Source organism: Zalophus californianus, chromosome 13 (assembly GCF_009762305.2).
Source record: "Zalophus californianus isolate mZalCal1 chromosome 13, mZalCal1.pri.v2, whole genome shotgun sequence".
In the NCBI taxonomy this organism is placed as follows: domain Eukaryota; kingdom Metazoa; phylum Chordata; class Mammalia; order Carnivora; family Otariidae; genus Zalophus; species Zalophus californianus.
The window spans coordinates 66093296-66580882 of record NC_045607.1 but is presented as its reverse complement, the minus strand read 5'-3'; the positions used below and the strand labels follow the sequence as shown (position 1 = coordinate 66580882).

Here is a 487587-nt window from a genome sequence, read left to right as displayed (position 1 = left end):
TCACGTCAGGGATTATTTAGGCTACCAGGTAACAGATCCCCTTCTTCATGCCCACAGAGGCTGGTCACAGCTTCCATGGCAAACAACACAGAAGAGATGTCCTTGACTCCAAATGAAGCCTACTACTACACATTTTGATGAAGCCTTTTTATATGAAAATAATAATGGTGGGGGCACCTGGGTGGCTCAGTTGGTTAAGCGACTGCCTTTGGCTCGGGTCATGATCCTGGAGTCCTGGGATCGAGTCCCACATGGGGCTCCCTGCTCAGCTGGGAGTCTGCTTCTCCCTCTGACCCTCTTCCCTCTCGTGCTATCTCTCATTCTCTCTCTCTCAAATAAATAAAATCTTTAAAAAAAATTAAAAAAAAAAGAAAATAATAATGGTGGTAGTTGTGTGGACAGTATTTTACCAGAACATTGATCAAACTGCAACATTTCTCAAAAGGCAGGCTCAGATCAAACAATTCTTGAATTTTCCAGATCTTTAGGTGGATCCATATACCAAAACAGTAATGCTCCTAAAACTACAGCCTTTAATCCAACAAAATGTTACTCCTACCTCAAACAGGAGCCCAAAGTGAGGGCGATTCAGAGATCACTAACACATAAATCAAAGTGGACATAAAGTCCTGACTGACTCAACCACCAGAATGCACACAGAAAAGCACATAGTCAATGCATATTAAGAATAAACCTTGAAGGGGAAAATTTTTTAATTGATGTGAAATAAATATTGGGGTTAACCGATTGTTTATTAGAAATTTCTAATTCCCAGGGCACCTGGGTGGCTCAGTTGGTTAAGCATCTGACTCAGGTCATGATCTTAGGGCCCTGGGACTGGGCCCCTCATCGGGCTCCCTGCTCAGAAGGGAGTCTGCTTCTCTCTCTCCCTCTGCCCCTGCCCCCCTCTTCTGCTCTCTTTCTCAAATAAATAAAATCTTTTTAAAAAAAAAGAAATTTTGAATTCCCACTTTGGTTAACTAGACAACTAATATGTAACCTCTTTTAACGTTTCCAGAACATGTCCTATACTCTCCCCTTTCAGCCATCCTTGAGGTCACACGAGCTCCTCTGGTGGCAGGGTTTAGCAGATAGACAGCAAAGGCAGTTCCCACTGGAACTGGCTGTATTCCTCTGGCAGGCAGAGCTGCCCTCCACCGCTGAGCAGTGGTCCCGGTCACTACCACTTTGCTGGGCTCTGTTTCCCTTCTGAGGTGCCCAAGAGATGCCTCGATGAAGAATTTCTTAGGGAAGCAAGACAGTGTGGCTTTATCTCAAATCCCTGCGGGTCAAAAGAAACACTGATAACAACAACATGACTTCTGAAGAGAGAGACCTATGGAGAAGGACCAAGTTACATTCCAAGTCCATCAGTGGTTCATGACCCATTTCTTGGTCCAAAGACTTTGAACCACTGAAATAACAGTTGTGTATCCTGGTTTGATATGAGGGAAAACGGACACAAAAATCTGTTCTCCTATCTAAGCCTTTTCTTTAGTGATTCTCTGGCAGCTGGGTTGAGCAGGTAGGGAATGCTCAAGGCACAATCCAGTCATGAACAATAAACTGGATGGAATTTGGGTTAAGAACCTGCCTTCTCACTTCATAAAATATGTGCTAGCAGATCTTGCCAAGATGTCTACGGCTCATTCTCACTACTCGTTCCACGAAGAAACAGTCTCATAATCACATCACGATGCCGCGGGGAGCCTAGTCCCTGCACGGCAGCTCTGTGGTCAACAGGCCGTGCCGGCCAAGCACAGCTCCTCAAGGAGCTCTCTGGCCAGTTTTCTTGACTTTGGGGCTTCCATGCAGAGATGATCCCATCTGTACAAGGTCTGGTCAAGCAAACCAGTCATCTCGTGGGTTAACTCATCAGTTGGAGCCATCTGCAATGAGGACAGAGGAGAAAGAAAACTAAAACACTAACCAGACAGATTCATCTCTTGGTCCAGTGAACCAACCGTACCCATCCTTCCCCAAAAAGCAGCTGCATTCCTATTAGCTTCGGAAGGGCTCTTGTTTTGTTTGCAAGGTGACTGGCAAAACAAGTCTGTTATCAGAGGCTGGCCATCCAGTGAGCAGAGTCATTTCCTAATGATCACCCTCTTCGGACAGAATGGCCCGGAACACACAAAGGCTACAAATAAGCACCATGTTTCCTGGAATGCCAGTCACAAGCCGGGCGATTATCTGCCGTGGGGAGCGAAGGCAAGTGAACGTGCTGTGGCCTGTCTGCAAAAAGCTCACACTAATATGAGAGCTGGAAACTGCTGGAAGGATAACGCCACCTGTTCTCACACAAACAGCTTTATAAATGGGATTCTTGGGTTAGCAACCTGGGCCCACTTGTTTTTTAATAGACATCTAAGGTTTTAACACCCGATTCTCAAGGGAAGCAGGAAAGGCAGGAACTGTTAGCTCTGCTATATACAGCCTCAAGGCATTCTCAGTTGTTGGTACCTAAGTATTTTCCTAAGAATTTCAGCTCAGCAAAAAGGGAAGGGTGAGAATCTCACAACTGGATTGTGTGAAGAATTTACTATGACTTTTTTAGACACGAGCACATTAAGAAGCCCTGATGTTGAGAGTAATCTATATACTTTGTGTGGGACAGTTTCTATAGACCCCTCAGTCAAATCTTTAATCAGCCATAGCAGCCAAAGGTCAGCTTCCCATCCATCTCCACACTGGGCCTTCCGGTGGGAGGCTGCCCGCCCTGGTGCCCTCAGACAATCCCACTGCCCCGGAAACCCTTCACTCCAGGGCTACCACCTCTGACCGGCAGCTGAGGCAGATGCTCTGGCAGCACAGGATATGCAGGGCACATGGCGACAGCATGAGCTCTCTTCAACTCTGGCTCAGAGGGGCTCTGCCAGGCTGTCGGGGGCAGGGCGCCAGCCTAGGTGGGGCTCCCTGTGCTCTCGGTGTCCACATTACCACTGTGTGGTTTTTACTCAGAATCACAGATGCTGTGGATGACCTCTGTCAGATACAGTTCTGTCTTTGTGGATGGATGAAACTGCGTGAGCCTCCCTGGGACACCTTCAAAGAGTTAATCTACTTCCTAGATCCCAAGTGCAGGGAGAGGGGCTCCCCTGGGCTGTTAGTCATAACAGCTGACTGTGGAGGCCACCTGTCCTAACCCTGTGTCATCTTCACGAGCCAGCTCAACCTCCACACTGTTCCACTCATGGTCTCTGGTCACATGCCTGCCTCCCCTGCAGCCCAGGTAGGCAACCTGCATTGTTGGCTGAGGTGCATCTGTATAGAGATGAAATTCATTTGAGTTCAACAACTATAGAACTGAACTCTCTATTTCAGATGCTAGCTAACTTTTACCTGGAACTGCTGTGGACCAGCAACAAAGACGACAGGAGGAGAGAGAAACATGAACTCAGGACAGGACAGGAGGCAGGACAGAGTGAGCCTCAAGGGCAGGAGGAATCCAATCCCAACACCACCCGAGCTGCTTCTGACTCATCCTGGTCAAAAAGGCACATAGGGAGGGAGCAGGGAAAGAAACCCAGTAGCCAAAGGAGCAGAACACCAGGCATGAAGGGGCAGGAGTTCCGAAGAAGGAGTTCAGTGGAAATTCTCAGAAGCCCAAGGCGGGCAGAAGCCGATTATGGGGGCCTGTGCAGGAGCCTAGGGGAGCAGTTTGTAGGGAGTATCCTACAGCAGAAGGTGGGGTGTGGGACCATGTGGGAGGTCACAGCCTTTAGACAGGGCACAGACATGCAGCCCCTGGGGTCTGTAGCCTCGAGTGTGCGTAGCTCCCCAGAGCTGATGCTGGGATAAGAAGGGTAAGACGAGGGCACTGGCTCAGGAGCTGCTCTGCTCGGGCCTGAGTTCACATCAAAGCCGGGTCAGGGGTGGAGTCCTGGAAGAGAAGAGAAAGGCCTCTTCCTGCTGGAAGAGAAAGGCCATCCCACCAAAGCCAACACTTCTACCATTTGGCCACCACCTGCTCCCAGGCCAAGGAGACCTGATCCAGGACTCCTTCCACGGTGCTCTCAGAGAGAGGAAGTGATGAGATGGGGGTGCTGAGAAGAAACCCATGAGAGGCTGGCACTGTGCAGAGGACTCCTTCCAACTGTCCTGTCTGTAGCTGCATCAGACACGATGCCCTCAACCTGTCATGAGGCCACTGCAGGAAGCCTTCCAGTTAGGAAGTCTGGTATGTTACTAAAAATAGTTTCAAAACACCCACAAGGACAGTGCCAAGGAGGCTCTCTAGACCATGATGGATGGGCTCCAAGGTGCCCAGACAGCTAGCACCTGCTAAAAAGTCAATGTGTAAAGAGAATCATTGCTGTTTTCCCTTCAATGAATTTTTTTGCAGCTGAGCAGACTTATGATATTTTATGAAGATGTATGGGAGTTTTCCACCTTTCCTTAGGCTCAGGTGCAGGCCAGAAGCATTAATGTATGGCTAGGACTGGACTGTTTTGTGGGAATGGGCTGCCTAGGAGGGGCAGCAAACCTGAATTTGTGACATACTCTAGGCTCCTTACTCACAGCACCTCTATGGGAGAGACTTAAGGATGTTCCATTCTGAATGTGGACTGTTTCCCCAAAATGGTGGATATGTGATTGGAATTAACCGGAGGAGCATCCTCTGGGCCACTTTCTTCCTCTCTTAGCCCACAGGCAGGGCCAAGCCAGCCATCATCTCTGTGGCCTGTGAAACAAGGCAAACTCTGCAGGGGCCTGCTTCTCCATTCCCAAGGTAACAGCATGGGAGATGAGCAGAACAGGAACTCGCTGGGGAGAAGGAAGGCAAAGGCTCCGGCAGGAAGAGCTTGAGTCCCAGCTGCCAAACTTGAGAAGGCTCCCTCAGGGCAGAAGCTCCATCCATAGGAGGGCATGGGCCAGAGGTCAGAGATCAGGTGAAAAAAATACCACGACGCTTTCATGACTCAAAAGTGCCTGCTGTTGACTGAGCATGTTGAGAAATAGTTGGAATATCCCATTAGTTTCAGGCTTACATCATAGTGATTTGATATTTTTATATGTTATGAAATGATCCCTGTCATGTCTAGTTATCATGTCATCATACAAAGTTATTATAATAATACTGACTGTATTCCCTATGCTATACATTACATCCTCATGGACTTATTTTTGTTCATTTGTTTTGTTTTTTAGATTCCATATATAAGTGAAGTCATATGATATTTGTTTTTCTCTGCATGACTTATTTCACTTAGCATATACCCTCTCAGTCCATCCATGTTGTCACAAATGGTAAGATCTCATTCTTTTCTACGGCTGTGTTATATTCCATTGTGTATATATACCACCTCTTCTTTATCCATTCATCTATTGATGGACACTTAGATTGTTTCCTTATTTGGCTATTGTAAATAATGCTACAATAAACACAGGGGAGCATATATCTTCTCAAATTAGTGTTTTCGTTTTCTTTAGGTAAATACCCAGTTGAAATTTTTGAGGAACCTTCATACTATTTTCCACAGTAGCTGCACCAATTTACATTCCCACCAACAATGCATGAGAGATCCTTTTTCTCCACATCCTTGCCAACACTTGTTTTTCTTGCCTTTGTTTCTAGCCATTCAGACAGGTGCAAAGTGATATCTCATTGTGATTTGGATTTGCGTTTCCCTGATGATCAGTAATGTTGAACATCTTTTCTTCATGTCTGTTGGCCATCTGTGTACCTTCTTTGGAAAAATGTCTATTCGGGTCCTCTACTATTTTATTTTTTTTTGAAGATTTTATTTATTTGACAGAGAGAGAGACGGTGAGAAAGGGAACACAAGCAGGGGGAGTGGGGGAGGAAGAAGCAGAGCCCCTGCTGAGCAGGGAGCCTGATGCGGGGCTCAATCCCAGGACCCTGGTCATGACCTGAGCCGAAGGCTGATGCTTAATGACTGAGCCACTCAGGCGTCCCTGGGTCCTCTACCTATTTTAAATGGATTATTTGTACTTTTGGTATAGAGTTGTCTAAGTTCTTTATATATTTTGGGTATCAGATCATTTGCAAATATCTTCTATTTAGTACACTGTCTTTTCATTTTGTTGACAGTTTCCTTTGCTATGAAAGCTTTTTATTTTGGTGTAATCCCAATAGTTTATTTTTGTTTTTGTTTCCCTTGTCTCAGGAGACCTATCTAGGAAAATGTTGCTAAGGCCGATGTCAAAGCGATGATTTCCTATGTTTTTTTCTAGGAGTTTTATGGTTTCAGGTCTCACATTTAGGTCTTTAATCCACTTTTGAGTTTATTTTTGTATATGGTGTAAGACAGTGGTACAGTTTCATTCTTTTGCATGTGGCTGTCCAGTTTTCCCAGCACCATTTATTGAAGAGACTGTCTTTTCCCCATTGTAGATTCTTGCCTCTTTTGTCATAAACTGACCATATGCATGGGATTATTTCTGGGTTCTCTATTCTGTTCTATTGATCTGTGTGTCTATTTTTGTGCCAGTACCATAGTGTTTTCATTATTATAGTTTTGTAGTATATCTTGAAATCTGGGACCCAAATACCTCCAGCTTTGCTCTTTCTCAAGATTGCTTTGGCTATTCAAGGGTCTTTTGTGGTTCCATACAAATTTTCAGTTTATTTGTTGTAGTTCTATGAAAAATAATATTGGTATTTTGATAGGGATAGCACTGAATCTAGAGATTGCTTTGGATAATATGGATATTAATTCTCCCAGTCCATGAGCATGCTATCTCTCCATTTGTATCATCTTCAATTTCTTTCATCAATGTTTTATAGTTTTCAGAGTATAGTCTTTCACCTCCTTGGTTAGTTTATTCCTAGATACTTAATCTTTTTGGTGCTACTGTAAATGGAATTGTCTTCCTAATTTCTTTCTGCTACTTTCTTGTTAGTGTACAGAAAGCAACAGATTTCTGCATATTAATTTTGTATCCTGCAACTTTACTGAATTCATTTATTCTAACAGTTTTTCTGGTGGAGTCTACGGTTTTCTATTTGTAGCATCATGTCATGTGCAAATACTGAGAGTTTACTTCTTCCTTATCAATATGGATGCCTTTTTTTTTTTCTTGTCTGATTGCTATGGACAGGGCTTCCAGTATTATGTTGAATAAAACTGGCAAGAGTGGATGTCCTTGTTTTGTTCCCAATCTTAGAGGAAAAGCTCTCAGTTTTTCTCCATCGAGTATGTTAGCTGTGGGTTTGTCATATACGGTCTTTATTGAGATACCTTCCATTTAAACTTACTCTGTTGAGAGTTTTTATCATAAAGGGGTGTTTAATTTTGTCAGATGCTTTTCCTACAAATATTAATATGTCATATGATTATTATCCTTTGTTTTCTTAATGTGGTATATCACAATAATTGATTATCTATCATCCCCAGAATAAATCCCACTTGGTCATGGTGAATCATACTTTTAATGTATTGTTGAATTTGGTTTGCTAATATTTTGCTAAAGATTCTGCATCTATGTTAATCAGGAATAGTAGCCTGTAATTTTCCTTTTTTGTGTGGTGCTTTTGGTTTTGGTATGAGGGTAATATGCTGGCATCATAGAATATATTTAGAAGTTTTCCTTCCTCTTCTATATTTTTGGAATGGTTTGAGGAGAAGAGGTATTAACTTTTCTTTAAATGTTGGGAGAATTCACCACTATATCAGTCTGGTCATAGACTTTTGTTTTTTTGGGAGTTTTTGATAACTGATTCAATTTGATTACTAGTAATTGGTCTGTTCAGATTTTCTACTTCTTCCTGATTCAGTTTGGGAAGACTCTATGTTTCTAGGAGTTTATTCATTTATTCTAGGTTGTCCAGTTGGATCTCATGTAATTTTTCATAATAGTCTCATAATCCTTTGTATTTCTGTGGTTTTGGTTGTTACTTCTCCTCTTTCATTTCTGATTTTATTTAGGTCTTTTTTTCTGCTTAAAGGTTTACCAATTTTGTCTATCTTTTTAAAGAACCAGCTCTTGTTTTCATTGATCCTTTTGTTTCTTTTCATTTTTTGTTTCAATTTCACTTATTTCTGCTCTGAACTTCATTATTTCCTTCCTTACACTAACTTTGGGCTTTGTTCATTTTCTACTTCCTTTAGGTGTAAGGTTAGATTGTTTTGAGATTTTTCTTGTTTCTTACAGTAGGCCTGTATTGCTATAAACTTCCCTCTCAGAACTGCTTTCACTGTAACCCAAAGATATTGAACCATTGTTTTCATTTTGTCTCTATGCGGTTTTCTGATAGCCTCTTTGATTTCTTCATTGACCCACTGGTTCTTTAGTACCATGTTGTTTAGCCTCCATGTGTTTGTTTGTTTTTTCTTTTTTTTCTTGTGACTGATTTCTAGTTTCATATTACAGTGTTTGGGAAAGATGCATGGTATGATTTCAGTATTCTTAAATTTATTGAGATCTGTTTTGTGACCTAACATGTGATCTATCCTGGAGAATGTTCTGTGTGCAATTGAAAAGAATGTGCATTCTGGTGTTTTGAGGTATAACGTTCTGGGGTCGTTCAAAGACACTGTTTCCTTATTGATTTTCTACCTGGATGATCTATCTAGTCATTGGTATAAGTGGGGAAAATCCTCTACTGTTACTGTATTACCGGCAATTTCCCCCTTTATGTCTGTTCATATTTGCTTTATGTATTTAGGTGCTTCAATGTTGGGTGCATAGATATTTATAACTGTTATATCCTCTTGGTAGATTGATGCCTTTTCATTACATAATGCCCCTGTCTTTTGTTACAGTCTTTGTTTTGAAGTCTATTTTGTCTGATGTAAGTATTGCTACTCTGCCTCTCTCTTTTTTGGTTTCCATTTGCATGGAATATCTTTTTCCATCCCTTCACTTTCAGTCTGTATGTGTCTTTAGGTCTAAAGAGAGTCTCTTGTAGGCAGCATATACAGGTATGTATGTATTGCCATTTTGTTCTTGTTTTCTGGTTGTTTTTGTAGTTCTTTTCTTTTTTTAGAGATTTTACTTATCTATTTGAGAGAGACAGAGCATGAGCAGAGAGAGGGAGAAGCAGACTGCAGGGAGCCTGATGCGGGGCTTAATCCCAGGACCCCGAGATCATGACCTGAGCCAAAGGCAGACGCCCAACCTACTGAGCCACCCAGGCGCCTGAAGTTCTTTTCTTTCATTTCATCTCTTGTTCTCTTTCCTTATGATTGATGGGTTTCTTTAGTGTTATGCTTGGCTTTCTTTCTCTTTATTTTTGTATATCTATTATAAGTTTTTGGTTAGTGACCAATCATGAGGTTCATATGTAACATTCTAATTATATAGCAGACTACATTAAGTTGATAGTCACTTAAGTTTGAACACATTCTAAAAGAACTTCAGTTTTACCTTCCCACCCAATGTAATATATACTACTACTTTTTGCTACATTTGTCTCTTAATTTTCATACTAGCTTGATAAGTGATTGCTCTACTATCTTTACTATGTGTTTCCTTTTACTCATGAAATTTTTTCCTTTTATAATTTTCTCACTTCCAATAATGGCCTTTTCTTTCCACTAAGAGAATTCCATTTAACATTTTTGGAAGACTGGTTTGGTGAGGATGAACTCCTTTGACTTTTGTTTATCTGGAAAACTATCTCTGTTTCAATTCTGAATGATAATCTTGCCAAGAGAGTATTCCTCCTTGTATTTTTTTTTCCCGTTCATCCCTTTAAGTCCCTCATATGTTACTAGTTGCTTCTCTCTTTCCGCTTTTAAAATTCTCTCTTCATCTTTAATCTCTGACATGTTACTTATTACATGTCATGGTGTAGACCTCTTTAAGTTCATCTTGTTTGAACTTTATCTGTGCTTCCTGAACCTGGACGACTGTTTCTTTCCCTAGGCTAGCAAAGTTTTCAGCTATTATTTCTTCAAATAAGTTTTCCGACCCTTTCTCTTTTCTCCTTTGGGACCCCTATTAATGCAAATGTTTGTTCACTTAATGTTGTCCAAGACACCCCTCCCCTTAACCTCATTTTTAAAAATTATTTTTTCTGCTCAGCTTGGGTGTTTTTCTATAACCCTTTCAGATCATTGATCCATTCTTCTGCATCCTCTAATCTGTTGATTCCCTCTAGTGTATTTTTCATTTCAGTTACTGTATTCTTCAACTCTTGATTGATTCATTTTTATATTTTCTATCTCTTTGTTAAAGTTCTCAGTAAGTTCAGCCACTCTTCATTCTGGTGAGTATCTTTATGATCATTACTTTGAATTCTTTAACAGGTAGACTGGTTATCTCCATTTTATTCAGTTTTTTTTTTTTTTTTTTCCCTGAGGTTTTGTGCTTGTTATTTTGTTTGGAGCATATTCCTCTGTCTCTTCGTTTTGCCTGACTTTCTGTGTTTGTTTCTATGAATTCAGTGGTAGAGTTACTTCTAAACATGAAAGAATGGTCATCTTCTGTGTAGACTGTGTGTGCCTGGTGACTCTGACTAGATGCTTGGATCTGTGTCTGGTGTAGGTTGGGGGTCCCAGGGTGCTCTGTGCAAGGGGCCTGTGATGGGACAGCAGAGGCCAAGGTGGGGATGGGCTGGGAAGGCCTGGGGTGCTCTGCACTGAGGGTCTCTTAGCAAGTCATCTGGAGCCAAAGTGATGCTGGCCTGCATTTGTGTCACTTTGGTGAGATGGCTGGAGCTATAGTGAACGCTGACCAGGGGTGTCCTGGTCTGCACTGTGCTGGGTGGGAAGGCTTGGGCTAGTATAGACTAGAGGCCCAGGCTCATTGAGGTGATAGGCTGGCTGGGGCACCTGGACCCTGCTCCCATCCATTCTATTAAGGTGGGGGGGGATGTAAACCATGGTGCTTGCCCAGCCCTTTGATCTGGAGAGAGTCTGCCCCTGCCCAATGACTGGAAAGGTTCTAGAGATGGATCCTTTATATTCTAGTTGTTCTTTTTTTTTTTTTAAAGATTTTATTTATTTGACAGAGAAAGACATAGCGAGAGAGAGAACACAAGCAGGGGGAGTGGGAGAGGGAGAAGCAGGCTTCCCATGGAGCAGGGAGTCCGATGTGGGGCTCAATCCCAGGACCCTGGGATCATGACCTGAGCCAAAGGCAGACGCTTAACGACTGAGCCACCCAGGTGCCCCTAGTTGTTCTTTTAAATTACAACATTTTTCTGTTCCCCAGGGTGTCTGGAACTGTGTGGGCCAGAGGCATGGGGCTTACTGAGGTGGCAGGCTGGCTTTGGTGCCCAGACCCGGCTCATGTCTGTGCTATGAAGGTGAAGGAAGAACATCAATCATGGTGCTCCCCAGCCCCTCTAACCCAAAGAATTGCAGCAGCTCCCCCATTGTTTAGAAGGGCTCTAGGGCTGATTCCTTTATATTTGAGTTGGCCTTTTAAACCAAGGCTTTTTTTCCTGTGCCCCAGGGCAGACAAATCTCCTCATGGTCTCTCAGTACTATCCCTCTCCACTGTAGTTGGGGGTTTCCTTTCATTACCGTTGTCTCCATCTTTCTTGCCATTCTCTATGTGGTCTATCTTCTGTTGTGCAGAAGCTGTTCAGTCAGCCTTCAGTTCTTTGGGAGGAATTGCTCTATAAATAGGCATAGATTCGGTGTGTCCATGGAGATAGGCGAGTTCAGCATCTTCCTACATTGCCATCTTGGACCAGAATTCATGACTTAATTATTTTATAACTGGAAGTTTGTACCTCTTAATCCCCTTCACCTGTTTTACCTCCCCCACCCCCAACAACCACCACTCTGGTAACTATCAATTTGTTCTATGAGTCTGTTTCCATTTTATTTTGCTTTTTCATTTGTTTTGTTTTTAAGTTTTAATTCTTATTTTTTTTAAATAGTTAAGGACATTTTAATTTTATCTATCTATCTACTTTAAGTAAGCTCTACGTGGGGCCTGAACTCATGACCCCAAGATCAAGAGTCACAAGCTCTGTCAACTGAGCCAGCCAGGTGCCCGTTTTGTTTTTTAGATTGCACATATAAGTGAAATCATATGGCATTTATATTTCTATTTATTATTTTTTAAAAATCCTTCTCCTTCTTATTTCACTTAGTAAAATACCCTCAAGGTCTATCCATGTTGTGGCAAATGACAAGATTTCATTTTTTTTCCCATTTTTTATGGCTGAGTAATATTTCATATATATTCCATGTCCTTTTTAGCCTTTCAGGTACTGATAGACACTTAGGTTGCTTCCATATCTTGGCTATTATAAATAATGCTACAATGAACATAGGGCTGCATATGGTCTTTTTGAATTGGTGTTTTCGTTTTCTTCAGATAAATACCTAGAAATAGAATTGTTGGATTGTAAGTAGTTGTATTTTTAATTTTTTGAGGGACTTCCATATTGTTTTCTATAGTGGCTGCACCAATTTACATTCCCATCTGTAGTGTATAAGGTTCTCTTTTCTACACATTCCTGTCAACACTTACTTTGTGTCTTTCTGATAATAGCCCATCTGACAGGTGTGAGGTGATAGATCATTGTGGTTTTGATTTCCAATCCCCTGATGGCTAGTCATGATGAGCATCTTTTCAAGCATCTCTTGGTCATCTGTATTTCTTTGGAACAAATGTCTGTTTAAGTCCTCTGCCCATTTTTTAATCAGGTTTTTTTTTTAGGTTGTGTAAGTTCTTTATATATTTTGGATATTAACCCCTTATCAGATATATGATTTGCAAATATCTCCTCCCATTCAATAGGTTATGTTTTCATTTTGTTGATGGTTTCCCTCACTGTGCAAAAGCTTTTTAGTTTGATGTAATCCCATTTATTTTATTTTAGCTTTTGTTGCCCTTGTTTGAGGAGACTGGTTCAAAAAAATATTGCTAAGATTGATGTTGAAGAGCTTACTGCCTATGTTTTTTCTTCTAGGAGTTTTATGCTTTTAGGTCTTATATTCAAGTCTTTAATCCATTTTGAATTTACTTTTGTAAAGATAGTCATCCAGTTTTCCCAGCACCATTTATTAAGTGTCTTTTCCCCATTGTATATTCTTACTTCCATTCCTATAGATTAACCATGTATGTATGGATTTATTTCTGGATGCTCTATTCCATTGATCTCTATGTCTGTTTTGTGCCAATACCATACTGTTTTGATTATGATAGCTTTATAGTATAGTTTGAAATCAGGGCACGTGTTACCTCCACCTTTGTTCTTTCTCAAGACTGCTTTGGCTATTTGGGATCTTTTGTGGTTCCATACAAAATTTAGATTTCTTTGTTCTAATCTGTGAAAGATGCCATTGGTATTTTGGTGGGGATTGCAATGAATCTGCAGATTGCTTTGGGTAATAATTTTAACAATATTAATTCTTCCAATCAATAAGCACAGAATATCTTTCCATTTATTTGTGTTGTCTTCAATTTCTTCCATCAATGTCATAGTTTTCAGAGTATAGGTCTTTTCATCTCTTTGGTCAAATTTATTCCTACAGGGTGCCTGGGTAGCTCAGTCCATTAAGCATCTGCCTTCAGCTCAGGTTAGGATCCCAGGGTCCTGGGATCAAGTCCTGCATTAGGCTCCCTGCTCAGAAGGGAGTCTGCTTCTCCCTCTCCCTCTGCCCTGCCCCCCCTGCTCGTGTGCGCTTGCTTGCTCTCTAATAAATAGAATCTTTTAAAAAAGTAAATTTAGGGGCGCCTGGGTGGCTCAGTCGTTAAGTGTCTGCCTTCAGCTCAGGTCATGATCCCAGGGTCCTGGGATCGAGCCCCACATCGGACTCCCTCCTCTGTGGGAAGCCTGCTTCTCCCTCTCCCACTCACCCTGCTTGTGTTCCCTCTCTCGCTGTGTCTCTCTCTGTCAAATAAATACAGTCTTTAAAAAAAAGTTTTAAAAAAGTAAATTTATTCCTACATATTTTATTCTTTTTAATGCAATTGTAAATTGGACTGTTTTCTTAATTTCGCCTTCTGATGCTTCATGATTAGTGTATAGAAATGTAAACCATTTCTGTATGGTAATTTTGTATCCTGTGACTTTACTAAATTCATTTATTAGTTCTAATAGTTTTTTGGTGGAGTCTTTAGGGTTTTCTAAATATAGTACTGTCATCTGCAAATGGTGACAGTTTTATTTCTTCCTTACCAATTTGGATGCTTTTTCTTTTTCTTGTCTGATTGCTATGGCTAGGACCTCCAGTGATATATTGAATAAAAGTGGTCAGAGTAGCATCCTTGTCGTGTTCCTGATCTTAGAGAAAAAGCTTTCATCCTTTTTTCACCATTGAGTATAATGTTGGCTGTGGGTTTGTCATATATGGCCCCTATTATTTTGAGGTACATTCCTTCTATACCCACTCTATTGAGAGTTTTTATCATAAATGGATGTTTAGTTTTGTTGATGCTTTTCTGCATCTATTGAGATGATCATATGACTTTTATGCTCCGTATTGTTGAATTTGGTTTGTGAATATTTTGTTGAGGACTTCTGCATGTATGTTCATCAGGGATTTTGGTCTGTAGTTTTTTGTGTGTGTGTGTCGTGTCCTTATCTGGTTTTGGTGGCCCCACGAATACGTTTGAAAGCATTCCTTCCTCTTCAATTTTTTGGAATAATTTGAGAAGGACAGTCATTAACTCTTATTTATTTATTTATTTTATTTCCAGAGAGTGAATGGGGAAGGGGCAGAGGGAGAGAGAGAATATTAAGCAGGCTCCGCATCCAGCATGGAGCCCAATGCAGGGCTTGATCTCATGACCCTGACATCATGACCTGAGTTCAAATCAAGAGTTGGTCGCTTAATCAACTAAGCCACCCAGGCACCCCATTAAATGTTTGGTAGAATTCACCTGTGAAGCTGTCTGATCTGGAGTTTTGTCTTTTGGGAGTTTTAAAATAACTGACTCAATTTCATTACTTATAATGAGTCTATCAGATTTTCTATTTCTTCATGATTCAGTCTTGGATGGTTGCTTGTTTGTAGGAATTTATCCATTTCTTCTAGGTTTTCCAATTTGTTAGTGTATAGTTGTTTGTAGTAATCTCTTATGATCCTTTGTATTTCTGTGGTTTCAGCTGTAATTTCTTTCATTTCTGATTTTATTTCAGCCCTCTCTTTTTTTCTTGATGAATCTGGCTGGAGGTTTCCAATTTTATCTTTTTAAAGAACCAGGTTTTAGTTTCCTTGATCTTTTCGTGTTTGTGTGTGTGTGTGTGTGTGTGTGTGTCTGTGTTCCCTCTTCCATTTATTTCTGCTCTGATCTTTATTATTCCCTTACTTCTACTAACTTTGGGCTTTGTTCTTCTCTTTGTAGTTCCTTTAGATATAAAGGCATAAAGTTAGGTTGTTTATTTGGGATTTCCTATTTCTTGAGGTAGGCCTGTATTGCTATGAACTGCTCTTTCAACTGCTTTTGCTGTGTGTGATAAATTTTGGAAAGCTGTTCCCATTTTCATCTGTCTCACGGTATTTCACTTGTCTCATGGTATTTCATTTGTCTCAAGTGACAAAAATGCCTCCAACACTTTCATGATTCAAAAGTGCCTGTTGCTGACTTTTTGAAATAACTGAGTAGGTATTTTGTTGAATGTCCCTCAATTGGGGCCTGTCAATTACTTTTCTCAATACTAGACTGGGGCTAGAGGTTTTGGGGAGGAAGACCACAGAAGTGCCACTTTCATCACATTATACTAAGGGTACCTACAGTCAACACGACTTATCACTGTTCATGTTGACCTTGATCACTTGGCTGAGGTAGTGGCTGAAAAATGACTGTTATAACTTATACCTGGCCAGAGATAAAACGTTAGTTGGTACTGAGGTCTATGGACACATGGACATTTTTTAGCTCTCACTTATGAAGTTCATCCACCCTAAACAGACTTGAAATAAAGTGAGGTATGCACTGTATAAAACTATACAATAGATTTTGTGCTGCGGTGGGCCCTGAGGAGATGGCACCTAGCACGTGTAACAGGTGAGTCCTCTTCTGCTCTTGACAACGCCCAAGCTCTTGAGAGCCCTTCTGTCTGAACACGAGAGGCAGGACTGACAGGCTGGCTGCTGTGGCCTGCCTGCTCAATGCTGACTATTCTACTAGGACTGAGGAGAACCTCCTGAGTGCTGGCTTCTGAGGTTCTTGGCAGTCCCACTTATCACTGGGACTCCCCTCATATTCACATTCAAACAGAACCTGCCCGGGGAAGGGAGCAAAAGCGGGTTCTCTGGGTGCTGGGACCATTCCTTTCTTGATTTGGTTGCTGTCTGCATAGTTATTTTTGGTTCATGAACATTAATCAAGCTGTACATTTTCTGCATGTATATTATATGTTAATAAAAAATAAAAACTAAAGCAAATAAAAATTCTAAGAGCCAGCTTGTGGATGCTTTTTAAATTTGCTCTTTTAACCATTTTTAAATGGACAATTCATTGGCATGAAGTAAATTCATAGTACTGTACAACCATCACTAACCATCACTATTATCCATTTCCAGAACTTTTTTTTTTATCCCAATCAAGCTCTCCATCCCTCTCCCCTGCCCAGCTCTTGGTAACTTCTAATCTACTTTTGTCTCTATAAATTTGCTATTCTAGGTACCTCATATAAGTGAATTATACAGTACGTGTCCTTTTCTGTCTCACTTATTTCAGCATAATGTCCTCAAGGTTCATCCATTTGATAGCATGTATTAGAATTTCATTCATTTGTAGGGCTTAAAAATATCCCACTGTATGTACCGACCACACTTTATTTATCCATTTATCTGCTGATGGACAATTGGGTTGTTGTGCATATTGGCTATTGTGCATAATGCCACTGTGAACAGGGTGTGGCTGTTTAATTCTATAAATTCTTTTACAGAGAAATAGAATTGCCAGATCATATGGTAATTCTGGTTAACTTTTTCAGGAACCATCAAACTCTTCCACAGCGGCTGTACAATTTTAATATTCCCAACTGGAAACATATGAGACTTCCAATTTCTTTTTCTTTTTCCTTTTTTTGAGAGTTCCAATTTCTCTACATCCTCACCAATACTTGTTCTTTTCCATTTTGTTTTTTTTTTATAATAGCCATCCTAGTGGGTGTGGAGTATGACCTCATTCTGGGTTTTGATTTGCACTTCCCTAATGGCTAATGCTGTTGAGCATTTTTTCATGTGTTTAATGGCCACCTGTATATCTTCTTTGAAGAAATGTCAATTCTGATTTGTTGCCCACCTTTGATTTAGATTTTTTTCTATTGCTGAGGTATAAGAATTCCTAATATATTGTGGATACTAAACCCTTATCAAATGTATGATTTCCAAATGTTTTCTTCCCATTCCATGAGTTTGTCCTTTCACTGTCTTCCTAATATCTTTTGATGAACAAGAGGTTTTTAATTTTGAAGAAGTTCAATTTATCTACTTGTTGTTGCCTGTGCCTTTGGTGACATTATCCAAGAAGTCACTGCCTAATCCAATGCCATGAATAATACTCACTTTTCACTTGGACCATTCTTTATCTCTCATGTCAGCTGGGTTTCAGGAAGAAATTCGCTGTAATTAGCAAACATTTTTTTTTTTTAATTAACAAACAAAACTCTTTGGATTGCTACAGTGAACACACCTCACTGAAGTCTTGTTCCTCTTCATGAGGAAGGGAGTCATGCAATGTAACTAAAAGAGTAAGTACATGAGGACACAGAAGAACTAGCTTTGGCTATGGGCCCTGGCAGCAAGCTATGACCTAGAAGAAGTCACCTCCTTTCTCTGAGCCTCCATTTTCTCTTCCATGTCACGAAGGTGTTTCGAGGGGCAGGCTCTGGGGTCCCAACTGTCAATTTCACGGCCTGTCCTTCCATGTTTGGATAGAACCCTGGTACACATACTCGTCAAAGGCCAGACCCTTGGGCAGACAATCCACCTCTTCCCTGGAATGTGAGTGAGACTTAGCATGCTAGAAAAGGGGAGACTTACAAGGGTGATGACTTCCCGGGCAATCACATGGCCGCCAGGAGCCCAGAGCAGGAAGTTCAGGATGAGGCGCCTGATCAGCTTTTGACACAAAGGTGGTCTGGGGTCTCTGGCTTGGCTCTCTGCAGCTGCTGCCTGCAGATCCTTGGCTGAGAGAGTCGGACTTCTGAACAGTTTCTTGAGGTGGCCGAGCACTGCCTTTACCTCTGTCTGGGAAGTATAATTTCAAAGGTGAGATATGAGGGAAGAGGCAACACATGCATAGTTCTAGGACTGATTTGGGACTTTGAAGCAACCCCCAGAAAGAGGAGAGGACTGGCGCCCGAGGGAAGACAGACAGAGGCGACTCATGTCTGAGCTTACACACTGCTCCACACAAACCCAAATGGGCGTAATGGAAATTTCTTGACTTCCTTTCGTCTTGCTCACTAAGCAGCCAAGGCACCATGCCAGGAATTGACCTTTTTTTTTTTTTTTTAAAGAAAGGAAATGGAGAAAAATCCTCAGCAGAATGTAGTCAGATTTTTATATTGTGGGAAAAAGAACAAAAAACTCCTTGAAGACTCACTCACTATCACAGCCACAAATCAATTAAAGCCCCCTGCAACTGGACCTCCACTGAGCCAATGTTCTGACAAGAATGAGTTTGCCTTTTGCCTTTTGCTATCTTTGAGGGAAGGAAACACACACACACACACACACACACACACACACATTTGTTTTGTTTTAGACACAGGGACAGTCTGTTCATACATGTTTAAAGCCCAAGCAGAGGTCACAAGTCTATGGAATCCACATAATGGGTTGTTTTTGCATAAAAAATACTTATTTCATGCTGAGACTTCTGCTTGCTAGAAGAATGGTACATCAAGTTGTGACTTGGAAACAAAGAAAAAACTGAAAAGCCATAGATCCAAAATGCCACATGGCACTCATGAACAGCAATGTTCCCTCATTTTCGGAAGAATACTTAGGCCTATTCTGAGAATTCCCATGACCAATTTTATGGATTTTGTGTGAATCTTTTTTTTTTTTTTCCTGGAAGTTAAGGCTTCATTCAATGAAGTCTGTCATAAACTCCAGTACACTAGGAGTGCTGTGTGAGCTATTCTGACCACAGTCCAAGACCGTGAGAAACTGCACCACGGGGCTCTTCCACAGAGAATGGCAGCATTCCAACAGGAGAGGGCTACTCTCTCACCACCTCCTTCTGTCAGCTGGGCCCAGCCTGCCCTCATCTGATGGCGTCTATGGGAGCCCAAGACCCTCCTGTCATCTAAACGGTGTGCAAAAATGTCAGAGCTTAGGAAGTTATGCCTTCATATCCATTTTTGTTCTTGACTGAAGAAAATCTTCTTGATTTTCTACCCTTGTCCAGTACTCCCTAAGACTGGTCGTCATCATCCCAGACCATCTTTCCCTTTAAATGCCTTCCATGTCCATAAGCTTCTTTCTACCTGACATGCCAAAACTTTATTTTTTTTTTTTTAAAGATTTTATTTATTTGACAGAAAAAGAGAGAGAGCGATCACAAGTAGGCAGACAGGCAGGCAAAGGGAGAGGGAGAAGCAGGCTCCCCGCTAAGTATGGATGATGCAGGGCTCGATCCCAGGACACTGGGATCATGACCTGAGCTGAAGGCAGATGCTTAGCCCACTGAGCCACCCAGGCGCCCCCTGACATGCCAAAACTTTAAATGCTTTTTCATTTGTTTTTAGGTAAAAGACATAAGCTTTCTTTTCTAAGTAGTACTTTTCTATCCTGCATTATGAAAATTTACATATGCTCACTGCAGAAATTTAGAACAAAAAAGTATTTAACTCCACTACGCAAATAAAAGTTCTGATCTAACTTGATCTCAGGCTGGTCCTGCTCCATTTTCTCCAGAAGAGATGGAGGAAACCAGGTTCACATCCTTCTCGTCTTTTTCCCATGCCTTGTGCACACAGCACTCACTATGCACTATGTTTTCTTACAGTTTTCACAATGCACTGTAAGCAATGTCATGTATCTATGACAGTCTTTGAGAACATGATTTTTCATGGCAGAATGCTAGTCCATGGTTAGAATATGTCACAATTTATTTAGTCAGTTCTTTACTATTCAAAGTTTAGGCCATTTGTAATGTCTGCAATTACAATAATGCTCATGTCTTATACATAAATCTTTGTATGGATCTCTAATTATTTCCCTAGGATAATTCCTAGAGGTAGAATGACAAAGTTAGAGTATGAACCCTGGCCTAATTCTTAGGGATATACAAACACAGGCATTTTTTGTTTTTATCATGATCCAATTCAAAGTTAGCAAAAGAAGATGGACACTGGCTGGCAGTGAACACAGTCTGCAGAGCGAAGGGTGGGTCTTTGTGCAGTGGCTGCTCTTGCTTCCCCACTACTGAACCTCAAGAGTGGTCAGGGGAGGGGGTGCTTCTAGCTACAGTATGCTATCAGGGCTGAGCGATTAACTGGATTTAATGACACCTTTTGAGGAAAAGGCACAGATGCTGTCAGGCTCATTCAAATCTCCCAATAATCACACGTTCAAAGGCAGCTCACAGTTTGTTTCTCAAGTCACCCAAGAGACCATCAAAGGGATTAAAGCTCAAAAAACCCAGGAGAGCGAGAGGCATAGCCTACTAATTAAACTAGGAAAATGGGCCCACTTGCTTCTCAGGATGTCACACATACCAGCGCCTCAGGTTGGGCACCAAGGAGGAAGAAAGAAGCTTTGGGATCACAAACATGAAAGGTGGCTTCAATCACAAGACGAACAGCCACCTCTGACAGGATAGCTAAGAAGGAAGCGAACATGCTGGCACTAAACTACTCTGAGTGAGCTAATCTATTTTTTTAGAAGATTTTATTTATTTATTTGAGAGAAAGCAAGAGAGAGCATGAGCTGTGGGGAGGGTCAGAGGGAGAGGGAGAAGCAGACTCCCTGCCAAGCAGGGAGCCCGATGTGGGGCTCGATTCCAGGACCCCGAGATCATGACCCGAGCTGAAGGCAGATACCCAACCAATTGAGACACCCAGGTGCCCCAAGCTAATCTATTTTTATCCAGTATGCCTAAGCATCCCTGGAGTAAGAACTATGCACAGGTTTTATTTAAAAAAAAAAAAAAAAAAAAAGACCAAGTTAAGTATTAGAAAGACATGCCAATGCAGAACTTTCTAGAACTTACATTTTTGGGGGGGACAACTTATTTCTCTACAGTTCAAAAGTGAACCACTGTTGGTTTCTATGATCGATATAGAATTTAACATACAACCTACCTACTTAGCTTATAAACAATCAAAGTATATATAACAGGGCTTTGGAAATCATGCATGTGCTACATGCAAGTGCTACATGCATTTTTAACATCTACTATTATTAAAAATAAGGATTTCCCTTAATTAGGATTAGGATTTCCCACTTAATTAGTTTGATATTTTAAAAGGGAAACAGAAGGCTTTCTTTTTAATCATATAGTAACCCTCAAATACATATGTGGATTATGATAATTTCTTTAAAATGTTCTATTTTTGGTCCGAAATAATCACCAAATTTCCACTTTTTAAAATCCAAAACTCTTTTTTTCCTCTACCATGCAAGCCTTTAAACAAGTAATATATACAGACATATCTGTACTAGTCCGCTTTTTTCCAACAATGGAAAACATCAAGCAAAAAGGAGCATTGCTCTCTACATAAAGAAACCTGCTCCCTTTAATTATTAAAATTAGCAAAAAGTTCTAGCTTTAAAGTTTTAAAATCCAACAAATAAATGTTTGCAAGGGAGGTGCCAATGCCTTTAATCAAAGCACTGCTTCCTGTAATCATTATACTCCACATAAAATAACAACTCTCTTTGCCATAGACAATCTAGTACTTAGCGGCTCTGTTATTTATGGAATGCCCAAGTCCTTTTTCAGAAGCTAAGGGGTTAATATCAGATTACTTTAGTAAGAGTTCTAAACAAAGCTGGTAATGTGAGGTCTGTTGACTGATCCAAGAAAGCAGTTAAGTCAAGACAGGCCGGGCTGCTGATCAGAGAGAGGACAGTGCTCCTCAGAAGAGCAGTCAGACTCCGCAGAGCAAATGCTAGAGGACGTGGCCCCTGGGCCAGGAGTGTCTGTAAATGAGGGCAGAGGAGGCAGCTGAGCAAGACCAGATAAAACAATGTGGGGGACAGAAGGGCTATGCCTCATCTCCTCCGTGCTTCCTGGGAAAGCACAGTGGCAGTGTCCCGTCTCCAGTCAACTCTGTGAGGCAAGACGACGTCTCGGACCACAAACCCAGCACACATGCACTCACTTATCTGGGTGGACATCGACATGCTTCCACAATGAACACAGTGAACACTCAGTGGTTAGGTGCCTGGGGGTTAGTGGAAGCCAAACCCACTACAGGCCCCCACCTGCAGCATCCTTTCTGATCCCGAGACGGACCCAGAGCACCACACAGAGTGGGCCCTGCCACCCACCATGGTCTGTGCTCTCTGCAGACTCCTGTCACGTGGGCTGTAGCTGAATGCCAAGAGCCACAGCAGGGCCTCAGGGGGTTCAGCTTCTGACATCACTAACTGCTCAGCCGCGATATCAGCCCATCCTCCAAAGTGAACGAACAAAAACCAGCACTCAAAGGGGCCTCCGTAGGACCTGGAACAGAATCAAAACACATGGCAGCCCGGCAACTTGATTTCTTTCTCTTTTTGGTTCTTAAAGCAACTGTCATGTTTGCAAATGGTTGGCTTAAATTGTTCTTATGCACTGAAGTACAACTTGCAAGGAACACAAGTTAGACTCAGAAAAGTAGCTCACAATGCCATGCTGAACTCATCACAGGGCCATCAAAGGCAGGTCTTTCAAAACCCCACGTGCCCTGAGGACTTCAGACATTTAAATCTTTATATCCAAGGACCACGAGTGAGTACAGGACTTTGACAAAGAAAGATTCTGGACCATGACCAAGAGGAATGCCACAAGATGAGAACCTGCAGGCACCCCTCCGCTTTCTCCCTGGCCTGCACAGCTGGGCTGCCATGGAAAGTGGGGCCCCCCAGCGACTACGCAGCCACCCAGATAGCTCCAGAGCAAGAAATGAGGGGGCTCCTGGGGGTCCAGATGGAGACCAGAGAAGGGATGCAGACAGAAACATACGTGGTTTCCTTTCTGACAAAACACAAGGTTCTGGTCAGTACTTTGGTAATTATGAATTTTTAATGGGCTGCATACTGTATTCTTTTCTGTCATCACGTATATGTCCAAGCTGAAAAGCTAGAAGCTTTTGTGAAGCTATCCTTCCATCAGGCTGGGAACTGAGAGGTGTGCTGGTTGTTTAAAGGGTAGACTCCAGTCAAGGAAAGGACCCATTAATGTGCACAGTGACAGTGTCAGCAGCTTAATATCTCCCCTGGAGAAAAGGGAGCAGACTGGCCTGAGATCAAGTTAAATCAGAACTTTCCTTCTGAACCGGGGAATCTCCTGGAACAGAGAGTTCTAGGCCTCCCTTGGTTGGATCTGGGTCTGCTGTATCTGTTCCAAGAACAAGTGATTAAATGTTTTGAAATCTAGCTTGTGGAACAATGGAGAGAAAAGAAGAAAGGAGGGTATTAATCTTACTTGTCCCACAGGAGGGAGAAGTAGTGCTCTGTGGGCCGCATCAGTGGTCGGCTGGGTTATGATGTCTCAAAAGCAAGGAACAAGCTCCACAGGGTCTCTCTCCTACAGACCTCACTATAAGCCGAGCACCAGGGCTCTCTCACGCTCCCTGCTCACAGATGGGCATCACACCTGGATCAGAGCTCAGAGCTTGCCTTGCACAAATGGGCCTGGTCCTTCTTGCTGTTTTCTACCAGTAACTAAGTATGTGAGGCAGTCCCAGTGGCCGGGTGAGAAAGCATCTAAACCTGCTCACCCACCCCTCCCTGCAGGTGGACCCTGAAATCTAATTAAGGCAGATCTAGGTTAGGTAGGAGTACCATGAAGTTTTGGGTCTAGGTCTTGCTCTGCAACAGAGACAATCTGAAAGGATGCACATGGGGCTGATGGTGTTATAGGTTGTCAGTGAGTCCAATACTCTGATCCCCGCTTGGCTGCTCGTTCTTTTTGTCTTGTTTATTGGTAAGAATCTTGTCGGGGAGGGGTAGGTGAGTAACTGCCACAAAGCCTTCATCAGTGATCATGAACATAAGGAGGACCAGGTGGAAACGTGATGGCTCAGTGAGGAGATTACAGAGAATTTCAAGAGGGAATAGTGGCAAAAGGAACAAATAAAGACAGTCTTAGTAGGTTAGTATAGACAACAAATAAAATATTTGTATTCTACAAAAAAGTAAGTCAAGAGGAAGCTGAAGGGTGTTATGTCACAAAGAACTAAAAGCCTAAATGTGATTGCTTTTAGGAAAATAATGTATTATGAGAGGGTACTTAATATCATGTTAGAAATTAATTTATATTAGAATGGATTTTCTAACTTTAGAAAAATATTTATTAAAAAGAGGAGGAAAAGGGGCATGTTATCCTACTGTGCAAGAGAAGGTTAGCATTTCCTTCCCTAGAGAGTAAGAGGAAGGGAGAAGACTAAGGGACCCAGGGGGCACCGCCCTTCTCCTTCTGCATAGCTGGGGGTGGGGGTGGCATGCGGGCACTGCTTTTTTTTATAGGGTCTATTTTTCTTATTGTTATGCTTATATATTTCAAAATCCAATACCGGACATTATTCAGGACAGTTTCTATACAAGGTATTTACATACATACCTGTTGATTCTGAGCGATACATGCGGCTCGCTATGTGCTTCCTCTACTTCTCACGTAGCAATGTGCTTACCTGTTTGGGGATGGCCACAGACCAGTAAGGCCGTCCCATCAGCCCTCCATAAAGGGAAGGTCAGGATCAAGAGAAACCACTGTGACTCAGACCTACAAGTCGTAGGGATTTGCTTACCCGTGAGTCTGGTCTTCAACCATTTCTCTGAGCATTTCAGAAATATGTTTCAGTGGCTGGTGCCACAGTTCTTGTGGGATCTCTGTGGGTAGAGAGACAGACCAGAGGGAACTGAAGAAGAGTCAAACCTATCAGGATCATCTGCTGCTAAGACCAGAAGAGCTTTGGAAAAAGGCCTTGTTTTTCCCGGTCCACGGGACCCATACCACTGGCCTCATGCTGTTCCCAGTCCATATCCATCCCTTAGGCCTGGGAAGATCCTCAGTGTTTACATAGAACTAAACAAACTTCAAATGCTCTTTAACTCAGGTATATGGAAGGAGACAAATTGCAGCCTGCCCTAGGACTGGAAATGTTATGTTGCAGATACCCCAGGTTTTTTTCTTTCCTACCCTCCCCATCACTGACAATTCATGATTTCAAAGTACATGGAGGTGGTAATAAAAGTCAACAAGGAACTAAGAATAGGCTGCCCAACTGTTTTTCTATGACTGTGATGAATTCAGAATATGATTTCAGGTTTAAAGGCCAGGAAAATAATACACAGATATCATACAAACAGATGTCCTTTCTTGAGTTAGTTTTTCTAGTTTCATAATTATCCCATTGTTTTAGACACATCTGAACATGTGTGTATCTGCAGTTCTAAACAACATCTGAAAAAGTTACCACATTTCCATGCAGTGATAGGCTCTATAATTAAATACATCAGAAGATAATGTAAGCGATGGGGTAAGCACTGCTAACGACCCCACAAATGTCATGGATTACAGGCTCATACATTATCTTTCCCTCCTCTGAAATGCCCATAACTCTTGATTTGTAGCCTTTAAAGGCATGTTTCATTTTCTTCTTTGTATTAATTATTTAGATGCTTATTTTATGTCCCCCCCTATTGTAGCTCTTGGATAGTCAGGGCTTGTAAGTGATCTATCTTTTATGCCCCACATGACTTAACAGTAGGCACAAAATCAATTTCTGATGAACAGAAGATTCTACTATTAAAAAATACTTCAGGGGCACCTGGGTGGCTCAGTCGGTTAAGCATCTGCCTTCGGCTCAGGTCATGATCTCAGGGTCCTGGGATCAAGCCCCACATCGCGCTCCCTGCTCAGCAGGGAGTCTGCTTCTCCCTCTGCTCCTCCTTGTGTTCTTTCTTTCTCTGTCTCAGATAAATAAATAAAGTCTTAAAAAAATACTTCAATTTGTGAACTTAACATTAATTTTTTTCAAAAGTAATATGCTGAAAAGCAGAATAGGAGGAACTCCTGCTAAAATTCATTTATTTATTTTTGGACGTAAATCTAGGACAGTCACATAAAGGAAAAGGTAAACAGCTGACTTCATGCCCAAGGTATCACCTTAGTCTTTTGTTTATAGATTTCCCAACTTAAAAAATAACAACTCCAGTATTTTTTCTGGAGCTCATTCAGTTTTTCACATAGGCTTACCTCAGGCTTTGCTAATCTGACCTAAGCTGTAAAGTGTACCCCTAGAAAGAGAAATGCTGACTTTTTTGTCTCGTTATCAAAGTTTTCCCGTTGTGTGCCCACAGGGTAAGTTTCACAACACTGTTGACCCCAGGTCCCGCCAGCCTCATTAGCACCTCTACCGCTAGCACCTGAGAGGACAGGGTCGGATGGGTCACTTTGGGTGAGAACCTACATCTTTTAGAAAAAGGAAAAAGAATTGGATTTTGTAAAATGCTCTGAAACTTTGAATCATCTACTTTCCTTGAATGAATCAACTTACTCAAGTCTCAGGAAAAATGCAAGCAAAAATGGCATAAAAAGGAAATACTACCAGCTCTTTCCCTCTTTTTTTTCCTTCCACAGTTAAAATGCCTTTTTCTCTGGCACAGTCTGCGCTGTGTCAGTGCTACCTTTCCCTCAGATGCCAGGCTGCCATGGGGAAGGATGCCTTTATTCTCTATGCCTGAAATGTTGCCTAAACACAAGTTCCTACACATGCCAACAGGTCAACTCCAGTAAGGATGGAATCATCACTTTCCCAACTGGATGTGACCAATGGAAGGCTGGCAAATGAAACCAGAGAAGGCCATGATCCAATACACTTACTGAATTCTTTCAAAAGTCTTCTTCCCTTGGCTCGGTTAGGAGAAATTTCCCCTAAATTTCCTAGGCTTTGTTCATCATTTTATCTTTCCTTCTGCAACAAGGGGCACGGAGTGGAAAGAATGAAATACAAATAAATGTACTGTTTTAATATTCCTCAGCCAAGTCTTAGCCTGATCCTGGCATTCAGGTGCATCTGGCCAGCACCAGTAGAAGCCTGTGTTATCCGGAGCAGACTATCAAAACTTAACAAGAGGCCATTTTTTTTTTCTTTTGGTAAGTGATGATAACTGGGAAGTCCAGAAAATTCTCATATCAAAATCCCACAGAATGTGAGACCCCGAGAGCTTAAAGGAATGTTAGAGATGACCGAGTCCATCTCCCCTGTTTTATACATAAGGGACTGGTAGGGAAGGGTCATTATTTGTCAGCGTTCTTTCTCAGAAATTATTTTAATATGGGTAGAATCAACTTTCACATACCTTTCGGGTGTTGGAGCAGCATCATAACAAGAGATGGAGAAGCATAAGGAAAGTAGGTCTTGAATGTAAACTTTAGCTACAAGAGAATAAAAAATTCAAAACCACATGAACATTAGGGTTGAAAGGGATATTAAAAAAGAACAAAATCTTGCATCATCTACCCCAAAAAGACCTACTAGTACTAACATGGTCAGAATGTTTTCTTAAACATTTATTTAAAAAAAAAAAATGCTTCCAATAACCTTGTAAATATGTTCCAGAAAAATGAACCTTTTTGAAATCACCTTCTGGGGCTTCAGAAAAATAAAGTTATGTTCCTGATGCCTTCATAGCAGTTCTTTACCTCACATGAACCCAATTATGCACATAAATCTCCTATTTAAGTGAGAGTTTCTAAGGCAGTTATGAGATGTTAGGTATTCCAGCATGATTTTTTAACAACAAAAAAAGCATGAAACAACAATGGTGCTCTCAACACTTTGAGGGCCAAAGCGCTATAGTTATTTATGCCCTTTGAAGGCAGAGTGGCTTTGAAATATGTTTGTAAGAAATTAAAGGAAAATCTAGAAACAGTGACGTGCTCGGGCTTTGATGAGTTTTGGTAAATCTGTAAATCCATGTGACCATCATCCCAGTCAAAACAGAGAACATTTCTGTCACCCCAAAAACTTCATTTGTGGTTTCACCACTCCCCAGCAATCAATATTTTGATTTCCACAAGAGAGTTTCATTTTGCTTATTCTTGGATTTCATATGAATAGAACCATAGAGTTTGTATTCTTTTGTGTCTAATTTGGCTCAACATATTTACATTTTTTTTTTTTTAGATTCTTCCATGTTACTCTGCTTGTTGAGTAGTTCGTTCTTACGGTCTTTTCTTATTGCTTGAAATAATCATCGTATGAATATACCATAGTGTTTATTCATTCCCCTATTGATGGGTATTTGGGTTGTTTCCAGTTTGGGGCTACTATGAAAAAAGTGTCAAATTAACATTCATATTTATGTCTTTTTGTGGACATGTGTTTTCATTTTTCTTGGGTAAACAGCACAGGAGTAGAATTACTGAGTAGATGCCTGTTTTAATTTATTAGGAAAATGCCATGTAGTTCTCCAAAATGGTTGTACCATCTCATATTCCCACCAGCAATTTATGAGAATTCCAGTTGCTCCACACAGCAAACATTTGATATTGTCAATCTTACTAATTTCAGCCATTCCAGTGGGTATGAAATGTCACCTCTTTATGCATTTACTATGCATCTTCTTGACAGCAAATGATGTTGAACAATTTTCATGTGTTTAGTGCCAACTTATATATCTTTTTTGAAGTATTCATTTCTTTTCTACATTAAAAAAAAACCCGAGTTGCTTCTTAAGGAGTAAGAGATCTTTATATATTCTGGACACAAGTTTTCTGTTAAATATATGTATTGAAAATATTTTCTCCCAGGTGGTGGCTTGCCTTCTCACTTTCTTAATGAGTCTACCAAAGAAAAGAAGCTTTTCATTCTGATGAAATCTATAATTTACCCATTTTTTCTTGTATGGTTTATGCTTTTTTTGCATCCATTGTAAGAAATCTTAGATTGTTCCAATGTAAAAAAAAGATATTCTCCTATGTTTTCTTCTAGGAGCTTTATAGTTTTAGCACTTATGTTGAAGTCTATGATCTATCTCAAATTAATTTTTGTATTTTGTGAGGCAGAGGTTTGTTTTTTGCCATATAGATATCCAGCTGTTTCAGCACATCTGTTCAAAACGTTCCTTTCCCCACTGAATCGCCTTGGTGTCTCTGTCAACGACCAACTGACCATACACACACACACACACACACACACACACACACACACACACACACACACACACACACACACACACACACACACACACACACACACACACACACGTGTATATATAATGTATGAACTATATGGATATATATTTCTGGACTCTTCACTCTTCAGTTCTACCAATCTATCTATCCTTTTGCTGATACCTCACGGTCTTGATTACTGTAGCTTAAAGTCTTGATATCAGGTAGTATGAGTCTGCTGGGGTTTGTTTTTTTTTTTGCATTTGTTTTTCAGAATTGTTCAGGCTATATTGTTCTGGAATTTTATGGGTTCTCTCACATATTTAAGTTCTTTAAAGCAATGTTCTGTAGTTTAGTGTAGAGGTCTTACACATCTTTTATTAAATTTACATCTAAGTATTATTTTATTTTTTTAAAGATTTATTTATTTATTTTGGGGGGTAAAGAGAGAGTGTGGGGCGAGGGGTGGAGGGAGAGGGAAACCAGACTCCGCGCTCAATACGGAGCTGACGCAGGCCCTATCTCAGGACTGAAGCCAAAACCAAGAGCTGGACACCCAACTGACAGCGCCACCCAGGCGCCCCTTAAGTATTTTATATGTAACTGTGCATTTTTCTCTCTTTACTTCTGTCAATTTTTGCTTCAGAACTCTGTTACTGGGCACATATCCATCTATAATTGGTATTTCTCCGGACGACCTGACCATAATGCCATTATAAAATGTCCCTCTTTATCTCTTGTCTTACCCTGTCTTCAAGTCTATGCCATCTGCTGCTAGTAGTGCCATACCAAATTTCTGTGATGATTCCTTGTATAACCTATCTCTTCTCTTTCTTTTACTTCACTCTATCTGTGTCTTTATAATTAGAACGGGTCTCTTGAAAACAACATACAGGTGGATCTTAGTTTATCCAATTTGACATTTGTGCCTTTTTACTAGCATATTTAGCTAATTTTTATTTAATTTTTGTAATTAATGTACCTGTTAGTATGTTTGGGTTTAAGTCTAACTTTTGATGTTAGTTTTCTTTTGTCCCATTTATTTACTTTTTGTTTCTCTAGCAGCTCACAGCCCTGTCTTATGACACCTCAAGTCCATCAGATTGTGCCTTCAGTGCTGGGCACCTGTGACCCCACAAACCGCCCCCCCCCCCACCAACTCCTCACATGAGAGACCTAAGGAGACGGTTAGCAGAAATCCCAATGTGGTTTCCTTTTTCAAGGCTTAAATCTCCTCCAGTTTCTATGTGCTTTTTTAGTGGCTCTCTACTACCTTCAAATAGTTTTAAACATATTTCTCAGAGTTTATAATTTTTATTAGGAGATTTAGTCTAATATATTACTGGACTCTGCCATTGCTGGAACCAGAATCTGAACTGATTTGCTGTTTGTACTAAGCCACTAGGCAAGTTTAGAAAAAGTGGCTTGTTGTGGCAACACTAGTCCAATTGAGCACACTGATGGAACTGCAATGTGCTTGCCAAATACAACAAGGGTGAGAGGAAAGGATAAAAAGAGAATGCGAAGCACTGAAGATAAATATTTCTGACAATGGGAAAGAATGTGGATGAATGGGATTTCTCATAAACTGCTGGGGGGAGTATAAATTGGTACATCCACATATGAAAACAATTTGGCAGTATCTACAGAAGCTAAATCTTTGCATACCTAATAACCAGCACTTCCACTCCTATATATATATGTATATCCCAGAATGTTCAGGGCAACCCTATTTCTAAAAGAAAACAAAATCTGGAAACAACCCAGAGGCCTACCACCACTTTCCCAGCAGTGTACTATACGGCAACACCCCACCGTGGCCACACACAACATAGAGCAATCTTGGCGAGTGGGAAAAGCAAGGCTCAAAAGGCTGCATACAGTATGCTACTCTTGTTTGTTGTTTGTTTTATGAAGTGCAAAAAAGTAAAGAAAACCTGGTTTAGGAAATCCCATATATGTGATTCCATTATTTTCAGGAAAAGCAAAGGAATGATAAACATAAATTCAAAACAGTGGCTACGTGGGGGAGAAAGGCAAGGCTGTAAGACAGAGACAGGCTATACAGATACATGTAAATTACTGTTACTGGTCCAGGTCTCATTTGGATATCAGATTCATAAATATTCGTTTTATTAAGAATAAACGCATGACGGGCACCTGGGTGGCTCAGTCGTTAAGCATCTGCCTTTGGCTCAGGTCATGATCCCAAGGTCCTGGGATCAAGCCCCACATCAGGCTCCCTGCTCGGCGGGAAGCCTGCTTCTCCCTCTCCCACTCCCCCTGCTTGTGTTCTTGCTCTCGCTATCTCTGTCTCTGTCAAATAAATAAAATCTTTAAAAAAATAAAAAAAGAATAAATGCATGAATGAATGAATGAATAAAACACAGAAAGGAAAGAGTGTTATGCATGGATCACACAGGACACAGGGTGTTATGCATTAAGGATTATGAGTAATCTAAAAATGGGCACTCAAGAAGGCAGGAGATCAATGATGAGAAATGGCCGTCAATTAAAAAGGCAGGCAATCAGGAATAGCCCTACAAAGAGAAATGACATAATATATGTATATGACGGCCTGTGCAAAGATAAGAGGTTACTGCCTTCTTATTCTGAGACCAAAGTCAGGGCAATGAATTCTTCCTTTTTTTGGATCCCTGCCTTGCTTTCCACTGGGACTCAGTTGTGTACCCCTCCAAACCGCCAGACCTGTGTAGCCTGACCAGGGTAATATTCTAAAAGAAAAGCAACAAAAATAGAAAAAAAAAAAAAAAGAAAGAAAAGCAAGAGAAATAGAACAAACAATCTTAAAATCTGTATGGAACCATGAAAGACCCTGAACAGCCAAAGCAATCTTGAGAAAGAAGAACAAAGCTAGAGTCAGCATACCCTCTGATTTCAAACCTTATTATAAACCTATAGTAATCAAAACAGTATTGTACTGGCATAAAAACAGACCCACAGATCAACAGAACAGAGAGCCCAGAAATAAACCCACACATACATGGTCAAGGACCCAAGAATTTACAAAGGGCTTTAGGACAGTCTCTACAATTAATGGTGCTGGGAAAACTGGACCACTATCTTAACAACATATACAAAAAATAAACTCAAAATAGATTAGAGACTGGAACATTAAGACCTGAAACCATAAAACTCCTAGAAGAAAACACAGGTGGGAAGCTCCTCAACAATGGTCTTGGTGATGATTTTTGTATCTGACTCCAAAAGAAAAGAGAACCAAAGTGAAACTAAGTAAGTGAACTACATCAAACTAAAGAGCTTCTGTACAACAAAAGAAACCATCAACAGAATGAAAAGGCAACCTACCGAATAGGAGAAAATATTTGCAAATCATATATCTGATAAGGGGTTAATACCCAAAATATATAAAGAATTCATTAAAATTCAATACAAAAAATCTGATTAAAAAATGCGCAGAAAATATGAATAGACATTTTTCCAAAGAAGACCTACAGATGGCCAACAGGTACAAGAAAAGGTGTTCAACATCAATCATCAGGGAAATACAGATCAAAACCACAATGAGGAATCGCTTCATATCCGTTAGAAGAGCTAGTATCAAAAAGACAAGAAATAACAAGTGTTGGCAAGGATATGGAAAAAAAGGAACCTTAGTGCACTGTTGATGGGAATGTAAACTGGTGCAGCCAATCTGGAAAGCAGTATGGAGGTTCCTTGAAAAATTAAAAATAGAACTACCAAATGATCCAGTATCCCACTACTGGGTGTTTACCCAATGAAAATGAAAACACTAACTCAAAAAGATAGTTAACTAACTATACCCCCTATGTTCACTGTAGCATTGTTTATAGCAGCAATGACATGAAAACAACCTAAGTGTCCACTGATGGATGAATGCATAAAGAAAATGTGGTCTATGTATATACAATGCACTATTATTCAGCTGTTAAAAAAAGTGCTATCTTGCCATTTGCAACAACATGGATGGAACTTGAGGGCATTGTGCTAAGTGAAGTAAGTCAGACAGAGAAAGATAAATACTATATGATATCACTTATATGTAGAATCAAAAAACAAAACAAAGCAAAACACCCCTTGAGCTCACAGATACAGAGAACAGATTGGTGGTTGCCAGAGGCAGGCTGGGGAGTGGGAGAAATGAGTGAAGGGGATCAAAAGGTACAAACACTTCCAGTTATAAAATAAGTAAGTCTCGTGGGTATAACATACAGCATAGTGACTACAGTTAATAACACTGTATTGCATGTCCAAAATCTCCTAAGAGAGTAGATCTTAATAGTTCTCACTACAAGAAAAAAAATTTTGTGACTTTGTGGTGACAGATGTTAACTAGACTTACTGTAACATTTCACAATACATACAAATATTGAATCATTATGTTGTATACTTGAACCTGGTATTTGTTAATCAGATCTCAATAAAAAAAAAAAAAAGAATAGACAAATTACTTAAAAGCAACTGCAACTCCAGTCCAAATCCACAGTGCCCAAGGCCAACAGCCAGGAGCAAGGCTGGTAAGAAAAACACACTTAAGCTAATGCTTTCACCAGTGTCTTCAGCCCAAGCCTAGGTGTTGTTCAGGAGTCAAGGGGGCAAGTTTTCTAGAGGCTGGTTCCTAACTGGGAATACAAAAAATGCACAAGGGAGGATAAAAGATATTTACAGTTATGCCTCAAAATGGGTGTGAGGGCCAACCAATGCCTTTCAGCAGAGCTCTCCTCCTGAATTCCAGGCTGGGTACCACTGAAACGTGGTTTGCTACAGTCTATTTAACCTCCCTAGGGAAAAAGGATGGGAGAAAACACATCATAAATATTTATGATTGCCTTAAAAAGCGGGAACATCTGCTAAAACCTGCGAGATTTCTTTGGTGTAGGGGTGTATGGGATTGTAGCAAAGGAAGAGTCACACAGCACTGCTCTCTTCAGTCAGGCTGTGGAAAGCATGGTGGGGGACCATGGCCTACCTCCTGGGAAGCTGCAGTGGACCCAGGAGCCTGGACAGGCAAGGCCCCACACATGGTATAGGTCAGTTAAAATGCCTGACAGTGAAAGCTCTGGTAGGAATGCTTCCTGTTTCACAAGGTCCCTCTAATCAGTCCCCGGCCCTTGGCAGGGGTTGTCTGGCTTCTGCTGATGGGGCCGCACAGTACAAGTCTTCCTACAGCCCTCACGTCTGGCTTCTTTCTCGCTGACTGGGTCCAATTCGCACTTCTTGGTCACTGCCACTCCTAGCTGCTTCTCTACAATGACTCAAATCTCTCCTTGTCACTCCTACTGGCTCCTTTCTCTCCTGGAACCCAATTCACATTTGGGTCTCTCCTAGCTAGGCAAGGCAACTCTAATAATTAAGACTGTCCAGCACTCCTTTGTAATATGTGGCATTTCCTTCTTAGCACCGGCCATATAGACTCCAGAATGCCCGGGCAGGGCGGAGGCCGCTTGGCAGACAGCATGCAACACGGGGCCTGGAAAATGCCTCCCCCAGGGTGGCACGTGCTGGCATGAGAGTTCTCTTACACAACAGCAGGTAAATGCTTCTGGGTACCAGGGCACAGGGCAGACAGAAACTATCCTGATTTATTTTCAGTTAAAATGGTTTTACCTTTGCTGGGGCATTCATTTGGAAGCTTTCTTCATAAGCAAAAGAGTTTATCAAAATTACTAAAAATAAAGTGCTCCTTCCTGGTGATTAGCTAGATACTCTTAGCAGCCTTTTTTGTCTTTGGGGGAATGAGTAATATATGCAATATAACAAACCTGCTTGTTTTTTTTTTCCAGAGCTTCCACAAAGCACCGTGTAAACACTTGAATAGCGGCTAGTACTTCTGGGGCTCCGTCGGTTTCCAGGAGTGCATACCTGAGCAATGCAAAGCCAGATTACAACACATGTAATGATTAATCTGGCAAACACGTGAGCCTGAACTGTAAAAGGGAAGAGTGGAAACGTTCTTTTTGTGACATAAGCTTCAGCAGTATCTTAGCTCATCAGATTTCAGTCCTTGTGTGAAAGTAGGAGAAATCTGTCACTCCTTTTCTAAATACTTTCATTAAAATAGCGATCTGCAGAGCTTCCCTTCTTGGTTTTTAAATTATTAAGCACTGCATTTCCCTTCCACAGAGGCCTGAGTGCTCTTTAGAGATACTCACACATTGTATGCCCAGGCATGCAAAATCAACAGACCTTTTGCTTTTTCAAGTGGAGAAAGAGCTGCCCAAGGGGGTAAAGTGCCTTGGTCAAATCCACCCACAGAAGCGGTGAAAGAATCTGTGAAGAATCTGCCTTGCACCTGGATTAGTTTTTGTGCATTTTCATACAACTAACTATATGTTGAAACAAAAGAAATCAACTCAAACTTTGCTCGCTTTAAACTAAAAACATCATTCTTACTCCTGTGCTCATTTATTTAGCCTGAAATTAGTATGTTAAGACCAACTCAAGGACTGGGTTATTTGCTGTTGTAAAAATTCCTTTCCCCAGGGTTACTGTCTGCCCTGGAGGCTCTACTGCTGAGGGCAAGGGGGATGAAGGTGGGGAGAGTAAGCGCCAGCACCCAGGAAAGAGGATGGAAACTCTCCCTTGGTAACAAGCTCCCACTAACGGCCAGCCATGACCCAACCTGGTATCCAGTGGCCTCTCATCTCTCTTCATCTGTGAATCCAATGAACTTCCTAAGAAGTACTCATATTTGTAAAATTAATGTTTTAGGATAACATGTATAGTTGATTTTGCCTTTCAGCTCTCTTAAGAATGGCATTAGTTATTTCTTTTTCTCGGTTTTTCCTTAGCTTTAAATTCCTTTAAAAAGATCGGTCAGCCCTCATGTGGTGAAGGGAGTACACTGCTATGCTTTATTTTGAGCTGAGAAAAATCCTACATGAACAGTTAATGATTTGATATCTAATTTGATTTTGCCTTTCTACCATTATAATTAGAATTTTAAATGGTTTAAAAAAGTTATTTTTAATTCTTAGGCATTGGCTTTTAATATACACTGATATTTAGGTTTCACCAAATAGCTCAGAAGGGTAAGACAGAATCAGAAACTAACTTCCCCATTGTATAGCCAGAGACTACCACAAAATTTTGGAAGAATTTGGAAATGGCTTTTGGAAAATGGCTTTTCTAGATCAATTATTAGAAAAATAGCACATCATTTACCTGAACATTTCATCAACAATTCTGAATATGGCAGGGTGGCAGGCTGCTTCAGGCTGTAAAGGAAGAGACCAAAAGAAAGTAAAATATCAGAAGCATTTCATTGATAACATATGACTGGTTATTATCAGGGAGATGAGCTGTCTAGAACTGCTGGTGTCTGGAAAATGGGCATATCCCTTTAGGTTAGGGGAAAAAAAAAAAAACAACTCGGTGCATGGAAAAAGCCTTGCATTACAAACACAAACTGGTTCTCTAGGAGCAAAGAGATTATGGGCAAGCTTTGTTTCCTCTATACTCCTGTATGTTCTACATTTTCTCCAACAGGCCAATATGATCCAGAGAAATAATCAGTAAGTATCATGGGAAATTTAAAAATACCTTTCACCAGCATGCTGTAGTAAAAGCAGAGCCTGCCTGTGTTGCTAGTTTTACACCTGCCCGTGTGTCTGACGACCCCCCATGGCCCAGAAGTGCCCCAAGGTCAGGTCTGGGCCTGCTATCTTTTCATTCCTCCTTATTAGGCAATGAGTACATAGTAATTTAGAATTATTTGAGGAAAACAGTGACTACTACCATCCTGGACTAAATAATATCACATCTTAGTGCACTATGAATTTAACAGCTGAAATTATTTAGGATGAAAAAGGGGCTAATGAAAATAAAATATAGATACCATCATTCTGAACAAGAAAAGTGATTTATTCTGTGAATATTTTTGTGATGGTTTTGATGATTTCAATCTGCAGAAGTTGACCAACTATGGCCTAGGTGGGGCTTCAGTGGGCCTGACCCAGGTTGCCTATCTTCTCAGCCAGAGATCAAAGCATAATATTAAGCCAAATGAAAATGCCATTTGTGGGATGCCTGGGTGGCTCAGTCGTTAAGTGTCCACCTTCAGCTCAGGTCATGATCCCAGGGTCCTGGGATTGAGTCCCACATTGGGCTCCCTCCTCAGCAGGGAACCTGCTTCTTCCTCTGTCTGCAGCTCTCCATACTTGTGCTTTCACTCTGTCTCTCTGACAAATAAATAAATAAATAAAATCTTTAAAAAAAAAAAGAAAAAAGAAAATGCCATTTGTGTTCTGAAACAGATTTTACAGTAGCATCCAAATGTGAGTGGATTAAGCTCTACAAGGGACATTTCTTTGAGTCCTATTGCACTTGCTATGACCAGCTCCTGTAAACATTTTTTCATAGCCCCTCAACAAGAAAAGAAGAAGAAAGGACATGCTTTGCCTCACAAGTTTTCTGGGGCATGCTGAAGAAAGAACGGAGCCTATCTCCATAGATTTTCTTTTCCACTTTCCAGTCTGCGCTGGCCTTTTGAATTGTAACATTGAACGGGTGCCATCTAGTGTTCACATACTGCCACTACAGGCTGTCACAGCCCGCTCCAGGCAAGAACACTGCCACTTGTTGAAAGGATGGGAAGATTTCCTTTTAATTACTGGAAGAGAAAGATTTGTGCTTTGCAAGTTACAAATTGCTACTCTTTAAGGAGAGTAACCCACATTCCCTAATCCTTCATTGATGTGAATTTTTATCTAAAAGAAACCAACTAAAAATTCTCATAGTTAAATTCATTATGTACTCAAGAAATAATCTGGCAGGACCATGGTTCAACAGAAGGGAGGCAAATTATTTCTTGGCTTTGATCTCAGGCAAGTCAGTTAATCTCCCTGTGTCTCGGACCCACTGTAAATAATAACAGTTATTAAGAGGTCACTGGATAAATGCCCAGAAAATACCATAAACCTTTCTACATATTCATAATGGAAAAATCAAACAAGAGAAAAGCGAACTATGTGTTTTACAGTGATTCATCAGATTTGCCAAAAATTTTTCAAACTTTCATAGATGTACAATATGCCTGAATAAGTGTTTGTGTCACATGCCTACAAGCAGACAGACATACAGAGCCTGAAAATGCACTGAGAGAAAACCAAAATTGGAAATGGTAAAATAGAACCATTCCTTTTGATCCAAATGGTCTAACTAATCCAGAGCCACAATGTAAATTTGATGCTAGCAGAAAATCATTCAGTACTATTTACAGGGGGGCGCCTGGGTGGCTCAGTCGGTTAAGCGTCTGCCTTCGGCTCAGGTCATGATCCTGGAGTCCCGGGATCAAGCCCTGCATGGGGCTCCCTGCTCAGCAGGGTATCTGCTTCTCCCTCTGCCCCTCACGCTGCTTGTGCTCTCTCTCTCAAATAAATAAATAAAATTTTTAAAAAAATACTAATTACAGGGAGAGATTTCTAAATCGCCAATGAAAAGATAATCCAATGGGTAGAACAGGCTGCCATGAAAATAAAGGGGGACAAGCAAGAATGTTCTTAGTTTGTTAAGAGAGGACTAGAGTTTGGACATACTCTATTTTATGCAGTGTTTTCTATCAAAACCACTCAATCCAATGTTTTAAATGTCTCCAGAATGTGTAGAACCACCTGCTCTCTCCATGCCACTGGACTCTCTGCTTAGATTTCCATCTAAATATTTCAGACTTTTATTTGCTCTCAGCCTGCTTCTACAACCCATTTTAGCTTTTACAACAGATAAGATGCCAGGAGGCAGGAGAACCTTGCTGAAACAGCAGTGGCAGAGATTTTGATTTAAAAACCAGTCTTCCTTGCTGCCCCAGAGCTGTGAACAGCTCTTTCTCATCTGAAGCTTTTACTGATGGTTTTTCAAATAAGACTCTTTACACTTCCCGAGCACATAATTTCAGGGTCAGTGAGTCCCCTCATGAAGCCTGGAGTGGTCACAGGCCAGGCATGTGTCCCAGTGACATCAAATCACAAAAGCAAATTTAAGCTGCTTTTCTTATCAAGAGAATCCTCCAAATAGAATTAAAGTCTTAATTTATGCTTCTTTGGAAGCCATAAATTTCCCTCCCCTAAATCTTTACAGCATCCTTGTGAGGGAAGAGCCAGACATTTAACCCCTCTGTGCCCTGTTTTATTTGTAGAATGGGACCCTACAGTAACCAACCACAGGCCACCCTGCAACCCAGAGCCTCGAACCCTAGCTCTAAAGTCCTGCAATCTGGGCGATTATCTTTCCTGTAAAGATGAGGGAAAGAAAAATTTTCTTGGGTTCCATCTGTTTGTTTTTCTCCATCCTACCAAAATCTGTTCCTTCTCAAGCTCTGCTCTTCTCCATCTGGCCTAACGATTTCCATGTACAGATTATTTCAAGTCTAGGGAAACTATGTCACCAAGAGGCCATCAATAACACACGTTTTGCCTTCTTCCCTCCCCTCACACCACCCTCAATCCTTTCACTGAATGAGGATGAACAGAAGATGATGATGGAGAGCTTCGGACTCTGGCTTCCTTTTCTTATGGACCAGATTGTTCTGTTGGGTGTGCATCCCCTTCCTGTCTCCCACAGCTACCCAGAAATGCATCGTTTATCTCCTCTCTGCCTAGGACAGCCCATTCCCATCCCTCAACAAAACAAGGCAAGACAGAGTCAACACAGAAGAAATGCGCAGTGGCCGTGTGCTCTCGGCCTGTTGGTTGTGGGGGAAAGGTGAGGGAGAGGCCAACTGTACAAATAACATCCATGCAAACTCTCTGCCCTTGATGCCTAATCTGTTATTTTCATCACAATTCATCAAGGATTATTACAAGCCACTTGTCACTTGAAAGAGGCCTGAGAACATGGAAGAACAGAATTCTCATGGATGAAATCTTTCCTCTTCTCTATCATTTTGATTCCTCGTGTGTGCTCGATAGAGTATGGGGAACGGGGGAAGAGAAGAGAGACTACCAACCAGAAAGGGAAACTGTACTGTGATTCAAGGGTTTACAGACAAAAGTGAATGCCTCACAGAAAAAAGGGCAGTGAGGAAACAGAAAAGTTCTCAAGCCTTTTCCATTTATCATCCTTCACAGATATTTTTATCTAAAAAATAAAGAGGGAAATTGGAGGTAAGAGAGAAGATGAAGCTTGGGAAGCCTGAAACAGATTCTCTTTCGTGGTCTGTTCTAAGACAGTTAAATACTTTACTCAGGAACGGTCATTCTCTTCAAGAAGAAATGGCTGATGAGAAGCTTGGCCTCCAGTGTGCGCAGTGTACGCAGGAGTCAGCAGTCCCAGCCCACTCCTCCAAACCCCTGACGGGCGGGAGCCCCTGTGGTGATATATGTATATAATTAAAGGGTGACTACATTTACCAGAAAATAACTTTCCTCTTTTAAGAAAGGGATTCTCGGGGTGCCTGGGTGGCTCAGTCGTTAAGCATCTGCCTTCGGCTCAGGTCATAATCCCAGGGTCCTGGGATCGAGCCCCGCGTTGGGCTCCCTGCTCCGCGGGAAGCCTGCTTCTCCCTCTCCCACTCCCCCTGCTCGTGTTCCCTCTCTCACTGAGTCTCTCTCTGTCAAATAAATAAATAAATCTTTTAAAAAATAAAAAAATAAAAAAGGGATTCTCCAGAAGATTCATTCCAATAGTAAACTCTTTGATGGAGTTCAAAAGCGATTTGGTTTCTACGATACCGACTTATATGAAACCTTTATATCTATTGTGTAAAGTACCTTTATTAATACGTATGTTTTATTATGCCATTTTCTTCTTTTCTGCTTTCAGAATGCTATAAACATAAGACTGTAAATAACCCTTTTGCATTTCAGGACCTATTTTGTTTCAAAACACTCAAGTTTCTTTCAACAAATTTGAGCCTGGAAAAATTATTCCCTTTCTTTTTAATCTTTACCAGATGTTGTTTATACTACAAGCATTTTTTTTCAGTACTCCATAATGAAATTATTGTTTAATTAGTGATAAATGTATCATTTCTGGGCTTAAAAGAAAAACAACTTAACCACCAAATGTACTTCTGTATTTTAAATTTACCTGTACTCTACAAGAGCGTTAAGACGCAGGGGATGTCAGCTCTGGATTAAGAACAAGAACCCCCAAACCTGAAGTTCTTTCTAGCCTTGCCCAGTGGCTTCTGTCCAGTGAGCTGAGCTTGTGCAGCTTGAGCAGGAAGATAGCCCCTCAGCATCCTGCTGCTTCTTGGCTCAGTCACTAAGTGGCACTGAAACCCCAGGTCGAACACTGCACTTTGTTTTTTGTTTCTTCTCTCTCCCTTCATTTGACTGGTCGGTTGCAAAGTCCTGCATCCCCAACAGTAAGAATCCCCAGCACTTGCCATCTGGTCCTCCTTCTTTACAGAGATGATGCCTGGAGCAGGGGAAGGGGTGTGTGTGTCTGGTGCCCCCCAGAGGTCGATGCTGGGAGGTGCAACTACTGTCCCAGGTGCAGATTCTTCACCTTTTTGCAAGTGTAAGCCATCACCACACTTTCCTATTCGACCACTGCTAAATTACATGCACCACATTAAAGAGCTCAAAAAAAGAAATGCTTAAAGGACTGCTAATGAAAAAGCAGAAAAAGAAAACCCTAGAACATTAGTAAGAAGTTATTCAAGCACAGAAAACTGACATCATCTGGGATGTGGAGTTAATTCTTCAGTATAATCTTTTATTAAAGGGGAACTGTGTTTGGAATGTTGTGTAAAGGAAGTTTTTCTTTTTGAAGTGGCTACAATTGCTCTTTGGAGAATGAAGACAAGAACACATCCTATCTCACATCAGGGGTATCTGCATGCTTTTATTCTTAAGCTCTTATTAGATTAAGAAATAATTCCTCTCCCACCCCCTCCCCAGCTTTACTGAGGTATACTTGACAAGATAAAGAAATGATTTTAATTGAGCTACAAAGACTTTCAGGAGGGAATAGATTCAAAATTTGAATAAACAAAAACAAAATGCACCCCATCTCCCTTCCCCCTCTTCTCTCGGCTCTTTCCTGAGCAAATCTATTGGTGAAGGCGAGGAAGCAGCTTCTCTGGACCCAGCCTGAGGGGCAGGCGGCATGCGGGGTCAGCCAACAAATGACTAAATCAAAGGGCATGGGAACCAGGGTACATCCCAGCCTGGGCATACTGCAGGGCAGCCAAGCACAGCGCCACCGTGCCACCCAGCCAGCACTTCTCATTCAACTGTGGAATAGAAACAATAGCTTTCTGGGCTCCACAGACAGAACTGTAACTAGAAAACATAATATCCTTCTGATTCTGGTCAGTCTTGGGAAACCAAAAAGTGTCAAAAAAACCCTGCATAATTAGCAAGCTTTCACTGCTTTGGTGACATCAGTTTTTATGGCAGGTCTGAAGCTATGGATTACGATCTTGCAGTGTATGTTCTGTCAAGGGAAACACAAGACTATCTGCTTTGAAAAGTTTCAGTCTGCAGAATAAATGACAAACTGAGGCTAATACTGTCATTTATTTAGGAGCCACAAGTTGTGGCAGGGAGCCATGAACTTGGGGGCAGTTCAGCCCATGGAAGCCAAAGGGTGAGTCTCAAAAGTAAGCAGGTTTCAAAACGTGTTTTTATTTTATTTTAAAGATTTTATTTATTTGTCAGAGAGAGAGAGCACACGCACACAAGCTGGGGGGAGCAGCAGGCAGAGAGAGAAGCAGGCTCCCCACTGAGCAGGGAGCCCAATGTGGAACTCAATCCCAGTACCCTGGGATTGTGACCTGCGCCGAAGGCAGACGTTTAACTAACTGAGCCAACCAGGCATCCCTTGTTTTTATTTTAGAAGCCAAAAAGATATGTGCCTTTAGAATTCAGGTAATATTAGATTGGTGCCTTATTACTTAGTCTTAATAGAAAATACCAGGCTTTACAATCTACACATTTAATGCAATCCCTATAAAATACCAACAGCATTTTTCACAGAGCTAGAACAAACAATTCTAAAATTTGTATGGAACCACAGAAGACCCCAAAAAGCCAAAGCAATCTTGGAAAAAAAAAAAAAGCAAAGCAAAGCTGGAGGCATCACAATTCCAGACTTCAAGCTATATTACAAAGCTCTAGTAATCAAAACACTATGGTACCGGCACAAAAGGAGACATAAAGATCAATGGAACAGAACTGAAAATCCAGAAAATCCAGGAAAAAAAAAACCCCACAATTATACGGTTAATTAATCTTCAACAAGGCAGGAAAGAATATCCAATGGGAAAAAGTTTCTTCAACAAATAGTGTTGGGAAACCAGGACAGCAACATGCAAAAGAATGAAAGAGGACCACTTTCTTACACGATCCACAAAAATAAATTCAAAATTGATTAAAGACCTAAACGTGAAACCTGAAACCATAAAAATTCTAGAAGAGAACACAGGCAATAACTTTTTTTTACATCGACCGTAGCAACTTCTTTCTAGATATGAAACTTCTTTCCAGATATGTCTCCTGAGGCAAGGAAAATGAAAGCAAAAATAAACTATTGGGACTACATCAATATAGAAAGCTTCTGCACAGCAAAAGGAACAGTGAACAAAACGAAAATGAAAAGGCAACCTATGGAATGGAAGAAGATATTTGCCAATGCCATATCCAATACAGGGTTAGTATCCAAAATAAATAAAGAACTTATTAAACTCAATACCCCCAAAACCAAATAATCTAATTAAGATGGGCAGAAGACATGAACAGACATTTCTCCAAAGATGACATCCAGATGGGCAAAAGACACATGAAAAGATGTTTATCATCACTCATCATCAGGGAAATGCAAATCAAAACCACAATGAGATATCACCTCACACCTGTAATAATGGTCCAATCAACAACGCAAGAAACAAAAGGTGTTGGCGAGGTTGTGGAGAAAAAGGAACCCTTGTGCACGGTTGGTGGGAATGAAAACTGGTGCAGCCACTCTGGAAAACAGTATGGAGGTTCCTCAAAAAGTTAAAAATAGAACAACCTTATGCTACAGCAATCACACTACTGGGTATTCAAGAACACCAATTCAAGGGCCACCTGGCTGGCCCAGTTGGAGGGGTGTACAACTCTCGACCTTGGGGTTGTGAGTTCAAGCCCCATGTTGGGTGTAGATTACTTATATATTTTTTTCATACATAAATATCTTTTTAAAAAAAGAGCACTAATGCAAAGGGATACATGCACGCCTGTGTCTATAACAGCATTATTTACAATAGCCAAGATAAGGAAGCAGCCCAAGTGTTCACTGACTGATGAATGGATAAAAATGTGGGATCTACATACAATGGAATATCATTCAGCCTTAAAAAAGAATGAAATCTTGCTGCTTGCAACAACATGGATGGAGTTAGAGAGTATAATGCTAAGCAATATAAGCCAGTCAGAAAAAGACAAATACCTTTTAAATTCACTCACACGTGGAATTTAAGAAACAACAAACGAGCAAAGGGAAAAAGAGAGACAAAACAAGAAAGAGACTCTTAGTTATAGAGAACAAACTGATGTTACAAGAGGGGAGGTGGGTGTGGGAAGGGGTGAAACAGGTGATGGAGACTAAGAGAACACTTATCATGATGAGCACCAGGTGATGTATGGAAGTGTTGTATCACTATGTTGTACACCTGAAACTAATATAATACTGTATGTTAACTACCTGGAATTAAAATAAAAATTTTAAATTAAAAAAAAAAAACTACAGGGCGCCTGGGTGGCTCAGTTGGTTAAGCGACTGCCTTCGGCTCAGGTCATGATCTTGGAGTCCCTGGATCGAGTCCCGCATCGGGCTCCCTGCTCGGCAGGGAGTCTGCTTCTCCCTCTGAACCTCCCCCCCTCTCATGTGCTTTCTCTCTCTCAAATAAATAAAATCTTAAAAAAAAAAAAAAAGAAGAAGAGAAAGAAAAGAAAATACCAGGCTTTCAAGTCCCCGAAAGACCAAAGCACATTTGGGGAGGTCATTTCCCTTTGTACAACCTGTACCACACTTTTATCTTTTGTTTTTGCAACATCTTGTAACTATAGAATTTCCAGGGCTATTTCTGGACAGTCCCAAGAGATGGAAACATAATTAACAGTGCTCCATATAAAATACAAGTTACGTAGACCATCACACTTTAATTACTCTCAGAATCCAACTCTAATGTAATAGGCATCAAGTTTCTTCTGGAGGAAAACACAGCAGGCCCCTGCTATCTGAGTCTTCGAGATCTCTCTGATACTTCTGCTCGGCCTTGTCACTGCACCAAGATACTGCGCTGCGATAAATGAATCAGATGATGCAATTAGGAAGCAGGCTCTTCAGGTTACCCTTGTAATCACTGAGTCACGTCACAGGCATATTACAGCCTGCCGTGTTTTCTGGCACTGTAGACCCAGGATGCCTGAGGAGAGCGGCCCACGCCAATCAGAGGCTTGCAGCTCTGTACTCTAATTACCTTCTTGAACCATAAGGCATAGAGAGGTCATATCCTGCCAGTGCCACAATAAATTAAACCAAATAACACCCTCTGGAATCCTCCTTTAACCATAATGGAAGCTCCGAATCCCTACACACATGAGCCTGATAAGTACTTCTGTAGATCAACGGACTTCGAAGCTGTCTGCCTGGGGGACATTAAACTATAAAAGTTGGAGACTGAAGGCTGTGTAGTGCAGTGTTCAGTGGGGGTGATGCCTCCTGGCTCTCATATCCTGGGATATCCTGTGCTCGCTGGAGCGCTCTCAAGCCAGAGGGCTACAGGTAAAAAGGACATGGGGGAAGTTCAGAGAAGAACCACAGGACCAAAGAAAGGCTGCAGAATCAAACCAACTCAGAAAAGCCAACGGAACTGGAATTTCTCTATAGGGACAAGACCTAAAGAAAATTAATAAGGACCCCAAAAGCAAGGAAATAACTCAGTTACTGTTATTTTGTCCCTGAGAAAGGACTAGGGAAAATTAAATTATACCGTATACATTTAAGTTAGAAATAGAGATGTACCTGATACTAAGGGTAATGTTTGGAATGGGCTGCCAGGGACTTCTAAAAGCCTTTGTTCATTTTGAATTTTACTGTAGCTATTTTTATGTAAGGTGCATTCTTATTTCTCACCTTACTATGCAACTCTTTTGAATGGTGAGGTCAAAGTAGTAATTTTCCTAAAAACAAAAAACCTCTTGTGCTTGCTCACTCTTTTGTATCTATCTTCTTCCCTTCCTTTTTTCCTGTCAAACACTGTAAACTTCCAGACCAGCTGGGTTCAATTTGTGCCACTTAGCTTACAGGTTCACGGCTCCTGGTGACTGCAGCACCATGCGCAGCTGCCTGGGAGGCCCCAGAACGTGAAGGCGGACAAGAGCCTGTGGAGTAAGGGAGAAGGCTGATGGGGACCTAAAAGGAACAATGGGACAGAGGAAGAAGGCAACTGATTCAATCAGGATTCCCTAACACAGCCTCCAATATGAAAGAGAATGGAAACAGGAAGTTCCAACCGAATTAAAAAAAAACAGAAGGTGTCTGGGAGGTGGGCGTTGTGTCAACTCAGCCAACCTCAGAGTTCCCCCCTTTCCAAGTCTCAGCTCAAGTGGGGAGGTGAACACTCTCTCCTGCCCACTTTTCTTAGCCCCCAACTAAAGATCTGACCGTTCAGCATCTCTGAACTAATTTTCTCCACCGGTACAATAGGAAGAAAATCTCTGTGCCCTATGTTCCCCAGGTTACAAAAGCTAATGAGAAAACATGTTAGAAACCACTGAGGTTCTCGTAAAACAGATGCCCAGGGAGCACGGCACCTCCTGTAGTTTTTGGCTTGTTTTTTCAGGGTGCATTGGTCTTTATTCCCACTCTTAAAAAATGCACATAAATTCCACAGAATTGCCTCCCACGAAGGGAAAACACCCCTACCGGTCAGGTTCTGAGAACTGCCTGTGAGTCCTGCCATCTGACCCTGGTTTAGGTAATGAAGCCAGTCCATTTGGCCCACTGAGCCCCCAAATTCCCAGGCCTGAGAGGTCCCAAGTACAAGGAAGGGCAGGCGAGTCACCACATGGAGGGAGGGTTCAAGGCTAGAAGGCTTACACCAAAAGAAAACTTACAGAATTCTTAGTTGTTTTTATTGTTTTAACCTTTCTTCCAGGATTTTGTTTTATACCTCCTCTCATTTGTAAGGTCTTCATTTTTTTAAACTTACTTTTCATGTGGAAATAAGAAATAGTTTTAAAACAGTGTGCCTTAGTATTAGTTCTCGTGAGTGTGCACTATAAGGTGCACTGATCCAGTAAATCTCACACCTCTCCCCATTTTCAAGACACGCTCCAACTATGCAGAAAAGCCCCCTAAGCTGGGTATTTCTATAACAAAATGCAGACATATGATTATTTTAAAAGGTGCCAACTGCTCTCGTTTACATTTCCCCTTGCTTTGACAAAAAGAGAGGATACCCAGCATCCTCTTTAAGGACTTTTCTCCTCATCAAAGCCCAGCACGTACCAGCAATGAATCTTTCAAAAAGCATTCGATCCTTCTCAGGAAATTTCTCTGACTGGAGATTAGCTTATCAAAAAGATGCAGTGTTGCTTTTTCAAGGCTGGGAAGGTGCCGAAGCCAGAGGCAGACTACAGCTGATATGGGGAGAGAAATCTTCTTCCTTTCAGCAAGAATAAACAAAATTTTAAACAGAAATGGGTTACTAAGAAAATAAGATTGAGACAGATCAAAATGCAGTAATGAGTCCAGTTTGTGACTCTTCTTTTCATCATGGTCATAGAGCAGTTATTTACAGTAATCAATGAATATTTACCAAGTGTCCGTTTGCAAAATAATGTGAATCTGCTTCCAATTCAACTCAAGATATCAGAGAAATGCCCAAAGAAACGCCTTCCAAAAGGAAAAACAAGTAGTAGTGACGGAAGTGTTAGTGATGGAAAGATTAGTGATAAAGAGTAAGATGGAAAAAGGCCTTGACTGATACTGTCCCGAATTTAAAAAGTTATATTTGAAAGTACATCGTAAGGATTTAAAGTATGTAATCAGACCAGAGCCACCACCTACTAACTCAATGGCCTTGGGAAAGTTACTTAAACTCTAAACCTCAATATACTCATCTGTAGAGTGGGCCTATCTCCCTCACCGTGCTCTGAGAAGGATCAAATGTAGTAATACATGTGCAGAGATTAGCACAATGCTTGACATCTAGTGGATATTCAGTGGCTGTATTTGTGAATCTGTCGCTTGAAAGTTAAAAAATATTTTCCTTTAGTAATCATTTCAAAAATGGTGGTAATGGCCTGGTAGATCCATAGCTGATCCCTACCATGGTGCTCTATGGGCCCCAAATAGTTTGTGAAGCTATGTTTCCACAGGAGAATGTATGTGGAGGTTCCTCCTGAGTCAGGTCAGTGAGTCAGGGGTTCTCCCTCCTCTCCTGGGAGGGAGCATGAAGGGACACCTAATTCTGAGCCACTGGTGGCTCCTCCCTGTGAACACTGGGCCTGTTTTGGCCTGCGGAGACTTCTCTTTCTCCTTTCAGCCCAGCTTTTCCAAGACCTCCCTCCTTTCACCTGTGGTATCACAGACATCAGACTACTTGCCAGGTTCTGCCAAAGATGTTTACTGCCTTTACTAAGAAAAACAAAAGCTGAGGGCACAAAGGCTCCCTCTTAGCCACAAACCCCTTCAGGGCTTTCCCTTCACCACGGCTTCTGGGCCACTTCTCTGCAGGAGCTGGTGTGAAGCCCAGAGCATGGGTGCAGGGGCAGGAAATGAATAGGCAGAGTCACAGTGCAATTTCTCATGATTTCTCTTTTTTCTTCTCCCTCAGTGTACCTCCTTGTAGACCTCTGTCCTGGATTAACTCTGGGGCAAGGCCAGACAAAGCTGAAGAGTCGGAAGGACTCACAGAAGCAGGCAGAGTACAGGACAAAGGGCAGGACGGAGGCCCCCCTCTGACCCTCCTTCTCATCTCACGTTCTCACCCTGAGCTTCAACTCTTCTGGGAAGTCTTGCAGGACCCCCTTCCCTCACCTCCCCACACCTGGCAAAGAAGAACTGCCACGGTGCCCCCCCTCTTGCATCACCTGGCCCATCTGGGGGCCACGCTATGGATGTCCTCTCTTGTGCCACTGGTGCTTTGGGCTGCAAGCCCCATGCCCCCTCCCCTATCATCCTGGATGGCAAGGAGCTGGTGGGCATCCATGCAAGGAAGAAGAGCACTTCCTGTAAGGCATTCAAAGTGCCAGGTGCAGGCCAAACAAGTGGGAACAAAACAGACCTAGTCTGTACCCCTACCACTTGGGATCCAGTGGGAGGTACACATACACATACTAGATTAAGAAAAAGGCAATGAAGGAAAAGGGCAGGCTGAGGTAAAAGAGAGTAACAGAAGGGGCCCGATTGAGACTGGGTGGTCAAGATGGCCTCTCCAGCTGAGTTGAGATTAGCTAGGTGAAGAGTAGCCAGAAGGGCACTTCAGCCGAGGGAATGGCAGCCATGATGGTCCTGAGACAGGGAAGAGCAAGGTCAGAAGGAGTGAGAAGCCCCAGAGAGTGAAGGTAAGGTGGCCTGTAAGGCTCTGGGATTCTATTCAGTGATTATTCTGGTCCAAAGGACATTATACAGAGGAGTGCCAGGATGCGGTTTGCAGTCAAAGGTCAGTCCGGCTGCAGCAGGGAGAACGGAGTGTGGGCCTAGAATGGGTGTGGGGAGCTCAGGAGCCCAGGGGGGCTGGTGCTGGCGTGTCCCGGGTAGCAGTGGAGGAGTGTACGGTACTGGCACATACTTCAGCAGTAACATCAAGAGGAAGTGGCGATGAATTTGATGAGAGGCGGTGAAGGTGAGGTAGGAATCAAGGCTGCTCAGGTTTCTTGAGCAATTGAGCTGGATGGAAAGATGGAAAAATAAGATCTGTGAAGGATTTACTAAGAGCTCAGTTTGGGTGTATGAATTTAGAATGTCTGAGGCGCACTCAAAAAGAGGGATAAAATAGGTCCTTGAATATCCAAGTTGGAAGCTCTGGGGAGAGGCCTGGGCTAAAGATCTCCATTAAGGAACCATCAGCCAGCATGGAGTGGCATGAGAGTGCAGAACTCCAAGGGAGAGAGGTCTGCGTGGGGAGAGAAGAGGGCCCAGGTCTGTGCCCTGAGCAGTGCCAACAGGCAGACGAAGATGAGAGTTGCAGATGGAGGAGGCAGGAGACACACAAGCAGGGAACAACGTCACCAAGGAAGAAGGAAGGCCTGGCTCTGACCAGCACTGCTGAGACTGAGGACATGGGGAGAGAACCACACGCATTACACTGGGCAGGCCCTTTGTGACCTCCCCAAGGACATGGTTTTGATAGAGTGACAGAAGCCCAGGGCAGTCAATGAGGAGAGGAGGTGGAAGTGCGGCCATTACTGCAGACAGGTCTTCAGAGGGACAGCTGTGACGGGAGCAACAGCAGAAGGCAGCACAGGATTGGTGGTGTGCAGAACAGTATGGCTGACTGGTGAGTCAGATGCAGAGGAGAGAGGCTGAAGGACTGGTAGCCACCATTTATTAATCGCTTACCTGAAACCATGCTAAGCATTTTACTTGTATTTTAATCCTACAAAACGGGTAGCATAATGACCCTTATTTTATAGACAAGGCATCTGAGGTCAGAGAGGGACCAAGGACTCACAGCTATGACTGAACCCAGGAGGTCTGATGCTGGAGCTAGTTGTATGCCTCAAGTCATCTATTAGCTTCTCCACTTGTAGACTGGAGAGTGGAGGGTGCTGCTCAGAAGAGGGGCCCCAGCCCAGAGGAGTGAGCAGATGGCCTTCCTAGGTAAGCAAGATGCCTGGACCCTGTGTCCATTCCCTTCAGTGTTTGCAGAAGTCTTTTCAAAGTCTAGGCTGTCAGCCAGTTTTAGTCACATTAACAGACCCTTGGGAGAGGTTTCCATCCAACTTTCTACAGGAGAACTTCCCTGGACAGGGGCGAGGGTATGTGTAGCTCCTGTCATGAACCAGAAAGCCCCCAAGAGGCAGGGACGCTCTGAGGTGCGGAGGGAACTTGGCTGCTCAGTGGCTCCTCCCTTCCCAAACAGCAGGGACATCTTTTGACCTGCATTCACATCTTTTTTTTTTTTTCAGGATCCATATGAAATAACTATGTATGTCATTAGAGAAGTTTCTCACTTCAGGGAGAGTTCTTCATGCAACACCATTCCCAGGGTCTCTGAGCAGCCATATGCAGTAAGTGTGATTTTTACCTAATGGTCACAGTGGCTGAGTGATGCCTGGCAGCACAAAGGTATGAGCTGTTGAGAATGAGCAGTAGATAAACATGAACAAATATAAAAAGGAAGCTAGTGTAAAATGGTAGTTCCATCAAGTATCTGAAATAAAAAATACTGCTTAAAAATTTACATAAGATCTGCAAAATTATATACTCAAGTCAGTAAGTACATAATATTTTTGTTCTAGTCTCAGAAACAGTTCAAAAAATGTGTATGTTGGGTGCCTCAGTGGCTCAGTCGATTAGTGGCTGCCTTTGGCTCAGGTCATGATCCCAGGAGTCCTGGGATGGAGCCCCACATCGGCCTCCTTGCTTAGCAGGGAGCCTGCTTCTCCCTCTGCCTGCTGCTCCCCCTGCTTGTGCTTGCTCTCCCCCTTCCCCATGTCAAATAAATAAGTAAAATCTTTAAAAAAAATAAAAAATAAAAAATGTGTATGTTAACAATTATCTTATTACCCTTTATTCAGAGTATACTCATTTATTTGCTGTGATTATATTTATGAACCCATGTTGAACAATCTATTTTGTCCTAAAACATCAAAAATTTAACTCTTGATAATCAATACTGGTGATGAAGAAATCACCAAAACAATATGATCTTAATATACTTGCATAACAGAATTTGACTAGACCAACACATATTATGTAAAATGTTCTAAAAGTGTACCAGGTTGGTTTTGAAATAAAAAAGGCAAATTACATTATATGTCAATTACATCTCAATAAAACCGGGGGCTGGGGGGAGGCAAATTATGAAAGAAGAACACAAATGGCCAATAAAGATATGCAGATTTTCAACCTTATTAATAGTAAAGAAAGGTGCACTAACACAGCTATCATTTTCCTCCTCACACATCAGCAAATGTTTACGACAACATCCAATGCTGAAGTAGGTACAGGGGACATATGTTCTCAGAGGTGAGATGGAACGGCTTTGCTCTTCTGTTTATGCATACACGTAACCTAACGAATTATAAAACAGACATCATCCTGGCTTCATAACCATACGTTTGTGAATCTGCCTGGCAGAAATAAAAGCATCAGTTGGAGGATATTCACTGCAGCAATATTATAAAAACAAAATTAAAAACTTGAATGCATCTATTGGCAAGTAGCTGAATAAATTAAGGTCCATTCATATCAGGGAATATGTTCCTATTTTATAAAAATGAGCTGGATCTATATCCCTTAAGGGCTAGCCAAAATATATTGGTTAGAAAACAAGTTCCAGAGTCATGTGTATGGTATGATGCTGTTTTTGTTTTTTGTTTTTAAAACTACTTAAAAAAAGAGAAAAAACTGTTTTATATAGATTTCTATGTTTACAAGAATATAAGGTATGGTTATCAGAAGTACTAGAGGGTGATAATGAGAGGATAATTAACATTTTCTGTATATACTTCTGTATTGTATTGTTTGACCAGATAAAATGAATATATTATTTCTGTGGAAATTTAAAGAGCCAATAAAGTCACAGAAGATAAAAATGTTTTAAAGGACAGTGAAAATTTTCATACTACCCTACTGAACATGTGTTAGTCACAGAAACACTAAGGTGGTCCTTCTTCTACTCTGACCATACTTACTCCCATCTATCTAGCCTAGATACCGATCAAAACTTGGTGTAATACATTAAAAGTTTCTTATTTAAAATAGGAGGAATAGGCTTCCAGTCGGTGCTTTCATGTAGAGCAACTAAGTCTTTTTTTTTTTTTTTTTGAAGATTTATTTATTTGAGAGAGAGAACGTGTGACTGGGGGGCAGGGGCAGAGGGAGAGAATCTTTAAGCAGACTCTCCGTCAGTTGGAGAGCCTGACATGTGGCTCGAATCCCACGACTCATGAGATCATGACCTGAGCTGAAACCTAGAGTTGGACACCCAACCCACTGAGCCACCCAGGCACCCCAAACATCTGAGTCCTAGTAACAATTTCTGACACACAGCAGGAGAAGCCTGACAGGACACTGCCGTGTCCAACATCTCCTGCTATTAGTCTGCTAGATAAGTGCCTTCTTGGCATTTAGAAAACTGTACTTTGTTTCTCCAAAATACTGAGGCTGTTGTTTGTCCCATCTTTTCCAAAAAGAGGCAGTATATAAAGAAATTGGTTCAGGTGCTTAATAAATAATTTTGGCTCCAACTGTTTTTTGATAGCTACAATAGAAACAGAATGTGGAATTCAATTCTTTGCAAGAACAGTTCCTAATGAAGGCAGTGCCTGTCAGTAGGGAATGTCAGAGAGGCGAAGGGAAGGAAGAAGCTTCCTCACTCAAGACAAACACAGGCAGTAGTCCACCTTTCCAAACCAGAAAGAGATCAGGGCTGTTTGGGTTGCCAGAGAAGCCCACAAAAATCAGGATCAGCTTTTCTGGAGAACTACTTAATTCCAAGGAATTGGAAAGAACACTCTCTATTATATCCCAAAGGTGTATTTCCAGGAAAACTTGATCTAAGAAGTATAACAAATTTGAGGACTGTGCCATTGCCACTTACATGTTCAGAGAAATCACTTTTCAAAACAAAGAGCAGCAACACCAAGCAAAGGAAATGTCCAAACCCAAACATACTGGAATGTCTATTACAAATCAGAATCAGCAGGTTTTTATTTGAAAAGTAAACTTTTTCAATGACTAATTTTCTGACTAAGGTTTAAAAAAAAAAAAAGAGGATCTCAGGAAGTCTCAATAAATGGATAAATAGAGTTTTAGTTACTACTACTCATCTTTGCCACCGTTCTGTCTTTGGTATTACACTAACCTTTCTTTGTTTATGGACATTCACCTATATCATTTGACAGTACTTAAAGCCTGATTTTTCTTATCTGAGCTGAAAAACCACAGAACCAGTAGCTGGCAAAAGGTCAGCCTTTCTTGTACTTTATTTTCTTTTCCTGGTAAGCACCTTTGGAGGCTGTATTAGTTCTTTCAGCAACAGGATTTAAAAAAAATTTTTTTTTAATAGGGAATTTTACACACACACACACACACACACACACACTATAGTTCAGCAAAAGGAATTTAGCTTAATTTGGTCTTAGCTCAGTGACATTTCCATTAGAAGAAAAAGATATAAGCTTGAGAAAACCTAATAAAACATTATAAAAAATGATATAATTACTAAAGTCAACAATAATAATACCAACATGTGAACAGTTACTGAACGTCTACTCTGGGTGCGAGGCACCATGCTAAACATATTACAGGCATGAGCCCCACTTAAATACATTTCAGTATGCCTTACGTCTGTTACCCCACCACAGTTATAAAAAGGCGACAGTCCCCTTTGAACTCTCAAAGTTTGGGTCAAGATTATGAACTGTACGGTCATCTTATTTAACATTCACAGTCATACCGTGAGGCCAGTTGGTTGGTCAGTCCTGCATCCATTCATTCTTCCTTTCATTTGTTCAACTGACTCATCCATTCTAGTATGTAGAGAAAACTCTCCACCCGGTCATCAAACTCTTCAATATTTCTGTAGATTTACCTTAGAGGGCATGTCATACTGAATTATTTATACTCCACAGACCCCCAGAAGGATTTCAAGCAGTCCTCCCAGAAAGGCTATATGCAGCCTGCAGCCTGCGTGACTGCGAGGGCAACTGCAGGAAGAGACCTGGGAAGTTAGGTTTGACATTTAGGCCAAGAAATTAAAGATTTCCTCTAGGTTATCTAAACTGCAGAGAGGGGCAAGAATCTGCTGTTTAAAAGAAGACAGGCAGACCATTTCTGAAAGTACATGACTGTATTTGGAAGCCAAGGCCACAGACACCCGGCCAATAGTAAAACATGAAATTCCACTGGTGTATTGTGGCAGGCAAAGAGCTGGAAGTCTAAACACAGGGCAGGGCGCACTGGTCAAAGAAAGTATGTGGTTTCCAAATGACCACACAGCACATTTGGGGAACCGCTCAAGGGGCTGGGGGGAGAACAGTGTTGGGTGTGGGGGTGGTAATTTGCACCGACTGACTGAATCAGCCTCCCCATGTCAACATGTGGCTAGGATGCTCCGTCCATGGGAAAGTGTCCATGGAAAGGTGCCAGCCCTTACGCCACTGCTCGGGGAACTTGCTGAGCTGAAGCCATAGGAATTGGACAAGCTGAAGGCCACCCAGCATTTCTGGACTGTCTGTCCCCAATGGATTAGCAGACATAATTTTCCAAACCAAATAAATTTTATTAGTTGCTGAGGGAGAACATGCTATCAGAAGTAAAATAAACAGCAAAGGAGTTCAGGCCTACCCATGAAGCCACTGTCCTCAGCTTTCTGTCTGAGCACTGTGGGTGGAGCAAAAGTAGCTATTTTCTTTTTTTTTTTTTTTTAAGATTTTATTTATTTATTTGACAGAGAGATAGAGAGAGAGAGCACAAGTAGGCAGAGTGGCAGGCAGAGGGAGAGGGAGAAGCAGGCTCTCCGCTGAGCAGGGAGCCGGATGTGGGGCTCGATCCCAGGACCCCAGGATCATGACCTGAGCCGAAGGCAGCCGCTTAACCGACTGAACCACCCAGGCTCCCCAAAAGTAGCTATTTTCTGAGCATGTCTCCTCCTCACTAGTAATTTCTAAAACAGTTTTGAGAGGTTTCACAGGGGATGCCAAGGGGCATTCTCCTCCCATTTCCCTTTAATTCAAGTCTTGCAGAAAAAGGCTGGAAGCACAGGTTGCTAAGACCCTATAACTTGATGAAATGTATTACTAAATAAATCAGAAACAGAGCTGCAATGGTGAAAGGCAAAGAACATTTTACTCAAAAGTAAATACTTTGAAAAATTGCTTTGGAGGATGAAAAATGAAAGCTGTAGGGTAAGCCACTAGAACCTGAAGGATATACTCAGGAAAATGATGTGAAGCACATTTATCACATTATACAAACCAAAGACAACTGATCAGACTCCTCAGGAAATTCTGACTTACTGGGTAAATTGTGACAGAGGTTTACAGTAAGTAGAAAAAGACTGTATTTTTTAACCATGAGAACTGTTTGAACTTCTTTCAACATCAAATAATTTAACCTTCTATTTCTTTTTCTAAATATTACCTTAACAAATTCCTGTATTATAACACTTCATGTAAAATGAAATTAAAACTTACATTCTTACATTAATTTTTAAGAGTTATATATGAAAAACAGCAAATACTCTACTGGTAATTACTTCCTCTGAACTGAAAGAAAAATGGTGATTTTGAGATGCTCATTCTCCAAATGCAATGATATAATAAAAATCAATTTAAAGATGGGGAGAAGATATGCTTGTTAGAGAAAAAAAATCCAACCCCCCCGCAAAATACAATAAAACCTTAGAAGTAAAAAATATTAAAACTTATATATGTGGAAAACATGTAAAACATTCCTTTAAGATCAAAAAGTAAACCTGAACAAATGGAAAGACATAAGTGTTCTTGGACAGGTGGACAGAAAGCCTTCATGAAGAAAAGATGCCAATTCTTTCTCAGTTAACCTATATATTTCACATGAGCCTCCCCCAAACAACATTAACTATCTTTCCTGAAGCTAGACACAATGGTTTCAAAGTTTAGAAGATAAAACAAAAAACAAAACAAAAAAACAACAAAAAAGATAAAACAAGCAAGAATTGCCAGAAAAACCCTGAAAAGGAAGAGAAATGAGGGAGAACTAGCTTTATTTTATAATAGGTGTATAAGAAAGGCTCCACCATTAAAACAAAGTGGTACTGGTGTGTGAATATACAACAGGCCAAAAACAAAACAAACAAAAAAAAAACCAGAACAGAAAATAACAAAATACGCCTAAATTATGCATATAGCAATTGAATGCATGATTAAGAAGGCAAGGGGTTTGCACCCTTTATCACACTTGAGATGGGAGAATGCTTTGTAACCTGAGAGTGTGGTAAAGCAACCATATTACTGCAACAAATACTTTGCAAAACCAAAACAAAAAGAAACTGGGAACCTACAGACTGAAAGAGACTTTTGAACCTATCAGCCAAATGCAACGTGTAGACTTTGGACTCTGACTCCAGAAGAACCAACTGTAAAAAAAAAATTTTTGAGACAATCAAGAGAATTTACTGTCTGACTAAATACGTGATGGTGCTAAGGAATTAGTATCAATTTTCTTAAATATAATAATGCTATTGTAATTATATGTATTTTCAAATACACCATATAGAGACTTGAAATTTCCTGTTGCATATGAAAGGAACTTGGAAGTCACCACTCTTAACAAGTACAAAGCAGAACAGACTGAAAAATCAACAACTTTTCTTGTATCCTTAAGATAGACAGAGGACAAACCTTGGGCCCTAAGACTGAAAAACAGATAAGCAAATAGAAATCGTGACTTACTGGAGTAGAGATCCACAAGTAGAAACTGCCCTAGGAACCAGTGCCAGGTAGGAAAACGGGCACTGTAATTAGTGAAGGGCTGGAGGCTCAGTGTGGACAACTTGGAGAGTTAGAAAGTCCAGTGAGATCCAGTCATGGAAGGCTCCCACAATATTACGAAATTTGCCAGGAGCTTAACCAGGTTATCTTAGTAAACGCTGGGAGTAAATCTACTTCTACTTTAGGTTTTGAATACAATAGAGCACTCCATTCTTGACAAGGTCTGCCCTCAAGGAAAACTAGTTAACCAGAGCCTAACCTCCTGTGGTATTATCAGAGCCTAAAAGACCTGTGGGAAGGCAAATAACCAATTCCAGCCAGCTCAGGTCATTTGTCCTCTAAGTAAGGGGAAAAAAAAAACTTGAGAAACTTGTGTGAAGTTCACAGTTCAGAGACAAAAGCTCACTAAAAGACTGAGACATAATTATAAGACCAAAGAACAGGGGCGGAGCAAGATGAGGGAGGAGTAGGAGACCTAGATTTCGTCTGGTCTCAGGAATTCAGCTGAATAGGGATCAAACCATTCTGAACACCTACGAACTCAACAGGAGATCGAAGAGGAGAGTAGCAACAACTCTCTGAACAGAGAAGCAACCACTTACTGGAAGGTAGGACGTGCGGAGAAGTGAATCCAGGGCGATATTCGGAGGATAGACAGCGGGGGAGGGGCATCCGTCTGCCTCTTCTGGCAAGTGATAGAGCCGGGGAGCACAAAATCAGAACTTTTAGAAGTCGGCTCCGCTGAGGGACGTCGCTCCAGTGGCTAAGCGGGGGGGGGGGGGGGGGGGAATCCTCGCGGGACAGTGTGGTCTCAGAACCTTCGGGGTCACAGAAAGACCGGGGGTGCCTGAGTGCGGCAGAGCTCCCAGGTATCAGAGCGGGGAAGCCGGCTGCAGAGACGGAGCTGAGGCGCGGCCTCTCAGCTCGGGGTGGCCATAAACTGTGATCCGCGGCCCAGTCGGGCCACTGCTCCTCCAGCAGGGACCCAACAAGCGGCAGAGCTGGGGAGACTCCCCTTCCTTCCCGGGAGGAGCGGCGCGGGAACGCACCGCAGGGATCTGCTGGGTTTGGGGACTCCACACGGGGTCGGGTGCCAGAGATAGCAACGCTCGGTCACAGGCCAGGTGAGCACGCACTGCGGCCGGAGACTGGGGAGACGGGAGTGACTGCTTTTCTCTGGGGGTGCACTGAGGCGCGGGGCCCTGAGTTCTCAGCTCCTCCGGGTGGAGATTGGGAGGCCACCATTTTCGCCCTGGTCCTCCAAAGCTGTACCGAGAGCTTGCAGGGAAAAAAAGCTCCTGAGAGCAAACCCGAGCAGCTTCCTTAGCCCGGACCGACAAGGGCGGGGCAATTCAGCCTCCGGCAAAGACATTTGGAAACCACAGCAACAGGCCCCTCCCCCAGAAGATCAGCATGAACAGCCAGCAAGCCAAGACCAAGTTTACCGATCAAGGAGAACAGGAGAACCCCAGTGCTAGGGGAATACTGCACATAGAATTCATGGCTTTTTTTTTTACCATGATTCATTAGTTCATCAAAGTTCATTTTTAACTGTTTTTTTTTATTTTTCTTTTTCCCCTTTTCAACCAACATCTTATCAATCCCTTTAAAAAAAAACAAAACATTTTTTTGGGGCGCCTGGGTGGCTCAGTTGGTTAAGCAACTGCCTTCGGTTCAGGTCATGATCCTGGAGTCCCGGGATCGAGTCCCACATCGGGCTCCCTGCTTGGCAGGGAGTCTGCTTCTCCCTCTGAACCTCTTCCCTCTCATGCTCTCTATCTCTCATTCTCTCTCTCTCAAATAAATAAATAAAATCTTTAAAAAAAAACATTTTTTATTTTTCATTTTTAGAGTCATATTTTATCCCTTCATAGTAGTTACCCTTATTTTTGGCATATATATATAAGTTATTCTCTCTTTAAAATTTTGAGATACAGTTTCTTCTAACAGATCAAAATATACCCTAAATCACTAGTGTATGGCTTTGTTCTAGTCTCCTGCCTGATCACATTCTCTCCCTTTTTCCTTTTTTTTTTCTTAAATCTTCTTCTTTCTTTTTTCAAACAACTTATCTTATCAAGTCCTTTTATAAAATCTCTTATAATTTTCATCTTTACATTCATCTTCCATCCCTTCATTGTATCAACCCTTATTTTCTACATATATGTCTTACTTCCTTTAAAATTTTAGGAGGCACTTTTTTCTAACAGACCAAAATACGCCCCAAATCTAGTGTGTGGCACTAGTCTATGCACTAGCCTGATCATATTGGATCATATTCTGCTTTTTTTGTATTGTTCTGTTTTTGTTTTTATCTTTTTTTTTCTTTTTTTTTTTCTCTTTCTTTTTTCTTTCTTTCCCTTTCTTTTCCCCTGGTTTCAGGTCTTTTCGGATTTGTATACAGTATATTTGCTGGAGACGTTGTAAACCTGTTAGCATTTTGTTCTCTCATTCATCTATTCTCCTCTGGACAAAATGACAAGACGAAAAAAATCACCTCAGCAAAAAGAACAAGAGGTAGTACCGTCAGCCAGGGACCTACTCAATACGGACATTAGTACGATGTCGGACCTAGAGTTCAGAATCATGACTTTAAAGATACTAGCTGGGCTTGAAAAAAGCGTGGAAGTTATTAGAGAAACCCTTTCTGGAGAAATAAAAGAACTAAAATCTAACCAAGTCGAAATTAAAAAGGCTATTGATGAGGTGCAATCAAAAATGGGGGCACTAAATGCTAGGATAAATGAGGCAGAAGAGAGAATCAGCGATATAGAAGACCAAATGATGGAAAATAAAGAGGCTGAGAAAAAGAGAGAGAAACAACTACAGGATCACGAGGGCAGAATTCGAGAGATAAGTGATACGATAAGACGAAACAACATTAGAATAATTGGGATCCCAGAAGAGAGAGAGAGAGAGGGGCAGAAGGTATATTGGAGCAAATAATAGCAGAGAACTTCCCTAATGTGAGGAAGGAAACAGACATCAAAATCCAGGAGGCAGAGAGAACCCCTCTCAAAATCAATAAGAATAGGTCAACACCCCGACATCTAATAGTAAAACTTATGAGTCTCAGAGACAAAGAGAAAATCCTGAAAGCAGCTCGGGAGAAGAGATACATAACCTACAATGGTAGAAACATTAGATTGGCAACAGACCTATCCACAGAGACCTGGCAGGCCAGAAAGGACTGGCAAGATATCTTCAGAGCACTAAACGAGAAAAATATGCAGCCAAGAATACTATATCCAGCTAGGCTGTCATTGAAAATAGAAGGAGAGATAAAAAGCTTCCAGAACAAACAAAAACTGAAGGAATTTGCAAACACGAAACCAGCCCTCCAAGAAATATTGAAAGGGGTCCTCTAAGCAGAGAGCCTAAAAGCAGCAAAGATCAGAAAGGAACACAGAGAACATACAGTAACAGTCACCTTACAGGCAATACAATGGCACTAAATTCATACCTTTCAATAGTTACCCTGAATGTAAATGGGCTCAATGCCCCAATCAAAAGACACAGGCTATCAGATAGGATTAAAAAACAAGACCCATCAATATGTTGTCTGCAAGAGACTCATTTTAGACCCAAAGACACCCCCAGATTGAAAGTGAGGGGGTGGAAAACCATTTACCATGCTAATGGACACCAAAAGAAAGCTGGGGTGGCAATCCTTATATCAGACAAACTAGATTTTAAAACAAAGACTGTAATAAGAGATGAGGAAGGACACTATATCCTACTGAAAGGGTCTACCCAACAAGAAGATCTAACAATTGTAAATATCTATGCCCCGAACATGGGAGCAGCCAATTATATAAGGCAATTAATAACAAAAGCGAAGAAACACATTGACAACAATACAATAATAGTGGGGGACTTTAACACCCCCCTGACTGAAATGGACAGACCATCTAAGCAAAAGATCAACAAGGAAATAAAGACTTTAAATGACACACTGGACCAAATGGACTTCACAGACATATTCAGAACATTCCATCCCAAAGCAACGGAATACACATTCTTCTCTAGTGCCCATGGAACATTCCCCAGAATTGATCACATCCTAGGTCACAAATCAGGTCTCAACCGGTACCAAAAGATTGGGATTATTCCCTGCATATTTTCAGACCACAATGCTTTGAAACTAGAACTCAACCACAAGAGGAAAGTCGGAAAGAACTCAAATACATGGAGGCTAAAGAGCATCCTACTAAAGAATGAATGGGTCAACCAGGAAATTAAAGAAGAATTAAAAAAATTCATGGAAACCAATGAAAATGAAAACACAACTGTTCAAAATCTTTGGGATACAGCAAAGGCAGTCCTGAGAGGAAAGTATATAGCAATACAAGCCTTTCTCGAGAAACAAGAAAGGTCTCAAATACACAACCTAACCCTACACCTGAAGGAGCTGGAGAAAGAACAGCAAATAAAGCCTAAACCCAGCAGGAGAAGAGAAATCATAAAGATCAGAGCAGAAATCAATGAACTAGAAACCAAAAGAACAGTAGAACAGATCAACGAAACTAGGAGCTGGTTCTTTGAAAGAATTAACAAGATGGATAAACCCCTGGCCAGACTGATCAAAAAGAAAAGAGAAATGACCCAAATCCACAAAATCATGAATGAAAGAGGAGAGATCACAACCAACACCAAAGAAATACAAACAATTATAAGAACATACTATGAGCAACTCTATGCCAGCAAATTAGATAACCTGGAAGAAATGGGTGCATTCCTAGAGATGTATCAACTACCAAAATTGACCCAGGAAGAAATAGAAAACCTGAACAGACCTATAACCACTAAGGAAATTGAAGCAGTCATCAAAAATCTCCCAACAAACAAAAGCCCAGGGCCAGATGGCTTCCCAGGGGAATTCTATCAGACATTTAAAGAAGAATTAATACCTATTCTCCTGAAACTGTTCCAAAAAATAGAAATGGAAGGACAACTTCCGAACTCATTTTATGAGGCCACCATTACCTTGATCCTAAAACCAGACAAAGACCCCATCAAAAAGGAGAATTACAGACCAATATCCTTGATGAACATGGATGCAAAAATTCTCACCAAAATACTAGCCAGTAGGATCCAACAGTACATTAAAAGGATTATTCACCACGACCAAGTGGGATTTATCCCTGGGCTGCAAGGCTGGTTCAACATCCGCAAATCAATCAACATGATACAATACATTAACAAAAGAAAGAACAAGAATGATATGATCCTCTCAATAGATGCATAAAAAGCATTTGACAAAGTACAGCATCCTTTCTTGATTAAAACTCTTCAGAGTATAGAGATAGAGGGTACATACCTCAATATCATAAAAGCCATCTATGAAAAACCTACAGCGAATATCATTCCCAATGGGGAAAGGCTGAGAGCTTTTCCCCTAAGGTCAGGAACGCGGCAGGGATGTCCACTCTCACCACTGCTATTCAACACAGTATTAGAAGTCCTAGCCACAGCAATCAGACAACAAAAAGAAATCAAAGGCATCCACATCGGCAAAGAGGAAGTCAAACTCTCACTCTTTGCAGATGATATGATACTGTATGTGGAAAACCCAAAAGACTCCACCCCAAAACTGCTAGAACTCATACAGGAATTCAGTAAAGTGGCAGGCTATAAAATCAATGCACAGAAATCAGTGGCATTCCTATACACCAACAACAAGACAGAAGAGAGACAAATCAAGGAGTCGATCCCATTTACAATTGCACCCAAAACCATAAGATACCTAGGAATAAATTTAACCAAAGAGGCAAAGGATCTGTACTCAGAAAACTATAAAATACTCAGGAAAGAAATTGAAGAAGACAGAAAGAAATGGAAAAACGTTCCATGCTCATGGATTGGGAGAACCAACATTGAAAGATGTCAATGCTACCTAGAGCAATCTACACATTCAATGCAATCCCCATCAAAATACCATCCACTTTTTTCAAAGAAATGGAACAAATAATCCTAAAATTTGTATGGAACCAGAAGAGACCCCGAATAGCCAGAGGAATATTGAAAAAGAAAAGCAAAGCTGGCGGCATCACAATTCCGGACTTCTAGCTCTATTACAAAGCTGTCTTCATCAAGACAGTATGGTACTGGCACAAAAACAGACACCTAGATCAATGGAACAGAATCGAGAGCCCAGAAATGGACCCTCAACTCTATGGTCAACTTATCTTTGACAAAGCAGGAAAGAATGTCCAATGGCAAAAAGACAGTCTCTTCAACAAATGGTGTTGGGAAAATTGGACGGCCACATGCAGAAGAATGAAACTGGACCATTTCCTTACACCACACACAAAAATAGACTCCAAATGGTTGAAAGACCTAAACGTGAGACAGGAGTCCATCAAAATCCTAAAGGAGAACACAGGCAGCAACCTCTTCGACCTCAGCCGCAGCAACTTCTTCCTAGAAACATCGCCAAAGGCTCGGGAAGCCAGGGCAAAAATGAACTATTGGGATTTCATCAAGATAAAAAGCTTTTGCACAGCAAAAGAAACAGTCCACAAAACCAAAAGACAACCGACAGAATGGGAGAAAATATTTGCAAATGACATATCAGATAAAGGGCTAGTATCCAAAATCTATAAAGAACTTACCAAACTCAACACCCAAAGAACAAATAATCCAATCAAGAAATGGGCAGAAGACATGAACAGACATTTTTCCAAAGAAGACATCCAAATGGCCAACAGGCACATGAAAAAGTGCTCAACGTCGCTTGGCATCAGGGAAATCCAAATCAAAACCTCGATGAGATACCACCTCACACCCGTCAGAATGGCTAAAATTAACAAGTCAGGGAACGACAGATGTTGGCGGGGATATGGAAAAAGGGGAACCCTCCTACACTGTTGGTGGGAATGCAAGCTGGTGCAACCACTCTGGAAAACAGTATGGAGGTTCCTCAAAGAGTTGAAATTAGAGCTACCATATGATCCAGCAATTGCACTACTGGGTATTTACCACAAAGATACAAATGTAGGGACCCGAAGGGGTACGTGCACCCCAATGTTTATAGCAGCAATGTCCACAATAGCCAAACTGTGGAAAGAGCCAAGATGTCCATCGACAGATGAGTGGATAAAGAAGAGGTGGTATATATACACAATGGAATATTATGCAGCCATCAAAAGGAATGAGATCTTGCCATTTGCAATGACGTGGATGGAACTGGAGGGTGTTATGCTGAGTGAAATAAGTCAATCAGAGAAAGACATGTATCATATGACCTCACTGATATGAGGAAATCTTAATCTCAGGAAACAAACTGAGTGTTGCTGGAGTGGTTGGGGGTGGGAGGGATGGGGTGGCTGGGTGATAGACATTGGGGAGGGTATGTCTACGGTGAGCGCTGTGAATTGTGCAAGACTGCTGAATCACAGATCTGTACTTCTGAAACAAATAATGCAACATATTTTAAGAAAAAAGAAAAAGAAGAAGATAGCAGGAGAGGAAGAATGAAGGGGAGTAAGTCAGAGGGGGAGACGAACCATGAGAGATGATGGACTCTGAAAAACAAACTGAGGGTTCTAGACGGGAGGAGGGTAGGGGGATGGGTTAGCCTGGTGATGGGTATTAAAGAGGGCACATTCTGCATAGAGCACTGGGTGTTATGCACAAACAATGAATCATGGAACACTACATCAAAAACTAATGATGTAATATATGGTGATTAACATAATAAAAAAATTAAAAAAAAATAAGACCATAGAACATTTCCCCTCCTCTCATACCTCACCACCAAACTACAAAAGCCTATTTATAGTAGTTCTTTTTACCCAGTACATCATATCTAGCTATCAAGAAAACAATGACAAGGCATATCAAAATGAAAAACACCCCACAATTTTAAGAGACAGAGCAATAATCAGAACCAGACACGCAGAGATGTTAGAATTATCAGACTTGGAATTAAAAACAACTATGATTAATATGCTAAGAGCATTAATAGATGGTGTGTAAGAACAGATGGGCACTGTAAGCAGAGTTGGGAATCTTAAAAAAACAAAAAGAAATACTAGAGATCAAAACCACTATAACAGAAATGAAGAATGCCTTTGGTGGACCACAGACTGGCTGAGGAAAGAATGTGTGAGCTAGAGGATATATCCATGGGAATCTTGAAAACCTAAAAGCAAAAGACTGAAAAAATAGAACAGAATGTCTAAGGAATGTGGGACAACTAAAAAAGATGTAACATATGTGTAATGGGTGTACTAGAAGGAGAAGAGGGAGAGAGAAATAAAATTTTTTTTAAAACAATGACTAAGAATTTTCCCAAATTAATGTCAGATACCAAATCACAATTCCAGGAAGCCCAGAGAACACCAAGTGGGATAAATGACAAAAGACTGCACCTAAGCATATCATTTTGAAATTACAAAAAAAATCAAAGATAAGGAAAAAATCCTGAAAAAAGCCAGAGGGAAAATACATCATTTTTTAAAAAATATTGATTTATATTGAGAGAGAGAGAGAAAGAAGGAGAGGGCAAGTGCGGGGAGGGGCAGAGGGAGTCTTCAAGCAGACTCCCCACTGAGTGTAGAGCCCCATGCTGGGTTTGATCTCATGACCCTTAGATCATGACCCTCAGGTCAACCAAGAATAGGACACTTAACTGACTGTGCCACCCAGACACCTGTACATCTTAACTATAGAGAAAAGAGACAGGATTATATCCAACTTCTCAGAAACCATGCAGGCAGGAAGAGTGGAGTGAAATATTTAAAGTGTTGAGAGAAAAAGAAATACACCTTCTGAAATTCTGTACCCTGTGAAATTATTCTTCCAAAGTGAAAGAGAAACAAACGCTTTTTCAGACAAACAAAAATCGAGGAGTTTTGTTGCCAGTAGACCTAACCTGTAAATAAAAATAATTAAATGGAAGTTCTTTAGAAAGAAGAAAAACAGCATAGGTCAGATACTCAGACCTACAAAAAGAACATCAAAGAAAAAATAATGAAGGCAAAATAAAAACTTTTATTTTTCCTATTCTTAACTGTTATAAAAGAAAATAGACTGTTCAAATAATAATAAATAGGAACAATGTACCCAATTACATATGTTTATGTGTGTATATATGCTTAGGGTGCTTCATATAAGAGAGACAGAAAAAAGGAATTAGGATTATTTTGTTATTTAAAGATACTCATAGGAGCCCCTGGGTTGCTCAGTCAGTTGAGCATCCAACTCTTGGTTTCGGCTGGGGCTGTGATCTCGGGGTCATGGGATCCAGCCCCAAGTTGGGCTCCATGCTCAGCATGGAGTCTGCTTGTCCCTCTCCCTCCCCCAACTTGCACACTCTCTCTCAAATAAATAAATAAAATCTTAAAAAAAAAGAAGGTACTCACTACCTGTGAAGAGGTACATATAATGTTATGTGAAAGTGGATTTGGATTAGCTATAAATGTATATTGCATACTCTAGGTTAATTACTAAAAAAGGTAAAAAAAGAAAGTGTAATGAATATGCTAAGAAAGAAGATGAGATAGAATGATATCATGTTAAATGTGCAATTAAAACCACAAAAGGCAGAGAAAGAGTGGAAGACAAAAAGAGGAACAAATACCAAGGGCAACAAATATAAAACAGTAAGGAATACAATAGATATTAATACAATTATGTTAATAATCACTTTGAACCTCAATGGTCTAAATGTACCAATTAAAAGATAGAGACTAACAGAGTAGATCAAAAAATAAGACCCAACTATATTTTGTCTACAAAAAAACAACTTTAAGTATAAAGAAACATACAGATCAAAACTAATGGATGGAGAAAAATATACCATGCTAACATGAATTAAAAGAAAGCAGGAGTAGCTATATTAATTTCAGACACAGTAGGCTTCAAATCTAGCAGTTATCAGGAATAAAGAAATTCATTACATATTGATAAAGGTGTAAATTCTCCAAGAAGATATAACAATCTTTAACTTGTATGTGCCTAATAATAAAGTGTAAAATTATATGAGGAAAAAGTAACAGAACTGCAAAGTAGATGAATCCACTATCACAGCTGAAGAGTTCAACATCCCTCTATCAGAAATAGACTGATCCAGCAGGTAGAAAATCTATAAGGACATAAGTCAACAACACCATCAATCAACTGTATATATTGCCATTTGTAGTATACTTCATCTAAACACAGCAGAATATGTGTTCTTCTTAAGTTCACATGGAACTTCACTAAGATAGACCACATTCTGGGCTATAAAACACACCTTCATGAGGTGCCTGGGTGGCTCAGTCAGGTAAGCATCCGACTCTTGATTTCAGCTCAGGTCCATGATCTCAGGGTTGTGAGATGGAGCCCTGCAGCTCTGCACTCAGCATGGAGCCTGCTTGGGATTCTCTCTCTCCCTCTCCCTATGTCCCTCCCCTCCCTGCTCATGCTCTCTCTCTAAAAAACAACCCCCCCAAACCTAAATAAACACACCCTCACAAATTTAAATGAATAGAAATCATACAATGTCTGCTTTCAGATCACAATTCAATTATTTTTTTTTAAAGATTTTTTAAAATTTATTTATCTGACAGAGAGATATAGTGAGAGAGGGAACACAAGCAGGGGGAGTGGGAGAGGGAGAAGCAGGCTTCCTGCGGAGCAGGGAGCCCAATGTGGGGCTTGATCCCAGGACCCTGGGATCATGACCTGAGCCAAAGGCAGACGCTTAATGACTGAGCCACCCAGGCGCCCCCACAATTCAATTATAAACTAGGAATCAATAACAGAAAGATAACTTGAAAATCCCAAATTATGTAAAGATTCAACAACACACTTCTAAGTAACACATAGATCAAGTAAGAAACCTCAAGAGAAATTTAAAATTATTTTTAACTAAATGAAAATGAAAACAAAATTTATCAAAATTTGTGGGATGCAACAAAAGTAGTGCTTAGAGGAAAATTTATAGCACTAAATATATACTCAGAAAATAAGCAATATCTAAGATCAATAACCTAGTTTCCACCTCAGGGAGGTATTTAGAAAAAGAAAAGCAAATTAAATCCAAAGTAAACAGAAGAAAAGAAAAAGTAAGAATTAAAACAGAAATCAATGAAGTAAAAAATCAGGAAATCAATAGAGATAAAACAATGAAACCAGAAGCTGGTTCTTGGAATTGATCAATAAAATCAATTAAGTCTCTATCCAGGCTAACTTTAAAAAAAAAAGAGAGAGAGAGAACAGCAATTACTAACGTCAGAAATGAAAGAGGAGACATCATTACAGATCCTATGGTCATTAAGAGGATAATAAAGGAACTCTATGAACAACTCTATGTCAATGAATTTGATAACCTAAATGAAATGGACTACTTCCTTGAAAGATAACATTCTAACAGAACTCACATAAGAAGAAATATGCTGAATAGGCCTATAACTATTAAAGAAATTAAATGAACATTTAATAACCTTTCAAAAAAGAAAGCACCAGGCCCTGCTGAATTCTACTAAACATTCAAGGAAGAAATTGTACCAATTCTCTACAATCTCTTTCAGGGGAGAAGAGCAGAGGAAATACTTCCTAACTCTTTTTCTGAGGCCAGAAATATACTAATACCAAAGGCAGAGAAAAAAGAAATACAAAACAAACCTTAAAGACCAATATCTCTGATTAACATAGAAGTAAAAATCCTCAACTAAATATTAGCAAATTGAATCCAATAGTGTATAAAAAGAATTATACATCACGACCAAGTGGAATTTGTCATAGGTATGCATGGCTAGTTTAACTTTTGAAAATGAGTTAATGTTGGGGCACCTGGGTGGCTCAGTCGTTAAGCGTCTGCCTTCGGCTCAGGTCATGATCCCAGGATCCTGGGATCAAGCCCCACATCGGGCTCCCTGCTCCTTGGGAAGTCTGCTTCTCCCTCTCCCACTCCCCCTGCTTGTGTTCCTTCTCTCGCTTTGTCTCTGTCAAATAAATAAATAAAATCTTTAAAAAAAAAAGAAGAAAAAAAGAAAATGAGTTAATGTTATCAGTCACATCAACAGGCTGAAAAAGAAAAGTCACGTGATCGTATCAATAGATGCAGAAAAAGTATCTGATAAAATTCAAACCAATTCAAAACAAAAACTCAGTAAATTGAAATGGAGGATAATTTTCTCAAACTGATAAAGAATATTTTCAAAAACCTAACAAGAATTAATATTGTTAAAATGTGCATATACTCAAAGCAATTCATAAATTCAATGCAACTGCTATCAAAATTTCAATGGCAGTTTTTTTTTTTTAGAAATAGAACAAACAATCCTAAAATTTATAGGGAACCACAGAAGTCCCCAAAGAGTCAAAGTAATCTTGAGAAAGAACAAAGCTGGAGTCATCATGCTCCCTGATTTCATACTATTTTACAAAGCTGTAATAATTAAACAGTATGGTATTAGCATAAAAAAAGCCATACAGATCAGTAAATAGAACAGACAGCCCCAAAATTGACCATATAAGCATGGGTTTATTTCTGGGCTCTCTATTCTGTTCCACTGATCCGTGTCTGTTTTTGTGCTAGTACCATATATGGTCATTCTATGACAAAGGAGCCAAAAATATAAAATGGGGAGAGGACAGTCTCTTCAATAACTAACTTGGGAAAGCACTAGAAAAATAATACTAAAATTTGTATGGAACCATAAAAGACCCTGAATAGCCAAAGCAATCATGAGAAAGAACAACAAAACTAGAGATATCACAATCACAGATTTCAAGATATACTACAAAGCTATAGTAATCAAAACACTATGGTACTGGCACAAAAACAGACACAGATCAGTGGAACAGAATAGAGAGCCCAGAAATAAACCCACGCTTATATGGTCAATTAATCTGACAAAGGAGACAAGAATACACAATAAGGAAAAGATAATCTCTTCAACAAATGGTGCTGAGAAAACTGGACAGCTTTCTTACACCATGCATAAAAATAAACTTGAATGGATTAAAGACCTAACTGTGAGACCTAAAACCACAAACTCCTAAAAGAAAGCATAGGCAGTAATCTCTTGGACATCAGCCTTAGCCACATTTTTATGGATATATTTCCTCGGGCAAGGGAAACAAAAGCAAAAATAAGCTACTGGAAACCTTTTGCACAGCAAAATGAAAACACAACCTGCTGAATGGAAGAAAATATTTGCAAATGATATATTTGATAAGGGGCTAACATCCAAAATATATAAAGAACTTCTACAACTCAACACATACACACATAACTCAAAAATAGTCCAATTAAAAAATGGGCAGAGAACCTGAATGGACATTTTTCCAAAAAAGACAGATGGCCAACAGACAAGTGAAAAGATTTAGATAAATTTTATCTAAATTATATTAGATCTAAGTATATTTATATATACTTCACAAATACAGAACATATTTTAGATTTTCTTATAACTTGATATTTTATTAAAAAATAAAATTCATTTATAATATATTTTCTAACATTTAAGAACAGAACATTTACTTTACAAAGGAGAATGAAAAAATTTGCTTTCTCATCCACAGCTGTTTCATTGGGAAAAGATGAAACCAATACACCAGATATTTCCCTGACTCATGACAGGGAGACATGTACACCAAAGGAACTGGGCTAAACTGTAAGTGATGAAATATGAAGAAAGCTATCTTTCCCTTGGTTTCATAGATGTTACTAATTTACCTTATTATGCCTTATTGAATAGAATGTTTTCAAATACTATTATGGTGCTAGCTTACTGTGGCATCAATTGTGAGATCAATCATTCAGAGTCGAAACAAAAAGAAATTAAATAATTCAAACACAGATGTAATAAGTTAATATTTCATCAAGAGAATTATACTTCTGCCTTAAAAGTGGACCTCTAGATATGGCTGAATTAGCTGTGTTGGTTGTATTCATCTCGTATCAACACTGAGAACAGGAGTTCTGTTAAATGAGCAGGGCAGTACACACACATGGTAGAGAAATACTTAAAGTGTTGAATAACTATTTTGAATCTCATGGTTTTTCCTGGAACAACTGTGTTGACATTTGCACTCATAGTGCAAAATCACTAGCAACTAAAACTACTGTGCCCAGCACGAGTCAAGCAGAAGAAGCAGTCACTGTATTCTTCACCGCTACATACAGTAATAACAGTGCCAGTTTCACACAAAAATGTGTTTGAGGAAGCAGTATAAAATATTAATTTTACTAAATTTTACACTTGAGAATACTTTTTATAAAAAAACATTCCTGTGTGGTGAAAAGGAAAGCATGCATACTGCACTTCTGCTGCATAACAAATCAGGATGGTTATCTGGAGGAAAAGCACTTGCAACTGTATGAGCTGTAAGATCAACTAGCCACCTTTTTGTAATGGAAATTTACTTGAAAGAATGGCAGACAAACAGTGGTTACTCAGAATTGAGTATCTGGCACATACTTTCTCAAAAATTAGTGAAATGACCTTTGTACCTCAAGGAAAACAAATGACAGTATTTTGTAGCCAATGATAAATTTGAGTTTTTAAGTAGAAATTTGAATCTTGGAGAATTTGTTCCTGCCAATGTGAGCTTGAAAAGCTTCCTAATACCTAAAGACATTTCTGATGAGATTGGTGCTGACAAGAATGAAAGCGATGATGCTATAAAATAAAGTATGTCAGGTTTAGAAGATCTGCATAACTTAGTAAACCAGTATTTCCCAAATGAAGCATGCATTCAAAAACCAGGCTACAAAATCCTGCTTGGGCAGAAGAGCTATTAAAAGTATACCACCAAAAAACCCCAACCAAACAAAAAAGTATTCCTCATTCAATGGGTTTTAATGTAACAGTATGAAAAGCTCATTGTTATAATTTCAGATTCTGCATAGCAATCAACCCCAAAACACTACCATTTTCAAATTTTGGTGAGGTATCTATCCAAGGAGAAAATCCACAATTATGTGAGATGGCTACTGCAATATTCTTGTCTTTTCCAACTATGTATCTGTGTGAGGCTGAATTTTCTTCATATACTTCAACCAAAATAACATATCACATCAGACTGAACAGAAACACATATGAGAACCAGCTGTCTTATGTCAGATAATAAAGAGATGTGCAAAACTGTAAAACAATGCCACTCCTGTAAACAATTTTCTTCTTGGAAAAGATCACTTTTTCATAAAAATATGCTATTTGTGTGAACATGTAATCAATTTATTATTTTTAAATGAAGTAATAAGTATTCTTAAAACTTGTTTTAATTTCAAGCATGGTAAAATATTGATAAATAAACCCACATTTTAAAAAAAAAAAAAGCTCACTGGGATCCTCAATAATGTGGTGCTGAGACCAAAAGTTTGAAAACTGCATTTCCAATATACTGAAGGATTCTAAGAAAGGAAAAACAAAGCTGGATGAGAGTAAATGGACGTCACTTACAGCAGAAAGGCCTCATTCACAGCATCAAAGAACTCAGGCCAGAGCACTTCCTGAGGTTCATGTCCATGGTAGATGAGCAGAGCCTCCACCAAGGGTTCAATATCTGGCAGAGTTACAAGTGGTATACAAACTCGTGACAGGAACCTTATTTTTTCAGGAACCATTCTATGGAATAAATAAGAAATAATTATCCAAATCTTAGAGCCACGTGTAATTAAAGACAGAAAATCTTCATGCTGAAGACTGATGACAAGTTACTTGCTTTGTCTCTCACATAAAGAAGGCTAACACCATCAATGAACCTTTCTCTTACTCAACTCTCCAGGAAGAAATCCTTTAGTTGAATTTCCCATTTTAACATCACTTACTGTCAGGACTTTGGCATAACTATCTACAGGCACCTCCAATTTACCATGCCCCAAACAGAACTCTTGAATTCCTTCTCAAATGCTCTCTTCCCCAGTGCTGCCGATCTCATTTGCTCAGGTGAAAGCCCTTCAAGGCCCTCCGTTGGGTGGGTCCCCCCTTTCTCGTGTACCTTATCAATCAGCAGTAAATACTGTCAATTCATTTGATGACCTCTACACTCCATCACTACCCACTAATTCACCATCACCTGTGGTCTGAGTTACTGTAGGAGCCTTTTAACTTTCTCCCTGCCTATGCCCTCATCCCCACTGTTTATCATCAGAATAGTTCCAGCAACCCTTTAAAAATTCAGATCACTTCACTTGTCTGCTCAAAGCTTTGCAATGGCTTCCCACCTCAGAGAATAAGCCAAGTCTTATACTGGCCGCTGTGGCCTTCCATGATGGTGGCCCCTTCTGTTCCTCTGGCTTCATTTTCTTCTACTCTTTCCCTTACTCATCCTGCTCCAGCCTTACAGGCCTTCTACAACTACTCCAGATGAGGTCCTGGTTTTCATTCTGCCTGGAACCCATGACTAGCTCCTTCATTTCATATAGGTCTCAGCTCAAGTGTTGCCTTATGTGATGGCATCCCTGACTATCCCATTCAAATGCACTGACCAATATGGTAGCAGTGAGCTACACGTGGCAATTTAAATTTAAATGAAATAAAATTTAAAATTCCATTTATCAGTTGCACCAGCCATATAACAAATGCTCAGTGGACATGAGGCTAGTGGCTTACAGTATTGGACACTGTAAATTTCCAGAACTTGTCCATAACTGCGGGAAGTGCCACTGGACAGCAGAGCTTAAACACAGAAAGTGCCCTTCCCACCCCATCTATCTATCTTACCCTGTTTTAGTTTTCTTCAGAGTACTTTTCATCACCTGACCTATAATGTATTTATTTATTTTTTATCATCTCTTTCTTCCTCCTAGGATATCAGCTTTATGAGGACATGTCCTTTTTTCTGTTTTGCTCTCTGCTCCATTTCCAGCATGAAGGAACCAACTCCTTACACATACTACATGCTCAAGAAATAGATGTTAAATGAATAAACTACTAGAGATCGATACAATGAAAGTTTGAGATATAGGCTATTAGATCTTTTTCTAGTTATATTCATATATAATCATAAATCTAGAAATTTAGTCTTGTGTTTTCTGAAAAACAAATGGAACCACAACAGAAAACAAAAAGCTGTCCCCCATTTTTTTTTACTTGCTGCCTATTATTAAAGAAGTATGTGTGTTCTGTAATTTGACAATGTCTTCATTTATAGACATTTAGGTTATTTCTAATTTCTCACGATTACAGACACTGCTACAGTGGTATCCTTGCACATGCCTGTCTGGGACCCTGTGTAGGCATTTGCATATTAAATTGCACTCCAAAAGATGACCGGTTTCCTTTTTCCCAAACTCCAACCCAAGTGCATAATCTCCCTGCACTACATTCAAATATATCTGACATTCTTCCATTTTCATCATCTTAAAGAAGTTTCTCCTAGAACCCTCTGACCTGTTCCAATCCAGGCAGGTCACTTTTTATTCCCTCTGTACAGTTATCATCTTGGGATCTCTGTCCTGGGGATTTCCTTCACTTCTCTCTTGAACACTGTATCTCTTTCTTGGTTCATTCTTCTTATGTGGGAAAAGGTACATGAGAGATGAAGTATTTGAGACTTTGCATGTCTCAAAATATCTTTATGTTCACACTTGATTGATACTTTGGCTGAGTATAGAAATCTTGTAATTTTCCAACAAAATTGTGAAGGTGTGGTTCTACTGTCTTCTAGCTTCCAGTGTTGTTCCTGAGAAGGCCCATGCTATTATGAATCTTTATTCTTTATTTAAGTCTTGTTTTTATTCCCTTGAGGCTTTTGTAAATTCTCTCTGAAATTTCACACTGATGTGTGTTGGTATGGATTTATTTTTATTCATTGTGCTGGGCACTCAGTGGAGCTTAAACCAGAAAAGTTCTCTTGGATTGTTTGATAATTTTCTATCCATTCTTTTATCTGTTCTCTCTTTATGAGAACTCCAATGTTTTTGAATATTGAACTTCCTGGACACTTTTCTGTCTTATTTTTCATTTCTTGGTCTTTTTACTCTAGATTTTGAAAGAACTGTTCAAATTTATCTTCCAATCCTTTTTTTTTTTTTTTTAAGATTTTATTTATTGAGAGAGAGAGCATGAACAGGGGGAGAGGGGCAGAGTGAGAGGAAGAAGCAGACTCCCTGCTGAGCAGGGAGCCTGATGCAGGGCTCGATTCCAGGACCCTGGGATCATGATCTGAGCCGAAGGCCAACTGAGCCACCCAGGTACCTCCCAATCCTTTTATTATGGTTTTCATCTCTCATGATTCATTTACAAGTTTCTTTTAATGGCCTAGATGTTCCTTTTCTTTTTTTAAATAGCATCCTGTTCTTATTTAATGGATATAATGTCACCTTTTATTTTTATGGAGGCACTAACATTAATTTACTTGAGATAGTCTTTTCTTTGAATAATCTTTTTTATTTGTATTGCTATTTTTTCATATTATATGCTTAATATGATTTCCTTAAATATCTGGTGACCACTGCTGGTCTGCTTATATATACATTTTTTTTTTTGAGCTGGGTACAGTATACTTTATTGATGATACATCACAAGATAGGTCTCCCTGAGCCCTTCCCCTTCTTCAGGGGGTTTGGGATAGAATTGTGTAGAGGTCAGGAGATTCTCAGTGTGTTCAATTTTAATTTAAAAATTTACTGAGAATACCAAAGAACTTTTTATGAGGTTGTAACTTTCAACATTTATGATGTCTGAAATTAAAGCAGAGACATCTGAAAATACTTATTAATTCACTAAAAGTAACAATGATAAACTCATTAGATGTTAACATGAATAACATTTTTTGTTAAACATAACAGTATTTTACAAGACAAAAATAAAATAGTGAGAAGAGTGGCACTCATCTAAATGTTTGTAAATCTTACTATATGGCCTGAAAGAAGACACTTGGATTCTTGAACACATTTCTGCATTCAATCTGTTATACTATGTTTTGAGCAAAGTATATGAATAGAGCCTAGCCCCACAAAGATAGTTTTTAAAGGCAGGAATATTTTAATAGCCTCTTCATATAACTGTGCGTATTACCTTTTGATACTAGACCAAAACTCATCAAGCACTGCCCACCCCTCCTACTACAAGCCTGTCTAGGAATGCGGGTACAGCTGCCCATCATGGATCTAGGGGATTGGTGATGGGCAGTCTCTAGCACGGTAACAGCTGAAATTTACTGGCCAAGCCATCCCCCCAAAGCTACAAGTCTTCAAGCAGACTCCAGAGTTCCAAAACAGTTACATCAGGCAGAGTCTCTCAGTAAAATTTTGGTCTAAGTAAAGAAGTGGATTCCTGGCCCTTCTTACCCCATCATCTTCCCCCATACCCCACTCTGATCTCTTATATTAAAAAGGAAAAACAAAACCAAAAAACCCACCTTCTTACTTTCCACTTCTCTGTCCTTCTGTACGTTCTCCTAGGAGAACTATTTGGCTCAGTCTTTGAAGTCATTATTTGCTATTCAGCTCTATCTCCTCTTCAGCCTTTTATTCATTTTTTCCTGTAAGTCCCCTTTCTAGAAATGTAACCAATTTATTCGTATTTCAAGGATTTGGAAGTTTCTCTTATTATTATTAGGGCAATTAATTATACCTTTAAAAAAACATGTTTGTCCAACATAATCCATTTAATTAGTGTATTTACATCTTCTGTTTTGTTCCATTTAGTTCATTTTTCTTCATGGTGTTGGTTTTCCATGAGTATCTGGTGATTTTTTTGTTTGCTCTTTCTGGAATTTGGGATTCCCCGTTAGCCTCTCCATGAATGCCTTTTACTATAGCTTCCTCTGGAGGTCAGGATGTAGTGCTGGTTGGGGTTGCCAATAAATCACATTCTGCACATTGGAGCACCCCCAGAACTGCTGGGAATTAATAGCCATTTGGTGCTTACTTCTCCAAATCTTCCTCCCTCCTTCCTGCTGGAAACAGGACATTTCTGTTGTCTGTTTGAAGGCAGTGGATAAGGAGGAGTGTATGAGGGCCCAGCCCATAGTTGGATTCTGTGAATTGCAGTAGTCCCAACAAGCTGTCTTGTTGGCTGCCATGTACCCTCCTGTTCCATGAATCCACCCCAGCGTTACTTTTACCTTTGCCATAGTCCTCTCTTGCAAGCTTTTTGGGCTGTGATATTTTCCTTCAAAAATATCCCACTACCTGCCATTTGGAGCCTTTCCTGTAATTTGTGGGTTGTCAAATGCTCCCTTGTTTTACAGTATTATATACTTAATTGTTAAAATGCCCCCATCATTTCTAGGAGTTGGAGTATAAAGTAAATGCTAGGCCATGTATAAACTTTGTTCATCACTTGATTTAGTCTCTTGCATTACATTTTCATCTGATTAGGAGAGCCACTCTTCTTCATAGCTCTTACACTTTATTTTTAAAAAATTTATTTATTTTTATTTGGGACAGAGAGAGAGAGAATGCAAGTGAGAGCACATGCATGAGTGGAGGGAGGGGCAGAGAGAGAGAATCTCCAAGCAGACTCCCTGCTGAGCAGAGCCCGATGATGTGGGGCTTGACCCCACGACCCATGAGATCATGAGATCATGACCTGAGCCAAAACCAAGAGTCAGATGCCTAACTGACTGAGCCACCCAGGTGCCCCAGGTCTTGTACTTTTATCTTCAGGATCTGGCCAAGTACTCTGTATCAGAGTTACTCCAAAAATATGGTCCTCAGAATCATCAGCAACAGCATCCCTATGAGTGGGACCAAAAAATCTGCTTGTTAACATCTTTTTTTTTTAAAGATTTATTTTTGCAAGAGAGAGAGAAAGAGAGTGTTCGAGCAAGCACGAGCCGGGGGGAGGGGCAGAGGGAGAAGCAGACTCCCGCTGAGCAAGGAGCCCTGTACGGAACTCAATCCCAGGACCCTGGGATCATGACCTGAGCCAAAGGCAGACGCTTAACTGACTGAGCCACCCAGGCGCCCTCTGCTTGTTAACATCCTAACATGAGATGATCCTTATGCACACTGAAGCCTGAGAAATGCTGCTGTACACTACTTCTTCAGTAGCAGTCACCAGAATAAGGTATCAATCTCTAGTAATAATCTGAATACTTTAAGGAGACATGATAGAATTGTATTTAAGATTTATTTTTTGTTAGTCAATTCCTATAAATTTTCAGTTGAGCTATATTATATTCTTGATAATCAACTATAAAATTCTCACAGAAATAAATTTTTGTCAAACTACAAAATGATTTCTTCTCATGTGTGAACAGTTCATCTTTTCTCCTCAAATAATCACCTTTTCTAAAATTCACTTCTTGTTCTGTACCACTTTCCTAAATGACTGAGGTCTCTTTAACAACAGATATCTTCCACAGTGCTCTACCATCTTTCTTTAACTGACCACCAAGGTGGTTTTAGATCTAAAAATAATTAATGTTTTCAAGTCCATCATCTTAGTTTAACGAAAAGAGAGATTTAGCTTGAGTTGTAAATACCTTGTTTTTGGAACTTATGAACTTACTGGGTAGGAGAGGAGAAAGGGAGAATTGTTGTTGGTGTGGAATGTGGAAGGTTTTTTTTGTATATTTTGCACAGAATGTAGCAGAATATTTTGCACAGAATAAGGGTTCTGAGAATGTTTGAGAAATGGAAAAAGAGTGATGTGCAAAGTAAATCCAGAACTCTGAAATAAAGCAGGAAGGTAGTGATCTTGCCCTTCAACAATCCTCCTCTCTAAAAGACCTGTAAGTCCAAGTTTTTCTCTCATTATCTTAAAATTCTTACCATCCTCTCATTACCTTAAAAGAGAGGAGTCAGAGACTATCACTGGTGACCAGGTGTGTGGAAAAGACAATCCTGGCACCAAGGGTATTTATCAAGCACTGAAATTTATGGTCTGCAGATTGTATCTCTCAATTAGGCTGAAAAGGTCCAAGAGAATTTTCCTGAAAAATTCTAAAGTCTCATATAAATTTCAGCAGTTCTTGGTTCTACCAAAATGCAGGCGAGGTCAGCTGATGATCTTCTGAAGGCAAAGTGCTCACAGCCTTCACAGCTCCTTCTTTTGGTCTGAAGCTTGCCGAAGTGTGGAGGTCCAACTTCCACTATAGCTATGCAACACTTTCCAGACTGGATTATGGTAAGCATTATGTCTTGACTGATTGCCAGAGCAGCACTTCCAAATGATTTCTGCACAAAAATTCAACTGCAGAAGGCTCAACAGTAACCATATCCTGCTGGAAACATCATTCCCATGTGGCTATACTGACGCTTCCAAAACATCTGCAGCAAACCACAGAACTACAAGATAAACTGATGATGCTCTAAAAGTCCAGAATGTCATTCCTTCTGGACGGTTTACGGCAAAGAACAGGAGAGAATTTAAACATTCTGTCACTGAATTGTTGATTTTAGTTGGTGGCAAGTGAAATTCTATTTAAAATCCTATGACAAGACCATTTATCAGGCCTCTAAAAATAATGCAAAAGGAAACCAAACAGATTTTCCTATTTTTTTGTTCCTCTGCCATTTTATGCATTGAAATTATGAGATTCTGTATTTTCTACAAGACTTTTGAGTCTTTTGAAATGAACTTTAAAAAGATTTAAGTAGAGGTCGCCTGGACGACTCAGTCAGTTAAATGTCTGCCTTCGGCTCAGGTCATGATCCCAGGGTACTGGGACTGAGTCCCACATCAGGCTCCCTGTCCGGCAGGGAGTCTGCTTCTCCCTCTGCCCTCCCCAACTCATGCTCTCTCTCTCAAAAGTAAATAAAATCTTAAAAAAAAGGATTTAAGTAGCAAAATAATAATAATAAAAAAAGGAAGATGCCCTCTATTAAAAACACAGAGAAAACCAGAATTGCATTGCTTATATGGTGTTTAAGTTTGAGAGGCTCTTGGTGGCTTTAACATTTTAAGTCTTCCTAGGGGAAGGAAAGTAATGATAAAATTTAAGTCTCATAAATAGGGGAATATCTACATTCAAGTATACCATAAAGTAGTTTGCCTACTATAATATATTCTTATTCAACTTTTTTGACGTTTAAATCTTAAAAATGGACAGAAAACTTCATGCGCGCACACACACACACACACACACACACATACTGGAGAAATTTATACATTACAAAATGCATATTGTAGTTATTATTATAACTTATGATAGCAACAACTATAATGGCTCCAGCATGTTTGGCAGCTCTTTTAAATGTTATCATGATGCCATTCCACTACCAATTTCATGAAATCAGTTTCTACTTGAGACAAGAGAACACACTTGGTTGGACTTAAAATTCACTAGAGAACTGTAGATGTGGAGTTCTGAGTCTCACATAAGCTTTAAGGGATCCAGGTTCTTTTATGGATGGAGAACAGAATTTCCTGGTTTGAGGTCTTAAAAGTAAGACTTTAAAAGCTCATAAAGAGACTCAAAAAGAATGCTGAGCATCAAGTTGCTTTTTAAACTCAATCTTCTGATAAGTATAAATGAACTTAATTCAAGAGATTGAATATTCTCTAAAAACTCAACACATTCAAAAAAATACCTGCAAGACATTTCTTGTTGAATTCTAAAATTCATTCAAAAATTAAGACTCCATAGTAAACATTATTCAACAGAGCAAATTAGAAATGTATCAGATGTGCCAGTGTCCAGAGGACATTCTACTAGCACAAGCATCTCATACTCTTGGTAAATTCAGTTAAGAATTTTACTAATTACATCACCGACTTGCTTTGACTAAAAATGTTTTTAAACTACTAACCAAGTTAATGACCACTGTACCCTTGCGGCTACCGCCAGCTGGAGTGCCAGCATGGACATCCTTCAGTAAACTTTGCTCTGCACCGGGGAATATGTGCATATTGCTTTTGAACAATACATCCTTACTGAAGAAACAATCATAAATTTGGGAATGAACCTGACCCACAAAATGATCCAATCTGGCACAAATGGAAATTTCTCAGATGCAAAGAGAATATTAGCTAATAGCTTCCAGCAGGCTTTCCTAATTGTGGTCAGTGGAGTGTAGATGCCTTTCTGAACTGCTGTCCTCTTCTGTCTGAGGGTGAGAAAATGAAAAGCATAAATTCTGAAGAAAGAATCGGAAAGACCAGTAAAATCAAATAATGGGTACAGTGCAAAAAGATCTAAACAAAGGGGAAAAATACTGCAGAGAAGAATAAATACTAACCAATCTGAGGCTGATTAAAGATGATTGTTTTTTCATGAACTACACCTGCTATTTTGGAAATAATCTGAAGCAGGAAATTATTCCTTTATTATGAATATTATCTTTTAATTTTCAGGATTTTACTAGCTAACACTGTATTTTCATTTTTTAAAGTTTAATTACAAAATTATGACATACAAAAACATAGGGAATTACTAAAACATCAACTGTGTACTCATTGCCAAGATTTTTACACACTAACATTTTATTGTTATTTCTAGTTGAGGTTTTAAAGAAATAAAAATGTTTCAATTATAGTTGAAATACCCTTCTCCTGTCCCATTTCCTCTTCTCCTTCCCAGGACCTGGCACTCCCCTAATGATGTGAGTCCTTTCTGTCTAGTTTTAACACTTTTACTTTATATGTGTGTATTGTTTTATGACATTATGGGTATCTTTTTGCAACTTCCTTCCTATTCTGTTCCATGGGTCTCTGTGTCTGGCTTTATACCAGTACCAAAGTGGGTTAATGACTGTAGCTTTAAGATATGTTTTCAAATCCAGAGGTGTGAGTCCTCTACCTTTGTTTTTCTTTATAAGGTTGTTGGCTCTTTGGGGTTCTCTAAGATTCTTTATGCAAAAGAAAAATGTCATTTGGATTTTAATAGGACTGCACTGTATCTATGGACTGCTTGGGGTAATATGGACATTTTGACAATATTAAATCTTTCAATCCCTCAACACAGAATGCCTTTCATTTATTTGTGTCATAATTTTTTTCAGCAATGTTTTGTAGTTTGTAGCATACAAGTCTTTCATCTCCTTAAGTTTATTCCTATTTTGTCTTTTTGATGATATTATAAATGGGCTTTTAAAAAAATCTCTTATTGGACTGCTGTTAGTGTATAAAAACACAATTGATATTTGAGTATTGATTTTGCATCCTGTAACTTTACTGAGTTCATTTATTAGTTTTAACAGTTTTTCTGTGGAGTCTTTAGACTTTTGTACATACAAGATCATGTCATTTATAAACAGTAAACTGTCCCTTAAAATTTGGATGCCTTGAGGGGTGCCTGGGTGGTACAGTTGGTTAAATGTCCGACTACTGGTTTGGGCTCAGGTCTTGACCTCAAGGCCCTGAGATCAAGCCCCATCTCAGGGCTCCACGCTCAGTATGCAGTCAGCTTGGGACTCTCTCTCCTCCCTCTGTCCCTCCCCTCTGCACACTCTCTCTATCTAAACTAAATAAATAAATCTTAAAAAAAATTTTTTGGATGCCTTGGGGCACATGGGTGGCTCTGTCAGTTAAGTGTCCTACTCTTGGTTTCTGCTCAGGTCATGATCTCAGGGTGATGGGACTGAGCGTCAGGCTCTACCCTCAGTGCGGAGTGTGCTGAAGATTCTCTCCTTCTCCTTCCCCTTCTCCCTCTCCTCCCATGTGTGTGCGCTCTCGCTCTCTCTAAATAAAATCTTAAAAAAAACACACACAAAATAAAATTTGGATGCCTTTTGTTTCTTTGTCTTGCCCAATTGCTCTAGTACTTCCAGTACTTTGTTAAAAAGAAGTGGTAAGAGAGGGTAACCTTGCTTTGTTTCTGATTTTAGAAGGAAAAAATTTTGGTCTTTCACCATGAAGGATGATGCTAGTTGCAGCCTTCTCACACATGGTCTTTATTTTGTTGAAGTAGTTTCTTTGTATTCCTGATTTGTTGAATTTTCTTATCATGAAAGGGTGTTGAATTTTATCAAATAGTTTTTTCTGATTTAATTAAAATTATCATGATGTGGTTTTCTCCATCATTCGGCTAATACGGTGTATTACGCTAATTGGTTTTTGTATGTTGAACCATCTTTGCATGTTAGGAATTAATCCCACTTGACCATATGCATAATCTTTTTAGTGTATTGCTGAGTTTGGTTTGCTTGTATACTGATGAGGATTTTTACACATCATCAATATTCATCACGAATATTTGTCTATAGTTTCCTTTTCTTCTACTGTCTTTATCTACCTTTGGTATCACAGTAATGCTGGCCTCATAAAATGAGTTTTGAAATGTACCCTCCTCTTCAATTACCTGAAAAAGTTTGAGAAGGACTGGTGTTAATTCTTTAAATATTTGGTAGAAAACTCTAGTGAAACCATCTCGTCCTGGGCTTTTCTTTGTTGGAAAGTTTTTGATTACTGATTCAGTCTCCTTCCTGTTATAGATCTGTTCAGTTTTTTACACTTATGATTCACTCTTGGTAGGTTGTATGTTTATAAAAAAAGTTAACCATTTCTTCTAAGTTATCCAATTTGTTATAATATAATCGTTCACAGTAGTCTCATTCTTTTTTTTTTTAAGTTTCTTATTTCAATTCAATTTAATTAACATATACTGTATTCTTAGTTTCAGAGGTAGAATTTAGTCATTCATCAGTTGCATACAATACCCAGTGCTCATTACCTAAAGTGCCCTCCTTAATGCCCATCATCCAATTACCCCATCTGCCCACCACCTCCCTTCTAGCAACCCTCAGTATGTTTTCTATAATTAAGAGTCTCTTATGATTTCCTTCCTCTATGCTTTGTCTTATTTTAATTTTCTTTCCCTTCCCCTATGTTCATCTGTTTTGTTTCTTAAATTCCACATATGAGTGAAATCATATGGTATTTGTGCTCCTCTGACTTATCTCGCTTAGCATAATACCCTCTAGTTCCAACCACATTGTTGTACTTGTCAAGATTTCATTCTTTTTAATGGCTGAATGATATTCTACTGTATATATATACCACCTCTTCTTTATCCATTCATCTGTCAATGAACATCTGGGCTCTTTCCATAGTTTGGCTATTGCAGACATTACTGATATAAACACCAGGGTGCATGCGCTGCTTCAAATCACTGTTTGTATACCTAGTACTGCAATTGCTGGGTTGTAGGGTAACTCTATTTTTAACTTTTTGAGGAACCTCCATACTGTATTCCAAAGTGGCTGCATCAGTTTGCATTTCCACCAACAGTGTAAGAGGCTTGCCCTTTCTCCACATCCTTGCCAATATCTGTTGTTTCCTGAGTTGTTCATTTTAGCCATTCTGACCGCTGTGAGGTGGTATCTCATTGTGGTATTGATTTGTATTTCCCTGATGCCAAATTTAAGCATTTTTTCATGTGTCTGTTGGCCATTTGTATGTCTTCTGTGGAAAAATGTCTGTTCATCTCTTCTGCCCATTTCTTGACTAGATTTGTGTTTTTCTGGGTGTTGAGTTTAATTTTTTATAGATTTGGGATACTAGCCCCTTATATGACAAGACATCGGCAAATATCTTTCTCTCATTCAGTAGGTTGCCTTTTGGTTTTGTTGACTGTTTCCTCTGCTGTGCAAAAGCTTTCTTATCTTCATGAAGTCCCAATAGTTCAGTTTTGCTTTTGTTTCTCTTGCCTTTGGAGATGGTCTGGCAAAAAGCTGCTGCAACCTAGGTCAAAAGGTTGCTGCCTGTGTTCTCCTCTAAGATTTTGATGGATTCCTGTCTTACATTTAGTCTTTCATCTATTTTGAGTCTATTTTTGTGTATGGTGTAAGAAAGTGGTTTGATCTCATTCTTCTGTGTGTGGCTATCCAATTTTCCCAACACCATTTCTGAAGAGACTGTCTTTTTTCCATTGGATATTCTTTCCTATTTTGTCGAAGATTAGTTGACCACAGAGTTGAGGGTCCATTTCTGGGTTCTCTATTCTGTTTCACTGATCTATGTGTCTGTTTTTGTGCCAGTACCATACTGCCTTGATGATTACAGCTTTGTAATAGAGCTTGAAGTCCAGAATTGTGATGCCTCCAGCTTTGCTTTTCTTTTCCAACATTACTTTGGCTATGTGGGGTCTTTCCTGCTTCCATACAAATTTTAGAATTGTTTGTTCCAGCTCTGTGAAAAATGTTGATGGTATTTTGTTTGATAGGGATTGCACTGAATGTGTAGACTGCTCTGGGTAGCATGACATTTTAACAATATTTGTTCTTCCAATTCATGAGCATGGAATGTTTTTCCATTTCTTTGTATCTTTCTCAATTTCTTTCGTAAGTGTTCTATAGTTTTCAGAGTAAAGATCCTTTACTATAATAATATAATAAGCCTAAAGGCTTATTCCTAGGTATCTCATTGTTTTTGGTGCAATTTTAAGTGGGATCGATTCCTTGAATTCTCTTTCTTCTGACTCATTGTTATTGTATAAAACTGCAACTGACTTCTGCGCATTGATTTTATATCTTGTGACTTTGCTGAATTCCTTTATCAGTTCTAACAATTTTTGGATGGAGTCTTTTGGGTTTTCTACATGTCATCTGCAAAGAGTGAAAGTTGGATTTCTTCTTTGCCAATTTGGATACCTGTTATTTCTTTTTACTGTGTGATTGCTGAGGCTAGGACTTCCAGTACTATGTTGAACAACAGTGGTGAGAGTGGACATCCCTGCTGTGTTTCTGATCTTAGGGGGAAAGTCTCAGTTATTACCCATTGGGGATGATATTCGCTGTGGACTATTCATAATGGCTTTTATGATATTGAGGTATGTACCCTCTATCCCTACACTGTGGACAGTTTTGATCAAGAAAGGATTCTGTATTTTGTCAAATGCTTTTTCTGCATCTACTGAGAGGATCATATGGTTCTTGTCCTTTCTTTTATTAATGTGGTGTATCACACTGATTGATTTGTAAATGTTGAACCACCCTTGCAGCCCAGGAATAAAACCCATTTGGTTGTGGTGAAGAATCCTTTTAATGTATACTGTTGAATCCTATTAGCTAGTATCTTGGTGAGAATTTCTGAATCCATGTTCATCAGGGATATTGGTAATTCTCCTTTTTGGTGGGGTCTTTGTCTGGTTTCAGGATCAAGGTAATGCTGACCTCATAGAATGAGTTTGGAAGTTTTCCCTCCATTTCTATTTTTTGAAACAGCCTCAAAAGAACAGGTATTAATTCTTTAAATGTTTGGTAGAATTCCCCTGGGAAGCCATCCAGCCCTAGACTCTTGGTTGTTGGGAGATTTTTGATTAGTGATTTGATTCCTTTGCTGGTTATGAGTATGTTCAGGTTTTTTTCTACTTCTTTCTGTTTCAGTTTTGGTAGTTTATATGTTCATATGTAAGAATGCATCCATTTCTTACAGATTGCCTAATCTGTTAATTGCTCGTAACATTCTCTTATAATTGTATCTCTTCGATGTTGGTTGTGATCTCTCCTTTCATTCATGATTTTATTTATTTGGGTCCTTTCTCTTTTCTTTTTGGTAAGTCGGGCTAGGGGTTTATTGATCTTATTCTTTCAAAGAACCAGCTACTAATTTCTTTGATCCGTTCTTTTGTTTTTCTGATTTCTGTATCATTGATTTCTGCTCTAATCTTTATTTCTCTTCTCCTGCTGGATTTTGGCTTTATTTGCTGTTCTTTTTCCAGCTCCTTTAGGTCTAAGGTAAGGTTGTGTTTCTGAGACTTTTCTTGTTTCTTGAGAAAGGCCTGTTTGCTGTAAACTTCCCTCATAGGACCACCTTTGCTGCATCCCAAAGGTTCTGAACTGCCATGTTTTCATTTTCACTTGCTTCCATATATTTTTTTAATTCTTCTTTAATTTCCTGGTTGACCCATTCATTTTTTACCAAGATGCTCTTTATTCTCCATGTATTTGAGTTCTTTCCAAATTCCCTCTCCACAATGCATTGTGGTCCGAAAATATACAGAGAATGATCCCAAACTTTTGGTACCGGTTGAGATATGATTTGTGACCCAGGATGTGATCTATTCTAGAGAATGTTCCATGTGCACTTGAGAAGAATGTGTGTTCTGCTGTTTTAGGATGGCATGCTCTGAATATATATGTGAAGTCCATCTGGTCTATGGTGTCATTCAAAGCTCTTGTTTCCTTGTTGATCTCCTGCTTAGATGATCTATTGCTGCAAGTGTGGTGTTAAAATCCCCTATTATTATTGTATTATTACCAATGAATTTCTTTAACTTTGTTAGTAATTGGTTTATTTATTTGGTTGTTCCCATGTTAGGGGCATAAATATTTACAACTGTTAGCTTTTCTTGTTGGATAGACCCTTTAATTATGATGCAGTATCCTCCTTCATCTCTTATTATACTCTTTGGTTTAAAATGCAGTTTGTCTGATATAAGGATTGCTACTCCAACTTTCTTTTGATGTCCACTGGCATGATAAATAGTTCTCCACCCCCGCACTTTCAATCTGGAGGTGTCTTTGGGCATAAAGTGAGTCTCTTGTAGACAGCATTTGGATGGGTTTTTTTTTTTTTTTTTAATCCAGTCTGATACCCTGTGTCTTTTGATTGGGGCATTTAGCTCATTTACATTTACAGTAACTAGGGAAAATTTAGTGCCATTGTATTACCTGTGACATTGCTATTTCTGTCTATTGTCCCTGTTCCTTTCTGGTCTTTGTTACTTTTGGGCTCTCCCTTCTCTCAAAGGATCCCCTTTAATATTTCTTGTAGGGCTGGTTTAGTGTTTACAAATTCCTTTAGTTTTTATTTGTCCTGGAAACTATCTCTTCTTCTATTCTGAATGACAGCTTTGCTGGATAAAGTATTATTGGCTGCATATTTTTGCCATTTAGCACACTGAATATATCATACCAGTCCTTTCTGGCCTGCCAGGTCTCTGTGGACAGGTCTGCTGCCAGTCTTATGTGTCTACTCTTGTAGGTTAAGGACCTCTTGGTTTCAGGATTTTCTCTTTATCTTTGAAATTTGGCAAATTTCACTATTATATGTCAAGGTATTGACTTATGTTCATTGATTTGGGGGGGGGGGGGATTCTCTCTGCCTCCTGGACTTGAATGCCTGTTTCCTTCCCCAGATTAGGAAGTTCTCAGCTATAATTTGTTCAAATAAATCTTCTGCCCTTCTCTCCCTCTCTTCATCTTCTGGAACCCCTGTTATCTGGATATTATTTCACTTTATGGAATCGCTGAGTTCTTGATATCTTCCTTCCTGATACAGTAGTTGTCTTTCTCTTCTTTTCAGCTTTCTTATTTTCCATCATTTTATCTATATCACTGACACTCTCTTCTTCCTCATTTATCCTCGCTTTTAGGGCCTCCATTTGGGATGCATCTCAGTAATAGCATTTTTAATTTCAGCCTGACTAGGTTTTAGTTCCTTTATTTCTACAGTAAGGGATTCTCTAGTATCTTCTATGCTTTTTTCAAGGCCAGCTAGTATCTTTGTAATCAATGTTTTAAATTCCAGTTCAGACATCTTTACTCATATCTGTATTGATTAAATCTCTGGCAGTGAGTACTACTCTCCTGTTCTTTTTTTGGGGTAAATTTCTCCATCTCATCATTTTGTCCAGGAAAGAACAGAAGAAAGAGAGAGAAAAGACCACCACCACCACAACAAAAAGAACAAAGCAGAAGAAAACAAAAATAAAACAAGAAAAAGTCAAACAAGAAACAAACCAGAACAAAACAAAAAACTAGATCCTGGGTGTATTTTGGTCTGCTGGTTAAAAGAAATTAGATCCCAAAATAGAAAAGAAAGAAAAACTTATATATATACAAAAATAAAATAAAATACTATGAAAAGAAACCAAAAATAATATATAGAGTAAAAAGTAAAAAGAAAAAAGAATTAAAAAAATAAAATAGCTGAAAAAAAATAAAACTGAAAGACTAAAGAATAAAAAAAACCCTCTAATGCTATATACTGTTTTTCCCAAGAGCTGAAGCTTTGCAGTTCTCTATGATGAGTAAAGGGTGCTAGCCAGTTGTTCTTGCTGGTCTTCTGAGGGACGAGCCTGTTGGGCTGATTTTCAGGTGCCCTCGCACTTCTGGAAATGGGCCTCTCTTGCCAGGGGGCCCAGCTTTAGTGTAAACAGTTCCAGATTGCACTAGGTGGTGCTGTTTTGCTCCTTGAAGGCTTTCAGCACTGATAGGCAGGATGAACACGGCAGTGCTCCACTCTCTAGCCCTTGAGCTAAAAGTGAGCTTTCAGTCTTCAGTGAGCCCTCAGAGAGAAGTAGTCAATCACTCTTGTCTCCCTGGTTTCTGTCAAAACTCTGTGTTCACCCAGCTTGTAACTGAGCATTTTTATCTCAGGCACGCCCTGAATGTTTTATTTACCCTAAAAGCTGGTGACTGAGTAAAAGAATTACCACTTAGTTCTACATATCTCATTATAACTACAGAGGACTGACATGCATTAGTAGGAGAAAAAAATGTTAACATCATAGTTATTATTTTCATCTAACTTGTAGAGTATTATAGGACTGCTAAGAAAAGTATTCAGGATTTTATCACTTAATACTTTTTTTTAAACATTTTTTTATTTGAGAGAGAGAGAGAGACAGGGATAGCAAGAGAGAGAGAGAGCGCGCACGAAGAAGTGGGGAGAGGAAGAAGCAGGCTCCCAGCTGAGCAGGGAGCCCCACATGGGGCTCAATCCCAGGACCCCAAGATCATGACCTCAGCCAAAGGCAGATGCTTAACCGAGTCACCCAGGTGCTCCCATTAACATACTTTTGTGGTTAGAGTTCTTTATTATGCTTTTATTATCTAACTTTTGTAACAGATTTAAAAGTAATTTATGTACTACCATTACAGTATCACAGGATTTTGCATTTGTTTATATATTTACCTTTAACAGAGAGTTTTATATTTCAGTATGCTCTTGTGTTGCTGCCTAAAGTCCTTTGGTTTCAACTTGAAAAATTCCCTTTAACAATTCTTGTAAGGCTGGTCTTGTGGTGATGAACTCCCCCAGCTTTTGTTTATTTGGGAAAGTCTTAATTTCTCCATTTTTGAAGGACACTTTGCAGAATATAATAATCTTGGTTGGCAGGTTTTTGTTTTAGCACTTTTGAATATGTCATCTCTCTCCCTTCTGGGCTTAATGTTTCTGCTGAGTAATCCACTGATAATCTGGAGAGCTTCCTTGTAGGTGTTGCATTTCTCGTATTCTTTCTTGTTTTTTCTTGCTGCTGTCAACATTCTCTGTCTCTTGACAGTTTGATTACAACATGTTTTGCTGTGGGTCCTTTTGGATTTATTCTAGTTGGGAGTTCTTTGACCTTCTTGAATTTGGATGTCCAGTTCCTTCCTCAGATTTGATAAGCTGTCTTTTTCTCACTCCTGTGACTCCTGCTATACATATAATTGGTCCCCTTGATGTCCCATAAACTCTAAGGCTTAATTAACTTCATTCTTTTTTTTTTTTTACTTGATTTGACAATTTCAAGTGACATGTCTTCAAGTTAACTGATTGACTAAGTCTACTGTTGAACCCCTCTACTAAATTTTTCAATTCAGTTATTATATTCTTCAGCTCCAGAATGTCTATTTGGTTGTTTTTTATAATTGCTATCTGCTGATATTCTCATTTTGTTTATGCGTCATTTTTCTGATTTAGTTGTTTATCTGTATTCTATTGTAGTGCACTGAGCTCCTTTAGGACGATTATTTTTAATTCTTTGCCAGGTAGTTAGGTCATAGCTCTCCACTTCTTTAGGGTAGGTTTGTGCAAATTAATTTTGTTCCTTTGTTTGGGCCATGTTTTCCTGTTTCTTTGTGTGCCTTGTTATATTTTGTTGTGTTTTCTGCAGCCAAAGAAATAGCCACTTCTCCCAGTCTTTATGGACTGCCTTTGTACAAGGGAAGATGTTCACTAATCAACCTGGTGAGAGAGTCTGGGGGTCCTTTGAATCTTTTCTGGGGATGTGTTTTCTCTGGGATTGTTTATGTAATTTCCCAGAGAGCTTGCCAGCTTTTCAGGAGTTTGCAATCTCTTTCTCCCTCTGGTGTTTGTCTGCGGTACTGCAGGTTCTCTGGTGTTAACAAGCCACTAAGCTCTTTGGTTCTCTGCAGCCTCCTCACCTCCAAAGTATGCTGGTTCTGTTATTGCTTCAAGTCAAGGGAGACTGAAACCAATCCCTAAGGTAGCCCCTCCAGAAGCTGGAAGATTAGATATATATTCCACTCTTCTTTCCCACCCCCTACGCCACCTAGACATTAGCTGTGAGTTGGGTGTTTTCTCCCTGAGCCTACCTCCGTCTGCAGCACTGTCAGTTCTCTGGTGCTGCAAAAAGCAGCTGAGGACTCTCTAATGTGCCACAGTCCCCAGGCATTGAAAGTATGCTGGTTCCCCATGAGTGGTCAGAATCAGGCAAGTGAGACACCAGTCCCTCAGGCAGCCCCCCCAAAACAGGAACACTGAACATATTCCATTCTTTTCTTTCCCCATCAAGTGAGAAGCTGTAAGCTAGAATTTTCCTCCCAATCTCACAACACTGAGCCAGCTTAGGGGAAGGGCTACTGACTGTGGTTGATATGAAATGGCCTTCTTACCCATTTCAATATGGTTGTTTTTAACTTTGAGTTTGCCTGGGGTATTATAACGTCTTAATTGGTTTCTGGAGTTCTCATAAAGGCTCTTTGGGTCATATACCATTGTTAAGTCAGTGTCTCTGTATGGAAACAAGGACTGGGGCTTCCTATTCTACTGTCATGCTGACATCACTCTTGAAGAATTTTTTAAATGTTTGTTATTTATTCTTCTTTCCTCTTTTAGTAATAACTTACTTATATTTTTTGCCCATTTCTATACTGGAGTGTTTGCCTCTTTATGATTGATTTGCAGGAGGCATTTCTATACTTCCCATACTAATCCTTTGTCTGTTTTATGGTTGCAAATATCTTCCAATTCTCTGGCTAATGTTTTCCACTTGTTAATAGTGTTTTTGTTTTGTTGTTGTTTATTCTCAGTTTTTTAAAAATCATTAACTTGACACAGTTTGGGTTGTTGGTGAAGGGTGTACATATACCTTGTATCCTACTGATATTTTAAGTCCATTTAAGTAAATTTCTAATTCTATTATTCAAAATTCATCTCAAGGCAAAACCAAAGTCTCTATCTGACATGTAAATAAATGACTATAAATGCTTTCCATGTCCCTCCTAGGGACTCTTATTACTTTTTAGGTATAACTTATATACCACAAAATGTACCTCTTTGAAATGTTCAGTTCAAAGATTTTTAAAAAATTACTGAGTTGGACAGCCATTACCACTAATGATCCACTTTTAGGACATTTCCATCACCTCAAGATCTTTTGTACTCATTTGCAGCAAATCCCTGTTCCTACCTTTAGCCCTAGGCAACAGCTAATCTACTCTGTCTCTATAGATTTACCTATTCTGGACATTTTATAACAATGGAATCATATAATATATGGTCTTCAGTGACTGGCTTCTTTCACTAAGCATAATGTTTTTGAGGTTCACACATGTCACATGAATCAGTAGATTGTTCCTTTCTTAGTGAGGTATAGTATTCTACTGTATGGACACAACATATTTTGTTTATCCATTCATGAGTTGATGGATATTTGGGTTGCTTCCACTTTTTGTTTATTATGAATAATGCTGCTATGAACAATCTGTATACGAGTATTCATGTGCTTATTAGCCATTTGTATATTTTTTTGATGATGTTTTCCAATCTTTTGCCTATTTTTTTTTTAACTGGGTGGTCTTATTACTGAGTTCTTTATATCTTATTACTGAGTACGTTATATATTCTGGGTAGGAGCCCTTTATCAGATACATAATCTGAAAATATTTTCTCTCAGTTTATGACTTGTCTTTTCATTTCTTAAATGGTGGTAACAGACAATACTTACTTGTTTATCCATCCAGTTAAGGTGGTCCTTTGGATCATTTCTGGTTTTGAACTATTACAAAATTGAGCAGCTATGAATATTTGTTTAGAAATATTTATGACTACCTATGTTTTCGTTTATTGTGAGTAAATACTCAAGAATGGAGTTGGTGGATCATATGGTAAGTGTGTGTCTACCAAAGTAATGATACCACTCCACATTCTCACAGACAGCAGATGAGAGATCCAGTGGTTCCATATCTTCTCCAGCACAGGTTGATGTGTTTTAAACTTTAGTCATCTGATGGAGTATACAGTTGGTATCATGTTTGTTTTTTTCCTTGCTTTTTTAAAATTGTGGTAAAACATACATAATTGTTATTATTTTTTAATTATTTGTACTTGGTAACCATTTAGTGGCATTAAACACATTCACATGCTGTGTACCCATCACCACAATCTATCCCCAAAGCTTTTCATTATCCCTAACCCCTAACATAACCTACGGGCCCATTAAACAATAACCCCATTCCCTCTACCTCTAACCTCTATTCTGCTGTCTCTACTGAGTTTTCCTCTTCTAGGTACTTCATATAAGTGGAATCATACATTATTTGCCCTTCTGTGTCTGGCTTCTTTCACTAAGCATGATGTTTTCAAGGTCCACCCATGTTCTTGCATATATAAAAATTTTATTCCTTTTTATGGCTGAAGAATATTCTGTTGTATTTACATACCATGTTTTTTATTTATCCACTCCACATTTTGTTAATGGGAACTTGCAGTGTTGCCACCTTTTGGCTATTGTGAATAATGCTGCTATGTACACTGGTGTTCAAATATCTGTTCAAGTCCCCGTTTTCAATTCTTTTGAATATATACCTAGGAGTGGCATTTCTGGGTCTTATAGTAATGCTATGTTTAATTTTTTGAGGCACTGCCGAACTTTTCCACAGTGGCTTTATCATTTAACATTCCCACCAGCAAGACTATAATTTGTTACATTCCCACCAACAATGCACAAGGGTTCTACTTCCTTAACTTACTTGCTAACATTTATTATTTTCCATTTTTGCTTGTTTTAAAAATTATAGATCATGGCTAATACATGTGACATAATATCCCACTGTGGTTTTGATTTGCATTTCCCTAATAACTGGTGATGCTGAACACTGTTTCATGTGCTTACTGGCCGGTTACGTATCATCTTTGCAGACATAAGACATCTCTCTTGGCCCATTTTTGAATTGAATTTTTTGTTTTTGTTGAGTTTCAGTTCTTTCAGTATTAATCCCTTATTGGATACATAACTTCCAAATATTTTCACTCAGTCAGTAGGCTTTTTGCTTTGATGATGTCTTATAATTCATAAAAATTCATAATTTTAATGAAGTCCAATTATTTACTTTTCCTTTGTTGCTTGTGCTTATGGTATCATATCCAAAAAATCACTACCAAATCAATGTCATGAAGATTTTCTCCAGTGTTTTTGTTTAAGAGTTTTATAGTTTAAAGTTTAGATGCAAAGGATCATGTAGGCTGAGAGCAAAGACCATTTGTGATAGTTTTAATTGACAGTAGCTTTATAAAAACAAACAAAAAGCAAAAAACAAGGACAAAAGTCCCTTGTCCCCAGACTCTCTTAGTTAATAATTTGTTAAAAATGAAATTCTCACCAGGGCACCTGGGTGGCTCAGTTGGTTAAGCGTCTGCCTTTGGCTCAGGTCATGATCCTAGAGTCCTGGGGTGGAGCCCCTGTGTCAGGTTCCCAGCTCTCAGTACAGCTTCTGCTTCTGCCTCTGCCTCTGCCCCTCCCCCTGCTCATGCACGCTCTCTCTCTCTCTCAAATGAATACATACCATCTTGGAAAAAAAAAATGAAATGCTCACCAATGAAGACAACTTTGAATTCTCTCACATAGTGAAGAACATTTTGTAATGTGATTAATTGCCTTTTAATTTGTCTGAATCTATTTGATTTGTTTAGTCTAGATTTTGGAATATCATGTTTCTTAAAATAAGTCTTATGTGCTTATCAAATATCTGTTGCCTTGTAAATACTGTTTGTGTGTGTGTGTGTATTTATAAGACACACACACACACACACACTCTTTCTCTCTCTGAGCTGAGCCATTCCTTTGTTTGTGTTCCCTACTGTATATGTAGGGATTTTTACTCAATGGGTCACAAGAGACGCTGCATGATTTACTGCCCTATAAAAGTTGAAAGAATAGTGATTAAAAAAAAGAAAGTTTCATAAAACTCACCAATTTGCCATGTATAATCTCTCCATACAGAATAAAACCTGAACTTATGAACATGCATTTTCAAAGAATTATAAAATTTTTCTCTCATAACCAGACTGATACATTTTGAAACTTAAGAAGGGGGATGTTTAGTTTAACACCTACCGCCTTTGAGTGTTAAATCCATTAAGATGATTCTCTCGGAGTTCAGACACTAATGATAAAACCATCTGTAAAACAAAATCAGTTGCAGGTTAACTCATACTGCAAAACAGGATTACATCAGTTCTATTTTTCTTGGTGTGAGTGATATTTCCGTTGAGATTCCCTCCCCTCCCCTCCCCATCCTCTCCTTGTTTTACTTTGTCCAAATGAAAAGAAAGCAGTGCCAAGTCACATTTACTAATAACTTGGATTTTATTTTTAATGTCTGTTATTCCACATTTCAGTTTAATCAAATGAACAATAGACTGATCATTAATTTCCAAAGAAAACCAAACCTGTTAAAAATAAAACCACATTAAAGTTACCTTATTTTTTTCTTTCCTAATTTAGCTCTAGTTATTTTTTAAAAATGCTATTTATGTATAAAGTTTCCAAAAGACTAGGACACTTAACAAACATTAAAAATCTCATATTTATTTAGTATTTAGAAGATCGTAAGTTAAAATTTCTTGAATTTGACCAAAATTCAAGGCAAAAGAAAACATAGCTTTAATACTAAGATGTGAATATATAATACTATTTGCAACATTGTTACTTATTGAATTTTTTGCTTTAACATAAAGTTCCTATCAGTTTATTTTAAATACAAAATTCATCCAACAGTAAAAGGGTGTGTTTACACTGGTTAAGGAAATCTCTTCTCCCAAAAATCTCTGTGAGAATAAATGAGATCCGTTAAGAGAAAAGAGGGGTTGGTTGATTTAGAATAACCTCTCCTGGTTTCCTTCTTTTTTCTCATAATCTCCCACCTCATGTTTCTTCCTTACATGGCTGTAAGTCCGCCCAAGGTAAGAAGAGATAAACAGAGAAAAGTTAAACATCTCTCCTGGAAGAGTGAGATATTTCCATTTACCCTTTTTGCCAATGGTACATTAAGCAACAAAAATTTCAATACTAATAAATTAAAAATACTCACATTTTTAAGCAAACCAGGACAGTAATCTGCAGGTGCAAATCCAAGACCTTGAGTAAAAAGACCAACTTCTTTTGTATCAAATCTGAATGCCGAAAGTATATGAGATAACAACCCCTTAAAAACATAAACAAAGTTATTAAAAGTGATTGCAAGTACCTATTACGTATAATGCCTAGAGTCTAGGTCATCTGTAAATGCACTCATCTCTGTGAAATGATAATCTTAATTTGTCCAAATACCCAGTTCACCTGGATTCATGGTATAAAGAAGAAATGTTAGCATTAAAATTATCACATTAAAAATAGGTCAATTTAAACAAATGTTAACAGTGAAGCAAAAATATGTAATAAATGAACAGTGCTTTAATCATATTAAGAATGTGATATTTATTGTTTTTAAACTCAGCAAAATATTTTTATCAAAGTAGCTATAATTTAACACATGACAAAGAACATACCACAAATTACTAAGGAAAGATGATGCAATAAATGGTGTTATGGGAACGCTATTTGAAAAAAAAATTAGATTCGTACCTTATGTTATTCATCAAAATATACTTGAATTTAATGTAAAGTTAAACATCAATGTAAAGAGATCAATGTAAAAATGAAATAATAAATGAGAAGAAAACAGTACTTTTCAGGTATCTGAATAGGGAAGAACTTTGTAAACTGAAAATCAAGGGAGCAAATCATTGGTTTTTCTAAATAGAAATAAAACCTTGTGCTTTCATAAAATAAGCACAAACTAGGAAGAATATTATTAACAAATAATGACATCATAAATAAATGTGCAAAATACATGACAAACACTAAGAACATAAAAAATGAGTATGAACAGATAATTCATAAGAGAAAATACAGATGCACAAGAAACACACCAATAAATGTTCACACTCATAAAATCAAAGGGTAAATTTAAACATCAACATACCATTTTTCACTTAATGAATTAAAGATTTTTACAGACCTCAATACCAAATGCTAATCTGGGTTCTCTGAAACAGGTACTCTGTGTGAGCTATTAAAATATAAATGGGTATCCATACATCCTGCTGCTGTGAACCACACTGAGACACCCCCAAGGGGTGTGAGTGGGTGTAACACAGCCCATTACCCACCCCAAGCTTAGACTGCCAGGGCTATATCTACCCAGAGGTTTACAACCTGAACAAAAGTGCCTTATAGGTTAGTAGAGGCCTGCCTTATAAAGAGCAACTTGGAAATACATATTAAAGGTTTTTAAAAGATTTCAGAACTTTTAATGTATCTGGCACACATTTATGGAAATAAATCCAAATATGATGATGGGGATTATAATCAAAGATGTTCCCTACAATGATATTTCTCATAGTGAAAAATGCTAACAGCGGGAACTGATTAATTTATAATACCCTCATACAGTGGCCCATTGTAAACCATTAAAATGTTTATAAAGAATTTATGAGAGTATTTTAAATAGTTATATTACAATGTTAAATGAAGAAAGGAAGATGCAAATTTTAATACTCAGAAACAATCTCATCAATATAAAAATAATCCATATATGGAAATGAAAAAATAATGGAAGAAACTATCACCAAATGTTAACAGTCTCTGGGGTGGTGCTATTATGGGTATATATATATTTTTTCTACTTTAGTACATTTTCCAGTTTCCTATGTATGTGTACTACTATTATAATCAGAAAAAAAATATTTACTTTTTGAAAAAGTGTTGTATTTGGAAACATTTTATTTTTCAACAGCAGCTTTATTGAGATATAATTCATATACTATGAAACTTACTCTTTAAAGTGTACAACCCCGTAGTTTTCAGTATATACACAGGGAATATACCTTTTTATTCTTTTTTAAGTTCTGTATTGCATTTTGTAAGTACACATTATGAGAAAATAAACTCGCGTATGTGCATCTAAATGTATGAGTCCATATACAAATACTTGGAGGACCATCGAATCTAGGGAAGGGGCTGTATTACCTCAGTCAAGGGTAGGCCCCACCAGACCAGGACAAGAAACTTACCAGTAATGCCCAGGGTCGATGGCATCATTTCAATTTTATCATGAACTGTTTCACATATTCAAAAAGATATAAAATAATATGACAAATTTCACCCATCACCACATTTAACAAGCATTAGAATCACTGAGAAGGTCTTCTGTGCCATCTCTCCCTTCCCCGACCAGTTCTACAGCCGTCCTTCCTCCCAGGGAGAATTCTACCCTGGATCTGGTGTGCACCCTTTCTTGTAGATCATGATATTTTCTCCCTGTGAGCTCAGATTTGCCTCATGATCCTCAAAACAGGACTCCAGGCAACACTACTAAGTCATGCAGGTTGAAAACTGCTGTCCCTGCATGTGATCCCATTTACTATTTTCAAACTGGAAAAATTCATAGCAAGTTAAGAAAGTAGCTTTGAAACATTACTAACTACTAAGCAAAAGATACTGATGATTTTTAAATCAGCAACATGTATCACATGACTTTACAAAAGTAAGTCACTGAGGAGGGAGAAAAACAGAGATTTATAGAATTAAGGTAAACTTTTTGTAAGGTATAAAATACTTAAGAGGCTCCTTACTAGAGTGAAGAAGAAAAGGCTGGATGGAAGCCATTTGCATATTATTTGCCTTTTTTTCTCTTTCAGTTCAAAGCTGTCCTTTATAAATACAGAAAGCAAACAGGAGCTGAGGACAGCCCAGTTGGTTTCAAACACCAAGTGCCATCTGGGTGAGAGTAAGCAGTCATGGTCAGGTTGGCAAAGCCAGGGGAGGTAAATTACAGCCAGTGTGCCATCCTTTGAGGATCGGTGGGTACTGGCAAGTTCTGTGTAGGTCACCCCAGTAGGAAGCCTACATGGTGTAAGTGGCTAACTGCAGCCTGACCCACTGTATGAAGTGCCATGCAGGTGCTCTATTGAAGGAAAGGCCAGCCAGGCCTGGCCAGCATATGCCACATCCATGTGGAGGCACCCACCCCAGAGGTTCCATGGAACCCACATGGGGAGGTTCCAAGGAAGCTGGGCTTGGTTTGGAAACTAGGCTCGGCCAAGGACTCAGAGTCAGGGCCAGTCTGGGTTTTTCATGGTGGAGGTCAGCTATTTGAAGGGAGGGTAATACTGGAAGTGCTTAACTTTCAGCATTCTAAATTTAACCAACATTTAAAGCAACAGAAGCTGTTCTGACGACATGACAAATAAATAACAACTCAGAGTTTATGGTGTGAGTACTATTACTAAATCTGTGTTGGAGATGAGGAAACTAAGACACACTTAGCTTAAGTAACATGCCCAAGGCTGGTTACTTTATGGCCAAACCTTGTAAGGAACTTCCCTGTAACCACTCTCCATAGGTGGATGGAATCGTTTTTTAACATAACAATGCAAATATGATTTGTCCTCAGCTTATGACCCTTTAGGGCTCTCAATTGCTCTTCCGGTGAAGCCTAAACTTCTTGTCAAAGCTAAGCCCCCGCCTAGGGCTGACTTTCCCTCACTGGCTTGTTTGGAGCCACATAGGGCTACAGGCTCTTTGGCCCCTCAGAACTTTCGGATGTTCCAGTCCTTCTGCCATGAGGGTTCCTCTGGACCTGGTTAAATGTCACTTCTTGAGGGAATTCTAACAATTAAGACAACTAAAATTTAGGAGTGCTTTCCATGTGTGAAATACTGTTCTAAGTTCTCTAAGTATGGCATCTCACTTAAAAGCCCATAAATCAAGTTTTTAATAAAATTCAATTAAGCAAGTTTCAATTAAACCACCTATAAACAGGTGGCTACTGTCATTATAATTCACATGATTGACCCTTAAAAAATTAAAGTACAAAGTACTACAAGCTTAGTTGGTATACAAAGTCATACAGTGTATGTACAATAGAAGGAAAGCAATTTCAAGGCTGTAACAGTTAGGGATCAGTTAAGATTGTAGATCTTAAGGAAAACTATGCCAAGGCTTTCTCCCATAAATCCAGTGCCTTCCAGAAGCACTCATATCCTGGTCCTTGAACCAATGCATGGAGGCTTGCTTCTTAAAAGTGTATGAGTTACTTTGGTAGCTGAGCCAATGAAAGTTAAAAAAAAAAAAAAGAAAAGAAAAAGAAAAAAAGAAAAAAATTTTCAGGACACTCAATAGATTCAGAGGGTACGACTAGGGATTGTAAATAATTCCTGAGTAATAAACAGTTCCCTAGATAGTATTCATAATGCTTGCTTTATGCAAGCTGACTATGATATTTAAGGTCTTGGAAAAATGAAAACAACTTAATTGGCAGACCTGTCCTAGACTAAATTCCTAAAATGATATGGCTAGAAAATGATTTTTAAAAAATCAAATGCTAGGGGCACCTGGGTGGCTCAGTCGGTTGAGCGGCTGCCTTCGGCTCAGGTCATGATCCCAGGGTCCTGGGATTGAGCCCCATGTCCGGCTCCCTGCTCAGCGGAGAGCCTGCTTCTCCCTCTCCCTCTGCCTGCCACTCTGCCTACTTGTGCTCTCTAACTCTCTGTCAAATAAATAAATAAAATATTTAAAAATAAAAAATAAAAAAAATAAAAAATCAAATGCTATATAATTATAAAATATATAATAATATTAGTTCCCCATCCCACCTCCTGTTTAAAAAACAAAAACAAACAAAGAAAAACCCCATACTATACTACTCAGTGTTGGCGAGGATGTGATGAGAGGGGCACTCTGTCCCTATTGGGAGCACAAATTTGTAAAGCCTTTCTGGGAAATCACTTGATGATATGTAGCCAAAGCATTACAGTTCATATCCTTTTACCCAGTAATTTAATTTCCAAGAATATACCTTAATGAAAGTTTTAGGTTCAGAGCAGCATTACTTATAACAGTGAAAAACTAAGAAGCAACCCAAGGACCCCACACAACACTGGATTGGTTGAATTCATCATGGTTTATGCAAGAGTGTGAATTATGTTGAAACAGATATTTAATGACATAGGAAAAGACTATGTAACATTTATTTAAAAAGCAAGGTGTCAAACTGTATGTTCAATGTGATTTTAATTTTGTATGGAAAAACAATGCTGAGAAGAAATATAACAAATAGTTAACACAGATTTTTTTTTTTCTAGCAGTGATTTAAAATTTCTTTCAACTATCTGTATTTCCAAAATTTCCACAATTACCAAAGCTGGTTACTTACTCTATGGCCAAAACTTATAAGGAACCTCCCTATATCCACTCTACACAAGGCAGCTGGAATAGTTTTTTATCATAACAATGCAGTTCTGATTGGTCCTCAGCATAAGACCCTTTATGGCTTACGTTTTATCATAGAAAATTTGTAAAATAAAATTACATGCTTTAACTTATGTCTGTTTTTTCCCATAATTCCCTAGTAAGCATTGCTATGGAGGGCCACAAGTTTTATCCCTGGTAAAATAATCATAGGTCCTAAGAAACAGCATACTGAGGCCTGGCTATGGTTACATAACTTCAGAACAGACACCTCAAACTTTAGACCTTGCTAAGAATTTTTTTTTTTACTGCCACCTAGTGGCTAACAGTCCAAACAGAAAACCATTAAACTGTGGCCCTTGGACAAAGATTCATTCCTACTGTCATATGATAATTGATTATTTTGTAAATGCTGAGAGAGCAATCCTGGAAATCCTCTATTTCAATCCTCTCATTTTACTAATGAACTGATGAAGAACTGGGTTTCTGAAATAGGAATCAGTATCCACAAAAAGGATGTGAATGTAAACACACAGGTTCTAACTTGAAGGGCATAAAGAAAATGTCCAAATACATCCCCCTGACTTGTGATCTAAAATCCTTCGAGGATGGAAGGTGTAGGAACGAACACAGCCCAATTTTGATTCATGCAGGAGTTTTAAGAACTCTGCTAGTGTTTGAAAAGCCATTTTAAAACTGCTTATACCATGAAGGTGAAGTTTCATAAGGAGATAAGTTTTAAATAAATCAGAGGAAAATCCATTGCCCTTGCTTTCAGGTGTCTTTTCTGTCCTCACCTCACTTTATCTGCTCCATCTTATAACAGGCAGCACATTCAAAGGCGGGTTAGGAAAGTTGGAGCAATGAGGCTGTGGTTTGGCACAGGGTTGGGTTGTGGAAGAAGGACTGTGGTTTCTGCTCAGGCTAGGAGAGCCAAACTGTGGTCAATCTTCCTGAACTGAGACAGAGCACATATTTCATGCTTCTCCAAACAATTTCTTCATCTGATCATTAAAGTCTTTTAGAATTTCCATCACTTTGGTCTCTACTGCATCTAGCTCTTTATACATAATATAAATAAAAACTGTTTATAAACAAGGATTCCTTATTCATTCAACAAACACACTGAATGCGATCTACATTCAAGCCATGCCACTAAGGTATTGGGATAAGAAGACCCTACAGCCCAAGGAAGGGAGATTGAGATGGAAACAGCCATACTATAAGACAGAATGCAGTGAATGCTACAACGAGGGGGTAAGACAATCACTGTGGGAACAGAGGAAATAATGATTAATTCCAACTGTAGGGTTTCAGAATGCTCCCAGAGATGATGACTTCTGAGCTGATTCTGACAGCTGGGTTCAGACAGAAAGAGTGAGGGGAAGGAGGCAGGGAAAGAGAGAAAGAGAGGCTGTGTGATGGGACAGACACACAAAACCATTAGGGGAAGGAGCAGAGAGAAGCTGAGGGAAGAGGCTATAGTAGACAGGGCAGAAACACCCGGGAAATGCTCCTGTCACTCCTCCTGCTCCCAGCCTTTGCTGGATGCCTAAGCGCAGCCCACCCAGCTCCCAACCCCACCCCCACGCCAGGGGGCTTCAGCCCACCTGGTCAATCTTATTTCTCCTGGTCTTTCTCTTTGATCCCAGCAATTTGGCGGCATCAGACTCCCTGCTGGTCACCACATTCCCACCTCCCTACTATTTCTTTCTCCTAAGAAAACCTACAACCTCCACACATTTCTAGCTGCCAGAATTACACATGTCTTTCAAAATCCATATTTCTCCAAGACTCCTGGATCCAGTTCCTTACAGGATGAGATCAGATTCTCCTGAAATCTCCACAGCATCTTATTTGTATTTCTTTGACAGTGCCTACCAAGTTCTGCCTTGCAGTGAAGTTATCTTTTTCCTCTTCTACTCATTACCCCATAGGCTCCCCAAGAAAGGGACGGTCTTACTATCTTTATACTCCCTAGAGCAACTGTTGACTAGCCCTCCGCTTTGCATACACTAGGCATTCAATAAACACTAGCCAAATAAAAATAAATAGAATGGATTGCTCATTTATAGTTACTGAACAATGTAATTACGGCAGGATTCCTCTGTAACCTCGTTACAGTATAAAATGATGAATTTTCCTTTTCACAATTTGCTTTCCTAAGTTTCAGCCCATAAAATACCCACAGAATAATGGAAAAAACATGACATTGCTTATGTGCTTTTACTTCAAAGGGGTCTACTTAATTTGGTAACACTGACTGGAACCTGGCATACCAATGTGAATGTAGTTTCACTGAATAATATGCTGCTTTGGTGCTACTAAGTTTGTGACAATCTAAGAGTACCACGGTATGAGAGAACCCAGAAGGGACAGGAGAAGCAGCAGCAAGGACCATCTCTGCTAAAAGGGGCACTAGAAAATCAAAAGTCTGTCTTGACTATCCTTAAATAAAGACTGTAATGCACAGCTACACATTTTTAAAACTTTCTTTCCTGCAGGGGCGCCTGGGTGGCTCAGTCAGTTAAGTGGCTGCCTTCGGCTCAGGTCTTGATCCCAGGGTCCTGGGATCGAGCCCCACATCATGCTCCCTGCCCACTGGGGAGCCTGCTTCTCCCTCTCCCTCTGCCTGCCATTCTGCCTACTTTTGCTCTCTGTCAAATAAATAAATAAAATCTTTAAAAGAAAAAAAACAACAACAACAAAAAAAACTTTTTCCTGCAAACCTGAATGGCAAAACAGAGCTTTTGCTAATTCAATCCAATTTATTCATTTTTGACCAAAAAATTTAATCCTCAAGGTATAGCACAACGTGATTAATCTTCTCTTCTCTCAAGCTTTTACAAAAGCATCCGGTCTATTCAGTTGTTGGCCAATAGAACTGATGTCATTTTGAATACTTGGCAGGTTCATTTACCATATAAAATACCTGTGCCCAAATACTGAATTTGTCACTTCTTTTTTTATATTCCCATGGCATTTTATATAAACATCTAGTAAAACATTTATGTTATTATCCTGTTTGTTACATTTAATATTAAAATTTTCAATTAATTAAATCCCTGCAAGTGATTTATATTTTCCTAAATTAGATATCATAGTGAAAACTGGCTACTTTTCTTAATAACACAATCTTAAATCATTATTTCCCCTGACAACAAACACAATCTAGAATATAGACCAACATATAAGCGGTGACTAAATATATTACTTCAGTGAAAAAGAAGAAAAGTTGCCCTCTATAAAGTAAAATGGACCAGCAGTGCTTCTGAGCATGGCACTACATGACAAAACAACAAAGAAGATAAATGTTACAAAACTTTAAGACATCTATTAAAGACCTGCCTAAATGGAGAGATACACTATGGCTTCAGCAAGAAAAATTCAGTGTCATAAAGATGTAAATTCTCTGTCATAGAGACTCAATGTAGTACCATTAATAATTCTTTTTCTTAATAATTTTTTATTGTTATGTTAATCACCATACATTACACCATTAGTTTTTGATGTAGTGTTCCATGATTGTTTGTGCATAACACCCAGTGCTCCACGCAGAATGTGCCCTCTTTAATACCCATCACCAGGCTAACCCATCCCCCCCCTCCCCTCAGAACCCTCAGTTTGTTTTTCAGAGTCCATCGTCTCTAATGGTTCGTCTCCCCCTCCGACTTACTCCCCTTCATTCTTCCCCTCCTGCTATCTTTTTTTTTCTTAACATATATTGCATTATTTGTTTCAGAAGTACAGATCCGTGATTCATCAGTCTTGTACAAATCACAGTGCTCACCACAGCACATACCCTCCCCACTGTCTATCACCCAGCCACCCAATCCCTCCCACCCCCCACCACTCCAGCAACCCTCAGTTTGTTTCCTGAGATTAAGAATTCCTCATATCAGTGAGGTCATATGATACATGTCTTTCTCTGATTGACTTATTTCACTCAGCATAACACCCTCCAGTTCCATCCACGTCGTTGCAAATGGCAATATCTCATTCCTTTTGATGGCTGCATAATATTCCATTGTGTATATATACCACCTCTTCTTTATCCATTCATCTGTCGATGGACATCTTGGCTCTTTCCACAGTTTGGCTATTGTGGACATTGCTGCTATAAACATTGGGGTGCACGTACCCCTTCGGATCCCTACATCTGTATCTTTGGGGTAAATACCCAGTAGTGCAATTGCTGGATCAAACGGTAGCTCTATTTTCAACTGTTTGAGGAACCTCCATACTGTTTACCAGAGGGGTTGCACCAGCTTGCATTCCCACCAACAGTGGAGGAGGGTTCCCCTTTCTCCACATCCCCGCCAATATCTGTTGTTCCCTGACTTGTTAATTTTAGCCGTTCTGATGGGTGTGAGGTGGTATCTCATCGAGGTTTTGATTTGGATTTCCCTGATGCCGAGCGACGTTGAGCACTTTTTCATGTGTCTGTTGGCCATTTGGATGTCTTCTTTGGAAAAATGTCTGTTCATGTCTTCTGCCCATTTCTTGATTGGATTATTTGTTCTTTGGGTGTTGAGTTTGATAAGTTCTTTATAGATTTTGGATACTAGCCCTTTATCTGATATGTCATTTGCAAATATTTTCTCCCATTCCGTCGGTTGTCTTTTGGTTTTGTGGACTGTTTCTTTTGCTGTGCAAAAGCTTTTTATCTTGAAATCCCAATAGTTCATTTTTGCCCTGGCTTCCCTTGCCATTGGCGACGTTTCTAGGAAGAAGTTGCTGTGGCTGAGGTTGAAGAGGTTGCTGCCTGCGTTCTCCTTTAGGATTTTGATGGACTCCTGTCTCACGTTTAGGTCTTTCAACCATTTGGAGTCTATTTTTGTGTGTGGCGTAAGGAAATGGTCCAGTTTCATTCTTCTGCATGTGGCTGTCCAATTTTTCCAACACCATTTGTTGAAGAGACTTTTTTTCCATTGGACATTCTTTCCTGCTTTGTCAAAGATGAGTTGACCACAGAGTTGAGGGTCCATTTCTGGGCTCTCGATTCTGTTCCATTGATCTAGGTGTCTGTTTTTGTGCCAGTACCATACTGTCTTGATGATGACAGCTTTGTAATAGAGCTGGAAGTCTGGAATTGTGATGCCGCCAGCTTTGCTTTTCTTTTTCAATATTCCTCTGGCTATTCTGGGTCTCTTCTGGTTCCATACAAATTTTAGGATTATTTGTTCCATTTCTTTGAAAAAGGTGGATGGTATTTTGATGGGGATTGCACTGAATGTGCAGATTGCTCTAGGTAGCATTGACATCTTCACAATGTTTGTTCTTCCAATCCATGAGCATGGAACGTTTTTCCATTTCTTTGTGTCTTCTTCAATTTCTTTCATGAGTATTTTATAGTTTTCTGAGTACAGATCCTTTGCCTCTTTGGTTAAATTTATTCCTAGGTATCTTATGGTTTTGGGTGCAATTGTAAATGGGATCGACTCCTTGATTTGTCTCTCTTCTGTCTTGTTGTTGGTGTATAGGAATGCCACTGATTTCTGTGCATTGATTTTATAGCCTGCCACTTTACTGAATTCCTGTATGAGTTCTAGCAGTTTTGGGGTGGAGTCTTTTGGGTTTTCCACATACAGTATCATATCATCTGCAAAGAGTGAGAGTTTGACTTCCTCTTTGCCGATGTGGATGCCTTTGATTTCTTTTTGTTGTCTGATTGCTGTGGCTAGGACTTCTAATACTATGTTGAATAGCAGTGGTGAGAGTGGACATCCCTGCCGCGTTCCTGACCTTAGGGGAAAAGCTCTCAGCTTTTCCCCATTGAGAATGATATTCACTGTAGGTTTTTCATAGATGGCTTTTATGATATTGAAGAATGTACCCTCTGTCCCTATACTCTGAAGAGTTTTGATCAAGAAAGGATGCTGTACTTTGTCAAATGCTTTTTATGCATCTATTGAGAGGATCATATCATTCTTGTTCTTTCTTTTGTTAATGTATTATATCACGTTGATTGATTTGCGGATGTTGAACCAACCAGCCTTGCAGCCCAGGGATAAATCCCACTTGGTCGTGGTGAATAATCCTTCTAATGTACTGTTGGATCCTACTGGCTAGTATTTTGGTGAGAATTTTTGCATCCATGTTCATCAAGGATATTGGTCTGTAATTCTCCTTTTTGATGGGGTCTTTGTCTGGTTTTGGGATCAAGGTAATGGTGGCCTCATAAAATGAGTTCGGAAGTTGTCCTTCCATTTCTATTTTTTGGAACAGTTTCAGGAGAATAGGTATTAATTCTTCTTTAAATGTCTGATAGAATTCCCCTGGGAAGCCATCTGGCCCTGGGCTTTTGTTTGTTGGGAGATTTTTGATGACTGCTTCAATTTCCTTAGTGGTAATAGGTCTGTTCAGGTTTTCTATTTCTTCCTGGTTCAATTTTGGTAGTTGATACATCTCTAGGAATGCACCCATTTCTTCCAGGTTATCTAATTTGCTGGCATAGAGTTGCTCATAATATGTTCTTATAATTTCTTTGGTGTTGGTTGTGATCTCTCCTCTTTCATTCATGATTTTGTGGATTTGGGTCATTTCTCTTTTCTTTTTGATCAGTCTGGCCAGGGGTTTACCCATCTTGTTAATTCTTTCAAAGAACCAGCTCCTAGTTTCGTTGATCTGTTCTACTGTTCTTTTGGTTTCTAGTTCATTGATTTCTGCTCTGATCTTTATTATTTCTCTTCTCCTGCTGGGTTTAGGCTTTATTTGCTGTTCTTTCTCCAGCTCCTTTAGGTGTAGGGTTACGTTGTGTATTTGAGACCTTTCTTGTTTCTCGAGAAAGGCTTGTATTGCTATATACTTTCCTCTCAGGACTGCCTTTGCTGTATCCCAAAGATTTTGAACAGTTGTGTTTTCATTTTCATTGGTTTCCATGAATTTTTTTAATTCTTCTTTAATTTCTTGGTTGACCCATTCATTCTTTAGTAGGATGCTCTTTAGCCTCCATGTATTTGAGTTCTTTCCGACTTTCCTCTTGTGATTGAGCTCTAGTTTCAAAGCATTGTGGTCTGAAAATATGCAGGGAATAATCCCAATCTTTTGGTACCGGTTGAGACCTGATTTGTGACCTAGGATGTGATCAATTCTGGGGAATGTTCCATGGGCACTAGAGAAGAATGTGTATTCTGTTGCTTTGGGATGGAATGTTAGTACCATTAATAATTCTAGATAGGTTTTTTTGGCGGAATTTCAGAAGCTTTTCTAAAACTTACATAGAAAAGCAAGTATAGTACATGTCAAGGAAAAGAATAAAATTATAGAAAAAAATACACAGCATGACTCCATTTCTCTGAGGTTCAAAAGCAGGCACACTAAACAAGATGCTGGTCAGGGATACATACACAAGGGGCAGAACTACAAACTCTGCAAATTACTTCTGGATGAAGGTTCTAAGAGACAAAGTGGGATAAAGAGAATTAAATATTTTACACCATCACAATTATTCTGTGCCTGTTAGTCTGAAGCACCCATAATACTGAGACTTCTCAGGAAAACTGTATCATTATTATGATGTTTTCATTAAACTATATCATTACAATGATGTAGTTTCACTGCTAATTCTTCTAAAATTTAAAATCCTTAATATCTAAAATTATAAGGAAGACTTTTCATGTTATAATGCATACCCACTGCTCTTCATAAAACTATAAAACAACTAAGATATAAATTGCTTGAAAAGTTATTTAGAATTCTGTAAATTAAAAACATTTTCTAAGTTTTGATAATATTTTTTGTTATTTCTATAAATTAGGAATTAAAAAATATTTCAAAATGTAACTGGCATACCACCAGGTACTAGAAAAATCTGCAATCCAAATCAAGAAGAAATGAGTCCTAAATTAAAGATATGGTTTTATTTCTAGTATGTTCCTCTTAAAAATCAGACATATTTAATTTAAAATCATTTTGAGGGAAAAAAACCCTCATTATTTTCACTGCAAGTATTTATGATTATGCATACTTTAGCAAAGTGGTAATAAATAGACTTTTTAAAGGATGAAAACAGCCTAAGCTTAGAACTTATACATTATCTCCTTCAACATAAAATAGCAGTCTAAATAAATTAACCTAAATAATGCCAATTCCCAATCTGGAACCCGACAGTTTTTTTTCCAACAGTCTCGCTTATTGGTCTTATTTGGGCATGGCAGGTTCAATCTAACAGATGTGCAATTACCACAGTTCCTTTTATTTCAATCCAATGTTGAAACTGCTAAATGATTTCTAATTTTATAGACTCAGTATCTACTCAAGCCAAAGTGGACAAAGTTTAATTCAGTGAGCAATTTACTACAGAAAGAAAACTAACCATATAAAACATGTGTTGAGAAACACCCTTCCCTATTATGTGGGGAAGCATGGTTCAAGAAATTGGGATGCAAGATTCAATAATTAGTCACTGATTATTTTGCCATTTTCATAACCCACACACTGTGAGGTATAGAAGTTCAAATATGATTGCAAATCAGGGAAGAGGCCAGAGTATAATTGTTTTCTTCCTCAGAAAACTTGAAATCCTACCATTTAAAACTAATTGATTTATTACTCAGCACTCTTAAGTAAAGGTTAGTGCTGAGAAACTATGTGTTGATCAAGCCCTCCAGGAGGCTGCTAAAATACCCTTAAGATGAGGAGGTTTTTCTCAGTCTCTGCACTATTGATATTTTGGGCCTGATAATTCTTTGTTGGGGGCTGTCCTATGCATTCCTGGACTCTACCAACTACATGCCAGTAGCAACCCCCCTCCAAGTTGTAACAACCAAAAATCTCTCCAGACATTGCCAAATCCCCTCAAGAGCAAAACAGTCCCAGCTAAGAAGCTCTGGTTTAAACACACGCCTGCTTTTTAAAGTTAGTTTGGATTATAGTTTGTGCATATTCCTGCTGTTTCTGGTATAAAGATGAGTCCTGGCTATATAAAGAAGACTTTGTAATTGATATGGAAATAACTACAGGAGTTAGTATTACGTGAGAAAGTAAGTTACAGAATAATACATGCAGAGTTATTACCTTTATATGAAAAGAAACACAAAAAAATTAACATAACTTCTTATATAAATGCAAAGACTAGAAGGCTCTATGGATCTTCCACTACTTATGATAGGATTATGTCCCAATAAGCATATCATAAGCTGAAAATATCATAAGCTGAAAGTGCATTTAATACCCCTAACCTACCCAACATCATAGCTTAGCTGGGGCTACCTTCACTGTGTTCGGAACACTTACAAAATATGGAATGCTGCACTGAAAGTGAAAAAGCGAATGGTTGTGTGGGTAGAGAACGGCTGTCAGTGTTACGGTCGTTCACCCTGACTGCTGGCTGATGGGAGCTATGGCAGCTCAGCATCACGTGAGAGGATCATACCGATATTGTTAGCCTCGGAAGAGATCAAAATTCAAATTCGAATGAATGTGTATCACTTCTATACCATCGTAAAGTCAAAAAATTGTCAGTTGAACCATCAAAAGTTGGGGACTATCTGTACAGTCTGTTGATACCAGAGATTATTTCTGTGGAGGGGTATGGGATTGGGAGAAGGCTCCTATGCATGGACTGTTTGATGTTTTTGTCTGTGAGACTATATTGATGTATTATTTGTATAATTTATAAAAAATGAAGGAAAGAAAAAGGTTTTGGGATTTTAAAATTAAACAGACTTTGATTCTAGCTATATGATCTTGGGAAAATTGTTTTTAAACAGTGTCAGGCTTCCCCAGTTCCCATTTCTATAAAATGTAGATGATAAAATTGATTTTATGTTTGTTACAAAATTAAGTGAGGCACAAGCATGGGAGTGTTGGTTCACAGCACATCCCTGATCACTGGTAGCTGCTCTGCTCAATCTCAGTTTGAGTAAGGAGGGAACAGAATAGACAGCCAAGTAACCCAGCTCCCGGGTTTGGAGTAACTTTAGCCTTCTCTCTTTTCATTTTCATGGTCAAGGTCCACCTCCTGCCCTCTAAATCATCACAATGCTGGTTCTATACACACTTATCTGACAGTGGGCCCACCAACTCTAAGCTTATCATCTCATAATCACATAAGAAATGGATGAAGAGACCAAGGAAGAGCCAGTGAAAACAGGGTGATCTACCTCAGTGTTTCTCCTGGTGTGATGTGGAGACACACACCTCAAACAGAATCATCTGGGTTCTCATTACCATGCAGACATTCCACTGAATCAAAACCTCTGGGTATGGAGCTTTTCCAGCAGGACCATCCACCCACCACACTGCACTATGAAGTTTAAGGACCACCATCCTAGCACCTGCCCACAACCTGAACACAATGTGTATTTATCTCCCATGCACTGGAGAATAAATCAAGACAACAGAGAGAAGCCCAGGTCATCCTATCACTTCCCTACCTTTGCTAGAGTTAATCCTTCTCTGGTCCAAAATCTACTGTAACAATGATCCAAGCAAGCTTTAGACCATCCTGTGTAGCTGTAGCAAGATTACTTGAGGATCTGAATGAGAATACTCTGGAGTGGAAACATCCTAGGACTTGGGAGTCAGACATACCTAGGTTCAACTGGCAACTCTTGCTCAGTGTAAAATATCACTGTGAGTAAGCTTCAGTTTCTAAATTATCTCTGAAATGGAGAAAACAATACTTCTTGAGGTTAGGAGGACTGAAAGAAACCTTGTACGAAAATCACCCAGCTAGAGATCTGGTTCATAGTAGGTGCTAAATAAATGTTAATTCTCATGGTTCAGTGCCAGGACTGACTCAATTTCTTTGAGACAGGCCAAATGTCTAGAAGTACCCTTATTAGGAAGAGAGAGAGAGGTTTTTGGTGCATTCTGTCTCATAATGTTTGCCTACAAATCAAACATTAACAATCTCTTATAGGAAACTTAAATATTTGCAACGTCCCCAAGTTAGAGACACGAGATGTACTCCTCAGGAAAGCAAGTGTGGTGTCACTGTGGCCACAGCTTCAGGATGTATACAAGCTGGTGTTGTTCACGTAGTCCTCTCCCAAAAAACTCCCGCTGGCTCTTGCCCCTGCCTCCCTCCTATCATGACTTCATTTTCAAAACACACTCCTTCCCACCCCAGCTGTCTTTGCTTCTGGGCAGAGGACACTGTCAGGGAAGTCCACAGGCCCAATGAAGAAGGTCAGGGTTCCTGGAAGGCAGAAATTCCCACCCAGCGAAAGGCAAAACATTAGTTTTCTTTGTACTTATTATTCCTGCCATACTTTTAAATCTTCATAATCAATACAACTTATATCCCTAAAATTGTTGTTACTTGGCAGGCTGAAACAATCAAGTGTTTGGGTCTGTTTTCTCTACAGATTATCTCTTTGCTTCCTACTAACTTCTACTCCCTGCAGTGCTCTGCTGTCTCATGTTTTTAAGTCCAGCTCACACACCCCAACTAATAATCTTCCCCTATACGACTTGTGTTCCTTGTCTCTTGTCCTAAAGCTTAATCCATCCTAATCCTTTTCTCATTTCGCTCTGAACACTCAAAGTTATCATCTGACATGCCTTCACAATTTTAAAAAATAATATTGCAAATAAGAAGTTATGAATATATCGAAAATCAACTTCAAAAGGAGAATTTCTTTTACTCTAAAATTTGGTATATGGAATATTCTCAGCCTGGCATAGTATTTGGACATTCTGGTGTGCTATTATTCAAATCCTTTGTACATCAATTAAATGTACCAATTGCTCTCACTTAAAAGATGAAACAAAGTTATTCACATCTCTTTTGCACTTTCACATCCACAGCCAAAACAAATTACTACAGACAGACTTCTGTAGCTTTTCCTTCAAAATCCTGCCTTCAATTTTTTTTTAAAAACTTTATATGTCCCATTGCAGTTTAAATGAAATGATCTACAATAAAAACCTAACTGGCCTGGAATTTTTAGAGCCCTTTTTACTATGAAATAAACACTCAGAAATCTGGAGAATTGCAGCGGTTAAGTGTGTAAGTGAGAAGGAAGGCTGCTCATTCATAGAACTGCGCAACACCCATTGTTTACATAGCCTATTCCATGAGCAGGATGCTGACATAACACAATTCACAGAATTTCCAAACACAGGTCCAATCATAACAAAGTCTGCAACTTTTACTTTTGCTTACAGAACCTCTTGCTTGCTCACTCATTAATTCCAGGGGGGATAATACAGTTGGTTTTCCAAAAACCAAAATCAAAAGGCTTTAGAAAAGAAGCCTGAACTAAAAGAGCCATACAAATGATTCAAACAATAGCACTAAAATATACCTATACTCACATAATATAGAAAGACAAAGGTAGGCAGACCTAGAAATGTATGCTTTACATTTACTGTAAGCAGGTGATGTGTTTAATAACTACCTTGCCAAGCTTAAATGATCACTCCTTTGCAAGCACCCTCAGCTCCCTGCTTGCCACCCCCACCCCAAAGTGCTGTAGCGCTTGCCTTGTGAAACCCCCACCCTGTGGACCCATCTCTACCTTCTCTTCGCCAGCACCCACACAGCCGACACTGGTGAGAACATCAGACCCTGGAGCCGCCTGCTCTGGCTCTGATATCATTACCACGAGCCTCAAATGGGCCCTGCACTGCCTCAGGCCCTCCTATGCTTCCTGGGCGATTTGCTCCACAACTTCCTTAGCAATTACGTCCTATCTCCTCCTGTCTCATCGCACCACTGCCCCTTTCCCACAACTCCTGGCAGAGGACCTCATCTCACCTATAGCTGGGAAAACAGCAATTAGCAAGGAGCTCGCTCCTGTCGTCACCAACCAGTTCATAAACTCACCTGCACGAACAGCCCCGTTTTCTGTCCTCCTCCCTCTTCTGATGGAAGAAGCGTGTCTCTGCCCCTATAAAGCGGAGCTGTCCACTTGGGCTCTGACCCCCTCTCCTCCCCTCTTTGCCAGGACTCTCTCTACAGCCACTCTTCTCGTTCTCTCTGGCATCATCACTCGGTTGTTCACATCGGTTTATAACCATGCTCTGAGTTCTCTCAAACTTAAAAAAAAAAAGTTCCCCTTGATTCAACATCTTCCTCCTTCTAATTACTGCTCATTTCTTTGCTCTGCATTTAGCAATTTCCTGAGAAAGCTTTCTAAATTTGCCTTCTCTACTTCCCACTTCACATTCATTCCCCAGTCTTCTCTAATCTGGCTTCTGTCTCTACAAATTCACTGATCAGAAGGCCATGACGCAAACCTATGGACTCACCTCTCCCTCATCCTGCTCACCTCCTCAGCGGTATCCTAGGTGTTGACTCTCCCCGCAGCGCTGCCACCCCGCCTTCTCCAGTACACACACCCACCACATGCCGCGGTGATGCAGGCACATGGTGTCCCTGGCTTCTGCTCGCCTGAAATGTTTTTGTCTTAGCTGGTGGCATACTGTACTATAGTTTCTTTCCTCATCCAGTCTAATTTGCTGGTACTTCCTCCTCAATCTGATTTTTTAAGTGTTGGAGTCCTCAGAGCTCAGTGAACCTCCAGGAGATCCTTTCTAGTTCCATCATTTTAAAGATTATTTATTAATTTGATAGAGAGCGACAGAGCGAGAGAGGGAACACAAGCAGGGGGAGTGGGAGAGGGAGAAGCAGGCTTCCCGCGGAGCAGGGAGCCCGATGCGGGGCTCGATCCCAGGATCGAGCCGAAGGCAGATGCCTAACGACTGACCCACCCAAGCGCCCCATCTAGTTCCATCATTTTAGATACTGCTTATTTCTGAAATCTTCTGTTATAAAGAGTTTAAATCTACTTTTGTGTCTGATTGCTGAGAGCTTTCACGTCCCACTGCTCCTCTTCCCCTTTCTGCCCCATATCTGGACAGCTGACAAGAAGGCCTTGGTGCTCCTTCCTGTGGCCCCAGTGTGAAAGTGCAAACCTCAAAAGGCTCAGCCCACACAAGGCAACTCCTGCCCAAGCCCATCCTCTCATCACCATAAAAGCCAAACCGGTCTCCTTTCCAGCTCTCTCAAGTCATTTCTGGAACAGCTGGGGAGCCAGCGCTGATCTCCCTAGAGAGCCCCATTATATAAGTATTAAACTTTTTCATACCTTCTTAGTATGGGTGTGGTACCCTCTTGGTTTAAGTGTGAGACCACTGATCTCTACATCAGAACCGAATTTGGGGGACGGTGCTAGGAGGCCCATCTCACTCTCGTTGGGTGACTACAACACATTCAAAATTCTAGCTCCCACCCTGCTCCTTCTCCTATGCTCCAGATTCATATATGCAACCAGCTTACTTGGTATCTTTGAATGTGGAAGAGATAGTTCACAATTAACAAGTCTAAGACTATTATTCCCACCTTCCCCAAACCACTTTTTCATCTTTGTCATCTGAGTAAATGTCACCATCCACATGGTTGTTCAAAATTTTAGCTGTTACCTTTGATTCATCCTTCATACCCTTTCTCTCATCCTCCGTATCTGATCTATCACCTGTCAATTATAGCTCACATACACTCTGCCCCCATGTACTTCTCTCCAGTGCCATTACTTTCACTCTGATCCTAACCACTCTGCTCCTATCCACTATGACCTCTTACCTAATGTTGTCACAGCTTCCTACCTGCTCTCCCGCTTTTTATTCTTGCCTCCTCCCACCCCCAGATCCATTTTCCATAAGGCAGCAAGAAGGAGTGTCAGGACGTAGCTCTCTCAGGGGCAAAACAACATTACAGTGAGAAATTCTGTGAGTTGGAGCGCCTGGGTGCCTCAGTCAGTTAAATATCTGTCTTCGGCTCAGGTCATGATCGAGTCCCAGGATCGAGTCCCATGTCCAGCTCCCTGCTCAGTGGGGAGTCGGCTTCTCCCTCTGCTCCTCCCCCTGCCTGTGCTCTCTCTCTCAAATAAATAAATTTTAAAAAAAGCAATTCTGTGAGTTTTGAATGCAGTAATAGTTTTGATGAGACTGGTCTCCTAATGGAATGGGGATTCAGGGAACAATGGGCTCGGCCCCAGGTAGCTATCACGTGGCTCAGACCATTGACCTGGCAGCAGTTATCTTCACTTATTCCAGGTTTTAAGGACAAGCAGGTCTGTTCACGCTCTAGTTCCTGCCACAGATACTTTCAATTGAAACAGGATACCACAGTGATGGGAAACCCAATAATGAAACAGACCTATGTCCTGGTTTTATAACCCAACCAGCTTTCTAAATGTTTCTTAACATTTAGAGCGTCACTTTCTCATTTTCAAAATGAAGATATATTTTTCATAGGGGCTTGTTAAATGAATATGTATGAACAAACTATAGAAAGCAACACAAATTTAAGTTGTGAATATAACCCCCTCTGACATACCCTTTAAACAAAAAATACTATTGAATTAATAGTATTTTATCAGTCGAATTAACTGAATTTTTTTTATTACTAATAATTATAGAACAGATAGAGTAAAGATCATTATGGAAATTTCAGAGATCTTGAGCTATGCTGACAAAGTAAAGGTTCTTGGAACTTGCATAATTACAGAATTCTATTCCCAGCTTATTTTCCCCCAGATGTCAGTCTTTTCCTAAACAGTTTCATTTTCCACCACACTCCCTAACCTCCATTCATCCAAAGATTACATGTGAGAATGGGAATAGGCAGGATTTCCGCAAAAAACCATAAATTCATACATTGTTAGCACCAATGGAAAAACAAGAGTCTCTTGTCAGAGAGTTGCTTTAGTATAAAAATGTTATCATTACATATCTGTGTTCAAAATAAGTTAGAGGATATTTATGGAGCACCTACTGTGTACCTCATTTTGGAGATGTAACAGTCAACAAGCCAGTGTAGGCTGCTGCACTCACAGTTTACCTTCCAGGGAGGGGAGGAGGAAGAGGGAATGAATAAATAAAGAAGTACACGACAACAACGACAATGATAAGAGATGATGATCAGGATGCTCTGACTAGAAAAAAGCAGGGAGGAAAGAATGGGTTTATTGTCAAGAAGGGAGGGAGGCAACTCTAAAGACTGAGCATGGGACCAAGACTTGAAGGAAAAGGAAGGAACAGCATTCCAGGCCATGGATCAGCAAGTTCAGATCAAAGGCAAGAAAGAAAGTGCGACTGAAGAAACCCCAGGAAGGCCAGCATTGCTAGGCCATGTGAGCAGGGGTAGAATGGTATGCAACAGGATGGAGATAAAACTGGCTTCCAACCACACAGGATCTTACAGGCTGTGGTTAACGGGAACTGGGAATGCTATTTCAAGCACAACAGGATGAAACTAAAGGGTACTTAGAAGGAAAATGATTTGATTTGTATTTTTAAAAAGTAGTAAGTTCACGCTTTATTTTGTAGACAATGAAGAGCAATGCAGATGTTTCTGAGGAGGGCAGTGGCATAAGCTATGCTTTATGATGACAGGGTCGGCAACACCATGCAAGACAGACTGCAGGAAGCGGATGACACTGAGGTCGAGACTAGCAGCCGACTATCACGTGAAGTCACAACGTGGCGAGTGCCTGAACTGCCCCGGCAGCAAAGGACTGAAAAGAAAGGATGAAAGGGAGACAGATTACACAGGTGGCAGGGACAGAACCTGGTTTGAACAGAAGAGGAGAAATTGTGGGGAACTTTTCAACTAAGACACACAAAAGTATAAAGGCGGAGGCCCAGGTAAAGGAAAGAGATAGTTATTCCGTTTCAGCTACAGTGCCCCTTGCTTCTCATTCTACAGTTACCACCCTGCTACCTCACTGTATTATTCTATTCCAGTGTTCTAGCTGTTTCTCACCCAAGGCTGGGCACCAGTACCATTAGACCCCAGGCCACACACCAAACCTACTGAAGAAGGACATGGAGGTTATGTTTAAAAAATTCCATTGGTGGTTCTGATGTGCAGCCAGGGTTGGAACTCACTGGCCCAAGCAGAGTACAAAACCAGGATTGATTTCTTCTATTTTTTGAGTAGAAGATTATTCTGGTCATTTTCCTTCTTAAAGAACAACTTTAGCATTTCCTTTACTGTGGGTCAGCTGGTGATAAATTCTTACTTTTTGTCTGAAAATGTCTTATTCTGAAAAGAATGACAGCCTTCCCCCTTTCCCCCCTTCCCCCAGCATTTAAAGATCTCATTATACTGTCTTCTAGCTGTCATTACTTCTACAAGAAGTCAACAGTCAATGTAATTGTCAAAGCTGGTACTACAGTGATAGAGTAAGGCACTTGCCTTTGGTGTGAAACTGGACCCACTGCCACATTCCTACCAGAAATGTGTAGGTGGTCCAATTACTCCACATCCTCACCAGCATTCAGTGTTCTAGTTTTAATGTGAGCCAATTCTTTTTTTTTTTTTAAGATTTTATTTATTTATTCATGAAAGAGAGAGAGAGAGAGGCGGAGGGAGAAGCAGACTCCCCGAGGAGCATGGAGCCCAATGTGAGACTCGATCTCAGGACCCTGGGATCGTGACCTGAGCCGAAGGCAGATGTTTAAACCGAGCCACCCAGGAGCCCCAATCTGAGCCATTCTGATAGGTGTGTGCTGGTATCTCACTGTGATTTTATTTTTTTGCATTTCTCTGATGGCTAATGATTTGAACATCTTTTCATGTGCTTATTTACCATCTGTATATCCTTTTTGTAAAATGTCTATTATATCTTTTGCCCATTTTCTAACTGAATTGTTCGTGCTTTTACTGTTGAGTTTTGAGACTTTTCTTTTCTTTTTTTTTTAAGTAGGCTCCATGCCCAGCATGGAGTCCAATGTGGGGCCCAAACCCATGACCCCAAGATCAAGACCTGAGCTGAGATCAAGAGTCAGATGCCCGACTGAGCCACCCAGGCACCCCTAGATTTTTGTCCCTTGTATGTACTGTGCTTTTGGTATAAAGTCTATGAACTCTTTACCTAGCTCTAATTTCTAAAGATCTTCTATTTTTTTCCCAAAAGTTTTATAATTTTACATTTTATACTTAAGTCCCTGATCCATTTTGAGTTAGTTTTTATGTAAGTTGTAATGTTTAGGCTGATGCCCAAGTACACCAGTACCACTTGTTGAAACTCCTCTACTGAACTGTTTCTTTACTTGTCAAAAATCAGTTGAGCCTATTTGTGAGGCTCTATTTCTGGAGTCTATCCTATTTCATTCACCTCTGTGTTTACGCCTCTGCCAAAATCACCTGATGTAATTACTGTAGCTATTACAGTAATCCTTAAGATAGAATAGAGTGATCACTCCCACTTTATTCTTCTTTGTCAAGATGGTTTTACCTATTCTAGGGCCTGGGCCTTTCAAGTCTATGTGTACAAAAAAACTTGCTGGGATTTTGACAGGAAATGCTTTATACTCATAGATCAATTTGAGGAAAACTAACATCTTTATTATGTTGAGTTTTTCAATGCACGAATACTTCATGTCTTTCTGCTGATTTAGGTCTTTTTAAATTAATTTCATCAACATTTTTATTATTTTAATCACTTTTAGATAAAAGTTATATGTTAAGTATATACCCATGGATTTCATTCTCTTTAGGGGTGACTCTAAGTGATACTGTTTTTAATTTCAGTTTCCACGTGTTCATTGTTAGTATATGGATATACAGTTGATTTTTGTGTATTGATCTTTTATTGGGTGACTCTGCTGAACTCACTTATCAATTCTAAGAGCTGCTTTCTTTTTTGGGATTTTCCACATAGACAATTATATTTCTTGCAAATAGGCATAGTTTTATTTCTTCCTTTTCAATATAGGCCTTTTATTTCTTTCTCTTGCCTTAAAACAGCTAGAACCTCCAGGGCGATGAAAACAGATACCCTGGCCTTGTTTCTGATCAGAGGGGGTAGCATTCAATTGTTCACTATCAAGTATGATGTTATTAGTTGTAGGTGTCTGATAGATGCTCATCAAGTCAAGGTAATTCCCCTCTATTCCTAACTCACTGAGAGATTTTTGTCATAAATGAGTACTAGATCTTCTTAAACACTTTTTCTTGCATCAATTGATATGAAAATATGATTTTGCTTCCTTTGCCTATTAATATGGTAGATTACATGGATTGAGGTTGTTTTTTTTTTTTAAGATTTTATTTATGTATTTGACAGAGAGAGTGAGAGAGAGAAGGGGAGGGACAGAGCACAGGCAGGCAGAGTGGCAGGCAGAGGGAAAGGGAGAAGCAGACTTCCCCCTGAGCAAGGACCGACACCCCCCCCCCCCCCGGCTTTGCGGGGCTTGACCCCAGGACCCTGGGATCATGGCCTGAGCCGAAGGCAGACGCTTAACTGCCTGAGCTACTCAGGTGCCCCTAGTATAGGTATTTTAAAGTCTGAGACTTTTAATGCCAGTATCTAAAACTCCTATGTGTCAGTTTTGTTCTCTGTTGTATCTACTGATTCAATTTTGCTGTTTTGGCTCTTTGTGTGCCTAGTTATTTTTATTTTGTGCCAAATATTACACTTACTACACTCTTGGTAGAAATAAGAGCTTCTTCCAAGGAGGCTTCTACTAGACCTGAAGCACTAGCAATCCAGGACCATCTTAATCCAATTTCAGAAGCTAAAGGATCTGAAACTAAACTGTACTCCTTGTGAGGGCCTGTCCACTTCACACTTACTCTTAAGGTCACACACTCAGGGTCCCAATCTAAAGTGAGGGGTTCACTCACTGGTAGGCCATAGACTCTAATTCTTATCCTCCTAGCCCTGCAATGCTGTTAAAAGCACCTTGCTTCTTATAAGGTTGATTCCTCTGGAATTGGTAGACACCTTCAGCCCTAAACAATGGGTTCACCTCCCTTAGCCTTCGTCCTTACCTGGATCCTGCCATGGTAAGCCTTTACTATTTTATGGTCTTTTTCATGCCTTCAAGCGTGTTTTTAATATACTGTCCAGACTTACTCCTTCTCAGGAGGAGGGTTTTTGACTTTGCAATAGCTAGAAACAGAAGTCCCCTATGACCTATTAGGATTATTTGATGAAAGTTGTGAACCCCTTTCCAGGAAAACTACCCGTACCAGTAACATTTTAATATAATTTCATGGAATTTGCTGACCCTCTGAAACCCATTCATGAACTCCAGGTTTCAAAATCTTCAAGTTAAAAAGCCAAACATAGGAAAAAGAAAAAGGAACTGTATGGTAATCAGAGTCCACAGGTACTGACCGTTTTGTGTTAGGCCTCATGCTAATAGAACAGCCCTATAATCATGCTTAGTTTTTGCACACACTCCTTAAAGTCTCTGCAGGAAGCATGGTTTGTTGGTACTAAAGGTACTGGGATGACTCTTGAGGCAAAACCAGTGGTGTACAGACAGGAGAACTTTCTACTGCTGCCACTGCTGTGATGCTGAACCCTGAGGAGCTACTAGGCCGAGGCCAGAATGTTGTTTGTCTACATCTGTGCATGTTTTAAACTGATAGAGCCATCTAAAGAGACCTTCCTGGTGGATGGAACAACATAGCAAAGATTCCCATAGGACCCCAAAACTGTAGTGAGGTGGACAACAGTGACCAATTTCCAGAAGTCCCTAGGGGATAGGCCGATCTCAGCAAGGGAGATGTGGCCTACAAGCAAGAGTGTAATCAGAGGTTTGAGACTCAGACCCCTAGAATAGGCACATGGCTCCATGCCAGATGTAATGGCTATAGTCTGGTAGGCCTAGAGATGTTCTAAAGGCACCCAAAGCCAGCACTCACTTCAAGTAAGACATGCTTCATGACCCAGGAGGAGCTAGGGCTGATGGAATTTCTAAAATGCTACCACAGTTGACTGGAACTAAATGTTGAATATATGAGGCAAAAAAGGGCTGTAGAGCAGAACAATGGTTCTCAATGGGACCAATCAAAACCCACTCCCCCACCCCCACCAAATTTGTGGCTCTACTAGCATATGCTAGTCAAAGAAGACTAGAAATACATCTTATAAGGGTGAACGATCAGACACAACTTTCAAATGTCCCACTGAACTTTTAGGTATGTAAAACCCTGCCCGTAGAGCCTAAATCTGCCTTACACATAAACACAAAGCATTTTTTGCATGTTTTGACATCCTCTGACTTCTCAAAAAATGTAACTTTTAAGTCTATCAGTGGAGATTTTGATGCATTTTAGTCAGAACTCTATCAGGAGTTGTCCACTGTTTTGGAAAATCATCTCCCAGAAGGCAAGGCCACTCATGGTATTTTCCTCACTGTCACATCACCTTCCTCTATTAGTCTACATTTGTGGTGGTCACATTCTCAGAGAACCTATGTGTAGATGCATACATCAGATTATTTATTATGTCTTCTAGGGTCATAATGTCAAAGCACTTACATTTTGAAATGTATATTATTTTATATATTTATCTTCATTTTATTTTTCTTTATATTATAGTAAACGCAACATACTGATTTCTTTTTTCTTTTTTCTTTTTTTTTTAGGAAGAGTATTTATGAATTTCACTTCAGGATAGCTAAGGGGACATTATAAAATGTCTGTTCTAAAAAAACTGGTGTTGGGTCTGAAAGTGTTGAGAATTCTGCTATGTACCATTTTCTTTAAAATAATCTGTACCTCATACTCCACTCAGGCCACACTGTCAAAGTCCCTCCATCCCTTAAGGTCCCTTTCCAGTAAGTAGGCCTTTTACTTCTTTTTCTTGCCTGACAACAGTAGCTAGAACTTCCAGTGCTATGAGAACAGACATCCTTGTCTTATTTCTGATCAAAGGGGGAAAACATTCAACCTTTCACCATTAAATTTGATGCTACTAGTTGTAGACAGCTGGTACATGCTCTTTATCAAGGTAATTTCCCTCTATTTCTAACTCATTGAGAGATTTTTGTAATGAATGGGTGTTAGATTTAATCAAAAGCTTTTTGCTGCATCAATTGACATGATAATGATTTATCACATGATAATAAATTTTTTTTTGCTTTAAAAAAAAAGATTTTATTTTTTAAGTAATTCTCTATACCCAAAATGGGACTCAAACCCACAACCCTGAGATCATGGTCCACTGACTGGGCCAGCCAGGTGCCCTTTCTTTTGCATGTTAATATGGTAGATTACATGGTCCCTGGGTCCGAGTAAGCACTGACTGATGGCAGTCTGCCCCCTGGACAATTTGCTCCAGGGACAGTGCCTAAATTAGTTTGAGTACCACTGTATGTTCCGCATAGTGCAGGTAGGGACTGGGTGCACACAGACATGCCATTGGGAGAATGAAGAAGGGGGAGAACAGAGGAAAAACACTATTAGAGGCCCCTGGTTTCCATTTTAAGGATGAGTGTTTATAGCAGTGACCATCTTCCAGGGATGTGAAAGATGAACATTCACCTTGGTACAATGGCTCTCTTGTTTAGATGAGACCTTTCCATACTTGACTTCCCCTGCAAAGTTTTATGTTACAAAAACCCTCTAAACGAGAGTGGACATCTATTAGGTAAAAAGCTTTTACACTTCATGTGAGATTTCTTTTTTTCTTAGGAAATATTTGTCTTATTTTTAGGATGGTTTATATTCATTGGCATCTATCTACTCCATGTAGTATAGCCACTGATAATAATAGATATTTAGCATTTAAAAATGTTTTCTTCTTCTTTCTTTTGGTATAAATCTAAAGGATAAAATCTCTTATTTCTAAATTTTCATTGTCAAATCTTCAAAATTACAGACAAATGCAAACGGATGCAATAAGAAATATCAGTGAATATTTGGTGCTTGAATACCTGTGCAAATGAGTCACTATCAAGAGCTAATGTAGTGTAGCAGGAATCCTGAATCTTGAACATTATTCTCAAGTGTGTGACACTTTGTAAACAGTCAAAAAATGTGCATTATAAAAAATATTAGCACTGTTGCTCATCCACATGACACCTTGTAAAAGACAAAGGAGATCTACCTGGAAGCCAGAGTGGCTGTTTCACTTTCATAGAAGAGCAGCAAGTTGTCTAGCGGAGTAACTTCACTTACCAAATGGGGGGGGGGGGGTGTTTCAGGCAAAGTCCTACATGTCTCATCTCATCTAAAATATGGAGATAATTTTACATGGCCTGGGGGTATCATGGGGTTGTGAGAATTAATTAAATGAGATATGGATTTCCTTTGAAATCCACAAAACAGCATCAAAATCTAAAGTATTACTATAATTGTTATTTTCATTAGAAACTTACTATTTCTCAAGTAACCGGTATGTATAATAAGCAGATCACATAGAAATGGAAGATCATTTAAAAAAAAGAGAGAGAAGCACCTGGGTGACTCAGTCGGTTGAGCGTCAGACTCTTGGTTTTGGCTCAAGTTGTGATCTCATGGGTCCTGGGATAGAGCCCCCAGTTCAGCTCTGCGCTCAGTGGAGGGTCTGCTTGAGATTCTCTCCCTTTGCCCTTCCTCCCACACGTACATGCGCTCTTTCTCACTCTCTCTCAAATAAATAAATAAATCTTTAAAAATAAAATAAATAGCAATGTAAGGAATAAAAGGCATGTATTTTCACTTCAAGATATTTACCTGAAGAATAAGCCTGTCTCAATCATGAACATAATAGTCAAGTGTTCTTTTAGATTTAGACAATCAAAATGTACTCTCTAGAACAAGTCAGCTGAGATCATGCCAAGTTGTAAAGTGGTGTATTACATCTTCCAACAAGAAAGCAAATCCAGGGGCGCCCGGGCGGCTTAGTCCTTAAGCATCTGCCTTCAGCCTCAGGTCATGATCCCAGGGTCCTGAGATCAAGCTCCGCATCAGGCTTCCTGCTCAGCGGAAAGCCTGCTTCTCCCTCTCCCACTCCCCCTGCTTATGTTCCCTCTCTTGCTGTGTCTCTCTCTGTGAAATAAATAAATAAAATCTTAAAAAAAAAAAAAGCAAACCCATACAATGCAATCTAGTACTATGCAATATAAAAACACAATTAAAAAGAGAGACCATTTTTGAAAACTTTTAACTATATAGTATTAAGCACTTTAGAATTGATTTTTAAAAATTTTATGTATGTATGTATTTTTAAATAAATCGTATGTATGTATTTTTAAAAATGTATGTATGTATTTTTAAATAAATTGTATGTATGTATGTATTTTTAAATAAATTGTATGTATTTAGTAGGCTCCACACCCAGCATGGAGCCCAGCGCAGGGCTTGAACCCACAACCTCAAGATCAAGACCTGAGCTGATAAAAGGAGTCTGATGCTTAACCGACTGAGCCACCCAGGTGCCACTGGAATTGTTTGATTTGCTTCCTTTTTAAGCAACAAGCCCTAAATGTTAACTCGCTAAAGTATTTTTTCCCAAACGAGTCAAGAGGGAAAGAGCGGCATCTAACACACACTCTTGCACCCTCATCTCTCATGCATCCCAGTTCAGTGAACCTCTGTAATAGTAGTGCAGGAAAAAGAAACGATGGTGCTCCCGTGGCTCAGACCACACAACTCTCTAATGGACAAGTTCCAAGGCTTGACGTTCCATTTGAAAGTCACTAACAAAATCTTTGGAAAGTTAAGAAAAAAAAAAAAAAAAAACAAGTCAGGGAACTGGAGGCCTGGCGAACCCTGAAGCCTGTGCTTATCCACACTCATGAAAAGTAATCACAGGTCCAGTCCAGTTCTGTCTCTCCTTCCGCATTCCCTTCAAAGCAATCCACTAACAAAATTGCTATTTCTGTTTTCAGTAAAAAAAAAAAAAAAAAAAAAAAAAAGGATGAAGGAACAAAGACAGATTCCGTATAAACTAAATGTGGAAAGCAACCACATTTATGCCACCACGAAACAAGAACGACAACAGTTCTTAACTAATCCACATTGAAATCTGTTGGTTTAGCACCTAGTGATTTAAATTTGTTCCCTTTGCGTAAGAAACACCACACTCTAATACCAGCCAAGACACAGAAGGCCACCTACTTAGACAGTTGTAGACTCCTTTTTAAGTGATAGGTAATAGCAGGTTTAAAGGTTCCAAGTTTAAAAAGATTTCCAGAAACCAAGTCCCTTAATATACTCCAAACCTCAGATTAGCAATGTTGCATTACTTTCTATAATAACATACACACCTACATTTTGCTTACTTAAAGAAGCGTTTGCAGCTGTACCATGTAATACAGAAGACAGATGGCTCTTGACTACTATAATCTTGGAAGAAAACTGAAAAAATCAACTAGGTATTTGGCAGAATTCAACAAACAGCATAATAAGCTCATTATCATGCAAATCACCTACAATGCCAAATAAAAAATTGCTGTATTAATAAGCTCAGAGGAGGAGAACTTCCTCCCCATCCATGTGACTGCAGACTAAATGGAAGACTTTAGGGGTGCTGCTGGCTATGAAAAGAACTGGGGAACCTCCCCCAGCAGAACTGGGGATGTCTAAACACAGACGACAGTGTGTAATGGGAGAAAGGCTGGTCTGGATAAAGTGCCAGCTCTCCCAGCATGGGACAGAAGTTACACAACTTGCTATAGATAGTGAATCAACCCCCACCGTAATTGCCAAGGCATACTCTTCGTTTCTGGAGGTACTTCAAAGACAAGCAATCACTTGTTCTAAAGATTTAAGATAATTCTAAAGAGAGGAGAAGGATCCATATCAACTCTTACCTGACTGTTTCCAATATAGAAGTTTGGTCCATAGGGCAGTTAGCCCCCTCCAAGTCAAAAGTAATCACCTTTTAAAGAATTAGTTACAAAGCAAGACAAACTAAAGCGAAGAATAAAGGCAAAAATAATGGTTATTTTGCCAGTTATTTTTTCTTTATCCCAAACTGTAATTCAATAGAAAAATAAAAATTATTAGGTAACTGATAAAAAAATAAATTAGTTGCAGATGTGGTTAGAAATATCTGAAGTACACCTAAGACTGATGTATATTATGCTTATTACAATTTCCATGGATTTTACAATTGCCATAGAATCATCTATGAAAGATGGCAATCTACAATGTTTGTTAAAAGCCATGTATTAAAATACAAATGGGTGCAGATTATGTCAAACTAGAAAGGGGTAGTTAAATAAGTAAAAGGGATCATAACTATGCAACCTATGGCGCCTTCCTAAATTTGTAAGAGGACATTGGACATTCTGCTTGATAGAACTTCATTTATAACCAGATACATCAGGGGTGCCTGGGTGGCTCAGTCGGTTAAGTGTCTGCCTTCAGCTCAGGTCATGATCCCAGGGTCCTGGGATTGAGTCCTGCATGGGGCTTCCTGCTTAGCAGGGAGATCTGCTTCTCCCTCTCCCTCTGCCCTTCCCCGCCCGCCTGTGCTCTCTCTCTCGCTCTCTCCCTCAAATAAATATTTTTTAAAAAACAAAATCAAAAGATACATCATGAAAATGTTCTGAAAATACAAAGTGGACAGTTAATTAAAACCTCATGGCTGCAGGCTAACTTCATATATTTATAGGCTCATTTGGGCCAGACTCTCAGAGAGGCCAACAGAATATTGATTTGAGAACCACATTAATAGTCCTAATATCTATAATAGCAGCTCTTAGATTTTCTGGTCCTAGGACCCCAGAGAGATTCTGTTTATATATGTTTTATCTTTTAATATTTACTGTATTGGTAATTAAACCTCAGAAAAATTTATAATATTATCTATTAGTTCATTAGAGATAACAATAAACCCTTTACATGCAACAATATTATTTATGAAAAAGATATTTTCCAAAACAGAAAAATTCTGAGCGGCACAGTTTTACATTTTTTGCAAATCTCTTTAATGTCTAGCTTAATAAATGGTATCTGTGTTCTCTTATCTGCTGCTGCATTCAATCTATTGTGATATGTTGTTTGGGCTCAATATCTGAAGAAAATCCAACATCACAAAGATACAAAATTGGAAAGGACATGGCAGAACTCTTAAGAGACCTGAGGATCCATGGACCACACTTTGAGAGTCACTAATCAATAATACAAAACACAATGATGAATATTTACACTTAGGGTGGAATGAGGGTAATACAGAACTGCAAATATCACCGGAAGCATATAAATACCATGTTGGTAATATGTCAGTATGTTCCTTATAGACCAAAGACAAGGAAAGGAAATTAATTTCAAGAAGAGTAATCTGAATACGTGTAATATACTTGTTTTAATTTCATTCAAAAAACCACAAAAAGTAATATGTAGGACCTTCAGTCTTCTAGTCTTCATATTACTTCTGTCATATTGCTTAAGTATCTTTTTTATGAAAGGAGTTCAAGGGGTTACATCTATAAAAACCCACAATTCTCTGTCACGAGGACATTATCAGCTTAATTACATACTGGTAACTGGGGAAATATTCTGAGAGCATGTCTATGAATAGAAACCCGCTGAACCTTCATTGGGTGTCATGCAGCCCACTCTGTGCGAACCACAACATGTGCCTGAAATGAGGCATTAAGAACTCTAAGGTGCATTTTCTGTGAAGGAGGGTTTACCCTGGTGTCTTAAGGCAAATTCTGAGATCCATCAGGAAGCTCAGGGAAATGGAGACTGAACACTCAGTCTTAAGTATATGTTAACCGGTACTATTAAAATAAAAAATGTCAACATCCCTGCTTTTGATATGGTTACTAAACTCCAAATGGTAATTTCTCAAACCAAAACCAACCTGCCTCACCGCTACTCCATTTAAAATTAAATGTAATCCTTCAATTTATAGATGAAAGACTATTCCAAAAGAAAGTTAAATTCAGCATTGTTAAACTTGTCCCAGTTGCACCCAGACTCTCAAGTTCCAATTCCCTCTGCCAGAGGGTCCCACATCAAACACAGGATGGCTCCCCATAAACAGACTGTAACGTACCATAGAACAAAGGATGCCCAAAATAGCTTCAAAATACCAAAGGGGATTAGCCAGCAATTTTTTTCTTAAATTAAGCCGTTGTGATCTAAAGCTTGGCAAGTAGCATCAGAACAGAGAATTAGATTAGCTTTATCATAAATGAAAATGACTAAAGTATTTTGTAAGTGCTTTCATGAACAACAATAAAATTCTCCAAAAATCTACATGTACCACTGGATTTTCTACAGGTATGACTTTAAAAGGAAGTTACTCTTGGTTTTGACAATGTCATTAAAAATTATAATCGTAGGCAATTTATTTATAATCAGTTTATGGGAAAAAAGTATAGTATAATATGACTTTATTAGGGACTATATCTTATGTAATATAATTTGAAAACTATTTTGTTTTTTTTAAAAATCTCCTTTATATTACTTAATTACATATGTTAATATAAAATATTGTCATGTTTTATTAAAAAACTGATGACTAGGAACAGCCTGTTTATAATTTTAAGCAATAAGACATTATTACCTTAAAGAAATCAATAGGGGTGAGGAAGTAAGGGTATACATTTGTAGTATTAACTGGTCTTTTATTAACATATCTATATTTTTCCAAGTCTTTCTTTTAGAAAATCACTCTTTTAGGGAGAAAAACGTTAAAGCTTCAGGTAATACATTATCATCTGTATACTTCATCATTTAAAATACCTCCTCCCCAGAAAAATTGACCAAAAGCTTTCACAAACTCCATAATTCTCATAGACACAAACTAGTGACTTTGCATTTCCATCACTTGCTTCTTTCATAAACATTAAGGGCTAGAATAATGAAAGTTTCTAAAAGGGGAAACTGGATTACCAAAAATCAAAACAGGCCAGCAGAGACATTTCTTAATAAGTAAGAAAAAACTTCGCAAATGATTCGGATTTTCATTCAGTCAAACAAAAATCAAAAGAAACAAGGGGGAGAAGTTAAATGTTTTAAAAATGAAATAAGGAAATAAATTGATTAAATTCATTTTACCAGGGCTTACTATGAGAAGTTGCTACCTTCTAATGATCACAATAGCCTATGGGTCATTTTCAGCTTTTGTGCTGAAATAAAATTTTGAACATATATATTTTCAAAGAAAAATTTTAAAAACCACCGGACAAGGAAGGCAACAGCAAATGCAGGAAGGCTTCATGTGATAAAAGCAAACAGTTTAAGGAATAAATATTTAGAGGAGGAGTCTAAAAAAGGAGGGGAGAAAGGGGAAAAGCAACCTAAAAAGAAATGCTATGCTTTCTCAAACTGAAAATCCTGAAAAGCCTGTGGAATGCTGTTTACTTGTGCTCTGCTCACAATCCCCCTTGCGTGGGGACTGGACTGCCTGAGATGTCTGCGGACCATGACCACCCACACTACGGGAAGCACTGTGATTAAAGAGAGTGCTGTAGTCCAGTATCTGCCAGCACAGTCTGTGCCATGCTGTAATTACTAAATTTGCAGTCTTTTTATAATCTGTTGCATGTGTTGTGGCAAGTCCCCTACATTGTCTAACAAGAAAACCACTGAACATGAATAGCAAGTTATTTTTAATGTGCACAAATAGCTAGAAAACTGGATACTTTTAATATTACACTTTCAACTTTCACAAAAATGGTTTAACTCACCATACATCTAACACTTCCATGAAAACAGATATGCTCCTCCAAATTCCCTTTCAGTCCTCTTAAAGAAGATACCGGGCCCAAGCTAAATTTCTTAATAAATAACTAAGATATAGGTTAAACATATACCAAGGAACAACTCACCCTTACATCAATCCCATGATTAAACACACAGAAGTATACTAAGGAATACAGGCATAAAATTCTGTAGGTTTATTCACCCCCAAACTTTTGTTTTCTATCAAAAATTTGCTTTCCATTCTAATTGTGTTCACAGCAGTAATCTGGCTTTAAAGACATACTCTTCAAGGAGTATTATCACAGGTGGTGCTCAAATGTCAGTCAGGGCACCCTTGGTTCATCAACTTCCTGACCCCACCCTCCCATCCTTGCTGAGGGAGCTGTCACCTAGGCACAGCAGGTCTTCTCTGTAGACAACACAAAGTTTTTTCTAGGGATTCCTGGGTAACTCAGTCGGTTAAGCATCCATCTGACTCTTGATTTAGGCTCAGGTCATGATCTCAGGGTCGTGGGACTGAGCCCCACATAGGGCTCCGTGCTGGGCACTGGAGCCTGCTCAGGATTCAATCTCTCTCTCTCTCTCTCTCTCTCTCTCCCCCTCTGCCCCTACCCCAGCTCCCACTCTCTAAATAAATAAAAATAGATAAATAAAAATAAATAAATAACAACCAACCAACCAAAAACCAAAGTTTTTTCTAAAAGTCTTTTTTAAAAAAGGACAAGTCAGCTCCACCAGAAATTAGCAGGCAGGCCTGCCCCCAAAGTAAAACCTCCAGACCTCTATCTAAACCTATCTACATCAGGGCCCCTGCCTTGGAAGGGATGTATGAGTGAACTCACACAGACAGCTGGCCACGGCTTCTATCACTAAAACAGAAAGAAACCAAGAAGAATTAAAGAAAACAAAATAACCATAAGCATTTTTAAAAGATCCTTTCTAGAAGCATAAAATCAGAACCACCAAAAAATCGTGACCCATCTCCATAATGCTCCTGCCAAGACAAGCCTTTCATCTGGAGGACAGATGATAGACTTGTTTCCCTCTTCCTAGTGATCAAAGTCCTTGAAGATTATTTGCATAGGTTAAACAAGGAATGAGGATCCTTCTTTCCCAAACATACCTCAAAAAGCCATAAAATCCCCCAAAACCACAAGACCGAGACTGAGGAAACCAACTTTGAACTGTGCTGGCCTCCAGGAGACTTCACATTTCCATCTCTCTCCTTGGACATATGCTCCCATGGATTCCAGATGGCTCCACTACTCAGTGCTGGGGCAGGGAGCACCTCTCTCTCACACAGGGTTACAACCTTCCCCTACCTACCTCATTATATACTTTACCTGTGGCAAAATGCTACACAGTAAAAAAATGACACAAAGCTGTGTGAGCTATGACTTGATCTTACAACCAAAATGCAGTTTATGTTTAGAGGCTTAAGTTAACAACATTTACCTTGTTCCAAAGAATGGGAAAACAAATACAAGGATGGATGGATGGATGGCTAGATATAAGTTTATAAAGTTATTCATTTAAATTAAATTCCTCTGGTTGATTCAGAGTTCCTTTTTGATGCTATTTTAGAATTTTACTAATAGATTAGACTGCATTTATGAGTATGACACAAACGGCTCTGATTGCAGTCGAGCTCTTCATCTGGCTGTCTGGCTTTTCATCTCCAGCTCTGAATAAACTTTTCAGGGAGGAGGGAAGTGATTCAGAGAGGAGCAGTGGAGAGGAAAGTATTAAACTCTTTAAATGATTTGTGCTAACCCAAAAGCCTTTTAAGAGAAAAATCACCCATATATGTCCTTTACTACATCACCGCCTTCTTTTTTTTTTATGGTTTTTTTATTATGTTATGTTAATCACCATACATTACATCATTAGTTCTTGATGTAGTGTTCCATGATTCATTGTTTGCGTATAACACCCAGTGCTCCATGCAGAACGTGCCCTCTAATACCCATCGCCAGGCTAACCCATCCCCCACCCTACATCACTGCCTTCCTATATGGCAGCGTTTTCTTTTCTGACACAATTTCAAATTTAAGAAGTTTGCAATAGAGCCACACGTCCTGGGCTCATAAAGTTATTGTTCCTAGCCTACTTAGCTTAAAAAATAAAATGGGGATTAGAACTTACACATACTTTAAATATCTCATTTATACACATTATACAGAACACACTAAAATTCATACACATCTCCTGAATTGTAAAGTGCATTATTTATGGACACAGAAAAAGAAGATTAAAGTGGACTATGAGCCTGTAAGTGTTTTCCTGTATTACATACTGGCTTCAGTATAAACTAGAACAAAAATAATACCTGCAACATTTGCAAATTGTTTACTTTTTAAACAAGTACTCCAAAAAAATAAAAACTGTTCACTTCAATCTGGAGGTGACGGCATCACCATCATCACCGCGGTTGTTTCATAGATAAGAAAGCTGTTCAAGCTGCCCGTGTGACCGGCCTGTGAGCACCACGCTCGGGGTAGGCGTGTGCACTTGTGCACACGCGTCCTAGTCCCTGGAACCCGTGTTACTGCACACGGCAAGAGAGATCTGAGGTTGCAGGTGGAATTTAAGGTGCTAATCAACTGAACTCAAGATAGGGAGATTATCCTGAATTACCCAGATGGGCTCCATATAATCATAAGGGTCTTTAAAAGTAAAAATAGGGGCCCCTGGGTGGCTCAGTCGTTGAACGTCTGCCTTCAGCTCAGGTCATGACCCTAGGGTCCTGGGATCGAGTCCTGCATCAGGCTCCCTGCTGTGCAGGAAGCCTGCTTCTCCTTCTCCCACTCCCCCTGCTTGTGTTCCCTCTCTAGGTCTCTCTCCCTGTCAAATAAATAAATATTTTTTTTATAGGTTTATCGCATTTTTAAATTTTTTTTTAAAAGATTTTATTTATCTGACAGTGAGAGACACAGCGAGAGAGGGAACACAAGCAGGGGGAGTGCGAGAGGGAGAAGCAGGCTCCCCGCCCAGCAGGGAGCCCAATGCGGGGCTCAATCCCAGGACTCTGGGATCATGACCCGAGCCGAAGGCAGACGCTTAACGACTGAGCCACCCAGGCGTCCCTAAATAAATAAAATCTTAAAAAAAGAAAAGTAAAAATAGGAGGCAGAAGAGTGACAACAGAGAGAGATGGCAGTCTTGAGAAGGACTTGTTGGCTCTGAAGGCAGGGAAAGGGGCCACAAGCCAAAGAAAGTGAGGTAGCCTCTAGAAGGTGGAAAAGGCAGGGAAATAAGATTCTTTCCCAGAGCCTGTGTTCCACCTCGGTGGCTTACATGTGACTTTTGATCTTAGCTCAGGTGTTGATCTCAGAGTTCAAGCCCTGCCCTGGGTTCCACACTGGGTGTGAAGCTTACTTTAAAAAAAAAAAAAAGGAATGCAGCTCTGCCGACATGATTTTAGGCCAAAGATACTCGTTTGGTCTTTGGACTTCCAGAACTGAAAGATAAAAAAAATGTATCGTTTAAGCCATTAAATTTGCAGTCATTTGCTAAAGCAACAATAGGAAACTAATACACAGCTTATCAGTGCCAGGGCCAACATTCAAATCCAGAGCTTTGGACTTGGTATTATTTGTTATGTCCCTTAGCATATAAATTACGATTTTTTTTTTACCTCCAAATGTCAATGCATTTACAATTACTTAAGCATGGACTAAAGGCCTTAATGGGATCATACATTACCTATCTGAAACTTAGCTAACTAGTAACTTCCACCCACACGGCTTGGTACTGGATGTAATCAAGAGATAAGTCCAAATCTCAGGATATTCCTAAGAAAGCCTCTTGAGTCTTTATTGAATGTCATTACATATAATTGCAAACCATTTAGTTATTATGTTCAGATCAGATCTGAGGCACCATATTGGAAAGAGAATAATGTATTCTACAGGCAATCACAGTGATATCAGGAATGGCAGTTAATGAGATATTAAAAATGTAATAAAGGAAAAAAAAGAAATACCCATGTGTTAATTAAAACAAAACAAAATGTCTTAACTGCTGGGAGAAGTACCCATTTCAATAAATGCACCACCATTTAAAATCCTGGGAGTCATTCTTGATATTCCCTTTTCCTCACCCCACCCCCACTTTTGTGAAATACAGTGCCGACACCTGTTGATTATATTTCCAAAATGAATCTGAAATTCATCTGCTTCCCTCCATCACTTGATAACCATTCTGTTTCAAGCCCCCATAACCCTTTGCCTGGAATACTGCAACAACTCACTTCCACTCTCATCTGCTCCCACAGGCAGTCAGCTAAAGATTACAACCTCAAATTTATGTTTCTAGACATATATCCAGAGAAACTCTAGCACATGTACATCAGGAGACATGTACAGACATTCAGAGCCATTCTGTGTTTTTAGAGCAAAAATCTAGAAATAAGAAAATACTATACAGTAGTGAAAATGAATGCACTATTACTACATGTACCAATGCAGATGAATCTCAACAAAAACAAAAAACATTGAGCAAAACAAGTGGAAGAATATGTCATTTTATTTACATAAAATTCAAAAAGCATGAAAAATTATATGTTGTTTATGACTAAATCAATATGTAGTCAAACTATTTTTTATAAAGCAAGGCATACGATCATAAGAAAATTCAAGATCAGAGATAATGGGATATGTGAGGGGGTTGAGTTGTATGGCTGACTTTGAATGTAATAATATTCTTTTGCTAATGCTGAATGGTAGATATAGTGCTATTTTTATTCTTTAAATTCTACAATATACATACTTTAAAAAAACAAGGGATGTTTCTATTAAAATGGTAACAATAATTTTGAGGTTTAGAGGAATAAATCTTAATCTAATCAGAAACTCAGCATGACAACTACAATGACAATAATAATTAACATTAACTGAGCACTTAACATCAAGCATTGCTCTTAAAACTCTACACACACACACACACATCATATATAATCACTTAACCTCCCAAGGTGGCAAAATTATTTTCCCTTTGCAGATGGGAAACTGTATTTCTGAGAAGTTCTATGACTTGTCTAATACCAAACTAATAGGTGGTAGACCCGGGATTTAAACCCAGGGAGTTTGTTGCAGAGTGCCTGTGCCTAACCATTCCAAAACATGGTCTCAAAATGCTATAATTCTTGTCTGATCTGATCCAGAGGCCCAACAATTTTTTTTTTAATTTTACAATCTTAAATTAACAAAGGACAATTATTACAGAACAAATACTCTTATTAAAGTATTTCATGTACATTCTGCAAACTCTTACAATTTATATGCTAATAGGGCAGGTTACAATAGAGCTTTGCAACCTGAAAATGTTAGCTATACAGAGGGCAAATAGCATATTAATATACATGCTAATCTATAAAACTGACTTGTCAATTTCTTGAAACTTTATTAATCTGTTCAAAGGTTTTGAAAACACTCCAGTTATCTTCAGGATTTCTAATCCTAGCAAGCTACTGCATTTATCTTCTTCCTTATACAAAAAAAGGGAAACTAGACAAAATGATTTCAGACATTTGACAAGAGGCAGCACCCGACTGCCTGATCTCTGAAAGTAGAAAAACCAATGAGGTGAGTGCTATGATCAGCCTGGCTTTCTGCCTGGATGCACTTTCTGAAGCATGGAGCAGGGAGAACCGTTGCAAGCAGAGCACAGAAGTCTCAAGAGTTATGGAGACTGATACTAGAGTTTGGAAAGACAAAGGCAGCTGGAATTTGAGGGTAAACAAGGGAGACAGAAAAAAAAACCTCCAGTAATCAACATGGGGGTCGTGCCTTTGGTTAAATAATAATCCATGTATGTATATGGTGAAATTCCACAATGACAAACAAAAAACTGCAAGGGAGTGATAAGCTAAACAATTCCCAGATATCATACAAGACTAGGAGACATTGGAATTCTATGTTCAGGAAATCATTAGATACTCAGAAAGGGTCACATCTTAATAGCAGGGTAAAATTAGCCCTAGAAGAAGGTTACTAGAGACCTACCCCAACACAGTTTAAATTCAAGCCTGGAAGGGAACGACCTATCTTCAAGGATCATAAATGTCTGCCAAGATAAAACTAAACTAAAAAGATGACAACATAATCAAAACATTCAACAATGTAACAGTCACAATATCTAGCATCAAACAAAAGGTTACTAGACATGCCTAGAAGGAGCAAAGTATGACACATAACCAAAAAGAAAACTAGTTTAAAGAAAGAAGCTGAAAATGACTGAGATGATGCAATTAGCAAGCAAAGACCTTAACAGGTATTTGTATATATTACAATTATATATGTCAAAGAAAATTATGAATATAACAAGGAAGGAAATGGGTGGTTAAAAAACACAGGCATACCAGGACGCTTGTCTGGCTCAGTTGGTAGAGCATGCAACTATTGATGTCAGGGTTGTGAGTTCGAGCCCCACGCTGGGCATATAGCTTACTTAAACAAACAAACAAACAAAAACCAAAAACCACAGGCATACCTTGAAGATATTGTGGGTTTGGTTCCAGAGCACCGCCATAAAGCAAATACCATAATAAAATGAGTTAAATTAATTTTTTGGTTTCCCAGTGCATATAAAAATCACATTTACACCATGCTGTAGTCTATTAAATGTGCAATAGCGTTAGCTCTAAAAAAAATAATGGACATGCCTTAATTTTAAAATATTTTATTGCTAAAAAATACTAACCAACATCTGAACTTACAGCAAGCTGTAATCTTTTTGCTTGTGGAGGGTCTTGCCTTGATATTGACGGCTGCTGACTGATCTGGGTGGTAGATGCTGAAGGCTGGGGTGCCTGTGCCAATTTTTTAAAATAAGACAACAATAAAGTGGGCTGCATCAACTGACTCTTGCTTTCATGAACAACTTCCCTGTAGCATGTAATGCTGCTTGATAGCATTTCGCCCACAGCAGAACTTTCAAAACTGGAGCCAATCCTCTGCTTTATCAACTAAGTTTATGTAATATTTGAAACCCTCTGTGGTCATTTCAGTAATCTTCACAGCATCTTCACTAGATTAGATCTCAAGGAACCACTTTCTTTGCTCATCTATAAAATGCAACCAACCCCTCTTCAAGTTTTATCATGAGACTGTGCCATTCAGTCACATGGCTCCACTTCCCATTCTAGCTCTCTTACTATTCCTACCACATCTACAGTGACTTACTCCACTGAAGTCATGAACCCCTCAAAGTCATCCATGAGGGCTGAAATCAACTTCCAAACTCCTGTTAATGTTGATATTTTGACCTCTTCTCATAAATCATGAATATACTTAATGATATCTAGAATGGTGAATACTTTCCAGAAGGTTTTCAATTGACTTTGTCCAGATCCATTAGAGGAATCACTGTCTCTGGCAGCTATAGCATTATGAAATGTATTTCTTAAATAATAAGACTTGAAAATTGAAATAACTCCTTGATCCACAGGCTACAGAATGGATATTGTGTTCGCAGGAATTAAAACATTAATCTCACTGTACATCTCCATCAGGGCTCTTGGGTGAACAGGTGCATTGTCCATGAGCAGTAATGTTTTGAAAGGAATCTGTTTTTCTGAGCAGTAGGTCTCAAAAGTGGGCTTAAAATATTCAGTAAACGATACTGTAAACAGATGTGCTGTCACCAGGCTATGCTACAGAGCATAGACAGAGTAGATTTAGCATAATTCTTAAGGGTCCTAGGATTTTTGGAATGCTAAATGAGCACTGGCTCCAACTTCAAGTCACCAACTGCACTAGCCCCTAACAAGAGATTCAAGCCTGTCCTTTGAAGCCAGGCATTGACTTCTCTCTACCTATTAAAGTCCTAGATGGCATTTTCATCCAACAGAAGGAAGGCTACACTGAAAACCTGTTAAGTGTACCTACCTTCAAAAATTATCTTTGCTAGGTGTGCCTGGGTGGCTCAGTCAGTTAAGCATCTACCTTTGGCTCAGGTCATGATCCCAGCCCCGCAACGGGCTCCCTGCTCAGCTGGGTGTCTGCTTGTCCCTCTCCCTTTGCCTCTCCCCCCTGCTCCTGCTCACTCTCTCTCTCTCAAATAAATAAATAAAATCTTTAAAAAAATAGTAATTATCATTTCTAGACCTTCTGGATAACTTGCTGCAGCTTCTACATCAGCACTTGCTCCTTCAGCTTGCACTTTTAAGTTATGGATATGGCATCTTTCTCTAAATCTCATGGACAAACCAACCTCTGTTAGTTTCAAACATTTCTTCCTCACTTCTCTCTGTTGTCTTAGAACTAAAGAGAGTTAGGGCCTTCCCTGCTCTGTATTAGGCTTTGGCTTAAGGGAATGTTGTGGCTGGTTTGATCTTCTGTCCAAACCAATAAAACGTTCTCCATATCAGTAATAAGGCTGTTTCACTTTTCTTATCACATGTGTGTTCACTGGAGTAGCATTTTTAATTTCCTTCAAGAACTTTTCCTTTGCATTCACAACTTGGCTGTCAGGTGCAAGAGGCCTAACTTTTGGTTTATCCCAGCTTTTGACATGCCTTTCTCACTAAGCTTAATCATTTCTAGTTTCTGATTTAAAGTGAAAGACATGTGACTCTTCTTTTCACATAAGCACTGCTATTGTAGGGTTACTAACTGGCCTAATTTCAATATTGTTGTGTCTCAGGCAACAGGGAGGCCCAAGGTGAGGAAGAAAGATGGGGAGTGGCTGGTCATTGGAGCACCACTTAATCTATTAAATTCAGTATCTTATATGGGCACAGTTCATGGAGCCCCAAAACAATTACAATAATACTACCAAAGGTTAGTGATCACAGATCACCATAACAAATATAATAGCAATGAAAAAGTATGAAATCTTGCAAGAATTACCAAATGTTACCAAAAAAAATAAGTAAGCAAATACTATTGAAAAATGGTATTTAAGTAGTATTTAAATTAATAAAACAGATTAAACACTGCAAAAGAAAGATCACTAAACTAAAAGACATAGCAACTGAAACTATCCAAAATGAAGCAGACAGAGAGAGAGGATAGGATAACATATGACAAGAATCTCACGGACCTTTGGGAAAAAATCAAGTAAGTTAATATATACATATATGTATCTGGAATCCTAGAAAAGAAGCAAAGGACAGAGTAAGTATTTAAAGAAATGATGGCTAAACTTTTTCTAAATTATAAACGCACAAATACAGGAAGCTCAAAAGATCCCAGCTAGGATGAACACAAAGAAAACCATACCACAATACATCCTAATCAATTTTCTGAAAACCTGTGATAAAGAAAAAAAAATCTTAAAAGCAGCCAGGGGGGAAAAAGACATAGATGAATATAAAGATAAAAATGACAATAGCCTTCTCAAAACTGTACAACACAGTCACTCAAATTACATCTTTAAAATACCAAAGGACAAACAACCCACCAAAACAGAATTCTATATTCAGTGAAAATGTCATTCAAGAATGAAGATGAAACAAAACCTCTTTCAGACAAATAAAAGTGGAGAGAATTCTAAACAGCAGACATGTAATCCACCCTATGTTAAAAGAAATTTTTCAAGAGAAAAGAAAATGTTATGAAATGGAAATGAACATCTACACAAAGAAATAGAGTGCTGACAACAGCAAATATATGTGTTAATATAAAAGACTGTTTCCTTACTTTTCATTTTTGTTAAAAAAAAAATAACTGGGGGTGCCTGGGTGGCTCAGTCGTTAAGCGTCTGCCTTCGGCTCAGGTCATGATCCCGGGGTCCTGGGATCGAGCCCCTGCATCGGGCTCCCTGCTCGGCGGGAAGTCTGCTTCTCACTCTCCCACTCCCCCTGCTTGTGTTCCCTCTCTCACTGTGTCTCTCTCTGTCAAATAAATAAATAAAATCTTAAAAAAAAAAAGAACTGACTCCTTAAAGCAAAATTAATGACAATGTATTGTGGGTTTATAAAATTTTCATAAGTAAAATCTACCATAATAATAAACAAAAGCCGGGAGAAAAGAAATGGATATAAATTGCTATAACGTTCTAATATTATACACATACATACTATACACGTATACTATAACGTAATATAAATACTCCTATATGATACAAAATATGAGTATTATAAATCTTAGAGCTGTGTTGCCCCAGACAGTAGCCACTAGCCACCTGTGGCAAATTGAAACTTAAAACATGACTTGTCTGAATTGAGAATTGTTATAAATAAGTTATATTCTGAATTTCAGTGAGTTAGTATAGAGAAAAAGAATGAAGTATCTCATTTTTAAATATTGACTACATGTTGAAATAATAACTGGTTGTATTATGTAAAATAAAATTTTTTAAGATTTTATTTATTTATTTGAGAGAGAGAGTGCACGTTCATGAGACAGCATGATTGGGGGGAGGGGCAGAGGGAGAGGGAGAAGCAGACTCTCCACTGAGCAGAGAACCTGGCATTGGGCTTGATCCCAGGACCTTGGGATCACAACCTGAGCCGAAGGCAGATGCTTAACACACTGAGCCACCCAGGCGCCCCAAATAAAATATTTTTATTATTAATTTCACCTGTTTAATTTTTTAATGTGGCTACTGGAAAATTAAATTTAAATACATAATTATGGCTCACATTATATTTCTAATAAATAGTGCTGTGCTACAGCAACCACTATAAGATAAAAAGGTATAGCTATTAAACTAGAGATGAAATGGAATAGCAAAAATAAATTTTAAAGTTAGGAGTATAGGAAAAATAATGAAGAACAAATGAGAAAAACAGAAAACAAGAACAAGATACTAGATGTGGCAGTCTTTTTTATTTTTATTTTTTTTTATGTGGCAGTCTTAAAACATGGTCCTAAATATCTTTGATACTCTTCACATTGAGAGGTGGGGTTTCTGTCTTTTTCCCTTGAATCTGGGTAGGGGCTTGTGCCTACTACTTTAGTGAGTGCGGTAAAAGTGTCACTCTGTGATTTCTGAGAAAAGGTTATGAAGAAGAGATAGCTTCTATCTGGTTCTTTTAGACATTTTCTTGAAACCCAGCCACCATGCTGTGAGGAAGCCAAAAAGCCTGACATAAAGGCCACAGATAGGGGGTTCCAGCCAATAGCCCTAGCTGAGGTACTAGCTAACAGCCATCATCAACCACCATTAATAGAGTAAGCCTTGAGATGATTCCAGCCCCAAATCATTCCATCACTACTAGCATTCAAATCTCCCCATCCGAGGCCCTTGACGTTGAGAAGCAGAGCAAGCCATCCCCAATATGTCCTTTCTGAGTTCCTGACTGATAGAATCCAAAAAGGCATTAAAATGATTACAATTTTATGCCACTAATTTTGGGATGGTTTGTGACTTAGCAATAGCAACAAATACAAAATATTTAAACCCAGCACATCAGTAATCACATTAAGTAGAAATATTAAACATTCCATGAAAAGACAGCAGCTGTCAGACTGGATAAAAATCAAGAACCAATTATATGTTATCTACAAGAAACCCACTTTAAAAAGTCATATTAGGTTAAAAGTAAAAGGATGAAAAGGATATACCATGCAAACACTAACCAGAAAAAAGCTAGGGTGTTGACGAACCATGAGAGACTATGGACTCTGAAAAACAAACTGGGGCTTCTAGAGGGGAGGGGGGTGGGAGGATGGGTTAGCCTGGTGATGGATATTAAAGAGGGCACGTTCTGCATGGAGCACTGGGTGTTATATTCAAACAATGAATCATGGAACACTACATCAAAAACTAATGATGTAATGTATGGTGATTAACATAGCATAAAAAAAAAAGCTAGGGTGTTTTTTTGTTTTTCTTTCTAATATCAAAGTATACTTCAGAACAAAGATTATTACCAGGAAACAAAAGAGTCACTTCATTAATAATAAAAGGGTTGATTTATCAAAGATGTCACAATTTTAAACGTGCTTACACCCAATAACAAAGCTTCAAAATAAATGAAACCAAAAAAATGACAAAATTGAAAACAGAAAAGGATTAACTCAAGGGCGCCTGGGTGGCTCAGATGGTTAAGTGTCTGCCTTTGGCTCAGGTCATGATCCCAAGGGTTCTGGGATCGAGTCCCACATCGGGCTCCCTGCTCCTTGGGAGCCTGCTTCTCCCTCTGCCTCTCTCTCTCTGTCTCTCCTGAATAAATAAATAAAATCTTAAAAAAAAAAAGAAATGGATAACTCAAAATTATAACTGCAGACTTCAACATACATCATCTATCAGTTAGTAACTGGTAGAAAACAGAAAATCAGTAAGGCTGATTTGAACAAAAGACTTGAACAACAGTGTTATAAGGAGATAATTCTCTATTAGTCTCTTGGATTTCTGCACATTTTGTGAGCCAAAGCAGTGGCTGCCTTTGCGTCATACTATCTTTTCAAGGATGCTTCTATAACAAAGAGCTTTGGAAGAGACAGGTAGGGTCTCAATTAGAAGCAAAGGGCAGGTTTGTTTACTGTATAATATAATGTCTCCCTCCAGGGTAAAATGAAGTTTGTCTGCCATCTATTATAGAAGATTTGACTACTCCCAAGCTGAAGGTTTTTCAGATATAACTCATACCCATCTATGAACAGTATTTACCTGGAACTCTCTGCATCTCCCATAGAAAACAGGGGACACAGGGAATAGAAATATACATCAAAGTCATACTGTTTACTGTATTATAATAAAGCCCTTTGTTTCTACCAGCAGGCATTAAAACATGACAGACTAACCTCCTAGCATTCAATGAGGAAAGAAATCTCAGAACTTCACAGTCTTCAACAACTATCAACCATGTTGAACTAACACACATCTAAGGAATACTCCATCCAGTTATTTTCAACTTAATGTGGAAATCACCATTACAGATCAAACTCAGAGCCATAAAACACATCTCAGAGAACTGAACTAAAATAATACAAATATCTTCTCAGACACATCAGAATTAAATTATACATCACTAAAAGAAATATGAAAAATCCTCACATATTTGAGAATTAAGCAAAACATTTCAAAATAACCAGAATCAAGGAAAAATTATGAGAGAAAATTAGGAAATATTCTGCAGAAAATGAAAACATGTCCCCAAATTCAAGAGAAGCAACTAAACCAGCAATTAAAGGGTAATTTATAGCTTTAAGTTTTATGTTTCAAATGAAGAAAGGTCTCAGACCAAGTATTTAAGTTCCAGCTTAAAAGTCAGGAAGAAAATATCCAAGTAAATCCAAAATAAGAAGAAAGGAAATAAATATAAAGGCAGAAATAAAAGAAACAGAAAAATGCACAAACAAGAGATAAAAATCAATAAGGACCAAGACTGGTTCTTTTTAAAAACTTAGTAAATTTGTCAAACTCTAGTCATGGCAAAAGGGGAGAAGATGCAAGTCCAAAAAAAAAAAAAAAAAAAAGATGCAAGTTCTAATGTCAGAAGTGAAAGTGAGGTCATCCTACAGATATTAAAAGCATTATAAAAAACATTATGTCAACAAAGGTGCAATGGATACATTCCTTAAAAGGCAAAAATTACTAAAACTGACTCAAGAAGAAATAGAAAATCTTAACAGAATTCATCTATTAAAGAAATTGAACCAATAATTTAAAAACTTCCCAGAAAAAACACTTCAGGACCAGATAGTTTCATTAGTGATATTAAGCAAACATTTAAGAAAAAAAAAATTCCTACATTCACTTAGAAAATAAAGGTGAATTTCCCTGATATCAAAGCCAACAAAGGCATTACTGGAAAACCAGAGACCAATATTCCGCATGAACATGGATGCAAAAATTTTTAACGAAATTTATTTTTAAAAAGATTACTTAATTAGAGAGGGAGAAAGAGAGAGCATGGGGGTAGAGGCGGGGGGTGGAGAGAAAGAGAGATTCCCAAGCAGACTCCATGTTGAGCCCGATGCAGAGTTTGATCCCACTACCCTGAGACCATGACCTGAGCCAAAATCAAGAGTTGGACACTAAATGACTGAGCCATCCAGGTGTCCCTTGTCAAAATTTAAGCAGCAGAAAGCAACAATATATAAAAAGGATAACACCACATTACTAAATGGGGTTTATCCCAGTAATGAGGTGAGGTTAACAACCTAAATCGCAATAAATGCTATATTAACTATATGAGCATTGATAGTATAAAGGAGAAAAATCATATGATTATTTCAACTAATACATAAAAATCATTTTAAAATACTCAATATTTGATGGTGTAATGTCAGCAAAATAGCAGACTAGAAAGCCTCAAGCCCTCATTCCTTCAATAGAAATATCAAGAAAACAACCATAGACTGACTAAAACAACTTTGTGGGAACTCTGAAAAGCAGTCAAGGATTTGCAGCAACCAATCAAACACCCAATCAAGAAAAAGCCACACTCAAAACAGTATGAAATTTCATGGCATTTTTGCTTGCCCTTGTCCATCCCCTACCCCCATGCAGCTCAGAAGGAAGGGGCCCAATTTCTAGTTTCCTCCCTCCTAACAATAGAAAAAGAGTGAAACTTGTTTGTAATATTAAGGCCTGTCTGTAGCCTGCCCAAGGGACTGCTTTCTCTATTGCCTGACTCGGAGCTCAGATGCAAATGGTGGCACAGTTTGGATTTCAGGCCTGAAGTCATAGAAGACAGTGGTGAGTACTGCAGTGTGCAAAAACTACAGGGATGGGATACCGGCAGACACCTGGGGGTAAGATTATAGGCAAAGAAAAACAGTAGAACACCCAACACCCTATAAAGAGGCAGGAAGGAGACTCAAAAAATTAGGATATTTTAATGCTTGCTTCAGCTGCACATACAAAAAAAATTAGGAAATTTTAAAGAAGCCATGTATACAGAAAACTTGGAAAAAGAAAACATACAGGCCCAGAAAGAAATGCATCCAGAAGAGGCCTGAGAAAACCTTAAGCCTTTATGCCAGGCTAACTAGGACGGTTTTCTCTCATGCAGGGCAAACCTGTAAAAATTGAGAAAATTGGCTTTTTAAATAATAAATTTTCAACAAATATAAGCAGGCATGCAAAGAAAAAGGGAAATATGAACTATTCAAAGGAACAATATAAATCTCCAGAGTGATCCTAAAAAAACACAGACTTTGGACTTCCTATAAGAAGACATAAAGTTGTCTTAAATATGCTCAAGGAGCTAAGGAAAAATACAGAGAACTAAAGAAAATCAGAAAAATTACATATGAACAAAATGAGAATATCAATATAGAAATAAAAATGTCTTTAAAAACAACAAAATAGAAACTCTAGAGCTGAAAAACAGAACAAAATTGAAAAATTCACTGAAGGGATTCAATAGCAGGTCAAACCAGCAGAAGGAAGAATACTGAATTTAAGGAGAGGGCATCTGAAATTATCGAATCAAAGGAACAACAAAAAGAATGAAGAAAGTAAAGAAAGCCTATGGGACTTATGGAATCCATGAAGAACACCAATATATTCATTATGGGAGTCCCAGAAGGGGACAAGTGAGAGAAACAGGCATAGAAGTTATCTGAAAAAATAATGGTCAAAAACTTCCCAGATCTGAGGAAGGAACTGGACATCCAAATTCAAGAAACTTAAAGGACTCCAACTAGAATGAACCAAAAGAGGTCTACACATTGAGATATATTATCAAACTGTCAAAAGTCAAACACAAAGAGAAACTTGACAGCAGCAAGAAAAAGCAACTCATCACAAATAAGGAAGCCCCCGTAAGATTATAAATGGGTTACTTAGCAGAAACACTGCAGGCCAGAAGGGAATGGATGATATATTCAAAGTGCTGAAGAAAAAACTGCTAACAAAGATTACTGTATCTGGCACAAATGTCCTTCAGAAATGAAGGAGAAATTAAGACCTTCCCAGATAAATGAAAGTGAGGGGAATTCATTACCATGAGACCTACCATACAAGAAATGCTACAGAGAGTCCTTCAAGTTAAAATGAAAAGATGCTACACAGAAATTCAAAACCATATGAAAATATAAAGTTATGCAATAAAGTTAAATATACTGACAAACAAATTCATGTATTATTGTAACTGAGGTGTGTATATCCATTTTAATTCTTTTAGGAAATTTAAAAGACAGAAGCATAAAAAATAAATCTAAGTTAATGGGTACACAATACATAAAGATGTAATCTGTGACATCTATTTCATAAAGTGAAGAGGCAGAGTTATAAAGTAATTTCTGTATGTGATTGAAGTTAAGTTGGTATCAATTTAAGAAAGACTCAACAAAGAAAATACCTATAGAATCTGAACTAAAGGAAATAAGGGAATCAAAACATATCACTACAAAAAATCAACTGAACAGAGGAAATAAGGAACAAAAACTTACGACATCCAACAAAAACATAATGACAATAGTAAGTCCTTCTTGTAATTACTATAAATGTAAATAGAATAAACTCTCCAATCTAAAGACATAGATTAGCAGAATGGGTTAAAATAAAAACAAAAATAAACAACAGATCCAACTATATGCTGTCTACAGTGAACTCACTTTAGATCTAAAGACATGCATATATTGAAAGTAAAAGAATAGAAAAAATATTTCATGCAAACAATAAGCAAAAGAGGGTAGAGATGGATATACCACATTACACAATAAAGACTTTAAGTCAAAAACTAATACAAGAATCAAAGGACATGATATAATGATAAATGTGCCAATTCATCAAAACATATAACTATAAACATACATGTACCAAATATTAGAGCTCCTAAATATATGAAGTAAGCAAACACTGACAGAATTGAAGGGAAAGAGAGACAGCTCTACAGTAAGAGTAGAGACTCCAGTATCCCACTTCCAATAATAGACAAAATAACCAAAGATAAAAGCAATAAGGAAACACAGGACTTAAAAAAATACTACAGACTAATTGGACCTAAGAGACATATACAAAACACTCTACCCAACAATAGCAGAATACACACTTTTCTCAAATGTACATACAATATTTTCCAGGATAGACCATATGTTAGGCTACAAAACAAGTCTCAATAAATTATAAAAGACTGAAGTCATACAAAGTATTTTTTCCTATCATAATCCAACAAAATTAGATGACAATGGTAGAATACTAGAAAATCCACAAATAATGTGGAAATTAAACACCACACTCTTTAAAAAAAAAAACAAACACACACTCTTAAACAACCAGTAGTTCAAATAAGAAATCACAAGGAAATTAGAAAATATCTTGAGACAAAAATAAAAAATAAAAACAAAACATATGAAAACTTACAGGACATAGCAAAAGAAATGGTAATAAGGAAATTTATAGCTGTAAATATTTACATTAAAAAGAAAGATAGTAACAAGCTGACTTTAAACCTCAAGATAGAAAAAGAGGGGGCACATGCATGGCTCAGTCGGTTAAGTGTCCAACTCTTGATTTCAGCTCAGGTCATGATCTCAGGGTTGTGGGATCGAGACTCACCTGTTGTGGAATCAAGCCTCACGTGGGGCTCCACGCTCAGTGAGGAGTCTGCTTCTTGCCCTATCCCGCTGCCCCTCCCCGCCATATGCATGTGCGCACTCACTCTCTCTCTCTAAAATAAATTAATCTTAAAAAAAGAAACTAGAAAAAGAGGAACTAACTCAGAGTTGCCAGAGGAAGGAAATAATAAACATTAGAGATAAACAAAAGAGAATAGAAAAACAATAGACAAATATCAATGAAACCTAGAGTTTGCTCTATGAAAAGAATACAGAACAAAAAGTGACAAATGTTTACAATCCTTGAATGAGAAAGAGACAGAGAGAGAGCAAAGACTCAACACAATAAGAAATGAAACAGAAGACATGTGACAGAAATAAAAAGGATTATAAGAGTGCTCTAAACAACTATATACCAACAAATTGGATAATCTAGATAAAATAAACAAATCCCTACAACAAGACTGAATCATAAAGAAATGAAAAAACCAAACAAACCTATAACTAGTAAAAAGATTGGATAAGTAATCAAAAACCTCCCAACAAAGAAAAGCCCCAGACCAGAGGGCTTCACTGGACAATTCTAACAAATATTTAAAGAAGAATTAACATCAATCCTTCTGAATCACTTCCAAAAAATTAAAGAGGAGAGAACTACATCATTCTATGAGGACCAGTATTATCCTGACACCAAATCCAGACAAAGATACTTTAACAAAACTATAGACCAATATTTCTGATGAATATTGATACAAAAATCTTCAACAAAATCTAGCAAATCAATCTCAGCAACACATTAAAAGATTATGACCAAGACTAAGTAGAATGTGTTCCTCAAATGCAAAGATGATTCATCATACAAAAATAAATCAATGAAATAAATCATATTAACAGAATGAAGGAAAAAAAACACATGATCATGTGAATTGATATCTGATAAAATTCAATACTCTTTAATGATAAAAACACTCAACAAACTAGAAATACAAGAACACTATCTGATAATAAAGACCATATGTGAAAAGTCCACAGCTAACATCATACTCAAAGATGAAAAACTGAAAGCTTTCCCCCTAACACGAGGAGAAAAGCAAGAATGCCCTCTCTTGTCACCTCTTTTCAACACAGAACTGAAAGCTCTACCCAGGGCAATTAGGTAATAAAGAGAAATAAAAGCTATCCAAACTTGAGTAGTAAAATTATTTCTGCTCAAAGATGACATGATGTTATATGTGGAAAACCCTAAAGATTCTAATAAAAACAAAAAAACAAAGAACAAAAACAAAACAAACCCTGTTAGAACTAATAAATGAATTCAGCAAAGTTGCAGGATAGAAAGTCAACACGGAAAATCAATTGTGTTTCTCATTACATGAACAATAATCACCCAAAAAGGAATTAAGAAAACAATACCATTTACGATAGCATCAAAAAGAATAAAATACTTAGGAATAAACTTAGCAAAAAGAAGAAAGACTTATAAACTAAAAACTACAACACAGTGCTGGAAGAAATTAAAGAAGATGCCAATAAATGAAAAGGCATCCCTTATTCATGGGTTGGAAGACTTAATATTATTGCCAATACTACCCAAAACAACCTACAAATTCAACGCAATCCCTATCAAAATCCCAATGTTTTTCACAAAACTAGAAAATCTACCCACAGTTCAAATGGACTCTCAAGGGTCTCTAAATAGCCAACACAATCTTGAAAATGAAGAACAAAGTAGAGGTCTCACACTTCCTGATTATAAAATCTACTACAACTATGCAGTAATCATATGGTGCTATGAAACAGACTAATGGAACAGAGTAGAAAGCCCAGAAATAAACTCCTGCATATATATTCAAATGGGGAAAGGGCAATCTTTTCTACAAATGGTGTTGGGAAAATTGGATATCCACATGCAAAAAAAAACCCTGCAGTTTGACCATTACCTTACACCATATACAAAAGTTAACTGAAAAAAAGATCAAAATTCTAAATTTAAGGCCCAAAACTACAAAATCATTAGAAGAAAAGATTGAGGAAAAGCTTCATGACATTGTATTTTGCAATGATTTCTGAAATATGACACCAAAAACACAGACAACAAATACATAATCTGTACCTCATTAAAAAATTTAAATTTGTTCTGTGCAACAAATGACACTATCAACATAGTAAAACACAACCACATAATAGGAGAAAATATCTATAAATCATATATCCGATAAGGGGTCAATATTCAGAATATATAAAGAATTCTTACAACTCATTAACAACAAAACAAAACAAGCTGGTTAAAAAATGGGCAGAAACTTGAACAACGTTTTTCTAAAGATTTATAAATGGCCAATAAGCACATGAAATTGCTAGGGAATTGAAAATGCAAAACCACAATGAGCAACCACTTTTTACCCATTAGAATGGCCATCATTAAAAAGAAGCAAACAGAAAATAAGTGTTGGGAGGCTCTGGAGAAAGTGAAATCCTCATACACTGCTGATGGAAATATAAAATACTCCAGACAATATGAAAAACAGTATGGCAGGGCACCCGCATGGCTGAGTCGGTTAAGCATCTGCCTTGGGCTCAGGTCATGATTCCAGGGTCCTGAGATCGAGTTCCACTTCAGGCTCCATGCTCAGCGGGGAGTCTGCTTCTCCCTCTCCACCTCCTCTCTGCTCGTACTTTCTCTCTCACTCTCACTCTCTCTCAAATAAATAAATAAATAAAATCTTAAAAAAAGAAAAAGAAAAACAGTATGGCAGTATCTCAAAAAAATTAAGAGTATTACCATATGATCCAGCACTTCCATTTCTGGGTACATATCCAAAAGAACTGAGAGCAGACATTCACAAGTATTTCTATACCCATGTTCACAGCAGCATTATTTATAATATATAAAAGGTGGAAGCAGCCAAAATGTCTTTTGACAGTCAAAGGACAAATAAAATGTAGTATATACATACAGTGCAATATTATCCACCCTTAAAAAAGTAAGGAAATTCTAACACAAATCACAACCTTGAAGACATATGGTGAATGAAATAAGCCAGTCACAAAAAGACAAATATTGTATGATTACACTTATATGAGAAACCTAGAGTAGTCAAATTCATGCAGACAGAAAGTAGAATGGTGATTACCTGGGACTGGGTGGATGGGTGGGGAATGTGGAGTTATTATTCAATGGATACAAAGTTCCAGTTTTGCAAGATGAAAAAATTTCTAAAGAGGGATGGAACTGATGCTGCACATTTATGCAACTGAACTGTACACTTTAATATGGTTAAAATGGGGGGCGCCTGGCTGGCTCAGTCAATAGACATGTGACTTCTTGATCTCAGGGTTTTAAGTTTGAACCCTACATTGGGTGAAGAGATTACCTAAAAAATAAAATCTTTCAGAAAAAAATATGGTTAAAATGGTAAACTCTGTTATGTATATTTTACCACAGTTTTTAAAAAAATTAAAATGAAAAATAAAAAAATATTCAATATTCATTTATCATAAAAACTTTCAATAAATTATCAATACAAGGGAATTCCCTCAACTTTATAAAGAACACCTATGGAAAACCCACTTAAAGTCATGTTAATACTAGGGGTTCCTGGGTGGCTCAGTCGGTTAACTCTCTGCCTTTGGCTCAGGTCGTGATCTCAGGGTCCTGGGATCGAGCCCTGCAACAAGCTCTCTGTTGAGTCGGGAGTCTGCTTCTCCCTCTGTGCTCTCCCACTCTTTCTCTCTCTCTCAAATAAATAAATAAAAACTTAAAGAAGAAACAAAGTCATACTAATACCGAAAGTCTAAATGCTTTCCCCCTAAGATGAGGAAACAGGCGAGGTGTCTGCTCTCAAAGCATGTATTGATTTGCGAGTTCAATTAAACAGGAAAAAAAAAATTAAGGGCATATAGATGGGGAAGTAAAAATTAAAATATGATTATGTACAAAATCCTAAAGGATCTATGAAAAGCTGTTAAGTTTAGCAAGGCCCCAAGATACTAAGTCAATACACAAAAGTATGTTTCTAGTCTTGGCCATAAAAGACTGTAAATTAAGTAATAAGCCTTCAAAAAAAATACTTAGATATAAATTTAACAAAATATGTGCAAGAAATGTACACTATAGACTTCCAGGAAAGATGGTAGACTAGGAGGATCATAAGATCATAATGACCCATGGACACAACTAGGTAACACCCACATCAGTGTAAATAACCCAGAATACAATTCAAAGACTGGCAGAACAGACTCTTCTTCATAGCTAAATGTAGTGAAGAGGTATATTGAAGAGGGTAGGAAGAGCAGAGGTGCGGCTGGGAGACAAAGACAACCATGGGATATCTGCAGGAGTGACACAGGAGGCAGAGAGTGGGGAGAGGAGCAGACACCCGCCAGACACAGCAGGCACAGGAGACCCACAGGGTGACGATGGATCCCCATATCATTTGGCTTTGAAAGCCGGAGGGGCCTAACAAGCAACAGGGCTTAACATGTGAAACTTTAAAATTCAGCAGGTTTGCCTCTGGGAGAGCCAGAAGGGCAGAGTTCCTGCTTAAAGAGACAACACAACAAACATCCTCACTGAGATACAGCATAGAAGCAACAGTTTGAAAAACACCTGGAAGTATAGGGGAAGGAGATTTATTTACTAATCTTGAAGTGTATGCTGGAGGGGCAAGAATCTTTGAAAGACCTCTCCAACGATAAAAGAGCTGGTGGGCACCATTTCCCTCCCCTGCCCCACCCCCCAGGCTAGATACTTGGAAATCTGTGGGAACCAGCATAGCACCAATGCTCCCTACCTAGATTGCTAACAGCAACCCACCACCACATGGATTCCTCTTTGGACTCACCCTCTCCATCTTGGCCATGGCCAAGAGTTTTTCTCGGTGGCTGCAGGTCCCCTCCCGCAGTGGATCATCACAACCTTACTGGCAGCACACATCCTGCCCTGCATTCTCCTATGGACCCACCCCCTCCAACCTGCCAGGAGTTGGCAGGGTTTTTCCTAGGCAGGTGTAGGTCCCCGCCCAGAACAGACCAGAACGACCTTGCTGGCACCTAACACTCTGTCCCTGCATTTTCCTATGGACTTGCCCCCTCCAATATGCCCTTGGCTGCAGACCATTCAAAGCAGTTCCACAAGCCTGGCAGTGACCAAGCACCCCCTACAAGGTCAGCACCACTCCAAAGTGACTCCTGCCCCAGAAAGGGGGGAAGATAACCACACATACCAGTCCAATTGCAGATTCAGGAGTGGGATGGGGGCAGATATCAGATCTGACTGTAGGCCCCGCCCACCAATAAAAGCTTCTCAAAGAACAACACAGGGAAAGAACCCTACAGTTTGGTGCTACTGCATCGCTGATAAATACCTGGTATGATTAAAAAACTCAAGCCCAAGGCAACCCCAAACTGGACCACCAACAAAGGGACCAAGCCCTGCTTACAACAGGCAAAGAGAGCCATTGTACGTGACTGGACTGAAGGCAAATGCAGCTCAGCCACAACAATACGGTGTGTACAACACACACAGAAAAACCCCTGAAGTGCCAGGTTGTGATAAAGAGGGGACACTGCACTACAGGACCTCTTCTTCATAAAGCCACTATTTTCAAGAATAGAAGACATAACTGAATTTCCTAACACATAAACAGAGAGTTAAACAAAAAGAGGAGACAGAGGAATGTATCCCAAATGAAAAAAAAACAAGACAAAAATCACAAGAAAGCTAAACAAAATGGAGATAAGTAATATGCCCAATAGGGAATTTAAAGTAATGGTCATAAAGGTACTCGCTGGATTTGAGAAAAGTGGAGGAGCCAAGGGAGACCCTCAACAAAGAGAATGAAAACATAAAAAAGAACCAAACACAGATGAAGAACTCAATAAATGAAATTAAAAATACACTGGATGGAATAAACAGTAGATTAAAGGAATCAGAAGAACTAATCAGTCACTTGGAAGACAGAGTAATGGAAAATGATCCAGCTGAAGAGGATAGAGGAAAAGATAATAAAAAATGAAAATAAGGAGGATTCAGAGACACCATCAAATGTAATAACATTAGCATTACAAGGATCTCAGATGGAGAATAGAGAGAAAAGGGGGCATAAAATTTAGGGGAAGGAAACAGAAATCCAGATCTAGGAGGCACTAAGGGCCCCCCAACAAAATCAACCTAAAAAGGTCCACACCAAGACACTATATAATTAAAATGGCAAAAAATAGTGATAAAAAGAACTTTAAAAGAAGCAAGAGAAAAGCATATTTACCCCAAAGATACAAATGTAGTGATCCGAAGGGGTATGCACCCCAATGTTTATAGCAGCAATGTCCACAATAGCCAAACTATGGAAAGAGCCAAGATGTCCATTGACAGATGAATGGATAAAGAAGATGCGGGGTGTGTGTATACATACATATACATATATGTATGTATACACACACACACACACACACACACACACACACCAGAATATTACGCAGCCATCAAAAAATCCAGTTACATACAAAGGAAACCCCATAAGACTATGAGCTGATTGTTCAGCAGAAACACTGCAAGACAGAAGATAGTGACACAATATATTCAAAATACCAAACAAACACACAAAAAAACATAAAAAACAAAACAAAACAAAACCTGCAACCAAGAATACTCTATCTGGCAAGGCTATCATTCAGGACAGAAGGAGAGATAAACAGTTCCCAGACAAAAAAGTTAAAGGAATTCAAACTGGCCACACAAGAAATGTTAAAGAGGACTCTGAGTGGAAATAAAAAGACCATAAGTAGGAGTAAGAAAAGTAGGAAGCATAAAACCAGTAAAATTAAGTATATCTATAAAAAAAAAAAATTCAAGGGACTTACATAATAAAAGGACGCAAAATATGACACCATATACCTAAAGCATGGGGGTGGGAGGTGCAAAGAATGTGTTCAAACTTTAAGCTACCATCAGCTTAATATAAACTATTATATGCATAAGATGTTATATGTAAACCTAATGGTAACCACAAATCAAAACTGGTAATAATATGCAAAACATAAACAGAAAGGAATCTAAGAATATCATGAAAGTAAGCCAGCAAACTGTAAGAAAAAAGAGCAATAGAAGAAAGGAACAGAGAAGAACTACAAAAACAACCATAAACAAGTAAAAAGTGGCAATAAGTACATACCTATCAATAATTACTTTGGATGTAAATAGACTAAACACTCCAATCAAAACACAAAAAGTGACAGAATGGATAAAAAAGATAGACTTGCAGAATGGCTAAAATTAACAAGTCAGGAAATAACAGATGTTGGCAAGGATGCAGAGAAAGGGGAACCCTCCTACACTGTTGGTGGGAATGCAAGCTGATGCAGCTACTCTGGAAAACAGTATGGAGGTTCCTCAAAAAGTGAAAATAGAGCCACCATATGACCCAGCAATTGCACTACTGGGTATTTACCCCAAAGATACAAATGTAGTGATCTGAAGGGGTATGCACCCCAATGTTGATAGCAGCAATGTCCACAATAGCCAAACTGTGGAAAGAGCCAAGATGTCCATCGACAGATGAATGGATAAAGAAGATGGATGTATGTGTGTGTGTGTGTGTGTGTGTGTGTGTGTGTACACACACACACAATGGAATATTATGCAGCCATCAAAAAAAAAAAAAGAAATCTTGCCGTTTGCAACGACATAGATGGAACTAGAGGGTATTATGCTAAGCGAAATAAGTCAATCAGAGAAAGACAAGTATCATATGATCTCACTGATATGAGGAATTCTTAATCTCAGGAAACAAACTGAAGGTTGCTGGAGTGGTGGGGGGTGAGAGGGATGGGGTGGCTGGGTGATGGGCATTGTGGAGGGTATGTGCTATAGTGAGCACTGTGAATTGTGTAAGACTGATGAATCACAGACCTGTACCTCTGAAACAAATAATACATAAAAAAAAAAAAAGATAGTAGGAAGGGAAAAATGAAGGGGGGGAAATCGGAGGGGGAGACGAAACATGAGAGAACTATGGACTCTGAGAAACAAACTGAGGGTTTTAGAGGAGAGAGCGGTGAGGGGATGGGTTAGCCCGGTGATGGTATTAAGGAGGGCACGTATTGCACAGAGCACTGGGTGTTATACGCAAACAATGAATCATGGAACACTATATCAAAAACTAATGATGTAATGTATGATGACTAATGTAACATAATAAAATTAAATTAAAATAAAAAAGCTAGACTTGTCTACATACTGCCTGCAAGAGACTAATTACAGACCTAAAGACACATGTAGACAAACAGTGAGGGGAGGGAAAAGCATTTATTATGCAAATGAAAGTGAAAAAAAAAAAGCTCGGTAGCAATACTTACTTTGGACAAAACAGACTTTAAAAACAAAGACTGTGGGGTACCTGGGTGGCTCAGGCGGTTAAGCGTCCTCCTCTTGATTTCAGCTCAGGTCATGATCTCAGGGTCATGAGATCAAGCCTTGTATCAGGCTTCCCACTCAGCAGGGAGTCTGTTTGAGAGTCTTTCCTTCTGCCCCTCCCCCAGCTTGCGCTCTCTCCTTCCCTCTCTCTCTCAAATAAATCTTAAAAAAAAAAACAAAGACTGTAACAATAGACAAAGAATGACACTATAAAATCATAAAAAGATTCCTTCATGATAAAAATTCTCTTTAGACATAACTTAATAATTAGGCCATACATGAAAAACCCACAGCTAACATCATAGTCAATGGTGAAAACTGAGAGCTTTTCCCTTGAGACCAGGTACAAGACACGGATGCCTACTCTCATCACTTATTCAATATAGTACTAGAAATCCTAGCCTGAGCAATGAGACAAGAAAAAGAAATAAGTGGCATCCAAATTGGTAAGGAAGAAGTAAAATTTTCAATATTTGCAGATTACATGATATTATATATAGAAAACCTAGAAAGTCTACCAAAAAACTACTACAACTGATAAATGAATTCAGTACAGTTACAGGATACAAAACCGATTATAGAGAAATCAGTTACATTTCTATACACTAATAATGAAGTACCAGAAAGAAAAATTAAGAAAACAATCCCATTTACAATTATACCAAAAATAATAAAATACCTAGGAGTAAGCATAACCAAGGAGGTGAAGGACATGTACTCTGAAAACTGTAAAATACTGATGAAAGAAACTGAACATAATACCAACAAATGGAAAGATTTTCCAGGCTGTTGGATTGGAAGAACAAATACTGTTAAAATGTCCATTCTACCCAAAGCAATCTATGTATTTAATGCAATCCCTATGAAAATACCAAGAGCATTTTTCATAGAACTTGAAAAAATAATCCTAAAATTTGTATGGAACCACAAAAGACCATGAATAGCCAAAACAATCTTGAAAAAGAACAAAATTGGAGGTATCAAAATCCCAGATCTCAAGTTATACTACAAAGCTGCAGTAATCAAAACACTATGATACTGGCACAAAAACAGACACAGATCAATGGAACAGAAGAGAGAGTCCAGAAATAAACCCACAATTATATGGTCAAATAACCTTCAACAAAGGGGGTAAGAATATTCAATGGGAAAACAGTCTCTTCCACAAATGATGCTGAGAAAACTTGGCAGCTACATGCAAAAGAATGAAAGTGGACCACAAAAACAAAACAAAACAAAACCCAACCTCAAAATGGATTAAGGACCTAAATGTGAGACCTGAAACCATAAAAATCCTAGAAGAGACCACAGGCAATAATTTGACATCAGCTGTAGTATCATTTTTCTAGATCTATCTCCTGAGGGAAGGGAAACAAAAGCAAAAATAAACTATTGGGACTACATCAAAATAAAAAGTTTCTGCACAACAAAGGAAACAATAAAGCTAAAAGGCAACCTACTAAATGGGAGAAGATATTTGCAAATGACCTATCTGATAAAGGGTTAATATCCAAAATATATAAAGAATGTATACAACTAAATACAAAAAAAAACAAATAATCCAATTTAAAAATGGACAGAAGACATGAAAAGACAGAAATGCCTTTTTTTCCAAAGACATACAAATGACCAACAGATAATGAAAGATGCTTAACATCACTAATCATCAGGGAAATGCAAATCAAAACTACAACGAGATATCAACTCACACAGTCAGATGGCTAAAACCAAAATACAAGAAAAACAAGTATTGGCTAGAATGTAAAGGGAAGCCTCGTGTACTGTTGGTGGGAATGCGAACTGGTACAGCCACTAGGAAAAACTGTACGTAGCTTTCTCAAAAATTAAAAACAGAACTATTATATGATCCAGTCATTCCATTACAGGTATTTACCCAAAAAATATGAGAAAACATTAATTCAAAAAGATATATACACTCCTATGTTTATTGCAGCATTATTTACAATAGCTAAATTATGGAAGCAACCTGTGTCCACCAGTAGATGAATGGATAAGAAGAAATTGTACATATGCACAATGGAATATTACTTAGCCATAAAGAAGAATGAAATCTTGCCATTTGAAACAACATGAATAGATCTAGAGGGTACAATGCTAAGTGAAGTAAGACAGAGAAGGACAAATACTGTATGATTTCACTCATATGTGGAATTTAAGAAACAAAACAAATGACCAAAGAGAAAAAGAGACAAACCAAAAACAGACTCTTAACTATAGAGAACAAACTGACGGTTACCAGAGGGGAGGTGGGTCGGAGGATGCGTGAAATAGGTAAAGGGGATTAAGAATATACTTATCATGATGAGCACTGAGTAATGTATAGAATTACTGAATCACTGTATTATACAGTGTTAGTTTCAAAACTAACATAACACTGTATGTTAACTAAATAATTAAAATAAAAAATAAAAACTTTAAAAATTTTAAGAATTAAAAAAAAGAAATGTATACTATAAACTGCAAAATACTGATGAGAAAAGTTAAAGAAATACAAATAAATGGATGGCTAGGGGCGCCTGGGTGGCTCAGTCAGTTAAGTGTCTTGTCTGCCTTTGGCTCAGGTCATGATCCCAGGGTTCTAGGATCGAGCCCCACATCGGGCTCCCTGCTCACCGGGGAGTCTGCTTGTCCCTCTCACCCCTGCTTGTGCTTTCTCTCTTTTGCACTCGCTCTGTTCTCTCTCAAATGAATAAATAAAAATCTTTTTAAAATTAAAAAATTAAAAAAAATAAAGAGACGGCTATACTATGCTCCTGAGTTGAAACACTTAATATTGGTAAGATGTCAATTCTCAAACTGATCTAGAGATTCCAATCAGAATCTCCTCAAACATTTTTGAAAAAACTGATAAAAAATATATCTGGAATAACTAGATTTCAATTTAGAAGAAAACAAACCTCTACCCTTGCCTCAAATCCATATGAAAAAGTTAACTCAAAGTAGATCATATAACTAAATGTAAATAGAAGCTAGCATGATAAAACTTTTGGAAGAAAACACAGAGAAAATCTTTATAAACTTGGTATAGGCAAAAAATTTCTGAGGACACAAAAAGTCTGAATCATAAAGAAAAAAATGGACAAATATAGATTTCACCAAAATTTAAAACTTATGTACCTTGTAGTATATTATTAAGAAAAGGAAAAGGCAGGGTGCCTGGGTGGCTCAGTCGGTTAAACATCTGCCTTTGGCTCAGGTCATGATCCCAGGGTCTTGGGATCAAGCCCTGCGTCGGGCTCCCTGCTCAGAGGGGAGCCTGCTTCTCCCTCTCCCACTCCCTCTGCTTGTGCTCTCTCATTCTCTGTCAAATAAATAAAATCTTAAAAAAAAAAAAAGAAAAAGAAAAGGCAAGCCACAGATGGAGTGAATATTCTCTCTCTATATAAAATATATAATATATATATGTAATGTATATATATATAAAATATATGTATAATATAATTATCTGGCAAAGGAACAGTATTTAAAATATTTTTTTAAAAGCACTCTTACATTAATTACACTCATACATAAGACGGCAATATTTTTAGGAAGCAATTTTTTAATAAGTAAAATACCTGAATACACTTCACAAAAGAAACTATAAGCACATGAAAAGATGCCTTAACATCAAATCATGAGGGAAATTCATATTAAAACCACAAAAGAAGACAGCTATACAACCGTGAGAATGACTAAAACAAAAACATACTAGTATACTAAGTGTTGGTGAATTAAGCGAAGCTATTGGAACTCTCATTCATCGCTGTAAGAATGTGAACCATTTGGCAGCATCTTATAATGTTACTTATAAATGTATCACACAATCCAGCAAATCCAATCCTAAGCATTTATCCATGAAAAATTAAAACATGACTACGCAACTCTTATACAAGTATGTTCACAACAACTTATTCATAACAGCCAAAAATCAGAAACAATCTAAATTGCTACCAACACATAAATGGATAAACAAAATGATGTGCTGATACAAGGGACTACTCAATAATAAAAAGGAATCAACTACTCAGATAAACTACAACATGGAAAAATCTCAAAAAAATTATGCTGGATGAAAGAAGCCAGACAGAAAAATCAATACTATATTACTCTGTTTATATGAAATAATAGAAAAGAGAAGCAAATCTGTGGTGACAGAAAACAGATCAGTAGTTGACTAAGGCCAGGGTTGAGAGAGTGACAGATTGTAAAAGGGCAATACAGAACTTTTTGTGATGACAGAAATGTTTTATTTCTTGATTTTGGTGGTGGTCAGAAGGATGTATACATTTGTCAAAACTATCAAACCATACACTTTAAAAGGATACATTTTAGTGTATGGAAAATTCGCCTCAATAAAGTTGATTTTTAAAAATATAATGTTACAACCACAATACATTATCATAATTTGATGAAATAAAAGCATACAAATTAAAAGAAATATTAAAAGGAAAAATTCACCCAGATACCACTATCCTAACAAAGTTTTTCCATTTCTGCTTGTAATCTTAGTCAGTGCATATATATTTTGCACAGCTGTTATTGTTTTGTATAAATAATTTTACATCCAACTTTTTATTTATGTTATACACATTTTTCACATTATTTCATAGGCTATACAAAATGACATTATATTTCTTGAAGTAGATTTGCTATAAAAAAGTAGATATGCTATAATTTAGTTATCCACTAATCTTTAGACCATTTGCATTGCTTCTCATTTTTTCCAATTATAAAAATTATTACAATGAACATCATATATAAAGATCCTTTTTTAATTTGAATACTATTTGGGATAAACTCCCAGGAATCATGGCTAACTTTCTTTTCTTTTTCACTTTAGAAATTATACATTAGTTGCCTAGGACTGCTGTAACAAAGTACCACAAACTGAGTGGCTTAAACCACAGAAATTTATTGTCTCAGGGTTCTGGATACTAGAGTTCTGAGATCAAGGGGTCATCAGGATTGGTAGTTTCCTGACAATTTTTGGCATTCCTTGGCTGGCATCCCAATCTCTGCTTTCATATTCACATGGCATTCTGCCTTTGTTCATGTCTGTGTCCAAATGTTCCCTTCTTATAAGGACACCAGTCACACTGGATTAGGGGGCCACCGTACTCCAGCTGACTTCATCATTTTAACTAATCAAAACTTTATTTATTTATTTTACAGGGAGAGACACAGCGAGTGACGGAACACAAGCAGGGGAGTGGGAGAGGGAGAAGCAGGCTCCCTACTGAGCAGGGAGCCCGATGCAGGGCTCGATCCCATGACCCTGGGATCATGACCTGAGCCGAAGGCAGACGCTTAACGACTGAGCATTTTAACTAATCAATTCACGTGCAAAGATCCTATCTACAAATAAGATCACATTCTAAGGTTCTGAGATTTAGGACCTGAACACACGAATTTAGGGGCAACACAATTCAACCCCAAACAGAAGTTACACTTGTTATTAAAAACTCAAAAAGCAGAAATAAAATATAATGAAATGGTAAAGGCCCTTCTCAGTCTCTACTTTCCACAGAAGTAATAGCTATTAACCCCTTAACTATTCTAACATTTGAATGACACCTTGGCCTCCCATAAAGGCATTTGTTGTTCCTGATGTACCACAGACTAAATCTAGCATGCATTTTGAGTTCAGTATAAATGGTAGAGGGGTGATCTCTGAACACCTAAACATTTGAACTTTCTTTTTTCTCACTTGAAGGATCTCTGCAGGGTCCCTAGGACATCTCAGAATCCTAAGAATCACAGATTCCAGAGCTAAAAAGCCTTAGAGATAGACTGGCTTAAGTTTAGCTGGCAGCAGTGTATTTTTTGAGTGCCTTTAAAGTCACAACTAGGTCCAAAATGGTCTGCCACTTACTAGCTAGTAAATTACTTCTCTAAATCGAAATTCTCTTATCTATAACACAGGGTAATGATACCTGCCTTCATGGAGTTGTGAATATTTAATAAGATAATTCATCTAAAACACATACTAAACATTCAATTAACAGTAACAGTATCCATTAAAGTTTCTTTAAATTTTTAAAATTGTGATTAAAAACACATAAAATGAAATTTACCATCTTAATCCTTTTTAAATATACAGTTCAGTAGTGTTAAGAATATTAGTTCTTAGAACATTACTGTGCAACAGATCTCTAGAACGTTTCTTCTTGCAAAACTGAACTCTACACCCATTAAACAAATCCCTTTCCCCTTCTCCTCCGGCCCCTGTTCTACTCTGTTTCCATGAATTTGACTACTTTAGATATCACATGTAAGTAGAATCATTAGTATTCTCCTTTTTTTTAAGATACGGAAATGATGTATGTAACTTCTATAATATCTCACTAGTAGAGCCAGAAGAGATCTGGAGTTTGTGATTCTTAAAAGAGTGACCCAGCTGAGGTGTTTTTTCCTTTTCTTTTTTTTTTTTTAGTTCCAGTTGAGCTACAAAAGCTCCCTGATAGCCAGCATTTTTTTAAGTACTTCTTATGTCAACCACAGAGTAAAGGACTATTTAAACCACAGAGCCTTTAAAAGACCTGGAAATCAAGATTTATGGATTTAAATATGCCTGGTTCTTTTGCCATGCTGCTAATTTATAGAAACTCCAATGTTGTCAATATTAAACAGAACCAGATCTGATAGGAACAATAGTCAAACTAAGATAAAGTATAACAATCTCTAGGTCAAAGAGAGTAAGCCAGTTATAGTTGCCAGCTTATAATGCCTGGATCCTGGGAGGGAGGGATATCAGCCCCCTAAAGAAATGCACATGTGGTCTGGGAAACAACTGAACTTCAAAACAGATGTAGAGATCATGTCACCACATGTAGTGCAGACATCCACATGGCCCTCAATGGTGGCTATTCAGTATGAAATACCTCCACTATAGACATTACTGTTTAAATTTACTTTTCACAGGGATTTATCCCAAAATAGCCCAAGGAGCACTACCCAGGCAATTCAGATTGAAATACAGTGAGCCTATGTCTTAGAAACATATATTACACCTGTAACACACAGACCTAAAAATTCCCGTTTTACTCCAGACTGAGGTTGGGGCACAACAGGAGAACTGGGTGAAGGGGTTGAAATAAGAAGGCTGGGAGTTATAGAAGGGGATCTGGTCAATGTTCTATTAACAAAGCCAAGTCAATTAAAGTTATAGTTTAATGGAAAAGCCAACATGATCATAAAACAAAAATAAAACAAAATAAACAGAAAACATAAAACAGGTCATCCGGAGAACATCACCAAACATCTCAAACATCCTGTTCCTAATTGGCAATAAATGTCTTGATCTGGCCTATTTGAGCAGTGGCAACTTACTAAAAAACAATCTGATACAATTTAGAATTAGAATAAGCAGAAATCCACCTAAATGAAATAAAGAAAAACCTAGTCAAGAACACAAATGGTATCTCATTTTGTCCTCTCAGAAGAAGCAAATGTTTATTCCAGGAAGTTCAATAATAAGTTCAGTGTCTTCACATTAATGACTCAGGAGACAGTTACCACTCCCCAAAACATGCACATACAAAGACATAAACATTCACAATTCAACTTCATGTGTAGCATGAATTGCTGATTACACTGAATGGATGTAAAATACTTGGGAATGAGAATAGCAGTGTTTGTAGCACATTTTCTAGAACCCTGCAAAATACTAAACACCATACTTATATTGCAAAACTAAAATCCTGAGGACACTTTAGCAGGCTAAATAAGAGCATGATATTTAGTGAGGCAGATGCTATTTCATGGAGTTACTGAAGTACCCACTGAATTGGGTAGCCTACTACTAGATACCGCTGCCCTAGCACAGTATGGCAGATAGTTTCGGTGGTTTCCAAAAGCCATGGAGAAAACACATTTACAAAACTATAAAGAAATTTTCTATGCTTTCCCTTTTTCCAGCCAGTTCTATTCAACAACAGACAAGAAAAGGAAGAGGACTCAACCTGCATTATATTCCCTGAGTTATGGTCCCAGGAATGTAAAGGGAACCCAAAAGGCAGTGAGAAAACAGGGTCTCTGCATTCCACTGTTCTGGAAGATGGCACAGAAGACAAATATAGGACAGCTGCTGGGCTGACCTGATCTCCCCCTCCTTCCTCTTGTGCTTTCTTACTTGGCTTGTTTTAGGGATTCTGCCCTCTTCCCCTTATATTTCTCAGTGAATGGTACTACCACCCACCATGATGCTCAAGTCAAAAACATAGGAGTTCTCTCTTAGATTAGAGGGAAACAAATTGCCTGTCCTCATGTTTCCAGAGAAGACAGACTGTCCACCCCACTCCCCAGGAGGGAAAAGCAGAAAAGGAATGGTTTTGGTATCTGTAAGGGATGTTGTGATGTCACATCCATATCATCATTAGCCATCTCTGCCTTGCTCAAGATCATACCTCCTTCCCTCAGTGGCCACATTCCAATGACTGATGGAAGCAGAGGCATAAGGGCCCAGCCCTCCTGTCCCAAAGCAGGAAAGCTCTGAAGGGTCTCCCATCTCTGTCCCTGTAGGCGCAGCAGAAGTTTCCACTGAGACTGCACTGTAGCTGAGCTTCTCCCTCTGCCCAATCCTGTGTCCTTCCTTTCCCCTCAATAGCTGTCACTCCCTGCACATTATCTCCATCTCAAGGCCAGATTTCCAGAAAGCCCAACCTATGACATCATCTCTCAGTCTTGTCACTCTCTTCTCCCCAGAAGAACTGACCTGGTTGGTCAATTTGGGAGAAGAAACTAAAAAAAATTCCTCTCCCAACTCTGTCTTTCTGACTTGCCTTACCTGCAGAAAGGATGTGTTTTAGTCTACACTGCACCATGCTTAGACAGGTTCATTCCCTGCCAGCCAGGCCTACTGTAGTCCAGCGTAGGTGTGACAGGCTGACTTGTCTACCATAGGCGGATGGGCCCAACTGAACCACAGACAGAAGCTATTTTTTTTCCTCTAAATTTTTTATTATTATGTTAATCACCATACATGACATCATTAGTTTGTGATGTAGTGTTCCATGATTCATTGTTTGTGGAAGCTACATTCTTAAATCTGTTTTAAGATTTAAGGGATGGAGAAGCGGGGCAAGATGGCGGAGGAGTAGGAGACCTAGATTTCGTCCGGTCTCAGGAATTCAGCTGAATAGGGATCAAACCATTCTGAACACCTACGAACTCAACAGGAGATCGAACAGGAGAGTAGCAACAACTCTCTGAACAGAGAAGCGACCACTTACTGGAAGGTAGGGCGTGCGGAGAAGTGAATCCGAGGCGATATTCCGGAGGATAGACGGCGGGGGAGGGGCCTCCGCCGGCCGCTTCTGGCAAGTGATAGAGCCGCGGAGCAGAAAGTCGGACCTTTTAGAAGTTGGCTCGGCGGAGGGACGTCGCTCCAGTGGCTAAGCGGGGGGTGGAACCCTCGCGGGACCGTGTGGTCTCAGGACCCTTGGGGTCACAGAGAGACCGGGGGTGCCTGAGTGCGCCAGAGCTCCCAGGTATCGGAGCAGGGAAGCCGGCTGCAGATACGGAGCAGAGTCGCGGGCTCTCAGCTCGGGGTTGCCATAAACTGTGATCTGCGGCCCAGTCGGGGCACGGCTCCCCCAGCAGGGACCCAACAAGCAGTAGATCCGGGGAGACTCCCCTTCCTTCCCGGGGAGGAGCGGTGCGGGAACGCACTGCAGGGATCTGCTGGGTTTGGAGACTCCGCGTGGGGTCGGGTGCCAGAGATAGCAACGCTCGATCACAGGCCGGGTGAGCACGGAGTGCGGCCGGAGACCGGGGACACGGAAGTAGTCCGTGTTTTTCTCTGGGGGCACACTGAGGAGTGGGGCCCCGAGTTCTCAGCTCCTCCGAGTGGAGATTGGGAGGCCACCGTTTCTGCCCTGGTCCTCCAAAGCTGTGCCGAGAGCTTGCAGGAAACAAAAGCTCCTGAGAGCAAACCAGAGCAGCTTCCTTAGCCTGGACCGACAAGGGCGGGGCAATTCCGCCTCCAGCAAAGACATTTGGAAACCACAGCAACAGGCCCCTCCCCCAGAAGATCAACACAAACAGCCAGCAAGCCAAGACCAAGTTGATCGATCAAGGAGAACAGGAGAACTCCAGCGCTAGGGGAATACTGCACATAGATTCATGGCTTTTTTTTTTTTTTTTTTTACCAAGATTCATTATTTCATCAAAGTTAATTTTGTTGACTTTTTTTATTTTTCTTTTTCCCTTTTTCAACCAACATCTTATAAATCCCTTTTAAAAAAAAAATTTTTTTTATTTTTCATTTTTAGAGTCATATTTTATCCCTTCATAGTAGTTACCCTTATTTTTGGCATATATATATAAGTTGTTCTCTCTTTAAAATTTTGAGGTACAGTTTCTTCTAACAGATCAAAAGATACCCTAAATCACTAGTGTATGGCTTTGTTCTAGTCTCCTGCCTGATCACATTCTCTCCCTTTTTCCTTTTTTTTTTTCTTAAATCTTCTTTCTTTTTTCAAACAACTTATCTTACCAAGTCCTTTTATAAAATCTTTTATAATTTTCATCTTTACAGTCATCTTCCATCCCTTCATTGTATCAACCCTTATTTTGTACATATGTCTTTCTTCCTTTAAAATTTTAGGAGGCACTTTTTTCTAACAGACCAAAATACGCCCAAAATCTAGTGTGTGGCACTGATCTATGCACTAGCCTGATCATATTTGATCATATTCTGCCTTTTTTGTATTGTTTTTTGTTTTTATCTTTTTTTTTTTCTTTTTCTCTTTCTTTTTTCTTTCTTTCCCTTTCTTTTCCCCTGGTTTCAGGTCTTTTCTGATTTGTATACAGTATATTTGCTGGGGACGTTGTAAACCTGTTAGCATTTTGTTCTCTCATTCATCTATTCTCCTCTGGACAAAATGACAAGACGAAAGAAATCACCTCAGCAAAAAGAACAAGAGGTAGTACCGTTAGCCAGGGACCTACTCAATACGGACATGAGTACGATGTCGGACCTAGAGTTCAGAATCATGACTTTAAAGATACTAGCTGGGCTTGAAAAAAGCGTGGAAGTTATTAGAGAAACACTTTCTGGAGAAATAAAAGAACTAAAATCTAACCAAATCGAAATCAAAAAGGCTATTGATGAGGTGCAATCAAAAATGGGGGCACTAAATGCTAGGATAAATGAGGCAGAAGAGAGAATCAGCGATATAGAAGACCAAATGATGGAAAATAAAGAGGCTGAGAAAAAGAGAGAGAAACAACTACAGGATCACGAGGGCAGAATTCGAGAGATAAGTGATATGATAAGACGAAACAACATTAGAATAATTGGGATCCCAGAAGAAGAAGAGAGAGAGAGAGGGGCAGAAGGTATATTGGAGCAAATTATAGCAGAGAACTTCCCTAATGTGAGGAAGGAAACAGGCATCAAAATCCAGGAGGCACAGAGAACCCCTCTCAAAATCAATAATAATAGGTCAACACCCCGACATCTAATAGTAAAACTTACGAGTCTCAGAGACAAAGAGAAAATCCTGAAAGCACCTCGGGAGAAGAGATATGTAACCTACAATGGTAGAAACATTAGATTGGCAACAGACCTATCCACAGAGACCTGGCAGGCCAGAGAGGACTGGCAAGATATCTTCAGAGCACTAAACGAGAAAAATATGCAGCCAAGAATACTATATCCAGCTAGGCTATCATTGAAAATAGAAGGAGATATAAAAAGCTTCCAGAACGAACAAAAACTAAAGGAATTTGCAAACACGAAACCAGCCCTCCAAGAAATATTGAGAGGTGTCCTCTAAGCAAAGAGAGAACCTAAAAGCAGCAAAGAGCAGAAACGAACACAGACAACAGACAGTTAACAGTCACCTTACAGGTAATACAATGGCACTAAATTCATACCTTTCAATAGTTACCCTGAATGCAAATGGGCTCAATGCCCCAATCAAAAGACACAGGCTATCAGATTGGATTAAAAAACAAGACCCATCCATATGCTGTCTGCAAGAGACTCATTTTAGACCCGAAGACACCCCCAGATTGAAAGTGAGGGGGTGGAAAACCATTTACCATGCTAATGGACACCAAAAGAAAGCTGGGGTGGCAATCCTTATATCCGACAAACTAGATTTTAAAACAAAGACTGTAATAAGAGATGAGGAAGGACACTATATCCTACTTAAAGGGTCTATCCAACAAGAAGATCTAACAATTGTAAATATCTATGCCCCGAACATGGGAGCAGCCAATTATATAAGGCAATTAATAACAAAAGCAAAGAAACACATTGACAACAATACAATAATAGTGGGGGACTTTAACACCCCTCTGACTGAAATGGACAGATCATCTAAGCAAAAGATCAACAAGGAAATAAAGACTTTAAATGACACACTGGACCAAATGGACATCACAGACATATTCAGAACATTCCACCCCAAAGCAACGGAATACACATTCTTCTCCAGTGCCCATGGAACATTCTCCAGAATTGATCACATTCTAGGTCACAAATCAGGTCTCAATCGGTACCAAAAGATTGGGATTATTCCCTGCATATTTTCAGACCACAATGCTTTGAAACTAGAACTCAACCACAAGAGGAAAGTCGGAAAGAACTCAAATACATGGAGGCTAAAGAGCATCCTACTGAAGAATTAATGGGTCAACCAAGAAATTAAGAATTAAAAAAATTCATGGAAACCAATGAAAATGAAAACACAACTGTTCAAAATCTTTGGGATACAGCAAAGGCAGTCCTGAGAGGAAAGTATATAGCAATACAAGCCTTTCTCAAGAAACAAGAAAGGTCTCAAATACACAACCTAACCCTACACCTAAAGGAGCTGGAGAAAGAACAGCAAATAAAGCCTAAACCCAGCAGGAGAAGACAAAACATAAAGATCAGAGCAGAAATCTATGAACTAGAAACCAAAAGAACAGTAGAACAGATCAACGAAACTAGGAGCTGGTTCTTTGAAAGAATTAACAAGATTGATAAACCCCTGGCCAGACTGATCAAAAAGAAAAGAGAAATGACCCAAATCAACAAAATCATGAATGAAAGAGGAGAGATCACAACCAACACCAAAGAAATACAAACAATTATAAGAACATATTATGAGCAACTCTATGCCAGCAAATTAGATAACCTGGAAGAAATGGGTGCATTCCTAGAGATGTATCAACTACCAAAATTGAACCAGGAAGAAATAGAAAACCTGAACAGACCTATAACCACTAAGGAAATTGAAACAGTCATCAAAAATCTCCCAAGAAACAAAAGCCCAGGGCCAGATGGCTTCCCAGGGGAATTCTATCAGACATTTCAAGAAGAATTAATACCTATTCTCCTGAAACTGTTCCAAAAAATAGAAATGGAAGGGAAACTTCCAAACTCATTTTATGAGGCCAGCATTACCTTGATCCCAAAACCAGACAAAGACCCCATCAAAAAAGAGAATTACAGACCAATATCCTTGATGAACATGGATGCAAAAATTCTCACCAAACTACTAGCCAATAGGATCCAACAGTACATTAAAAGGATTATTCACCACGACCAAGTGGGATTTCTCCCTGGGCTGCAAGGCTGGTTCAACATCCGCAAATCAATCAACGTGATACAATACATTAACAAAAGAAAGAACAAGAATCATATGATCCTCTCAATAGATGCAGAAAAAGCATTTGACAAAGTACAGCATCCTTTCTTGATCAAAACTCTTCAGAGTATAGGGATAGAGGGTACATACCTCAATATCATAAAAGCCATCTATGAAAAACCTACAGCGAATATCATTCTCAATGGGGAAAAGCTGAGAGCTTTTCCCCTAAGGTCAGGAACGCGGCAGGGATGTCCACTCTCACCACTGCTATTCAACATAGTATTAGAAGTCCTAGCCACAGCAATCAGACAACAAAAAGAAATCAAAGGCATCCAAATCGGCAAAGAGGAAGTCAAACTCTCACTCTTTGCAGATGATATGATACTGTATGTGGAAAACCCAAAAGACTCCACCCCAAAACTGCTAGAACTCATACAGGAATTCAGTCAAGTAGCAGGATATAAAATCAATGCACAGAAATCAGTGGCATTCCTATACACCAACAACAAGACAGAAGAGAGACAAATCAAGGAGTCGATCCCATTTACAATTGCACCCAAAACCATTAGATACCTAGGAATAAATCTAACCAAAGAGGCAAAGGATCTGTACTCAGAAAACTATAAAATACTCATGAAAGAAATTGAAGAAGACACAAAGAAATGGAAAAACGTTCCATGCTCATGGATTGGGAGAATCAACATTGTGAAGATGTCAATGCTACCTAGAGCAATCTACACATTCAATGCAATCCCCATCAAAATACCATCCACTTTTTTCAAAGAAATGGAACAAATAATCCTAAAATTTGTATGGAACCAGAAGAGACCCAGAATAGCCAGAGGAATACTGAAAAAGAAAAGCAAAGCTGGCAGCATCACAATTCCGGACTTCCAGCTCTATTACAAAGCTGTCATCATCAAGATAGTATGGTACTGGCACAAAAACAGACACATCGATCAATGGAACAGAATCGAGAGCCCAGAAATGGACCCTCAACTCTATGGTCAACTTATCTTTGACAAAGCAGGAAAGAATGTCCAATGGAAAAGAGACAGTCTCTTCAACAAATGGTGTTGGGAAAATTGGACAGCCACATGCAGAAGAATGAAACTGGACCATTTCCTTACACCACACACAAAAATAGACTCCAAATGGTTGAAAGACCTAAACATGAGACAGGAGTCCATCCAAATCCTAAAGGAGAACACAGGTAGCAACCTTTTCGACCTTAGCCGCAGCAACTTCTTCCTAGAAACATCGCCAAAGGCACGGGAAGCCAGGGCAAAAATGAACTATTGGGATTTCATCAAGATAAAAAGCTTTTGCACAGCAAAAGAAACAGTCCACAAAACCAAAAGACAACCGACAGAATGGGAGAAAATATTTGCAAATGACATATCAGATAAAGGGCTAGTATCCAAAATCTATAAAGAACTTATCAAACTCAACACCCAAAGAACAAATAATCCAATCAAGAAATGGGCAGAAGACATGAACAGACATTTTTCCAAAGAAGACATCCAAATGGCCAACAGGCACATGAAAAAGTGCTCAACATCGCTTGGCATCAGGGAAATCCAAATCAAAACCTCAATGAGATACCACCTCACACCCGTCAGAATGGCTAAAATTAACAAGTCAGGGAACGACAGATGTTGGCGGGGATGTGGAGAAAGGGGAACCCTCCTACACTGTTGGTGGGAATGCAAGCTGGTGCAACCCCTCTGGAAAACAGTATGGAGTTTCCTCAAACAGTTGAAATTAGAGCTACCGTTTGATCCAGCAATTGCACTACTGGGTATTTACCACAAAGATACAAATGTAGGGACCCGAAGGGGTACGTGTACCCCAATGTTTATAGCAGCAATGTCCACCATAGCCAAACTGTGGAAAGAGCCAAGATGCCCATCGACAGATGAATGGATAAAGAAGATGTGGTATATATACACAATGGAATATTATGCAGCCATCAAAAGGAATGAGATCTTGCCATTTGCAACGACGTGGATGGAACTGGAGGGTGTTATGCTGAGTGAAATAAGTCAATCAGAGAAAGACATGTATCACATGACCTCACTGATATGAGGAATTCTTAATCTCAGGAAAGAAACTGAGTGTTACTGGAGTGGTTGGGGGTGGGAGGGATGGGGTGGCTCGGTGATAGACATTGGGGAGGGTATATGCTACGGTGAGCACTGTGAATTGTGCAAGACTGTTGAATCACAGTTCTGTACTTCTGAAACAAATAACGCAACATATTTTAAGAAAAAAGAAAAAGAAGAAGATAACAAGAGAGGAAGAAAAGGGGAGTATGTCAGAGGGGGAGACGAACCATGAGAGATGATGGACTCTGAAAAACAAACTGAGGGTTCTAGAGGGGAGGGGGGTAGGGGGATGGGTTAGCCTGGTGATGGGTATTGAGGAGGGCACGTTCTGCATGGAGCACTGGGTGTTATGAACAAACAATGAATCATGGAACACTGCACCAAAAACTAATGATGTAATATATGGTGATTAACATAACAATAAAAAAATTAAAAAAAAAAAGATTTAAGGGATGGATGTTTGATATCCATCTACCTAACTCTGGTGTATCTCAATAGTTCCCAACTCAGAAGAAGAGAGAGGTGTTATTTATTAGTCCCCTAAAATCTCTCAACACTATCCTAAACTGCTCCCCTAACCTTTCCCTAACAATTCATCAGTACCAAGTCCTGTCCTCCTGTACTTTCAAATGTATTTTCGGCACTGATGCCACTAATTCATAAATATATGATGTAAGTGCCACTGCACTCCCATTTAAACCCCTCCAATAAAAATCCTTGCTTTCCAGGTTAAAGACACTCTTTACTAGGGGCCATTTGAATCCTCAGGATCCGGCCCGATCTACCTGTCATGCATAGCCAGTATATAATAGATGATGGGACAGCCCACAGTAGATGGGATAGCCCATTCTTAATATCATTACCAGGAAGAGCTTTTCTAGCTTTTTCTCTGCCTACTCTCCTACATGCACCTCAAATCCCTTTCAGTTCTTCCAGTTCCATGAACACCCCTAACCTCTGCCTCATACCTCAGGATACAAGCTCAAATGTCATCTTCTGAAAGCCTTCCTGACCAGCCCTGCAAACCTCCCCAACTTCCAATGAAGCTTTTTTTTCCTTTTCACTGGGCTACCACAGTACCTTCAACATGCTGTCCTTCTACTTCTTCACTTATTACTTTGCAATAAAACCACCTGATCCTGCAAGGCAAGATCTTCATGTCCCCTAATATCTGCTTGTACATGGTAGGCACTCAGGATATATTTATGGAATGAATGAATGAAGGACTGAGAAAGACTAGAGGAGAGCAAGGGAAAAAACAGGGAGGGATACCAAACATGACAAATGCCTCTCTCCCAATGCCACAGTTAAAATACTTTCAGTAGCTCCTTCCTTTGCCCTATGCTACTAATTTATGAACAAACTCACAAACTGGCATTCATGGCCCTCCAAAATTCTTCCCAAACTGTTTTTTTCTAATCTTAATTTCTACTTTTCTCCATAAGTACCTTATTCTCCAGCCTAAATGGAAAATCATTCTTTCTGGACTATACTCAACCTTCTGTCTGTTCCCTCTCTTCTTTCCAAGTGGAATCCCACCCTTCCACACACACTAGGGTTTACCATCTAAAATCATACTCCCTTTATTTACTCATTCAGCAAATAATCACTGAATTCTTACTATGTAACAGATACTGTGCTATACTTTTAGAACAAAGTCTCTACTCTCATGGAATTTGTAGGCTATATGGGAGGGAACAGGCAGGAAGAAAAAATAATCAGTATGTCAGGGGGTGATCAGCACTAAGAAAAATAAGTCAAAATAAGGACAGCTGAGTGCCTGAGACAGGCACTGATGAGGAAGGCCTCTCAGATAAGGTGATATTTGAGCAGTGGCCTGACAGAGGTTCTGAAAGGAGCCAGGTGGCTCTCTGGGGAAGAGCTGTGGAAACAGTTGCATACACTCTAGAGAGGAGGTTGCTGGTTCCAGGAAAGTCACACTGTATTTGGAAGTTCCAAATGTGCAGAATAAAGAAGTAGACAGTTTATAATTTATTTAAAGGGGAATTTTCATGGGGATGAAAATCAAAGGAAGAGATGTTTTTAAAAGAAATGTATATGACCAGTCCTTTGTTATTTGGTAAGCTATAATATGGGATAGAGGTGTTACTTGCAGACCAGTCTCTCTTTTGCCAAGATCGTGGGGTCATTAGTATGCAACTATGGAAATGAGTGTGAGGTGACCAGGATGTCATGAATTTCTTCAGGATTGTGCAAAAAAGTAAAACAGACTTGAGGCTATGAAGGATACCTTTTTTATTTGATTCATTTTTAATATACTTTTATTTATTCATTTAATTTAATCCATTGAATGAAATGGATTATTTCATTTAATCTTCCAAAAAATTTATGAAGTAGAAACTGTTAAAATCTCCATTTCAGGTGAAGTAAGGCTCAAACAAACAACTTCAGTGAAGCTAATGAGAAATGGAGTAGGGATGTCACAGCACTCCAGCCAGTCTTAAGGGTTAACTTGCTTCAGGGTACTCACATGCTGACTTTAGGCCCTTGATGTGTAACAGAATTAATTTACTTTCTTTGAGATCTGCAGACCACTGGCCTTGGGGAATAAAGGACCAGAACATTCCCAGGCCACAGTGGCCAACAAGTCTGTTTGAAGCCCCCTTAGCTTTCTGATTAGCCCAGCAATCTTTTTAGCAAAATGTTTTTCATTTTTAAGGTTATACAAATGACTTCACTGACCTCCCTCTGCACATCTGTAGACCTCACCCTCCTTTGCAGAAAGAACAGAGCACTCATGCACAACCCCTGGGTACCAGAGATTCAAATGTTCCTACACAACCCCCTCTGGGCACCAAGGAACTAGAGCTTCTTCCGCAACCTCTAAGCACTGAGATAACTCTGTAGCTGGCATCACCGAGTCTGCACATAATCAAGAAGTGTCACAGACCACTGCACTCCCTTAAATGATTAAAACCTTTTAAAAATCTCTTGGCCATGTAGAAACCTTGGAGTTGGCCTTTGGACAAGAGTCCACCTTCTCCCCAGGTGGTCAGCCTCCTGAATAAAATTCATATTCCTTTATCATAAACACTCGTCTCTTGAGTATTGGCCTTTAGAGCAATGGGCAAGACGAACTTGGCTTTCAGTAACAGGGAGGCAAATTAAGTCAGAGTTGGTCTCGTTCTCTCTCAAGTCTCCAAACATTATGTTTGGTGGTGGACAGAATACAAAGAAAGTATATTTCAACTTATCTATAAATATGAATGCTAGAAGTTTCCTAGCTTTTATAAGAAAAATAATATAATTTATATTCTAGGAAAACTATGTGACCTATAGATGCTTTAACATTTTTGTCCAATTCTCTTCCTATAAGCTCTGCAGGCCCTGGTCCTACCACTTGTGACACACCCTCTGTTACTCCAAATGTCCGGTGTCTGAAATCCTAATCCACACAAACATGAAATGAGTCCACTGGGGTGGCTGGGCTGCTGCTGCATGTGCCTTGGCGTTCCATTCTCACCTTGTTCTTTCTCACACAAGCCGAGAAAGGAAACAGGGCCCACTTCAAAGTGTCCAAATTTGTATTACTATTCCAGCAGTATGCCGGAATGTGTCCTCTAGAAACCTGGACTTGTATAAGGCTCTGGCCTCTGTGGATATCTGCCCAAGTCAGTGTTTTCCAGGGGCCTCTGCTGAGGGGTTGGAGCCAGTTCACAGGCTCCAGGTGGTTCCACAGCCTGCACTGGGGTCTACCTGCCTGCACTGGGGTCTACCTGATGCAAAGGAAGGTGAGACACCTCCTGGGTCCCTCAGCATATGTTGCTAGATCCCACAGTTCCCACAAAGGCATTTCTCTTTGTGGATAAATGTTGAATTTTAAATGTTTAGCAGGGACAAAAACGAGACTGTCATGCCACCATGCTGCTGCCATCATCCTCCAAGGAGGCCTTCTTTAATATACATCTTCATCATAAGCGGTGGTAGAAAAACAACTCTGAATCAAGTATGCAACTTTTAAGTAACTGTAATTATTTTGTCAAATTTACTATTGATTCATATTATCCTTTGAGTAAGTGAGATTTTTCTTCTTTTGCAATTGTGTATGTGTATACCTGAGTTTTGAAACCCTTCAAAAAAATAGTTTATTAAACCCCAAAATAAGTCTGTTTTTTCCATTAGGATGCCGTTGGCTGCTAGTAAAAACAACGCTAAACCAAACTGGCTTGAACAGGAAAGGGACTGTACTTACTGGAGCACTGAAGTCCAGGAGAGGCTTGGTCCAGGGCCCCAACAAAAACAACCTGAATGTGACCCTCTTTCTCTTTCCCTCAGCTCTGTTTCCTCAGGACTAACTTCATTCCCAAGCAGGCTCTGTCCTCGTGGACCCACAATGACTGACAGCAACTTCAGGGACTATGTGCTACCTAATTCATGTTCAGGAGGAAAGATAAAATCCACTTCCCTGATCAATCAAACAGAAGTTGTAGGACTAAATTTCCAGTGTGGGCTATATGTCCATCTTGACCAATCACTGTGGCCAAGGAAAGTGAGAGGTGGTCCTGATTAGGCCAGGCAGGACTAACTCCGGGACCAGGGTGGGGTAAGTATCACCCAAGATGCACAATGCACAGCTGAGAAATGCAGAGTATTGTAAGAAGGTAAGAAAGGAGGGAGATGGATACTGGGAAAGCAATTAGTAACTATCCGCCAAATGTGTGAATATAAAAATTCAAAGAAACTACAGGTTTTAGAAAGTCAAGCAAATAGAATACAGGTAGGAAAAGATACTAGTATTGTGTTTGTTATTTCAAAAGTAAAACCAAGAGAAAAGAGACAGGTTTCATACAGCATTGCCAATGTTTTGCCAGAGTGGAGCTGTGGAAGAGAAATCTCCAGCATCCCCAGCCTTGTCCCTGAATTTCATCTTGCCTCTATTGTCTTTCACTAATTGCCTCAAGAAATATGCTATTTTCCCTCTTAAAGTACCATTCAATTGTGGACAATAATTCTTTCCCTACATTTCAACATGTGAGCTGAGCCAGGCTAGCATTTCCAAATCCCAAACAACACAAAAACGAGTAATAATGGAAATTATCAACAGTGTAGAATAATCATGTTTCCAAAGCAGCAGTGTCTGCCCCTTGGCTGACCAGTCTTTAGTGCAGTTGTTCCAGCACCAAACCCACTGTCTCTTCTGACTCCCTTGCCTGTCTTGCAACTTGGTATACATAATACCATCATTTCTGAAACCACTGGTTTCCGAAAAATTTAGGACACTCCCTGTAGAATGCCTTCACAATGATGTATTACACCAAAAAACAAAATATACAATTTGGGGTTCACCCAAACCCATTGCTTATTAGATTTCAATACAGAGAAAACTCTCGTGGGAAGGTTTAGCTTTTTTGGCTAATTGGATGAAATGCCCACACACATTAAAGAGGATGACCTACTTTACCCAATCTATTTAAATGTTAATCACATTCAAAAACACCTCACAGAAACACCAAGAATAATGTATGACCAAATATCTGGGCACCACATAGTCCAGTCTAGTTGACATAAAATTAACCATCACAGATAGATGAAACCAATGGAGAGATTTAAGATCATATCTGCACATACAAAGACATTTGACTTATGATGAAGGTAGCACCATACATGAGTGAGGAAAGAACTTTTCAGTAATGGTGTTGGGACAATGGGTATACATGTGGAAGTAAAGTAAAAGTAGATGCCTACTTAAGAGCATATAAAAAAAACAGTTACACCGACCTAAATTGGAAAGGCAAATCAATATACTTTTAGAAGATAATATGGAAGATTTTCATGATCTTGAAGTGGGGAAAATTTCCTTAAGTAAAATACAAAATTATTAAACACAAAGGGAAAGATTGATAAATTTGACTACAATAAAATTTAAAATGTCTTTCTTAAAAGAAAGAAATGTAAAACCACAGAATGGAAAAAAATAGCTACGATATATATATAATAAAATGGTTGCCAGGGCACCTGGGTGGCTCAGTTAAGTGTCTGCCTTCGGTTCAGGTCACGATCCTGGAGTCCTGGGATCAAGCCCCACATCGGGTTCCCTGTTCTCCCTCTGTGTGCACTCTTTCTCTCAAATAAATAAATAAAATCTTTAAAAAAAAAAAAGTGCCCAGATTCAGTACATATAAAGAATTTCTACAAATCAATAAGAAAGACAGCCAAGTGGTAAATTAATTAAGAAACTTGAACAGGAATTCCACAAAACAGGTGCTCAACTTCAGGGAAATATTAAAACCATAATGGATACTACCACACACATCTACCAGAATAACTTAACTTTAAAAGTCTGACAATGCCAAGTAACCAGGAGGCTATGGAACTCTTACACACTGATCATAGGAATTTAAACTGGTACCACCACTGTGGAAAGCAACTTAGTATGAGCTGATACAATTAAAGACATGCATATAAAATAACCTATAATTCCATCTTTTTTAGAATGCTCTTTATTTTCACAAAAGAGGGCATGTGCAAGGCTTTTTCACAAGTGTTTGTAAACACTTGTTTAAACACTAAAACACATTCTCTTACTCTCCCATTGCTCTTCTTTTCCTTTGTAGTTCTTTATAAAATATATGCTTTGAACCCTGGATACGCAGGAGAGAATGTTACAGCAACTCTGTTCCTACTTCTCCCCAACCAGAAACAAATTCCCATCAAAGGCAGAATGGATAAATAAACTGTGATACATTAATAAAATGGAGTGCTATACAGCAATGAAAATGAACACAGGCCAACTACAATATCTAAGATCATGGCTGAATACTACAAACAATTCTGAACAAAATAAATCAAACACAAAACAATATGTAGTATATTATTTCATTTGTATCAAGTGAAAATAATAAGCCAAACTGCATAATTAAGTGGTAAAACCATAAAGCAACAAAAATAAAAGCCAGCCTAGTGGTTACTACCAGAGGGAGACAAAGGAGCATGTAAGCAGGAAGAGGCACCTGGGGGCAAGAGCTTAGAGGAGGCAGGTAATGCTCTGTTCCATTTCTTGACCTAGGCAATAGAACGGTAGTTACAAAAATAATTGCAAATTATTTTGTAATAATTTGTTAAGCTTGTCATTTATGCTTGATACACTTTTCTGTACATTTGTTAGATTCTGTAATTTAAAAGTTGTTTGTTTTTTTAAGATGAATGAAGTAGAGGGCTAAAGCAATACATGTAACATTTGGATATTACTTAGCACTGCATTTGAAAGGCAATAAAGATGAAGTAAAACCCTTTTCACTGATCTCTGCACCTGGTATTCTGTTGTTTTCTTCTCATCAGTATAAAATTCATAGAGGTATGGTCTTGTCCAGAGAAGACAGGTGTCTCCTAAATTTGGCAGGCCTGGATATCGCCGCCTGGATTATAACCTCTCAGAACAGATTATCTTTAAATCTACTGCTATATCCTCAGTCTCTGCTGTAGTGCCTGACAAACAGTAGGTGCTCAAAAAGTATCTGTTCAGTTGATTCATCAGTAAAACTAAGTTTTTCCAGAACAAAGTATTCCGAAAAGAGGTGAAAGAGTTCTGTGACTTCAACAAATCTCTAAACTGTAAGAATAGTCACTGAGGTGGTTATTTGATGAGACATTTGAGGTTACCAGTAAAACTTCAAAAACAGAAACAAAAACAAATGCACTGTATTAATGTATTTCCAACATATTAACATATGCTAACATATGGCCAGCAAACAAAAATTTTATTTCATCTCTATTCTAAGAATACAACTCATACAACTCAGTCCAACATTTTCAAATTTAATAATCTGAATTTTTATTGAATTTTAGAATTTATGGAGGAAATTCGTAGTTTTTGACTCAGGCTGTTTCAATCACATTCCTTGAACTGTAGCAATCTGGCTATTTCTCACACTTCCCACTCAACCTATTCTCACCAAGGTGATTCCTCCTAATTGGCTAAATCCAAGCACTACTTTCGGTCCTCATCTTGCTTCATGCTCTAGAGCGGCCCTGTCCACTACAGTGGCCACTAGCCACATGGGGCTACTGAGCACGATTTGGCTACTCAGCCAAATGGACTGAGTACGATGAAGATAGTAAGTTTTTAATTTCTAAAAATTTTAATTAAATTTAAAAAGTGACACTTTGTTCAGTTATAAGTTTCTTTGTAACAATTTGGGTATGTGAGCCTACTTTTTTCAACTGTAAATTTTATGAAATTGAAATACAGAGCAAGAACTTCCAGTGAAAATTTAGCATCTGAATTAAGATGTAACATGTAGATGCAAAGTGTAAATGTAACATACACACTGGATTTCAATTAGTATGAAAAGAGATTATAAAGTAATCTCATTAATAATTTTTATATTGATTATATGTTGAAATGATAGTATTTTGGATATACTGGTTTGCATAAAATATTATTACAATTAATTTCACTTATTTCTTTTTGTCTCTTAAAGCAGCTACTGGAAAATTTAAATTACCTATGTAATATGTATTTTATTTGTGTTGGACAGTCCTGCACTATAGCATTAGATATGAATGACCACTCATTCCTTCTTGAAATGCTGCTGGTTTTCTCCTTCTACACCTTTGACTCTCTGTTTCTGACCTGCAGTGTAGCTTATTCCTGCACTCACTCCTTAAATGCCAGTGTCTCCCAAGGTTGTCCCGAGGCTCTTTTCCCTTCCCATGCCAGGTGCCCTCCCTGGGCAATCTCACCCTCACCCAAGTCTCCACTGTTCCCAAGCGCTGAGGACTGTCAGCCCTCCTATGTGTAAATCAGCTCACTTTCCTAAAAACAGTATGCTCAACTCCACCTACACCTAAGTACGTCGGCACTTAACCTGCTATTACATCTTTTGAATACTTACTTTATTCCTATCATAAGTCTGGCCCCTCTTCTCCATTTCATTCAGGGCTGCATGATTTCTCACCTTCATCACTCCAATAGCTTCCAAAGTGCTATCCCTGCTCCCTACCAAATCAACTTCCTTTTGCTGTTAAGTTTCTAAAATTTACACCCGGCCAAATGACTTCTCTGTTTAAAATACTTTGGTTTCCCCACTGCCGTCAAAATAAAATAAAAACTTCTTTATTTTTTTTAAGATTTTATTTGTCAGAGAGAGAAAGCACAAGCAGGGGGAGCAGCAGGCAGAGGGAGAAGCAAGCTCCCCGCTGAGCAAGGAGCCCGACGCGGGACTTGATCCCAGGACCCCAGGATCATGACCTGAGCCAAAGGCAGACTCCTAACCGACTGAGCCACCCAGGCATCCCAAAAACTTCTTATAATTATACATTAGGCTTCATGCTTCATCACCAGCCGTCCAAAATCCCAAGCTCAAGTATTATCTTAAGTACCTGCAGTTCCCTGAAAAGGGCACTGGCTCTCTCCCATCATCTTTGCACAAGCTCTTTTTGCTGACAGGAATATCCTTCCTAAAGCTCTATCCCTGCTCTCCTAGTCACCCTTCAAAACTCAGCTGGTATATCATCTCCTGCAGGACACATCTACAAACCCCCAAGTCGGAGCAAGTATCCCCTGTATCACTATCACACCTGTACACAGCTCTGTTTACCAGTCTATGAACTCCCTGAGGGCAGGAGTTAAGATTTTAAGTTAACCTTCCTGTGCCATACTTTATGTGTATCTAATGATAAATGAATGCAGTATTAAATAAGGGAAATCCACAGAATAAAATGCAAGGCTAGAAATTTTAAAATAGGCCAATAAAGTCATGAGTTTAAATGAAGAAAGTTAACCCAATGACCCTAAAAACACTTTATTACATGGCTTATTTCAGGACTTAACGAACTAGCTTATACAAAAATGTATCCTAAGTAATCATTAAACTCAACAAGAGCAACAATTTAAAAAATTAAAGACTATATATGTTATTCTATTTCTATAACTTTGTTTTTCATACCTTTTCTTCCCTAATTCTACTTATCAGTTCCTTTCTTTAGCTCTTTACAGTAATTTACCTTCCAGTGAAGTTTGCACCCTTTCCTTCCCCCACCCAATTCTTTTCATTTCTACTGTCCCTTCAATTCTTCTTTTAAATCTAACAGAAAAATACAAACACTGTCTTTGTCAGCTCTGTCAGCAATTTTGTATAAAACAAAGGAATGGTAAAAAGCAGTGAATGGAATGATATCACCAGTTAGACTGATAGACAAAACTGTATGCATTAATCTGGGTGGGTGATTTCATAATACTAAGCAGCTAATCTGAACCATATGCATACTAAGTGGAGTCTGACTGGCATCAGGGAGTCCTTGGGGTTATTACAGCAGGACAATGGGGGGTATGAGAAAAGAACAGGCAACTTGCTGGTGGTGAGGACAGCCACAGCCCAGCCTTACAACATTCGCGAACTTGTGCCTGTCCTTCCTGTGGGGGGAATGCAGGACGCTGTCAGCTATGCGGCCTAGCACAGTCAAGGAACTGATTTGATGGTGAGCAGCAAGCAGCAGCCAACAAGCACCGGGTGCTAGTCTGAGCACCCCGGCCTGGATACCAACTTCAGGATATAAAATAAAGACAGCAGCTCCCAGGGCACTTCTAAATTTTCATTTTACTACAGATTAGGTCCTGAGAGAGGCAAAGAAACACTTAGACAGAAATTATGTAAGTATTTAAACTAGGTTGATAAGGAGAAACAATTTTTTTAAGGATCGCAATCGCTAGAAGGAAAGAGAGAACATTCTTTTCATTACCTGAGAGTAGCTTTTCAAAATCACACAACGTTAGGTCTTCCAGGCGTGAAAAATTTCACCCTAAAGACTGCTATCTTCTGGAATTCACAATCAAGCAAAAATGAAATCTCTTGAATAACTTTACACCCAGCAAGATAATGGAACAGTAAAGACTGTATTTGAAAAAGTTTCTAAAACATCGTAGAACTGGACTATCCAAGGAGCACCTTTAAAAAATCAATTCAATGCAAAGCAGTGCAGGGCAAGATTTACTCTTACCCGTGTCCAGGAGTTAAGTTTCGATTCTTCAGAATTCTGTGGTTCTTTATTAATCAAACAACATAAGCACCATATTAGAATTTTTTGGCTTTCATCTGCAAAAAGGAAAACTAAAATAAGTAGGTTTTTTCAAATAGAAAAGATAATCAGTATACAAATTTTTTAAACACTGTATTTAAAGGAAATATATGTATTATATTTTAGGAAAATCTCAAACTATTAAATTCACAGAACAAGCATCCAGGACCATGTGTGAAACTTCGTGGGGTTTTTTATTCTTGTGGTTTCGGGATCACTTACGCTTAGCCCTTGTGTGGTCAATTACCTTTCTGATACAGCAACAATTTTTAAAGCCAAAAGAGAATGATAGAAATAACTAAAAGAACTGCACTTTTCTCAAGATCAGTTCTCTTAAAGTATATTTCAAACTGTTAGTAATTTCAACCTTTTAAAAGCAATATAACTGTTATAGGCAGTAGTCAATATTTGTCTTAATCTTTTAATTTTCTAGTTTCCCAAAACACCCTCACTTGTTAAAAACAAAATTAACAAAAGAATCGTTTTAAAATATATTGTTTAGTACTAAATGGTTTGGATAAAATAGAAACCTCTTACATGTTCCTCATACTTTACTCTAAAATTTAAAACTTTACCAAATATGTGATGAAAATGCTGAATTTTGAAATCTTATACTTGGCAAGAATATCTACTCGGTGAGCCATTTTCTTTTTCCTCGTTTGCTAACTGAGCCCATTCCAGTTGGAGATTTTACAACACAACTGAGAAGCAAGAAGGATGCCTAAAACTGAAGATGTCAGTACCTACACGAGAGCCAAGCAACCGTGGCCTTCATCAGAAGACCATGGAGTGGCGGCTGAGGAAGCCCACCACCTGGAATCAATCCTCTGCAGAATCACCTGATGCCCTTTACCCTCTCATCTTCTACGGTCTCATAAACACAGCATTTCTAAGAGCTACGGTAACAAGAAATAAGAAAAATATAAACTGCAGTAAGCTACCCCTGCATTTTCAAACATACAACAAAGAACACTAATAGTAATTGTTTATTAAACCTTTTCCCCATAAACGTCATAAGTTTATACTCCCCTAATAACGCCTCTGAACAAACTTTATCTGGGATTATTTTGAGGGACATTGATTTTTTTCCTACTTTTTATGAGCTCAAATGTATCACTGGCTTGCCTATTATAGATTAATTTCATGAATCATGTCATTTAACCTCCGAAGATCCTAGGATTCTTCAGGTTTAACCAATGCCACTGATTAAAAATTTGACTGTTGTACTTCCTATGCTTTAAATATTAGAAGAAATTCTAACTATCTTCATGTCACAGAGTGTCAGACACATCCAATGATATGCTTACTACACAAGCAGCTTCCCCTGTTAGAAAACTTAAGTCATCTAAAAGATGGAAATTTTCCCCAGGTGTTGAGTGAATATGCACATTTAGTTCAACAAGTATATATTTTTCAAATTTTTCTCTCAAAACAAAACAAAAACAAAAACAAAAACAAAGAGAGAGCAGCCAGAGAAATGTTCACCCAACCTTTAGGAGGTGCCTTCCTTTGCCCAGAGTCAATGTACTGAAATGCACTGAAATGTACTGTTAATGAACTTATTTTGCTTTAGGGATTTACAGATGCAAGCCATCACTTGTTATTCATGAGTGCCACCAACATTTACTGCAGGGGAGAAGGCTTCTGTCAGGCTCCTCCCTGAGACCCCTAGATTCAGAGTGGACATCCTGCAGGGCAGTTAAGTGAGATGGGACAACACCTGGGGTTCATCATGCAAGCAGTCACTGCCAGCAGATCTTCGTGAAAATTTGGATTCTAAAAATGAGTGGAAGGGAAAAGAATATACCAGTATATATTTGCCACCTAATATTTTTTTTGGTATCCTGAACTAAAATTCCAAATGAAAGCTAAATTAATTCTTTAAAATTCGGATCGCCTGGGTGGCTCAGTTGGTTAAGCGACTGCCTTCCACTCAGGTCATGATTCTGGAGTCCTGGGATCGAGCCCCGCATCGGGCTCCCTGCTCAGCAGGGAGTCTGCTTCTCCCTCTGACCGTCCTCTCTCTCATGCTGTCTCTCATTCTCTCTCTCAAATAAAATCTTTAAAAAAAAATTCTTTTAAAATTCCTTCATCTATAATTTAAAAGCGTGAAAGCAGCATTTTTTAAGACAATAAATATTTATTATTTTAAGCTGCCAAGTTTGGGGGCAAATTTTTATATAGCAATAAATAGCAAATAGTGGGGTTACAGCTGTTATGCTTAATCATGAGAGCATAGCTCAAAACAACCAGTCAGAATTCCAAGAAGGTGAAAGCAATAAGTTTATGTAGAGAACACCCCTGAATAAAAGATGTTCCCTCCCTTTCCATTATCTGTTTTTTCTCTCCTCTTCATGGTGCCTTTTCCTTTCTGAATCTTTCCTCCTTCTTTATTATCCTTATTTCTGATCCAATTCTCACTTAACATTATGAGAGACTTAACTTCTTTCTTTGATGGAAACCGTCACCTTTCCTATATTTAAAAAGTTATTTTGCTATTATAAAACCATAAGAAAAGACCCTTTCCTGGACAAAAGTACCCAACTAGCAAAACAACAGTAGCAACGCAGGCAAGACTTGATTCATCACGGAGTTCTGTTGCCTGTCAGTCTCCACTAAGCTCAGAACCCAAGGCACACCTCAAACAGGAAGCTGAAATTTAACAGGCAGTTCGAAACATAACAGAGGCACTGAAACAAAAAGAGATGAAGAATTTGTTTCTGGTTGTCATAGGGGGCCAATGTAATGGGGATAGGTGCTAAGGAAAGATCACAGACAGATACAAGTTTAAGGCCCTAAGGATAAATCAGTCCAGCCCTTTTACAAATAAGGGATCTGAAACCACGCAAGTCTGGTGACTTGTCTCAGAAAGTACTGAATCATCTACTGTTCCCTAAGAGTCTGCCCCAGCTCGACCTCCCCTGAAAAACTTTCTCTCTCAGCTCCCTGTTCAGAGCTCCATAAACACAAACCATTTCTGAGTCAGGCTGATCTGCTGAGGTCTCTTTTCTCTGTGACTGGATGCTTCCAGTGAGAGAAATTGTAGCCATGTTTTCCAAGGCCTCACATATTAAAAAAAAAAAAAAAAAAGCTTAGTAAATATCTGTCCAGTAAATATATACATTCACGTGAGGCTGGCTGGTGTTAAAGCCAGAAGTGGACCACTTCAACCACAACGGTGTGATACACAGGACAGATCATTACAACAATGCAGGCTTTAGAGGGGTGGGATCCTGGCTTTTATCAGTTTTACATTATGGGGAAAGTGATTTCCTTGCTCTAATCCATAATTACCTATCCTGCAAAACTATCATCAAGTAAATATTACACTAGCTAAAAATACAGCCAAGTCAAGGCAATAAACCTCAACGGTACACCTTCCAATGTGTCTGCTTCCCCTACGCTTGGCCCTAGGATAACAAAAAGAACTAAAACCACAGTTCCTGCTCTTGAGAGGCATTCAGTCCTCCAGGACATCAGACAGGTAAACTAACAATTACAAAACAGTGCAGTAAGTGCTATAATTAAAGGAGATGCGATCAGCTATGGAGACACTAAGAGAAGTTCCTAACTCAGCCCCAGCAAAACTATTTCAAAGAAAGTTTAAGAGGACAAGAGATGAAAACAGAGCTCCAGGCAAAGGAATCACATGTCACAGGTCCTGACATCATGTACGTTCAAGTCACTGTAACTCGACCTGGCTATCATGCGTGTGGTGTGCCCGTGGAGAATTACACAGGAAATGAGGTTAGACAGGTAGGCAGGAGGTCAAGAAAGGAACATCTACCCCCAAAGTGTCCCCAAATTCCTCTTCACCTTGGGTAAAACCACAATGTCACCCTTAAATGTCAGGGCCATGGGAGAATTCAGACACTGAAGAATGATTTTACGCACGGAAAATGTGAGTTAACATGTGAGTTAACATGAAATTGTGAAACAAGAAATTATTTCATTATTATAACCATTTCATGCTTAATTAAAAATGAGGTTATGATAATCATCTGGAAGAGTCTACTCTATAATACAAGTTCTGTTTTCTTATAGATCTGCTTATTATAGGTGTGTGTATGTACACGTATGTGAGATTATCTATATGAACATATATGGACAAGAAAAGGATGCTATCTTTCTAATGGAACAATGAATAAATCTTAATAGTTGTTTTGTAAACAATGGGACAAAATTTATAATCTGAAGCTCTGTATTTTGTTAAACAACGCAAAGATTAAAATTATCATTAGAAGTTTGTATCTTAAGAAGACAGGTTTTGGATTCTTACCAAATGCTAAAATAAAAGGATTCCAGCAAGTTTTTGCCAACAGTTGACCAATTGTGGGGAATCTTTCAATGATCGTATTTGAATCCTGTAAAAGAAAATTATGTTTTGGTCAATAAAAGTATACCACACAACTTAGAAAGTTGAACTGACACTACAGGCTGAAGGAATCTGAATATTTAGTATTTCAGAAAAGTAGAAATTTCAAATAAAATTTAACAAGCAACCACCTAACTTCATCCTTAAACCACACCACCAAAACTAAGATGTACAGCACATTTACATAAAATCAATCTTGTTACAAAATTATCTTTATTTTACTCACACTTAGGAAAGGCCAATTTGTTTAAAAATAACAAAGAATGTATAACAGTGAATAAAATATTGTGGGTAATTAATAACTATATAATCCTATATCTTCATCCTGGTTTTTTTACTCTACCATAAGAGGGGTTCCTAATTCAACTTTACTAGGGCTATTTCAAAGAAGGTTTGGGAGGACAAGAACTCTGGAACTTGTAAAAAGAAACAAAAGCAGCCAAAGCATAAAGATACATATCTCTGTTTATTAATGTTTCAGTTACTATATGCTAAATGACATCATACTTACTCTACAACAACCTGAGACAAAAAAAAAAAAAGATCAACCAAATAGAAAACAGCTTAAGATTAAACAATCTACATGCTATTGTACAACTGGCCCTCTTCCCACTTCTTTACCTTTCAAGAAAGTTCAAAAATAAGACCTAAATGAGGTAGTATGTATATAAGCTGAAATATAAGTTGCTGCAGCAATAAATTCTTCATATTCGTCTTAGCATCAAGGCCAGTCCTAGACTTTCTGGGACCAATTAAAGCCAAGTTGCAGAAGTCCTATTACAGAAAAACAATTTTAAAAGGTAGCATCAGTTGCTCATACAGACTCTGTCTTTCCTTCTAGTTGCTAAAAACACATGAACTCATATTGTCAACATAAATAATTCTTTAAATTTCTGACTTGCTTCTTTGATTAAGGGAAGAAGAATGTAACACAAAAACACCTATATTAAATGAAAATTTCACTTTTCATTTTGAATTAGAAAGTAATTATAAAACAAAGAATATTTTCATAATATGAAAGCATGTTAACTCATAAAAATATCCATTGCAATAAAAATGAGAAATGTCAAAATGAAAAAAATATCAAATTTTAGACACATTATACAACAATAGTGAAGACACTCAAAATCTTAATATTCACCAGAAAAGACACTTAAAATATTCAAAAGAAGAGATCTTATTTATCATTTCTTGGTAGAACCTGCTTTAGGACAGCATTAAAGAAAGGGTAGGCACTGGGGTGCCTAGGTGGCTCAGGCGGTTAAGCGTCCTACTCCTGATTTTGGTGCAGGTCATGATCTCAGGGTCGTGAGGTCAAGCCCAGTGTTGGACTCCACCCTGGGCATGGAGCCTGCTTAAGATTCTCTCTCCTACTCTCCCTTTGCCCCTCCCCCTAACTTTTCTCCCTGAAAGAAAGAAAGAAAGAAAGAAAGAAAGAAAGAAAGAAAGAAAGAAAGAAAGAAAATGGGTAAGCACTTTGGAAAACTCTTCAATATTTAAGAGATGAAAAGGCCTTTAAAAGAATCTCAATTATTACTAACAAGTATCAAAGTCTTATTTTTTTGTTTTTTTTTTTAAGATTTTATTTATTTGACAGAGAGAGACACAGCGAGAGAGGGAACACAAGCAGGGGGAGTGGGAGAGGGAGAAGCAGGCCTCCCACTGAGCAGGGAGCCTGATCCCAGGACCCTCGGATCATAACCTGAGCCGAACCACCCAAGTGCCCCAAAGTCTTGTTTTTTTGTTTTTTTTTTTTAAACAACTTTATTGGTCAGGAAGTCTCATATGACAATGTAACTATTCGAGAACACTGAATTCATAAGAAATCAAAGGTGAGGAAACTGCCCCGTCTGTATTACCTATGGGTAATTTGTCTTTCTAATCCATCAAGACATCAGGTCAATACCACAAATCCCTGACCCTAGATAACGTTCAGGCTTGGTTAAATGTAGTAGAGATTCATTATTTTGGTCCACCACTTACCATCTCTTTCAAGACTTCATACACCTGTCTCAGGAACTCCTGAAATCGAGGCAGGTGAAGGCAGGTATCTTGCTGGGTTTCCAAAGTGGAGGCCTGGTCCCACACAGAAAGCTTCTGCATCCAAAACTGATAATCAGAAGAAAAGCCTACTGAATCTTGAGCCATCTTGGAAAAAGGGCCCGCCAAGCACTGAAGGAAACAGTGAGCACACATCAAATCTAGAAAAAAGGGGGAAAATGAAACATTTTTAAAAGGATTTTTATTGGTGACTTCATATTCCACTGATGAGTGAAAGGGGGAGTATAAGGGACTAAAACAGAATGCCTTCTATGGAGTCATCTTTGAATTATTTTAAAATGTGTCACCCAGCTATAGCTCCAATATTCACCATCTGAACTTTTTATCATGAGTAATATTCCACTAGAAGTCATTATACCTTCACAGACACATGCTAATTATGCACAAAAAGCACAAAGCTGATAATACTTTATATCTTCTTTTTAAGATTGCGCTATTTTTAAATGTTCTGAAGTTCATTTGGGTATTTTAATGTAATGCGAAATCAAAAACATCCATGGGTGTTTAATAATAGTCTGTGTCTAAAAAATGTTTTTGAAGTTTCCATGCATTTCTGGCTTCTCATTTAGGTGTTAAAATCTCTATGCACTACTGTCTACTGAAATTTCTTCCCAGTTTCTCTTCACTTTTCGGAAAAAGTAAAATCATTCATTCCACATGCATCGATTTGAGCAACTGATTTAATTAAAGACTAGTATATATGCTTGATCTCAGTTCATTCACAAGAAGAAATCATATTTTAGTAAAATATGAAAAACTGTAATTATTGAGGAGGTGTACTAGTCCTAACGGACAAACCATAGCCCATAAATTTGACTTACCACACATGAAGTACATGTTAGAAATAACCGTGGAGAGGCGCAGTGAGCATGGGCCTCAGGCAGAGCTGGCTAAATAAACCCCAGGTGCCCCTACCACCACCCCAGCTCCTCGCCATCGTCACCCATAGAAGCACACCATGCAGAGGAGGAAGAGCTACTTCTTAACCATGCAGGCTTTTACAAGGTCTCCGACTTTCTTGAGGCAGGGATGATACTCAGCTATCTGATTTCAAAAGACAGCTCTGCAAACGGTGAGTGAGTTTAAACTTTCAGCAGCAATAATTAACAGATAAAATGGTCCCAATTAGGTGCCAAAAATATCAACATAGGGGTTTCATTACTAAAGAAGAAAATAAAAATATTTAAGGAGATCATACAATTTGGTTGCAGTACAAAAAACTCTAGACCAGGAAGGTGGAAATTTTTAAATGGTCCTAAAAACTTGGTCTTAAGAAGGACCATGAGGGAAAAAAAGGTTTAATCATAGAAAAAAGATATGCATCTTGTCAAATGGCACCTAATAGCCAAAAATTTATTCCTTCTCCCTGATTCCTCCCTTTCTCTCATTGTCCTCCTCATCCAAGCCATCACCAACACCTGTCAATTCTACTTCCAAAATAAAAATGCATGATTTCATTCAACTTATCCACTTCTTTCCAACTCCACTGCTGCATTCCATCCCATCCCCATCCATTTCTTCCCTAGAGTCTTCTATCTGGTCCCACCCAACCCTCTCCAATTCTTCCTCTACAGTCCACAAAACAACTTTCCCAAATGAGAATCACACCCACCACACTCTGGCTTAAAACCTCCCCCCAACTTCAAAAGTTTCTACAGACTCCCTGTAGAAAAGATCCTAGCTCCTCCTCCTGGAGTCTCTGAAGTCCTGTAAAAACTTACCTCTGGCACCTGCTCTCATTTCCTATGCTGTGCACCTGTCCGGTCCAGGCCTCTCATATGTTCACTATCAACACATGGAAGCCTTCCCTGCTTCACTGCTTTCTGCTCATTCCTCCAAAGCTCCTATCCCATCAGTAATTATTTGCTCACTTAGTTACTGCTTCTTCCACTGGTATATAATTCCCTGTCTCCTAGAATTTAACAAATGCTTGGCAAACAATAAATATTGGATAAAGGAATGAATAATTCACTGATATTTTTCAAAGTATAGTTCTGAACTAAACGCCATAACAAAATGCTTTTCCAGATATAGCAATTTAATTTTTAAAAGATAACTTCCCCAGAAAAAAAATTTTAAGGTGTATCTATGTGAAATTTAATTAATATCCCATTTAGAAATACAGTAATAGCTTATACCTACATACACTTACTATGCTCTTGAAAATATTTTAAATGATTTATGCACACTAGCTAATTTAATCCTCTAAGCAATCCTATGAAATGGGTATTATCATTATCTTCATTTTACAGATGCACAGAGAGATTATGTAATTGCCCAAAGTAAGATTATGTAAAAGCCCAAAGGAAGTAACTGCTAGTAAATAGCAGATCTACAGGTTGTGGGATTTGATTCAGAGAGTCTAGCTCTAAAGTCTGTGCCCTAAACAAAGAAATAAACTGAAGAAACAAATTAATGAATTTCATACATAGCTCATACGGTTCTAGATGAGGCCTGTTTAGATATTCGGAGACACTAAACTAAAGACTTTTTTGGTAGAAGAGACAGAAAACATTATTTTATTATAGCCAAATTACAAACAACCTTTTGTTTAGCAATAGGAATACATCTGATTGTTTTAAATGAAATAGCGTTAGGGATCATGTAGCCATGGTTCTGAGGGGCTGTTCACAGCCAGTCTAGGGGGAGATGGTAATGGCTGGGAAACAAGGAGACCTGATTGTGATGCTTAGCAGTGGGAGTGCTGCTGGTATTTAGTGCCCAGGAGCCAGGGATGTTGAATATACTGCAATGCACCAGGGCAGTCACACGAAGAAAAATGGTCTTATCCCAAAGGCCGATGACACCTCTACTGAGAAATGATGACCTAATCCGAACACCCTGGAATGGGCATCTGTTGACTGTGCTTGTTGAGCATTCCTCCTCCCTTCTTATGGTTACAACACCTCACTGTCCCTTGAGGAAAGAACCTCTCCTCCATTCCACAAGTCTTGGTGAGCCTATTAATCAAGGCACCTTGCGGCATCAGCCAAGAGGTGAGATGATGACTCATGTTAGGCAAACCAGACCCTGTGCTGGGAATCTGAATCTTGAATAGACTGATATAAGGATGGAACTAAGTCATTCCAAAGACTTTCTCAGTCTTGTTCCCTTAGGCCACCCTACCTCATGTCCTTAACAAGGTACAGCTTTCCAGTTCGCTATTTTTTCTAAAAGATTTTATTTTGGGGATGGCTGGGTGGCTCAGTCAAGTTAAGTTGACTCAGTTAAGCATCTACCATCGGCTCAGGTCGTGATCCCAGGGTCCTGGGATTGAGTCCCACATTGGGCTGCTTGCTCAGCAGAGAGCCTGCTTCTCCCTCTGCCTACCACTCCCCCTGCTTGTGCTCTCTCTCTCTCTCTCTCGCTGTGTCTGTCAAGTGGATGAATAAAATCTTTAAAAAAAAAAAAGATTTTATTTTTAAGTAATCTCTACACCCATTGTGGGGCTTGAACTCACAACCCTGAGGTGAGATCAGGAGTTGCACGTTCCACCCACTGAGCCAGCCAGGCACCCCTCAGCTCTCTCTTTAATTCTGCCCACTACTCAGGGGCTTTCTGCAAAATCCTTTTTTCCCCCCTTAAATTAACCACTGTTGATTTCTGTGGTTTCAGAAAAAAAAAAAAAAAGCAACTACAAACTGATAGTTTCATATATACTGATATAACATCTAATACAAACCAGATAGTGGGCTGCAGGCAACAAACCTTTGAAGAAAAAAGAGGAATTTAGAACTGGTTACTGGGCCAAATCATAGAAAATGGCAGGGAAACTTCTGTTTGTATTAGGGTATTGGAAAGCAGAAGTCCATGGAATAAGAATGTAATACAGGTCAATGAGGTATTGCCTATGATCAGGGACCCTACCTCATTATACTCTTCTAGTAGGAATGGCCAAGTGAAAGACTGGATTATCAAAAAATGATGTCTGGTGATCTGCAAAAAAAAAAAAAAAAAACCCCACCTCTCCAACCAGGAGGCCAGTTGGTTTTAGTCAACAATATTGGGCTATCATAAACATTATCAAATGGTGACTCCAACTCAAGCTGTACTTTCAGATGTTTAACTGGAGAAAACTAGCACCCACCCCCCCAGGCACCTAGATTGCAGTTACGAAGCTGGTAATAAATGCATTTCTCCATTGGGATAACCCGAGGACATGAGAAAGCAGTTCACTTTCACCTCCCTTAAAGCAGTTCATTTTCACCTCCTATCAACTCAGAACACTGTGTATTACACTAGTCTACCATACTGAAGTTATCAGGCTGACAGAACCTAGAGACTAAGAAGACACAGGTGCTTTGCATGTATTCCAGATGGTGGGATATAAATCCCATGAACATACAGGGCCTGCCACTTCAGGAAGTTTCTTGTGATCCAATGGTCCGTACAAGACAGAATATGCCCTTTAAAATAAGGATAAACAACAAACTACTACCAGTGGTTGCCTCCAATGTGGAGACCTGGATAGCTGGATAATAAGTGCAGAAAACAAACTTGGGTTTTACTGTCTACCTTTTTGCACCTTTTCAAAATATTTGGCTGACATCTCTGGGACTCATGAACATAAACTTGCATGGGTTTTAGACCATTTATCTGCTTCTACCTATTTTTTGGCAATGAAAAATATGGGTAGGGCAAGAATCACTGCACAGTTGGTTCATGCTAAATCACTCTGCCACTTGGCACATATGACCCAGCAGATCCAATGGTGTTTAAAGTGTGTGTGGAAGATCTGGATTCTGGGCAGAGCCTATAGCAGGCCTCAGTGACTAGACTGATCGTCCAAGCCACAAAGCCAGGTGTGCCCAGCAGTACTCTATCATCATGTGCAAATTATGCCTACTTGAGCAAAATGCATGAGTGAGGTTTTTGGATGCTGTGTATGTCTTCCCTGCTGTGTCATATAATTGTTTTTGAATTCTCTTCCTTTTCATTTTTCCCTCTCCTACTACTGCCTATATAGAGTATATTACTAGTAGATAAATTTTCTAAAGTCCATAATTTACCAACTATCACAGAAATGGGAAGAGGAACTGACATTATCCAGAAATTCTGGACCTGAAGCCAGAGCATTAACCAGGCATTACTTCAGATTATCTCCTATTTTGAAGGGAAAGCTAAATTATGTTAGTTGGAAGTGTTTTAAAAATTCTTTGTGTAGACAGCAGCAAGTCAGAATGTCCTGAGTAACCAGCAAGTGCAAAGTTGTAGATATCTGTGGTTTTTGCCCATCTACCACCCTTTTCCTGTTCTTTTAACATGAATGCACCCCACTTTTGCACTGAAGAACTGCCCTTCTTCCATTCCATATATTCTTACTAAGACTAAGGACCAAGGTGTGCCTCCTTAAGAGTGAGAGAGTTACATAGGTCTAAAAGATGAGGCTAACAGCTAGGAAAGAATGCTATGCAAATAAAATAAAGTTTACGTCTCTTTATCTGACACCATTCATAAACAGCAGACTTTTACCTAACAGACAGAAGAGCTTATGATGATGTCACTTAAGGCACAGGCTATGTGGTACAAGTGAACTTTTGTTTATGTTTCTTTTTTTCCCCCAGTTTAATGAGTATCTTTAAAGACACCAAAAAGCAGACAAGACAGCCAAATGAACCTCTATGCACCCATTAACTAGTTCAAGCAAATCACAGACATCATACCACTTTACCCAAAATACTCTGATTTGTATCTCTTTTCTAAGGACTCAAAAAGAAAAAAGAAACTTAACTACACTTTCACACCCAATAAATCCAGCAATAATCATCTAATAGCCCATCTAAGTTCAAATTTCTTTAAAATTTCCCTTTAGGTTGGGTTGTTTATATTAGGATCCACTACACATTGCGTACGGTCAACAATGATATTTCTCCTTTACTCTGTAACAAAATAATATAAAAATAAGTGTCCCTTAGTCTGTAATAATTACCCCTTGATTTTTTTAACTTTTTCATAACATTTATTCCCTGAAAAAAACAACCAATAGAAGCAGCTAATAGAATCTATTGTATTGACTAGTAGAATCTTTCAAATGCGCATTTGGCTGATTGCATTTCTGTGGTGTTAGCATGTTTTACTATCCCCTATACTGCCTACAAACTGAGAGCACGATTCAGAGATTTTTTTAGATTCAGGTTCAACCTTTTTCCATTTGTAGTGGTGTGTGCTTTGAATCAAACCAGAAGGCATATACTGGTTGTCTCATGTACCATAATGTTGAAACTGATCAGTTGTTTCAGGTACTGTCAACCTAAGCCATCCATTATAAAGTTCACCAGCAACCCTTTCCTGAATGGTCTTCTGAATTGATGATCATTTTAGATCCATTAAGGGTTGAAAAAAAGTGATTTTCCTATTTCATCCATTCTCCTGTATTTTTATGATGTTTCTTGACATATCAAAGCTGTATAGTTTTAGGTAGTAAGAATAACAATCTTTTCCTATGGAAATCCAATGTATGTCTCTCTAACCCCATGAAATTGCCAAAAGAGTTGCTAACTTCTCTGACCCTCTCTTGCAGGTTCTCAGTCTCTCCCAGCTTCTCAAGAAATGGCAATGCCCTGAGGGTGAAAAGCTGCTGAAGAATCTGTTCAGTACTCTGCACTTCCTTTCACACCAGGGGCTTAACCCCTTGAGTACTGACTTCAATGGCTCCAAAAGATGTTTTATCTGGCTCTCCTAGGCACTGTAAATAGCTGGAAGGAGAAGTCCATCATAAATTCTCTTGATTAACCAGGAGAGGTGAGGTAAACAAAAGTATGGTACATAATATATTTAGTGTAAACATACTTAATTAAAATTGCATCCAATTTCAGTCCTACTTCAGGTAACTAGACTACACAGTTGAGACCAACCTACCTACTGAGCATGGGATACAAAAACATAATTTAAAAATCATCAAGGAATCAGAAAGACAGTGTTAAATTATAGAGAAAGATCTTGGCACATGGGTTACACAGGCCTAGGGATGCATTTCTGATCCTGAAGATGCACTTAAAGGCAAAGGTTAAAAAAGCTCTTTTGGGGCGCCTGAGTGGCTCAGCCAGTTGAGCATGTGACTCTTGATTTTGGCTCAAGTCACGATCTAAGAGTCAAGTGACTGAGTCCCACATTGGGCTCCATGCTCAGCGGGGAGTCTGCTTGGGATTCTCTCTCTCCCCCCCCTCTACCTGCCCCTCCCCCCCTCCAAAATTAATAAATAAATCTTAAAAAAAAAATCCTTTTTTGATAACCTTGCCAGGGAATAATAGTAGGAGGTCCGCCCTACCAAAGTGAGGGCCTGGTAAACCACCCCACACTTAGGGTTGAGGCCTATAAGGGTACACCCTGGGAGGATGGGTGAAACAGAAGTGAACCAGCCTGCATATACCACGCCTAACTACGAAATTAAAACTAAATTAAGGTGGTCCCTGGTCTCTAAGTCTGCTGCCAGGTGCCTGGAAGATACAAACAAAAATCATCTCTGAAGGAAAATAACATCATTGTAAGTTTCTAACTATTTCTAAAAATAATTTTTCAAATACAACAAAAATTACATAATGAAGACAATCAAGCACACAGGAAGAAAAGAACACATGAAGAAAAACTCCAAAACAACAGACAAGAACAAAAAACAAAACAAAGAATATGGTAGAAATTCTAAAACTGAAAAAAAACAACTAGCTGAAATTACAAATTCAACAGATGGGTTTAATAGCTGATCAGACCCAGCTGAAAACAGAATTAGTGAACTTGGAAGATATAGCAGAAGAAACTACCCAGAATTCAACATGGAAAATAAAAATAATGGAATATACAGAAGAATGGATAAAATACAAAAAAAATACAGCAAGATGGCTAGAAAACATACCTTCAATACAATAAAAGGGAAAAAAGGGCCAACCCAGAATATTATACCCACCTAAAATATTTAAGATAAAGTGAAATAAATATCTGACACATGAGAGAATTGAGAGAATCTGCCACCAGTAAGCCTGCTCTCAGACAAAAAATGAGCCCAGACAGAATTCTGGAGGCACAAGAAGAAATGAAAAATAACAAAAATGGTAGATACATGGAAAAAATTAACATTTATGATATAAAATAAGAATAATATCATTGGGGTTTTAAATATATACAGAAATTAAGATATATAAAAACAGTAGTATAAGAAAAATAGAGTCAAAAGAGTTCTAAAGTCTACATTTTCCAGGAGAATGAAGATAAAAGTGTTAACATTAGGCTTTAATAATTCAAGAATACATACTATGATTTCTAGGATATCCACTAATAGAATATCAACAGGTAGTATATAATTGCCAAGTTACCAGAAGAGAAAAATTTACAATTCAAAAAACAACCCCAAAAGTGGAAAAATGAAGAGAAAAAGGGAATAAAGCATGGACAAGATTTTTAAAAAGCACAGAGTGAGATGGCAGATTTAAACTCAAATATATCAGTAATTATATGATATATAAATGGCTTAAATTTCTAAGTAAAACCCAAAGATTATCAGGTTTTTTAGTTTTTTATTTATTATTTATTAAGTTTTTATTTAAATTCCAGTTACTTAACAAACAGTGTAATAATAGTTTCAGGTGTACAGTATAGTGATTCAACATATCCATACATCACCTGGTGCCCATCACAAGCGCAGTCCTTAATCCCCATCACCTATTTCACCCATCCCCCCTCTCTGGTAACTATCAGTTTGTTCTCTGTAGTTAAGAGTCTGTTTCTTGGTTTGCCCTCTTTCTCTCTCTTTTTTTCCCCTTTGTGCTCATTTGTTTTGTTTCTTAAATTCCACATACAAGTGAAATCATATGGTATGTCTTTCTTTGACTGACTGATTTCACTTAGCATAATACTCTCTAGCTCCATCCATGCTGACGCAAATGGCTAAATTTCATTCTTTTTCATGGCTAAGTAATATTCCTGTGTGTGTGTGTGTGTGTGTGTGTGTGTGTGTGTGTGTGTGTGTGTACACATCTTCTTTATCCATTCATCAATTAATGGACACTTGGGCTGTTTCCATAATTTGGCTATTGTAGATAACGTTATCAGTTTTTAATTTAAAAAAACTGTATGTTGTTACAAAAGATACATCTAAAACATAAAGATAAAGTAATTCAGAGAAGCTGAGAGAATAGGAAAAGAAAAACCATACAAACCTAACCAAAGGAATCCAATAAACTGTACCAACTCAAATACACTTTGGGACAAAAAGCATTACCAGAGGTAAAGAGGGTCACTTAGTAATGACAAAGTGTTCAATTCACCAGGAAGATTAAACAATTCTAAATGTGTATGCTCCAGTAATACAGAAATGTAAAACAAACTATAAAGCTCAAAATATAACACGGAAATTGACATACCTACAAAAAGAAATAAATCAATCCCAATCATACCGGGAATTTTCACACATCCCTCTCAGTAAATCATCATAATCATGCAGAAACCCACAAATTAAAAACTCTCTCTCAAAGAATACTCCAAGCTTATTGTTTATGTACACCAGCAGAATGTTCATAGCAGCACTGTTCATAACAGACCAAACTGAAAAGAACCCAAATGCCAAAAAAAAAAGCAGAATGGATAAATTAAATGTGATATATTCATACAAAGGAATACTATACAGCAGTGAAAATGCCTACAGGCATAGAGATGAATTTTCAATCATAATGTTGAGAAAAAGAAACCAACCCATAAGAATATATAAGATATGATTCATTTATACAAAGTTCAAAATCAGGTAAAACTAAATTGCAGTGGTTACCCTGAAAAGTCAGGAATCCTATTACCTTCAGAGGAAGAAAAGAAGTACTATGGGGAAGGTATGTGTAAATGGCAATCAATATGCTGGCAATATTCTATTTCTTGGCCTGGATGCCAGTAACATGTGTATTAACATTTTAAAATTTATAAAACCGTGAGTCATGTTTATGTGCTTTTCTATATGTGTTACTCTCCATTACAAAAAAAAAAAAACTTTAACTTCTAAATATACATTTACCATACAGATATTATTCCCAAGGAAAAAAAGAAAAAATGTTATAGCTTATAAATGCTAATCATTAAAGTATCTGATGAATACAATAAAAATTTTAAAGTATTGAAAGAGTAAGTATTTTCTATTTTTTAGCTGAGTTCTCTGAAAATATTACAACTATGAGAATTGGCCAGAGATACAATCCTAGTGCTTGTTTTCTCCTTCTCCTTCCCATCCTCAAATAATGGCTCCATTTTTCCTATTCTGGGCTCTCAGGAGAAAAATCCACAGCCTTCTCTACCCACCCTCACTTCCCCATAGCTGTGTGGCTACTGCTCTGTCCTGAGAGGGCTATTGTCCTAAGGTGGAAGAGACATCCAATTCATCTCTCAGGGGAGGGTAACCAGTGAGAGGTCCATGTTCAAGCAGACAAAATGAGGCTGTGTCCATGCAGCTAAAACAGAACGCATGCCTCATAAAAGAGAGGATTCTTCAGATTCATGGTGATTTCAACTTTTTTCACAAATGCATTAATTTTTGTATCCCAGTTAATCTGCACACTTACTAGAAAACTGAGATCTGACTTTACATCTTTTGATCAATATTAAATTCCTGATGTAAATCAAGAATATTAAATTCAAATGTAAATTTTTGACTTTCTCATGAGTCTGCTTAGTGTGCATGCCCTCACATGGATGTCTATGCCCATATTCATTTCATTGGAGCAACCAGAGAAATAATGTTTAGCATCTTTCAAGAGCATAAAAGAAAGGTGGATGCCAATGACACTGCTTCCTTAGAACTCAGGATTCTAACAAGTATTTTGTACACAAACTGTATATGCTTATGTGGTAAAAGCAAATGGCACAGAAAGTTGGAAGGAAATCCTCATTTTCCATTTCTTGAGTTATTTCTCTTTTGGCACATTTACCCAGTCCTAAAGAATCAAAACCATGATTTCACCTTCTCCACATATACAGACTAAAAACAACAAAAGTTCTTAGTCCCCTCACTATATATTTCCAGGAGAAAATAAAACGACCTTCAGAAATTGCCATATAGAAGAGACAAAAGAAATGTCCTGTGAGCAGAGAGAGCTAGACACCCAAATGCAAAAGACTGTCTAGTAAAGGATCCCCATGTACTTGTTCATGTCCCTCTCTTGCTATTAGAGGAGATCGTACAGAAGAAGGAGGCAGAAGGAAGAGGGATAAAGTAGCAAGGGAATCCAGCCATCAGAGCTAGCAAACATCAGATACTCAAACAGGGATGGTTCAAAATGGTGTCAGCTTTGGAGGCGACTGGCTGGCTCAGTTGGTTAATGTCTGACTTCAGGTCAGGTCATGATCCCAGGGTCCTGGGATCGAGCCCCACCTCGGGCTCCCTGTTCAGCCAGAAGCCTGCTTTTCTCTCTCCCTCTGCCCCCGCCCCCCGACTTGTGTTCCTGCCCACTCTGTTCTCTCTCTCTCAAATAAATAATCTTTTAAAAAAATGGTATCTGCTTTGTATCACTGTCTCCCCCTCTTTTCTCATTTATAAACTGCTTGAAAGTTACTCTGCTACTTGCAAAGTACTATTTTATTAACTCAAATCACCATGGCACAAAGATACACCACTATTCATGAGGGTTCACAATGTGAGTCGCCAAGATAACATGGCCTGGATTCAAAATACAGCAGGTTAAGAAGAGGTAATGCTTCAGCGCTAAAAGGTTCCCCATTCTGGTGATTTCTGTTCTCTGGGAAAAGGATATATTCAAAAACTTAATGGAAATATGCTTCACAGAGAATACGGTGTTTACCAAGCACAACTCATGAGAAGTAATGAAGGAAAGAAAAGCATCACAACACTTGAGCAGTGTCTGAAGAAAGATTATGAAGAGGAAAGAAACAAGTAGGTGACAGGCTGGGGCAAAGTATCCTAATTTATTAAAAAAACAAACAAAAGCATTTCCCTTAATTTAGATACCAAGTGTTAAGAACCTGGCAAGGGACAGCCCCCAGACCAATGGTTCTCAAATTATCTTTCAGAAAGCAAGGTGGGTTCCCAAAGTTCCATGTTGACACCTGAGTATTTAAGCAGCCCTGACTTCAAAGAGTAAATCCTGCAGGCCCAGGCAGGAGCACGCAGGATGTTCTGTCTACCACAGCACTGGGAGTGACCAGGAATGGCATGAGCCAGCAATTCCAGTCTCTCATTTAACATTATATGACATTATTATCCTCTCTTAATCTATAAAGTTTCAGGATGGAAAATCCCTTCTATAATTTAACCTACAATTTTCTGATCCTCCATTAGTATTGCTGTTGAAAGGCAATTCACTATCTCAAAAGGGCTGTCCCATCTAGAGACAACTTAGAACTCAACTGTTTTTAGATTTTCTGAAAAAATCTAAAAAGAATCCTTACTCAGCTGATATGATCAGGAATCTGGTGCCTTTAAAGTCCTGTCAAAGGCTACAATTGCCACATATATAAAGGAAAAATATTCTAAAAATCATTTCATTTTAATCATCATTGTTTTCTTTCATGGCAAAGAGTTGGTAATGTATAAAGGCCAAGTATGCAAATAAGAGTAGCCAGGGCTACATTTTGAATAGTGTGAGAAATTCAAAAGTAGTTATTATAATTTAATTGTGAGCACCTAAGTAATTACCAAGGTCCTACCATCTGTATCTTCTAAACCAGTACAGTGGGTAAACATCTAGGATGAAGTCACAAAAGTGACAACGATGACAACAGTGATATAGAACTTTAAAGCTCTTTAAAAAATTGTTTAGTAAAATGAAACCTTGTATAAAAGTTCAACACATAAAAGGGACAGACCTGTGCAAATCATGTGTCAAATAAGGGATTAATATCCAGAATATATGAAGAACTCCCACAACTCAATGAAAGAAAGAAAGAAAGAAAGAAGAAAGAGAGAGAAAGAAAGAAAGAAAGAAAACCCCAGTTTTTAAAAAACGGACAAAGGACTTGAATAGATCTCTCTCAAAGATACATAAATGGCCAAAAAACACATGAAAAGATGCTCAACATCACTAATCATTATGGAAATCAAAACCACAATGACATACTGCTTTACACCCATGAGGGTGACTATTATTTAAAAACACAAAAAACAGCAAGTGTTGGTGAAGATACAGAAAAATTGGAACCCAGCATTGCTGGTGGGAATACTAAATAGCGTAGCTGCTGTGAAAACAGTATGATGGGTCCTAAAAAATTAAATATTGAATTATCATATGACCCAGCAATTCCACTTCTACATATATACCAAAAGAATTCAAAGCAGGAAAGCAAATGGATATTTGTACACTCATGTTCATAACGGCATTATTTACAACAGTCAAAGGGTGGCAATAACACAAATGTCCATCAAGAGATGAGTAAATACACAAAATGGGTATTTACATACAATGGAATATTATCAGTCTTAAAAGGAAATTCTGATACAATACATGGACGAGCCTTGACAACATTATGCTAAGAGAAATAAGCCAGACACAAAAGGACAAGTATTATATCATTGCCCTTATAGGAGATACCCAGAGTAGTCAAACTCACAGAAGCAGAAAATAGAATAGTGGTTGTCAGGGACTGGGTGGAGAATTATTATTTAAAGGGTACAGTGTTTCAGTTTGGGAAGATGAAAAAGTTCTGGAGATGGATGGTGGTGAAGGTTGTACAACACTGTAAATATAATCAATGCTGATGAACTGTACATTTAAAAAATAGTTAAAATGGTAAGTTGTATGTTTATGTATACTTGTACTACATTTAAAAACAAAAAAAAGACAGACTTGAGCATGGCTCTGGTCAAAGCAGAGACAGAGCCTGGAGTATACGCTATGTCCCTGCCATGTCCTCCTGTCCAAGGCCCCCTCTTCAGAACAGAACTCCTCCTCAGAACTGTCTACTTGACATCCCTAACCCTTCTGCTGCTTCTTTGTTAACAGAACCAGTTCATCCAGGAATCTCACAGCCATGAGTCTTGGGGAAGCTGGGATGTGCTCCAATGCCATGGGTGAACATCTTGATTAGTGGAGACCAGGAAATCAGAAACATTTTCAGGACCCCTTTATATTCTTAAACATTACTGAAGATATCGAGAGCTTTTGTTTATGTGGTTATATTTACATATTTATATTTATGTAATATTTATATATATATTTATAATAAAATGGGGTTATATTTATATTTACATTAGAAATTAAACTGGAAAAAAATGTAAGATCCAAAAATATACACACACACATTCCATTAGCTGCCAGAGCAATGATACCGTCATACATCATGTAATCTTTGACTCCACTATAGATTAGGGAGAAAATGAGAGTGGATGATGTAAATAATGTCTTAGCATTATTATGAAAATAGTTTTGCCCTTATGATCCTTGTGAAAGGGAATCAGGGATACCCAAGGGTTCTTGAGCCATGTTTTGAGAATGGCTGGTATAGACCAGTCAAGGTATTTCCATTTGCTCTCCTACAAATTGTAGGAATGACCAATGTTATGCTGCTTGGGACAATGACAACCAAGCTTTGGCTGGAAGGTTTCTGATAGAGTCTTTTTCAATCTAAAATAAATTCACATTTTTTTATATTAGATATTGTAGTCTTCATGTGATGCTTAGAATAGCAGCAGCTGCTTTGGGATCCAGCAGTAAATACGCCTGAGAGGACTGGCCAAAAACCTACAAAGAGCAGAGCAGAAAGATGAACCTGGGTCCTCTCACTAGCATAGTTGAGGCAGTTAAGTAGCCACCCTACTTTGAATTTTCCTTTGGGATTAAGCCACTTTTTATTGGCTTTTCTGTTACCTGCAGTCAAACACATATAACTGGCACATGTCCTCAGGACCTAGTTTGCTAAGCACATTCTGACACCACTGCTGTGCACAGTAGCTGGCACACAGAAACTCAATAAATATTTGTTGAACAAAGGTGTGATACATAAATAAACAAATCCACTAAGGCTGCTGTAGAGGAGAGACTAAGACAGACAAAATTTGAACTGATTTTGTGTTGATAGACATGAAGCTCCCAGACTGTCAACATTTCAAAGTTCACTAAAAACCTCACAGTCTCAAAATGGCTGTGTATCATACTTGTCAGGGGGCAAGAAAGTTAGAAATTGTTTTCCTTTGGTCTATCCCATCTCTAGGCCAGAGGTAGGAGAGGTAAGTCTATATATGTCAAATATGACCCATGACCAAAATGGCAATCTGATAAAAAGCACTGTTTTCTTTTTTTTCATTTCCCTTGAGCATGAGTCAACTGAAGTCACTTCTCCCATGAAATAAGCACCAAACAGAGATTTAAGGACAGAATGCTACAAAACATACTTTATGAGAAGAAAAAGACAAATTAAATACCTAGCCTCCAATTAATGTCATCAACTAGGGGCACAATGGCCTTATCAGAAAATATTTAAGGGTGCCTGGCTGGCTCAGTCAGTAGAGCGTGTGACTGTTTTTTTTTTTTTTTTTAAGATTTTATTTATTTATTTGACAGAGAGATAGCAAGAGCAGAACACAAGCAGGGGGAGTGGGAGAGGGAGAAGCAGGCTTCCTGCCAAGCAGGGAGCCCGATGCGGAACTCAATCCCAGGACCCTGGGATCATGACCTGAGCCGAAGGCAGACGCTTAACGAATGAGCCACCCAGGTGCCCGAGCGTGTGACTCTTAATCTCAGGGTTGTGAGTTCAAGCCACATTGGGTGTGGAGCCTATTTAAAAAGAGGAAGAGAGAGAGAGAGAATTTAAAACCTCTAGGAATATAATCAAAAATAAAATTAAGAAATTTATGTCCAACTATGCTTAAGGTTGACAACCCACCTCCTCTGCCTTACTGAAAGCCTGATACCAGTATTTTTAATTTACTAAAAAGTAATGTTTCTTTGCTTTGTTATTTTAAGTAAGACTGGTCAATTTGTCCCTGTGTTTGTGACTTTTTTAAAAAGTCACAAAATATTCTTGTTTCCACATAAAGTGCTTAAGAAAGAAATTATATCCCCCCCCAAAAAAAACAATGAGGTTTTAAGGAAAGTTCCACTAGGAGGAGCTGGCTTTTTCTCTATTGAGTCAGCAGCGTTTCTCCTTGGAGATAGTCTAATCAAAAACACAGACATGAAATCTACAGATAATTTCAAACAAACCTCAATCGTAAACAAAATCTAGGTCTAAGGAATCAGAGGAAGCAACTGCAATCCAGGTGCAGAGTGAACACACTCTTCAGATGACTTTGCAAAGAATTAAGGAAATTTAATCTAGCAGATAACTCTAAGGATTTATGGAGCTCCATTCTCCGGCCCATGTCCCCAGGTGTGTGGAGAAAAGCACTGCTCTCTGGACCTAGCTTCCAAGGAGAAGCATCCCTTTGTGATAGTGCTTGCTTTTGGAGCCACTAAGACAGAGCCCCCTGACCTTGTTCTCTGTCAGAGCACCAAAGAGCAACCACTGGGGCTCAAAAAAATACCAGTCTTCCCACATACATTCTGTTAGAAATAGTGGTTACTTTCCTTGCATTCTTGTCCTTAATTCTCTCATCTTAGATTAAGACCATGACTTTTGATGAGACCAAAAGTTTGAAAAATGGGCTGAGGAGCACATTAGATATTAAAATATTAGAAATCTTACCTTTGTCACCAATTTGCCTCCAAGTTATTTCTGCCTCTTTCCACCCTTGGTTCCACTCACAATTTATTACTAAATGAACAGAAACAAAAAATCCCACACATTTATTGGGAGCCTATACTTTATGACAGAAACTCTCAAAAACACTCTAAGTAAAAAGATGGCAGTGTGTTCCTTGCTCTCAAGCAACCTGTGGTTAATGAGAAAATCAGGATCTATAAACAGAAACAACACAATCCCTTGTGGGAAGGGCTGGGGAAAAGCAAACAGAAGGTGCTGCAGGGAGCACTAAGAAGGGGCACCTCACCCAGCACGGGGGTGTCAGATACTTCCAGAGACAAAGGATGCCTACACTGAGTAAAAGCATGAAGTATGAGCAGGAGTGAGCAAGGCAAAAACATAAAAACCAAACACAGGATGCTACTACACTGCACAGGAAGAGTTAAGCTACCTTTGATCCATGTCTCTCAAACTTGAAGAAAAAACTGCTGAGGGCTCTCAGAGCCATCTAAAACCATGTTTAACCTGTTAAATACTAACAAGTATAAAACCAGTAAAACCATTATGCTTATAACTCTTATTCATCTACAAAATTTTTACATGCACAAATACCAACAAATCTACAAACTGAATAAAATTTCAATCAACAAAATGAATTCAATGCGATCAAGGACAGGTTACTAAATCTCACTTGGACTGGTCATGTAAATTTGGTATTGGCTACCAAAAACTACCAGCAGCTTCTGTCATTTGCTACCATATGTGGGGATGGCTAAATTTACCCTTTCCTCTTTTTAAACTACTGTGAAACAGCAATCTCTCACTCAGCTCAAATATATGATTTACATTTTCACCTCTGTTCATTTGCAATATCTAAAAGTAGTGCTACTTGGCGCCAATACAGACACAACTGCAGGCACTGACATCTTAAGACACTATTTAGCTAAAATTGTGGGCATTTAGGTGTTTGGAAACAACTGAATTTTTAAATTACCATCAAAATGAAAAATAAAAGGTGAAACTCTTGTAGAGAACCATGGAATCCTAATAAAGCCCACCTGCTTAATCCCACTCTTCTTGGGGGCTACCAGCCTCTGAAGGAGGAGTTTAAATAACTGTATGCTATGGGTCACTGAACTCACACAAAAAAGCATTTTTGTGGTTAGCACTTAGTACTATGTAAAACCAAATATCTCACTTTATTTCCTTTAAACCCCAGCCCACATGACTTCCAGTTAAGATGGCACAGTAAATTTACTTTGATGGAACCTCTCTACTCCAAACATGCAGCAATGAGAGGGGAAACATAAGAAGAGAAAACCAAAAACATGTAGGAAAGCTCAAAAATAATAGAAACATTTCAGTGAAATAGGTATGGGGCAGAAACTCAAAGAGGGAAGCCCTCAAAATTAAAGCCTTGAGCCTCCTAAGCTCAGGATCCAGGAACCGAAACTAGAAGTATGAGTCCTACAAAGTTTTGAGGCTAAACATAATCCACAAAAGACAGAGTCAGACCTAGCATTGCTGTGTGACAGCACAGTCAACATGATAACTGAAGGAGGCCCCCCATTTCTGAAAGAAGGCTGGCAGCTCCTTGTTTCATTCAGAGCAGTGACATAGGGAGGAATGACGACAGGGGCCAGCCAGCGTTCAGTAACTCAATAAGACTGCCTGTGATTGCCCAAGTATAAACTACCACTGTGGTTCTAGACTGGGGCTCCGTGGAAGCCACCCAAGACAACTGTAAAATAGCTACAAAGAATGAGCAAAGAGGAAAAGGGGTGGAAAATGAGTAAACGAATGAAAACAATACAAAATAGACCTCATTTAAAACATGTCATTCAATCAAAGTTCTAAAGTACATAAAGAAATCTTATGCCAATAAAGGAAACTAACAGAATCAGTCATCAGAGCACTAATTCACTTCAGATGAAATTAATACTATAAAACAGTCCAACAAAATCAGCATATTTAAGATGCTTTTAAAAAGCTAATTGAAAAAGAATTAAAAATTATAAAACAAAAAGGAAGAATTAAAACAAGAGATGGTTAAAAAAGAATCAATTAGAAATTATGTGGATGAAGAATACAGTCATTAAAGTTTAAAACTCACCACACAAGATACTTCAGACTGGACAGAACCGAACAAAGAACTGGTAAATCTGAAGATAATATTAATAAGGAATTCACTCAGAATGTAGCCCCCCCCCCAAAAAAAGAAAAGCATTTAAGAAACCTGAGTGATAGCTTCACAAACATCTAGGAGGTATCACAGCAAAAGAAAGTAAAGAAAATGGAAGAGAAGCTGAGCTAAGAATGTTCAAGAAATACTTGAGTTCTGAGATTAAAAGTATATTCTGGGGGCACCCGGGTGGCTCAGTCAGTCAAGCATCCAACTCTTGATCTCAACTCAGGTCTTGAGCTCAGGGTCATGAGTTCAAGCCCAGTGGGGGAAAAAAAAAAAGCACATTCTGAATACTAAGAAAGATAATTTTAAAAAAACAAGCAGATACCTAAGTCAATAAACAAATCTATGCAAAATAAAGTATTAATTATAAAAAGAAAATTTCAAAAGCCACAAGAGAGTGCCCTGAACATCCGCTGGATCTCTGGGTGACAACTCTAAAGAGGGGGGCTGCCAGTGCTGTAGCCAAGACCAGCTAAGCTCACTGATACCTGGTAGCGTTGGGAGACAACAGGAATCAGCAGCTCAGATCAGCACACCCAGCTGATGCAGAGTCCGGCAAGCATCTGCCTCTTCCTTAGCAGTTGGTGAATACAAAGTGAACCAACTGTCTTTGACTGTAGAGACAATCCCAAGAAACTTCCAGAGAAAACAGACCCGTAAATGTTTTTGGCAACTTCTGGCAAAGAGAAATTTGTCCTGCTTGGAATGGATACTCAGTCTGGATTTAAATTTCTCTTCCTTGCCTACTACACGTCTGCCAGCAGCACCAAACATGGACTTTATTGGATGCCTTGTTTACCATCATGACATCGCAACCAACTCTGAACCAAAGAACTCAATATACAGCAAAAGAAGTGAGGCAAAGGGCTGATGCCAACTGGGTTCACTGTCAGCTGTAGTTATTACTGGCTACTGCATGAACTCAATGTTTTTCATCTATAGTCCTTAATCATTTACAAGTTTCTCTCCCACATATTTATTTTATTCTACTCCATCTTCTCCGAAGCTAAAGGAAAGGAAAACAAAGAAACCAGAATGATAGCCTGAGTTATCTGGAAAGGAACTTGATTTGGAGGTTCACCAATGATTTACAATAAAAAAGAATGGTCAATAGGGGTGCCTGCATGGCTCAGTTGCTTGAGCGTTCTGCCTTTGGCTCAGGTCATGGTCTCAGGATCCTAGGATCGAGCCCCACCATCAGGCTCCCTGCTCAGCTGGGAGTCTGCTTCTCCCTCTCCCTTTGCCCCTTCTCCCTGCTTGTCCTCTCTCTCTCTCTCAAAAGTAAATAAATAAAATCTTAAAAAAAAAAAAGAATGGTCATAGAAAACTGGTAACACACAACACATATCACAACTGTTTAGATAAAAACTAGAGTCACAAATTTTTTTTTTTAAATTTTATTTATTTGAGAGAGAAAGTGCGAGCACAAGCGGGGGAAAGGGCAAAGGGAGAGAATATCCAAGCAGACTCCCACTGAGCGGGGACTCGAAGCTAGGCTCGATCTTACGACTCATGAGATAAGGCCCTGAAACGAAACCAAGAGTCGGATGTTTAACTGACTAAGCCGCCCAGGCGCCCTAAGCCATGAAATTTTTTAAAAGGTTAGTAAACCTCTCAGTTACGTTTCCCTGGAAAGCAGAGCTCAGGTAGCTTTAGAGAAGGTAAAGACCTGAATTTACCTCATTTCCAGAAAAAAACAAAACAAAACCCTCTCACCAAAAACACCCATATGTTGCTATCCAACTGATGCACCTGGCAGTGACCCACAGGATCAACAGGGACACAGGCTCTACTACTACCCACTGTGGTCTTAGAACCTCTCTAAAAACTATGCTATATTGTGGACAAGAGCACCACCTACTGAAATAGTTCCAAGGGAGAAGTTAGTCCATTTGTCAAAAAAGGGCTATGTATACCTACCTCCACCCAACTGTTAACCTTGGCTTCAAAAAGTATGATTATGGAGGGATGGACTTCAAATCATTTCAACCTAACTGGCTGTCTCTTTCTCTTTTAAAACTAGGTCCTTGCCAAGATCTGAAAAAGAAGCAGCAGGCCTTCTCCTTGCTCCCACTTTTGCTTTAATAACCATAGCAAACCAAATCTTGCTAGTACCATGTCCTCTTCCCTCCAAGGCAGTTCAATTATCTTAGTGAATACTGTTACTTGTAGATCTCTTCCCCTACCTGTTTTCCAAAGGGGTGAGAAAACTCAAGGGGGAGAAGCCATAAAGTCACTCACTCAAGTCTTTGATTTTAAGCTCGACTGGGGAATTGTGCTTTTTTAACTCATTGGAAGATGATTATAATATAGTCCCCCAACCCACCCTGAAGGAATTTAAGATGAACATAAAGGTTCTATACCAGCAAAGCTGAGGTCAAATGATCTATTACTAAAACAGAAAATGGCATGTTGGGAAAAATAATTTATGGGATAAGTAACAATTAGGATAGAGTAGATTGTTTCTCCTATGCTGTATACATACAGAATACAACTAAAGCCACGAAAAAAAAACAGAGTTCTTTCTAGAGCCCTTCATGGCTTGTGTGAAGCACCAACGTACTGCCAATGACAAAAATCCCAACACAGACTCACTTGAACAATTCATGTAAATTCTAGCTTGTGTATCACTTAGCTTTGTTATTTTTTATTGGTCTGCTGGGGGCACTTTATTTATGAGCCATTGTATGTGTAACCACTACTATGCTTTAGTTGTGATAAAAAAGCAGCAGCTTATGTTTATTCCCAATCATGATGCCTACCCTCTCATCCAGTACTAGTCAGGGTTTCCATTATAGTCAGAGCACTCGCATGAAAATAGAGAAAGGATCCTCTACAGAGCACAATCAAGAAAGAAATAACACATACCCCCCAAAATACCAGTCATCTGATGCCTATAAAAGTATAGATTCGTTCATTTGTAAATCATAGAAACTTCAAAACAAAATATGCCTGTATTCTATTTCAATTACTTCAGAAGGGAAAAAAAAAAACCACTTAGAAAAATTCCAATCACAGTTCTCTAGTGCATAAATGGCAATGCTAAATGCAGTTTGTACTACTGTGTGTTTGCTAACGCCCCATGGCAAGGGGCAAGAGAGGCAGTGTCACAGGAAGGGTAAATTCCACTCAATGTGAAAACCTCAGGGAAGAGACTTGTTGAAAAAGAATGAAGTTATGCTGGGACAAAAATTCTAAGCTAAAGGGCAACTGACTTTTTGACATTAATAAAGCAGAAAAAAAAAACAACTTGGGATTCATAGCCCCATGGAATTTTTTCTACAAAAGTGTAATACTGGGTTTTAGTTTTCTAACATAAAAGACCATAATGTTAGAATATACTAACAGGGATCTAGCAAAAATTTAGCAAGTCTGCCAGGTTTGACCCATTTTGGGTTCTTATTAGAATTTCAGGTGTAGTAGGTATTTGCAGTTACCTCTCCAGCACCCATTTTTTGACCTTCTTCCTTCCTAACAAGACTTGAAATTTTCTAGCCAGTAGATTTTGGTGAGACAAAAATGGGCTCTGACTGGGTTAAAACGGTGGTTCTTAATCAGGGACAATCTTGACATACAGGGGACCTATGACATTGTTTGAAGACATTTTTGGTTGTCAGGAGTGCGGAAGACAGTGCTATTTGCATCCAGTGGGGAGAAGCCAAATATGCCACTACACATCCTATAAGCACAACAAAGTCCCCAACAACCAACAATTACCTGGTCCAAAATGATACTCCCTCACCCATGCCAAAACACTCTATCTTCTCATACAAGAGCTACTGGGGAAAGGCTCCCCACCAGATACAAAGAAGGAAACAAGAGCTCTAGTCGCTGCTGGAAACCAACTCACAACCACAAAGAAACCAGCCTTAGGATGAAATGTGGAAGGCAAACAGAGTTCAAGTGATGGCTTCTTGCCATAAGACCTCTTATAAAAAGATGCACCACTTTGGACAATGATTGCTTTTTCCCCTGTCACACTATATGACCTTTTCATGCTACAGCACACTAAGTAAATCACTATAAGATAGTATTTTAACACAGCTTCAAATAAAGAATGGCAGTGTCTTGTCAAGAATATCCTATGGAACAAAAAGTTTTAAAAAATTGCTTCAAACATGACATCTCAGTTGTAGTAGGCTAAACAGTGGCCCCCAAAATATATGTCCAGGTCCTAAGCCCCACAGCCTGTGAATGTCTCCTTTAAGGAGACAGGAACTATAGGTAGATGTTTCAATGATCCAGGCCAACCCTTTCACTTCACAGAAGAGGTAATAGGGTGGTAGAAGCATGAAGTACCTTCCTCAGACCATCTATCTGGTTAGAATTCTAGCAAGAACAGAATCCAGGTCTTCTAGCACCTACTTTGGTATTCTACCTGAGGTTATATAAAGAAATTGAAGAAAATCGGATAACTAAGGAGGGAGAAAACAGCAGACATTTTTACCGTTTTAAGAAAATATGAAATGATATAGGCATTCTTTCCCTAGGAAAGGGAAGGGTGGTGAATGAGTTAATAAACACCAGCAGGTAAAGGAAACATCGACAAAAGGCTACCCCACGTACCCTTATTTTGCACTGATAATCAAACCTTGGTTTTCCATCTTTCTGTGTGTCTTACAACCCAGAGTCTTCAAGATCTTTAATTCTATAAGAATCTATTTAACTACTGACACTGTATCTCAGTTGCAGAACAAAACCCCACACAACTAACTTGAGTCAAATGGGGAGGGAGGCATTCTGAAAAGGCTACAACAAAAGATCTCACGGATACTCAAGGAAAGAAAACAAAGTTAGCTGGACCAAGTGAAAACTGAGACTAGAAGCTCCTGCCACCATTTCTCATGGGTCTCCACATGTGTCCTCCGCTGTCAGCTCCTCTCTGTAGACTACCCTTCCCCTACTGACTCACGGCTTTTTCGTTCCCCCTGGCTGGCAGATGGTGTAAGTTTATGGGATAGTTCAGAACCTGGTCACAACTCAAGATGATCTTTCACCCCAAGGATTCATCATCATTTAATTAACTCAGTATCTCAAGGTCCCCATTCTCAGGGAAGAGAATCCAATGGGCTCAATTCAGCCAATGGAGTCTCTAGACTGGTTTCTACTAGATCAGCTGCTCATCCTGAAAAGACTGGTGATCAATGGGTAGTAAAGTCTGGGAAGATTCTTCCAAAAGTGGTGCAGCAGGGAGAAACTGATCAGCAAGTGCATTAAGGTACCCAAGAATTATATAGCTCTGTTAGGTAAGGCTACACAGCAAGAACATGTCATTTCTGTATTTGAGATCTGTGCAACAAGTGACCATAAACTCTAAACAGAGAATAGGAACCATTTTTAAATTTTCTTCTAGCTCTACAGAGCTAGAGCAAAACCTTACTACTTGGGGTTGCATTATCAGATTTTATCATTGTCCACAAGTATCTCCAATTAGTAGATCATCAAGGAAATCTCAAGAAATAAAAGAACATCTCTTTTACACAATATGGTCACTGAAAGAAAGGGAAGAAAGGAATAAAAGGAAGGTATCAGCAGTCCTTACATAATTGGAATTTTCTGAACTATAGTATGGTCAAAGTATATATAGTTCAACAGCTTAGCACAGGAATGGAATTATAACAGAACTGATTCCTTAAGTAATTTTAAAAATAAAAGCAAAAGTCTCACAGAGGTTGAGAAGAGGCAGATGAACAGGCAGAGTACAGAGGATTTTTAGGACAGTGAAACCAGTCTGTATGATACTATAATGGTAGATACATGTCATTATACACTTGTCTAAACCCACAGAGGTACCACCTCAAGAGTCAACCTTAAGGCAAATGATGTACTTTGGATGATTATGATTTGTCAATGTAGTTTCACCAATTGTAACAAATGTACTACTCTGGTACAGGATGTCAACAGTGGAGGAAGTTGTACATCTGAGGAGAAATGGGATATACAGGAACTCTGTGCTCCCTGCTCAATTTGGCTATAAATCTAGGCCAGCCCACTTACCCCCACCTGCAAAAAAAAAAAAAAAAAAAGCTGTTTAAAAAGGCCATGGTGGTATAAGCAACTTTGGACCCACAAGATTCAAAACTACTCTAGACTGTGGGCATAAAGAACAGAAATATCAGGAGCCGAGGTGAGAAAACCAAGAATGGATCTCAACTACATCTGGCAGCAGCCACAGCCCTCACACCCTATATAATAAAATTAATCAGTTCTCTGAGTTCCAATTTCATACAGCCAGATGCTTGGTTTATCCAACAGGATAATTCCTGTTGGTTGTACTCTGAGGTATTTTCTGCTTCCAAGTCTAGTATCTGAACTCCTCAACCACCAGGAAATTAAATACAAAATCTTACTACTTCTCCCCCTAACTCTCCCCGCAAGATAATATGCATTTCCAATGTCAACTAAAAATTTCATGGGGCAATCTCTCACATCTAACATATGAAGGTTTTTTGTCGCTAGGTTTGTTTGTTCTTAAAGAAGTTCTCCTCTTGACTTAGACTATAAGATAGAATTCTAACAGTACCATATGGCCTGTGGCATTATTAATTCCATGGGCCAACTTTTCCTTAAACCCTTCCTCTAACAGATGCTCCTCTTCCTCTCATAGGGAACCCGGTCTTTCTCTTACCCTCCCTGCATCATCTTCAAGACAACTCATTTAGGGGCAAGGTAATCTTAAGTAACAACTTGATTATGTATGTACGTACCTAGCCTAAGTCTTAATAAAGTATTATTGCCCATTCCTTGTTATGCCCCAAGAACTGTATTTGGTCTGGCAATCTTTAAAAGGTTTAACTACATCCACTTGGGTAGGATTTCAAAAAAATAAATAAGTCAAAGAAGCAGTATGACTTATTTTGCCTACTAATTCTGAGAAAAGATCTTGACAAATGTCCACTAGCTTAAAAAGCACAATTGTAACATCTGGTTAATTAAAGTTTAGAGAATAAACTAGTCCACACATAATTTTGTCATGCAAAATTGGTGAAAATTATTAAAACAACAACTAGTTAAAGCTTCTGGAAATGGTCCCAAAGGTAAACAGCAAATGAAAAAATACCTATTCAAGAAAATCTATGCAAATTTGATAAGAAAGAGTCTGTGGCATTTGAACGAAGAACACTCCCGACCACTCTCCTCTCAGCTCAGCAAAAGTACTCTACACTGCAACAGCCAGAACAGTTCCCTCTCCCTCCAGCTAATAGCCAGAGGGGCTTTTTTCCTGGGAGGAGCAGGACTGCCTCCAGCTACCTGTTGCTGAGGCTAAGTCCCAAAGGAGTATGACTGACAGGTGGAGGCTCCCTTCTTCCACCCAGATCCCACTGTGGAATGACAGCTCTAACTTGGATGTATCACACCAAGAATCATGAGGCCCTGCCCATTCCTGCTACACCAGAAGTGGCAGCTGAGTAGACCTCAGGCTGCTGCACCTCCACCAAGCATTCACAACTAGAGCAAGAATGTCACTCAAAGAGAAGCTTTTCATTGTCACCATCCCAGCTCCAGAGCCCTGGCTCAGAGACTTTGCCAGGAGGGGGAAGCAGGCCATAACAGATGGCTTCTAACCTCTACCCAAAGGAACTTACTTCATTTGCAACAAGGTGTGGAGAAGTTCAAGCCCAGTGTGCTCTCAAAAACAGTAAAGACTGTGGTGAAAGGCATCTGGGAGGAGATTCAAGATACATGCTAAAGTGCAGGCCAGCTAGTTTGCAGGAAGAGAACTGGGAATAAGTTCAGAGAGGCCCTCCTGGGGCTGGAACAAATATCAAACACTAACCTCAGAAATAATTCCTTCAAAGAAGACATAATTTGACTGGATTCATTTATAGAGCAATTTAGATTTCAGAGCATTATTAAAAACAATACAGTAATTATCCAGCAACCAGTGGAGCTCAACAGTTGGATATGGTCAGAGAAAGAGTTGAGGAAAACCCTACCAGTATCACTGTCATCCTAAAGTGACTATGGGCATACCCAAAGCTTCTGAGGAGCAATATCAGAGCCTTAATACTGTTGGAAGAGAAACAGACTACTCAGTTAATAAAGAAATTAACAAGCAAATAATAACAAGGCCTGAAAGGGGGCATTAGAGGACAACCAGTGCCCAGGGCTGCTACAGTATATTACATGAAACGTCCAATTTTCAACAAAAAAAAAAGTATGAGGAGGCATGCAAACAAATAAGAAAGTATGACCCATAGACCAGGAAAAAAAGCAAGCAACAGAAGCTGCCTGTGAGAACAATCAGATGTTGAATTTATCAGAAAAAGATTTTCAAAATAACAATTATGAACATATTCTCACAACTATAGGAAACCATAATTAAAGAAGTAAAGGAAGGTATGATGACAATATTGCATCAAATAAGGAATATCAATAAACAGAAATTATTAAAAAGAACCAAATGGAAATTCTGGAGTTCAAAGTATAATAACAACAACAACAACAAAATCTCATTAGGATGCTTCAATAGATTTGAACTGACAGAAGAAAGAATAAGCAAACTTCAAGATAGACACAGATCAAAAGAGAGATATCAGAGAGAAAAAAGAATGAGGGAAAAATGAAGAAAGACTCAGAGAAATGTGGGACATCATTAAGTGCACCAACCTACTTGTAATGAGAGTACCAGAAGGAGAGGATAGAAAGGAACCAAAAAAAAAAAAAAAAAATTCAAGAAATAATGGTTAAACCTTCTCAAATTTACTGGGGGAAAAAAAATCCAAGATCAACTATACCAGACTTCTCAGCAGAAACAATAGAGGCCAAAACAGAGTGGGTAACACATTCAAAGTGCTCAAAAGAAAATGTGTCAACCAAGAATCTCATATCCAGCAAAGCTATCTTCCAAAACTGAAGATGAAATCATAACTTTCCCAGATAAACAAAAACTGTGATAACTTGCTCCTTAGAAGACCCACCTTACAAAAAATACAAAAGTAAGTTCTTAAGACTGAAAGCAAGTAACCACAGAAGGTAATTCAAATCTATATAAAAAAAAAAGAACACCAGTAAAAGTCATTATAAATGCATATTCTTCTTGCCTATCATAACTGACAGAAATATCAACTGTATGAAGCACTACTAATATAACATGTCATTAGGACTGTAACATACAAATATATAAGATATATGTGATATATTTGCCAATACCAGCACAAATGAAGTATGTGAGAGTAAAGTTGTATTAGGCCAAGGAAATTACTACATATATTAAGTAGTATCTATAACAATACATTTTTGGATCTGTAACATTAAAAGATGCAGGATGTATAATACAAAAAGTGGGGAGGAGAAGGGAACAGAGCAATATAGAACTAATGTTTCTATATACCACTGTAATTAATCTGGTATAAATCTGGAGCTCATTCTGATATGTTAAGATATATATGGTAAGGCCTAGAGAACCACTAATTAAAATACTCAAAAAGTATAGTGAAAACATCATTAAAGAAATTAAAAGGATGTATTTAAAAATATTCACTTAAAGCAAAAAAATGCAATAAAAGAGAAACAAAAAAAGACAATACAGAGAATAAAAGTAAATAAATAAAAAATGTGTCAAAACTAAATCTAATTATGGTAGACACTTGAACAACATGGGGGGGAGGGGCTACCACATGCAGTTGAAAATCTGTGTATAACTTTTGACGCCTAAAAAACTTAAGTACTAATAGCCTACTGTTGACCAAAGCCTTACAGATAACAGTCAATTAACACATATTTTGTATGTTTTATGTATTATATACTGTATTCCTGTAATAAAATAAGCTAGAAAAAAGGTTATTAAGAAAATCATAAAGGAAGAGAAAATATATCTACATACTGTACTACATTTATTAAAAAAAAAAACCCACCTATAAGGGGACCCATATAGTTCAAGGTCAATGGTAATATGGATAACATCACTGAATGTGAGTGGAATAAACAATCCAACCAAAAGGCTGAGATTATCAGACTACATAAAAAAATAATAAATCTATATGCAGTCTATAAAAGATATACTTTAGATTCAAAGATACAAATAAAATAAATAGATAAAGATAGAAAAAGATGTATCATGAAAACATGCAAAAACAAGAAAGGTGGCATGACTATACTAATATTAGAGAAAACAGACTTTCTTTTAGATTTTATTTTTTAAGTAACCTCTGCACCCAATCTGGGTCTTGAACTTACAACCCTGAGATCAAGAGTTGCATGTTCTACTGACTGAACCAGGTAGGTGTCCCAGAAAACAGGCTTTAAAACAAAAAATGTTACTAGAATAATAAAGTGTCAATCTAGAATAAGTGTCTACTAGAATAAAAGTGTCAATCCATGAGGAAGATGTAACAATTATAAACCTGTGCAGCTAACAGAGCACCAAAGTACATGAAGCAAAAAATGACAGAAGTGAAGGGAGATAGAGAGTTTAATGTTAATAAAACTTCAAAACCTCACATTCAGTAATAAAAAGAATAACTAGACAGAAGATCAAGGAAGCAAAAGACTTAAATAACCACCTAAACCTAACAGACATCTATAGAACACTTCACCCAACTGTAGTATATTCTTCTGAAGGTAACACGGAACATTTCCCTAAAAAAGATATACAAATGGCCAACAAAGCACATGAAAAGATGCTAGGTACTATTAAGCATAAGGGAAATGCAAACCAAAATACAATGAGATACCACTTCACAACCACTAGTCATGGTTAGACTCAAACAGTCACATAATAACAAGTGTTGATGAGGATGTAGATAAATCAGAACCATCATACACTGCTGATAGGAATGTGAAATGATGTAATCACTCTGGAAAAGTTTGGCAGTTCCACAAAAGGTTAAACATAGAGTTACCACATGACCCAGAAATTCCACTACAGTATATACTCAACAGAACTGAGAACACACATTCCCATATAAAAACATGTACACAAATGTTCATAGCACTATTTATAATAGCCAAAAAGTGGAAACAATCCAAACGTCCATCAATTGATAAATGGATAAATGAAAAGCTGGGATAGAAACATGAGAGTGACTACTAATGGGTATGGGGTTTCTTTCTGGAGTGATGAAAAAGTTCTACAATTGGGTTGTGGTGACGGTTGTCCAACTTTGTGAACGTACTAAACTACAGTGAATTGCACAACTGAAATGAAGGAATTTATGGTATGTGAATTATATCTCAATAAAGCCAATGAAAAAGAAACTATGAGGGGCACCTGGGTGGCTCAGTCAGTTGAACATCCGCACTCTTGATTTCAGCTCGGGTCATGATGTCAGGGTCCTAAGATCGAGCCCCAAGTCGGGCTTCATGCTGGGTGTGAAGACTGTTTGGGATTCTCTCTCTCCCTCTGCCCCTCCCCCCAACATGCATGCTCGCACATGCTCTCTCTCTAAAAAAAAAAAAGAAAGAGAAAAAGAAACCATGAAAGACTATTATGTAGAACAGCAATTTAAGGAACAATGCCCTAAAGAATTAATTTTACTTCTAATGCCTTAAGAGTCTATAGTGGAGTCACAGAAAGAGGTGGTTTTTCCTTTAATGTCTCTCCTAAAGCAGGAGAGTCAAGTTTGGTATCAGATTCAAAGAATTTTAGGCAATGTCTGAAGCAATCACAAACTGTACTAGAATTATACATCCAGGGCAAACAAAACTGACGTTCTATGATCACTTATGGCTGAATATAGGGACTTGGTTAATTCCCTCAGCTAAAACCCTGGGCTTACCCTAAAATGGAATGAATCGGAACTTTCCAAAATTTACACAGAATCCTCAAGATCACCATATTTTGTACTGGAAAAAGTAAGAACTGAAAGTAATCTTCAATATAAAACCTACAATCCAGAGCTGTCCCCCAACTCCTTTATTTTCTGAATTATGCTTGCTTTTATTGTATTGATTTTTTTTTAATACCTCCAACTTGCTCCATGAATATTTAAGGTGGTTAACCTTTACTCATTCAATTAGGCACTGTAAAATACAACCCAAGGCAAATTGATGAAAAAAGCATAACAAAGAGAGATGTCCTAATCCCCAGAACCTGCAAATATGTTATCTTACATGGCAAAAGAGACTTTGTGGATGTGATGAAGTTAAGGATCTTGAGGATGGGGGGGGCGGAGACATGGGACAGGGGATGACACACATTATTGTCTTTATCCAAGTGGCCCAATGTAATTACAGGAGTCCTGATAAGGGAAGGAGATAAGCAAAAGAATATAAAAATAAGATGTGACACTGAAAGCAGAGGTGGGAGTGATATGGAGCCAAGAGCCAAGGAATGAGGGTAGCCTCTAGATGCTGGAAAAGGCAAGAAAAAAGATTCTCCCCTTAAAGTCTCCAGAAGTAATCAGCCTTGACAGCTCCTTGATTTTATCCCAGAGAAACTAATTTCAGAATTGTGCCCTCAATAGTGTAATACAGGAAGGTTATGCTCTTTTATACCACTCAGTTTGTGGTAACCTATTACAGAAGCATGGGAAACAGAGGTTAGTACACAAAATGACACCAACTAGCTCTATATTTTTTCATGGCCAACCCCAAACTAGGAAACAAATCAAGAATCAATTTGACCAAAAGTTAAACACAAATCAACTATAAAGAAGAAGCACAATTGTTCCTGGCACTCTTTCAGAGGAGAAATTTCCTAGGCTCTTTATAAAAAGATGCTTTGCCAACTCAGGTTATAAAGAAACTAGCTATGCACACAGAATTTCCAATCTAAAAAGTTCTAATAATAAACAGTTTCTACGGTTGGGTTGAAGATAGCAGTGTACCGAGATCCTGAACTTACCTCCTCCTATGTATACAACAAAACTACACCTACATATGGAATAATTCCCTCTGAGAGGAACTTAAAAACGAATAAACAGAGTCTCCACAACAAAGGATAAAACAACAGCACTGAGATAGGAAAGAGAGGCAGAGAACAAACTGACCAGGAAACAACCACCCCCCAGCTACAGCCAGTCACAACTGGGAAGGATAACAACCATACAGAACTTTTCCCTGAGGAGCAAGGGATTCAAGCTCCACATGAAGCATACCAACTCAGATCCTACACAAGAGGAAAAAACCCCAAAACGCTGGACTTTGAAAATCAATGGGGATTACATTCAGAAAAACTGTAAAAACATAGGGAACAGAAAACATGCTCTTAAAGTCCTTCTGCAGAGACTCACTCAACCAGGACACCAGTGAAAAACTCAGTTTGAAAGGTGTATAGACCACCAGTAAATTAAACCCATTTACTAACCTTAAAGTATCTGCTGGAATGTCAGAAAACAGCAAGGACTCTCCCTGGTCCCCTTCAGACTGGTGGGAGTAATTTCTACGGTCTCAACCTACCTTATTAATATCAGCCATTCTGGCATTCTCCCTCCAACTTGCCAGTGTCAATGCGTGCACCCTACTGAGAACCCCACACACCAACTCACCATAGCAGTCACTGACATGCCGCACAGCTATGTGGAAGGCCAGCCTTTGACCAGTGAGCCACAGCATTTGCATTCAGGTCAGGAGACAATCTCAACCATCAATGAGCCACAGCAGATGTGCCCCACCCACCAACATGCCACAGCCATGGCCCCACCGCAGTAAGAGGGCGCATGCTGCCCACATAGAGGACACCCCATGAGCTCCTGGCTCTGGTGACCAAGGGAGATTGCACTTCTGGGCCCCACAGGATATGTCCTAAATATGACCACACACCTTCAAGACTGGGAGAGGTAGCTGGCATTCTTAACATGTAGAAACAAACACAGAGAGTTGGCAAAATGAAGAGAGAGGGGAATATGTTCTAAACAAAAGAACAAGACAAAACCTCAGCAAAAGAACTAAATGAAACGGACATAAGCCACTGACCTGATAAAAAGCTCAAAGTAATGATCATAAAGATGCTCACTGAACTCAGGAGAAGAATGGATGAACATAGTGGGAACTCCATCAAAAAGATAAAAAAATAAAAGAAAGTACCAAAAAGAAGTTGTAACTGAACTGAAAAATATTATAGAGGGATTCAACAGGAAACTGGATGAAGTAGAACAAATCAAAGATAAAGACTCCCTCAGAGCAGTAAAATCAAAACAGAATTTAGAAAAGTTAAAATGCCTCCAAGGAATGTTAGGAACAATATAAAGTGGAATAACATTCACATTTTAGGGATACCAGAAGAAAAAAGAGACAAAGGACCAGTAAAATTATTTGAAAAATAATAAATTTCCCACTAATCTAGGGAAAGAACCGGATATCCAGGTCAAGGAAGCCCAGAAAGCTCCCAATAAGATGAACCTCGTGAGATCCACCCCAAGAAATACTATAATTGAAATGGTAAAAGTTAAGAATAAGGAAAGAAGCCTATATCAGCAACAAAAAAACTTGTTACATAAAAAGGAGACTCTATAAGGCTATCAGGAGACTTTTCAGCAGAAACTTTATTGCCAGAAGGCAGTGGCACAACATAGTCAAAGCGCTGAAAGAAAAACATTTCTAACCCAGAATTGTCTACCCAACAAGGTTATCATTCAGAATAGAAGTAGAGATTAAGAGCTTTCCAAACAAGCAAAAGATAAAAGAATTCATCACCCCTAAACAGGCCCTACAAGAAATGATAAGGGTCCTCTTTAAGCCAAAAAGAAATGGTTCTAATTAATAACAAGAAAACATATGAAAATAAAAATCTCACTTCAAAAGGTAAATATGTAACAAAGGTGGTAAATCATTTACAGAGCAAGTAAAAAGACTAAAGTAGTATAATTAACTAAAACTACAAAAATTAGGTAAGGAAAGCATAAGATAAAAAGATGTCATCAAAATGAGTTAAGGAAAGCATAAAATAAGAATATGTCATCAAAAATATAATACGTGGGGGGGGAGTAAAAAGGTAAATATTTGTAATGTGTTTAAAATCAAGTTGCTATCAACTTTAAAAAGGACTATTTACAGAGGATATTTTAAGTGAATCTCACAGTAACCACAGGGGAAAAAATAATAAATACAAAAAAGAAATGAGAAAGGAATCTAAACATAATATCAAACCACAAGAGAGCAAGAGAAGAAGAAAGAAACAGAGGAATTTTTTAAAAACTGCCAGAAAACAATTTTAAAAAGGCAATGAGTACATGCTTATCAATAATTATTTTAACTGTAAATGGACTAAATCCGCCAATCAAAATATATTAGAGAGGTTGAGTGGATTAAAAAAAAAAAACAAGATTCATCTATATGCTGCCTGCAAGAGACTCACATCAGAAGTAAGAACACATATAGACTGAAAGTGAAGGGATAGAAAAAGGTATTCTATGCAAATAAAAATGAAAGAGCTGGAATAGCTACAATCATATCAGACAAAATAGACTTTAAAACAAATATTGTAATAAAAGAAAAAGGACATTACATAACGATAAAGAGGTTGATCCAGCAAGAAGATACAACATTTATAAATATATATGTACCCAACATGGGAGCACCTAAAACATAAAGCATGTATTAACAGACCTAACAGGAGAAATTGAACACAATACAATAATAGAGAAGACTTTAATACCCTACTTTCATCGATGGATAGATCATCCAGACCAAAAAAGAAAAAAAAAAAAAACCAACAAGGAAACATGTGCCTTAAACAACGTATTAGACCAGATTGACTTATGAGATATATATATTATGTTCCATCCAAGGCAATAGAATACATGTTCTTCTCAAGTGCATGTGGAACATTCTGCAAGACAATCACATGTTGGGCCCCAAAACAAGTCTCAATAAATTCAAGAAAACTGAAATCATATCAAGCATCTTTCCCGATGACAATGGTATGAAACTGAAAATTAATTACAAGCAGGACATGGAAAAGAACAAAAAACACGGAAATTAAACAGCATGCTACTGAACCAATAGGTCATTGAGGAAATCAAAGGAAAAATAAAAAAGTATCTACAGACAAATGAAACCAGTAATAGGACATACTACAATCTATGAGATGCAGCAAAAGTGGTTCCAAGAGGAAAATCATAGCAATAACAGGCCTACCTCAAGAAACAAGAAAAATCTCAAACAGTGTAACTTTATATTTAAAGGAAGTAGAAAGAGAAGAACAAAATCCAAAATTAGTAAAAGAAGGGAAATAATAAAGATCAGAGTGAAAACAAATGAAATAGAGACAAAAAAAAAAGTAGAAAAGTTCAATGAAACTAAGAGTTAGTTCTTTGAAAAGATAAACAAAATTGCCAAACTCTAGCTAAACTCACCAAGAAAAACAGAGGGCTCAAACAGAATCAGAAATGAAAGAGAAATTACAACTGATACCACAGAAATACAAAGGATCATAAAAGATTACTATGAACAATTATATGCCAACAAGCTGGACAACCTAGAAGAAATGGACAAATTCCTAGAAACATATAATCTTCCAAGACTATCATGAAGAAATAGAAAATCTGAAGAGACTGATTACTAATAAGAAGACTGAAACAATATCAAAGAATTCCCAACAAACAGAACTCCAGAACCAGTTTCACCAGCAAATTCTACCAAACATTTAAAGCAGATTTAATACCTATCCTTCTCAAACTCTTCCATAAAACTAAAGAGAACAGAAAGCTTCTGAACACGTTTTAGGCCAGCATTACCCTGATACCAAAACCACACATGGACACCACAGAAAAAGAAAGTTATGACCAATATCCTTAATGAACACAGATGCAAATACCTTCAACAAAGTTTTAGCAAACCGAATGCAGCAACATTTAAAGGATCATCACCACCACAATCATGCAGGATTTATTCCAGGGATGGAAGGATGGTACAACATCCACAAATCAATCAACATGATACATCACATTAACAAAATGAATGATAAAAATCATATGATCATCTAATAGGTGCAAAAACAAAAACAAAAAACACTTGAAAAAAAACACTTGATAAAATTCAACATCCATTTGGAATAAAAACTGTCAACAAAGTGGGGATAGAGGGAACATACCTCAGCATAAAATAGACCATATATGACAAACCCACAGGTAACATCATACTCAATAATGAAAAGCTGAATGTGTTTCCTCTAAGAATAGGAACAAAAACAAGGATCCCCACTCTTACCACTTTTATTAAACATAATATTGGAAGTCCAAGACACAGCAATTGGGCAAGAAAAATAAAATAAAAAGTTATTTCCAAATTGGAAAGAACTAAGTAAAATGTCACTATTTGCAGATGATGTGATATAATATATAGAACACCCTGAAGATTCCACCAAAAAAACTGTTAGAACAAATAAATGAATCCAGTAAAGTTGCAAGATGGAAAATCAATATACAGAAATTAATCCCATTTACAAGTGCATCAAAAAGAATAAAATACCTATGAATAAATTTAACAAAAAGGCAAAGACCTGTAAACTAGAATACCTACGATTACATAAACTACACAAAAAAGCTAAAACTTTAAGACAATGAAGAAAGAAACTGAAGAAAATACAAATAAACAGAAATATACTTCATGGTAATGGATTAAAATATTGTTAAAATGTGCATATTACCCAAAACAATCTATAGATTTGGTGCAATCCCTATCAAAATTCTAATGGCATACTGCATAGAACTAGAACAAATCTAAAATTTGTATAGAACTATAAAAGATTATGAATAATCAAGTAATCCTGAGAAAGAACAAAGCTGGAGGTATCATGTTCCTTGATTTCAAACTATACTACAAAGCTACAGTAATCAAAACAGTATGGTACTGGAACAAAAACAAACGCACAGATCAATGGAACAGAACTGAGCGCCCAGAAATAAACCCACATATATATGAACAATTAATCTATGACAAAAGAGCCAAGGATATACGATGGAGAAAGAATAGTCTCTTTAATAAATGGTTCAGGGAAAACTGGACAGCATGTCCAAAAGAATGAAACTCAACTACTGTCTTATACTATACACAAAAGGTAACTCAAAATTGATTAAAGACTTGAATGTAAGACCTGATACTGTAAAATTCCTAAAAGAAAACACAGAAAAGAGAGTTGTTGCATCTGTGTTCACGTTTATAAGCTCTCTGACATTCAAGTGTTATATCTGACTCCAAAGGCAAGGGAAACAAAAGCAAAAACAAACAAATGGACTACATCAAACTAAAAAGCTTCTGCACAGCAAAGGAAACCATCATCAAAACAACACTGCACCAAAAACTAATGATGTAATATATGGTGATTATGGTGATTAACATAACAATAAAAAATTAAAAAAAAAAAGAAACCATCATCAAAACAAAAAGGCAAGCTACTGACAGGAGAATATATCTGCAAACCATAACCAATAAGGAGTTAATATCCAAAATACATAAAGAATTCATACAACTCAAAAAGAAAAAAAAAAAACTTGATTAAAAAGGGGCAGAGGATCTGAATAGACATTTAGCCAAAGAAGACATACAGGTGGGCAATAGGCACATGAAAATATGCTCAACGTCACTAATTAGTAGGAAAATGCAAATCAAAACCAAAGTAAGATATCACCTAACACTGAGAATGGCTATTGCCAAAAAAACAAGAAATAACAAGTGCTGACAAAGATGTGAAGAAAAGGGAACCCTCATACACTGCTGGCAGGACTGTAAATTGGTAAAGCCACTATTATAAAACATTCCTCTAAAAATTAAGAATAGAACTGCCATATAACACAGCTACTCTACTGGGTATTTTTCCAAAGAATATAAAAACACTAATTCAAAAAGTTATATGCTCCCATATGTTCACTGCAGCATTATTTATAATAGCTCAGATATGAAAGCAAACTAAGTGTCCACTAATAGATGAATAGATAACGAAGACATGGTATATTTTTACAATGGACTATTACTCAGCCATAAAAAAATGAAATCTTGCCATTTTTTGACAACATGGATTGACCTTAAGGGTATTTACACTAAGCAAAATAAGTCAGACACAGAAAGACAAATACCGTATGATTTCACTCATACGTAAAATCTAAAAAATCAAAACAAATGAACAAACAAAACAAGACAAAAACAAACTCATAGATAAAGAGAATATATTAGTGGTTACCAGAGGGGACGGAAGTAAGCAAAACAGGTGAAAAGAGTCAACTGTATGATAATGGATGGTATTAGACTTTTGGTGATCACTTTGTAGTGTATACAATGTTGAATTATAAAGTTGTATACCCAAAACCTACTTAATTTTTTAAAAAAATTATTTGTCTCCAGAATGTTTTATGTTATTCAGTTAATATCTAGTACTCATTCTCACATTGTCTTTAGCCAACAAGTCTTTTCATTTATTTCACCTTCTCCCAGGTATCAAAATGTTTTTTTCCTCTATAAAAATTACTTTTTTTTTTTTTTTTGCTTTTTTGCTTTCCCCTTTGCTCCTTGGCTCAGACTCTTCAGTTTCTTTCATTGTATTTGTAGGTAGGAAGAAGAGGGAGTCTTAAAATTCAAAGAAATGACGATCACTACAACATCAAATTGGACACAGGCCTGTGAGCCTGGGTTATCATTAATTAAAAACACCAGTTTTCTAACAAAGTGTCATCCGCGATCAACAGCCAAATATGTGGTATTTGAGGAAAAGAAAAAATAGCAAATCTGTCAGCATTTCTTATGTAAAAGGAATATAACTTAATTTTTAATATCTTGAAAGATGACCTATTTACCAATATATTTTAAGAACAGAGTCCAAAAATTACTCCAAAGAGTTCAAACAATCAAATATAATCATTTTCAACACATCACAATATGGAAGAGAAAAACTAACCAGATTTACCTTTCATTACAAAAAGGAAAGGAGGGGCACCTGTGTGGCTCAGTTGTGCTCAGGTCATGCTCCCAGGGTCCTGGGATCAAGCCCCCCATCAAGTCCCGCACTGGGCTCCCTGCTCGGTGTGGAGCCTGCTTCTCCCTCTCCTCCTGGCTCGTGCTCTCTGTCGCTATCTCTGTCTCTCTCAAATAAATAAATTAATTTAAAAAAAAGGAAAGGAGATGAAACTGGTCTCAATTTGTATGCATTACCAATATCAAGGGTGGCCTACACAAATAATTGTATCATAAAATCACAGTTTTTGAATTGGAAGCAACTTTAAGGATTGTCTAAACTCAAATTCCCCAGTTCACAAATGAGGAGACTCAGACCCTGTATCAGTCACTTACCGAACTAAAAACCCAGAATGACTTGAGGACATGTATTATTGAACAAGCCATGTATTATTGAACAATAAAAACAAATACACTGAAGAAAGGGAGATGACTTTGACCCAGCCCTGCCATTGCCATGCTTCCAGTCTTTGGTCTATACTACTGTCTTAACTTTGAGGTACACTTTCCAGTGGGGATACATAGAGATTTTCTAAGGGATACAAAGGCACAATTAGTTTTAGGATCAATTTCCAGATCTTCCAACTTTTTTAAGTACTCTTAGTCTGTTCAGGCTGCTGTTAAAAAATACCACAAACTGGGTGGCTTATTAATAACAGAAATATATTCCTTACATAAGCTCTGAAGGCTGGGAAGTCCAAGTTCAAGAACTGCAGATTCAGTGTCTAGTAGGGACCCGCTTCCTAGTTCATAAACAGCTGTCTTTTTGCTGTGTACATACACATTAGAAGGGACTATGAGGCTCTCTGAGTCCTTTAGAAGGGAGTAATCCCAGTCATAAATGCTCCATCCTCATGACCTAATCACCTCCCAAAACCTTACCTACAAATACCATCATTTTGGGGATCAGGTTTCAAACTATGAATCTGGCATCATTCTCTTTCCTAAAAACTCTGTAAGAAAACTGAAGCCTAAGCCTCTGTTTTCCTCCTCCTCCAGTCATAATCATTCCTCTCCCACTTTGTAGAAGAAAGCTGTAATGCTACACTGTATAGTAAGAAATATGTTTTTTGGTCTTCATCCAATGTTCCTGGCTTACAACTCCCAAACCCTTGGAATTTCCTAAGTGATAAGAGTAATGGGAACATCTTCTGTTATATTTGGTTTCAAGTTCTCAGTTACTGAAATAGCTTCACAGCCATAAAGGTGAAATGGGTGTCTTGTTATTTATAACAAGCCACTTTCAACCACACTTGAGTTTATATTAATGCTTTTGGAAAGCTCCTAAGGATAGAGGCTGGTTGCCAGGGGAACCAATCATGATTCATGGGTTGGAACTTTCAGTCTCACCCCTCCACATATAGCTCCAAGAAGAAAAGAGGGACTGGAGGCTGAACCAGTCACCAATGGCCAATGATTTCATCAATCATACCTACATAACAAAGCCTCCATAAAAATCCCCGAACTCTGGGGTTTAGGAGAGATTTCATGTTGGTAAAAAAGAATGCATCCACGTTCAGGCGGGTGGTGTGTCCCAAACTCCATAGAGACTGAAGCTTCTGCACTAGGAACCCTCTGGACCCTTCCTTTCTGACTCCATCTCCAGGTGGTATCAGAACTGAGTTAAATTGTAGGACCCCAGCTAATGTCTGAGAATTGCTTAGTGTGGGGAAACCTCTACACAACTGGTGCCCACAAGTGTGAGAAGTGAAACAAAGTATTATGTGACCAGAATATTAAAAACAGAGGAGAGGTACAGGAAGGGAAGTGGGTTTTCCCTTCTTTAAAAAAGCCATTCCTGACTCTTACTCCATCTGCCTTTCACCATGGTACATGATAGTGCTAAGATGTAAAACCCATGGCTCCAAACAGGGGCCACTCAAAAAGATTAGCACCAATACATTTCTCAACAAAAATATCACCACCCCACTCCCATCTACCCATCAAGAGCCACAGCTGAGGGACACCTGGTGGCTCAGTCGGTTAAGCTTCTGCCTTCAGCTCAGGTCATGATCCCAGAGTCCTGGGATCGAGTCCTGCATCTGGCTCTGGCCAGGAGCCTGCTTCTCCCTCTGCCTGCTCTGCCTGCCACTCCCCTGCTATGCTCTTTCTCCCTAACAAATAAAATCTTAAAAAAAAAAAAAAGAACTGCAGTTGACATGAAATTTTACTTTTATGTTTAACAGATTATTTTTAAATCTGTCAAATGTTTACATCACTTTAATCAACTGTGTATTAGGAATAATCAAAAATATAACTCAAGTCTGGGGCACCTGGCTGGCTCAGTTGGAAAAGCATGCAGCTCCTGATCTTGGGGCTGTGAGTCTGAGCCCCATGTTGGGTGTACAGATTACTTAATAAACTTAAAAAAATAAAATTAAAATTAAAAATTAAAAAATAAAAAGATAATTCAGAAAAAATTTAAATGAATAATCTTAAATTCTATGCATTTTATTGTAGAATCTTTTGGAACTCTATTACTTGTATTCTTGTATTCACTGTACTCAGTCAGAGGCAGTTTCTCCACGTTTCAAACCATCTGTCTAGAATGTCCTCAACTTTCCCACACTTGCCTCATTGTCAAATGAAACTGCACCCTTCCCTGGGGTCTCTGGGAACCCTCTCTTTTCCCACCGAGGTTCTACTAGTATCCCTTCCCATCTCATTTAAGACTTTTCTCCATGCGCTGCTCTCCCTATCCATCACCTCCTTTTCTCTTGGCCCATTAAAACCTTTCTTTCCCCTATCCTGAAAAAGAATAGAGTAAAAAGCTTTTCCTTGATCTTATCATCCTATTTCCTTCTGTTCTTTCACAGTCAAGCATCTTGAAAGAACAGTCTACACACCCACTCACTGCTGTCTCCATTTCCTCAGTAATTATTCATTCCTCAGTTTCCAGAAATGACTTCTGTTCCCACCATCATGTTTAAGATTTCTGAGCAAAGGTCCATAGCAACTCTGTGCTATCAAACCTCCTGGGACAAGGGCAGTATTAATTGTTCTGGTCTTGTTTGCCTTCTCTGTAGCATCAAACAGTTCAGTGCTTGCCCTACACATACTCTCCTCCCTTGGTTTCATGAACATCACTCTTCTTTTCTCCAATAGTACCTTCTAAGCCAGCCCTTCTGAAAGCTCTTCTTCCTCTGGCCATCATGCAACACACATGCGTCTCAGGACTGATTCTCTGTCCTTGCCCTGACAGATTGATCTTGACCACTGCCAAGGAAAAAACTCTATTTCTAAGACCAAAGGGAAAATGAGAAAGGCTTCTGCAAAAGATGAAGAACAGGGAGAGATTTATGCCTCTGGATCCTTCCACCCTTTACATGTTACTTATGATCCTAACTCCATATTATCCCCTAGGCCTGCTAATGACACCTGAATTCAGACCAGTAGCTGATTCCACCACACACTACTGCCTTAGGAACAAACGGAGAAGCAACTGTGCCACATCTGAACTGACCGATTAATATCTGACCAAGGGCCACTTTTAAGTGACAGCTTTCTAAATTGGCCAAAACTACACAATCAACTATTTCCAAAAACTGGATCAGAATTTTCAGTTTAATTTCTCTAATTTATTCATCTCAATAGTCCTGATGAGAGACTGAGGAGGACTGATACAGGACACAGGGTAATATTAAATTCCTAAAGATGATAAACCAAGTTTTCGTTTACTCACTAGTTTTCAACCATGGGAAGAGGAGGAAGGTGAGATCAAAATGGTACTCTACAATGAATCGCTTCTATCATTCACCCTTATCATTATTAGTCATGTCACCGGTGTTAACCTGGGCCACCCAAGTGTCCTTCTTGAGACCTAGACTTGGCAACAGAACAAGACAGACTGATGATAGACAAGGATGAAAAGGACAAATCTCCTGAGCTTCAGGAAGAGTGAAGCAAATATCAAAAGTAACCCTATAGCCTGGCCTTCGACTCTTTTATTAAATGCAAATGCCCTCCTAAGAAAAGGCATACAATACTTATAAATATTAATATGACTATCTTAGAAGGGATTTGTTGACAGTGAGTAAAGATGGTTGGGCACCCCACCTAGTAATGGGTAATGGCAGAACAGACCAAGGTGCCAGTGACAGGTGAAATGAGAAGGTGTCAAAGACAAATTCTGCCTATAGCCAGTCTGGGCAATTTCAAAATATTCAGCCTGCCATTTCTGAAATATTCAGTTACAAAGAATGGAGAGTAAGACCCATAAGGCATGGTCTACACTATTAGAGAGTATTAAACATTGATCATTGATCATTCTGTGACTATTACTATGATTCTGAATCTACTCTCCAAAGTTTTGTTTTAAACACTATCTTTCTAGGAGACCATTTTGTTTACTGGAAATGCAAGCTTACCTAAATTTGTATGAAGACAAAAGAATATGCTTGACTCACTGTGTTCCACCATAATATTGGGTACAAGATGACTCATTTTATATGAGTTAAGAATTTAATGAATGGCAATTGCTTAACTATTTTGAGCTGCTACCAGACATCAAGTCAAACCTTTCCAAAAACGTGAACAGCTATTTCTGAGTCGCCAACACCTCCCTCTTGCCATCTACTAAATGTTAGTATAGGAGAGTGACAAAGGAGGCAGACTCTGTAGGTAGAATGCCAAGGTTTAAATTCCCACTCTGCCATAAACAAGCCTTGTGACCTCAGAAGTTATTTAACCTGTCTGTTCTTCAGTTCTGGTATCTGCACAATGGGAAAAAACCTAATAGGGCTACAGTGAAGCTTAAAATGGGTCAATATACAGAAAACACTTGGACCTGGGCCTGGCATTCAAGAAATGTTAGATATTATCATTAATTACTGCATTTCTAATAAAAAGAAGTGGATGGTTTTCTCCAAGATTTCTCCGCTAGGTAGAAATAATCGCTCTTGGCAACCCTAAATGTCAGCAAAACTGCTCATGAAAGCAAGGGAATCAACAATGAGAATAAGCATCAATGTCCTGGACAGGCTGTGCACCACACAAACTTGAAAGTCCCAAACTGTTTATTTTACTGTACCACAAATATTAGAGTTTGAGGTTTCAAGATTTTGCTAAGCCAGTTCCTGCTACATTCAAAATATGGTAATATAAGATGGTTTGGTCAGCTGTCAAGTCATGGGTTGTACAAACACTAGTTTACAACAAAAATGACTATAAAAGTGGTATGGTTCTTATTGGTTTTATTAAATTATATTTGAGGCCTTTTATTTTTCTAGCTGCAAATAATAGGGAGAAGAGTCCACTTGAGAACAAGAACCAAATTTAAATTAATTATAAATTTCAACATAACTTGGAAACCTCAGCTCAGCCTCTTTCTACATGCAAGAACAAACACAATATAGTTTATAATTTAATATCTAAACAGATCACTAGCAAGCTAGGTTCCAATCCCAGCTACCACTATTAGCTGTATGGCCCACAATATTTCATCTCTCTATAAAAGAAAGGGGTATTGATACTAATCTCATAGAACCAAAAGAGAAGATTAAATGAGAAAAATGCTAACAATAAATAGTAGTTATAATTATTAATAAATAACACAGGAAAATGTCATTTACTCAAGCTCTGAGACACACACCCACATGATTACAATTAAAAAACAACAAAGAATCTGAGCCAAGGAATAAGAAAATAATTTTAAGTTCTTTCTATAGAGTGGAAAACAGATTTTGATACCTGGGAGAATATGAAGACAAATAAAATGTTATGTTGCCAAAGCAAAGCAGTGTGAGGAAGAATCATAGACATTTACTAAATAACATAAAGGAATCTGGAAAAAAAATAACTTATTCATTCAGTATCAAAGGTGAACTCTATAGCCAGGAGGACGTATGATGAAATAACTCACCCAACCAGAGAAGGCTCTGAGACACTGTAATTTAAAATGACTGTAATATCATATATTAGGTAAACTAGTATTTGGAATAACCAATTTAATATAGAATGTCATAAATATATTCTATGGAGTTTTACACTTACCATTAACATAACTTATGTTCTTTATTTTATGGACATCACAATAAAAAAGTAAAAATAATGTCATGTAAAGGATGTGACTAGATAATCTACACATCAAGAAACACATATTTATTCTTTCATTCAATAGGTATCTACTATTGCTAATATTCAATAATACTGGTAATCAAAAAAGCAAAGAAAAACAAAAGAATATGGGGCATCTGGGTGGCTCAGTCATTAAGCATCTGCCTTTGGCTTGGGTCATGATCCCAGGGTCATGGGATCGAGCCCCACGTTGGGCTCCCTGCTCCCCCGGAAGCCTGCTTCTCCCTCTCCCTCTCCCCCTGCTTGTGTTCTCTCTCTCACTGTGTCTCTCTCTGTCAAATAAATAAATAAAATCTTAAAAAAAAAATACCACTTTTTGTCTATAAAACAAGCAATTACAACATAATTCCCAGTGCTGACAAGAATTGAGTTAAATAGCCACTCACATATAGGTTTGTGGAAGTGTAAATGGCACAGGTTTTCTGGAGTATAACCAGAGAAGTACACCAAAAGCTTGAAAAGTATTTATGCCCCTTCACCCACTTTCCTTAACACAGTTGTACACAATGATACTAAGAGGTCTTCACCATATACATACTAATAAACTACTGATGATCTCAATCTCTAACAATAAGCAATTACTTAAATAATTTGTAATATAGCCATATGGAAGAACACAGAAGACCACTCATCTCATTTTTGAAGAACATGGTTTCGTGACATGAAAAAATGGTTGTGTTAGATCACTAAATTTAAGACTTTAAAACATTACGTACAACATGACTACAATTTTCTAAAAAACAAAAACTAGAAAGCTAGAGGAGGAAGACGGCAGAGGAATAGGAGACTTAAATTTCCTCTGCTCCCAGGAATTCAGCTGGATAGGGATCAAACCATTCTGAACACCTACAAACTCAACAGGAAATCGAAGAAAAGAATAGCAGCAACTGTCTGAACAGAAGAGCGACCACATTCTGGAAGGTAGGACGTGCGGAGAAGCGAATCCGAGGCGATATTTGGTAGGACAGACATCGGAGGAGGTGGCCTACGTCAGCCGCTACTGGCAAGTGATAGAAGAGCAGAGCACAAAATCGGAACTTTTAGAAGTCGGCTCTGCCGAGGGACGTCGCTCCACGGGCTAAGAGAGGGGTGGAACCCTTGCGGGACAGTGTGGTCTCAGGACCCTCAGGGTCACAAAAAGACTAGGGGTGCCTGAGTGCATCAGAGCTCCCAGGTATCAGAGGAAAGAAACCGGCTGCAGAGACGGAGCTGAGGAGCAGGCTCTCAGCTCGGGGTGGCCATAAACCGTGATCTGTGGCACAGCTGGGCAACTGCTCTTCCAGCAGGGACCCAACAAGCGGCAGATCCAGGGAGACTCCCCATCCTCCCCATGGAGGAGCGGCGTGGGAGCGCACCGCAGGGATCTGCTGGGTTTGGAGACTCCACACGGGGTCGTGTGCCAGAGACAGAAACGCTCAGTCACAGGCCGGGTGAGCACAGAGTGGGCAGGAGAACTGGGAGACAGGAGTGATTGACTGCTTTTCTCTGGGGGCTCACTGAGGAGTGGGGCCCCGCCTAAGCTCCGGGACGCAGATTGGGAGGCCGCTATTTTCACTCTTGTCCTCGAAAGCTGTACAGAAAGCATGCAGTGAACAAAAGTTCCCGAGAGCAAACCTGAGCAGATTACTTAGCCCGGACCCAGCAAGGGCCGGGCAATTTCAGCTCGGCAAAGACATTTGGGAACGACCGCAACAGGCCCCTCCCCCAGAAGATCAGCAAGAACCGACAGCCAAGACCAAGTTTACCAATCAATGAGAACGGCAGAATTCCAGTGCTAGGGGAATACTGCACATGGCTTTTTTCCCATGATTCTTTAGTCTTTCAAAGTTAATTTTTTTTAACTTTTTTTTTCTTTTTTTTATTTTTCTTTTTCCCTTTTTCAACCAACATCTTATCAATCCCTTTTCTAAATATTGTTTTTATTTTTCATTTTTAGAGCCATATTCTATCCCTTCATAGTAGTTAACCATATTTTGGTTATATAAATATATATATATTGGTTATATAAATAACATATATATATTTAAGATGTTCTCTCCTTAAGATTTTGGGATAAAGTTTCTTCAAACAGACCAAAAAATACCCTAAATCTCTATAGTGTATGGCTTTGTTCTAGTCTCCCGCCTGATCACATTCTCTCCCTTTTTTTAATCCTCTTCTTTCTTTTTTCAACCAACTTCTTAACAATTCCTTTTATACAATCTTTTATAATTTTCATCTTTACATTCATATTCCATCCCTTCTTCGTATTTACCCTTATTTTTGTACCTATATAAGTTTTTCTCTCTTTAAAATTCTGGGAGGCACTTTCTTCTAACAGATCAAAATACGCCCAAACTCTAGTGTGTGGCACTGATCTATGCACCAACCTGATCATATTTGATCATATTCTGGTTTTTCTTGGTTTGTTTTTATCTTTTTCTTTTTCTTTTTTTCTTCTTTCTTCTTTCCCTTTCCTTTCCCCCGGTTTCAGGTCTCTTCTGATTTGGTTAGTGTATACTTTTCTGGGGTCATTGTTACCGTATTAGCATTTTGTTCTCTCATTCACCTGTTCTCTTTTGGAAAAAAATGACAATACGGAAAAAAAATCACCTCAAAAAAAAAAGAACAAGAGGCAGTACAGACTGCTAGGGACCTAATAAATACGGACATTAGTAAGATATCGGAACCAGAGTTCAGAATGACGATTTTAAAGATACTAGCCGGGCTTGAAAAAAAGCATGAAAGATACTAGAGAAACCCTTTCTGGAGAAATAAAAGAACTAAAATCTAACCAAGTTGAAATCAAAAAGGCTATTAATGAGGTGCAATCAAAAAATGGAGGCTCTAACTGCTAGGATAAATTAGGGAGAAGACAGAATTAGTGATATAGAAGACCAAATGATGGCGAATAGAGAAGCTGAGAAAAAGAGAGATAAACAACTACTGGATCACGAGGACAGACTTCAAGAAATAAGTGATACCATAAGACGAAACAACATTAGAATACTTGGGATCCCAGAAGTAGAAGAAAGAGAGAGAGGGGCAGAAGGTATATTGGAGCAAATTATAGCAGAGAACTTCCTTAATTGGCGGAAGGAAACAGGCATCAAAATCCAGGAGGCACTGAAAAGCCCCCTCAAAATAAATAAAAATAGGTCAACACCCCGACATCTAATAGTAAAACTTACAAGTCTCAGAGACAAAGAGAAAATACCGAAAGCAACTCGGGAGAAGAGGTCTGTAACCTACAATGGGAGAAACATTAGATTGGCAACACACCTATCCACAGAGAACTGGCAGGCCAGAAAGGATTGGCATGATATCTTCAGAGCACTAAACGAGAAAAATATGCAGCCAGAATACTATATCCAGCTAGGCTGCCAATGAAAATAGAAGGAGAGATAAAAAGCTTCCAGGACAAACAAAAACTAAAGGAATTTGCAAACATGAAACCAGCCCTACAAGAAATATTGAAAGGGGTCCTCTAAGCAAAGAGAGAGCCGAAAAGTAACATAGACCAGAAAGGAACACAGACAATACACATTAACAGTAACCTTACAGGCAATACAATAGCACTAAATTCGTATCTTGCAATAGTTACCCTGAATGTAAATAGGCTAAATGCCCCAGATTGGATAAAAAAACAAAACCCATCGATATGCTATCTGCAGGAGACTCATTTTAGACCCAAAGACACCCCCACATTGAAAGTAAGAGGGTGGAAAACCATTTACCATGCTAATGGACAGGAAAGAAAGCTGGGGTGGCAACCCTTTTATCAGACAAATTAGATTTTAAACCAAAGACTGTAATAAGAGATGAGGAAGGACACTATATCCTACTTAAAGGGTCTATCCAACAAGAAGATCTAACAATTGTAACTATCTATGCCCCTAACATGGGAGCAGCCAATTATACAAGCCAATTAATAACAAAAGCAAAAAAACACATTGACAACAATACAATAATAGTGGGGGACTTTAACACCCCTCCTCACTGAAATGGACAGATCATCTAAGCAAAAGATCAAGAAGGAAATAAAGACTTTAAATGACACAGTGGACCAAATGGACTTCACAGATATATTCAGAACATTCCATCCCAAAGCAACAGAATACACATTCTTCTCTAGTGCCCATGGAACATTCTCCAGAATTGATCACATCCTAGGTCACAAATCAGGTCTCAACCAGTACCAAAATATTGGGATCATTCCCTGCATATTTTCAGACCACAGTGCTTTGAAACTAGAACTCAATCACAAGAGGAAAGTCAGAAAGAGCTCAAATACATGGAGGCGAGAGAGCATCCCACTAAAGAATGGATCAACCAGGAAATTAAAGAAGAATTAAAAAAATTCATGGAAACAAATGAAAATGAAAACACAACTGTTCAAAATCTTTGGGATGCAACAAAGGCAGTCCTAAGAGGTAAATATATAGCAATACAAGCCTTTCTCAAGAAAAAAGAAAGGTCTCAAATACACAACCTAACCCTACACCTAAAGGAGGTGGAGAAAGAACAACAAAAAAAGCCTAAACCCAGCAGGAGAAGAGAAATAATAAAGATAGAGCAGAAATCAATGAAATAGAAACCAAAAGAACAGTAGAACAGATTAACAAAACTAGAAGCTGGTTCTTTGAAAGAATTAACAAGATTGATAAACCCCTGGCCAGACTTATCAAATAGAAAAGAGAAATGACCCAAATAAATAAAATCATGAATGAAAGAGAAGAGATCACAACGAACACCAAAGAAATACAAACAATTAAAAGAACATACTCTGAACAACTATATGCCAGCAAATCAGATAATCTGGAAGAAAGGGATGCATTCCTAGAGATGTTACCAACTACCAAAACTGAACCAGGAAGAAATAGAAAATCCGAACAGACCTATAACCACTAAGGAAATTGAGGCAGTAATCAAAAATCTCCTCAACAAACAAGACCCCTGGGCCAGATGGCTTCCCAGAGGTATTTTACCAAACATTTCAAGAAGAATTAATACCTATTCTTCTGAAACTGTTCCAAAAATAGAAATGGAAGGAAAACTTCCAAACTCGTTTTATGAGGCCACCATTACCTTGATCTCAAAACCAAAGACCCCATCAAAAAGGAGAATTACAGACCAACATCCTTAATGAACATGGATGCAAAAATTCTCACCAAAATACCAGCCAATAGGATCCAACAGTACCTTAAAAGGATTATTCACCACAACCAAGTGGGATTTATCCCTGGGCTGCAAGGTTGGTTCAATATCCGCAAATCAATCAATGTGATACATTAATAAAAGAAAGAACAAGAACCATATGATCCTGTCAATAGATGCAGAAAAAGCATTTGACAAAGTACAGCATCCTTTCTTGATCAAAACTCTTCAGAGTATAGGGATAGAGGGTACCTACCTCAATATCATAAAAGCCATCTATGAAAAACCCACAGCAAATATCATTCTCAATGGGGAAAAGCTGAGAGCTTTCCCCCTAAGGTCAGGAATGCGGCAAGGATGTCCACTATCACCGCTGCTATTCAACATAGTATTAGGAGTCCTAGCCACAGCAATCAGACAACAAAAAGAAATAAAAGGCATCCAAATCATCAAAGAAGAAGTCAAACTCTCACTGTTTGCAGATGATATGATACTTTATGTGGAAAATTCAAAAACTCCACCCCAAAACTGCTAGAACTCATACAGGAATTCAGTAAAGTGGCAGTATATAAAATCAATGCATAGGAATGAGTGGCATTCCTATACACCAACAAGACAGAAGAAGAGAAACTAAGGAGTCCATCCCATTTACAATTGCACCCAAAACCATAAGATACCTAGGAATAAATCTAACCAAAGAGGCAAAGACTCTGTACTCAGAAAACTATAAAATACTCAGGAAAGAAATTGAGGAAGACACAAAGAAATGGAAAAACATTCCATGCTCATGGATTGGAAGAACAAATATGGTGAAGATGTCAATGCTACATAGAGTAATCTACACATTCAATGCAATCCCTATCAAAATACCATCCACTTTTTTCAAAGAAATGGAACAAATAATCCTAAAATTTGTGTGGAACCAGAAAAGACCCCGAATAGCCAGAGGAATGTTGAAGAAGAAAAGCAAAGCTGGTGGCATCACGATTCCTGACTTCAAGCTCTATTACAAAGCTGTCATCATCAAGACAGTATGGTACTGGCACAAAAACAGACATATAGATCAATGGAACAGAAGAGAGCCCAGAAATGGACCCTCAACTCTACAGTCACCTAATCTTTGACAAAGCAGGAAAGAATGTCCAATGGAAAAAAGACAGTCTCTTCAACAAATGGTGTTGGGAAAATTGGACAGCCACATGCAGAAGAATGAAACTGGACCATTTCCTTACACCACACACAAAAGTAGACTCAAAATGGTTGAAAGTTCTAAATGTGAGACAGGAGTCCATCAAAATCCTAAAGGAGAACACAAGCAGCAACCTCTTCGACCTCAGCCGCAGCAACTTCTTCCTAGAAACGTTGCCAAAGGCAAGGGAAGCAAGGGCAAAAAATGAACTATTGGGATTTCATCAAGATAAAAAGCTTTTGCACAGCAAAAGAAACAGTCCACAAAACCAAAAGACGACCGACAGAATGGGAGAAGATATTTGCAAATGACATATCAGATAAAGGGCTAGTATCCAAAATCTATAAAGAACTTATTAAACTCAACACCCAAAGAACAAATGATCTAATCAAGAAATGGGCAGAAGACATGAACAGACATTTTTTCAAAGACATCCAAATGGCCAAGAGACACATGAAAAAGTGCTCAACGTCGCTCGGCATCAGGGAAATCCAAATCAAAACCTCAATGAGATACCACCTCACACCAGTCAGAATGGCTAAAATTAACAAGTCAGGAAATGTCAGATGTTGGCGGGGATGTGGAGAAAGGGGAACCCTCCTACACTGTTGGTGGGAATGCAAGCTGGTGCAGCCACTCTGGAAAACAGTATGGAGGTTCCTCAAAAAGTTGAAAATAGAGCTACCATCTGACCCAGCAATTGCACTACTGGGTATTTACCCCAAAGATACAAATGTAGGCATCCGAAGGGGTACGTGCACCCCAATGTTTATAGCAGCAATGTCCACAATAGCCAAACTGTGGAAAGAGCCAAGATGTCCATCGACACATGAATGGATAAAGAAGATGTGGTATATATATATACAATGGAATATTATGCAGCCACCAAAAGGAATGAGATCTTGCCATTTGCAATGACATGGATGGAACTGGAGGGTATTATGCTGAGCGAAGTAAGTCAATCAGAGAAAGACATGTATCATATGACCTCACTGGTATGCGGATTCTTTTTTTTTTTAATATTTTATTTATTTGACAGAGAGAGAGAGACAGTGAGAGAGGGAACACAAGCAGGGGGAGTGGGAGGGGGAGAAGCAGACTCCCCACTGAGCAGGGAGCCCAATGTGGGGTTTGATCCCAGACTCCGGGATCATGACTCGAGCCAAAGGCAGATGCTTAATGACTGAGCCACTCAGGCACCCCTGGTATGAGGAATTCTTAATCTCAGGAAACAAACTGAGGGTTGCTGGAGGGGTGGGGGGTGGGAGGGATGGGGTGGCTGGGTGATAGACATTGGGGAGGGTATGGGCTATGGTGAGCGCTGTGAATTGTGTAAGACTGTTGAGTCACAGACCTGTACCTCTGAAACAAATAATACATTATATGTTAAAAAAAAGAAGAAGAAGATAGCAGGAAGGGAAAAATTAAGGGGGGAAATCGGAGGGGGAGATGAACCATAAGAGACTATGGACTCTGAGACACAAACTGAGGGTCCTAGAGGGTAGGGGGGTGGTGGATGGGTTGGCCTGGTGATGGGTATTAAAGAAGGCACAAGCTGAATGGAGCACTGGGTGTTATACGCAACAATGAATCATGGAACACTACATCAAAAACTAAGATGTAATGTATGGTGATTAACATAACATAATAAAAAAAAACTGGAAAGCTAAACACCACAATGTTAACAATAGTTACCTCTATGTGATAGTTTTTAAATTTTTTATATTATGCTTTTTATTATTTTCCAAATTTCCTATGATAATCATGGATTATTTTTATAACCAGTGCAGTTGTCTTTGTGGTTTACACCCAAAACACCTATTCCACCTAAATCAATCAGGGTAATCCCACTCCCCTTGTCAATGACTGTATCCTGGCCAAGGAGGAGATACAAGGAGACACCTAGAATGTAGGCTTCCAGGAAAGGCTCCCTTGCTCCTGAGAAGGAAAGTAAGAGAGGTATTGCTTTCTTCTAAATAAGGCTGCATCTAGATATGATTCATTCATCTATCATTCAATACACATTTACCTGAACACCTACTACACAGTTCTCAAGCTATCCCTAAATATGGAGATTATGTTTGCTATTATTTCTAGGAATCCTAATATAGTAACTTTAGAAGCTAAATACAAAAATCATAATTATCACTGATAAAGGAAATGTTCAACTTTTAACATTTGCATGCCCTTCTCCTGGGCTCCTAGGGAAGCTATACTTAATTTACCAGGGTCAAATGACTCCGCAAAACCTCCAAGCATGGGTTCTATTTGTGTCCTGAGCACACAGTGTACATATGCTTCATTAAATAACCAAAAAGGGGCGTTCTGAACACAAAAGATAAAAAAAAGGGAAACTTTCCTATTCCCTTAAGATTAACGTCACACAGCCCTGCATATGCTAGAAACCTAAGACACGGTCTGCAACTTTTTGAAATGTCTTTTGTCTAGTGATTTGTAACTTTGTATGTAAAAATGTATATATGACCCTAAACCAAATGTTCCTTTGCCAGAGCACTCTCTTCTTTGTGAAGATTGTGTATCCTGGGCAGATGTCCTAACTTCGGCTCAAATAAAACTTTCTAACTTTTTTTTAAAAATTCTGAAAGGTTTGTTCATTTTGCATTGACATCCTCCAACTTCCACTTTCTTCTTCACAGGAAAGAGAAATTATTGGATAAATGGTGGTATAATGTGTAAGAAAATAAAATAAAACCAACACACTTAACAACAAAAACCCCAACTGATCACATATAAACAAAACAAAAACAAGACAAGATAGTTTCAAACCATCATTGCCGTTTAACACATTATGGACAATATTAGAAAAGACAAGAGGAAAAAGAAAAGTCTGGAAGGAAAATTAAGGGTTCTATTTCTCTCATGCTAATTTTAAGGTTGTAAAAAACTACATGCATCTTTCATTTCAATGCACCTAAGAATATACTAAAGCTAATTGAAGTTACTAAAATCAGAGTAGGGCGCCTGGGTGGCTCAGTGGTTTAAAAGCGTCTGCCTTTGGCTCAGGTCATGATCCCAGGGTCCTGGGATCAAGTCCCCCATTAAGCTCCCTGTTCGGCAGGGAGTCTGCTTCTCCCTCTCCCTCTACCCCTCCCCCCTTGCTCCTGCTCTCGTCTCACACACGCATGCTCTCTCTTTCAAATAAATAAAATCTTTAAAAAATAAAAATTAAATTAATAATAAAATCACAGACTAATTTTAAGTGTTAAAACTTGCTTATGTATTCATGATGGAAATCTTTTTCAAAACAATTATACAATTCCCTGTCGTTTTAAAAAAGCATCCTAAAATTTGGATTACTCAGGGGCTGCCTACCACTGAACACTACTGTGCAGTTTTATAATATAATAACGCCCTTAGGGATCCCTGAAGTGTGTATAGTTCTTTGACCCTACACTAAATAGCCCCCGGTGGCTATGTTTTGTTATGTGACATTTATTGGCTCATGTTTTAATTTGGAAAAATGCTACAAAAATAGAAATCATCCACAGTTACTAATATTTTTCAAAAATTGATTTTTCAGGGGCATCTGGTTGGCTCAGTCAACAGAGTGTGTGACTCTTAATTTGGGGGTTGTGAGTTCAAGCCCCACGTTGGGGGTAGAGATTACTTATACAAGTAAAACTTAAAAAAATTAGTTTCTCAAAGGTAACACAGACATATTATAAATCACCTTAACACTAAACAATTCATTACAGATTCATTTATATAAAAATACATATTTTGGGGTACCCGGGTGGCTCAGTTGGTTAAGCGACTGCCTTTGGCTCAGGTCATGATGCAGGAGTCCCTGGATCGAGTCCCGCATCGGGATCCCTGCTCGGCAGAGTCTGCTTCTCCCTCTAACCCTCCCCACTCTCATGTGCTCTCTCTGTCTCATTCTGTCTCAAATAAATAAATAAATAAATAAATAAATAAAATAAAAATACATATTTTTATACTAATGTATTAGAAGAAGCAATAGCTTCTTCCTCAAGAGGGTCTCTTAAGCTACTAAAATAAACTAAAAAAATAAAATGATGATGATGGTAATTATTATTATTATAGCACCTAACACTTATAGTGCTTACTCTATGACAGCATTTATAAGTGCTTTAGACAAAGCTCAATTAATCCCCACAATCCCATTTTATAGATGAGGAAACTGAGACAAGAAGCTGTTGAAGATCTTGCCCAAGGTCACACAGCAGTCAGACAGAGCCAATCACTGAGAAACACATCACATGCTCATCCACATCACAAATCACTGATGACACGTCACAAAAGGAGATGAGGGTTGAATATGAAGAGTTACTTTTGTTTGTTTTTATCCATATCCAAAGCAAAACTTTTCAGGAACCTCAACCTGAAATATTTGGCTTCTTAAGAGCTCTCACGTTATTCTGAGCAGTCGCATTTCTCACTTCTGTCCACATTGCTTAATTCCTCTCTTAAGTCTAACAACCCCATCCCAGCCCAGCCCAACCCACCTCCTCAGAGCCCGCAGTCACATGCTAAATGCTCAGTGGGTCCTTCCAACTATCAGAGGTTATCCCTCTATCTGTTTACACATCCCAAGTTTACCCAACCAAACTTCAACAGGGAAACCACAATGTCTGCCTCTGCCAAAGGAGAAAGGGAGCAAAATGTTTTCCACACAGTTTAAAAGAATTGCATTTGTCAAACCAATCTGATGATGCTGGATGAACTGAATACTTCCATTTGACTACCTCACCATCTACTATTTAATATGAAATTGTTATGATTTCCATAACAATTTCCATTGAATGGAAATCATTCAAATTGCCTTCAAGGAGTTAAACTAGAAATTTTTCTTTGTCAACAACAAAAAAGGAGGCAGCTGTAAATAAGAGCCACATATCTGCAATATGCTTTTTTTCCTGAATAGGAATTTATTTCTGTTCTCCTTGTATAAAAATTCAAGATAGGTCTCCAAAATAAGGGTTTGAGTCAGTATTTTTTCTATTGCTATGTAGCAGTAAAATTAGTTTTTCCAGCTGATAAGTTTCCCCCATTCACCCATGTTCAATGCACAATTTCTCTTAAGAGCTCTGAAATTTTAATTCTCAGCTGCAGACTACTGTCCCAAATTCCTAATAATCTATGTATTAGAAAAGGGATATCAGACAGAAAAGTAAAATCCTTGGCATTTAATATTAACAAGTGGGATAAGAAATTGTTTCTTCTTTTCTAAAAACATTCTGAACTTCCTCTAAAACATAGACTAATGCTTCAGCAAGAAAGTACAATTTGTAAAGTAGTGTTTTGTTTATAATTTCATTGTCCACGTTGATCATGTCTTTTTTATATAAGATAATCTGTCTTTGCTAAGACCATATATAGAAGAAAATTCAACTTGCTATGGCTGGTGTAACAACTATTTGTTCCAGAGACCTTAGTTATAAATGTTGATGTATTTTATCTGTCCATGTATTTGAAAACTACTGGATCATTTCAAGGCAGTGATTTAATCTTAGTATGCACTGATATAAACTCCGTTGGCAAGTTGTAATTTCATACATATACCATATTTATGATTGTTTCCCATAATTTCCTTTTACATGTTCTCATCATAGGTAATAGTTACAGCACTTAGCACATGGATTCAATGTGTTTAAGTCTGGTCCCTCATAATTCTGCATTACCAAATTCTTGCCATGACACTTTTCCTATGCTCTTCCATCTTGAGTACAGTTTGTTGAGTATTTACATCTCATGTTTCTGATCAGTTCCATAGCATTTCACTTTTTCTTATTTCCAATTATACTTCCCTTCACTATTTTCTGTTTGTCTAAGTTTCATTTCAAGTAAGTTTCATTTCAATCTATGGTTTCTCCTTTATATATATATTATTAGTGTGTCTTCTACAGTTTCTCACAGGTACTGCTTCTTTTTTTAGTTTTCTGAACCTTTAAAATATCTGGCGAGGTAAATGCTCAGATGCATATATTAATTCTTATATATAGCACTATCTGTCTCCTGACAGTGAGGTATGGTTTTCATACAATCACTAAGTGTCTGCATATCCACTGGGTTGGAGTGGGAACCTAAAAACTACACAACCGAACCTTGAGTATACTATAAAGACAGCACTCTATAAAAAGGTAGGTGTCTTTCAGAGGGGAATAATAATTTCATGCATTAACACCAATAAGTTAAAAACTATGATCATACTAAAATTCATAAATCATTCCTCTCCACAAAATTCACATAAACCCCAGTATTCAGGGACGCCTGGGTGGCTCAGTGGGTTAAGTGTCTGCCTTGCGCCCAGGTCATGATCCCACGGTCCTGGGATAGAGTCCTGCATCGGGCTCCTTGCTCAGTGGGGAGCCTGCTTCTCCCTCTCCCTCTGCCCACCACTCCCCCTGCTTGTGCTTTCTCTCTCTCAGATGAATAAAATCTTAAAAAAATAAAATAAACCCAATATTCATGAATTCTCTATCATTCTTTCAAATTAAAATTTTTTTTTAATTTTATCCTTAAATGTAGCACATGTATTTCAGAATGGAACTTAAACATGCCTTAAGTTTAGGCTTGCTAAGAGACTGCTCCCAAAAAATTGGTCTTCATGTATATCTAATCTTGCAGTAAATTCTGAAGAATGTCTGGGGATTGCTGTGCATCAGTTATTCCTACTGCCTGAGTGGGCAGGCATATTACTGGGTTCCAGAACAATAACACTCAAGCAAAGGGTGGAGGGATGATCAAAAACATATAAAACCTCATGAGAATGGCTAAAGGGGTTTGTCACGCATGGTAGATACACCATATGGGCAACTGAGAAGCCTATACTTCTGTCTGGGATCATGTATGCTTTATCTTGATCCAAAAGTTTCCAAATCTTTTGCCATTAAGATAACCAAACATCTTCCAAGTTCATCTTTTTGTCACCAATATGCACATTAATCCACAGATCTTAGAAGCCTAATTAACCTCCAGAAAGATAAACGCCTTATTTTGGGTTCCCTAGAAGCTGACCTTGAGAAAATGATTTGAGTAGAGATCATTTATTTGGAAGGTAAACACTGTTAGGGAAGTGGAGGTTACAGAGGGAAGAGAAGGGAGCTAATAAAAGGTTATTAAGCCAACTACCAGGGTGGGTAACTGGAGCTCAGTCCAAGAGCATTCTCTGGGGAATGGTACCAAACACACTCCTCAGAAACAAAATATATAGTAAAACTGCAGAAAACTAAAGGCACAGAGGAAATCCTAAAAGCAGGCACAGTCTCAATGTTCCAGATGAAACTGGTAACCCAGGATTCTATACCCAGCAAAAATATTTTTTAAGGATAAAGATGCAATAAGAACATTATCAGGTAGATTTTAAAAAGTGGGAGAGTTTACCAGCAAACCAGCAAAGAAAAATCTGAGGAATGTTCTTTAGGTAGAAGAAAAAATTATCCCAGGAGGAAGATGGAAGGCAGAAGTAACAAAGAACAAAGAAAAAAGCAATTATGTATAAAATGTAAAAAACCGGTAACAGCAAATGCACATAAACTGTTATAAAGTCTTTATATTGTCCCAGAGAAGAGGAAAGGTAAACTTTTGTACATGAAATATGTATATTGCAATTTCTAGGCTAACCATTAAGAACAGAGTATGTGATTTTGAAACTAATAGAAATAAACTATAGAATGATTTTGTTAAAATCATCAAAAGAATGCAAGAAAGAAAATGAAATACAGAATAGTTGGAGCTAAAAGAAAAAAGGAAATAAAAGGCAGACTTAAATCCAACTGTATCACCAGTCACATTACATATAAATACACTAAAGGATCTAGTTAAAAAAAGATGATTGAGGGCACCTGGGCGGCTCAGTTGGTTGGGCAACTGCCTTCGGCTCAGGTCATGATCCCGGAGTTCCGGGATCAAGTCCCGCATCGGGCTCCCTGCTCGACAAGGAGCCTGCTTCTCCCTCTGGCCCTCCCACCTCTCATATACTCTCTCTCTCTCGTTCTCACTCTCTCAAATAAATGGATAAATCTTAAAAAAAAAAAAAAGATGATTGAATTGAATTTTTTAAATTCAAACATATAGTGTTTATCTTAGTGACAATTAAAACTCAAGGATAAAGAAATGCTGAATAGGGCTACAAACATTAACAAAAAGAAAGCTGGTGTAACTATTTCTATTTAAAATCAGTTTTACACTGGGTGTTATATGAAAACAATGAATCATGGGACACTACATCAAAAACTAATCATGGGGGCACCTGGGTGGCTCAGTTGTTGGATGTCTGCCTTCGGCTCCAGTCATGATCCCAGGGTCCTGGGGTCAAGCCCCACATTGGGCTCCCCGCTCCATGGGAAGCCCGCCTCTCCCTCTCCCCCTGCTTGTGTTCCCTCTCTCGCTGTGTCTCTCTCTGTCAAATAAATAAATAAAATATTTAAAAAAAACACTAATGATGTACTGTATGGTGACTAATATCACATAATAAAATAAAGTAAAAATGTAAAAAATAAAATCAGCTTTACAGCAAAATCATTACTCAATAATGTAAAAGTCAATTCACAAACTGGTGAATTGCTTACAATTGCTATATTGCTATAATAACTTAAAATGTGTATATACCAAATAATATATATCATATCACATAAAGCAAAAACTAACAAAACTCCAAGAAGAAATAGAATAGTTCCATAATCAAAAGAAGTGGGATGTAATTAAAGCATTTATAGCTGTAAATGTGTTTTTTAAAAGGTTTCAAAATTAATGTACCCTAACCTTGTACTACACATAAAATTAACTCAAAATGGATCAAAACCTTAGTATAATGGCAAAAACTATAAAATACTTAGAAGAAAACAGGGGGAAAGCTTCATAAAAATGGATTTGGCAAATGATTTTTTCTAACATCAAACTTACAGGTAACAAAAGAAAAAGAAACTGGACTTCATAAAAATTAAGAACTTCATAAAATTAAAAACTTTTGTGTAGCCACTGTGGAAAAGTTTAGCAGTTCCTCAAAAAGTTAATCATAGAATTACCATACAATCCAGCAATGCTACTCCTAGACACAGACCCAAGAAAAATGAAAACAAGTATCCAAACAAAAACTTGTGCAGGTATGTTCACAGCAACATTATTCATTAACAGCCAAAAAGTAGAAGCAAGCCAAATATCCATCAACTGATGAATGGATAAAATATGGCATATCTATACAATGCAGTATTATTCAGCCTTTAAAAGGAATGAAAAACTGATATATGCCATAATATGGGTGAACCCTGAAAACATGATAAGTGAAAGAATTCAGCCACAAAAAGTCACATACAGCATGATTCCATTTATACAAAATATCAGGAAAGGCAAATCCATAAGGACACAAGCAGATTAGTGGTTGCCAGGGGCTGGGGTGAGAGAGAGGTTAAGGGGGGAATGGGGAATGACTGCTTAATGGGTAAGGGGTTTCTTTTTGGGGACAGTGAAAATGTTCTGGAATTAGGAAGTGGTAATGGTTGCACAACAATGTGAGTGCACTTAATGCTAATGAATTATACACGTCAAAATGGTTAAAATAGTGATCTTTGTAAATTTAGTCTCAATAAATAAAAGCCAAGTCATATAAAATTCTGCCATTAGAATCTACTCAATGTTATATAACATCACTACTACAGAAGGATGGAGCATCCATTCACTGAACTAAGAGGTACCAAAGTGATTCTAAATGATGAATGACAATGCTTTATAAGGCTATTCATGCCTCACAGCTGCACCCAAGATGAAATATCTGGAAGAGAATGTTATAAACTTGCAGTGAGGTCCTTCTGACCTTGTGGTGGCCATCAGCAATAATATCAGGAACAAAAGAGGTGGCAGAAAAAGACAAAAGAGGACGTTTTCAACCAAAATGTGAAAAGCTTGGAGAACCAAAAAAGTGGTAGATGCTTTTTTAAATACTTAGTAACTATTTTTCCCCTTTCTAGCTTTTTGTAAATTTCTTTACATGAGGCTAGTGAGAAATTTCCTGCTCAGGCGTTCTTAAAGCTCCACTTCACTACTACATCACAAGTGATGAACATGTCACTTAGCAACCCCTAATATTAGACTACCTCACTGGAGTTATGAACATCACACACAGCTTATTCATATTTCTCATCACCGTTTTGGTCTCTATCTTTGTCATCTGTGTGAAGCACATTTACCCTCTACAACATCTTCATCTTTTAGAATGCAAGAGGAAACTTGTCCCTAGCACTATGATTGGTTGATGCTTCACATTAACTTTGTGTTACACAAAGAAAATCACGTCTAAAAATTATGAAATAAAACTAGACTCACACTAAAGGTTATTTTAGGAACTGACAAATGCCTTCGATACTGGATATTTCATATCTGTTATCCAACCCTATTTCCATAAAGAATAATGAATTCTTCATATCCTCATAGTACAAACTAATCATCTACCCAACTTCTACATTTTCTCATTCACTTGAGCAATATTCACACTGGGAGGGTACTCACTGAAACAGGTTCACCAACGTGATGACTTTCATGGACTCATTCACATTTTAGTTCACAACTACAATTTAATTAGACATCATAGTCTTTAATTTATCCAAAACTTCACTGTTCACACCAAGAACCAGCATTTTCTTAGATCGTAAGGTTTTCTCTTCTTTTTCATCAATAGGACTAGCAGTTGGCTTTCTTTATGAAACCATGAAAAAATACTTTATTACTTCATGAGAACTAACGTATAAGCTCTGATGATGGGTAGATAGCAAAGCTGCCCTGAGAGCAGGTTCTGAGGGCTGAGGTAGGCTTACTATGTCAATGCCTCATGCCCCCAAACCTGACTCATAGTACCTATTACTCAAATATGAGTCTCAGGAAAACCACAATTCAGTGTATGTCATCAATTTTTTAGATCAACTGCAAACAGTCAAAACTGCACAAGCTAAATCTGAAAATATCAAGTCTGCTGTATATTAAAACCCCTCTATATTAATTCCAATTTGAAATGACATAAGGATAAAAATACACTGATTTCACATATGAGGAGGCTTCATTTCCAGAAAAATAACAAAGAACCAGATGTCTTTTGGATGACAAAGATGACTTTGGTAGAGTAAGTGAAAAAAAAAGTCACATGTGAAAGAACTGTACTTTTTTCATGGCTCCCTTACATACTATATCAAATCCATAGTCCTTTGTTAAGACATTTTTTTTCTTATTCAAATGTAATTCACTTGGATTTTTCAATAGGATTTTAGCAAAGTATAAATTAGGAAATTACATGGCCTTTGCAAATTATACTATTTCAGGCATATTAAATTCTCCTGAGCATAGAAATAAAAGTACTCTCAGAAGCAACAGCTCCAGACAACAATGCCTTTGGAAAAATACACGGTTAATGAAATCTATCAGAAGGGGAGGGAGAGCCTAAGTGTTAAAGAGGCTAAGAAGTTTTAGGCAGAATTTGGGTGTTAAGACAGAAAGAAAATGCAGGGTATATTAAGATAGCCAAATAAGCACACATCTTGTGTTAGGATGAGACTGGGCTGGCTTGACAGGTGGAATGTATACCAAAATAAAAAATATCAAATACGAACACTGGCATTCACATTCAAGACATTCACAACTGGACTATGGCTGGCCCCTCTCATTCACAAAATATCTTAAGGTATGCTATATTACAAATATTTCGAAACTGTAATTAGGTTCAAAGAAAATTCATGGCTTTAGTGGTTTCAGGAGTGGAGAAATGTCTCATGACTCAGTCCTCTTGAAAACACTCCTGAAACCCCCTTCATTTCAAATGATAAAATTGGTTATACTCACTGAACTTAAAGCATAAACTAAAGCTGCAGTATAAGAAGCATTCTATGGTACAGGAGATTCAGCAGAGCACTTAACCCAGACTTAGGGTGTCAAGGAAGGTTTACAGGGAAAGAGACCTGAACCATATGTAAAGGTTCATTAAGTAAACAGCAGGCAGAATGTTCCAAGCAGAGGGAAGAGCATTTGTAAAAAACTGAGGCAAGAGGACGTGTCTTTAGACAAAGCATAGACTAACAAGACATAATGCATTGTTTTAGAATCTTGCCAAAATCAGGGATTCCTCCCTTCTCTGGGAGAGGCCCACAGTTGACTTCTTTTTTTTTTTTTTAATTTTTTTTATTATGTTATGTTAATCACCATACATCATTAGTTTTTGGTGTAGTGTTCCATGATTCATTGTTTGTGTATAACACCCAGTGCTCCATTCAGTACGTGCCCTCTTTAATACCCATCACCAGGCTCTTGGTCAATAGTGAAAACAAACATTTAGGGTATCTAGAAATAGAGACCAGCTAGAGATCAATTACTCTATTAATGCTTTTGTATTTTTTTAAAGATTTATTTATTTTAGAGAAAGAACATGAGCACATGTGCATGCGCAAAAGTTGGGGAGGAGCAGAGGGAGAGAACCTTCAAGCAGACTCCCCACTGAGCATGGAGCCCGACATGAGGCTCAATCCCACGACCCATGAGATCATGACCTGAGCCGAAACCAAGAGTCAGATGCTCAACTGACTGAGCCACCCAGGCACCCCAATACTTCTGTATTTTGACCTCACGATTTTTATATTTCTACTGGTGACATTCCTTCCTTTGTTCCTTCCTTCCTTCTTCTCTTCCCAAGACGTTCAGGAATCCCATTCTCTTAGGTAAGAAATAATGTCCATATCCTATCGTCAACCTCTGTTGGCCTGTATGGAAAACTGCTTCGAAAGTAGATGGGGGGCACTTAGGTGGCTCAGTTGGTTAAATGTCTGCCTTCAGCTCAGGTCATGAGCCCAGGGTCCTGAGATTGAGCCCCACATCAGGCTCCCTGCTCAGCGGGGAGTCTGCTTCTCCTTCTCCCTCTGTCATTCCTCCTCCCCACGCCCTGCTTGTGCTCTCTGGCTCTGTCTGTCCAATAAATAAATAAATAAAATCTTAAAAAAAAAAAAAAAAAGCACTCCCCCGATTGTACTCTCTGGCTCTCTTTCTCTCTCTCTGTCAAATAAATAAAACCTTAAAAAAAAAAAAGGAACAGATAGTTAACTCTTTCATTACCTGTTCTTTATTTTTTTAAGATTTTATTTATTTGAGAGCGAGAATGAGCATGAGTGGGGGGGGGCGGTGGGAGAGGGAGAAGCAGGCTCTCCACTGAGCAGGGAGGGAGCTTGATCGGGGGGCTCGATCCCAGGACTCTGGGATCATGACCTGAGCCGAAGGCAGATGTTTAACCAATTGAGCCACCCAGGGACCCCTTTTATTACCTGTTCTATTTATTAACCCAAAATGACAGGCTGTGGTGGCACCTAATCATCTCCATTACTTTGGGCCAGGACCAGTAGACAGGCTCTCTATAGCTTGTAATAAAAACATTAAAACAACATCAAGCATAACTTCTAGATGGAGACTTCTCAGAGGAAGCTGCCAACCACTACAACTACCTGCTGCACTATGTATGATGGATCTGTAGAAAGAGGGGTGCACAGATCTGACAGGGGCTTATTAAGGGACAACAGACCGTAGTAAAAATTTCTTGCTTCTCTAAGAAAAAAAAGTGTAATGAATGATCTTAGGGGGACTTCAGGCTATAAAAGTAAATCTAACTAAGGCTGTCACCTTGCTCAGGCAAGCAACAGATGAATTGAAAGGACCTTATAAGATGTGGTCAGGACCTTGACTTTCCTGTAAGAGCAACAGGAAGCCACTGAAGAATTTTTAGCACCAAAGTGATATAATCAGATTTGTGTTTTAGAAATATCATAGAGAAGCAGTATAGTAAATAGGCTAGAAGGGGAGACAGGAAGACTGTCTTCTAGTTAACTGAGGCCCAGTCAAGTGGCATGAAAGAATGGAGAAAAGTTCCTAGATATGAGAGCCACTTAAGAAGTAGAGTGTATGACATTTACTGTCTGACTGAACATAGCAAAAAAGGAATAGGGAGGAAACAGGATGGTGCTCAGGTTTCTGATTAGGGAACAAGGTGCACAGTACCATTGTGTACTAAAAGAGGGAACAGGGAACTAAAGACTTACTTGGATAGAAAGATGAGTTCAGTTTAGGGCACAATGAGTACAAGATACTTGGAGCATCCACTCGAAAACGTCCAATAAGCAATACGCTATGAGTATGAAGGCTTAGGAGACAGATTTGAGCTAAAGACATAGATGTGGGAACCATCAACACACAGAAGGTAATTAAAGCCATGGAAATGGATGACATAATTGAGGAAGGATGAGAAAAAAGGACTGGGCCATGGACAAATGGGATGTAAGAACTATGGAGGGTTGGGGTGCCTGGGTGGCTCAGTTGTTAAGCATCTGCCTTCAGCTCAGGTCACGATCCCAGGGTCCTGGGATTGAGCCCCACATTGGGCTCCCTGCTCTGCAGGAAGCCTGCTTCTCCCTCTCCCTCTGCCCCTGCTTGTGTTCCCTCTCTCGCTGTCTCTCTCTCTGTGTCAAATAAATAATAAATTTTTTAAAAATTAAAAAAAAAAAGAACTACGGAGGGTTTAACTGACCTGTGGACATTTAATTAAAGAAACAAGGTGGGGAGGAAGGCTAATCATGACAGTAGTTATGTTAGGGAGCAGTCTTGCACTAGTTCTCCTGGGAAAAATTAGCAGACGTGTGGTAGGGAACAGGAGGGGCGCCCACCCACCCTGTTCTTGGCTCTAGTTTCCAGGTTCAGTCTGCCACCTTTACAAAGACCATAGTCATCCAAAATAAATAAAAATCAGTAAAAACGAACTGGCAAAATCATTGTTGTTCTAGTTTTCTTTTACTTAGTAGATTCAAAACTGATACCATCTGTGCAGTCAAGCAACGTATGTTACACTTAAATACAAGAATCATTCTTGTACCAGTAATGCAATCCAAAAGCTGTATCAGGACAGCACAGACACAGAGTAATATCAGATGTAGTTTTAAGTGCTATAAAACAAAATGATTCTACATTTTGGTTCCAGGCTTTACAAGTACTATAGTATATGTGGTTTTGTGTAAGATTCTAAACTGTAGTCAAGTTCTTAAACTAGTTTTTTTCTACTCAAGTGTTGACAGGAAAAAATATAGTTTCAGTCTGACCTTACAGGCATGTACCATTTACCCTACTTCTAACTTGATTTGAACCCTAAGGGTACTCTTACAAAACAACAAAAATGTGCAGAACTGAGGTCAATTAATAACTAGTTCCTAAAATCTACTGAATTTTTTGCTGGACAATATCAAAATCCCTGTAATTTGTAATGAGTGATAATAAAACTTGGGATTTTTCCAGTTTCAACTAGGATTTCCCCAAAGATGAAAAACATGTTATTTTAAGAAATTCTATCTGATTCATCTGTATATCTCTTTAAGTGCTTCATTAACAACTATTCTATTGCTAGATATAATAAATATCCATAGACCACATTATAGTAAAAAGTTATCCAATTCAATACTGAAGTTGTCAGCCATGTTTAACTGTCTTCCGAATACAAAACCTTATTTCCCAAGCCCCAGAACAGGTTCTATCCCTTAGTCAATATTTAACCTTCCTTCGAATAAAAGTTAACAGTATAGCTCTATTTATCACTGACATAAAACACTTCTGTATGCTGAAAACTCATCTGCTTCTCAAAGTTTTCCCATTTTTCTCTATCATCCATTCACAATGTATGTGTCTGATAGGACAGTTCCTTTCTGTCATGTTGGTTTACCTTTGCTGACATATTTTCCTTACATCTCCTACGATGTGTCCTGAACTCCTAGGAAGTAGGGACTTACCAGTCTTCTTTTTGTAGGACTGCACACATAAACCACATGATATTAGTGTCCAGCTGATTCTATGGTCTTCCAAATACAAGGAATCAAAAAGGAATTAGGTTCCTTAAAACCTTGTTTTATATTAAACACGTAGTAGGTGGCCTATTTACCACCACCTTCCTCACCTCACCCTCCCTAAACCCATCCAATGAAAAACCAGATTAGATTCCGAAGGAAAATCTGATTAGCATAAGACTAATTTAAAAAAGGGAAGAAGTCTGAAGAATCAAAGCAGAAAGGAGAAGATAAGAAAAAATGATCAAAGAAAAATGACTAAAAGGAAAATTTGAGCCAAAGATAATAAAAGGGAATAAAATAAATAATAACGAGGCAATAATATCAGATGACCAAGAAAAAGAAGCCTGTAAGAAATAAATTCAATCTCCTGCTTCAGTCGATCACTAAACCACAGCTCACAGGACAACTAACAACTTTTAAATCCCAGGCCAGGGACGTGTGGTTATCCCACCCTGGTACTTGTTATGCTAAGTATTACTGCTGACTTGGGGTACTCCCGAGTCAACGGAGAGGACCACCATCATTTCTGTTTCCTGCCAAGAAACACAGCAGCGACTGGGGGCCAGAGGCGGGGCCAGTGGCAAAGAGAGCACAACAGCAGGCCAAGTACTGCACAAAACAAGTCTGGTATTGTGGTTAAAATTAAATGAAAGGAAGAGAAATAAAGACAAGGGAGAATGAGAAGAGCAAACACAGCATCAGACTGAGTTCTTTCTATATGCAGAGAAAAGCAAACATCTGGAATTATTTGGTGTTGAGTGCCACCAAGTTTGACTTTGTTCCTGTCTTGCAACTGTTTCTTAGTAACACCACACAAAGAAAAAAACAGGCCTAGATGCTAAAATGGGGAGAAGAGTCCTTAAAGTGGGTATAACAATAACCATTTAAAAAACAAAATACATTTTTAAAGTAACAGAGCAGTTAACTGCACAAAGACTATTCCTGACTTGGAGATATGTTCATCCTAAATTCTTAAGTCAAATGAGGAAGCTGCAGACAAATACATACGATACATAACATTTTTTGTAAAAATACATCTGTATAAGCACAGGAAAAGTCTTTAAATGTTCCAAAATAAGTACTGGTATTATGAGTGATTTTTCTTTTAAAAAAAAATTTTCTGTGTTGTCAACATAATTAAAATAAAAATAACAACAATCCTTTAAAATAAAAGGAAAAATATCCCCTTCCAGGTCATTCGGTCTTTACCTTAAGTGTGTACGGAATTTATAAAGAACCCCTTTCACACTGAACACAGCTTTGAGAGACCTATTCCCACCCGTGGGGAGACGGGGCCACTGGCCAAGCCCAGCTGCATTACGGTGGAAAAAACACGAGCTGTGAAGACCAATGGAAAGGTTTGAATCCAGAATCTCTATTTACTAGCTCGGTGACCCATGGCAAGTTTTATGAAATTTCTGAGTGCTGCCTTCACTTGGCTTCGGCAATGAAATAATACCTACCTCACAGGGCTGTTTTGAAGATTCTTGAGAACAGTTCCTACATATGACATGGACGGGTGGGATGGGTACCAGGAAGAATTATGACCCTTCTAACCACTATTATATTTATTATCTCATGAAACAATCTGTTCCGAATAATGCCAGATTGTTTGCAGCTTTCACTGACCTCCCCTTGGCCTATGATCCCTCAGACTAATCAGTGCTCAGCAAAGCAGCCTGGTTATTGATGCTTCCTTTTAAAGCATCTGTACTTACCACCTCCAGGAGAATAAAACAGGAAAGTGTCAGAGAACAAATGTGTGCTTATCCAAGTTCTTTGTCCTACAAATATATAAGCAAACCCAGTAAGGGTAGAAAATCTCTCTTCTGAAGGCACATACTGCAGAAGAGTGACCAAATGAATTGCATGATAATTGCAGATATTGTTATAGGCTCTGCTTGACACACTATGCTTTACCAGAATTTGCACTGCAACTGTTGTTCATTTCTTAGTGTTGTTTTAAAACCTTTTAAGGATGCCCACCAAAAATTTTATTATTCATAAGTATGCCCTGAACCTGGAAAAGTTCAGAACCACTGAGACAGAAAATAAAGGAGAGAGGAGAGAGATGTGAAGCAACAATCTAGAAAAGTGCTGCCTGGCAAGACTTAATGCAATGATGGTAATGTTCTAGCCATATCTATGGCATCCACTATGATAGCCACTAGCCAGCCACATGTGCCTATTGAACACATGAAATGGGGCAGGTACAAGTGAAGAAATGAATTTATTTTATTTAATTCTAATTTAAATTTATATGATCAAATGTGGCTATTGACTATGGTACTGGATGGCACAGATCTAGAACCCTGGGTTGATAACTCGTGCTAATTCAAAAAGGGTGGTATGCGGATGAGTCAGCTAAAAGCAAAGACAAAAAGAGAATCAACAAAACACCAAAAAACCAACAAAAGCAGAAACCCAGTGCCATGTTAATATTCTCTTGCTCCACACAGAGTTCACCCTGATAAAGCTGAAGTCCTCGTCTGATCCCAAGCTGCCTTAGTCTGCTCAGGCTGCCATAACAAAAAACCATACAGTGTGGGTAACTTAACACAAATTTATTTTCTTAGTTTTAGAAGCTGGAAAGCCCATGAACAAGGTTCTGGATGACTTGGTTCCTGGTGAGGTTCCTTTTCCTGGCTTGTGGATGGCCACCATCTTTCTGTATGCTCACATGACCTCTTATTTGTGCACATGCAGAGATCTCTCCTCCCCTTCTTTGAAGGTACCAATTCTTGCACCAAACCAGATTATGACCCCACCTTTATGACCTCATTTAACCTTAACTATCTCTTTAAGGGCCCTATCTCCAAACACAGTCACTTTGGGAGTTAGGGCTTCAACATATGAATGGGGGGGAATGGGCAGGCGAAATTCAGTCCATAGCACAATCCTCCACTCACTAACTAGCTTTCTTATCATGAGTTCCAAAACTCCATGGAATATATTTCTCACCCTTAATTCATAATCATAAGCTTAGTCTTCTGCCTACTCTTGCCTACTTCTGCCTACTCTTAATTCATAATCTTCTTAATTCATAATCATAAGCTTAGTCTTCTGCCTACTCTTGCCACACCAAGAGTTTACACCCGTGCAAGGCTTTAACTCTGTCTTCAGACACTTTAGCAATTTACCAAGATTAAAACTTAACTTTGAGCCTCAAAAATGGCTTAACTCCTAAAATGATTGTGCAAAAAAGAGTTAACACAGCAGGCCTGAAACTGCTCTCCTCAGAAAGGGCTGTTTGTAACACTGGCGCTTGGCTAGACTCTGGGAACTTGGATACTAGAAGAGTTCCCACCTCCCTAACTACTAAGAGGGACTCACAGTGCCTAACCTGTACAATGTGATTTATGCTGAACACCTGCTTTCCTTCTGAGGGTCTGGAATTTGGTACCTGCCAGGATGGTAGGAAGACTATGTGACCAGCCCCCAATAAAAACTTTGGGCATTGACTCTCTCTCTAATGAGCTTCTCTGATAGATGACATACCACACATGTTATCACAATTCTGCTGGAGGAAATGTGTCCTTTGTGACCCTACAGGGAAAAGACTCTTAGAAGCTTGTGCCTAGTTTTCTCCTGACTTCATCCTATGCACCTTTTCCCATTGCTGATTTTGCTTGGTATCCTTTCCGTGTAATAAACCATAATTGTGGGGACAACTACATGCTGAATTATGTGATGTCTTCCTAGTGAATCATCAAAGTTGTAGTACGGAAGACATCTGACACTTTAATCCACTTCTTAATTCGTATCACCAAACATCTACCCTAGTAAAAGAACCCCATATTCCTATATTTTAATCTTCCCAAGTTCCACTCCAACCCATAATTCTCCCAGCCCTGGCCTTATCCAGTCAATTTTCTACAATTATCACGATCACTCAGGTTAAGATAACCATCAGCTCTCTATGTATCAGTGCTTCTGTAACTGCGGTGAATATGCTCCAAGAGACAGCAGCAGGTGTTTTTTTTTTTTTTAATATAAAAATGTTCATTTCCTAAATCTTTTAGTAAAAATAGCATTCCCACGCACTTCTCCATATTGAGCCTCATTTTACTTGATCTTTCTGCAAGGGTAGAAGCTGCAGAGCACTCCTTCTATCTGCCTATAAGCTGCTTCTTCCTCCAAATAGCCTTAAATGTCAGTGTTCCACGGGTCTCCATGTTCCACCTCTTTCACCTCACTTCCCACAGACCATTCCATTTACTTCCCTAACTTGAGCTTCTACCTACAATCCATACATCTTTGCCTTCAGCTCTGTCACCTGTCCTAAGCCCCAGAATCTTACCTCCAAACACCTACAAGATAAATATATCTATGGATCCTACTTATCACTCAGACTAATAGTCTTCTTGATACTTTTGTTCAAAAAGATCATCTAGGTCTGTTTGCTTCACAATTCCATTGGTATGTCTACAGTTACTATAGCACAGCTATCCGAAGTTATAGAAGACTATTTGAATTTTTTCCTTAACATGTTTTTTTGGTATTCCAGCCTACACTATTCCTATTTAGTAGTTTACTATCACAGTAGAGCCTGGTGCAAAGCTATGCACACACCAGCCATTTAATAAATCTTCATTCAACAAATTAATATTGTCATCCATCTATCAGACCTACAGTAAACAGAATGGAACACAATGCTGGTAACCCAGCTGCATGTAGAAATGTCACTACTGGTAATCTCAATTTATTAGTTCTATATGAATCAAAATTTTCAAAGAACGGTTTGGAATAACCAGCTAGCCATTTAAGGGATAAAATGTGTATGAAGGTTTAAACTTTAAAAATTAAATCATTTAAGAAAAAAAAAAAGAAGAGGGGGTAGTTGCTGTAGGAATGTCCAGATAAGGATGGCAGACTGAACATACATAGGTTTCATTCCTCCCTGAAACTGTACAAAGATGAAAATAAAGGAAATTACTTTTCATTTTTTTTTAAGGCATAAACTTACAAGGATGGAGAGGATAGAAAAGGAGAAAACAGCAATAGAATTTAACAAGCTAGAAAGTGATAGACCAATGGTGACTAACTTAATAGACCGGAGAAACCAGAATCTGAGAGGAACAACAGAGCTAAACCCAGCCCATTTTACACCCCATTTTATACCACTGGACTCCTAACAGGATCAGAAAATGAAGAAATCTGGGACATCTAGAAATGGCGATGTGAAAGGAGACCTAAAATAAAGTCAACTGGTTTAAAGGCTATCTGAGAGACAGTTAGAGCTCCACAGCTTCATTCCAACTCTGGCAGCCCAGCCCCCAACCTGACCAAAAAGAGGTAGTTTATTCTCTGGAGATGATAAAACAGAGGTCTCTGGACTATAAGTCAACAGACACAGCTGAGAGCAGAGCCACAGTGCCACAAACAGAGGATGGAGGCCAGCAACCAGAAAGTGATATAACAGTGGAGCGCAAAATTGGAACTTTTAGAAGTCTACTCCGATGGAGGACATCCCTGCCTAAAAGGTGCTCAGGTGGTGAAGTGGGGCAGAATCCTAGGTGAGACACTGCAGTCTCAGGATCCCTGAGTTCACATAAAGAACGGGGGTGCCTGAGTGCAGCAGAGTTCCCAGATATCAATGCAGGAAAAGTGGCTGTAATCAGTGAGCCCAGGAGTGGGCTTTCAGCCCAGTGTTGCCATAAACCACAAATTCTGGCACTATCCGAGCAGCGGCCCACCAAGTGGCAGAACCACAGTGAAACCCCCGTTGCCCTGGGACAAGCAGCTTGCCACAGCAGTCTGCAGGGTTAGGAGACCCAAGACAGGGTCGCATGCCTGAGATAAAAATGCTCGATCACAGGCTGTGTGAGCAAGGAGTGTGGATGGAGACCAGAGAAACAGGAGTGATTGCTTTTCCTGAGGGCTCACTGAAGAGTGGGGGGCGTGAGCTCTCAACTCTAGGACTAGAGATTGGGAGGCCGCCATTTTGATTCTCATCCTCAAAAATAATGCAGAAAGCCTTTAAGGGTACAAAAGTCACATACAGCAATGCACAGCCACTTACTTAGGTGCCCCCCCTCCCACCCCACGCAGAGGCGGTGCAATTCTCCATGGGGCAGACACCTGAGAAATCAGCGCAACAGTCCCCTGCCCCCAGGAGATAAGCAAAAACATCTGGGTAAGAGCAAGTTTACTGATCACACAGAACTGCAAAACACCAATGCAAGAGGGAAATAGTATATAGAATTCATGTTTTTTTTCTCATGATTCTGTAGCCTTTCAATTTTAATTATTTTCTCTTTCCTTTTCAACCAACCTACTGAGCAGGGAGCCTGATGTGGGACTCAATCCCAGGACCCTGGAATCATGACCTGAGCTGAAGGCAGACTTTTAACCATCTGAGCCACCCAGGCGTCCCTTATTCTTTTTTTTTAAGTCTTATTTAATTTTCATCTTTATAGTTACATTTTTTTTAAAGATTATTTATTTATTTGAGAGACGGACAGAGAGAAAGAGGGAGAGAGCAAAAGCAGGGGAGGCAACAGGCAGAGGAAGAGGTAGAAGCAAACCCCCTCCTGAGCAGAAAGCCCGATGCAGGACTCAATCCCAGGACCCTGGGATCATGGCCCCAGCCAAAGGCAGACACCTAACTGACTGAGCAACCCAGGCGCCCCTTTACAGTTACGTTCTATCCTTTCATTGTATTTAGTTTTGTTTTTGTGTATATATAAGATTTTCTTTCTTTACAATTTTGAGATGCAGTTTGTTCTAAGAGATCAAAATACACCCAGAATCTAGAGTATTATTCTGTTCTCTTCAGCTGTCTGGTTATATTCTCTATTGTTTTATTAAAGTCTTTTTTAACTTTCATCTTTACAGTTACATGCCATCCCTTCATTGTATTTAATTTTGTTTTTGTATGTGTGCATGTATGTATGCACGTGCATATGTGTAAGTTTTCCTTTCGTTACAATTTCCTAACAAACAGACCAAAAGACACCCAAGATATAGTGTATCACTCTGTTCTGTTCACCTGTTTATAGTCTTTCTTTTTTCTTTGTCTTTTAATTTTCATTTTCACAGTTATAGTCTATCCTTTCATTGTATTTAATTTTCTTTTTGTACGTATATAAGTTTTTCTTTCTTTACAATTTTGGGATCTAGTTTTCTAACAAACAGACCAAAATACACAGAGGGTCCAGTGTATTACTCTGTTCTGTTCACCTGATTATATTCTCTCTTTTCTTTTCTCAATTTTTCTTTTTTTTTTTTTTTTTCCAGTTTTGGCTCCCTTCTGATATGATTAGTGTGTATTTCTCTGGAGTCGTTGTTGCGATTTTAGCATTTTGTTCTCTCCATCATCTATTCTCTGGACAGAGTAACAGGACAAAAAAACTAATCTCAAAAAAGAGAAGAGGCAGTACTGACTGCCAGGGACCTAATCAGTATAGATATAACTAAGACGTCAGAACTACAGCTCAGAATAACAATTATAAATGATACTAGCTGGACTTGAAAAAAGCATAGAAGACACTAGAGAATCCCTTTCTAGACACATAAAAGAACTAAAATCTAATCAAATCAAAATAAAAAATGCTATTAATGAGATGCAATAAAAAAATGGAGGCTCTAACTGCTAGGATAAATGAGGCAGAAGAGAGAATTAGTGATATAGAAGACAAAATGATGGCAAATAAAGCAGCTGAGAAAAAGAGAGATAAGCAACTACTGGATCACGAGGGCAGACTTCGAGAGATAAGTGATACCATAAGACAAAACAACATTAGAAGAAGAAGAAAGAGAGGGGCAGAAGGTATACTGGAGCAAATTATAGCAGAGAAGTTCCTTAATTGGGGGAAGGAAACAGGCATCAAAATCCAGGAGGCACAGAGAACCCCCCTCAAAACCAATAAACATAGGTCAATACATGGACATATAATAATAGCAAAGCTTGCAAATCTCAGAGACAAAGAGAAAATCCTGAAAGTAGCTTGGGACAAGAGGTCTGTAACCTACAGGGGTAGCTTACGGCAGCAGACCTATCCACAGAGACCTGGCACGCCAGAATGGATTGGCATGATATATTCAGGGTGCTAAATGAGAAAAATATGCAGCCAAGAATACTTTATAAAGCAAGGCTGTCATTTGACTCAAAATAGAAAAAGCAGCTTTGCGCAGTGGCAGTATCGTAGCCAATGAGGTTTATCCGAGGCGCAATTATTGCTAATTCAAAATAGAAAAAGCGGTAAAAAGCTTCCAGGACAAACAGAAAATAAAAGAATTTGTGATCACCAAACCAGCGCTGCAAGAAATAAAGGGGGTCCTGTAAGTGAACAGAGAACTGAAGAGTAACAAAGACCAGAAAGGAACAGAGACAATAGACAGAAACAGTGACTTTACAAGTAATAAAATGGCACTAAAATCATATCTTTCAACAGTTGAATGTAAGTGGGCTAAATGCCCATTCAAAAGACACAGGGTATGAGAATGGATAAAAAAGCAAGACCCATCCATATGCTGTCTGCAAGAGACTCATTTGAGGCCCAAAGACACCTCCAGATTGAAAGTGAGGGGGGTGGAAAACCATTTATCATGCTAACAGACATCAAAAGAAAGATGGGATAGCAATCCTTTTATCAAACAAATTAGATTTTAAACCAAAGACTGTAACAAGAGATGAGGAAGGACACTATATCGTAATTAAAGGGTCTATCCAAAAAGAAGAGCTAGCAATTATAAATATTTATGCCCCTAACATGGGAGGAGACAAATAAAAAAACCAATTAATAACAAAGTTAAAGAAACCCGCTGATAATAACACATTAATAGTAGGGGACTATAACACCCCACTCACAGTAATGGACAGATCATCTAAGCAGAAGATCAACAAGGAAACAAGAGCTTTGAATGACACACTGGACCAGATGGACTTCACATATATATTCAGAGCATTCCATCCTAAAGCAACAAAACACATATTCTTCTCAAGTGCACATGGAACATTCTCCAGAACAGATCACATCCTGGGTCACAAATCAGGTCTCAACCGGTACCAAAAGATTGGGATCATTCCCTGCATATTTTCGGATCACAATGCATTGAAACTAGAACTCAATCACAAGAGGGAATTTGGAAAGAACTCAAATACATGGAGAATAAAGAGCATCCTAGTAAAGAATGAATGGGTCAACCAAGAAATTAAAATAGAATTAAAAAATGCAAAAAAATTCTATTAAAATAGAATTAAAAAATGAAAACACAAGTGTTCAAAACCTTTGGGAAGCAGCAAAGGCGATCCTAAGAGGAAAGTATACAGCAAACAAGCCTTTCTCAAGACACAAGAAAAGTCTCAAATACACAACCTAACGTTACACCTAAAGGAGCAGGAGAAAGAACTGTAAATAAAGCCTAAACCCAGCAGGAGAAGAGAATTAATAAAGATTAGAACAGAAATCAGTGAGATAGAAACCAAAAGAACAGTAGAACACACCAACGAAACTAAGAGCTGGTTCTTTGAAAGAATTAGTAAGTTCAACAAATCCTCAGCCAGACTTATGAAAAAGAAAAGAGAAAGGACACAAATAAATAAAATCATGAATGAAAGAGGAGAGATCACAACCAACACCAAAGAAATACAAACAATTATAAGAAAATATTATGAGCAAATATATGCCAACAAAATAGGCAATCTGGAAGAAATGAATATATTCCTAGAGATGTACTGAACCAGGAAGAAATAGAAAACCTGAACAGACCGATAACCAGCAAGGAAACTGAAGCAGTAATCAAAAATCTCCCCACAAACAAGAGTCCAAGGCCAGATGGCTTCCCAAGGGAATTCTACCAAACATTTAAAGAAGAATTAATACCTATTCTTCTGAAGCTGTTTCAAAAAACAGAAATAGAAGGAAATCTTCCAAATTCGTTCTATGAGGCCCACATTACACCTTGATCCCAAAACCAAAGGCCCCACCAAAAAGAATTACAGACTGATTATCCCTGATGAACATGGATGTTGAAATTCTCACCAAGATACTAGTCAATAGGATCCAACAATACATTAAAAGGATTATTCACCACGATCAAATAGGATTTATTCCTGGGCTGCAAGGGTGGTTCAACATTCGCAAACCAATCAATATAATATACCACATTAATAAAAAAAAGGACAGGAACCATATGATCCTTTCAATAGATGCAGAAAAAGCATCTGACAAAGTACAGCAACGCTTCTTGATTAAAACTCTACACAGTGTAGAGATAGAAGGAATATACCTCAGTATCATAAAAGCCATCTATGAAAAGCCCACAGTAAATATCATTCTCAATGGGAATAAACTAAGAGCTTTTCCCCTAAGGTCAGGAACACGACAGGGATGTCCACTCTCACCACTGTTGTTCAACATAGTACTGGAAGTCCTAGCCTCAGTAATCAGACAACAAAAAGAAATAAAAGCATCCAAATTGGCAAAGAAGTCAAACTCTCACTCTTTGCAGATTACATGATTCTGTAAGTAGAAAACCCAAAAGACTCACCCCAAAATTGCTAGAACTCATACAGAAATGCAGCAAAGTGCCAGAATACAAAATCAATGCACAAAAATCAGTTGCATTTCTACATACTAACAATGGGACAGAAGAAAGAGAAATTTAGGAGTTGATCCCATTTACAATTGCACCCAAAACCATAAGATACCTAGGAATAAACCTAACCAAAGAGGCAAAGAATCTGTATTCAGAAAACTATAGAACAGTCATGAAAGAAATTGAGAAAGACACAAAGAAATGGAAAAACCTTCAATGCTCATAGATTGGAAGAAGAAATATTGTTAAAATGTCTATGCTACCTAGAGCAATTTTACATTCAATGCAATGCGTATCCAAATACCATCAACTTTTCTCACAGACCTGGAACAAATGATCCTAAAATTTCTATGGAACCAGAAAAGATCCCGTATAGCCAAAGGAATGTTGAAAAAGAAAAGCAAAGCTGGCAGCATCACAATGCCGGACTTCAAGCTCTATAACAAAACTGTAATCATCAAGACAGGATGGTACTGGCACAAAAACAGAAACATGGATCAATGGAACAGAATAGAGAGCCCAGAAATGGACCCTCAACTCTATGGTCAACTTATCTTCAATAAAGAAGGAAAGAATATCTAGTGGAAAAAAGACAGTCTCTTCAACAAATGGTGTTGGGAAAATTGGACAGCTACATGCAGAAGAATATAATGGGACCATTTTCTTACACCATACACAAAAATAGACTCAAAATGGATGAAAGACCTAAACGTGAGATAGCAATCCATCAAAATCCTAGAGAACACAGGCAGCAACCTCTGTGACCTTGGCTGCAGCAACTTCTTGCTAGACACATCTCCAAACGCAAGGGAAACAAAGGTAAAAATGAACTATTGGGACTTCATCAGGATAAAAAGTTTTTGCACAGCAAACAGCTGACAAAACCAAAAGACAACTGACAGAATGGGAGAAGATATTTGCAAATGACCTAGCAGATAAAGGGCTAGTATCCAAAATTTATAAAGAACTTATCATACTCAAAACTCAAAGAACAAATTACCCAATCAAGAAATGGGCAAAAGAGATGAACAGACATTTCTCTAAAGACACACAAATGGCCAACAGACACATGAAAAAAATGCTCGACATCGATACCACAATGAGATAGCACCTCACACCAGTCAGAATGGCTAAAATTAACAAGTCAGGAAATGACAGATATTGGCGGGGATGCGGAAAAAGGGGAACCCTCCTACACTGTTGGTGGGAATGCAAGCTGGTGCAGCCACTCTGGAAAACAGTATGGAGGTTCCTCAAAAAGTTGAAAATAGAGCTACCCTATGACCCAGCAATTATACTACTAGGTATTTACCCTAAAGATACAAATGTAGTGACCTGAAGGGGCACCTCCACCCCAATGTTTATAGCAGCCATGTCCACCATAGTGAAACTATGGGAAGAGCCCAGACGTCCATTGACAGATGAATGGATAAAGAAGATGTGGTATGTATATATATATACATACACACAATAGACTACTACTCAGTCATCAAAACAAATGAAATCTTGCCATTTGCAATGACATGGATGGAACTAGAGGGTATTATGCTAAGCGAAAGTCATTCAGAGAAAGATAATTATCATATGATCTTACTCATATATGGAATTTAAGAAACAAAACAGAAGATCACAGGGGAAGGGAGGGGAAAATATAACAAGAGAAAATCAGAGAGGGAGACAAACCATAAGAGACCTTAGTCATAGGAAACAAACTGAGGGTTGCTGGAGGAGATAGGGTAACTGCGTGATGGACATTAAGAAGGCACATGATGTAATGAACACTGGGTATTATGTAAGACTGATGAATCACTGAACTCTACCTCTGATACTAATAATACACTATATGTTAATTAACTAAATTGAAATTTAAAAAATACAGATAAAAACAACATGGAAGTCACATGGGGAAAAGAGAGACTTTAAAACTTTTTCAAAAAGTAACATTTGTATCTTTATAGTACAGAGAAGATAATACTATATCCATGAAATGAGAGAATATTAACAAAATGAACATTCAGAGAATGATCTTGGAAATTAAACATAAAATACTAGAAATAAACTCAACAGAAAAGAAAGAATTTAAAGTTGAAAAAAATGTCTCAAATGTAGAGCAAAAACACAATGTGATAGAAAACAGGAAAAAGGTAAGAAAGAATATCAGTCCTGGAAGTCAAATTCCAAATAAAGGGGCTCCAAAGAAAACGGAAGAGAGGATACAGTGAACACAAATTTTCCTAGAACAAGAGGCTCCAAACTGAAAGGGTTCAACACAGTGGATGAAAAGAGCATCATAATACACCATGGCACATCATCATAAAATTGTAAAAACATTGAAAGGTTAGAAGGAAATGGAACAATGCCTTCACAATTCTGAAGGAAAATTATTTCTAACATGGAATTTTATATCCATCAATCTATAATCAAGTGGGACTAGAATCATGACACATTCAATAAGCAGTGACCAGAAAATAACTCACCTTCCACACACCCTTTTAAGAAGATACTAGAGGATGTTCACCACCAAAAGCGGAGAATAAACCTAGAAAGAGAAACAAAAAGAAGATATAGTATCAGAGAAAGGACAGAATGGATGATAATGAAGGAAAATCCTACAATAACTGAAAAAAGTTTTTAAATAGAGGCTTTTTGTATCTGCTCAGATTTCCTTCTCAAATTACAGAATTTTATGTAAATGCTGAAAGAATTCAAGAAACCTCCACAACCTCTTAAATTAAAAAACAAACAGGAAAGCAAAAACAAAGAAGGGGGAGACAAAAGCAACAGCATTCACTGGTATACTGTGGTATACCAGTCTTCTATATTGATAGAAAAAGCCAGTTCTTCTGATCAGCTCTGGGCTTCCAGTTACCAACTTTAGGTTACAACACAGTGCTTGACAATGGTTGGCTTCAATTCTTCTGGTCAGAAAACGTTTAACAGAAATCGAACAAATGTAAATAAGGGAGACTCAACTGCCTTCTTTTGATAAATGTTGCCTCTTTTTAATCAAAGACTAAAGATGGTTTAGCAATAGCCATTCAACTGTTTTATTACCCAATTCAGATGCTTCCTCAACAGTCCAGTGGAGAAATTCAGTAAAGGTAAATGGAATTTTAAAATGTGGTCACCAGGGGCACCTGGTGGCTCAATCAGTTAAGCGTCTAACTACTGGTTTTGGCTCAGGTCACGATCTCATAGGTTGTGGGATCAAGCCCTGCATCAGGCTCCTTGCTCAGCAGGGAGTCTGCTTGAAATAGTCTCTCCCTGCTCCTGCTCTCTCTCTCTCAAAACAAATAAATCTTTAAAATAAAATGTGGTCACAAATAAACAAGCAAACAAAAACAAAACAATCACACCCACTCCTACAACTATCTGACCCATTCAAAGAGCCTCCAGTGGACTCCTGTATACTCTTAAATTTGACCAAAAAAACCCACAAAAAAACAAAAAAAACATACAAGATTTCATAAGAAATCAAAGTACAGAACGTAGCTCTAGAAAATACTATACTGCTTAACTGATACCTCACTGGTAATCACACTAAGTGGAAAATGAGGAGAAAAACAAATTGGAATAGTGCCGGTTTTGAAAGCTTGTCCTACCACAGCCTAACTGAAAGACAAGTTCACAAGAAACATGCTCAAAATCATTTAGAATAAAATTCTTTCCTTAAATACAGCATTTTAAATGGTCCAACTGATACGATTCTAAAATATCAACTATTTACTATCTTTTAATTGACTAATGCAACTGGATTCCATTAACAGCTAATTTTTGCCAAATTCTAAAAAACTCATTTAAAAGACCATAAAGAAAGAATAAAATACTTATAATGTATTTTTGCATTCCTACAATTCAAAAGCAACAGAATCAAGTTTTTTCAGGATGTGAATAAACATGCCATACTTCAGGTTAAAAGCATATTCTATTCCAAAATTAGCAGTGAAAATAAGCTCGGAAAGAAAGGACTTCCCAGCCTTGAATTCAGTGGCATTAATATTAATGACAATTCCACTCATTTCAAAGGCATGTCCCAGAGTGTTTATATTATGAAAAATGGCTCTGGAATGTCATCTTCAGTAAATTTTAAATTGTTTAATCTGAGGTTTTGCTAGATTTGTAACAGCTGCACTTGTGTTTACAACTATAATAAGATCTTTACAGCATGGCACTCCTTTACACATTTTTTAGATCTGGTTGGTACAAACATGTTGTACTGATCAATGGAAATGAGTCTGGTATCTCTCGATAGCTACAAATTTGGTCAGAATAAAGTTTTGTTTTGGATTAAGATTGTACAAAAAATGCACCATAGACCTTCAGAAGTTTTATGGTATTGGTTACAGAAGGATAGGATAAAAACTTCCATTCCTATACAAACATTTGGAAAATGACTCAATTTGTGTTTGTGGAATTCAAATTTTGTTTGGGGAGAAGATATGCATATCAAATACACTGTGGATCTAATTTGTTTGCTGGCATTCACGGAGGCTCTCAGGGCAAGTTACCAAGCAGAAACTGGTTAGGCAGTATTCAAAAGCCTACATTTCTTCTAATACCTTTATTTACACAGTAGAAAAATGCAACAAAAAAGCCTGCCAAAGACTTGCTTAAGACTGTTTCAACAGGGAGCACCAGCAGTCCTTGGCCATGGGGCTGCTGGGGCAATGAGAAGAGCACCAGACCAGCGTCAGTTTCGGGGGTAACAGTCAACAGCTTCGCCACTAACCTCAGTTTTTTCTCTGTAAACATTTCACAGAGAAGTTATTATTGAAGGTGAAGGTTCTCTGCTAAAATAAGTTGAGTCTGGGCAACCAGAAATGCCTGGCTCTTTTAGAAACTGAAAAGATTATCATGCCCTAATAACAAAGACATATTCAAAAGCTGCACAAACAGAAGAACCCCACAAGTTCTTCAGCACTATCCTCTTTTTGGGTTCTCAGGAATTCCTAATCCTGGTCAAAATTAATTTTTTGAAAAGCCTCCACTCTATTTTGTTCAGAATACCCATTTTTTCCCCTAGCTGTAACTCTGACAATTGAATGCACTTCAAAATGATTCAAGTGTTACTAAAGTACTTTAGACAAAGGTCATAAATTCAAATGTCCAGAATGGGTCAGTTAAATGAGTAAAGCAATCAAAAGGGCTTGAGGCTACTGGGAGACAAAGCACCATCCAAAGAAGACAGCCAGAACTTAGTTCCTGCCAGCTGCTGGCAAAGGAGAAGTCAGATTTAGTTGTCCTACTGCCTTAATAAAAACCTAGAAAATATGGGTTTTTAAAGGTGAAACCGCTTGGTGTTTAAACGTTAGTGATTAGAAAACTCTTAAACATCATGCAAGCCACACAAAACTTAACTTCAGGGCGCCTGGGTGGCTCAGATGGTTAAGCGTCTGCCTTCGGCTCGGGTCATGATCCCAGGGTCCTGGGATCGAGTCCCACATCGGGCTCCCTGCTCCTTGGGAGCCTGCTTCTCCCTCTGCTTCTCTCTCTCTCTCTCTCCCTCTGTCTCTCATGAATGGATAAATAAAATCTTAAAAAAAAAAAAAAAAAAAAACAACTTCAAAGCAGATCTGTTCTCTGCTTTATTATCTCTACCATGTTTGTTTTATACGGATGTATTTAAAATACCATTACAAGGTAAAAAAGAACCTTGGTGACTTTTTTTAATGCTTCAATCATGCTATGACTTATGTTGATATATTCAACAGGGTTCTTTTTTTTTTCTTAAAGTACAATTGGTTTGTAATGTTATATTAACTTCAGCTTCATACGCACACCATGATTTAATCTTTGTATACACTACAGTAAGTCTAGTTACTATCCATCACCATATAATTGCTCTGGTTACCCATTTCATCCACCCCATAACCAACTGCCATTCTGATAACCCCAATCTATTCTCCATATTTGGAGTTTTTGTTTCTTGTTTCATTTTTTAGATTACATATATAAATAAAGTCATAAATTTGTCTTTCTCTGACTTATTTCTTTAGCATAATACCCTCAGATCCATCCATGTTGTTGCAAATGGCATGCTTTCATTCTTTTTTATGGCTGAGCAGTATTCCATTGTCTATATACCACCTCTTCTTTATCCATTCATCTACTGATGAATACTCTTGTTGTTTCCATATCTTGGCTACTGTAAATAATAACTGAAATGAACATGGTATGCAATATATCTTTCTGAATTAGTGTTTTCATCTTCAAATAAATACCAAGAAATGGAACAGCTGGATCATATGGTAGTTCTATTTCTAATTTTATAAGGAAGCTCCATACTGTTTTGTTTAGTGGCTGCACCAATTTACATTCCCACCAGCTGTGCACAAGGGTTCCCTTTTCTCCACATCCTCTCAAACTTTTTTTTTAATAATAGCCACTCTTAACAGGTGTGAAGTAATATACCACTGTGGTTTTAATCTGCATTTCCTTGATGGTTGTAGAACATCTTTTCATGAGTTTGTTGGCCACCTATATATTTTCTTTGGAAATATGTCTATTCAGAGACACTGCCCATTTTTCAATGAAAATGTTCAGCTCCTTTGCTATTGACTTGCTTGAGTTCTGTATATATTTTGGATGTTAACCCCTTAACAAATGTATGATTTGCAAATATTTTCTCTCATTCAGTAGGTTGCCTTTTCATTTTGATGGTTTCTTTTGCTGTGCAGAAGCTTTTTAGCTTGATGTACTCCCATCTGTTCATTTTTGCTTTTGAAATCAAATCCAAAAATTAAATATCAAGACCAATGTCAAGGAACTTACCATCTATGTTTTCTCCTAGGAGTTTTATGATTTCAGGTCTTACATTCAAGCCTCTAATCCATTTTGAGTTAATTTTTGTGTGCAGTATAAGATAGTGCTCTAGTTTCATTCTTTCGCATGTGGCTGTCCAGTTTTACCAATACCATTTTTGAAGAGACTTTCCCCATTGCAATGCTTGGCTCCTTTTCAGAAATTAATTGACCACATGTGTGTAGGTTTAATCTGGGCTATCCTGTTCCATCAATGTGCCTGTTTTTATGTCAATAACACGTTTTGATTACCATAGCTTTGTAGTATAGTTTGAAATCAGAAAGCATGATACCTCCAGCTTTGTTCTTCTTTCTCAAGATTGCTTTGACTATTCAGGGATTAGAGGCTTGAATGTAAGACCTGAAATCATAAAACTCCTAGGAGAAAACAGATGGTAAGTTCCTTGACATTGGTCTTGATACTTAATTTTTGGATTTGATTTCAAAAGCAAAAATGAACAGATGGGAGTACATCAAGCTAAAAAGCTTCTGCACATTTTGTGGTTCCACACAAATCTTTAAGTTATTTGTTCTATTTCTGTGAAAAATATTGAAACGTTTTTGATAGGGACTGCACTGAATCTACAGATTGCTTTGGGTAGTATTGACATTTTTAACAGTATTAATTCTTCTAATCCATGAGCATGGAATATCTTCCCCTTATTTGTATCTCCCTCAATTTCTTTCATCAAGGTCTTATAGTTTACAGTGTACAGATCTTTCACCTTCTTGGTTAAATTTATTCATAGGTAGGGGCACCTTGGTGGCTCAATTAGTTAAGTGTCTTGAGTCTTGATTTTAGCTCAGGTCATGATCTCAGGGTCCTGGGATCAAGCCCCATGTCCGGTTCCACACTCAACAGGGAATCGCTTAAGGATTCTCTCTCTCCCTCTCCCTCTGCCCTTCCCCGTGCTTGCATGCTCACTCTCTCTAAAATAAATAAATCTTTTAAAAAACTTACTCATATTTTATTCTTTTATTTACAATTATAAATGGGGTTTCTTCTCTTTCTGCTACTTTATTATTCATGTATAGAAATGCAACAGATTTCTGCATATTGATTTTGTATCATGCAATTTTACTGAATTCATTTACTAGTTCTAACAGTTATTTTGTGAATCTTTAGGATTTTCTATATATAGTGTCAGCACCTGCAAATAGTGACATTTTACTTACTCCTTTCAAATCTGGATGCCTTTTACTTCTTTTTCTTGCCTAATTGCTGTGGCTAGGGCTTCCATTCTATGTTGAATAAAAGTGGCAAGAGTTGAAATTGTTGTCCTGTTCCTGATCTTCAGCTTTTTACTGTTGAGTATGATATTAGCTGAGAGTTGGTCATATATGGCATTATGTTGAGGTACATAATACCCTCTATTCCCACTTTGTTGAGAGTCTTATAAATGGATGTTGAATTTTGTCCAATGCTTTTTCTACATCTATTGAAATGATCACATGATTTTTATCCTTCAATTTGTTAATATGGTTATCACACTGATTGACTTGTGGCCCTAGCATTCCTGCAATAAAGCTCTTTAATCATGATGTATGATCCTTTTGAGGTATTTTTGTATTTGGTTTGCTAATACTGTGTTGAGGATTCTTACATCTAAGTTCATCAGAAATATTGGCCTGCATTTGCAACGACGTGGATGGAACTGGAGGGTGTTATGCTGAGTGAAATAAGTCAGTCAGAGAAAGACATGTATCATATGACCTCACTGATATGAGGAATTCTTAATCTCAGGAAACAAACTGAGGGTTGCTGGAGTGGTGGGGGGTGGGAGGGATGGGGTGGCTGGGTGATAGACATTGGGTAGGGTATGTGCTATGGTGAGCGCTGTGAATTGTGCAAGACTGTTGAATCACAGATCTGTACTTCTGAAACAAATAATGCAACATATGTTAAAAAAAAAAAAAAGAAAAAGAAGAAGATAGCAGGAGGGGAAGAATGAAGGGAAGTAAATTGGAGGGGGAGACAAACCATGAGAGATGATGGACTCTGAAAAACAAACTGAGGGTTCTAGAGGGGAGGAGGGTGGGGGGATGGGTTAGCCTGGTGATGGGTATTAAAGAGGGCACATTCTACGTGGAGCACTGGGTGTTATGCACAAAGAATGAATCATGGAACACTACATCAAGAACTAATGATATAATGTATGGTGATTAACATAACAATAAAAAAATTTTAAAAAAATATTGGCCTGTAATTTTGTTTACTGTGTCTTTGGTTTTGATATCAGGGTAATGCTGGCCTCATAATATGAATTTGAAAGTGTTCTCTCTTCAAGTTTTTGGAAGAGTATGAGAAGAACAGGTAGTAAATCTGCTCTGAATATATGGTGGAATTCACCAGTGAAGCTATCTGGTCCTGGACTTTTGTTTGTTGGGAGTTCTTTCATTAGCCATTCAATCTCCTCACTAATAATAAGTTTATTTGGATTTTTTATTTTTTCATGATTCAGTCTTAGAAGATTATGTTTCTAGGAATTTGTCCATTTCTTCTACGCTGTCCAGATTGTTGGCATATAACTGTTCATAGCAGTCTTTTATGATCCTTTGTATTTCTGTGGTATCAGTTTTAACTCCTCTTTCATTTCTGATTTTACTTGAGCCCTCTATTTTTCTTGGTGAGTCTAGCTAGAGTTTGGGTTTTTGTTTATCTTTTCAAAGAACTAGATCTTATCTCACTGATCTTTTCTATTTTTTTTTTTTTTTTTAGTTTCTATTTCATTTATCTCCACTGTAATCTTTATTATTTCATCCCTTCAACTAACTTTGGGCTTTGTTTACTATTCTTTTTCAAATTTCTTTAAGTGAAAAGTTAGACTGTTTGATATTTTTCCCGTTTCTTGAGGCCTATATCACTATAAACTTCCCTTTTAAAACTGCTTTTGCTGTATCCCATAGATTTTGCAATGTTCTATTCCATTTTTATTTGTTTAAAGGTATTTTTTCATTTCCATTTTGATTTCTTTGTTGAGCTAATAGTTGTTCAGTAGCATATTTTATAATCTCCACATTTTGATGTTTTTTTCCTTGTAATTGATTTCTAGTTTTATACCATTGTGGTCAGAAAAGATGATTCATATGATTCCAATTTTCCTAAATTCTGTGATTTGTTTTGTGGCCTAAGATGTGATATATCCTGAGAATGTTCCAGGTGCACTTGAGAAAAATGTGTATTCTGTTACTTTAGATGGAATGTTCTGTATGTATGTATTAAGTTCATCTGACCTAATGTGTCATTTTAAGGCCAATGTTTCCTTACTGATTTTTTTTTTTGGGGGGGGTCTGGATAATCTATGCATGGATGTAAGAAGGGTATTAAAGTCTCCTACTATTATTGCTGTCAATTTCTCCCTTTAAGTCTCTTAGTATTTGCGTTATATTTGTAGGCACTCCTATGTTGAGTGCACAAATATTTAAAAATGTTATACCTTCTTAAACTGACCCCTTTGTCACTATGTAATGCCCTTCTTTGTCCTTTATTAGTTTGTTTTAAAATCTACTTTGTCTGATATAAAGTATAGCTACAATACCTTTTTCTTTTCATTTACATGGAATATCTTTCTCCACCCCTTTACTTTCAGTCTGTGTATGTGTTTAGACGTGAAGTGAGTCTTTTATAAACAATATATATAAATGAGTCTTGTTTTTTTTTTTTAAATCCATTTAGCCACTCTAGGCCTTTTGATTGGAGAATTTAATCCATCTACTTTTAAGGTAATTATTGATAAGTATGCACTTATTGTCTTTTTGTTAATTGTTTCCTGGCTGTTTTTTGTAATTCCTCTCTTTCCCTTTCTTCTTCTCTTCCCTTGTGGTTTGATCACTTTCTGTAGTGTTATATTTACATTCATTTCTCATTATCTTTTGTACATGTATTAACAGGTTTTTGCTTTCTGGATACCCTGAAGTTCACATATAACAGCCTGTATATATCAGTCTATTTTATGTTGGTAGCAACTTAAGTTTGAAGGCATGCTTAAAAACTCTCATTTTCACTATCCCGTCCCCAAACATTTTATGTTTTGATACCTTCTTTTACAATTCTTTATTTTGTGTATCCAACATTTATTCATAAGAACTATCAACAATATAGGAAGGAAAGTTCCTCAACCTGATAAAGATCATTAAGGAAAGACTTATATCTAACATCATACCTACTGGTAAAATATTAGATGCTTTTCCCTTAAGATCAGAAACAAGTCAAGAGTGTCCACTCTCCCCACTTCCATTCAGCAATGTACTGGAAGTTTTAGGCCAAAAAAAAAAGGGCACCCAAATGCAAAAGGAAAAATTAAATTGTCTATATTGACAGATGACATGAGTGTATGTAGAAAATTCTAAGGAATTCACAAAAACCTGCCTGAAGTAACAAACAAGGTTGCATGACACTAGGTCAATATACAAAAAAACCAAGTGTATTTGTATTTTCATATACTGGCAATGAGCAATCCAAAACTGAAATATGAAAAACAATTCTATTCACAATAGCATCAAAAAGGAAACACTAAGAAATAAAATTAACAAAAGGGCAAGACTTGTACAATGATAATTAGGAAAAAATGCTCAAAGAAATTAAAGATCTAAACAAATGAAAAGGCATTCCATATTCATGTTATTACATTTCTCCCCCAAAAGAGATCTACAGAGTCAATGCAATTTCTATTAAAATCCATCACAGCAGGCTTTTTTTGGAAAAAAAAAAAAAATGACAGGATACTAAAACTTAACATGGAAATGTAAGGAACCCAGAATAGCCAAAATAATGTGAAAAAGAATAAAAACAATGGAAGACTTTCATTACCCAATTTCAAATTTTACTACAAAGCTACCATAATTAAGACAGTGTGGTGCTGGTATAAAAATAGGCATGCAGATCACTGAAAGAGAAATGAGAGTCTAGGGATAATTAATGGTCAACTGATTTTTTTTTAAAGATTTTATTTATTTACTTGAGAGAAACTGAGAGCTTGCGTGCGTATTTTGGGGGGAGGGGCAGAGGGAGAAGGAGAGTCTCAAACAGACTCTGTGCTGAGCATGGAGACTGACAAAGGGCTTGATTTCATGACCTTGAGATCCTGACCTGAGCTGAAACCAAGAGCTGGACACAACCAACTGAGCCATCCAGGTACCCCTATAGCAAATTGATTTTTGATAAAAGTGGGGAAAGGTTTTTTTCAACAAATAGTGCTAGCACAACTGGATATACATGTACAAAAAAGATGAATTTGGATCCATATCTCATACCACACACAAAAGTTTATGGAAATTAATCATAAACCTAAGATATGATCCAAAAAAAGAAAAAAATTGATAAAATGGACTGCCTCAAAATTAAAACTTTTGTACTTCAAAAGATACCATGAAGAGAATGAAAAGACAAGTAACAGAATGAGAGAAATTATTTGCAAAACATGTGTCTGATAATAGGCTTCTATTCAGATATACAAAGAATGCTTACAACCCAATAATAAGACAATCAACTGTGAAAATGTGTTTAGGAAAACCTAAGTTAAAATTGGAACTGGGAAGCCATGAAAGGAGGGCTCTCACATAGACCCATTTACTGCAGCTCAACTCTCACAGTCTTCCAATGAACTTTATTCAAAACTACCCCTCCAAATTCCTCCTTTCCTCTATAAAAGGATTCTCCCCTCCATTGTTCTCAGGATTTGCCTATGGTTCACCATAGTTTCCTTCTCTTGAACTGCAATTCCTCTGCTATTCCCAAATAAACTTGATTTTGCCGGCTGATCACTTACCGGCAAATTTTAATTTTAATAAAATTTAATTTTTCTTTTAAAAAGGTTGACATTTCATGGTGTCAGAAGTGGGATCCAAAGGCAATGAACCCTAGAGGAACTAATGACCCCCTAGAGCCACATGTGGCACCCACTTGTACCCCTCATGCTCTCTGCCTGAGTTGTCTTCTTCCTTTCAGTTTGGTAAGTCTTCTCTCAGATTCAAGCTCCCTCCTTTTGGTTGAGCTCTCCAATTTTATTGGTGATCTGTTTTCTTGAAGGTATAGTCCTTTAGTGATACTCATTTATATTCTGAACCTCTGGTTTTGGAGTATGAGAAGATCCCAATCCTCTAAATTCTCTCAAGAGGGTCCTGCTTCTGGGATCCCAGTTTTATGTTCAAAAACTACAGTCCCTCCTCTTGTGCATCCTTAACTAAGTAGGACAACTTACAGATAACTTACAACTCCAATGCCCAAAAATAACCTACAGCTCCAATGGCCATCATGGGGAACCTTCAATCACCCAAACTCATATTTTTCAGAACCAAATTAGAAGACCACAGCTCTGAAATTAAACAGACTAAATGGGATCCCTATCTTAATTGGTACCTGGAGGCTTCCAAATGTATCCAAGATTTTAAAATCATGTCTTTACAAAATACCATTTCCAAATTAACTGAGGTGAACAATTGAAAGAAGACCCAAAATAGCTTCTAAGGCCTCTTATCCCCCTCCCTTGTGCTCTTTGTCTCTGCTGCCAACTTCTTTTCCTCCTGCACCACCCCCATCTTCTTTATACCCTCCACTTTCTCATTCTGATCCCCTCACTGAACTTTTCTTTTTCTCAAAATTTCTCATTTCCTGCTCCCCTGAACCTATTAAAACCTGCCCCTTTAAAATCAGACCCTCTGTCGATTCAAATGCTAAACCCATAATTTCTTATGTTACCTGGACTAAAGTTGAATTACAAACCATAGTCAAAGATTTTCCCAAAGTAACTGAAGATCCCCATAGATTTGCTAAGGAAGTCAATATAGTCATTCAAACTTATCAGCCTGATTTCTCTGGTTTATACCATATGCTTGTTTGGGAAGGCCAGACCCAACACTGGATGAAAACTACCAAATGGAATGATCCCAAGAAGCCTAGAATTACAACATGGGTACAAAGAAACCCTTGCTGCCTTATATATGATCAGGCTTGGGGAATTGCCAACTGACTCCTTTTGGTAATTCTCAGGGCTTTCCCAAAGCCAGCTGATTGGAATATGATTCAGGCTTGTACCCAGAAGCCCAATGAGCCCATGCATGATTATCAGAGCCAGCTCCAAATTATCTTTAAAGAAAATTCTGGTCTTGCTTTGGATATTGAGTCCACCTGGATGGCCGTTAACTCTATGTTCATTAACAGGCTGAACTGGCATTTTTTTTATTCTAGTTAAAAGGACCAGGATGGAATGAAAAAGTATCTCCAATGCAGATTGAGCTGATTTAGCAAACAAGGTCACCTACATCCTAGATGATTCAAATAAAAGAAAGACCCATAAACCCCTTCATTTGAAATCCAACAAACGAAGGATCCTAAATAAAACCAAAACCCTCCTGGACTCTGCCATTATTGCAAAAAGCCAAAATATTGGAAGAAAGACTGCTACAAGCCTAAGTGCTCCAGGCACCTTCAGCCCTCTATCCAGACAATGTTCTCCTAATCCCCAGTGATGGAACTCCAAACTACAGGGACTATTCCAGTGTTCTCCCTTAATTGACCTGGAGAAACCACTCTCCATATGGGGAATGAATCTCTCTGTACCTACTGATACTAAAGCTACATTCCTCAGTGCTCAACTCCACTGCCATTAAACAGCCACTGCCTCAGAGTACTAAAACAGTTCAAATAGTGGGAGTCTCTAATAAACCTCAACAAGTTCCTATCTCTAAACCTATACCTTTCTGCTTAGGCCTTTAGAGATACCCAACCTTTTCTCCTTAGTTTCTCTGACCCTATTCATTTATTGGGTCAAGATTTCTTAGAAAAATATCATGCTGGGATTTTTCTTCCAAAAGGTGGAAATAATTCTAGAATTTGAGAGCAGGTGTAGGAAACAGAACGCCACAATGACCACTGGTGCATGTTCGTTCAGACTCCGAGATCTCTGAGAAAAATCGAGATTGCAGGGTTAAAAATAACCCAAAAGGATCAAGAGTGAAATGCCCTCGGGATGTGTGTGGTCTGTTCTAAAGTACACAGCAGAAGATGTTTTGTAGATAGGAAGCCAGCTGTAAACAGCACACTGTGCATTCCCTTCTTTGTTCTCTTATCCTGTGTTAAGGTCCGAGTACAATGGTGTTTACAATTAATTGATCACAGCCAGTTACAGATTTCTTTACTCCTTCTGCACTCCCACTGCTTCACTTAACTAATCCTGTGTACGTAGAAGAATGTGCCTTACTAAGCCCCTGCTGTAAATCATTATAGACCTATGTCATTGTAGAAGGTATATTAGACTATGGAAAATAAACCTCGGGGGTGCCTGGGTGGCTCAGATGGTTGAGCGTCTGCCTTCAGCTCAGGTCATGATCCCAGGGTCCTGGGATCGAGTCCCGCATCGGGCTCCCTGCTCCTTGGGAGCCTGCTTCTCCCTCTGCCTCTCTCTCTCTGTCTTTCATGAATAAATAAATAAAATCTTTAAAAAAAAAAAAAAAAAGAAAAGAAACCTCGGGGCCTCGGACCGTTAGCTCGGGGTCCCCTGTGCCTCGCTATACTGTCGTCTATTTTTCTCAGTTCCTTTGCCGCTCCAGGGCCCCGACTCTCAGAGGTTGACGAGTGGCGCCCAAACAGGGACCTGAAACCCTCATCGAGGAGTGATCGGCTAGCGATAGGAACCCTACAGAAGGTGATAAGTAGGAAAGTTTATTACAGGGTTATGGGGCAATCAAATTCGAAAGCATCAGGTTTTGCTACAATACATCAGCTAAAGTTAACTAAGCAGCACATAGAAAAATGTTTGGAAACAGTAGTTGAATATAATCCTTGGTTTCCAGAGGAAGGCTCCTTAGATGAGGAGACTTGGGTCCAGTGAAAAATAATGTCTTGAAGGCTATGAGACAGGGTGAAACGATTCCCCTTGATGTCTGGCCCATTTGGGCTTTAGTACGAGTGGTGATCAATACTATGGAAACTGGGGATAAGTTATCCCCAGCTGAGGTTGCTAAAGAAACGACCAACTCTTTACATACATATGAATCAGACGATGAGACTTTAGGAAAGGCTAGCAATGAAAGTAAAAAAATGTTCTTGGCTTCACAGTCCCGGCCGTCACCCATGGCCTCTCCACTTTTAACAGAAGACTCCATTGAAGATGATCAACTTCCCTCCACAGATTTATTTCCTCTTAAATGATCCTCCCTAGCTCTCTCACCTCTCGAGAAGGAACTCTGAAAGCAAGGGGCTAATGATCTATTTATGGCTTTCCCCACAGACCCAACACAAGGTGCTGGGTCCCGTCTATGAGGGATTAGATTTAAATGCTTTAAGGGAACTAAAGAAGGCTTGCCACTCATATGGACCCACAGCCCCTTACACTATAGAGATTTTGAAAGCTTGGGCAAGTTCTGGGGAATGGATACCTCATGATTGGCATATGGTTGCACGGGCTTGCCTTAAGCCACAGGATTTATTACAATGGAAAATGTGGTTATCGGATGCTGCCTATATGAAAGCCCGGGTGAATCGGGCTAACCCCAGCCATGCATCATATCTCTTTTGAAATGATCACTGGCTCTGGCCCTTTTTCAGATGTTCGAGAGCAGCTGGTTAACACTCCGCCTGCAGCCACAGCGCAGGTATCTGAAATCACCCTCGTAGCTTGGGGAAAGTTAAGCCCTTCAGGGGAAGTGGGGCAAAGTTATATAAGAATTGTGCAAGGCCCTACAGAATCATATACTGATTTTATTTCTCGGCTCGAAATGGCTATTGACCACCAAGTCGATAATAAACCTGCTAAAGAGCACTTGCTAAGACAGCTTGCTTTTGAAAATGCTAATGAGGACTGCCAAGCGGCCATCTGGCCACAGAGAGAAACAGGAAACATTCTCGATTATCTTCGTCTATGTAGAAATATTGGCACTCTTACACATTAAGCTCAGATAGCCTCCCTTCAGCTCATGGTCCTACAAAAACAACAGGATATAAAATGTCATTGTGGGAAAATAGGAAATGTCAAGAAAGAATGCCATAAAGCCCCCCAACCTAGAGCCAATTCTCCTTTTAATACCGCCCCTAGCCACTGCCCTCGTTGTGGCAAAGGCAAACATTGGGCCAAGGAATGCAAATCCAAATTTGACAGGCAAGGTAACCCATTCCCATTAAGGTCAGGAAACGGGATGCGGGGCCACCCCCAGGCCCCGAACAACAGTGGGGGATTCAATATGTCGCCTCTCCAGCAGCAACTTCCTGCTGCGCACATAAACCCTCCGTGTTATCACTCAGTCCCGCCATCCAGGGAAGTGCTGCACTGGATTTAACCACTCCTTTTACAGTAAGTCTTCACCCTGGTCTTGGGCCTCAAAAAATACCCACGGGTTATTATGGACCTTTACCAAGAGGAACCGTGGGTCTTATGTTAGGAAGATCTAGCCTAAATCTTAAGGGAATCCAGGTGATGACTGGAGTAATAGATTCTGACTATGAGGGAGAAATAATGGTGGTCGCACAGACTTGAGTTCCTTGGACCTTTAAGGGAGGAGATAGAATTGCTCAGTTATTATAATTGCCCTATGTACAAACTGGTCAGTCCCAACAGATCAGACAAGGAGGATTTGGTAGTACTGATCCTCTCATGGTTAAATGGGCTTCATTATTAACTCAGACTGATCGTCCTTCTATGACTCTTAAAATTAGAGGAAGGACTTTCTCAGGTCTAGTAGACTCTGGAGCCGATATTTCAGTAATAGCCTCCCAGCATTGGCCTAATACCTGGCCCACGCAAGCAACCTCTAGTTCGGTAGAAGGAATAGGTTTTGTGACGGCAGAAGAAATTCAACAGACTAGTGTGCCACTTAAATGTGAGGGACCAGACGGATTAGAAGGAGTTATTCCAGCCTTTCATCTTAAATATCCCCATTAATCTTTAGGGAAGGGATCTCTTGCAACAATGGGGAGCCGAGCTAATCATCCCCCCCCCTCAAGTCAACCAGCTAATCAAATCATGACAAAAAATGGGCTATAAGTCAGGACAGGGCTTAGGCAGACAACGTCAAGGAATAAAGGAGCCTATCATTGCCCAAGGACAAACTCATAAGGCTGGACTGGGTTACCTTTTTTTCTAGGGGCCATTGAGGAAAGGAGGCCTGCCCCTATTAAAATAACATGGAAAACTACTTCCCCGGTTTGGACTCCTCAATGGCCCCTTCCGATAGATAATTGCAGGCCTTAGAGCAAATTGTTCAAGAGCAATTGCAGACAGGACACATGGAGCCTTTGCAATCTCCTTGGAACTCTCCTGTTTTTGTTATCAGAAAGAAATCAAGTAAGTGGAGGCTCTTAATAGACCTTGGGAATGTTAATCCCGTCATGGAGCCTCTGGGTGCCTTGCAGCCTGGGTTACCCACTCCTACAGCCATTCCCAAACAATGGCCATCGATAATAATAGATCTTAAGGACTGTTTCTATATCATAGCCATTCATCCTGAGGATAAGGAGAAATTTGCCTTTTCTATTCCCAGCACTAACAATAAAGAACCAATGAGACGATACCAATGGACAGTTTTACCACAAGGCATGACTAATTCTCCTACCATGTGTCAGTATTATGTTGGCCAGGTCCTCAGACCTGTAAGAGATCACTATCCTCGATCCTATATCATTCATTATATGGATGATATTTTGCTAGCGTCACAAACTGAAATGGAATTACAAGATGTGTATCAGGCCACTTACCAACATTTGACTTCCGCGGGTCTCTTGATAGCCCTGGAGAAAATCCAAACAATTACTCCGGCTTCTTACTTAGGCACTGTGGTAGACAGAACCACAGTGAAACCTCAAGCAATGCAAATTTGTAGGGATACCCTCCTTACACGTAACGATTTTCAGAAACTCCTAGGAGACATTAATTGGATTCACTCTCTCCTAGGGATTCCAACTTATAAATTACAAAATTTATTTAACACTTTACAAGGTGATTCTGCTTTAGATAGTCTTCGCACTCTATCCTCAGAGGCAAAGGCCAAACTGCAGTTTATTGAGGAGCAATTAAAAATTGCCTTTGCGGGTGCCTGGGTGGCTCAGTCGTTAAGCGTCTGCCTTCGGCTCAGGTCATGATCCCAGGGTCCTGGGATCGAGTCCCACATCGGGCTCCCTGCTCAGCAGGAAGCCTGCTTCTCCCTCTCCCACTCCCCCTGCTTGTGTTCCTGCTCTCGCTGTCTCTCTCTGTCCAATAAATAAAATCTTTAAAAAAAAAAAAAAAATTGCCTTTGCTTACAGGGATGATGATTCTCTCCCCCTGCTCTTATTTTCCCTACCCCCCATTCTCCGACTGGTGTCATAGCACAAAAAGACAAACCGCTCAAATGGGTGACTTTACATACAAAAACTTCTCAAACTGTTGCTCCATATCTATCTTTTGTCGCTTCACTCATTCTCCAAGGATGAAAGCGCTCTATTCAAATTCTTGGTTTTGACCCAGCGCTCATTGTTTTACCTATCTCTTCCACATCTTTTAAGGAAGTCTTTCCTTTCTCTACTGATCTGCAAATATCTCTTGCTGATTATACTGGGCGCATAGGTTGCCACCATCCATCAGGTAAACTATGGGACTTCCTAAAGCGCAATGCCTGGGTTATAAATTGCGTAGTTCATAACGCCCCAATCCCCTCAGCTCCTACATACTTTATTGATGGCTCTTCCTCTGGACGCGCTGGAGTCTGGGGCCCTGCTATTCAGTGCTCCATAAAAACCCCTTACACTTCTGCTCAACAGGTCGAACTTGCAGCTTTATCATTCTTATTGCAGAATGTTCATTATCCTATAAATATCTATCTGATTCTGCTTATGTAGTTGGCATTGTTGCGCCTTTGGAAACAGCTCTTATTTCCACAACTCATTCTATCATTAACCCTATGCTTCAGTAATTAGAATTAGAAATTCAATCTCGAACTCACCCTTTGTTCATCACTCATGTCCGCTCTCATTCTAACCTCCCTGGACCTCTTACACAGGGAAATCAGTCTGCTGATTTACTGGCTACTCCTATTTTTGAAACTCCACAAGCAGAACATGCCCATCTTTATACCAACACCAACCGCCTTCATTCACACTATAAAATACCCTTGCGCTCTGCCAGGCAAATAGTCTCTTCCTGTCCTGTTTGTTGACCTCTTCATTTAACTGAGCATCCGGCGGGCATCAGTCCCAGAGGCACAGCTCCTGCCTGTATTTGGCAAATGGATGTTACTCATTTTCCCCCTTTCGGATGCCTCTCATATATTCATGTCACAATAGACACCTTTTCAGGATTTCTTCATGCTACTCCTTTGACGGGGGAAAAGGCTGGGCATGTCATTTCTCATTTGCTTGAATGTTTTGCTATTATTATACTTGTATCAAGACAGACAATGGCCAAGCATATACTAGCAAAAAAGTATGAGAATTCCTTGCAGAATGGCAAATACAGCATATCACAGGTATTCCTTATAATCCTCAAGAACAGGCTATAGTAGAAAGAGCGCATGCCACCATTAAAAAACAACTCTGTAAAACTATGTCTAAAAAGAAAGGGGGAATCTCCCCCCCAAGATGTCATGGCACAAACCTTATTTATTTTAAATTTTTTAAATTTACCCCAAGGAGAACCATACACTAGAGCTGACAAACATTTCTTGCCAGCCTCAATCTCAACTCAGGACGCACCCACGTGGATAAAAAATGAGGAAAATAATTGGTTGCCCGGGAAATTAATTACCCAAGGCCCTGGTTATGCTTGTGTCATTCCAGATGGATCCAGTCGAGCAATTTGGATACCTCTTTGGAAAGTCCAGCCCAGGACCGGCAATAAAGACAACAGAAGAGGTCTCAGCCGCTGCAGGGATTGACTACCCAGCCCCCTGTCCAAGAGATGGGGCAACACTCTCCTTGAAGAGACCTCAAAAATGAAAATTGCCCCCGACAACACCCCCAACTTGGGGGCAACTGAAGACCCTCACTCAGAGGGCGGAGTGAGTCCTGGAGATGACCAGATCTACCAAAACCCCTGAACATTTGTTCCTGGCTTATGTTAGCAGTGGTGACATGCACCTCTGTGGTAGGTGAAAAACATGCCTACTGGGCATATGTACCCATCCTCCCTTCTTGCATCTAGTTGAATGGACAGAATATGGACCTACTGTTTTTACAAATGACTCTACTCATCTCCCAGCACCTTGGTCCTCTGTACCCCCATCTAAACCAGAAGAAGGGACTCTTATGAATATCTCTTTGGGATTTGAAACATTACCCTATGCTTGGGACAGAAAAAAAATATGTCTCCCCCTTCACTGACAAACTTGGGCCCATATCCTTCCCCTGACCAAATCATACAGAACCTTGATGGGAATAATGACCGCTTTATCATTTAATTTTAGTGAGGTCAACACAACTAACACACTGGGAAAATCTGATGATCCTGTCTGTACTACAATCTCCTATAAACATTATGTTTTTGAGCCTATATACTGGTCCCGCTGCAGGGGACCCCATGGAAAAATCCTTATGTTAAATAATAGAATGGTGGTAGATTGAGGCCCACTTGGGAAGTTTTTAAATAACTGTTCTGAGAATGTGAATAGCAGAATATGTGATAACATTACTAATATTAGGTGGAATCACACTGACCACGGTACTTATACCCATCATCATACTAAAGGGTTAATGGCATGGCATGAAGGAGGACTGGCATCTCCTCGGCCTCGTTTGGTAACCGATAAAGACCATGTGGGGCCGGAACAGTGGGATCTTTGGAAGCTCCCAGCTGCACTGGCATCCTTATATTTTTATGCAGGAAATTTCTCAAGGACATCTCGGTCTTCGAGTGATTATTGGTTTACTTACAATTCTTCGATATCCATACAAGCCTGTGTTCATTTACCTTATCTCATCGCAATAGGAGAAATAGAAGTTAACTATACTATGAGGAGCACTGATTGTCCCAACTGCCGGTTGTATACTTGTCTTAATCGTACCATCCCTTTTAACAGCACTATGGATTCCATCCTTCTTCTCCAGGCCCGTATGGGGGTCTGGATTCCGGTAAATCTCACAAGAAGTTGGGAAGAAAACCCTGTTGAAGGTCTCTTGTCAAAAATGTTGAGTGAGTTACTTTCCCGCAGGCAACGTTTCGTATCTACACTAGTACTTGTCATTCTGAGGCTGACTGGTATTGCCACAACAGCAGCAATAGCTAGGGTAGCCCTGCAAAAGTCCTTGCAGACTCAGGACTTTGTCAAAACCTGGCAAGAAAAATCACACAACCTCTGGCTCACGCAGACCAAACTGGATAAAGAATTACAATCGAAGGTTAGCGAATTGGAACAAGCTGTAAAATGGATAGGGGATCAACTTATTGACTTACAACAGCAAGTTTTTCTTAAGTGTGATTGGAATTCCAGTTCGGTCTGCGTGACTCCCTATCCCTTTAATGCTTCCAAACACACTTGGGAACAAATTAAATATCACTTACAAGACATCCGTGGTAATTTATCCCTAGACATTCAGACTTTACAACAAGAGATGTTTGAGACCTTTAAAAATGCCCTCCCAAAAACTCAATATGGACAACTAGCCTCTGATATCACTCATGCTCTAGATGGTCTGGATCCCCAGGGATGTATCTGGATCCCCGGCAGAGTATCACCCATAGTTTTAGTGGCTCACTTTTCACAATTTTAATATGTTGCCTTATATTTCTCATAAGATACTGTACTCTCAAAAAACGAGTGAATGCCCAAAACCTCCATCACAGAGTGCTTACGGCAACGGCTGTTTTGAAAAAAGAAAGGGGGAGCTGTAGGAAACAGAATGCCACAACGACCACTGGTGCATGTTCGTTCAGACTCCGAGATCTCTGAGAAAAATCGAGATTGCAGGGTTAAAAATAACCCAAAAGGATCAAGAGTGAAATGCCCTCGGGATGTGTGTGGTCTATTCTAAAGTACACAGCAGAAGATGTTTTGTAGATAGGAAGCCAGCTGTAAACAGCACACTGTGCATTCCCTTCTTTGTTCTCTTATCCTGTGTTAAGGTCCGAGTACAATGGTGTTTACAATTAATTGATCACAGCCAGTTACAGATTTCTTTACTCCTTCTGCACTCCCACTGCTTCACTTAACTAACCCTGTGTACGTAGAAGAATGTGCCTTACTAAGCCCCTGCTGTAAATCATTATAGACCTATGTCATTGTAGAAGGTATATTAGACTATGGAAAATAAACCTCGGGGCCTCGGGCCGTTAGCTCGGGGTCCCTGGTGCTTCGCTATACTGTCGTCTCTTTTTCTCAGTTCCTTCGCCACCCCAGGTCCCCGGCTCTCAGAGGTCGACAAGCAGGAACCAAAATAGCTAACTAGGTAAGTCAAATGACCCTTCAATATCTCTTATTTGCTCCATCCCTGATATCAATATATCTATTCCAAGGACACTAATCATTTGTCCCTAATGGATCAGCTACAATCCTCTCTACGGCAAAAATCCCCAACTGATATTCACAGAATCCACAGTGCACCTTCTGTTAAAGATCCAAACAGATTCTTCAAAATCTCTCCCCAGAATTAACCAATACCCTAATAAAGAGGCCCTTTAAGACATTAAGCCAATAATAGAAGGCTATAAGACCCAGGGCCTCATTATCCCCTGCACAAGGCACTGCAACACCATTTTACCTGTGAAAAAACCAAATGGCCATGGATGGAGGCTCATCAGGACCTCCAAGCCATAAACAACATTGTCATTGCTTTGCCACTCTATTGTCCCCAATCCCACCTTATTTGCTTCCATCCCTGAGAGCAAATTTTCTTCCATGATTGATTTATGTAGTGTTTTCTTCCGTATCCCAGTAAATAAAACTAGTAAATATCTTTTTGCCTTTACTTGGGAAGAACAGCAATATACCTGGACAGTAATACCCCAGAGTTTCATGGAAAGCCCTTTTTTCTTACAAGCTTTAAAGACTGACCCAGATGATATCAAGTTCCCTGGAGACTCCTCTTAAATATGTGGATGATTTACTTCTCTGCTCTTCTTCCCAAGCCTCTTCACAAGAAGATAGCATCCATCTGCTAAAACTCCAAGCCAAAAAGGGATAGAAAGTCTCTTCTAAAAAATTAAAATTTGTTCAAACTTAAATTTGATACTTAGGACATTTAACCTTAGAACAAGGACTGCATCTAAGATCACACAGGCTTCATGGCACCCTGAACTTCTCAAAGCCCAAAACCAAACATCAGCTGTGAGGTTTTCTCAGGTTGGCAGGCTACTGTTGCAACTGGATCCCAAACTTTTCCGTTATGGCCCAACCCTTATAAACCTTGTTTAAAAACTTCTAAACCTAGGAAGATTGAGATGACATGATTTTTCAAATCTTAAAAGATTTGGTTTAATAACCATCCCCCGACCCTTGGACACCCCAATTATCAACTCCCTTTCTTTGCTGTATATGAAAAAGGGAATGCCCTTAGGGTACTCACCCAAAAACATAAGGATCACCACCAACCCACAGGATATTACAGACAACAACTAAATCCTGTAGCCCAGGGATATCCCCGTTCCTCATAGCTATACCTGCTACTGGCCTTCTTATAAAGGCCACTGAGGGAATAATCATGGGATCCCCTTTAACCATCTTTGTGCCACATGTTGTCAAAGCTCTTCTTAACTCTCATGATACTCAACATCTTTCATTAAGCCATTTCACTTCCTATGAAATCAGCGTGTTAACTGCCCCTTAGATCACTCTTGTTCACTGTAGTTACCTTAATCCTGCTAATCTTCTCCCCTCCTCTACTGATGAAAGCCCCAACAACTGCTAAATACTAACAAATCACCTTCTGACCCACACGATGATTTACAGAAAACTTCAGATAACACTGACTTTTCATGGTTCACCAATGGATCTTATCTGAAAGATGAAAATGGTAAATATTGTGCTGAGTATGCAATACCAACTTTTGAAATAATTGAAGCAGCACCTTTGCCTTTGGCTATTTCAGCCCATCAAGCCAAATTATATGCACTCTTTAGGCCTGTATCCTAGACAAGGGCAAAATTGCAACATTTGCACTGAGGGTAGACATGTCTTTGGAGTGGCTCACGATTTTGGAATGTTATATAAACAACGTGGCTTTTTTACTTCCAACAGAGATAAAATTAAAAACGGGCCTTACCTTCAGTAATTATTGGATGCCATATTCTTACCTGCTGCTTTGGCTATTATTAAGGTCCAGGGGGCATTCTAAGCTTGACTCTCTGAAAGGTCAAGGAAATCACCTCATTGACATTTCCCAAAAAATGCTACCCTCAAAGGGTCCAAAAGTCGAACCTCTGTTATGGTCCAAAGGAACTCACCTCCAGAGGGTAGCCTGGAGAAACTGACTACAGACACCAACAATCAGCACCAGAAAAGGAAAAACAATATTGGCAATCAAATGGTGGCTGGTATGATAAAAAGAGCAACTTGTGTTTTGGGCCAAACAAAAACTCAGCCCCACCAGAAATTCTGTAATTCTATTTTTTTATTCCCTTTTTAAATTAACATACAATAGGGGCACCTGAGTGGCTCAGTTGGTTAAGTGACTGCCTATGACTCAGGTCATGATCCTGGAGTCCCCAGATCGAGCCCCACATCAGCTCCCTGCTCTGTGGCGAGACTGCTTCTCACTCTGATCCTACCCCATCTCATGTGCGCGCTCTCTCTCTCTCTCAAATAAATAAAATCTTAAAAATAATTAATTAACATACAATAAACATACAATGTTATATTAGTTTCAGGTGTATAATACAATGATTCAACACTCCTATACATTGTTCAATATTCATCAAGGTAAGTGTACCTCTTAATTCCCTTAATTTATTTCACTCATCCCTTCATTCACCTCCCCTCTGGCAACCACCAGTTTGTTCTCTGTATTTCTCTTGTTTTTTTCTTTTTTCTTTGTTCATTTGTTTTTGTTTTGTTTCTTAAATTCCAGGTAAGAGTAAAATCATATGGTATGTCTTTTCCTGCCTGACTTGTTTCACTCAACATTACACCCTCTAGGTACATCCATGTTGCTGCAAATGGAAAGATCTCTTCTTTATGGCTGAGTAATATTCCTGTGTGTGTGTGTATGTGTGTGTGTACTAATCCATTCATCTATCAATGGACATGGGTTGTTTCCATATCTTGGCTATTGTAAATAATGCTGCAATAAACATAGGTGCATATATCTTTTCAAAATATGTATGTTTTCATTTTCTTTGGGTAAATAGCAGTAGTGGATTACTGAATCATTTGATAATTCTATTTTTAATATTTCGAGGAAACGCCATACTGTTTTCCACAATGGTTACACGATGTCTGCATACCCACCAACAGTGCACAATGGACTTTTCCTCCACATCCTCATGAACACTTGTTATTTCCTGTCTTTTTAATTTTATCCATTCTGACAGGTGTGAGATGATATCCCATGGTGGGTTTGATTTGCATTTCTTTGATGGCTAGTGATGTTGAGCATCTTTTCATATGCCTGTTGGCCATCTGTATGTCTTCTTTGGAGGAATGTCTCTTCAGGTCCTCTGCCCATTTTTCATTGGATTTTTTTTGGAGTTGAATTGTATAAGCTCTGTATATAGTTCAGATATTAACCCTTTATTGCATATGCCATTTGCAAATACCTTCTCCCATTTAGTAGCTTGCCTGTTCGTTTTGTTGATGGTTTCCTTCACTGTGCAAAAGCCTTTTATTTTGATGTAATCCCAATAGTTAATTTTTGCTTTTGTTTCCCTTGCCTCAGGAGATATATCTAGAAAAATATTTCTATGGCCAATGTCAAAGAAATTACTGCCTGTTTTCTTCTAGGAATTTTATGGTTTCAGGTCTCACATTTAGGTCTTTAATACATTTTGAGTTTATTTTTCAAGTTCCCGTTATTGACCACTGTACATGCACTAAACCAGTGGTCCATGGATAAAATGATGAGGTTTCTGAGTCAATACTGTTACAGAAAGGTGAGAAACCAAGCGACACTCGGGAAAGTAGGAGAACTTGGGTTTATTTTACGTTGGTGGACCCAGATGGGCTCGCACTCAAAATTCTGGGCCCCAGGTAGCAGGGTTACAGGGAGTCAGGTTCCAAGGGCCGTGCTGACTGCCCGTAGGAGGGTTTAAATTGGCGGGGAGGGGGGTGCTTTTTAGGCGGGAACAGTAGTTAGGGCAGTGCAGGAAGCTTGTGGCGGGAAGCCTGTCTACAGAAGCAGAAACGGCTGGTTATCTCTTGCTCAAGCGGGGCTTCTGGTTATCTCTTAGTATTGCAAGTAACTTTCCACCTTCTGGGGCCTGCGGGCCTGGGCCTGCTCTGGATAATTTTCCTCTTCAATACTAGTGGGGAAATACTAACAAAGCCACAAAAAAAGGCCTACTCTGATTGCCCCACCTGCCCAAAATACAATCCAGGAAAACCTATCCTCACTGCTCCTGGGCACCTTAAATTGCCTAATGAACCATTCAAGGTTTGGAAAATGGACTTTATTCGGCTACCCTCTTCTCATGGGTACAAATATGTCTTGGCAATGATTCATGTCCTCCCACTGGGTCAAAACCTTTCCACGTAGACAAGCTACTTTCCTCTTCAGTAGCTAAAATTCTACTGGGGAAAAAAAAATCATCCCTACCTGAGGAATCCCTCTTAAGCCCTACAGTGACCAAGAAACTCACTTTATTGGTCAAATATTATGGTGAGTCTGTGATGTCTGGCCAGTTCTGTAGCATTTTCACTGTCACTTATCATCCTTCACATCTTTCACTGATTATCTTCAGTCTTCAGGACTAAGTGAACAAACCAACAGCACTAAAAAAAACTCAACTGGCAAAATTTGTGGAAAACTTCCAAATACCCTGGCCAAAAGAACTACCTTAGTCCTTCCTAATTTCAGATCCACCCCCTTTGGAACCCACAAGTTCTCACCTTTGAGATAATTATTGAGTGCCCTATGCATCTAGCTTCGACATTTTTTGACCCACACCTAATAAAAAGAGATCATTTCAATATCACAAAGGTCTAATTACATCCCTTGAAAACAATAATGCGCTAACAGAGCAATCTTTTCACAACATATTCCCAGGAGATGAAGACCCCCAAACACCACACCCTGTAACCTGGGGATTTCATTTATTAGAAAGGACATCTCCAAAAAGACTCTCTTCAACCACACTAGAAAGGTAATTATGACCAATTCTTGTGCCAGCAAACTCCATGGAGTTGACTCCTGGATCCATGTGTCTCATCTAAAGAAAGCCTCAAACCCTGACTAAACCTGCACACCAAATGGTGACCTAAAATTAAGGATTTCCAGGAACTGAAGCAAGTAACAGCCGAAGCAGAGTTTTCCCAACATAATGAGGGTAGACCTGTACATTCTCCCCTTTCTCCCTATTCTCACCTTATTTTCTTCTCTGTGCCGGAGAGACAATGCCCTTGTTTGCATTTTGTAGAAGCCACTTTTAGTCAACAGGCTTGAGCAATGGAAACTTAATCAAGGCAAAAGGGCCCACAGCAACCACCTGGTTACCCACCTCAAAATACCCATAAGCCCTAACTGACCAAAGGGCTACTTACAATCAGGCACAGTTACCAAAAAAGGGAATATTCCATGTCCCCATACCTCCTCTCCTTCCACCTTTAAAAACAGCCCCCACCCACTACCTCGTGGCAGTCTCTCCTTTGCTGTCTTGCCCCCTGCTCCCTCGCGGTGTATTAAATAAACTTCTAATGCCTCTGTTCTCCCTCATTGTCCAAAGTGCTGGCTTCCACCCCATCAGGTCACCCCACATTTTAGGCCCCCATCTGATTGGGAGAGACACCACATATTTCCTGATTCCTGGCAAAAGGGGAAAACATTTCCCACTGTTGGATGTCATCAGAAACCCGGATCTGTCCATGACAGCTGTGAACCTTTAGTCTTCCCTGTAGCCAACTTTTCCTTCATCTCCAATGCAACCACTAACTATACCCTCACCCTTCAGAGTCTTTCTTTTTTTTTTCAAACAACTTTTAAAATTCAAATTTTAAAATCCAATTAATTAACATATAACGTATTACTGGTTTGTAGGTAGAGGTCAGTGATTCATCAGTCTTATATAATACCCGGTGCTCATTACATCACCCAGCCACCCAATCCCCCCATAAGAGACTCTTAATCATAAGAAACAAACTGAGGGTTGCTGGAGGGGGAGGGAGGAGAGGGTATTTCTTTCTGAGTCAAACTTATACAACCAGGTTTTCCCCATACCTTGCTTTGACCTGTCCCCTGTCATAACTCTCAATGCAACTAATTACACCCATTGCACTTATAATTTCCCATTCTCACTACTACCTCACGTTTGCTTGCTGTAGCAAAATAATCCCCGCTATACAGCCTTCAAGAACCAAGTCCACAGAACAAGACCGTTTCTCCCTAATTGTTCCCTAAATACCAGTGGCCCTGGGCTCAAAAGGGCCAACTGAATAATCAGAATTAACACCATTATTAATAACCAAACCATAGTAGGAGTCTTATGTATGCTACGTGGTTCTATCTTTGTCTGTGGTGAATCACTGGGCCTATGAATGTTTAGATCACGGCGGGGGGGGGGGGGGGCGCGGGGGAGCCAATGCATACTAGGATTTCTAACTGTCCCCAGGGACATCCACAATAAATCTGAAGCCTCGCATAGGTTTTCCCCATTAAAACTTCACTGCCACATTAAAAGGTAACTCCTAGGAGGCATATGTGACTCTGGATTTGCCTCCATCAGAAGGGTACTTACCCCTTTTGTGGACTTCCATGACAATGAATGAATGATTAGACATCTTCCTCTGGAACTGGGAAAACTTGCCAAACCCAGTCCTAAGGCAATAGCAGCCCAACAACAAACACTTGGTCACTGGCTAAAGGATAGGCAGGCATACCTTATTTGTGCTTCGCTTTATAGCACTTCACAGATACTGCCTTTTTTTTTTTTTTTTTTCACAAACTGAAGGTTTGTGGCAACCCGGTGTCAAACAAGTCTATTAGTGCCATTTTTCCAAAAGCATTTGCTCACTTTGTGTCTGTGTCACATTTTAGTAATTCTCACACTATTTTAAACTTATTATTATATTTGTTACAGTGATCTGTGATCAGTGATTATAACTTGCTGAAAGCTCAGATTGGTTAGCATTTCTTAGTAATAAAGTATTTTTTAATTAAGATATGTATTTTTTTAGACATAATGCTATCATACACTTAATAGACTACAGTATAGTGTAAACATAACTTTTATATGCACTGGGAAACCAAAACATCCATCTGACTTGTCTTATTGCAGTATTTACTTTACTGTAATATTCGCTTTATTACAGTGTTCTGCAATTGAACCCACAATATCTTTGAGTTTGCATATAGCCTTTGATTACCTACTTGCTGAACAAGGAAGCATTTATGCAATAGCAAACACCACCTGTTGCACATGGATAAATCCTCCAAAGTAGAAACCCAACCACATAAAATTAGGGAACAAGTACATTAGCTACAATAAATTCTGAAGATCTAGGGTCCTTTGCTCTCTTTAGCCAGTCACTTTCGGGTTTAGACTCCTGGTTCAGGACTATTATATAAACTGGTGTCATTATTCAGCTCTTCATATCATTCTGTATAATCATTTTTAAGCTTTGTACCTGTTGCCAGTCAAAACCTTGTAGAAAGGACATATCCAACAGGATGATGTAACCTTGATAAGATACAGACTTTGAATGAATACCTGAGAGTTCTCTCTCCCACTGTTTCTTGTTACTCAAATGTGGCTTCAATGGTTTCCAATCTGTGCACCTCCCTCTGATGTGGGACATGACACACCGGAAAGATCCTTCCTGGCACCAAAGGACAAAAATAATTCTAACAAGGAACAGATGGCTCAACTTTTGATCAGTGATGCTAAGGAAGATTTGAAAAGGTGTTAAAGAAACCTAACTCAAAACTGAAATTTTGGAAACCATGAAGAGATGATTCACACACAGCACTTGTCCCAGCTTGCACTGTCCAGCAGTAAGAAGGAAGGTTTGCTTTCCACCCAGCAACAACAAGCTGCCCTCACCTACAGCCAATGAGAAGCTGCCACCACTTCAAATTCTCATTTTCTTCCAAAGAACTTTTGTTCAAAACAGACCCTCCCAAACTTCCTCCTTTCCTCTATAAAAGGACACACCTACTCTGACCCTCAAGACTTGCCTATGGTTCACCATAGTTTGCTTGTCTTGAATTGCAGTTCCTCTGCTGTTCCCAAATAAACCTGATTTTGCTGCCTGAATCACCTTTTACTTTTAAAAGGTTGACATAACCCAATTGAAAATGGACAAAAGGTTTCAATAGATATTTCAAAAGTGACATAGAAATTGCTAATATGCACATGAAAATATATTCAACATCATTGACCAAAAGGGAAATACAAATTAAAACCATAATGAGATACTACTTTCACACCCACTAGGATGGCTACTTTAAAAAGACACAATTAACAAATGAAGTTCTGGAAAAATTAAAACCCCCATAACATTGCTGGTGGGACTATAATATAGTACAGCCACACTGGAAAAGTCTGGCAGTTTCTTAAAAAGTTAAACATGAACTTATTATACAACCCAGCAATTCCACTCATAAGTATCTATCCAAGAAAAATGAAAACATCTGTCCAAAGACTTGCACATGAATGCCCATAGCAGCATTATTAATAAAGCCAAAAAAGAAGTAACTCAAGTGATGAACAGATAAACAAAATATGGCATCTCCATACAATGGGATACTATTCAGCAATAAACAGGAACTATTGATACATGCTACAAAATGGATGAATCTCAAAAACATCATGCTAAGTGAAAGAAGCCAGAGATAAGACAGCACTTATTTTATGAATCCATTTATATGAAATGTCCAAAGGCTTTAGAGACAGAAAGCAAATCAGTGGTTGCCTGATTGCCTAGCTGAAAGCCCCAGCTAGGATCAACTAGAAACTTGCATGTGCAAACTTGTTAGGGTGGTATAAACGTTCTAAAAATGAATTGCAGTAATCATTGCACAATTCCAAAAACCTAAATTTACTAAAAATCACTTAATTCTTTAGAAAACAGAGTACACAATGTCAAAACGGTGATTTCCATATGAACTCTGCCTCCCTGTAACTAGAGAAGGGTACCAGGAAGATTATAGATGTTCCTATTTCAGAGCTCTCAACAGGGAAATGATTTCTACATACACAACAGAACTAATGAAGAACCGGGTGCCTGGGTGGCTCAGTCGTTAAGCGTCTGCCTTCAGCTCGGGTCATGATCCCAGGGTCCTGGGATCGAGTCCCATATCGGGCTCCCTGCTCGGCGGGAAGCCTGCTTCTCCCTCTTCCACTCCCCCTACTTGTGTTCCTGCTCTCGTGCTCTCTCTCAGTCAAATAAATAAATAAAATCTTAAAAAAAAAAAAAAGAACTAATGAAGAACCTAAGAGAACGAACCAGTTAACATTGCAAGATCTCTTCCAAAAAAAAAAAGGTATTTAGTAGAAAATAAAATGCTCAAGATTTGTAGTGTTCTCTAACTTTTCTGATAAATTTTTAAGTTTTTTCCTTCTCTATTTCTACTATTTTTATTAAAACACTGTAAACTCAGTGTACTTCTCCCATAGGTGTTCTTTCATATTAAAGTCAGGATCCATAAACAAGAACAGAGAATATACATACCCCAACCTAAAATTTTATAAATCCATTTGGTACTGATTTCCAGCCTGATTTGAGGCTCCACCACTACCAACTTGGAACTGCCACACCATGTGAGATTTTTCTGGCACTCTCTGTGGCCTAGGTAATCAATCCAACTTTCTACTGGCCAGGCTGGCCTCCTTGTAGCTGGTTTTCATAAATACAAAATTTGTATAATTCTTACTGGAACTACTTGCTGAAATATGGAACTGGTTTAAAATACCATTTATTTTAAAATGTACATGCACAGTTTCACATACATGTAGCAACATATCTTCCACACCCAGGCAATCAATCAAGTTACTGCCTTTTTTAGAGAACAAAAAAAATCCAATATAGTTTGCCTTCCTTCTCTGGAACCTCAGTAAATGTTTTTCAAGAAATCAAGAGGAATGTGACTGAATAATGAAAAAGATTAATTAAAATGCAATATATACCAAAGTATAATTAGTCCAATTTTAAATAAGCAGGACCTAACTTTAACCCTGGGGAAAGAGGCCTCTAATAGAACTAGGAAAAGCAAATTCTGTTTTGATGCAGTCTTTCTTGTATACGCATATGAATGCTTCTTTTCCTGTGAATCTGGCACAGTCCATTATATTGAAACATCAGTTTGATTTAAGTTTAATGGATAAAGTCACAATGAACATGTTTTCTATCTAACTTATGTAATAAATGATCCCAACACATGGTATGAATTCTATCATTTGTAACAACCTTTCCTCCCCTCTTTAAGGGAATAATGAGAAAAGGTTCTGAGCTGCACATCACTGAAGGTGAGTGACATTCATAAATGGCTTAAGTTGGGTGGCCCAAAAGTGCCCTGCTCACGTGATAAATGGTAAGTCAATCACATCACAGTTTAGATGCACTAAATGGACAGGTTATAATGAAACTGGGAGCCAGGGAGCTTTCCAACAGTTTCAGATTAGGATAAAAGCACTGGCACATACAGGTCTTTGCCGGAAAATTCCTCGGCCTCTTTCCTTAAAATTCTGGTCCCAAATTCCTCATGTTTCAGTTAAGTCCTAATCTTTTCCTCTTCCAGACTTCTAACCCGTACAACATAATCACAGAAGGTTCATGGTTGTAAGAGCGCCCACGTAAATACAAAAAAGCAATCCAAGAAGCAACACCTCCCAAAAAATCTCTCAGGGATTTGGACGCGATTTGGCCTAGCGGTCAAAGAGAGTTGCGGGGAGACGGTCGCGGTTCAGAACTTCCTCCCCTTGTGCGATGAAAGGCCTGGAGGGCGGGAGGGGTAACAGCCGCGCCCCAGGCTTCTCTAATTGGGCCTCGCCCCCTCCCAGTGCCCTGGAGGCAGTGGGACGGAGAGCAAGCGGCCAGCTGTAAGGGTGATAGGTTGGAAGAGGCGAGCTTTTCACAGCTTCCACCGATCCGAGGTGAAGAAATTCACCTTTGCACCTCTCCTTTTAAGTAGACAGAGCTGCCAGGGTTCAATGAACAAAAAGAACCGAAACGCCCATTCCCAGGTCTCACCGCTCTGGGGGCTCCCTTCCGCGTGACCCCTGCGCCGGCTCCACCCTCAGTCCTGCCCCGCCCCCGGGCCCGCCCTCCGGCCCGCCCTCCGGCCCGCCCTCCGGCCAGCCGCCCCGCCCCTCCGCGGGCTGGCGCCACCACAAGCCTCTACCCACCTCCCCTCCTCAGCCCCAACGCACCGCGGGGGCTCCGCTCACCCACCTAGAGGCGCAAAGCGCGGCGAACGTTCTCGCGAGTCTTCCCTCCCTACTCTCCCCCTCCCCACCCCCACCCCCAGGCTGACGCGTCGGCCAGACCCCCAGGGAAGCGGCAGCATTCGCTCTTGTTCTGCGGCCTCTCTTACCGGGTGGTCTGCGCCAGAGCTGCTTCAGCAGTTTGGGCAGGGGCAGAAAGGACGCCTCCGCCCGGGTTCTGTGGCTTGCAAATTTGGCTTTGCCCCGTACTGGTTTTTTGTTTTGTTTGACTTTTTTGGAATTTTCCCGCGGTCGCTCGGCAGTGGAGCGGCGCTCGCGCGCTCTAGCCCCGCAGTGCACTCTGGGGCCTGGTGAGCGGGGCCGCGCGCCTCTGCGGCATCGCGGGAAAATGCGAAAAATCTCGCGCTCGCGGGGAGGGACGCGGGTCTAGCTCCGGCTTGGCCGGAAGTCGGCCCGGCCCGGAGCGCTCCGCGGCCCGTGGGGAAGCGGGGGCTGCTTTACCTTTCCAGGGTCGGTGCTGGAGTCACGGGCGAGAACTAGACGGCGGGAAAGACCCGGGAAGGAGAAACCTGGGATTTTTAATCAGGTTGTTGCCCAGGTGTTGGCAAGATTCAGTCCAAAATGCAGAGGACGTAAAATGGAAATCAGTTTCTTAAAAGAAAAATTGAAGCTTTGTCAAGGGGTAAAACCTATAAACAAGGCCTAACATAGGGTTTGCTAGCTGTGGTCATACACAAAAAAAGGAATCTTTTTTTGGGTTAATAATCCTTCCTATCCCCTCCCAATCAACTCTACAGCGTGAATCGGTTTTACATAAGTTCAATGAAACCACTTAAAAGCATTTTCTGTAAAGTTCCGTTACTGTTAATAGTTTTACCTTGTCTTGGTGAATTTTTTTTTTCTTTTTATTCTTTAATTTAGTGCATGGAGGTTTTTCATAGATGTTTAAGTTGTAAAAAGAAAGAATCTGAGGAACCTAACAAGCTTTAGATTTTTTTAAATCAGTGCCTCATAATCTTAAAACTACAAAATGGGTGCTTTCAAAAAAACACTGCAAGGCAGTGTATGCATGTAATAAAAATATTCAAACACTTCCAGCTTTCTGTGATGACCCATTTTATATAAGAAGAAATTGAATACAGGGATTAGGTTACATCAAGCTTACACAGGTCCTAAGTGACAAACTTAGCATGTAGGTTAGTGGTAACAACAATCTTTTTTTCATAAAGGGAGATACGAAAGGAACCCAATCCAGAATTTGAGACAAAATAGGCAGGATCTGCAGCTGTATTAAGGAATCAGGTGTTAAATCCATTCTTGAAAATATTCCCTGCCCACTAAAGAGGTCTATGCTATACTGATGGGTGCATAGTTCATTGTGGGTAAATCCAAAGCAGAGCTTGTGTAGGGAGATGTATGCTTGAGTGACACTCATTATGGCCTCATTGGCCATAAGGAGAAAGTCATTGTGTTTGTGATAACAAATGTGAGCAAGTTAATATTTAAGACTTGCTTCTACCAGCAAAGGAAACAAGCTTATTTCCTTAGAGAAAATATCTATTGTGGTACTCAGGTCCCTTTGCATATTTGCTGAAAAATTATTTCTGGTGTTTGTAGCATTAATAATTGAGGTCTCGGGGCACCTGAGTGGCTCAGTTGGTTAAGCATCTGCCTTCAACTCAGGTCATGATCCAGGAGTCCCAGGGATTGAGCCCTGCATAGGGCTCCTTGCTCAGGGGGATGTCTGCTTCTCTCTCTCCCTCTGCTCCTCCCCCACTCGTGCTCGCTCTCTGTTTTAAATAAATAAATAAAATCTTTAAAATAATAATAATTGAGGTCTTTCCATATTGCAGTTATATGTCTTTTTGATTTAGTGGTTCATAAAGCTTTGCTAGGCTAATTCAACTTTACTGTAGTTAAAAGGATGTCATGTTTAGGCCTAGTTTACACCTAAATTGGTTGCATGTATAGTATAAATACATAAATGTAAATTTATGGAGATTTATAGATACTTATTTTATTTGGCATCCATATGTATGGAACTATCCTAATACTTTAAGCCCTAATGAAATCAACATTTTGTAAAATGCCTGAAAAGTTTCCTGAGAAATACCAAGACAAAAATCCTAGTTTTGGGGTGCCTGGGTGGCTCAGTCAGTTAAGTGTCTGCCTTCAGCTCAGGTCATGATCTCTGGGTCCTAGGATGGAGCCCTGCATCCAGCTCCCTGCTCAGTGGGGAGTCTGCTTCTCCCTCTCCTTCTGCCGCCCTCCGCCCCGTTCATGCTCTCTCTCTCTCTCTCTCGTAAATAAAATCTTTAAAAAAAAAGATCCTAGTTTTAATCAGCTTGTAACCCTGAGTATATGTACCTCTAGAAACAGTTTTGGTATAGTACAGAGCCTAATCATACTTAAATAATGTAGCAAAAATGAAAAGCAGCATGTGTAGGTGAAAATTATTTCATTCTCAGAAATAATTAGAATTTATTCTAGTGGAATCTATCCATTAGAATCATTATATTCTAGAGGGAAAAACATCACATATAAAATACCTGATATCAAATCTTCTTTTTAAAATTCAACAAACAAAATCAACTGTCGTGGAGTCTAACCATTGTAGTAAGACTCATATTTCCAGAATTAGTCCAGACACCCACCTAGTTTTCAGCTTTCATAGCACTTCAACACTGTATTGTCCACAGCTCTGATACTTGCCTGTGCTATCTCAACTGTGAATATTTAATGAGTATTTAAGTTCGGGCACAGGGCTGATGCCTTGAACTGATTATTTTCTTTAATTATTACAGTGATCTTACGTGGTAGGTAATATTGCAACTTCATAGGTATTGAAACTGATGCACAGAACAGTCTTTACTAATAGGTGTAGTACCTTCAAATCCAGATAGATTGACTCTGGTGCTTTGCTTCTTCCCACTTGCTATGCTCTTACTCATTCTCCAGGCTGGGTACCAGATCACTTCCTAAATTCTTGATGGGGCAGAAGTCGGGGAGGGGGCGATGTGACCCTAGAGGCTTATATAAGGTAATCACCACATTGCTTTTCTCTTAAAACATTCTGTCTGAGGAAATGTACGTGGAATTAGAGAAGAAAACAATAAGAATGTTTGTGCACAAAATACTTTCAGAAATGGTGCAAGTAATAGTGAAAGTCTTTGATCTGCCACCCTAATGGGGGAAAAGCACCAGAGATTAGGACACAGAGGGCAGCAGGAAGTGGAAATTAATGGAAAAAAGGAAATGTATTATAACTGTTGCAGGTACCTCTCCTTCCCCTCACATGCTCACTCTCTAGGGGCTGCTGAAAGAATGCACCTTAAAAGGACATATTTGTACTAATTGCCTCACTCCTTGCCACAGCTATTTGAACTAGGAATGGTAACCAGACCCTCACTGAATCAATGACGCTACTGCTGGGGAATTTGGAATGGCAAAACCCAGACTGTACCACAAGAGTCAAATCCCCATGCCAGCCAAACTTACTGGGGGAAGAAAAAAAATACAAGCAGTAAAGAAAGTTGGTTCAGAGAGAAAAGCAGAAAAGAAGTTGAAAGGCCAAGTTACTCCATGAGAAATAGAGATAGCTTCCATTCCTAACTTTTTTAAGCCCAATTTTAAGGCAAACTGACTATATTTATTTTTATGTTCTTAGCTTTCTGTGAGATTCCCCTACATCTTCATAACAATTACTCCTTTATCTAATCTTTCAATGAGTTTCTCTCATTTTTTTTATTTTGGAGAGAGAGCATGCATGCACACGAGAGTAGGGGGAGGGGCAGAGAGAGAGAATCTCAAGCAGACTCCCCACTGAGCATAGAGCCTGATGCCTGGCTCAATCTCACACCCCTGAGATCATGACCCAAGCCAAAATCAAGAGTTTAACACTTAACCAACTGAGCCCCAGAGTTTTTCTTTCTTGCTGCAAAATGTTAACCTTAAAAATAAAACTGTCAGTTATTTGACCAGCAAAAAATGGTTTTATTTGGGAATAGCAGCAGAATTGCAAATGCGGACATGAAAGCTTCTGCAAAAACCATAGGCAACTTTGGAGAACAAAGGAGAGGAATACTCTCTCATTGAAGCAAAAGGGGGGATGGATTTTGAGGGGCTGTTATAAACAAAAAGCCCAAATTGGGAGTTCCAAGTGTAGTTGCTTTTCGTTGGTTGAGTTGGGATAGTCTCTCATTGGGTGGGCTGTTGCTGGGGCAGGAGAAAATCTTTCTGCCTCCTGCTGAGGTAAGAAACTATAGGCTTCTCCCTGTTGAGGGGCGGGGGGGGGGGGGGGCTCCTGCAAGAGGACAAATGGTAGGGTGAGAGCTCCCCCTTCTGGCCTCCTGTCTCCATTTTAAATGTAGTTTATTCAGTTTCACAAAAGCAAGCCCTGACTAAGGACCTGGAGGGGCCAGCTTTTCTTTGTGTCTCTAGGTGTTAGCACTTTGGCTGAGATACTTGATAAATTAATCAATGGATTACCTAGTGAGAACTTCTAAGCAGAAGGTATGAAGCATGTAGGCTGTGTTGAAGACACAGATCCATCTGAGTATCTTGGAGCAGGGAGAAATCTTGCAGGTCACCTATGTAATCCAGGAATTCCCTAGATTTTGAATTTCTTGTACCAGTAAAATGTCAATAATATTAGAGGACTAACAGAGTTAACAACTTTTTATCTGGTCAAGTAAGGACTTTAGGAGGGGAAAAAATTTTTTTACCATCATTTCCATTTTTAAAAAAACATTTTTAAATTTAAGAATAGATGGGGGGGTATGAGTCCAAAGAATAGTCTTGTAAACTGAATAAATTTGCTTCACAGAAACTCATTACATTGTCCTTATTGATCTCATTTTACCACTTCCTCCCCTTGTTAGTATGAGAATACTACTTTTACTTAGCATGGCAATGTGCCCAATTAAAAAAACTACATTTCCCAGCCTCCCCTGCTATTAGGTGGCCCTCTAACTTAATTGTATCCAGAGAGACATAAGTGAAAACTGTTGGATGAAACTTTCAGAAAGGCTTCTTTTTTTTTAATTTAATTTTATTATGTTATGTTAATCACAATACATTACATCATTAGTTTTTGATGTAGTGTTCCATGATTCATTGTTTGTTCATAACACCCAGTGCTCCATGCAGAACGTGCCCTCTTTAATACCCATCACCAGGCTAACCCATCCCCCCCACCCTCCCCTCTAGAACCCTCAGTTTGTTTTTCAGAGTCCATAGTCTCTCATGGTTCCTCTCCCCCTCCGATTCCCCCCCTCATTCTTCCCCTCCTGCTATCTTCTTCTTCTTTTTTTAACATATATTGTATTATTTGTTTCAGAGGTACAGGTCTGTGATTCATCAGTCTGACACAATTCACAGCGCTCACCATAGCACAAACCCTCCCCAAAGTCTATCACCCAGTCACCCCATCCCTCCCACCCCCCACCACTCCAGCAACCCTGTTTGTTTCCTGAGATTAAGAATTCCTCATATCAGTGAGATCATATGATACATGCCTTTCTCTGACTTATTTCGCTTAGTATAACACCCTCTAGTTCCAACCATGTAGGTGCAAATGGCAAGATTTCAGGGGTTTTTTGATGGCTGCATAATATTCCATTGTATATATATATACCTCATCTTCAGAAAGGCTTCTTAAAAGATAGCAAGACAAGAGCAAGGAACTTTTTAGCCCTTTTCCCCTTTCAACAGCTTCCTACCTAATGTGGGGCAAAATGGCTGGAGTTCCAGTAGTCTTGGACCATAAGGTACCCTCAAGGATGATAACCATGGAATAAAGATGGCAGAGCAAAAGAAATGGATTCTGGGTCCCCAGTAATCATGGGAGTCACCTAGTTTGCCTAACACTGAGCTTCTTTTACAATAAAGAAAAATCTGTTTTGTTTCAACTAGCATTTTAGATCCCTGTTGCTTAGGGCTGAACTCAGCTAAGGCACTATGGTGCGTCTGGGATTAACGTGGTGAAAAAACGAAAAAAAAAACCAAACATATTCTCTGTGCTTGTGAAATTCATTCCAGTGAAGGGAATCTGTCTTTAATTAATCAACATCTTCTCTTCCGGCAGCATAGATCAATAGACATAGATTTGTTAAAATGAGATAAACTCAAGAGAATAGCAAGTTTCATTCCAATAAAGGTAGGGGAGGAGACCTAAACCACACCAAGAGAGAGGAAGGCAAGGGACTCTTAACCATTTGCTAAAATTCTGTCAACATTGTAGAATGGGAAAACAACTTTATCATTGTACAATCTCTGACACAGAATTCCCAGAAAACAAAAATCTGTCCTTTTGGGGCACCTGAGTGTCTCAATGGGTTAAGCGACTGCCTTCTAGGGTCATGATCCTGGGGTCCTGTGCTCCCCGCTCAGCGGGGAGTCTGCTTCTCCCTCCCCCCTGCTGCTCCCCCTGTTTGTGTTCTCTCACTAATGCTCTCTCTCAATAAAATAAATAAATAAAATCTTTTAAAAAATCTGTCCTTTTTTCATTGAGCAATGATACACTCTGTTCCAAAAAAATATACACATATTAAGGCAGTGTTAGTCTGATTTCCTTTAGTTTAGTAAAAACTGCATTCCTATTTAGAACATGCATTCCCACCAATCATGGTGTATTGTAACTAATACAGTACATTTTTATTGCCTGCGGAAAGTAATAAATTATATTTTTAAATGAGCACATGGTTTAAAAATATTTTTTCTCGTAAGTATTTCATAATGGTTCATTTAATATGAAATTAATATTAAAGAACTTCTAAGAATAAGCACTTAAAAAATTCCAAATGAAAAGAAATTATGCACATTTATGATTTGATTAATTCTGGCAACTATTAAGTCAAAAATAAGTAAGTTTCATCACATTCTTGTGTCTGTTTCAGATTGACCCTTTAATTGCCTAGTGTCTTCCAATAAGACTCATTAACTGCATCTTTGTATTTATTCATGTACTAAATAAAGGTTCCAGTACATTCAAGTTGCACCATAAAACAATTTCTTGGGGTGGGGGTAATAAGAAGATGTTAGTCAAAGGGTACAAACTTCCAGTTGAAAGATGAATAAGTTCTGGGGATCTAATGTATAGCTTGGTGATGATATTTGACAATACTGTATTATATACTTGAAAACTGCTAAGATAGTAAATCTGAAATGTTCTCATCAAAGAAAGAAAGAAAGAGAAAATATAATTTTGTGAGGTGAGGGAGGTGTTACCTAACCCTATTGTGTGTAGTAGTCATTTCACAATATATGTGTGTATCGCATTATCATGTTGTATACTTTAAACTTACACAATGTTTTATGTCAATTATATCTCAGCAAAGTTGGAAAAAACTGCATGCTAAAAGAACAAACTTCAAGAATGACATCTATATATATTATGCTTTTATTACTCAAGATCTAAGATCTGTAAGGGCAAGTAGAAGGAACTAGCATTTAATGAGCACCTACTATGAGTTAGGCATTTTGCTAAGCACATTACATTTATTGTCTTTTGATTTAGTTTCTCTGACATAATCTCATCACATGGAGATATAATAAAAGTGTCACTCCCATTTTGCTGTAAGCCAATAGAGATTTGGTATATCTGAAAAAATCATTTTAACTGTAAAAAATATTCCATACAGCAAGTGACAGAGTATCATTAATAGAACACCACTTTCCTCTGCTTATGTTTGGGACTCAAAAAATTTCAGAAGCTTTCATTCTTCTTGTCTTCTATATCCCTCCGTCATCTGTATTTATTTCCTATTGCTTCTATAATAAATTGCCACAAACTTAGTGGCTTAAAACAACACAAATTTATTATCTTGTACTTCTGGAGGTCAGAAGTCCCAAATAATCTCAATGGACTAATCAAGGTGTCAGCAGGGTTATGTCCTTTTTTGGGGTCCTAGGGGAAATCTGTTTCCTTGTCTTTTCTAGCTTCTGGAGGCTGGCTGCATTCCTTGGCTCATGGCCCCATCCTCCAATTTCTCCCTTTCTGATTCTGACCCTCCTGCCTCCCTCTTATAAAGGCTCTTGTGATTACATTGTGCCACCTAGATAATGCAGGATAATCTCCCCACCTCAAAATCCTTAACTTAATCACACCAGCAAAGTCCTTTTTGCCACATAAGGCAACATTCACAATTTTCAGGAATTGGGACATAGACACATTTGGGGGGCATTATTCACCTTACCATACCCCATCCGTTTATTCAAATGAATTTTCATGACTTCATTTCAAATAATGATTCATAATACAATTTGTGTGTTTTTTCCATAGTAATGAAGGCAGTTGCAAACCATATAACTTTTAGAAAATCTTTTTCTTTCTGCAAGGACTCTGTTTCTTGTAGTATTCATGGCAGATTCCACCAATATTTGCAGATGAATCTATTTCTTAAACCAGAATTGTCTCAAGTCACTGTTACCTGCTTAACTATCAAAGTTGGTGCTGAACAATAATAACTTCACTGTCTCTCCATCAGCACTAATTGACCTACTGTGACAAGGTAAAGATCTATTTCCCACCCATAGGGCATTTCTGCAAATCACAAGATTCAGCGCTGGGATAGTATCTGCACTCTCACTGGGGCTTGGTTTCATGGCTTCCTTAAGTGACTCACACTTGAAGGCACACATCTTTGTATTGCTTCCTGGCTACTTCATATGCACCCGTCTTAGCTCCCAACAAGGCCACACTCGTCCAAAGAGCTGAAATTAAGTTCTCTTCTTTTATAGCTCTCAAGGGTCTAGCAAAATACTGGACCAGAGAAAGTAAGCAAGCACCCCAAAGTCTGCATCTGGCCAACAGAGTTAGTTTAGCTTGAAGGGCGCTTGAGAAAAAAATTGAAAACATTTAGAAATCAGAGGATTTCACAGAAAATTTTGTATATCCCAATTCTCTTCAAGAAATTAGACAGTATGGACACACTAGGCCAGCATTTCTGCCTGAGAACTATCAACTGGAGCTCAGGAGCAGAATGCCCTGTCCACAGGCAGAGCTTCTCTAGCCTGATGGTCTTCATTGAGCCCAGACTGACCCATACAAGCACTTGAGTTTGAGACTCCCATACTGGGTACCTTGTAGAAATCTTTAGTGATCTGCCTACTAATAGTATCCCTTCATTTTTCAAGCATGGAAACTGTTTGTTAAACCCCTCTCTGGCCCAGGAACTACTTGAGGGTATATTCACAAAAAGTTTTTTAATGTGCAAGCTGTCCTCTAAAACCTTGCTAATCAAAGTATAATCCACAGACCAGCAGCATTACTGTCAACTGGAAGCTTGTTTAAAGCTCTACTGAGGGGTGCCTGGGTGGTCCAGTAGGTTAAGGGTCTGCCTTCAGCTCAGGTCATGATCCCGGGGTCCTGGGATTGAGCCCTATGTCGGGCTTTCTGCTCAGCGGGGAGTCTGTTCTCCCTCTGCCCCTCCCCCTGCTCATGCTCTCTCTCTCTCTCTCTCTCTCTCTCTCTCTCTCTCTCATAAATAAATAAATAAATAAGCAAGCTCTACTGAAGCAGGATCTTACCCAGGTGATTTGAATATATATTAAAATTTGAGAAGGGCTGCTCTAGACAAGAGTTTATGGCTAACCCTATCTCTCTCTCACACACACGCACACCCCAACACTAAGACCAGGCGTAACTCTCACTCATTTATTTGGCATGGAGATAATACTCTGAAAATTATTAACATGCCATTCTCTTATGCTTCTTTAAATGTAGAATTGGGGCACCTGGCTGGCTCAGTCGGTGGAGCATACAACTCTTGATCTTGGGATCGTGAATTCGAGCCCCACCTTGGGTATAAAGATTACTTAAATAAATGATTAAAAAAATAAATGTAGAATCAGAAGCATCTTTCTAAATGGGTAGGAAGAGATTTAAAACACCAAGAATACCTAAAGAAAAAAATGAGGTAACTTGTCTAGGTTTAGGTCGGGAAGGAGGGTACATTATAGGGAAAGGAAAAGGAAAACACCACCTTTTTTAGCACTGAGAACTGAGGCATGAGAGACACTCAGTCCAGGATGTGAGTGTATAGATTCTGTGAGGCGCACACTGAAGGCACAAGGATCTTTTGTCCTCACACTTCTCTTAAAATCTGCCTCTGACAAAAGGACAGGTGACACAATTTAAAAATGGGCAAAGAACTTAAATAGACATTTCCCCAAAGAAGATCCACAAATGGTCAATAAGCATCTGAAAAGGTGTTCAACTTCATTCAACAGGGAAATGCAAACCAGAACCTCTCCATACCTACTAAGATGGCTATTACAAAACAACCACCACCACAACAGAAAATAGCACGTGTCAGTGAGGATGTGGAGAAGTTGGAACTCTCATGAGTTGGTGGTAAGAATGTAAAAACGATGCAGCTGCTATGGAAACCAGGTAGGCAGTTCCTCCAAAAGCTAAACAGAGAATGACTGTATGACCCGACAATCTGCTACTACCCCAAAGAACTCTCACCCCGGAGAACTGAAACTGGAGACTCAATTAGATACATCTACCCCAGTGCTCATGGCAGCATTATTCCCAACAGCCAAAGGTGGAGACAACCCAAGTGTCCACCAAGAGATGTTTGGATAAACAACATGAGGTCTACACACACAACAGAATAAAATCCAGTCATAAAAAGGAATAAAGTTCTGTCAAATGCTACCACATGGATGAACCCTGAGGACGTTATACTAAGTGAAATAACCCAGACACATGAAAGGGCAAATATTGTATGACTCTACTACTTATATGAAATATCTAGAATAGGCAGACTCATAGAAATAGAAAGTAGATTAAAGGTGACCAGGGCCTGGGGGAAGGGGGTAATGAGAACTTCTGTCAGGGATGTTGAAAATGTTTTGGAAAGAGTAGTGATGGTTGTATAATATGACATATCAAAAAATGCTACTGAATTGTACACTACAATGGTTAAAATGACAAATTTTATGTTATATATATTTTTACCACAATAAAAAATTACTTTTTTTGCCACAACAAATAAATATATTTTTTTGCCTCACACCAGTGTGGGTGAGTTAAGACTTGGTGGTCAGAATGAGCAGATAGTAAATAAGACCGAGCTGCTGAGCCCAAAGGATGGAGGAAAAACACGGCACAGACCCCAGGGTCTACAGCCAGTGGCGGCCAATGTGATGCCAAGTCAGGAGGGAATAACTCCACACTGTGATCAAAGTGACAGAGACCAAATCAGGGATGAATGACATCCCGGTGAACTACAAACAGAGGTGACTAAGAGCCATCATTCCAGAGGCCAGAGAAGTCAAAGGACACCTCAACTGGAGCCCGCACCACTTCTCTGTCATCCCAGGAGTTGTATAAGACATACTCCACCCTCCATAGTTCAAGATACCATCTTAGGAAGAGAAGCAAGGGGGGAGGGAAGGGGTAACTGAGCAAGTAAATGTTTCTGAGAAGGCTGAGCCACAACTGAAGAGACTGATTATATTAAGTGAACAGACGAGAATCTTTAAGCCAGATAGAACTAACGGTTAATTTTTAAACTACTTCTCTACTCCCCGCTCCCACCATAAACCAATGGGTAGGGATTCAGGAAGAACGGATTAAGTAGAGTCAAAGAAATTGCCTCCAGCCCCTGTTACCTCTTTTGGCTTCTCTGGGCTTTTGCGTTAAAATTCAGGCCCTGCAGTGATCTGCTTTGGAAAACTGGACTTGGACTCCCGGAGTCACCTCCCTTGCAGGTGCAGACTCTGACATTGAACCTTTGCTTGGTTTCTTCTCCTCCCCTGTCCTTCCTCCTTCCCCTTCCTGGTTTCTTTAGGGGGCCCTCCTTAATAAACCCCTTACACACAAAAGCTCACCTCCAGGCCTGTTTCTGGATAACCAGCCTAAGATGTGCCTTTTTTTCTACCCTCCCAAGTTATAATATGACTGAATATTTTCAACCCTGCCACATCTGTTACTTGGCTGACCCCAAAAGTATTTGAGCCTATGGCCCCTGTTCTAGGCATTCTGCCTTATTTGTGGGAAGCACTGAGCTAGCTCTGTGCTGGGAGCACCTCGGGGAGGGAAAGTTTGAGTAAGGTCTGCAGAACCAGTTAATGAGCAAGATCACAGAGGTGGGCTTCCACCTCTTTTCTTCTCATTTTAGCCACCCCCTCCCTTCAACCCCAATTCTGCTTCTGTATGCCAAACTCTAGGCAGGTGGGGTGGCTCCAGGGGTTCAAGTCCATTTTTCCAAAGTGACTCACAACAGAACCTGACCCCAAGGGCAAAAGCAAACTCTTTAACATTTAAAAGGTAGCATGGATTTCTTGGAGGAAATATGGACTAGTCATAAATAAATAAAAATAAAACCAACATATTCAAAGCTTCTATTATATATCCCTGAATCCATTAACTTTGTTCTCTTTTCCTGCTTTCCATTGGATACTTTGAGATTCCTTCTGCTAGTTTCAGTTATACAATATTTTTGCTCAGCAGTGGTTGTACTCATAATTATTTACCCCTACAGATTTCATAAATTTATCACCATTGGCATCTTTCTCCAAGAGGACCACTCTACTGTTGGTAGTCTGGTCCCAGGTATCACGGTCTCTCACCTGGATCACTATGATGCTTTGCTCTTGGATTTCTCTGCTTCCACCCTGTAGCCCCAACGTCATTTTAAAAGCCAAAGTAGACATTCCTCTACAGAACATCCTCCAGTGGTGCCCTATCTTGACTCAGGAAAAAAAGTCCAAGTCCAAGTCAAAGCTTGGCCCACAAGGGCCCATCGGATCTGAACTCCTGCTGCTTTTGCTTGGCCACCAGCCCCTATTCATCCCCTCTTAGCACACTGGGCTCCAGCACACTGGTCTTTTTCTCTTCTTTCAGCATGTTGTGGAAGGGCCCACCTTAGGGCCTTTGCACTAACTGTTGCTTCTTGTTTCTCTTGCCTCTTTCCTGTCTGTGCTCAGATGTTCCTTCTTAATCAGGTATACCTTCGTCATCCTATTTAAAATGAAAACAAGAAACAAGACTCCCATGCTCCCAATACCCTTACTCTGCTCTATTCTTCTTCTTCTTCTTTTTTTTTTTTTGACTGAAGCATCGATTGTCTCCTAACACGTTATATAATTTACTTATTTATTACATTTATTGTTTATGACTCCTCCAACTAACATGTGAAGTCTTAGAGGGCAGGGATCTTCTACTGGTTTGTTTACTGCTGTAGCCTGAATACCCAGGCCAGTGTCTGGCACAAAGCAGGCACTCACTGAATATTGGTGGAATGAATGAATGCTTTAGCATGCTCTAGTTTTCTTATAATTTGTCTTCTAATTTTCTTTTCCTTTTTTTTAAAGATTTTATTTATTTATTTATTTATTTATTTATTTGAGAGAGAGAGAGAGAGAGAGCATGAGCAGAGGGAAGGGCTGAGGGAGGAGGAAGGAGAAGGAAAGAGAGAGAGAATCACAAGCCAACTTCACGCTGAGCGCGGCACACAACACTGGGCTCTATCTCACAACCCTGAGATCATGACCTGAGCCGAAACCAGGAGTCTCAAGCTTAACCAACTGTGCCACCCAGGTGCCCCTTGTCTTCTAATTTTCTAATTGTCTTTTTCCTTTTAATTACTGGGATACTCCATCTTTAGTTTTGAATATTATGGTAAAATTTACATTTCTGCAATCATATATATGATTTACAAAAGCTCTTTCTTGTTTTCCAAACATTCCATGTTTATAATCTGTTTGTATCTGGGTGCAATACCTTTTCTTATTTTGAAGTTTTCTTGAATTATCTGTGCTTTCTCTGCGTTTCTGTTTTTGTTTTCCAAAAGAAAAGATTTCTTCAAATGTATGATGAACTTTGCCTATTCATATTTAATATTGAGACATTAAAGGTTCATTGGAAATTCCACATACCTGGGTGGAACCTGTCAATGGGTGGGCCTCACTGGGTGGTGATAGGTGTCAGCCTGTCCTTTCTGTAGGGGAACCCCAAATATCAGTATCTACAGAAAGGGAAAAAGGGGGCTGGTTAGTTTCCCAGCAGAGTAGAAAGCTTAGCTCGGGCCTGGGACAATACTCCTGGCTACTGGTGTTAGGGGATCCCAAGCAGAATACACCAGGCTTCGGGTCTCCCAGTTCAGTGTGTAGATTTGCACTTGTGATTTTCAGGACAAACTTTATCCCTACCCTAACTTGGACCGTGTATCCCCAATATCAAGAGTCCAGTTGGTTAAACCCGTCCTATTTTCTGCCAGCGAAGGGGCGGGGTAATTGTCGGGCTGTGTGGTGGGTCGGGGATGGAGCGCAGCCTGAGGGGCTGTTTTTAGCTCTACTTTGCCCTCCTGCTTCTGAAGGACCCAACACCTCCAATTCCGGAGCCATCCCAGGGTTTAGTAGTGTAGATCCTCTCACTGCTGATCTCAGCAGGCCAAGATTTTAGTCTCCGGTTTACTAAGACAGATGCCATCCACGGATTTGCTCGTAGGCTTCCAAAGTTTCGTTGTGATCTCGCCTTTGTTGTCTATTCTGCTTTCTTTATTCTTCTGGTTTCATGCCTGTTAAATTTATTTTGCCCTGTTTCGTGGGGTGTTGAGAGGGAGCAAAAATTAAAATTTATTAGTCGCCGTATTTAATTGTAGGTGATTTGTGTTATGTCCAATAGAAATAATATTTATGTAAAAATAAAAGAAAAAATTTCAGCCATAGAACAAAGTTAAAGTAGGGCAGTTAGTTATAGTAATTATAAAAAACTACTCGAAAAAAAATACTCGTTTTATGAAGATGAATCACTGACCTAATTAAGATTAATATCTGTATTTAAGGTATTATGTAATTTTTAGTGCATAGTTATGTATAATGACCCAGGGATTATGGAATTGAGTTTAGGTGAGGACACTGATTATCGAATGAAACCGAGTTTTACTCCATTTATACCTATTTGTGCAATACTCTCTTTTAATATTATCTCAAGTATCTACTCCTTAGAGGCATATAAACATGTTTAAGTGATGGGTGGAAGCATTGTGATTTGACCCTTTATAACAATCATTTATCCCACTGGGACACTGTTTTTCAACATTTTAAACCTCACATCTCTTTTGGACAAATACAAAACTCACCATTTCCCCCATCCTTGCCATTTTTTATGAATTTCTCTTTTTATTCAAGTATAATTAACATACAATGTTACATTAGTTTCAGCTGTATAGTGTAATGTTTCGCCAATTCTATACACGACTCAGCGCTCATGATGGTGAGCGCTCTTAATCCCCTTCACCTATTGCACCCATCCTCCCTCTGATGTGTTTCTCTTGAGAGCCTAGAAGATGTTTGTTAAGATTTATCTTTTATATTTTGAATTACAAAACTAAGATTTTATTTTTATTTTCAAATACAAAGTATTGAATAGAAAGTACTTCAAATCACATTTTCTCACTTTTCCAGATTCTAATTAGTTCCCCCTGCTGGGGGTGGGAGGAAGGACAGGTGAGCTTCCCAGGTTGGCAATACCACATAAAGAAAAATTTTAGAAGCAATGTGCTTTTTTTCCCCTTATTCATGAACATAACTGTTTTGTGAAATTTTGGGCAAGGGAAACAATTGTCAAGTGATATCAGTATATTACTAGTTACAGTGATTTCCAGAGGGGTCCCTTCCCTTCCAGACTTGACTAAACCATTGTGATAATTGAACTGCTGATATAATGTGGATCTAAAAACTGAATGACTACATATACAACTTTATCACGAAAAGCAATCCCATAATAAGTTACCATTGTGAAATTAAATGTACTGCATTTAACATCTCCACAACCACAACACAATTGTTACTTCATGTTTTTAATAGCATGTTTAACTGCATTAAATTAATTGGTGGAAAAGTTATCTTTAAAATCCAATTATAGAAGAATATAGAGAAAAATACAAGTGAAAAAAGAAAAATTATACAAATAAGTCTTCATCAAAATTTAAAACTTTATGTATGCTTCAAATGTTATCATCGAGAACGTGAAAAAACCACCCTGACAGAATGGGAGAAAATATTTTCACACGCTATAGCTGATGAGGTACTCGCATCTAGAATGTATAAAGAATTGTTACAACTCAATAACAAACAGATAAGTAGACTAATATAAAAATCAACAAATTATTTGAATGGACATTTCTCTAAAGAAGATACACAAATATCCAATAAGCACATTGAAAAATTCTCAATACCATTGATTATTAGGGAAATACAAATCAAAACCACCATAGGATACTGCTTCATATTGACTAAGATGTCTCTAATAAAAAAGCATAACAGCAAGTGTTGGTTAGTATATGGAGAAATCTGAACCCTTCCACATTATTGGTGGAGGGTACAATGTACAGCCACTTTGGAAAACAGTTTGGTAGTTCCTCAAAATGTTAAAATGGAATTACCATATGACCCAACAATTCTACTTTTAGGTATCTACACCCCCAAAATTGTAACATATGTCCATATAAAAACTTATACATGAATGGTCATAGCAGTGTTACTCATAATAGTCAAAAAGTGGAAATAACCCAAATGTCTGTCAATTTCTGTCTGAATGGGTGAACAGAGGTGGTGTATCCATACAAAGGAATGGATTTATTCCACTGGGACACTGTGGAATAAATCCACCATAAAAAGGAATGAAGTACTGATACAATGTCACATAAATGTACTTTGAAAGCATTTTGCTAAATGAAAGAAGCCAGACACAAAAGACCACATAGTGTATGATTCCATTTATATGAAATGTCCAGAAAAAGCAAATCCACAGAGAGAGAAAAATAGATTAATTCTTCCTAGAGGCTGGGGTGATGGAGAAAAGGGGCAGTGACTGTTAATGACCATGGGGGTGTCTTTTGGGGGAGTGATAAAAAGTTCTGGAATTAAATAGTGGTGAGTGGTACACAATTTTGTGACTGTACTAAAATCACTGAATTGTACACTTTTAAAGTGTGAATTTTGTGACATGTTATGTCTCAGCAAAACTATTATTAAAAAATAATTTCCCTAAATATCTCAAAAATTCTTTGATTTACCAGGTAGTTGTTGGAATAAGATCTAACAAGATCCACACGATTTGGTTGGTTGATAAATCTCTTAAGGCTCTTTTAAAACCCATCCATTTCCCTTCTCTTTTTCCTGTCACTTATTTGTTGAAGAAGCCCCTTAATTACTGCATCATGTTAGTGTTGTACTTGTGTTGGAGTGGTAGGAGTATATAGTAGTGAATTTCCTTTATTTTAAATTTTCTCTTAGCCCCTTTAACATTCCACTTATGTTCTGGGAGAAAATAAGTCTGTTCCCCTGTTATGGGAAGCTCCCAAGCTTTCAAAGACTTAGATCCTCATTAGCCCGCTTCTCTCACCATCCCCCTAATCATCCCCTCGACCTCCCTCATAGCTGACCTCTGCCTGTTCTCCATTACCCTTCGGCCCAGCCTGGCCTCCCCAGGGTGGCACACAGAATTGCAACTCCAGATGTGGAATGACCAGAGACACGCCCATTGGGATGATTATTTCCCTTGATCTGGATGCCATCCTTCTGTTAATAAAAATTAAGATCTCATTAGGTAGTTCATTCGCCAGCTCACACTTTTGACTCATTTTCTCCTTGAAATCAGCTGAAACACCTAGAGCGTGTTTGCATGTGGCTGTGTACGTTTTTTTCACATAAACTTATTAGGCTCGTTTGTGTACTTTACAGTGGCATTTTTGAGCTTAAATGCAGGTTTTAGTTTTAGTTCTTTGCATTCAATTTCATTCTGTTGATTTCTGTCCATCTGTGCAATCTTTAGAGATCTTTTTGAATCCTGAGTTTTACACACTTTATGAATCTGAGAAGCATACTTCTCAGGTGCAAGGTCAAATACAGAGCCGCAGAGCCCTCCTCTAAAGACCTTCTTTTCCATGTAGCATTGCCCCTTTGACCTCTTTAGTGTAATCAGCTATGAATCCACCAAACTGTACCATTATCCAGGACTTAGTTCTCCAGGTGCTCCACAAGAAAATCATGAAAGACTTTGAGAAATGCCTTCATTTATTTCCAGATCCATTTCATGTTTCCTTACCTTTCATTATAGTTTGCTAAAGAATACAGGGGTTTCCTTGATCTTAAGAATGAAATGAGCCCCCCAAGTTCCAGTACTAGCTTATTTTGCTGAAAATTTTGATATTCACATTACTCTGCTCGCAACTCTATCATTTCTAGTCTTTGAAATGTAGTCTTTTAAAAAGTGATCACTGAATTGTTTTAACAGACTTCTGCTTTTACTGATAGTTCGCTTCTTTCACCTTGTCTGACTTGGAATTCATTTTTTTTTTAAAGATTTTATTTATTTATTTATTTAACAGAGAGAGAGAGAGAGAGAGAGAGAGAGAGAGAGAGAGAGATCTAGAGAGGGAACACAAGCAGGGGGAGCGGGAGAGGGAGAAGCAGGCTTCCCGTGGAGCAGGGAGCCCAATGCGGGGCTCCATCCCAGGACCCTGGGACCATGACCTGAACTGAAGGCAGACGTTTAACGACTGAGCCACCCAGGCACCCCTGACTTGGAATTCTGTGTTATCCATGTGACATTTTGGACAAAATATTTATTGACTTCAGTATTTTCTTTTCAGAAAAAATATCTAATTCTCTAAATTTCTTTAAATTTATTTAAGTTCTCTGAGATGAGTCTCAGGATAAACAACATATTATATAGTATATATCTTAACCACTTGTTCATTTTTACATCCTGCAATAGGAAACAGTATGCTTAAATCCATATACTAGTCTACAGAAAATCAGAATGCAAAAAGTAACCGCTGAATCCAGCCATGAATGCAGCGAATTGAACTCTAAGGGAAGCTGAGAGGCTCAGAGACTTCTTCCTGTCATGATCTTAAAGAAAATCCCACACTCCCAATAAAATGATAGGCATTTACGAGAGATCCACAGACTGAACGGCGGGAGAGTCTATCATTTCTGTGACGCACTCTTGCAGGACCACATTGGGCTCTGCGTCTGAGCTGGCCACATTCAGCAACGTGAACATGGCCAGGTGAACTTGATGCTCTGCTGTTTTCACTGTCACGCATCCAAGGAACATTTGTGTTCGGGAAGCGCGGGTAGGTTTAGGATTACAAGGAACTGGCAGTACTCCCTCTCCCTGATGGGGTGATCCCACTATAGGAAGATCTCACATTCTTTCTCAAGTGGGGCTGGCCCTGCATTCCGAATGGAAAACAGCCAAACTCTGGACAGCAACACATGGTTTGGTCTCTGCAAGATGCACGCTTGATCCTGCTCGGAGAATTTGTCTCCTGCTAAGATAGTAAACAAAGCAGTAAATAAAGCAAAATTTCTGTAGGAATCTTATGTGGAGGGTGTGGGGACGGCTGCTCTGTCAGAGCTGACATTTCAGAAACATCTTCAGCCTGGAGGAGACGTGTGGGTTTTGGGTTATTCAGCCCAGTAATGAATAGACTGTGCTTCAGGGAGACAGTCTAAATGTAACCATATTAATGGAGCTCATAACTTTACTAGTAGATTAATGAGGATCTGAAAGATAGGGCAAGTCTGATCTGTTACTGGATAATGTGGTGATTAATGTTCATGATGTAATAAGGAAGCCCTAAGTAGAAAACTACAGCGGGAAAACCCCAACAGGCTTTTTCACTTAACAAGAGCTTCCACAACCGACAGAAATTTTGAAGTGTCATTTAATAAGCTTTATAGACTCAGGATGTAAAAATCAGAGGAAAGCCAATTAAATGTTGAGTCGGGAGTGAGCAACATTATGATCCACTGAGACTTCATATCTTTCCTTATGAAAATTCCTGCATCAGAACAAATTATTGTAAAAATATGATTCGTGGTTACAAGAACAAACTGACCTATATTTGTGATGTCTCAACTATATTTTATACTCCATTCTTTTAAGAATATGGGAAACATAGGGCATCATTTTCAAGGGGATGTTCACCTATAATCCAATTTTCACTCTCACTGTAACTTTTAGTAAATTCATTCAAAGTATTAAGGACAAAACCAATCACTTCCATTTTTTAAAGTGAATATTATACCCTCTCTTCTTTGGGCCAATACAAACATTTTAGGATGCCAGATTTTGGTGATAGTTTTCTCTACATATGTAGTATATCTATGTCAAATTATTCTTTCATATTGGAAGAAAATCCTAGAAATAAAAACAGAAGAACTTTAATCTATCACGTACATACATACACAATAAAGGACAGACATTTTCTGTCAATTATACAACCCTTTAAACAATACTGGTAAAATGCTTTTTTGCATCCTACTTAGCAGTTTCTAGAGGTTAATGACCAGATTCTAGAGGTTAATGACCATCTGAGGAGGATTAATGAACCAAGGCTTTGTCAGAACCATTAACCTCAACCAATCATTAATTGCCAGAAATGTCTTGGGTCTAGGAGGTTAACTATAGTACAAGATTAAGGAGAAGGAAATATAAACTCTTAATACTATCTTTATGGGCTATGCCCTTTAATGGAATATACATGGAAGTTACTGTTTTCTACATCAGCTTATCAGATGGCTTAAGCCATCATTCAGCATTCTGCCCAACAGTGCTATAATTAAAGGTCTTGCATTTGAAAAGGACATAAAGTGTGAAAAGAAAGGCCATATGCACCCCAATGTTCATAGCAGCAACGTCTGCAATAGCCAAACTGTGGAAAGAGCCGAGATGCCCTTCAACAGAAGATGAGGTCCATATATACAATGGAATATTACTCAGCCATCAGAAAGGACGAATACCCAACTTTTACATCAACATGGATGGGACTGGAGGAGATTACGCTAAGTGAAATAAGTCAAACAGAGAAAGTCAATTATCATATGGTTTCACTTATTTGTGGAGTATAAGGAATAGTATGGAGGACATTAGGAGAAGGAAGGGACAAATGAAGGGGGGGAATCGGAGGGAGAGATGAACCATGAGAGACCATGGACTCTGGGAAACAAACTGAGGGTTCTAGAGGGGAGGGGGGTGGGAGGATGGGTTAGCCCGGTGATGGGTATTAAGGAGGGCACGTGTTGCATGAACACTGGGTATTATATGAAAGCAATGAATTGTGGATCACTACATCAAAAATTAATGATGTATTGTATGGTGACTAACATAACATAATAAAATTAAATTAAAAAATTAAAATTAAAATTAAAAAATTAAAAAGGACATAAAGTCTATTAATTTCCATCTACTTCAGTTGCTTATGATTAGAAAAGTCTGGCCATTTGTCTGTAAGTCCACTTGGGTACTCAAAGTGGTCTGGGACTAAGTCAAGAAGTCTTCTCAAACCACTACGATTTAAGCACTCCCCCACATTTCTCAGGTCCCAGAGAACTCCCCCTGAATCTTTCAGTTTCACACTTATCACAGAAGGCTTTGTATTGAGCCAGGAAAACATCCTGGGTCTCTGCAGTGTCCACTTTGTTTTCAGCACACAGTAGGCCCTCAAAAACATATATTAATTGGACTGTGTGAACGTGAACCTTTAAACATAGGAGGCATTTTTACTTTCAAATGCTATACAATGCAATTGTTCAGAACAGTGACGCCCATGACATATTACTAAGTGAAAGAAGAAAGTATTAAAATATTAAACTATTTTTTTAAAATAATAGAGAATATTCTTAAATTATTTGACTTATTAAATAAAGCCATACAACTATGAAGTTATGCAGTTAGGTGTCTCTCTTTTGGAAGAAGTTCCAGATTTCTTAGAGAACAGGTGAGTTGGGAAGCTTTAGGCAAACAAAACAAAAATCCTCATTCTATTTAAGCACCCTGCTTAACCTTGCCTTACATCAATCATCCTTTCTTATTAACCTCTCACCCTTAGCAGCTGCGGGGGATGCAGGGGGCGGGTGGAGTGTGTGATAGGCTTGGGGATGAGGGTACAGTTATAACATGCAAATTATATAAAAGTGGGCTACAGCCATAACAGCCATTCATATTTACTCAGAACTTTCCTCTGAGACTTTCAAAGCATTTATAAATACTATCTCCTTAGTCCTCTGGGATGAGTAGGTGGCAAGATTCTTGATCTTTACTTAACAGATGTTTTATTTATGATAGAGGAAAATTAAATGCCAGCAAAAGATCTTAACAGAAAGCAATTGGATGATGAGAAAGATTAATTTTAATGTATGCTTGTAGTTACAATTCAAAACGATCTACACTTCACTCTTGATTTTCAGCTGCATTTCTTCACCTCTTCCAACATGCGAAATTCCCATGTGGTTGGATTCCCAAGAAACTGATCACAGTGGTTGCTTTAAGGGAGAGAAGTTTGGCAGCTGGAGAGAGGGATTGAAGGAGGGGAGAGTTTTCACTGTATATTCTTTTGTACCTTTGGGATTTAATATTAATTAAATTTTAAAGACACAAAAACAGTTTTCAAGAGGGCAAATTCAATCAAAAGATCCACTCTCTTGAGGGACGCCTGGGTGGCCCCGTCAGTTAAGCATCAGACTCTTGGTTTCAGCTCAGGTCATGATCTCGGGGTCGTGAGATCGAGTCCAGCTCTGTGCTGATCATGGAGCCTGCCCTCTCCCTCTGCCCCTCCCCCACCCCTCTGCATGTGTTCTCTCTCTCAAACAAAAGATCTGCTCCCTTGATGTTTTCCATTCACTCCCCAGGAAACTTGGTGGCTGTAACATTGTAATAGTGTACATTGTAATATTCTGATAGAAGTCATTGCAAAGAAATGAAAACAAAATTTACAGTCCATGTTAAATGTATAAATTCGGAGATTTAATAGAAATGAGAAATGCAGTGTGCAGGTGTATTTACAAACCACCAAGAGTTTTTAAAGGAAGAGGTCATCTTCCTTCTTTTCCTGATCTCATCCTGCCTTCAATTCCTTATCAGTTTGGTCTGATTGAATAAAATACATGTAGAGTCTTAGGCTGACTAGTATGAACCACAACTTTATAGCAGAGACAAGGAAAGAAAGAAATCAAGGTGTGTGTGTGTGTGGGGGGGGATGAGAAACATACTTAATGATTGTGTATATGCAATTTTGCGCCCACCTTCCAATGTTTGAAATTTATCCCAGTAGATCCCAAGGGCAGCATCATTTCCAGACCGACCATATCTTCCAGCCTAGGGCCGAAGAACCCAGGGCCATTTCCCTCCCTGCCCTCTGTGAGTTTCAGGCAGTGCTTATCCAACTCTGAAGTGCATACGTATCACCCCCAGCAAATGAAAGTACCTCACTTTCTTGTTAAAATGCAGGTTCTGGTTCAGCTGATCTGGAGAAGGGCCATAGATTCTGCATTCCAGGACACATACTTTGAGTAGCAAGGGTTCAGATAGAACCCATGTCCATTAGAACCAGATTCAGTTGCAGAAGCTGATTGCCCTGGCACCAACAATGAAAGGGTCCTTTTCCTCAGGAACAAGTCTAGAGATTGGCAGACTAGGGCTAGTGTGGCATTTCCACAAAGCTGTCAGGGATCTCAGATCCTTTGACTGTTTGTGTTTCGCTATCTTTCATGCGTGATTTCCATTCTCACGTTTAAAATATAGTGGCTGTCCTTCTGGGTATCACATTCATTTTCCATGGAAGATGAAGAGTTCATTGCAGAGGGCAAAAGGTATATGCCAGCTGAATCTGCTTCTTTTAATCCAGAAAATAACAGCTTTCGTGGAAAGCCAGAATGCTACTTCTCATTGGCCAGTAGATTGCTAACATCTTGTTAGCCAGACTATGTCACGTCTGGAATATGTAGCTTCAAGGGATTGAAATACATTTATAAACTGATCATGTTGTGTGAGTGAACAAATATATGTTCTGTTAGAAAGGAAGGAGAGAATAGATGCTGGATATATGTGATAGGCAGAATAGGTCCCCAAAGATGTCTGTGTCTCAACCCCTGGAACCTGTGATTATTACCTTACATGGGGAAAGGGACCGGGCAGATGAGACAAAGTTGAAGCTTTTCAGATGGGGAGATTTTTCTGGATTATCTGGGTGGACCCAATATAGTCATAGGGGTCCTTAGAAGAGGGAGACAGAGAAGGAGATGTGACGATGGAAGAAGTCCAAGTGATGTGGGGCCACGGGCCAAGGAAAGTGGGCAGCTGTTGGAAGTAGAAAAAGGCAAAGAAATGGATTTTCTAGAGTCTCTAGAAAGAGTGCAGCCCTGTGACACTTTTAGTCCAGTGAAAGTTACTTTGAAATTCTGACCTTCAGAACTGTAATGTGAATTTGTGTTGTTTGAAGCCACTAGGTTTGCAGTACTTTGTTACAGCAGCTGTAAGATACTAATACAGGATCTGCCAGCATTGTCTGCCACAGAGTTCAGAAGAAGCAGGGCTGCAGTGAGGAGAGAGAAAGAAATATGAGGCTACAGCACCGCGGAAGGGGCGTGCCCGCTAACGTAACACACACACACACACACACACACACACACACACACACACACAATGTCCATATTCGGGTGAGTGGTTACAGATCGAGAAGACAGACTACAAACACACAAATGCACATGCATCCAGCAAACGAAGACAATTGTCCTGACCTACAAACATTTTAAGTTTTATTTGTTCTATTTTATATTGGCAAAAGAATGTTTCTTCAGTGGAATCATGGACTATAAGGAAACCAAAGTGATCATCCAGGCAAAACCCCTCCTTTTACACCTGAGGAATCAGGCCTGAAGGTAAGAATTTGATCCTCACAGTCATCTCCTGTCTCCTCCAAGAGTGCTTTCTGCCACATCCCACTGCTGTCATGTCTAAGCAGATTGCCAGATCCAATACAGGACACTTAAATGAAATCTGAATGTCAAATGAACCACAAATAATTTTTTGGTATAAATTTTGTATGAGTTTCTTTATGGCTCCTGTAACAAATCAGTATATACTCAGGGGCTTAAAGCAACACAAATTTATTACCTGACAGTTCTGTGCATCAGAAATCCCACTGGGTCTCACTGAGCTAAAGTCGAGGTGTTGGCAGGGCTGTGCTCCTTCTGAAGTCTCAAAAGGAGAAACTGTTGCCTTGCCTATTCCAACTTCTAGAAGTCACTTGCATTCTTTGACTTGGGACCCATCTCGTATCTTCCCAACTAACATTGTAGCATCTTGCAATCTCTCTCTGTCTCTGACACTCCTGTGTCTCTCTTACAAGGACCCTTGTGATTGCATTGGGCCCTCCCGGATAATCCAGGATAATCTCTCCATTTGAAGAGCCTTAATTTGATCACATCTGCAAAGTCCCTTTTGCTATGTAAGGTAATATATTCAGAGGTTCCAGAAATTAGAATTTGGACACCTTTGTGGACCATTTTTCTATCACATGTATGTCCCAAGTGTTCGTGGGACACACTTATACTGAAAAATTATTCAGTGTTTTTTTGACATTCAGATTTACTGGGCATATTGTATTTTTATTCGCTAAATGTAGCGATCCTGGTTTCAGGGGGTATCTATGGCATGATAAATATTACACCTAAGATAAATATTACACCTAAGATAAATATTACACTAACAGTAAATAAAAAAATTGTTTGGACTGATGAGCTGCTTTTGAAATAAATTCCACTTTGTAAAAATGGATATTAGCCTTTTAATATTTTGTACATATAAAAGTGAAAAGCTGCTAAGCAATTTCTATGAAATTAATCTTTGATAGGGACATTTTACCCCTAAGAATAACTGAACATATTGCAGCAGTCAGAGAGAAAGGATGCCAAGTATTTATTTTAAACATTTCCAAACACCAAATGGTTCAGTTCTCTCAACCAGATCATTAATAAATCTGTTATCCAAAAATGTGGGTCTAAACATGGCTTAGCTTGGCCATACTTAATTATTGAGTGTATAGAATGTCTCTCTTTTTTTTACCAAAACACTTCATGGGTGAGAAAGGGACCAGGAGGTGGGATTATTGCAACCTAGTGTGGGTTCAGAATTGATGTCTCTTGGACTGACAGTGTTGAAACAGGCCCTGATTTCCACTCCAGTTGCTTTCTGGATAACCCCCTGGAAAAGTCATCTCTGTTGGCGCTGGAGGCCCCAGGCTGTCTCCTTCCTACTGGCTTCTCTTATCTCTTCCCTAGTCTGACGGTAGCAGGGGACCTCCTCTTCTAGTGAAGGGTGGCTGAATTCAACCACCTTCCACTCCAGAAATCAGTCAAAATGCCTTTCTTTGAGTAGATTTCCTCACACCTCTTTTAATGACTAATTAAAACTGATTATAATTAGCAGTATTCACTGGCATGCTAGTACCATAATGTTCAAGTCCATTTAAAAAAAAAGCCCCAAACTGTCTTAAATAGATTGCTCTGATGTTAAGAAAAAAAGTTTCCAAAACTTAGAAAGCAAGCCAAGAAGATGACCGCCTTTTTAATATCATACTAAAGCGTTGTTTAACAGGCGCATTGAAGGGTTATTTAATTATCTGGGTCTAGGAGGTTGTACTATTATTTTACTTTGCTTGCTACCATTTTTTAAAGACTCAGACTCTATGCAGACTTAAGTATTAACTTGTGTCCTGTTCAGTAGAAATGCAAGTTATTTCTCTTAGGTAGAAAAGAACCCCAAGGGTTATGATTTCATTGCTTTAAAGCACATTAACCAGTTTTATTTCTAGTTTAGTAATGTTCTTCTAATATCCTTTTTATTTTTTTAAGTGCCTTTCCTGATGAGCTATATAATCCCTTGTCCCTCAGATGCTCTTCAAACCAGCTTTATACTCCTGACATTCTTAGCCAATTCCTCATACATTAATGAGTTGAATAAATTTTTTGACACGTACTCATCCTATATTTATATGAGAGTCATGTTTTTAACTTTTTGAAAATTATGCTTTGACACTGGTAAATCCATGTGGCTTATGCTACAGATTTGCTTTACCAACTTCTTTCCCCATAGTGTGAAAGTCCAAATTTCTTAGTTGGCACTCAAGGTTCTTTGTACTCTGGTCCCACCTGACATCTCCCCTTTGCTGAAGCACTTCCCCAACCTCCTCTCTCCCACCCACATCATCCCTTCCTCAGGCAGAATCAGAAGTCCCCCCATCTTTTGCACCAGCATTCCCCAACCAAGTATTTATTGATAAATTGAACTATTTTCCTACCTTTGTGGTTGACATGTAACCTAGAGGTTATTCAGATAATGCATTTCATCTCCTAGCCACAGTTATTTTTTTGGGGGTGTGTGGTCATATGACCCATACTATTTCAGTCAGCATTGTTCCCAGGATATTTAGGGGAATGGTGTGACAACATCACTCTTTTTTTTTTTCCTGCTGGATGTGAACAAAACTGTACCCCTGGAGGCTGGCAGCAGCCGTCTTGGAACCATGAGAGAACCAAACTTCAGGATAAAGCAGAAAGCAACTTTGAGAACTGGAAAGAAGCTGAAGCCTTGGCAACATGGTTTCGTTTCTGGATCAAGCCTTAAGATAGCCCTGCTTCTAGATTTTCAATTCTGTGAGCCAGTAGATTTCACTGATCATTTAAGCCTTTTTGAATCAGATTTTCTAATATTTCCAGCCAGAAGCATCCAAGCTGACACATATACCTGCTTCAGGCATTTGTATATCCATCAGTATTTCCTCAGTAATTTTGTATCTGCTTCACTTCTACCCAAAGAAAAACATCTCTGTGGTCCTAGCACCTCACACAGTATCTGGTTCAGTCAGACTCCATAAATGTTGCCTGAATTCATTCGTTCGTTACCTTTGGAGTCTATATCTCAATATTAATACAAGTAATGAAATAAAAATCTACTTTCCTCCCCTTCTGCAGACTCCAGTGTTTCCAAAATTCCAAGCCTTGATAACATTTCCCAGCATCCCATTCATCACACCTGGAACTACATGAATCTCTCCATACTCCCACCCCACTGTGCCCACCGCTGCCCACTTCCTCTGGAAATTTTCGGAGAGGAAATGCCTGGGCAGTTAGCCAGGCTGGCAAGCTGTGGGTCTAAGAGAGCCCTACATAAATATACCCACAGCCTATGTCAACAAGATGCACTTGGACACTATGAAAGTGATTGTGGAAACTCAGCATGCGACGTGGAGATCTACTCTGGAAATTGTGCACTCCACCCTCGAAGCAACTGCGCTTGGGGACCAAGCTAGAAAATCACCGGGAAACACATTGTGCTGGCAGATCCAGAGGGCCTGAGATTTGAGTCTCTTCTCAATGACCAAGCACAAATGCTGGGAAACACTTTGGAATCATCTTTCCCAACTGACACTCACAATGTCTCCATCTCACAAGTGCACTTGTCTTTCCTGAGTGACCACTTTTTGACAACATGCCGATTTTGTTTATGGTATTGCTGGCATCTGCCTTGCGTGAAGAGTGAGTATTCAAACTATCTGTGGGAAGCATGAGCCTGGAGGATCATTTTGTACTTAATATATTTGCATACATTGACAGCAGCAAGGAAAAAATCTTATTTTGAACAGGTTCTTGGAGTTAGGAGCCAGAGAGATTTGGTCATTTAACATTGAAATGCCGTAAGTCCTGGGCACCTGGGTGGCTCAGTTGGTTAAGCGACTGCCTTCGGCTCAGGTCATGATCCCAGGCTCCTGGGATCGAGTCCCGCAACGGGCTCCCTGCTCAGCAGGGAGTCTGCTTCTCCCTCTGACCCTACCCCCTCTCATTCTCTCTCTATCTCATTCTCTCTCTCAAATAAATAAATAAAATCTTAAGAAAAAAAAAAGAAATGCAGTAAGTCCTTAAATATCAAGGGAGGGGATTGGTAAATAATGCTGATATCAATTCTAAAAGTGGAGCACTGCATGCTGTTTCCATAGTTCAGATGTTAGTTACTGTTGTGTTGGTTTCTCAGAACCCACTTTGGGACAAATCATTGCCAACAACTTAGATATCATTTACCGCCTCTCCATGTTAAAATAGAGTGCAATACCCAGTATCAACCTGGTTTTTTTACCACAGGCCAGAAACTTCTTTCCTCCTCACCACCTGGGGCCCCTTAAGGGTGTGGTGTTTCACCATTTAAACATGCAGCACCCCCAATCCCTATATTTCTCTCTCTCTCTCTCTCTCTCTCTCTCTCGATTCAGGAAACACACAGAGGTAAGAATAACAAGTAGGTGTGTGAGGCAGTCACCCACACAAAGAAGCAGAATTTATGATTTCTGTCCTAGAGATTCGTTAACAGGGTCGCTAACACTTTTTTCTGTCATTGACTCGGTAGCTGATGCTGTCACAGGCCTGTCATTAGCAGGCTCATGGCGCTCCCAGCTGGGCTGTGGCAGTGGGGATGCCGCGGGGGCACACCCAGAAGTTATTCTTAACAATAATGACCTGCCCCACAGGGTCACTGTGGACTTCGATTTTGAAAGGCGAGCCTGAAATATTTCACAACTTGGTGGGATGACTACATTCACATTTTAATGAATGTCTTCTGCCCCCAAATTGAAGATGTTTAAAGGAAGCAAGATTAACAATTTACTGTAACAGAGGGGCAGCTCTTATCTCCATATTGTCTGAAATGCCCTCATTTTTCTAAATTTATTTTATTATTTTTAAAGGTTTTATCTATTTGAGAGAGAGACTGAGGGGGAGAGAGAGAGAGAGAGAGAGAGAGAGGGAAAGTGTGCAAGCGGGGTGAGGGGCAGAGGGAGAGGGAGGGGGAGAAGCAGACTCCCTGCTCCGGACTCAGAGCTCCATCCCAGAACCCAGGAATCAGGGATCGTGACCTGAGCTGAAGGCAAACACTTAACTGACTGAGCCACCCAGGCGCCAGACCCTCATTTTTATTTTGGCAACATCACCATCACATCCTCCAAAAAGTTTAATGATCACATTAGATTCTCTCAGTGTGGGTCAAAGAACACAAATTTGCAAACCTTAATGACAACTATGGGAATTGCCCAGTGAAAATGGAACTTGTAAGTTGAGAAGTCTGGGCCTCTGTCCATCCGTATGATTTTAATGATTAATTCACAAACATATAGTTATTATTCACTCCATGCAAGGCGGGCTGGTGTAGGGATTTGCGAAGTATAAGGCATGGTGCTTGTCTTGTATTGCTTATCATTTAATAGATGATAAAAGATTAGAACATTTAAAAACTTCATATTCATCCTCTAAGAATCCTCCCTGACCCTCCTCCGCTATTTGTTCCTTGAAAATGTTAATCACTCCTTTTCCTGGACTCTCCAATACGTTCATTCTGAACTCGAATGTTTTCTACAGCAATCTTCTCCCCCACAGCTAGTATAGGGCAACATAGTAGGTGCTTGAAAAAAATGGAAATAAAAAAACAATGAACAGAGGAATCAGTGCAAAAAAAAGAAAGAAAAAGAAACTCAGATACATAGATCAGTGGTTGTCAAAGGCGGAGGGTGGGAGTTGGGAAAAACGGGTGACGGGGATCAAAGGTATTAAGAAAAAAAAGCAATGTGAGGGATAATTCGACTGATTCAAAATAAAACAAAGTAATCGGTGCATTAGAAGAACCAAGAGAACGTTCTAGATTATAATATACATGAGACAAATGGGACAGAATGAACCCTCCCTTCAAGTTGGGATTGTCAGAGATTTCACTGGGGAGATGGGAAACACAGCAATGCTTTGTGGCTTGACTTGTCACTTGTAGGTAATTGTGCCTGGGATGATGAAGACCCCAGATAACTCCCCTCCCCCAAATCTGGGTTGTTCTTGGATATTTAAGTCACATCAACACAGAGAGGAGATAGACTATTATTACAACAGTGGTTGGCAAGAAAAAGCAGCTTCACCAGGGAGGGTCACACATTTGAAGGAAGAGTGCTTCTACCGAAGTGTCTGTCCGGCCCAGAGAATTATTGTTGAGAGAAACAAACTCTAGGCATGTAGCATGTAGCATTACCCACTAAAGAAGGAAGATGAAGACCTCCAGATCTTCCCACTTACCAAAAAACTATTTTAGGGGGTAAATTTTCAGCCAGTTAAACTCAGCATACCTCAGATTCCTGAAGTCCTAGTTAGCCTCCAAGATGGGGACATAATCATACTCTACCCATGCCACCGTGCACGCGTCTTTTTCCCCAACCAACTCCCTTCTGGGCTCAACCTGCACTCTGCCCCCCTCCTCCATCTCTTGCCCAGTGTGGTCTTTGTCATCTGGCATTCATTGAAGATTTTGGCATATTATTCAGAATTTTTTAGGATAAATGCATTTTTTTATTATGGTAAAATACACATAACATGAAATTTATCATTTTATCCATTTTTGAGCTTACCATTTTAGGGGCATTAAGCATATTCATTGTTGTACAACCAACCCTGTTATCCTAAATGAGGTATTTTTTTTTACCGCACCATATGTGTTAATTTAGTTCTCATTTTATCAAAATTACATACACATAGAGTTTGAGTGCGATGGCTCAGAAAGACTTCTTACCTACATCACAGACCCTGGCCCGCTCATTCCCTATTTCTTGCCCTTTCCTCCCCAGCGGCAGTTTTCCCAATTTGTCAGCTATTACTTCTCTAATGACTTCTATATATATCTAAATGTGTTGTGACTTTCTGATTTTTTAATTTTAGAAATTATCTATTGTTTCCCACCAGGGACAATGAGGATTTCATCCCTGGACTGGCCTAGTCCTACCTCACACATATACCTCCCGTACCCTCATACTCCCAATATAGTTACACAATAACTTTAGCTAGACCAACATGCATCATTGACATTTTCACCATGATAGATTTGGATGGAAGATCATACAAAGCAGAGCCACGTCGAAGACATTTTTTTGCACAATGTTTGATTTTCCTTGGAGTTGATAATTTTCTTATTTACTTATATGCTAAGTTTTCTACGTACATGTGATAACTATAAGATATCCTTAGACTCTTCTCCGTTTGAGAAAATCTCCTCTCAATATATTAGGACCTATTGGCCATTCTATCAATTTCATCTTGAAGAAATCTCTCCAAAGGCTTTCTAACTTCGTCATATCTGACTTGATTGCTCTCCAGATTTCCTGCATAACCTTGCACCCTTGTCCTGGGATTCTCTTTTCTTTCTTCTGCTTTGAATTCCCTGTATCCTGGATCCCATGGCTTCTCCTTTCTTGCTTTACCCCACTATTTTGGGGGAGTACTTCCTCCAGTACCTTCTTGAGAAAGGGTACAAGGGAAGTAAATTAAGATCTTGTATTCTTTTTTTTACAGCTTAACTGATATATAATTGACTTAAAAGAAATTACACATATATATACTTGTGAAGCCATTACTACAATCAACACAATGAACATATCCATCACCCCAAATTCTTCCTGCCCCTCGGTCCTCCCTCCACCAACTCAGCTGCCTCTGAATTCCAGATTCACAGAAACTATGTGATGTAATATTCATTGCTATTTAAAGCCACTAACTTTTGAGATAACTTGTTATGCCGCAATAGATAACTAATACACAGTCTAATAAAGCTCACTCAGATTTGCCTCAGCTTAGAGATAATCAATTTTTTTCTGACTCTTCTTATTTTTATTTTCCTGTGGATCAGTGCCTTCTGGACCATAATTATTAGAGTCTTCATCTTTTCTTAATGAATTACATACTTCTATTCCTAGGCAGAGTCTTGTTACCTGTAAGCTCTTTTGACTCTGGTGGTATACGATACTTAACTTCATTTCTCATAACAAGCAGACCTTCAGTTCTGTAGTCCTGAACTATTCCCAGGCTCTCATTTAAAAATTTCTTTTCTCCCTGTCCCATTCCTCTCTTCCAAGCATCTCTGTTCCTTGCATTACACTTTTCTTTTATCTTCCATTCTTTTTGTCCTAACAATCTGTTTTTCTCCCTTTTCTGATTATATAATTTTCCAAATATACCATTCCCTAAATGTGCCTACTTTTTCACAATACTGTTGATTTTGTATATGCTATTTGTTACTTTCATCAATTCTTTCCTTCCTTCCTTCCTTCCTTCCTTCCTTCCTTCCTTCCTTCTTTCTTGTGTTCCTACCATGTGCCAGGCATTAAGCTAGGTACTGAAGGTACTTCTGCCTGAAACACCCTGGCCTCCAAATTCCTCTTCTCTACCTGAACTTAATCAATTTATCTTTGATTATGGGCTCATTCAACGTCAGACACTGTGTTAGATGTGTTTTAAGTCTCAGTTCCAATTACCATCTAAGACTTTCTTTTTCTCCAGCCAGAGTTAATTGCTTCTGCCACACTCTATATTGGTAACTTGAATAATGTTTTGTTTGTTCATTTGTTTATTCATTCATTATCTCATCAGATATTTTTGAGAGCCTGCTGTATGCCTGACACTGTTAGAACCTGGAGAAACCATGGTGTGAGGTAAGTGCCAACAGACGTTTGTGCCTAATGCAATGGAAACTCAAAGGTGGAGCAACTAATTGTGTGTTCTAATTGTTTCCTTTAGTTGTTGTGTTCTTCATAGATCTCGAGCTACCTGAAGGCATGGATTACATCTTTTTCTTGCTCTCCCCAGTACCTAGCAGAGCTTCTGGAACAGGGAAGATGCCTATTAAAAATTTGTTGTGTGTTGGCAGCCCATCACTATGCTACTTGACAAATTGGGAACCAACCTGCATTGGATCATCATATAGCCACCGGATCTCTCCAGGCCCCCACACATTTTGCTTTGTGCCTTTTCTCAAAGTTGATTTAAAACAAAGACTCATCTACAACTCAATTGCATGGCAGATGCTCTGCCCTGGTCAGGCTGGTGGCACTCCAAATCCAGATTTCTAGGAGATTTTTAGCAGAAGGCAGGTAGATTGTGAGGGGTGGCCCAGGAATATGGGGAGTTGAGAGAGAGGTGAAGGGAAAAAAATAAGCTGTTGGAAGAGGGGATGGAGGCCAAACACAAGGCTCTTCTTTTTCTCTCCATTTTCCTAGGGCCAGTCGGCCCTGATAAAACTCAACAGGTTAGTTTCAGTCTGGGGTCTGAAAATAAACGAAGCATTCTAGATGACCTAGAAACAAAAAAATAACGGAGTAACATTTACAAATATGCCCCCAGTCCTGGGTGAAGGCCTGCGAGTCCACATCCTTGGCAGCTTCAGGCTGCCGACATGGCTACTGCTGAGAGATGCCTTAAGAGTTGATGAAATAACTTGCTCCTTTTACACCTAACAATGCAAATATTCCCTTCATTCATGGATAGTCGGATACGCTGAGTTGAGTCTCATGAACTAGTTTTGGAGTGCCATCAGATTTTGTGGTTTAGAATCTATCTCCAGTTATTGTGGTGGTCAGCGATGCTCTTCTCTAGGCCGGTTAATTCATGATAGAAAATGAGAGGATGAGATCACAGTAAGCACAGAAATATTCCACTGTTTGAAGACTTGCATTCCAATGTGGATATTAAGCTAATTTGCTTATCTTAATCCCATCTTTGTGTTAACCTGCATTTCAAAATGATGATGCGTTCTGGAATCTCAGACCTCCCTATGGAGGAGTTAGGCAAAACAGAGGTGTGAGATTCCCTTAGAGGCTTTGCTAAAAACAAGATACCCCTATAATAAATACACTATGGTAGAAATCTCTTGTGTCACAGAGTCTCAAATGAAAGCATTGATCCATTTATTTCTCCTAGTTATATTTGAGAAAAACATGATTCATCAACAAAATAATTACATTGGTCATAATTCAAAAGTTACCTCCAAATTTCTAATTGTACATCAGCAAGTTAATTTATTTTATTAAAATGGACTGGAACAGACACAGTTTCATTCAAGCTAAGCTGACTTCCTGATTATCCCTGTTCTTGGTTGATTTCTTTTGGAGGCCTTTAGGCACCCCTGGAAATAACAATTAAAAAGATAACATATCCCGAGCTGCTTCTTTCTGCCCCCCCCCCCACCCCCTCAGTGGACAAATTTGTCTACCCATCTGGGAAGAATACTTCCTCTGATTCAATGCTCTTTCTCTCTTTCTTTGTCCATCTGGGGAACATCCACTCACCTTGCAAGAATCACGCCAAAGGCCATATTATCCATAAAAATGTTCCTAATTCCCTGCTTAACACTCCTTCCTCTGTGTACATTTTTGTCTCCTATTACCATGTGTGTGCACAAATATTTTTAATATTAAACTGAGCTTTTAAATTTTGAGATAATTGTAGATTCACGTACAATTGTAAGAAATAATACAGGGAGATTTGTATAGGTTTTATCCAGTTTCCCTCAGTGGTAACATCTTTAGAAACTATGTATAAAATCACAACCAAGCCATTGACAGCTATACAGTCAAGAGACAGAACAGTTCTATCACAAGGATCTCTCTTGTTGCCCTTTTGTAGGGCCCCCTGCCCCCACCCAACACATGTGCCCCCATCCCCTCATCTTCAACCCCTGGCAACTGTTGATCTGTTTTTCATTTGTATAAGTTTGTCATTTCAAGAATGTTCTATAAATGGAATAATACAGTATATGATCTTTGGGGATTGTTTTTTTTTTCAGTCAGCATAATTCCCTGGCGATTCATTCAACTCATTGCATGTATCAATAATTCCTTCCTATTGCTGAGCAGTTTTTCCTGATACAGATGTAGCAAAGTTTGTTTAAGCACACACACACTGGCTATTACAAATAAATCTGCTACCAACATTTATGTACAGGTTTTTCTGTAAATATAAGTTTTCACTCCTCTGAGATAAATGCTCAAGCCTGCAATTGATGGCATGTTCAATTTTGTAAGAAACTACAAATTTGTTTTCTAAAGCGGCTTTACAATTTTACATTCCTACCAGAAATGTATGAGTGATTCCAGTTTTTCCACATCCTTACCAGCATTTTATGTTCTCACTATTTTTTATTTTTATTTTAAGATTTATTTATTTATTTGAGAGAGAAAGAGGGAGAGAGGAGAGGATCAGAGGGAGAGGGAGAGAATCTCAAGTTGACTCCCTGCTGATGGAGCCAGATGCAAGGATCCCACGGCATGAGATCCCATGACCCTGAGATCCCATGACCCTGAGATCCCACGACCCTGAGATCAAGACTTGAGCCAAAATCAAGACTCTGACACTTAACCAACTGAGCTACCCGGTACCCCTCATTATTTTTCATTTTAGTCAATCTCATAGGTGTATAATGATATGCCATTGTAGTTTAAATTTTTGCATTTCCTTGATGGCTAATGATGTCATCTTTTCCTGTGCTTATTTACTATCTGTATGTCCTTTTTTTGGTAAAATACCTGTATCTTTTGCTTATTTTCTAATTGCATTCATTCATTCATTCATTCATTTTACTCTTGAGTTTTGAGACATTTTTTATATAGTCTAGGTCCTTGTCCTTTGTCACATATGTGATTTGCAAATATTTTTGCCCAGTCTGTAACTTGTCTTTTCATGTTCTTCACAAGAACTTTCACAGAAAAATGGTTTTGATTTTGGTAATGTCCAAACGATCAAAGTTTCCTTTAGTGTACTGTTCTTTTACTATCAAGTGTAAGAATTCTGTGTCTACCTCTAGATCCTAAAGATTTTCTCAGAAGTTTTATTGTTTTACGTTTTACATTTAATTCTCTGATCCATTGGGGTTGATTTTTGCATCCGTTATAAGGTTTATGTCTATGCCCAATTGCTTCAGCACCATTTGTGAAAAAGCTATTGTCCCTCCATTGAATTGCTTCTGTACCTTTGTCAAAAATCAGTTGAGTATATTTGTGTGGGTCTAGTTCTCTATTCTGTTCCATTTATCTACGTATTTATGCCTTGCCAATGTCACATGGCCCTATTGTAGCTGTTATGGTAAGCCCTGAATTAAGTGAATCCACCCACTTCAATCTTCTTTGTCAAGATAGTTTTAGTTATTCCAGGGCTTATGCCTTTCCATATAATTTTTACAACACACTTGTCTGTGCATACAAAAAATCTTGTGGAGATTTTAATAGTATGTCATTAAACCTATAGATTAGTTCAGGGAGAAATGACACCTTTACTATGTTTTTCAGTTGGAAGCAATTCATGAATATAGTATGTATTTCCATATGTTTATGTTTGCTTTGATTTCTTTCACCAACATTTAGTAATTCTCAACAGACAAATCCTGCACATTTTATCAAGCATATACTAAGTATTTTGTTTTATTTGCAACAATTATAAATGATACTGCCTTTTAAATATCATTTTCCACATGTTCATTGTTAAAATATAGAAATATGATTGATATTTATATATTGCTCTTGCATTTTACAACTTCACTGAACTCACTTATCAGTTTTTGTTATTTTATAGATAACTTGGGATACAGAGCCAATTATATCATCTGCAAATAGGAACAGTTTATTTCTTCATTTCCATTATGTACACCTTTTATTTTGTTTTCTTGTGTTATTGCAGTGGTTAGAACTTATGGTACTATGTTGAATAAGATAGGTATGAACCGTCATCTTTGCCTTGTTCATGATCTCAGAAGGAGACTGTTATGAACTTCACTATAGAATATAGTGTTAGCTGCAGCTTTTTTGTAGATGCTTTTTACCAAATCATGGAATTTCCCTGCATTCCTATCTTGATGAGAGGTTTTTTTTGTTTTGGTTTGTTTTGGTTTGTTTGGTTTTTTTTAGGCTCCATGCCCAACTTGGAGCTTAAACTCACAACCCTGAGATCAAGAGTCACATGCTCTATCACTGAGCCAGCCAGGTGCCCCTACCTTGCTGAAAGTTAAACCTCAAGCCAAGAGTTTTAGTTCAAAGTGAACCAGGGTTGATAGCACCCCAAATACATGGCAGAATGCAAACTAAAATTCTCTCTGGAGAAAACAAATTCAGGCTTCAAATAATTTTTTAGATAAAATTATAGAGAATGTGAGTCTTTTTTTTTAAATCAAAGAACATGTGAGAAAATAGGTACCATGAATGAGAGTCAGCAAACAACACACAATAGAACTTTAGAATGATCACACGCAGAATATACAATGACTATGTTGGATTATATTTGAAGAAATAGAAAGGGCTATTATATGTATGAGTAAAGAACAAAAAACTTCAAAATGATCAGGCAGACACAGAAAGGAAGTGATGGGAGGTGAGCCAGTCACATGCTAGCGTAACTGTGGGAGCCTCAGATGCCAGGTGAAGAACAGGGGCCTTTGTATAGAGACACAATTGAACCACTGAAATCTGCCGAAGTGGACTGCCATATGCTGAACAAGGTCTAACTAGGACTAATCTGGTACCTATGTGCAGAAGAAACTCGAGGGGAGAAGATGGACAAAAATTAACCAACAATTCCATGGCAGGAGTGCCAGCATGCGATCCTGAGATGAAAATGGAAAGAGTGTGTAGAAGGGAAAGAAGCATCGTGATGGAGAAACCAATGATATTTGGTGCCTGGCTGTCAAGGGAGTAGGGAGGATTCTAGTCCATGCCTTAGAGTCTCTGATTGACATCTTTTATTTCCTCCTTCTAGAACTTTCCCCAAACCCAAATCGCCTGGTTTACCCTCAGCTTCCACTCTGTCTCCAGTAGTGCCCATTGCTGGGCATGAGCAATGTGTGAACAGAGGAAAGCAGAGGGAATGAGGGACCATGACCGTTCTGGAGGCATCGCAATGCAGACACATCCTCCTACTAACCAGACACATGTGGACTTCACACAACTCTGCTGATACTGGGGTAATAATCATGCATTAAATATTACAAAGCCCATTTGTACATCCTGTCTCATTTGATCCTTGAAGCAATCCCTGACATGGGCTGACAAGACCTTTTATGACTTACTTCTATTTTATACGTGATGAAGCTGAGGCTCAGCAGTACAGAAGGGACATTCCCCAAGTCACACAAACTGTTTGGTGGTAAAGCCGGGACTAGAATCTGCCAGGCAAGAACTCTTAATTCTTCCACATCTTGGAAGGGGAGACCTCAGGTGGAACCTGTTGGTTTTGTTATGTTCCATTGTATTTGAGTCCTTGCATGGATACCAGGCGTACAAAGAAGAGAAGTTGCTGGAAATTTTAGTTCTAGCTGGTTCTTAGCTATAAAGAGGGAATTGTGTAATGCAATGCATTTTGCAATTCTCTGATGCTTTTTGGTCATAAGAAAGTAGGATATGGGGGAGGGGTTCCACTGTGGAGGGAAAGTTGAAAGAGAGGAATGGAGTTGCTTAGAGAGATACAGTTGTAAAGGGGGATAGCAGCTGAGTTTCTGACACTAAATTTTTTGGTGCCCTATGGTGTTAATTAGACATTTCTTTTCAACCTGATTGACAGTGCATTTTAATGAAGAAATAACAGAGCCCAGCAGAGCCTGGCAATATATTCTTTTCTTACAATTTACAAGCTGAACTTCCCTTGGCAACCTACATCTGGTTTGCTCTGCTAGTAAGTCTGCCAGTAGAACAATGTATAGGCTCTTTCATTTCAATAGGTTTGCTGTTATTAAAGCCTTCTGCATTTTCCTCAGCTTAATTCATTAAGACTGTTAAATTTCATCAAATCGCTTTCTTTAAATTATATATATATGAAGCCCAGTTTTGACCAGTCTGAATAAAAATAGGATAGTATGGAAATGTGTGAGCTTTGAATGGAAGAGGCTGTATGTTAAGGGTTGTATAATGGAAGCTTCATGGAATTATTTTTTTAAGTATTTTTTTCTCCCTTTAAATGGGATATTTTCTGGAAAATTAGAATAAATCCTAAAGGATCCCCTAAGCCTCCTATGACCAATTGGAAGCAGAAGGTCCCCACACACTGAATGCCTTGGCCACCTAGGAGTGCTGATACTTGGCAAGTGCTTGGGAATGCTTATTTTTTAAGATTTCACCTTTGTTTTACATTTACACACAGACATTTAAAAATAAACACATCTTTTTGTTTGTTTATTTCTACGCAGGAGTAAATGCCCATCTCTACCGGAGACTAACCGGGGATCCTTGTTTTTTGTCGATTGGCCAGAGACCACTAAAAACAGGCAGGAGAGACTGGGTTGCTGTACTGTCCCTCTGCCTGAGAACAGGGTTGGGAGCAGGGCTGAATCTACAAATGGGGGGTTAAATGACTATGGTAGAGGGCCGTAAAGGCAGAGAGCCAAGCAGATCATTACAAGCTACTCCTCCAGGAAAATGGAATCCATTTAAAAAATTCTGGGAATAGCTTGGAACATGCAGTGTTCTTAAACAAAGGACCTTTGTGACATTCAGAATTACCAAATTTAGGAGAGGAAAAGACTCACACCTCACCTGCCTCCCTTCCCTTGGTCTACTGCCACTGCTTTGTCTAGGTCAATTGAAGAGACCCCCAAATTTGGAGTCTAACCATAGTTCTACATTTTTGTGATGAGGGCAAAAGGGGGGTTGTACCTTATTAAAGATTCTGTCCAATATGCTATTTCCAGGTGTTTGCCCACCTGGCTTTCATGATCTTTAGTTCTGTATTAGTTTGCTTAGGTAGGAAAAATGCTTGAATTCATGCTTCATACAAACTTCTTCTATTACTATGGGCATATGATAGAAGATGATCATAGTAAGAATGAAGTTAAAACCCATCCAGTGACTTCTGTTCAGATTTTATCTATTAGAACTGAGTAATGTGACCATCCCTAAATACAGAGGAAAGTGAGTGATTTGTGGGCCCATTGCTGCCCCAAGTAAAGTCTCAGGCTGATGGTAAGGAACAAGGAGAGAATGGATATTGGATGGACACCGGACACCAGCAGGTTCTGCCAACTCACTATCTTTTGGAAATTGTGGCTTTTTTTTTAAGATTTATTTATTTGAGAGAGAGTGAGAAAGAGTGAGTGAGTGGGGGGAGGGGCAGAGGGAAGAATACAACCACAATTCTATTCTTTGCTTCCGTGAGTTTGATTATTTGAGATAATCATACATATTGGTCTGTGACTGGCTTATTTCACTTAGCATTATATTCTAGGTTCATCCAATGTTGTCACATATTTCAGGATTTCCTCACATTTTAAGGCCAAATGATATTCCACTGTAGTATATACCACATTTGTTTTGTCCATTCATCCATCAGTAGACATTTAGGTTGTTTCCATATCTTGGTTAGTGCGAATAGTGCTGCAATGAACTTGGCAGTGTTACTATCTCTTCGAGATCCTGATTTCACTGCTTTTGGATGAATATCCAGATGTGGGATTGTTGTATCATATGGTAGTTCTATTTTTAATTTTTTGAGTAATCTCCTGTTTTCCACAGCTGTGCACCATTTTGCATTCCCACCAACAGGGTACAAAATAACCCCCCTAACTCATGGTGGTTTTGATTTGCATTTCTCTGATAATGAGTGATGTTGAGCATCTTTTCACATACCTGTTGGTCATCTGGATGTCTTCTTTATTTTTGTTTTTTGAAGATTTTATTTATTTATTTGACAGAAAGAGAGAGAAAGAGAGGGTGAGCATGAGTGCACATGAGCAGGGTAGAGGAGCAAGGGGAGAGGGAGAAGCAGACTCCTTGCTGAGCAGGGAGTCCGATGAGGAACTCGATCCTAGGACCCTGGGATCATGACCTGAGCCAAAAGCAGATGCTTAACCTTAATCGACTGAACCACTTGGTGCCCTGGATGTCTTCTTTGGAGAAATGTTTATTCAAGTCCTTTACCCATTTTTAAAATCGGGTTATTAGGGTTTTGGGGTTTTTTTTGTTATTGAGTTATAGTTATATATTTTAGAACTAACCCTCTTATTGGATATATATATATATATAAATATGCAAATATGTCCTCCCATTCTGTAGGCTGTTTTTCTACTCCTTTAATTATTTCCTTTTTGTGCAGACATTTTTTAGTTTGATGTAGTCCCACTTGCCTATTTTTGATTTTGTTGCCTATGCTTTTGGTCTTATATCCATGAGATCATCACCAAGGCCAAGGTCATGAACATTCCCCTAGGTGTCATTTTAAGGCTCAGACCTCAACTCCACAGATGCTGTGACCTTGAGGTACCACTGAAGGTGAAGTTGGACAGTGGGATTTGAATCCTTTTACTCCCTTCCCCAGGGATGGAAAACTGGCCTAAGTGATGATCTCTGGGGGTTGGGGCTTGTGCCAGAAGAATAACCAGAAGTAAGAAGTGTGCCTAAACCACAAGTGAGAAAGGGCCGAGGTAGGGTGAAAGACTGGGACACCAGAAAAGTCCAGGGGTCCTCAAATGGAAGGGGGAGGCCAGGTGAGGGGGCCTGGCTGCCCAGGCTTACGGTGGGTGGCTGAGGCAAGGCTGGGGGAGCCAAGCTGCTGTGCTAGAAGGCTCTGGGCTCAGGGATAAAGGCAGGGGCCTCCACTCCAGGTAAAGTTCTTGGGCCCCTAGTGACTCCATTTATGAATGTCTGACGGTGAACCCAGTGACTTACGCAAGTCTGCTATAGTTAATGTAGCCTTGACGTACAGAGTTTTTGATGTTTAAAAGCTAGTATCTGCTTTGAAATTACTTTAGCAGTGCTACTGTGGGCACTTTATAGTTTTTTCAAAGGACTTTGATGTGCTTACACATTTGCTTCAAGAACTGCCTGCTACAGAGAGGGACTCTGTTTCTCTGTTGAGGAAACTAAGATGGAGAAGTTAGATCACTTGCTCAAGGCTCCGCTGGTGCCAAGGTGGGGGCTCTCCGTTCTCAGGGAAGTGAGCATGACCATGATGCACAGTGCTCCTATAGATATAGCTGATTACTTACAGATACAGCTGTTCCCAGAAGACCAGGTTGACCAGAAGCTCTGTGGTCACAATGATTGGCCAAATCTGTTGTCAGTGTCCCTCCCTCTGGGGCTCCCCCCAGCCCCCTCCTCAGGCGTAGGGTGGCTTCACTCAATCAGCTGCTGGGTGCACAGATGCTGCTCTGGTCGTGAGGACTCTATGGTGGTGGCGGAGGAGATCCGCGCTTGGTAACAGAGCATAAAGGAAAGGACCTGGTGGGGCCCATGAAGTTCTCTACTTCTGAAAATGAGAACAGGAATGCCTAACTCAGAGTAAATGTGAATATTAGAAAACATGATGATATAAAGTCAATTTAGAAACTGAAAATGCTGCACAACTGGAAGGTAATATCATAATCACTATTTTTGTTGTCAGTGTTAATAATACTAATATTTATTGAGCACATGCTATATGTTAGGCACTGAGCACAAGGTACACATGAATGATTTTATTTAACCCACAGAATAAGCCAGTGATATGGGTATTATTATCCCCATTTTTATAGATGATGATACAGAAGCAGGGTTAAGGGACTTGTCCAAGTTCAAAGCTGGTAAATTAGAGAACTGGGCCGGGAACCCAGTTCTGTTTAACTCTGAAGCCTGTTCTCCTACCTAATCTAGAAATGAGTACTTTGTATTTTCCAGATCTTTCATTTTTCAGGCTGTCTTCTTTGGATGCTTTCTTGGTTTGTTGATATCTATTTCAAAATTCATCACCTACAACTGAAAAAATACTCCAAATATGGCCTTGACCATCAAAGAGTACTATGGGGTCATTACTTCCTTTGTTTGAGAACTTAGGCTTTCATTAATGCATCCCAACATTTTATTGGCTGTTTGAATGACTAGGTTGCACTAATGGCTTATCTGATTTCGAAGTCTCCTAAATTCCCTAAGTCCTTTTCTCTTGAATTGTTGGTAAACCCCATCTCCCCTTCTCCAAACTTACACAAATGAAATTGAATGTCAGTCTTTGATATGTTGCCTTGATTGAATCTCCAGGCAGAGTGTGAACTCTTAAGGAATCATAAAATATTCTGCTGGGTGTTCTAAGCAAGATTCCTCAATGCTAATTATTATTGTTAAATGGGTGAGTCATCTGAAAGAGTTTCCTTTTCAAGTTGCATTGCATCATATGGGAACTGTTTTAAATAGACCACCCTGTACACAAACATTTTCATCTTAAAGCATTGAGGCACCACTTCTGTGTAGGAAGAGATGAATCGTCCTTTCCACCTCTCAGAGGGGAGCGACGTCACAGCACACCGGGAGAGCCGCAGTGAGGCCCGGAGCTCCTGGTTCTCCTCCTGTTTCATTTCCGGAGGGCTAGATTGTATCTCTTCATAAAAGGGAAAATTTAGCAGGAGAGAGAAAAAGGGCTGAGCAACCCAACCAGCTTTCCACCGAATTAAAAGCAGGCCGTTCATAAAGCAAAGGGGATTCTTTACAGTGGGGTTAAAAAAGGAGGACAGATGGGGTAAGAAATCAAATTAAAGTATTTTAAGTGCTGCTTTTAACAAGGCAGGGCAAAAACAGAATGAATTCCAAATAGTCCTGGAGGGAGAGAGATTATGGTCCTAGAATATGTAGGATGACAAGGTGGAGAGAAGCAAGGGCCTTGGCTCACAGAAACTGAGTGAGATGAACAGGGATTCTAGCTAACTGCTTAATTTGCAGACAAGTAAGAACAATATGAATTTCACTGTTTGGAGGAGGGGGAAATCTCTTCTTAGGAAAGCAAAACAAAACAAAATAAAGCAAATCTTCACCTCTCCGTGCATATTTTCCTTCTCTGCAGTGATAAAAGTGTTTGCACTAATTTTCCAGGGAGACCAGAAAATATGTATGGTCTGTTTTGTCTCCAGTGGCATCCTGGGTCACTGAGCACCGTCATTCAGTGCGATTTGTTGATGGATAGATGGAAGAATCAAACCTTTCAGCATTTGGGGAAAAAAAAATAACCAGAACCCAGCATCTATAGGAACTCCCATTAAAAATAATTTAAAATGTTAAATCTTAAAAGTTGCAGAAAATGCCATGCCACGGGAGGAAGTACATTGTCACTGGAAGAAGACAAGCCAGATCCATTTTGCCTGTGTTCGATAAGATCATGCTTCTAGAAGCTGAGTGACAAAAACAGGGTGTTCCACGTGATGTTTGAATGGACCAGATTTGGGAGCTCTGTGTCAATTGTGTGCAGCAAGAAAGGCCCAAACTGCTAACCAGTGTTGCCCAGAGAACTGGTGGGCTATGAGTGGTTGGGGGGGGAGGGGCAGGGGAGGAGCAGATAATTCTCTGCTTGGAGGGGAAAATTCTCTACCAGCTCATTCCCAGCTGAAAGCAGAAAGGGGACACACCCAGACACTCCCTCCAGTTCCCAAGGGAACCAGAGGCAGCCTGAGCCCTCCCCTCAGTGCCTCTTGGGTCATTGAATGTGGTGGCCTCTTCCCTGGGGCTGGAGTGGGACCCCAGGCAGCACCCCTCATGGTCTGCTGCACCTTGAAAGGTTTGTCTGGTTGAGTCCCTCTTTTACTGCAGGCCGCCGTCCTCTCTGAACCAGGCCGAGCCCATTTCCATGACCCTACATAGGATGTTCAGAGCAAAGTGGGTGTGGGCAGATGACTGGGAATGGGAAAGAATGTTCCTTAAGCCCCTGCCATATGCCAGGCCTGTCCTAAATACTTTCCAGTGATTCTCTCATTTGTCTTTATTTTACACAGTAGGACATGAAGGCTCAGGGACAATAAGTAATTTGCTTCTGCAAATGTCACATCAGTGGTAGTGCCTCTGTGTGAGTCACATCTTCAGGAACCCAGAGAATGGTTTTGCCCCAGAAAAGCACCAACCCTGGGCCTTAGGAAGCAAGTCAAAGCCTCAGATATGATGCTTTCATTTCCGCACTGAGAGAGGTGATGTTCTCAGACCTAAAAACCTTAAGTGCCAGGAGAATCTTACCTTCAGCATGAAGGGAAGGGCCAAAGGTGAAATTCGACTTTGTCCCAGGTTGGCATCCCAGGAAGCTTTGAGGGATTTGCATGTTGGAGTTCTGTGGGGAGTTCGTTCAGGCTCTATATCCATGGAGGGAATCCTCCAGGCAGGATTGGGCAGAGGGAGAAGCTGAGCTGCCAGGCAGTCTCAACAAAGGCCTCAGTCAACCCCCAGGCAGCTCTGGAGCTGAAAGGGCTCTCAGAGGGCTGAGCTTTCATACTCTTGGCCCACCACTCATTGGATGCAAGCTGTTCCAGGGAAGGAGCATGAACTTGGGAAAAGTGTCTCTTCTGAACCAAAGGCAAATCGTAGGAAAGGATTCCCTTAAGAGCTGTTGGCAGCCAACACTCAATATAGCTGGGAGAACCAGGGCCTCAGCTGAGGGAACCGCCACCTCAGGGTGGTGACTCGAGGTAATGTATCCACTGCACAACTGTATAAAAATCCTGAAATCAATGGGCCCCAGATGGGACATGTAGAACAAAACCAATAAACAGGGCATTTAAAGCATCCTTCAGTTGAGAGATACATGGTCTTCACATATGTTTCTGAAATTGGGATGCATCTTGCAATTCATGCCAAAGTAGGCTTGCCAATTATTCCCCCATCCATGCCTGCCCCAAAGTTGTTATTAAGTCGATAGTGGGTATTGAACAGATGATCTTAGAATCGAGGAAATAATGTATTTAATTTACTGGCTGATGGGGGTAAAGGGATCTTCCAGTCTAAATTGCCTAAGGAAAGGGATCCTTGCATTGCTCACCACAGGGTGGTAAAGGTTCCCATTTCTTCTTTGCTGCTGAGCTGCTTTCAATGGTTTTGTTTGTTTATATGTTTTTAGTTTGAACCTCTGGAACAAGTAAACAAATAAATGAGTAAAGATAAATTGCAGTGTCTGTTGTGTGTGCCTACAGGCCCTCTTGAATTAATAAACTACCTTAGTAAATGGCTTCAGATTTTTTTTTTCCAAATTATTCTAAAAATCTCCCTAGAAGGTTGAGAACTCTGTTGTTGGAAAAGGTTAACATTACCCTGTAAATACAACTTAAAGTCCACAACAATTTTTAGGTAATTATTACTTTATCAGTGCAGCACATTTATAATACTTATAAAGAGAAATAGAATTCAATAGTTTGTGCCAAAGCACAGTGTTTTCTACTTTGATCATGCTCCATTCCTTTCCTCTGGGCAACTACTTTCAACTTTTTAAGCCATTTTTTCCTGGCATTTACATGTCCATAACTCAAAGTATTGTGTGTACCCTGACCTCTTTTAATTCACCCATTTTATCTACTTGTTTGATATTACCATAGAAGATCCATCCCCTCAGCCTTCCCTCCTCTGTCCCCCAGTATAATTATGTCACAAATTTTAGAATTGGTTAATATTTAGTATTTACATTATTAAGATTATGTAAATATTGTTCTCAGCTGAGTATTACAGAGTACCTTCCTTACTTTTCCTTTTTGTAGTTAATGATTGCCTTTCTTTTTCTTTTCCTTAGTTTTCTTTCCCACACCTTTTAATAACCTCTCAGTACAACTTTCCACGCACAGTCTTCAGGCTTCCTTGTGAAGAAATCTATCTGTTCTATGATTTACTTAGAGACTTACTTAGAGACTTCCCTCCTAAAGACCTCCATTCTCCCTCCATCTGGGCCTATGGCACAGCTATCATCCTGAGCCTTCTTTTCTGTCATCCTTGGACTTGTCTTGCTTTTGTCTGGGAATGTATTATCTAATTCCCAGTTCTTGTATCTTCTCAAGGGAGGATTGGAAAGAGGTGGGGCAAAGAACAGATATACACCCACACATACACACATATATTTGTATACATACACATTCATATATCATATGTTAAGTTTATTGCGGTACCATTTGTATTCAGTAAAAAGCACAGATCTTAACTGTATAGCTCAGTGAATGAATATCCTTGAGTAAGATACAGAAAGTTTCTATCTCCCAGAAAGTTCTCTTGTGCTGCTTCCTAGATAATTCCACCCCATACTCTCAAAGCAACCACTGATCTGATTTCAATCACAATAAATTAGATTTGTTTTGCTAATTCTAGAACTTTATATAAAAATATTTTTGGAAATCTGGCTTCTTTCACTCAGCATAATATTTTTGAGATTTATCCATGTTGTTATGTGGTTTGTTCATTTTGATTGCCAGAACAACTGTGTGGTTGACCTTGAACAACATGGAATTTAGTGACACCACCCCCACCTGTGCAATCAAAAATCCACATATAACTTTTGACTCCCCAAAAACGTAACCACTAATAGCCTGCTGTTGATCAGAAGCCTTACTGATAACGTACACAGTCAATTAACACATACCTGGGAGGACAAGCCTCCCTAACGGTGGAGGGGGCATGAAATAGATACTTTTTTTTTCTTTTTTAAAAATTGAGAAGAAGGTAGAGAGATTTCTCATGCACTCCTTGCCTTCACACATGCAAAGCTCCCCATAAACAACATCCCCTACCAGAGTGGTACATTTGTTACAATTGATGAACCTGCATAGATGCATACTTTGGGTTTGGATTTGCTTCCCTACACACCATGTTTCTTCCAGCAATTGCATTCATGGATTTATTGAATACCTTACACATCTTTGTGTTTTTGACAAAGAAGCTCATGAAGCTCCCATGAAGAAGTAAGGCATTGGAAAAATGAAAATAAGTTTCACTTCCCACATATGCATTTGACTTTGCAACAAAGAAGCCAATTAAAGATTAGGTGTGTTGCCAACAACATCTTGTGAAGTTGTTATGTTTTCTTATGGGATATATTATATACTTGGAATCAATGACCAATAGTGTGGTTTCTCCCATTGCCAGAATTAATGAGTTGATGAGGGCATGACACCTCTCATTATTGGATTTATCATCCACTTAAAAATTTTTCCTTATTGCCACTTGCAAAGTTTGTTTATTGGCTCTGTAATTTTAAGGTCTATTGATTTAGGACCTTAATTTCCAAGAAAGGAATGCTCCCAATGGGCACGCAACACTGAATTAGAAGCTGTGACTTTCCTCTTGATCATTTGAGGCTCCTCATACCACTAAGTAATCAAGAAAAAGTTGGACTAAGCATTAGTTAGGTTGATTTATTCTGCTTCTCCTGGAGAATAGGATTTACATCACATAGCTGGAGTAGGGAGGAGTATGAGTGAAACTCAGAGGACACATCTAATGGTTTGACCATGTTCAATGGTAAAAATTAGTGGAAGACCACAGCAACCCTATGCAGTGAGACAAAGGGCTCATATTTCTGTTAGTAAAGATTTGGGCCAGTACACTGGATAAATAACCCTGAAAAGTAAGCCCCCAATTAAAAGGAACACAGAATGAGTAGTGGAATGGGAGTGAAACCATCAGTACCAGTTGAAATCTTACAACCAGTTACAGACATGAGGATCATAGCATCATTCTCCTCTTTTAGTATGAGCTGGCATCACTTTAACCAATATAAATATAAAAACGTAATATAGGTTTCTATGCATTTCATTCCAGCCCACTCCACTGCAAACGCCACACCACAGTTCTTTTTGAGGTATGCCATTCTCTCCAGACTTAATTATTGCAAATTAGGGCACATGAAGCTATTGTGGAACCATGCGCTCTTTGGCTTCTAGGAGCTCTGTTATCTAGCTTAATGGGTCTTCTAGATGCCAAATTATTTATCTGTGTGGAATAGGAAACTATAAAACATGGCAAACATGTTACACATATAAAAATGAGTCATACAAAACTTGTAGAAGAAATGTTTTAATAAAACCAACAATTAAAAGATTTGTTCAGTAGTAGAAGACAGAATCCATGAACTGCAAAACAGAACAGAAAAAATGATCCATGATGTCACATATAGAAACGAAAAGAAAATGGCAAATATAGAAAAGAAGGTAAGAGTTATGATGTACTGAGAAAGTTCTAACATCTATTTGATTTTCAAAGGAGGAAAAAAATAGCAAAGGTAATATTGAAAAGGTAATGGATAGGAATTTTCTAGAACTGACTAAAGACATGTATTCACATATTTGAGAGGCACACTAAACCTCAAGCAGGCTATATTCATTTTCTGTGGCTGCTGTAACAAATGATCACAAACATAGTGGTTTGAAACAACAGCAGAAATCCATTATCTCACAATTCCGGAGACTAAAAGTTTGAAATCAAGATGTCAGTGGGGTTGTACTCCATCTGGGAGCTCTGGGGGAGAATCTATTTCTTGCCTCTTCTAGCTTTGGATGGCTACCACCAATCCTTGGTGTTCTGTGGCTTATGGACATACCACTGCAATCTCTGTCTCTGTAGTTACATTGCCTCCTCCCCTGTGTGTATATCACATCTCCCTTTACCTTTCTCTTATAAGAAAATTTGCTGTGGCATTTATGGCCCACCTAATAATCCAGGGCTTTATTCTCATCTCAAGATCCTTCATTTAACTACATATGCAAATATTCTTTTTTCCAAATAAAGTTAATGACACATTCCAGAGATTAAGACATGGACATATTTTTAAGGAGGAGATTTTCAACCTACCACACGTTAAATAATGACGATTTCTTTTCAATGGATTAATGGACTGAAAGCTCATCAACAATAATGAAAGCCAGAAGTCAGAGGAATGATTCTTTGGATGTGCTGAAAGAAGGTAACTATTACCTAGAATTCTATATCTAGGAAAACTACCTTCCAAAAGGGAAAAAGGCATAAAAACATTCTTAGAGAAAAGAATTGAGAAATTTTATAACCAGCACACACTTACTAACTTTAAAATTCTAAGGGCAATACTTTAGGCATAAGGAGATTGATCCCAGATGGTAGGTCTAAAATATGTATAACTTCTAAGCTAGCAAAAGAAGAAAAGTGAGAGTGATATAAAAATAGTCCATAAGAAAAAAATGGAAAAAAGTTGAGTAAAATATGCAGAAAAAGTGGGTTAGAGGGTACATGATAAGGTTGTATATTTAAATGAAAATATACCAATAATTATAATAAATATAAATGGACTGAATTGTTCAGATAAAAGATCATCGGTCTGTCATATACTAAAACAAACAAGCCCTCAACTATGTGCTGTTTAAGAGAGGCACATATAAAGAATAGAAAAACATATACCATACCAATATTAACCAAATAAAGCCGGTGTAGCTTTATGAATATTAGATAAAATGGACTTTGAGGCAAAGGGCACTATGAGAGATAAAGAGAGCCAGTTCATAATGATACACTCTAGATTTACAAGAATAATAATTTTAAATTTGTATATGCCTAATAGTATAGCCTCCATATATTTAAATTAAAATTTGACAACTGAAATGAGAAATATACACACCATAATCATGGGAGGAAGTTTAAAAACATGTCTCTCAGTAGCTGAAAAAAATCATGATATAGAAGATTTGAGCAAAGGGGCACCTGGCTGGCTCAGTTAGTAAAGCATGCAACTCTTGATCACAGGGTTGTAAGTTTGAGTCCTATATTGGGTGTAGAGAGTGCTTAAAAATAAAATCTTTAAAACAAAAGAAGATTTCAGCATGATTAACAAACTCAACCTAAATTATACATAGAACCTGTCTCCAGGAACTGCAGAGTATGCAGTCTTTTCAACCAAACCAGGGACATATAAAAATTGACGATCTAATAGGCCATAAAAGCAAGTCTCAATAAATTTTACAGAGGAATGTTCTCTGACGGCAATGAAATTATGTTAGAAATTGGTTACTAAAAGTTAAATAAATAATTAAAAGAAAACATTTTTCTTTGGTTGGAAATCAGATAAAGACACCTAAATATATTGAATCAAATAAGAAATTATAATGGAAATGAGACAATATTTAGGCTGAACAAAAATAATGCATATTAAAACATATGGAACATAAAACATATTACAATAGAAAAAAGTCTAAAAATAAATAACAAGTATACACCTCAAGAATTTGAAAAGGAATAACAAAATGAATATGAAGAGAATTGCAAGAAGAAAGTCATAAACATAGAAGGTAGTGAAATACAAAACAAACATACAAAATGAGGACCTGTAAGGTCAAAAGTTGGTTTTTTGAAAAGATCAATAATTGGGAAATTCCTGGCATGACTGATCAAAAAAAAAAAGACAAAAGGCCCAAATAACCAAAATCAGAAATTTTATGAAGAGACATCTCTACAGATGCTGTAGACATTAAAAAGATTATAAGAGAATATTATGAACAACTTTATGTTAATACATTTGAAAATTAACAGGTGGAAACATTTCTAGCGAAAAATATAACTTTAATTTTGATTTAAAAATTAGAAAAAATTGATTGTTCTAGAATAGTGCTGTCCAAGAGAAATATAACTTGAGCCAAGAATGTGAGCCATGTGTATAATTTGAAATTTTCTAGTAGCCACATTTAAAAAAGTAAAAAGAAACAAGCATGAATAATTTTAATATGTATTTTACTTAACCCACTATATTCAAAATATTATCATTTCAACATGTTATCAATATAACAATTATTAACAAATACTTTTCATTCTTCTCTGGTACTAAGTTTTTTGCACTTAAGTGTATTTTAGACTTAAAGCACATCTCCATTTGAACTAACCACATTTCGAGGACTAATGTGGCTGGTGGCTACTGTATTGAACAATGCAGATTTAGACCAAGGTTAGAGAAACTGCTATACCAGTTTATTTATTAAGTAGGCTCCACACCCACCATGGAGCTCAACACGGGGCTTGAACTCACGACTCTGAGATCAAGGCCTGAGCTGAGACAAAGGTCGGACACTTAACTGACTGAACCACCCAGGCGCCCCTTGACTTTATTTATTTATTTTTTGTAATGTAGTAATTAAGACAGGGCAAATTCTGTGCAGATCTAGACAAATACACCAAGGGCTGTTTTATTAATAATCAGGAAATGCATATTAATATCACTCTGGGTAATACTATCTACCTACCAGATTTCCAGAAATGGAAACTTCTGATAATACCAAATGTTGGTAAGAATATGGAGCAATGTTTTATTTATCTGCCTGGGATGCAGTTATTTACATGATCGATTTTTTTTAACTAGTTATTATTATGGAAGCAACCCTGAAGAAAATTAGAAAACAGAAACAAGCAAAACGAAACCAAAACAAAACAAAATCCTGTTTCTAGTACCTAGAGATCACCAGTATGACCTGTGTGTGTGTGTGTGTGTGTGTGTGGGTGTGGGTGTGTGTGTGTGTGTATGTGTGTTTTGGAAGAAAGGTGAGAGAGGCTTGCTTTTCAGAAGGCTCAGAGATGCAGTGAATAGTCTGGTTTGTTGAAAATATTGAAACAGTCAAGAAGGCTGGAAAGGTCTTAAATTAAATCTTTACATTTATCAAGAAGGGTTGTCTGAAATGGAATATGTAAACAATGGGAATCTAGATGCTAAAAGACCAGAATTTTTAATACTGCTTTATAATGCTTATTGATTTTCATAAAGAGAATTAATTTTTTTCGGTAGTTCATGGGCAACTTTTTGTATGTAATAGTTCTATTTTTAAAAATAATATTTAGAAAATATTAAAAGCATGCAGAATATAAAAATCTCTCCAAACCCCATAAATGTGTAGTTTTGGTATATTTCCTTGCGATTTTTAGTGTGTGTGTGTGTTTAAAATAAATTTGATCATGTGGCTTTGACAAAAGTAATATACATGCCTGAAAAAAAGTTTAGAAACTATACAGAAGTATTAAAAAAATCATCCATAATCTCAAAAGCCAGTGGACCCCTTCCAGCTTTAATCATCTTGCTTCTTTATAAACGTTTTAATACAACCCAGGCAAAGCAGCTTTGAGGCCGTACATTTAAGATGAGGGTTAGTGAAGCATTTCTCCACTACAATGAAACTAGGAAATCGAATGGGATCTCCTTCACCAGTCAGCGAAGGAAGCTGGAGCCGCATAATAAGGCTCTGTAGTGGTACATATAAGTAAGGGGATATCTTGGTAAATGTATCATGAGCAAAAAGAAAAAAAATTACAAGATCTAAGGAGCCAAGCATGATGGATTGCTTCAGAGCAGGCTGCTTACCAAGAGTGGCCTATATCTTGTGCAAGACAATCTCTGCAAAGAAAATCACATTGTTGTGAGGATCCAAAGGATCCTCAGTATAATACATTTAAAAAATCCCTTGGATGGCCATCTGAGTGGTGCTGCCCTCTTTCAGTTTCAGAATTTCCACCTGTAATTTACTTTGCCAAACTGAACTACCCTAGGTCCAGTTAGTTTGCAGTCTATTTTTTTTCCCCATTGCCACCTTGGACTAAGATCTTTAAACCATTGTTATTTTTCTCCACACATATTTACCTTTTCCCATCAAAACAACATATTAGAGTCTACAAAATTCTTTAAGATAAAATTCAAATTCTGTCAGTGTTTATGTGCTTGGTCACAGATGTTCCATTGTAAGTCAGTCAGAAAACTGAATTTTTCTCCAGGTCTATAAAACTGTGGTTATGCCTGTATGAAATCAGAGGAATGAAAGTGAAGTCAAATTTGGATCATTTACCGTCCTAGTGACAGATACCTCAAAATAGTGAGTTGCTTCAGTATCTGAATAAAAATATAAAGATATAAAAATATAAAGATAATATAAATAAAAATATAAAGATATACAGGATATATAGAAACAGACAATAAATTGGATTTTCAAATTTTTATTCAATTCCTTGAGTGTTATAAAGACACAGTAAGTGTCCAGAATTAAAATAAAAATTGGAGGCAGAAAGGCAGCAAGGAACTGAGTATCCCGCTATCTCAGGTCAGGGTCTATGTCAGAGTCATTTCATCTTCCTATCATCCTTAGAACAGTTGCCAGAGCTTGTGCTCAAAATATGTTTGTTTGTTTGCTGGAGTGGTGGGGGGGTGGGAGGGATGGGGTGGCTGGGTAATAGACACTGGGGAGGGTATGTGCTGTGGTGAGTGCTATGAAGTGTGTAAGACTGTTGAATCACAGACCTGTACCTCTGAAACAAATCATACATTATATGTTAAGAAAAGAAGACAATAGTAGGAAGGGAAAAATGAAGGGGGCGATATCGGAGGGGGAGACAAACCATGAGAGACTATGGACTCTGAGAAACAGACTGAGGGTTCTAGAGGGGAGGGGGGTGGGAGGATGGGTTAGCAAAAAAAAAAAATATATATATATATATATATATGTTTGTTGATGTACTGACTGAATGAATGAGTGAATTAGTGTGTGAGCATATGGAGCTGTAGCCTGTGTTGTAGATTGTGTGTTGTAGCCTATGAGTGTTGCTGAGTCTTTGATTTTATGACTGTGTTGGCACTAAAAAAAACCCAAAAAAACAAAAACACAAAAACGAACCTTTTAAAATATAAAATCAGCAGATGAACAACTTTACTCATGGATCTGTGCTAGAGGTTGTAAACACAAAGATGGATAAATCTTCACAAGGGGAACACGTTGGGTTGAGATTCAATGACAAGTGAACATTAAATGCATTTGTGAATACTGAGAGCCATGGGAAGAGTGAACAGCTTTTAACTGAAGATCTGCTGATTCTGTACACCAAAATTAAAGATAGCTTTAAATTCTTCTTATTATGAAAACAGAGGGGGAGGCAAATCATAAGAGACTCTTAACTATAGGAAAGAAACTGAGGGTTGCTGGAGGGGAGGTGGATGGGGGGAAGTTAAAGATCATGCAAAAATAAAAGAGAAACAAGATGTTCAGGAGACATAATGGCTCACAAAGACTAACAGCATCTCTTCCCAACTCTGTGTTCAGTGATATCCCATTGGTAGCTTGAAATTCACCACAGTGGGAGGATAGATACCACAGAAACTGGCAACAGCTACAATTCAGCCTACTTTCCCCCTGGAGATCTGGGTGTTAAACATTTATCAGCACACCACTACACCAATCAATTCCTTCGCTGCCCCCACCACAACTGTCAACATCATCTATTAAAGAAATTGTACTTTGCAAGCTGGCATAAGAAGGCACTCTTTATCTAAAGACACTGCCCACAAAATAGCTAGAAATTGAAAGATCAAGATGACTTCTTACAAGTCGATTATAAAAAGAAAACCAACATGTTGATGGTCACATTTGAACTGATAAAAATTCTCCTCCCAAAACCCATTCACAAAGCAGAAGAAAATTTAACACAACTCTTTAAACTGAATTGAGTATCCTAAAGAAATATATGCAAATAGATTTTTTTAAATCCTTGAATCATAAATTAAAAAAAACCTAAGAATAGAAATGGTTGTAACACAAGAAGAAATGCAACACGAATTGATTGAGAGGTGTTAAAGAAAAAGATGCAATTATCTGAGAAATTAAGAATAAATTAAAAGTCCCACTGGAGAATAAATTTCAATGGAAATGTAATAAGGGACATCAAAAAAGAGTAGACAAATAACCAAGAGAATTAAAATGAGATAAAGAAGTTAAAAAGATCTTTCCAAGAGAAAGTGGCTAAAGTGGAAGGCAGATGACAAAGGTCCAACACATGAATAATGTGGTCTCTGAAGAAGCAAACAAAACATTGGAATGGAACTAGTATTTAAATTTATCATCCAAGACAATTTTCTGGAAATAAAAGAACATTTCAGTCTACATATAGAACTACAGGGTAACTTTGAAAATTGACATGAGACAATTATCTCCAAGACATATCCTAGTAAAACAATTAGACTTTAAGACCACAAAACAAACAAACAAAAACAAAAACAAAAGACATCCTCAGAGCCTCCAGGCAAAAAGATCCAGTAACTTACAGGTAAGAAAATCAGGCTGGGCATCAGCTTCTTATGAGCCACATATGAAGTAAAGCAACAGTGAAGCAGCATTTTCATGATGCTCAAGGAAAGAAAGTGCTAGTCAAGGATTTTATACCCACCTCAGCTATCCAAACCATGGAATACTGTGCATATGCCCTTCCTGAAGAATACAGGAGAGAATGAACTTCATCCACCTAAGTGATAACAGAGGAGATTTTAGCAAAATAACCAATGGTGAACACTTAATATAGTCAATTGCAGAGCTAGGAGTAAAACAAGAAAGTGAACATGGGTGGAAAACATAAATATTATATGTTCTCACAAAGTAGAAAGAAACATCCAAAAATGTGAGGAGCCAGGATAAAGACAGGGAGAGCAGAATAAGATCATTTCCTATTATAGTAAGTGAGGGTCAGAAGATACCACTGATGGGTCAGATAATAAGAAGATAAGTAAGAAAAAAAAGGACTTAAGGAAACTATACAATATAGAAATACAAAGGAGAACAAAAAATTCTCAAATACCAAAAACAATTTAAAATTAATATACGTAATAGACTTAGTAGAGAAAGAAGCATAGCAAATACAGTATAATAGTCATTGTAATTATAACATAAAAAAATATGACAGAGTTGAGACCAAATGTTGGTCATCTTGTTAAATGTGAATGGGTTTAACTTGCCTCTATGTGAAAAGATCTTCAAATTGGCTTATAGGCTTATACAACAAAACCCAATTCTATCCTGTGATTGAAAAGACATACCTAAAACACAGTGAATCGAGCAGAGTAAAAATAAAGAGATGGACAAAGATTTACCAGGCTAAGGACACGATAAGAATTCAAGGATCATTATTGTGATATAAAACAAAGTAGAATTTAACCCAAAAAGCATTAAACAAGATAAATAAGGGCACAATAAAGTTAAAACCATAACTCACAAAGGACCGGAGGCTCTATTGGGGGGGGGGGAAACGCTATAAAGAAAATTATCAGGGTAAAACTGTCATATTTGGAATATGGACTGTGGTTTAGATAAAAAAATGTCATATCAAAGTCAAACTTCCTAAATAAGAGACTAGCCTTGCTCTTAGGAAATACACAGAATTATTAAGTAGTAAAGGTACATGATGTATGCAACTCGTGACTAGTTTAAAAAAAAGTAGTGAACCTGGATAAAGGGCAAATGAGAGCTCTTTGTATTATTCTTGTAACTTTTTGTTAAATTTGAAATAATTTTTTTAAAAAAGGTAATTTGTATGCATTGGTTAAAACTCATCTGAAGGTCCACTTGAGATTTATGCATTCCTCCGTATATAAATTTTCCTAAAAAATTCCACAAGCCATAAACAAATATTGAATTCCAATTAATAGATGCACGCTGAAGTGCTTCAGGGGGAAGTGTACCGTCAGTGACTTCCAGATCTTTGCAGAATAAGATGGCCTGTTGGACACGTGAGTGGGAGGGATGGACGGTTTCACATGTGATAAAAGCAAATAGCAAAGTGTTCATCACAGAATGTAGGTCGTGGGTATTCAATTCTTTCCACTTTTTCTATGTGTTTGAAAATGTTCATAACAAAATGGAAGGAAGAAAAGGTAAGTCAGTAGTTTGATGTTGTGTAGACTTTATCAGTAACTAGAGGGTTGACCAGATTTTTCACTTTCCAGCCCCTTCTCTGTTTACTTGGCCTCTGTCAGCCTCTACCCTCCCCGTCTGGTCACACAAAGTCTTGGAGACCCCAGGACTGCCACCACCAGCTGTATCTCACCTGGGTCTGCTGCTCTGTGGACGGGCAAGTTGGTTCACCTATAGAATGCGCCCCACAAATCTAGCTCTGTTTTCCTTTGTCTCTACCTTGAAATAAATTAGGCCAAGGCTCTTCACACTTTGAATTTGTTTCCTTTAAAACACACACGCACACACGCACACCTGTCTTCGCCTGGGTGAGGCAAAGCTAGTTCTTACTGCATGGAAGTCTGGTTCTGGTTTATTTTTTAGGGTAAGAAAAAAGGCCATTAAAATTCTCTCTGATGGTTGCGTTGGTCCTTGTGGGGGGAGGGGAGAGACGGAGCCAAGGGAAGAAATGTCCTGGTAAGCACAACCCCACTTAAAATTTTCCCTTTCTTTCTTTTTGTTTTTCCTTTTTTCCCTCTTGAAGCTGCTCTCCGTGGAGTCAAAGCATTTTACAAAAACAAACCACTCCAAAGCTTTCAAGTCCAGGGAAAGCTCAAGCAAAGTTAATTAACATGAAGGTTCTCACAAAAGTTAATTAACATGAAGGGACTCACAAAAGCTGTCTGTTGGCATCTGCTCGCCTCCCATGTGCAGAGGTCCCTTTGTCTGATGGCAGACCCCAGCCCGGCCCTGCCCCACAGCATCTCCCAGGGGCCAGGCTGCCTTCGTTTCTCTCAGAGCCCCTGTGAAGCCTTCACGATGTTCTAAGAGGCTCCTTGCTTCCGTGAGGATCCATGGCTGCTTGTATGCAGTCCCTGAAGAAAGCTAGTTTTCAAAAGGGAAAAGAGGAAAGAAGGGCTGAGATGAAATCTCTCTTCATAACGTGACAACTGTTTCTCACGGAGTAATGAAGACATATAGATACACATAAAATCACCAGACACAAATCACAATCACCAAGCGGCATAATATAATAAACAATGAATAATGCAGCACATTAAGTAATGATGTAATTATTAAATAATATTACATTGATATCAATAAATAATACTGAAAACTATTTGTAAGAATCATATCATGAAAATGTACACACCCTCTCTGACTTTGCCTCTGCTCTATGTAAAGCTACCTTTTCTCAGAAAGAGGAATATGATGTACCTACTTTTTCCATAATCTGCAGTTTAATTGATCAATAGATCATGAAGTTTTTTCAGTATCAGTAAACATAGAATTTCTGCAGCCCCACAAGGATTTTCCCGATCTTGCAGAAAATCAAATTGTCACAAATAAATACGTATATAGGTCTTGCTACGTCACGTTATCAGGCCTCTCACACGTAAACAGCCAAATACATGTGTGTGGGATTTATTGAACAAACCACATGAAGCAAGGTTATTTCTCTTAAACAAAGGCTTACTATGGGATTCTTTCCCAGAAAGAAGTTGTACAATTGTGCCAGAAAAATCCGTCAGTTTAGATTTATGGAGTTATGTATCATTTACCTAGAACTTTGATATTGGGAATGTTTGCTAGGAATGCTGATTTGGTTCTCTCTAGAGACTTTAAAATGTCTATTTCAGAGTTCCTAAGGGTTACAAAGGAGTCATACTGACATATGTGTAAATCTTTCTTCATTCATGAACTGCCCACTGTGAACTGTCACGGTTCTTTGCTTATCCAGAGGCTGGCCTAGGTGTGTTCACTGGGATTTATTTAGGACCTTTTGGGGTACAGGACTGATGTGACCAGGACACACACAGAAGACCCAAGGAAGAACTTGATTTTCATTGCAGATATTGCCTATTATTGTTGCCAGTTTTGTTTTCTTTGTTTTTTGTTTTACTTCAGAAATGCTTCTTAAAATTCCAAATATCACTAAGACCACAGGGTTTAACGGGCCGGTGACTGCTTGGCTAGCTTCCATAAATAGAAGATTTTGAAGCAACTGGCTCAAGAAGAAGAGAGAGTTCCATACACTGCAGGCTTCCCAGTGCTTGAGGTGATGTGAACAGGTAGAAACACAGTGGGTTGCTTTTATTTGCTCCTGCATTTGGGGAGCTCCAGTTTCAGAGAAGTCTGCCACCAATGACAACAGTGGAAACTGTGGATGTAATAGGCAAGTGCGAATTTAGATAGCAGAGACCAGAAATGTTTCTAGACAAGTCCCAGACCGGAAAAAGTCCCAAATCTGAAAAGGTAAGAAAGACCACTCTGGATCACAGAAAGCGTACTGTGGGGTTTAAGAGCCTGTCATGGATTTGAATACTGGCTTTGCTCCCTAATGGCGGGAGGACGTTGTATATTACTGGAGTGGACTGATGCTCAACATCCACCCAGCCATCTTACCTCTTAGAGGTGAGGAACTAAAAGCACTTCCCAGACTCCCTTGCAGCCAGGAGTCAGGATGTGATAAATCGCCTCCCAGCCATCCCGTGCAGTCAGAGAAGGCAGAGAGCAGAGGGGAGTCTGAGGAAATACTTGTGTTTCTCCTGGTTGTGGTGGCTTGGTTCAGGAGCTGTCAAGAAACTTTCCAGTGTCACTGGTGGCTTCTCCATCTTAAAAGAGGCAGAAACCCTCTCGGTAGTCTGCTTCTGCGGCTTTGGCATTGTTCCTCAAACCCCAGGCCCCAGTTTTTTTCTCCAGCCTTCTCAGTAATTCTGTTATTGTTTTCAAGCATCATTACCTTGTAGTGACTCTCCTCTTGCTTAAGCAAGAATGGATTCTGTTCTTCATAATGGAGTCAACAGAGTTACTTAATCCTTTCTGTGGTGGCTTCTGATGGTCTCCATGGCTAGGCTCAACTACAGTCCCTAGCATTCTCTTTCATTAGTATCTGGTTAGGGTTATTCTCCTTCAAGAACTGGGGCATCAGAAGGAAAGCAGTGGCCATTTTATAACATGTACCCCTTCTCCAGTATTTAATCAAACACTAACATAAGTGCTGCTGTGAAGGAATATTACAGCTGTGATCAAAATACCTAATCAATCACCTTTAAATTGATTAAAAAGGAGATTATCATGGGTGGGCCTAACCCATCAGTTGGAAGATCTTCAACCGAGGTTTCAGGCTTTCCTTGAGTTTAAGGATTCTCTTCAGGTCATGCCTCTGGGGTTCAAAGCCTGCTCATTATCTTGCCTTCCTGTCTGCCCTAAGGAGGACCTTAGACTTGCTTAGCCAGCCCCCACAACTGCATTAGCCAATTTCTTGTAATAAATCTGTCTATCCATCTATCTATCAGCTACCTATCATCTATCTGTCATTTCTTTCATTGGCTCTGCTTCTCTTGTTGGACCCTGACTGATACACTCTCTGAGCCTCGGTATGATTAGTTGCATGATGGAACTTAATGTCTCATACCAGGCTTGCTCAAAGGGTTACATAAGAAAGTGAATGTAGGCCATCTTGCGTCCCCGCGTGTGTGCACCTAATCTCAGCTGGTCCGCCCGAGACCCCCTGAGCGCCAACCCTATTCCCCCGCGCGGTCCCATTTCTGCTCCAACAAGATGAAAGAAACTATCATGAACCAGGAGAAACTTGCCAAACTGCAAGCACAAGGGCGCATTGGTGGGAAAGGAACTGCTCGCCGAAAGAAGAAGGTGGTTCATAGAACGACTACGGCAGATGATAAAAAACTTCAGTTCTCCTTAAAGAAGTTAGGGGTAAACAATATCTCTGGGATTGAAGAAGTGAATATGTTCACAAACCAAGGAACAGTGATCCATTTTAACAACTCCAAAGTTCAGGCATCACTGGCAGCGAACACTTTCACCATTACAGGCCATGCTGAGACAAAGCAGCTGACAGAAATGCTACCCAGTATCTTAAACCAACTTGGTGCAGACAGTCTGACCAGTTTAAGAAGACTGGCTGAAGCTCTGCCCAAACGATCTGTGGATGGAAAAGCACCACTTGCTACCCGAGAGGAGGAGGATGATGAAGTTCCAGATCTTGTGGAGAATTTTCATGAAGCTTCCAAGAATGAAGCAAACTGAATTGAGTCAACTTCTGAAGAACATAAAACTTGAAGAAGTTACTGGGAGGTGCTATTTTATATTATGACTGCTTTTTAAAATTTTGTTCATGGATCTGATAAAATCTAGATCTCTAATATTTTTAAGCCCAAGCCCCTTGGACACTGCAGCTCTTTTCAGTTTTTGCTTATACACAATTCATTCTTTGCAGCTAATTAAGCTGAAGAAGCCTGGGAATAAAGTTTGAAACAAGGTTAATAAAGTTCTTTGCCTAGGAAAAAAAAAAAAAAAAAGAAAGAAAGTGAATGTAAAGCCCAGTACCCGGCAAAGATGTCAACTCTGTTTTGGACACTATCTCTGCTCCCATCTGATCCTGGACATTTATTCACAGGGTGCCAGTAGCTCTGCCAAATAGGTAATTTCAAAACCTGGTCCCGCCTCCCTCAGAAATATCAAAATGACCCTGCCAGTTCACAATGATCCTGCCTGCTTCTGAATTTCTAGGTTCTGCTTACCTGGTGCTGAAGCCTAACCCCATTTAGCATCCCTTAACCATCTGACACATAGCATTATACCTCATTTACTCCCTCCTAACTCCCACCAATGTACCCCAAATTAGGGCATACCCTGGTTAGATTGACTCCAACTCAGATTCTATCGTAAGCTACATAATATTCTTTGCAGGTAAAATATATACATTATTCGGATCAAAGGACCCATTTTAATCTTCCTTTCTTCAGCTCACCCCCAAGAACAGGTGGTGATGGGAAAGGGAGGGATACAGCCAAATCCATGGTTATTCTGAGACCAAATGGGGCATCTCTTTAGTACTGAAGACCTGGAATCTCAGAGGTTAGGTCATTCCTTAGGATGGTCATTTGTTTGGTTTTATTATTATTTGTATTTTCAGATGGGAAACACTCCCAATATTCCTGTATGTCTCTCTTCTCAAATGATTAAACATAGATTTCCCACATGACCCAGCAATATCCAAAAGAAATGAAAAATGTATGTCCACACAATAATTGGTACATGAATGTTTATAGCAGCACTATTCATTATCATGAGAAGGCAGAAATGACCCAAATGTCCATCAACTGGCTAATGAGGAACAAAATGTGGTATAGCCATCAGTGGAATATTATTTGACCCTAAAAAGGAGTGAAGTACTGATTCATGCTACAACCTGGATAAACCTTGAAAACATTATGCTAAATGAAAGAGGCCAGTCACAGAAGACCATGAACTATATAATTCCATTCATATGAAATGTCCAAAACAGAGCAGAAAATAGGTTAATGGTTGCTTGGGGCTGAGGGAGATGGGGAGGATAGGGAAGTAACCGTTGAAAAGGAGATGAAAATGTGCTAAAATCGACTGTGGCGATGGTTGCTCAAGTCTGTGACTATATTAACAACCATCGAATTGTACACTTTAAATAGGTGAATTGTATGGTATGTGAATTACATCCCAAAACAGCTTTTAAATGAAAACAGAGAGTAGGGTTAAAATTTATTCAGCAAACATACGCTCACTTTTGATGACTTTTATGTATTAGTCAGCAAATACACATGCTTCAAGTACACCTGTTCTACCCCCAGATTCCAGATTCTTCCCCTAATTTAACTGCTCATCAACTGACTAACCCCCACCTAACTCATTTGCCATCACCTTAAGGTCCCTGGCCAGCGAATGCTCACAGCCTGGCCCCCTGTTAATATCCGTATTTGCTATTATTACTACTCTCTTGGAATTTGCAGCACTGCCTGATTCTGCTACCTCTCTAACTGCTCCTCTTTTCTCCTTTCATGGGTTCCTTTTATTCTTTTTGCCCCCTAAGTCCCATCCTCCCTCTTTTCCATCTCCACTCTCTCGGCAGGTGCTCCTCAACTATGCTTTCCATTCCGAAGCTTCCCAGATGGATGTCGGTCTGGACCTCTGGGAGCATCTCTTCAAGTGTTTAAACACCACCGGTTCAGAACTGCCTCTGCCCTCTCCCGGACTGCATCCTCTCCTCCTCCCTCCCTCACTTCAACTGCAGGCATCCCTGTCCTCACAGCCACGCACTCAAGCAGGAAGCCTGGCTGTGTTGAATGCTGGGCTGCTCCCGCCGCCCGGAGACTCAGCACTCTGCCCCAGCTCTGGGGTTGTTGGCGGCTGATGGCTCAGCTCAGTCTCTCTTTGGGAGTTATACTTGGTGGAGGAAACACACCTGGTCCGATATCATGCCCCCTTCCTGGTGGCAGCGTGTATCCAGTGACTGGTCCAAGTGAAAGTGTAGAGCTCCATAGCCTCCTCGCCCTAATTTGATCCAACTCCACAGGGCCATCTTGGCCCCCACAGGACCAGCAGCATGGCAGTTCAACTCCTCCCTTTGCCCAGGGCTGCTTCTTCCACCGTCCTATAGGTGTTGACCCTGGGAGCACTCCCCAGTGAACGTCCCACACACGTCTCCTTCTCAGTGTCTGCTTCACATGGAATCCAACCTGCAACACTGTCAGTCACCTTTGACTTCCTCAATCTCTTCTCCTCTCAATGAAAAGCCACTGTCAGTGTTCTGTGAATCTGTGGCTCCCCGATCAAGCCCAATGCCATGCTGAGTTTAGGTCATTCAGGACAAAAAAAAACAAACAAGACAAAACAAAACAAAACAAAACACCTGTCTCCAGTTGGCCAGAACACTAAGACTTTCAGAACTGAGAATTTTGGGAATAGATTAGCTTTAGGTACAGCTGGATCCAGGGTTCAAATGACATAAGCAGTTTTGACTTCATCCTCTTCTTTCCTTGGCCCTGCCTTTTGCACTTGGGGCTCCTTTCTCAGAAAAGCTCTCTACCCCTCCACTCACAAGGAGGCTGCACATTTCTCAGTGGAAAGCAAATCCTACCAAAGCACAGGGACTCAGAAGTTTCAGTTGGAGCCTCACAACATCAAACAGATTCTGATTGGTTCATGCTCCCATCCTTGAACCAATCACTGTGGCCAGGAAATGATGCTCTTATTGGACAGTCCGAGTCGCATGATCAACCCTGAAACTTGGATGGCTCTACCTGAAGCAGACCGACTGAGGGTCGGGAAAGCGCTGGTTCCTGCAGAAGAAAATTGGGTTGGGAACCCAAGCAGTGAGAGGATGTTGGGAAACACAAGCAATAGGCTTTGCTGCTGTAATCGCATTTGGCAGCCCCTGCAGCAGCTTCCTATGCTCTTCCGGCTTCAAGGTTCTATTTCTGTACCTCTCATCCATCCTTCAGAGCTCTGAAACACAGGCACCATCAGGTATCTGCTTAACAGTCTTCAAGAGGACAAACGAATAAGGCCACTGTCAGGCTAGCTTTCAAGGTCACCTTCCTCCCATGTGCCCTACACGTGTCCATCCTATACTTTTGGGAGCTTAAGAATCAGGGGGCACCTTGGTGGCTCAGTCAGTTAAGCACCTACCTTTGGCTCAGCTCATGATCTCAGGGTCCTGGGATTGAGCCCCGCATTGGGCTCCTTGCTCAGTGGGGAGTCTGCTTCTCCCTCTCCCTCTGCCCCTCTCCACACTTGTGCTTTCTCTCTCTCTCTCTCTCAAATAAATAAGTAAAATCTTAAAAAAAAATCACCTAGAGAGGAGCACCTGGCTGGCTCAGTTGGAAGAGTACAACCACTGATCCTGAGTTCGAGCCCCATGTCGGTGTAGAGATTATTTAAATAAATAAAACTTAAAAAAAGAAAGAAAGAAAGAAAAAATCACCTAGAGAACTTATTAAAACAGATTCCTGGGCCTCAAACCCAGAGATTATGATTTGGTAGAGTTGGGGGTAGGGGATCCTATGAGTTTACATTTCTAGCAATTTCCCAGGTCATGTTGGAGCCGCTAGTCCTAGGACCACATTCTGAGAACCATAGTTCGTGGGTGGCATCTGCTCCAACATAATAGACCTCACATTTTCCAGACACACCCTAAATTTTGTATCTTCTGGGACTTAGCTCAGTCTCTTTCTTTTATTGATAATGCCCTTCCCACAGTCTCTACCTATTGAAATCCTATCCTTCAAGGCCAAATTCAAATGCCATGTCCATGACATCTTTCCTGATCTAGTCATCCCTTTAAGTCCCATTTTGCTTGATTTATTCCTTTTTAAAAAACGATGCATCATATTCTATATTATATTTAGTTGTACATCTATCTTCATTTATCTAACATATTTCTTTTTAAAATATAAAAAAATTTGTTTTTTGTTGTTGTTGCTGTTTTAGTTGATTTATTTAAGCAATCTCCACACCCATTGTGGTGCTCGAACTCATGACCCTGAGATCAAGAGCCACATGCATGCTCTACCAACTGAGCCAGCCAGGCACCCTGCCTTTTTTTGTTTTATTTTGAATAATTATAGAAATGGTGAAATGTTTGAAAAAATAGGAGAAAATAAACACACACACACACACACACACACACACAAGTCAACTTTGGGACAATCGGGGGATTTGAATATGAATCGGGTATTATGTGACATAAAGGAATTATTGTCAATTCTGTTTGGTGTAGTAAAGCAGGGTGGTTAGGTTACCAGAGGAGGAGAGAGGGAGGGGGTTGGGTAAAATGGGTGGGGTGGGCGGGATGGGCTTTCAATTATGGCATGAATAAGTCACGGGGATGAAAGGCACATCACAGGGAATATAGTCAGTGATGTTGTAATAGTGTTGTATGGTGACAGATGGCGGCTACACTCGTGGTGAGCCTAGCAGAATGTATAAACTTGTCAAATCGCTGTGTTGTACACCTGAAACTAATGTCACATGGTGTGTCAACTATACTTCAATTAAAAAAAAAATCCTTCTTGGTTAGAGATACCTAATGAAGTATCTGTTGGTGGAATGGGATGATGTCTGGGATTTGTGTTAAAATACTCCAGCAAGCAACAAGAAATTGAAGGACAGACAAAACAGAATGGGGAAATGTTACCAATTGTTGGAACTGGATCCATGGGGGTTCATTATTCTCTGCTATATTTGTGTGTTTGGGAATTTTGCCGTAATAAAAAGCAAAGTAAACAAAATAAAAATGCACCTATATGTGTCATTATATTTATATATATTTGTAGGGAAATAGGAAGAATTAGATTTTAGGGTTCTTTGTATCAGGGACTGTGGTCCTGTTACTCTTTTTATCCTGCCCAGAATCGGGAACAGTGCCTGGATCTAGATAGGGTGCTATGCTCAGTAACCAGCTGTGACGGGAATGCAGAGAAGAGGCAAACGGTAGCCATCGAGTTCCCACGGGTAGTGCTTAAGGCTGGGGGCTCAGTAATCCATGACTTGCATTACAATTTCTAGCGAAACTGGTAACCTTCTAGTTTTCTCATCTGTAAAGTGGCAGAAATTATAGTAGGTACTTTGTAGGGTTTATTCTCTTAACAAATATTGCACTTGACTGAATGCTATGTTCCAGGCACGGTTCTAGCCTTCGGGGACATAGTGGTAAATACCATAGCCGAACATCCCTGTCTTCAAAGAGCTAACATTCTACTAGGGTGAGCTAGACAATAAACAAATAAGTTGGCTAAGTAGAGAGGATGTTAGAAAACACTAAATGCTGTGGAGAAACTTAGGCAGAAGGAGATGGGGTGCTGGGGTGGAGGTGCGGATTGTATTGGCAGTTTTAAAGTGGGGGGGGCAGGCAGGCCCCCCCCTGAGAAGCCACCTTTCAACAAAGACCTGAATTCAGTGAGGGGGTGAGCCCTGTCTGAGAGACCAAATGTCCAGTCCTGGTGGAGGGAAGAATTAAGTGCAAATGTCCTGAGGGAAAACAGTGCCTGGTGTGTTTGAGAAATAACAAGAATTAGCATCATTGTCCATACAGTGGCCAGAGTGTGTACATGACTTAATGGGGGAGACATTATATTCTAAGTCAGGGGTGGCAAGCTTTTCCTGTAAATGGCCACACAGAAAGTATTTTAGGCTTCGTAGGCCCTATGGCGTCTGTCACAACAGCTCAACTCTGCCCCTGTGGCATGAAAGTGGCCACAGACAATACAAAAGTCAATGAACATGTCGGCGTTGCAATAAAACTTTATTTACAAAGACAAGTGCCCCATCTGGATTTGGCCCGGAGGCTGTAGTTTGCCAGCTCTTCCTCTCAATACATCTCTCCCTCCACTTCCTTTTGCCTCTCGCAGTTTGGTGCTATTTCCTGCTGGCTCGGAGTCTCCATGGAGGCCACATCCGGTGGGTTTGTGCGGAGAAATCCCCGCGGGCTGCCAAGCACCGAGCACGCGCCTGTGGTTTTGCTGCTAGTGTCCCTGCCATGCGGGGTGGCGCCCCGAGCATCCGGGCTCTGGAGGGCTCTCCGGGCCTTGGAGCTGAGTCGGCCTTGACCAAGAAAGGGAGGGCGGCCAGGCCTCTCAGGGGAGTGAGGAGGAGATTCGGCCGGGGTCACAGCGGACAGGGCAAGCGCGGGCCTGCGTGAGATGGGTTCTGCGGTCCCGGGTGGATGCGGGCTATGTCCCTGCCGCGGAAGCATCGTTCATAAATTCAGCCAGCCTCCCTCGCTTGCACGTTGAAAATGCCACCTTAATTGTGTGTGCCTTATGATTACGAGCCATTAGAGACCATTAGTGAATGAACTATGAGATTTCAATCGTGAAATGCAGACTCTCTTGTGAAATGCAACCCTCGCTTCACATATTAATTGCTTCTAATTAAGGAGGAACATTTTAGCCAATTAGCTTTTGGAATTTAAGTGTAATCAGAAGGATAATTCGGAGATTTGCTAATTGCTTCCTCCACTGCGGCCGTTTGCCTTTAGTGCAGGCATATACAGTGTGTGCACCTGGTTGTGCACCCACGCGGTAGCTGAGGGGCCCAGAAGTGGTGTAGACGTCGGGCACCCCTACCTTTGAAATTAACACGTAAAACACTGGGGGGGGGGGGCGTGGGCGGGGAAAGGGAGGCGATAAGGGAGTAAGAACAGTAGACTGCACCGGATTTGGGTCCTAAGTCCGACTTGACTCCGGAAGGTGCTGGCTAACGTTGAGATCCCCAGCCTTTTTGGATCTAAGATGGCCAAGGCCTCGGACAGCTTTGGCCTTCCATGATTGCTGACAAATTCGCATGATTCATGATAACCTTCCATGATTCCATGTACGGTGGGAGCTGAATAAGAAAAGAAAAAGCATCCATTGGATAGAGGGGCCAAGCATGCTTATTGACGCTTTGGTCCCAATACAAGTATTATGGGCTGGCAATGGCTCTCACAGCCCATGGATATTTTGAAAAAGATCTTTGTCTCTTGGCGTTCTAGTCCACTCTTTTTTTTCATGCCTCTTCCTCATTTGAATGGTCTTTCCCCAGTTTTGGTGGCACTTTGGCCTTTTCCATGGTATTGGCCTCATTCTCTGGACATCTGAGCCCGTGCCTTCTAGAGGAGAGCTGTTTTCTCTCTCAGCCCCCAGTAGACCGCCTCCTGCTTTTCTCCCTTCCTGCCTCATCTTGCTTCTCCTCTTGCTGCAAAAGAGGCTCTCACCAGGAGTCCACCTACTGCTGCCGCTGATTGAAATTTGTAATTACAAAGATTATCCTTTTGGCATCTTCATGTGGGCTTAAGGCTGCAATCCTCACCAGTCAGAACTTGCTCATCAATGTCTCCTCCATCTACATGATTTTTCTCTTTATAAAAATAAAACCAGTTCTTAACCACCACCCTCCTTTCCACCAGAATCCAAGCTGTTGTCCACTGTGTACAAAGATGTTGCTGTTGACAGAGGTATTTTCTGGGCTTACTTTAGTGTGAACTCTTCTCTGGGTTTATATTTTGCCTCAGTGATAGCTAATATCACACTCCTCCTATGCCCTCGGTCCTCCGTCCTGTGGCTCCGAAGCAGATGAATGAAGAGAACACGCTCCAGGAAAGAGGAATGTAAAGGGGTTCAATCGACTCTGAGAAAGATGCGGCTGTGCGTGCCTCTTCTAGTGACACGGCTCACTGGGGTGTGTCTCTTTGTCAGGGCAAAGGCTCCCTCTCCCCATTGAAAGGCCCATTCTCTTTGCCCCAAGAAAGGGAATTCCTAAAGGGTAGGTGAGAATCAGCGATAACAAAAACACCCTGCAATGTAGAACACCGCACTTGCTTTGGCCAGGCCAGCCTTGATTTGGGTCCTCTCTACTGCTCACTTCTTTAGGTAACAGAGAGCCCTGGGTCCGTCTGTTTTCCTGAGGTCCACCGTGTTCCTAACAGATCAGAACGTCCCTTCAAGATCCCTAAAATGGCAGTTGTCATTTCCTGGCAGGGAACCTTCGCAGAAAATGGTGTCCAACACTCTGTCCATCGTGACAATGTGAACGATGAAGCAGATTTGCGTTCGAGACGTATTCTCATTAGGTGCAACCTTCATTAAAAGTAATTAAAACTTGGCAAATATTCTTTTTGGATGATTAATAGGCCATCTCCACTTCTCCTTTTGGGAGGTCAGTTGCCAGTTACCAAAAATGAAACACCTGCCTTTACATCAACGTGGCTACCGCCCGAAATTTAGCAGCATGCGACATTCCCAAAGCTGTTAAATGTGCCCATCGTGCCAAAAATAATGGGGCCTTATGTTTACCTAAGTCCTGAATAAATATGGTGGATTTTGGGACACAAATCTGATTAAAAACTTCTCCCCAGGCCGACATGAAAAACGAAATTAGCTTACTTAGTCAGGTATATGTAATTTATACAGAATATAAAATTGGATGGCAATGAATGGTCATTTTGGTGTTATAAAACACGTCTAAAAGAAAGCATCTCTCAATTTGAATTCCAATTAATGCAATTAATATTTTCCATGCTCAGTTTCAGGGAGTACCTGCTCCCCATGACCATGTGAGCCTTATGTATGAAGTTCACCACCGAAGGGCTTTAGGAACAGACTGTTGATTAGACCAGGAGAGAGGAGGATGAGGTTATAAGACAGGAAACCCTGCTTAACACTTTGACTTTTGTTTTTTGATGAAGCATCCATTAAGGAGGACATTGTATTACCCAAGCGGCTTATTCAGTGTGGGAGCCACAGAGGTTCCCTCTGGGCCAGACCTCATCACAACCATCACTGCTTTCGACCTTCAGAAGTCTGCAAAGGACATGCATTCTCTTTAGTTTATACACAGATGAGGATATGGAGGCTCCAAGGTTTCAAGCGACTTGCCCAAGTCAGAGCGGGTCACCTGCAACCCTCTCAGCAGCAAGGGCAGACGGGGGTCTGGCCTGGAGCGGCCTTCCTCCCCTGCCTGTGAGGTCAGGAGCCCACACCCTCCACTGGGATCCTGCCCCACAGCGATGGCAGAACACTGAAAAGGAACTCCTCTCTCTGGACTCCCAGACACAAATGCAGTTGGCAGGTCTCCGCTCTTTCCCATGGATGAACGTGTGTTTTTGCGGAAAGACAAGCACAGAGGAGTCGGCGTCTCTCCGTTGTTTTCAGATCTGGCCTGCGCTGGCTGTGTGGCCCGAGTCAAATTAGAGAGACCCATGGCCACATGCAGCCAGAAGGGGTTTAGGGATCATCTCTGCTGGTACATCCAAACCACCAGAACCAACCAGCTGGTTAACGCATGGATTCCTGGGCCTCACTCCCTGCATTCCGACTCCGTAGGTCTGGGGTGGCCCTGAAGATTCTGCTTTTCTGGAAAGCTTCTGAGGCACGCCAATGTTGCTGGTCCATGAACCCCACCCGAGTATCACTGAACCAGGATAACCGTATCTTAAAATGGGTGGGCGAACGCAGTTAGTAAATCATCTTACGCTCCGTAGGCTGTACACTGGGTCACAACTATTCAACTCTGCCCCTCTAGCTGGAAAGCGGCCAGACTATCTGTATGTCAATGCATGCGTCTGTCTTCTGAGAAATCTTGATGAGAACGGGAGGCCCGCGAGACTGCAGTTTGCTGACCCCTCACCAGCTATTAGTGACAGTTTGGGTCTTGAGTTCTTCCCCGCCACTCCTTGCTTTCCGGTGGGTAGGATATTCCTGGTCTTATTTTTCTCCATGACTACGAAGATGAGATATAATCATATCATAAACACTCAGAAAAAGCCATTCTGTATCAGGTTCAACTAGTCCCATATCGTCCTACCTTCATTTATTTTAATAATCATCACATTTGTCTTGATCAATGTTCCCTCTAGTTATTAGGCATCACATAAAAAAGATAAGAATGTTAAGAGATGACAGAGGGGATCATCTTGAATGGTATTTAGGAACTTTCTTCTAGAGTTTTATGTCAAGAATGCTTTCGTGAGGTAGAACAAGAAAGGATTCTTAAGCAATGTTACAAAACAACGAAGTTTATGGTGGCCTGACACGCTGCCTTTGTAAAACACTATAAATAAAAAAACATTCTATGGGGATGCCTGGGCGGCTCAGGCGGTTAAGCATCTGCCTTCAGCTCAGGTCATGACAAGGGTCCTGGGATCGAGTCCCACATCGGGCTCCTTGCTCAGTGGGGAGCCTGCTTCTCCCTCTGTCTGCTGCTCCCCCTGCTTGTGCTCTCTCTCAACCCCTCTCTCTGACAAATACATAAAAATCTTAAAAAACAAAAACAAACATTCTATGAATAAGGGCGCCTGGGTGGCTCAGTTAAGGGTCCAACTCTTGCCTTCTACTTAGGTCATGATCTCGGGGTCCTGGGGTCGAGCCCCACATTGGGCTCCTCGCTCAGCACGGAGTCTGCTTGTCCCTCTCCCTCTGCTTCTCCCCCTGCTTGCGCGCGTGCGCGCGCGCACACACACACACACACACACACTCTCTCTCTCTCTCTCTAATAATAAAATCTTTAAAAAAAATTCTATGAACAAAGACATAACCAACAAGTTATATTATTTTTTATTCATGTTAGAATTTCTATCAGTGTTTGAACATTAATATTTAGAGAGTTTGTACATTTTTGCCTTCCAAGGTTTAAAATGAGAACCACACTAGGTCACAAATGGTAACTAATACACATTTCACAATTGCATGAATATTTACTCAATCTCTCACTCTCTTAACACTGTTAAACGTTTTCTTTTCCTTGCTGTACTTTACAATGAAAAGTGTGCCCCACTCATGTCTCAGCAAAGTTCCAGACATTATGGATTCATCACATATAAATTCTTTAAAAATATACTTCTGTCAAAAGACTTGATGACTACTATGTACACTACAAAAATAAATTTTCATATAAATAAATTATATGGCATACTTTTATCTTTGTAATTGAAATGACACAAACCCATTTCTGCCAAAACTGGCAGACAATGAGACCCAGTTTGAATATTTATTTCCTTTAAACTCCTTACACTAACACCTACCATGAGTCTTTAATGAACATGTTATATACTCTGAACTATTTAACATTAGTAAGCACTCTATACAAATAAAAATTCTGTTCAAAAGTAAAACACAGCTGTAATAGTGTTTCCAATAGAAATAAAATCCCTGCATTTTTTGTTATAAACTGGCATGACAAATACTGTAGGAAAACATTCTTATGATACAAAATTATAAATATCAGCAAAGATTTAAAAAAAATTAAAACATCCACATGAACAAACAAGACAGACAAAATAAAACTATTTTAAAAAGAGAGAGAGAGAAATTCTGGCTGCCTGCCCGCCCCCGAGTTCTCCCTTTGCCAATGTGACTGTGGGAAAAAGTTCTACCCCGTGCAGAAAGTGGGGCCGTGTGAGATCTCATGCACCACACAAGCTGGGCTCAGGAAAGGAGTGAGGACGGCATGCCACGAGCCAGAGGGAAGCAGACCTCAGAATTTTGCACCATCTCTCTCTTGAACGCAGGACCTAAGTTTTCTGAGCAGAGCTGGGTGTTAGGTGGACAGTGTGGCTGACAGAGGCTCCGAACAGTAGACACGGGCCCGCTGGGGCCCCTGGCACATGAACACACACACCTGGCGGCCACAGAGGGCTTCCAATTAGTATCTTACAGTTTTGTGGCAAGTTTTCGGGTCTGAGGTCACTATACTGCTGGGTACTACTGGGAGCCCATTGCCTTTTGACCGAGATTTTCTGTGGGGAACAGGAGGGCACAATGGGCACTGCCATTCGTGTGCTCCTACAGTAGCTGAGTCTGGGAAGCGACTGCTTCCCAGACACGTGCTGGGGCCCGGCTAGGAGCGGAGGAAGACCAAACCTCAGAGCCACACAACACAAGCAAGACAGAGCAAATCTTTAAAAATAACGCCTGGTTGAGAGATCTGCCTCCAGACACATTCTTCAGTGGGGTGTATGCAATGAACATCTCCCTGCTCTTCGATCAGTGTCACATCGAGAGGCCGAGAGGAGGGACACAGTTTATTTAGGAAGTGTGTGCCCATAACGTTACTATTCACATACTGAGAAGGATCCTTCGGAAGCTCTTACCCTGCAGAACTTCTGACTCCACATCACCAAACTGGAGGCTCACTATTTATTTTTTAAGAAGATACAGACAGATCCAGGAAATCCCAACCAACTGTGCAATTTAGGAAGGGGGGGGGAGTTTAAATTGTAGGGACTCAAAACATCACCTCTGGGTTTACTGTGGGCCCAGAATCAACAGGTTTTTCTACTCGTAGCAGGGTCATTGTCTCTGAAAGATTTCCAATCTGCCCTTAAGCTTTTGAGGGTGCGTGCGTGTGTGTGTGTGTGTGTGTGTGTGTGTGTGTGTGTGTGTGTGTGTGTGTGTGAGACAAGAGGTACAAGGAAGGCTGCATACGCTAGAGTATACCTTCATGGCCCAGCTGAGGCTCACCACTAAGCATGTTCTGTAATAACTCTTTAATACCAATGAAGATGAGCAGATGTTAGCTCTAAACCCTGAGGTTCCAACGTCCACCACAACGATCCATGCAACGGAGCCCGTCTCCTCTGAGGCATGAATTGGGAGTGTCTGGATAGCAGCCAACGATCGCAAAAGATGCCCTGGACCTGAAACGAGTCTGGCGACAGGATAAGGCGACATTCAGGGCTAGCTTTCCACCAGCACCAAGCAATAAAGATATCCTGACTCTTCCAGCCCAAGGAGGGCAGAGCCCACTAAGGATTATAAGAACGTGAAAAGAAACAAAAAAAAAAAGAAAAATAAAATAAAATCACAGTACAGTACATTGGGAAACCACACACGTGTTCACACACACACAGCCAAACAGAACCACATCCAACTACACCTGGAGAAGCCACCGGGGTTAACGTACTTTCTTCATATCTGCTCATTAAACAACAAAATTATCACGCATAGCGTGTTTGAAAGTTAACAGTAACATTTCATACTACCACAGGGTTGTGATATGCAAATTTAAAATATTTTAAACAGAAACCTTTACAAAATAATCCTATTACATAAGCAATATTTGCATAGAATTATACAGGTAAATTATACAATATTTAAGCAGCAGCAACATATGCTGAAATTTAAGACTACGTTAAGCTTGGTTGTGGCACAGAGACCCATGCACAAATGGGCGGGAGGGGCCGCGGCGGCCTCCCCACTGCCCACTCTGGGGGCAGGAGTGGAGAAAGCCCAGATCACACTACTTTACATCCGTTCCTTCGTATATTACATATGTGTACACCTCTTAAATATATATAGAACTATTTCACAAAATAATACAATCGGTTACAGTAACGCGAAACTGCTCTCCCGGTGCGCACTTCTGTAGGACCCTAAGCCGTTCTCTTCAAGCAGTTCGGGGGCGGGGGCAGGGGGGGTGTGGTGGGGGGGCTTCCAATCTTTGGCCTCTTTGCTTCAGATTTTACTCACCCTTTAAAAGAAAAAAAAAAAGTCAAACGAAGCAACAGGTGTATGGGTCCGTATTTAGGAAGCACAAAATCAAGGAAACTGATCAATGGTATTAGAAATCAGGATGGGGGTGCTGGGTGAGGGCACGAGGGGCTTCTCAGGGTGGGTGGCGAACCCTTCCCCGGTCTGAGGGCCAGTGACATGGATGTGTTCACTCTGTGACCATTCACAGAGCCATGTATCATACATACCTGTTATGGTGCTTTATAAAGATAGAAAGGTGAGAGCTAGCGCCCTTGTGAACTTGCACTAATGCTCAACAGCTCGGCAGTGAGGGGAGGGACCCAATTTAGGACTGGACTGGTTCCCCAAGGATGACAGGGCGTGGACGTGGCGGTCCTTGCCTTGGAGATAAAAAGCCCCTGGGGTTCTATTTGGGCCACACCAACACCCAGGGGCTCCCAGAGGATGCAGCCTGAGAAGCCCCAAGGAGCTCTGCTCTGGGTCCCCCTGCGCATCCGGCCCCTGCGGCTGAGGAGCAGTGATTCCCAGGCCAACCCACCTGCCACACGCACCTCAGTTGGAGCTGCTGCCCCGGGGCCTCTCCTCACATTCCACGTCCTGCAGCTCTATGACTTCCACCTTGGAGTCCCTCCTCTCGCGCCGGACGTTAAAAGGCACGTGGGGGTCCTCAAACAGCCCGTGGTCAGTCTCGGGGTAGTCCCCGTAGCCCGGGCACAGTCCCCCTCGGGGGCTCCGCGCCGAGCCGGGCCCGGGGGCGGGTGGGGGGTGTACGGCAACAGTCACGGACGCCGAGGCCGTCACAGTGGTGATGGGCTGGCAGTAGCTGGGCGCCGAGCTGCCCATGGCAGTGAACGCAGGGTGCCGAGGGTTGTTAGAACGGGCTCCCCGGGGGCCCGCGCGGTCCCTATTGCTAGGGCCGGAATGCCCGTCAGTAGAAATTTCGAAAGCGTCTCTGCGCGGTCTGTAGGGGGGTGGCCGCAAGCCTTCCCTGGGGGGTTCCCTCCGGAGCTGCTGGCCTGGTCGTCCGGGAGGCAGGAACTCTGAGTCCAGGGGGGGCTGCTGTCGAGGGTTTGAGGGTGGGTGATGTCTTGCTTCGGGATGGACCACCTGCAGAGGGCGAGGGCAGGTTAAAACAGGCGGGAGGATGCTAACCCCAGGCGGGGCATCGCCCCCCGCTGCGCCCGGCCTTCCCTTCCTGGCTCGGGCTCCCGCCGGCCACCCACACACAGCTCTTCACCGAGTGCTCAGTCAACCCCACAAATGCCTGGGAGAGGCCCCGGGGAGGCAACGGGGCCTTCCACCCACAAAAGAAAAACCTGTTCTTTTAGAACCTCCACGGCGTGGCAGAGGAAGGCCTTCTTTGGACCCCAGGCCTAGGCTTTCTCCCGCACAGCTGACCGGACACATAAGGCTGAGGCCCATAAATGCAGGGCTGTGGTGGGAGGGGCCCCGGGCTGCCTTGTCCCACAGTTTGCGCCCCACCCTGCGCTTCAGGGTCAGGTCGCAAGCTCCTCCTCTTTGAAAACGGCTAAGCCTCTGGCTCCGGCCGGCCCAAGCGCAGCCTGTTGGCAGGACTATCTACACCTACACTGCTGAATACGGTAACCACTAGGAATATACGGCTATTTACACTTAAATGAAGAAAAATGCCAAATTCGGTTCCTTCGTTGCACCAGCCACATTTCAAGGGCTCAACGGCCACATGTGGTCAGTGGCTACTATATGGGCGAGCCCAGAGGGAGAATTTCCATCGTCGCGGAAAGTTCTATGGGGCAGCGCTCCTCCGTCCGGTTGTTAGGAATCTGGTTTCTGGGTCTCTATACAAAGCATGGAGCAGCACAGTGGCCACATCAATCAAAAGGACCGTGACCAACTTCAAAGTCGTTCAGCTTGTACCTATTTTTAGGCCCCCGCTGAACAAAACCAGATTCACACTGCAGCTCAGCAGGCGGCGCCACGGGGGGTAAGAGGGGGAAAATTTAGGTTATTTGGTTGGCCCCTCTCTCTTTCATGCAGGGGCTGCTCTGGCCTGGGACTGGAATACCCATTTCCTGGAGGGACAGCAGGAGGCCCTCAGTTGGAGCAACACGAGTCTTAGAACCTTCCTCGGGTTTTGTGTGCTGTGCTCTAGGCCTGGGGGGGCTGAGGACATCCTGAGGAGCAGAGAGAGTGCAGGACATGGCTGGGGCTCTGGGAGCCTCTGAGAAGGGGCTCCCAGGCTGCTCATGGCTTTCCTGAATCACTGAAGTTTAAGCTTCCCACTTCTGGTAAAGTCTTAGGCATCAATAACTGAAATCATTTTGTACCAGGGCATTTAAATGCAACAGAAGTGGGAGGAAAAAGAAATCACTCTGTTGGCAATAAAAATACCACTACATTAAAAAAAAAAAAAAAAACTCTAAAATGACATGCAGCTAAAAAAAAAAAAAAAAAAAGGCCAGCAGCAAGGCACGCTTTCCCTCTGGCCCTGAAGCTCAGATTGTACTTAGCCCGAACAAGATACATGCCAATGCTGCTCATAGCTAGGGTTCCTGGCCCCCGCCCTCTGCAACCCACAGGACACCCAGCCACACGGAACTGATGTTTTTATAGTTTAAGAGGCAAATACTGGCAATTTCATATGATTTGACCTAATCTCTACTTTAAAGTCCTCTCTGTCTGGGATTTGCTGCTCAAAGGAGGCAGGGGCTGCCCCCCTAGGGTGACTTACAGTGGAGCGCGCAAAGACAGGGTTTTCTGTGGCTTCCACGATCACTTGGTGGGCAGGGCCCCCGGTGCCCTGCTGGGCCTCGTAGTGCCGAAGCTCTTCGCTGATGCCTGACACCGTTGTCTGAGAACTATACTCCGAGTCAGAGGAATCAGACCCATTGTTTGCATGACCGGGGGGCACGGCAAAGCGGACCACACTGGGGGGTGGCTCGGGGGAAGGGGTGGGCAGTCGGTTCAGCCCGTTGGCTGGAGATACCTATTTAAGGAGATTCCATATCAGAAGTGTTTTCATCCATTTACCTGCTGGTCACACTCAAAGCAAAGCAAAGTACAGTCGTGCTCAGGGCTCTCTGTACCCGTCCCCCCACTGCCCCGGCCTCTCCCACTCCCCTATGCTCACCTCCCCCACTCTGCCACCTCGAGGCCCATCAGGCCTGGCAGCTGGAACACAAGAACTGCCCTCTGCTTTTACACTTCGGAAAGGCAGGCTGTGCCCTTTTTACTTTTCTTCAAGCCCGGATATTCATCTTGAGTGGAAAATGCTTCATTGATACAGAACTGTAAGACTCGGGGCGCCAATCACGTGGTTTAAGACACCAAAACCAAACCAAAACAAACCCAGTACGACATCCCCCAAAGCTGAAGAGAAAAAAGCCATAGTCATCGAAATGTTTACTGAAAAAGTAAACAGTAATGTTGAGATACCTAAACATCTAAATTCGCAGGGACCCTGGGACAAAGGGCATTCCGGCGGCCTGAGAGGTGTACGTGACACCCGGTGCAATTACTGACCTCGGGGTACGGGCCGAAGAAGGAGAGAAGGACTGGGAGCAAAACCAGCCCGTTGAGAACACCCAGGATTGTCAGGATTGCCAGGACAGCAAAGAAATACCTTGAAGATAGAAGGGAAACAGCGTCATTGACTGTGGCAAAAGTAAATGAAGCCAGCCTTCACGTGCCCAGATATTATGCAGCACGTCAAAACCCAAAATTAACAAAGCCCACATGGTTGCAGAGGCTCTTATAAAACTGTGGTTCACATTCAGCACGAGATTAGTTTTTTCTTTCTTTCTTTTTTTTTTTTTACCTTGTGACTCTCGAGGACTACATTCCACAACCCAAAGTGTTAGTTTGTGAAGGGAAGAGAGAAAAATTAGTTTGTTAATTTGCTGAAATCTCTTGGCATGTAATGTTATTTATGAATGTGTTACACAAACACAAAAATATGGAATGTGAGCTGAATGGCTGAGCAGATTGGAAGCACAAACACAATGCAGAGGGGCCCCGTCCGTGAAAACCCAGCAGAAGCAAACAAATGAAGTGAAGGGTGTAGAATTTAAACAATTTAGCTCAGGAGGAAAAGCAGCCCACTTCTGCAGGCAGCTAATCCACTGTGAAATGCTTCTGCATCTTAGAGCAGAATCTCTAATTAAGTCTCGAGCGGATCAGGTAAGGCTTTCCCTGGGCTTTCATTAATCACAACTTTCTGCCTAGAATTCTGTGAGTTCCAGTTTTACCAAACAGCTCCAATTGCAACCTTTTTAGAACACAAGAACCAGCTTTCTGCAAAGAAAACGCTGCCCATTCTGTGGTTGCTGGGGCATTTGCGGGGGAGGGCGGCCCACAATGAGGGGGCTGCTCTGCGGGCCAATCTTTTGTTGAACAATTTAGCATCTCTGAATACTCTTGTTTTGCGTCAGCCAATTCAAACATAAAGGCTGCAGCACCATGAAGAAGAGGAGAGTGCGCAAGTGGCCCTGCTTTCCCACCATTGAGGGCTAAGGTCTGGGATCCTTCATGAATACCAAGGTAAACCTGTCAGCTCGGGCGAGCGGCTGGCCGACGCTCCCCACAGCTGCAGGGAGCAGGCTCCACGCAAGTGTACATTTTCTGGAACTAACAATATCTAGGGCAATTTTGCTGGAAGGAGGCTGAGGTGGCGGAGAGCTCAGGATGTTCTGGGAAGAAGGAGGGCAAGATATCTATCTGTTAATGGTCCTCTTGATCATAAAACAGAACAGGCACCTAACTTCACCATGACTATATATGTTTCGACATTAGATGAAAGGAGTGAGAATCCCTATAAAAATACAAATACCTCGCAGCTATTGTAAACACTAGAAACTTCTGAGCCGCCTTAGTAAAAAGCAAGCCGCCAATGTCTTGCTCTAATGTAAACTGCAGGAACTTGAGGCTGAAGCATATATCAGCAGCAGCATTAAGACATTTGCATCCCATCCATCTAACTGTAGCATAAACAGACCAATTAGATTTCTGACGGCTTAGCGTATACAATGTCTGCTCATTTAGTTGACCTCAGTGAGGGCTTTATCAGGTTAATCCATCCAGTTCTAGAAAATGGGAAGCCCTTTTAAGTGCTTGAAACAAGAACCCTGATATCTCTGGGAGAGAACAGGAAGCCACGGGTTCGATGAGAGCTGGGATTCTGCGCTCCATTCTGGTTCCCAGCTGGTTGCTCCACTTCTGGCAAAGATCCCCCTCTGGGGCTCACTCAGCTTCCCCACGAGGCTGAGTGAGATCCTCTGAGATCGCATCACGCCCAGCCTTTCCCATGCTTCTGAACTGCCTGTGAACTCCCTCTCCCCACCAGATTGTAAGCCACATGGAGGGGGACGGGGTCCACGTAACTTGCTGCTGTGTACCATGGCACTTACGAGGTGCTTGTTACATTGGGTTGAGGGAGAAATCATGCAAAAGAAACTCTCCTTGACACGGGTTTTAGGCCATAAAGAAACATCTACTAATGCCTGAATATGCATATGCTAAGGCAATAAAGGAAAAGCCAAAGTCAAGTTAAGAGCTGAAAATAAAACTCCGGCCAAAAGCTTGATCTAATTTAGGCATACATCTACCTGGTATTGGCAAACAAGAATGTACTAATTGGCTTGTTAGCTGATTAACAGTGTTGTGTTGAGAAGACCAGCAGCATGGGTATCACCTGGGAGCTGGCTGGAAATGCAAACTCTGCTCCACACCCTCCCTGCCCCCAACGAAATCCAAGCTGCATCTGCAGAGCCTCGGATGATTCATAAGCACAGTACGGTCTGAGAAGTTCTGGTCCACACTGTGATCGCCGCCCCACCTCTCCGTTAGCCCACACTAACTACACCAAGGGAATGCTGGCCCTCCTTCGAGGAAGGCTTAATCTCTGCTGCCCAGCTGGCTAGTGGGGTAGGCCACAGACCAATGGCCTGATCTTTTTTCTGCAATAAGGAAACTTGGACTGAAACTCAAAACCCTCTTCTTTTCACTTGAAAATGCAAGACCTATCACAGGCCCACACAGCGAGAAAGCCTGTTTAGATTCTCTCTCCAGATTCCTGAAGCATCCCAAGCCAGGCAGTCATGCCTCACATTCAGTTCTGCTTTACCACGGTTCTAATTCTGGACTATCTTTCGCTTACGGATGGTTCTGGCCTTGCCCTTCCATGGAGCAGCAGTGTTACATCCAAGAGCGGCTACTTGCCGAAGCTGTGGGGGCTGTTCGGAGCAGAAAATGGTCTTTCCCTGCAGTGCGCAAATTCTTTTCAGAAGGCAAACTCGCTCTCCTTTTCTATGTCACACACTCATATTCTTCATAAATCCACGAGAAACTGCTTGCCAGAGGATCCAAAAAGAAGTATCCAAACTAGGTCTGGATTTCCAACATTTGGCACCAAAGTCACACATTTACTGCTCCCTAAATCTTACTAAGAACTTGAATGTGAAGTCTGGGCATGCTACCTTTGCTTCTTAGAAGAACAAAATGTAGGTGACAATTTTAGGTATTTGTAAGTTTTCTTTTCTATCGATTTGAAAGAGAGGTGAAGGTCAAAGTCAGTGAGGGGGAACCAAGGTCAGAACTGGGGTACTGGGTGGTCCCCTGGTTTCACGCTGTGGAACTCTGTGCTGCTAGTCACAGTCTCCACTCTCCTTCCCAAGATGTTCCCTAAGACGGCTCTGGAAGAGAGCTTGTCCTTCTACCTCTTGGCCGGTCTCTGAGTTAAGAAACTCAACAGAAGAGGAGTCACGGACTGTGGTGATCATTTTACAATGTACTAGTATAGCAAAACATCATGTTGTATACCTTAAAAAATATATGATTTTTATTTGTCAGTTACACCTCAATAAATCTGGGGGACAAAGAGTAGAGTCACAATGAAGACATGCTGCTCTCCACAGGATACAGAAGGAAATCTGCAACGGAGATCATAAGGGTGATAGTGATTGCTAGAAATTAAGAACCGTCTCCCCTTCCTGCTTACCTGACAATGAAATCAAACTCAGACCCTGCGAGCATCAGCACTCCCAGCAGAGTGGAAACGGCGCCGTCCAGGACGGGTGCAAATATGTGCTCCAGGGCGAGTGCGGCCCTGCGGTTCTTATCGCCAATGGCCGTTAGGAAGGCCTGCGCAACGAGAAGAGGCGGGATGAGCCCATTCCCGGACGGAAGCCCCTGGGCAGCTCTGTCCAACATGCCACCAGCTTTCTTACTCGGTAAGAGTAATCTCTCGCATCTTCCTTTCTAGCTCCTGCAATATTTATTTAATTGGGGTTGCTCAAGTACCTAACTCTAGGCTTATGCTAAAATGGCCTGTTCGTGATACTGTGTCATGTTTGGTGTTGATATAAATCTTGAGTGACAAAAAAAGACAAAGCATATTTACTTTAAATTAAAAACCAAACCAAAACTATACAAACATGAGCAAAATGTCCTCTTCTTTTTGCTGCTGCCCCCCTCGGGTTTCCTCCCCAACCTGCATGACCTCACGGCTTTCACATGGGAGGCCCACAGTGTGAAGATGACAGCATCCTTCCTGATTTGGGGGAAGGTCAAGATCTTACTTCTAGGTGGGCTTAGTTGAGGGTTGCGTGCAACTGGGTGCCAAGTACCTATTTCCTCATGATGATGCAGAATTTCCATTGCCGGGTTCAAACTAATGTGTTTGTAGTACATCTAAGCACCACGGAAGGATCACAAGAAAAATACAGGACTTGAAATTCAAATCGAGCCTGTTCTAACTCAGTGTGGTCATATCCCCCCCGCTCCTTCACTTCCTAAAGCTCCGCTAGGTCAAGAATACTACTGATACCAATGGCAACTTATATAGAGTAAGTCCCAGCATATCGGACTGTTGGCTTGATGGGGTGACCCAGGACCATTTTAATGGGAGTCAGTTCCTGTCATACCCTGCCTGGCCCTTCGATGGGACCCCAACAGGAGTTTGGTACAAGTCCTTTCTCTGCCTGAAAGCTACAGGCTGCTCTGGGATATGCTGAGAAGGTTCAGGAACTCTGCAGACCATAGCTCCTTAAAAATCAAGGCCTATCACACATTGGGTGCACTCCCATGCCTTGCATAGCTTGTGGAAGAATACTAAGGTTGTTCTCTTGAACAGACGAAGAAAGAAAAGTATATAAAAATGTGCTATGAGTTTCTGTACTTTTCACTAAAGTGCATACGCTCTAGAATGCACATGCTTTTCCAGAGTGGGGAAGGCTTTAGGATCAACAGAATTGCCTTTTTGTCTTGGGAGGAAAGCACCAAGACAGTCTGGAACCATGTTACTTTGTGCCATACTTGGGCCACAAGGCTGCAAGGGTCAAGTAGGGTTTTATCATCTCACACCCAACTTACACTGTGGGAACAGTGAACTGATAGGAACCCACTGATTCCTTGAAGAGTGCTCGCTCCTCACCAACCTTATTCCATCATTTTACAAACCTCGAAAGAGCAGTACCTGCCTGCTTTAAATAGACCTTCACATATAGGACCAGCTAAGAACACCATACCCTGCGTGTGGATGGTCTCGTGATGCAGATGGGGGCTACAAGCATCGAGCAGGGGTGATGGCTCACAAAGCCAAGCTGGCTCTTGAGCCTCCTTAAATTCTTGGAATTACATCTTGCATGAGCGGTGGAAGCATTCCTTAATTGTTTATCCAGCACTGGTGTGTGCATTTATGTTCACACTACCTCACATGTAAGGCCCAGAGTGCCACGACAGGCTGTAGTTTTCATTTCCACTGTAAAAACCTGTTCTAGAACACTCTTGTTTGCTATGCTGGCTACCAAAAAAAAAAAAAAAAAAAACCCAAAAAAACCGTAGTTTTCATTTGCATCAGAATAAAATGGGTGGATTCTTCACTCTCATGTAAAGTTTTCTCCTTTTTGAAGAAATGATATTAAGCATTATTTACATTCTAAGCTCTAGGCTGGTGGGCTCTTCTTTTTAAAAAATCTCCTCTCCCTCCTCCCAGCTCAATGGAGGAAAAGAATTTGGGGAGGCTCGAAATTTAGAGAATATTGCTTCTGTATTATCAGCTTTTTGTTGAAAATGGCACAACCTCAACAAAACATTCTTTCTGAAACACAGAAGTTTATAGACTCTAAACTGCATGTCAAGGCCCCTGAAAGACTCCCTGTGGAGAAACTAAGAAGGCACAAGACAGAGCCAACGTGTAGATACGCACATGTGCAGACACGCATATGCCGTGTGTTGAGCCCCAGGAAAATCAACGCTAGTGACCGCAAAAGCAAGACTAAAAGTAATGTGACCCAGGCTCAGTGCTAGGTTTCCTATCCAGGGCATTCCACACATCAGCATTTCTGCAGTCAAAAAATATTTATGGAGTGGCTAACCAATCACCCCAAGGACTTAGGCTAGAAGCATGAGTGTGGACAGAACATAAACCACACACTGCTAGGAGGCTTCTGAATAATTTTCTGATATATGTACACAATGGGTTTGTCTCTTGGTTTAAAGTCTCCTCCTGATGTTTAACTTCCTCCAACAAACCGTTCATGGGACTGGACATAGAGGAGGGGGTGGAAATCCTGTTGAGAGCAACCCTGGTTCTCTTATGTTCCTCTCTCTCAAATTTGGAGGCAGGGAAGTCGAAGGAGCTGGGTGGGCTCAGGTGGGAGAACCAATTCCTCAGTCAGGCTGTCCTGCCATGCCTGTGTAGTCTCACTTTATCTCCGCTTTATAACTGTGATTTTAAAAATTGGGTGCTTTCATGTGCAATCACACACACTCACACCATCTAACTCAGGAACAAAGTTGACAACTTACACACCTCTCATGACTCTAAGGACATCAAATAAGCAGAATCCTTCCTGGCCCCCTGCTGACCTGCCCAGTGAACTTTCACCTCCAATGCCCTTCTCCTTAGACTGCCCAAGAGGGAAGGAGCCCACCTAAATTTCAGCCACTCCTCATGCAGGAATGCCTGTGCTCTGAAGCCTCTTCACTATGACACGTTGTATGTGTGTTCCTTGATGTTGGAGAAAACCCAAAAGGTCCCCAACCTGGAGACAACCAAAGCTAAAGTAAACATGTTGCCTTTCCATAAAGTTCTCGATAGAGAGGTCTCCCATACCAGAGCAACATGAACGGTGAACTCCACTCCTATGCCGACGGAAGCAATCAAGATGACCACGGGCACGGCACTCAGCTTGATTCCAATGAGGCCCATCATGCCAAAGAGCTCGACCGTCATCAAAGCCAGGACCGTTACCTTTAAGAAGACGCACGGGATGAGTGGATGGGCACAAACACTCTGGGTGCTGACAACAGGGGAGGGGCTCACTCCAGATCAAGAGCAGAGAAAACACCAGGGACCTAAATGTAATGAAAACGCTGACTTGCTTTCACTCTGGACACCTGTCTTTACTTTCTAATTCACCGTTGTCGCTGCTGAGAAGGGAGACTTTGGGACAATTTGGGGATAGCTGTTTTGGGCCAGCAGCCTGTTTGAGGAGTACAGAAAGGCAAAGCTCAGTATTACTACTGAAAACTGTTTTTCCAACATATCTGCTCTAGAAAGCAAAAAAATAAAAGAAAAATTAAAAAAAAATTTCACAACTATTCCATTTGAGTCATCTAGGAATTACACAAACATGAACTGGTAACTAGCTACAAATTTAATATAGTTTAAAACAAGGTTATTTCCTTCTGTTTTGATTTTAATCATCAGAAACTGTCCTTCAATTTACAACAGAATTGAAACTTGAAGAGTTTTTTGTTGCCCCACCCTCCACCCTAAAGAAAGCAGATAGGACGGGTGAATAAAAGTTCTTTCTTTTAGGTAAAGGCAGCTTTGCTTTTGTTCGGAGAGCCCATGGGTTAAGAGAGGATGACGAGGGAGAAAGGGGACTTCTGGTCAGCTGACACGGGTCAGGTTACAGGCGCCTTCACTTTGAAGAAGCGAGGAGCAAGGCGGGTGGACACAGCAGACAGCTAAATCCAAGGAAAAGCTCTTATGTGCCTTCCGTCTGCCTTGTAAACATTTGCACAGAGATGCAAAGGAAATCTGCGAGGTAGACTTTGGAGTTTCTTGGGCCAAAGGGGAGAAAACACAAATGAAACAATAAACTTCCCACAGATGGAAGAGAAGGAGTGAATGAATGATCTTTCCTGGTCGGGGGTGGGACGGTGGACAGCGGTGGCAAGGGAAGGACGAGTCCAGTAACAGTTCCCTGTGCTTTCTGTTAAGAAGCTAATGAAAGATGGACAACATCAATTGCTTAAGCACCATGAAAACCCCTACAGACTAAACATTTACCTTTTAACATACCTGCTGCACAGACATATGGTGCAGAAATGAGACCTGGTCTCTGTTTTTATAATTTTGTCATTTTGAAGGCTGTACCACAGTTTGTGGAATTTAAACACTGCCATGATTTTATTAGACTCTATGCGAAACTTACTTCAGATCTGAGAGTATTATACTTGGAAAAAGGATGTCAAAAAATCGGCTAGTAATACCAGTTCATCAACGTCCTTCAAACTTTAAAACACACACAACACACACAACCATCTCGGAAAACATTTTACCCAAAGACCACTGCCCTAACTTCTCTATTTACCTCCCCCTCCCCTTTTCCAGAAGAATCTTTCCTATGTTAGGTGAGGGATGTAGTCACAAAAGGACCTTTTAAGTAAAAAAAAAAAAAAAAAAAAATTAGTTACATTTGTATTTAATAAATGCTCACCGTTTTCACATTTAATAAATGCTAGGAGCGGTTATAGAGAGTGTGTTTTAAAACTTCCCTGTCTTTACACAGAAAGTTGAAAGCTGTAGGAAAAGGGACACAAGACTAAGGCCATTAAAGGCTCTACCTAACCATGAACCTCGCCACCTCCAGCAGAATAAATATAGCAAGGATGATGCAATCTATACCCTCCTCCAGAGGCCCAGACATAAACACAGCTTCCCCGCTGCAGCAAGAGCTAGGCCGAAAGGAATCTGACTTCCACAAAAGCCCTGCAAATGAACTCACAATGATCCCGGCCGTCCAGGGGTTCAGGAGGAAGACGGCACACACCAGGAACGTGCAGGCCAGCACCACGCTGATGGACAGCAGGAGCCAGTGCCGGAGGCCGATGTACTGCTCCCAGAAGAGGAAGGGGTAGCCGTTGGGGTAGCTGGAGAGCCCCAGGCTCGTGTAGTTGTTGCAGATGGTTCTGACCTTTTCGATGGCTTCCACAAAGTCTGAAGTGTCCCGCAAGCCGTTGAGGTAGAAAGGGAACTGAGCGTATTCGATGGGCTCCGCTGCTGGGACTGGACAGGGAGACAGTGGGAAGAGGCCAGGGCTGAAGGCTCGGGGCAACAGGACAGAGGGCGAACGGGTGTGACCAGGTTTGGGGGAGCCACCACACGCCCCAGGGTCGGCCCTCCTGGATGCACACCCCGCATGCTCCGCCACTGATCACAATGAAGAGAGAAGGGACTCTGCCACCAGGTCCCCTAACTGGGCTTCTTTCAATGTGAAGCACAAACAGTACTGGGGACGGTCTTGGGGACTTTACAGTCTTAATCTCTGGTTTAAGAGAGCTTTAAGCAATAATCAACATTCTATTTTTTTTTTTTTTTTCTGGTGGGGGGAGGGGAGGAGCCTGGGGCCTGGGTATTTATTTAACCTTTGATTTTAATCTTCTGGAAGCAGTCACTTTTGTGATGTGTCTAAACAAGAATTCAATGGCAGGAGCATTTTTTGTTCGACTGACACAAGGGAAAATACGAAGTTCAAACTGTTCTACTCAGTCCCTTATGAGAACAAAATAACTCGAAAGTCATGCTTTCCTGAGAAAAACGCTTAACTTTCTTATCCTTTTAGTGATCTAACACACTTAAACCTTCCATGCTTCTTTTTTAATGCAATGCTAAGTCTTCAGCAGCAGGGGAAGAAATCCTTACACAACAAGCATTTAGTTACTGCCGTTGTGTGTTCCAGACCCTTTGGGGTCATTCAGTTGACTTGCTAAACATGATTTGCCCTATTATAATCTCAACTATAAATTTTCATTAAGACAAGCCTTGGCTGCTTGCCACAAGGCTCTGGGGTTTAGATACAGAGAAGCACAACCTGCTTCCTCTCCGGCCATGTTTGCAAAGGGACCCGACTTCTTTGTCACGTCCTCCCTCAGCCTCCTATCCAAGGTGGAAGCTACTAGTATCTTGAACATCAGTGCAAATTAAATCCATACAGGACCACCTTTCAAAGTCAGGGCTGGGAGGGGAAAGGAGAGGACACTGCTGTATACAGACTACCCTGCTCCGGTTTAAACAGCTTTGACAGAATACAGGTGCTTGGTGGCTTATAGGAATGACCCAACTTGCCAAGAATTCCTTCAACACCAGAGTTGACAAAGTTAAGATAAACATATAATCCCCAGCGATAAAACTCTGCAATAGTAAAATAACACTCAACCTGGAGGCGTCCCCAGCTTTCACATGGAACAGCTGGTGTGAAAGAGAGCTGCCTGGTGGGCGTCCTAGGGTGAAAGCTACAAACAGAGATTAGGGACTCTCATTTCCCAACGTGATAGAGCACGGTTGTATCCATTACACATCCTCATCTGTCTCCCAGAGTTTTAAACTCAAAGAAATATATTGTTCTGTTTACACTTCTGAACCCTGGGTAAGTGTCAGCAGATGAGGGCCATGGCTGAGCTTGGGAGAACAGGGTGAGGCCCTGCGCGCGGTGGGTCCCCGTGGAGGGCTACTCACTTCTGAGCCTGGTTTCTGGCATGTAGTCGGCTTTGTCGTGCACCCACTCAGGTCGGTGAGGCCGGATGTTGGCCTGGGAGGCGGCGTAAGCCACAGGGTCATTGCTGACCCAAGCAGTCAGGTAGATGTAGAACGCGCTGGGATTGATGATGCCATCCGCGTCCACCAGGCGCCGTTTGGTCAACTGCAAAATGGGAAGAAGAGGGGTCTTTCAGAATGGGGCTGGCGGGGGCGGGGGAATGGGGCTGTCTGGAGGGGGGGAAAAGAAGCTGAGCGCTGCACCAGCATTTGCAACAAAGCCGAGAATGCCCCCTCTTTGAACATATAAGAAAATCCCGTCAGAACACCTTTGGTTTCTTTCAAAATGCACTTATCAGAGGATGCAATAATGGGTGTGTTTATAACACACACACAGTTCTGCAGATGGTCCAGGAATTGACTGAACCAATTAAATCTGAATGCTAAAAGACTGTCTGCAGCCAAGGCAGAGAATGAACAATCTGGAGAAACATATTTATAGGAGGGGAGGCGGGGGGAAACCTGGCAAGAATCCCCATACACGTCTGTGTGCAGTTAACCTCTGCTGTTAACACTGAAGGAAATGCCACCCAGTAAATGGAGGAGAGCTATAAAAATAAAACAACATCTGTATAAATTTTGCTAACACTAGCCTCCTATGACCCGTGTATTCACAAAATGCCCATCGCCGGAGAGTGGAAGGGGTTGGTGCACAACCATGGTCTTTCTGGGTACCCCGATTTCTGAGAGAGCTGGTCCCACTGAGCAAGCCCCATCCTAGGCCACGGACTACAACACTCCCTCTCTCTAAAGGAGGTCCTGGGGGCTCTGCTTAGGTGCAAACACCATGAGAGAGACATACACACACATCCACACACACTCACACACACAAATATATTTTTCCTGTTTCCTTTAGATTCAGGCCGGACTCCAATGCTTTTGGCCTTCTTAACAAAATGAAAAACACCAGTGACAGCAGTTAATAGAGAAAGAGTGAAGGAAGAAAGAGTCGAGCGACAAAACGAAACTTCAGGGGTCTGGATTCAATTAATCCCCAGGATATGTAACAACTGCATGTCTTCAAGCCGTCTCTGGAACTACAGAGCACAGCTCATGGTCTCCGTGCACGCAGCATGCTTTTCTCCCTCCCGGGAGGAGGAAGTGCTATCCGAGGGCCTGGCCCAATCCCCTTCGCTCCACGGTGTCCCTGGTCCTGAAGGCCCGGCCCAGCCGCCGGGCATCCTCCTGCTATCTCTCCCACAGGTTCCTCTGCCCATATCCTTGTCAAACCTGACAGCGTGCCGTGCCGCATGCGGCCATAAAGCACCAAGTTCACACTCCATAATAACTCTGAACAATGTACTTTGTAAATCTGTCACCTTTAACGCCAGCAAAAAAGGGGAGACAATAAACAGAGCTGCTGGGAAGATCATTAGCATGACGGTTTTCTGCCTGAGGGGGAAGCAAGTAAGCTGCGAGGGGCAGAGGGAGTGGGCTCTGGGAGGGCTGGGAGTGGTGCTGGCCTCGTTTGAAGTCTGAAGGGTCCAAACACACTCCCCAACATGCCTGAGGAATCAAAAGGGATATGCTGGAATCCGAGCATCACAGAGAAGATGCAAATGCAGTTGGAGAATATGATTACTGAATAGAAACAGCTCTTATTACCCAGGGGAGTGAGCAGGATGGCGAGTGCACTCAGGTTCCAAGGACTGGCATTTCTGTTTGCCTCACTCATGACACAGCCGTCTGTCTGTCCTCCTTCTCCACCTGCTGGGCCAGGGTGACCCCAAGGAATGGAATGCAACCAATCCTCCCATCCTTCTAGAAACCTCTCTGATCTCCTAGCTCATCCATCCACCTTAAATTCTGCTCATTCAAATGACTGTTACCATTCTTCCAAGTTTGAATAGAATCAAGACCAACATGGTAATGTAATCAGTGCTAGAATTCAAAAGAGAACAGTACAACACAGCATTTCTAGTATCTGAAAGATACTGCCCACTGCCTCGAGGGTTCTTGGTTGGAACCACGGCTGTGGAGGTAGGTGGTCCACATGTCCCCATTTGACAGAGAAGCAGACTGAGGCACTCAATCAGCTGATGGGATGAAGTGAATTAGAGCCAACTCAATATTCTACCAGACCCTGATGCCCCAGGTCTCCAGAGAGCACAGGCTGGGCGGGCAGGCTGTCAAGCAGTCTCTGCTCTATCATGCCCTGGGAGCTCCCAGGGTGTAGGGCAGGGAGAGTACCTGACTGATGTCGATGGGTTTATCACGGCTGCCGGTCTGCACCAGGAGTTTGTAGGCAAGGACCCCATCATCTGATCCATTTTTGTAATTGTTTGGCATGATTTTCCCAGTTTCCCAGTCACTGTCAAATGCATCCTGAAGTCCTAGAAAAGGCAAATGCATACAATGTAATATGATTCTTAACCATTATGATCCAGACCCTAACGGGGTGGGCTGAGGACACTGAGCAGGACAAGGAAGTACCTGACATCAACCTCAAACATTCTGTGTGCTACTTGTTTTCTATTTCAAGTTCAAGTGACACTATTAGATTTTTCAGGGATGAACTTCAGGTTGCTAATAATCACTGCTTCGAAAAGGCAGAAGAGGGGAATACTTGTTTCTGGGAAACAAATGTACATGTTTTACCTTTACATAAAAAAGAGACCCCTTCTTCTCCCCCATGGCTATTCCGAAAGAAAGGAAGAGAGAGACCTTCGGAGAGCTGGCTGGCTGGGTGAGGAAGCCACACAGGCTCATTAGGCATTTCACGCCGCCGTCAGGTGCTAAAGCTGTGGATTCTCTGATACAACCAGAAATCCCACTCAGAGGGGGAAACATGCATTCGGAGCTCCCAGCTTCAAACAACGACTCAGCTGCTTCTCCAGCCAGGGTGAGTGAACACGATTCTGTCAATTTGTTCCATCTGTTCGACTTGTGGAGCTAATACAAGCTGTGGGATCGGCTGCCAGGTTGTGTAAAGATCACAGCCAACACCTATTCACTCTCCACTGTTCCTCTTTGCCACCCTTCCTCAGAAGGGGGGTGTGGGGGAGGGTGCGGGGAGGGATCTCGTGAGCGCCTGTGTGCGCAGGGAAATGCCTCACGGGGTAAATTTGGATCAGATTGAGAACAGGAAGCCACAGGCCAATACAAGGGGGCTCTGTGAGAACAGATGACAAACCGCAAGCACAGGGAGGGGAAGGAAAGGGCTTTCTGGGTGTGGGGGATGGGCGAGCCCACCAGCCCACCACACACAGCTGCGCTTGGCCTCTGTAATCAAAACCATCATTACAGACCTGACGGTTTGGCTACAGCTGTAAAGAGATAAGCGTGCTGGAAGAGAAAACAGGGCCCTGGTGACCTGGCCTTAGGGGCTGAGTGATCCCCTGTGCACACACTCTCCCCCGACACCCCCACCTCCTTTCCACTGCCCTGCTTCCCCCACCCCCCATCCCCTCCCAAGTAGGACTCCCAAGCCCCAGCAGCTCAGGAAACCACATCTTTTGAACAAGCTGCGTTCGCACGGGTTAGACATGGCCAGTAAGAAGGGAAAAGAGTTCATTTCATTTCATGACATGCCTTGAGTGACTTCAAAGACACCTCCCCCCTCCCGTACTGGTTCCCTCAGTGCTCAAAATAATTAAGCTCTTGGGGTTTGAAGCAGGGGGAGAGGCGAGCACAGGACCCTGTCCCCCGTCTCTCTCTCTAAACCTTCCTGCCCACATTGCTGTGGGCATTGTTTTTACATGAACAATGTGGGGATGAGGCCCGTAGGCCCGGTGCTGAAAGAAGGCCGTGTTGGGGCGAGTGTGGAGGAGTGGTGGGCGGGAGGGACCACCAGCACGGCCGGCTCCCGACTCTCACACAGACTGTTTTTCAGAGCGGGGCATGCACACAACAAGCCGTACCGAGCAGATGTTATTTTATTACCTAAAGCCTTTTTTTGTTTTTGAAAAAAAATAAACAGGAGAGCAAAAACAAGCCCTCCTCCCTTCCCCAACCCCCAGAAGAGACCTGGTCTGTTTTCCTCACCTTAATAGAATTTTCATCACTTCATGGCCTATATGGGACTTTAACCCTTTCCCTCTTGACCTGTCAATCCTAAGGAGCCACTTGTGCTCAGGGAGCGTGGGGCTGTCTCAGCATTTTACACTGATCACCACTAGTGTGCTTCTTACAACCACCTCACAAGACAGCCCTATTAGCATCATGGTTCCCACTTTACAGATGAGGAAACTGAGGCGTGGAAAGCAACTTGACCAAGGCCACCCAGCAGGGCTCCAGGCTCGGCTTGAACCATGGCTGCTCTAAATGGCCTGGACACACAAAGGCGCTCAGGAAGTTCTCTGCTGAAGGCATGAATACGATCAGCAGAGTTACCGTGGGCACCAATGATGTCTAGGGGAGAACAGTGTTCCACAAACGTGAGTGTAGTTTTAAGATATTTATGCACTAAGAATCTGGGAACACCCTAGAGTGAACCAAAGGAAGAAAGACTGGATTTGGGGATATGGGCAACTCAGTTCAACTCATCATCCACGCTGCCAGCCCCCCGTGCCATAAACTGTACTTGGAATACAAACACAAACGAGAAATAGTCATTGACCTTAGGAAAGAGTGAAGTCCTCATAATTAGATTATTTTATTTTCTGACAAATTACCAAAAAGCTCAGTAACAATGAATTGGCCCAAGAGTACATGTACAACATAGGATTCTAGACACAAAATGAGGCACAAGGATTTGCCTCCACTGCCCCTTGGCCAACATTTTATACTCTAACACATGTGCACTGTAGAAAACATTTGTGACATTATACCTGTTTTACAGCAAAACGTAAATGTTCTAGCTAGAACTTTTCTCATTTTAAATTTTACACTAAATATTATTTTCTAGGGAAAAGTTCGGAGCTACTTATCCCAATTGTCAATTTCTCTTTGATATGGGTCCCTAAAATGAAAACATTAATTTAAATTTTATCTGCATAATTCAGTGTGAAATACAAACGAACACCATTGGTTCATGATGCACAGTGTGGTTTTTACCTGCAACTTCGCTTTACTTGCATGTGTGTTTAAAGATGACATGTGATGTTACCCCTATATATTTTTATGAGTTAACCACCCCCCCAAACTTGTGGAATGTTGATAAAGACCAATAGCGCGATATGGTTTTTAGTGATAATTCCACTGAAAACCAATGAGGGGTCCCAACACTTAACAGCCTCCCAAAATGTTGTTAAACGATTCAAGGACGGCTGATTCCTTGCAGGAAGTGTTCAAAGACCCAATCAACCACCTGACAGCCTGAAAACCGCCTAGGCAGCCCAATGGTCCCATTACCTGGCCATTCTGTGTCCAGTGCTCTCTGCTGGACCTCGTAAGAGTCACATGCAGAGTTGTAGAGTTGGTTGGGACCCCGACTTGGGAGCAAGAATGGATCTCACTTGGTCTAGGCGGGTGCTGTTCACTTAGCAATCAAAACAACATGATTCAATTGCACCTTTAAAAAAGTGTGATTCTCAAGTCCAACTGCTTTAGGTCTTTAAAGGGATGAAAGCATAGGGATAATTTACAATACGCTATAGAAAGGTGAGCCCTCGCCACTGCCTGGAGACAGTACCCTCTGCCCTCTTCCCAAGCTCAGCCTAACAGGCCATATTGAGCATCCAAAGGAATGGCTGAAGACACTGAAATCAATTCTACAATAACCCTCCTTTGCTCAGATACCGGCAGTGCTGCCAATCTCTTTGTCATTGTGGCAAGCTATTTGCATGTCTTCAGCCAATGGGGGAAAAATGAAAAGCAGGGAATCTCTCAACTGTCTGGTCCTGTTTTGACTCATCTGAAAAACACAACCTCCCAAACTACTGTAAAAAATAAGACTTGGAACAAATTCACGTTAATCTCGTGAGCATGTTAAAAAAATAATATTAACGTCGTGCAGTTCTCTTTGCCTTCCTCAAAAGAAGAGGTCAAATCTGGTATACACGTATAAACAAAATTCTAGCAACAAAAGTCAAGGCCAGAAACTGTACTGAAGAATTTTCAGTCAAACTCAAGTTGTTTACCATTTCATGCAAACTCCCAGGGAAATTGGCTGCTTAATCTTTACATACAAGTGTATTGACTTAAGACCAAAAAAGGCACTCAAATCTGTGTTTAAACAAGCCTAATTAAGTGGGAAATTAAGACAATCATTTGGATAACTTAAGCCAAAAAATGTTGGGGGCAATAATTATTTGGGTATTTCAGTAAAAGCATTTTTTGCCTGAATTGTGTGGATAATTATCTTGATTCCCCACTTCACTTTGCATGTGTCAACATGGAATAAATGAACAGATGTTCCTGGAATCACTGAATACATTCATATTCAGTTGGTAGGAACAAATTTAAGCCGTTTTTTTTTTCTCCAGTTGACTACTATTTCCTAGAAATGTTTCTAAGGATGAGGTAACAAGCTAAGAAAGGCATTTTAAAGCAGAATTTGATTATTTATGAAATACTGTGAGATGTGATTAAGCATTGATAAGTTTATTTCATATGCCACATCAAAAGATGGTCAAAATATGGAATTTTACATTATATTCTCAAATGGTGCAAAATTTACCAGTACAGTAAAGCCATAATTTGTCAATAAGTCAGTCTAGAAATTCCATCAACACTCTGATTTCACTTGATCAACAAACTAACCACCACCCAAAAAAAGAGCACTAGAAGCATCCAGCTCCCGATTTTATAACTTTATAACATACTTCCCATTTCCTAATGTGCACCCATAAATTTGTACAGAAGTTCCCGAGTCCCCTGTTTAAATTGTTTGCATCATTTTATAGGTGAAAGCCAGATTTGGGAGGCTGCCCCAGAAACAGTCCATATAAGAATTTTAAGCATCACTTAGAAGTCAAAGAAACATGTTAGTGTTACGTAATAATCTAACACTTTAATAAAGTGAACAAAGGGAACTTGTGGAAGCTGAACATACCAAAGACTGAATGGTGAAAGTTTACAAAGGGCGAACACCCACTAGCAGCACCTCACCTTGGAGCCAGTCTCTGAAGTAGTGCAGCCACATTTTGGGAAGCTGTTTATTTTCTTCCAACATGACATACTTCACATTGCTGAAACTCTTGTGAAGGTCGTAAAGTAAGTGCTGGATATTCGGGTAGTCTGCTTTCTGGGTGACTATATACATGTTGTAGAAAGAAAAGTATTTGAATTGTGCAGCAATAAAGTCATATTCTCTGGTTTCCCGAGGCACAATGTCTGTAAGGTCCAGCCCATCGCGCACTCGGGTGGTCCCATAAAGGCTGACCCCCAGCAAGCCCAGGAAAAGGAAGATCACCACGACCTGTAACAGTAAGAGGCATAAGATCAGAGCCAGAGGACAGGACCTCTTGACAAAAGCAAGCTGTTTGGTTCAGACCTCACTTTTACCCCCAAAATGGCCCTGATGAAGCATGTAGGGGTCATTCTCCAGAGGGAAAAGCAAGTAATCATAGTAATCACATTTTAAAACAAGCTCATGAAAAAGAAAATGTTTAAAACATAAGGAGTTCATCTAAATTCACAGAAACATTTGCTACATAGAGATTCACTCCTGTAGAAGATGAGCTCATTAAGATGGCCCCACATGCTAAATGGACTGACTTTTTAGGAGGCCTGAAATAAGTCACACCCAAAGAAGCAACCTGATGAATTCCAAAGGAGACTGTTTTGTTATTTCTTGAAGACAGGAAGAATCTTCTGTTTTGGTAGATTACCTTGGCTTTTGGTTTCAAGAGGAAAGGAGCATAGTGTTTCTCGGCAAAAGATGAAAGTGTCCACTTGGTGCAGGGGGGCTCAAGGCAGTGGAGGCTGGAGTCGGAGAACTGGGAGAGCAGGTCCCTTGTGGAGCTGGTGCTCTCGGGGCTCTGGCAGCTGAGGGTATCCTGGGTCATGGTGACAGGCTGCACGGAGATCTCAGAGCGTGGCTCAGCAGTGGTGTAGTACACATGCGTGTGGGGGTCGTACTCTGTACGGAGCTGCACTGTGGACTGCATGGTGATCTGGGTTTCATGGGTGAAGCTGTGGCTGCTGTAGGGGGGCGGGGGGCTGTAGCGGGTGTTATCATGAGTCTCCGTGTAGGCCTGAGGTTCAACCTGAATCACTCTGCTGACGCAGGGGCTAAGAGGGGAAAATAGGTTGCAATGGTATACTGAAACAGGGAAACAGTGCTTTCATTTTTGCCAATGACTGACAGTATCCATTTTACATAGCTCTAATTTAGAAGAAAAATATCATACTGTTGAGCTCCACAAACACCGCCTGATTTAACCACCTGGACACAAGACACTAGTAAGTCAAAGGAGGCCAAACGGATGGCCGATACTGAATTTGGCTGGCAAAATCAAAGTTACATGCTGATGAACCCCTTTCAAAGCACAATTCCTAAAAGACACACAACCCCTCCCCCCCAAAACCCCACAACACCCAAAAGGCTGTATTTTTTCTGGATGGTTGGTTTTCAAACCTTTGTTCTGCCTGACTCAACAGAGATATGATACACTCCCAATAATCAGCCAAAGCAATCCATAACAGAAATAGTGAGCATGTGCATCACAACCCCAGAGCTGTGAGTCTTTAGTCAGGGGAGGGGAGAGCCTGTGACTCGATATCCCCAACAAAGCATCCTCCATCCATTATCTCCTCTGCCTCCATCACACTGGTAACAAGCCCTGTTAGCTACATTTTCTTCCAAGTCTACAGGCTAAAGAGTTCTCTAAACCTACCACTCTGTACCCAACAAATAAAGGCCATAGCAGCTCATGAAACTGTACCTTGTAAAACAGCAGAAAATATCCAATCTCCTGTCCTCACGTCGATACAAATCCATGCTGAGAATCGCAGGAAAAATTAGCAGAACCATAGCAAAATTGAATACCACTACTACAGCCGCCTGGAAACATGGGGAAAAAAAAGGAGAGGTCACCAATATGTCTCCTCCCAGTCAGAGGATTGCTCTGAAAATAAAAGAGGCTTTAAACAACATCTTTCTTTCAATTCCCTATTGAAGTGTTTAAACTTGAAATAGATGTTGGAGTTTCTCATCATTTTGCTTCTCTTCCATCGTTAAGAGACTATTTGACTAGAGCAGGCCCCATCATTCTGATTCTTTTCATCTCTTAGAATTTCATGAACCCATGATGTACAAACACAGGAATGAAATGAGCGTCTTGCTAGCAACCTAACCAAACCAAATCTACAAAGGCAGAATACAGAATATACTTGAGATGTTTTAATTGAAAACAAACATTCCCCATTCAGAACATTTCTAAGAGTTTCACGCTACTCTGATTTTATACTCAGAATATTTAGACGTAAAGTGGATTGGGTATATCAAAATGTCACCTTTAAAACATGAAATAAAATTTCAAACACGTCCCCTGAGGTTTTTAATAGGCACATTCCAAATAGCCTCTGGAGTAGCCTGTGGGGTGTGCGAGCACAGTAACATAAAAGGTCAAGGAGAGTAAGGCAGAAAGAAATTCCTGTGTGTGATTATAGTATGCAGAATAAATAAGTACAGATTCAAAAGTCACTCCATAACCTAGAATAAACATGGGGCTAGATTCTGTAGTGCTTTGGCAAATCTCCTGCTGACCTAGTAAAAATTACACAATTGGGCTGTTAATAGGGGAAAGTCAACAGAGGACAGTTGAAAGGGCTCGCCCATTCAGACAGGAATGGAAAGAAGCGGCACAATAAAAAAAAAAAAAAAAGAAGAAGAAGGAACTGAATGCTAAGTAACCAAGAAATCATCAGAAAGTTTTTTGAAAATTAAAAGATCTCAGTAAGTTTTTCAAAGAACTACTTAGTTCTAAGATGTCCTCCAACTGGGTAAATGTCTCAGGGTGAGAAAAGAAAACCTGCTTGTAACAGATACCTAACAGAATCAGAAGAGAACTTTGCAAAGGGATTCCGATAAAAATTGTGCATTTTTACTCAAGGTGAAAGAGCAAGGCCAAGGTCTGCAAAGGTACCTTTCAATAATTAATTCCCTGTCAAGTCCACAAAACCAAAAAATAATCAGGAGTCTCCTTCTAAAAATTACCTAACTCCTCTCTTCTCAGTCTGCTTTGAAATTCCTCATCATCTCAAAATACATGAAACCTGTGAACTTAACCGCTCTAATGAATGGTCTTTAAAGACCTAAAGACTAAAGGATTCATCTTAGAGACAAATACTTTAAAAAGAAAAGGGAGGACACAGAGCTGGGTACTGGAGACACAGAGAAAAATAAGACAAAATCCTGTTCTCAAGGACCACCACAGCAAAACCTACCAACAAACTACAATTCAGGCTAATAAATGTAGTAATAAAAGCTTGCGTAGGGTTCCAGAGCAGCTCAGAGGGGGAAGAGTACGGGGGGGGGGGGGTTGTGGGGGTGTGGGCGGAGGGCAGAGGGTGGTCAAGGCAGGGTCTCAAGGAGGTGTAGAAGACAAAAACAGGCCTCTCGTGGGGCCAGGGAGGAAGGATGTGCCACGTGGAGGAACTCGACAAGCTGTGTCTGAGAGGGAGACCTAGAATTCTGTTGCGGGCAGAGAAAAGGGGGAGTACTGGGAGACCAGGTGGTTAACGCATGATTCATTCGATCCCCAACAGCAACCAGGACAGCCATTATTACTGCTGTTGACACTAGTACCTAACAGACTCCGTAGTACAGAGGATGGTCACCTGCCGGCGGTCACGGAGTAAATCGAATTCAAACACAGGCTTGATGTCAATGCCCTCAGCCTGACTGCGACCTGGGAGTTCTTGTCACCTGGTCACCTCCTAAGGGGATGGACATGGGCTGGGTTGGGGTTCCTGACCAATCTGACCACAGGGGTCCTGATTTCTGATTCTCAAGGAGATTTTTCCAGAAAATTCAATCCTGGAGGTGGAGTCCTTTCAGCTTTTCTTTCTATTATAGACATGTTTAGAATTTGGGGGTGGAATGCAGACAGAACACTCCCAGGCATCTCACTCTGGACATAAGTTCCTGAGGATGCGGAACCCAAGTGGCCCGGGGGTGCTCTGGCAGGAACAGCACTGAGGCTTCCACAGGGGCTGGGGACACATCTGATAGCAGCTTTATCCCCCGGAGGCATCTGTGGAGGACACGAAGAACCCCCAAACTCTGAAGTGTAGCGTCCTATCCACGCTCATTGTCCGGCGGCATATTGCGTACACAGGGAGAACATATTCTGACAAGAAAACAGCGCAACTTCAATGTCCCATTCAAGTGCACCCAAACAGTAAAGACCAACAAGCTGCAAGGACTTCTCAGCAAGGGAGAAGTGTTACTGCAGGCGCAAAGGTCAATGTCCTATTCAAGTGCACCCAAACAGTAAAGACCAACAAGCTGCAAGGACTTCTCAGCAAGGGAAAAGCGTCACTGCAGGCGCAAAGGGGAGCTTAAGACATTGTAAGAAAATCTATTGATGGGGATGATTTGCACTGTCAATCAATTCTAATTACTGTACTTGAAGGAAATGTCCCCATCTTCTGTGTTGCCCCCCCACCCCACCTGCGGCAGAGCATCCATGGGGGCCCTGCTGACACACTTGCGGAGCACAGAAACAAACTGACCCTGCCCAGAGGGCCCTCATCTAGACCCCCCTCACTGTATGGAACAATATGGAGTTCTGTTCTGGGAGTTTCCATTGAAGAACACCATTCAGTTATGCAGGGCATTGGTTCCCAAAGAATTAGACGGTGCCACTGCTTTCTGGTATAGAGGTGGCATTTGGTCAGATGGATGGAGATTGACAAGGAAGTCTAAGACGGTTTCTTTGGGGGGGGGGGAAATTCTATTTACTTTGATAAAGTTAGACAATTGGAAAAGTTCCACAAAGAAAAATCCTAAATTAATATGGATTTATTAGTGTACAGAACCACTGTGGGTCTCTTTCTTTTGACGCTTAATCTATAGTATCCTGAAAACACAAACACAAATGGATACCCAGAGGCACAACTTAACACAGTTCACTAAAAGAAAGAGAAGCTACATCATGATCAACTTTGAATGTCAATATATTTAAGACGAAACCAGTGTAAATTTCTGATGGCTACAGCAAAAATCATGGCACATTCTTTTTCTTTTCTTCTTACATTTTCTTTTCTTTCCTTTTCCTTTTTTTTTAAAGTTTGTTTTTGACAGAGAATGAGCCAGTTATTATGGGGTCTTTAATAAATGAGGACTCCTGGAAGTCCTCAATTTTCTAAAGTGGTACCCCAGGGGCTTGGAATAGAAATGCAAAACTCACAGTACTCATTTCATCTTGGTAAGGTGCTTACCTTGGGAGAACTTTAGCGTACTGGATTTTCTAAAAGGCGTAAGGAAAACTCATGTAGCTTTTCAGACCACCACACCATAGGATATCATTAAAGGAGAGTATGCCTTGATGAATCATCAGTGTGTACTGAGAGAGGAGAGGAGAAAATGAGAGAGAGACACAAGAAGAAATGAAGGAGCGTGAGGCAGAGCAGAAATAAAGAGCAGCGAGAAAAAGGCAAGCAGAAAAGGAGAGAGGCGGGAGAGGGTCCCACTGGTAGAGGAGGGGGACAATTTCTCAACACCAGCATCTGCTGTATGTATAAGCAGCAAGAACGGGAGACTGCAGGCAGGTGTGCAGATGCCTGTGCAAAAAGGCATTCTAGAACGGTAATTGTACCAATACTTTAGCAGGCAACTTTCACTTATGTTCCACATCACGAGCAGTTAAGCAGTTAGATATATTTTCATTTTCCTGTGCTTCGGTCGTTCAGATTTAACCGTATTCACTAATTCACTTACTCCTTCTACTTTTAGATATTTATAATAAACCCTTTATTATTTTCATTTTTTTTAGTATTTTTCTTTTGGGGGTAGCGGTCGCAGTGATTGGTACAAAAATCTTTTCTCATGTTCTATCTTACGCTAAATATTAAGTAAGTCTAGTGTCCCAAACACAGCTGGATCGTTAGTTCCTCAGGTCTTCATTAGCCATTGGTGAAATGAAATTAATTCAAATATGACGACTACAAAAGAGGGAAGCGTGTTGACAAAAGCATAAAGAGAACCCTAATTTATGATTTGTCAGTTTCTCTTCCTGGTCACAATCACCTTTTGGTGATTAACAAGAGCAAAACAGTAGGAAGAAGCTGGATGTAATAACAGCTTAAAAAGTGACACCAAGGGGCACCTGGGTGGCTCAGTTGGATAAGCGACCCCAGCTCTTGATTTTGGCTCAGGTGATGATGTCAGGGTTGTGAATCAGGCTCTGTGCTGGGTGTGGAACCTACTTGAGATTCCCTCTTTCCTTCCCCCTCTGCCCCTGCCCTGCTCCCTCTCAAAAAAAAAGTGACACCAGAAGTAGTTTTTCCCTTAAAAACCTGGCCATCTCATAAATTACACATCATACTGTAAGAGAAAAAGGGGGGAAAGCCACCGCGTTTCTCTTGGAAAATAGTTGAAGCTTTAAAATGTGAATTTAGGGGCGCCTGGGTGGCTCAGTCATTGAGCATCTGCCTTCGGCTCAGGTCATGGTCCCAGGGTTTTGGGATCGAGCCCCGCATCGGGCTCCCTGCTCTGTGGGGAGCCTGCTTCTCCCTCTGCCTCTCTCTCTCTCTCTCTCTGTCTCTCATGAATAAATAAATCTTTAAAGAAAATTAAAAATAAAATAAAATGTGAATTTAATTCACAAAACTTCAAGAACGTCTTTGTAATACCAAAACCTGAAACCATTAGGGGCTTACTAGGAAGACCACATCCCAAACTGGTCAGTTAGCTTTCTTTATCCGCTGTACTGACCGATTTCAGGAATCCTTAAGAGTTTCAAGCAGCGGCAGAGCCATGCCAGCACTCCAGGCCAAGCACAGAATGGACCAGAGCTGTGTCCCCAGCCTTGGGAGCTCTCCATTCTTACCGTTCGTATAAGCTGGCTCTCTGCGCAAAAGAAATATCCTGGTGGCCTCTAGGTGTGGAAGGGCCTGGTTTGGGAAGAGAGAGCAGAAACAATGCAGGAGCCAAACTGCTCTGCGGAAGGAGGGCAGAGGAATTTTGAGTTTTCTTGTGCAGCCTGAGAGGGGAGTAGGAGACCAAAAGAAGAGAGAAGAGATGGAGGAGACTGTGGAGAGACTAAGGAAAGACACGACAAGCGAGCACCCACCAACAAACCCCCTGCAGGCAGAGAATGGCCCGTATGTTTGCACGGTGGAAGCTAATGCAGCAGACCCTGGAACAACATGGGTTTGAACTGCATGGGTCCACTTAGAGGTTGACTGTTTCCAATAAATACAGTGCAGCATGCGAAATGTATTTTCTCTTCCTTATGATTTTCTTAATAACGTTTCCCCCCAGCTCACTTTGTTCTAAGAATACAGATGTAACATATAAACGATGTGTTAATTGATTGTTTATGTTATCAGTAAGGCTTCTGGCCAACAGCCGCTATTAGTAAAGTTTTTGGGGAGCCCAAAGTTATATGAAGATCTGACTGTGTGGGAGGGGTGTCAGCACCCCCAAACCCCATGTTGTTCAAGGGTCAACTGTACTCAGTTCTAGGTTATCGCCTAGCTGGTCTATACCGCAGCCTCCTACTCTGCATTGTACAACTGCCATGTGTTGGGGCTGCTTTAGGGAAATAGAGAGGGTGGCGTGCTGGGGCTGAGGTGGCCAGCAGGGAAGGGAGTAAGCACAGAAACCCAGTGGGATTCAGAAGCAGGGACGGCCAAGAGCTGGCTGCACTGTGGTGAAACCAGAGGACTTCCAGCTATCTGGAACGGGAGCTTCTCAGCATCCTCCGCACAGTGGCCCTCGTGTGGTTTTAGTCTCACTATAAAGGGAATGGCCACTCCCTAAGGCACCAGGTCTTGGGGATACCTGGGCCCCAGGCATCTGGGCTCTAGGACTGGAAGGAGGGGAGGAGCCCTGGCATGTGTTTTAGAGGGAGTGTTGGGGTTGTTGCTTTAAGAAGCTTCCACCCAGACTGGCCCCAGATGCGGACAAGCAACTTGTCTTCACGTTAGTGGAGAAGGGAGACGGGCTGCTCGGCCTCCGTGCGGTGCTCGCTACGGATGTCACCAGTGCAGACTCACCTGGAGGGAGAAGGCCCGCAAGGCGGGAATGGGGATCAATGCGGCCATGAAGAAGGCGGTGACATTGCTGATGGAGGTGAGGGCCACACTGGCTCCCGTGCGCTTGAGGCACTCTCCAGTCCTGTCCTGAGGACGAGAAACCAAGGTGCTGAGAGCCGCAAAGCGCAGGGGCCCCCAGATCACAGATCGTGCCAACAGTCCAAATACGTGACAAAGTGGGACAACAGGTAGTTTATCATGCTGACGTCAGGGCATAAGGAAGGGCTCTCTCTGCCCACCCCCAGCGACACTGGCATCGAAAACGTTTTCAGGACTATCTATACAGTCCTGGGTTGTACCTGGTTACCATATCCAAAGCACAAAGCTGCAAGACAATGATTTAAGTCAATTTTTAAGATTTAAAGGGTGTGTGCTGGGGGGGTAGGGGGATGGGGACAAAGTGACCCCCAAACCCCACAAAAAACCCAGAAAAGCAAATACGGGCTTTGGAATAATCGTTCTGCGGTTCCTCTGATTTCTTTTACTTATTTAAAGTCAGTAACATGTCACTGACTTGGGACTGAAATATTTACTAGGCCAGATTAAAGAAAATTAAAGGACAAATACTCAAGAACAGAGGGGATTTTGGCTGGCCCCAAAGCTTTCTTCTTTTGTTTTTCTATTACCTCAAAAGGGATTCTTTTATTCTGTCCTGTTTCACTAAATGCATGTGCCAAAAGGAAAACATCATCCACACCAACGCCAAGAGCAAGAAACGGCAAAACCTGCAGCGAACACAAAGGGCAGTGCATTAAACACATGAAGTCCAATTCGGATCATTCTAGAGCCACTGAGAACACTGCCCTCAGCAGCTACCCCAAGGACAGCTTACATCAGCTCACGTGAAGAACCTAGTTCCGAGGGTTAAGATTCCCCGGATCTAGCCGTTTTAGCTCACAGGAGGTCTTATCCATTTCTATTTTTAAGCTCCACTATTTTATTTTTAAAGCTAATAAATGAGGGCGCCTGGGTGGCTCAGTCGTTAGGCGTCTGCCTTCGGCTCAGGTCATGATCCCAGGGTTCTGGGATCGAGCCCCACATCGGGCTCCCTGCTCCGCGGGAAGCCTGCTTCTCCCTCTCCCACTCCCCCTGCTTGTGTTCCCGCTCTCGCTGTGTCTCTCCTCTGTCAAATAAATAAATAAAATCTTAAAAAAAAAAATAAAGCTAATAAATGAGAAGGAAGCTAACTCATCAAAAGCAGTGGTTCTCAGAGCATGATCCCTGGACAGGCATGGTTGAGAACTGGTAATTAGAAACTCTGGGGGCAGGGCCCGGCAGTTGGAGGTGTGGCCAGCCCTCCAGGCAACTCTATGGCACACTCAAGTCTGAGAACCGTGGCATGGCTCTAAAGAATGGTCTTCACTGCACTGGTAAGTGAAACATCTCTACCATCAACAAGCCCGTGCAGACCTTCCACCCCCTGCCGAGTGCTCCTCTCTCTCTCTCTCTCTGAGATAGCCCCCCCCTCCTGGTGGTAAAGCCGGAAGACCCTGTAGGTGACATGGACACATAGGAGGCCGCTGGGCCAAGCCCGCCTAGGGGTGTTTGTCAACAAACAGTGGATAGGTGGCTCCCTTAGTACCTGAGTTGTTGCAGCGTTAAAGGAAATCCCGATCAATGAGCACAGGCCCAATCCTGCAGCCACGGACAGTGCAACCAACAGGACGCCAGCCAGCCCCACGGCACCCTGGGACTTGGAGCAGTCCCAGCGCAGCATGGTTAAACAGGCATAGGCAAGCTGCGAGCAGAACAACGGGGTGGGGGGCAGGGGAAGGAGTGAGGAGTGGGAAACGGGGGGCGGGGGGGGAGACACAAAAGCCAAACATTAGAATGTGTAAGGATTCTAATGTTTTCCCCCACCCATCACCCCAAATCAAAAGGTAGAACTAATTAAATCCAACAACAACAATTTACATTACAGACATCACATGGAATAATATGAGTCAAAGATGGGCAAACTGCAAATGGGAGTAAATGCTTTACACGACCACTTTTGAAATCGTTATGAAGCCGAGCTCTCTCTGTCTTGAATGCACGTGTGTGTTAAGAGCAGTTAAAAAGCAGGAGCGGTCATGGAAAGATAAAAACTAAAAACCAAACCCACTCGCCCTTCCCCAAGGAGAATTGAATTGACTGTTACCATCAGTAGGTAGCCACTGGCCACTCGGATGACACTGACATCAGAGAAGGACTTCAGGATGTCGTCCAGGGTCGTCGTGGTAAAGGAAAGCACCTTCTGAGTGGAGTTCGGAGCGACACTTTGATGAACCACCTGTGGTCACAACATAAAGTCCCAAATGGAATGAGAGCTTCAGTGAGCTTCAACAGCACAGACCTTGGGGGACGCGTTCCCTCCACTCACCCCTCACTTTTTTCTGATGCGTTAAAAAGAGTTCTACATGATTTGGGTTTGAACTTGGACTGAGGTGACATGACCCTGGGCCTGGGACAATGAAGGCCACCGCACATCAGGTGAGAACGGGGTGCCGCGGTGAGGTGCCCTCACCTCTACGTGCCCTCACCTGAGACTACCTTCTCCTCTCTGTGGCTCTCCAACAGATCTGCGGTCCCATCGGCTCCCACCCCGCCCCGCCCCAAACCAAAACGACTCAGTCTTGTGGCCACTCCTCCCCACTTTGTTTACTGGCCACTTTTAAAAGGTCACATGCAGCTCAGTAGAGGTCACTGCTTGGGAAAGGCCAGCTCCTGTCACATGGCCTAACCAAGGGGACTGCAGCTGTGAACAGATTCTATGCTTTGCTAATGTTTTCCAGACACTTTTTCTTGCTAACCCAGTGTTTTTTTAAACACTGTTAGGCCTTCACTCTGGAGTTCACAACTGGTTACTCAGAACGTCTCAGGCGTCCCAATTAGAATTAGCCATCAGCCAGACACGAAGGTGTTCCATTTCTAGGAAAGGAAAAAAAGTTCACACCCCACCAGGTCCCCAAAATGACCATTTGTTTTGAAAATAGATTCTAATGAAAAAGAAGTTCTAAAACATGGCGACAATAAAGTACGTGGTAACTAAGGGGTCTGTACCCAGATTTCAAGCTGGGTGTCAGAATGCCGCCGATTTACCTCCACGTACGTCCTCTGCCAAGCCTCCAGGACGGCGGCTGCCTTGTCCTCGTTCCAGTTGATGTGTGAGACATACTCATACCCCTTGAAGTGTTCGTACATTTGCTTGGGAGTCATTAACTGAAACATGGTCTGCAGGGCGTGGGCACTGTGACAAGGTGGCAAAGACACGACATCAGCATTTCCAGGAAGTCGTCTTCGCTGCCTAAAATCCTGAACTCGCGCCCCCACCTCACTCGCGGCCATTCTCTCCTTCTACGTGAGCACATGTTTCCATTAAACGCGACCTGGATGGTTATTTTACTCAATAGATGGATATACCATATTAAAGGTGTAACCTTACAAACCTTTTACAGATAGACCCCAAAATTAAATTAATAAGCAATTTCCTTTCTCAGTTTCTATTCAATGAAACAGGAAGGGTAGGGGAGTAGACAGCTTGACCAGATACGCTGGGCTTGGCGCTGCACGCTCGCCTGTGCAGAAATCCCAGCCCACGGCTTTCCCAAGGGAGGGATCTCAGACTTGAGAGCGCCTGACGCTTGACCGAGCGGAGTCCGCAAGGGCACAGAGGAGAATTCTTAGGCAGCCGTCAGTTGTTGGTCAGCCTGTGACAGAGCTTAGCTCACACCTCTCCACCCTATTGCTCTGACCACTGTTGCCTGCACGCCTGATGCTTGCCCCCACTTTCTACACAATCGATCTTCTAATCTTACAGTCACTAACTAGGGTCCTGATGAAAACAGCCAATCTCCCCCTGAAAAATTCCCCACAAGGTAGTTTTTCGAGCTGGTCTGATCCACTAGTATTTCCTAAATTCTATTACACCAGACGGCTAGCCAGGATAACAGTTACGTATTAGTACAAGTACACTCGCAGATGTCAGGAGGGAAGTGGTTTCTGAGCAAAAGACAAAAAAATAGATGGCTTGGATTTTTCCTCCTTGTGCTGGATTACCTGACAAGCTTCCCAGTACTATTCTTGACCGTGCCACCCACAATCAGTTCCTCTTGCCAGTGCATATACTTTCTGGATAATCCATGACATCCACCATTCAAAACAAGGGCCACATCAAGAGGCTAAAATAAAAAGACAGCCACATAATTACGGGAATTAGTAGGCAGGTCACATGCCTTGTTAAAATCCAGTGCATTAAGGGCTTGTTTGTTTCAGAGAGAACATTAATAACAAGGCTAATGAGAGGCGTACGGCAAATCTTACATCAAAATTTAGCTCTATAAACAAACTTAGCTCCATAGACAAAAAAATAGTCGTTGAGAATCAGATCTTAAAAATGAAAATAATAGGACTAGGAATTGGGGGGGAAGACACCAAGCTTTCCTCTTGGGCCCCAGGAGCAGAATCAATGACTGTACTCACTTTGGTCGCGTTTTTGTTGGGGGCTGTGGCAGGGCAGTCTGGATCAGCCGGGTTGAGGCAGGGCCGGTCCATGTAACCATGACCAACTTCAGCCTTATTCAGCATTTCCTCCCAGCTGTCCACTTGATAGTTTATTTTCTTTAACTCTTCCAGGAATTCCAAAGGGTCAAAGTTTGTCCACTGCAAAGGAGGCTTACCTCTGTGAAAGAAATTAGAAGGCAAGACCATGAAAAGAGGCTTTTCCAAGCCTCCGAGCCTGTGCAAATCGCATATACTGCGTCCGGATCGCACTAGGCTTTCTGGGAATGCGGCAACGCGGGGAGACCCTGGCACAGAAACCGAATGCTCCTTTCCCGGGGATCAGTATGCAAACCCGAGTCAGGAAAGTAATTCATGAATGGAAATGGCAAGCAGAGAGCTTGTAAATTAATGAAGAAATCAAAGACTCGTTACTGGCTGACACGTCATCTTTAATACCTGAAATCAAAATTTGCCAAAGGGTGCTCCTAAGCAGAAGACTGAGATCCAAAATTAAGGGGGGGGGGCGGGAGAAGAGGGAATCACAATGTCAAATTAGCACTTGTCAGCCTAGTAAATGCTTCGTAAATGTCATCAATCAAAATATTTGATCTCCATTACCTTCAATAATCCCATGCTTATGAGCTCTCTCTGACAGCCTGGCAGTCGACCCCAAAAGCCCCCTGCTGCCTCTGCCATCACCACCATCAAGGCCACTTCCCCCCACACTCACTTTTGAATTTGTGCTGTTGACAGACCAGAAAGGCTTTTGGCTGCCTGTTATGTGGTTCAAACCACACTGTAGCTGCTTAACCAGGCTGAAGTCATTATTCAGAATCTCCCAACCAGAAAACACAAAACCCCTTATTTCCCATCTAAAACTGTACACTGAAGGTCAGGGTATGGCCACTGCAAATTGCTTTTGCAGATATGTGTGAGCCAGGACAGAAACAATAACCCAAGCACGACCTCTTGCATAATTAACTGAAAACGTCTACACTGATTAACAATTATTCCCTAAATGATGCGGTGTATATAATATCCAACTGCTAAACCGTGAAGCATCCCCTACCATGGCCTTCAAAGATAGCGGATTTCCCCCTTCAATGTCATTAATGTGATCCAAAGAAAGGTTAGTATTTTACTCTGCATGAGGATCTTGAACTTAAACTCAATATATTTAATTCTGGTATGTACACACTAATAAATTCTCTCTCCTGAGAAAAGAAGTCAAACATATGACAGTGCTTGGTCAGCAAAACTGCAAACATTTTATTAAAGAGTTAAAAATCATACATACTCTGAAAGAATTTGCATTTTATTTGCATATAAATAGGTTGGTAAAAGTGAATGAAATTTAATGGTGCCTTCAGAACTTTTTTTTGAAAAGAGAAAAAACATTCTGCTGACATCCCCTCTCCCCCAACTATTCACTCAAAAAATGCCCATGGAATTTCAATGTTTTTATTTCTTCAAAACTGAAATAGAATAAACAATGATCAAGGAGCATCCAAAACATTCTAAAGTTTAGAAATCACAGACATCAGAAAACAAGATCATACACTTACAGTAGGTAGGCTGTCCCAGATTGTAACTTTGCCCCTTCCCAGAAGCAGTCCAAAGGTGTAATAATTAAACAAGGGTAAAGATATTCTATTATCTGTCAAAGTTAAAAAAAAAAAACAGGCCACACGTTAGGCTAATGCATACCACTGAGGAATTTTTGAGAATTTCTTGCAAAAAAAAAAAAAAGAAGAAAATATACCTGATCCATGTAACCTGTTTCTGTGATAAGTTCTCCGGATTTGTAACACAAATGTTCCAATTTCCACTGCCTAGTAAAATAAAAAGCAGAGACAAACATTCTCATTATAGTAACGTAAGGAAATCAGTGCAAAATCGGAACTATAGAACATATAGAAAGAACTGCAATTTCTATCACTTTTAAGTATCTGTCAAAACGAGCACAACTTTTGCCAAGTAAAGACTCAACAAGCTTGCTTTAATGAATAGATAATACTCAATTGTAATTAACATCTGGATGCTTATGTAAATGACTGTTACCAAAGTACTTGAAAAGTCTTGTTTTCTTAAGTGTTCTCCCAATAATCTTGTTTACACCATTAATCTGTTTTTCTACATACATTGAACAACTTCAGGGAAGATAATTCAGAGTTGAATTATCACAAGTTCAAAATAAGTGGAGACTAATTAGTAAGGTTTATAACAACGTTAACATATATTCAGGTAGGAAAATATTACTGACTTTTTTTTTTTACTGGCAGTTAATGTCCTTATTAACAGATAGTGTTCAAAATGACTTCTGCTCTTAACCGTGAATGCTGTAAACAACACTGGCAGGTAGACAGATTTCCTACTTTACAGTCTTTTATTCTTGTTCTGTAGAAATGATATTAAATATACTGATCAACAATTACCTCTATTATCTATCACCTATCTATTACTACAGAGTTCTGTCAACTCTGGAAAATTGCTCTGTAAGCCCATGCCTTTCCAAGTGCATCAGGGAGATAAACTTAACTTGAAACAAAGAGGAAATTTAAAAAGGATGGGGATGGGAAAACCAGGCTAAGAAAAAAATGTTTTTAAGTCTTTCTAAACTGCTCTATTTTATTGGTCTCCTTTCTTTTTTTTTTTGTATTGGTCACCCAAAGGAATGTTCTGGACTTAGCCCACTTCCCTGTGGAACCTTCACATCTATACTGCAGGGTTCCCAGTGAAATGCCACCCCTTCCCACTAGGCTTTTTTTGCCCAGTGCTACTGAAAATCACCCCTTTCTCTTGAACTCCAGGGCACTGCTGGTCCGATCTGCTTGACACCTGGAACACCTGGGCCGGGGGGTGCCTGTGGTTGGCTTTGTATGTGCCCATCTACACTGATGTCTTCCCTCTTTCTAACTAGACCGTCAGTTCCTGAGTGCAGGGCTCAAGTTATTCATCCATCCTTCCATCCATTCATACACCCACCCACCCACGCATATATGTATATGTTCATACTGAACTCCACACAGCATCGACATAGACTATCTAGCATGAGGAGGTCCTCAATATCACTTGGTTAGTGAACTCATTTACACTTCCTTGAGAAGGGCATGGCTGTGCATTAGAAAAACCCCTGTCTTAGAGCCAGAAGAAAGGGTTTGAAACCTGGCTCTAATGTTTAATAATTGTATGAACTTGGACAAATGCTCTAATTGGTCTAATTCCTGGTTTTCTCACCTAAAAAATGAGATGGGTTGAACTAGGTGTTCTTTAAAGCTCATTCCAACGCATAAATGTTCTCAGTTCCATCTCAGAGAGTGTAATTTTATGGTACAGACACATCTTCTCCTTAAGTGTGTTAGTGACAAGTCCCTTCAAGATAGGGTCCCATTATGTTAAAAATGGGTCAGCATGCTTACAGTGGCCCTGGAATGCCCATTTCCAGGTTCTTTACAGGGCCTCTACTTACAAATTTTGCAGAACTGCACTGGGTAGTTGCTTCCTCTACAGAATGGGAGGGTTGTGCTGAAAGGAGCGGGGTGTGCTCACTAGTCAAGTCTGCCTGACGAAAGTGCTAGAATACCTCCTTACATTTTTCCCTTTCATCCATTACATGTATCTCATTTTGTTCTCAGGGCCTCCTGAGGATAGTAGACCACACGTGATCAGTAATTTAGCTTACAGATGAGGAAACAAGAGCGTGTGACTCATGCTGGACCCTAGGGCTCTGTCTCCAGCAAGGTGGGTTTTAGAGCCAATCCAGTTAAGCTATGGAGAGTGGAGGTTACTGTAGCAGCGACAAGTACAGATTTTCCTTTTATTCTCTCCCCTCATTCTCCCTGGCCACTGAATATGTCTACAGGGCCACTTACTCCCCTCTCCTGTGAAAAACTGTATTATCAACCACTCAGTTAAAAGGTGCTTCAAAAGGGCACCTGGCTGGCCCAGTCAGTTAAGCATCTGACCCTTGGTTTTGGCTCAAGTCGTGATCTCACGGGTGGTGGATTGAGCCCTGTGTTAGGCTCCACGCTCAGCGTGGAGTCTGCTTGGGATTCTCTGTCTCTCCCTCTCCCTCTGCCCCTCCCCCCCACTCGTGCTCTCTCTCTCTTTAAAAAAAAAAAAAAGAGGTGCTTAAAAGCCTTGGTGAGGGACAGGATGGGGTTAGGTAAATGCTAACTCAGTGGTCCCCTGGAAACCGGCTTTAGTGATAGTCATCTCAATAGTTCAGGGAGAAGACCCAGTTCAAATTTACAATCTAGGCAGTTAGTCAATCAACAAACTCTTGAGTGCCCACCCTGATCTAAATGCTGGGGTGCAAGGATGGACAAGAGATGTGGTCCCTGCCCTGAATAACTCACTGTTTAAATAGAGAAGAAAAAGGACTGTCAGCTTTGCTCCAGAAGTCCCTGTATGTTTTTACTATACCCACAGCATTGTTAAATTAGCTATGAAGTTAAAGGGTAATATTTTGTGAAGCTGTGTATGATTCCTGTCAGTAAGAATTCACCAGAGTGGCTCAACCTGCTATACACTCTGTAACACATACCAACTGTCAGTAACTGTGGGGAATACAAAGAAACCAGAAGTAAGTTCTTACTTTTTCTTTTCCCATTCTTTTTAAGTTGACTAAAAGCAATTCCAACTGTAACTGCTCCAAAAATATCTTAAGCAATGAAACATCTTCAGAATGGGTGTATAGCCCCCCAGATGGCTGCTTGAAGGATCATACTCATTTGGGTATATAGTGCCAAGATACTTACTGAAAATACATTATCATGTATTTGATTTATTACCAAACTCCAGAAACAAAAATCAAGATTTTTTTTAAAAAATCACTTCATTAGAAAACTATCTGAACTAACACTCTAAGCATATTTCCGGGGTAACATAACTTACTAAAACCAGCAACTTCTTCCCACCAGCTTACCTGTTATACATATATACATGGACTCGGCTGGCCTGGAGTGCTGAGTCCAGGTGTTGTCGGAGAGCTTCTGTGGTCAGGACGTTAGCACCTTCTTCTTTCGGGGTCTGAATCATGAGTTGAGGATTAAACATAGCTTCTTCTCCAATCTTCTGGCGAGTATAATTTAATTCACGACTTACTCGTCCACCAACTGACAAACATGTACAGGTTTCAATTAGAGCAGCAACAACCCCACAAATTCATGTTCTGTTATCTAAGATGTGCAGGATACATGATAAGTGCTCTCTGTTCATGAAAACATATGGCTGATATTTGGGGGGGTGGGTAACATTCACTTTATTATTATTGGCAATGTTCATTTCACCAATAAAAAACATAAAAAATATTCACTAAACCATGAACAACTGTCCTGCTCATTGCATATGCAAACCTAATGCATATGTGCTTTGTGCACCTTCTAACTAATACACCATATGTATAGAGGGGGAGGGGAGAGGGAGGGAAAACTTGAGACACCTTTTCCTTGCAGACCAGACCAAATACCCCTGTTACAATTTCTTTCACTTGTGTAAACAATGTGCCCCTGCAGCCCAGTTCAAGATAAATGGCTTCGATTTACACTCTTCTCCTAAATAATCTAGCAAAGGTAACAAGGAAATGTTTCTCCCCATTGAAAAAGAAACAAGGAAAGGTGGCAAATGTGTGTTTAGCACAAAACTTGCCAGGAGAAGATAAATAATGTGATTCACATCAGATGTCCTTGAGAGGAAGCAAATGTATCAGCCAATGGCCCGGACAGCCAGTCTCTGGGTCCTAGCTCCATCAGACTCACCTGGTCAGCATCCTGGAAACAAAGGTGCCAGGTTCTGAGCTGCCCGTAACAGGCAGCCTGTGTTCCAGAAGCTCCCCCACGTGATTCTGAACCTGCTGCTGGGGCCAGAACCCCTGCCCCAGTACCAACTGGCTTTCCAGCAGGCCGACCACAGTGGGACAAGCCATAGGCCAAGGCAAAAGGTGCAAGGGACATTGCTACTGCAAACTGCTTTTTTGTCTTCTTTCTCAGGTCCTACGTTATATTTCAGTTATCGTTTTAGAACAAGCCAAGCTCAGAATGCTGCCACCTGGCTGGGAGGTATGGGGGGAAGGGAGTTGCATTTCCCAACAGGGTAGGTGTGTGGGGATGCTGCTGAGGAGAGTGCTCTTGGAGAGGGTGCTTTGATCCAATAGGGTCACAGGGAAGGGGCTGTTCAGGAAGGGGCCAGGAAGGCAACAGAGAGAGAGAATCCTAGAACAGCACCCCCCCCTTCTCCCTCTCCCTACACACACACTCCAAGGCTAGCTGATGAGTCTGAACAGTGACTCTGAATAGTTCCTGAAGTCACTGATAAGTTGCATGTTTACTGAAAGACAGGCCTTCAGCTGCAGTGTAGAAAGACCCTTCAACAACCATCCTAAGCTTTCCCACGAGGAGGAATCCTTTTTCTTCAAATTTAGTATTCAAGGACATAAACATTTGGTTTGGGCAAGTAAGTAAGTACTGGGAACAGCGGGTTGTTTAGTTCTCTTGGCATATTTTATAAACAAGGGGGCAGGCTAAAAAGCAAATAATGCCCTCATTAGGAAAGCTAGTCCAGATTCACAGACTGGCAGGATCATCTGTGTGGGTCCACGCAGATGGCCAAGGCCACTGCAGAATACTGTGAGGGGAGGCCGAACATACTGTGGGGTGTGTCAAAGAGAAGGAGAAACGGTGTGGGGGGGGGCGGGCATGGGGGAGAGGGGAGGGGCAGAGAGGGGAAATGATCAATTGGTTACACACAGTATTAAGACTCCCTGTGCAGAAAACTTTGACAGATGCCCTGGGGAATTGCTGAGGACCCTGCAACCAATTTGACGTTAAAGAAAGACCACAGGAAAACATAGGAAACTTGCAACAAAGGATAAATTTACATGAAGTCACGGGCCTTTTCAGGATGCTCTTCTAAAGCTGCCTGCAGGCAGGGTCTGGCTCCTTCTGGCAGGAATCACAATGCATTATTTCAACCAATTAACTAGTGAACTGAATTAGACTCAATCCACATTCTCTGGAGATAAAAAGGCTGTTTGAGGCTAAAAAGCCAATTATTAGTCCAGAGGTCACTTCTGAAAAGCTACAGCGCTCCAAGCCAAGGAGCTCCAAAGGGACTTTTCGGGGGCGGGGGGGGGGGGGGGGGGGGGGGGGGGGGGGGGGAATGCTGAACTCCTTCCTTTTTTCTGGCTCTATGACATCAATGCCCCACACCTATAAATCCTGTCTATTTCCACAGGCTCCTCAAGCACCAGCAGAGCGCGTGGTCCCTCGCTCTGCTTACAAAGTCCTACTTCCTTTTACCTTACCTTTCCTGAAGCTTAAGACTTCAGGTGAATTAAAACCACGAGGTAAAAACAGACGAGTAACAACAAAGGGGGACCACAGACATCCCCCATCCTCCTCTCCCCTGCCTAAGAGCAGCTGCCTGTGACTATAACCAAAAAAGGTGAAGACCCAAGCGAAGAGTGCATATGAAAATAAAGATCACATACAAGGTTCATGCTCCCGAAAAGAATGATCCACACTCTTCCAGACCAACCTCACAACAGATCAGTGATTTTATTACAGGGGCTTTCAGCAAGGATGCTATTTCCTACAAGATACAAAATGGACCCCAGGGGCTTTATAGTGTCACTTTTTAGATGGTTTAAGAGATATATTTAAATAAATGCATATTTTTTAATTAAGGTATTTGTCATGTCTCTGGAATTGGAAATCTTTCTGTTCATCTCTTTGCTCTAGTGATAAATTTAATATTTTGCTAACATGACAACCAGTTTCAACCGAGACAAGACTATCATCGTAGGTAGATAGAGCAACTGAGTTGAAAGACCCTGAATTCAAAGTGTCCTCAACCACCTAAGCTGTATCCTACCTTTGAGTACTGTGAAATTCAACTTATTTTTACATACTATACGGCCATATTTTATTTAACATTTCATCTTATATTTGACCAAATATGCAGGTTTTTGCAAAATTATTCAGTAACTTTAAAAAAGTTTCATTGACATCCACTTTACTTGACAGGATCCATTCATCTGGCGAGCGTTCGAAGGTGCCCGTCATGTGCTCAACAGTGGGGTGCTATAGGGCGTGAGATTGGCGTGTTCCGTGCCCCAAAAGGGCTCGCTGGCCAGTGAAGCGCACAGGCAACAAACACATCAATAAGCTAATCTAATGGCATGACAAGTGCCACAGAAGAAATAAAGATGGTGATGCCACGTGAGCTGGGGGAACAGCGCCTGGGCAGAGGAACCAGCAAGGGTATAGACCTCCTGTTTGGCTTGCTGCAGGAGGAGAGAGGAGGCCCGTGTGGCTGGAACTTGGTGAGGCCATAATTATGTCATTCACTTGGTTGCACTGGTGGACTTAGCTCCTTCTCGGGTGTACCTGTGTCACAAACGGCACAGCCTTCATACGCTTTTTTTTTTTTAAAGATTTATTTACTTGACCGAGAGAGACACAGTGAGAGAGCGAACACAAGCAGGGGGAGAGGGAGAGGGAGAAGCAGGCTTCCCGTGGAGCAGGGAGCCTGATGCGGGACTGATCCCAGGACCCTGGGATCACGACCTGAGCCGAAGGCAGACGCCCAACCGACTGAGCCACCCAGGCGCCCCAGCCTTCATATGCTCTTACATCAGCATTCGCCCACGGTGCTCTGGAACAAGCTACCAGAAACAGAAACCTCTCTGGACAGAGCGATTTTATGGACTCACCCGACTTCTGCTACCCTAGCAAATAAATGCCTATCCTAAGTCACAACTGAGTGACAGACAGCCCAGGGCTGTTCCTTATCTAGCCAGTCTTCCTCATCAGGCATCAGTGTGAAGCTCCACCAGCCAGGAAGCCCCACAGAACCCCTTTCAAGTGGCTGAAATTACAGGTGCAGTCTGGGGGAAATGGTTTTTCTCCCTTTCTGTCCCATTTTTTCTTTTTTTAAGATTTTATTTATTTATTTGAGAGAGAGAATGAGAGACAGAGAGCACGAGAGGGAGAAGGGTCAGAGGGAGAAGCAGACTCCCCGCTGAGCAGGGAGCCCGATGTGGGACTTGATCCCGGGACTCCAGGATCATGACCTGAGCCAAAGGCAGTCGCTTAACCAATTGAGCCACCCAGGGGCCCTCTGTCCCATTTTCAAGGTCAAGGTCCTTCTTTATTATTTAAATAATAGTCTACTGTTCATGAAGTAGTGCATGATTATTTTTGACTACTGAGCAGAATGAGCCGTAATACTCAGTATTTGTGATGTAGATGTAGGTATACACTGACAATATTTACATTTCCCTTTTTGGAGTTTACTGCTAATTCTTAATTTTTCTGCACGGAACAGGTACAATTAAAGACTTCCATGTGACAAAAGGAGAAAAAGATGAAAGCTGCTTGGTAGGGATCTGAATGAAAAACAAGCTCACTGCAAAAATAACATGCATATTTATCATATTCCAAGGTCCTCTTATATTCTTTTCCTTCTTCCAAATACAACAACTTTTAACTTATATAAAATAACAACCAAACTCTTTGAATAAGACTCATGAAAAATGTTATCTCAGGATCCTGGGACACAAAATAGTCTTTTAAATTTGTGTATGTTTTCCATTTGCAAAGCCATTTCACATGCATTCTTTACCTATTTATAAATATTTTGCTCGGTGCTGCTCCCCCATCAAGCTGGGGCAAGCTAGACTGGACAGTCAGGTGATGAGAACCAGAAGGCCTGGGCTCTGAGTCGCAGCTTTGCGACAAGTCCCTGACCCAGCTGGGCCTCGGTAACCTTCTCTGTGAAATGGGATGAAAATGCTACAACTAACCTCGTAAGGTGGTGTGAGTATTAACAAAGGGTGTCCCACACCCTTAACCAGGTGCTGATCAGGCATCCATTCATCTGGTCATTTATTCATTTATCACAGGGCATGTCGCATCATCCTTACTTTACAGAAGAGGAAAAGTAGCTGCAGTTTGGTTGACTGGCCCAAGGTCACCCAGCTGATAGGAGGTGGAACCGACCTTCAATCCTGCGTCCAACTTCCCTGAGAGCCTTGCGGCTCCTGAGCACTTGTTGAAGATATACCTCTAGGAGAGCCAAATTCCATATACCCGACAACATCAAGCTCACAGCTAGAGCTTTTAGAATGCTCAAAAAGTATTACGCGGGACAAACAATTGGTATTTTTTATTTAAAGGACAACAACATTGTCTCCCGGAGTGTTTACCACCACTGAGGAGATCGTTTTTGGGTGGCCGCAGACAGGCCCCCGTTTTCCTTCTGGTCCCCAGGGGGACCTGTCTTAGAGGGGGGCAGAGAGATGAGGGCACACAGAAAGTAAGCCGTCTTATGCCTCTTTACCTGCAAATTCTCTAGAAATCTGAGGCTTAAGCCAATTCTCCGAAAGAGGTGGGCTAAAAAGCACCACTTGTGCAAAGAAGTTCTTGCTCGAGCTCTGCTGATCCTTTCCTCCCTAAATCAAACCATTATGGCTTTCCAAGGTGAAGAAGGGCCAGCACAGGCAGGAAACCATTCCACCTGGGGATCCATACCTCTGGGCCAATGCTATTCCAATCCATGGTAGATGAGAGATGCTCCCCTCATGATGCTCTCCCGTTGTGTACCATTCCTCAGCACGGCCTCTGTGCAGAGCTAAATAAACGCCTGCAGCATTCATGCAAAAAGCTTTTAGCAAAAGCTTATTGTGATCCACATAAAGGTGATCTAAGGGACCAAACGAAGTGTTCCCAGTAAATTCCAAGTCCTTTCAGGGAGGCACTGCCTGCTGCCCACTTACCTCAGCACACTAGGCGCATGCGCACACTCAGCGTGTCAGAGGAATGAATGAATGAACAGCCTCAATACAGAGCCTTGGGAACAGGCAGTCATCTGTATAAGATATTAATTCTTCCCAAAGCCTCAAAAAGTCAATCAGTCAAAACAAATGACCCTTTCAGCCTGAAAAGTACCCACTCAGAGTCCAATTAGGAAAATGGGGTCTGTGTATATGCAAGCTGAGCATTTGCATTTGATTAATCCCATGAATTATCTAACAGCCTCTAGAGAGATTTTTTTTTTCTTCCCTTTTAGTTACTTCAGGTCCTTCTTTCAATGTTGCGATTAGTTACTGTGAGGGTGAAAAACTACAAATCTCCAAAAGGGTGTAACTGCAAAATTATTAGCACCAGCTCATTTTCTAAATTGAAAAAAATGAAGATTCAGTAATTTGGGCAATTGGCTGAAAACTCCTGAGCTGTGAGTTTTAGTCACTCTTCCAGCCATCTCTTTTATTCATGACTAGCCAACTGCTGCTTAAGCTTCTGGGCTGTTTTTCTCCTCGTGGGATTGTGCCCTTGGGTGTTGCCATGGGAAAGTGCTAGAATCAGATAGCCCAGAGAGAATTTGCCTTCATGAAGTGAGCCCAGTGAGTGAAAACCACAAAAACAAGACAAGAGCAGGACACATCCCCACACCTCCCCAGGGACAGCCTCGGGGTGGGGGGGTGGTAAGGAGGGTGGAACTCGGTAGAAGGGGTAGCGGGCCTGAGCATGCGCCCGCCACAAGCCCCCACACCAGCTGTTTGTGGTGCCATCTGTTACCGCCCAGGCTGCTTCTCTGAATGGCTTTCCCTGAAGCTGCCCGCTCACCCCGTCGGACACGATCAGGTCAACCCAGCACCGTGTCCACCCTGGACCTGCCGCCTGCCACAGCTCCCCCCTCCCGCCCCCCGCCACCTGGTATTCTCTCCAGGGCCACCAGCTCCCAAGATGACACTGCATCTGTTGGGAGACCCATTCTTCCTTGGTCACTTGCTGCTGTGGCAAATGAGGGCTGCGGTCAACCCCACCAAAGACAGACCGCATGAAGTCGCAGCCTGCGGCCTCAAGGATGTTCCTGGCGTCCAGTGGGATGTAACAGAATGGAGCTCTGCTCTATCCCTAAACTGAGTTCTTGCCCAGTGTGAACTGTCCCAGGCCCTACCATGATTTCACCTGGAATGCCCAAGTCCACAAGCCAAGTAGATGCACACCCAAGTCCTGTCCTTCTGCAGGAGCTGAGCAAGCCTGGGAGGGTCTGACACAGAGCAGCATGCTCAATCAGAGGCAATGCTGGACCAAGAAGCAGAACCCGGGACCAGAGACAGTGTTGTGATTAAGTCCCAAGTTCTTAGTTAAGGCCTCCTCAAGTCTTCATTAAAAAAACAAAAACCACACAACCCAACCACAACAACAAAAGCCAAGTGCTTGCTCGGTGGCAGGGCTCTCTAGCCCAGCATTCGGACTGCTGAATAACATTAACCCCGGCTCCCTTCTCCCAGCTTCTGCGGGGGCTGACATCACCTCTCTGCTCTGAACAGTCCTCCTGCCATTGTCTGGCCCAGGCCTCTTTGTACCGGCCTTCTCCTCGAGCAGCACAGGGGAGAAGACTATGTGAGTGCCCACCTCCACGGGACAGGCTCTGGGGCCCTGAGGAACATCAGGCTGGCCTGCTTTATCTCCCACACTCTCCCCGGGGTGTACTTTCAGGATTTTGTTGCCATCAGGATTAGCTGGATTAGGGGCTGATGCGTAAGGACTCCCTGGTGTTGTGAGGAAGTTTCATCACCAGGTCAGCATGGTGCGACCTATATTCTGTCATCACCACCACTCCTCATAGCCACCAACTGGAAAAGGGGAGGGGACAGCAGAAGTGCTTTGAGTGCAAAATGCATGAACTTGGTACAGCTATAAATTCCCCCATCATGCACTTCCAAGGGTGTGGGCCATTCAAGACCATCCTCCTTTCAAGCAAGAGCCCTACTGAAATGGGTCTGACAGTGGCCGTAAGTGGAGTGGTAAGTGGAGCTGCCCCAGAAAAACAACACAAAGAAACTTCTAGTCTTTTGCTAAAACCAGGCAAGCAATTTGGGAAGGGAGCTGTGCGGCTGGAACCTTATATTATGGTCCTATTCCATGGGGCGGGGGCTCCAATTTATTTGAAGGAAAACAATGTGGGCAGGAGTGGGGGCTGGGCAGTAAGAGGTCGGCCTGAAACAGAGGAACAACTCTTAACGCCTTTTAAAAATTCAGTGACTGAAACTTTTCCTCCCAAGAAATCACTTGGCCCTTTTACCTACCGGAACCCGCATCCTGGCTGCCACTCACGTGCACCCTGCATGAAGCAAACACAATCAAGAGAGAAAGCAATAGGATTTTTTGCAAGTGTGTGCGTGTGCGAGTGTGTGTGTGTGTGTGTGTGTGTGTGTGTTATAGAACAGTCCCTCTTGCACAGAACTGGGCTGTTCCATCAAAGCCGTATCTGTTATATTTCTGTCTTTCTCTTCTGTTTGGCGTATTCACCAACAAGAGAAAAGGAGGTAAGCTTTGGCGGCCCTGACCTGCAGCTGGAACACAATACTTTCGCACAGCCCTGCCGACCCCTGACATAAATTTTACACCGCAGCTGGCATTTACACACTCAGCATTACCATATGTATGGCTGCTCCGTGCTAATTATGCTAATCACCTGTCTAACTGGCTGCTTCGAAAAATGGTTGTATTTAGCACTCCAGTGCCTACCAATGCGGCTTACTGTGTGGCTGAAATGTACATTCAGACGGCCCTGAATGGCAAGATTTTTCCACGTTGCTGGCTACATTCAAGCCTCAGAAAAATTTATTCAAGTCAACTGGTTTCGGTCCGCAACAAAAAAGTTACGAGAAAAAAGTGAGTGTGTTCTTGCCCTAACATTCTGGATCTGCTTGCAAGCAAAATGATAAATCAATTGGTGTGGGAAACAAAAAGGGAGAGAGATTTCTTTTGGGAGCCATGTGAAACTGTAGCCTATTTAAAAAAAAAAAAAGAAGAAAAAAAGGGTCATCCTATTCCCCAAATCTCTAGAAAGAGCAGTTAATAGATATTTAGCCCTAATCCCAATTCTCTCAAATTGCAGGCTTTGTTTGCAATTAAGCAAGGTATTAAACATGTGCAATTTTCTTTTTTTTCTGGATCATGTGTGGACTAAAATGATGGCACCATATTTATCATTTTTAAACTTATTGCAACAATGTATGAACCTCATGGGGAAAAAAGCCAGGTAAGAGAAAAAATAATTTCTTAGACAGCTAGGGAAAATTCTTTTATTATGCTCTCTTAGAAAACTTCCATTTAAAAAGACACTGTGTGATATTTCCATCTATTTTGTGAAGTTTTCTGGTTTGTCCCCTGAAGGAGCAAAGGAAATCAAGGAATGGGGGTGGGGAAATGGGAGAATTCAAAACAGAAAAAAAAAAAGTGCTGGGGGAGGGGTAGAGAGTCAAGAAGCCTACATTTTTCTTAATCTCAAAATTCCCATTTTTACCATCACTGTTTCTAAAAGCAATGTTCTCAGATCACTCTATAGTATGGACTTCTAAAATCGGGATAATATTATTGCAGGCTGTTTAAACAATTCCCCAAGTTCAAACTGAAACCCCATTTCCTTCTAACTTACAAAATACCTTCATATTAATGTTTAAAAACCCTAAATGTAGTCAATCTAAGGACTGCTTAGTATGAGATTATTTGGATGTACAGATAATGTCTAGGCAGTCCAATTTCCCTGAATTGCCTACAGCGCTGTAAAAACATGTTTTACTAGAGGGGGGGCCCAGAGCATCCAGTTACTCTCTTACCTCCAAAGGATCATCATTAGTAGATGCTTTACTGAAATCTAGAAACTGGGAGCAAACTGGAAGGCCATTTATTTTGCAAATGTATCTTGGGCTGCCCCCCAGTGCTACAAAACACCAGAGCAGCTTTGTGATCAATCTTAGGTGTACACACAGAGAAGGTGCACTGACCCAGCAGGCCTTCTCAGACCCAGGAGAGGGTGGTGAGAGAAGCTGCTCTCTCCACACTTGGCTTCACCCACCTTGCAATTTAACTTACAGCAGATGAAAAGGGTGACACTCACCGATGCTATGAAAACAACAGCTTTGTTCCTATCAGCCCCTCCCCACTCCGTTCAACATTTTATAAACGTATCTGACCCAATGAAGTAACATTATCCAAGCCACATTTTGCTCTCTTTGGCATCTCAATTCAAGTGGCTTTTGTTTGCCAGTAAAAAGTATTAATTCATCTAGGTTTTTGTAGTTCCAAATCTTGACTGTGCAGGCAAAAATCCAAACACCATGACCACTACTGAGCCACTACAGAGCTTACCTCTCTTTCCCTCCCGATCTCGCTCTTCTTTAATAGGAGATGGACCACCCTGCCTCATGGCACAGAGCAGTGTTTACATTGCAGTACTTGACTGTGTAATACATCTGGCATTTTTGGGCAGGATTCCTGAGCTAGGGGCCAGAAGCCCTTAAGCAATGATTTAAGGGGAAAAAAATCATGCGCATTGACTTAACAAAGCCCACTTCCAGTTCCTTTTGCTTACTTCTGTACATGTTTCATCAATAACTGAAAACTATCTCGGTTGATAGTTTCTGGGGAACCTACCGTTTCTCTTCATTTATCTTAACGATAATAAATCAAGCTTGTATGGTGGCACAGAGACTTGCTTCTCACTAGTCTCACCTTCACGGCCAGTGGTGTTTTGGGACCCACGTGCAGTGTGGACTATTTGGGCCCACTCACACCTGGGGTTCTAGAAATAAGGTCCTGCCTCCACATTATAAATCTCTCCAACAACAAACTTGTCATTCATTAACAGGTACCTGACTGCCCACCAACAACACAGTTTCCCTAACACATAGTTTTTCCAACTATGCTCTAAACCCAAATACAACAAAATCGTCATAGTCTTGAAGGGACTGGGGACAGGCTGCATCTTTCCTCTGTCTTTCTCTACAACAGTCAAGGGGTTTCTCAATGGCAGCACTCTACTGTTTTGGGAGATGGAATTATTTGTGTCAAACCTAAAGATACACACACATAGAAAAATGGGTATTGCCATGTAAAGGAAAAAAACAACCCTAAATCCAGTTTGAGGGAAACAAATCCAATAGGTTTTATCATGAAGGACCCAGAGTTTGGAAACAAAGAACAAGTAAAAGTGCTTATATTTTGATGACCCTGATGGTATCTATGTAGTCGAGGAAGGCTCCCACTAAGAAAATCCCAAGGAGTTTCCTCCTTATGAACTGCTGGAAGCGCCTTCATGAGCAAAACCCTCTGCTCTCTGGGACCTCTCATGTGGATGGACTGTCTAATGTGGCAGAGTCGGCCAAAATTTGGGTAAGGAAATCTGTCCTTTTCCAGGTTCCTTTTGGCTTTGGTGGGAGTTCCATCCAGGGAGAACCTGAAGTATGGTGCCTGGGTGGGAATGTCTTGGTTTACATTTCACTTACCATCTCAAGAAATGCTAAAGGGCCCAATTCTTCCATATTTCATACAACACATTAAACACAGGGGACCAAGACTTATTTCACACTCCATTTGTCAATGAATTCTAAGGCACCTCAAAAGTCCATAAAAATGCCATGACTCTTCAACAGGGGAAGTGCATCTTCTGCTGACAAGACCCCATCAAAGAGTAAGGTCTGGGAACCAACCCTTACCAAGATAAGAACCCCAAGGATGCAAATGGCAGCTTTGCATTTGGTATCTCCCACAGCTGGTTTGAAATAATACATTTTCTAATTCCCTCCTGTCAGTTTGTGATTAACCAGATTTACTACCATTTCAGATTTCACACTAGTAACTCCAGAGATCCACTGGGAGGAAATGATTAGGGCAGTTTAGGAGTAGGTTGGGGGGAGGAAGGATGGGAGGGAGAGAAGAAGGGGAGGGAGAAGAGGTTCTGGGAGCCAGTGAGGGGCAAAGGAAACAGTGTTATAATAATAGAATCACACAGGTCTGGTGATTATTTAGGGATGTCTTTCTTCAAAATAGTATCAAACTAATGGTGAGCTAAAATGCTATACTTCTGCAAAACGGCCTCTATTAAATATGGTCTCCTGCATAATAATTTTAAAATATTTCCGTGTTTGTTTTAAAAGCTAAAAAGACCTTTAAAAATCAAACCCCCTCCACCTTCCCTACCTCCCACTCCCATAAAATAGACTACTCCTCTGGGTCTAAATCTGGGCAGATAGCTGACATGAAGCTGGGGCAGGGGGTGTGGTAAACCACGAAAGCAACCCCTTCCGCTGCACAAATGTGACGCCTGTCCCACTCCCCCCCCGCCCCCCCGCCCCCGGCCCCGGCAACAGGAGAAGAAGGGCAGACAAGTTACAGCTTGGCCTGAGTGGACAGAGCTCCGGGGGTCACGGGGAGGTCAGCTTTGAAGGAGAAATCCCAATGAAATATAAACACAGCATTGTGGAAACCAGACAAATCTCCCATAGCTTGTCCAGCCAGCGTTAATCTCGCCATCAGCTGTGGTGCATAATCCAAACAAACGGATCCGGCGGTTCGTACATCTGGAAGCTGTCATCTTCTGGGGCCTCCAAACGGCAGTCCATGTATCTGATACAGCCCATCTACCAACCTGGCTTCTACACCCCTTGGGAGGGTCAAGAGTGGCAGGGAGCAAAGAGACATGGAGGATTCGGAGGGTCAGGTGCCCTGGGGAGAAGGCACCTGAGGTTATTTGGTATTTTAAAGCAATTATTGTTGGGTGTTCATTTTTCAGTCATTTTTCTCCAAATATGTCAAAAACCACAACTCCTTGCACCTGTATGTGGGCGCCCGCTATTGCAGTCTAATACAATAAGCATCTTACCTACCTAATAAGCATCTTCATTTTTAAAAGTGCACAGGGGACCAGGAGAAGAAAGGAGCTGCATTTCAGCAGGTCTTTCTATCCCTTGTCAAACGTACCCAAACAGCCCCAGAGAGCAGAAACTGGGGGATCACTTTGAAAAGGGGAGGTAAAATCAGAGCCCACACGACCCATACAAGCTCAAGGCTTCAGCCCCTCACTGTGCCTTCGGCTCTGCTGCAGAAGGGCACCCGGGGGGAAAGTGGTTTGTGACAGGAGCATCTGGAGGAGAGCTAGACCATTGAAGAGCTAATGCACTGCGCAGGCTGCCAAAAGGAGCTCTCGTTTCAATATGAACTAAGTCCACTGGTGTCTCTTCCTGCTTTTTACAAAGTCATCGTCATGCAAAACCCTTCATCTTACTTCTTGAAATGCAACAAGGTCTGTCTTCAAAATTAAATGACCCAAAGGAAGAAAATATTCTAATATACAGCTTTTTCTTTCTTCCATGGCTTGCCCCCTCCCATGTCAACTTGTCAGGCTGTTTTTTTAAATTTGATATTTAATGTAATTCTAAGAAAACAAACTTAAATTATTAGAATAAAAAAATTAGTTACCATTAGTTACCTAGATCAGTAAATATGGAGATGGGGAGGGGGCATTATCTTAAAGAAGAAAATTCTTTTGCATTTATGGAGGTCTGTTTGCAGCCACAACTCCATCATAATAAAAGCCTTCCATCTGCACAGCATGGGTCTTCCAATTGGAATCTATTATCTCAACCAGTGCTTCTCAATTGGGGTGATTTTGTGCATTCTCCCGCCCCCCCACCCCCATTTGGCAATGACTAGAGACATCTTTGGTTGTCACAACTGGGAGGTTGCTACTGGCATCTAGTGGGTAGAGTTCAGGGATGCTGCTAAACATCCTACAAAGCACACGGCAACCCCCTTAATGTAGAATTATCCAGCAAAATGTCAATAGTGAGAAAACTTGCTCTGAACTGCAAGAAAGGATGGTGAAGTTCATTTATCTCCTACAACTGACTGAGTTCAAGCCAAGAACACTGAAGGCGTCATACTAGCAAGGAACAAACTTGAGAGCACTTACAAACATCAAGCAGGCATTAAAAACATTTTTAAAAATTTTTCTTAAAAAAAAAATCAAAGTCACAACTTGCATCCTCTCCCCTCGCTAGCCTCCAGAGATGTTAATAACCAAACACAAGGCAATATGGATTCATTTCAAGGCTGTTACTGCCCTTTACAGTAAAAGAAGCCAGGGGGTGGGCAAAGCTTGGGGGGGGGAAGCTCAAAGAGATAAATGAACGTTCTGTTACTGGAGAGCTGTCAACAACAAACTTGTGTCCGAGACAGCGTTGGAGGGGGCGTAGATATTAAAGGAGACAGGAGAATAAAGGTGCTAAGCCAAAAGGAGAAGCCAACCGAGAAATGGGCAAGATTACAAATAAAGTTATTTGCCTTCTGTGCCCAGAAGGGTGAAATCCAGGTGAAGCACACCAGCAACAGGCAGCACCCTAGAGGCCAAATACGCTAGTGTGGAGAATGACACAGGCAAAGAAGGGCTGAAAGGAAGAGCCTGCCACTCAGTCAAATGCCCTGCACACACCAGACCTTCCTGCCATGTGGCTCGGCCTTCTAGGCCTTGGGGCTCCCCACCTCAGACTGAAGTCCCAATGGGAGGCAAGCATTTGGGAGTTCTCCTGTCCGCTGACCCTCCGTCCTGGAGCGCCCCAGCACCCCCACCTCTCCAAGCCCTGCGGCCTGGCTCAGTCCCTCCCTGTCCAGGCTGTCCTGGATGGCGTTCCTGCCATCCCGCATCCGGTCTGTGTGCCCCGGCTGGGTGGAGGTCCTCTGAGAGCACGGGCTGTGGCCTTTCACCAACACCTCTCTGGAGCTGAGTGCAGTGCCTGGTATAGAGCAGGCACGGAGAGTGTGCGCTGAAGGAATATTTTTACATTTAAAGAACAATTAGTCTCTCCCTGACCTTGCCGCCACAGGCTTGTGTTTCGGTAACAGATGTCCACTACATCATTCCACATACTCTTTTCCTGAACCTCATGACTCCAATCACAAGTGAGCTATATTTGATATTTTTGACTTGCAAATACTATAACCCTAAGACCTAAGCTAGCACCTAATGCATACTGAGTTTCTTAAAAGAAACTGGTTGCTGTTGCAATGATTACAGCAGTCATTGTACGAACATTTTGACAACAGAATCAAAGAATTCTTATCACCAATGCGATAAAAATATAAGAGTCTTCCTTATCTAGCTTATATTGGTCTGCACAGCGCAGCCCATGTATTCAAACTGTCTTTATAAAGCCACATTCCCCCAGCACGCTGAAGCATGAAAGTCAAATCAGTGATACAGTCTAGCAAGTGGATCCTTTTAATTTGCTGACTATATTAAAAAGATAACAATTACTTTGGCAAATACAAGGATGTATGTAGTAAGTCTATGTGGAGACACAAATACAAAGGTAAGTGGAGATATACACAGTTGAACAACACAGGTTTGAACTGTGCAGGTCCACTTACATGCAATTTTTTTCGATAAATACAGTAGAGTACTGTAAATATATTTTTTCTTCCTCCTGATCTTTGCAATAATGTTTTCTTTTCTCCAGCTTACTCTATTCTAAGAATACAGCATATGATACATATAACACACAAAATATGTGTCAACCGACTTTATGTTATTGGTAAGGCTTCCAGTCAACATAGGCTATTAGTAGTTAAGTATTTGGAGAGTCAAAAGTTACACATGGGTTTTCAACTGTGCAGGGGTCAGTCAGTGCCCCAAACGCCCCACACTGTTCAAGAGTGAACTGGTATATACGTGTATTTGTGTATAGGTATGTAGACTATACATATCTCCAGTTGCCTTTGCATATTTAGCTATGTCGTGTGTGTGGTATGTCTTTTTTTTTTTAAAAATCATGGGGGAAATAAGCATTTTCCCAAACTGTCCCTCAGCATTCCTCTCTCCTTAAAAATCTCATGTTTTTCTCAGTCTGTCGCTTTTTAACTAGGGAAATATGCAATCTCTATTCGTTTGGTTCTTTAGTGTAGCAAACACCCTTGTTTATGCTCAGAACATTTATAGTCTCCTTTAAGAAAACAACGATCTAACAGACTTCTTGCCTGATAGTGATGAGTAATTTATCAGAGATTAAAGTACAATTAACCTGCATTCCAAGTTGCTCTTCATTTTCCTCTGCTACAGTCTAGGACAGCAGGGAATTCCAACTCCTGAAAACAAACGCTTACACTACTTACTGTTGATATGAACACCAAGCTCACTACCTCATAAACAAGAACTCCTCACTGTTACCTCTTCTTTGAACTTAAGTCAAAATTATAAAATGATATGGTGGTCTTACGAGATCCCGGGTTGGGTTTACCTGTATTTATGAAACTATTGCTTCTTCTACATGGGAAGAGTCTAGCAGCACACAATGAATGAATGAATGGATGAATGAATGAATGACAAATCAAGAGACCAAGTTGACTTAAGTCATTAGGAGGCAAAGTGGACATTTTTGTAAAATGGAAGAATAATTCAGTTATTACAGGCAAAAACATCACATACACTATTGTGTTATAAAAATAAGCATAATAATAGATAGCTACTTTATTGAGTTGTGAGACACGTGTTAATAGATAATAAACAGTAATGGTAGTTGAGCAACAAGTGATAGTATTAAGTAAATAACATTTGGTTAAAGAACCAGTGAGCCACACTGAAACCACCAAAACAGAAATGGGAAGAAAAATAACTGAGGCCCAAAGTCAGCAAAATGAGTCCTGTCTGAGGTGTCACTCCTTCATACTCTTTCACTAAACTAGAGCCCAGGTGACACTACCACTAATCATGTTCCTCCTCCTTTCAGGACTTGAAACAAATTGTCACATGCAGAAACAGGTGCTTCTAGAAATATACAATGTGAAGAAAATAAATCACGTTTTTCTTTACACTTATTAATGCCTACCAAAAAATCTTGCTCAAAACAGCAAAAAATTATCTTTTGTCATCACCACTGATACCTAACAAATTTGTTGGTCGGAGTGTTGTAAAGTGAACAGATGCACAGAGCTGGGAAGCCCCTCAGCTCATCCCTTGTTCTGTCCTAGGACCTATGGTAGCTCCCCACAGTCTAGCCAATCACATCATTTCCCAACTACAGCCTACTGTCTTGGGCACACCTGCATCATGGCACTCTATTCCCACCACACCAGGAGCCTCCACTCAGCTTGGGCCTCTGCTTGACCCCTTTTTCTGAGCTTCTGCCCAGACATCCCTCCTTCCTTCTCTCTCTTTCCAGGTCATCGTAATTTACCTCAGCACTTCCACGGAAGCTTTTTTTCCCATTTGACTTTCATGGCCCACTTCAACTGTGAGCTCAAATTTACTGCAAGTGCACTCAATTCCAGTATTTTTAATTGCAAGCATTTGTGCACAAGAAGTGTCTCACAGACGGGACATGATAGGCACTCCGCAAACTTGTTGCTAAGGTGTTAAGACATATTGGTATATATAAGGTCTAAGGTATATTGATGCTCAGTAAAACTCTTCTTTTATCTACCAATGACAGGGAAATGCTTAACTGAGGTAAATCACCCCACGGACTGAATCCAAAGAATAGTTTTGTATTAATTACCAACTTACTTAAGGCAAGAATGTTTTCTGGTCTTAATTATTTGGACTATTATTTTAATTGTCACTTCTCAATTAAAGACTCCACAATATGCTTCCAAAACACTGAGAGCTGAATCTTCACAAACAAGGCAAACTTAACAAAATATTCTCCAAGGTTAGTTTTCCAACAGCATTCTGAAAGGGATCAGTGACGTAATTACACATATAACTCTCAGGCTTCCAAATTTTGTGTTAGGTAGCTTTCACTAGGAATGCTCTAGATAGTCTGGTTTGAAATATCTACATAATTACCTCAATCCTTCCTTCCCATCCCATTGTAAGAGATATCCAAAGCAGTATTTAGGGGTTAAAATGTTTCCAAATAGCAAGACTGTCACTTTCCAGAAAAAGAATTAAAAAAACAACCACCCACAACAAGAACCACCCCCCCAAAAAAAACCAAAAATACCCGTATCACCAAAAGAATGTAAAATGTTTCCGTCTTGAGGGGCGAGGGGGATCTATTTTAAATTTACAACTGCTTAAAAAAAAAAAAAAAGGCTTCAAGAACCCCCAAATGGAGAAATGTTGAATAAAAGACTGGCAGAACCCCTTGGAGAGCTCCTGTGTGGCCCCTCCCTCCAAACCCGAGTTCTTAAAACACATTTGTTCTTTCGGCCTGCAAAACGCAGCCTTGCTCCGAAATCATTCCATTTAAAAAGACCCCACCCTCGAGGAAACATTAATCTACTTTGCAAACATGCGTTCCAGTCTATGCTTTACTGTTTTTTATTTCAACTCCTTTCCTCCCCACCCCCACTTTTTTTTTTTTTTTTGTACCTTGAGACAAATGTTTTTTTCCCCCAGAGTTGAAAGCTGTCCAAAAACAGGACCACACACGCCGCTGCCTCCGCAGGCCCGCGCTGCGCCCGCCCCCGCCCTCCCCGGCGCGGCGGCTGCGGCCGCCGGGGGCGCGCACACTCCCTCCAGCCGGAGGGGTGGCCTCTCTATGCCCCCCCCTTCTTTCTCTTTGGACGTGGTGGGTGGGGGTGGGGGAGGGAAGGACGCCGAGGACTAGAGCCAGGAGCCGAGAGGCCTTCCTCCGGCCGCGTTGCGGGCGCGGCGGCAGCGAGCGGCGGCGGCGGCAGGCCCCGGGGGCCCCCGGCCGCGCGGAGTGGTCCGTCCCGCGGAGGGGCCCCGCGCCCCCGCCTGCCCGCCCTCGCCACTCTCTCCCACAACACCTAGCAAAGCGCAGCGCCCCGAGTAGATTACAGCGCGGCCTTTGTCGGGCGGGCCTGGCTCCCGGCCAGGCGCCCAAACAATAAACAATTCCCCCTGGTGCGGGCAGGGGGTTCTCGCTCGCCACAGAAAGGCCCTAGGTGTATGCTGGCAAATATCTTTATCAGTTGGAAGGAGGCAGGGAAAGGGGCCCCGGCTGGGGGACGAGAGGGCGCCGCGGCGGGCGCTGGGTCTCTTACCTTCCACCCACAGCTCCTCCACATTGGTCTCGAGATTAGCTGCCTTTAATCCCACAGCGAAGGCCCCAAATATGAGGAGGCCCACAACCAAGAACTTGCCGCAGTTTTTTTGAATGTAACAACCCAGTTTAAATAAGAGTCTCTGAAACTTCGCTCTCAGCCACAGCGGCGCTTTCCGGCCAGTAGCTTTCCCCTGAGGATGAAGCAGAAGGGAGGAGTGAGCGCCGGGGAGTCGTGGCCCGCGCGCCCACGCCCGCTTGCGCGCACCCGCCCGCGGATCCCGCGACAGCCGTGGGGAGGGGGATACCCTCGGGCCTGGATCCCAGGCCGGCCCCGGGTAATGCGAGCGGCGTGGGCCTGGACATAAATCAACGTCGGGATGCAGCGTGGAAGCTGCACCTTGGCGACAGCAGGGGCGCCCCCACGCACGACCCGCGCAGCATCCCCGAAGGTGTCTTGGGGTCGCTGGGGAGAAGGGCTGCAAGAACAGAGGGAAGGGGAAGCCGAGGCAAAGAGGAGAGAAATCGCTCAACACAGGCAATATTCACACCGGAGCTGGGAAGGGAGGGGCTGCGCAATCTCTGCGTTGGAGCCCACCATTTAAGAGCCAGCAAACCATGGGTCGATTCCCCGCAAGTCAAGCGCCATCCTTTACCCCTCTCCGGATGCCCCGGCAAGGATGGGGGCAGGGGAACGAACGCGCTCTGGGAACAATGTATTGCAGGCTCCCCGATCCTGACCCCCGCCCGGCGTGGTAGTAAGTGGGGATCCACGTGGTGAGCGCGGCCGCCGGAGCTCACTCGCGACGCATTTCCAAAGCGTTGGGAGACGCTGTGTGAGCTGAATTAGGAAGTGGGGCAGCCATCTGCAACTTACGACAATATTTGTGATCGGAAGAGGGCAGCCACATGGATCTTTCCCTCCTCTCCCTTCCCATCTGGTTAAACGTAAAAAGTAGCCAAGTGCACAGGGGAAGGGCCCAGGCCGGCGCAGGCGGGGGTCCTGGCTGGGCTGTGGCTGCTCCCGGCGGCGGCGTTTCCCCGGCGCTGGCCGCTGCCCCGGCGGGCCCCCGTCTGGGTGCTCGCCTTCCCCGGATTCCACACATTTCAGCGAGCCTCGTAAACACAATGAACCCGGCCGCTTGGCAGACCAGTACCGCGGATTTAAGGTGGCAATTTGTTTACAACTTTCCCTTTCCCCCCAGGCTCTAAGAAGAAGTGGTTCAAAAACTAAAAAGGAAGAGGGGAGATGCCTTCTTCCAAGGATAATTTTTAAGGGGGCAGAGATTTCATGCTCCACAAAAGCAAAACCGGCTGCCAAAAAAGGAAACCACCTTTATTTCGGCTCCCTCCCCCCCTTCCTCTCTCCGCCTCCCTCCACTCCGCCTCCCCCTCCAAGATGTTAAGAAATGTGGCAGCATTACAGGGGTTTAGGTTGCAAATAGGGGCAGGGGCGCAGGAGCAGGGGTCTCCGGGGCCGGGGGCACTGGGCATTGCCGCGCTGCGGCCGCCCTAGAGGTGGTCCACTGTGGACCGCTTTCCAGTGCTCCGGAAAAGGCATGCCGGGGAGGGCGCGTGCACACACACACACACACACACACACACACACACACACACACACACACACACCCTCCACCCCCTGCGGACCTCAGACAGCCCTTTCCTCCTAGGACCGGAGGGAGGGTTTGAATTTTTCAATCCCCACTTGTCTGCTTCTTTTCCTGGAGAGGTGTGTGTGAGTGCTTGTTTGCGTGCGTGCGTGTGTGTGTGTGTGTGCGTGTGTGTGTGTGTGTGGCGGGGGCGATCCCAAAGAGGAAGAGGAGGGAAGAGTGGGAGGAGAGGAGAGAGTCTGAAATGCACCTTGGAAATCTGCTCCAGAGCGAAGGCGGCGTCGCAGTAGCTGGGCCGGTGCAGATAGTCCCGGTCCAGCGCGGCGCTGCGGCGCAGCCCCCCGGTCCGTCTGCGCCTCCCGCCGCCGGCCGGCCGGCCCGGGGCCCCGCTGCAGCTGCCGCCGCCGCCGCCGCGGTCCTGGGGCTCGGCGGCGTTACCAGCCGAGGCCATGTTGTTGCCGCCGCCGCCGCCGCCGCCGCCGCCGCCGCGGGAACCGAGGCTTCCCGGGCGGCCCGGCGCGCTGCTGCCGCCGCTGCGGGCTCCCGGCGCGCCCGGGCGCTCGGCTGGCGAGGACGCTGCTGGCCGCCGGCTGCTCGGGCTGGGGCTCCGGTTGACAGACCTGCTGCTGTCGCTGCTGATGCCGCTGCTGCTGCTGCTCACACGGCGGGCGCTGCTGCCGCTGCGGCCGCAGCCGCTGCCGGGGAGTCAGACCCTGCGCCTTCCATTGCCACATTGCGCGGGGGTCCCGAGGTCTCTGCGGCCGCCGCTGCCCACATCCAGTTCTCGGGAGGGCGAGAGCCGGCGCGCGGAGCCAGCCTGTCCTTCGGGCGCTCGCACGGCGCTCCTCGAGATCCCCAACTCCCCCTACCCGCCCCCCGCCCCGCGCCGCGACCCCTTCACTGCAGAAAGCGCCAGCAAATCCCCGCCGCTCCCGCCGGCCTCGCCGGCTCCCTCGGCGCCTCCCGGGTCGCTCGAGCGGCCGCGGAGGGTAAGCGCAGAGCCACCGCCGCGGGGTCCGTGCGTGCCCAGTGGGTCTCAGCGCTGCCGGGCCGGGGCAGCCGCCGCCGCCGCCGCTGCTCTCGCGGCGGCTGCTGCTGGCGGTGGCGGCTCCTGAAGCTGCTGCTCGGGCTGCTCGGGCTCTGGCTGCTGGGTTCGCGGTGGCTGTTCGGTCCCGGACTCTGCTTTCTTGTGCTCCTCGCCGACCCGCTGGACCATTCTGCCCCAGTGCAGCGCGCCTCACTCGCTCCCGGGACCTGGGGACTCCGCTCTGTGTGTGTGCAGCGGGCAGCGGCCGCAGCAGCTCCTTGATTCAATAGATGAGATGGAAGAAGAAAAAAAAGAACTCTCTCCATTTGGAGAAAGAGGAGGAGGAGGGGAGGGGGTGGAGGGGGAGAGACCGAGCGAAAGAGAAAAAGGCTGGAGCTCCCGCCCCCGGGGCTGTCAGATGGCTTGGGTTTCTGCGACGCGATTGGCTCGCGGAGGGCAGAAATTACTCAGCAAACATGACTATTATTAGCTGCTTAGCAACAGCTCACCAAAGTAGAGAGACCACCCAGGTAGGCAACCCCAGTGTGTGCATCCCCGGCTTCGGGGGGAGCCTCCGAGAGCGCCAACCTTCTCGCATGCAATACTTCCATTAAGGAATGCTCCCCCCTCCCTTTTCTTTCTTATTCCTTTTCTTTTCAACAGTGTCTTCTTTTTGTAAGACGCCTTTTTCGCGCGCGCGCACACACACACACACACAGACACACACATACACCCACGAGCATTTGCCTCGCGATAGACACGGGGGGAAATGTAATATTTTTGTAAGCGCTTAAACAATTTCTGAAATTCCTCAAAGAGAAAACCCTTTCAGAGGCACCTTGGCCTCAAGCTGCAGCAAATACTGGGAGGTCCGGCTTGAATTCCCAGGCCTGCACCAATAATGACAGGGTGGTGGATAGTGCGCCAGTGTGTGCCAGATTTTTTTTTTCTCCTCTCTTTTCTTTTCTAACTAAAGAGAAGACTTAGGCTCTCGCAGGGAACAACGCCTCGCATTAAGATAAACAAAATGGAAAGTTAAAGAGGAAAGTAAGGACGTTGGGAAAAGCCACCCTTTCTTAAAATCCCCCCCCCCCACCCCACAACCCACGGCAGCACAGTCCCGGTTTGAAGGAGTCAGTGTTTTAAAAACGTGGAATCCAGACACCGAAGCAATCTTGTGGAGGCAGAGGCGTTTTTATTTGAATCTTTAATATGACATATGTAAAAAAGAAACAACAGAATCCTTTTAACAACCAGGAGCAACGGAATTGTTTTCACTGAGAAAGAGAAAAAAAGTTTTCTTGACTATTTGGGGTTCATTTGGACTCCCCCCTTTTATCACCCACAAGTCGTTGTTTAAATCATTTAAAGTCCGTTTTAAACGTTTTATTTTTTTTTTTCAAAAACTGGTACGCATCCTGTTATATTTAATAATAGCGTGACGTTGGGGAGAATAAAGGCTTTGATGTTGGATTCATTCGAAACAAATTGTGCGCTGATTGCGAGGACTTGTCAGTACACTGCGGCCAGTGTCACCGAGACAACCCGGGGATTCGCTTCCCCTTGGGGAAGAAAACACGCGACCCTCTGAAGTGGATCCTGGGGCCAGAGACATCTTAAACTACCTACATAGTTCCGATTTTTACTTAAAAATATAATTTTTTAAGAGCGTACTTTGTTTTTCTTGTTTGCAAGTTATTAAATCCTCCCTGAGATAGGGACCAGACCCACAAACTCTTCGATTCTGCTTCATTTTATTATTTTTCCCTTTCTTTTTTGAAAACGTGGTTGAACTGCAGAGGGGGACGCGCGGCAGCTAGAAGCCAACTGCAGCCGTGAAATGGGGCAGTGTGGCTTTAAGATGCACACGGTGTGTGTTCATTGAAAAAAAAGAAGAAAGAAAGGAAAGGAAAGAAAGAAACCCAGATGGAGGGAAAGGGGGAGGAGCGGGGAGAAGGCGGAGCCCACGCGACCACGTGACCCAGGGCCGGGCTCGGGCGGCGCGCGCTGGGCGGCCGTGGGGCCTGCACGCGCGCGCGTGCGTCCGCCTGCGCGCGCACCCGAGCTCCGGGACTCCCCGAGCGGCCCAGGCGGAGCAGGTAGGGAAGTCGGTGCGCTTGGCTCGCGCCGGGCGGACTCCACGTCTCCAGCTCGGCCTCCCGGGAGCCCAGAGGAGGCTCGCGCCCCGCCGGCGCGGACAGACGTGCCGGACGCGCCGTAGTACATTCCTGAAGGCGGTCCGGCCCCCTTACGTTGCCCAATGTCCGCGCGGCCTCCCGCAGCCGGCCAATGGCCGAGCGCACGGGTCTCTTCCCATTCAGCGGCTGGGTGTCCGCGGCCCCGGCCCGAAGGGGACTGCGGCGGGGCGCGCAGGCCACCGGGGCAGCCCACGCGGCTCTCGCGGGGGTTTTGTCGCCAGCCCTCCCCGCCCTCCTCCTGATCCTCTTTGGCGGTTTCCCCCTCCCTCCTTTCCGTCTCCCCTTTCCTTTCTTCTTCCTCTTTCACCCCTTTCTCCTCTCTATCCAGCCTCACCACCTTCCTTGTAGCTTTTTCTCCTTCCTGGTTTCGGTGGGAGGCCCTGTCTCCTGAATTCCAAACCGGCGGAACGTATGCGGTACCCCGGGCGGGGTAGGGTGTCCCGCAGAATAGAGACAAAGACAGCAGAAGTGTCTGAGGGTGTTTACGAGATCAAGAGGAGGACCGGAGTACCCGGCCAGCGCGGAAATTAAAAACTCAAAACTCCGAAGGAGCACGTGATTTTGTGCGCCGCTCTGGGAGGGCTGCTAAAATCCAGAAGGGAAGGCAAGCACCGTGCGATTGAAATGACACATTAATAAATAATATCGCAGGAGGAATGGGCTCGACACATAGCAAGTTTAATCTTGAAGCGAAATCCTGATTTTTATTTGATAAAGAACATAAAGTAGGAAAGGAGATTTATTCCAACTTTCCTTACTGAGTGGTTCTGCAGACGTTTCAAGTCAAACTATTAAGTGCTTGCCGCTGGAAATTATTTTTTAGAGTTGGGGGTTGTACCCCCTAGTTTTACATGTCAGTCTGTTTATATTTCAATCGTGCTGTATGGCAAGGTAATCATGTAGTATAGGTTGCTTCGTTTGTCTCTTCAAATTCCTTTACAGCGTTTTAGACCAAAACATTAGTTGTGCCTCCCAGTCTTTTATTTACAGCAATTTAAGTTTAGCTGCTTGGATTATGGAATTCTAAAATGAAATTATGGGCTGTGTACCCATCATGGTTCCTTATTACTCTCTGCACGCAGCTGCATATCCTCTCGTGCTGACTGCTGTTACATGTGCACCATTTCAATGGCAAAGCCTCTTCCACTCAGGCTCATTTCCCTCAGTTGGACTTAATTCCTAAACGTTTTGAACATTGATCTCCCGGGTTCTCAGCGCCCTCAGCCTCCTCACCCGCTGTTTGATAGGTTAACTTTTCAGCATCTCAGACAATAGTCCCCGCCTGTAAATTCTACCCATTGGTTCCAGGACGCAGTCTCCAGCCTGGGCTCTAACAAGCGCTATCTTAATCTCCCCACCCCCACCCGCCGCTTCCCCTGTGGTCTGCTTTTTTCCTACACAGAGATGAATTACTTTGAGGATCTAATTGGCCTTGTTTCTGTAACGTTTTAAGAAAGGGAAGAGGAGCCAGTGTAAAAGCCTGCTCGACTTGGGTGGTCAGGGCTGAGGCTGCCCCCAATTTGCCTCATTGCTGATGCATGCGAGTGCGACATTCCCAGCGATAATGTTGTTCCTAATCAATCTGCCCTTATTTACATTTGTAAGCGTTGTCGGCTTTAATATGCATGCCCTGTGCAGGGGACCGCTGCGCCACACCGGGTTTGTTAACTTCAACTAACCCTAAGAATTCTCCAGACCTGAGATGAGGCTGGCTGGAGGAGCCAGGCCTCTGAAGGTGTCTGCTGGGAAGACAGCCCCTTTAATGGCCTCTCTGCAGTGTGGCTCCCCTCCTGAGAGTTACCAAATAAGTGAGAGCTTGGGGCCTTTTCAACCAGCAGGAGTTGCTGACCCTCTTTGGGGCAACCGTTGAGTGTTCTCTTTCCCCTTTCCAAGTAAAGGGGAATGCATCATCTCAGTGCATCACTTGTCATTTAGGTCTTCCCACCATGATCCAAGACGTCATAGGACTCTGTAGTTTTCAAACAGATTTCTTTAAACTTTTAAACTATGAATATGAAAAATATTTCCCCTTCTCTGCTCCAATACTTAAAATATCTGTGGCCACACCACACACATCTCAAAAATGACATCCGATTATCCAAGTGATAACACTGAAATGAAACATCTGCCCTTTGTATTTGGACATTCCAATGATAAGCAATTGTGGGAGCTGGACTTGGTTGAGTAATGAGAAACCATAGTGAGATTTAACTTTTCACTGGTTTCTCAGATCCAACGAAATGGGTCTTTAAAATCTAGTGTAATTTAGCAAATTTTTGCAAAGTAGAAATGAATAAAGGGGTAAATGTATTCTACTAAGTTGACCTTTGGGCCTTGTTATAATTTTGCCTGAGTTTAATGCTCTTTTCCACAAATGCAAAGAATTGCAAATGTTACATTAAGTCCCTTAGTATGCCTGTTGAGAGGCTGTGATGGGGAGAGGAACTGGGGATTTGATGTAATATTCTATTTCTGGGTGGGGAGCCCAGGGTACAGGATGTGAGTGATGGGCCAGAGCCCGAGCGGTTGAAAGCAGGTACTTTGGATAAGGAGACTTGACTCAGTTCAAGCCAGTATGCCACCATCCACCACATTTTCTTGGCTCTCTAAGAATGCCTTATTATTTTCTCATTGGCAGCTTTTGTATTTACTTAAAAGGTGATGGTAGAAAATGAGTCTAAATGGTTTCAGGGGGGAGGGAAAAAAAAAGATTCAGCAGCCACAGAATGAGAAACCCCTAAGCATGACTCCCCTCCCCTTCCCCTTCTACCTTCTGTTTCCTCCCCCTATTCCCTCCTCCCCAGGACTGGAGGAAAGGGAACAGCTCTAGCCAACTTGTCAAAATAATGCTGCTAATTACCCCTGATCTCCTTTAATGGGAAGCTGCTCCCAATTCCACAAAGGAGTAAATGAGGGGTCTACAGCACAAACCCAGGAGCACTGGCATTTTTTTGAGCCTGCAGTGAGCTTGGGATGGGGGCAGAGGGTGGCAGAGGGGAGATGTCCTGAGAAGGTCCCAGAAATCTCCACATTTATTACTCCAGGTTCAAATATTAGCTTGAAAAGGGGAATTAGACTTTATGCGGTGCCAAAGCTTTGGGTCACCAACTACAGAGAAAATGTTCAGAGCCTACAATGAACTTGAAAGAAAACATAGCATTTGATCCTTGTACTGATTTCCCCCCTTCTCAAGTATCTTCTTAGCCACATTACTCCAGTGGATAGAGATGTATTCTAGAAAGACCCAGACTTTGAACACTTTTTTCCTCCATCTCTCTCTTGCCTCATCTCTATCTCCGCATCTAATATATCTATATCAAGCTTTGCATTTGGCAGAAGGCACACCATTCATTTCAGTGATCTCTGCCATTGGGTCTTGCATGAAAAAGAAGCTGAGCAACATGATCCCTTTGACCCACTGCTGGAGCAACAAATTTATTAGAGATATAGGCATGAGAAATGAAAGGGAAGTAAAACAATTCCAGCTTATTGTGTGTCTCTTTCATACTGCTAATCCGGTTTACACATCACGCCTACATGTCTCAATAGGGCTTTATACACTGTGGCAGAGGCGGGAGAAAATAAAAGGTGTGTGTGTGTGAGAGAGAGAGGAGGAATGAGGATAAAAACAGGGAAGACATATTTTAATCCATATTGATTTGCTTCATCAGTTTTTCTATCTGTAGAAAGTTGAAGACAGTTTGTAAAAACAGTCTTTCCCCCCACCACAAAATAATTCCAAATGGTGTGAACTCCTATTCAAATAGTTTGTTAGATTAGGACTAGATTATAACCAGAAATTAGATACACTTCTCACAGTGAGTTTGAAATGAAGCTAATACCCCAAATTGAGAATGGGCCTATTGGTGTCCACCTTGATTGAACATTTTAATACAAAAAGATCTTGGACTCAAAGGCATTTTACAGCCTTGTGGAAGGAAGCTGGGTGACAGCTGGAACACACAAACTCACAATTGAAAGCCCCTTGTTTTACAACATGGGTGCACAATGCACCTGAGGCAACAATTTATCCTGAGGTACCACCCAGAAATAAGTTACAGTAACAAAGGATGACACCAAAAAGCATTGTCTTTCTTTGTGAAGGCAATTAATAGCATGTTGAACTACTGGAGGAAAAAAAAAAATCGAACACACAGAATGCTGAAAAAGGACTTGTAGCTCAAGACCTCAGTTATACAATTATTAAATATTTAGGGCCGCCCATTGTGGGTCTTTATTATTTGCGTCTAGTTCTTTTATATTTCCCCTCCCCAGGGAGGAAGGAGGGATAAAAATGGAAGAAGACAGTCTTCTCTCCCAGGTCTCGGAAAAGAGAGGTCTCTGGGTGTCTTCCACAGACAACAATCCATATGGTTCTTCTTAGGTGTTGGAAATTGAGATCTGAAAACTTTGCACTGATTGCTCATCCACACACTAGGAGTCATTTTTCACATGAACTTAAATATCTGGAGGCATAGCACACGTCACACAGAGGTACAGTCTCTGGAGGTCCTGTGGGCCCAGTGTCGGCATCGGGTCTAAAGGGGTTTGAGTCGGCCCGCCCCAGCTCAGGGCTCCCCTGAGGCCACACTCTGCACCCCGGCTAGCCGCCGACCTCTTTAACGGGTGGCAGGCACCAGAAGGCCCGCTGCCGTGGGCGCAAGCGTCAACACGTACCTCTCTCCCACCCGTGGCCCCTTCCTGAACTCAGAGCAGCACCTCTGGCCTCTTTTCCCACCAACGGCGGCGGGAGGGGGGAAGTGTGAGCCCCGGGTTTTTAAGGTGCTTCTCGGCTAGCCCCGGCTGTCGCACTCCCGGCGTGCGGGTGCGGGAGCGTGCGCCCGTGCCCTCCAGCAGGTCTCCACCAGCGCCACCGAGACGAGAGGGCTCGCTCCGCTGCGCGCGCGCCCTCGGCCCCCACCCTCCCCCCTCGGCGCTGTCACTCTCCGCACCAGCCCTTCCAGCCCAGCTCTGCCTCCGCTGGCGAGTCGGGAGCCACCAGCAGGCTGAGGAGCGGAAGCCAAGGTGGCGACCCTTTCAAGCGTGAAAATGGGATCCCAGGCGACCCCCTCCGTGAGAATTCCCCCCGGAGCCGTTCCCCCGGCCGGGCCTGCCGCGGTCGGCCCCCTCCCCGCCCCGCGGGGCCGGCCTCGGGGGGCGGGGGGCCCGCGGCGAGCGAGCGAGCGAGGGAGCGTTGGAGACGCGGGCCGGCGCTCCCGCGCCCCGGCGGCGCAGCCCACCCAGCCCCGCGGCCCCGGCGCGCCGCCCGCCCCTCCCGCCCGGCGCCCGGCCCTCCGTCCGCCGCGCGGGGCGCCCGGCCCCGCAATCCCGCGGCCCCGGGACGCACGCGGCGCGAGGGCGAGGCGGCGGTGGCGGCGGCGGCGGCCGCGCCGGCTGCACTCACCATAGCCGGCCGTCAAGCCCTGCCCGGAGCGCGGGTGCCGATGGCGCGGACGCTGGGCTTGGATTTCACATCAATTCCTTTTTTTCCCCTCGCCCCCCTTTCCTGCTCCTCCGCTCCTCCGTCTTCTCCCCGTCTTCCCTGGTCTCCCCCTAGGCTTGTCGCTGCGGGTCTCTTTGTCCTCCCTGTCGTCGTCTTTTTCTTCGTCTTCGTTTTCGTCTTCTCCTCCTCCTCCTCCGTCTTTACAAAAGGAACGGAAAGTGTAAAAACCCCGGCGCGCTGGGCCGCCGGAGGCTTTCGGCGGAGTGCAGCGCGGACTCACAATTACAAGCCTGTTTCTATTAAGCAGTTCCATGGCCCTCGGCGTGGGTGGTCTGCCGCGCCATAGGCAGGACCTGTCAGGGTCACGTGACAGATCCGAAAACTTTACCCCTTTACAATAAACTCAAGGAAAGCAAAGTAAACTCGAGGAACGTGCTATCAGCACAGCCCTCCTGGGTAAACAGGCGCTCCCCTCCCCGCCTTCCTGGGAGGCGCCCAGCCGCGCGAGCTCCGGCGAGCCCCGGTCGCCCCCTCCCCGCCCCCCACTCCCGCGGCCCTGTCTGCGGGGGGCCGCCGGGCGGGGGGCCTCGGCTCGCCACCTCGCCTTCCCCACCTTGTGCTCTCCCACTCCCCCCCCACCCCCTCCCCAAGTTATTTGCTAACATTGAGCCGCTTGCCCGAACCCGGGGGCGGGGGTTGCTAGGGGAGCAGGGAAGCTCACTGCAGCATCCCCAGCACTCCGGGAAATGCGGGGTGCCCAGAGCGCTGCCGAACACCACCACCTTGCCTGTCCTCAATTCTCAAAGCCCTTTCCTGCTCGCATTCCCACGGAAGCCCTGAGAAGCTGGGAGCATTCTGGTTGACAGGCCCACAGGCTGACAGGGAGGCAGAGAGCCAGGGAAGCCGGGCAGATAACAAGAGCCTCCCTAGGGAAAATGTTCAGTGCACCAAGATGTATGTGGATTCGCGTCGTTTCTGTCAGAGGGCCCTGGGAAGCTGCTACTTCTGAAGAGACCAAGGTGGAGTCCCTTGGAAACCAAGATTGGTAGCTGGCTGAGGAATTACTAATTGATATTTGCTTTTTTCCCCTTCCAATTACTGTGGTTTTTGGGGTATGCCACCCAAATGCTCCCACCCACGCTGCTTTCCCAAACGAGGCAAGCTTGGGTGATGGGGTTAGACGGAAGTGCCTCCGTGCTGAAGGGCTCTCAGCCTCTTGCCCTAAATGGAAAGTCCTATTCTGGAGAGACCCTGCTACAGTGTTTAACATTTCATCTACTCAAACCTGCAGGGTAGACTTGTGTTTCACACACAGCTGAAAGGTGCTATTTTAAATGGTCCACATTAGGAATATAGATGAATTACAGATGGGGGAGGGTGAGATAATTTATTGAAAATATAAAGAGTTAACTAGCTGGTCTTTAGGTAAAACCAGCCTTTCCTCACCTCGTTCTGGGCTGACAGTGTGATTAGGGGTGTGTGTGTGTGTGTGTGTGTTATTAAAAAAATAAACACCCACGCAACCAACCTAGGAGTCACAATATGTCTTCCTCCCCCCAAAAGATGATATACCGTTCTTTAATAGGGTTATTTGAGTTTCCAGAGTGCTTATGTTTGAGATGCATTAAGTAATTAAGCACTGGAATGCTGGGCAGCCCTGTGAATTAGGCTGGTGCAGAAAGTCATTTCATACCAATTGACTTTAGTAAAAAATGGTCTTAAATGGATATCATCCATTTATCCAAGCTGAGTGTGGATTCTAAGAGTCATAATAACTGGAAAAACAAACCCACCAACATTTCTCTCAGAAACGCTGCATTTTGGTGTCATATCCAAAGACTCTATTCATACCTTGCTATAAACTTGGGTGGGGTGAGGAAGAGGAAGATAAAAATACATCTCCAAAAAGAGTAGTCTAGAATATGAAAGAGAAAGGGGGGGATAAGAAAAAAGGACATTTAAATGGCCCACAATATCGAGTCGGTAGGTATGCTAATTTTGCAGAGAAATTCCAGCAGACCTGTGGAATTTGCTTTTCCTAATTAAAATGACACCCCCAACCCCAAACACCCCCCACCTCTGCCCTCTGCAAGCAAGCTTGGCTACAGGCTCCTTGAGTATGTGGCCAAGGATGATAATCAGGGATAGATCCAGGTTTACTGGGGCCTGAGGCTTATACAGTTTGGGTTTGGGGGGTTGGGGGGAGCTTCTTTAGGAACTCAAAATTACAAACCCAAAATCAGTACTTGGCTTTGGAAGAGGTCTGTTCAGGGAAGAGGCCTGAAGCTGTGTGAGCTTCCTGTCCCCCTTTATAGTGCAGGACAGGGAGATTACCCAGCTACCCAGATTCTGTGGTCTTGCATCCATTAGCTAAGACTGAATGTGTTCATATTATGTCCTATTTCAGTCAACTGCTTTACAATTGGGAGCAAAGACAGCTTGATTTGAGTGCAAATAGTTGGAGTTGGCCAGTGGAGATGTAAAGAATCAGGGAGAACGCCTTTGGTGTTGGAACCTAAAAGGTCAGCAAGGAGGGGACCTCATTGGAAATCCTTTCTCCCAGGAGCAGCCTGCCCTTCTTTTCCTTCCTCTGAAATCAGTCTTTCAAAATAATCTCAGGGCTGTGCCTCTCGTCCCTCTACTCTGAGATGCTAGAAACGTTAAATCATCAAGTCTGACATACGTGTTCTGCAGGGCCCAGAGACCCATATGTTGTTACCTTCTGGCATTTCTCTGAGACTCCCCACCAGGGCGGGCTCTTTCTCATCAAGCAGCTGCCTCCATCCTTCTAAAGTTGCCTGTGCCCCATCCCTTCCTGCAAAACCAGCTATAGTGTTGCCCAGTCTGATAACCCACTTGGCATGGAGGTATCAATGACTGACAAGGCCCCTAGGCAACAGAGCTCAGCTCTAGCCTGTGAGTCCAATAAGCCAATTGACATCAAGGTGTTAATGGCTGACCAGGTTACTAGACAGTATTTTTGAAGGTTAACTTGGACTTGTGGAACCATACCCAGAGGAATAATTCTAAAGTTGGAGATTTCAGGGCATTAGGCAGGTCCAGATGGAGCCATTAGGGACATATCAAAGGAGGGGACAAGAGAGGGACTTTTTGAAACAGGTCTGAAACAGATCACATGGGTGTAATCAAGTCCATGGCGGGGCAAGGTCATCCTTGGCTCTGCTTGTCTTTGTGAATATCTGTTGCTACTTGTTGCACACATATACACAGAGGCACGTGCATGCACACGGACACATTCTTCATTCCATGTTCCCCTCTTCCCTGGCTCCCGCTAAATGTGGGTGCCAAACATTTTCACTCAATCCCTCTTTCAGAGCAACCTCCAGCAACTGGAATACTTCACATGAATAATTGAGGGTTCAGCAGAAACCGTTTGTCCACATCTAAGAAGCCATCCACCGCTCTTGTACACACTCATCTTGGGTGCAGCCATTCTTTGATCCTGGATCAGACGGATCAAGCTCTCATAAAAAGCAATTTGCTCAGTGTAGGGATTCTGATTCTAAAATGATTACCCACCCCCACCTTCTGCCTTCTTCCTGTCAGGAAGATACCCAGAGCCAAGCCAACTTGGAGAATTAGGGCTTTGAAGACTGGAAGGGTAAGGAATATTTAAAGGTGGTTGGTTGGAGTTAGGAGACTAGATGAGCAATTCAATAGCAGTGCTGAGATACTCTGAAACAGTAAAAGGAGAATTGTTTAAACAGCAACAAGAAGTAAAACAAGATTGCAGCACAGGAAAATCTAAATAAGCAGCTTGGAAACACAAGGGGTGGGGTGAGATCGGGAAAGTCTGAAACCAAAAACTCCAAGGAACCCCATTACTGAATAGGGAGGCTCACGGAGGCACTGAAGTATCCAAAGATGGGACAGCAATCAGGACAAGAAGAAACAGGAAGAGAAAGATACCAGTGGCACCCCTACCTCAAAATATGAAACTTAAGCAAGTTGCTTACTCTTGCAACTGATGTCCATGTAGGACTCCTTCTGATGACAGTCCCCTATGTAGAAGGCCCAAAGGGGACAAGCCTTGCCAATGACAAATGTGGTAAGAAATGAAATGCCAAAAAGGATTTTCAAACCATGAGAAGCAGGTGTGGCCAGGCTGGCCGGTGGGGACGGTGATGGGGATGGTGGTGGGTCAGGGCCAGGAAAAACAAACAGCTCATTGCAATCAAGTAGGTCAGAAAAGTTACCACGAGGTTCTAATTGTTCCTAGGAAGGCTAAAAAGGATATTCAATGTAGTAAATGTTAAAAAACAGCCTCTGTCTGACCAAAAATGCTGTTTTACACAATTGGCATTCTTGCCACTTAGAATTCATCACTTGTCTTGATTGAGATGGGTGGAAGAGGCACAGAACCCGAATGCACTTACCTACGCTACGTGACGAAAACTCTGGAGAGCTGAGCCACCACTCATGTTCTCACTGTGAGTGAGAGGGGCGTGAGAAGCAAAGGCTCCGTGTGGGTGAGATTTTAGGGGGAAGGTTTGAGGTGGAAGCGGTGAAACATCCTTGAGCCCTGTCACTATGCTGTGTTCTGGGGGCCACTCGGCCACGGGTGGGACTGTTGGCAGCTCTGAAGACCCCTCATATATACAGACAGTTCCCCTCCTCTGAGGAGCAAGGGCCTGGAGAGAATGCATGTTCCTGTTTCCCGGCAGCCCCATGGGGAGGGCCCTGGGGCCAGGGGCACCTTCTGCACCTATGCCCAGGGGTTGATGGAGGCCTGTTTTGTGGGAGTAAGGAATGCAAGCCCGGGTCTGCCTGCCCTGCCATCTGACCCCAGGCCTGGTGCCTTTCCCTCCACACCTGTATTAGCTTGCTGGAGTTGCCATAACCAAGTACCACAGACTGGGGACTACAACAACAAATTTATTTTCTCATGGTCCTGGAGGCTCAAAGTCCAAGATCAAGGTCTTGTCGTGGTTGGTTTCTTCTGGGGCCTCCCTCTGGCTTGTAGATGGTCATCTTCTTCTGTTATTACATGGTCTTCCCTCTCTGCATGTCTGTGCCCACATTTTCTCTTCTTGTAAAGACACCAGTCATATTGGATTGGGGCCCACCATATGACCTCATTTTAATTTAATTACCTCTTTGAAGACCTTAACTCCAAATACAATCGCATTCTGGGGTACTGGGGGTTAGAGCTTCAACATAGGAATTCGGGTGGCGTATACAGTACAGCCCCTAAAAACACCCAAATATTGAAAGGAGCTGGCATGGATCTGAAGGGCAAGGTCCTGTGACATTCAGAGGGAGGGGTGGGGTGGACAGGACCTGGGTGCTTCTTGGCTTCTGGCACTAGGAGGACCTGACCTGCCACCTCCCAGGAACACCTCCACAAATCTGACATGGGTGACACATTTCCTAGGAATGCTGGTGGTCTAAGAAAATGGCTTTAGGCACCCAGCAGAACTTTAATCCCCCCACAAAGAATGAGCCCTGCTAGGCTAATTATAAATCTGTCTTCTTTATTTATTGCAGCGAGTTCCTTCAGGCAATGGTTTCCAAGGCTGGCTGCTCATCAGAATCACCTGGGGAGTTTAAAAACAAAAACGAAGAAACACAAATAGAGTTTTGCTCCCATCTCAGAGCTATAGAATCAGAATCTCAGCCCTGGGGAATTGACATTTTTTCAAAAGAATCTCCTTAGAATAAGTGTAGTAAAATGCTAATGGTAGGATCCATGTTGGGTAATTACTTTAAAATCCAACTTTGCTATATGTTTGAAATTTTTCATAATAAAATGTCAATGAGAAAATAAAAGGATACCTGGGTGATCCTGATGTGCAACTAGCTTGGAAGCCTTAAGGGATGGTTAATTTACAAATATGTTAACATTCTCCTCTCTAACGGTACTTGTCACATTGCATTATTGCTGTTGATCATCAGATAAAAGATTTGTGAGCTCCCACAGCATGCAGGCTCTTCTGTTAGGTGCTGGGAATTAGGGAATGAAAAAACCATCTTCCTTAAAAACACCATGAAATTCTATTTCATATCCATCAGATTGGCAAAATTTAAAAGTCTGACCATAGCAAGTGTGAACAAGACCGAAACAGTGTGAACTCTGGGGCATCACTGGTTGGAGTGCAGGCTGGAAAATTGCTTTTGGAAAGTAATTTGGCATTGCCTAGAAAGTTTGAATCCCACTCCTAGATATATTTCTAAGGGAAAGAAGACACCCAGGAGGGGCATTCAAGAACATTATAGCATCAGCATTTGTAATGACATAAAATGGACATGACTCAAATGTCCATCAGAGTAGCAAAGATAGACTGTGGAGAATTCATACAATGGAATTTTACCAAGAGGTGAAAATTTTACCAAGAGGTGAAAATAAACGAGCCCTAGCTACTTCATAGCAACAAAGATGAATCCTATGAACGTTACCTTGGTTGAAATACCTGGGTCAGAAACAAGTCTCATAAAAGTGCATACGTAAATTCCATTTGCACAAAGGGCAAAACCAGGTAGTACTTAGAAAAGCAAGAGCATGACAAACCCACTCAGGGAAGCAGTTACTTCTAGGGGTGCAGGAACCAAAGGGATTGGGAAGGTCAAAAATAATTCATTTTGGGGCATTGGGCTGGCTCAGTCAGTAGAGTGTGTGTCTCTTGATCTCAGGGTTGTGAGTTCAAGCCCCACGTGGGGTGTGGACCCTACTTAAAAAAATTGTAAAAAAATAATAATCCATTTTATTATTGTTCTTGAAAATGTACATACAGGTGACAAACACACTTTCGAATGTATGATCTATTTCATAATGAAAACATTTTTAAAAAATAGGGGCACCTGGGTGGCTCAGTCGTTAAGCATCTGCCTTCGGCTCAGGTCATGATCCCAGGGTCCTGGGATCGAGCCCCGCATCGGGCTCCCTGCTCGGCGGGAAGCCTGCTCTCCCTCTCCCACTCCCCCTGCTTGTGTTCCCTCTCTCACTGTGCCTCTCTCTGTCAAATAAATAAATAAAATCTTAAAAAAAAAAAAGGTACCGTCATAGTTCTAGACAAACTCAGGGTCTAGCAGGGTATGAAGAACAAATGACAGGTGCTGGAGCCGGGGAGCACAGGAAGTGTGAGCCTGAGCCCTGTCTCCTGAAAGGGCAGAGTGTGGGGAGGGGGCTGCTGAGGAAAGGAAAAGGAGCTGTTGACCAGATCAAAGAGAGAGAGAAAGGGCATTCTCCCGGGAGGGGGAGACCCAGAGGAACCCCTTGGAAGCCCCTACTTCCAGACCCCAGCTTGCTCCAGCTTGGCCAAACTCTGAGCTACCACCTTCATGCTTTCCCCGTATCAATGTGACACCCTAGGCACAGACTAGAAACCCTGAGTAATCTTTTCCAAAGGAATGAGGCTGTATAACCTGAAAGGTGGGGGAGTGTGTGAATTCGATGGCACTTTATGGGCCCAAACCTGGGTTTAAAAAAATCTGCACCATATAAGTCAATCCTTTCATGGGTCATCTTACAATGGCATTTCAGTTATTCTTTGTATGTAAGGCAATATTATTTATTTACTACAAGCACTATGAGGAGTTATAAATGTTAACAGTAAAAATCCATAAAATGGCAACCTTAACTCTCTTCCCTGGTGAATTTGCGTGGTATAGGATTTTTTTTTTTTAAGTCACTTAACTATGGGTAAAATGACATTCTGCTTAGGAAATATTCAGTTACAAACAAGTGTTGGCCTAGAGGAAGCCAAGGAGAAGGCAGCTTGAGAATTGCTGTTCATTATTTGCTTATTCAGGAGAACACTTCTGTGTGACCTTTGTGGTCTGGAACAGGCTACCAGCCCACTCTCCACAGAGTGGCCCACTCAGTTCCATGCCTCCACCTCTTCTGCAGACATATACTTCTACCTGGCCTCATCAATCATTCTTGGTACCCTCTCTGCTGGTGTTTCTAGCACTTTCTAGCTTTTTATGTCACAATACACGTAGAAAGAATGATAATATTGGTATAACACAATGGAATAACCTGTGGGGGATTTGGAGGTTTTACCTTTTTTTATATTATAAAATTATAGCAAAGGTAAGTAAATAGCTAGGTAAATAAATAAATAAACATTTAGAGAAAACATTATGTCTGAAATTTGTATAAAATTTCCAAATGAAACCTTTTCAAGTATTTGATTGAGAAGCCTGAACTGCCTTCCATTTTTTTTTTTTTTTATGTCAGCTTTTATGCCTAAAAGGACTCTGAGGAAAAGTCTCAGAGTAAGACGTGAATGATGATCTCTTCAAGATGTTTAAGTCATGATCTCTTAAAATTTTTTGTAGGTACCATGATTTAAAACTTTGTATGAGCAGTTGATAGAAACTTTAAAACATTTTTTTAAACATGCAAAATTGACACCTGTTGAAATGGAAATCAAAAGCTCAGTGCTCTATCTCCTTCGCACATGTTAGGATGGCTATTATCAAGTGCTGGGGAGGATGTGGAGAAAAAGGAACCCTTATGCACTGTTGGTAGGAATGCAAACTGGTACAGCCACTGTGGAAAACAGTATGGAGCTTCCTCAAAAAACTAAAGATAGAAATACCATATAATTCAGTGATCTTACTTCCAGGTTTATATCCAAAGGAAATGAAGTCACTCTCTTGAAGAGGTATCTGTGCTACTCCCATGTTCATTACAGCATTATTTACAATAACCAAAGTATGGAAACAACCTAAATGTCTATTAATAGATGAATGGATCAAGAAAATGTGGTGTGTGTGTATGTGTGTGTACATAAAATGGAGTACTATTAAGCTTTTAAAAAGAAGGAAATCTTGCCATTTGGCACAACATGGGCAAATCTTGAGAGCATTATGCTAAATAAAATAGCCAGACAGAAAAGAAAGACAAAAACTGCATAGTAGCACTACTTATATGTGGAATCTAAAAAAATAAATAAATAAATGAAAGTGGGACTCCTAGAAACAGAGGAGAATGGTGTTTACCAGGGGCTGGTGGGTGGGAATAATAGAGAGAGGCTGGTAAAAGGATACAAACTTTCAGTTAAAAGATGGCTAGGTCTGAGGATCTAATGTATAACATAGTGACAAGAGTGGATAACACTGGATTGTCTAACTGAAATTTGCTAAGAGAGTAGAGTTTATATGTTCTCTCACACACACAGAAGGTAAATATGTGAGATGATGGATGTTAATTAGCTTGACACAGGTTATCATCACAATGTATTCATATATCAGATCATCACATTGTACACTTTAAATATCTTACACTTTTATTTGTCAATAAAGTTGAAAGAAACAAAATTTACATCTGTTGAAATTATATTCAAAAAATCTAACAAATTCCTTGTCGGACAGATTTCCTTTTCTTGCTTTGATGAATATCATACTGAAATGTCATATGATAATGTAAATGGATTTCTAATTTTCTATGTGTATTTTTTTCCCTAGGGCTGTCATAACAAAATACCACACAGAAGATGACTTAAAATAACAGAAATTTATTCTCTCACAATTCTGGAGACTAGAAATCCAAAATCCACAAGATCTTGGCAGGGTTGTTTCCTTCCACGAGCTCTAAAGGAGAATCTGTTCCAGGCCCCTCTCCCAGCTTCTACTGATGGTCGGCAATCCGTGGCATTCCTCGGCTTGTAGATGTCCCCTTCCAATCTCTGCCATCATCTTCACATGAAATTCTCCCTGTGTGTCTGTCTCTGTGTCTGTTGTCTTCTTATAAGGATACCAGTCCTTGGACTAGGGGCTCACTCTGTTCCAGTATGACCCCATCTGAACTAATTACATCTGCAATAACCCTATTTCTAAATAAGGTCACATTCTGAGGTACTGGGGGTTAGGACTTCAACATCTCTTTCTTGAGGGACACGATTCAACCCATAACATCATGGAACTTTTGAAGCTCTAATTTGCAAAGTATGCACATGTGATTACAGCAGTCCCCCCTGAACCAACTGAGACACCATTAAAATAGCGTACCAGTTGCAAAAAGGAGAGACACATTCAATACACATGAAGACAGAGATTTAGGATTCCTGGAGTCTGTTTTCTGTCTCACACCCTCAAAACCAACCAGCTACAGGTGAAACATGACCCTGCTCCAGGCCAACTCATGGAGCCTTATTTAAGGTGTGTACAGCAGCTGGCCCCTAACATTGGGCACCCCCAAGGAGGCCAGTGGGGACCCGAGTGGTCTAATCCTACTTCACTCCACTCCAAGAATTCCAGCTCAGGCAGCTCTGTGGCTGGGGAGACTGTCCTGGGCTCCAGCCTCCTTGGCCAGCAGGGCTGTCCTGAGGACTGACAGGCTGTTACCTTGAAGCACTCTGACAGTCCTTCATGACAAGCTCACGCATGCACCACAGCATGCAGTGGAAAACTTCTCTTCTCCTGCTTGGCCTCTGTTCTGCTTCTACTTCTCTGACTGTTCCTCCCCAGCTTCCTTTGCTGGTCCCTGCTCTTCCATCCACTTCCGAAAAGTTAACATTCCCCAGGGTCTGTGGCTGACCTCAGTTCCTTTTGCAGCTTACTCTTTTACTCCTATAGGTGGGATGGTGAGCCCATTGGCACCCCAGCCTCCCTCTCAGCCATTTACCCTGAACTTCAGACTCTATATCCAGCTGCCTCCTGGACATGGATGCTTCCCAGGTGCCTAAAGCTGAACATGTTCCTGCCCACCTCCTCCAGCTGAATTCTTTGTCTCCAAACCTGCTCTTCTGACTCAATTAATGGCTCTTCCATTAACAAGTGGTCCAGCCAGAAATTACCTTTGATGATTCCCTCTCCATTACCCAAAGGAGTTTACCAGACACCATGTCCACATTCCTTGGTGTGGTTTATAAGGTCCCTGGTGAATTGGTTGGTTGCCTTCCTCTGCAGCTGTATCTCCACACCCTGCTGCTCTTCCTGAGCCGAACAGAATTATGTGTAGTTTTCTGATGGTTTTCACTTCCCTCTGCCTGTGCATTTGCCCTTCTCTCTATCTCCTTCCTGTACCATCTGCCTTTGCATACATCCTATACCGTCTGCCTTTGCATACATCCTATACCGTCTGCCTTTGCATACATCCTATAAGGTGCACATCGAATGTCCCTTCGTGCACAGAGATGACATCAACTCTGCATGAGGGGTCAGAAAATAATTTACAAGTAAGTTTTTAATGTTTTAATAATTTAATGTTTTAAATGTCTCAAGTATTATTGGTCATTTTGAAGTTAAATGATGAGTCGTTACTATAATTATCAGTCATTTTGGTATTAAAGTCTAGAAGAGTGGTCCTCAAAGTAGAGTTCTGGATCAGCAGCAGCAGCAGCATCCCCTGGATATTTGTTAGAAATCCACATTCTCAGGCCCACCTCAGACCCACTGAATCAGAAGCTGTGGGGCTGGGGCCCAGCAATCTATGTTTTAACAAGTCCTCCTAGTGATGCTGATATGTGCTAAGACTTGAGGGCCTGTATCTAGATCTGGCCTAAAGGGAAAGGGAAGAGGCCTGGTGAACTTGATCTCTGTAGGGAGCTACATGGGGCCCCCCTTGGCCATGATCTGCGCCTCACTCCTGTCTCTTCCCCAGGTTCAGCCGCTCAACTGACTGACTCACCCCAATATTCCAAGATTGGTTGCCTACCTAGCAAAAAAGATTATAAAATGCTCCCCAAATGAGACAGAAATGATCTCAGTATCAGAAAGTTGGTGTTTATGGCCCAGACTCTTCACCTCTTTTTCTTTTTCATCTCACTGCTAGGACTCTCCTGGTTTCAGATTATTGGCCTACTTATTTGATCAATTGTTCTCCTAACTTCTCATCAAACTGGCTGGCACCATGTGGCTGCTTCCCAAGAATAGAAAACATCACGTCATCCAGACTGCCCCGTTTTCCCACCTCCAGACTAGTCACAGGTGTCTAATCCTCTTTCATCCTATGTCTCTTCCTGTAAAGGACCTGGAGATATTCTCTACACAGAGCCTGGGTTCATGCTTATGTTCTAACTTGCTTTTTGAGCTTGCTTCTCCTAATCATAAGGAAAGTTGAATAATTTGGTAAAAAGGAATCAAGGACACAGGAATAGATTCCGGGAAATATGAGAGTTTAATATCTGACAAATAACTGACTTCGGTGGGAAAGATTTAATGTGAAACGTGATGGTGCTGACCCAAGTGGCTATCTCCTGGAAGAAAATATAGTTGGATCCCTATCTCAAACATTTGCAAGAATGAGTTATAGACAGAGTGTTTATATGTAAAAAGTAAAGCAATAAAAATAATATAATTTAGGGGACATAAAACATGGCCTAGAGATTTAAGAAACCCTTTTAGCAGAAGTAGGAAATTCAGTGTATAAGAGAAAAAAAAGACATATTTTAACCAAAAAAAGTAAACTTTTTTTTTAAAGTACAAGGAGCGCTGATCTTTTTTCTTTTTTCTTTTTTTTAAGATTTTGTTTATTTATTTGACAGAGAGACAGCACAAGCAGGGAGTGCGGCAGGCAGAGGGAAAGGGAGAAGCAGGTTCCCCGCTGAGCAGGGAGCCCGATGTGGGACTCGATCCCAGGACCTCAAGATCATTTCCCCAGCGGAAGGCAGATACTTAACCGACCAAGCCACCCAAGGCACCCCTAAACACTTTTGAATGGTAAAAAATATAACAAATTAAGGGGTGCCTGGGTGGCTTGGTCAGTTAAGCGTCTGCCTTCTGCTCAGGTCATGATCTCAGGGTCCTGGGATCGAGCCCCACATCAGGCTCTCTGCTCAGCAGGAGCCTGCTTCTCCCTCTCCCTGCAGCTCCCCCTGCTTGTTCTCAATCTCTGTCGAATAAATAAATGAAATCTTTAAAATTACATATATATAATAAATTAAGTAACCAGAGAAATACAAGCCTCAGATGGGGGAAACGCACTGGGAAGTGATAGACAGTGTGGCTGCCGCAGATAGATCGTTGTCATGCAGGGGTGGGGGCGCGGTGCGGCCAGATGTCTGGTCCTTCAATTCCTTTATGATTGGGACTTTTATAATCTCTACCTGAATTGTTTATTGTTACCCCAAACTCCAGATGTCAAAATGGAAACTATCAGCCTCTTGCCAAAATATCCTTCCTCTCCCTCCCCTCCCTCACCCAAGAGGCATCAACATCAGTCCACGCCTGACGCCTTATGTACACACGTATTTTTATTCCTTTCTCTGGCCGGCTTCCTCCCTGCCCCCATTTCGAGCAGTCCCGCGGCTCTCTCCGCCCCACCTCCTCTCCCACTGTCCTTTTGCTCGCGCACATTCTCTTCCCTCACAGGCACCCCTGGCCCCAGGCACTCGGGACTTCTCTCAGGGACTATTATAAGGGTCTTCCAGCAGGTTTCCACGCATGATGACAAAGTCCCATTCCTAAGGCTCAGTTCTTTTCAACCAAGCCTTAGGCCAGGAACCTTCAGTGGGTCCCCGGCACTCAGCGAATGAAGGGTGAGCACGCAGCCAGCACCTTTCCACCCATGCCCTGTTCTCTCCCCTGTGCTAATGCCCAGAACCTAATGATCACTGCCTGGGGGTCGTGCCACACTCTCTAAGTTAAAACCGAACTCTAGGACTTCCTGGGGCTTTCCCAACTTCCTCCGTGTAAAGGACAAAGGAGCTGGAGTAGGCAATGCCTTAGTAGCTTGTCTCCAGATCGTTAAGCATTGGAAGAGTGTGCAAATCTCACTTTCTGGTTTCTGCGTTCCTGCAAAGTGTCTCCTCACAGGAAAGAAATTTCCTATATTATCACGTAAGACCTTGCAACAGTTTTGCAAACAATTTTTAAAACAATTAGCCTCAAAGATATTTAGACACTTTTTGAAAATCTTCCTTTTTAAAACTGTGGTAAAATGCACATAAAATAAAACTTGCCATTTTAGCCATTGTTAAGTATTCGGTTCAGTGGCATGAAGTACATTCATGCAACCGGTACCCCATCCATCCCCAGAGCTCTTTTCATTTTATGAAACAGAAACTCTGTGCCCATGAAACACTAACTCCTCATTCCCCTCTCCTCCAAGTCCCCAGTAACCACCATCCTACTTCTTGTCTCTGAATCTGGCTTCTCTAGGTATGTCATCTGGGTGCAGTCATACGGAGTGTGTTCTTTTGTGACTGGCTTATTTCACATAATAATAGTAACATAATTATCCTCAAGGTTCATCCATGGGGTAGCCTGTGATCATTTCATTCCCTTTTAAGGCTGAATGGTATTCCATTATGTGGATTTACCACATTTTGTTTATGCATGCATCCATCGATGGACACTTGGGGTGCTTCTACCTTTTGGCTATTGCTAATCACACTTTTATGAACATGGGTGCCCAAGTATCTCTTTGTAGGCCCGAAGATTTTACATGTTCACCAATGTTAATTTTGGTCAGGCCAGTGTTTGCTGGTGTCAGCTCCTTCATAATAAAGCTAATTTTAGAAGATAGATTCTGACCCAATCTGCATACTGGAAGGAGTTCTGTCTACTTCAAACACTTAGATGACTTCAGGATTAGAGTTAGCCTTCACAACGTGTAACTAGTCAAACTTTTAGAGTAATTTGCCTACTTACCCAGAAACAACTCTGGTAAAAAGTTTATGCCACTTTGTGAATGTTAGAATTCCAAAAATTACACAGATTAGCAAGAATAAGTGAGATGGCATGGAATTGGGATTCACTTTAGCAAAAATTAAGACTTTGATAAAACACTATTGGGGGTGTGGGTTGTGGGAGGCAGAATACTGCTTCCCCAAAGATGTCCACATCCTAATTCTGCGAACTTGTGAATATGTTACATTACCAGGAAAAAAAGAGACTTTGCTGACGTATGTAATTAAGGCCTTGAGATGGAGAGTTTATCCCGGATTTTTTGAGTGAGTGGGTCCAAACTAGAGTCTTTCAAAGTAGAAGAGAGAGACAGGAGAATGCCGTTTGAGAGGGACCACACCTGCCATTGCTGGCTTTGGTGGAGAAAGGGGCCATAAGTCAAGAATTACTGACAGCCTCGAGGAGCTGGAGAAGGCAAATGAGATTTTCCCGAGTCTACAGAAAGAAACACAACCCTGGTGACACCTCGATGTTAGTCCAGTGAGACCCGTGTTAGACTTCTACTCTACTGAACGGCAAGATAATACGTGTGTGTTGTTCTAAGCCACTAAGTTTGTAGTTGAAAATTTAAGAGCCGATTTTGATAGCCTGAGAGTGGCTGCCAATCATCTGATGTTGAAGAGGATTCTGAGCCAGTTCAGGTCAAGCAGCAGCGGGACATGACGGAGCAGAAGTGTCTGCTCTGCTTGGGCTGAGAGTACATGGACCTCATGTTGGCCACTGCTGTTCTGGCCTCACCATTCGCCCTTTCTTTCAGTCCGTTTATTCCTTTTGTTGCTTTCCACGGAGCCCTCTGTAACAATTTACAAAAGCACAAGAAAAGCTCTGTCTGGTCAGATGCAAGCCCCAGGAGTGTTAGGAACCATTCCAAAGGTAGCTGTCAGAGACACTCGATGATGGTCGGTAGGTGACAATATTGACCCCAAAAGCTGGGGACAGCAGTGCTCCGCCATACCTCTCCACTCATCAGCGTGCTCTTCCGGTTTCCAGCTACTAGAAGAATCTGCATCTCTGTGTGTGATATTGCAATGGGGCATATTTGGGCTTTGCCCCCAGTTCTTTGCACCAGAGCTTCTAGAACGCTTGGAATTTCCTGAGTGATAGTGGTGAGAGGAATGTCTTATAATAAGCCCCTTTCAATCACACCTAAGTTTATGCTAATGAGGTGATTCTGTGTGGGCCGCCAGAGAGCTTTAGGATGGGGGCTGGTTGCCAGAGGAACCAACCTTGTGATCAGAGAGGTGGAAGTTTCAGACCACCCCACCTCCCCATCTTCACTTGTACCAGTAGTGTTTTACCATCTCCAGGGAGGGGAGAGGGGCTGGGGATTGAGTTCAATCACCAATGGTCAATGATTTAATCAACTGTGTCTATAAGATGGAACCTCCACAAAACCCCTAGGTGTTGGGGTTTGGGGAACTTCTGGGTTGCCAACTCCATGGGAATAGAAACTCTTGCATTTGAGACCCTTCTAGACCTTTCCCTATGTACCTCTTCACCTGGTTGTTCATTTGTATCCTTTATAATAAGCTAGAAATAGTAAGTAAAACAGCTTTCTGAGTTCTGAGAGCCATTATAACAAATTGTCACACCTGAGGATAGGGCTATGGGAACCCCACACAGAGGTGTGGGTAACCTGGGGACCCACTACTTGTGGTTGGCTTCTGAGGTGGGAGGCAGTCTTATGGGACTGAGGGTCTATGCTAATTCTCGGTAATTAGTGTCAAAATTGAATTAACTTGTAAGACAAGTTAATCTATCTTGGTGTCCACAGAAAATCAGAGAACTGCTTGGTGTCGGAAGTGTTGTGAGTGGAAACAGAGTACTAGTACTAGTACTCTGCTTGAAGATTCTTCTCCCTCCCAAGAGCCAAATCCACACTGCCCCACAGCGCCCAGGAATCAACCCCCACCCCCACCCTCACCCCCACTGATGGAGCAGCTCAAAGCCGAGTCCAACTGTTGTAGACGGACTCCCAGAGGTTGGCACATCAATATCTGGCTCCCTAGGCTTGGGTCGGATAATTCCGAGGCTTGTGTTCTGTGCCCAGTTTCCCTGCAGCGTTAAGCTTCATTCTCCCATCACTGACCCACCCAAAAAATAAACTCCCCATCTCAGGGCCTTAACTTAATTACATCGGCAAAGTACCCTTTTTCCAGGTAATGTAACATATTCACAAGTTCACAGAATTAGGATGTGGGCGTCCTTGGGCGGACCAGTATTTTGCATCCCACAACCTACCCCCCTCAATAGTGTTTTATCAGTGTTTTAATTTTCCCTAAATGGAACCCCGGTTCCATGCCACTTATTCTTTCTAATCTGTGTAACTTTCTAACATTCATGAAGTTGGATATTCTGTTTCTCTGATCCTGCTTTCTCAACAGGCTATTCATTTCCAAATATTCAGTACCTAAAAAGAAGAAATACATGTGCATGATAAAAGCAGCATGAAAGGGTGTATATACAGAACGGAGAATAAGTGTCCTTGCTCTACTCTTGACCTCAAATCCTCCAGATCCTCTCCAGAGGCAGACGTCATTTTGGGATTTTGTTTCTCTCTTAAGATTTTTTTTCAAATATAATTAAGCCTGTATACATGTCAAACTACCGCTCTATCTTCCACTTTAAAATTTTTTAAAATATTCCTTTCCATATCAGTATACATGGTGCCTAATTTTTTGTATTATCCTTTATCTGCTAGGCTTGAAGATAGGGAATTCCTGTGTCTGTAGGTCTGAGATAGAAACTGCAGCTTTACCCTCACCCCTTTTTAAAAACAGTGAGTCTCTAATTCCCTAGCATCTTTTTAGCACAGCCTAGTGTTTTTATCGCCACATCTGTGCTAACATGCACAGGTGATATAGTTTGGCCGACACAAGTCATGATCAAGATGTCAACATTGACAATGCCAATGCTAATACCTTGCAATTTTCCCCTCAGCGCAAACTCTTCATGCACATTTATTTTCTTCTGATCCAGTCTTTGTTATTTAGGAGTTATTATTACACATGAAGCCTATCTAGTTCATCTCACAATTACAGCTATTCCATTGCTTTATGGAGGAGAACATTGTAGTAGAGAAAGTGCATCCTTTAAAAATGAGCATGAACCACAGTGCATTGGAGTCGGTCTTCAGAGGAGTGTGTCTCCAAAGGAAGCCCACTGTGGCTGGGGGAAAAGGAGCCCATAGTTGTTTAAACGGGAGGGGACATTACAGGAACCTCAGCATCCCCATCACTGTGTTTACAAAACAATCATTCCCAAGGCCATGTTTTGGTGGTTTCCTCTCAGGGGTACCTTAAATGTTCTTTCATGCTACTGTAAATTGGCCTTTTTACAACGTCCATGTTAAAAGAACAAGAAACCGGGGCGCCTGGGTGGCTCAGCGGGTTAAGCATCTGAGTCTTGGTTTCTGCTCAGGTCATGGTCTTGGGGTCATGGAATCAAGCCCCGTGACGGGCTATGCTCAGCACAGAGTCTGTGTGTGACCCTCTCCCTCTGCTCCATCCCTGCTCTCTCAATCTCTCATTAAAAAAAAAAAGAAAAAAGAAAAGAAAAGGAACAAGAAACCAAAATCCCTCTAGAAGAGGTGATCTCAGGGGACTCCTTATCAGCTGGAATACAGAAGACCCTAATGTTTCATGATCTAATTTGATTTTCAAGTTGTTCCAGATGCCTTTTTGCAGCAACACTCCTTGTAATTAATTGTTGCAGACAGTGGAGTCGGCTCACATTTTTTTTTTTTTTTTGTCTCCAGAGAATGCAAACCGTGGTAGAAACTTTGCATGATAGAGAAAGTTAACAGCATCAGGCAGAACCTGAAAGATTGGTTGTGTCAGCTGAGCTCCTAGCTCCTGAATCTCCTCATTTGATCTTGTATTTGTTACAATTATCTCTTTGGTTGTCTTTTAATAGTTTCATAGTTTTAAAAAGGATTAGGGGGCAAATTATTATTTTTTTCTTAGTAGTGGGCTTTCTATAGAGTCGAAGAACTTAGGGAGATCCTTTGAACAATAATAAAAGAAAAAATGAGGATTCTGAGAAGTTAGAACTTTTAAATAAATCGGGTTTTTTCCAAAACAAAATAAAAATGCTATGACTTTAATATATAAATGCATAGGAAGTTATTACTATACTTTCTCAGAAGGATGGGAATTTTGTTGGTTCTAATTTACTTTGAGTATACACAGCAAGTTCCATCAAATAAACCCCTTTATTACTGTAACAGTCTATTAAAGGGAAGTTATTTTAGGTAGGTGGATTTTTCTCTGTTGAAGGGAAAGCCTCTGAAAATAATTTCATGGTCTAGATCAATGCCCTAACTGGTCCAATTTTGTGTCGTGATCAGGGACCGGGGGATAGCAAGCTTTTATGATGTGATTCATTGTACAATTACCAGCTATTTCAGGAAATTCCTTTCCAACTTCAGATAACAGTTACTTTGTGCCCTGAGCACTGGGACGACCCCCTTATAATTGTATTCGAGCTTGGGTGGTTCGGGCGCTGCTTTTAGTCATACACCATGGAGATTCATTAGACCTTCTTTCTCACTGAGCACTTGGTCATACGGAATGTTCATTTGGAAGTTTCAGTGAAAGGCCCATAGAGCTCCGCTACCCTGCACAAAGTTGTCCTGTATTTGGTCAACTGACTGTTGAATAATTGGCACAGCTCTCGATGCCAATGTGAAAGAACCAGTAAGGGCAAAGAGTGCAATGGCCCGGCAGTTAGGAAGGCTATGCCGGTCTTGCGTGAATTCCACTGTGTGCGGAATGGGTGGTATGTATGTATTTATTGAGCGCAGCAATAGTCCCTCCAGTATAGGGTAGTGGTTCAGAACTTAGACTTTGGAGCTGTGCGTTAGTGCATGACCTTGGAGACCTTAACCACCCTCTCTCTTTAGTTGCAAAATCATCGTAATAATATCTGCTTCCCAGGACTGTGATGAGTTGGGAAATGAAATCATCAATGTAAAGAGCTCTGCCCAGAGCAAGCACTCAATCAGTGGGAATTATCTCTGTACAGCCCAACAGCGTGGCGGATGCTATTGGGGCACTGGCCATACGCCCCTGTCCCTACCACTGCAGCCCATGCCGGCCCAACTTCCAACTGTGGGTAGCAGCATTTTTGTGCCACGGGGCTTTTCTCTAGCCGCCAGACCTGCTCTGCTGCCCAGGCTGGAGGAGCTGACGAATGACCTCTGGAAGGAGCCTTCAATTAAGTCTTGACTGGCGTATCCATATCCCAGATCTCCTGCCTTTGGATTGGAAGAAATCGGAATCTCACACTCTCCACTGGCTCTGGAACTCCCTGGGGGGTGGGGGTGGGTGGGTTGAGTTTCAGTAATCCACGGGGATGGCTTTCGTGAGGATGAACCTTCCGTTGGCTGTCTTCCCTTCCCTTCTCCCTACTGCACTCCCCCACTTGCCATTCCCGAACAAGCTCCTTGTACCCAGATCCTTCCTCAGAGTCGCCTCTGGGGAAACATACATTAAGACATTCACTCTGAACACGAGGAAAGAATTTTCATTGTTAATGTTGGACTCAGTCATGCCTCTTTATACGGGTCCTGGTCCCGAAATTCCTACAAGGAATCTTCTTGCCAGCAGGATTTGAGGCCTTTTAACCAATTGAGTCCTAAATGGTTTTTTTCTTAATCAGCACAATTGATCTAAAGGGCAACTCTCCAGGAGCTGCTGCAATGAAAAGACTAGCCACGTCTCCCGGATCCGCTTCTCCCGCTGCTGTAATTCCTGATGCTCGAGTTGTCATTCTTTCCGCCTTTCAACGGAGGTGCCTGTTGTCATGCAGATTCAACCTGAGAAGGTGGCACAAAAACATCACAGCTCTTTGATTACACAGAGTATCTTTTTTTGAAGCAAATAGGAACAATAATACCGCCACATGTTGGAGATTCAATCTCTGGACGCTGTTTTGAACTGAATGCTTCCTAGATATTTTTGCAGAAGGGGGAAATATTTAATGAAAGTTTTGAAGCTGGTGGTTATTTATTCCAGGAGCTTATTGCTGGTGGGTGGTGAGCACAGAGGCCTGAGCCCTGGTAATAAAAAATCAGTGAGTCCTGCTCCCGCTACGGTGGAGGAAACGACCCTGTGAAACACTGACCAAAATATTTAGGTCTGAGTTCTTTAAGCTATTTTTACAAAGCTTGCCTAACACTTTTGAAATTCTATAATACTTAATCAGTAATAGCCTGATTAACTTTCCATAAAGTTATATGGTTTGTTCAAAGTAATATTTGAAAACTATTTTTTGTTTTATTTTTATTTTATTATTTATTTTAAAGATTTTTATCTGTTTTAGAGAGAAAGGAGTGGGGAGGGGCAGAGGGAGAGGGACAGAGAATCTCAAGTGGACTCCACACTGAGCACAGAGCCCGACCTGAGGCTGATCTCACCACCCTGAGATGTTGACCTGAGCTGAAATCAAGAATCAGACGCCTAACCAACTGAGCCACCCAGGTGCTCCTTATTTTTATTTTAAAAAGTGTCCAGTTATATGTTACAGTAAAGATGGGATGAAACAGCTTTGGATTTGCCATTTCTAATTGACTCCTTCTGTTTAGTGAAAGAGTGTCTAAGAAGGGGCGCCTGGGTGGCTCAGTTGGTTAAGCGTCCAACTCTTGATTTCAGCTCCGGTCATGACCTCAAGGTCGAGGGATTGAGCCCCTCTGGGGCCCTGCACTCAGCGTGGAGTCTGCTCAGGATTCTCTCTCCTTCGCTCTCCTCCCTCTCCCCACCACCCCCCAACGTGGGCGCTCCCTCTCTCAAAAAAAAAAAAAAAAAAAACGAGTGTCTAAGGGGAGGGACTCTGATATTTTTGCATGAGTGTTATTCTAGTTTTTCACTTCACCTTGAAAATTTCAATCAGATGAATCAGCAATAAAGAAATGTTCTGTCCGGGACTATGTGTGGGCATAGCTTGTATAATAATGACTGAGGTAGGAGCAAAAACTTGTGGAACTTGTGTTCTGGGAGACATTTTTTGGCTAATAATTCCAAACCCTTCCAAAAATCCAAAATAGATATTTTTAGAGAAAAATGCACACACCTGCTTGTTCATGAATTTATTACTTCAGCAGATATTTATTGAGTTCCTACTATGTGCGAAGCACGGGTCTAAGAGCTGGGGGTATAATAGTGATCCAAAAACAGATATGAAACGTAGGGTTCAAGAAACAGATATCATTTGATTAAACAAATGAATGTATAATTACATAGTGAAGAATGTGTATAGGTATAAAGTGATACATGTGCTCTGAGGTACAGCCGTATAGTTCCATGAAATCACCTAATAGTGGAATCTGACCAAAGGTGGGGAAGAAACGTTTGTGCTGAGATATGAAGGATGAGTGGGGTTACCAAGGCCAAATGGGTTTGTACAGAGTAGGGGCTAAGAATGTTCCAGATAGAGGGAATAGCAAGTGCAAAGATCCTGGGATAGGAGGGAGCTGGCGTAGTTTGGATCCGAAGGCATGTCTGAGCCCAGAGTGAGCAGGGGCAATGGGCCGGAAGAGACTGGAGACAGGCTGAGGCCACGTTCTGAAGACTTTCTAGGTCATTTAAGGAGATCTAGCCTTATCCAGTGAGCCTCGGGAAGCCAATGAAGGACTTCATACAGGAGAGAAATGTGATCAGGCTTGTCTTTTGAGAAAACAAAAATATTCAGATTGCCATCAGATATATTAGGGTGGGAGTAGGGGAAGGTCAGAGAGGGTGAGGGGAGGGATGGATAATTAGTAGGCTACAGTGGAAGTCCAGGAGAGAGATGGCAGTTCCTTGGAGGAGGGTCGAGTGACGGGGGTGAGATAGTGACTAGCTTCTAGAGGTAGACAGAATGTGAAGTTGACAGAACTTGGGGATAACGTAGCCATGAAGAGCAAGAGAGAGGGAGGTGTCAGAGATGGCACCTAGTTTTCTGACTTGTATTTCTGCACAGAGGGTGGTGCCATTCACTGGGATTTGGGGGAAGATCATAAAATCACTCTTCAACGTAAAAATTTTGAAGTGCCTTTGAGTCCACTAAATGGAGTTGTTGAGTTGGCACTAGTATATAGATCTGGAGACCAAACTGTTCATTTTTATTATTATATAATTTGTTCTTTCCAAGTTTTAAAAAAATTAAATAAAATATGCAGAGTTTATGTTTGCAAGGGCATATGGGTTTCTCATCCATTTATATTATCCACTTTAAGTCATAAAAATCAGTTGAAAATACATAAAATGGAGTTTTCTACCCACCATAGGAGATTGAAAAAATGCTCTTCTTATGTTTTATTACTCTGGAGATAATTGCATGAAGGTAAGTACTGGAATTATGATGTATAATTTTAACTGGCAATTCTTTTGCAATTTCTACTAAACTTGAACTATAGAGAGTCGGTATTGGTGTTGGCAGTGAGAGTAGTGGAGATGCCCAACGATGATCTGTTTCGATGTGCCACTCTGACCACTTCTTATTCTGTGTCTCTACCTGGACAATTCTCTCAATCCCATGAACTTCCTGTTCTTCACCCAATAGTTACTTACGGTGTACCCTGGTCCAGGGGCTGGATATACATGGGTGAATAAAACACATAAAAACACACAAAAATCCACACCTTTGTAGTGCTTGAATTTGGCAATGACTCCCACATCCATGTTCACCTCAGACTTCTCTTCAGAGATTTAGACACATCTACATGCAACTATTCCTAAGGCCCCTCAAATTGAAGATACCTAAAATCAAACTCCTTATCTTTTTTGTTCTGTGTCTGCTCTCTTGAATTCTCTGTCTGTCCAGCAGTGTGTGTGCATCCACCCTTCCGCCCAGTTGCCCAATCCATTGACCTGGGAACCATCTTTAATTTCTCCCTGTCCCTCACTCCTAAATCCTATCAGTAATCCAGTCCTCTTATTGCTTCTAAAATAGTTCTCACATTTGTCCCCTCATGGGGCTCCCAAGTGCCCCTGCCTAATGAACTTGGCTCTCACCATCTCTTGCCTGGACCGGAAGAACCACCTTGCTGGTCTCTCTGATTCTGTATTGTTTCCTTTAAATTCCTCCTCCATGCAGCTGCCAGAATGACTGGTCTAAAAGCAGATCTGGCTGTGATCCTTTTTAATGACTCTAAGCTCCTTAATGTGCCATTCACAGCCCTTGGTGTCCTTCCCCAGATTCTTCGTGCATCTACTGCTGCTCATCCTCTAAGACTAGGCTCACGTGCCATTTCTTCCATGATACCTTATCTCCTCCTCTAACTCCCTCCCCAGGACCAAGCAGATGTCCTCCGAGGCATCATACCAGCACTCCTTTACGTGCTGTCTTGGTATTTCCTGACCCACATTGGGATTGCCTGTCTTCCTCATGCTTTGAAAGTAAGAACTGTGTCTTAGTCAATGAGTGTAGCCTCAGCTGCTGCCCCAGTATTTAGCACACAGAAGGCCAACAATCAATGTGTTGAACTGTGTTGCTGAATGTATGTTAGAATGCTTTTCTATTGGGGAAATTTCAAGAGCATAACGTGTGATTTTTCTTTTCGTGGAAGTACTAGTATAATGTAGAAGGAGCCCTTTAATCTAAACTATACTTGAAAGACAAGGGGAAATAGGACTCTCCACAGTAGAAAGCTCTTATCTGCAGCTAAAAAAAAGGTGAAACCCGTGAAAATGCTATGGTATCTAGAAGTTTCAATATGCTGTTGGTTTTCTTTAAAGGAAAATTGACTTTTACAAATGTCTCAAATGTAATAATAGCAAAAGATATATGGAGCAAGGAAGTCACTGATTATTTTACCTTCTGAAAGTTTCAGCTTACAGACAAGCTAACGCTGTGTTGAATTTGGTATCCTCTCTTGACAAAGATACGTACACAATTGATTCTCTCACCTAGTTCTTTCCTGTCTTCAACTTATTTTCCTACAACAAAGGATGGAAAATATTCACAACTCGGAACATATGTATATTTGGAATAGTTGGTCCTTTCTGTTTTTTTTTCTCCTCTGAAAAAATATACTTTGATCTTCAGCGTACCACATGAAGGTCCTTTGAATGCGCTACCTAATGGGGAAAATAAATAAGCCAAGAGCTGCTGTAACTTAAGATGTTTGCCTTGAGAACTATTGGTCTTTCTGTCAGTCTGTCAGCCTGCTTGTCTTTGTGTGTGAGACTCTCCATTTTGACTGCCAGGGTTTTGTGTAAGTACCTTAGAGGTTTTCTTTTAATATCTAAACACGAGCTTCTCCGTGTTCTCGCCAATTGCTGTAGAATTCTTTCATCACGTAGCAAGGGTGAGTTTTCTTTGTTTCTTATTCAGCTTTGCTTGCTAAAGCTCTTAAATGGCTAAGGAAGATCGCTCCACAGACTACAAAGGGTGATTTTTATCTCTTAATTGATTTAGAAAAAAAATCCCCAAAGTTCACATTTATTTGGTGAAAATGGAAACTTTCAAGGTGTAGTGGATGCTATAGCGTGCGGTCCAGATTCCCCCTTCAAGACAGGGTACTCATTCTCCAAGCTGCCAGGGACGATGGCTGATAACAGCTCATAGTAAAGTCCCTTTTTGGGAATTGACGTGAGCCCAAGAAAGCTGCCTGAGCAAGCTTCCTGGCCTTCCCCACATACATCAGAGTCCCAGAAATCTTCCCCAGCAAATCCAGCCTAAGACATGGGAATTCAACAGTGAATCAGTTCAGGGGAAAGACTGGTGTATTAGCCAGAGTTCTTCAGAGAAATATTATCAATAGGAGAAATATATATATATCCTAATGTAGTGATTATATAATACGTATCCCAAAATATTTGATATATATCCTTATATATACCATATAGTATATCCTTACATATGGAAATAGCATATATCCTTATATATCTCCTATTGGTTTTGTTTCTCTGGAGAATATACAGTTGACATTTGAAGAACACAGGCTTGAACTGGGTAGGTCCTCTCATATGTGGATTTTTTTTTTTTTTGGATAAATGCAGTACGGTACTGTAAGTGTATTTTCTCTTCCTTATGATTTTCCTAATAACATTTTCTTTTCTCTAGCTTACTTTATTGTAAGAATACAGTATGTAATACATATATAAAATATGTGTTAATCAACTGTTTATGCTATCAGTAAGGCTTTTGGTCAACAGTAGGCTATCAGCAGTTAAGTTTTGAGGGAGTCAAAAGTTATACACAGATTTTTGAGCAGGCAGTGATACCACTAATCCCATGTTGTTCGAGGTTAATTGTGTGTATATATGTATATTACATGTAATATACATGTAATGTATATATAAGAAAATACACATGTAATATATTACATACTTAATACATATATGTACTAACTCAATCTCTGTCTATCTAGCTGGCTAGCTATTTGTCATCTATACAAATTCCATGCCCTGGAGTAGAGGATGGCTAAGCAGGTACCAGGAACACTGCTAATGTGTATGGGATTTCTTTGAGGGACATTGGACATGTTTTAAAATTAGATTGTGGTGATCTAATTCAGTGTATCTTTGAATCAGTTTAAGTGTCGTGTCAAACACAATTGCCTTTTTCAGCTTAGATTTTTGGAATGTTTGAACACAAACATTGCCTTGGAGATGCTCTGGTAGCTCTCGGACTGGAGACAGGTCACGGATTGAGAAAGTAGCAACTCTGTTGATTGGCTGAGAAGAGAGCACTGGGGACTGAGGAGTCCATAGTTTTAAGGTTGTTCACTCACAAAAGGACTTCTTCTTCTTTTTTTTTAAAAGATTTTTATTTATTTGAGAGAGAGAGAGAGACAGAGACAGAGATAGTGAGAGAGAGCACAAGCTGGGAGGAGAGGGAGAAGCAGACTCCCTGCTGAGCAGGGAGCCTAACCCAGGGCTCCATCCCAGGACGCTGATCATGACCTAAGCCACACAGTCGCCCCCACAAAAGCACTTCTAACTCTGAATTTTCTCCAGCTCCTTCACATAGAGTGGAGGTAGATGAAGTCTTGTTGGGACAGCCACATAGCCTGGTAAATAGCACACAGCCTCTTCTGTGTTAGGAATATGCTACTTTTGCTTTATTCAGTTTCCCAGCATCCTTTTAGAACAAACATTTGAGCTTGTTGGTCCTCTTAGCTGTAACAGCGTTTTGGACCCCTATGTTCAGGGAGTAATCTACTCTAACAAATATTTATTGAACACCTACTGTGTGTGAGGTACTATTCTAGGTGCTAGGGATTTGTGGTGAACCAGTTTGATAAGGAATTATAGAGTCAACATTCGCTCATCCTAAAACCATGTATTGAGCACCCACTGTTTTTCATGGACTGTGCTGGGCTCCAACTAATGATGAAAACTCCAAAACAAAATTGCAAGTATAGAAAATCATGTTTTAATGAATTGTGGAGTCAAATAAACCCAGGTAGGCAATCCCGATTTCCACCTCTTACAAGTTGTGTGACTTTGGGAAAAATAATTTACGCCAAGAAACCTCAGTTTTCTCAGCGGTAGAAAGGATAGAGAGAGTGGAGGAATCACCTGTGTCATATCTTGTAAACTTTTATTGAGAAAACATATCTCACTGAACACCCAGCTCAATGCTGGTCCTCACTAAAAACAAATAATAGTTCCTTTCTAATTTTTAGCTCACTCCCATGGATTTGGGTTATAGTGCATGTAGAAATCCATTTATCTATCTATCTATCATCTATCTATTATCTATCTACCTACTTATCTATTCTTGTAAGGGTCTAACATAATTCTTTTATTTATTTAATTGAAGTATAATTAACATACAATGTTATATTAGTTTCAGGTATACAACATAATGATTCAACAATTCCATGCATGACTCAGTGCTCACCCTCTGGGGCGCCCGGGGGGCTCTGTCGGTTAAGCGTCCGACTCCGACTTTTGATCTCAGCTCAGGTCTTGATCTCAGGGTCGTGAGTTTTAAATGTTCTGAGATCCACAGTGAAACATCCAGATTTAAAGATCATGCTAGGCCCTCCTAAGAATGCAAGTAACGGAGATAGAAAACAAACAAAGCTCATAAGTTACTGTGCTGTGTTAGAAGAAAACTGAACCAGGAATTGAGTAGCGGGGCTGGCTTTCCCTGCTGACCTCGCTGTTAACTACTTCTGTGACCTTGGGTAAGATTCGGGACTTTTCCAGGGCACAAGTTTTCTCACCTATAAATGAGAAAGTTCAATTATGAGTTATTGAAATGGCGTTCTACACTAAGAGGCACAAATTTACTTTATTTACAAGGTAAATAAGTCATGGAGATGAAAAGTACAGCATAGAGAATATAGTTACTAAGATTGCAGTGGCGTTGTTTGGTGACAGAGGGTGATTATACTTTTTTTTTTAAAGTAAGCAAAATCATTCCAGTTGTGCAGAAGCAGATGGAAAGCAAAATCAGAACAGTGTGTATTCACGGCAGGTCTCAAAACTGGCCTGGCGCCAGGAGCAAAAAAGCTAAGATAATAGTATGAAGGCAGTGCTTAAAGCACAATAAAAAGAACCTCGGCTGTTATCTCTGGGCCATGGCGCATCCCCAGGGAGAGGTGAATTTGCTTGTCCCATGAGAGCATCAGAACGTGGAGGAGAACCTGGGTCTTGGACAGCTTCCCCGTGTTCCTCCACCTTAGCTGCACACTAGGATCCCTGGGGGCCTATAAAAAAAATCCCAAAGCCTTGGCACCAATCCAACCCCATTAAATCAGAATCTCTGACGGAGGGGCCTGGCTTTTACTATTTTTTAAAGAAGTTCCCAGGTGGGGCGCCTGGGTGGCTCAGTCAGTTAAGCGTCTGCCTTTGGCTCAGGCCATGATCTCAGGGTCTTCGGATGGAGCCCCACATGGAGCCTCCACATCAGGCTCCCTGCTCAGTGGGGAGTGTTTCTCCCTCTGCCTCTATTCCTCCTCCCTGCTCGTGCTCTCTCTTTCTCTCAAATAAATAAATAAAATCTTTAAAAAGAAAAAAAAAAAAGAAGTTCCCAGGTGATTCTAAAGTGAACCAACATCCCAAACTGCTGTGCCGCACCCAGCCCTCACATCCCCGGAGCAGGTCTCCTTGACCTGCTGGTCTTGCCACACCTGCCCCCATGACTTCATGAGCCTTCATCTAGCTGTTTGCTTTCCAGCATCAGACCCCTTGCTGTTTCTGAATGGCTGCGTCCCTGCTTCTCCCCTGCTTCTTACATGTGTGGAGTTGAATTCTTACTATGTGCAGTTACTTCGTACTGCACATTTCACTTTGTCTTGGCAACACCCTCTGGCTGCATCCCTGCTTCTCCCTGGTGGTGGAGGCTCTAACATCCACCATTTATTGTGGGCTCTTGTTGTCTCTAGAAGTGCCTCTTCGGTGGGTTCGACTGTGGCTCCCAAAAAGACATGTCATATCTTGGAAGGTGACCTTATTTGTGAAGAGTCTTTGTAGATACAATTAAGTGAAGGTTCTCCAGAGGAGATCATCCTGGGTGTTGGGTGGGCCCTAAGTCCAACAAGTGATCCTTAGAAGAGACACCTAGGGAGGAGGAGAAGGCTGTGTGAAGCCAGAGGCTGAAAATGGGACCACAGACCGAGGAATGTCCAGAGCTACTGGAAGCTGGAAGAAGCAAGGAAGGATCCTCCCCATGACTTTGAAGGAAGCATTGCCCGACTGATACCTTGATTTCAGACCTCTAGCTTCCAGAAGATGAGAGCATACAGCTTGCTCATTTTAATCCACTTGGTTTGCAGCATTTGTTATGGTAGCCTGAGGACACTAATAGATACACTTTCTCCATACCCTGCTTTTTGCTTGGTTGTGACTGTGACAGACAACCATCCAATTCAACACGCTTCCTTTGGACTCACCAAATTTTGCCTTTTATTAATATTAAATCCAGACAGTTTTGAGGTGTCCACTAGGGTAAAGCACCCCTTTTCTTCTCTCCCTCCCAGCCGTCTCCTCTCAATCCAGACCAAACAGCATCCTCCAAGAACCACCTCAGAATGGCCACATCCTGGCATCTTCCAATCATTTCACAGGTTTTAATTTTTCCATATCATGTTTCCTGTAAAACATACGAATTTTTTTAAAAGATTTTATTTATTTTTTGACAGAGAGAGACAGTGAGAGAGGGAACACAGGCGGGGGGTGGGGTGGGAGAGGGAGAGGCAGGCTTCCCCAGGAGCAGGGAGCCTGATGCGGGGCTCGATCCCAGGACCCTGGGATCATGACCTGAGCTGAAGGCAAATGCTTAATAACTGAGCCACCCAGGCGTCCCTAAAACATACAAAATTTATGCATGGTTGTACACAGTTGCAACAATTTAGGAGAATAACTTCTGCCTTCTCCTGCTAGCTTCCTCCATCCACCTTCCCATACCCACCTACGGTGACCACGGATAACTGAGGGCAGTATGGTGAATATCTTCCAATCCTTTTTCTCAGGCAGATATTTTGTAAGCGATAACTGACTGACAGGAAACAGAAGCTCTGGGGCGCCAGGCTGGCTCGTTCAGTAGAATGTGTGACTCTTTATCTCAGGGTTGTGAGTTCGAGCCCCAAGTTGGGTGTGGAGATGAGTTAAAAATAAAATCTTAAAAAGAAAGAAAGAAAACAGAAGCTCTGACACAGGTAGAAACAGAATGCACTTGTTGAAGCAGGCAGGGGTGGATGCTTAGAGCCCAGTGATCATTTCTCAGAGGATCTCTCTGAAGAGTGCTCAGGACAAAGGAACAAAGACCATTTGGAAACCACTGGCCTTAGGAGCCAAGTTCCAGATGAGGGTGAAGCAAAATTTAAGGAGCTGCTCACTCTCAGGGCTATGCATACCTGGAATCTTCAGGTTGGGTGGTGAAGACTCCATCAGGGGCAGAGGAGGGGTCCTGGCTCTCTCTATTTGTGGCTTCTGGGTGTTTCAGAGAGGAAGAAGCTGCAGCACTTATTTCTGGCTACATACATCAGTCACACTGTGCTTGAAAGCTCCAAGGTCTTCCCATTTCATCTACAGTGAAAGCCAAAGCCCTGAACACTGCCGCTGACATGATCCCTCTCTGATCCCAGCTCCCAGTCACTAGTCCCAGCACTTACCTGACTCTGGTTGCACTGCCTTCCTGCCTTTTCCTTCAACACACCAAACGTGCCCTACCTCAGGGCCTTTGCACTTGCTGCTCTCTTTGCGTGTGCAATGCTCTTTTCAGGGATCCAGGAGACTCACTCCCTTACTTCCTCCAGATCTCTGCTCAGAGGCCCCCAAGTCAGAAAGGACTCCCCTAACTTCAACGAAAACAGTTCTGGCCAACCTCACCACGCATTGTCCCCCGGACACAGCTTCCATTTCCTGTGTAGTGCTGATTGCCAGCTGACTTTGTAGCTTCAGACAGTCAGACCACTGCAGGTTTTGTGAGAAATGGTACAAAAACAAGCCAGATGCTTTCCCCCACTGATTTCACTGAGCGCGGGCTGCTGAGTGCAGGATCCATTCTGTTGATTTGGGTTCCCATCTGAAAAGCCCCACAGATATCTTTTGGAAATGGGGTGTAGGGAAGCCACACATCCCTGAAAGCATTGTTCATGTGTTTGTGAACTCTCTGTTCCAAGGTGCTAATTGTGTATCTGTGGGTTGCCTTTTTCTCTTTGGCTCCCAGGAAGTTTGGGGCCAAATTTGAGACAGAACTGTAACAACTCTATGGGACTTGAATGTCTTACTCTCTGGTTGGGATTTTCCAGACTTATTTACATTGTCCCAACCCTGGTTACTTGTTCCTGTTATGTTATACTGTACAGTTTGTTCTTTCTGCAATCCAGGGATGAGGCGGGAGAGAAGTAAGCTAATTATTGAGGGTATGGATGATATACATGTGTGATGAGCAGGTGGGCCTCTGGCCCAGCAGGCTTTGCTGGAAATGTAATATTGCCCGGAACAGAGAGGAAAAAGATGGGTAGCACAGTTAAGTCTTGAGGTCAAGGTTTTGCTCACATGGTCTTTACACGTAACATAATACGAATAATGTGGACTCATAAATTTATAGAGTCTCTGAGCTTGAAGAAATTGTTGGTAAATCCAAATACTTCCTCATAGAAACAAGGAAACTGAAGACCAAGAAATTTGCATAAGGCCCCAAACTATTTATTGGCAGAAACGAGAAGAGAATCCTTTTCTCTCTCCTCCTGGCCCAAAGCTTTTTCCAGGATACCACCCACAAAGTTGCAGTTCTTCCCATTTTGTGTATTAAATTTTTTCATTTGAGATCCTTGGAAAATGTGTTAAGAGGTTATGCCTGCATATGTATAATACTTTTTCCTCCACAGACTCTCCAAACTCAATAAAGTTATGGAAGCAGAGTGCCCCCTGATCATTTTCCTCAAAGCCCACCCTGATTTTAATGCTCCGGCGTAGGAACACACTCTTTCCAGCAGCGCCTCTTTGCGAACGGTCTTGTAGCTGGGAGGGGGAAGCTGAAACACAGAAAGCGCTCCTCTGGCTGGTGAGCGATGAGGGCAACAAGAGAGCTCGGGGAGCTGGGGGCTGCGGATCGGAGGTGGGTGGATTCCAGGTGGCAGGTGGGACCATCAGAGAGCAGGGTTTCCGGGCAAAGCTGCCAGCTCAGGCCAGGAAAGGAAAGATAGGGATTCCAGATGTGCCCCAAACACGTCTGGTTTCAGTCAACATTGGAGGAATCCTAAGCATAGGTTCTCAAAAAATCATAGAACCCAAGACGGGTTGAGGAGCACGCTAAAAAGAAAGGGAAGACCCCGCGCATGCAAATATCGTAAGTCTCCAGGGACCTGAAAGGCAACCCAACCCCAACCCAACCCCAACCCAACCCAACCCAACGCAGAATCTTTGGCGGGCGAGCAACATTAGGGATTAGGACCTAACTTTTAAGAGGCAAGTTGTTCTGATGAATGGGTATATTTGGCTAGTTTCGGCTGAGTGGTTTTCAATGGCGACTTCAGCCCAGCGCTATCACGGCTGCCTGTTTACCAGTCAGGCAGGCACAGAGCCCTGCGGGTGGAGGGGGGCGTGGGTGGGGGGCACCTGGAAGGAGCCTGCGGCCCAGGAGCTGCTGCCCAGAGAGAAAGCTCTGCGAAGTTTTGTTAGAAAGGCAAGGCAACAGTGGGCCTGCTCATTCTGTGCTCCTGCATTTTGTGAGCGCGTCTCCTTGGAGAACCAGTCTTTTTCTGCAGGGCATGCTTATACTGCCCGCGAGCACTTAGGGATTTCATGCCTCCACCAAGCCTGGGCCTGGTTTTCTCTATTGCACATTGCAAGATAATGGCCCCTGGCACATGATAGGTAAGCAAAATGATCCCGATGATGATCATATAGCTGCTATTTTAAAAGCTAAGAAAGTGATCCATTGTAGTTAAGAAACTGTGCAATGGTCAATTTTCTCATGAGACAGAAAGCTGTGACCTTCGAGACTGCGGTGCAATTCTGAGCTTCTCCCTCACTTTGTTTCCAAGTTTACTTAAACCGTTGCTGGGCTGCAAGCGGTCTTTGTATCTCTGTCCCCTACCAATGGGCTCCATGCCTGGATCAAAGGAGTTCTTGAAGGCATGATCCTGAAGCCCCCCCTCAGCTCATCGTGCCAAGGCAATAAATTGGGAATCTGGGTGAGCTCTTTGACTGTCCCTTAAAATCCTTTCCAGCTAAGAGATTGTCAATCTTTATTTCCCCCAGGCAGGCCTGAGGACCACCTGCATTTGAATCTCTCGAGTTCTTTGTTAAAAATGTAGCTTCCTGGGCCTGAGTTATACTCATTGAATCAGACTCTCTGGGACTTGGGCTCAGGAATTGGTATTTTCAATAAGTGATTCTTATGCATATTTAGTTTTTTAAAAAAATCCAGTTCAATATTTACCTGAAAGCAAACACTTATGTAGCTATCACCCTGGTCAGGAGATAGAACTTTATCAACAATGCAGAGACCCTCTCATGCCCGCACAGCTCCCCAAAGGTAACTAGTATTCGGATTTTATGACAATCGCTATCTTGCTCTTTCTTAGAATTGATGCTTTTATGTTTAGGGATACATTTAAGCATGTATCCTTAAACACCATAGTTTAATTTTGTCTGTTTTTTTTTTTTTTTTTTTTTTTTGAGTTCTGTATGAATGGAATCATACACGTTGTAGTTTGGGCATCTGATTTTTTTTTTTCCTCCTTGCCATTGTGTTTGTGAAATTCATCCGTATTGCTGCCTGTGGTTGTAGTTGTGTTATATTGCATAAGCTCTAAACCATACTTTATGTATCTAGCCTACTGTTGGTGGATACTGGGTGGTTTCCGGTTTAGGACTATTTATGAATAATGCTGCTCTGAACATTCTTGCACATGTTTCTGTTGGTTATACAGTAAGAGTGGATCACTGGGCATACTTATTTGTAACGTTAAGAGATAATGCAAGCTGTTTTACAAAGTGGTTATTGCAAGTCAAATTTCAAGAACCTTTATCTATCTATCAATCTATCTACCTATCTAATCTATCATCTATCTACTTAAAGATTTTATTTATTTATTTGAAAGAAAGCTAAACTGAGAGAGAGGGAGAGGGAGAAGCAGACTCCCTGCTGAGCAGGGAGCCTGACACGGGGCTTGATCCCAGGACCCTGAGATCATGACCTGAGCTGAAGGCAGACACCTAACCCACTGAGCCACCCAGGCACCCCAAGAACCTTTATCTGTATTTTTGCAGAGTGGAAGATGGAAACAACCACAGTGAGCTTCATACGTAATTCGTTGTCATTTCCTCCCCCCAGTTTATGAAGGTGCTGGCCGATTTGTTTCCAACCAGAGTTTTGTTGATTTAATCCCCCCTTTGTTGCTTATTGCTAACTCCTTCTGAACTGATATCCTAAGCAACTTTTTGATCTGTCCAGAAATGAAAACGGATATGCACAAGAACCTGTTATGTGCCAGGCACAGTGTTAGGTTCTAGGAACACAATGGTGAACAAAATAGGGAAGAGCTCAGTCTTTGAGAAGCTTAAAGTCTAGCAGGGAAGTGACATAAACAAGAGAAGAGAAGAGTAAATATATAATTACAAACTCTGAGACATTCTGCAGGAAAAGAACAGATGCTGGGAGAGTAGAAAGGGCCTGGGGCGGGGTGGGGGGGGCGCGGTGCCCAGCAGTAGGGTGGGACTTACCATGTAGGCAGGAGGGTATAGGGAGGGAGTGGGAGAGAGCCTGGCTTGAAAAGTGGCAGTTAGCTCAGAGCTGAGTAAATCCCACGAAGAGTCAGTGAAGGACATTCCAGGCAGATAAGATGTTCTCTTGTGTGGGCTCTGAGAAAAAGAGAGGTTAGCCTGTAAAGAACTGGAAAGGGGAATGTGATGGAGCCTGGGGGAGGGTATGGGAGATGAGCCGGGCAGGGTGGGCAGGCCGCAGGCTTGGCGTGCTGCCCCATGTGAAACGTTGGCACTGGCTACTATACAGACAATGGCCTGTCGGAGGCCAGGCGTGGAAGCAGGCAGGCCAGTCAGGAGGCTACTGGAGTCGGCCAGGCCAGAGATGATGTTCAGCTGGACTTGGACGTTGCCAGGAGGCTTGGAAAGACGTGCATGAATTCAAGAAACATGTTGGAGTTGGACTGGAGAAGTCTGGTGGTGGATCTTCTCTGAGAAGAGAGAGAGGGACGGGAGTGAAGAGTGTAACTCCCAGGTTTCTGGCTTCAGTACCTGCGTGAGCGGAACTGTCCTTCACTAAGATGGGGACATCTTTTTCATGGACATCAAATTCCTTTTATAGTGCTGAAAACCTACTCTATCTCCATCCTCCTGACGTTTTTCTATACTCAGTCTCAAAATAAAAGCACTCTAGTTTTGGTTAACCAACTTTCTTTTACCCTCTTCCATTGTTATTTCTTATTTACTGAGTAACTATTTGTATGCTCACTGTGTCCAGACTTTCTGGGTCATAGTTTTCATGCATGATTTAGTGAATGAGTTCTATTTATAAGTCAACCTCCAGATTTATAATAAGGGGAGGCTGCCCTGACAGGAAAATAGCAGATATAGACCCAGTTCTCAGAACAAATGCAATTGCTTAAAAATTATCTTTTTTTAAAAGGGGAACATTTATGAAACATGAAAAACTTATGTTAAAACCTAATAAAAAAAGTTCTGAATTCAGAGATGTAAAATAAATGATAGAAGAAAACCAACTTATCAAACTCATCACTAAAGAATTGGACTACACAATATTTTCCTTTCAAATTTCTTTTTCTTAAAAGAATTTTAACAATTTTGAGGCCATTTGAAGTGGGTTTCCTGTATAAAATATAGGATATACTTAATCTCTTCAAGATACGCTCCTTTGAACATAAAGATATCAGAAGTGTTTTCAGGGTAGAGTGTGTGAGGAAATTCTGAACTTTTCAGATTGGCCTATGTAGTGTATTTTAAAAATTTGCTTCAGGTCTCTTAGCTGGTCCATCAGAATTGTCCTTCGGGCCCTAGAGTCTTAGCTGGTCATTTGGAAGCACTGGAGAAGAGAGAAAGCTATGAATGGATTGTGTGGTCATTCACCTGCCACCTCATTACCGGCAACCATGAAGAGGCCAGATTTTCTTAATTGCGAACAACAGAATCCACCCAGCTAGTTTAAGCAGAGTTAGTACAGAATTTCTAGGAGGACCAGGGAGCTAAGCTTGGATACTACATAGGAATAAGCAACCAGAAGAAGTACCAACCACAAAAGGAGACTTCTAGCAGAAACCTCACAGTCCCCACTGCCAACTAACCAGGCCACATGCTGCTGGGACCATAGAGGAGCCCTGGGCCTCTATGAGAACTAACACCTCCATCTCCATGCTTGCTCCATGATCCCACTTCCCTCACTTGTGCCGCCTTCCGTCGCTCACTGCTGCTTTCCAAGTCTCTCATGGATGCATCTGTTTAGTATAATCTAGAACGCTTGCTTACTCCCATAAGAATGCAGACAATAATCGGTTCCAACTGGAGAGCAACAAGTGCTTCTTAAGGGAGTCTGGGAAGGATGGAGCTCCCCCTTTTAACCTCTCCAGAGCAGGGATGTATACTAGATGGTGTCAAAGGTGATGTTGGAAATAATTTGCAGTATCTGCCACAGATGACAAACAAAATCACTTAAAGAAGTGATCTCAAATCCCTGGTCTCCTTCTCCCAGCACTAATTCCACTCAGGAGAAACATTTACCTGGATCTTGCCTCCATTTCCCAAACTCGTCCTTGCAGGCATTCCTTCTGTCAGAACGAGGTCAGCGTCACTCTGACAGAGTGTGTAGGACGCATCCATGTGCAGCCAGGAGACCCGGACAACCCCTACTTTCCATGAAAGGCCCTTGGACAACAAATATCAAGCAGTTTCTTCTAGGTCAGTGGCCTTGCTTCTCCCTGACTTCTGTTAGGTTTTTTGATTTAGGTCAGATCATGGATCAGAGGGTATTTCTTATTTTTAGAGTGTAATTCTAGAGTTTACTATAAGGTAATATAAAATGTGGTGTGGAATGGAGATAGTTATCTGCAATGATGCTATTATAATTTTAAAAGTCATCCTTGGGTTCCTGGGTGGCTCAGTCGTTAAGCGTTTGCCTTTGGCTCAGGTCATGATCCCAGGGTCCTGGGATCGAGTCCGGCATCGGGCTCCCTGCTCTGCGGGAAGCCAGCTTCTCCCTCTCCCCCTGCTTGTGTTCCCTCTCTTGCTATGTTTCTCTCTGTCAAATAAATAAATAAAATCTTAAAAAAAAAAAGTCATCCTTTCCCCATTCACTGCAACTTGAAATGCAATACATTTCAAATAATTAAATCTTAAAGAAAAAGGGATAATGTAAAATGTGGATGGTGGTAATAATGCTCACTGTCTTGTTTTGTGGTATAGCGGTGGAGAAAAAGGAGTTTTAAAAACTTCTTGGGACTTTCTGTTTTCCAGGTCGGCATGTAAGGCGCTTGAGGTCACCACTCTGTCCTCACAGCAAGTAGAAACATAAGCAGATGGAAAAATCAACAACTCGTCTTTTTTTTTTTTTCAAAGATTTTATTTATTTGTCAGACTGAGAGCTAGCAGGGGGAGCTACAGGAGAAGTGAGGACACAGGACAAACCTCTGCCCCCAGGGCCGGGGAGACAGGTGAATATAGGAGGTCTCGGTTTACCAGTGCAGAGCCCAGCAGAAGCCGTGTGAGTACCAGTGCCACGTGGGAGAACAGCAACTGTTACTGATACATGGTGGGAAGCTCAGTGTAGACAAGTCTAAGAGTTAAAAACTGTCTAGGGAGACTCACCACAAGTTTATGAGATTTACCTCCAGGAGCTTGGCTAGGTCCTCACAGTAAACAGCAAATATCCGGGGCAGGGGTTGGGAGGGGATTCCCTTGTCTGGCAGGGGAAGAGAGAAGGAACCATTTTGAAATATGCCAGGGCAGTTAGCTCTTCTTAACAAGGCCTGCCCTCAGGGGAAACTATTTTACCAGAGCCTAACCTGGGGAAGGAAATACCCAGCTCCAGCCTACTTGAGCCACCCTGTCCTACCCAAGGAGAAAAAAACTGAGCAACACTTGTGAAGTTCAGAGTCCAGGGGCACCTACATATCCAGTCCAGTTCACCCCCCATACCCTACTACCGTGTTACTAAAGGCCTATTTACAGCAGTTCCTTTTACCCAGTACGTCATGTCCAGCTATCAAGAACAAATTACAAGGCATACCAAAAGGTAAACAAACAAACAAACAAAAACAATTTGAAGAGATGGCGCAAGCCTCAGTACCAGACATGGCAGGGATACTGGAATTCTCCAGCTGGGAATTTAAAACAATTATTCTGAAGGCTCTAATGGATGAAGTAGATGGCGTGTAAGAACAGAGGAAGCAGAGAGATGGAAATCCTTAGAAACAATAACAACAACAACAAAAACAAGTCAGAGATCAAAAACACTGTGACAGAAATAAAAAATTCTTGGACCCAAGATGGTGGTTGCAGTCACAGTCCCTTGTGTTAGACACCCCAGTGCTGCAGCTGTGGATGCGGTGGTTCAAGCAGTACTAGCTTTCCCTCATCCGATAGGAAGAGAACAGCACTATTGTGGATAAGGGTTGATTTTAACTGGAGTCCAGCCAAGAAAGATCTTGATGACTGAAAATACTAATACTCCCATGACCTCCTCAAGGATGAGTCTGGTGTCTGGTTTGACAATATCACCATATACCCCAATATTGTCCCAGAAATTGCATTCGGTGAGGTAGATGGGACAATACCAAATGTCTCATTGATTACTTCAAGCTTTTGAACCAGGAACCTGCTCAAGTTTATTGGCTCATCTCATGGCTCTGGGCCCGGGCCCTTGGCTGGCAGTGGAAATCCTGGATCTGATTTAGAAGCATGAAGAATAATAAGACCAGTGAAGATCCAAGTTATTGAGATAGAAAAGAGAGACCTTTGGTAGCCTTGGACCTGACTTCCTATGTCTTATTCATGGTTCAACCTCTAATAAAACCTGAGCTCTGACATGCCGCCTCCCACCCTAACCCAGTTTCACTGAAGAGTTAAAACAGGCACTGATGCAAAAACCAGAATCGCTGCTGGGTTTCGCAGTTGGGATGCCCATGGAGGAGGCAGACAGGACCGGGCCCCTCGAAAACAATAAGGCAACTTATAGCCTCTCCCTGCTTGGGTAGTGGAGAATTCTGGAGATAGGAGGTACGTGAAAGTTGATAGACAGCCTTTTTGGCTTTGGGAAATAAACTACTGATAAAAGCTGCTTACTAGTTTTTTGTTTTTTTAGATTTTATTTATTTATTTGACAGAGAGACAGCGAGAGAGGGAACACAAGCAGGGGGAGCGGGGGAGGGAGAAGCAGGCTTCCCGCTGAACATGGGGCTCAATCCCGGGACCCTGGGATAATGACCTGAGCGGAAGGCAGATGCTTAACCCACTGAGCCACCTAGGCACCCCCCGCTTTTTAAGATTTTATTTATTTATTTGACAGAGAGAGAAAGAGGGAGCACAAGTAGGCAGAGCGGCAGGCAGAGGGAGAGGGGGAAGCAGGCTCCCACCGAGCGGGGAGCCTGACACAGGGCTGGATGTCAGAACCCTGGGATCATGACCTGAGCCAAAGGCAGATGCTTAACAGACTGAGCCACCCAGGCACCACAAAAGGTGCTTGCTAGTTTAAAAAAAACGAATTGGAGGAGGAAGAGGAAGAAGAAGGGAATCCTTAGCAAATTATTAATAAAATTATGGCTATCTGGGATATATTTGGTGTGTTCTCTCCCTAACAAAAAGTCATGGAAATAAAGCAGGGAGAACTTAGGAAAGCCGACATATTACATATTATCATTGGAGAAAGTCAAACTTGAAGGACGTGATGCTCAGGGACTGAGGTTTATTTATTTATTTATTTATTTATTTATTTATTTATTTATTTATTTATTTATTATTTATTTATTTATTTATTTATTTATTTATTCACTACCTTTTAGGATGTGATTGACTTTAAAGTCTACATTTTTAAGAAGGGCTTTCACATTGGGGTAAAAGGGGAAAACATCAACTCTTCTAAAAATGTATTCCAGCAGAAACTCTGAATTTCCACACCATTTTTAGAAAAGCAGATGTGCTTAATCTGCCACAAATGATTCTTCATAAGCCATTCCTGGCTCCTTTGGTCTGATTTTTCTGTTTTAGAATCCTGCACAAAATGGAGTCAAAGTTCACAAGGTGGTAGGATCCATGACCTGCCCACCTTTTATAAAACTCAGACAAAAATTTGCCATGTCTGTGTTTTTGGCACTACTCCTGTTATTCATGGTTCCTCAGAAGTCGGTGGCAGAGACCTGGTGAAAAATACCCATGTTCTTCTAGTCCCTGGGCTGTACATTTTCCTCCTGGCCTCCCCTAGTGTCTCATCTGTGTTCCCAGGTTCTTTGGACCCCGGGCCCAGAGGTGCTCTCAGGCTGGCTCAGGTAGAGGAGGAGTGTTGAGCCCACTATGTCAGTAAAGGAGCCAGGCTCTCTGGAGGTGAAATATGGGGTCTGGGATACACCTGGGGCTCCTTCCGTGATGGAGCATCGCTCCTGAGAGCGCCGCCATCTTCTTTCTCATGAATGTTGGAGTCTCTCTTTTCTTAAGCAAAGTTTGCAAGAGTGAGAGCACCCATTGGCCCAGCTCCTTCTCACTCAGCTAGCCCGTGGAATGGCTACACCTAGGTCTGATCATGTGGGCGGGCGGGTGCGGACCTGTGGTAGAACACATGGCACCTAGGTCTTTGGAGACGGTGGGGCCTGTGTGAGCACTGGACACTGGGATTCCTCAACTTACTACTGCTTTTAAGCTGAATCCATAACACTCCATGGAGCAATCTTTGTGATAGAAAGGAAAACTAGACAGCAAGCAATATTTTTCCAACCTAGTTGAAAAGGAAGCAAATGGTAAGGTAGAAATACTGATTGCCTTATTCTCAATTTCTAGAGAATTTGGGATAAGATCAATCTCTTCACTTTACTGGGCTTCATTCTAGTTCCAAGAATTCACCCTCCATTTTCATCTGGTCAAACTCAAAGTGTAGGTCTGTTGATTTTCTCCTGGGCACCACAAGTCCTCTGTTGGAAGGGGCTGGAACCCTTCCCCCACCATGTCGCCCTGGCACTTTCCTACTGTGTTGGCCCAGCTGCGGACACTGCATGAGAAACTCCCTGAGTTCGGGCTGGGGAAAATCTTGACCTACGAGTGTCTGCAAAGGGAGAGTATGGTGGGAGTTTCATATCAGTTAGGTTTTAGTTATCTTCATCTGTCTGTGGCTCGTTCTTGAGACTCATGATCACTTGACATTGTTTCTCCTTATCTGTGAGCATTTGCTTTCCCCAGGATCTCCTAACCCTGACCTGCTCTTTTGTGTTAAAGGCCCCTCCGCCGACCTGACACATGGTTCTTCCATTGTGGGAGCAATGAGCCAGTCTGCTATGTTCTGGCCAGCAGGGACAACCCGTTATGCGGTGTGTGACGGGGAAGGGGAGGAACATTTATGAGGCACGCATGAGCCTTGATTTCTGCTTACCTCCTGAGCTTCTCCCCTACGTTCCCATGTCCTGCTCCACCTGAACTACTTGCATGACTGGGCACCTGCCACATGACTGGCACGGCTAAGCTTTGCTCCTGAATTCTGTCTGGGACACCTTTTCATTCTCCTTGCCTTTTTCACGCGTAGATGTTGCTTCCTCTGAGAAAGCCTGTCCTGATTCCCCTCTCTCCAGGACAGGCCTGGATTCTCTGCCACCCACACCCATGTGCTCCTAAGGCACCTGGGACCTTTCCTCTTTGCTGTCATTTCCGCTCATTCCCCGCAGTGAGGACTCCTGGAGCGCTGTACCCCCAGCGTTTGGTGCGTGGAAAGTGCTTGGTAACTCCTTGGGAACAGTTGAGGGTGTGAGCGGAGTCTTCTTATTCATTCTGGATTTGGGGTGAAATTAGGCATTCCGGTAGGAATCCCTTGTGGTGCTTCTTTAATAACAATAGCCAATATTTCTAGAACCACTACAATGTATCCTCAGTGCCCCATTAGGTGCTTACATGGATCACAGGTTTTTATCTCTGTCACTCTTTTCAGCCAGTGAGGTAAATACCATTTTTAACTGCATTCTACAGACTGGGAAATCTGGGCTTAGAGAGGGGAAAGGAAGGGCCCAGACCACCCAGCAGATGCATAGCCCAGGCAGAGTTGGAACCTGGCCCCAAGCCTCTCTGCCTGCACTGACTTCTGCCACCATCAGGCCCCTGGAGTTCCTCTGCTCAGCTTAGGGGTTAC

General features: G+C 40.8%; 3 protein-coding genes and 1 non-coding gene across 16 annotated transcripts; 2 read left to right on the top strand and 2 right to left on the bottom strand.

The window, feature by feature from the left end:
- Positions 1-297: 297 nt before the first annotated feature.
- FANCC (FA complementation group C) lies at positions 298-302539 on the bottom strand. 6 transcript variants are annotated; one of them, XM_027616993.1, is made up of 17 exons: positions 287478-287520; positions 286255-286287; positions 270246-270307; positions 190305-190522; positions 188226-188310; positions 183869-183963; positions 96850-96963; positions 95874-95938; positions 73151-73315; positions 47611-47767; positions 36337-36389; positions 34935-35034; positions 27354-27429; positions 24797-24878; positions 22335-22509; positions 17871-18077; positions 298-1889 (listed from the first exon to the last, which is right to left on the bottom strand). In XM_027616993.1, exons 4-17 carry the CDS (start codon positions 190515-190517, stop codon positions 1737-1739), a joined length of 1740 nt encoding a protein of 579 aa, XP_027472794.1. In that variant the 5' UTR covers positions 190518-190522; positions 270246-270307; positions 286255-286287; positions 287478-287520; the 3' UTR covers positions 298-1736. The 6 variants fall into 6 exon arrangements, with proteins under 6 accessions (XP_027472794.1, XP_027472793.1, XP_027472792.1 ...); XM_027616996.1 differs by lacking the exons at positions 286255-286287; positions 287478-287520 and adding exons at positions 17394-17450; positions 302143-302315 and having other exon boundaries at positions 1787-1889; XM_027616992.1 differs by lacking the exons at positions 286255-286287; positions 287478-287520 and adding an exon at positions 302495-302539.
- Positions 265351-265487, top strand: LOC113935226. Its single transcript, XR_003523967.1, has one exon. It is a non-coding gene; the product is annotated as a U4 spliceosomal RNA (small nuclear RNA).
- A 61042-nt stretch (positions 302540-363581) lies between the features above and the next one.
- LOC113934853 (transcription factor BTF3-like) lies at positions 363582-364070 on the top strand. The gene has a single exon (XM_035723690.1). It carries the CDS (start codon positions 363582-363584, stop codon positions 364068-364070), a length of 489 nt encoding a protein of 162 aa, XP_035579583.1.
- A 10806-nt stretch (positions 364071-374876) lies between these two features.
- On the bottom strand, positions 374877-445346 carry PTCH1 (patched 1). 8 transcript variants are annotated; one of them, XM_027615607.2, is made up of 24 exons: positions 445216-445346; positions 434978-435170; positions 416107-416296; positions 412942-413011; positions 412745-412836; positions 411159-411357; positions 410736-410857; positions 409779-409926; positions 408838-408969; positions 408280-408435; positions 407324-407422; positions 406659-406784; positions 400376-400494; positions 399320-399722; positions 398598-398907; positions 393798-393940; positions 391530-391713; positions 389800-390080; positions 387897-388034; positions 384780-384922; positions 381308-381407; positions 380517-380771; positions 378358-378913; positions 374877-377804 (listed from the first exon to the last, which is right to left on the bottom strand). In XM_027615607.2, the coding sequence occupies exons 1-23, from the start codon at positions 445216-445218 to the stop codon at positions 378359-378361; spliced, it is 4161 nt and encodes a 1386-aa protein (XP_027471408.1). In that variant the 5' UTR covers positions 445219-445346; the 3' UTR covers positions 374877-377804; position 378358. The 8 variants fall into 8 exon arrangements, 7 of the variants coding, with proteins under 7 accessions (XP_027471408.1, XP_027471406.1, XP_027471405.1 ...); XM_027615605.2 differs by lacking the exon at positions 445216-445346 and adding an exon at positions 436837-437052 and having other exon boundaries at positions 378345-378913; XM_027615604.2 differs by lacking the exon at positions 445216-445346 and adding an exon at positions 436837-437052.
- Between the last annotated feature and the right edge of the window lie 42241 nt (positions 445347-487587).

Coding starts and splice junctions, on each gene's coding strand:
- FANCC (XM_027616992.1), bottom strand. CDS start 190,517: ATGTGTGCTCACTGTTTCCTTCAGTGCTTGGCGGGCCCTTTTTCCAAG. Junction 96,964..183,868: donor AACTTAACTCCTGGACACGG/GTAAGAGTAAAT, acceptor TATGTTTTTAAG/GGGTTGTTATCTCATATACT. Junction 18,078..22,334: donor TGCAGAGAGCACAGACCATG/GTGGGTGGCAGG, acceptor TATACTTCCCAG/ACAGAGGTAAAGGCAGTGCT.
- LOC113934853 (XM_035723690.1), top strand. CDS start 363,582: ATGAAAGAAACTATCATGAACCAGGAGAAACTTGCCAAACTGCAAGCA.
- PTCH1 (XM_027615605.2), bottom strand. CDS start 437,037: ATGGCCTCGGCTGGTAACGCCGCCGAGCCCCAGGACCGCGGCGGCGGC. Junction 400,495..406,658: donor TGCGGGCCTTCTCCCTCCAG/GTGAGTCTGCAC, acceptor CCATGTTTCCAG/GCGGCTGTAGTAGTGGTATT. Junction 388,035..389,799: donor CCTGGACGGCCGGGATCATT/GTGAGTTCATTT, acceptor GTCTTCTTAAAG/GTAACGGTCCTGGCTTTGAT.